The 576716-nt window shown below is 41.8% G+C and overlaps 15 protein-coding genes across 27 annotated transcripts; 8 read left to right on the forward strand and 7 right to left on the reverse strand.

The window, feature by feature from the left end:
- Window positions 1–2688: 2688 nt before the first annotated feature.
- Window positions 2689–129340, forward strand: ANO4 (anoctamin 4; the record flags this gene model as incomplete). The annotated part of the gene is made up of 26 exons (XM_082767328.1): window positions 2689–2758; window positions 18616–18726; window positions 26758–26894; window positions 32982–33140; window positions 60555–60655; window positions 63864–63908; window positions 68732–68863; window positions 79126–79232; window positions 81003–81058; window positions 81582–81703; window positions 86889–87023; window positions 87784–87880; window positions 88421–88481; window positions 94898–94980; window positions 101079–101219; window positions 103586–103750; window positions 107408–107444; window positions 109973–110084; window positions 110881–110938; window positions 113198–113295; window positions 116630–116772; window positions 117776–117928; window positions 119621–119768; window positions 123087–123206; window positions 125385–125490; window positions 128583–129340. The coding sequence occupies 26 exons, from the start codon at window positions 2689–2691 to the stop codon at window positions 128772–128774; spliced, it is 2889 nt and encodes a 962-aa protein (XP_082623454.1). The 3' UTR covers window positions 128775–129340.
- A 436-nt stretch (window positions 129341–129776) lies between these two features.
- On the reverse strand, window positions 129777–157678 carry SLC5A8 (solute carrier family 5 member 8). The gene is made up of 15 exons (XM_082772636.1): window positions 157278–157678; window positions 155165–155230; window positions 152217–152268; window positions 151122–151189; window positions 150129–150283; window positions 148989–149129; window positions 144844–144973; window positions 143762–143850; window positions 143018–143130; window positions 141644–141711; window positions 141268–141354; window positions 140286–140485; window positions 139341–139444; window positions 137401–137486; window positions 129777–136054 (listed from the first exon to the last, which is right to left on the reverse strand). The coding sequence occupies exons 1-15, from the start codon at window positions 157608–157610 to the stop codon at window positions 135923–135925; spliced, it is 1824 nt and encodes a 607-aa protein (XP_082628762.1). The 5' UTR covers window positions 157611–157678; the 3' UTR covers window positions 129777–135922.
- A 14030-nt stretch (window positions 157679–171708) lies between these two features.
- Window positions 171709–236826, forward strand: UTP20 (UTP20 small subunit processome component). The gene is made up of 62 exons (XM_082770164.1): window positions 171709–171798; window positions 172267–172347; window positions 173138–173204; window positions 173392–173524; window positions 173949–174137; window positions 175642–175723; window positions 176783–176920; window positions 177353–177508; window positions 179164–179310; window positions 179823–179957; window positions 181107–181184; window positions 181888–182066; window positions 183913–184068; window positions 184562–184650; window positions 189032–189137; window positions 190337–190487; window positions 190896–190958; window positions 191286–191444; window positions 192322–192398; window positions 193615–193694; window positions 194408–194651; window positions 195862–196062; window positions 197991–198081; window positions 200169–200254; window positions 200815–200940; window positions 201468–201634; window positions 202183–202391; window positions 205485–205628; window positions 206771–206850; window positions 207819–208045; window positions 210742–210886; window positions 211322–211409; window positions 212746–212889; window positions 213519–213569; window positions 213659–213811; window positions 214338–214493; window positions 214886–215026; window positions 215902–216039; window positions 216497–216636; window positions 217169–217248; window positions 218087–218391; window positions 218871–219010; window positions 219485–219641; window positions 220484–220582; window positions 221101–221268; window positions 221953–222119; window positions 223017–223158; window positions 223442–223558; window positions 224355–224525; window positions 225322–225450; window positions 225973–226083; window positions 226861–226940; window positions 227664–227733; window positions 228777–228959; window positions 229885–230016; window positions 231450–231582; window positions 232678–232877; window positions 233232–233303; window positions 233656–233928; window positions 234265–234391; window positions 235937–236082; window positions 236641–236826. The coding sequence occupies exons 1-62, from the start codon at window positions 171754–171756 to the stop codon at window positions 236794–236796; spliced, it is 8400 nt and encodes a 2799-aa protein (XP_082626290.1). The 5' UTR covers window positions 171709–171753; the 3' UTR covers window positions 236797–236826.
- A 182-nt stretch (window positions 236827–237008) lies between these two features.
- Window positions 237009–242717, reverse strand: ARL1 (ARF like GTPase 1). Its single transcript, XM_082770175.1, has 6 exons — window positions 242635–242717; window positions 241356–241493; window positions 239902–239983; window positions 239059–239170; window positions 238172–238350; window positions 237009–237818 (listed from the first exon to the last, which is right to left on the reverse strand). The coding sequence occupies exons 1-6, from the start codon at window positions 242636–242638 to the stop codon at window positions 237788–237790; spliced, it is 546 nt and encodes a 181-aa protein (XP_082626301.1). The 5' UTR covers window positions 242639–242717; the 3' UTR covers window positions 237009–237787.
- A 1413-nt stretch (window positions 242718–244130) lies between these two features.
- Window positions 244131–296963, reverse strand: NUP205 (nucleoporin 205). Its single transcript, XM_082763058.1, has 43 exons — window positions 296744–296963; window positions 292265–292407; window positions 291213–291384; window positions 290211–290355; window positions 289136–289295; window positions 287006–287234; window positions 286660–286824; window positions 285711–285886; window positions 282513–282629; window positions 281758–281895; window positions 280304–280454; window positions 279308–279513; window positions 277851–278033; window positions 276213–276263; window positions 275412–275621; window positions 274106–274205; window positions 272513–272650; window positions 272063–272252; window positions 270826–270946; window positions 270229–270310; window positions 269676–269840; window positions 267481–267605; window positions 266392–266506; window positions 265214–265363; window positions 264479–264553; window positions 263578–263735; window positions 262554–262634; window positions 261618–261809; window positions 259675–259945; window positions 259165–259263; window positions 256827–256975; window positions 255891–256082; window positions 255574–255695; window positions 253565–253703; window positions 253236–253362; window positions 252331–252407; window positions 250641–250769; window positions 249969–250095; window positions 249077–249243; window positions 248354–248477; window positions 247240–247368; window positions 246580–246653; window positions 244131–245169 (listed from the first exon to the last, which is right to left on the reverse strand). Exons 1-43 carry the CDS (start codon window positions 296769–296771, stop codon window positions 245017–245019), a joined length of 6045 nt encoding a protein of 2014 aa, XP_082619184.1. The 5' UTR covers window positions 296772–296963; the 3' UTR covers window positions 244131–245016.
- A 16566-nt stretch (window positions 296964–313529) lies between these two features.
- On the forward strand, window positions 313530–386817 carry CNOT4 (CCR4-NOT transcription complex subunit 4). Of its 9 annotated transcripts, none has more exons than XM_082751415.1 (13): window positions 313530–313666; window positions 345734–345977; window positions 353403–353600; window positions 356220–356306; window positions 356818–356919; window positions 358174–358299; window positions 361291–361424; window positions 364440–364595; window positions 367109–367166; window positions 367449–367698; window positions 369446–369943; window positions 384463–384675; window positions 385432–386817. In XM_082751415.1, the coding sequence occupies exons 2-13, from the start codon at window positions 345804–345806 to the stop codon at window positions 385731–385733; spliced, it is 2298 nt and encodes a 765-aa protein (XP_082607541.1). In that variant the 5' UTR covers window positions 313530–313666; window positions 345734–345803; the 3' UTR covers window positions 385734–386817. The 9 variants fall into 9 exon arrangements, with proteins under 9 accessions (XP_082607541.1, XP_082607542.1, XP_082607546.1 ...); XM_082751416.1 differs by having other exon boundaries at window positions 313539–313554; XM_082751420.1 differs by having other exon boundaries at window positions 313561–313893.
- Window positions 386818–407494: 20677 nt separating this feature from the next.
- LOC309891504 (solute carrier family 23 member 1-like) lies at window positions 407495–428131 on the forward strand. Its single transcript, XM_082784547.1, has 12 exons — window positions 407495–407695; window positions 411021–411167; window positions 412534–412691; window positions 415703–415862; window positions 417300–417481; window positions 419794–419914; window positions 420246–420402; window positions 420587–420840; window positions 423788–423952; window positions 424663–424771; window positions 425680–425775; window positions 426935–428131. The coding sequence occupies exons 1-12, from the start codon at window positions 407642–407644 to the stop codon at window positions 427201–427203; spliced, it is 1872 nt and encodes a 623-aa protein (XP_082640673.1). The 5' UTR covers window positions 407495–407641; the 3' UTR covers window positions 427204–428131.
- Window positions 428132–433218: 5087 nt separating this feature from the next.
- On the reverse strand, window positions 433219–446625 carry STRA8 (stimulated by retinoic acid 8; the record flags this gene model as incomplete). The annotated part of the gene is made up of 9 exons (XM_082752062.1): window positions 433219–433293; window positions 436677–436788; window positions 438554–438630; window positions 439952–440234; window positions 442916–443065; window positions 443463–443547; window positions 444535–444610; window positions 446211–446405; window positions 446485–446625. The coding sequence occupies 9 exons, from the start codon at window positions 446623–446625 to the stop codon at window positions 433219–433221; spliced, it is 1194 nt and encodes a 397-aa protein (XP_082608188.1).
- Window positions 446553–462633, forward strand: WDR91 (WD repeat domain 91). Its single transcript, XM_082751449.1, has 15 exons — window positions 446553–446746; window positions 447495–447674; window positions 449109–449315; window positions 449893–449976; window positions 452157–452281; window positions 452989–453166; window positions 453442–453600; window positions 455720–455919; window positions 456304–456454; window positions 457881–457975; window positions 458417–458585; window positions 459611–459719; window positions 460539–460651; window positions 461404–461601; window positions 462002–462633. The coding sequence occupies exons 1-15, from the start codon at window positions 446624–446626 to the stop codon at window positions 462164–462166; spliced, it is 2256 nt and encodes a 751-aa protein (XP_082607575.1). The 5' UTR covers window positions 446553–446623; the 3' UTR covers window positions 462167–462633.
- A 1815-nt stretch (window positions 462634–464448) lies between these two features.
- On the forward strand, window positions 464449–465679 carry CYREN (cell cycle regulator of NHEJ; the record flags this gene model as incomplete). Its single annotated transcript, XM_082757794.1, has 2 exons — window positions 464449–464658; window positions 464749–465679. The coding sequence occupies 2 exons, from the start codon at window positions 464449–464451 to the stop codon at window positions 464977–464979; spliced, it is 441 nt and encodes a 146-aa protein (XP_082613920.1). The 3' UTR covers window positions 464980–465679.
- Window positions 465680–466266: 587 nt separating this feature from the next.
- Window positions 466267–473054, reverse strand: TMEM140 (transmembrane protein 140). 5 transcript variants are annotated; one of them, XM_082775973.1, is made up of 4 exons: window positions 472929–473054; window positions 469248–469402; window positions 468583–468698; window positions 466267–467834 (listed from the first exon to the last, which is right to left on the reverse strand). In XM_082775973.1, the coding sequence occupies exon 4, from the start codon at window positions 467809–467811 to the stop codon at window positions 467236–467238; it is 576 nt and encodes a 191-aa protein (XP_082632099.1). In that variant the 5' UTR covers window positions 467812–467834; window positions 468583–468698; window positions 469248–469402; window positions 472929–473054; the 3' UTR covers window positions 466267–467235. The 5 variants fall into 5 exon arrangements, with proteins under 5 accessions (XP_082632099.1, XP_082632100.1, XP_082632101.1 ...); XM_082775974.1 differs by having other exon boundaries at window positions 466267–467837; XM_082775975.1 differs by having other exon boundaries at window positions 468579–468698.
- A 3164-nt stretch (window positions 473055–476218) lies between these two features.
- Window positions 476219–501893, reverse strand: AGBL3 (AGBL carboxypeptidase 3; the record flags this gene model as incomplete). Its single annotated transcript, XM_082752072.1, has 16 exons — window positions 476219–476877; window positions 477557–477765; window positions 479017–479065; window positions 483057–483114; window positions 484258–484326; window positions 487604–487670; window positions 488793–488869; window positions 489029–489123; window positions 489688–489814; window positions 490885–491047; window positions 492864–493643; window positions 494138–494276; window positions 496988–497095; window positions 499195–499377; window positions 500666–500726; window positions 501867–501893. The coding sequence occupies 16 exons, from the start codon at window positions 501891–501893 to the stop codon at window positions 476633–476635; spliced, it is 2457 nt and encodes an 818-aa protein (XP_082608198.1). The 3' UTR covers window positions 476219–476632.
- A 16692-nt stretch (window positions 501894–518585) lies between these two features.
- Window positions 518586–527628, reverse strand: PDE6H (phosphodiesterase 6H). Its single transcript, XM_082784529.1, has 4 exons — window positions 527609–527628; window positions 522738–522930; window positions 522409–522449; window positions 518586–521507 (listed from the first exon to the last, which is right to left on the reverse strand). The coding sequence occupies exons 2-4, from the start codon at window positions 522878–522880 to the stop codon at window positions 521431–521433; spliced, it is 261 nt and encodes an 86-aa protein (XP_082640655.1). The 5' UTR covers window positions 522881–522930; window positions 527609–527628; the 3' UTR covers window positions 518586–521430.
- Window positions 527629–539082: 11454 nt separating this feature from the next.
- ARHGDIB (Rho GDP dissociation inhibitor beta) lies at window positions 539083–547767 on the forward strand. Its single transcript, XM_082784676.1, has 6 exons — window positions 539083–539217; window positions 542713–542901; window positions 543481–543564; window positions 544432–544508; window positions 545972–546035; window positions 546948–547767. Exons 2-6 carry the CDS (start codon window positions 542724–542726, stop codon window positions 547145–547147), a joined length of 603 nt encoding a protein of 200 aa, XP_082640802.1. The 5' UTR covers window positions 539083–539217; window positions 542713–542723; the 3' UTR covers window positions 547148–547767.
- A 754-nt stretch (window positions 547768–548521) lies between these two features.
- ERP27 (endoplasmic reticulum protein 27) lies at window positions 548522–566225 on the forward strand. Its single transcript, XM_082761119.1, has 7 exons — window positions 548522–548652; window positions 548842–548942; window positions 551034–551171; window positions 554794–554907; window positions 557828–557953; window positions 564777–564974; window positions 565686–566225. The coding sequence occupies exons 1-7, from the start codon at window positions 548544–548546 to the stop codon at window positions 565728–565730; spliced, it is 831 nt and encodes a 276-aa protein (XP_082617245.1). The 5' UTR covers window positions 548522–548543; the 3' UTR covers window positions 565731–566225.
- Window positions 566226–576716: the final 10491 nt, after the last annotated feature.

The following is a 576716-nucleotide window of genomic DNA, read 5'->3' on the forward strand; positions in this document are numbered from 1 at the left end:
CTCCTAGTCAAGTGACTGCGGAGATAATGTAGAGATAATATCTGCAGTGGCAAATCAGGAGAGTGTGTTGAACTCCCAGATATACTGAATATATTGGTGACACATCTTTGGTGTAAACTGTGGTACTTCCTGAACCTTTTTACATTATAAATATGTCCAAGGAATACTCTGTAAAATTTCCTGTAATGTTGGCACATTCTTTCTCATATAGTTCAGTGTTATCACTTCATAGTGCCACTCGTAAGTGGGGAAAAAAAAAAAAAAAAAAAAAAAAAAAAAAGTTGCCTCTAATCAGAGTTAAACTGTAGATTGAACATCATTTTGGATGTGATCAATCTGCAGATTTTGCAGTCCTTAGGAAGAATGATCGGGTTGCAGTATCCTTTATTTGGTGGCTGCACAAATAGTTTAGTTAGCTGAATCACAGCTGCACAACTCTTTAGAGATGATTTTTTTTTTTTGGAATGCAAAGAAGCAATTTACTTGAACCTCAGAGAAATGTAGCAGTCAGATTACATTGGAACCAGTTCCTAAAACAGATACCTTGTTTCACAACCAAATTAAAATACAGCCTTAGTGAGGTCCAACCAGTATGGATGTGCCTGTGCCAAGTTCAAGCTTAGCATTGGTAGAGTATATATCTTGACTCCATTATACATGTAAACTTCAGAGAGGTGGTTGTTTAAAATGATGCAACGAACAGTTGTTGTACTAAAAGAAATACCTTTGTTATACCTTAAAGATCATTCCACAAGAATTTAAGCATCAGTGACTGTGTGAGAAGTAAAAAGCTCATTTTACAGGTGGGGTTTATCTTTACATTGGTTGAAGCCCATTATACCTAAACTCTATTCAAATGTGCTGTCCAGACATACTCAATTGTTCTGCTCATGTGGCTTATTATGCTGACTTTCACAAGATGAATCAACTGAATAAGGTGACTGGGATTTGCTGTCTGTGTTAACGAAGATATGATTTCAACAGTCCTTAGAAGCAGGCAGCAGTTACATTAGCAATGTTACTGGGAAGTATATAAGCAGTTGCTCATAGGAGCACTCTTCCATTTATGCTTCCTGCAGGAGATCAGCTCTGATGAAGTGCAGGCAAATCAAGCAGCAAGCATGCAGCTTCTGTTTTGAGTGCACAAAGCCATCTCAGAGGAGAGCAATTTCCACATCCTTTCCTTATGTGTGCAAACCCACTTTTTTCACCATCTGCCTACAGAAGAAGCAGCTCTCTTCCTCATACTAGTATGTTATGTATCAAAGTGTATTAAGATGTCAGAGTTTCAAAACCTCTTCTGTGGACTGGAGATTGGTGTCACATTGACTTTCAGTGGAACTAGAAGACTGGAGTTACCAAGGCATTCTTGGACATTGCAGTGGAGATTCCCCTTTCACAAACACATGCAGTTTAGTTGATGTCTGAGTGACCAGTTTTGCTATTCACAGTTCATGTGTTCACAGTATTTGGATTTCCAGTTCTTAGAGCCTGCTGTTTCCATCTGCTTCTCAGTTTACCCATTTATTTCTGCTTAGTGGTTTTCCCTTCCCTTCCCTCCCCTCCCCTCACAAAGAGTGGCAGCTGATGAAAGAAATAAGAATCACAATTAAATTAAAACAGTATTGTAGAATTATGTACCATTCAACTTTGTTAACTAAAAGAGTTTGTTTAAAGGTTTTCAGCAGAGGATGCTGAGGCTAATTCAAATTAAACTGGAGCAAATGCATTAATACGAACATAAGTCAGAAGCAGTACTTTCTGCTATAAAGTAACATTTATTTCTGAAAGTATACAACAGACAGAAAATTTCAACTTTGTTGTTGTCTGTGGAAAAGTAGAGTCTGTTTATCATCATAGACAAAAATTTCTATTTAAAAAATAGCTACATGACAAAGTTGAGAATGTTTGGTGTGAAAGCATTTCCAGTGTTGCGGGGAAAATTTTGTGACTGGTGAGAATGGAATAGTTTTTCAAGCTTAAGGTCATGTTTTTGTTGGTTGTAGCCTTGCTGTTTACCTAATATACTTTTTGCTGTTGTTAGAAACTAGTCACTACCTAAAGTGTAGCATCTTTTCCATATGATGGGATATTCTGGTACATGTGAATGCTCAGAAGAAAAGAACCCATTATTTCCACATTTTAGTCCATCAATCAGAAAACTGACATTTAAAAAAACTCTGTGGTAGTTACATCATTAATATTGTCCTGTGTGAGCTGTGTGGGTTTTTTGAAGGAATGGAAGATAATTCCTCCTTCAGGCAAGTAATGCAGTAAGCCATAACTTTGTATTAATTTAAATATCTATTAGTGTGTCTGGTTCTGATGTCCACAGCACAACAGCAGTAAAGACTTCCACATTTTTTCCTTTTCATAGAAAATTCATTTTTTTGTAGTTTTCTCCCCCCCCCCCCCCCCCCCTTTTTTTTTTTCCTCTTTCCTTCTTTAGGAAGGCATTTATAGCTCCATTTTTATCCAGAGCACTTCTTATATTTTAGTTATTCCATGCTGGTATCTTGTATCTAACAGTACTAATTCTTATTCCTGTCAGGTATAAGTTTATCTATTCATGGGGCTGAAGAGCGTGTGCAAATCTTTCAGAGGAGAACTGCAGCAAGCTACCCAGTGTTACAGCATCCGCCTGTGGTTGGGCAACCTTCACACCCACAAGTCAGAAGGTCAATAAAGATGGAAGCATCATCTGCTGGATCTAGTATTTCAGCAGTCACTGGTGGAAAAGCAAAACCCCATCAGCCAGGTAACGAATTTGGTCTGACATCTTTTTCAGTTCCATTTCTTGTGTGGTGTGCCATTGTGTTGTGAAGCTGGTACCAATAGCGTCAGATCATGCTTGCATGGAGATCAATTTATTGATCATCAGAGCTACAGATTGATGTTTTGTGTTTGTTTGGTATGTTTTAACAGTTGTAGACTTCAGTGGGAGTAACAAGAGTTGGGACAGCTGAAAGTGGGGAATAAAAATGTAAGTTTAGTCATTAAAAAAAAAAAAAGAAAGCCATAAAACAATCAGTAGCCGTGTTCAAAATGTTAATGCAGAAAGAACTCCTTTCAATACATTTAATTTGGATAAGCCCTGAGCTGATGTCAATGCTGTAAAGGCTACAGGCATCCCCATGGAACTCCATAATTGACACTAATGTTGGTTTTGAACTAAGGATGTGGCATGATGCAGAATGCAGATCAAAGTCTTGCTGCTAGGATGAAAACAAAAACTTTAGATCTGAAGGAGATTTTGCAACATATATTAAATAGTTAACAAAATGAAACTTTTTGAACAAAAGCCAGAATCTCCTGGGAACCATCAAATTCTAATTGACATCATGAATTCATTCCTCCTTATGTTAATTGCCAGAGCTATTTTAGAAGTATCTTTTCTTATAACAGCATTATAATAGCATTATAAACCACATTTGTACTGGCCATGTTCAGTTGTTTGTCAAAGTGAAAATTAAACTCCAACTTTCTTTCCTGAGTAGAGTGAATTAAGGCTGCCCATAAAGTCAGTTTTGTAGCTTTTATATTGAAGGGTTTCAACAGTCTCTCAGCTGCCCAGGAAAAGGAATGAGGCACCCTGTAACAGCTGCTATGGTGCCATGGGACAGAGTCCATTTGTGTGAAACAGAACGCTCTGTCTGCAAACCCTTCATGTGCTTCCATTACCTTGCAGATCTAGGAAATGCCTCAATTTTTGTACAAGTTGAAAATATTGAGTACTTATTGTGATTTGCTATGCAGGTCTATTGCCATGAGTTTCATACACCAATACTATTCAATCACCATAATCTTTGTCAATGTGTATTAATTAGAAATTTACAGTGACTTGTAACCATTTGCTTTGTTTATTTCTTCTGTTCACTTGTTTGTCCTTCTATTTTTTTCATCTTTGGTCTTTTTCCTTTGAAGTACAGAGACTACTACTACAAAAATACCAATTAAAAGAAACAGCACCACAGTTTGGGAAACAAGTATCATGAACATGCACAATAGGTAACACTAGCTATTCTGAGCTGCTCATTTTGAGCTGCTACTATGTGTTAATAGATATGGCCTATGTTTTAGTACTGAATAATGCACAAGCAATACGTCTGGCTTTTGACTGAGAAAAAAAGACACCTTTTTGGGTAAACCCCAGAGGTTTCCTAAAATGGAGCTCATTAGTGAGCATCATTTGGATGATGCTTCTCAGAGGATTTTAGCTTTCAGTACAGTCATATAAGATTAGCTTTGTCTGTCACATCTTCCTCTTTACATGGTAACAGCATCTATGACCTTCAGAGAGTTTATTCAGCAGCTTGGTTTAAGGAGGCATTTTCTATCATGAGTTTCACTGAAGTTAATAGAAGTTAATAGAACCATGAGCCTTAAAGGCTGCAGACTTTTATAAATAGGTTGCATGACAGGAGTATTGTTTTAAACAATTTACAGTGTCATTGTTTTATCTGAAAAGAAATAATGATTTTATCATTTGGATCTGTTTATTATTGTTATTATTATTATTATTATTATTATGTTCAAGAACGCTAATTTTTTTCTCTGTCTGGGGCGAATTACAATTGTTAGAGCTGTATTCTTTTTATATATTGGTAGAATCTGGGAAAGTAATAATAGTAATTATGCAACAATTGTAATAAGTGGAATTACTAAGAGAAAATTTTAATTTAATACTGAAATTATATGTTATTAATTCCTTCTCATCCACAAATTAACAGCTCTAACTTCATAAATAATTTTTCTTATGCACTAATTAGCCAATAACAGTAACTTATTAAAGGCTGTACATTAAAAAAAAAGTTCAGTATTTCAGAGTAAAAATGTTTTGACTATATGAATTACCCAGGTAAAAGATCTTGCTCTATCATTTTCTAAGCTATCTTCCTGCTGTTTCATGCAGTAGATTCCTGAGGTTTTTGTTCAGTCCAATTTTAAATATCTTATACAATTTGAGTTCTCCCTTACATTTGAGTGTTGTTATCACAATCAAGTAGATATTGCTGTTGAAACAGTATACATTATATTGTCTGAAATTTCCTTTGTCCAATTAGCAAATACTTTGAACACGAAGACAGTTTAGCATAATTGATAGTACAGAAAAGTATTCTGAGGATTTAAAATGCTATTTCTAATTCTTATCAACCAACGAAGTTAGAACCATGGAAAGAAAAGGTTCTTGATAAAGTGACAGAGAAATGAGTGAGTCTATTTTTTCCCTCTGACAGCACACTACTTCTGTTTTCCGCACTCTACTTTTTTTCCTTAGCCACTTCTTTTCAGAGTGACATTTTTTATTATTTATTGTGAATTCTTTCTGATTGGCAGCTGTTTCCTTTAACTGTGGTTCATTGCTAGCTACATTCTAAGGAGGAGGAACTAGAGATATTACTCAGCATTAGAGCATTCCTTTTCAGCTTGCTTCTCTGACAGTTTTATTTACTGCTGGTCAGGAACTTGAAGCTGATGACTTCTGCTGTTACTCTGGGTGTTGTAAAGTGATGAGAGTAGCTAATGAGAAGTAAATTGCCCATGATAACTCTTAAAAAAAATAAAAATAAATAAAGTAAAATAAAGTGAAATAAAGTAAAGTAAAATAAAATAAAATAATCTTGTGCAAACTTGCAGAGGTACTGACTGCTCAGCCACAAGTAGAACCCCAGCTTCTAAGCTCTGATATTAACCAAATCAGAAGGTATCACATAACTGAAACAAAATAGAGAGGGAAAGGGAGAAATAAGTGGAAGAAAGTTATTAACTTTGTTGTAAGCGAAGATTTCTGATACCTCTGCATATGCACCTGTCTGAGGAAAGTTCCTCTTGGAAAGGAGAAGACCAAAGACAAGGAAAACAACCAGGTGATAAATATAGCTAAAATGATTTCAGCATTGACATATTAAGGGCAAGCATGCATTCCTGCCAGAATCATGGAAGTACAATGTTTTAATTTTTGAGAAACCTCCAGTCGTTGTCTCCCAGTTATCTGAGCAGATACGGTGTATTGCAGCTAATGTGATACTGTATTCTGAAGTACAGGATTCAAAGCACCTGGCTGGTGTAAATTGTTAAAATTCTCCTGAAGAAGGTTTATTATCAATGTGTCTGTGTTGCACACAGGAGGCTTATTTTGAGAGCTACAGGAAACACTGTTTAGGTTGTCTGTAACAGCAGAAGGTCCAGGTACCAAATAATCCTGAAGGTTAAACTGTCTTCCTCCCCTATTCCCTCAATGAGGCAAATCTGTGAACAAAAAAATCCTCACTTGTGACTGCATTGCAGCTTTGTTATGGAGTAAGCAGGATTTCAGTTTTTGATTTTCTGCCTGTCATTTCCATTGATACTACTTATTTTATATAAGGGTGATGTTGCCTAGCTTTTTCCTCATGGTGATGAATTCATTTATTCTCAAACTCTGAAGAACTCATCAAACCTAGTTCCTCTTGCTGTTGTTAAGTTTGCTGGCTACCTTGCTCAATACTTCTAAGCTGTTGTGTAGTGAATTCTTCATTGTGTAGAACACTGGAAACTTCCTATGTCTTCTCTACTTGCAACACTTGTTAGCAGTTGTTGCCCACTTTTGCAATAAGAGATTTGAACGTCCTCCAGAAAGACTTTTCTCTCTTTAATTTTTGTGAAGGATAAAGGTCTCTCGGTAAGACAGAGCTTAAAAAACAAGCATCAAGAAAAAGTAACTTTGTAAAACTGAATAATACAATTTGTTATTGTGTTACTGAAATTATCTTTGAATTCCACTATATACATAAGCGCACATCTTACATATATGTCAGTTGTAAAAATTAGTTCTGCTGCCAATCTACACTTCCAACAGGAAGGATGGTCTTTGAAATTCTTTGTCTTCAGAATTTAGTAAATACGTAAAGAGTTCACCTCAGGAAATGCATAAAAATTTCCTAGAGGTTTCTGCTTTCAATAGTTAACTGTTCAAATAGATCTTCTTCAGTGTCAGAGAATGGTACGTTTGGGAATGGGGATTGCTTGCTACCTGAAATGACAGAAGCATATGTATGGTATATGAATAAGCTTTATGTTCAATGGCAAGGAAACATCTCCTGAAATGATTGGCTTCTGGCATTACAATGGAAGTTTAGTGCAGTCATTGGAATTCAGAGAGAATTCTTTTCATCAGCCTCTTGCCTTTTACCACAAATAGTACCTGATAGAGAGGCATATAAGGAATATATGTTGTCAGGCATGCTTTTCTTGATTTTGGGATCCTTTTGTTATTTTATTATTGCTTGTTGAACTGCATCATTTTTATTGATACACTTAGTTGTTGGTTGGGAAAGAGGAAGCAAGATCTAAAGGCATTGGCGAGCAGAACAACTGACTTTAGGAGGCAAGGAAAAATGCACAGTTCTTGAAGCTATGGCAATCAAAATTAAAGCAAAAGAGGAAACGTATGTTTAACAAGCTTAGTCACCACATAATGAACTTTGAATCATCAAGGAAGCTAGAACTGAACCCTATAAAACTGATAATTTATGGTACAAAAGATAACCTTTTCTCATCACAAAATGTGAACATGCTTGTCAGCATTCACATTTGGTGTAAATGTTCTTAGGAAGATCTCTGTTAGTTTGATGTGATTTCTTGCTTAAATCACATTCTCTGTTCTTTGCTGACTGGCAGGACGTATGTCATATACCACTCTCAGATAAAAATAATAAACTCCTGCAAATAATTCTGCCAGAAATCTCTGTCATGCAAGTACTTCTTGGCAGTAAATGCACACAGTGTATTGGGAATGGCTGATGTCAACTCACCTGAAAATTTGTCTTCACATTGACAATAGTGTTGTAATTCTGCTTGTCTAACACTCTCAGGGACACAGCCCTTTTCAATGTCTTCCATGGTGTGTATATAAAACTTCCTCTCATGTGGAATGAAGCATGTGAAAAGCAAGCAGATTTCAAAGTTTCACACTCCCTTCATTAAGCTTATTTGCACATTACAAGAAAAGATATGGTCACAGATAGACAGATGCTTCTGTGCAGAAGTATCTTGATTAATGTCAAATGAAACAGCCCTGGATATTTAACTTTTCTCTTTATCTACAGTCTGTGTTCCATACAATGGAAGTCCAATGCATCCAACTAAATTTCTCCCACATCTCTACCTCAAGTGTGAGCTGGAAATAACTCCCTGATGCACAAAGGGACACTTTCTCCTGACTGTTGGAGCTCTGGAGCCTCTGCAAAGCTGCTAACAGGGAGTTTGTTTCAATTACAAGGAGGACATTTTGTCCCTGGGCTGAATGACAGGTCGTCAGATGGTGATTATGCAGTACTTTGAATTTAAGGGTTGAACTAGCTAGTAGATGATGCACAGCATGAAATGTGAAATCTTTTGTCACTTTGCTTAGTCATTCAGCCTGGTTCATTCATCACTTTACTTTTCTCAGGGCAAAAGCCAGTTATTCGAAAATACCTGTGCCTAAACCAAACAATACAAACAAATAAACAAACAAAGCTAGAGAATAAACTGTATTTTTCATTGTCAACTCTCTTGTTTAATTTTAAAAGATTTGGTTTAGGTACAAATCGCACCCTTCTTTTTCAATTTGTGCTCCACCTGACACAAAAAATAATGATCCTGCTTGGGACCTGTGCATGCCCTCAATAAGGGCCTTCAAAAATAATAATTTTACCTGGTGGCTTTGAGGGTGTTCTACTTCTCTGGGGAAGTGTATGATTTTAAACTCACCTCTTTTCAAAGTCTTCTTTTTTTTTTTTTTTTTTCCCCTTCCTGCTTTGATCAGCATCCTGTTTGCTGTTGTAAAATGATCTTTCATTCACTCTTGCAATCAATTATGTATGCTTACTTTAAAATCAGTATGGCTCACCCTCAGATTTCAGCTCTCGTAGCTGTTGTTAGTTTACAACATGCAGTCAGCTCACAAAGGCTGCAAAATGCCAGGCTCTCTGGATTTTCTCGATCATTCCATCCTCAGATAGTTTCCTTGCAAAGGGAAACATATCTGAAATAGAAACCAGCAGCCAAATGTAGCTTTGCACCAAATTTGGAATATTGCTGATCCCAAGGCAAGGTCATAATGTCCTAAGACCAGTGTACCATAACTGTCTTAAAACAGTTAAGAATATTTTTGACCTCAGTAGATTTTTCTGAAGAAAAATGACAAAACAATAAATTAAAAAGAGAGAGAAAGGAAGGAAGGAAGAGAGAGAGAAAGAAAAAAAAAAAAAAAAAAAGAGAGAGAGAAAAAAGAGAGAGAAAGAAAGAGAGAAAGAAAGGAAGGAAGGAAGAAAGTGTGTTTCTGATAAATTAATGATCCATTTTATTAAAAGCAAATAGCTTATCATTCAAAGAGCAATCAGGGAGACTTTGAATAATCAGTTATTATGTTTCTGTAATGCTTGACTGAAAAAATATGGCTTTTTCTTAGACAGAGTCCTTACTTAAAGGGGACTAGGTACTATGTAACTTTCTATTTCTAATGTAAAATATGCTTCATATATTCTAAGGAAAGCTTAAGGGTGACTGTCAAAAGTGGAACTAATTAGGTTCTACTTTGACAGAGATGTTTTTGAGATCAGGAAATGGATTTGTCTGTGACATGACTGCACCATGTTACTAATTTCCACCAAAGGTTTCCTGCAGTCCAAAAGACAGAAAGACCTTCCAAGCCTGTGCTTCATTCTGAAATCTCAAAATGAATCCAAAACTTTATTTATAATTCAGGGGGGAAAAAAAGTGTGTAGGGTGGAGATGGTGGTGGGGACAGGGGCATGGGAACTTGTATAGACAATTAGATATGATATAAATACATCTATGTATCAGAACCCACCCAAAAATCCTACTAATGCATGGAGGTGGCAAGCCTAAAAGAATTGCATGAAACAAAACATCACTGCTTACAGCAGATACAAGGGTAGCAAAGGTGGCATCATTTTGATCTGTTCCTTATTCCAAGAAAGGAGCAAACTCCCTTTGAGTCATGCAGACTGCTACCCTTCCCTGTGCCACAAGTGGCTGGACATCTCAGGGAAGCAGATGTGTTCTTCCACATGCTGGATAACTCCATGGAGGCACAGTATTTACTAGTTACATACTTGGCGTATGCAGTTCTCTACTGTACCATGATTCAGAGGTCCATCAGAACATGAAAGACACACTTCTGAGGTTTTCATTATTGATAACATTCTGTAGTCTGCATGGTGCACTGTGTATGAACCTACAGACAACGGTTTAGGGTGCTTACAACACAAAAAGAGAGAGAGCACTATAGGGTTATTGCTTTATTTTGACCTTACTTTAGGAACATGAAGCACAGAAAAGGAATTTAACACCTGGATTATGGTATGAAGAAGTAACCTGAAACTTCAAGGAAACTGGAAGGTTTTTAAGGGCCATCAAAATTGCACAAAATTTAAAGGCCCTTTGTGCTGCCAGAATGCCTAAAAATGATCCTTGAGGTTCAGATGCTGTCTTGCTACTTGTGAAGGAGTTTCTGCTTAACACTAATTACTGAAAGTTCTCTCTTTTGGACAGGCATCCTGTGTCTGCAGCCCAAAGCTAGTCCATGTATTTTAAGGGTGTTGTATTTCTCTTTGGTTACTCTAGGTAATTTTAGGAGGTCACAGGGTTTTATAAGAAAGGCCAGCTGCACCAAGTTTAGGGGCAGGATCCCTGTTGCTTGTGAGATACTCTCAAAGCCATTGAGACATTGAGGGGCATTGGTAGCATTAATTATTATTGTCTAGATTAAACCTTCCACTCCAGAACTCTCTAAATCTCTGCAAGTTGTAAGAGACAGAGTGGGGATAGACTGCATGTGCTTACACTGTTCATATTCCCTTTGTTTAAGCATCTGCTGTCAGATGTAGGATCCTGCACTGGATACACCTCTATTCTTCTACACTCTATTTAGGATAACCATTTTCACATTCCTTTGCTACATTAATTCATCAGCAGTTTCAGGACAGCTGAAGTTCCCAAAATGGTTTAGCTGCTGGTGTTTTCTGAGGGAATGAATTGGCAGGATGTGTATCACTGCAAAGGTAGTGATAGGCTATGGTATAATGTGAGTCTGTATAAACAATTGTTACATAAAATATCCCTGGAAGACAAGTTGAGTATCTTATAAAAGCTATCTTGGTATTTCATGTTATAATGAAGTAAATCTTTGGCACTCTGAACTTATCTGTTAGGTCATGCCCCTTACCCCTGTGCAGCCAGCTTTTCTGTTTGTCTCACTGTAAACTGGTGGCTTCAAAACCAGGCAAACTTTGCAACGAACAGTTTATTCAGCAAATGTTTTCTCCCTCTCCCCTTCCTAGATTTCCTGCTAACAACTCCTGATATTGTCAGGAGAGGAAATTTTTCAAAATATGAGTTTGCACCGAGGGTTATCCACCCATTTTGTCAGTAGTTGTCTTTGGAAAAAGCCTAGGCAGCACGAGAGACACAAAAAGAAAGAGCATGCAGAATGCAGGACATCCCACTTCTCTGTGGTTAATTGGCTGAGAGGACTTCTCTGCTTCTGATGCCAGCCAGGGTTTAACAGAGAGCAGAATGGACACCATAAGTCTTAAAAATACCTTAGGCTGTGATAATTTAGTAGCATTAGGTGTTTCAAAATCCCCTCTCCACTACTGCTGCTTCTGTAAGATAAGGAAAGAGTTTGTGTCAACATAATTAAACATATGACATGCCTTACAGTGTATTGCAATGCAAAGGGAAACTGTTTTTAAGTAGCCTTTCAAAATTAATTCCAGTATAGTTATTATGATACCCTTGACATGACCATGCACAGAGACAGCCGTTGCGTCAGTTCTTTATACTAAATAAAATTATATTAGTTTTTTAATTCTTTTTTTTTTCTTTATATTTTTTTTTTCTAGCATTGTTTGGACTTTCCTGTGGAAAATGTAGTCCTATGTATTCATTCCAATCACTGTCAAAGCATTGCTAGAACTAACAAGGCATTTTTGTGCTTTTACACTCACCTTTTGATTCTCTCACGCTAATATATCTCGCACTAATATATAACACTATTTTTTCCATAATCAGTGAGAAAACCATTAAGAGAAATGTTATTTTCTGCATAGTGAAATATTCAATTAACTATGTTGAACACTGACAGATTATACTATTTTTTAAAATAATTGGTAAACCAATTAAGACTACCAGGAGTTATGGACATATGTAACAATCTACCAGGTCAGAGGCTTTTCAAAGGTCTGCAGATATTTCCACAGGGTACACAAATTTTTCTGTCTTGGAAACACATTGTGTATTAATGCAGTACAGATAGAGTGCTTTGACTTAAACTAGAAGTCTCTAAAGACCTCTCTTTCAACACGAATCATTACTTAGTATCAATAATTTTTCCAGATCTGTGCTTTGTAGACAGATAGGGGCAAATCCTGTGACCTATACTGGTAAAAATAAGTACCTCAAATTAGGGAAAACTGTAGACAGCATATGTACACAACAAAATTGGGTTTTAAGATACTCCTGATTTGTCACAACAGGTACGTCTGTGCTGGCACTGCCCTACCACACTGAAACCACTGCAGATGTGGCAGACAGATGGTTTTGCCTTGTTGTATCTTAAATAAAAAGATCTGTCAACAAGTTCTTAGAAACAGAGTTAAATGCATGCCTTTTTCTGTCCTTTCAACTGCAATCTTCAGAAGTAACCCAAGATTGGAAACAAGCATTAAAATGAAAGAAAAGGGAATCTACACCCTGTAGAAATCTGAAATTGTGTTGAAACTGCAAGATAGAGGAAGCTTAGTACTACTTGTAAGGATCGATGAAAGCTCCTAAGTAATGCTCTTGTTCCAGAAAAGAGAAATGTGCTGGACTGGTGGGTCAAAAAGCTGCAGGCTTTAACATTTCCAAACACACTTTTTTTAACCCCTCTGGTGGGAAAAATTAATAAATAAATAAAATAAAATCTGATGTAATTGAAACTTTTTGAGTTTCAGTAATTTAACCAACATGTACTTCATACTTTGAGGTTTGTTGTCCAGTATAACCCTGGGATGGATGCTGAGAAGACCCACTATGGTGTACATTTTACTTTATTTCTGTCACTGAAAACATGATGCCAGAATTGAGATGAGTAAAGCTATCGATTTCATACGTGCATGTAGCTCTAAGATGTTTACATAATATTTTTAACAATCTCCATTTCAAACTGCACTTTTGCTGCAGCTGATCTGCCTAACATTCAGAGCAAGAAGCCAGTAGAAAATGTACCTGCATGAGTGATCTTTCACCCCATATTGACTGGGGTTGCCTTCAGTGAAAAGGGCACCATGTGCAGTAGCTTTCATCCTCTTAGAAGTATGACAGATTCACAGAATAGCTGAGGTTGGAAGGGACCTCTGAAGATCATCCAGTCCAATCCCCCTGCCAAGCAGGTTCACCTCGAACACATAGCACGAGATCACATCCAGGTTGGTTTTGAATATCTCCAAAGAAGAAGAGTTCACAGCCTCTCTGGGCAACTTGTTCTAGTGCTCTGTCACCCTCAAAATAAGGAAGTTTTTTCTCATTTTCAGATGGAAACTCCTGTGTTTAAGTTTGTGCCCATTGCCTCTTGTCCTGTCTTCAGGCACCACTGAAAAAATTCTGGGTCCATTCTCTTGACACCTTCCCTTCAGATACTTATATACATTTATAAGATCTCCCCTCAGTCTTTTCCAGGGTAAACAGGCCCAGCTCTCTCAGCCTGTCCTCATACGACAGGTGCTCCTGTCCCCTCATCATCTTACTAGCCCATCACTGGACTCTCTCCAGGAGCTCCATGTGTCTCGTACTGGGGAGCCCAGAACTACACACAAAACCCCAGATGTGAGCTCACCAGGGCTGAGCAGAGTGGGAGGGAGGATCACCTCTCTCTACCTGCTGACAATGCTCTTCTTAATGCACTCCAGGAGACCATTGGCCTTCTTGGCCACAAGGGCACATTGATGGCTCATGGTTAACTTGCTGTCTAGCAGGACTCCAGGTCCTTCTCCATAGAGCTGCATTCCAGCACATCAACCCCAACCTGTAATGGGGCACGCGGTTATTCCTCCATAGGTGCAGGACCCTGCATTTGCCTCTGTTAAACTTCATGATGTTTCTGTCTGCCAAACTCTCCAGCCTGTCCAGGTCCCTCTGAATGGCAGCACTTCTGGCCTACCAGCCACTCCTCCCAGTTTCCTACCAGCAGATTTGCTGAGGGTGGACTTCGTTCCATCATCCAAGTCACTGATTAATAAGTAGATGGTTCTGTGACAGGAGCATATACCCACGTGGCATCCTAGCTATTTACCGCTTGTATTCCATTTCCAGGCTAATGTACAGTCATTGTGAAAGTACAAGTTTGCTGCCAAAATTATTTAAAAAAGAAATCATCTCACTGCATTGATAAAAGTCTCTGGCTAGCTGCCTCTTCAGAGAGATGTTTTGAAGCTATAAATTTTCCTCTGCAGAGACTTCTAGAGCTGTAGACAAAACATTTATTTGCACTTGCTGAGTTAATTGGAATCGAGGGAGGACAAAGAAGAAAGACTGTTCAGTAAGCAACTGAGTTAAATGTTTCTATTGTTACCAATGAGCAGAATCAAGTAGGAAAATTCTTCAAGAATAGAAAAATTCAAGTAGTAAAATTACTCAAAAAACCTGACTGCCTCTGCAAATTACAAAGATCAGCTCTGTTCTTGCACGTCCATTCAAAACTATTGAGTAAATATGAACACCTTACTGTGCCTTGAGAAACAGAAGCACTTGCCCCATCAACTTACATGTATTTGCATGATCTTTATTTTGGTGCCATATGCTGAAACTCTGCACATTTTCTGTGCATCCAAATGCTCATGCTCAGTTTCAGAAAACTGTGTGAAGTAACCAATCTGCAAACATGGTTTGCACATCACAGAAAATCACATGTAAAAATGTTCAGGCTTGGAAAATCTGGCTCCAAGTATTTAATGTTCAAGAAAATAGTCTTTTTGCTTTTCAAAGCTCCTGCTTGAAATGCTGTTTGTGGCAATTGAGTAGATACTAGATGATACGTGTAGCAAGACCCTCATCCAGCATGGTGCTGCATATGTTCTTAATTTTAGGTAGATACAGAAACTCTCTCACCTCAGTGGAAAACCTTGTTTAACATCAGCACCATATTGACTACCTTGCCATACTATTTGCTTATCTGATACAGTTAATTTTTATAAAATTCCACTTTAGAATGAGCCATCTCATCCAGCCTCAAAAAATTAAATGCCTTTTTAAAAATCTCATATGTTTTCCTATCTGAATTAGTAGAGACCCTTCAAACCAGTAACAGTATGCTACTTATTCACTACTTTAAAGAGTACATCAAAGTAAATTTAATAAGCTAATTATAAAATATGATCTCAAATGAATTAGTGTCTGAATAGGCTGAGAAAAATCTCAGACTGACCTTTTAATAAAATCACTTAAAGTTTGATAAATCTAATATTTACTTCATTTTTATTTGTGTTTGCTTATTTCTCATGTTTTCGTAGAGAGATCTTTCCCTCACGGCCTCTTGGGCAATATTTCTTATAGTTTAGTCAGTGGAACCTGTCACTGATAAAGTGTGAATCAGCAGCTGATAAAGCAAGAAGGATATGGTAAAGCCAGGCTAGTTATCCTTCAAAAGCAACAGCAGCACCAGGTACTATCCTGGTTCATTGTATTGGAGAACACTGTTAAGACAAAAGATGTTGGAGAGAACACTGTAGCCTGTCCAAACACCTGCTGGAGTAAAACCTCTGTCTACCCGTAAACCAGAAATGATTGAGTTGGCCAGTCCATGACTTAACACACAGGGGCTGTTTCTCTAAGAAAACAAACAATCAAAAAACAAAACAAAACAAAATAAGACAAAACAAAACAAAACAAAAAAAGTGTTCCCTCTGCAAAGTGGGTGTAGAGTAGAGGGAGAAGGGAAGAAACAAATGTGCCCTGATTTGACTGTGTTTATTGACACCATGAAGATTGTGGGAGAAGAGTGTTCCTGTAACCACTTATTTAGAGACTATGTTGCTGGCAGATGCATTTCTTTTTGTGTTGGAGGAGGCAAGTTTCTGATTAGCCATGTATTAAATCACAAAGGAGTGGTGGAAGGCTGTCTACAATTTTGAGTGAAAACAGACTGGCTGATATTATTGATCTGATACTTGCCCAGTGAATCTAGATATTAAGACTCTTGTATATCAGATATATATACAAGACTGTCATTCGTGTCTATACTGGTTTGATGGAAGCTCCCTTTACTACAAATGGGTCAAATACAGGAGAGATCTGTCTGTAGCAAAACTTGTATTGGCTTCATAGGTTGTGTTTGGCTGAACAACAGTCTGGTTTAGACTGGACATTTTCTGATGCCTTTCTAGACAGTATTTTTCATTAATTAAAAGTGGTTTTGAAATGGAATATATGAATTTTCCAACAGCTTATTTTTATTAATAGCTTGTGGTTTTCATCTGATGTCAGCACTTTGGGACCTCCATTGTTGGTTGGCTGTCATTTCCTCTCTCTCCCGCCAAATTAGTTCAGATCTGTTGGAGATGCTGCAGGGATCGTGCTACATTCGTCTGTTCTGGGGAGCAGTGATTTGAGTGTAACAGGAATGGAGGCTTTTGGGGAAGAGGAGGTATTTTATATACACCAGCATTGTCATTATTTTGCTCCAGCTCGGGTTCGAATGAAGACAGGCTGGTGGACTGAGGATTCAAACATTCACTTCTACACATTTTAAAATTATAGTTAAGTATTTAACAGGACAATGAATGACATCACTAACAAAGCTGCTTGACTGAATTGCTGTCCATTACTTAATTCTATCCTCTGCTTATATGTCTTTTCCAGCAGCTGCAGTATTTTTTCTTAGTCCCCAGAATTCTTCTCTGGGGCAGATTCTAGACTGCCACCTCTGAGGCCATCTGCAGATTTCCCAAGGCTGCTATTGTATGAATAATCAGCTGTCTCACTTAAGAAATTCTCTTTGTTCTACATCATTAAATGCTGACTCCTGCTGTTGCTATGACAGATCACTTTACAGGAATCTATAAGGAGAGCTGTGTCTCATATTAACAGTGAGTCTTTACCATGGAACAAAAGAATATGCTGGGGCAAGAATGAAAGAAAGTGCAATTTATAATATTTTAGCATTAGCAAATAATAATAATTAAAAAAAGAATAATAAAAATAATAATAATAAAAAAAAGACTGAAAATGCAATATAGTCATTTTGAGGTCCATATTTCCAGAAAGTCAATTAGGGTCTTTAAAACAGCATTGAGTAATTTGGTGCCAAGAAATATAATTCCTAACCCCCATCAAGGCATTGGTCACTTGGGGACCACCAACAGTAGGTCTCTGACCCTACTGTGGCTACAGTAGTTTGGGAGGGAAGTCAAAAGAACACTGGCTTGTTATAGACAAACTGCGTAAGAAAGGAAAATGCTTCCATCAAAAGCATGAGTGATAGCCTCTAGTGGAGGCACAATGATGGCCTAAACAACCTGACATTTTGTTCCTGTACCATGGCCTTTTTGTTTGGAAGTCCTTTCTCGGGTATCTCCCTGATCTCTGCAGCTCTCTGCTAAATCTTTGTACTAGTTACTCAAGACCATCAATTCTAACAGATGCCTTTGTGAAATGTCAAGTTTTGCTGTCAATCAAAAAACTGGCCATATGCCCAGGAGGTCTTTCTCTGTCTCTAGCTGCATCAGAGCACCCTGGTGCAAGGAGTTTAAGCCCATAAGCCCAGTATCTTTTCCTGTCTGCTATTGATATGCAGCTATTTTTATTTATTTATTTTTTTACATGGAAAGATGGAAAGAGTGTTTTTTGAAAACTTCCTAGTTTCTTTGTTCATGTTCAAAGAACCCTGAATCTTGAGAGAGGTGCAAATCTCATGCCTATTTACATGGGCAAATAGGCTTGAAGTTGTCACCCCCAGCCTATGTTTTTTATGTTCTGTTATGCTTTTAAGCCAACATCATGGCATATAAACTGACACCATTACATGTCACTGTGACCTTCTTCTGCAGGACTGCAGTACTGGAGTGCTTCCTAGACCATGGCACACTATCATGCCATGTGAGACCATATGGTGTCCTGTGGCTGAAACATGTTTTCCATGCTCTTTTTATCTTAATGGTTGCTTCCTGTCTTGAGATTTATTTTGTCTTTTTGTGTGTTAGTGTGTTTTTTATTTTACCACAGCTGTTCCTGTAGTGCCATGTCATTTGTAACAACACCTCTTGTCTGTTTTTGTATTTTGGAGTTCGTTTTCTGGATGGTATGGTGAGGAGATGCTCATGGTGTGGTGGCATATGTTCTTCTGTATGAGGAACACACCAGTGGTGACTCTGCATCATTGCTGATAGCAGGAAATATTGTCGTTTCATTCTATGTAGCTTTAAATCAGTCCTGGTTATATTGAAAGCTGCTTGAAGAAAAATTGTTTCTGCTATAGGAAAAAAAAAAAATAGGTAGCATTATCCAATGTGTGTGTTCCCTCACCTGAAAGCCCCTTGGCTGGATTTTCTACTGCACTGTCACAAACCCCATCAATCTCTTCAATTTCTTCAGAAGGAACAGAGGATTTGCAGGTTAACCAGTTGGAAACGCAAATATGGATAAAACCAGACGTACAGAAGACAGATGTGGACTTTTCAGAAATTCTTAATGCAATACAAGAAAGTAAGTTATCACTTGGATGTAAAATCAAGTATACAGTCAAAGAATCAATTGCAATGCAATAAAATTTTAACTGAAGGAACATACAAAGTAACAAACTGAATGATAAGTGAGTATGTGTAACTAAAACTAGTGAGAAATTTCAATAGGCAGTAAAGGACAGTAATAAGGACAGTAAAAAAAATCTTAATATCAGAGAAGTTATAGTAAGATTTGGATTATTATGTTGCTAAGGAATCCAGCAGTATATATTTCCTATGCAGAAGTAGTGAGATATATTGATTCATGTTACTTTAATCCATTCTTGAATGGCTGTGTGAATTAACATTGACATATATATGCTTCGGTCTGAGATCTAAGACTAGATTTGAAGTTTCATCTGTTACAGAGTATTGGGATATATTCACATTTTTGCATCTGGCAACTTTTGGGACCAAAAGTGATAAGCTCAACATGACAACCAAATGCCTGCATGTCTTAGACAGTGTGTGGAACTATCTCTTATCACATGTAGTATGATGTGGTCTGAGAAGTGATTAGTCCACCCTTCTCAAATTTAACTGCATAATACTCTCAAGACTTATGCTAGAAAAAAATACTAGTCTTATTAACAAAGTCTGAAGACAGCCCACCCAAAGACTGATGCAAAACTAGAATCTAAATGAATCTGGAATTTCAGTGAGAATTTTACATAATAGGTTGAAAAAACAAAATGCATGGCATAATGACATTGGTAGCTAGCTTCCTACTTTCCCTTTTTTCCAGTTTTATTTTAAATTGGGAGTTTTATGTAACAATTTTCTAAAGCAAGAAATAACAACTTACATTCTTGAATGCTGAAAGGCATATAAGAATGTTTAAAACCTTGTGCTCCTCTTGATTTTTATGAGAGTCAGTACCCATGTACTGCTAGAATCAAGGCATTTGGTGATGGTATTAGTTTGGGTATGGTAGGGAAACTCTCAGGTTAGTTAACAACACAGGTAATCATTTGAAAATGAATCACATGGTTATTGAAGTTGTATATTTAGGATGAACTCTGTTTTTTCTACCTTACAAGGCTTTTCCCATCTGGAAACATCAATATGAAATTTTGCTTTCTCCCTTCTTCTCCTCACCCCATTAATATGTCACAGCCCAAATACAGGCCTGGGGCAAGTTGTGGATGTGTACTGAAGAGGCTGAAAAGACGCTATAGTCTTTCAGAGACTGAATAGACAAGATAGATGAAAAAAGATAAGCAGATTCTGTTTGGGAAGAGACTACATCTGAATACAAGAAGCTATTATCTTCTCCATTTCAAGCATGTGGTGGAGTAGAATAAAAATGCATGATTTGATTAAAACAATTAGATGCCAAGATTAGATTTATTAACAATGCTTTTCAAAAACAGATTCTTATTTAAATTGCCAGATCTCATCTTCCCTTGGTGCTATGCCATACTTCAATAGCATACTCTCTCAATAGCATACTCATACATCCCTGTGCTGAATAACCTGAAATTTCTATTCAACAGGGAACAGATTTATTTAAAACCTCAAATGTTTAACTTCTAGAAAAAACTCCTAGTTCCTTTTAAAAGTATGCCATTTTTCTGTGGTTATAAAAAGGAGATTAATCTAACTCAATCTCAGGGGTTTGCAATGAAGATATAGACATCTGAATTCATTGCCTAAGATCCTTTTACATTCAATAGACAGTAAAAAAGGTGTCTATATCCAGCTTGTCTCATTTTAAAGTAGCTAATATAGATTACATGACCTGAAACTTGAAAGTGGCTATTTCTCTCTGTTGTCTGAAGATGGAATTTAAGGAGATAAGCTACTTTAAATCAGTCCCATAGCTTAAGCGCAAATTTCTTCACCATGGATATGTGTGTGCATGTAGGTGAAACCTACCTTATGTAAAGCAAATATTTGAAAGTGATTATTGGATATAAACTGAATAGAAATAGGATCTAAGTTGTTTTAGCAATTTGAATATAATTTCAAACCTAAATGGCATTAGACAAAGAGTCTTAATATTCTTAAAAAAAAAAAAAAAAAAAAAAAAAAAAAGAATTAACATTTTGATTTAAATATTATTTTAGAGTCATTTGAAAAGGATGAAACTTTTACAGGCTTGATACGGTGTTTTTCATTATCCATTTGCTGTTGGGAAGTTAACCTCTGTAACCTTCAGATACATTCTGTTGTGAAAAGATGAAAGCATCGCTATGGCTGTACAACCTGGTTTGCAATGGCTTGTTACATGTCGAAGGGAGTATCTTGTCACCTGCAGTCTGTTGTGAATAGCAAATAATTAGGATAAAACAGGCCTAAATATTCTTTCCAGAGTAGTTGCTCCAAATAGTCATTGTTACTTTTATTCCCAGTGGTTGTTAGTACTAAATGAAAATTTAAAAGGGCTAGTGATGCTTTTAAAGATCACATTTTTTTTCTTCCTAGCATGAGTTTTCTGAGCATTTCACTTTTCAGGATCTGTTTTCTGTAAATGTAGCCAGCTGGTATATCTTTCTGTTTGGTATACTGACAAGTGTGATCATTCAATAGCAGAGATTTTTTTATTATTATTTTTTTTTAATTACCTAAAACAGTTTGGTCAAAAGCTATTTTTTTAATTTCTATCCTGAATCTCTCTTGGACTGCAAATGAAGATAAAAATTTACCATCGTATTATTTACTTTTATGTTAATATAATATTATAAAAGAATTAATAGTTATTTCTACTGCTTCCAAGCTAAAGTTTACACTTGACTACCATAGTCCATGTTAAAGTCTTACACACATTTTTCCAAAGATTTCTGCTAAGTCTTTATAAGTTTCTTCTTGACCACAGTATACTCAGAAATTATCATCAGCCTATCAGAGTCTGGAAACCATAATCTGAAAATGGTTATGAACATGCACTGTAAAATACAGGATTGCACTGGGTGTAAAACTGCCAAACCAGGTGATGCATCTGGCCTTGCCTTGGCTGAGAAGGAGCCAAAGCCTGCTTGGGCAGGACTGTGGGGAGCTGGAGCCCAGCCCTGCTGTGGCCTCAGTGGTGCACAGGTTGACGGGCCCAGGGGTGACATGGGGTCCTGGACCTGGGGCAGGGTGGGGAGATTCCTGGGAGTCTGGCCAAGGACAGTCATGGCTAGGGGTGCCCTCAGCACCCTAACAGAAGCTGGCAAAGGCTTTCATGGCTGTTTTCTAGTTATTATCCTGAAAATATAGACTTCATAGAATCATGGAGTCATAGAATCAAAGAATCATAGGATGATTTGGTTTTGAAGGGAAAACCACTTTTCTTATGGAAAAGTGGTAAACGATTGTGTTAGTGAAAAGACAACTCTGATTTCAAAGCTCTTTTCAAGAATCCCCATAATTTGCTTCAATGTGTGAAACTTCTTTCCATTGCCATTGCAGTAACGTCAAAATTAAGAAATTTCTGGCTTTTAAGAGTATTTCTCAGCATCCAGTTTACACTGACTCCCACAGTGTTTAACAGAAAAAAAAAAATAATAATTTTGTTATGTCATTTTTCCTCTCCTAGTCTGGAAGTCAGAAATCAATGAATTTCCTGAGACAGGGTAATTTATCACTATGTAATAACTGAATTTAATACTTAACATGAGAAAAAGGTCTGGGCTGTGGTCACTCTAGGATGTCCACCTTGCAAAAACATTGGTGTCTTGTACCTGGAAGGCTTACTGAGTGAAGGAAAATGTTTGTATACAAAAAATCCATCATAATGAAGTAAAAACATAACATGTAGTACAACAAGATGCAGAAGGAGTCTTGTTTTTTCAAACTTTTCTGCTTCTCAAGTCTCTGAAAACCAGCTATTTTTTACTCCGGATTTTTATTAAGGAGTATTCTCCAGTACTAGTGGTTTTAAACTCAAAGATTTTCACCACCATCTACACATAGGAATGTCATCTACTTATAAATATTGCAAATATGAAGTTTTAAAGAAATTCATTCTTCAATGTTACTGATAGACCTAAAAGTCTCAAAGGACAGCTTCTGCAATGTTGATCTACAGCTTGAATTATCCAAAGTTAAAGTATACCCTGTGGTATGGTGTGACACTTGGTAACAGAAGAGATGTTAATTGACAGAAACATACTTCCATCTTGTCAAGTATTAGTCAGGTCCTATTTTTGAAAGAATGTTCTTATTTTTAGGCACCTTGGGTTTTGAGTGTCCATCTTCAGAAGGTAACAGTATTATCTTACCTTGCTTTTGAGCACTACCAAAAGCAGCCTCTTGGTCCAAAGAGGTTTTTAGAACCACAGAGATTTCACAAAGACTCTTTCTCATCATTTCCTAGGGTTCAGTTTTCACAATATGTGATTCTGCTACATTTGGTGTAAAAATATTTATATAAACTATTTTTTTTTAAACTCTTCAAGGATTCTGAATTATAAAGTCACTTTGTTTTGTTTTATTTTGTTTTGTTTTGTTTTTCACAAAATGAGAGGGAGAAATGAACCTACATAATGAAGCTAATCTTAAGCTATATGTGGGGTTCTTGATTTCTCCTGTAGTAATGTACACGCTGCTCTACATTGCTGTTAAATTTCACTGCCTGAAAAGACATGACTAGATACTAGCACTAGTCTGTCTCCCAAATGATAGGCCAAAAGCACATATATAATAAAATTATTATGTATCAGTCTGTTAAGATCATTTGGGGATATCTATGTATTTATATAGTGGTCTGAGGGGAACAGAAAAAGTGTAGCTGTGATTGTGACTTTAGCAGCAGTGTTAGACTGTTCATGTTCATTGTAGAGGAGTAGCTGAGAAAGGTACAGCCAGCAGAAGAGTTGGGGTGGAAGTACCATCACCATTATTAAAGTGAAGCAACTAGGATTTGCTTTTTTAATTATTTATTTGGTTTTGTGGAACAATATTTTATTAAACAATATATTTAACTGATGAGATTTGGGGTAGAAAGATGTTCTCAGCAAATGTTTCAGCCCCATGTTTAAGGTCCATGCCTGAAATACCGGGAGTTTATCTTGGAGAAGCATCAAGGGAAGTGCATTGTACAGATCTCCACATTCTCACCAGCAGCATAACTTTACCATGACTGGAAGATAGTCATAGACACATATAGAGCTGATAAGATAGTTCAGCACATCTCTTATCATAGAATCATAGAATCATTAAGGTTGGAAAAGATCTCCAAGATCATCTGGGCCAACCATCCCACTATCACTCTTCACTACTTATTCTGTTTACTGAAGCTACCAACCTGCATGCCAATTATCTGTATACTTTTGATACTAGCAGCTTTCTACTACAGGCAAGGCAGTCTGGATAGGTCCTGGTAGATAATTTCACTAGCCAGCTGAGATTCACTGCTTCCACAACTTCTACTCTCTGCTGATATGGGCTGGATTTTAAAATGACCTTGAAATAAGATTTTGTGTTCCTCACAAGACCTCATATTAATCCAGTAATTCTTTGCTTGAAACCCCCAAACATATTCACTCTCTTACACACCAGCTTGTGTATCTCAAACACCCACTTAAAAACATCTGTTTTGCAAGCCAAAGCATTACTGGCACTTCAGGAAGCAGCAATTTTAGTATCTCAAATGTCTCATCAGTTATACCAGGGCAGTCTTCACAGCAGGACGAGCAGATAGTTCAAATTCCCTTGAGGACAGCATACAGGCAAAACTTCTTTCATTTCTACATCTTTCATTGCCTGTGTCTGCAACAGATATAAGTCTCTCATAATCTTCAGAGTTTCACTGTTTCACTGCTTAATTATTTTTTGCATTCTTTTTCTCACAATTCTTTTCAGACTATGCTGAGGTGTTGATCACATACAGATTAATGTATCTCTTTTTTTTGGAGGCGCTCTTCTGGGTTTCAGTTCACTGAAGTTTCAAATTAATTCAAAATTTCTTCTATTCCAGTAGTTCTCTATGTTGAGCATTGAGATGAATTCTCCTCATATTAACATGTATGCAAAAGCTGGTCGTGATCTACATTCAGATTATTAGTTTACAGGGTGGAATGTTCAAATCCAAAACTGTTAAACTTGAGTAGTATGTTATCCTAAAAACGGATAACCTGGCACAGAATTTCTTATTGTTATGATGCCTAGATAGAAAAAAAAATGCTGTTATAAGTATTAAAAATTCTAACGTCCAAATTACACTGCTCAGGTTGGTTCATTAGCCTAGTATATAGGGTGGATTAATTTGGATATGAATTATAATTATGAATTAACTTTTCTGTTGCTGCTGAAAATATTAGTGGACTCACAAGCTAGTGTACGGCAATCTAAAATGAAAGGTATGTTCTTGACACTGTCTTCATTATGTGCATAAAAATGAAGAAGAGTTCTTGAATTTTTAAATAGGGTCTTCTTTTTTATCTACCAGACTCTAGATACTGTACAAGGCTCATGCAAAAAGGGATCAATGTTTGTGATTGACAGGAAAAGAATAATATATATAAATTGCAGCATATGTTCATATCCAGGACAAATATTATGAAGAAAACTTTCTCTGGCTTGTGATAGTGAAGAGCAGGATACCTGAAGACACTGTGGAGTCTGTAGCACTGGAGATTTTTTTAAAAAGATTTCTTAAAATAAGCTGTAACCCCATGAAGAAGGGAAGGGTGAAAAGGAGGTCACAAAGTGTTCATGATGTCTGGGTAACAGTTAATGGCCTTTAATTTCTGGCGGCTCTTCAGTCTCTCCATAGTGAAGGAATGGGAATTTACACCTGCAGCCAGTAGATAGAAATGGAGCTAAATTGCCATCAGCAATTAGGAGATTTTTGGCTGTTCCCTGTTAATATAAATTCATATCAACAGGAATTACAACTGCCTGTCACCTACTTAGGGGAGCTGCAGAAAAGCAAAAGGACCAGGAGGATATTGCACAACATAAAGAGTCCAAAAGTCAGTCAGGTTTGTAAAACAATGAGGAATAGTGGGCTAGAAAAATTTCTGCCAGGAATGATGATTATTTGATAATATCAAATTATCAAATTTCCCTTAGTTAGGGAAAGAGGCTCAGCAGCTGACCTTGCAGGTTCCCTCCAACTGTTATGACTATACTGTCATAATTCTGAGTTTTGCCTATGAATCATGAGGCTGGAGAGGTGAAGTCTGCACAGCTAAGGCTTGGTCCTCAGCAAAGACATCTTTCTTCTCCCCACATGCATCTTTTCACCATTCTTTCACCCCAGATCTGCAGCCTCCAGGGTGCAGCAGTGGGCCATTCTGGCTGCAGCCTGCCTGCCCCATGTATCCCATCTGATAGCTACTCAGTCTTTGAAGCCATGACACTTATGTGGAACTGCAGATGTGTACAGCCACTCTGCCCACAGCTTCACATCACCTCCTTACTCAGCAGAGCAGGGAATGTCACCCTAAAGCTAAATCTCCTCTGATCTTGAGTATAGTGTCAGCATCTAACACATTCCTAGCCTTCCTTTTTTTATTTTTTTTATTTTTTTCTGTTTGGTTTTAATTAAAATAGCTTCCTAGAGACTTAAGCTATTGTTTCATGCATATCTTAGGGTTGTGCAGTAGGTAGATCTGAATATGCTAGCATTACATGTACCAAAACATACCAAAATGTACAAAGGCAATCATCTGCTCAGGCTCATTTATTCAGCGTCTTTCAAATCGCAGTACTTATGTGAAGTCTTCTGCCGTGGATCTGCACAACTTCTAACTGGATACTTTTTGTAGTATGTTAAAAATACCTTCCTTATAGAAATAAATTTTTAGAGGCCATAATAATCCAGAAAGCAATCGTTTAGCTACTTATCCCAAGAGAGAAGCCAAGCAGATAGCTAATGTATGTTTTACTGTGACAGATGATTACTTATTTGACATCAGAGAGATACTATGGTATCCTATATCTTCATTAATGTGCATCAGGAGATTTTAAGCTTAACATAGTAGATACTTATAGCAGAACTAAAAAGTGGGATTGTTATGTTACACTCAGTGTCTTCATTTGGCTCAAATGTGATTTGAACATATGTTTTTATTTTTGTTTTTAGTAGCTAAGGATGTCAACATTTTTTTTGATGAGTTAGAAGGTGTGAACAGCCCTTCCAAAGATGATGATTCCCTGCTTCACCATGGTAACTTGACCAGTACTTCTGATGATGCCAGCAGGTTGGAAGTAGTGGGAGAGGTAAGAACATAGAAAATTATTAATATGATGGTCATTATAAAAAGGGAATAAATGTAGTTTCATTTAAAATCTCATTCTCTTCGAGACATCTTTTATATGACCTTTGCTATGGGGATTGTTTTTCCATTCAAAGATTATTATCTTCATTTATAATTTTAAGATTACAATCTTAATTTGAGACATCAAATATCTCAAACTCAGAATAGATTTTACTAACTTCATGCATACCCACTGAAAAGTCTATACAGGCCTTTGTTGTCTACTTGTTTTCTGAACCAGCCAAGTCTAATGTTTCACTGCTTCTGAAAATATTGGGAAAAAAATGCCTATATTAATCCCTTAGGGGAAAGGAAGAAAGAGAAATTGTCATAAATCTCTTGTGAGAGGTACTTGGTATCAAATACGTGACATATTCCCATCCAATAAAGAACAGAAGAAACTTGATGGTGCATAATGCTGATGCAGAGAACATACTGGGGAGGTATGTTCATTGCATAGTCCCTTTTAAATAAAGTCTTAATGGAGGCAAAACATTATAGGCTAAAATATGAAGAATTGGGCTGAAATTCTTTTTTGTGTCCTGCATACAGAAAGAACATGATACCCTTTAACTTTACTTTGACTGCCCTACAGCTCATAAATGCTAGGTCTGTCTCCTCAGGGAGTGAAGAGTCCAGGGACTCACCTCTGGCCCTGAGGCCTCCCTTCCCCTGCCTCAGGAGTGTGGCTGTATCTAGAGTACTTACTTGGAGTGGTCTGTTGTTACCTCCAAGCTGTGCCTGAGGATTTTTTGGCAGAGCACTGACTGGCGCAGACCAGAACTAGCAGGAAACATACTAACAATTAAGAAGCATGGATGACCATAAGATGTTGTTGTAGCCCCGGCCCTGCCCCTCTCTTGTTTACTGGTTTAGATAGGATTTAGAAGATATAATTACAGACAGTGTCTTTCTTAGGATCTAAAGTCTTTTGTGGTGCAAGCTATTTTGTAAAACACTGCTGAGGAGAGAGTCAGAGATTTTCCGTGTGCTAGAATTTCAGCATTCATAGAGCTGTGCTCCTGGAATGTTTAGACAGATAATTAAAGCAACTAAATTCAGGCCATCCAGAGATATGTTTGACCTTGCTCACAATTTCATCTTCCCCTTCTCTCACTGCTCTTCCACTGCTTCCCATGCAACTTGCAAAGGGCCCTCTCCACCTGCTTGCATTATAATAGGGTAACCTGACATAATATTCCTGTGTAGTGTTTTGTGATCATGTACCACATGGTGTCTAACTAAAGGACTGGGTAGAAGGCACGTGGTCTTTGCATGTTGAGGAGGAAAACTAAACAGAAGATGATCAAGAGGACAAACGATGACAGAGAGCAATATATGCTGCTGTTAATTTAGCAATGCTGCAAAACTGTTTTCAACTGTTTCATGAATCTTTGTTATTTTTTAAAGGGAAGGTGAAAATGTCTGAGGAATTTCCTAGTTGAACAGATTTATTTTTTTGTGTACCCATAACCATAGAAAAGACATAGAAAAGAGCAATGTAGGTAATGTATATGTATAAGAGAAAAATAAAGGTGGGGGGGGGAGAGAGAAAAAAAAATACCAGAAAATTTAGAATCTTAGTTGGAGCTAAGGGATGCTGTAGCCTATGAAAAACATTTCAATGTCCATGTAGGCCCCTGATTAACTGCAGAATGAAATGATACTGTTTAGCTGTTGCTGTTTCAATCCATTAAAATGAATTTATATTACAAAAACTTTGGAGAAAAAATATACGAAGGTTTCTTTTCAGTTTGTTTAGCTGACAAGATAAAATATTGTTTGCTTCCATTGTTAATGCTTGACCAGAAGATCCCATGAAAAGTTTATGGATGGAGCTTTATCAACAGTTCCTTCACAGATACAAAGCCAGATAAGGATTTGGCTTGCCCTTTGGCCAAAAATATGTCATTTCTTAGTTTTACATTTCATTTGGACACAGCTGAATTAAAAATTAGATGTTACTATGTTTGCATTGATCAAAAAAAAATTAGGTATTAGTTATACATTTTAAAATCTAAATCCTAGGACATATTGTCAAAATGCAGCAGAAAGAAGGTAAAAAGTAAAGGTAAAAATGGTTTAGGAGCTGTACTCCAGGTATGAATGAATTCAGCTTTTTGTTCTATGGAGTATTAAATTATCCTTCTGTATATAAGGAATGGAGAATAATGGAACTGGTATAAAATCTGTCTTCAAGTTAAATTAGTGTATATAGCCCATTCTTGAGATTTCAGCTAATTGAAGTAGTTTTGATATTTAAGCTGTAGAAGTCACCCCTACAGTCTTCACTTTAAACTCAAACTTCTGATGATATTTGGGTGTAGTGTTATTAACGTTGTGCAAAATAATGTTAGTTTTAACATTCTTTTTTATAAAATTGAAATTGCACTAGAGGATATGGCCAAAAAAATGCTATTCATATTGCAAATAAAAATTCTGATGTTCTTTATGGCACTTCTGATACCCAGCTTCAGCTCAGTTTTCTTGTTTATATTTTCCAGAATATTTGCCAACTATATCATTTTTCCATCAAATTCCTGTCTTCAGTGATCAGGATGGCTGTAGAAAAACTCTATTTAAACTTTCACAGAAAACTAGAAATCTGTTATTTTTTAACTTTTAACTTTTAGGCACTTGATTTTGCAGCCTAGATAATTTCATTATTTAAAAAGCTCTATGTAATTTAATATATTATGATGTCAAGAAGAATATACTGACCAGTGGAGATATATGAAAAAATACAGTTGCAGTAACCACAAATTATAATCTAAATGGGTAAAATGACATTACAAAAAAGAACACATGGGGAAAGTACACTTATATTTTGATTAGAACTGTACTGTAAAAACTGAGTAGTCCTGGCTTCTTCTGTTTCCACAAAAGTTACCACAAGTATTAACCACCTCTACCCACTGTGAAGTTGCATGCAGGGCACTGTAATTTCAAGTAGCCACAAACAACGGGAAAAGATGATCTCTTTAAAATTCAAGGATCTAATCTTAATTGAACACTCATATTGATAATAACTAAGTACCATAGTAACTAGCAATGAAGAAAAAATATAATCTGTCATTAAATTAGCAAACACCAGAGTCCATTCTGATTTATCTTTTAGAAGACCTACAGATAAAACTTTGAATTTCCTTATTTTCTTAACTGTACTTTTGTTTAAAAAGTTTCATTTAAAATCTCTATAGCTGTCAGGATTACAAATTTTCTGATTTGGGGTACTGAAATATTTGGAGTAAACCTTTAGTCTAAAGACTTACAAACATGTATGTGTGTATGAGTCATATGCCTATGAATATTAACAGCTGCCAGTTGAGGGTCTGAGGATATGAGAACTAGTGTGTTCCTTGAAAAAGAATTTCAAATCACACAACTTTGGATATGCGTACTGCAATCAGACCTACAAAGATAGACAGAAATACTAAACTTATTGCTAAAGTGAAGTCTTCCCTGTTCTGCCACTATCTTTTGGCATACTTCAGGTGAAGGAATGGAGATTTGACATACATAAAGTAAAAAAGTAGGACTACAGAAGCTGCAGTCAAACCCAGCTCTAAATTTTATTTATTTATTTTTTTAATCAGTGCAGGAAAAGTGAATTTTGAAGTCATTACAGAGGTAAAGAAGAAATGATATCTGGAAGGGGTGAATTCCAAGATGACAGAAAAGTCTCTGTCTAGAATAGTGGAAGCCAGGAATACTACGGACACTGCAAAAACCCTGCAACTGCTATTTCCTAATGCTGCAAAACCAGCTTAAGTGTCTCCATATTATATAAGATCTCTGCATCCTCAGAGTATTTATAAGTACAAGTTCAGTCTATAAATCCTCTTTACAGGCTAGAACAGCTATAAGAAGGCAGCAGCAAGGGTTTCTTCTCGGAGTCCATACCGGTCAAATAAGAGTCAAATCACTCTGGATTTGTCATACTATATTTTTAAAACAAAAAAGGACTTCCAAGTACACACAAGGGTGAGATGTACTCCACCTGATAATGGCCAATGAGTCTCATGAACTAAATTAGAATTTACCCAAAGTAAGCCCTCAAGCCTATATAGTGTGGGCAGCAGGCCCTCCACCCAGATTATTTTAATCTACTCTATGAGCCCATTCCTATGGCACTGCTTTACTTGATAAAATACATGTAGTGTCTGTGGGACTTACAGAACAGGAAGCATGGCTCAGCAGAAGGCTTAGAAATCAGAGCAGGACCACCAAGCTGCCCCCCAACTCTAAATCTGCCACACCCTTTTATTTAAATACCCTTTTGGGTTTTTCATGTCTCGTCAACATAGAGAGTGTTCCTGAGCTGTTTTCATATTTAATGCTCTGTGAAAAATACTTCTGATATCCTGATAATAACATTTGTCAGCATGATATGCAGTATAGATATAAATGGTTTGTTACTGTTATTTCCTTCAGGCTTAAATCTTTTTTCTTGCCTTCATTTTAAGCCCAGAGAACTGCTCCCACTATATCAAGTCTGTATTAAGCTGTGTCAGGAGTCAGGCACTGTAATAAAAGAATCTTAGAAAAATTTGCCTTTCTGTCTTCAGTAAACAGGGTATACCAAAGGGATGGGATATTTAGGATGCTTTCTTTTTCTTTTTTTTTTCTTTTTTTTTTTTTTTTTTAAGTAAATGCACACTGAGAATCAGGAAAGCAGTTTACACTGAATTCCTTGAATGGGAATATTCTTTTTTTTTTTTTTTTTTTTTTTTTTTTTTCCAGTAAGAACACTTGACCTATTATTATTATGGCAAATATGTTCGAGTTTTGTGATTTAAATCAGAAAGCAATTCTCCTAAGAGAAAGTATTTTGCAAATTTCCTACTTTTCCTACAAGTGAAAGGTGAAATATTATTTTTTTCAGAGATAAGATCCTGTATTTTTGGGCATGGCTTTTTATGGCAGGAATGATTTAGCAAATTGTAGGAAAAGAAAGAGGAATTAGCCTAATCCTCCCTTCAGCTTGGAGTTCAACTCATCTTAAGATCCCTGGAGTCCCTGCCCATTATCTTCCTCTGAGGGAGAGCTTGTTGTTTCTGTGTATATAAAGTGCCATGGATTCCATTCATTGTGTAAATTTCTTAAATGAAAAAGTCCAAATTCACAAACTGACACATAGTTTCAACTTGTTTGAAAGCAAAAGCTTAAACACTGGGCAAGATTTAGATTATGTGGAAGTAGTGTTAAATTGTGAGGAAATTCATGTTTGTATTCATGAAATTTCATTTCATGAATTTCTAAAAAAGACCAGCAGTTTGCCTCTCAGATCTCAGGAGAGGGACCCGCCTGACCTCTTCTTAACAGTGACATCATCTTGCTTCTTTCTCTCAGAGCAAACTTTTGAACAGACACATTCTTTGCTGGAAATAGCAAAAAATATATATTTATTTTATGTACTGCTAGACCAAACACTAGGAATTATTTTCAAATAAATTCAGTGGGTTTTCTCAGCTTTTTCATAAGCCAATAAAATTCTGTAGTTAGTTTGATAAAGTATGGTGAAGTAGGTACAAGACTTCCATCTCCTTTTCTGTGTCCTGTGAGGCAGGGGAACTACTGTTATCACAAAGCAACGAGTATCTCTGCACCAGGTTTTAGTGTTTATCAGCACAGTGAATGTTTGAGCCATTGTTTATTTTTCTCTTGCATATTCTACCATACTAAGTTCTTTCAAATTTAAATTTCAATTATGTTATTTTCTGCTTTGAAGAGAACTTCTCTGTCAGAAGTAATTCCTCATTTTCTGGAAGGTGACGGGAGGAAGGTTGACTTGCATTCTCTGTTCTTTCCTATCCCTATCTCAACAAATATCTACCTAAGAAGACCTCCTGGTTTTGAACTGGGGAAGTCTGTAGTCCTTTCAGACAACTTCAGACAACTGTATGTAAAACACCGAACGACTTTGAACAACTTGTTCTGATTCCTTATCTTTCCTTTAAAGTATTACTGAAAATTGTTGATGCAAATAGTGATACAGCAATTACCAAGGATAATTAACATTACTGAAATGTTTAACTTTCTCTTACAGGAAGTACCTGATAAAAACAAAGCCAATGGACTATATTTTAGAGATGGGAAATGTCGAATTGACTACATCCTGGTATATCGAAAATCCAATCCACAGACAGAAAAGAGGGAAGTATTTGAGAGAAATATCAGGGCAGAAGGACTTCAAATGGAAAAAGAGGTAAGAGAGTTTCCCTGGGGAAAAATAATAATAATAAATAAATCAACATTTAAAGCTGGGCGGTATATGGTTTGTATTTACTCTGAAACTCCTTTGTTCTGCTGGAGTAGTGGAAAAGTGCTTTTAAACATGCCTAAAAATAGACTAGTTATTGCCAGAGCAGCAGGAAAGCATAGCTTAAAGGAAAATCAGACACATGGACTGAAGGCCAAAACAGGCCATTACAGTCATCTTTTTCAACCTGATGCACAAGTAGGCCATAGAATTTCATCCACTGAGTTGTGCAGTAGAGAAAACAAGTGCTGGGTTGCATGGCCTAAATTCTATGGAGTACAATCTGCACTTCTTCACGTCATTTTCCTTTTAGCCATCTTCCTGCTCCACTCCTTGCTGAGGCTCTTGGTATTTTTTCCAAAGACCCCTGCATTCCTTTTCCTGTCAGCTTAGGCACAGGAACTTAGGTGGTATTTTTGTAGCTTGAAAACAGACTAAAATCTCTCCTACTTTCATAATCCTAAACATCAAAATAATTGAACAGTACATATGAATCTTTTATGTCAATGCTATTTCTAGCACAATGACCTAAAAAAGTGAATCTTTTCTGGACAGGAGTATAAAATGAATGTAATCTGTCTAAAAGGGTATTGACAAGATAGGTAGCAGGAACAGGGCTCAAAGAAACTTTTCTGCCTATGTTCTTTCTTAAACTTTCTTGTGTGTGTTTAAACAGGACCTAAGTCTCACTTTCATGTAGAATAGATATTCTGAATACTTAGCTTTACTAGTGCTTGACCAAGTGCTTACACTGATATTGATATGCATTGTTGTGCTGTCACTGATGCAAAAGGTACAGGAATTTTCAGGTTACAGGCTTTGGTCAACTATGTAAGTGCTGTACATTTTCTCCCCTTCTGTCACTGAATACTTGGTGTATGTATAGATATTCTGCCTGTGTGCTTGAAAGGCACACTCCTTCTCAGAACACTGGGGGAAGGAATGAAGGAAGGGAAGCTGTTTCTCTCCAATATAATGACAATGTTTCCTTTCTTCTTTTCCTTGCTTTTTTTTTTTTTTTTTTTGCTGTTTGTTTATTTGTTTGTTTTTTGGTTTTAATGAATGAACACAGTTACTGGTAGATATAACTGTATAAATACATGTCACTATTTACATCAGTTACCATACTTGAAATAACCCAGTTAGGCACAGGAACTTGAAATAACAGTTACTTGAAATAACCCGGAAGTTAGCATCCTTGATGCTGCAGTAGTTGCTAGATGCTTTAAATGGCAGCCATTATTCCCTTATTACTTTTGCTTCCTGTAAAGGTACCAAAGTCTGTAAGAGTTATATCCTAAGACCTAAGAACATGGGAGCATTTCTGTGGTTGTTCAGCTTCACATCTTAGAATTCTGCTCTACTTCCACCAGGAGAGACACTGAAAATGTCTGAAGTTTGGACAGAAAGTGAACATGGAATGAATTTTCCTAATTGATAAACAGTTTTGTCTGTCCAACAGTTTTGAATCACTCTTTTGTTACTTTGTGATTTTTGCAGATCTTGCCATTTACTACTGTGCTAAGCTCAGCAGTGAAAGTTATGAAATCATTTTATATTTTAAGTATTATGAAACTTATTGCAGCATTCTGTACAGAGAACTTTTTCAACTTAATGATTTAAGTGCTTACTATAGACTTTTCTTGTAGCTTTCAAGCCCATTTACTTGGAGTTTGCTGCCTAGGCTGCATGAATGTTCTGCCTATTTGATTATTCATTTCAGTTTCTATTATGCTACAGACATTCAGTTTTATTTCTTATTAAGCTCATTTGGCCTTGGTGTGACTTCTTGCCAACATCAGTAATTGTACATTTCCTAAATTCAGAATGATCAAAATGAGGCTGTGCTACATGACTCAAGCTAGGATACCGATCTTTTTAAATGTATGACTCTGACCTAAAATTAAAACTTAACATGTATATTTTATGACCATTTTAGTTTCCAAATTGAATTATAATCCTGAAAGAAATAAGTTCATTCATTGTACACTCTCTCTCCCTTTTTGTAGAGTAAAAATGGTGCTGAAGAACATTTAGATTTAAACTAAGTAGTGTGATTTGTTAATGCTTAGATTATTTCTCATGATTTCTACTTTTCTTTTTTGGTGAGACTACTGACATGAATTTCAGTTCTGGAATATTTTAACAACAGGTCTGTTTCCTAATTGTTGTTCATATGAAATATATTGCTTCCACTGGGAAAATTTTGTTTACAGATAAAATGAGAGAATTGTCTGTCTCTTTGTCCAGACAACTTATATGGAGGCAATAGATTGTAATTGCTGGACTGAAAGAAAGAAACTTTAACATTCCATGAATTTTGTGTGGTGCTGGGTTCATTCTCTTGGCTTCCGGCTGCCTATATATTGACATTCAAACACATTAGTCCTTTTATTTTTTTTATTTTTTATTTTTTAGTGAAATCAGTGTCAGGGAGGAAAACCTCTGGAAAACAGCTATTCACACAGCTGTTTTGTAACCACATTTCTCAGTAACACAGCTGTGACTCTCTGAGAAGCATAATACAGCAAAATACCTAGGAAATGTTGGGTGTAGGGAGTGAAATATTTACTGAACTGTATGAAATGAAAAAGTAAATCTGAAATGAATTCATGACTGTTGAGATAACTTGAGGAACAATAATAGGAACATGTAGCTAAAAAAGAACTGAACAGGTATATGTTTCTGACAGTAGAAAATGGTGATAACTTTTCAGAGTTATCACTAGAGAGCCCAATGAATTCACACTCAAATTTTTTGTCTGTACCACACCATTGTGCTATGCAAGTTCTTCCATTTTTTGTGCTCCGTATAACCAGTTGCAGTAAACAAGGGGATCTCAAAGCAAGGAATAGATCACTGAATTAGTGAAAGTATGGAAAATAGAGGTCTAAGAATGAATGCTAACGTAGTGGAACAGAGTAGATCTTTTTTGTGACCCTTCTCCTTGCTTTTCTGTGTATATTGAGTCAATTCATATAGGGTTTACTGTGTTGTCCCAGTCCAGCATGGATCACATCCAACACATGTGATGATGTATACAAAAGCTCTATGAACATTAATTGAAAATATAGGTCACTCCAGGAAGAGAGACTGTGTTTTCTTTTCAGTGAGATATAAAATTTATTATCTTTATTTGTCCTTTTTACATACAAGAGAGTATGATATCCTGGCTCTGGGATTCCTGACGACCTCACTGTTTTGATTTTTTAATACTCTTTGAAACAGGCTTGTGTATTGGGTAGAATGTAGAGAACAGTCTTCAAATGAAGCAAGTTTTTATCAGAGATTATAAGATTGCAAACAGGAATTGGTCCTTTTTGTAAATATTATGTAGGACGTGCCCACCAGAGTTAACTGGCAAATGGTTATCAGGAGACAAAGTATGAATGTCTACATTCTGAGGGTATGTTTCATATTCATCCAAGTCCAGGATTACCCTGAGACTACGATCAGCCTGTTGACTCTAAGAAAAAAAAAATACTTTTCTGTTTTATGTAAAAAGAAAATGCAGATTGTCTCTATCATTCAAAATACAGCATTCATCCCTCTGAGACAGTAAATCCCCAGAATTTTTCTGGAAAGCCCATCTTTGCAAGAGAAAATGAAGAGTCAGGATTACATTGGGCACATGGATTTTTCATAGGAATAAAGATTTCTAAATTCAACCTCTTGGTCCAAATCCAGTTTAGTTCCCCTATCCTAAATTATTACTGCGACTTCAACTAATATATTTTATTCCCTATCATAAATGGTGAAGTATAAGTAAGTTGTAAACAGTAAATATGCTGTGCTGGTGTGTATATATAGCTTTTAATAAGGTACTTTAAATCATACTACACTAATAGAGCATGCACAGAGTTAGCCAGCATGGAACAGTTAGCAGGCATTTCTTGTTCACCTGCAGTGTATTTACACTGGACTACAATGCAATTCAAATGCAGGAGAGATTTAAGGTACTGCAAAGAAATCTACGTAGGTTGAACAAAAACAAACTACCCTTGGATTTGTAATTCTTGAAAGAGAAAAACATTTTAGATTTAAATAATTACTGTATATAGAAAATGAATTGATCCTGGGTAGGATCTAGCCATGTAGCCCTAGGAATAGACTACTTTTCAGTTGAGCTTGGCATGATCTCTTTTATTTTATTTTGCTTCTGATGACTGCACTAAACTATACTTATATATATATATATATAGTATACTAATATAATAAATTAAACTATAGAGCAGTTGTAATGTACTAAATAAATTTTCCTTAAAAATAGTCTCAAATTTTTACTTTATAATTTGTAAGTTGATTTGATACAGACTTTATTTGAAAAGGCATTTGACACCCCAGTAGAAACTGATAGATAGAAATTTGGTAAAGGGAAACTATTCACTTAAGTAGTGAAAGTAGTATTCAGGCCCTGTATTTTATATATTTCATATATTTTGCATATTTATGCATACTAATATTTCAATATAAAACCAGTGAACTGCTTTAAAACAATAGCATTGCTTACCACCCTAAAAAGCAAGTCATTTCATGCTTATTTTATGTGGAATACGTTTCAGAAAGTAGTTTATGATATTTTACAGAAAGCACTCAATCCATTTGGGGTTCTACCTGTACATTGATTTTTGTGTCTCCCACATGAAAGATGTTACTTTAGTGTGCTGGTCCAGTTTTCAGGAACAATCCAAACAGTATGTATTTTGTGTTGCGTGCATTATAAAAATTTTAAACATTGCTACTATAAGTGTCAAGCTGTCACCAGGGCATCCCTAATTGCATTCACTCCATGCCTCAAGCAGGAGCTGACATTTCTGGGGCAACACCTGGCAGCAGATATACAGCTGGTGTATACAATGGGTGTTCTCTGAAGAAAAAGAATAAAAGAAAGGGGAAAAAAGCTCAATATATGCTTCACTTTTATTGTATGAACAAATATCTGCTATCAGGCATAAGCTGTACCTGAATGTTTGTTTTAAGATCTTTTCCAGTAGTTGATGAGTATAATTAGAGGATACTGCTATTTTATGACTTTTCAAGTTTGGAGACAGATGTAGATTACTTCGTGGTGAGGTAGTAGGAGTTCTATAAAGCAGTTTCTCTTAATGTGGCTGTAATTTTGCTCTAGTGGGGCAGGACTTTAGGGGCTAGAAACATGTATTCAGTAAGAGGCATATATTTAGAAGCAACCTGAAGACTGGTTTAAAATGATGAATGTTGTGAGAAATTACAGATGACAGAAAGAGCACACTATATAGTGTCTCTGTGACTCTTGGCTTGTCCCTGAGTGTAAAACCAAAATAGACTTATGACCATGTCAAAGTGAGGTAAAAGTTAGAAATAACAAGTATGAAAAAACCAAGAACTTCAAAGACTGAAACTTTAAATATAGTTATGCTCAGAAAGTGATGATGTGAATATGAGATGTTACAATCAAAAGCTGTTCCTCTTGAGCACAGTCAAATATTATCATCTTTCTTTCTGGCAGAAATGACATCTTCTACTTTTCTTGTTGTTGTTGGTACTGCAGAGCTAGAACAATTATGTCAGACTGATCCGCTTTTTTCTAGCTTGTGTGTCATCATTGCAATTGTTCATGAGAGTCCTGTTACATAAATGTTGCTGCTGATTGTGGTTCATGGGCAGAAAAGAATTAAGCTGACTCCCAGGCCCCAAGTGGCATTTTCAGAGCTGAGTGAGAAAAGGTGTTTATAAACTTAGATTATGTAATTTGTTTCTCTCCCTGAGAAGCAGTGAACAATAAAATATCAGTGCCTGCTGAGTGACTATAAGTTTCTTTTTCAGTTATGGGTTCAGTTTATTCATTTACTGAAGGACGATGTTTTGTACATAATTTATTGCTGCTATAGATGTTAATTTAATCAAAGCATACAGTTTATAACAGAGTGCTCAGCCTCTAGCCTAGTAACTATCTGCAGCTTGCCAGAATAGTTTATTTGATGGGCAGGAGCAGGGTGTAGGTCAGGTGAATCATTCTGCCAGGTAATCCTTTTTCCTAGCTGTTATTTTCCTTTGGTCTTCATATCTCTCCCCTGCCATGTTGAACTTACTCTGCACATACCAAAAAAAAAAAAAAAAACACTATCCACTAGAGGAAAGGGTGTCTAGGGAAAATTTCCACCATGGACGTTGTGTCTGCTGTTCTCTGAGCCTTTTTTTACAGAGAGGAAGATATCTGTGTGCATGCACAGTGTAATGTTTGTGCAGTATATACCCTGCCACTAGGAAGCACCAGGACAACTGTGTGGGTGATAATCACCCATAGTGCACAGCCATGGTAGGTCAGGCCACATGGAGGATGTTACTCATGGCTACCAGGATTCCTTTTAGGAAAAACTATATAGCTCTCCAGCCAGGAAAAAATAATAATAATAAAAATAATAAAAAAAGGGTTGCTGACCTAATGAGTCTCTTATTTCTGACACAGTTCATATCTTGCTTTTCTGTTCTATAATAATGTGTGACTTCTTTGCAATGGGGCAGATTGCTGGCAGTCACCTTATCATTTAAGTCAACAGCTCTGTAACTGTTTCTGTCAGCTGAGGGATCTTTTCATGTTAATGCACTTTAAATTACATGGTTTTGTATGTATTACAGTTTGTACGTTCTTTCTTTCCTTGCTGACTTAATTTTAAAAAATACTCAAGGATATTTTCAAAAAGAAATAAAATCAAGTTATTTCCCATTCTTTTTTCTTTTTAATAAGAATGGAGGACCCTCCTTCTTCTAATTACTCTCAGTGCATCCAGTTGTCCATAATTACCCATATACATCTTTGGGCACATAAACACATGTGCACTCACGTATAGGCGCATTGAAAACAAGAATAGCTAGTATCAATCTAAAGATAATGAAAAATACTATGTAGATGTTCCAGTCACTTGACATATGGGAGAGAATTTTGTTTTTGTGCTAGATCTACAATGAGTGTAACAGTAACCTGTGAGTAACAGTGACATGGATATCCTCCAGTATTAATAACTTGCATTCGGGCAACATTAGGATTTGTTGGTCTTTGGAGAAGATCAGGAGTAGTTCAATGTTAATCTACTACTGTAACTAATACCAAGCATTCAGTAGCTTTCATGCAGTCTAGTAAGTTATTTGTCTCTCACTTTCCTGATCCTGTTATTCCATATGCAAATAACTACAGCTAATGAACTTACAGTACAAATTACGCAGCCTGCAGGAGCTCAGTTTCACTAACAGCATAATATCCCATCATTAGCAGGTGCAGTTTGTTATTTAATGTTTAAGCACTGTGTCTGATTGCATCCACAAATCATGGATGGAGACATCACAATGACATAAACTATTCCTGCGAAAAGGGAACCAGGCTGAAACACAAGCCCATCACAAGCATTATGAGTAAAGTGCTTCCAGCTATTTAATTTAAACATAAGGCTGTTCATTTCATCCAAGTTCAGTCAGAACAAGTTATAAGCAGACTAGTCTCCCAAAGATTAATTGTGACTTAATTATCTAGTGCAAACAGCAAGTGGAGTCTCTTTTCAGCAGTATTATACAGAAAAAAAAAAAAAAAGAAAAAAAAAAAAAAGTGTAGGTATGAATAAACAGATGTCTTTTTCCAGAGAGTGCTCTGTACCAAAAAACATTATCACTGAACAGTAGAAGTGTTTCCAGCTACCTGGGCCTCTGAAGGAAACAATTTTAGCTTTTAGATACTATGTCCACTGAACAGCACAGTGACATTCTTGAATAGAAATTTAAGAAGTTTCATAGAAGTCTGGATGGAGAGAGTCTGAACTCAATTTTCAGTGAACGCTTTTTAAAAATAACCTTTTTGAATGATTGAGGGAGCCCTGAAATATGTATGTTTTGAGATGACAAACTCCTTAACAGGACTGTGTAAAGCTAGTAAACTAAGAAATTGGGTGTAACTGTTGCTGAAAATTTGTTTTGCATTTGAAAAAAAAAAAAGCTATAGCTTTTACATGAAGTAATATAGAGTAGTATATATAAGTATATAATATAAAATACATATTATATATATATAAATATAAAATATAAGTCATACGATATATTACTTATATTAGTTATATTAATATTATTACTTATATTAATATACATAATATAATATGTTATATATATGTTATATAAGTAATATAATATAAAATATTTTGCATGAGGTAATATAGAAAATATGTTGGTAACTGAAAAGGGATATAAAGGCCTTTGAGTAGGCTTTTTTGTCAAAGAGTTTCTTGTCATCAATCTTTAGAAATCAGGATGTCAAAAACTTTTTGAAGGACACCAGGCTAAAGGGAAAAAACAGACAGGAGATAGATTAAAAAACACAGTACATTTCATATGAAAAGTCCCCTGTATGTCAAAAGTCACCTTTCCCTTTACAATAATTACTCTTAAATGGCAATTATTTTTGAGATGTTATTTGCATGCCAGTGGCATCAGGACCAAGTTTAATCCATGAGGCTGCAGTCACTTAATGCACAGTGAGAGTTTTCATTGCCCAAAGGTGACATGACTGGCTTGCTGCAACTCTCCCTGATTTTGCTTAATAAGCAGAAATCTAGAGCTGTCTGTAGGGAACAGAAAGACAGAGTATATGGAAATGCCAGGAGTGTGTTTCAGGTTCTCATTTTGTGTTGCCGATTTTGGCATTGAGCTTGTTTTGAAAAGATGGCATTTTATTTACTGCATTATGTTTCTGAACAAATAGGGATGATTTCAAATATCTGTAGTACCCTCATGGTTAGGGATTATTTGGGTCTTCCGCTGCAGCACGAAGTGGTGTGGGGCTGCACCCCTTGCAGGCAGTCCCAGGAGGGCAGCATGATTCTGGAGAGGAAAATTCCCTTCCCCTTGGCACAGGGGCTCCAAGTCCTCTCATCAGCCAATTACATTCTTTGGTATGCCAGGTTAGCTCAGTCATGGAGTGAGTGGAGCACTGGTGCTGTGCGCCTTGGATTAACTGTATTTAAATTGCAGTAGCAGCCTCACAAGTAGAGCTAGTTAAATGACCTCAGTTCTCAGACTTTATTGAAAAAGATGTTTCAGTTTATGGCTCTCTGGACCCAAATTAAAACCAACATTATTCACTGTGTATATATGTATTTGTTTCTTGCCGTTTCAGACTGGTAATGAAATGAGATGTTGTAAATTCAGTTTAATAAAGCTGAGGAAATAACGTTTATGAGATAGCCCATTGACTGAAATCTCTGTTCCAATTAGTCATGTCCCTCTCTTTAAAGTCTTGTCTAATTTACAAAACTCTCTTCTGTGTACAGACAACTTTTGTATTTACACATGAAAGCTTTTGAAAGAATCTATGAAAGTTCCTTGTAGGTGGAACAATTTAGAAACCCATTTCTTTCCTCTTGAAGAGTTTCATGGTGCAGTACTTACTACTTTTCTTAGGTATAGTTTGTTGTTTCTGTTATGTCTCAAGTAGATATTTCCTTTTATAAGAAATAGGATTGATTCTCCTTTCTGAAGTCGCCATTGTCAAGCACTAATATAAGACCTTTGAGGTTACACAAAATGTTGTTACCTATGAGGTAACAACAATCTCTTTAATCTGTTTAAAATTCAAAACTATTAAAAAAGAATAATACCCCCATACTGAAAATGAATGAATACGGAAGAAAACAATAGAGACATGTAAATTTGGAACTATGACTCTATCTTGTAAAAAGAAAATATGACTACTATCATATTAGTATATAAATATTTATATGACTATATTAGTATATAGTCATATAAATATGACTACTATCATATAATATCATATAAGTACAATTACTATCTTATAATATGCAAAATTACCATTATTTTTAATGACTGCTAGATTTGGGAAAATTTTCTCTTTGTTTTCTGTGTGCTTTTTTTTTTTTTTTTTGGTAGTGGTGTGGGTGCTTTTGAGTTTTGTTTTGTTTTGTGTCCTTTTTTTTTTACCTTCTCTCAGGTTGAATCATAAATATCATATTTTGAAAAAATGCCATTATATGCTGGTTATAAGGGTTCAATAATCAAGGATTTTTACATACTTTTATACGTAAGAAGTAGAAGTATATAGTTTTCCTACATCTTTCTGTGTTTCTGAAGTGACATACCTATCATTGAATATAAACCTTTTCATGATGTAGAAAATGTAAGGGTTCGAATTTAGGTTTTAAAATTAAATTGGTTGGAAAATTATCTTCCATAATGAGCTGTTACAACCCATTCATCTGATTTTAGTGTATTCTTTTTACATTTTTAGTTTAATTGGCTTAGTTTCAGAAGGAAAAATGTTTTTTGAAAGCAGTATATCAGCAAGTTTATTTGCTTGACTGGTAGTAACTAGTAGTTCCTAAATTCTAACGAGTATATGTTGACTTTCATCTCTTTTCTTATTATTTGTGTGTGTGAGAGAGAGGAAGATTACATGAAGTCTTTTTAATCAGTCTAATACTACCTTTTTTATTCAGGCCATTCCCTTTAAAATATCAATTTAAATGAGACACTTAAGACATTCTTATGATTCCAATAATTGTTCACATCTGATTTTCTCAATTACCAAACATCAATAAAATACATTACTGTAATACTTTTTTTTATATATATATAAAATAGAAGCTGTCCACGTTTAGATGAAAGCTATGCAGGCATGTTTACATGCATCACTTTCTGATCTGTTGTAATGCAGGCATATGAAACTCTTTTGAAACAGACCTTAGTTTGATGGCCTTATCTACTTATCTACTATCCTTATTCTACTATTACAACTCTAGAGCTACTAGTAGTAGAGCTACTAATTAGTACAGCTACTAATAGGTCTACTATTCTACAGATTAGGCCTGTAAATTCCTTCACCATGTTATAAAGCAGTTAAGGACCCTGCACACTATTTTGACCAGGGAGTGAAAAGCAGAAGGAAGTTTTTTCTCCCTTTGTTGCAATCTTGTTTGTTGAAAAGAAATGTAAAAGAAATGTATAAAGTTTCCTTAGAGGTAGAATCACATGGAAGATGCTTTATTTGCTCATAATACTGAACACTTGTCAGCCATCTCTGAGGCAAAAAGTTCTCTCCCTAAAGGGTTTTCTTAGGATCATTTTCTTCACCAGCTCTGCTTCTTCACAACCGTGATTTTTTTCCTCCTCCCAGTGTATGCACATCTACCTCTTCTGACTAGGTAAGCAGTGAATTGTGTCTCTCAAGTTTGTTTGTATATCACAAAGCAGTCATGCCTAGTCCAGAGGACTGATTCTTTCCCTGCACTTTTATAGAATTATAGTATAACTGGTTTTGGAAAAGACTTCAGGAGGTGCGTAGTTCAACCTCCTGCTTATTTTTCTCTTTTCTTTTTTTTTTTTTTTTTCTCATTTATTTATATATATATCCATTCCATAGAGGATCTCAGATACTATTTACATATGTCTTAAGTGAAAGACAGCTATTGACCCAGTTTTAGTCTATGTTAGCCTAACTTCCAGAAATTCCCAGAACCATGCACTTTTTATATGTTCTTCATAGAATCATAGAATCATAGAATATCCTGAGTTGGAAGGGACCCTTAAGGATCATCAAGTCCAACTCTTGACACCGCACAGGTCTACCCAAAAGTTCAGACCATGTGCCTAAGTTCACAGTCCAATCTTTTCTTAAATACAGACAGGCTCGGTGCAGTGACCACTTCCCTGGGGAGCCTGTTCCAGTGTGCAACCACCCTCTCTGTGAAGAACCCCCTCCTGACGTCCAGCCTAAATTTCCCCTGCCTCAGCTTAACCCCGTTCCCGCGGGTCCTGTCACTGGTGTTAATGGAGAAAAGGTCTCCTGCCTCTTGACAACCCCTTGCAAGGAAGTTGTAGACTGTGATGAGGTCCCCCCTCAGCCTCCTCTTCTCCAGGCTGAACAGGCCCAGTGACCTCAGCCGTTCCTCGTACGTCTTCCCCTCAAGGCCTTTCACCATCTTCGTAGCCCTCCTCTGGACACTCTCCAACAGTTTCATGTCCTTTTTATACTGTGGTGCCCAGAACTGCACACAGTACTCGAGGTGAGGCCGTACCAGCGCAGAGTAGAGCGGGACAATCACCTCCCTTGACCTACTAGCGATGCCGTGCTTGATGCACCCCAGGATACGATTGGCCCTCCTGGCTGCCAGGGCACACTGCTGGCTCATATTCAACTTGCTGTCTATCACGACTCCCAGATCCCTCTCTTCTAGGCTGCTCTCCAGCGTCTCATCGCCCAGTCTGTACATGCAGCCAGGGTTTCCCCGTCCCAGGTGCAGGACCCGGCACTTGCTCTTATTGAACTTCATGCGGTTGGTGATCGCCCAGCTCTCCAACCTGCCCAGATCCCTCTGCAAGGCCTTTACACCCTCATTTGAGTCCACAACTCCTCCAAGTTTGGTGTCGTCAGCAAACTTGCTCAAAATACCCTCTATTCCTACATCCAGATCGTTTATAAAAATATTGAAAAGTACCGGCCCTAAAATGGAGCCTTGAGGGACCCCACTGGTGACCGCCCGCCAGCCTGACACAGCCCCATTTACCATAACCCTTTGGGCCCTGCCCGTTAGCCAATTGCTCACCCATCGTATGATGTTTTTATTTAGCTGTATGGTGGACATTTTGTCCAGTAGGATCCTATGGGAAACCGTGTCAAAAGCCTTGCTGAAGTCCAAAAAAAATCACATCATCTGGTTTCCCTTGGTCCACCATACGGGTGATCTTATCATAAAAGGAAATCAGGTTAGTTAGGCAGGACCTACCCTTCACAAACCCATGCTGGCTGGGACCAATGACTGCTTTGTCCCCCAGGTGCGCCTCAATAAGTCCGAGAACCAACTTCTCCATGATTTTACCAGGCACTGACGTGAGACTGACAGGCCTGTAATTGCTAGGGTCTTCTTTCTGACCCTTCTTGAAAATCGGCACAACATTTGCCAGCTTCCAGTCTACCGGGACCTCTCCAAATTCCCAGGATCGTTGAAAAATAATTGATAGAGGTTCCGCGATGACATCCGCCAGCTCTTTCAGCACCCGGGGATGAATCCCATCCGGACCCATGGACTTGTAGGGATCCAGGTGGAGTAGCAAATCCCGCACACGTTCAGGGTCAGTTGGGAGTTTGTCATCCCCACCATCCCGGTCCTCCAGCTCAGGGCACCCTGGGTCCCGAAGCCCATCATCGGCATTGAAGACAGAGGCAAAGAAGGCGTTAAGCGTCTCTGCTTTGCCTACGTCATCGTCTGTGAGGAGACCTTCCCTATCAAGGAGCGGCCCTATGTATTCTTTAGTTCTCCTTTTTCCATTTACATATCTAAAAAAACCCTTTTTATTTTCTCTCACAGACACAGCCAGCTTCAACTCTAGCTGTGCTTTGGCCACTCGAACTTTCTCCCTACAAACACGAACAGCATCCCTGTATTCTTTCCATGACGCCTGGCCCTCCTTCCAGTAGCGAAGTCTTCTCCACTTAGGAACTCGTCTTTCCATTCCTAAACTTCTGTGCCTATGTCCTTCACAAATTAATAATCAGATCTGTGACCACACTTTCTGGGTAATCTGGAGAAGCTCAAGCACTCTTACTGCCATAGAAGTTCTGGCTGGAAGTTTGTTGTTGTTGTTGTTGTTTGCCTGTATATGTAGCTCAATGCAGAACACAACCTGGCCCGTCATGTTCTTGATTTTGTACTATGAGTGCCACTGCTATTGGAAACTGGATTGCTGAGACAGCACTGGGATAAACAAATGTCCTGAAACAGCAATTGTCTGGATGGATGCTTGCACTCTACTCTATATAGAGTACCTAGGGTCAACAACCTTTTTGGTTTTTGATGGATTTTATTATTAGTTTATGGATTTTATTAGTTTCAGAAATTCATAGGAGAGTGAATTAGAGCCACCCATGAAGGTGGAGTTATAGGAACTAGCGTTATCTACACTACTGCAGAAGTTGGGGTGGATGATGAGGAAGGAAGGTAATGGGGGACCCAGTGAAAATAAGGTACAGAGACCCAAAAGAGGAAGAAAAAAAAATCTTCTTGACTGTGGCTGTTTGCAAAATAAATATCTGGCTGGGAAGTAACAGGTCCTTCTGGGCAGCAATTCATTTCAATCTAGGATGGAAGGCTAAAATAGAACAAGTGAATTGTACCCTGAAGGTGCCTGTTCCTCTCCAGTGCAGACTTCTAAACATAGTTCTCCTGAATCACACCTGTGATGTCTGCTCTTCAGGACTAAGCCTTTAGGCAACTTCTCAGGATTAGTGGATTTAGAGCCATGATAGAACCAGAGTTTTGATGCAAATATATCAGCTTGCCAGTGTCCAGCAGAGGAAACTGGGTCAGATATATGGCACACAACATAACTTTAAACTTCTAAAGATAAATGTTTCTGTTCTTCTTGTCCCCAGGTGATATCTAGAGCTTTACATGAGTAGATCTATGAACTGTAGGGTCACCACCACACTGGTAGAGTGCAAAACAAACAGCAAACAGAATTGTAAGACAACTTAACATTCAATTCTACATCCATCCCCCAAACCATGCTTCTACAGATTTTCCAATCTTTGACATCTCCTATTCTATGCTTTTTTGACTGTGAACTGATGAGTGCTGTCTATGTCAATTTACATTTAAATATTGGACATTTTTTTGTCTGTGTTGCAAGAGGAAACAGAATCCATGTGTGTTTCTAATGCATTACACCAGCCAAAAGGCACAAAGTAAAAATGATATGCGGAAGATGAACATATTGGAGTTTTGGAGTAGAGGGGGAGAAAGATGATGGTTATTAAGCATTAAGAAGCTAGTGTCAAGATATGGAGGTATATCTTCATTAAATCATGGCAGACAAGTAAAAAAGACATCTTCTCACTGTATAGCTCCCATATATATTAAAAAAAAAAAAAAAAAAAAAGAAAGAAAAAAAAGTATAAAATACATTTAGAAATATCGCACAAGCCCTTACCATCTAAAAATAAATCTTATATATATATGAAGTATGGCATAACTGAAGATAGTGAAGGAGAGAGGGAATGAAAGTCCATTTCCAAATCTACTGTTTACAAGATGGCCCTCAAAGCACTTACAGAGCATCTATTCAGGGTCTGCACATCACTACTGTGGGGAAGTGTCATTCCCATTTTCCCATTTCAGTGGTGAAGAAAAACTACACAGAGAAAACATCCACTTGCCCAAGAAATCACTAGCAAAACCAGAGATGAAACTTTCATAACCATAACACTGCACATTATTGGATATGTAATATCACAGCATTAAAACTCAGGAGTGATGCCCCAGACTGGGATGCATTCTTCTCCTGGACATGAGCTAAAGAAGTTGATGTTTCTTTACAGCAATACACTATAATGTGATGCAGGTAGGACAGCCCCACTGTAAAGACAAATGTGTTAGCAGTAAAGTCAGGGGGCAACCAATTTTAGCTAAGAAAAAAAAAGTAAAAACTTTTTTTAACAGTTTCAAAATTAGGTGTTTGATAGTTTGATGCCATGATAGTTGATTAGAAAGATTTAGCTTTGCAAAAAAGAAAATGGGGGGAAAAAAAGGACAACAGAATGTTTAAACGTGCTTATAAAATCCAGAAACACATGAAAACATGCTATTACATGTGTACTATGACTTTCGAAGTTAAATCAAATTGAAATTTTTCATGTGTTTAACTACACATTTTTACAAATTGTGTTCAGTTTGCTTCCTTTTCATGTAATTTGTTCAGTTCCATGTTGAAACAAAATGCAGTTCTCTTAAATGTCATCACAGCTGATCACTGAAATGTTCCCATAGGACTAACTATGTATACCTAGCAAAAGTCTTTATTTACTAATTTTATTAAGAATTTATTTATTGGATTAACTGTAAGGAAATTTTACATCAGATACTGTTTAATATAAAAGAAAACCAGACTTCCTACAGCCCTGACTAGAACCCTGATGCAGAAAAGAACTGACAGCAGCCTTTGTATTCAGGTTCACCTCACAGCCATTTTACTTACTCTGATTAGAGGAAGCACAATTAGATAAGTGGTCTGAGGTATGGTGCCAGACCGACAGTTTGGTACAGATCTCATCAGAGTATACATGGAAGTGAAGGAACTACTTGCACATTATTTCTCATCCCATGTTCAGAGATTGTCACATTCACATCCTAAAAATTTGCAAGGGAAACATGAATATGTTTCAGGTTTCCTTGAATACGTAGAATTCATATTTTCTAAAAAGTATATATGCACCTCTCTGAAGGGCTTGAAAAAACATTTTCACTAACTGTCCATAAAGCCCCAGAGCACTGTCAACAAGCTATTACCAATATCCAAAAGCACTGATTTGTTACATTATGTTACTCTCGCGTCCCCAGTCTTGTAAATTGAATTGTTCTCAGTGAAGTGTACGTCTTTAACAAAGGGAAGATATCTTTCTAATGCTTTTAACCTCTTAATTTTGATCTTGAAGCCTACAGAACTTGGAGATCTCAGAAATTCATTATGATTGTAAGAAAAATAATACTACATTCTACAGAAAGTACTGCAGACAAATAACATTCAAAATTTAGATATTAGAATGGTGAAAACAAAACAGTGTGGTGGATGGGTGACAGTTGTAATTTCTCCAGAGTCAGGAATTCTCTTTATTTCTGCTTTCCTTCCAGCACATATTATGTTAACAGCCACATGGGAGCATGATATAGGATTTTTTCCCCATTTCTAACACTCACAAGCACCATATGATCCTTCCAGCCCCACATCCCAACTCCTGGAAATCTGAGACTGGTATTAGATGGGACATGTGGACCCATTTCAGTTGCATCTGTTGCTTTTGGGAAGGTGCTATTCCTTGGTCTTTTCAGATTCATCTGAGGTTACAATAAATACATAATAATAATAATAATAATAATAATAATAATAATAATAATAATAATAATAATGTGCAAACACATTTTAGCAAAGGATTAGGTACTGGAACTTAAGCAGAGAATATGGCAAACAATACTTTTAGCTCATACTTAACACTTAAAGGTCTTCCTGCTTGAGCCATTGTCTCAGTCACACTGGAGGAACTAAGGAATTCTTTCTGTCCTGCTTCTCCCACTCTGGGTCTCCCAGCACTGGCTTGTCCTGTGGAGCGCTTTGAGTTTGCTTCTTAGCCCTGCCTTTTTTCCAAGGCTGAACCTGTCATCCTCTTTCAAACATTCCCACATTTCTTCTACATCCTGTTCCTGTTAGGAATGTCAGGGATTCATACCAAATATACCAGAGGTGTCTCAGTCTCCAGCACTGCTCTTTATTGTTCTGGCTCCATTTAGAAAATTCTTTGCTTCCCTTGCCAATGGAAACCCTACTTATTAACTCAGCCCTAACAACACTTCAAGGCTTCACAGCTTTTTTGGCACAGCTAAATCCAAGAGGTAGTTGTGTTGAGCATAGAACCTCCCCTTCAGATCTGTGCCTTTGAAAAGGAAATTTAACCACTGTTTGGTCTCTGAATTGCCTTTTTTTTTTTTTTTTTTTTTCCTAGTACTTGGTTCATGCTATGTTCATGTTTCCTAGTGTATTATTTCTTATGATGACATACTCTGTTTCATTGACCTTGTATTATCACATCTTCCAGGGCAGAATAAAGATAAACGATGCCAAATAAGAGAAGTTTGATTTTATAACATTTTAAAAACTACTTGATCCTCTAGCAAATTACAGTAGAGGAGACTGGAGGGCTCCCACAGCTCCAAGGGCAGGACAGCAACACACTGCCAAGAGTTTGTCTAACCTTTGCCTTAATGTCAGAAGCCTTCCCTTACAAATCACTCTAATGTTTCAGCAGTGTTCAGCCTGATTTTTTTTCTCTGTATCTGGCCTAAATCTTATTTGCTACAATTTAATCCTGTTATTTCTTGCCTCATTCAGAAGGTGGAGAGCAGTTCATTCCCTTCCTAGTCACAACTACTTGTTACATATTTTATAAATAAAAAATAATAATAATAATAATAATAATAAAAACATACTGTTATTTGCTTAGTATTTTCTTCTGTATTTTGGATCATCCCAGTTCTTTACCTTTTTTTCCTCTAAGTTTCCCAAAACTCATGGTCATTCTTATTGTCCTTCTCTGACTTTCCTTCTTTAATTGGTCCATATCTTGGTAGTTTGTGAAATCTTATATAAGTTCATTTAATACAATTTTCCTCCAGCTGAAAAAAAAAATAAATTACGCTCCGGAGGTTGTAACTATGTAATTAGAAGAGGTGTGATGATGTTGGAACTGCCTCCTTCGTACATCTGTTAGAGTTATGGTGCAGTCAGAGAGTGATCAGCAGGAGAAGTAACCTTCTGTGGTGGTGTGAGGGAACCTGGTGAGAGAAAAGTGACACACTGATGAGGAGGAGACAAGTAAGACAGAGAGATGGGGTTCTGCAAGAGGAAACAAATATATCAGTGGGAAACACTTGTCAGGTGTTGTGTGTGTGTAAGACAGGTGGGAGAGGAGCTGCTTTAAAATGTTACACTGCAGAACTCACTTTTGTTTGCTTTTATTATTATTATCATTATTATTATTATTATTATATTTTTCTTTGAAAAGCAATATGGCAAGTGTGGAGAGTAGGGCAAGGAGATTATTTTAGGAAATAAATTCATCAGTTTTATTACTGAGATGATAACAATTCAGTTGTACACCTTTCAGTAACTACTAGCAAGAACAGAGAAAAGTATGTGCCATTCAGTTTTAATACCATTTCTTTCTTAACAAATTTGCTAATATATTGTCACGTGTGAAAGATATCATGCCTGAGGGTATAGGTGTTTCTACAGCAGAAGTATAGTGTCTCTATAAAGTTTAATCAAAAATGGTTCAAAATACAACATTTCTACACTGCATTTCTTGGACATACTACAATTTCTGTATTTAAAATATGTGGAAGAACAGCCTGCAGTGTATTAACAATTATAATTCCTTAAGTGGTGATGTATTGAGAAAGTTTTCTGTAGTTTGGATTTCTTCCCATTGTCTACTGCTGTAGAAATAATGGAATTTCCCCCCATTTTTAAAATATATTTTCCAATATTCTTTAGGCCCAACTTTTGGTTTTAAACAAATCCCTTTCAACAAAATGATTGAATTATAAGCTACAGGGCCCTTGGTGTATGAGTCATATTGACTCTTTTCAGAGATCTAATCTAATGGAATTGTAATTTTCCAGTCAGGAAATCTTAGTTATAGAAGAAAAAGACTAATTATATTGCATTTACAAAGTGTATAGAAAGACTGGGATTATTAATTGAAATGGAATTTTATCTTAGTTTCCTTTTCAATTTGCATTTTTACACTTCCCCATACAAGAGAATAAAACAGATTGCTGTAAGTATACCAAATCTGTTGGTTTTAGAGGTATGATAGGTGGTATTTCAAATCTACACCAAAGTTCTACTCTGAATAAGAGTATCTAAATAGTATCTACAGAGATAAAAATAGTATCTACAAAAAAATAGTATCTACAGAGATAAAAAGCACTTTGATGTCTTCTGTTCCACCTTTGGACTGTGATTTCTCTGCTGCAGCCCTTAGTGACACAACCCCTCTATGTAAAGTGGGCAAAATAAAAGATTCTAGAAACCTTTACACAGTGTTAATTCTCTCAATAGATAACAAAGATCTCAATAGATAACAAAGATGTTTGCACTTTCCTATTCTGAACAGTATGCCTTTTGCTAGCTGAAGACTTCTTAAACAGAATGAATATTTCTTCATCTGTAGAAAAAGATGACACTGACTATTAAGCAAAGATATTTTTGTGGTGGTTTTGATGGAGCAAGAGAATTTGGAGGGGGGATTCTTTGCCAGTGTATGTATTACTTGAAGTCTTGGTTTCATTGTGATATAGAGATCTTAAATTTTAGCATTATTCAGCAAACAATTTTAGGGTTAGCTTCATCACATTGAAACATATGCAAGCAGATCAAAACTAACATTACCTCATTTGATGATGATGTTGGCCTTCAAGCAAATTAAAAAAAAAAAAAAAAAAAAAGATTTGTTTGTTTTCTACACCGCTTGCTATATCTTCATGTAAGAGCTCTGAACCAGGAGAGCAAATCATCCTTGTCCTCTATCCCATTTACCCAAACCATTAAAATACTGGGCTACATCTGGTGCTGCTTTGCTTTTCTGTGTCATATGGGAGGTGTTTTCATCAAGCGCCTTATGCCAATAGGCATATTATGAATGGCAATAATTGTTTAGAACTGGAGCTAGTGTTTAGGCATCTGCCTTGTCAGTAGCTTGTGCCATGAAGGGATATTTCCTTATTACAACAAATTAGAAAAGAGGAAATCCATAATTTGTCCTTATCATATATTTACCCTGTTTTATTTAAAGAACATCTAGCAAATGAAGGGATTTGTACAGAAATGCACAAAGGATCCAGTATTCTTCCTTCTATGTTTACAGATCCTATTACATATTTCAATTTCATCTTCTGTCTCCAATAAAGTTCTAATTATGCTATGTTTGCTTAAGAAAATTTTATGTTTCTTCTGTTTCCAGTGTATGTATTTTTAACATCAGATGATTTAATTATATATGGAAGTCAAACTACTATGAACCTAGATGAGCAGAGACAGATGAAAAATCATGTAGACTATCAATTATTAGGAACTTCCTCTCTGCACTAGACTCTAAAATTTCATTTTCATGATCAACATGAAACTGTGATGTGGTGAAGCCAGAACATTAGGATGGATTAGCCTTTAATTCTTGTTGTTTTATATATATATTTTATTTTTTATTTTATTTTATTTTTTTGTAGGAAGTCTTACACAGTCTGAGCATGGTTTAGGATTTGGAAAAAAAGTAAATCTACCTAAGTGCAGTAATCTGAATTGGAAGCTGAACAGCAGTAATCAAGCCTATTCTCACCATCGTATTTTGCTTTGGGAAGCACTTTCTTTTCATGTAGTAATGGTGTTGTATCTGGAGAGTCAGCTGTTCTACAATATGCTTTTGCAAGTTTCCAAAACAACTTCCCTTGCAGAATTGTTGTTTATACCCCGTCATTGTATCAGATAACTTGGGTACCTTTAGTAAGACTACAGAGTGCAGTTGCTCAGAAATTCACTATAGCTATCTTATTAAAGGATATACTATTTGTATAATGGCAGAGAGGAATGGGAAAGTGGCTTCCTCAGTGTCTGCCTTCAAATGAACCAGACAGAATAGTTTTGCAGCATTGAGTTAAACAATGAAAAATGACTTACCAAAGATGGCTCCTCAAACTCTTTCCAGTTCTAATAATACTAGCCGTAAGATAAAGCACAGAAAATTGGGATGTAGGTTGGGGGAACAAGCATCTGAGCTGCCCAAACTCTCAGAGTTTATGGGCAGCTATAACTGGTAATTATTCATGTTCTTCATGGGCATCATTCTCCTTCATTTAACTGGATCATTTGTTTTGTTTGGTGCTTTTCCTTTGCCTGGCGGAATGGGGACCTGTGTTACGTCTGAGAACATACTGTCAGAGTTGTCTTCTGAGACTTTCCCTTTCTTGCAGAACAGAGGCAGGCAGCAGTCTCAGAGCACGTTTGCTCTGCACAGCCAGGTGCATGCACTGACTCTGCTACTCCCTCGATGTGAGGAATATTATATCACATTGTGAGTGTGCAGCTGACCTGAGTAACCTGGGGCTACATTACGGCATATGGTCTGCACTAAAGCCTCTATCCTAACCGTGTAATCTGGACTAGGATCTTCTTCAGCTGTGGTCTTGCTAAATTCACTGGCATCTCTCTTGAGAAAGAATTTTGCATTACACTGGCAAATAGAAAGGTATACAGACTACAGTTGAGAACTACAGGGAAAGCATTGACATCAAAAAGACTTTGGTGTCCTGATCATAAGTAATTCTTATCTTCCTTGAATGTGTGAACTAAGAGAGCCTGAAAAGGAAGTTGAAAAAACAAAAGCCTTCATCTTGGTGGAGCATTAGCAGGTGCTCAGAACCTGTGCTGCTGCAAACACTTCTGCATTCTTGTGGAAGGCCAGTTATGGTCCTTACATCCAGAGTGGCTGTGATGCCCAGAGAGGTTGTGAGGTGTCCACCCATGGAGATATTCAACCACAGTTGTGGTTGTGGCTGTCCCTGCTTTGAGCAGGGTTTGGACTAGATGACCTCCAGAGGTCCCTTCCAACTTCATTTATTCTATGAGTATATGATAAGCATCTTGTTCAGTTCCTCTAGGTAATTTGTATGCAAAAGCTATAATAAGCCTGCCTGCACATTTTGTGTGTTTGAATGATTGTTAAGTTTGTGAAATTAACTGTTTTACAAAAAATAAATTTTTCTGTGTCAAAGCAATTCTTCTCCAACAAGCCTCTAAAAGCAAATATGAATATTTAATAGACAATTCATTAAATGTAAGCATTTTAAACTTCAAAAAATAATTAATGAGACATATATATATATTGTGAAAATATTGTGTGTTTTTTTTTTTTAATTATTTTACACTTGGGATAAATCACTGTGGAAGTGCCTGATAAAATGTAATTTAGTTGTACGATATATTTTTCATAGCCTGTGATGCTAAAAGTAGAACGTTGTACTTAAGGGACCTTTCTTGGCCCATAATACAATCAAAAGGTTTGATGATCTCAACTATCACTGTATAAAATATTAACATTTTAAATCTAAAATTGAAATGTGTAACTGATCTCTCATGTAAAGAGTCAATATGAAATAATGTGTACATAAGTAAAAATATGTTCTTCTACTCAGATGTTTCACCTATTTGAATTTTTAAACCTGCAAATAATTAATTTCACATGTTTGTACTATCTTCCAGTCCAGATGAATTAAAAGATGAATCCCATCAACTGTTTGTCAGATGAAATCCATGTGATTAGCTATTTTGTCACAGAAATCTTATGCACATATGTCAAACCTGTACTCAGTATTTACTAATGGGATTATCAAGAAATGTTTTATCATTGCCTCAAAGACAGTTCAACCTCTTCCATTAAGATGGTCATGCTGCAGGTATTTTTAATCCTTTCTCTAGGAAGTGGAGTCCAAGTCAGAATATTGTTTCCATGGTAGATTTACTACATCTATGTTACATTACTGGGACATTCATACTCTCCACTTTAAGTGAATGCAGATGACATTAGATAGGATTAAAGGCACCCTTTCTCACACTGTTTCTTAACTCTAAGCAATTTGTATCTCTTTATTGCAGACTCTAAGCTCATTGTTGCACAGTAAACTTGAGCAATGAGATAATATTTGCATTTTGCTTCTACTGAGGTAACCTACCCTGTTCTTTAAGTTCCCTCTCCACTCACACTTTTGTCCACATGAAAGGGCATTTGCAAACATTTCCCCTTGTTACTAACTCTGTTCTGTTCCAGCAGTGAGATTCTGTCAGCTGATGCCAGAAATTAATCACTGTAACAATGACACCTGCTCTGAGCTGAATTAGATGACACATTGCCTGAATGCTGGCAATAGCCAGTCACCTGCTTGCATTACTAACTCCAGTGAAGCTGAACTTCTGGAAGTATTTTGCTAAGTAAAGATGAAACTTTATCCTATCATCAAATTATCATATCAAAGTCATATTAAATTGTAATCACCTATCTCTGTCTCCTTATACCAAGTCATTCTGTATTTTATACATGTTCTTTCATGTAAAAAATAATTTATTAACAGCTTTCTATTAATTAGTTAGGCCTTCCTTCCCTCCCTCCCATATGGTTTCTCATAAGTCAAAAACCTCTTAAAACCTCGGTTTAAATGTGAGCGGTATATTCCACTTTTTCAACAAGCCTGTGCTGTGATTGTAAAGAGGTATTTGAAAGATATTGGCACTATTATTTACTACTTTCCTTAGATCCATGAACATAGAAGTTAATGCATTTGAATAAGTAATATTTTCCCTCAAACTGGACATATACTAAGAGTATATAAGTACTTACCTAGGGGTAATGTATGCACTTTTGAAAAGTATTGGCAGAACATCACCGCTGCTTGTCCAGTTCTATGGAATTACCTTTGTGAATTTACATTTACTTTGTTTTTGCAGAGGAAGAATGATTTAATCAGCTATATTTGGTAAGGTTTGTTTTTTTTTCCACCTGATTCACTTAACATGGCAAATCAGTCTGTGCCAATAACATAACAGTAATTTTCAAAAAGTGGGACTTATGGAAGTTACTATTTAGTACTCCGTACTGAGACATCATATGGAGCTTGATATAGAGGAGACTGTTATCAGGGGAAGGACACTGATTTTCTCTTATTTTCTGGATTTTTCTGCGTGTTGTTCCTAACAAGAATAAGCTGTTTGCCAGTAATTATGGCACTATTCCCATTCTGGCTTTTTAAGTTGCCTTGTTGGGTCTTCCTAATGTAGGTAAGGTTTAAGTCTGGTTGCTGGGTCTGTTACAAAATCTTTTTCTCTTCTTTTACTTTGATCAGGAAGACTAAAATGTGGGAGGAGTCCCAGTCCTGAGTTTTGTTTCCTTAAATTATGTTAAGGAAGACACATTAATGGTAAATCCTGGTTTGTTTTCCTTTCACATCTTTTCCCTGTTGATGTACATACATAACTTAGAGCATTGATATTTGCAGTTGTCTGCCTAATAGCCTCAAGGCAAATAAACAATTACGCTCACCCAAACATGAGTCCTACATGAGTCCAATTCCTACATGACTTGTTTTTGTCTTAAAAAGACTTGACAATATTATTGATAATGAACAAAAATGTCTTTGTTGTGGGAGGAGAGTGTTCAAGAGTATATTTGACAAAGGACACTAATCTCCAGCCTTGATCCTGAGAAAGAGCCTGCAAATACTGCAAAACGTGGGCTTTTCAAGAGATGTTCAATGTCAGCATAACTTTTCTTCCATTCAGACTAACAATGATAACTTCAGAAAGAACAGAGTCAGGTCAATAGTGAATATATATTTTTAAATCCTGGACCTAGAATGCTTGTGGGAGTACACGTGAGTTTGATAGCCAGAACTTAAATTAAAACAGCAGTTAACACCACTCTGTTTCTAGACATGAAAGCCTGTTTTCAGAAAAAGAAAAACCTGCCCTTTCTTTACAAATTTTCCTTGGCCTATCTGATGACTGTAACTCGCTAAAGAAGTTGTTTATACTTTTGGAGTTATGTAAATGGCCCCGACATTAGTCTCTTCCACTCCTTACATAGTCATACCAGAGAAATATGGTACTTACTTTTTGAGCACATCTGTGTTAGATTTGTTTTCTTTGGAAACACAGTATCTGTACAAACTTAGTGGTATAAGAGAAAGATAGTCTTGCTAGTTGGGCAAGTCTATTATACAGGGGCCTATGGCGCTACCTGTATTCTGGGATTAGCAGCAAAGATACAGTGCTAGAAGTGATTCGTCAGTGAAGCTGGAAAGGTTGGGAATTAAGGAATATCTCTGATACTGAAGTATGGGCTACTAAAACATCTACTTCTGATTATTCAATACTGATTTAGTATTTTCAGGAATTACATAATATGATTGTTTCAGATCAACAGAAAAAGGAAGTAGGTGAGCAGGAAGAAGGAGGGAAAAATTATAGCTTGTGAAAAATAGTAAATGGATGAAACTGAGGACTGAAACTCATTGTATATTAACTATCTGTAAGCCAGACTGTGGTGATTTTAATTTTATTGTACAAGACATTCTATCATGTTTAGTAGTGGACTTGTCTGTACTAGGTTAAAGGTTGGACCAGATCATCTTAGAGATCTTTTCCAACCTGAATGATTCTAAGATTCTATGTTTTGAGGATCAGGTTTCAATTAAACTAAATACACCTTGCTAGTGTGTTTAATAAGAATTTTTAAAATATATTCCTGTAAGAAATTGTTTTATTAAGAATGCCTTCTTTGCACTGAATATTCTGAACCTCATCTTTGAGAGTAGTTTGCTGTAAAATTTTAGAATGTAGTCTTGTTTTTGTGTTATCTACTTGTTAAAGTCTCGTAGGCAAATTAAAGATAATTTTCAAAATATAAAGAAAAACATCATTAAGAGTCTGATTTGGAATCCATAGAAGTCAATGGAAAGACTACAGCTGAATTCAACGTCTCTGATGCAACTCTCTTGAGGGCATTTTTTTGCTGTTCTATCATTTCATGTTGAAATATTTTGCAGGAAGTTACCAACAGAACAGTGAGATTATTTTTTTCTGAAGTTTTAAATATCAGAAATTCACTTGTTCTACCATGCACTACATCCATTTTTTTTCTTACATCTAAATAATAATTTGGCTACAAATATTTCTCTGTGTCCATTTTTGATGACTCAAAAAATTCTACTTGTTTAAAAAAATGTTTTCTCTTTAATGACTGTTTGGTTTTGTTTTGTTTTCCTGTTTCATTGTTGTCATTGGTTTGTTTTGTATTGGTCTGTTGTTTTTGTCTGTGCTAAGAAAAGTCATATATATGTATCTTAACTGCTAGCAATAATGTTCTGGCTACTCCAAGGATACAAACATACTACAACAATTCAAATGATTTCTACATTTATCAGAGTAGTGGAGGGAAGAATCAAGACATCAAGAATACAAATGTTAGCCTTCAACCCTTATAGTCACTGCAGCTTCCAAATAAGTGATACCAGATTTAAGTACAACATACCCACAGTATGTAGTAATAGCTAAGAATGAATGTGAGAAATATTGAATATACTACAATGTCTAAAAGACCAGGATATCATCCCTAAAGCCTAACTAATCTCTAAACTAACAAATTTCTTGCCTTGTTTCTCAGTCCTCACACTTTCCTTTTCTTAAAGCCTGTAGTCCTTCACCCATTTCCTGGGTATTCCTCAAATTTAGCCAGTGGTAGTTGTCCCTGTTAATGTGATACATTTAGCTGTTGCAGGCTGTATTAAGTGCAGATTTATGAGAATATAATTGATTTTCATTAGAATTTGAAAAATTTATCTTTCAGTATTAACATTTGACTGTCAGTGTTCTCAATAAATACAGCTTCAGCTGACCCTGCAGTAGCTTTCTTGAAAAGTACTATTAAAAAGTACTAGATACTCTGATGTGAATGTCCTGCATAAAAACCTCTATACACTACATATAACCCATAGGAAAGAAGACAGTAACAGTGAATGTGTGTACAGGCCAGAAGGGAGTCACAGGTAAAACCAGAAGAAAACAAGAAGAAAAATAAGATGGCAAAATCCCTATAGAGCTCCATGTGCTTGAGGAAGAATCAGGAAATGGGAGGGGTGACACAAAACAAGAATAAATACTGAACACCGCCCATGATTTCTTTATTTCTTACCTGAAAAAGTAAGCCGTGGTAGCTGTTTTCTTTTTCTTTTGCAGTCATCTCTAACAAACAGTGACATCATCTTTGTGAAGTTGCATGCCCCTTGGGAGGTCCTGGGCAAATACGCTGAACTAATGAATGTAAGAATGCCTTTCAGGTAGGTGTAGTTGTATTTTGTCTTCACGCTTTACTGTAAAGCTAAAGTAAAAATAACACCAAAACGCACATGGAAAGCTCATCTGTAAGATACCACACATCCTTTGAAAATATAAATGGAGCGCCATAGATACCATAGTCATTGATCTTTCTTGTTAATGCCTGCAATTTCAGTAGAGTATTGGTTTGAAATTAAGGTGAGCTGTAGCAGTGCAGCTGTTTTCATGGGGTATTCTATCCTTAGGCCCTTTAACCCCTTCACTGCTGGAGCCCCCTGCATACTTGTGCGCTGCTGTTTTTTAAATGGACATTTCATTGAAATCAATGGGAGGTCAAGAAGATCCAGGTACGTAAGGCAGCACAGAAAGTGCATGTCTGTTGGACGTATCTGGTATGTTCAGCACTGTAAATTTTCTGCTTGTATAGTGCATAGTTATGGAAATGCAAATTATAAATAAGTATCACGTCTAATATGAGAACAATTCAGACTATAAGTGCCTTTGCCTGTGGAGAAAATAAAGAAATTGTATAAAATGTCACTGACAACCAAATTAATTTCACATAATCCTTCAGATTATTTTTATAATATATTTAATATCATTTGCATGTTGAGTTATGAAATTTTCTCTGTAAAATATCTATTTTACTCTGCTGGTTACCAGAAAGTTTAAAATAGCATGAAGATTTCCACTTGAATTGACCAAAACCCCTGAACTGAGAGGTCTTGATTCTTCTTTCAATTAGAAGGGTTTATAGATTCATAACTCCATTGATTTTAATGGAATTACTCCTGAGCAAGAAAAGGATCAGATCCAGAATATACAACTAGTGAGTTTGTGTCCTTTGCAGGAATTTCTGTTCCTGTTTTCTTCTTACTTAAGGATGACAAATGCCTCTGGTATGAGACATGCTGTAGTATTACAGAACTTGCTAGGAAAAAATGGATAAGAATTAAGGACAAAAATGCAGGCTTATTTTCTATGTCTGTATGCTTAGTTTTATTTTGTTTTGATTTCATTTACACAGTAGATCTTCAGTTGTTCTTATCTGGGCTTCTAGTGCTAGAGAAAAGCATAAAAGCTATCACAGATCATTACAAAACATTCATATTCTTTTTTAGAAAAGCGTTCTAGCCACATAAAAGATGGACTGGGTCAAAAGTGTACCTCCTCTATATTCTCTGGCATTCCTTGAGATGAACCTGGCCCAGTAGAAGGATAAGGTCCCATGATTAAGTACACCAGGAACTCAGGTTTTAGTCACAGTGAGCAACTTATTCTTTCCTGATCTGAAGTCTCTGCTTTGAGATCTATTTCTTAGCAGATAGCAAATCAGGTGCCATACAGAAAGATGTGCTTCATGTCCGCAGGTTCATTCTTTTCTTATCCACAGTGTTGCTAAAAGGAAATTGTGGTGATTTTTTTTTTTTTTTTATGTCTGACAGGCAGGCTCTTAATTTTTATTTTAAGAGCAACAAAGTTGTTTACCATTTAAAAACAAGAATCAGCATTTTTCAAAATGTACACTATTCTAGACTGCCTGTTTCCAGACACCCTTATCTGACCCCTGTTTTAAGGGTTGCTGATTACTTACAGCTCCCAGTAAGTTTGGGTTGAAATTGTCCAAGGTCCACACATCACTTGCTGTTTCAAAGCAGAGGTCCCTAAGCAATGGATAACTCTGAATATTTGAAGGAAATCAAGAGGTGGATGTCATCGTCAGTAACACTTATCTTTGACTAATCTCTGCTCCTGTTGAGTACAGCAAGAGATACCGCACTAGCTTATGGAGGATTTGACCAAAGGATGCTGGCCAGCATGGATTTTTCTTCAAATTTTCACTTCATCAGCACAATATGGGCACTAGTAACAACAATAATGTCAAAATATAGTGTGTTAAATCTAAGTTCTGAAAATTAACATAGAAACTAACCACTTGTTTTTCTATAGTTGTGGGCTGCTGCAGGGAAAGTTTACATCCCAGCCAGACCCAGTACAATAGTTTATAGAGCATCAGGGTTGTCTTGTTCTAGAATGCCCTCAACCATTATTGCTTCCAAGGCACCAGCAGCATTACTACCCTGTAATATTCACAGATATTCAGAATGAAATTTGTGGTGTGGCCTTTCCTTTTCCAGAAATGATACAATTCAGTGTTACATGATGGCACCTCTCAGAATACACCACCTTGATTTAGCAGTAACCTCCAATGGTTTGAGGAAAGTCAGAGGAAGACACTGACATTCAGGCAGGCACACAAATCTTGCTGTAAGGAGTATCAGTCCCAAAGCCACACCTAAAGCCCTCAGATTTTCTTACCTCTCATCACGATGTGATCTCTGCTGAAGGTGATGGGTCAAATCCTGACAGCTGTGGTGCTCCTATAGTCACATAAGAAAAGAGCAAGAGTAACAACAGAGTGGGACAGGAGGTGGACAGCCCACTCTGGATCTACACAGAATGGTTTGGGGCCACTCCACCTGGGTGTTGTGAGCCCTACAGGGCCCATCAGAAAGCTGGCCAAGAGAGTGTGTTCAGCACGCATCTGCTTGTGCACCCTTGTCTGCTCACTGGATCCCCAAAGGCACTCCCACACAGCTTATTGCACTGACAACAAAAATCAACAATGCCTGTCTGAGGGGCAGAGGGGGTGGCTGTATCCTGGGGTGGATGCTGAGCACATACTCATTTGTTTGTGTAGCCTATATTCTGTTTCTGGGGATGATACTCCAGCAGCAAACACTGGTCCCGGTTGTCACTACGTGTATTATTGGCATATTGCAGCATCAGGCACTACTTCCCTGGCTTTTCTAAATAATTTCTCTTGCAAATCAAATGCAGTTTTTTTAATTCACTAGTGGATATGAGATGCATAGAGGATAATTTATCCATGCTAGTATTGGTCCTTTAAAATTCCTGCACCTGTTTATGGACGTCTTGGAAATAGATACATCCTTGGGTCCCCGTCTTTCACACATGACAAGTAGCAGAAAAAGAGAAGACAGCGTGAAAGCGATGATCTTCTTGCAATTCAAATGCCACCAGAGTCTGTGTGGCTTTCCTGTGACAGTTCTGTTAATCTCTCTTTTAGTCTCTTCCTCCACCTCTTACAGGCTTCTGTCTTCAATCTCCTTTCCTTCCTTGCTAGTTCATACTGTAACTGACGATGGGTTTTCTTCTCGACTGGCTTCATTTTTGCTGTTCTTCCAGGAGAAAAATCTATTACCTGCACCGCCGATACAAGTTCATGAATAGGTGAGTACAGTTCTTATGCTAGTTCAACTATGTTAATTTGAACCTGATAATTAATTGTTAAGGTCAAGTTGGAAGTAAAAGGTTATTAGCTGTATTTGTAGGAAGGTTGGAGGGAGTGATCACACAATAGAACATATGCAAAAACATCTATAGCAGTTGTGTTTTTAAGACATCTGCCATGTGAAATTCATTTTACCAGTGTTGCCCTTTTTAGGAACAAGGAAATGTTTTCCAGTTGATGGAGTCTTTTTTTTTTTTTTTTTTTTAAGGAAGAATAAGTGAGTTAGTGCAAACACTGTCTTTTCATGTAGCTCATTAGGGAGTTTCTTAGGGTTAAAATACCACAGGTACCGCTTTATTTTTTCATTTCTATACACCTTACCTACTTCTTACAGTGATGGCATTATTTATTTATTGCTTCCTCTGTGGGGATGCTTAGTACTTTGTTGGTAGATAGAAAGGCAATGAACCAAATTCATCTCTGGTGTGAGCTTAAGAGATGAGTACTTTTGAAGGATCTTTGAAGTTCTTTCACTCAATTATTAAATATCTTAAGGTTGGGTTTGATGTGTTTTGTGCCTGACTTTATGGAATAAAAAACTTCCAGTGCCACAGTTTGCATTTTCGATATCTCAGACAATTGAATGAAAATGTCTCAAAAAAGACTAAAATATGTATAAAAGCTCTGCAAAGACCAGCTCATACATTGGCATTTAATGCCACAGTGCTGTTGATGCAGTTTTCAAAAGGCTCTAATGTTTGATTTACTGTCTCACTCTTAAGTCAATGGAAAAACTCCCCTGAAGTTCTGAGAGGGAAGAGTTAGATTTGAAATATCTGCATATTGGAGTAAAACAGCTGTATTATTCTGCAGATAATGTCACTAAATGATCATCCATGGGAAGATAAATGATGTATTATCACTCTGCTGCATGAGTATAAGGGTCCCTTCCAACTCAGGATATTCTATAATTCTATGATTCTATATATTAAATCCCATCAAAATATGGTGGTGACTTGAGAATACCAGCACTGATCTCACATTATGGTATTTGCATTTTTACACTGGCAAACACCAAATGGGCTCTTCATGAGAGCTAAGAAACACACGCTGTTCTGAAGTTTGTCAGTGTTCCCCCAACTTGACACTCCCACTTTACAATGAGTACATAGCACCTGTTAGTTTCAGAGTTTGTCATGATTTTAGTTAAGACATGGTTGCTTTCACTACAGCAATAGACTAAAAGGAAGGAGCAGGTAAAGATTCTAACATTTATATGTACCGTATGAAATTTTGCCATACGTTCATTTCCTCTTGAGTCAACATATAATTTGAAGTTAGAAATAGTGTAATCTTTTTCTGTGGGTTTGTGGTTTTTCTTGCTCCTGAGTGATGACAACACTTGACTAAATTCAATTTTTATGTTCAGGTCTATGAATAGCTACTTGAGGCAGAAAATCTATAACTGAATAGTCCCAGTGGGAAAATAAGAAAACATATTCAGCTCTATTTTCATTTATGTAAAATTCAGATTTACAGCTTCAATAAAACTGTCTATTTCCTCTACCCTTAGTTCAATGAAGATTAGAAGCAAGTGAAGCTTTGATCCATTTTTTTGAGCTAAGCTAAAATTAAATTGACATTTAGTCAAAATTTATTTTAAAGAGGACTTTTGTTACAGGGCAAAGTCCAGAGCAGATCTCTTGCAACTTGTCAGTCACACTTGAATTTTCTTTCTGAAAAAAATCTAGTGATCCCTAAGTTTTAAATAACAAAACTCCTCTAATATAGTCTAGAGTAAAGGGTGGGTATCAGGTGCATACACAGTATCTAGAACTCTACCTGGGCTGTGGTTAAAAAATAAACTAAGACAATATCTAGCACTACGATATGCATAAAGCTTTTTCAGACTTGAGGCAAAAATAAAATCAATCTCAATTCAAATAAATTGTTTTTATTTTCCCAATTTCCTCTTTCTTTTGGATAAAAATAAAAAATAGAAATGAAAATAGAAAGAAAGAAAGAAAGAAAGAAAGAAAGAAAGAAAGAAAGAAAGAAAGAAAGAAAGAAAGAAAGAAAGAAAGAAAAATATTCTATCTCTACCATACTTTCTAGCAACTAAAGTGTTTCTCTGAAATTATTTAAGAAACTCTTTGTGTGATTTAAGTACAACACCTGTTTTTACAAAGAGGATACTGAGTATAGGCTAGGCCTGGAAAGCAGAGGCCAGGTCAGGACTGAAATGGAACAGACATGTCTTTGAGACAACCATGTGAATGAAGACAGTGCATTTTGGACATGTGAGACTAACAAATGTTTTAAAATGGAATTTAGGAAGGAAATGTTTCCACTCTCCTCATTCATTCTGGCTGCCTACCATGCCTCCTCACTCCATGCGCTATACTGCTCTTGTGTAGGTTGTTCTGCCTTTCAAACACCATCCCCCTATCCAGCTGAGTATATTAGCACCTGGTGCTGCTCCATAAGGGAAAGTGAGGCCTGGATTAGCCTTGAAGAAACAATTAAGCACAATACGTTTTTAAAACTGTGCCTCTATTCGTAAGAGAGAGGCTTGTGTAGAATACAAAGCCTGCACTGCTGGCTCATGGTACTGTTGAAGTGGCCTGGATGTATTTTAAGTTTGGTCATTTTTCTTTTCCTAGGGAAAAAAAATAATTATATGTGTGTGTGTGTGTGTATATATATATATATATATATATATATATATACACACACACATATATATATATACACACACACACACGTATATATATATGTATATATATTATAATGTATTTTTATATTTTTTTTTATTTTTTTTTTATTTTTTTATAATATATATATTTTATTTTTTTTTTCCAAGGGATGGTTTTGCTGTACTCTAGGATGCAAGCTTTGCAGAAAGGCCTTGCATCCTTTCCAGACCTAGTTGCCAGCAGGGAAGGAGTATGCTCTCTGAGCATGCCAAGCAATCTGAACCTTGCAAGTGGCAAACCAGTCAAATACAGGGTATGCTCAATGAGAAGCTGACATGAATAATGTAGTTTTCTCAAGTGGGGAAAGCACTCTGTGCGTGCCTGCATGCGCTGTGATAAACCTGCAGTATGCATATCTCAAATGTGCACATTGACTTGCAGGGTGAATGGGAAAGGATTGCAGATTGGCAAGGGTGTTAATAGCTTAGAGAATTCAAACAATTTTAGTCAACGAATAAGCATAGACTGGGATATTTAGAAATTCCTCTTCCCTTTTCCACACCCAGGGTCACTAAGCCTGCTGAACACAGTGTAACTCAGGGCTTGTAACCTTTACAGAGGAAGAACTGAAGGCCAAGAAAGAATGAATTCCCCAGGAGATAACTTACTTTTCCCTTGTCATTCCTATCAGTCTCTGCACAGATTGGCTCAAGGCTGACAGTCTTGAGAGGACTAGTGGAGACTTATAATAGGTCTGACCCTTTGCAGTGTTGGGTTCTGACAACGTCTCACCTGCACTCGGGCACAGATATTTGCAAACTACCTCCACCTGCACTCCGAACTGCTGGGCTGGTGTGAACAATGCCCAGTAAGAGTTTTTATTAAATTTTGTATAAGCCTTATGTCATGCTCACATACACATTGCCATTCTTCTGAACAGTCACAATGGTTAGTTGGAGTGCCTGCTCCCATGCTATTCACAGACAGAGAACACACAAATGGTACCAAAACAGGTAGAGCTCATGTGATTACAATTTTGAATGCCCATATTTAAAAATTAGCATTAGCTTTCCTATTGAAGATAACTTGAGCAGAGAAGGTTGAATATTTAAGGAAATATTATATGTATTTTAAATAGAACTATGTCCTAATTTCATGTCACTGTCCCACACACTCAATTATGTGTATATGAATTACCCTCCTTCAAAGTGACTGTGCAGGACTTAGAGCATTTGTTGGAGTCAAGGAAGAACGTGCATGTCCATAATTTGTTGTCTGATTTTTGGAGGCAGAGATCACTGGTTAGGAACTGAAGGTGTGAGGGAGGGTAGGTCTCATTTTGACAGACCCATCTCATTTTTGTTATGTTTTTTCATCATAATGTTTTAGTTTGGATGTGAATTTGTTTTAGATTTTCTTCTCCTGTCAGCTCTGATTCTTCCCTTTACAGTAATTTCAGTACACATCTTGGCGCGAGTGCCCTTGTGATTAAATCTACCCTTTCTCCAACTTATTCTTAGTTTGCTTTCACCTTCTAAACGTAAGGATCTGTTCAGCTGTCACCTATCTATACACTGAGTATTTTGTTTTTGTGGAGGCAGTAGTATTGCAAGACACAGTTAAACCAAATGAACAAAGTAGCCTATGTTGTATACCATCAGCTGCAAGGTAAGAATCTGTAGAGAGCAGTAAAAGCATGCGGTTTGCTGGGGTTTAGGTTCCAAAGATCTCTTTCACAATCTGGGTTTTTCTAAGGTTTATATGTCCAAAGTCTAATGTGTAGTTAAGCCTGAAATTTAAAGTAACCGAAAAGCTGAGAATAAAGGTTAGAGAGTAGCCAAGAGCTTAATGAGTATGGATTTTTAGGAGTGTGTTACATTGGCATTGCTTTTCTGTTGAGACAAAATAAGATGTTTCTCTACTAAAAGCTTGTTATTAATAATCAAGGTCAGCACGTATAATTCAGTCTTCCTCAAAAATGTCAGACGTTGCTTCTTTTGTAGTCGCAAATATTAAGTGGTCTAGTTTGCCAATAGATGTTCTTTGTAAGAGTTCTGCAATGCAATGAAAAAGCAAGATATATCTCATTCACTGTCTCAAATGGTCACACTTTTCATGTTCTGCAGGATCGAGAAACAAATAAGCAGGTTTCGAGGATGGTTACCTAGAAAGCCAATGAAACTGGATAAGGAGACACTGCCAGACCTGGAGGAGAATGACTGCTATACTGCACCATTCAGCCAACAAAGGATCCATCAGTGAGTACTTTATTATATCATAGCATCATAACTTAATTACAAGATTAATCTTTTTCCTTCTGGATTCACCTTGGAAAAAATCAATTTCTTAGTTCATGTCTTAAAGATTAATGTCTTCAGATTAGTTCTTTGTCACACAAAGGGAGAGAGTCTTGAGAGAGCATAAAGTCTGCCTACATTTCTAGTAATTAAAGGTCCAGCTTAAAGCTAAAAGAAATCAATGGAAAAGTTCCTTTTGATTCACTGGAATTTCAATTATATGCTTAAAGTAGTCAACTGGCTAATTCTCTCTTGGGACAGAACTACAGTTTTTCTTTGTGTGTTTAAGATGTGATTAAAACTTATTCAGCATTTCTGTCTTTTATATAATCAATATTAGTCCTTTTAACACTGATGGTCAAAATAAACTGATATTGCATTTAATTCCTAGTTGTGCCTGTAAAACAAACAGAACTCTAAAAAGAGGACTGTGTTGTTTTGTTTGAATTTCTCTGCCTTTTACGTCAACAGAAGCAATGCTTCTTGCATAATGCCAGTATTAAGGTCTATCAGTTGCCCTTGTCCAAGAATACCAATAGTATCAGTATTGCACCAATGTTACAAAAGAATTCATTTGACTAGTAGAAGCCTTTACTCTCTTGCAAAATGAAAAACAGAAAAGCTTAGCATTGTTTTTAGATACCATGTTGAATTTTTAAAGATGGCAAAATTTGGAGAAAGAGTGTGTCTTATGGTTAGTTACTGGGCCTGTGATATTGGGAACAATCACTGACTACCTCAAAACAAAATCACAAAGAATAGGCAGCAGTGACCAAGGTACTAACATAAAACTCATGTGAAGTGGAATGAGTCACAGGCAGCTCAAAGACTAAAAATATTAAATATGTGATTTTATTTAGGGAGAAGATAAGTATAGTTACTGCTCTTTGAATAAACATTTCATTAAAATGCCTCACTTTGAATGAACAGTTTTTCAGGGAGTGGATTTATTTACTGCAATAGGAGTGAATAAAATAGATGTCTTCTGCTGCAAGTAGTCTTTTCAAATACAGCAGAAAAACAAAAACAGGTGCAAATCGCCAGGGAAATTTCAGTAGAAGTGTGCTCTTAGCACCAGTCACCAGCCAGAGTTAAACATCTCCACTAAACATCTGTGCCCTGAATAGACATCGGATTCAGGCTAGAGAGTCTTCTGAGATTTAAGCAAAAAGATGTTTTGGTTATTTCACCCTGTAATAGGAAGAGTATGTGCAGACCAGTGGTAATTAAATATATATATGTATATATATATATATATATATATATACACACACACACACACACACACATATATGTCTGGACTTATGTTTTTATTAATATTAACTGTTAACTGTCCTTAAAATTATGGCATGAGACTTTGTCTGTGTGTGTGGCTGGAAGGAGAATTGGCATATATGAACCACAGTATTTTTTTATATTGTTCTGCCTTGCTTATGTTTAAATTAGTAAACTAGCAAGCTTTTTAGTAAATGCTGGTCATTAGCATTCCTGCTGTTGTTTGGCGCTTCTTTTATATCATTACAGACTTTAAAGCTCTACCCCACAGCAGGTCTGATATTTTCTGGTTTGCTTTCTGTTTAGTCTACCATTCCTGCTGTGTGGGGACTGATATAATGCTGGCTGAGCTGCCTTCCTGCCCTGCAAAGGTGCTGGCTCTGGCAGGTTTCTTGTACTCCCCTTATGCTTCAGTCTGTTGCCTGTATCTGTCTTATTATTCTTCACCAGAATTTTGAAATCTAATGACTTGTTCAATATTTGTCAAGTGAATTGCATGCAAGTTTTTAATTGTTCCAAGAATTTCAGGGGACGCTGGTAAACAGAGCATTTCAGGAACATCTTTATTATATACTTCTAATCTTTGCTGGTGGAGTGGGAGTATCAAATGTTTGGAAATGTAGAGATAAACTGATTTTAGAATTCTTTTTAGAATTATTGTATTAGTATCAGTTACCAGTCCAAAAGTGTATTATGTTGAGGTTCACTTTATATAAGTTGCTGCTTACTTTATGTAAATTTCTGTTTCTTCCAAGATATAGATAAACATCCTGTTGAAAAACCTGTATACAACCAGCCAGAACATCAAATATGGGGAAAGTATGAGTAGAAATTGTTGGTTTATGTATTAATGTTGATGTGTCTCTCAGCACATATTAAATGATGTAACAAATATTGTGACTGGCACCTTCATTTGTCTGGGTCAGTTGTGACAGATGGGGTTTGATCAGTAAGAAAATAATTTCTCTTTCATATCTACCCACTTCTATGTATTGTAACCTTCACAAAGACCGCACTGTTAATTGTCCCCTACTGAGAAGAGTAACAGAAACACTCCAAAGTTGATAAACGTTACGCCGCCATATTAAATTGAAGCTTCAGTTATCAGTTGTCACTGATGTCACATAAACATTCACTTGCTTTTTAATAACAAAACAAAACAAAAACCCTGCTGATTGAATTTAATGTGATGTTTTGAAATCCATCAGGTCTTTTATTTAAATTTATATCCCACGATACTCTTTTAGGTATGTAAAGATACATAGTTAATGAAATTCTTGAAATATGAAAACTGATATCTGCAATAAAGTTATGATAATTTAGCTTACAATTTGTTGATGATAGGAAAAGTCTATGTATTTTCATATTTTGTGTAGTTAAAGTTTTGCTGGACTGCTGTTACTATACCATATTGCCATTACAACTAAATTATCTCCTAGCATTGTAATGGGGCCTACATTATTGTCATGGGCAGAGACATGGAATTCACATTCTCTTCTGCAGGTACATTATCCTGTAGTCTAGAGTAACAGTGACAGTCTCTTCCTTACACTTGGGCTTTTAGATACAGCTCTGCTTCTGTTTCTATCACACACATGTCCCAAAACTGATTCACACAGAACATGCAGAGGACATTGTGGATCCCAATACCATACAGATGCTCAGCTGGCTGACCTCAGGTTTAAGACCTTTTAGCCAATGCAGAGCCATTCTCTGAGGTTCTTTAAGTCCTCAGAAAATGGAGAATAAATGCAAGTCTTGTGCATTGTGTTAAGGTTGTAGCTAAACAATGCCATTAGTGTCTGCTTTTCCTTTTTATCATGTCTTCCATACAGATTTTCAGTTCTAAGTTTATAGTTAAAAAGATGAAATTGTCTTGCAAATCTGGAATCCTAAGTGAAAAATATATTAAACCTTTCTTTAAGAAATATCTACAGGAGCTTAAAATATATGATCAGTCTTTTAATTACACTAAAGAGGATTTTGCTGGCTATTGTACAAGTATTTCTCGAGAGCAAGCTATGTTCTTTTGCCAGTTTAATATGTCTAGGAATTCTGTGTTATCATTAATCAATGTTTGTCCAAGACATTCTGAACTCTTAATAATCACATAGTAGATCATTCATAAATGCTACTGTCCTGGAAGTATGTCTGCATATCCTGAGTTTTCTGACAAGATGTCCATGTCCTCACCATAGGTTTGGCCACATACTTCTGCTGGAGGTTGCAGAGTTCTTCCTTCTAACCTTGTCTTATATGCTTTTAATTTTCTAAGGTATCATTCCTTAAATGTTCATGTGAGCTTGTTCATATTTGATGTTTGTCTTGAATTCCTAATTTATTCCTTTCTTCACAGTCTCAGATGTTTTTCATCTCAGCAAAAACAATAGAACATTTATCCTTTTTTTGATCTAGACACAGTTTTCATATCCAGGGCTCTGGTCTGATACAGATGATGCTTGAAACATGGTATGAGTACAGTCTTCATTTGTGATAGTCACTGTTAAAAGCATGGAATGACAAGTTTCCTCCAGGGAAGGAAAACAGTTAAAATAAAAATAAATAAAAATAAAAATAAATAAAAATAAATAAAAATAAAACAACAAGGCCTGATTTGGCCTTGTTTCAATAGGAATTAATACTTTTGAGGTACAGAAGTACAGTGAGCAACTTTAAAGGTCTAGCCTTGTACCTTCTTGAATATTTCATTCCCATCCAGATGGAAAAAGGCTAACTTGAAAAAAAAAAATTAGATGTGTTTTCAGAGACACAGCAAACCCTCTGCAATACCTCCTAAACAGGCAAAGAAAACTGCAAGAATCATATTTGTAAGATGTGCCTATAATTTTTGCAGTATGGGTTCAGATTTTCTTTTAAAGAGATTATTATTATACCCTATAGGGTATATCATAGAATTGTCAGTACAAGAGAAGAGCAAAATTTGTTGTATTTCCTAAGCAATAGGAAATCTTTTTTTTTTTTTTTTTTTTTTTTTTTTTTTGAGGAAAGAAGCTCTGTCTGGCTGAGGCAAGCATAATTGGAATACAAAATTATAATTTGCAAGATAGTCTTCTGAGCAGTATCTCTCTTCTGCAGCCACAGCTTGGGAAGGTGTTTTTTTTTATGCCAAACCATTTCTTCTGAAAATTATCAGCTACAAGAATGCACAGTTCACAATATCTAAAAAACTTTTTCCCTCAGACATTATGATAATTAGTTATTTTTCTACTATATCTTAAAAATCTTATATCTTTTACTACATAAAATAACTATTTTATGTAGTGAGCTGCTAGTCAGCTGGGAATAGTAACAGTGGTAATTATCTGCAATTTCTTTGATAGTTGTATACTAGCTAGGAAAATGCTTTTAATTGCTGCTTAGAGATTTCAGACTTTATCAGGAGCTATTTTCCTTTTTTTTTTTTTTCCTTCCAAAAGCAATAAACCCTCTGGTTAAATATTAATATAATATATGATTGAATAAGCCTCTTTAAATAAATATTTATTACTTCAAGGAAAATTAGATAAATACACAATTTGGAAACTGGGAAAGTACCTGTATTAATTAAATATCAATTAGAAGGTAAAATTAAAATATATACCAAAGATTAATGCAGTTATTCTCATTTGTACTAAATTCCCTTGTACATATTGTTCTGTATTTTTCTCAGATTTCCAAAATACCTGTCTATCAGGGTGGAGTTGCATTTTACCTTTTTTTCTGATGCTCAGATTGGCTCTGATAAAAGCTGTCCTCACCAAGATGACCTGTGACTGTGTCCCACCAAGCTGCTTCACACAGAGATCATGGATGGGTCAGGAAGGGACTGTATGGACACTTATGTGGTTTAAACCAGGATGGTCATTCTTGTGTTTGTATACATGTATATCTACAGTGCAATAACTGCACATTTGCAAATGGCTTCTTATAAACAGGGGGATCATATATCTGTAAGATTCATGCTCCTAAACAAATCTTTGCCTGACCAAACTTGTAAGCACCTTGCAATGGGTTTCTTCAATTCTCTTTGATTCTGAAAGTTTTAATTGCCTAGCAAACTGAATAAAATTCAGTTTAAATTTAAATAAATTTAAAAGTTATTTAATTTTTAAAATAAATTTTAAAATTATTTTTACTAAAAGATAAATAAATAAAGCTCATTATATCTCTCTTTAATATTCATGAGTGAACTAATTTAAATTAAGAAGTGATTTAGGGAGCAGGGTGATTTGGGAGAGGAAGGTGGAGATGAGGTTCAGCACCTACAAGGCTCTATTTTCCTTTAGCAGTTTCGAGGCTGTGATGTGGCAGATCTGAGACAGACAAAGCTACTAATACAGTCTTCATCCCAAAGGGAAAAGCAGTCCTGGTTTAGGCACAAGATGGGAAAAATCACTGATAACCACTAATAAATATTTTCTTTCAGATAAACAAAAAAGTCTCTCACAGTCTTGTAAGTCGTGCAAAATGATAGTAAACAGCACGTAATCATCATACACTCATTTTCAAACAAATAAACTACAGGGATGTGTGGTAATATTCTCACTGCAATACTGCAGCCTCATCTTGTTGCTAATGACTTTCTTTGTTGTCAAATGAGGTAATGATCTGTCATTGCCTCAGCCAAAAACAGCTAGCTAGCTCCAGTATTTTACTAGCAATGCAGAGAGGTGGGCATTTTCTTTTCTGTACAGAGGAATACACTTCTCATGTAGTGATTCCTCAGTTCAGACAGCATGTGTGCTTCTAGTGCGTACTGCTTCCAGCACCAGATTTGCTTAGATCATACATTTTAATATGGTGAGTGCCAGACTTTAAACTTTTCAGTGTCTGGGGATACCATGGAGCAAAGATACGCATTGGGTATGCACCCATGCTCAATTGTAGCTTACAGCAGAAAATAGCCTTTTCAAGCCTTTTGCTTCTCCAACATAAACTGAAGAGTAAGCACAGATTTTTCAAATTATTAGACACATATTCAAGACTTAATTTTACCCCCAATGGGTTTGTACAACCTGCAAAATGAACAAGGAGAATGTAAGAACAGGAATTCATTGGCAGTTTGTTGAATTCACATTCATTTGAGGGCCTTCTCTAGATGACGGTTGGCTTTGCTGTGCTTTATCCATGGAAAGACAGTTTGAAATCTCCAGTTCAGAGTCTAATTAAGCCACAAATATAATTTCAAAGCAATTAATCTTCAGTGACTTGTCATGTCACTTACAGTAGGAATTTAAGAGCAATATTTCCACAACATCTTTAAAAGGCACTTTAATTAAGGATCAAATCTGGAACCTTTACTGTCAGAAGTGCTCTCATTATCTTCATTGGGATTCTCCTTTTGAGTAAGGACAGTTCACACAAATATGGTTTACAGGACAAGGTTAACGGGTATAACTGTTGTGGAACAAATCACTGGTTTTATTATCTACCTATGCATTACCTTCACAGGGAATAAAAATATTGTTGTATTAATCCTTACTTATTTTTTTGTCCTACAGAAGAGGTGACAAAGTGACCAAAACCTTCATCTGAACTGTCTCCTAAATAATGCCTGAACCCTTACTGATCCTAAAAACAAGCTGCATTACTCATGAATATTCAAACCTTTGTGTGTATTGAAATTCTAACAAGGGCAGTGGAAATAGAGCAGCTGAGGAAACTGTTCCATCTGAAAGTAGCAAGGGTTAAAAAGTACTTTAGAAAGCCTCTATTTTGTGTAATTTGTAGCTCAGTAATGTCTGATGAATGTTTATCTACACCTAGTTTGGAAATATTTTCAGCTCTGACCCCTGTGCACTGAAATTTGAAGGGTGAGATTCTACATAGACTGAAAAAGGCTTTCTCCTCTGTATTTGGGTGCTGTAGACCTTGCAAGAGCCCTGATGACTATTCTATGAATATGGATTTATCACTCACATTCAGAAAGGAGACAACATGGAGCACAAAAACCTTGGAGGAAGGAAGGCCCAGAAAGTTCAGGAGAGAAGAGTGTTGATAGAAAAGGATAGATCCTGCACTGAAATGCATGATTCTCAGCTGACAAGGGAAACCCCTGTGATTTTGGAAAAAAATTTGAACCACCTCCAACACGGTCCTAGTATATGTCAACCTCTAACTGAGATGTTGCAACACATAGTTAAAACTACTCAAGATAGTTTCAGTCTTTCAGTGCCTCCCAGTCATATCTGCCTATTTTTATTCCCTGAACCAGAGCTCACTGCCCCCTTGGCTGTGCAGATACTGCCCTGTCTGGGGCTGTTCTATATATGATTATGCATAAATTATCAAAATGGCCAAATGACCAAAAAGAAAAAAAAAAAAAGAAAAAAGAAAAAGATTTTTCTATTAAAAAATAGGTAAGTATTTATTTTAACCTTTACCATTACAAGTGCAATTACTCCCCAAAACTTTGACATAGGAACAGTCCAAGACATCCAGAGGACTCATGTTTGACACCCCTCTCTCACCTGTGGTACAACTCTAGTATTTCCTCTGCACCCATGTCTCTGAGTAATGCTGGAAAACACTGAAGGACATATTCTTGGCCTACTCCAGCTGTAGTGACTTCTACCTCTCCTCTCCCCATCTTGTCGGTAGATGCAGTTTAGTGGCACAAGGGATGGGCAGGGCAGAACCTCTACGGCTGTCATATTCACATATGTTTTAGGACTGTTTCAGTTATTGCTGGAATTGGCAGTGTTTTTCATGGTAGTTATCATACTGAAGTGTTGACATCTGCTTCACAGACCCATCTGCTTGTTCCTTCATGTCCAAGTGAGATCAACAGCTACAACAATACGGTTGCTAAGTTTACAAATGAATGCAAATATCTAAAGTGCTCTTTGAAACAAATAGTTCATATTTCGTTTCAAGATTGAACAGTTTGATTTTAGCCTTTTTTTTTTCCTACTCACGAATCACAAAGATAGAAGCAGCTAAATGTGGAAAGGCTATTAACCTACTTGTCTAGAAAAGCAGTTGAAAGAATTACCTGTAGTTGCAGAATGTCATAGTCATTATAACAAATAGGTAAAATAACACTATATTGCAAGAAGAATAGATAAATATTAGGTTTCTTACCATTACTTGAGACAATGTTGCTAGTTTCCCAAATGAGGCTATTCCATTTGCAATTGAATCCTGCAAGAACAAGTAATTTTCATAACTAATGAAAATTACTGTGCTGTTTTGATTTCAAAAGTTATCTTTATAGACCTTTAACACTCGGTGCTACCTGGAAGGTGAGATCTTAGAGATTAGACAGACATTAGAAGAAAATGAATCCAAGTGGGAAAATTCAGAGCTATTCATTTCTGTTTCACCACAGTCTTTTAATTTGTTTCTGCTGCTATGATAACAGCCTAATACAGAGCTCCAGCTTGTAGTTTAGACTTTTTCCAATCTGATCTCATTTAATCCTTAAACACTCGGCATTCTATGATGGCAGTATTTCCTCTTTTTTGTCAGAATCCTTCTACTATCTCTTGTTTTACATATCGGTTGTTTTCAACTACATTTGGTAAAGGTGTAGTTGTCTCAAAGATAATCAGAATCTTATTTACTTTATGAGTATCAGCTGATAGAAATGAGAGAGTGGCCTATAATTTGTGCCTATGCAAAAAAAAAGGCAGCTGGTGCACACCAAGTGTACATGCTGTACATGCTCTGAAAAACAGGGTTTTCATTTGGGAAAATCACCTGAGGGGAAAACTGAGCAGTGAATCCCATGTTGTGCAGAAGAGAAAGTAACATAAATATATGCCAAGCTCCGTATTAAGATTTTCTGTTTTTATGTCACATCTGTTCAGCATACAGACTGGCCTCTGTATAACATCTCTATGATTTTGCAATTTTATTTATCACTTTATTCAATTCTCTAGAGTTCTTCACGAATACTGAGGAAGTAAACAACCTTACATCCTATCCAAAGTATTTTTAAGAATATGAACCTTTCCATTCAATCAGTTACTAAGGACTACATTTTCAAAAATATTTAATTTGTTTAAATATATGCAGAGGCCTAGTCCACCAGAAACTCCAACCACTTACATGCTTATTGAAGTATTTAAATTACTTTCACAGTGTATTCTGAAACCCCTAAATGACTCAAGCAAACATAAGAATTCTTTAGCAGTTTTTAGCTGACATGCTGAACCAATATTTCTAAACTAAAACACTTATATTGTTTACATTTTTCCAGTGACTATGGTGATAAAATATCTTGTTTTCTGCAAGTATGTATGTTGTAACTAATAAATCTATATAAAATATATTATAGCAGAAAATTAATAAGTATAATATATTTAGTGGCTATTTTTTTAAAACCCTAGACTCCTCACAATTCTGTCTAAACTATTGAAACTGCATTCATATGTAATGCCATGAATACCTTCTGAAAGCTAATTTTCTACTCTATTTTAGCTTTCAGCAATGAACATAGGAATATCTTATATTTTCAGTTTCTAACAGTATTTTGACTTTCATTGAGCATGGTTAACAGTCATTTTTTACCAAGTGGATGTTTCCATCCAACTTCTAGTGGTAAAGCAAAATAAAGAAGCCTGAAATAGAAATCAAATATGATTTCTACAGCTGTAGTTATAAATTTTTTTTTTGCAAATAAATTTGCTTTTGCATATTTTTGTGCAAGTATTTGGTAGTTTTCAGTGACTTATCTAAATGTGATGCTTATCATAGTGAATGCATAAATATCTTTGATCTTTCTCCAGACTCATTCATGTCATTCTTTGGTAGGGAATGAATGCTGTTACTGAGATCATCTCATCTGATGAATCATCTCACTTAATATGATGTCCTTTAATCTTTCTTGCACTTGCTCTCATACTGTAGCTTTTTAATGTGCTACAGAAATTAATGGAATTTAATATTTGCTTTAAACATGATACTATAATTCCTGAAATGGCCTTGTTTGTGTTTTTATATAGCTTCATCATACACAACAAAGACACTTTCTTCAATAATGCTACCAGAAGTAGAATTGTACACCATATCTTACAAAGAGTGAAATATGAAGAAGGGAAAAACAAAATTGGTAAGTGATTTTAATGTGGGTGCTAAATTCCATCAGAAAAATAGGAGGAGTCTGGTTGGGCTGATTACACTCTCTTACTTTCAATGGACTCAGTTTTGAACTATGCACATCTCATCCATCACTGTGGTAGGGACTTGTCCTAAGAAAATCATCATGCTTATGGAGAAAAGCATTTACTCCCTCATAAAAACGTATTTGGAAGGAAGGCAAGATTTATGCTGCTGTACATCCCTGGATATCTGTTCCTCCCTAAGGGAGATGTGAGGTCCTGTAACTCTGTAGCTGCCATAGGTCAAAGGGGAGTTCACTAAGACGTCTTCAGTGCTGTGCATAGCTCTTTCAAATAGTGGGTAGAGTGCGCCTTTGGAGTGGCACATATGTGAATCCACGAAAGCAGACAGTGACAGATGAGGGCTGGAGCACAAAAGAGTGGACCTTTTCTGTCTTGTGATACAGAGCATTTACTGCTCCTGTAGAGACTTGGTCATCACACACAGAGATGCAATCCCCATAAAAGTCTATAGCACATTTCATTTCCCTGCTGTTTAAACCCCATGCATCTTCAAGAAGTAAAGAATTATACCAGAATTTAACTTGTCTCTTCCCCAGATCCTGGAATGAGGGCAGTAATAGCTCTGAGTAATGACGGTGTGCAGAGAGGAGAAAAGAAAGGGGACAATTCATGCAGTGCATCCAGCCATTGCATGTAGCACATAGATCTGCAGTCCTTGCTCAAGATCCCAAGTTCCCTCACATATCTATTTATCTGTTCCCCACCATGAATAAAAAATTGCACATATCACTGGGCTGAGTAGAGCCCAGCTCAGCTGTACAGGTTTTGCTTTTCTGCCAACGATACTTCAGGAGAAAGTGTATTCTGCTAAGCAGATACTAATGCTATCACTGAAAGTGCTGTTTATGTTGAATTAATACTTATTGCTGTGATGTCACTGCTATCATTCTTCTGTGAATTAGGAATGGAATCATGATCCTTTTCCTTTATGTCAATGGGATTCAACTACCTTCAGGCTGTTAGTGCCACTATTTAGTTTTGCATTGCCATATAGTCTTTCAGTCCTATTTTGGTGACTTTCCAAATGAAAAGGGCCCACATCTCAGAATCATTCATTATTTCCATCCTAGTTCTCAATAAAGAGAGTCAAGACCTGACTGAGTGGGTTGTGTGATTACTTTTTCATGACATTTTGATTCAGGTTCAAATATATTTCCTGGTTTTCTGTTACTGTAGTCTGTCTTGTTCCTGTTCTGTCTGTTAGTCCAGCAGCTTTCATAAGACATAAATTGAACATATTTTACAACATTGTCATCAAATGACAATTAAAAGTTTCTGTTGTTTTACTGTCCTGGAGTTCAGAAATGTAAAGATCTTCCCTGAACTTTTCAGCTCCCAAGAAACACTGCCCTTCCACTGTATAGCTACCTTAAACCAAAATACATGGCATCAAACTTTAGTCTTGATGTGAGGTCCCTAATTTCACTGAAGTTACACTAAAAAATGGATTTGACAAATGAATCTTTAAACATCAGGCATAATAAATGATAGGTTGTGGTTAATATTTGAACAAATCTTTGCTTGTGTTATCTCTTAGTTCCTCAAAACCTATTAAAGATGATTTTTTTTACTTATATCTCTTACTGTCAATGGGCTTCAAACTTCACTTAGCAGTATATCATGAAAATGTACTTTGCTTTTTACTTAGCAATTTTACTGGTCTTATTGGTAAATAATTGGATACTTTTGGTTCTTAGGTCTGAATCGATTGCTCAGTAATGGCTCCTATGAAGCTGCATTTCCTCTTCATGAGGTATTTTTCTCTTTTTCTTTCTTTTTTTGAAGAGATGCTTCCCACAAAATTAATACTTAATTGTGTAAATATTCTCAATCTTACTAATATTATTATCTTTTACATCCTACAGCTTCCTCTGGCATTTACTAATCCTTTTTTTTTCTTGAAAAAAAAAATGCTTTTTTTTTAAAAAAGAGGAGTAAGAAAAGTTGTTCTGGATTTGGTTTGGAAAAAGTATTTGGATGTGATAAATCAGTATGTTGTCAAAAGGAAAAATATCATGTTGTAGTTTTCTCTTTGAAATTCTCCACTTTATACCCTTTGACCAGAACACCAGTTATCATAACACCAGTTTCTTAGGAAGAATAATCTCAAATCTCACTGTGGGCAGAGGAAATATTCCTTCTAATGTCATGTTTAGCTTTTGATGCACAAGTATGGAATTTGCATAAATCGTGCTATCCATACCACTAGTGAAAGAGATTTCTTAGGTATTCTTTGTTGTTGTTGTTGTTCATTAATATCCAGGTCTATATTTTAGGGAAGTTACAGAAGCAAGAATTCAATAAAAACCCATGGGGCAGAAAACCACAGACACCTGCTCTATGAGTGCTGGGCTTCCTGGGGAGTCTGGTATAAATACCAGCCACTGGATCTTGTGAGGTAAAACTTCTCTGCTTTTAATATGCTGAATTATAGGTCATGTGGGCATAGATTATCTTCTCACAAAACCATGCATGTTTGTTTTTAATTTCCACATATACAATAAGATATCAATGTCACAGTATAAACAACTTATCTTTACAATATTTTTAAATTATTTGTTCATGGTTGTCAAGTCTACTGTTCTCCATCAGCATTTCTTGTTTGTGAAAGTGCTGTTGAGCAACATCAGGGTTTTAGTTTAATTTGGTTTGTGAGTGTAGTCCATCAGATATCTGGAAGGTTTTCTAAGTATGAGAATAAACAAGGTTGGACACACAATTGTACTGGGTTTTGGTAGCAGCCTACTTAAGTAGTCCAAGTATGATGTTTAACATTTTGTAAGATCCTCCAGCTTTTCATCAGACAGTAACATGCAAAGATTTTTCCACAACTGTCTTACAAGAGAAAATAAGCAAAGTAGTAGACCCCTTATCTGCGGTCATGGGTGTCCTGTGGTGGTTCAGAGTAGGTGCCAATCCAAGGAGGAGAGGGGCAAGGAGAGCTGCAGGGCTCTGTCTGTTCACAGCAGCATGAGTCTCAGCAGCCATCAGGCTCAGCAGGATTCAAAGCTGCAGCCTCAAACCAGTCTTGCCGTTAGCTTCCTAGAGTGCGCTGTTGGCTGCTATGAATTCGCTGAAGGAGGAGTGATAGAAAAGAGGAGTAATCCCTTTTTTGTTTCTCTTCATGGATACTAGGTCCCTCACATTTCTCTAGCTCCTGCCACAGCTTCCCTATCTACTGCCTCAGGAACTCACATGTCTAGTGATATGGGGATTTTTACTTGAAGAGCTGACAACGCCAGCAAGACCTGTTGTTAATTTCACTTGGAATTATCTCAGTAAGCATAGGTTAATCAAAAGCTTTTTTTTAGTACCAGTTGTGCAGCAGAAGCAATTTTGTATGGTACTGTTTGTTGTTTTTTCTTTTTCCCCCAGAACAACAATGTTGGGTGTGCTTGAAGGGTGTAGTGTTGTCATCTGTACAAAAGGAGTGAATGGCTGTTAATTCCTCACAGACATCTGGCCAGAACTCACTGCTGCTAGCTGATATTCCCTTTTAATATATGTTTATAGAAAAGCTAAGGAGTAGGTTAGTTGTAGGTAACAAAACATAAAATCTCATTAATAGATATGATATTTCCACCTTAAAGTCAAGTTTCACTGTGGTAAGTGAAACTGTCCATACATACATCGATACTATTTTGTTTTCTTTATCTGTTAAAATGAAGGCTCACATCTCTGTTGTTGTTAATTTGATGCCTTCCAGATTTCATTTATTCTCATCAGCTGGCTGTTATTGGAGATACTAGTCACTAGAGATGAATGAGAAAAAGTCATTTAAGGGTAATTGCACGATTCTGCTTTCACTCCGCTTTGAAACACACAGCAATATGAAGGTGCAGACTCAGCACAATTGCAGAGGCACCATTATGAATCAGGATGTGGCAGTGTGATTTTAATTACACTTCTGTTGGAGCTTAGTATCCATAGTTACTTAACAAGAATAATTTAAGATCCTTAGAACTGATGGTAATTGGAAAAAGGCAGGACTTTTTATATTTATATGCTCAGGGATGACATACATCAATGAAAATAGTTGCAGTAATTCCTAAAGGAGTTGGATCATTTCCTTCACACTTCTTTGCATAACTGCTGTCCCTAGACTTTCCACAGATGATTCCTACTGCTGCTTGTATATGCCACTTACAGGACAAGAAAGGGTGGGAAAAAGCTATATTTATAAATTCATTATAAAGCTACCTAAATGAATCTGAAAGCAAAAATAATGCCTGAATGACATGCACTTAGTACATTAAATGAATTGATTGCAACCTAACTTCTTTTCAAACCCCCATCAAGCCTTCCTCCCCACCACATTGCTCTAGATATTACAGAGAGCATTATATATCCAAAACATGTTAGAAAACTCTAGTTCCTTTACAACTTGTTTCAGTGGTGTAAAAATTTCTGTATTAGATTTCATTCTGACCTGCAAAAAGATTAATGAAGATAGATATATTTTTAGCTTGAGACCAGACTTTTCTATATTTTAACTCCATGACTTTCTTCTAGGCATCTTGAAAGAAACAAACAAAAAAAAACTATATAATGAAGGTCAGTAAACATAGAAGAATCCAATACACATTTTGTGGGTTTGAAATCAGGTTTTGTAGTTTACTAAATTTCAAAAATGTACCTTAATGATAAATACTGAAATTGACATCTTGACCCAATCTGTGGCAGATCTTCCACTGGAATGGGGTAAAGAGAGAGACAATTTGATGCTAAGATAGGTTGTATTGGAGAGCTCATAAACATTGGCATAAAACCAAGAAACTGAGATTTCCTTTTTTTTTCTTTTTTTTTTCTGTTTTTTTTTCTTTTTTTTTTTCCTTTTTTTTCCTTTTTTTTCCTTTTTTTTTTTTTTTTAATTCTAATGATACAATATATATGAGCATAGTAGCAATGGGTTATTCTATTAGGTGCTTGGTCGTGATTTTATTTCTCTGCTTTTATGGTTTTATGTAGAGGAAAAATTCTGTGGGAGAACCATAAAAGATACACAACTTTTTTTTTTTCTATTATGATTAACAGCCTGAAAAATTAAATGCTAATGAGACAGCAAAATTAACAAACATGCAAATGTCATCAAGGCTGGAAAAATGCAAAGAGTCCTACAGTGAGCAGGGTGATAACAGGTGAAATTCAGGTATAAATAATGCACACAGGTACACCCTAAAAAAGAGAAGAAAAAAATCTCTGGAAGTCTTTATATACATTGCTGAGTTTTATGTAAAGTGCCACCATCCAGGTAAGAGAACTGCCACCACTTTGGAGAGATCTATGAAATTTATTTTCAGTATATACTTACCGAAAAAAAAAAAAAAAAGAAAAAAAAAAAAAGAAAAAAAAAAGACCTTGCTCACTATATATGGTACAAAATGAGTGGCAAAGGATTTTCTAAGCTACCTCCTCCTGAGGATATTAAGTGTCCAGCTGAACCCAATTATGGGTTGGAATACACATGGAACTGCTCTGAAAGTGGTACCTGGGAAGGTCTCCAAAGACCGTATTATTGTCATAGTTTGTTTCTACAGCATTTTACCTAGTAGGATCTAAGCAGAGAATTATAGAAAAAAAAAAAATGGTACCTACAGATTCAGAGGAAATGAAATACTACCTTGATCCTGATGTTGGTTATAGTAGCCTGTGGAATACCTGTTGTGAAGCAAAGGGTGATGGTGGAATATTGAAACTGTTCATAATTAAGCCAATAGGCACAAAAGTAAAAGTCTACATGCAGCACTTATTTTTAAAACCAGGTTCATAAGTGGCCTCAGAAGAAGGAAACATGCCTTTTCCTTTCATTGCAGATATTTGGGGCAACATTCATCCCTGAATGCAGGGAATGAAATAAAAAGATAAATCTTGATGAATGTTAGGTTTACTTTGAACGTGGTTCTGTCATGGAGAAAATAGGTCCATAAATATTAATCGGAAGAAAGCTTAAAATATGAGCTTTCTTTTTCAGTGGAGCAGACACAACTTTATATCCTGTGTGTCAGACAAAGAATTAGGCCAAAAAGTTCACTAACTCTCCTAAGTCAGGGCTCAAAAAGCAGTTTCCAGTTTGTCTTTTTACTACCAGACCTGCTGCCCTTGTCAGAACTGAGTATGTTATTGTTAGCTTTCCACCTCTTTAGCCCCAAAATTAGTTTCTCTGTTGAATGACAGAAATAAAATAAATAATTAAATAAATAAATAAATAAAAAAACACACAAAAAAAACATGACAATATTTGGCCTCTGATGCAATGTTGGTAAACTCAACTGATAATAAACAGTGTAGGTCAGTCTTCCTATCATCCAGCAAAGCGTGAGCTGGACTCTGACGGATATTTCTAATGCTGGAGAATCTTGACATTCATTTGAAAACTGATGATTTTGTCTATTCCAGACTAAGTGTTTCTTTCTCTTCCCCATTGCCTCCAGTCCCAAAGCACATTGTGGGGTTCTTCCTGACCTTGAAAGTTCTACGAAAAAAAAAATGTGTTCTGGTAGCATAAAGGAGCCAGTAATGCTAGCTCACTTCACTCTGTTTCCGGAGAGATCAGAAGTTTCATCATTAGTGTAAATGAGGGTTTTTATCAGCAGATGTTCTCCAATTCACTTGACATGCACTTTTAAGTTGTCCATGAAGTCTCTGAAGTGCAAGAATAACATTTTACCTATTTTACCTCATTCTTTAAAACTATTATTGCAAATAATCTCTTAAAATTTCCATTGTATCCATGCTCATTACATACTGATTTGTAAAGCATTCTAATCTGATCAGAAGCCTACTGTGCACATGATACCCAAACACAGGACAATGCATGCAGACTGCTCCTATGCTGCTAACTCCAGCAGGTTTTTTACATGCTGGATGTGTTCATTGATACATAGAGTGTGATTGTGTTTGGGAAGAGGAAAAATACCAATGAATATGTCACAAATAGGAAGTTCCTGATCACATTGCTGTTAGTTTTTAGACAATATGGCTAACAGGTTAGTATTGATTTGGACTATTTCCCTCAAATCAGTGTAAGATGAAACATAAAGATAATTTCTTTACATCACTTGCACTCTTCTCTCCACCTGTACTACAGTCATGAGATTAATTTTCCAGGAACTGAGATAAGAAAAGAAATAAACAAGTGAAAATAAACTTGATTGGAGAATAATCTCTGGTTAATTAATTTCTTAGAAATAATTTGGACTCAAGTCTTTTTTCTTCTGTAATACCAATTTCAATGTTGAAACTGATTTCAATGAAATTACTTGGGAAATAGAGTTACACAGCTCAAAAACAAATTCATCAGTTTCCCAGACATAAAGAACTATTTTTCTAATGTTCTCAGTGTTTTCTCTCCAATGTCTCTAGTAATTTCATCATGAACTGTGGTTAGTGAATATTTAAATTCATTTTAGAAATGGGCACATTCCTCAGTGTGGATAGAGAAGCCTAATTGCAGTCTTTTTCTGTAGGAAGGTCTGGGTCTGCTCATCACGTATAATAGACAAATTTGTTTTCTATTAACAAGAATGATTAAGCAGATTTATTCTAATTGACAGGTAATTTCTCTGTATTGTATTTTAAAACAGACGATACTTTGGTGAGAAAATTGGGCTGTACTTTGCCTGGTTAGGCTGGTACACGGGGATGCTCTTCCCAGCTGCCTTCATTGGATTGTTCGTGTTTTTGTATGGAGTCACCACTTTGAGCCACTGCCAAGTCAGGTAATGTGGGCAGAAATTACAGCTTTGGGATATTATGAATAATGTAAGAGCTCTTAGTATGAATTGTCAATTATTTAATTTTGAATTGTTGAATGAATACTCAGGAAAAGACTCTTTGGTACTCGTAAGATGCCCAGTTTTGAGCTTCCCTTGTTTTGTGTTCCTAAACTGGAATGGGAGGCAATGTTTCCAGCACATTTCCAGTTCTGGATGGTGTTGGCCTCTCAGCATAAAGTGGAAAAAGTAGAGCTTGGGCTCCTTCACTGCTGTCATAACAGACCAGGTGAAGAGTAGGGAATTTTCACTCTCTTCAAGGCCGTTTCCAAAGGTCCACCTCAGGGAGGCATTTTTCAGACAAAGAACCCCCTCAGTCTTCTGCTGAGTGCCCCACCTCTGTTTTATTGCCCACTTAAAACAATCCTTGAGAGAATCCTTGAGTCAAACTTACCTGTGCTCATTCTCACCCTTGTCCAGCTGAAGGTCACTTCTGACTTAATGAGAAGCTAGAAATGGTAAAGAGCTACTGTTGAGTTGGCCTTGAAGAACTGTTCCTTGCAGCTATGACTACAAATGCTAAAGTCTTGGACAGTGAACAAATCTTAATTACGCACATACAGTTTTGTGCATCTTGGCTTCAGTTACAGAAAGAACCAATATTGTTCAATAAGTAACTGACTTTTATTAGTGAAACCTATCAATGAAACCTATGACTGATTGTTGTGCATCAAACTATTAACTTTTATCTTCTTGATTTTTCCAGTAAAGAAGTCTGTCAAGCTACAGATATCATAATGTGTCCTATATGTGATAAATACTGTCCCTTCATGAGGTTGTCAGACAGCTGTGTTTATGCCAAGGTACATAAAATATTCAAGTAGAAATGTTTTCCTGGTAATAGAATTCCCTTCACCTTTTGCATTTGTCTTTAGTGAGCTTGGGTAGATAAAATCTTCAAAGGACAGATCAAATTCAGCCAATGTTAACATCCATTGTCTTTTACAAGGACTCAGTTTGGGCTGTAAAACACTTGAATGCAATTTGCACTTACAGATTCAGCAATCCCAGAGGTCACATCCTAGATGCATGTGCTACGGTGTCCTTGGCATCAACTTTTATCTTATGATCCATCCTTTGTAAGTGGCTCCATAAAATGAATGCTTTGGGTCTGAAATTATGCTCATGCTTACTGTTGGCAGGGGTGAGTTCCGGGCCAGGCTGGTGACTAGTCAATTGATATGGAGTTCATTGACAAGTGCATGTCATACATCAAGGGAAAGTTTTCAGTCCTCAGGATTGTCAGGCCAGCTGCACTCATGATTGTGCTAATTTTACTAGGGGAAAATAGAAAATAAAGCCATATTATCATAAATTGATCAGATTGTTAATATCCCCATCAGGTAACACACCTTTTTGACAATGGAGCTACTGTCTTTTTTGCTGTTTTCATGGCAGTGTGGGGTAAGTTTTTGTTTTAATATGAGTGACTGCAGAATGCTTTTCATAAACCTTGTGATGCAACATAGGTCTTTGTAATTTCCAGCACACGTTTTTAGACACTGAGGAAAAAAATATAGGCTTGCTTATTTTCTATTTTTGCACAAGGAATATGGAAATGATTGAAATCATTTTTTAATGTTTTAATCATTTTAATTTAAAAAAAAAAAAAAAGTATGCAACATACAGTGTCTGTGCAGGTAGAACAATATTGTGTGTTTTTGGGGCCTGCTAATACTTAGGGCTTCTCTTAGTTTAGGAAAGCCCAGTTTACTGTCTGCACTTAAATGTATTAATGTATTGTTTTATCTTCCCTGCAGAAAGGCAGTAAAGCTTAAACACGTTTGAGCTGGTTGTTATCAAAGCAAAAATCTGATGAAATAAATCGAAAATTAGTTGAATGATAAACTGATCCATAATTGGTCTAACTGTTGTGATGGAGGCGGAATTTTGCCAATAGGACAGTTCTGGTTTTGGCTCAACTATTTTGCCTACTGTAGCCTTGTAAGCAGAATTGAAGAGAAGAAACAGTAATTTCTGGCAACACATAAAGTCTTTCAAACATGCCCTGAGCATGCCAAGATGTTTTGCTGCTACTATACTGTCTTGAGAAAAGGTTAACATCTTTAGAAAATGGCTTAATGAGGTGCTCCAATGGCTTCCATCTCACAACTCCAGGTACTTGAGATATCCTGACCTTGTCATTGTTTTCCAGTTCTTATTCACATCTTAAACTGCTAGGGAAAGGTGTCAAATTAATTTTTATAATCTCCATTTTAATCTGTGAATCTCCTTACTGAACTGCAAGAGAGATCCAAAAGACAGTGCCAGAGCCAACAAGAGAAGATACATGTAAATTAGTTTAGTGGTCTCTCTTAGCTCCTTCCTCCAAAACTATGCTTTTGTGTAAGTCTACTAATTTAATTAAGTCATATTCTAATCAAGCCTATTCATGACATTTCATGTAATATTGATGCTATTAAAATATCACAAGTTATATTGAGGGAAAAACCCACAGAATGTACAGATTTTTTGTTTCTCCTTGGTATTTCCAGCTTTGTTTTAGAGCTCCACTAGAGCTCTAACATCACCAAAACATCACCAAAAATTTCTAAGTCAAGCCTTAAAGAAATTTTGAGGGGCATACCTAGCTTTTCCAACCTCTTTCTCTATATGCTCATGGAAGATGAGAGTTTCCAAGACAGGGACTTTCATCTCAGATAGGAAAATTGACAGGTTAGCAGAATACCACTGTTTCTAATTGTTGGTGTGTCTTTGGAGTGAAGATTTTTGCACCACTGTTTTTGTTCTTCCTTAGTAGTAACACTGCTTCCTGGAAACAACTGTGCACCTATGTCTTAGCAATGTTCATAAATAGGGAAAAAGCAGCTCTAGGGAAGGGAAGTCCCTTACTCAGGTAGCCATGCCTGCTGTCTCCCATGTCTTGGAGAAGGCTGGGCCAGCTGAGCATGCTTCGTTGAGCAGGCTTTCTCTCTCTCCTAGCTCTAGTTGATAGAAGCTGCACCCCACTTGGGTCAGCTTCTCCTTCTTCTCTCTTCTTAGGTATCACTGTCAGACTACAAGCCCCAGTGCCCTTGGGGGTTGTCTTCCCACCAGCCTGTCAGGTCTGGGGATTGCACTGCCCATCCATGCATCTCCAGCACCTAAACACACAGGGAAGAAAGTAAAAAATACAATAAAAGTTGTCCTATGTGTATTTTGGCTAATGGAGAAGAGACTATAGGACAGTGGCTAGGACAAGGACTTTCTCCCCCACTTTTGTTAGATTACACTGTGCTTGTGAGCTTACCACCCAGAGGGATGTAGAGGCAGCAACAGGAAGAAGGGTGTGAGTATAGGGTGATGGTCTGGGGAATGGTCCAATGCTATGGCTCCACCCAAAATCTAGTCCCTTGAGTAACACTCGGCTGAGACAACAGTGAGATTATGGAGATATTCTCAATACAGTTAGGGCTATATCTACATTAGAATAAGGAAAACAACACTCCTCAGTGATTTTATTGTCCTGTGTTTATGAGTTGGCTGACCTCCTGTCTTAAATAGATTCTCAATCTGCAGTAAGCCTACTGGCAGCTGCAGGTGTTACCATCATTTCAGTAAATCATAGGAGAAGACAAGAAGCAATGATAGCATTTTGATCATGGAAATAATTTTTCTGTCAGAGTGAAGCAACTGGCAAGCAGGTGACAAATTGGCTAAGAAAAGTTCAGCCTTCTAGATGATCCAGTTTGACAGAGAGTGACATACAAAATGATGATGGCAGTGCCACTGCCTTATTATCCAAAGAACCTTTTCTCACTGTCTTTAAATACATTGGTATTTCTCATTGGTACTTCTCATTGGTATCCCATCCTGAGGGAGAAGTCTCAGCCATTTGCATGGGGGTTTCAGAAACCAGGCATGGTTGGGCTTTCTTTGAAGAAAAAGTTGGTTTTCTTCCTTTTATTCTAAAGTCATCTTTAGTTGATGGACAAAGCAGGCTGCCTGCTTGCTTTATAAATAAAAATAAAATGCATTTCCAAATGATGAAACAACTGCTGTGGTTAGCCTAGGGAGAGAAATCACCATCACAAACATCACACCCCACAAGTGGGCTGCTTGAGTAGTGTAGGAGCAAAGAGCCTGGCTGTAGTACTCTGAAGCACAGGTACCCATCTTTTGTAATGTTTCTTTGTGAAGAAAGTCCCATCAAAGTAAGTCTTGAATTGCCAAGTGCACCAGGAAGTACTGGATGAGAAACACACTTTTCATCAAAAAAATATTTTGACCCACCACTTCACTTGTTGTATTTCTACCTCATTTAAGCAAAGTACCATATAAGAAGTGAAAGTAAATCATATAATAGGGAAAAAAATACACTTACTAAAGTATATACATAGGAAACAATAAGTCCCTATAATCACTAATACTCTTTTTCTTGGTGGACAGATTGCCATTGATGCTCAAAGTTTCACCTCAGAAACTACAGAATAATATTCCTTTTGAGAATCTATAGTCTTAATAATGTTTTCCAGATGCTCAAAGCTTTCAGAATGAGGGAAGCAATAGTAGGTTTTGTGTTTCTGTGCTACAGGGAACCACATACACTTTGCCCTTTATGTATGCCTTGAGATATGTCAAGCTTGACAAACCCATAGGTCCAGTTTCTAGGAAAGACTCATTCTCTATTTTTTCTATCCAAACTGGATTCATAGCAAAGACAGAGTATGAGAGAAACATGTTCATTCCAAGTACGTTGTCATTTAAAGTGTAGAAAGAAGTAATTCTTGAAAGAAAGAAAGAAAGAAAGAAAGAAAGAAAGAAAGAAAGAAAGAAAGAAAGAAAGAAAGAAAGAAAGAAAGAGGAAAAAAAAAAAAAAAAAAAAAAAAAAAGGTAAATCATTTGACTTCCACTATACTGTTGTAAAGCCAGACAAAAGTAGTTTTTGTTTTTCCAGTTGGAAGAAGCTTTTGCTTATCTAGTACTGGAAAAAAACAGTGCAAAGATGTCACTGTCTAGACATTGCCTGAAGCTCAACAGCAAAGTTCAGCTAGAAAGTCCAACTATTTATCATTTCTAATGCTTTGCTAGAGACACAGTGGACTGATGTTGGTTTATTCCTCTTCCTCTGCATATCTTTGGAGGACTATGGGATGCAAGAAAAGTCCTTTTTATAATCTCTTCTTGTCTATCTACAAGCTTGTTTCCTTTGATGAAGGAGATAACATTAGAACACTTGCTGAAAGGCAAATCGGGAGAGGAAAAAAGGCCTTACATGAAAAATTTAACACTTTTTTTCCAAGCAATAAGAAATGCCAACATAAAACATTTTTCTAAATATATCAGCTGGTCTAATAAAAGATACTACATTCCTAAAAACCCTGCCTCTAGCATAAAACATTCACATTGATGTGCTCTCTGAGGAGACAGAATTTAAGGAGGTCCTTTAGCAGTAGTATTGGCATGCTGAACATATTCTAAAGGTGAGAAGAGATATATTAAAAGGTGTTCTTAAATACAGTAGGGAAAGAATTTCTGAAAGAAAGTCAGGACTAAGCTATTTGCTGCAAAAGGCCATTTGCATTACTAGAGAAGATCATAACTTGGTTCAAAAGCATCAGAGGAGGTGATATTAAGAGAGATGTTTATTCGAGTGGATGCTGAAGTTTGAGTTGCAAGGCTGATCTCTAAAGACCAAAAATAATATACAAAAAAAAAAAAAAAAAAACTGATAACCTGGGAGTTAAGGCCAATGAGAAATTCAAAATTCCAAGCAGGATTTTTGGAGAATTATTAGCATCTGGTTTAAATATACCAGTTGGAAAATAGGAGGACAGTAAGTACAACTGTGTCATGTTACACTGTCAAAGTCAGAAAAGAATGCTGAACTGTGATAGAGGCTATTAGTGGTTACTTCAAAAGAAGCAGGGAAATTTCAAAATGCAATACTTTTGAGAAGACATCAGTAGTACAGTGAATCAATCAAAGATGATTATTTATAGCACATTTTATAATATCTAGCAAGGGAAAAGTGCATATGACCTGGATAGAGGGAAGTGTGGTACAGCAAAAGCAAGAACAGAGCTGTAGAGATCATCCTACTTTATACTTAATGATTGGAAAACAGCTTTCTATAGAAGCTTCAGGAGCTGCACATACTAACTCTGACAGGTGCTAAATATTCTAAATATAGTGTGAATAGAATCCTCACTACAGGTGAGTGAAAAACAAGAAAAAAAGTAAGTATAATTTGTCATAGATTTATCTGAGAGGTTCAGGCCTGTGTAGTCATACACCCACTTAAGTTCTGCTTCCAGATGCTTTTTGGTATGGAAGCAGAGTGGGGGTAGTCAATCAGATTTGTTTCTCCCAGAACTCCAAAAAGGGCAGGGCTACTTGCTTAGCCTGTATAAAATAAATCAGCATGAGCTGATAGGAGAGAAGAAGCTCCAGCAGAAGACAAGTCAAGGAATGAACCAATGTGGTGGTTCAGCAGCAGCAGCAGCACAGCCTCATTAGCACTTAGTAGTTTTGTTGATCCCAACCTGTTGATCCAACACTGCAATTATTGTAAAAATTCATAGCCATTATCTATGTCTATGATACAGACATCAGGAGATCAGGAGATTAAATGTCTCCCTTAATTATATTAAAGTAGCCGGTTACCTGCAGTAACAAGACTACAGCTTTCAGAATGAGGATGGCATGATATATGAAAATGTCTTCAAACCAAAAAACTACCTCCTTAAATGTGCTTTTTGATCTTACCTGATCTGCTTGCAGTGTTCATTTTCTAAGCATATCTTAGCTGCACTGACTGATACATTAAACTATAATAATTCTTCCTGGCTAAAAAATTCACCAAACTTATTTCAGTGCTTAGCATGTCATTATCAATATGCTGCAGTAAAGCAGATGGTCCATTAAGGAGACCCTTTTAGGATTGGATGTGGGACATATTGCCATGCTATCATGATGCTGTTACAGCAGATACTGTCCTAGTTCATGAAGAAAAAGGTTTATGTTCTTCATGGTTATCAGTCAGATGCTTTTCACTGAGCAGTAAATGCAAGAGCTAAACCTCACAGTGGGAGCTTATATATTCTTTTAACAAAATAAATTTTAAAAAGTCTAACCATAAATAGTCGTTCAGTATTAATCTCCAGAATATGAATGTATGATTGGATGACTGAAAGCTTCCGTGGTTGTTCTTTCCATTACAAAATGGAAGCAGTCATGTACAAGCATATTACAGCATCTTGAACTCTGTCATTAAATGCTATTCAGCACAGAATGTTTAATTGTCAGCTGTGTGACACACTACATATACACAATCATGTAGGGTAAAAGATATCATCTGGGTTAGCAAAGCGTAAGACAATATTCCATTTTCTTCAGTAGTAGTCAGCAGATTTGCACATTCACCTGAATAGGCTTCCCCTGGATTCCATTTCCTGTGTATTTTAAATCATCTTCAAAGAAGGAAAGTTACTTCTTAATCTACAGTAGCCTCTGTAAACATTTAGCTTCATCAGAAGTCTGCTGTGTTTAGTAATGATGACTCACAGGAACAATTTTATTTTTTTGAGAGTCTTCCCTTGGTTGGTTAGAAATTAAACATTTTCATTTAGCACTAAGTGAACTCTCTAAAGCCTCAATCATACTTGACACAAGCAGAGTAATCCTTAGAAAGCAATACATTTTGAAAGCAGTTTTGATCATCAGCCTGATTTCCTGTTTAAAAGAACCCTTTTATGCAAAGAGATGAAAATAATGCAACAGCTTCATTCATCAGTTCTGTGATAGTACTTAACATTTTCTAGTCTTAATGACAATTCTTTGTGGTTTTGTTTTTGTTTTTGTTTTTCTGTTTGCTTCAGCTACTGTTTTTCTGGAGTTTTGGAAAAGAAGGCGAGCAGTAATTGCTTATGACTGGGACTTGATAGACTGGGAAGAAGAAGAGGTTTGTATTTAAAAAATGTATTCTCTAATAATTAATACAAAAAAGATTTGGTTAAAAATATAAGAACATTTTTCTTTTGGATTTATTTTTAATTCATTCTTCAAAACTTCATAAACTAGAAAATAAGCATTTTTTTCCTTAGATGTTTCCTCCGGAATGTGAAGAAACTTTCCCCAGGGCAAACCAGCCTCTCTTTTACACCTCTGTAAATCCAAACTGATGGAGATAAACCAATTCAATGCACTTAATTCATTCCCTGTGGGCAGAAGAAATCCCTTTAAGTAGCAAACAGTGAAAAGCAGTCTTAACCATTTCCCATGGTGGTTACTAGAAAGGAACACCGTGCTCTTGGGACTGAGAACTGATGTCTGAGGGGAACTAGCAGGTTTTATTGTGCAGGAGAAAAGCAAGGTTCTGTGGGTGTGGCAGGAAAAGTGTTCCTTGAGTGGGATTTGGATGTACAGGTGTCCACTGTTTTCTTTCCTTACTCTGCGGAGACTGTACTGAAGTTCATGGAGGGACTGTAAGAGACTGCTGGACTGCTATGAATACAGTTGAACTTCTATATTGTTGCCTCCATGGAAAAAAAAAATATAAGTATATTTTTCACTAGTCTTGCCAGCAGAGAAACAGACTTCTGAGTTATGTGCTTTTTCTCTGTGAGGCAATGTAGTTCACTGAGGCCATGACATGGTAAAATTGCTCATTTGCTGGTAGGATGTTTTTTGTATTTGTGTGTTTTTGTTTTAATTTGGTTTGTCTGTTTGTTTTGTTGGTTTGTTTGTTTGTTTGTTCATTTGTTTTTTTGAAATGTTTAATGACTAAGAAAATAAGGCAAGAACCTGAAGTGAAATAACTTACACAACTAGATACTGGCTTCTTTATATCAACAAGACTATCAGTATTTGTGCACATATGCTGCCAAGTCTCAGCCACTTCAGGACTTTTCTGGTATATGTAGAGAACACTGATCTACCTCTCCTGAGATTAGCAGCCTGCTCTTGCCAATGCTGATGAGTAACAGAGAGAGGACACTGAGACAGTCCTGCCTGAGCTTCAGATATTGATCACCATTGAACTGCAGTGATCTTGTCCCTCTTGGCAAAAAGGCCACTGCTGCTGCTGGCAGGTAGAGCAGAATACAGATATATCAAACTTTAAGTCAGGACAGGATTACAGTTCAGTTTCCCACAAGGAGAAGAAACCTTTGGACTGAAAAAATACACCACCAAGTCATTTATTTTTTTCCCTGGGAAGACTGGTCTGGCAGGCAGACAGTCATGGAATGGGATGCTATATGTCTGCACCTTTTGCCATTTAAGATTCCTGGAATTGGGATTTATGCAGATTTATAAAGCCATCTATCCAAATTTTCCTTTTTTATAGCCAGTTTATTTACAAATACTGGATTCTCTAGTAAAGTTATCTTTAGGTGATGCCTTGCTTTTCCTTTTCTTTTTCATTTCTCCTTTTCTTTTTTCTTTTCTTTTTTTCTTTTTTTCTTTTTTTTTCATTTTTCTTTTTCCTTTTTTCTTTTTTTTTTTTCTTTTTTTTTTTTTTTCTTTCCTGTAATAATAGTACTAAGCAATATCTGTCTGCTGTGGTAAGGCTCGGAAGAGCCTTTTTCTTAGGAGTGAGCACCACAGGTCCAAGCCCATTCAGGACCAGTCCTTATTCTGTTTCCCTCTCCTCTTCGTGCACATGCCCACTGCTTTACTTGCAACCTTGCTGCTGCCACTGAAGGTTCTTGTCCTCTTGCAGAGGCTGGAGGAAAGTTTTCCTATGTAAGACTTGCTCTCTGATTTCTAAAAGCAGTAACATGTCTATGTCTTAGGGAAAAAAAAAAAAAAAAAGGCAGCCATCCCATCAGCTGGAATAACTGAAAAGACAGAAGGTAAGCAATAGAGTTTGATTTTTTCTCTTCTGGTCATAAAGACTGTCCAAGCTTCTTGTAGTTGAAACTATCCTCTTAGAAATGTGATGCATTTATTTTATGATGTTGGTCAAATAACATTATTTTTGATAAGACATGTTTGTGTCCCACTGACATATTATTTCAGTCTGGCCTGCAGAATAGCATATGCATATCTGTGATTTTCAGAGGACACCTGATCCCTCTGGATGGTCAGCTGGTCCTTTTTTCTCACACCAGGCTTTTACCAGTGAGGTCTGTCAACAAGGCCATAATCATGTATCTTGGGGCACTGTTGAGTGTACCTGCGCCACAGTTATTCACTGAGCCATTCTGGAGGGAGCTTTTTCGGTCTCTACAGCAGGAAGCAGAAGCCTTTCAGAAGCAGTGTGCCAGATGGTACTTTCTCTCCTGAGTTAGAGGTTAAACATGCCAATAAGAACTCAATTGGCTGCTTCTCGAAGATTTATGTGACCAAACATCAGAGCATCAGTATCCAGTTGTCATTTGAGACATCACCTCCTCCCTTCTGCTTTGTTCAACGTGCAGGGGGGTCCCAGAGGTGGGAGCTGCTTGCCTCCCAGAGGTGTCTTCTCTGGAGATACTATAGCTGCCAGTGCCAAACACTGCTGCACAACACAAAAAGGTTCCTGCTTTCAGGTCAGCTCTACTGATCACTGACTTATCTCCTAGAAGTATCAGATAATGCATTTTTCTTTTTCCACCGGGCTCTTTGCTGGACATTGACCCCAACACAGTCACAGATTTGGAGGCACGTGTCCCCAGGTGAAGAAGCGCTGAGTTTATTTCCCTTTTCTGTAGTTCAAAGTCCACCTTCACTTTGCAATTGCCTTCAGCTGCAAGCAGGATGACCTGAAAACCATGGCCTTCACAAAGGAGACTTAGTTCCATGGGTGGCTCTGCTGTCATTGTCCCAGTGATCAAGATTCAGACTTTGGTGGGGTTTTTTTGTTAATCCCCTTTCTACATCTGGGATAAACAGGACAATATATACTTGGAGTAGGAAAGATTGGATTTATACAAGAATTCACTTGTTGAAGAACTCAGAAACCTCCTGAAAAAAAAAGGATATATTGCAGAAAGAAATCTAGAGTAGCTCTTCTGCAGAAAGGTCTGGTCTAAGGCAATACACATTAGTCCATATTTGATATTCCAGAAACCAGAACGGTTTCTTCTGTGGAAAAAAAAAAAAAAAAAAAAAGAGTGAGAGAGAGAGAATTTGAATGATGCATGGTTGAGAAGAAGGGAAGAAGAACAGCCTGTTTTATTGATAAATGTCTGCAGATTGAAAAAGACGCATCATGTGGAGTTGATCATGATGTTGTATATGTCAGTGATATGTCAGTGAAACTTTGTCTCCATAAGATGAAATGTTACTCCTAAAAATGCTTCTTTCTAATAAAATCTCTGACAATTAGATTTCTTCTCTTCATTCCATTCAGTTAGCACTGGACAAACTGAGCCAACTTCTTTTATTAGCTATTTCACAGAAATCAATTAAACAGCCCTAATTACCATTCTAAGTCACAAGCTTCTATTAATGAAAATTGTTGTTTTTATTAACATTAGCTGCCATCTCTAGCTTTTGCTTCCTTCAATTTTCATTGTCAAATTGAAAAATGTTCTGCTACAATGGGAAATTTGCTAATTCCTAACAACAATAGACTGAAATAGAAAAAAAAATATCAAGCAATTAAGATGACAGGAAGGAGAATTCAAATTGTTCATGTACATGACCTTCTGAATGCCTGACCACTTTAGCTTTTCGCCAAAGGAGGGCATGCCACAGACCCTGGAGTGTCTGGGTCCCTCAGTATGGGGACATGGGCACAATGTATACTGCCTCCTTCAGCCCTGCATATCTGTATTTATTTTCCTTGTAAATGAGATGCAAGGTGGGAAACGTCGACAGTAACAGGGTCTTGCCTGGGGTGTGCAACAAGAAACCAACTGCACTGTGTTCCTGGACTCTGAGATATGGTTTCTGTCACTATTTGCAGTGCACTCTTCCTTTTCTTCAGTGTCATTTTGTATATTGTTAATGTGAGGCAGATATAGAACTGTCTGCTTCCTTCTCAAAGCTGTGCTCAACATTGCTGAGTGTCATTAAACAAGTATGAAGGTTCATGCCAGAGTTTCAGTTCTGTGTGGAGATTTATCTCTAAAAATAGCATTTGCATTTGCATTATCTGAATTGACTGGAGATTGTAGAAGATACCTAGATTTATGGACAGGTGTGTACAGTAAGAAAGCTTCCTTATAGCGCAGATCGTAAAATGTAATCAGGCCTTGGCTTAGAGAGGGCTGCAGAAAAGAAAGGCTTTCTTGCGTATTGCTCAGTGGGTCAGCTGGCAGAGCCCTTCCACAATCTGCAGAGCTCAATTCTCGAGTGCCCTGCTTCAATGCCATCACACTCTGTCCTTTTGGATGTCCCTGGGCACATGGTAATATTACTTGTATTGTTTCTCCTGCTAGATTCTCATCTTCTCAACAGCCTTCTGCCCTGATATGGCAGAAACAATGTGAGCAGGACAGAATAAGAGCAAGGTAGTACCCTGCCTCCACAGAAACATGCTTTGCCTTTGTGTATACCCCAAATAAGTGTTGCTCTGCCAAGGTTCAGATGCTTATTTCCTGTGTGCCATGTTGCATTCTCACTTTCTTTTTTTTTTTTTTTTTTACACGTGCAAAATTTTGTCTGTGTTTAATCATAGGGAAAAGATATATTAGCTTGTCTAGCTCAGCCACTAGCTAATGTAGTGCTAGTTCCCTCAAGCACATAGTTAGACAAACATTGCAGCCAAGCATGCATGACTCTCATCTTTATTTAAATAGCATGTTACCAGGTTGCTGTTTGAATTTGGAAATTAAGGGTATTGAGAAAGTGCCTTCAAAACTTCTGACTGAGATTGAGACTTTTTTTACTTTTCCCAGAGGAATTTTATTAAAAGGATGTAGGATTTTAGGATATCTTGTTTTTATTCATATTTTAAAGTCTTGCATGAGCAACTACCATTCGCTAGTTTCAATGTAGCTATATAAGGTCTGCTCATTTCTAAGCTTTTAGAATGATTAACCTATAGCCATAATCAATAACTTTCAGTCAGGAAAAGTTCAATTAAGAGCAGCTGAAGTGTTGGAAGTGAATGAAATCGGTGCGTTGGGCTCTTAACTGTTACAACAAAATGCACAGCAGAGACCTGGCAGAAAAACTGCAAAGGCAGTCGAGAGGTGCCTCTGTGCTTCCTCATAGCCAGCTGTACGATGAGCCAGTTCTCCAGCATGTACCAGAGCACTGTAACACTCGATTTAATGTGTATGGTCTGTCAGCAGCTGTCAGAGTCCATCCCAGCAGCCTGTTGCTTGCTCTCATCTCTGGCAGCATCCCTGATGTCAGGCTTGGGAGAGGTGGCCCAGGACAAGCCAGGACAGGCTGGTGGCGGTGAACCTGCTGGATGGCAAGGCAGGGGGGGAGCTGTACTGCAGCTGAAAACTATGCAGTGTCAGCTGAACCCTGTCTTCTAACATGGCTGTAAACAGATGTAACCAAGTCGCAGTCTAAAAAATCCCCAGGTTTCATTTTGGAAGAGAGTATTACAGCAAAGCAGGACTTAAAATTTCTGCTGCTGAAAGCTGCTCCTGCTATTGGTATTGTCCAAGCTAAAAAGGAATTTAACTATAACAGTTTTAGTTTTTTAATAAAACTAAAAAGTTATGCTGGATGGCATGGCCTCTCTAAATAATGAAAGTCTTCTGCTGCTGTTACCTAACTGCTGAGCAAACAGCAATTGGGTTTGGAAAATGAAGCAGCCTCCCGTCATCATTGTAAAGTTCCAGTATCAATAGGATAATGCTAGTCTGGAAAGCCCTGTGATAGCAATTTTGAAATGACATGGCTTGCAGTCATATAGTTTGAAAAGGTATTGTTTAGATAAGTAGTCAATCGGGGAGTTTACTAAATGATTCCAATATGGTTTTATGGATATAGTGATGCATTCGAGTCTTCATGACAGATAGCTGATTTCCCAGCTCAGCTTTTATAGTATCTGTGCCAGCTACTGAATTCCAAGGTATAATTCTCATTAACAGTGATCTGAAAAAATGATCTGAAGTCAGAATCTTTCCTAGCTGTACTGTACATGAACGTTGTCTGTCTGTTCTCTAGGAGGAAATACGCCCGCAGTTTGAAGCCAAGTACTCCAAGAAAGAGCGAATGAACCCCATATCCGGGAAGCCAGAGCCTTATCAAGCATTTGCAGATAAATGCAGCAGACTCATTGTTTCTGCATCTGGAATATTTTTTATGGTTTGAGAACTTTTATTTCTTTTCCTGTTTAAAATAATACAAAGTAACATTATCTCTGATGAGAGAGCATGGAGATACTGGATATGACTGAAAGAGCAATAAGCTCTTTCATGTCTACTGCTGACTGAAAATCTGTACAGAGCAAATATCCCAAGTTTCTGTTAAGTCCCACATTAGTTTACTCTTTGCTGAGTCTCACAGTTAGTTAAATCTTTCCTTCAAGGTCCAGATTCAGGAGTCCTGCTAGGGCTATATGCATAGGCAATGTGTAACTATACAAGTGCTGGAGTAGTGACATTATCAGATTTAGGAACCAACTTCAGCTGACTGAATTTCCTTACCCTCCCCATGTAGATAGTGCAGAGTGATGGAGAGGTGCCATGGGGGAGTCAGTTGTTCACTCTACAGAGAACTTAGCTTAGGTGCCTAAAGTGCTTAAAGATCTATTTTTTTCAGTGTACTGCAGAGGTAAGAAAAGAGGGCTTTTATTCCTAGTGCAATTGAAATAGAGATATTGAAGTTCCTTGTCTAAAATATGGCCTCTCTCCCCCTTCCAAACTACAAATCTGTATGCATCAGTGGAGTCTCAGTGAAGTCTCTCCTAACAGAGCAGCAAGCATTTCTGCTAAAATGCTCCCTATCCCCTAACTTTTCTGAATCTGTTATTCACGAGTATTCACATGACAGCAGTAGCAGTAGGATTATCTTGAAAACACAGTTGTCATCAACTTGGACATTTACTACTGCTTTTCCAGGTGTATTTCTGTATTTTGTATTTTTGTATATGTGTATATATATATATACTTTTTTCTTTTTTTGAAAAAAAAAAAAAAATGAAAATTTCGCCCTTTGAAAAGACATTCATTAATCTTCTTGGCTTAGTGGTAGATCTTACTCAAACTGCTAGAGAGAGTAGCCTTGTCCTGAATTTCATGCTCTACAAATTGTCTCCGTAATAGTCCTTGAAACAAGACAAGGATTGTTTTCACTGAAGATACTTTTTAATGTTGGCATAGCATGGGCTTCCAATTAGAAAAATAATGATATTTCCCCTTTTATGTAAAAAATATCCATTAAAAAGAATAGTTTTAAGCACAGGAGATGCGTTTACCAAAACTTCAAGTTAGAGCTTTTCTCAAAATCTCACAGCATTGACTCACAGTGCAGTTATAAATACAGCTTCAACTGGATCAGTGCTTCCATGTTACCAAAGGAAAGGGGTCCTTCTTCTTGGCTCTGTGCAGGGAATCCAGAAGCAATCCTCTAACTCGGTAACTCTGCAATGTTTCTATGTGCTGCCAGTGTGGTAGCAAATAATCTAATAAACTGCCCCTTCACATTCACACACACCTAACTTTTTTTGTTCTTCTGCACTGTGATTATGTCAAACAGTGTTGTCACTAATAACATATGAAAACAGCTTGATTAGCACTTAATATTTTCAAAATCATTGTTCCCATTCAATTACCTTAGATATGTGTTGGTTTTGACAGGTTTAAGTCATTTTTGCATAACTTCAGTATGCATCTAGCTTTTGGAAGTACTATCTGTCTTCTACTGAAGAAACTCTCCCTGTCTAATAAGATAGCTAACGGGTACTGTGTCAGCATTTGTATGAGATGCGTCACCCATACTAATTCCCAACTGTTTGTCCTTTAGGTGGTTTGCTAAACTGTGACATAAATTGGTCACGATGGAAAACAGTTGTCATTTAGTGCTCAACTGTTGCATATGGAACATCAAGTGATTTAACAGGCTGGCTCAGCTGCATGGCTCTCACATTATAAGTGTCACATTTGCTGAAAGACTCATCAGAGAAGAAATTACCAGGGCAATTGAATTTGTTACCTTCCCCAGGCAGAATCTTTCCAGAACTGCAACAAGAAACAGCTTGCAAGAGGAGCTTGCTAGGGTTGCTGCTGAGACAGTGCTTACAAATGGAGACATTTTTTCCTGCAAGTGTGAAGCACAAATTGCACCCCAGATACAGCATCATCACACTAGGACATTGGTTTGAGAATAGCCTTTGTACATTGTCAAACATACATGTAAGACAAATTCCCAGTTCCCAGAGCTGGCAATACTGTTTTCCACATGAATGCTGTGGAGCAGATACATTAGTCAAGAAAATGCTTAAAATGAAAAATTATTTTAATATGACTTTATAGGCATTTTGCATTATGGAAATAAAAAGGAATCCACAATAAGAGGAATATTCAAGTTGAAACTTTTCTCTAGAACCAAAGTTGATGTGTATTTCAAGCCTTTCTTTTCATTGGTATGGTTTTCAGTTTCAAAAAAAAAAAGTTTACACCTGTTCTATCTCTCTTTTTTTTGTTTTGTTTTGTTTTGTTTTCCTCCTTCAGATATGTGTGGTGATTGCTGCTGTTTTTGGCATTGTTATTTACCGTGTTGTGACTGTCAGCACTTTTGCTGCCTTTAAGTGGGCTTTAATCAGGAATAACTCTCAGGTTGCAACTACAGGGACTGCAGTGTGCATCAACTTTTGCATTATCATGCTACTGAATGTGGTGAGTAGAACTCATACATTCAAAGAGAGTCACCAGATTGGTAGATATCTCAGCCTGCAGAGTACTGAATACTTTCAAATCCTGACTTCAGCAGAAACGGAGGTTACATGATGCCTTGCTAAGCTGGACATGACAATTTTGTTCATGGACATGTCAACACTTATGTGAAGTACAATTCTGAAACCAATACATTAAGTAAAGCATATTTGATTGTTCTAAAAAAAAAAAAAAAATATTTTAAGAAGACATATCCATGCTTCTGTTTTATCCTTTGCCTCATTTTTTTTTTTTTCCTTTTTCATGTTTGCAGGTTTCAGCCTGTTTAATCAATATCCTTGTTTTTAATAAGTGTTTGGTTGTTCTTTTTTAAGTACGTTGACCAAGTGTAGCTCTTATTTGAACTAATTTATGTTATTTCAGCTTCAGTTTTCATGTTAGCACCAGTCAGGATGTGCATGTACAGAATGTACAGATACAATGCCCATATGCAGAAGGGGTGAAAGCTTCATGAGGCTTGAGCAGACATGACTTGTTCCATGAGCTGCTTATGGCCTTTTCAAGGTGACAGCAGCAGAGATGTGATCTAGGTGCATTTGGGGGGAAGGGGTTGCTCACTGGCTGAGGTTAGCCTACTGTGAACATGTGAAATGGTTTGGAACTGGGCTTGGGCATTTCCAGGTAGCAACAGTCCCAGTAATAGAATTTACCATAGACTAAATAGGGAAAAAGTTTCATCCTCCCATCAAGATGCAGATATTGCTGTGGTAGCAATGTGCCTTCTGTTAATTGATCTTGGCAAGAAATGTATGGCCTTTTACTCTCAGATAAGTGTGTTTTGTTAACTGTCATTATAAGACTGCATTTTAAGGGAGAGGAGGAATCAGCCTACAAATCATCCAGGTACTGGAGTATCTCTGCCCACTCAATGGCAAGAGTCTTCTATCAAAAGCATGTTAGGCTTTGCTTCAGAACATATGCTGACTTACCTGGGAAATTTATAGAGGAATTACAAGATGTTATTTCAGGCCTGCATGTTTACAAGGACTGGCTTGGAGATTATTTTCATATCTGTGCAATACTGAAGCATTTCCATCATCTAAAAAATAATTCAAACAGCCCATTTTTTATAGAGCAGTAGGTTCCAAGAAGCGTTGTGGCAGGGCTTCACTTCTCCCTTGTCATAGGCAAGACTGGATTGGCAATTAGAACAGTCTATCAAGAATTGTTGACTATGTTTCCCCTAGGGTGGGACAATAGGCTGAGAAAGGGCAGAAAGAAGAGGTGGAAGCTGTTAATTCTCTTTGAATTTGTACTGAGGGCTCTCTTCTTCTATGCTGTTTTTGATTTATTGTTTGTTATCTGCAGCTTTGGGGGATTTTCTTTAATCTACATAGAGCACACAATAAGCATAGAAGAAATAAAAAGAAAACTATATATATCTATGTCAGTACAGCATCTGTTTCCAAGTCCTCAATATAAGCCATTGTATATGCAGTGAAGCAGCAACAAAGCAATATTGCGCAAACAAAAATACTTGGTTCTCAAAGAGTTCTACAGCTTAGAGAAATTTTTAAAATATTGAGGGATGGCTTGAGGTTGCCTTTTGAGAAACTGTTTTATTTCCCAAAATATATCAAATTAATAGAGCACTGCAAAGATGGATTCCTTAAGCTTTGTGCACATTGCCATGCAATAGGCACCATATCCTTAGAACTGAATATCACTCATGGAAACAAAAGATCCCCAAAATATGAAACTGCATTAGCTGCATTAGTCAGAGGAGTTACAAACATTAAACCTCACTTCCTATGATGGATAAATGTAGTTTACTGAAGGACAGTAGTGCAGTTTCTTTTGAAAAAAAAAAAAATCTCTTTTTTCCCATCAGCAATCAGGTAGTTGAATTGTGTACAAACTGTGACTCAAGAAAAACAGAAGTAGAGAAAGCTAAGACAGTATAATAAAACCAGAATGGACCAAGACATATATAACAGTAGGGAATTCTCTACTAGGAAGCCTGGAAAACAGCTGGTGATTCTAATACAAGCTGACAACCTCTCTAATCATCAGGGGAAAGGTACAGAGCACAAGTAAGTTCTAGACTACATGCTCTGAGAGCTAGGTAAATACACTGATGCATCATCCATCATGACAGAATGATCTGACCTACAAGCGTAAGATCACCCAGACAGTCATGCTGCCTGACCTGGGAACAATCATTGGCTTTACTTAGGTTAATAAAAGCTCTTAATTCCAGTGACACTGTACATAGAAAATATGAACTACATAATCCTTGAGGAGATCCCTTCGGATGAGTAGTGATAAACTGCGGTAGCAGGTAATCTGGTCCAAATGCTGTTAAGAGAAGCTCTAGTGCAGTCTTACTGTTCCACGAGGAACAGCAACAACATACAGGTTTGATACCCACATCCACAGAGCGATGTACATTTATAAAATAGCCTACTCCCTGCTGGGTTCAAGATATAAACCATCCAGACATTTAGCACTTTTGCAGTTGCCCTTAGGAGATGCTTTTAAACCTAGAAGAAACCATCTTTTTCATTACTTGAATCAAAACGTTTTACACCAAAGACAGCAAAAATCTGTTCATAGCAAGAAGTGGTTGTTAACACAGATGAGATAATTCAGGATAACTTCAGACCTTAAGCAGTCAGTTTAATCTATAAATTGTACTTACTTCAATTTAAGTAACAATGGTTTATAGGAATAAGTGCAAATGAAAAGAAACATTGTTTATATGCAATTTAGAAATAATTAAGTACTTGAGCCTGAAATATGAGGAATTTTTTACCCCTGTATGCATCAGTGAGAATTAAGGACATTTAGCATTTTGTGGGAGCAGACCATAGCCTCATTTGAAGCAAATGGAAATGGTTGTATTAATTTACATTAATAATGATGGTGGTGGTGGTATGCTTTACAGGTTCAAAAGCTGTTTGCAAACAATAACGGTGGAAACACTCCAAGTTAGTTTTCATGAGTTTTATTAAGTTAGCAATTTCACAGAGAATTGGAGATCTTGGTACATGCTAATCTCAGCAAGTGCCATTTAGGATTTAGAACAGCGTCACTGACACAGGGTAAGATATGTGTCTGGAGGTAGGGATTATGAAAGGCTTTCTCTGAAGAACCTTGACTCCCCAGTGACTTCATTCCTTTCAGCACCAGAAAGAAAGAGAAAAAGAAAACAGAAGGAAAAAGAAAAAGGGGGGAAAAAAGACAGAAAAACAAAAAGGCACCAGAAAACTGCATCCCAGAGCACAGAGTGGTTTTCTTTGTGAGATAAATGCTCCATAAGTAACCAAAACAAAAATCCCAATCCACAATTCTGCTTTATGTTTTGGAAAAGTTGTCAAACCCTTTTTCACTGTGTACATAAAATAGGGACAGTGACAGCTTTTTTTCCACATTTATTGTAGATGAAAAGAGCTGTGTATAAGCTTTACAAATATTACTATTCTTTGATTGATTCTCTGATTATTGTATTATTAATATATAGTTTTATTATCATCATTGCCAGAGCATCACAGGGATCATTTGAATGTGAGATTTGACATGTAAAAACAATTACTTAGAAACAGTACTATAGTTTTTGAGTTGGCCATGTTCTAAGAGCCTGTTTCTTCTCTGTTACAGCTGTATGAAAAGGTAGCTCTTTTCCTGACAAATTTAGGTAAGTGGTGTTAAATACACAGTTGAATGATATTGTGCTGATTTTTTGTCCCTATATTGTGACAGCATTCAAACTGTCTGTATAGATATGAAAAGTCCTGATTAATTTGATATCTATAAGAATGAAAGTTTTTCTTAGGTTTAATAAAGAAGAGTATCAACTAAGCTATAGTACAATGGAATCAGCAGTACCAAGAAACCCTCCTGCAGTCCGTGGTTCCTGTTCCAACCCCTTACCTTGTAAAAAATTAAACAAATTGTTACCATGGGGGCAGAAGCATAAGTTTTCAGAGAGACTGAATGTTCAAACTCCCAACTTTTGCAGAAACCTGGAAACAAAAGAATCACTTTTGGAAGCCAGATTTGTAGCTTGAAACTGAAGTTCTTACTGACTCTCAAACATATCTGTGTAGGAGGGTCAGTATTTGGAAGGGAAAATAAGTAGGTGACTCATCAGCTTTGCCGACACCTGAACTCTAGTGGTACTCTAAGTAATTTTTCAGGTCAGCCTTAAAGGTGATCTTTATGCTAGGGTAAGGTTGACATATTTATTTGTTTTTACAGTCAGCTAGTACTAGAGTAGCAAATAACTCATCTATCCACAGCTCAGGCAGTCTCTGGAGATCTTGATCACACTGGAAGATTGCAGTGGTTGGTGGCAGTTGGCAAGGGCTCCTTGATGTCAAGAAGCCTGAAATGAGATGCTTGCTAAAGTCCTGCAAAATCAACCATATCATTGAATGTGTATGAGAATTTTTTTTAGGAGATTAGTTTGAGTTTGTGTTCAGTAATATGTTTTGGACCAGGACTACAGATTTCCACTGTGTTCAGTAATATATTTTGGACCAGGACTACAGATTTCCACCTCTGCTTAGAGGAACAGCTGATGCTAGCTATTGTCAGGGCTTTTTTACATCTAGAAAGTCCTAGGCAATGTGTTCAAAGTGTGTCTGTGTGAGGTAGCATTTTATACTGTTGTTTCTTAGATTAAGATTCCTCATTTTTATGTCTTATATTTAAAATATTATTGCCATTCTGCACCCATGGAAAAGACATCTACTAATTACAGCTAAGAAATACAACTTTTTCAAGTATGTTGTTTGTGTAGGCTATGCACTTTTTTCTCTTTGACATCCTGGGGACAGTAAGACATGGTCTAGAGACCTTGAAGTTTGCTTACTTTCTGCCAGGTTATCATCGAGGTAGGTCTGCTTCTTGTAGCCTCTGCAGATATAACTTGTGTTGAGGATTCAGTGGGTCAAGCTGTTCTGACCATGTTCAGCATTTATTGTACTATTTACTCTGGTGGCCTAAGTAGCTGATTTGATTTGAATGATCTTTATCAGTGTAATAAGCTCAGAGTGGATTTGGCAGCAAAGCTACATTCAGGATGTCCTTCTTCATATTTTACATGACCTTTTCGGAACTCACGTCTGTGTTACTCCAGAGTTTTGCCATTCTCTCTGATAGGAATATGAGCAAAGCTTCAGCTGCAGCAGCCCTGTAAAAGTCAAACTTATCCTTTCCACGGACTGGCATCAAAAATCCACAATGCTTCATTTCTTTCTGCTTAGCTGAATATATATGTAGTGGCATGCACAGACTTCGCTTTCTTGACAAGTTACTTCCAAATTACTAGAGTAGTTGTTAATTAATAGTCTATTTTACACTTTTGTTGAGTCATCTATTTGAAATTTCCTCATAGATAGTGTGGCTCCAATTAAAGAGAATCTAGTTTATCATTTTTGTGCTTGTACACCCTTTGAAGTACATACATGTATACAAGTACTACCAATATGATGCCCAGAACTGTCATAACTACCTCTACTTCTGTGATTACTCCTGTTCATAGCAATGTATTACTAACAGGCTCATGCCAACTGGAAAGCAGTTACAGGACATGATAGTGGTGTGTTGGTGTAGTAGTTGTTTTGTTAACTCCTGCTTTGATTACTCTGTAGATTAAGGGCGAAGCGAAGGCATACATCTTCCCCTTTCCCATTTGCCTTACCCATCTATTGCAAAGTATTTTTTCTCTGTCTTCTGTGAGGAGCTCCCTGGGACAAGGAAAGTGGCACTCTGCTGATACCTGTATAGAGTCCTTAGGTGCCAGCATGGTAGGCACATCCATGAAACAGAAACAGAAGGAAGATTTACTTCAGTTCAGCGTGACATTTCTAACCAAAAGGCACTTACACAGCTTACAGTGGCATGCTTTGCGTCCATGTCGTCATGGTAGACTGCAGAGCGGGAAATGAGAGAAAAACCTGAGTCTGTAAGAATATACATGTTATCTTGCAGTCTTCTGGGAATATACGTACCCAGATACCTAAACAGGTTTCTAAGTCTTTACAAGCTAGCTTGCTGTGTGCTTCTTTTGGATACAATTTCTACTGTCATCTTATATATAGAAATCAGCAGGCTAATTTACAAATACATTGCCAGCTCAGATAGGTGCCTGCAGCCTTTGCGCCAAGTGAAATTGTTAATCTGATTAAGCCTCTCAAACTCTGCTCTCTTTCTTCACAGAACAGCCTCGTACCGAATCTGAGTGGGAAAACAGCTTCACTCTGAAAATGTTTCTTTTTCAGTTTGTCAACCTGAACAGTTCTACCTTTTATATAGCATTCTTCCTTGGAAGGTAGGAATGATATCTTCAACCTTGTATTCACAAAATAAGTGGAGAGGAGAAATAAGATGGACAGTAATGAAAAAAATAGGACCATACTATCTCACATCTTAAAATGCAAATTTCTTACTAGCTCAGTGGGAAAATTGCAGTTTTATTTTCCTTTCAAAGGGCCAGAAATAGACAGGTAGTTTTCATTTCCTAATATCATATTGACGTAATGCTAACTCTTAGCAATTTCACAACTGGGAACTGATGCCACCCCCAATAATATGCATGCAGGCCACTTAGTTCTCTCTTCATGTGTGTAATTTGTATGGTAAGTAAATAATTCAACATCGTGTCTTTTTTTCTTTCTGAGTACTGAATATTTTGCTACTTTTATTATGAGATTTGAACAGTTAACAATGAATTAGGAGCCATCAGATTTTTTTTCCTAGGGAAAACTAACATTTATACTGATTTCATGGAAAGGCAGATAGCACATGCTGAATAAGAAAATGGACTGGCAGTTGAAAACCATTTTTTGACTGACATAAGCAGTTTTATTCAGATTTCCTCTCTGTTCTGCATATGCTGAACATGAAGCAGCACAATACTTGGTATTCACATAAAAATTGAAGTAAAAATATATTTAGCCATTTGTGTGAATTATTCTAGGAATCCCCAAATCGTATTTGCTGCACAACATCTTTTATAGTTAGTCATGCTAAGGTGACGTTAGATTAAAACAACAGTATGATCTTTCTTCTACTGCAGTGAGCAGACTGCTCATACAACATCATTGATGTATATTTGTGTGTTAAAGATTTACAGGACACCCTGGTGCCTACCTAAGGCTGATAAACCGGTGGAGACTGGAAGAGGTGGGTCCTTGCTAACTCCTGTGCTGCTGAAACAAGCTACACACTGATTTATTTGCTGCCCACGGATGCAGTAAATGCAAGCAAAGGCAGACACATAATTCTAAGTATTTTTGAGTGTGCTATTGGGTTTTGAGATGCTTTCTAACTCCACTCTGCTGACACTCTACCATCTGTTACAAAACCATCCGTATATTGATATATGCCCTTTCAATGCTAGCAGTTTCAGTCTGTGCATCACATTTGTATAGTTTAGCCTTTTCTTACATTTTTGTGTTGGAAGGATTTCATCCTTAAAATCAGATATGAATCTGACAACTTTTTGCTTCTGAAAAAATTTCTTCCTCTCAGCTTTTCTAGCCTTGCTGACCAGGGAGCTACATTAATAAAATGACAATTTAAAACACAGATACATAAAATGTACTTAAAGATTGACCAAAACACCTGAACAAACTTCCCAAAAGTTATTGACATAATGTTGGATGTCTACAAAGTCAGATGAAATTGGAGAGAAGTGAGGGATCACTTTTGCAAGTTAAGTACCAACCTCCCCTCCCCCTCCCCCCCCCCCCCCCCCCCCCATTTTTATTTATTTAATTTTTTTTAGCAAATACATTCAGAATTCAAAAACCAGTTATGGAAGGTGAACAGCAGCAGTTTCTGTATTGGTCCTGTAGCATTAGGTGCTGCTGTTTGTATAATCAAATCCCGTGGTTTCTTTGCTGCTTTGCAGATGAATAATGGAAACAACTTTGCAAATATATGACAAATGGCAAGTAGAAAATGCAGGTTTTTACACTGATGATATGAATTTACAAACACTTCCAGATCTCTAAATATTTTCATTTACAGAGGTCATCCAAGCATTAGCAAAGAATTAATAATTTGAAAAGGCTGTCCTAATTTTGAAGTAGTGAATTCTGTACATTCAAGGAAAAAGTAATAAATGGGCAGATAGACTGAACATCCCTCTGAAGTCTGAGGGAGACCAAGTTGACCTAACTGCTGCTGCTGCAAAAAGAACTTGATACAGCCTAGTCCAGCGTCCCTGGGTATATTCAGACCACAGTGTACATAGCACATTAGTGGTGTTATGGCTGTAACATCACTGCTACTTCATTAGTACTTCATCTACCTCTCTTAGGCTATATTTGCTTGTGTGATGATTCCTAAAAATAGAAGGATGATGATTTAATAATAATGCTAGTGAAGTTAATTAAAAAGTGTTTGTGCTACCCTGTTAATCTAAAAAGAAACTCAATGAGGTCAACAGAAACCTCAGCAGGGACCCTGATTATGAGGACTGTATAATGCAGTATGTATTAGAAATTCATATTACATTTTCTTATGAGTCATAACTAATTTCAGATTTTTTCTCCCAAAAAATAAAGAGAAATAGTTCCAGTCCTGTGACTGTAATCTGCTTCACTTGCCCGTAATACCCAGGATTTAACAATATATCTTGGACTCCACTGTTTGGATTTGCAAAGTCAATTATACAAAATGCTGTTTGAGGGGAAAAAGTTTTGGGCACTTTTCTGTTTCTTCTTTATGGCATTGCCTAAATTTTTACTAGCTGAACATCTCTCCTCAGACCAACACCATTTCTTCAAGGCCTGGACCTATGGCTAAAACAAGTAAGCACTCAGAAAGAGATGCTGAGAACTGCTATTTGACAGTTAGGGACTTTCAGTTCTTCAAGAAGATAATATTTTCAGGAATCCACTCAGTCGTATACATTATAAGTACTCAATAAACAGTATTAGGACTATCCTCTAGGCATAAACTCTTTGCATGTGCAGCCAGGAGGAGTCTTTTCTTCATTTTTTGACTCGAAGCATAATTAGACTCCCTAAAAGCTATTGTAATCCTTGGAGAAATTCGGTAGCCTTTACCTCTATCCTACCCTCAATTCCATAACATACTGTCCTGGTTTCAGCTAGGATAGAGTTATCAGAGTAGCTGGTATGGTGTTTAGCTGCTGGCCGGGTTAAACCACAACACATATTAGCAGTATTAGTGTGAAAACTGTACTTGTTTCAGCTGATTCTGTCCCCTGCAGAGAATTAGATGATAGGCTTACAGGGGTCATGGTATGATACAGTTTCATATGCTCCCATAAGTTTATATTATGAAAAATATTAAACAGAACAGCATTAAATTTCCTTTAAGTAAATTATTTAATATAAGTGTTTGCTCTTTAAGAAATGCTTAAAACTGAGCATTATTTCTACTTAACCTTTTGTTTCTTTTTTTCTGTAGTGCCACCCTAGTGGATGCCTTATTGATCTCTGTATGCAAATGGGTATTATAATGGTGCTAAAGCAGACATGGAATAATTTCATGGAACTGGGCTACCCGTAAGTAAACATGTCTATGCTTTTGTAGGTAACAGAAGGATACTAAGTTTATTTTTTTGTTTGTTTTGTTTTTGTTTTTTTTCTGTGACTGGTTACATAAAAACAAGGTACAGTAGCCATTATAATAGAACATTTCCTTTAAGATAGATAGCTCTTAAGCTAGATTTCCAGGCTTGTAGAGATAGTTGTTGTAGGTTTTGTATGTTGAATATGGTTTGAAAAAAAAAAAGGAAAGTGTAATATAGATATTTACAAATAAATAATATGTGAGAAGCACTTGATTCCATTAAATCATATTCCCTGTTTCAAAACTCCTTAAAAATAATTGTAGGACCACTGTATTCCTTGCACAGGCAATATTGTATGTATCATTTTTTATCTATACCAGGAAATTCTAAATTGGATTTCTCCTTGCTGGGTGATAAAAGATGCCTGAAAGGGCAGGTATGAGCTGGAAAAAATGCACTGCTGGCATATGCACTCTCAGAGATAGAAAAATGTACTGACTGGTATGTAGACAAATTCCCTGGTGATCTTCTGGGTATTGTGGAGCTGTGCCCTAGCTATGAAGGTTGACAGTTATTCATTTTCTATTGGTTCATTTCTTATTGATTAGTATTTAATAAGCATGATTAATAGAGACGGTTGATGCTAGAGACTGTGGCAGATCATCAAGTGAAATTAGCAAGTGTGAAAATATAAGAGAGTTGACATTGTCAGAAAGTTTGCCCTTGCAAAGTTCTGCAGTTCGGAGGGATTTGCTTCGCTGCAGGATCCACAGCAGAGCTAGTGCAGAGGTTGGTGCCTGAACTGCAGAATGTGTCGCAGCAGTGATTTCGGGCAGCCTCTGCGGTGATCACATCCAGCCGTAACGAGAATGGAGTAAATGATTTAAATGCACAGAGTAATGGGCAATCAAGGTACTCAACATTCACTATTCGTCTGCCTTCCCCAGTCAGTGCCGAGCGTGCTTCTAGCCAGGATTTTGCAGCTGTTAGGGCTGGAGGAATTAGCAGGGTGGGGAGGGGGGAACAGCAGCAACAACACTGATCCTTCTTTTTCCGCTCCCAGACTCTTATCAGTTTTCATTAGATCTTTCTGCTACCTACTAACAGGGATTTTGAAACCCAATAATAAGCATTGAAGAGAATTAAAGAAGGTGACAGAAGTAGATAAGAGGGGGTTGTTTAAGAACAAGTGCTTTAATAGGAATAAATTATTTTAAGTAAAGTCTGTCCCTTCATTTAGAGTCACAATACAAATGACACAGTCACAGAAATGTGAGAAGCTTAAACCTATTCTACTGGGAGATGTGTTTTCTCTCCAGCCCTTTCACACCACCTCTCTAGCCCTGATAGGCTGCAAGCAAGCACATTTACTCTTTGTATGAAAAAAAAACACTGTTATTTCTGCTAGGGGCATGATTGGAGCCAACACCACCACATGGATGGCCAGAGGATTTAGAGGCAACCCTCTAGTCTAGAATATCACTGCCCCTCCATGCATACACTGGCTATTGCCTGCCAAGTTCCAGGCAGTGCCAGCACTGTGCTACTCCAAAGCTGATAGCGGGAAGTGCTTCTCCATAAGATAGTCCTAGAAGAGAATCCACAGCAGCCTGTTTTGAAGAGTGCTATTTTGCGTCATTTCAGGGTGGCACTCCAGCCCTGGTGCTGATGTGTGCTCCCACAGGGAACATGGAGGCATGCAGCAGGAGTGTCCAGTGCTGTCCAGGGCTACAGGTGTTCTTTAGCAACAGGAACTCCAGTGTCTGCTGTCTCATCTCACACTAATATGAACGGCATTGGCATGTGTTTTGAAATTTCCACCCGAAATTTAAAAACTAGGTTTCAAAGATATTAAAGAGATGCCCCTAGGTTTGATGTGCAAGGGCCTTTATTGTTTCATAGTTCCATGTGTTCATACAAATGTTGGCATGTCAGTGTGGTGCTTCTGCTACATACAAACACCACCTCAAAACCTTCAAAAGCATTTGACATTTCTCTCCTGCACTATATCTACATTTGCAATAACTAGTAAACAAAGTAAAAATGATTGCTTCGTTTGAAGGTGGGAAATAGCAATCTCAAGTTGATATTATTCTTGGAAGAACACATATCAATATTAAAACCTTATTGCATTACATTGCTCATATTTTGCTCAAATATAAATCAGTAAACAGACATCTCTTCGAATTTTACTGTCAGTCTTCAATATTCATAATACTGGTTATGGGTTTCTGCTCGCACAAAGGAGGAAATAACTGGGATCCATCTCAGAATATAGGTCTCCCACCCACCTCATCCTTCACTTTGCCTTTTTTGCAGGAATTCAGTTTTCAGCCCTCTTACCTTCTCATAGTCAGCACAAGAGAGGCAAAGGCCCATAATCATCAGTCACAACCATCTTCCATTCACAGGAATGGCCTTTTTAGCCTATTTTCACATTGATGACTGGCTGAATTATTTGGGTGAGTCAGCACCTTCTAACTTGCTGAGATGAAGGGGCCCACTGCAATTTTGGAGAAAAGCTCTTGTGTTGTTTTGCTTTCTATGCTAATTTTAGCTCATGTCCTTTGTTGGCCCAGTAAGTGCAATTCCTTGACCTGGAGAGGCAAAGGTGTTTACTACAAATGTGGGCACTCATTTCTATTCTGTCTCAGTCTCTCCTGTGCCCCTACACTTGCATTTCTTCAGGAACAGCATGTTTTCTCTGAAGTCCAGTTCAGTCTTCCCCTTCTGTGAGATGGAGAGCTCTCTTAAGTCTGCTGTTAATCTCTTGGCCACCAAGTGTTGTCAGTAGTCCACACACTTCTTTCTGCCCCTTGTTTCTCTGAATGTTTGGCTGCAGACACTAATTACATTCAAGGTATCTCCTTCCCTTCCAGGATAGCTCAGGGACTGCCACCCCCACACAATGTAGAGCCATGCAGAGATGCCATCACACAGGAAGGGATCAAACATCATTAGCAGTCTGGTTACTGGTTTCTCATTTAGAGCTTAACTGTCTCCATACAACATTGCATCCTGCATTATAAACAGACCCTGAAATGATTTGCCATTTTGTATAGGCAAAAATAAGCTAAATAAGTAATAAAAAGATGTCAAAATCCCTTTTTCATTAGAAACCCACTCCCAACATCCCACCAGCCTTATCTGTTTTCATACCTATTACACTGTGTCTTCAGCCACATGCATTAGTAATGCTCTGTTTTCCTATGAATTTGAAAATTCATTTTGCAAGGTATGTTGTGCACACTCAGCCTCTTCCAGTTTATCAATGAACAGTCAATAACAGTCTTTACTTGTTTTCTTTAATTTATTTGAAAATGTAGGCTAATTCAAAACTGGTGGACCAGGAGAAAACTACGGCAAGAGTATGGCACACAGAGAAAAACAAGCTTCCCACAGTGGGAAAAGGACTACAACCTGCAGCCTATGAATGCTTACGGACTCTTTGATGAATACCTAGAAATGAGTATGACACTGACCTTAGCTCTCTCTTTCACTAGATTTTAATGGTATTGCTTTTTTTTCTTTTTTTTTTTTTTTTTTTTTTTTTGATGTGGGCTGGTGTACTTTTTAAACTATTGCTATATGGAGCCAAAGAGGCTGCAAAACAGTTCTTATTCTTACAAGTCAGGTAAGGGATGGGAGTGGGTTTCTAAGAGCCAAACCAAGTCAATGCAGCTAACCACACTGCTGCTGGTTTGCTAATCCCGCATTTATGACATGCTTCTGATTCTGGCTTTGTATGGGGAAGGTTGGTTTCTAAATAGCAGCCCATCTCTTCACCTGTATATGTTTCTGAAGGACTCTGCTGGGTTTTGCTTCCCTGCATTGGGCTTTTATTTTAAACTGAATGGAACAGACTTGGATGCTTATGTTTAAAATTCACTGTCATTTACTGCCTCACTTTTACAAATTAGCTTGCTGTCTAAAAGTATTGCTTTATCCAGAGGAAAGGGGAGAATAACTGCTGTAAACAATGTTAAAGAACAAAAAACTTCTGCCCCGTGTGACTGAACCATGTATATCATGAAAGTTTTTTTCTTTTCTCCGTCACACAATTCTTTTCAAATTAATGACAAATTTGGGAGTCTGAAGACCTGCCTCTGGAAACTTACATAAGGTTTCAAACTGCTGCCTACTTATAATGTAAACCCTAATCTTTGCAAGTATTTAGAGATCCTAGTTGGTGCTGGAGTACAAGTGTAAATTTCTAAAAGCATAGATTATCCACCTCCAAACTCTTCTCCAAATTACAAAATCTGGATGTTGAAGTCCATTCTGGTCACTGATGTGCATTTGTTTTAGTCATCCTTGCTCTGAGATTTGGCAAAGAAGTTCTGCACAGTTGTCACAAGGTTATTGTATAGTACAGCATAATAAGGAATGTTTGTCTGTGTGATACTTCAGTATCTGAGAACATAGAATTAGAGCTCAATAGTTATACTGTGACCTTTCCCTTTCTTTCCTAGTTCTTCAGTTTGGGTTCACAACCATTTTTGTGGCAGCTTTTCCACTGGCACCACTTCTGGCCTTACTTAACAATATTATTGAAATTCGGCTTGATGCATACAAATTTGTCACCCAGTGGAGAAGACCTTTAGCTTCAAGAGCCAAAGATATAGGTGAGTTCTTTGTTACATGTGTGTGCTATTTTTAGGGCAAAATACTGACCACTTCAAGTAAGAGCAGATTAAGGAATTTTCAGTCTTCTTCCACATTAACAATATACAATTTGACTGTCCTAAAAAGCAGGGAAAAAAAGAAAAAAGAAAAAAGAAAAAAGAAAAAAGAAAAAGAAAGAAAAACAAACAAACCAAAACAAAACAAAATTCTTGTAATGACTTTCTGGGTGACTTAACAGCCAAAATGCTTTAATGAAGTGATCAGTGTTCTCTGCAGGTTTCTTATTGTGGCAGACACACTATCTGAACACAGAACACAGAGCAGCAGAAGCATCAAAGTCAAGTTAAAGCAGCCTCCATTTGATAAGGTTACTGTGTGTTTTCTATTTACCTGGCCAAAAATGTCACCTGTGACTTAGTGGCTATGTTCACTAGGTCCACTGGCATGAGACAGGATGGGTCTAAATCACAAGAGACTACTTGTCCTCAGTGAGGAATGACTACACTGCTAAATACAGGGTTCACATAACTTTGAGGTCACTCATCTGTACACTGCTGCAAGGACTCTCTGGACACATATTGATTATAAATCTCCTCCATCCTTCCAGCGTGCAAAAGCAGAAGGACGCGATAAAGCAAACTTATTTGCCCAATGCTGAATTCCTGGTGTCTTTGGAGGGGTAAATAGGATACCTCACTGCCCAACTGCACTGCAAAAAAGAGCAGCCCTCCCAATGAAATAGCAGAATCCTAGGCTTTCTGCTCTCAGAGAGCTTTACCATCTGCCTCAAATCTATGTCTGAGAAAAGCCTCGTGGGTGAACATTGTCGCTCTGTGAGGTGTTCAGCCAGTACACAGCATACACAACAGACAATTTCTGAAAAGACAGTTATATAATTTAAATAATGAAAGCACAGAAAAATGGTTGTTGGGTTTTTGGTTTGGTTTGGTTTTTGCTTTTTTTTTTTTTTTTTTTTTTTTTCAGGCAGATTCAGGTGTTATTTCTCAAAATGTGTTGTATTTGGTCCCTATTCAGAAAAGTTTTTAGGGATAGCATGATGCCTCATTAAAATCAATGGGTACATCTAACTTGCCTTTGATTATTTCTCACTGATGGTCCTCATGATCAGAGTTGTGTCTGTACCACAAGATCTGTCAGGCAGTTAAAACTGAACATACCGGGGACCATGTGCCACAATATAGCATTAGCATGGTATGAATATTTTGATACAGAGAGATATGTACTGACCAGCCATACACAAGTTATATGCAAGGCCAGAAAGGCCTTGCATATAATAGATTACATATACTCACAGCAGGCACACTGTGGGAACATATGCCACTGCAGATCCTCCTCAAAGGCTGGATAGCCATCATCATAAGCAAGGAGGTTTACCATGTTTAAAACTGTCCACAGGGTTATGGGGTTTGCTGGAACCAAGATCTTCATGAGCATTGTTGCTGGCTTCATTGAGATAATTTGCAGGATAAACAAAATTCCTACCCAGTGGGAACATAAATCTTGTTCTCTGAGGTCCAGCTGAAAATAAAAGGAAAAAAAAAATTTTTAGTCAGTGACTCTGATAGAAACTACATAAGAAGGTTTTTGGACAGCTGCTTCAGAGCATGCAGTATTTGAAGTATTTTGGACCTTGTTTTTCCTGGAGCTAACATACCCTCCTTATTATACAGGAATCTGGTATGGAATTCTGGAAGGCATTGGAATTCTTTCTGTTATCACAAATGCATTCGTTATAGCTGTGACATCAGATTTCATCCCTCGACTTGTTTATGCTTACAAATACGGACCTTGTGCAGGCCAAGGAGAAGCTGGACAAAAGTAAGCTTTTCCCTAGGAAAAGAGTTGTGCATGAAAAATCTCTTACTTCTTGAACAGATGTGACAGTACCGTCTGTGTATGTACTGATTACACTAACCCATAAGTATTGTTTGTGCTTAGCTAGCAGATACTAGACATAGATATTGACACTTTGCATATTCATAGAGTGGCTTGCTGAGTGACAATAATCCATGACATTAATTCAAGGAAAGCATGGCAGAACTGTTGCAGAAATTTGGCATATCTAATAGTATGCTGCACAAGTTGCATTTCCTAGCTGGTATACATGGATAAAATCCTCTCTTCGTTCTGAAGCTGAGCAGATATTTATCAGTTATGGATTTGATTTAATCAGCATTTAAAACTTATTCATTAAGCTGTATTTCCTGTATTCAGTATGTGTTGTTCCAAAAAGTAGTGTCTAACAAGATGAAGCAGTTCCCAACTAATAAATCAAGATATACTTACAGAGCAAAGTAATTTGTCTTTCTTCTAAAACTAGAGTCCTTCGATTACATCTTTCAGGAGACATTTGTGAACTGAACCCCTGCTGCCTAAGTAAATTTTCATTCAGTGTTGGTAAACACTGAGATTACTTTAGAGTGCGCACACTGCCAGTAAGTATGAGTATAACTGCTACATTGCAACTTGTAGAACCCAGGCTGTTGAGCAGGGGGAAGGTCACTGAATCCAGCTGACCACAGATAGACACATTTTGTAAACAATCTGCTAGCAGCTGCATTAGTAAGAACCTGCTGTTCAAAGAAACCCAAGCTTAACACAAAAGCTTACATTCAGCCGTTGGACTTAAGGCAGATTGATTTTTCTACCTTGCTATGGAAAGTGGTTTCTTCTGTCGCTGCTTTTTTGCCATCTTTTGATTGTCAATACTGTTTAACTGTACTGGCAGAAGAAGAGCAGTTGGTGTTGCAGTTCTTGATTAGCAATGCTGCTAACTTGCTGTCCTGAAAGGGGTCTGGCATTTTAGTAGGTGCCTGGGGAAATGTTCCTTTTACTTTCATGAAGAGTTAAAGACCCTTTGCTGGTAAGGTGTTTGGTCCGGTGCCAGTTTTTGCTTTGCTTGTGCTGTGACGAAGATCCATAGGACACTGAGGCACTGTCATCAATTTTTCCTGCTACTGATTTTCTCAGAGCCAATGCGCAGGACAAAAACAATGCCTTTAGAAATCTGATTTATGTAAGGAATCAAATGACTCACCGGTTTTGAAACTTGTTCTGCATAGGGAAAGTAGCTTGGCTCACAGAGGAAGCTCTTAACTTTTTACAAAACTCTTGTATGGTGTTATCACACCTTTGCTGGTTTTCTGAGTAAATTTCTCAGTTGAAACCATCAGATATTAATCCTGTGGAAGAGCCAACTAACATAAAAATTATATATGTCATCATTCTGGATATTGGTATTCATAACACTGTTACAAAAGCAGGAAGCTGTTAAAAAATACACAGGAATATTGAATTTTCTCAAATTAAGGAGTCAAGACTAACCATGAGAGAGGTTCTCTTTTCTTTCCCAAGACATCTGTAGGTATTAGGTCCATGTAACACCCAGTGATACTAGAAAAATACTGAGATTAAATTAAGTTCCAAATCCAATCACAATGGAGATTTTGACTCAAAGCTAAATGGTACTTAAATATAATTTCTGAGAGGTTTTAAAATCCATTGGGAGGCGGGGGGGGTGGGGGGGGGAGAAGGAAGAAAAAAGAGTCAACTCTAACTGTACAGCAAATGATATGATGGAGAATTTCTTAAAGCTTTTTGGACCTTTGGCAAAACAACCAGAAATAATAACCCAAATTTAAGCTTTCTGGTTTGGTAGTGCTGAATTGTAATGATAACAGTATTAGACCAAGTCCACCATATCAAGCCAAAGTGGATTTTTAAACATCTGTGTAGATCACCCAAGGCTGTTGGATACCCACAATAGTTCTTAGCAGGACAAAATTGATTTTCAAATATACTTTAAAAGCAGATTTCACACCTCAGTTGCCTGACCTATCATTCCTCAGTTCAGATATGTGTCTAAATAACTGTAGATTTTTTCTAGAAGTCAAAGCAGTATTATAGCAGATCTGGTTCAATGGAGGTGTAAGAATCACTTTTTCTTGCTGTCTTAAATATCCCCATGGGTCAGAACTGCCTGGCAAAACTGTACCAACAGGGATACTTAGAAGCTATCCTTATGGTATCTAAATTTGTTCATCGATTTGAGAGAATTAACTATGTTTTGTGTGGTAATTATATTCACCTTTTGGGTTCTAATACAGTATTTAAAGACAGTATGCAGTACTGTTTCATGGATGGCTAAGATTGTACCTCTTGCGGTGTTGCAAAATAGGTTTTAAATATCTTTCTGATTAGCTCAGTGCAGCATATAAATTATGCAAATGAAGATAGGTTGATTTGATCCATCCTTCACCCAGGCTCAAAATCTGGCAACACTTTATAATTCTGTTGATGGTCTCTTAGTTTAGATTTGTAGATGATTTGGGTCAAGTATATCAAGAACAGTGGGACAGCACTAAAAATAGATGGCCACAGTGGTGATGTGGCTGCTTATTTCAGGTTTTGCTAGCTGCAGTCTTTTCTTCTCAGTTGGCCAGAGAATTTAGCACTTTCTCATCCCCACTGCTCTGCAGCATGCTGAGCGGTGTATGTAGACTTATATGTGCTTGAACAGTACAGAGTGAAAAGTACAGTGCACGTGCCATATCTCTCTTCATCCTTATTAATACTAAATTTGAGCCTTCTTGTGACTCCTACAACTCCAGGCAATGCACATTCTCCTACTCAGTGTTCTCCAAACTCTGCCTAACCCTCCCAATGCTCAGCCACCCTGGGATCTGTTAATAATGAGTTCCTCTGATTAACAAGACATTTTGTAAAAAAAAATTAAAATAAAAATAAAATCATATTTCCCTTAGCTTGTTTTAGGTGTATTGGTATTCCATTTAATTTAATGTCCCTTTGTGCTTGTACCAAGTGGGTGACAGTGGGAATATTCTAATTATCTTCTAGGTGCCATTCATTATTTTCTAAGCCTCCCTTCTTTTCAAAGGTAACCAGTCCCAGTCTTCACCATTATCTTTGCCAATAAAAATCTGTCATTGCTTCAGTTTTATTGTCCATCTGATCTAATTCAGAATTCTTTCATGCTGCCTCAGTACCCCTTTCAAATATTAATAAGCATCACAGTTAAACTGCGGATTTCATGAAACCCAGAGAATATCCTCCTAGGTGAAATAGTTAATGGAAAAACCTTGCTGTGTCTTGTCTAAAGGATTTTTTCCCCTCTAGGTGTATGGTTGGCTATGTTAATGCCAGTTTATCAGTATTTCTGGTGTCTGACTTTGAAAACCGCTCAGAACCTACATCAAATGGAAGTGAATTCTCTGGTTCACCATTAAAATACTGTAGGTAAGTATCTGATCAAAATACCTCTCTACATTAAGACATTTCAAAGGAGAAACATCATGGTACATTTTGGGTTGAAACTTATTTTCAAAACTTTAAAAAAAAAAAAAGGAAAGAAAAAACTGCTATTCAAAGATGCACTTGGCATACTTCTTGGTTGTTACCCACATTATTCCTTCCTTAGACGAAGAAGTTGAAAAGTGGATATCTGGGAGGTGTTCCTAATACAGGATTTGTATAATGTCATGGCTTGAATCAGATGCCACCGTCATGGAGAAATATGGTATCAAAAGGCCAATAATGGGTGACTGATTATATCAGATGAAGTTGTAATCAGATTTTATCATATCCTGTACAAGGAAGTCAACTAAAGATTGCATAGAAGTGACCACATTGAGTTATTTCGCAGTCTGGCATAAACAGAGTCTGTCCTAAGCTACCTTTATGAAACATCAAGTCTATCATTTCCTAACAGATGAATAGTTAATATGTTTGTCATTGCTTACAGGTGTAATTATTAGTAGTAATCATATGCTTCTGGTTTGAATCAGAATAAAATGAGCAGTTAATCATCTTTGTGTCTTCATCATTAGCCAGTAGATTGGGGAAATAGCAGTCTGAGACTGGCCTGTGATGAGAGACTTGCAACTGATTAATTTTAATGGTCCAGAGAATCAAAGTCTTAAATGGAGTCCCAGGCAAAAATAGCAAATGGCAGATACTGTTGCCATTTTTCTATGGCAATACTACTTTACCAGCAAGAGTCCTGGTAGCTGCAGGTACAAGTAGCCACAGTATTTTTCACTTTGAAAAAATAATATACACATTCATGAGTACCTCAAGAAAAAGATACTCTGTGATACAGCAAAAGTTAATGATATCCTGTGATATTGTGGCATTTTTATTAGTACTAATATGTAGAAGTGATGTAGCATAGTGAGTGCTGTGTGTGTATGTGACATTAATGGTTTCATTTAAATAACTGATACTTAAGACTCTGACAAAACTTATTTTTCAGGAAGATATTCCTAATGTTGAATCCATAGATAATATTTTCTGTGGAGCAGAGCTGCTTTCCGAATACTTCTTTCCACATAGTTTGCCATGACACCTTTTAATAACGTTTTTGGATTCTGATAATTTTTTTCTCCCTCTTTAATTTCTTTCTTCCCCAGCTTCAAGCATGAGGTTGCTGCCACTTAAAGCCAGTGGTAGAAAACCCATCAATAAATGCAAAAGTTGTCCCCTCAATATCCCATACATAAAATGCTATTAAAACTGTTGCCATAAATCTCTAGAAGATAAATCTGTTCTTGGTGGGACACTGAATTGTTACGTATATCTACCCTTGAAAGAAAGTGAACATCTTACTTTCTTTAGCTGCGTTTATCAGCTACTTAGCCCATCTGAATTCTGCCAAAGTATCAGTCATTTTAATTGCATTTTAAGCCAGGTATTGATAGTGAGGTAAGGAAATATGTCCTGCTGTAGTGTGGGCACTTTTCCAGGAAGGCAGTCTGTCTGAAAAAAAAAAAAAAAAAAAAAACAGTGGTCATATTCTGTTAACTCATCTAGAACCCCGGTGCCATGCTATTCTGGTTGTTTATAAAATGTTTCCCCATTTCATCCTGTGTAGTGTGTGCTTCCTAACATGGAGACACACTCTACTGACTTGGGACTTTTGTCCAGGGGCTTCTGTTTTCAGGATGCTTAGGATATTGTAAAACATCCTAACCTATGAAGTCAGAGTGCCATTTGCAGAAGGGAAGATCATCTCAGATTTAAGAACTTGCACTGGAGATAATACAATTCAATAGGGTTTTGTTCCTGACTTAGACATCAAGACAGAGTGTATTTCATTTAGTGTAGCACCCTCTGCAATCTAAGGTGAATCTTCAGGGAGAAATGTGCATTATCTGTAATAGAGATGAAATAACAATTTGTTTCTTTTGTTCATCTGTGTTTTCTTTAGTTTCTTAAAACTAACGTATATATAGGATTTGGGGAATTTTTTATAATGATTTTTCTGTCCCATGTAGGAAACAAATTAAGGAGAATACAATTTTTCTACTACTTTTAAATTGTTTCTGTAATAATATTTTGGAATTCTCATGTTGCTAATAGAAATATGTTGCAGCAGGGTAGGAGCTTACTAAATAAAATACTTTTCCTGTCTTTCAGGTACAGAGACTACCGAGACCCTCCTCACTCCCCAGTGCCCTATGGCTACACGTTGCAGTTCTGGCATGTCCTAGCAGCACGGTTGGCTTTCATTATTGTATTTGAGGTCAGTGACCATTCAGGTGACAAGTCTTTATAACAAAAACAACAAAATGGAACAAATTTCCATTTGAAGATTTTTCATTGAGCTGTTCCATGATGCCACCTCTTAAGCTTCTTGTGTTACTTTCTGCTATTTGCATTGTGCTTTATATTCTCTTATCTGTTTTCTGAACAGTCACAAGTATTTAGGTTTTAATAAACAGGGGAAAGCAACAATTTAAAAGCTATAACAGTGACGTGCAAAGGAGAAAGAAATGATGCTTTTAATTATTTTTTGAGTTTTGGCATTAGTACCCTAGTTAGGCTGTAAAGATGTATGTGGGCTAGTGAGTGAGTAAGTAGTATGGAGCATAATAAGAAAAGATAAAATTTGAACAAGTGAAAAATGAAGATAGTGTAAGTTACAGTATTTATTCATTTAGCTTTTTTCTCTATTTTAAATACCAGTCATTTCCACAGAATGATTAGCATCACAAAGCTGAAGATGATAAAAAAGATTAAATGCCTTTGCCAATGTTCATAATACTAGTACTTACTGCCACTATCTCAAAAGTATTTAAAATAAACCAGAGAAAACCCAGCTTCACATGGCTGGTAATCCCATCCTGATTTTGAAAAAGAGAGAGAGGAAGGTAGATAAATAAGCCATGATCATTTACAAAATAAGGTGCAACTCATAAGGCCTAAATTTCAGGTGCCTGAATATTTCATGTCAGAACCCAGGTGCTCAGCATTTTGAGTTTGAGTTTGAGATGCATTTTATACTGTGCAGAAGCCAAACAGGGAAAAATAAATAAATAAATAAATAAATAAATAAACTACTCCTCTACTCTTTACTCAATTCTCTTCTCTGAAATCATAGCAACAGGGCTTCCAACACAGATATGGAAGTTGTAATCACCATAAATTATTGGCATACTGTTCATGAATACATACTGCATTTCTGACTCACATTGCTGTGTAAATTAATTCAGCACCTCTTTTAGACAGAACATTTGAGCTTTTGAGTTAGAAGAGGTTTCGCCTTCACTTTTCTTCTAGATTATTTCTTGCCTTGGGTTGTCTTGGTAGCTCAGCAGAAGTCCAAGTGAATTCCCCTGACTCTAGTTTTCAGCCCTCCCCAAATAAAGGTGGAATACAGCATCACAGGCTGGCATCTCTCCTTGCCCCATGATGGGCTAACTAATTGGAGACCAGTCCTATGTAGATCAGCTTTTCTGTGAACTCTACCATGCTCAAGGAAACATTAGGGGTGGGGAAAGATTTCATAGAGGCCTGGTCGGCTTCATCTCTTTGTTTCCTGAGCTGTCCATACTGAGAGCGAGGGTACCTTTTCCCAAAAAAGACTTCAAGAATGGCCTTGGCAGGTCAGCCTAAGGAGTTTTAAAATTGAAGAGAGACTAGTTTTTTGACACTCATAGGCACCTGGTATACAGGTTGTTGGAGATCTTCAAAAGCCATTTGGACATGGTCCTGGCTCCATGGGCCTCCTCCAGGTGGCCCTGCCTGAGCAGGGGAGTTGGACAGGATGACCTCCAGAGACCCCTTCCAACCTGAACCATTCTGTGATGCTGTGTAAAGGCAGCGTGGAATAAGGACAAAGGTAACTGCAGCAAGACAAATCAGTCCTGCTGAAGTCTCGGTGCCCAGCTAAATGTGCAGCCTGTTGTGGAATAGCTTTTTGGATCTGCCCAATGCTTGCACAAGAGAACTGACTTTGTTTTGCTCCAGCCAAAGCCATAGACTGGCTCATGGCTGTCTCCCTCAGCAGAGACCACTCCATTTTTTGGCACTGCAAACCACTTCCTTAAATATCTCTTTGAAATCATAAAGGTAATTGCAGCAGAAACAATACCCGTCTTTCGCTATGGAAAACACTGATAGATGTATTGTGTTTGCCACAGCAGTTACAGTAGAAGATTGCACTAAGAGGTAAGAGATTCAAGACAGGTTGTTGTTGTTTTTTTCACAAATTAAGTAACTACTTCAGCTCAGACAACCATTTGACACTTTTGAGCAAGTGTATGTAATTATTTCTGGATATCTTGGCCTCCCTCAAAAACAAGAAGTACTTCCTATCACTGTAAGATGAATTATTTGTCCAGGCTAAACCGAGAGTTCAGTGAAAATGCTATGACTGAAGAAGCTTTTTCTTTTCTTTTCTTTTCTTTTCTTTTCTTTTCTTTTCTTTTCTTTTCTTTTCTTTTCTTTTCTTTTCTTTTCTTTTCTTTTCTTTTTTCTTTTTAGATTTGGAATACAAACAGCAATTAAGGTATTGAAGGTTTGAGTTTTTGTTTGTTTGTTTGTTTCTCATGAGGGAAGAATATATGGGAAAATATGTTACATTTTCTTTTCAGTGCCTTTCAAAGGAAGAGTTCTGGTTAGAGAAGAAGTACTTTTATTTCTCCAATCTGGAATGAGTGTTCTTGCTGAGACAGAGGATTTGGGTTTCTCAGCACCTCCTCTCAAGTGTGTAAATCTCCTAGCACCATCTTTGATCAATCAAAAGAGGACACCAGAGCTGTCCTCCCCTATCACACTCAAGCTTTGCTGTGGCATGCCTAAAACACAAGAACACAAGGGACAAAAGATCACCTTGTGTTTAATTGGGATATTGGGATGTTTAATAATTAGCAATATGCCTTTGGATTAAAGATACACAGTGTAAGAAAAAAAAAAAAAAATTTGTTTTGTATGGGTAACATTGCTTCCAGTACTGATGCAATGGTTTTCCAGCAACAGGAAAGTATTATATCATTTGATCTTCCTCCTCCTGCAGAGGAATCCGCTAATACCAGTCCCTGCCCAGACAACCTTACTGTTTGAACACAGAGGTCATCCAACAGTTTCGAGGCTTCATTTGGGCCGAGCTGCTCTTGACCTTTGCTGAGATCCATAGTTCATTGACTTTGGAGTTTTTGTGGGGGAAAATCTTCATGATTTGGTTTCTTCAGATTTAGTAATGCTTTAGTTCCAACACAGCATCTTTATGTGAATTGGAAGGAAAGGGTTTTCAGGAGGTATGGAAAGTACTTGTTTTCTTAAGATTTTCATTCTTCACTTTTTTTTTTCTTTTTTTTTTTTTTTTTTTCACAGCACCTTGTCTTTTGCATAAAGCACCTGATTTCCTACTTAATCCCAGATCTCCCAAAAGACCTGAGGGATCGGATGAGGAGAGAAAAATACCTGATTCAGGAAATGATGTACGAAGCAGAATTAGAACGTCTACAGAAGGAACGAAAGGAAAGAAAGAAGAATGGAAAATCTTATCACAATGAGTGGCCATGATGGGGTGAGGAAGAAACTGCTTAAAAGAAGATAGGAATTCTGTTTATTAAAAAAAATCCTGGTTTTCTGCAGTGAAAGAGGAATAGTCAATCACTGTTGTGTGCACTTATCACAAGTGTGCCCATGGTTAATATGGCGCATACTGTGATAAATCTTTTGAAATTAGGGGTCTTACAAGGCTTAGTCTTCTCCAGAGCTAACATTGCCATGAGCAGAGCAGACCAATGAGTAAGTCTCTGCACTCTTTCCAGGAAGCTCCCATGCATGACTTAAGTTCAGGGTCCTGAACTTTAAAGCAATTATATATCTTATAGTGCTTTACAGAACCTAGTGATCTCATGGCTCCTGCTCATGACTGAGCTGCTATTTCATAGCCAATGACTGCACATTAACAACACAACAGTACATGTCCACATGTGTGGCCAGCACCTGCAGCGTATGCATGGCAGTGATGCCCTCTCCCATGGTGGACTAAGCTGTGTTAGCTTGCATTTACCATCAGTTAAAGTCACATATGTGGACTGTTTCTATAACTTCAACAGTACCTAATTATTTTTAGGAGGATATGCTTGATCATGAGTCCAATCAGCTGGTCTAACAGTTCTGAAAAAATTTGTGTGCAGAAGTGCTGGCAGACAGCTATCCAAATGTGGCCAGAGGTGACTAACTGTAGTGTCACTTATTTGGAAGTATTATTGTGAAAGGTTGGTAACAAGTTTTAAATGTTTGAACTGTGCCTTTTCAGCTGCAGGACTGTCTGAAGGAAACAAATTGGGTTAGGACATCTTGCCCAAAATTGCCCACGTAGTCGATCACCAGACCACACCTAGGCCCCATCAGGAATTAGGGTGTACGATACAGATAACAGCAGCAGACAGTCTGTCTTAAAGAGCTAAGTGGGGGGGGGGGGGGAGAAAAAAAAAAAAAAAAAAGATGAACAAGGTCAGCAGAACAAGAGAACACAGTCATTCAACATCTCGGCTCTTGTAACTTTTTCTTTATTCCTCTTTGTTATCTAAGGAGGGGAGTAGTGGGAAACAACCAGACTGATAACACAAAATGGCTTGAAATCCTTCATGCAGAACAATTCTACACAGGCTGTAGAATTAGATTTGGCTGAAATGGGCCACTGTTTATATCCTTTTACAAATCATTTAGCATTAAGAAATTAAAGAATTTGCTGACCATTAGCCCAAAATAGGAGAGTTGTAAGTCTGAAGACTGCTGAAGTGTTGGATGGAGCAACATGAATCAAAAGGCTGAGTGTTGTGAAAGCCCTACCACCTCTTGTCTCAAAGTGATTCTTGCAGAATGTGCAGCGGCATACTCAGCCACAACATTTCTTCATGAAGAGGTTCAAAAGCCAAGACTGTAAGAAGACAGGTGGAAGTAGATGTACGTCTTGGTGATGATACAGCTAGATACAAAGTCCTGGAGCTGATCAATTCACTTTACCCTTTTCCAATGACTGGAGCTCCATCAGAAATATCAAGGAATATTGACCTTGTTAGTCTGAAGGTGTTTAAGAAGGAGGAAAAATCGGCAAATTGTTCCTACAAGTTCCTCTAGAAACCATTTGACAGAAGGGCTAAAATTTGCCCTTCTGGAGTGAGCACACAGTGGTCGGATGCCTCAGACTCCACAAGACATCAGGACCACTTGCACATATTGCCAAATTAGATCCATCAACTTCTTTCCACTGCAGGGTAGAACTGTGCTACTTCTATGGGAAAGAAAGTTTTAATAAAAGGTAATACGTCTTAGTGGAAGAAAATGTTTGCACCCTGATCTCTGTAGAGCCACTGCCTGCCTACCCTTTGCTTCCTTGCAATAAGGTACATCCTCCACTAGTGACTGTCATCCTACCTGAAGAGGATAAATGCCACAGCAGCTCCCATTATCAGGCACTCCTGGCCCAGGCTTGGTGTTCCCATGAGGCAGCGTAGTCACTGAAGGGGTTTCAGGATGAATCTGTTCTGTGTTGACTTGGTGCCAAAATGAATGAGGAAGACAACTAATGGTTATGGGGTGTATTTCTGCCTAACAAGCAAGTGAACTTGTTTGTTCATCTTTGCTTCAGCAGCTGTGGACACAGCCCATATGGGCAGTACAGAAATGGGGATATTCTGTCTCTGTAAATAGGGGGTGGAGGTTAGGCAATGGCATCCTTTGATACACACATGCCAGATGGGTTAGTATTTACCATCCACCACCTACGGGTGTCTATTGCACTTGCAATCTGGATGCTCTCAAGCAGGATCACCATGCAAAATCACATTCAGACCAAATTTGCTCGATCAATCGGATTAGATTGCATACCCTCTGTTTAATATCTAAATTAACAGATGACTAGCTTAGGAAATGTTTGTTAAGTAGTAAAATGAGTTGTGAGTCATGCATAAAATCAGTCTCACCCAAATGAGTGCAAAGCTTTGCCAACTCCTGCAGGAAGATAAAGCTTTGTCACTGGAGATCTCAGTAACTTCCCAGTAACTTCCCAGAACGAATTGAAATCTAGTAGAATATAAGTTGACTTCCATTCTGGAGGAATCACAGCAATATATTGTGTCAAAACAAATAAAGTGCATCAAAAATACAATACATACAAATTGCTTTTGGTAGAAGTTTTCAACATAGCTACATTGTGATGAATTTTCATGACACTACCTTGCTAGAGGTTGCATCCTGTTCTGTTCAAGCCGAGAATGTGAGTTGGCTGTTTACCAAGCTTGTGTTGAGCATGATGCTGAAAGGGGCTCTGACCTCCCTGGCAGTTCCTGAGTACATTTCTGTCACTTAATGTTGACCAGTCACCCCACTGATGTTTCAGTGCTTCAGAATAGATTTCCCTTTAGTCCTTCAAAGCTATGTAGCGGAACACTCAGGAAAGACAACCTCTTTCTATTTATTTCATTAGTTAGGAAAATATAATACAAGCAATAGGCTAATGATAATAAATGGAATTTTAAATGGTCTCTAGATAGCGAATTTATGTCATTCCCTTCTTTCTGATCTGATGACGGGTTTTGTTTAAACCTCCAGGTGACAGTCCTATATGTTGTTTACTTACTCAAGCTCCAAGAGAGCACTACCTTCAAAGGAATGAGAAAAAGTGCAACCTCAATGCATGCCACAGACATTTTCCATAGCAAGCAGGACAGCACACATCAAAGGATTTACTGTGAAATCATCCTACAATCAGCATAGATTGATCTCAATAGACCACTCTTGACAGCAAGCATGTACTTCATGAGCAGTTACACACCAGTTTTTAAAACCAAGGAAAAAACTGTATATTGGGACTGTTTTTCAGCCTGTTTGCTACGTTTTTTGCATTCTGTCCCATATTGGTTTTACAAATCTTAGAAGAAATGTAAATGAACAACCTGGATACTTTAACAAAAGAAAAAGCCTAAGTATAGAACATCATCTGTGTTCAAACCACCAAATATTACAATGGAATCCCTGTTTACAAATCAGTTCTTTCTTTATTTAAAGTCTTTCTGATGGAAGTTATGTTATTTACCATATATATATAATATATATATAAAGTATATAGAGAGATTGTTTATTTGTAAATAGAAAAAAATCCTACGAAGAAGAATGTCAAGTTTTCACACTTTAAAAAAAATCATCAACATAAAGCCATGTTTAATGCTTGTATAATGTGACGCAATAAACTTTAAAATAAATTACGCATATGAAATATTTGCTGTTTGGTGTTCATGATTTTTTTTCTGTTTCCCTTATTTGTTCAGAAAGCAAACAGACCAGTTGAGTAGAAGCAAAAGTAAATGCAAACCTAAAAGGGCCAGGATCCATCACTGCCTTCTCTGTGAATCCTTTGTGTATTTACATAGTCAATTATTGTTTCTGTTGTGTATTTAGTTCACTTTTTAATGTTCCCACTTGCTTTTTCTCTTGACCCTGACAGATGCTACATGTAATTTGGACAGTGTGGAGGGCTCCTACTCCCATGGAATTAATTGGCTTGGCCATCCTTCATTTCATTGTTGGTTGAGTTTTTAGCTGGGAGAGATGAAGGATCAAGGTGCAGGAGCATGATGGAGACATTGAGAATTGTCTTGCTGCTTTTACACAAGGCCCTGGCTCTGTGTCCAACTAGCTGAGGACAGTGTATAATCCCAGAGAAAATATTATTCAAAATTAACTGTTTTAATTAGTGATGCCAATTAAAGTAACAAGCATATAGAAAAAAAAAAGCAAAGCAGAAAGAGTCACTTCTTGGCTCTGCAGCAATCATGGGAGGTGAACTAACAAGAAAAGGGATAGTTACCAGGGTCACCTGCAATGTTTAAAAATGTTTGCCTCTTACAGCAAGGTATTTTCCCCAGTAAAAACTCATTTTGTAGACCCACAGATATCAACTAGCCCAAACTTTCACTTCATACCAAAATTAGAGTTAAATGAAGTGCTCAAAAAAAGTAACTTCAAGCAATGACTTATGTGTTTTCTCTGTTTTAATAAATTATGTGAATTCAAAGTACTGAGGAAAAACTCTGTGACACTACATTTTTTTCTTAAGTAGGATAATCAGCAAGATTAGTCTTCTCTCCATGAACAGAACAGGTAGAAGCCACAGGTCACGCAGGATAGTTTAAGGCAGTATTGACTACAGTGCAAACAGGGATCTCAGCACAGAGTGGTGCAACATAGGCCATACTGATGCTGTTCAATAAAACAGCAATCAGTCACCCTCCTGAGGAGCAGGTTCAGATGGGATTTCAGCATGTGGGTTGGGAGAGCTGTAACCATACCAGGTGGCACATAAACCAAGGGCTTGCAATAGGCTTCTCTTTTGTCCATGGCTTACTATGTGTCACTAAGCAGAGACACACAGAGGGACACCAGTCCTTTTCACCACATTTTGGTTCTCTGTAGCAGAGTGGAAATACCATTACTTACTCTTGAGCAGATCTGTGGGATGCAAATACCTGGTAACTACAAATTATTTTACTCCAAGGCTCAAAAACTATTTTGCAGCACAAAGTGCAGTATCAGTTTTTGTCATGAAGTCAAGGCACAAGGCTGCATGAGCTGCACTTAACCATTCGATGTTTGGAAAGCATAGGCAGCTCATTCACTCAGTGGGCTAGTTGTCTCAGGGAGACTAGGACAGTCCCAGAACAGAGGCCTCTGTCCTGAATCCCAGAAGACTTTATACAGCATGCTATTCATCATCTCAGAACAGATCTTAGATATGGGGACACAAGATGTAACACCAGGTATTTATCCTGCTTGCTGGGATTTATTCTGCTTGCCCTTCTGCACAGTGTTCTGACACTAACCTGGTCACAGCACTGCAGCAGAGGAATGAGAGACAAGGGGATGGCCCGAAATTCTTCATTGGATTGTGCAAGTGCATGTTTCAGGAGGCAGAGAGGAAGCCTGCCTTCATCACGTCATTTTGCACTGGGTTAGCTGACGGAGATGTGCTCCTAGTGGCAAGCCGTGCACGGTCTATCTGGTCTGTACTCCTCTAGGAGAGGTCTGCTCCCATTTTTAATTCCTAATGTTTTCTGATCTTGTCAGCTCATCTTACACAGGAGATCACCAAATGCCCACTGTCACTGGGGCACAGAATAGATTAAGAGCTAAAGGGCCCAAATTGGCATAGATAAACTAGCACTGAGTCAAACCCCAAATTATAGCAGCTCAGCACAGGGTACAACTGCAGCATAACTTCTAGAGAGTTTAAGACACACAGTCAGTGTTTGATTTAAATCTCAAGCATGACAGCTTTATAAGCTTCACAGCTTGGCTTTCCTGCAATGACTTTTATTACCGATTTGGTTTCATTGCTGTAGACAAGTTTTGAACACCTACATATACCCGTAGCAGAAAGTCTGCAGTGCAAAAACAACACAGTGGGTCAAATAGTCTGGTCCCTGTTGTACCAGAAAGCAGATAGGACAAGGAAGCTATGGTGGTTTTTACTCTTCCAAGCCAGAAGTACATGGTCAAGGAGGGATGTGCTGTTGAGCTCCTCTTGGCAGCCCCACCAGAGGATGAGCCATCCAGTACCCTGCAGCCACGGACAAGATTTTATCAAACTACAGCCTATGTAATCCCTTCCTTACCTGGGGACTGCACAGTGGACTCTGCTCACGATAAAACAACATACTCTGGCCTGATCTGTCCCAGTCTTGCAACTGAATCCCGTGAATGACAACAGGGACTGCACGAACACAAATGGCTATAGCAGGTTTCAGCTCACAGCCCCACACATAACGGCAGTGGCAACTGCAGGTGCAGCCTTCTCTCTTGCCCAGTACAGGAAAGAGGGCCATCTTCTTCCATTTACATCTTTGCTACAGTACACCCAGTCCAGTACAAGAGTGGTCTTTGGCCAGCAAGTGGTTCTGCTACATGGCACTGAATAAAAAGCCCAGATAGCTCACTTTATCATGAGGGCCAGCTCTGGAAGGGGAAGACAAGGCAGAAGAGTCAGTCAGGGAGTAAAGAGCAAGATATTAGTGATGCTTGCTTTCACCCATCTCCAAAGACACTCTTGTAGCTTCCAACAGTGAGTACACAGGAGTAGATGCAGGTAACCAAAGAATGAGTGGCTTAATGAAAGCAAATATATAGGACAAAACCAGCAAAATAAATATGCTGTCAGGATCAGTTCTGCAAAGCAACCAGATGGAGATAAGCACATCTCCTGTGCTACAAAAGAAGATCCACTGTTTCTTTCAATCTGATGCACCCTGCAATGATCCTACAGTACCCACCTCCTTGTACTTCCAATGACTTTAAAAAAAAAAAAAAAAGGAGAACTAGCATGTCTGATGGAACAGTGCTCTTCGCAAATAAAAAATTTACCCCAAGAGTGAATTGAAATTCAAAGCAGCTATTTTCCAGGAGGCTCAAGAATATCAGGTAAATATTTCACATTGAACCATCACCTTAAGCCCTGTCACCAAGATCCAGAGTGAGAGAGAGAGCAGCAGGAAAGACCTGATTCCTTTCTTGACTCACGTCAAGGTTGTGCAAGGGTAACAGTACCACGAAGCTCAGCAGACTCCTGCCTGTAACCCGGCAGGGCTGGTAACTGACCCAGCACAGGAACGTCAGCAGTGCTTCACGTCAACAAAACTGTCCTCGAGGGCTGACATGGCCCCATGTCATATGTGAAGGCCATTGACTTTGTTCTTATCGCTTGCTACATCCATTTCGATGTGGCTGAAAGCAGGGTTGTCAGTTCCTTCGGCTGCGTTAGTAGATGTTTTCCAGCTCAACACTACCACTTTCTCTGCCTAAAAAAGAAAAGACAAAAGCCATGCTGGGAAGTGGAAGAAATAGTTTTCCTCTCTTTGACCTGTAGGAAGCAGAGTCAGGCCCAATTTACAGAAGGCCTTGCAGGAAAATGCACGTCAGTTGCTGACAGAGCATAGTTATTCATTGCAGCAGCTGGTATTTTTCTAAGGGTATGGAAAATTTCTTATTGCATAAGATGCTAGTTGTGTAAAATGTTCTTGTCACATAAAATGTTCTTGTCCTGTAAAGCATCTAAAGCATTTTTGGGTGTGCAAAGTTTTAATTGCTGTTTTCAAGTCTGGTGTTCTGTCACCACCACGTCCCTGAGCTATTGGATCCCAACCCTTGGTCCTTGCCCTATCTTTGACATGAAAAGAAAATTAACATGCATCATTGCTTTGATGCTCGATCTTCACTAATCATAATGAGATGTTGAGCTCTCCATGTGCAGAAAGTTGCTTAGTTTTATTTTTCAGTTTATTCTCAGTAATTAACTTTCTGCGCTAGTGGTGATGCCAACCACTTGCTACCCAGGCAGACACTTGTTTCTGACTCCACACAGAAACTAGCTGTGAACATTAGCTTCCATATGTTTGGTGGTTTTTCTTCTTTTTTCAGAAGACATCAGAGTTTAGTCATTAGTTTGACTAAAATAGATGAGATCATACTAAAAGGTTTTATTTTCATGGGGAGAAACACTTTGCAAACTGGACCATCTTAAAAATATGACCATTAGCCATACTACAGTATTCAAAAAACACTGAGCAAATCCAAACTTGCATGTTCAGCATCCTGATAGCACTAACTGAAGGGTTATTTCTAGTTTATTTTAAAAACTGTATTATGTTAGCGTTTCTAAGGGATGTTATTCTGCTCTACCCAATTTCTCCCCTTTTCTTGTATCATAGGGAGGGAGGGAGGAAATAGATACACTGTCTATCTATAAATGCTTTTGCTCAAACAGTAGCTGATCTTGAAAAAAAAAAAAAAAAAAAAGAATTTAGAGAACAAGTTTACAAACAAAGGAAGCTTTGCTGAGTCCAACATGTGCCTTGGATCAGCTTCCAAAAGACTAGTGAGGGAGTATTTTGGCAGAAACCTGGAGAACAACTGTCCCTTTTATCTCAGCTGCTACTCTGTTGTTACTGAAGTCAAGCTGTGGCCAAACACAGATTCCCTGCCTGTTCTAGCTGCTTTTCTCTCACCTGCCTTGTGCTGTGCTCCTGCCTAAAAGCATCAGGTGCTATTCATCCTGGTGGGAAAAGATAAACCAAGGATTGCTTGCCTTTGTCCACAGGAGGAGAGATTACTTGAAATTAGAGGATGCATAAATAACTACACTTACTGTATCCGATTTAGACCGTGAGAAGTTGGAAAGGAAATCTTCTTTGGTCAGCAGGAATTTACGGTCTGTGTTCTGCTTCAGTCCTCCTAAAAAATAGGCAGATTTCAATCAGTCAATTTTACACATGTGAATGATGTGTCAGAGCCCAGCTATGGGCACCAAGCCAGATGAGCAGGACAGTCATGCAAAAAAAGCCATCAAGCAGTCACGGGCTGGATGTTACTTTCCTTAGGGATCATTTCTTTACAATGAAGTGTCCCCTGCATCTTTCAAAGTATGAAATGATCTTCAGGATCTACTTGAAATGCCTCAGCCCCTCTTCAGAGTTTTCTAGGTCCTCCCCAGGTTTCTGTATGCAAAAATATGTAAAATGCTGAGACAACCATCCAAGGAGGGTAGGGGATTAGTTGGATAGTTGGATGTTTGGGCACTTTTAGTGCAGGGAAGATGAACTGCTGTGTGAGTATGTGCGTGGGAAAGAGAGGAGAGGTAGGTACTGGGAATTATCTCTATCACCTGGGAATTAAATGGGATCTTGTTCCACAAAGACCAGGGCGACGTTGAGTTGGTTCTCTGGAGTTTCTATTTCTTGGGTTGAGGAATTCTCATCTGGATTTACTGAGTTACTCTGATTTTGCACTTTGTTTTATGGTCCAATGGAGAGGCTTTCAGTGGAGTGACTATGGGTGACCTGATCCCAAGCTACTAAGAAATGAAATTTGTCTACAAGCATCACTGCCAGAGCTCAACCTTGCCTTTGCAGAAAGAAGCATGTCAGTGAGGGACTAAGGACAGGACGGAGGGAAGAAGGGGAGCAAATCCTCCAGCAGCCTGTGAGGAAAAGAAAATGGCAGAAGAGTATCTTGTGTTTACTAGTTGTAAGGCACAAGGAATGTACTGGAAGCCAATCTGTCTGCTGAGTTTGGAGTTTTGTAGTCCTGAAGAAAAACAGAATTCATCTCTGAAGTAGTTATAGGTCAGGCTAGTAGGTCTGAATTCTAACAGCACCAAAGTCTGATGAGTGATGTAGCAGGAATCTGACCAGGAGTAGTGGGGACAGCTGTGAGAGCAGCTAATTTTGTGCTATTTCTGCCATGCACAATGCAGATGACAAGTGCAGTTTGCATCTCACTTAGCTGCAAGAGCAGAAAGGCCACAAGCTGGAACTGAAGTCCCTGGTCTCATTCGTTGCTTTTACCTCTTCACAAGTAGTACAGGACAACTGAGAAAGGAGTTAACATTGACATGCACACAGTCTGCAACTCTGCTACATGCATGGGAAATGTGGTGAAAAGCATGCACTGTACAGGTGCATGCTTGAGTGCTTTGAACTCACTTAAAGTAAAACTGTTTTTGTCTTCTAGAAGAAGCATGGGTATATCTCCTTGCTTTAAGTTGCTGCCATGTTCAGGGACTACCCTCCAACCTCAGACCCTGCTGGGATCTAACAGAACAGGAAAGACAGATAGAGTTTTTTGATCCTTGGGTTAAAAAACTGCTAAAACTTCTTTCTCCTCAGAAATTTAAAGTAATCTTTCCTGTGATTAGAGACCAAGCATAGGATTCAGAAGGCCTGAGAGGAGGAAATGTAAGTTAGGATGGGAGCCTTTATGCAACAGAACATGCAACAGCTGGAAGGGACCCACAAGGCTCAGCAATTCCAACTCCTGGCTTCACACAGGACTACCTAAAAATTAAACCATTTGTTTGAGTGTTGTCCAAATGCTTCTTGAACTCCAGCAGGCTCAGTGCTGTGACCACTTCCCCAGGTAACCTGTTGCAGTGCTCAGCCACCTTCTTGGTGAAGAACCTTTTCCTAATATCCAGCCTTTGCAGTACAGTCACCAGCACTGAGTGCGGAAATGGCAGTTCTCCATTTGGTCATCTTAGTTTGAAACAGGTCTAAGACTTATATTCAACCTCAGCAGCGGAACTAGTACCTGTTAGGAGGCTGATAATCATTCCCACAACTATCGTGATAAGTGTCCCAAGTGTGCTGAAGTAGAGATAGGACAAGGAATACCAGCGGTCTGCCAGGACAGGCCTGAAAAAGAGCAGGAAAAAAATTAACCTCTGCTTTCTTCTTCCAGGCAACCTGAAAATGTTGTCTGTTTCCAGACAGAGTATAATAAAGAGCTACTTTCTGAATGAAATGAGCTGGTACTCTTAGTACTGTACCTCCAAACAATAAAAAGTGCATTGAAAATCTGTTACAAAACTTGCAGAAGTGCTCTCACAGGGGAGGAGACTGGTCAATGCAGTAGGCAACATGGGACCGAGCAGGTAAAACAGGACAGTCTTGTCTCTGCTCAGAATCTAGTGCAGAGCTGAGCACTCCAGCTATCCAGACGAGGGGGTACCATCTTTAGAATGTGCTGTATTATTTAAAGAAAAAAATATGGTAGGACATCAGCCATGTGCTGCTCTAAACAGCCAGAAATAATAGGGCAATTCTCACACTTCATTTTACATCTTGTTTTGGTCACCTTGACGGTGTGCTCTGTTGCCTTCCTACAGCCACGAGTCATGCTGGAGGTCTTGTGTCAGAGGTAGTCTGTCAGACTGGATATTGGGCACCTGTGTGTGCACCAGGGTATCCATCGCTGATTATATGGTGCTCTGAAGTATAATGACTAAGAATCTCTAGAAGTATGTTTGTTTAGCTCCTGTTCCAGCTGTTCCCTGTATTATCATTTGTAATTTTTATGTTTAATTGTGAGTGCCCAAAGCAACATGCAGCAACTGCAGAGGGAAGAAAACCCCTTATATTTTTCCCATTATACCAATCATAGTCTCTCCTGAAGTAACCCAAATGCTAGGCAGATGTTTATGTTGTTTTACATCAAACACATGCTGCAGATATCGCAGATGAGGAACCTGTATACCTTTCGGGAGCTTGTGTGCTGAAAATTGTTGTTAATGGATTTGCTGTTGATGTAGTCAGATTGCTTGAAATGGATATATTACAGCCATCAGTTGAGAGGGGCAGTGGCAAAGTCCTCTCTGGGAGTGGAGGATAAATCTGAGAACCAATTCCAACCCAAAGTGAAACAACGAAGCCAGTGACAAGACCCACAAATGCACCCTGCAAAACAGAAAATGAAACTTGGACTTACAAGGAATGCAGAAGTATACATAAAACAACATCAACAACAAAAACAAGATAAGTAAGAAACACTTAAAATAATCTAAACTGAAAGCTACATATGAAAAATAAACAGTTGGGGAGAACTGGGAATTTACTTCATTTAACTTTTGAGGAGTACAATGTTTGCTTGTGGCTCCTGAACATATCACTTTTTATTTTGCCACTGTGAATTTATAATCAAGGGACAACTTTGGGTTGTTTGGTATGGGGAAAAAGCTGGTTTATTTGAGGCCCTCCTTAAATGACTACAAAAGCATTTTCCCTTTTTCCTCATGTGATTTGTTTTTGCAAGAGTCTCTTCTGGATGGGTTTGCTGGGTGACAGCTAGTGATTCTTTTTGCAGCATATACTTAAAATTCACAACTGTAAAAACGTAAAGGTTAGTGACTAGCAAATCTTACTAAATAACAATCCTCTCAGACTGACCCATGGACCATACTCCCAGAGTTGGTCAAATACATTTTTGATGGAGTAGCCATTTCCTCTGGAAATGCTGATATCATGATACTGAAGCACTCTAGCAGAGCAATCCAATTGAGCCTGTCATTTAAAGAGGTTCATCACTTCAAGGTGGAAAGTGAGAAAGGGTAAAGATCCACATGGAAATTATTAAAGACATATGTGCTGCCCAACACAAAATTATTGGGGGTGGAGGGGGGAGGACATAGCCAAAATTATCAATTAATTTTGGTCCAACAGGGTTTTAAATTTGTACTTACAATTCCATTTGCAAAGGAGCAGAGGATTCCCAAGGCAAAAAGTCCTAAAAGGGGGCCACCAACCATGCCAAAAATGCTGAGTGCTGCCTGTGGAAGGAAGAGAGTCTATTCAGTGCTGTGCAGGGAAAGTTAAAGCTTCCAACAGGTCAAGAAGGGAAGCTGGTAAGAAGGAAATTATGGGTTTTTAATTGTCCTTCTCAGCTGGCAGGACTTTGTATAGTGACATGGGTGCTCAGCGTGGAAAGCTTAGGCTGTTTGAGGCCACTAACAAAGAAAGAATGAAGGCTAATCTCATAATGGTATCCAGCAATTATTTCCTTACACAATTCATTCTGGATTATTCAACGCAGGCGTGAAAAAGCAGCCTGACACTCACCTGCAGCAAGGCTCCCATGAGAGATGCCAGCGCAGCCATAGCAATGCAGACTCCACCATAAAACAGGCCTGTGTGGGAAAGGCAGAATGATGTGCAGAATGATCTGACAAAATGCCCACAGATGGAGAAATGCTTCCTTCTAACCCAGCAGGGCCCTGACATCCCCAAAACAAACCTGCTAGCATCTTTTTTGTTTTGTTTTGTTTTTTCCTAAAAGAGCCCAAATGGCCAGTTTTCTGTTTGCATTAAAAGGAAATGATGCAAACGTGACAAAATCCTATTCCTGTATATTACTAAAGATTACTTAAGCACTTGATCCTAAATGGATTGATCCATATGGATTAGCCATCACGCCAATACCCCATGCATTGTTCACATTTCTCAGCTTATCTCCTGTGATGTGGTTCTTATTTTGAATGAATAAATTTGCTTTTCTTTTGAGCAAGAAAGTGCATGATGGCAGATTACCAGGAGCTGGCAGTGTGACAAAGAACATCCTGGGCTACCAGGACATAGCCCCTCTTGCCAGCACCCACAACACTGGCTCATTTGTTTCCTCCACCTCCACCCCTGTTGAGTTACACTGCAAAAGGGTGCAAGCAATAGGTTAATCCCACTGCTAATGTGATAGCTCAGGCAACTCACGACAATACTGGAGCAATAATGTTGGAGAAACTGCTCTTAGGTGAAAATATTTCATATTTGGCACCTGTCACCACTCTGCTGTGCTCTGTGGTAGGGGCTATGACACTGTGCTGGGACTGTGTTTTTTCACACCTATTACACATGCTGCCTTGGGCCACACCTGCAGCTGGTATCAGGCTGTACAACCAGCAGAGACAGCAAATGTACGTCAGAGATGTAAGCCATCTGCTCAGCCCAGTTTTGACCCTCTTCCCTAAGGAAGGTCATTAAACACAGGCACTTATCAGACTGCGGGTCTGAGGGTACATCAGGGAAGTTGTGAAGTTGTTCATTCTCTGGAGTGCTGTAGTTCACATATCGCTCTGTTCACAAGGTTTGTTACAAAACTGTTTCCTGTGCTTCTAGGTTTTAACAGATTAAAGAAAAATAGCACCTATTTTAATCCAAGACATTTGGTTCTGTACTATTGTAGATCAATATTGAATATATAGGCAGTCTGGCTTTACTGCTTAAACATCAAATGATGGATTTTTTCTTTTTTTCTTTAGAAATAGCTTGTTCCCCATTCTGCATAAAACTTGCACTGATGACCTCTGCTCCCCCAAGTAATGCAGCAATGTAGTCCTACTGGTCTGAATGCACTTGCTCTTGCCTTATGCTGCCGTAAGTGATATCTGAATCAAGCCCTCACTTTGCAAAGCAAAAGTGGAAAAGATTTTCCAGACATACTCATCCCCATGGAAATCCATGACAGCTTCTTTTCAGAGAGCGATCTGAAGTGCGGCCTAACAAGGTCTTCAACAGTCACAGCAGCCAGAGCATTGATGCTGGAGGACACTGTGCTATAGAACACAAGATTTATACATTTCTTTTTTATCTTAAATGCTGAAATCACAGATAACAGATGGATTACTAGGCTGAGAGAAACCGCTGCTGTCTAGAATGGTGTCAGAGAACAAATGCAACCACTGTATTGGTTGAAATGACTTATTGCTGCAGGTGATGCAGTTAATAGCTTACAAAAATCATTTAAAATAATTGCTCTTAGTGAAGACAAGGCAAATCTTAATGAAAAGATGGGGCTGGAGAAGTCAATGAAAATATCTGTTACATGTGGTATAATGCTATAAACATTACTGTAGCTATGTTGTACAATTACATGTTTATAATATTTAAGAATTCCTACAGCAGAGGGGCTTTAAAGCACGGAGTTACAGGGCTTGTTAGCTCTGTACATCACCTATGGTTAGCTATTTCTTCATGCTGTTAGTACGGAACTCCAAACAGCTTTGAGTCTTAGGACCTCAGAGCACTGCTATTGAACACTATGAATTTGTAAGATGCAACAACAAACAGCTCATAGTGCTTTTCTTAAAGAACAAGGAAATGAAATGCAGAAGTTTTAGGATAAATGCAACTTTAACATGAACAAAAGAAAAAGAAAAGAAAAAAAGTCATTAGAATCCAACTTACCTTAATGTCCCACTGTAGGCACTAGCTACAAAAAGCCCTGGCATTCCTGGAAAATCCTTGAAAATATCCAGCACTAGGTAAGGCATTAGCTGAAAAAAATCAGAGTGTAAGAATTATTACTATCTTGTTGTAATTTTTCTTTTTTTCCTGTATTATTTTTTTATAACCTTCTCACTGGCATTCTGCCTAGCTCTTCTAATTTTGAATGTCCCATTTTGCACTAGTTATTGGTTTTCTACAAAGAAAACGATTCTTAAAACATCCACTTGAGACACAGACAAGTCTGTTAAGACAACCTAGCAGAGGTGAGCATATCCAATGATGACGGTATAGGTAACTAGCACTGACCAGCAGGTAGTCTGGATTGTACTTCACTCTATCAGTAGATTATTGTATCTGCTGTTGACACCACAAAAATGTTTTCAGATTAAGTCCAATAACTTTAGGGTACCTTAGAACTATTTCCATATTGGAAGCTGTGTGCCATCTGTTGACCTTTGCAAGATCGGAATGTTGGAAAAAGATACATATTTTAAGATTTTTTGCCTGTGAACCATTTTTTTTTTTAACCAACAAGTCAGTCTTGTAGTATCTTACTTCTAGGTTCCACCAAAATAATTTGACTGAAAGGAGGCACCTAAGAGTCTTCAGGTATCCATCTTGGCCTTCCATACCTCATCTTACTCTATCCTTAAGTCCTGCCTCCAATACTCCGTTATCTCTGCTCCTTTCCTCGCCTTCCAGCTATTGTCCATGGGGATTTGTCCAGAGCCTGCAATTATCTGAGGCATAAACAAACAAAAAAAAAGATCTGCAGGTCTGTGATAGCCAAGGAGATGCTGGGACTGATGGGTCCTGAAGACAGGTCTGCTGCCTTCTCCAGGTATTCCCTCCCACCATGGTCTAAACTTAATCCCTGTGTTACAGACACACAATATAGACTTGGCATGTCTTCATTCCCATCCTCAAGCTCTTGGACCCACCAGAATGGCTACACATTCTCAGTGGCTGCTTCCTTATCACCCTTCCCAAGGGGAAGGATGCCTCTGCCCCTTGCTACCCACTGAGATATGGGGCTGTACCTGGTCGAGTGCCGACACCTGCTTTGCTGACCAGGGGTCGCATTCCTTGTAGATGGAGTACAGGGACAGTCCGCAGAGCGTTGCACAGACCAGGATTGCCCAGAGACCCACCAGGTTGATGTAGAGGGACCTGTGCCAACATGCATGGACACAACATGTTAGAGTTAGACATCCCCCCATGCTACAATTAAAAGACTGGACCACAAGTCCCCTCCAGAGCCAAGCAAGCAGGTGCCCATGCCTCATGTGGCTGCCCACCTGAACGGGAATCATGGCATGGCTCCATGTGACGCGATTTTGTTCTTGGTAGCAGTCTCAGCACCTGTCCTCTGACAAAGTCTACTCAAGGGATGATGGCAGTGATATCGCAATCCATATACTTCGTCATGTGTACAAGTTTTACTTTACAGGCAGCTGGCAAGAAAACACTTTCCCCCTCACCACGCCCCTTGGCAGAGACAAATCCCAGATAGATTTGCAAGGTGGGGTGCCCCAGATCAAAGTGTTGGGTACCTTTAATCAGCACCACCAATCGTTTGCCTCTGGAGCTGCACTACCACACTTACACAATGCTGGAATCATGCTCATAAAGCAACAAAGTCACCGTTTCCTCCCAGCAAAGCCTCCATGGAAGGCAGCAACAAGGCATGTGTTCCCTTGTCCTGGGACCTGCTTTGGAGCCACTTCCAGCTTCCACTTCCAGAGATCAAGAGGTCACCACTGACCCCAGAACTTCCCCATTACTAATTTACCCCCTTGGAACCTGACAGAGTCAAAGAATCCCATCCCCTCCCCATGTCCTTCTGGGAGCTACAGCTGACACAGAGACAGAGAAGAAATGTGTGGTTGTGAGCTTCTTTTGTCACACACAACAGGCAACCTCTATGGGTCATGAAAAACAGATCATTCCCCCAGCTGTTCCCCACCCCACAGCCCCCTCCATGAAGGTTTTTCCATTCTACCTATCTCCTGTTCTCAGATGCTTCTCAGCTCTTGTTGACTCCTGGTTCACAAAGCTCTTCAAGTTGTGGCTCACCTAATGTCGTCAGTTCAAGCAAACACACCCAGAGGGAGCCTGGCCTTGGAAAACAGCGTTCCTTTCCAGCAGTGGCCTCCTGGTTATCTGCGTATCATCCGCTGATAGAGATTGAACTGCCTGAAAGATCACATACACTAGACCTGTGCCAACTAAGACCTCTGCTGGGTGGATCCCTGGAGGACCTTTGGTATCTGTGCAAACATATCCATGCCTGCACTGCTGCAGTGGGCCTTTTAGTGCCTTCAGTTTCCAGGAAGGCAAGGAGCATCAGCCTTTGGACTGCTCCAGAGGATCATCAGGATGAATGAAGAAGTAAACATAACTTTATAGACCTTGTCAGGCATTGAAATACATATTTTTAGAAAGCAGTAGTATAGGTTAACTAGATGAGCCAGCAGTTTTATACCATTGAAAAATTATTGGCAAGCACAATGTAAACTCATAAAAAGACCTATGTAAATAAAGGCTGATTGGATAACACAGAAGGGAAAACTCTGCATTTATGCTTCATATTTGCAATTAGTGCTTATCGAAACACAGCACTAGCAGCACTTTAAATTTCTCTCTATGCTAAGTAGGTAAAAAGTAGTAGTAAAAAAGTAGTAAAAAGTAGTCCCCTTCTTATAGACACATATTGGCTGGATGTCTAACATCAATTTAGCTGAAGCTGTTCCTGCATTGGCATGGCATAATCTACCTTGACATAAGGCACTCAGAAGCTGATACAGATCAAAATTTAACCAATGAGTTAAATCAACGTAAAACTTTTAAATAAATGCAATAGCAGTGTTAGTCTAAAGCCTGTAGTAAAGGTTAGAAAGTCAAGAGAAACACACGAAAGCAAAAGAAATTCTCTCCATCCAGCAATTCCTGTTTTTAAATTGCATCAGTGTCTGACAGTGAAAAGAAAACTGCGTTTTTCATCTGATTTACACCTCTAGCTCCTGGTACACCCTATGACTAAGCACTGTAGTATAATTATTGTAGCAGGAGGGAGGTGTTCCCATTAATTCTGGATGAGTAACATGAGGTGGAGTTTGGGTGAAGAAGGCACTGTGACTGTGCAAGGCTTATTTTTGGTGGTTGGTTGTTTCAGTCTGTCTCTAAGATTTTAGCACTGCAACATGACAGCTGATGACCTTGAAAAGAAAGTAGAGGAAAATGTGCTGGTAGCCTATATTTTTCTGAAAGTGTACCTCTCCTGCTCTGAGTGCCTGATAATATTGCTCATATTTAAGCATTATTTGATTTGCCTAGTCACTGTTTGAGGATGACAGCATGTGTTCATACCTATTGGTTTGTTTCTTGAATGGGGCGAAATCTTTTCCCAAAGCCTGAGAAAATTCTTACTTTTGTGCCATCATTTAAGGCCTTCCTGCAGCCCACAAGTTGAGACCCATGAAAGAATTACTTCCTCAGATCTGATTCATTATTAAGTAAAGCCTTACAATAAATGCTATGGAGGTGCAAAGCCTTATTATTTTGACCCGATGACACTTGACACTTCTATGTACAGATTAAATGGCAACAAGAGGTGCAGGCCACCAATGTAACTTGCCAGTAGTGTTTAATTATGTTTGCAAATGAACTAGATAATCATCACAGAATGACAGCGTTTACAGCTGTAACAAACTGTAACCATTATACAAAAAGATTTCTCCATGCAAGAGAGGCACAAGAAAGATGCCATGGAGTTCAGCTGCCCACGCCAGCAGGAGATGACTCCAGCAATTAAGGCTGTGCCACCACTAATATGGTATGGGCTGTAGAGTCATAGCATCATAGAATCATTTAGGTTGGAAAAGACCTTCAGGATCATCAAGACCAAACAAATAAATGTGTACTTTTATTCGTAACTCTTGAATCCCATCTAAACCCTCCAGAACCAGACAGCCTCCAATCTTGGTCAAAGCCACTGCAACAGCCCAGAAAATCAGCCCAGAAACTGCCATGGTGCCACATTCCCCTTGGCCACGCTGCCTCTGGGACACCTTCACAAAGAGGGAAGGGAGGGTGCAAGACTGGACCATAGCCCAAAGTAGAGCAGGTGCTTGGGAAGGACAGTCTCACTGGCACACAGATTGGGCACAACGTATGCAGCTGTTCCCCTGTACACAGTCATGCCAGGGGCTGTGAAGAAGCCACATGGTGTGCTGGGAATGTGGCACTGTACACTGGAGATGTGGCTGACGATGAGCACCATAAATGTCTGCAGCACAAATGACAGGAAATAATTTCCGTTATTGCCGAAACCAAAAATATTTCAGTTCTAAATTTTACATGATTTTGTGGGCATTTTGCTGACTTTATGAAGTGAAAACCTTCATAAAACTCCTTCTCTACCACATATCACTGCATTACAGAATTTAGGGACTACAGTTACAATGTGTACTTATATATTTCTCCCATAAATATACTATATATACTTGGCAATAATTCTTACATCCAGAGTTGTGAACTACGGGAATGACACTGAAGATAAAGGTAAGATAACAGAGTTAGTAAATATATTCTGTTCTAGAATAAAGACTGATCAGAAATATATAAACTCGAAAACAGAACTCTCTGCCAGTGTCCATAATGAATTCCCATTGAAAAAGTCAAGACAATTGAGAAAACAAAATATATGATTCCCCAACAATTTTATCACTGAATAAAACATTCCTACATTTTCTCACATTTACACCCATTGGTATGGAAAAATCTTTTAGGTTTTACTGAGGTAAAATTTCCCCACACTGGTTATATTTAGTAGAGTAGCAATTCAAGATGCTGTCTTAATAAGGCTTCAGCACAAGTAAGTACTATATTATTTGGTCTTTAGGTTGCATATAAACTTAATGCAGCTATTTGTATGCATTAATAGTGGCACAGTGAAACAGTCTGGCAGAAAGCTGAACGTTAGAGTCATTTATATGTAATTCAAATATCCGCATTTATTGTGATGATTTGTCTTGTACCTGGTCCACAAAGCAGAAAGCAAAAGTTGTTACCTTTTACAAATAGGTTTTATAGAGGCAAAAAACACTATTTATAAAAAAGTTTCCCCTATAAAGAACAGTCATTGCTAAATTAAGACATTAAGAGTTACTGTAAACAGACTTACATTTTTGCGTGGAACCTGCTTTTGCATGCAATGTATCTCTGTACTTGGGACTGGTTGACACCATAAATGCCAGTCCATGTGAAGGTTCCACCTATGACAATTGTCCAGAAGGTATGCCTTTGCAAAGGATTAGGATTAAAGCTACAATGAGAGGGGAAAAAGAAAAAAAAAATAATGAAATGGAACTTGGGGAAAAAAAATGGTGGAAAACTCATTATCAGAAGACTTTAATGACTAGGAGAAAAGATTTCCTCTAATTCTAAAATAAACTCTCCTAATTTGGCCTGATTTTGAATATTCTGATATTCCACCTTTACATGAAATCACAGAGAGCAGATTTTAAACTCGGAGCTGAAATCCTGACCTAGTGAAACTCTGGTCTATCCAAAGGTGAATTTTAACTAATTTATTTGCCTATAAACTCTAGTTGTAAGTAGAGCAGTATGATTTCTGTGACTATTGTGATGAAATGAAGTTCCAGTAGAAAGTCTAATATGCCTGCTTATCTAGAAGGACATGAGTCTAACACCAATACAAAGGTGTGTTTGCATGCCCAGCCTTTGTAGACAGAGACTCTGTAAAAAATTTGCTGATTTAGCTCTAAGTGAAGAACAGATTTTAAATGGCATGAATATTTTTTAAATGACACTTTAATAGTGTTATTTAAACATTATAAAGTGCTTAGCTTGGTGAATAATGTAGTATTAATTCACCTATTACACGCTTTTATTCCTTTTCTTTTTCCATCTGTGAATTCTATGACTGGGGGAAGAAGCAATGCTGCATAACACTGCAGTTCAGCCAAAAAGGTTGAACAACCACTGTTTATGAGAAGAAAAAAATATCCTTAGATTAATTATTATTTACTGAAGAACCTGGTAAAGAATTTTTTTAGAAAGACCTGATGAATATCCCCATTCACATTTGGTGGAATCCAAAATGCGTCCTTAAGACACTTACTTGACAAAGTAAAAAGATTTTGCTCTTCACAGGATTTAGCATGGTGTTAGCCCTAAAATATCTCCATCAAACTACATAAGTTTGTTAAAAATTATGTAAAATTTGGGTCCCAACTCCCCTCCCCACATGGACTCTACTTGTCAGAATAAAAAGGCACAACATCTGCAAGTACAAACTCACTCCCAGAAGTTCAGTCGTCCTCCATGGTAGGAATCATTTACAATGTGTCCAATTCCTTCCTGAACTACCACTGCTCGTATAATCACAGATGAGAATCCAGCAACCATAATTCCAACCTGGAAAACGTCTGTCCACACCACTGCCTTCAGACCTCCCTGCATGAGGAACAGCACATATCAGATACAACGGGGCAGCCGTGGTCTTGCTTTACACCCACATGCAGCTAAGAGCAATGTTACTATACAGATTATGCATGACAGATTAATTCCGTTTTACCCCTGAACAGAGATAATTCTGTATTGGGATGTTCAGAAATTGCATCCTGCAATCTGTTCAAGACATGCTGGTCTTTCTGTGAGGTGCACTAAAAATTACAGTGGCCATACACATAGGTTAAGCCAGTATTTCCTTCATCATATCTCCTGATTCAGAAGTTTGCTTGTATCAAAAGATTAATGATCAGACTGTGCTCATCTTGCTCATATAGTAAGACTAACTACAGAAGGCACACCATTCACATGTATTAAAATATAAAAAAAAAAAAAATATGTCATGGAGGTTTCATTTACACATTTCTAGGCATTTGGTCAACTAGCAGTGATCTAAAGGCCAATCATTTCATAAGGCACTTATTATTTTCAGTGGTTCTTGTCCATAAAAGCCTGGACTATTATGGTTGCAGTGCTTGACAAATTCCGTATCTAAACTCTACAAGACTAGCAGAAAAGTCATAGGAGGATTTTTAGGAAGGAAATCTATCTTTTTGCTGTTATTTCAGCAACAACAGCATTTTGAATATATCAAAACAGAAAAGGTTTGAGTCACACTGTGGCTGCCTTTGCCTCCTGAGAAGTCACTGGGTGAAGTCTCTGTGGCTGCAGCTGTGCTGTGAAATGGGGCAACTCAGTTACTAGGTGACTTTTCAATAAATTCTACATTTGATGTGAATGGTGAGAGGAAAAGACATTTCCCTCAGCTGAAGAGCCAACATACCAATGTGCAGTAGAAAGTGCAGACCACACCAGTTGCCACCACAGCACCCCACAAGTCAAAGCCCGTGACTGAAAAAGAGTGAAAGAACATTAGTATGAGGGAGGCACTGGGGAGACAAAATACTTAAGGTCTATTTTTCACACCAATCTGGTTTCTGCAGACAAATCGAAATAAGTTAAATGCAAAAGTAGAAAGTAATAAAAAAAAAGCAATTAAAAGATTTGCGTGTCTGAACCAGGGGATTCCCGTCAGTGCCTGAGCTTGACACACTCACGTGCTGCCCAGCACGGCTCTGTGGGGCTCCCCAACAGACAGCCCCGGTTAACGGGAAACACGGCAGCAAAGCTCACGGAAAACATTGCTTCTAGCTAGGTCATAGTTTGTTATGGCCTGTAATTACAGGTCAAGTATCAGCATCAAGGACACAAAGCATGTGGGACTCGTACACCAGAGGAGACCAGTGCAGGCAGCGTTGTTTTTTTTCTTCCTTTTTGTTCAACAAACAAGCCAAAAACAAACAAACAAATAGACAAAAAAAAAAAAAAGAAAAAAAAAAAAGATTGTGATTTTCATTTTAGCCAAAACAATTAATTTTTCTATTTTCATTTTGTTATTGGCTTTTCTTGCCAAGTACACAAACTAATTGTGCCTAGTTAAAAGTTTCATTTGGCTCCCTGTGAAAGCTTTTCCCCCATTTAAAAATAAATGTAGCCCATCTTCAAAGCAATAAGTCATTCTGGAACAAAAAATGGCAATAATGCATCCTATCCTGTCCATTCCTTCAAAATATACTTAATTTTTCATGTTTTCTGAGTATAGCCATGACCTAATGACAGCATGAGAGAACTGGAGTAAGTGAGAGCAGATTTTTTTGTTGAGCCACTTCTGTAATTCTTTACAGCCAGGATTAGAGAGTAGGATTACAGCTGGGAGGCTTTCTATCAGTGTTCCCATCAGGATCAACAAATCCTGGAAGACTTCACAGCCAATCCTTCAGCTGTATCTTTTGGTGAGCATTACAAAAAGAAAAGCACGCCAGTGCTATGTGCAGAATAAAACTATAACTTAGAAAACAGTGTAGTACGGTCATCTTACCTTGATTTAGTGCTAACGCTGGAGCATAAATGACAATGCCAGTGTATAAAGTCTAGATGGGGAAAAAAAGATATAAAATGAAAAGAAGAATCGTAAATTCCTGGAAAAGGTGACAGGTTTCTGAGATGGTTTCTCTTCAAGCACTTATCCAGCCTATATTTCCTAAATTCTTAACTGTTGAGAAATAATTTAAACTGTTAGAAGATGTATGTCTGATACTAACCAGCACTGCAGTCTCACAACTTAGTCTGCTTAAAACAAGTACCACAATGACTCTTAAATACCCAATTCCCCTTCAGTTTTTCCTGGCTTTTATAATTAACTTGTTTTATTGCTTTAAAACTGCAGTCATATTGCAGAAACAAGAGCAAAAGGAAATTGGTTAGGTTTACACATGGTTTGCCAAGGAATCTATTACAATTTATTTTCTCAGTCTTGGGATCAATACGCCTCTCAGTATGCAACTGCAATGCACATGAATAAGAACAAGAAATACAGCATTAGTTAGGCATTATGGATAGCATTATAAGGTTTTACAGTCCTTGATGTAAGATGAAGCCATGCATGATCATCAGCTGATTTTCATCCAATACAGGAAGATACATACAAATCAAAGAGCTGCTCTATCCACTTTTAAGAGCTAAGCGGGATTCATACACTGGTATCCTCTATAATTTCTTCATGTTTATTTTTTAAGTGCCTTTTCACCATTGCCTCGAACTACCAGGACAAGCTCAGCAGTGGCATGGATCTGAGCAATACAGCTTGCAATGAGCAGATGACTTCTGTGAAGGTCAGCGGTCTTGATTCAAGGGATCTAAATTCAGGCTGAGCTGACTTGCATCAGCTTCTCATGATTGAACTCTTTTGATTCCCTGATTTATACCAGTGGGACCCGGGCATGGAAGTGCAGCAGAATCAGAAGTTATCCAGAATTCAGCAAGCTTTTGCCCTTCCTGCAAATATGGAGTCCAACCCAGCTAATCCAGCACAGGATAGCTAACGGGTGGACCACTTGCTGTGGCTTTTGGGCAGGAAAAATCCAGTCCCCGTGGCAGAGCTCTGCCACATGGCCAGCAGCTATGCTGAGGCGAGCCAAGAGGTACAGGGAGTGGTCATGCAGCTGTGGAAAGCAATGAGCATGGAGGGGCGGCTGCACCCAGCATTACCACATCACCCTGGCCCCATGCTGTGTGCCTGGTACAAGCACAGGCCAGAAAGGGTGGTGAGACTACCATGGAAGAAGAGATCAGCATCTGCCCCTGTTGAAAAGAGATCAACATCTGCTGATGGTGGGAAAACCAGGGAAAGAGCCCACAGCTGCCCATGTGTGTGTGCACGTGCTTGTTTCTCTCTATGCTCTGAGTCCTCTCCAGATTTACACGCTTAGCTTGCACACCCACAGAGCTCCCAGCCCTGACAAACCTCCCCTCAGGACCAGCTGCATCACTTCATAACCAACAAGTACTGACACTTGTCAAGTGTGTGACTTCTCTGTGTGACTTCTGCCCATGCAGTGACCATCAGCATGGGCTGCTGAATCCCACTCACTCAGAGTCACCACAAGAAAGGGGCTTTCCTGTATGAGACAAATGAGTGCCAGAAGCTTTGAACCATCAGAAATTAGCTTTTATGATGCAAATACAATCACATTTTTGTGTCATTTGAAGCAAGAAAGATAAAACAATCTTTCCATATCTTCAGTATTTTTTCAGGTTGTATTGCTATATATCCTTATTATTTTTCTTTTAAACACATGCCAATAGTCACAGAATGGTTTAAATTACACCATTAGGATCTTAGGGAGTTCCCTTTCCTCACTATTCTTTTAATGATTCAGGTTATTTAAATTGTTAGTGCTGGGCACAGAAAGACAGCTATAGATCATTAGTGAATTTCCTTGTATACATATTTAAGTTGTATAGAATTATTTTTCTGATCTTTACGTGATTACACTTGGTTTGTTCCAACTTACTCAACTGTGATGTCTTCATTTCTGCCCATGAAATACCACCATGATTCATGCATGCTACCACTCCACTTTTCCTATGAATTTGTGTATCCACAAAATCCAGCTAAGCAGCACTGTTTACATAAAAAATTAACATTTCAGTGATCACTATCTTAGTGGTACAACTGTGATTGCCCTAAAACTCTCATAGTGGGTCTTAAAAATACCAAAAAGGTCAACAAGCAGAAGTGTAACTTGAAAAGCCTTCTAATTCTATATTCATTCTTGCTTTGAATTCCACAAAAGATCCACTTCATAACTGTGAACAGAACATATTTTTCACGCTGGTGTTTCACAGCATCTGGCACATGCTCACTGTACGTCTGAAAGCTGTGGTCTCACACTGACTCACCGAACGGGCTGGATACAGCAAACCACACCAAGAAAAGTTGCAGGGACTGCTTTAGTTTGACATTCCCTAAGGCAGTGATTTGCAACTTTTGTTTGCAGACGCCCAGGTTTTTCCCAGCAGTGGTGCAAACCCTTGTACTGCTAGTGACAGGCTCCTGACAGCTTGTTTTCCTTGTCACCTGTCACAGACCCTTGGGAATTAGTCAGACTCCCAGAATCCACAAACCACAGGACAAAAACTGCCGCGGCAGGTAATAAGGACACATTTACATTTTGAACTTGTTGCTGAGGGCAGGCAAACAACTCCTTTACATGCTATTTCCCTGACATGAAGGGTCACTTGTCTCTTGGCATGGGCGCTGATGCCAAGTGACTGCTCCGGGTGCTCAGCAGTGCCTGGGGAGACCACTGGGGCAGGCAGCCCAGCATCCACTGCATACTTTGGAGCAGAGATTTCTTTGCCTTGCTCCCAGTCACCTGTGCACTGTGATGACCGCGTCAGCTGCTCAGAGAAACAGCCAGCTATGCTGAGCTGGACAGTCCTGGTGGCTACAAGGACCAGAGAACTGCTCTGAGGTTTACTTGCCGTTTGTATAATGAAGAGGACCGTTCCACAGAGCCGCAGGTATTTATTGAATCGAAGCTCTAAATACTGCAAAAGAAAAAACAAATGTTTATCAGAACTTGCCATTATTGGAAGGACTACAGTGAAGCACTGAGCAATACAGAAAGGGCATAGTGTTGTTTTGTTTTCATGAATGGACAAAACTTAGTATAATTGTGATGGATATCTCTTTCAACTTCATTTGATATTTCTTCAGACCTCACTGCTAGGTAACCACACGTGAGCAGGTGACATAGACATCTGCTAGTCAGTGACAGAGCCCCCCAAAAGGAAATTGGTGCTACACTGCCTCAGCGCACTCTGCAGGCAGGGAGCTGCGCGCTGGGACTTGGCAAAGACCAGCACCTGCTCTGCACTCTGCAACATTCATAACGACGTTCCAGCAAACAACAGAACCTGTTTGCATTGTGAAATCAGAGTGAAAAGAAAAACATTACGGTTATGCCTGAGCCTTAGTCAGTTTGGAAACTCCAGCATTACACATATCCATCTAGACTGCTGAGAGAGGGCAGAAGGTCTTCAGTGGCCAGCGGTTTCTTGCTCCACAGTAACCTCACCTTCTGCTGCCCAAGGCAGCTCACCATCTTCTACTAGTAAGTGGAAATTTAGCCTTTCTCAAAACAGGAACCCTCACTTTTTGTCCAGCCTGGGAGCACACAACATCTGAATGAGTTTGTCACACTGTAGGGCAGATTTCGTTCCACCCTCTGTCCTAACAACCCCCTAGGGCATGTGGTGGCACAAAAGGGATCTCCTTTACCTGCCAATCTGTTAATTTGACACAGAAAAAAACTGAAAAATCTAGAGAGCTCACTCATGTGGTGACCATTTAAATTGTGATCTGTAAACATGTTCATGCCAGGAAGCAATCCTGAACCCCCAGATGGACGTAAAAGGTTGTCTGATCTCTGAACTCTGTCTGCAGATAGAATGTGTATCTTTTATAGGTGTGTTACCCTGACTAAACCCTGAGATTATCAGTGAGTTTCTAGTCATAATTAACAGCCTTTAATGAGAAGGGACGTATTTTAAATATCACAAGTGACAAGTCCAAAGATTAGTAGTTTAAAATGCACTGGAAGCCACCAGTTATTTCTGTTGGTGAATTCTTATCGAAATCTACCAACAGAAATCTTGTTTTCAGCCTTCAGTGCTGCAACGCCCCTGCTCAGTGTAATAAAATACAAAAGACCAAAGTAGCTATCCAAGGACTTTCACCTGCACTGATGCTCCTTCCCTAACACCCTCTGTGAGAAAAGCGATTTGCCTCCAAATCTGCAGCTAGGAACCATCTTCCATGCAAGATCAAGAGGTTGCATGGACCTTCTGTGTCAGAAGAAAGCCCTGACCAGATGCTTCCTCGCCCAAAAAGAGTCAGACTCGACCTGTGATGTGTCTTACCACCCCAGATTTCTTTGCACTGCTAGCTGTAGCTAAAACTTACATTCAGGGTTGAAGACCAGTTCAGCCATAGTTTGGTGAAAGCAAAAAAAACTTTGCAGACAGAGCACTTGCTGATCTCACTGTTCAAGGAATGGAAATGACATCTACTGCTGCAGCAGGTGTCTCCCCAAAATCTCTAGGAACATCACAGACATATACTGTGCCAGAGGGGGACTTTTGTGGCTGCCCCTAAACTCAGAAGCCTACCTGGAGGGAGCATGAATTGAGAACTCTGGTTGCTATGTCAGATGCTCTTGATGTTGGATGCACTCTGTATGTTAGATGCTCTTGGTATATTAATTACACATCATTAACCACACATCACCACCCAAGCTGCACAAGGATTAAACCACCGCTAAACTGAGCACCTGGAGTGAGGAAACAGATCTGGCATGGTGCAAAGCTCCTGAGCTGCAGCAGCAGGGTGAGCATCTCCTCTCTGCAGAGGCCGTGTGGGCAGATCTGGGGACAGAGCGTGTTGCAGCCTGTCCTTGGGAGAGACACGGGATACAGGGCAGCACAGAGTGTGGGGAGTTGGGAAAGAGCGTGAGAGGAGACACAGAGAGAGCAGTCCTGAGAGGGCCCCCAGCTCCCTGAAGGCTGCAGAAAGGCTCCTGCTGCTCCACCTTACCTCGTAGGTGCTGGTAATGCCCAGCCTGTAGAAGACAGGCAGGAAGATCTCGGCACTGCACAGCACCACCAGCGCGTAGGTGATGGCGAAGATGCAGAAGATGGCCCCGTAGCGGTAGATCTCAGCGGGGGTGCCCAGCACCGTGACAGCCGACATGAAGCTGGCGGTGAGGGACAGCGCGACGGGGAGGGCACTCATGCTGCGGCCCCCCATGAGAAAGTCCTTGGAGGTCTTCTGCCCCCCTCCCGCAAACGCGTAGTAGATGCCGATGGCAGCCGACACCAGCAGCATGGCTGCGAAGACCACGTAGTCCCACACGCTGAAGCGCCCCATGCCACCTGCCCTAGCGCCCGACGGCCTGACACAGACCCACACGGGGCTTCTCCCCGGTGTTGTGTGTGTGTGTGCGTGCGGCGAGAGCCGGGGCCGTGCCGCCGGGACAGCCTTATAGGGCCCGGCGCCCGCTCCTCCCCGCGGCGGTGCGCGCCCCCGCCGAGCAGCAAGGGGCGGCGATCCCGGCGGCCGGGGCACGGCGCAGAGCTCCCGCCCGCCCGGCGGGGCCGTGAGACGGGGAGGCGCGCCCCCGCTGCCCTCCTTCCATCCTTCTTCCCTTCCTTTCCTTCCCTCCTTCCTTCCCTTCTTCCTTCCCCTTTTTCCTTCCCTCAGCCCCCGCAGCCCTCGGGTTTCTGAGGGAAGGCAGCTCGCCCCATGGGGTGGTGTCCCCTAGCTCTCTCCGTTAGGACACGCCACCATCACCCCACACGAAGATGGCGAGAATATGTTTTATTCCATGCATATTCTCTGGGTTGAGCAATCTGGAAGGTAAGCTGCTAACTGGGATCTGTCGACAGACCTGCCAAGGCTGTGTGGTAGGGAAGCCCTGCTACCGGCGTTCCGCTCGCGGAAGTGTTGCTCTCGCTCCTCAGTTAAACACAGGTTCAAGAGTCAAAGTGCGCAGGGATATCGCAGATGGGGCTCCCTTTATCTGATCCACAGGGTAATGCACCAAAACCATCTGGGGGTTTCAAGGCCAGGGATGTTGTGCGGTGGAGACGTGTGCCTGGCTCCGCGGCTAGCAGCACATCCAGGACTAAACCAGCTGACACTACATCTGGCCACCGTGCCGTGTGTCAGCAGCCCCTGATGGGGGATTGCAATGTAAAGATGCCAAAGGTGGCCAAGGTTGGCCTGGCAGCTGGGCAGCTGCACGCCTTGCAGCAGGGCTCGGCTGCTTTGCGCAGAGGCTTTCAGGCTTCCCCTGCGCCTTGGCAAAGTGCTCCGCTGGAGGTGATTTCCTGGCACGAGATGGCACCAAGTTGAGAATAAAAATCCCGGAGTTTCCTTTTATGGCTCTTTTCTGATCAGCCTTGCCCTGCTCTAATCTACAGCTGGGTTCGCTGGAAGTGGTCTTTGGTGCAAATTCTCTGGGTTCAGCACAGGACACGCCCTCCTGCCTGAATCTGACCAGTTTGGGACCATTTTTAGCAGGCTTCTTCCCTATGGCAGACAAATGATTGACCAGACACCTGACAGCCAGCCCAGCTCACGGAGCTCATTTATCTCCTTGGGAGTTCTGCATCTGGCAGGCCATTTGCAGGTATTTCTGAGTGCATGTTGGAAGCAGGGGGTGCAGGTGGAAGGCTGGGCTGGCAGGGCTGTTAGGCTGAGCTGTGCTGCTGTGAAATCGTGTGTGTGCTGACCTGGCCTCTAGACACCCATCTGGGAGTGGAAGTGTCCCCGAACATACAGAAGCCAGCCACTGTGGTGCAAGCAGCATGTCCTAATCTCACAGGAGCAGGTTAGGGCGTCTGTCTCTGGCCCAATTCCTCTGTAATTACTTATACAATGAGTAACAGCTTCCAGATGGCCTGCTGGGAGAGAACAAGAAAGAAACTTACTCTATACCCCTACCAATTAGGCTATTGAGCTATTGATTACCTTAGGTGGTTGCCGTAGTGAGGTGGTTGTCCTCATTTGCTGTTAGCTTTTGACCACAGGGAAAATGAGAAGCCTTGCCAGCAAAACCTCAGTGAAACCAGCACCTTCCCACACAGTGCAATGAACTGGTGTTGACCAGCATAAATATCCAGTTTCAAAAAACATGAGCCACATTCACATAGAAAGCACAGAAGCAGCCTTCCACCCAGATCCACATCTCGTACTGCTCAGAGCTTGGTGTTAGCTGCTTGCACTCTTTCAGGTGTTATGTTGCTCAAACCATTCAAACAATAACATGTATTTAAAGTATTAACTGCACGGGATTAATACAGTTTTGATTCTGCTTCTTTATCATTTTTGACATAATGTAAACACGGCAAGCAATAACATGTATTGGAAAACAAACTGTGTTTCTTAACTGAAACGCAAGCAGTACTATAAGGAAATACATCACACGCAGTGGTTTCAGGTGGCATCTTTGATTCTTTTATAGGAGCGTTATGCAAATTGTCTTTCGAATGTCATCATGAACGACACGGCAAGAGAGGCTGGATCCTCCCTTTGGGATGTTTCTGTCTCAGGAACCAGCAGCAAAGCTGTATGACGCCCATGTCCTAAGTCACAGCAAGTGGACCCAGAGAACAACGCTAAAAGTTTTTCGTCTGGATTTTTTCTCACACAAAATCAAATCAGTTCCATGGAACACAGTGGACTTGTGCTGTGTAGCAAAGAACAGCATGTATTTGCTTTTTCTCACCCTATAATAGATATTTAAATGTCTTCCAAACTCAGAGAGCATATTTCATTGTTTTCTTGTAATGCCTGGCTCCATCTCCATGGGCTCTTATGTGCCCCCTCATGTCACTGTGACTCCACTCTTGTGACAGCCACTGTCATCAGTGGAATTTTGTGTTTAATATTGGGAAGCATGAGATTCACATCCCTCTGGCATCTTCAATTTAAAAAACCTGTGAACAAACCCCAAACCCCCCTAATGGATCCAAGCAATTCCTTCCTTTGAGCTGGGAAGGCCTCATTTCCATCACTGGACGTGGCTGTGAGGAGTCACTTGAAGTGTCTGTGATGTTGTGAAGAACAGTCTCTCCCTACTGCTTCTCACATGGATAGGCATGGGTAGGAGATCAGTGGGATGGGTTTCCCTCTATAGACAAGAGACAAGAATATCAAGCCCTGCACTTGATATACTGCCCACCTGTCTGAACTGACTTGTGGAAATACACTGAGGGATTCTCCTGCTCATAGGCCCAGGCAAAAGCTACTGCAAGTGAGGTAGGAGAGCACTGGAGGCTTGCTGATGCTGCTCGGCGGTGCTGTGAGGCACTTTGCAATTTGCCCTGATAGCCTGGGAGCCCTTTGACTTCCCGTGGTTCCGTTCTCAAGTATGCAGTTTCAGGCTGTGTGGGGCTCAACTGCACCTACAGCAGCAGAGCTGAGTTAGCAGGTGATGTTCACACCAAGCAACAGTCCTGTTTAGTGCAAGGTCTGGGTTCAGAAGTCTGAGCTCTGTTCTCCTCTGCTTCTACAGAGATGTGTTTGGAAACCTTCCCAGAGAATGACTTGGTAAGATAAAAAATCATTTAAAAATGCAAGCTGCAAAAAAAAATTTGATAAGAAAAAAATGTTAAGTTTGGCCTTTTCTGGGAACAATGTGTTATGATTTATTACTTGGAAAAACTCTATTTTTGTTTGGATAAGTTGCTTAGGAAATGAAAGGCATGGAATCATGCCCTCTGTGTATACATACATGTATGTAAATGGAAGGTGCTTGCCCATTCTCCGGTAACCATTGAACACCATGACCAAATTTAACAGAGGGGTGGAGGCCTCAGAGCTAATAAGGTGCTACCACTTTTATCAAAGTAGATGTTCAGGAAAGAGACATCCTGTAAATGGACTTGTCAAAAGGAAGACTGCAGTGGGAACTGAGCTCCTGTTAGATAATAGTGAAACCATATGAGAGAAGGACCTTAAAAACACCCAGCTGCAGGCAAAGCTCCTCATCTTCTTAAGAATGTGCTCCAACCAACACTGAGAGCTGTGGGGATCCAGGTTCCATTTACTCCTCTGTTCATGGAGCTAACTGCTTAATTTCCCTTTGGACATCATTATTAGCAATAACATATCAAATTAGACAGTTTGATTTTTCTCCCAGTGCAATGCTTCTAGTCAAAATCTCTCTACCACTACCTGAAGGGCTCTCCAAACTACCTGAAAGAAGATAGCAACCAGAAGGGTGTTGGTCTCTTTTCTCAGGTGACAAGTGACAGAACACAAGGAAATGGTCTCAAGTTACACCCATGAATGTTTAGATTGGGATATGATGGGGAATTTCTTCCTGGAGAGGGTGGTCAAGCATTGGAACGTGCTGCCCAGGGGAGTGGTGGAGTCCCCATCCCTGGAGGTATTTAAGAGATGTGTGGACATGGCACTAAGGGGCATGGTGTAGTGATGGGACTTGGATGGGTAAATTGATGGCTGGACTTGAAGGTCTTTTCCAATCTCAGTGGTTCTATGATTTTATGAAAATCCACTTCTTACATTTTTGAAAGGTTCTTTTCCAGCAAATTTAATAAAATACACAGCATTCCTTTATCACCTTGAAAAACCTGTTGGGATTTTGGCGTCATGGAAGTTCATTGCTGATGGTAGTTTTATATATCTGAACACCAGTTAGTGTTTGGCTCCACTCTAATCTCTCCCGTTGCTGTGCTTGTCCATGCTGTTGCTTTGAATGGCTGAGCTCGGTACAGCTAGTTACCTAACTGCCACCATCATTGGCCTTGCTTCCCCTGATTTAATGTGACCCTTAGCAATTTTTTCCATGGTGTTATCAGTGGTGTTCTTAGCTGTCTAACTTTTTTTTTTTTTTTTTGGTCAGTTCTTCTGTTAATAGTGTTTGGACATTAAAGAATGACACTGAAAGTAAGTGGATTCAGAAGAGCAGTATTGTCATCCACATTCACTGTGAAACTTGGATGAATTCCTTAGGATCAGATATAGCCACGTGGCACCTCTATTTTGAGCACTGGGGTTTTCTTGTACAGAGATGTCCTGCAATTGTCACCTGCTTATTTCTAATCACTAGAGTACATTTCCAGAAATATTTTGGGAAACATACCCAGCTAGCAGGATTTCCAGTGCTAAAAGCATAGAATAGTATGTTTGAAAGTCCCTCTTATGCAGGCTGTGCACTGTGTGCAATAGCAAGAATGTGTTGCAATTTATGAGTGTCTTATGCCTCAAAACACCACCATAAACAAAATATTAAAAGTTAAATATTTCAAGAAGTATAGCTCCCTAATTCTATTTCTCTAGCATTTACAAACCTCTTTTCAGAGGCTAGGTTTGCAAAAGGAAGATAAACTTAAGACCCTGATTATTGTTACCCTGATTATTGTTACCCTGATACTTGATTCCTTGAAGTGGTTGTCCTCTCATGTTTAGCTTTAGGACACAGAATAGAGAGAAGAGACTTCCAGAGAAGGACAGCAACAGAGGCAGGGCATCCCTGCCCATGGCAGGCAGGTTGAAACCAGATGATCTTTAAGGTCCCTTCCAACCCAAGCCATTCTATGATTCCATTCTAAGAGTCAGAGAGTTGCATTAAAGTTACAGAAATAAATCAAGTTCCTATTGACATTTTGAACGAAACCTCCTTGGCAGTTTGTTTTCTATTTTGCATTCAACAGAAATGTGAACGCATGCAATTTGCAAGCAAAATGATTTAAACGTGAATGCTTAATGGTCCTGAGAAGAAACCTTTAGGTTGTGTAACCCCCTAATACCAACACACCTTTTAAAATCAATAGGCAGTGCCTCGGGATTGAAGGAAGTAGTTAAGCTACCCATGAATGCTGAGTATTTAAATCTGGCTGATTTGGAGCCTATAGTTTATTTGCTAGATAATTCTGTTCTTCAATTTAAAAGAACAAATTTCACAATTTATTTGTGGACTGTTCGTGCAGTGAGATGTGACATGCATAATTATTTGCTCGAGAGAATAATTGGTTTGAGAATAAAATTTTGGTACAGATGTCCCTTCTTTAACTGAAAAGGATAAATAAGTTACATGCTTGAACTTTATTCTCATGGCTTTGGGATCTTTTGTTTATCTAAGGTGTTCAATTTTGCATCAACAGAATTACAATTCAACTAGTTTGCTTACTCACAGTTAATGTATGAGAAAGGGCTGTCAAAAGTTCACCAGAATGATCAAGGAAAATTGATTTTTTTTTCTGAGTAGATCCTTTCTTTATTTCCTTGTTTTATTTCTGTTGTTTTCCCTTTTTCCACTACTTGCTATCCAAATGATCTCTGTTCACGTGTCCTAGCTGCTGTTATTTTGAGATGTGTTTGCTCTAGGTACACGGTGTAGGTACTGGAGTTATGCTGTTCAGCTCCCTATGTTTTCTCTCTAACCAGTGCAGAGAGACAGCCTCTTCAGAAAGAAACTGTGCTTGCTGCTTTGATATGTTCCCTGGAGGAATTTGTCTCTTCCTCTTATCTACAGAGGAAGCCTCTAAAAATGAGCCTCCTCACCTTGGCACTTAAGAATACTCTGAAAAATGTTCCCTGCCACTATCCCAGTGCCCTGAGTAGCTCTTCTTTTTGATTATTTGATGTATTCTTCCATTCATACTCAGGAGTGTCTTTCACCAGTTCTGGCACCTCCCTTGTTATCTACTTCCCATCCTTCTTCGTAATTCCTAGTGCTTAATCCTTGTGCTCCCTCATCCCTTTCATCCTTTCATCTCCTCTCTTTCTCTTAGCCCAAACATTTCTTCTGCCAGAATCCCTTCTTTTTGAACCTCAGTCGTAAGAGTCATTTCCCCCCAAACTGCTGTTTGCTATTCAGTTCATTCCTCCATTTTTCAAGTCTCTCTAAGAGCTGACTGCCTTTCCTCTCTCCAAACCCCTTTTTGATCCTTTCCAGTCCCTCTTGTACTCTGTTGAGGCTGCCCATGCAGGAGATCACAGACACATACACTGCTTGCAAATGTTTCAAGGCAGTTACACATATTTGCACCAGCTCTCTATGTTTATCTAATTTGCTTGTCAGACATCCTCAAAGATGTAATCATCACCAAATGCAGATCAGAGAGGAGGTTTTGCCTTGGGCCTAAGGGAAAACAGCTGTCTGCAGCTGCTGGCTTTGGTTTAATTCATTTCTTCTGTTTTCCTGCAGGACTCATTACACCTATTTCTGATAGTGTCTGGACATTTCAAATAGCAAATCCCTGTCATTTTGGAGAGCAGAGATACTGCCAGCATCCTTGGTCTCTCCCAGTATCCTGCTGGGCCACACCATAGTTTTTGTGCTCTCTTGGACCGCAGTCTTATGGCTGTTGTAGGATGCTGGTGAGTGTGGTGAGTGAGGTGTAGAAGGCAGAAAAAATGATTATTTTTACAGCCAAACTTTTTTTTTTTTAGGAAAATGAGTATTGTGGGCTAAGGCAAAGGGGAAAAACAGTAACTTTAACATGCATTTTATGAAGATGCAAGAAAAAATGGTGTAGATTCTATGCCACAAAACCCACATAGCTTCTGCACAAGCAGGTTAATACCCATTTTGTAAATGCCACATGATAGTGTTAGCAATTCACAAATCATCAATGTGATGATGCACAAGGAATCACAGAGATAGAAATGGCAGTTTAGGGGGAGCACTTTGGTCGCAGATGGGTTTAAGGGAATCTGTCTTTTCACTCAGCAGGTACTCCATATCTGTACAGTAGCATTAGCTGATCACCATTTGAAGAGAGCTTCTTTCATTTTGCTTCAGAATAGGCACTTGTGGAGCACCTGCAAACTGACCTATAAGTATTGATGCCATATAATATATGGCACACTGTAAATATTGATTGTCTTCCACCGGCTAGGAACAAGTGCATCTGCCAACACAGCAGATAGCCATAGCCAGAGAGATGCAGTGCACCCCTGTGTAAGCAAGCGGCTTACCATTTCAAGGAACAAGGACTTCATATGCCTCGGTGTCATCCTTTTCCTCACTTGGAAGGTGATGCCCACGACAGTTTTCTGTTTCTGAAATGCCAGTTTCCACATGGCATCTTCCACAGAGGGTTCTATCACTTTAGTGCATGTTACTTGTATCAGTTACTTTAATGGCTCCTATTTGATTCAGACCAGTATTAGAAGTAGTATTAGAAGAAGCAGTATTAGAAGAAGCAGCAACGTCCAAAAGGATATATAAGGTTACTGGAAAAGAGGGGACAGCCCTGTTTTTTTCCTTTTAGTTATCAATATGTCTGCAGTCAGAGCATTAATAAAGTTTTGCATTCCTTCCTCCTCCAGAGAGAATCATTTTCCAAGCAAAGCAGAGTTGTATCTCCTTGCAGGGTTTTTATCACAGATGGGGACTCATTGACTGGCAGAAACTTGGGGTGCTAAGAGTTAAGAGCACACACCTGAGAAGTCTCTGAAAATCCTACTGCATTACGACTAGGGATGTTGTCTGGAAGCACAATTGATTATGGTGACAAATCCTTCTTGAGATCATGTGGGATTTTGGAAAACAGGCCAAGAATCTAGCCATGTTTTTTTCTAACTTGTATAGTCCAATGCTGGAATTTTTTCATGAACATCTATGATTTAGCAGCCAGCACCAATGGCTGATGAAAATCTACTGACACACTGGAAGTGGCAAGAAGGGCTTTGTATCTTGATGTTGTATAAGTTCTTCCCCTTCTCCAAGCTACCCTCAAATATATCACCAAATAGTACACACCAAAATCACAATGTTTAACTGAGGTACTGTCTTCATTGGTACCTGAGAGCAAAATAAGAGCTGCATGAATATTAGGATAGCTCAAGCTGCAAACAAGAAAAAAAATAGCCAAAACCTCAAATCTAAGTACCTAAATTTTGGACCCATCTTGTATGAACCAGGTGTATGCAGAGACATGAAGAATAGCATCATTTGTTTTGTATGTTATCTTCTATTCAGTGGCAGGAACGTGCTGTTCCTTTCAGTAACAAAATGCTGAGCCTGGCCTTATTTACCCCTGAATGCTATGCACAGCTGACTTTGCAAGTTTGAAGGCAGAAACTATTTGAGAAAGGGTACTTGATCCCATCCTTCTATCAGTTCACGTTTTCCACTCAAGAACACTGGCTTCTCAACATCCTTGTGACATGAGTACTGTTTTCAGCAGGGAAACTGCTGTTCTGGATTATTGATTTATTATTTCTTCAGTGGCCTTTTACAGATAAAGGATCCAATAAAGACAGAGCAAAACAAGAGGACAAAAAAAGAGTAAGAAAATTGTATGTGAAAGGTGGCAGTTATGTTGAGGGAAGCATTCCCCTGTGTGTACCTAAAGAGATCTTTACCATTTTCCATCTTCCCTGGTTTGGAAGGTTGGACTCTGCCTTAAAACATAAGGTTGTGATCTTGCCCCACCCAGTTCCTCACCTTACGCTGTAGCTTCAAGCTACCAAACAATGAAGAGGGATTTGGCGTTTGGGGGAAGGAGAAATCTGGCAGCATAGTCAGATTAACTACTAAGCTTTATGCTTTGTTCCTAGACATGCCAGATATCCAGGTTTCAGGTCATTTGTCAGAAATCTGAGCTAGACTGTAATGAGATGTTTAGTACTCTCAGACAGCTAACAGACAGCCTGAAATCTAGACTGTCTCTGTCAGATCCAGATGCCCTTCATTCTAGTAGTGAGGGTGAAATGCAGGAGACAATTCACATCCTTTTTGTGAGAAAAGACTCCATCCTCCCTATTCATTTGCCTTTTTGTGTCCCTTGCTTTCTCTGTGGATCCTGTGCCTGTTGTCCCTGTAGCTGTTGCTGTTATCAAGGCTGAAGCCAGTTCTGATGATGCCATTGTGACTGAGCAGTAGGATGAAGAACAGCAGCACTGTAATCCCTTGTCTCAGGGCCATCTGTATAAATGTTGTCCATGCAGAAATCAGGCTCTTCTTCTTTCCAACACAAAGTACACTACACTTTCTTTCCCACCTCAAAAAAATAAATAATAATAATAAAACAAACCAAACTAAACTAAAATGAAATAAAAAAGTGTGACTTCCTACTGAACAGAAATGTTGGAATGGTACGGTTTGGCATGAAACAAAATTGAGCCAGGGACTGTATTAACAATTAATTGATCTGGATGATCCCTGTGCTCTGGCACTATTCAGTTTACTTCCAGAGATGGAGCTAGAGCAGCCCACCTGCTCCAGATCTGTAGCAGAAACCTGCTAGCAATAGAGGAGCCACTGTCCTAGATGCCTTGAAGGGCTCAGTCATGTTGTTGGTGCCCCCTTCCATGAAAGAAGGCTCTAAATTCAGGATATTTCAGGGATGAATGCCTCTCCCCCTACACAAATAGAAATCTGGGCTCCATAGTCCAGCTCCTAGTTCAAAACTCTCTCTGATCTGCAAGCCTAAATGTAGGTGACATTGTCCCCAGGACTCAGCCAGCATTGACCTGGAGTTGCACTATTTACAAAATCTTTGTGCTCCAGGCATATCAGAAAAAATGTGGCCAAACAGTTCCGCCAGTTTGCAGAACAGGATTCCAATATCTTGTCTGCTTTGTTTTTGAAAATGCAAGTGCTTTCAACCATATCCCACATAATCTTGTGGGGTTTTCTTCTGCAAGACAAGGCAAAATGCCAGCTAGAAGCTGAGAAGGAAACTGGCAAAGAAAAAAAATGTCCTTGCGTTTCAAAGGGCTCTTCATGCTTTCCAGACAAATTAAAAAATAAATAAATAAAAATCTGTTTGCAGTAGTTGTATAAGTATTCCAAAGACATCATGCACCTGTATAACTTGTAATAAGACCCATGCCAGCCTCCCCCCTCACTGAGGAGCTTGAAGAGAACCTGTGATGCAGTGGGATTCCAGCCGTGTGGCACACAAACTGTGTACCCCAAGTTGTTCTGTGGGGCGACTCGAAACAAAGAGAAGGACTTCTGGGATCACAAGCAACTCTTACCACTTCAACCTACTTAACCTACTCCAGTAACCTACTTAGTGTCTTAAATACTGATTGAAGAATCTACCACTGAGCATTCAAGCTTGGAAGTAGTTTGGCTCAATTCACAGTGTTTCTCTTAATCTATTTCAACTGAGGGGCATTCAGCAGGGTCAGTTGCAAATACACGCATATAATGAGGTCATCTACACTACACTTCTAAAGCACGATTTGTTTTATTCTAACCTGGATTATTTAAATACAAGAATGTGTCTAGATCTCCTCTGAATAAAAAGGGAGCCTGAAGAGACAGACAGGTGCATTGTAAATGTTGCAAACTGCAAGAGGAGTTCTGTGAGACCAGCCTGAGTTAAATACGGAGGTATTTTATCCAAATTACTATTATTAGTCTAAATTGACAGTGCTGATTTAAAAGAACAAACAAACAAAAAGACAACCTGGAAAGCATTACACTGACTCAAAGTAAGACATGTTTCCAGAGGACAAACATGCTTTTGGGTCTTCACAGTGGTTCTTGCTCTTGCTGAGTCAGGCAAATAAATTTTGGACAGCAGGACTAAAAAGCCCAGGAATGGAGAAGACAATAGGAATCTTAGACCGGCTCCAGAAGTGCTGATGTACTACTGTCAGGTTGTAGCCCACAGCAAGTGATTGAAGAAGTTAGATCTGCATAGGTGACTACTTTGATAGACACACACGTGCTGTTTTAGAAGTTTCCACTACGTGCCTCTGCAGGTATTACTACCAATAAACCATCACTCCAGAAGGCCATCTGCTTATAGTTAGCATGGCTTTCTGAAGGAGAGACTGTTTGACAGCTGGGCCTGCCATATAATCACAGGGTGTTGGAGCTGGGGCCTGCCCAAAGGTGGGAGAGTCATATCTCTTCCTGGAAATGTAAAGGATTAAGGCCTGAGGCACTGCAGTCAGAGGAGTTCTTGTAGGCAGGATGTTGTTAATTTAGATGTTGCTCATGCAGAAGCAGACAAGGGATCTTTTGTCACTGAACCCTTCCAGCTGAAGTTTCAGCACTACTGCTATCACCACAATGGTTTCGGTACCTGACCTACTCCCCGGAGGCTCACTCAGATATATCTCCAAGCACTGTATTCACAGTGCTGGCTGAAGTGCAGTCCATCAGTTCTTCAGGCAGCTCTCACACACATCAGTGGTTGCAGGGCTAGCCAGGCTCATTCTTCTGCAAAGCTGACAGCCTACAAACATAAAGTAGCATTTGTAATTTTTTAAAACATCACCTAACATCTTTTATTATTCATGTTGATGCCTCTTCTGCAACAGGCAAAGCACATCTGAGCTCTTCTCCTTGATGCTTTCCATGAATGGTAGAGCTGATTCTTACCCCTGGATGATTTTGGAGCACATGCATCCCAGGAATTTGCACAACTCTAAGATGCTGTTCATAACAGGAAAAAAAAAAAAAAAAAAGATCTTGTGGACTGTTTTCCGCAAGTTCACAATATGTATATTAGGAGCATATTAGGGGAATTTACTAACCATAGCCAGAGAGGTATTTGTACACTTAAACAGTGGCATATTGGTGACTAAGTTCTTCTGCGGATCTAGACCTGTCCACGTGCTCATAGGTGCATATTGCCATGGAGATATTTGGGATGAAGGCATTCAAGCTGAACTTTTCAAATTCCAGTGCCTAAATTACACATTCTCTTCTGACTTAATGCAAATGCCAGCAGTCTTTATTTATTTATTTTATTTATTTTTTATTATTATTCCCATAGAAGAGCAAGCTCCAAAACCTGTGGTTCTTTGGGAGCAGGTGTTGAAGTGAGCACACTCCCCTGCCTGTCCAGATGGCTATCGTGTTAACAGCTTATTGCCTGCCCCTGGGCAGCTTTTCTGGATACACCTGGCAGCACTTAACCTGTCAGGTGTGTTCAGAGCAGTGGGTCCCCACGTGCATTTCAGCCATGCTCAACTCCAGCCTGGTGGCTTGCAGAGTATCTGCCTGCCTGGTTGCTCAGGGTGGCCTCGAGCTGCCTCTAACAAGCAGGGCAGGCAGGCTAGGGAAAAGCAAACTGCCCAGCCCTGTCAGCTGCCTCACAAGATGACACACAGCTCCGGGCTGCTCATAATGCATCTGCCCAAACCAAAGCTTCAACCAACTTCCAGCTCACCTCTTATCTCCCTAGCCCACACCTTCTACCTCTGTAATTGCAACCACAGCCAGAAGCTCCCACAGGCCCTGGTACTTTTGTGAGCACAGCAGCATGCTGTCAGCATATCAGTCCATAGTTATTTGTGAGGCATTAGTTTGCACTTACTTTGCCTGGGATGTTTTGGTGGTTTTTTTTGTTTTGTTTTGTTTTTTTCTTTATCTTTTTTGAGCTCTGGATAAAAGTCTACTAGAAGCAGGGGGGCAACAACCAGGTGAGGCCCTGGTCAGGCCTCAGCTGGAGTACTGTGTCCAGTTCTGGGCTCCCCAGTACAAGAAAGACAGGGATCTCCTGGAAGGAGTCCAGTGGAGGGACACTAAGACAATACAGGGCCTGGAGCATCTCTTCTGTGAGGAAAGGCTGAGAGACCTGGGTCTGTTCAGCCTTGAGAAGACTGAGAGGGGATCTTATCAATGCTTATAAATACCTGAGGTGTGGGAGACAGAGGGATATGGCCAACCTCTTTTCAGTGGTTTGTGGGGACAGGACAAAGGGCAATTGCCACAAAATGGATCACAGGAAGTTCTGCACCAACATGCGAAAGAACTTCTTTCTAGTGAGGGTGACAGAGCACTGGACCAGGCTGCCCAGGGAGGTTGTGGACTCTCCTTCTCTGGTGATATTCAAGGCCGATCTGGACGCCTACCTGGGCAACATGCTCTAGAGAACCTGCTTTGGCAGGGGGGGTGGACCCAATGATCTCTTGAGGTCCCTTCCAACCCCTACAATTCTGTGATTTCATCCCCTGCCATCATTGCTTAGCTGGCAGTTGTGTCCATCTACCTAGAACCTCCTCCCTGCTTTCATAGAGTGGCTTGGATTAGAAGAGACCTTGAAGGTCATCTAACTCCAATCCCCCTAGGGACACTTTCCACTAGGTCAGGCTGCCCAAAGCCCCCTCCAGCCTGGCCTTGAACACCCCCAGGGATGGGGCATCCACAGCTTCTCTGGGCAGCCTGTGCCAGCTATGCAAGCCACCCTCACAGTGAAAAATTTCTTCCTAACATCTAATCTAATCTCCCTTTTAGTTTAGAACCACTCCCCCTTGCCCTATCGCTATCTGCCCGTGACAGTCTGTCGCTATTTCCCAAAAACGGAGGGGAGCTCGGGCCAGACTCCTCAGGGAGACGCAGATCGCGGCCAGCACAGCGAAGCCCCCTCCGCTCCGGGTCGGGCGGGACACGTCCAAACCCCGACCCGAGGCAGCCCCAACCCCTCCACCCGCCCCTTCCGCCGACGGGTCCTCTTTCTCCTCCTCCTTCTCCTCCTCCTCCTTCTCCTCCCTCTGCTCCCAGCAGCCCTGCCCGGCATGGCGGCGCCCAGCGAGTAGTGCCGCACGTGTGGCCGCCGCCACCATGCCGGGCAAGCCCTCGGCCCCCCAGTCGGGGAACACGCACCGGGTGAGCGCCCGCCTCGCCGGGTCGCTAGGGTTTGGTAACGGGGCGGCGGTGCCACCTACACGGGGCTGGGGGAGATACGGGGGCTGAATTTAGCCGTACCCACCGCTGGGCATCTGGGGGAAGGTGGCTTAATCTTCCTGCATCGCCTTCACCATGTTTTGGGGACACATGGTCCTAAGGGCTCCCTGCGCTGGGCCCTTTGGTGCACGGGCAGCAGCCGGCGGCTCAATGTGTTGTGGGGTGGGCTTTTAATTTTTCTCTTCAGTTACAAACGTCCTCTCCTTCATTGGTACCGTGAGCTCTTTTTTTTGCATTAAGATCGGAATTGAGTCGTTTACAGATTGATTAGTGCGATCTGATAGTCCACCTTCAGGAGCAGGTTCTTTGTCTGTAGTGTGCATGCTATTAAGAAGGGCTTCCTAAGTTTTGAGAACAGAGCAAAAACGCGTATGTCCTTTTGTTTTACAGTTTCTCACCTTTTCGGAACGCTTAAGTAATGTTAATATTGATATTATTCACCGGATTGACAGAACTGGAAGTTATGCTGAGGTGAGAAAAGCGACAGCGGTCGTTTTCTGCAAGAGGATCTCAGATCACAACACAAGTAGCCACACTCCCTGAAATATCCACTTAAAAACTTCTCTGGGAGGGGGGGGAATTACAAAGAAGCTCATGGAAGAGTTGCCTTTTCTGGAGTCTCATTTCCTGCTTTGTTCCTCGTTTCTTGAAATATTTCACAGTATTGGCATAGGGACTCTTTGACAGCATCACTCTGATCACTTCCATGTAGCTCGTGGGCCTCTGAGCATAGAAGACATGGCGCTGTCAGCAGTTCTAGGTCCAGTCCTGCAAAGACCTAAGGATGCTGAGCAGTTGCAATAGTCACAGCATGTGCATGTCTTTAAAGATCATCCGTGTGTCCTGTAGATCGTCACTGAATGAGGTCTTTAGCAGGTTATAGCCTCCTGGTCTGCTGGATTGTTTTTCTGAACTTCCCATTCGATAGCTGTGATGATGCCAAAAGAAATCCCACAGTGTTTGTGCTGTGTGCTTTGTGGTTCAGCATCTTAGATTATGAAGGCCAGTCAACAGAAGTCTAAAAAACAATTATGTAAATGAGGCCTATCACCAGAAAATATTTTCAAATGTTTTTTTGAACATAGAAACAGAAGTCTTATTTTCTGGCAAATTCCACAGCACCCTTTGAAATGAAGTCATCACAGTTTTTTAAGATATTTATAAAATGTTTGAAGCACTTGGTAGTTCTTTTCATTTAAACCTCTCATATTTACAGGCTGTTTTCACAGGAGCTGACAAACTGTTATTTTGTCTTTGACAGGAGGTTGAAACCTACTTTTTTGAAGGACTACAGAAATGGAGGGAACTGAACCTTACTCAGCATTTTGGTACCTAATTTTTATTTGTTGATATTTGCCCTAAACTGTAAAAACTTCTGCATCCAGAGCTCCCTGGGATATTTTCTATTCATTGAATTTTGTATTGGGCTCTGGAGAGCTATTAGTTTTTAGTTTCCTTTATGTTGACCAGGAACTGGACTAGAATTTTCATGGTTTCTTTTTTGTGTTTAAACAGTGCAGTTCTACAAAGAAGTGGCCAACAAATGCCAGTCCTTCAACCAGCTCGTCTATTACCAAAGTACTGTTGTGCAGAGCTTGAAGACACATTTGCAAGTCAAAGGCAGTCTTGCCTATCAACCCTTATTAGAGTAAGTATTTGTTGACAAAATGTAGTCAGAAATCTGAAGGTATTACAAGTAAGTAATTCCAGTTCTGTTGTGAGTATTATTTTTCTTTATTGTACGTGAGGAAAGAAGTATAGCAATGAGATGCCCAAAATGGGATTAGGTAATTGGCATTTATCTATTAGAGATTCACGGTCCTGAGTCTTTAGAAAAAAATGCTTTGGTTGACATTGATCATCTGTATCTTGTTTAATGTTACCTACTCGAAGTATTTTGAATTTTCAAACTTATCTAATAGGTAGCTGTGAATGACGATACTTAAGTAAAAGTGAGAAGCAAGAGTGATGCCGTCTTTTCAAAGAGATTGTGCTAGATTGCAAGCAATGCTTGTCTAGGTTCTTACTGGCTTATTTTAAAATAAACTAACACTGTATTGTCTGAAACACAGTCTAGTGGTGCAGCTGGCTCGAGATCTCCAGGCTGATTTCTATCCACACTTCAATGACTTCTTCCTGGCTATCACCAATCTACTGGATACACAGGACACAGAGTTGCTGGAATGGGCTTTTACCTCTCTTTCCTATCTCTACAAATACTTGTGGAGATTGATGGTGAAGGACATAAGTAACATATACAGGTAAAGGCTGTGTTTAAAGTCTGCCTTGATCAGCAGTTATTAAATGCTATAGGAATGCCAGTTCCAGATGAATATCTGGCTTAATGCTTCAGTATATAGTTGTTAGCATGCTTTCTCTGCTTTCTGAAACAGACTGTGAGCTGTGTTATCATACGCAGCTCCTTTGAGATCCCCCTGTCTTGCACGTGCACTGCATTGGAGGAGGGATACAGGTTGGTCTGCAGTTTTGAGTGTTTGGCCCTCTTTTCTCCTGGTGTGGTGGATGCAAGTGGTGATAGGAGAGAAAGCAGGTATCTCAGCTGGGTAGACAAAACTCAGAAAGACAATGACAGTTTAAACAAGTCTAAATTCTGCACAGGTCTCTTGGGTGCCTGTCAAGTAACTCAGTCATATTTGTATCATTTCTGTCTTTTCCAATTGCAGACTCCTAGAGTTAATGACATTAAATGGACTCCTTTGAGTCTTTAATTGCTGCTGTTGCAGCATTTTGCCCTTTATGTGCTTAACTTCTTCCTGTCTGTTTAGTGAAAAAGCAGACAAGCAGTGCACAGTTTTGTATGCAGTGAAATTCCTTGCCATAGGATGCTGCGCACGTAGAAGGTTGGCATAAGCTCACAGGGAAACTGACCAAGTTTGAGGGAATTTCCAAATGCATAGGAACCACTTCTGGCTTGAGAAGTCCTTGAGCTGCAGGTGGCTAAAAGCTGGTTTTGTATGTGCTTGCCCTGTTTTTAAACTTTTCCCAGGCACCTGCTTCTGGCTGCTGCTAGATACTGAATACAGACCTGTGGTCTGGCCCACTATGATTGCTTGTTCAATGTTATGCTACTCTGGTAGCATTTTTTTATTTTATTTTATTTTTGTCATAGTCAGTGGGTCCATGTTGCTTCTTACTAGAAGCCTTCCGTCTTTCAATTCAGAGCAGATGGAGCAAAAGATGGGTTACAGATTTCTTCCCCAACCCACAAAAGTTGTCAGGCATATTGCAAAAACATCTGTTTGGCTGTGAATCTGAGGCATCACTCTCTGCACTTAACATGTGCTGAGCCACCTGTAACCATTACTGATATTTACCAGAGAACTGCAAATACTTGTCACCCCTCTAAATTGTATCTTTGGAAAATTTACATGCACAAGAGAGCTTGTTGGCTCAGCTGAAGTAGAAATCTGGTATATCAAATCAACTTTGTTTTTACTTAGTGTTGCTGAATGTATCTGTTGAAAATCTTGATGCTGCAATTGGATCTGTGTGGATCCAGAGCTGTTTGAGGTATTTAGTCTGCAGCTTAAGCTTGGTGTTATCATTTGATCTTTGCAAGACTGTTCTTTACACTTGGAGGGTGGGAAGGAATGGAATTGAGGAAGGTATTTACCCTCTCTAGGAGGACAGATTCTTGGTGTTTGTAAGACATGACAATGTAAGCTGCAAACATAATTTTTTAAAACAATTGATGGTAAGTCTTGCGTTCCCTTTAAGATAGTTTATTGTTGTGTGTCTTTGTAGCCTGTACAGCACCCTGCTGGCTCACCACAAGCTTCACATCAGAAACTTTGCTGCTGAAAGTTTTGTCTTTCTAATGAGAAAGGTAAGTGAGGTGTTTGTACCTTGACTCTTTCTCCATTCTGTGGTGGCTTGTGGCTTCAATATGTAATAAGTTCTCTGTAAAGGAGAGCTTACAGGGCCTGAATTGGCATTCTGCACATCTTGAGTTGTGATTTTCAGTGAACGTTTTGCTGAGTATGTCATGTAATTCGTATCAGCAATGGCAAATAGAGGCCTTAGCATTCTGTGTTTTAAAAATAGTTAAACCAAATGGGTCATCTTGCAAAAGGGAGGCTTTGGTTTGTAAATACATATTTTCTCACTGGCTTTTTCAATAATGCTTTAAAGCCTTTGTAGAAAAAGTTATTGTGACAACCTTTTTGCACTCCTGAAAATCAGATTATTTAATGTTCACAGGCAGATCAGTTAAAGCCAAACAGTAGCTTTTCATGGAGTAAGGAAAGACAGCAGTTGTTTTTTTGTTTGTTTGTTTGTTTGTTTGTTTTTTTCATTCAAAAAACACAAAAACCAGAATTCCTGAGAATGATTAGCAAATTTGTGTATCCTTGTTACTGGCCTGAGTTGAGAGACCTTAATAAAGCACATTTGTTTAGTTGTTTTCCAAAGTTGCTGAACTTTGAGTGAAGTCCTCAGGCACAGAGGGTTTCAGAATCTGAGGTCAGAAATATTTGCAGTATTCCCAGGTGTTGTTATAGTTTTGGATGACTGCATTCTGCTTTCAGCTGATACATGTCTCTTTCCATGCCAGAGTGGTGACCTTTGTGTTTCAGTTGGGACCAATTTAGTGGTGCATTTATGCACATGCTTAACTCTAAAATCGTAAGAGTAATCAAAAGGCCGTATTTCATCTGCAATAGGCCTTAGTAGGCCCATGTTCATTTAGGCAAGAGGACTTGTAACTACTGAATAGGTGACTTTTTCTTAGAGTTTCCTTGGTGGTCGCAGAAATAGTGAGTTTGAACTGATGTGGAAAGGCACAGGACTAGAAGAATAATGTGGTGCTGTAGAGCCATTTAATTGCATCTTTTCACCTGGTAACTCTGAATAGAAGATGACTTTTTTTTATCCTTGTGTTTTGTAGGTTTCTGATAAAAATGCTCTCTTCAATTTGATGTTCCGTGACCTGGAGGAGCACCCTAAGAAGGTGGAAGGTGTAGGACAACTACTTTTTGAGATGTGCAAGGGTGTTCGAAACATGTTCCACTCTTGTGCAGAGACGGTAAAGACAAGAAAAAAAGATAGCTGGTGTAGATGTTGCTGTAATAGAGCGCTTTGTGAAACCATTGAGTGTTGCCTTGTTCACCTCAGTAGATCCCTAGTGATGAACATACTGTTCGTTATTTAACAGGATCTGAAAGCTGCTGTCTAAAAATCTTTCCTGAGATGGGAAGGTTGGTTTTTTTGTCATTTCTATATGATATTTCTGTATATTAAAATGGTACTGCTTGATAATGCTATACATGTTTTATACCCTCCAGATGAATCTAAAAACAGTTCAGATATTAAGTGATAGCCTATTTTTTTCCACTAATCATTCTAGAGAGAATTGAGATCACTAAAATATTTTAATAGTATCTTGCTCTAACAAACTTCAGAATTGCTGGATTTATTTTCTGAGTATAAGGGTATGATATGCTCTTTTCTTGTACAGGCTGTGAAGTTAATTCTGGTAAAGCTGGGGCCAGTTACTGAAAAGGAGATTGAACTACCATGGATAACTGTTGGAGAAGCCTTTGAGCAGATGATCAGATCAGCTGCAGTGCATATCCATAAGGAGCATTTTGATATTGTTTTCAAGTGTCTGGAGGTACACTGATTTACATTTTTTTTTTTTTTCTTCTGTTCACAAGAGGCTGAAAAAAAGCTGTGCACACTTACCAAGAAAACTATTTTTGTCCTATTAGACCAGAACTGGGTTTTACATCCTTTGGAAACATTAACTACAGTGTCATGTGTATGGAAAAAAATCCCACTCTTCTTTTGCAAGTTCAGAGTGAACCAGGTGGCTGTGCTGCCCTGTGATTAGTAAGGGAGCCTTGGGGCTCAGTCGCATGTCTGGGCAAGGAGGGTTTGTAGGGTCTGCCTTTGCAGAGACAGGTATTGCAGGCCCCTTGCTGGGGTTAAAGCTTTTCTTATACTACTAAACTAAATCTACTAGTGCTTCCAAACTCACTTTGCGATGGTGAAGGGGAAGCCTTTTGCTGCAGCTCTCTTTACATCAAAGACTTGGGCTGAAATTGGAGAGCCACATTTAAGCCTCAGAGACAAGTGTTGCAAATCCCAAGCTGTTTTCAGTCCGGATGTTCCCATGTTGCCTCTTCATGGTTACACCCAGAGGTCTGAGGGAGTAGAGCTGTGTGCCATGGGCTGTGCTCTGCTGAGTCAGAGTGATGTTGAACAATGAGCAAGGGCTTAGCATGGGGTTTTTACTTACCTGATAGCCGTTTAGACGTTTTCTTCCTAAGGAGTGGGATTTGCTAAGAGATGTTAAAACTTCTTGCAGTTGACAACATATTCTGTGAGTTTTGCTTCTCAGAAGGGTGAAATGGAAGATTGGAAGAAATGGTAGTCAGGCAAACCTAGTTGAAGGCAGTCCTTCCAGTTTCGGTACACAGTCCAGTTTGTGTGGTACTGGGAACTCTCTACTTGTGACTGTCCACAGTTACCTTGAAAATCCCATCCTGTTCCTCCTACCTCACACAGTATGATAGTAGTTGCTGTCTGACTGTTTATTAGACACAGAACTGTTTGTCGCTGGATGTTTTTTAATCCTGGAATCTGTCACCTGCAGTTGTGATGAAATCTTAGGGGCTGATGACATACTTCTCTTTCTATTTAAAAAGGCTTGTTGTTTGTTTGTTTGTTTGTTTGTTTGTTTTTTACCTTGGGAGCTAGTTAGTTGTGCTCAGTATCATCCTCAGAGGAAAATGATGCCAATATCTATGATAGGTCTCTAAACTGGGTTCAGTTTATAGGACCAAGGATAGGATTTTGCGTTTTCTTGACAGAAAGAGACATGGATGAGAGTGATCCAGGGCAGCTCCATTATCTACATAATGTAGATGATATGAGTAGCCGCTCAGAATCCATGTTAGCATAAGGATGCTGAAGTATAAAAGCACTTAAATTTTGGTGATCTCCAGTGGAAGCTGGTGCTTTCATACCATCATGGGTTTGGAGAAGAGTCCTCTTTCTCTTCCATGTTTGGTTTGTAGTTTTTTCACCTTATCTTGGCAGGTATTTATGTTTCTGTCCAAGGAATCCAGGATGCTTGTTTTTACAAAATGGGAATCCCATGGTATTTCTGGAAGGTTTAGTTTGTTGAACATGAGTGAGGGAGTCAGCAGTAATTTGTTGGTCTGATGAAATGGTGATACTTTAGAATGGCTTTCAAATAGCAGTAAGTGAAACAGGGTCTGATCATTTATCTGAATCATTTTGTTTTCCTTTTTTTTTAAACAGGAGTCACTCTTAGACTTGCAGAGCAAAATAACTAAGGCCAACTGCAGTATGGTTTCAGAGCAGATGGAAAGGATTCTGCAAGCATATCTGATCCTATTGAAACATGCAAATGGATCCAAAGTCTCACTGCCTGAAAAGGTCTGTCAGGTAGGTCAAACCATCACTTTGTATGGCTTGCCGAAGAAGTATCAGTTAAACCTGGAAGAGGTATGGTCAGCTGCAGCATCCTGAAATGTTCCTGCTGCATTAATAGTTTTACGATTTGAGTCAAGTGAACAGAGAGATTTACTGGGAGTATTGCTACCTCTCCAGTCCCATGGAAGTTTTCCACTATCGTGTAATGCTGGTGTAGTCCTTTAAATAAGCAAGGGGAAAAGAAAGATGATGAGGTGAGCATAGAGGCTGTGCTGTGCCGTAATCTCTGCTACTGTGGGGGAAAGCAAGACCTGCATCTATGGTGGTGAAGTTCCACCAGATTCACCCTGTGGGTTCAAATACAGATTTAATGCCTTCAAATTTTGATAGAACAAGTAGGGTTCATTTCTGTGGGCTGAAGCTTAGAACACCGTGTCCTCCTCTTTCAGAGACCACGTAGGTCATTCAGACCAGACAATCACCATGTCTTAATGCATGAATGTCAGTTCTCTTTTTTGTTTCAGGTTTTAATAAAACTGTTACAAACATCCGATCTCTTGCCATCTTGCTGTAAGACCCTGCTGAATGCAATTTCTGCGTTACTACTGGCTGAAAATGTTTTCTTGCCTGATTCTTTGACCAAGGAAGCTATTGAGAAGGTAACAAAGACTTCTTACAGTAGAAATTCCAGAGTCCAAATTCCCTACAGCAGCATGATTTCAGGACATTCCACTTCTGGGCAACAGACTGTAAGGTTCCCTTTAGGTTTTTTGCACTGATAAGAGGGAAGTTGTAAAATGCCTAAAATAATGCCTGCTGTGGTCTTGGGACTCCTTGAGAGTCTTGCACAGTCTGTCAGTGTGCTATAATGCTTCTACTATGGCAGACATATTTGCAATGAAAAACAGGCCCTGCTTTGAACACCTACAGAATCTGTGGAGAAAGGAGGGAGAACAGAGAGGAGAGCATGTTCTCACCTAGATTTTGAAGCCAGTCAGTGAGTTGGATTTGGTTGAACATTGAAGTACATTTCCCACTAAGCTGCTGAACACTTAGGATTTGCAATGGGAAAATAAGGCTGTTAACAATTCTTTAAAAACGTTTCACGTGGACTTCAGTGTTGGCTTGTGCTGAAGTAAGATTGGTTCTGCCTGTGGCATGAGTCCAGTTTTGCTCAGATGTGATCCTTCAAACGTTTGACTGTACTTGTGTGGGCTTCTGTTAAGCTGGAGGAGGCTTAAAGCTGTCCTTATAACCTGAAGGGTCTGGGAAAGGAGTTCTGGGTGCATATTTCCATGTTGCACACCTCAGCCTTGAGAGGCACCAACTCCACGTGCAGTCAGGAACTGTTCCAGTATTGGTTCTTTCAGAACAATGTAGATTGGCTCCCCCACTGAGGTGCAGCTAGGTATGGTTGTGTGTACCTCAGGTGTGGTCCTGCGTGCTGGGAGGTATACAGGAAGAATGCAGAGACCAAAGATCTTCTGGGCCTAAGCTTCTTTCTAGCAATGCATGTGTGCTGCAGTACTACACCTTTAGTTTACATTTTCCACATCACTTTAAAGAGATACCTAAGCTATCTCTGCATGGAGCTAGTTTGTATCCCACAGGGGTTGTTGAAAGGGCTGTGCTGTTTCTGTACCTGAGATGTGACTGGAAACTGTCTGTGAACAGAGAGGCGGGGTGTCTGAGAGTTACTGCATGGTTGATTGATAAACCAGAAAATATGTCCCATGGATAATGGAGACTTAAGTATAAAATGTCTCTTGTAAATATGTTCCTGTCAACCTGCGATTTGCATCTTGCAGGTATTCAGAAGTGAATTTGAGTGGCGCTTCCTTTTGGACTTCTCTGAAACGATGTTTACAATGAAGCAATTTGAGAGGGTAGGTGGAAGCTCTTCTGCGTTTTGTTTATTTTTATTGCCAAAGGGAGTGTGAGGTGTCATTGTGTAAGGACACCTGAGCAGGAAAGTCCTTCAACAATTGGGAAATCTATAGTATATTTATTTGCCTTGTATGCTGAATCATTTCAATGTATGGACATGATGTTTATTTAAACTTTTGGCATGATCTTGAAGGAATAAAAGAGGTTGACTGTGTCATAGTGTTAGAACTTGGTAACGATGCTTAGGGTTGGAGAGACTGTTAGTTCACAGAGAGAAGTTTGTCCGCTGAAAAGTAAAGGTGTGGGATTGTTATGGATATGGTGAAGAGAAAGAGTATTGGAGAAGGTAAGTGGAAATGAAGAGTAAGGGATGTCTGATATCATCAGTTCCAGGCTTGGTCTCTGAGAGGAATGAAACAAATTAAAAGGAGCGGGATGGGAAAGCAAACTCGGGGATCTGGAAAGTCCTGATAAGACTGGATTTTGGGCAGACTGAATTTTTCTATCAAATCACTGTCCTGGCTGGGGTGACAAGGTATCTCTGTGTTGGTGACTTGGGGCATCAGAACAGATGAGACATCTGATGTGTTGGTAGTTCATTTGTGTGTATTTGGCTTCCTCTGTAGCTGGTGTCATGTGTTTCTTGTGGTTTTGATGACAAAGACTTACTAAACCTTGATTTATTTTTTTTTTCCCCTTTAGCATTTTCTTCCATGCTTTCTGAAGTACATTGAGCATTGCTTCTCTGGTACAGATGCCCTTGTAAAGGATGAGGCAATGGCAATTTTGGCTAAACTCATTCTGGTGAAAGCAGAGCCTCCTACCATTGGTTCAATGGCATTTGAAAAGTATCCTCTCGTTTTCACTGAATCATCAGTCAGGTAAGACTTCTCAAGTTTAGCAAACACTAGATGTGGCTGCATGGCTGTAGGCCTGCAAAGTGATACAGTAGGATCCCATTTTTCTTTCTGAGATGATTTGAGAAGAGGTACTGTTCTGGAAAGGTTATCGCTTTTATTTAATAAACAAAACAATGAAACAAACAAAAAGCTAGTGAGTGATGCAGTAGATGTGATTTGGATTTGTTACACCAAAATGCATGCTACATTTTGGGTAGTTAAACTTTATTGTGAACTCTGCAGTTCAGATCCTCATCAAGAGTAACCTCCTGTCTGTGCCTCATCTTTCTTCCATGTATGCATACGTCTTGTCTGGAGCTTGCTGGGAAGCAGTACTTTAGAGTACAGCTGGGTACCACAGGTTACCCGGTACTAATTACCACAAGTAATTAATTATTGCAACACAGCATTGTGCTGGCATAGCTTGACTGCTTCTGGTTGCAAAGCTAGGTTGGTTGCAGCGAAGTGTTTGCTTTCCCTCTGAAACCTCTTTAGAAAGATTTGAGTGACCATGGTCAAGCACAGAATGACAGTTGCAAATCTACTGATAATGAGTGTTCCAATCACTCTAGATCAAAACTTTGCCTGCAGAGAGTGGTGACCAGTACTGTCTTTTATGTAAGATTTTGTATTCCTTAAAAGCAGCCCATTCTGTGGGTTTCTTTCCATTTCAACTTAACAGAGTGGAAGTGTCAAGGTTCAAGGTTGTAAGTCAAAAAAAAAAAACAACCACAATTCAATTTGCTTTTATTTTCTTGTTGTATTTGTTGATTTATTTATTTATTTTCAGTTATCTGGAATATATAGCTGAGACGATATTTCTCCTGCAATGTCAGTGATAGAATTTAGGGCTGGGAGACATCTGAAGAGTTGCATGCCCCAGATGGAATTAGAAAATCCTGAACCAGTACAGAAAGATGTTTGACTAAATTGTTCTTGAACGCTCCCATCCCATAGATTCCCAAGCTGTCCCTGCAGACCATTTCACTGCTTAGCTGTATTTACAATCAGACAGGTTTTCTACTGTCTGAACTAAATAAATTTCCTTTGCAGCTGATTAAATCCATTGCTGCTTATCTTATCCGTAGGGAACACAGAACAGATTATTTCTTCCTTTTTACATACAGTTTTTACAAATAACAGACTATCAAAAACATTGAAAGTACTCAGTTCATCCTAATTACTTGATGATTCTCTCATAAATGCTGTTCCTTAAACCTCTACTCATTCTTGATGGTATCTTTCTGTTACCTTCTTTCTTGAAGGGTGGAGCTCATGGAGCTTCTCAGCTGTGGTCTTGCACGTGCTGGGTGTAATAGAAAGATTGCTGCCCATGGGGTGTGAGGTACTGCTGTTGATATGTTCCAGTATGAGGTTAATCCTTTCTGCCTGAAGATAGGACTTTGGATTTGGGCTCAGCCTATGATAAGACACTAGACTGTTACCTAACAGGTTATTTTGTGTCATCCATTAGTCTTTGCTAGTATTTAGGTTGTTAATAAACTGTAATCATGCTGACAATCACAGAGACAAATCTCAGGTGCTTCTCATGTTCTTAGTTGTGAGGGTGTCCAGCTGAGAATTAGTCTTTCCTTCTAGAAATACTATTTGTACTTTAAGACCCAACATTTATTACAGGCCATGTTTTGTGCTCTATATGTGTAGATGATATTTTGTGCTGTGGAAGACATTTAAAAAAAAAAATGCGTTGGGTTGTCCTAGTCTTTTCTGTTAGAAGTAACCAACACAATTTAGATATCACACGAGGAAAAGGAAAGATTTCTAATGTGCAGTTGTGGGTTACTAAAAAGTTTGGTTTTATTTTTAGCTCTAATACAAGACAACAAACAAGCAAAAGACAAGGAGGAAAAGCAAAAGTACCAGTGCTGGATCATGTACTGTCTTTAATCCAGTTACCAGAAAATGAAGACATCACTGACCTTTCACAGCCCTGGGTTGCCTTGGTTATACTGCCACATATTAGGTAAGGGATATCCTAAGGTACTACTTCCATGTGGTCCTGTAGTACTGTCTAGTTCACCATCTGTTAGAAATCAATTTAGTAAGGGAAGCACAAGAATTACTAACCCCAGTTTGGGGAAACTGGGGTAAAAAGGTGGAGAATATTTGTGTGGAAATACTGGTTCAGTAGTGAAGTCAGGAATAGAATGTCAGTTTCTTGATTACGTGCTCCTTAAATTTTGTATGCTGGCATTTAGAGATGTTCCTGATACATTTTGGTTTCTGTATTTTAAGCACAATTTCTAGACAGTGGTGTTTTCAATAATTACTGTGTTCTTGTATAGGAGAAGGAGTTGGACTTGGGAATTGGAAACAGAAAAAATGTTTGCTACTGATTTCAAACTTGGGATGAGCTCTCTGTCATTTAACATGAGATAATGTGAAAGGAGGTCTTCATGTGTGTCTAGGTGCAAGTGTAACACAGAGACTAAAGGTTTCCCATTTATTTTGAACAGACCAATGGACAAAGAAATCATCCTGCCCTCTGTGACAAGCTTTATAGGTTGTCTGTTTGCAGCTATTGAAAAAGGAACCCTCTGCAAAGGTCAGTTACTGCTATTTCCTGTTCATTTGCTTTCTGTTGAAACATAAAAAAAAAATTAAGTAGTTTTGCTGGTGACACAGAGTATGAAAGTGAATAGCAATAGCATTGTATACAAATGTTCTGAGCAGTTCAGTAAAAGTTGAAAAGCAAAATGCTCTCTAGGAAACAATTCTGCCGTTGTTGGTGGTCATAATGGGGTGGCAGATGTTCCACAAAGTCACGGGCAGGCTGTCCAAATCAAGGCTTGACCAAGAAAATTAGGAAATAAAAGAAAAAAGTGAGATAAAAAAGAATGGAAATCCTGCCAAATAAGATTCAGACTGAAGCAGTCAAGTGAAGGGAAGAGACTGTTGACTCAAAAGTGCCAACGAGACTACTCAAGACCTATAGTGCAAAGTTCGGGATGTTACCATCTCTGCCCTAAATGACAGCACTGGTGATAAAATGATGTAACTTCTTCAGGTGTGAGTGGTCACCGTGACCCCACTGTTTGTCTTCTGTCTCTGGCCAGAAACATTTATTTTTTTTTTAGCTTAGCTCACATATTATAGGGCAGTTGATAGTCATAGAGATTTCAAGTATTTGGCTTTGTGACAAAGTATGAACACGTGCTGGAATGCCACAGGTTTAGTGTTCTTTGTTACTTGGGTTGAAAGGGCTTGTCTAGAGCCTGGCCTTCCTCCTCTGTAATCTCTTCAATAACACTCCTAGCTGTATCCACTAATTAGTTCTGTTGCTTTTTCCTCTCCAGTGTTTGTCAAGCATGGTCATTTTTGATTTAACTGCCATTTCCTCCTTTGCTCCTAAAGAAAATAAAACAAATGTAATGTCAGTCCTACACTCCTGTCTCCTGTTGCTCCATACTACACTTCCTTGCTTGATTTTCCTCACCCTTCTCCCAAACTAGTGTTTCTGGACAATTATTCATCTTTTGCATTCTCTTCAGCTCCATGATCTCTACAATTCCTTTACCTTCTAGTAGGACTCCAGTATCCTCTCATTGCATGTACAAGGCACACCCCAGCCTGTGCTCCCTGTTTCATCTTCCTGGTCTCTCAAGCCTGAGGCAAAGTGTAAGTCCCAGAGCTGGATGGCTTTCTGCAGTTGCTTGGGAGTGTAGGGAAGCACTTGGAAGTGCAGGTTAGGGAACTGGGACAGAGCAATAGCAATTCCCCCGGGAACTATTTAGTTTTAACTGCCTGTATAGAAGTTATCCTATTGATCGTATAAGTGCCTCCACTGTGAGGTGAGAGCTGCTATCTTTGTTCAGCACAGGTTTACTACTACCAAATGCAATGCAGATTACAGTTTGAGAACCTCTGCCCTTATTCTATGGGGGCAGAAAGCTTCATCCTGCGGAAAAACTTGAGGGTTCTGGTGTTCAAAAGGCTCAACATGAGCCAGCAGCCCACGCTTATAACACAGAAGGCCAACTGCATCCTGGGCTACATCCAAAAAGATGTGACCAGGACTTCAAGTCCTTCTAAAGAAAACAACAAACTCCCAGTTTTAGTTCACTACACTGTATCAACCCACAGACTACACGGTCAAACATAATTTAAAAGCCCTGGCTAAAATAAGAACCTTTCTTACACAGCTGCATGGCTCATCTCTTAAGTATTATAAACATCAGTTGGGATGCTGTATATGGTTTGTAAAGAAATTATATGTCCCCGAACATAAACTCCCTCTGTGGATTTTACGAGAAGGGACAGCTACTGTTATATTGCTCTCCCACTCCTTCTGTTAACAAGCAAGAACAAAAGAAGGTGACCACTAAGTTTATGATATGTGGCCTTGTAAATGACAATAAAACTGTTTTTGATGAATCTATCTGTTTCCTTCAAGACTAAGATGTTTATAACAACTTTCACAGTTTAAAAATACTTTGCACGCTGTCTTTATCTCGGGCACATCTTCTCTAGCTACTTGGACATAACATCTTGAACCTATTTGCCTTCCCTCCTGCACCTAACCTTCTCAGATACCACAACTTTTGTTTGGTAACTTGAGCTGTGCATAAGAGCACGGGAAGGATGTGGACCTGTTAGAGCAAGTCTGGAGGAGGGCCATAAAGATGATCAGAGGGCTGAAGCACCTCTCCTGTGAAGAAAGGCTGAGAGAGCTGGGGATGTTCAGCCTGGAGAAGAGAAAGCTCCAGGGAGACCTCATTGTGGCCTTTCAATACTTAAAAGGGGCTTATATAAAAAGGATGGAAAAGGACTCTTTACTGGGGTAGATGATGATAGGACAAGGGAGAATGGTCTTAAACTAGAAGAGGATAGATTTAGACTAGACATTAGGAGGAAGTTCTTCACTGTGAGGGTGGTGAGAAACTGGAACAGGTTGCCTAGAGAAGCTGTGGACGCCTCATCCCTGGAGGGTGTTCAAGGCTGGGTTGGATGGGGTCATGGCCAACCTGATCTAGTGGGTGGCATCCCCCTGCCCATGGCAGAGAGCTTGGAGTTGGATGATCTTTAAGGTCCCTTCAGACCCAAACCATTCTGTGATCCTGCTACTACTTGCAGTTTCTCCTCTCTAAGGAACTGAGGCTAATAGTGAGCAGGGTTCTGCAAATACTTGAAGAATTAAGCACCCTGGAGAAGATTTTTCAAAGTAATAAGCAGGAAATGAATGCTTACTTCCCTTTCTTTTTCATGGCAGCTGTCAGCAAGTAAGAAAGTTGCATCTTTTAAGATATCCCCTCAGTTTGCCTGGCTCAGGAGCAATATTTCTTCTGCTAGGGAAGAGACAAAGGAGAGAGTAATTATCTTTTATAAAAACCCACTTATCAGCTTAAGAATGGCAGGGAAAGGAACAGCCCTTCCCCTTTCTTGCCTGGAAGGGCTTTGGCTGACCTGTGCTGCTTGGGAGGCCTCCATCCCCAAAGGAAACTGGAGGTTTAGGAAGGGGATGCTATCTCTAACGATACTCTACAAACCCACCTTCCATTCACTAACAGGAATTCAGCCTTTGAGTGTATGGGACAGCTTTGAAGATCTCATACAGCACATTGTCAAAGTTTAAAAGTGCCTGAATGATACCATCAATATGTATTTTTTCTTCTGAGTGTTTCATTCATGTTATTTTGGGTAGCTTTTCTTCATTTCTTCATGCTGTTAGGGTGGCTTCACACTGGCGGCTAGCTACGCTCCATCACACTGCTTTCTTACTCCTCCTCCTCAAAAGAACAGGGGAGAAAATGTGATGAAAAAAGGCTTAAGGGTTGAGATGAGGACAGGGAGGTCCCTCACCCATTAATGTCGTGAGCAAAATAGATGTAGTCTGGGGAAATTAGTCTGTTAGCAATAGGCAATAAATTACATTAGAGCAGCGAGAGCTGAAAGTAAACTAGAAATGCTTTCCCCTGCTCCCATCCACCATATTCTACCTCTTTCTTCCTGAGCAGTGCAGGGAAACACGGAATGGGGGCTGGGGTCAGTCCCTAACGCTTCGTCTCTGCTGCTCCTTCGCAGTCACTCTCTGCCCCTGCTCCACATGGCACCGCGTGCCTTACCACGGGTGGCATCTCCCCTCAGGCCCCTGCTCCTGCGTGGGCTCCTCTCCACGAGCTGCAGCTCCGGCCCGGGGCCTGCTCCTGCGGGGGCTCTCCATGGGCCGCAGCCTCCTCCAGGCCACATCCACCTGCTCCCCCGGGGGCTCCTCCACCCATGGGGGGGCTGCAGCGTGGAGATCTGCTCCATGTGGGACCCATGGGCTGCAGGGGGACAGCCTGCTCCACCAGGGGCCTCTCCACAGGCCGCAGGGAAACTGCTGCTGCCTGCCTGGAGCACCTGCTGCACTGACCCTGGGGGTTGCAGGGCTGGTTCTCTCTCGCATTTTCTCATTCTTTTCAGCTGCTGGTGCGTGTGTTTTTCCCTTTCTTAAGTCTGCTCTCCCAGAGGCCCAACCAGCATTGTGTCCCTTTTGGAGCCAACTGGAGCTGGCTTTTATCTGACAAGGTGCAGCTTCTGGGCTCTGCTCACAGAGGCCACTCCTGCAGTCCCACGGCTACCAAAACTTTGCCACATAAGCCCAGTACAGCCATTTGTAGCATAAAGCTGTCTGAGACTCCTACAATAGTACTTAGCTCCAGACCTCTGCTTCCTGTGTATGTGGGTCTGATGGAGGCAGATGCAAGCTGGGAGATGCTTATAGCTTTCAATGCTGGCTTGCTGGAGTACACGTTTACTTTGATAGCCAGAGAAGTATTTCCTTTATGGGTTATGGTAACGGTTAGAAAATATACATACCAGTTCTGAGATCCACATGTTACTCATTTCTGTGACTCTAGCCATTTCAAGATGGTCAAGCACCATGCAAACACAAGTCAGTGAAACCTGGGTAAATATACAGGTTGTTCTTGTTCTCTTTGCTCCAGGAAGCCTGTTTGTGGCCTGCCAAGCTGTAAGTACTCTTCTCAGTTTGGCAGAGTCTTCTGAAATACTCCATTTGTTACCTGTGGAGCGTGTCAAGAACTTGGTGACGTAAGTAAACTAACTCTGCCTGTTATGTGGTCCTCAGTGATTTTCCTTAGTATGGCAAAGAGCTGACTTGCCCTTTACGTAGTGGCACGTTAAATGTCTTCTTGTTGATCGCATGTTCTCCTGTACCAACATTTGCCTTAGGTATTGTGGTTACGTATGGTAGCAACATTGTAGCCATTGTTTGTTTAGAAAACCAAAGAAATAGTATGCCAGTTCAGTGGCATTTTCTCCGCAAACCAAAGCTTTCTTAGCCAGCTGAAGAGCAGTGTGCCAAATATGTTGCTTTCTAGGTAAGCACAAATATTTAGAGCACTACATTTGTGTTTTACACTACACTGCAAATGTAGAGCACTACATTTAGTAACTGTGTGTGACATTATAATAATAAAAGGGAGAGTAACAGTGCAATCTGAGTTGTGTCAAAAGGCTGGGATTTGACAGTCTGTTGGCAGTGTTGGGATTCCCTTGTGTCCTTACATATTTATGTGTGTGCTTGCTCTGCAATTGGATTAGATTTTGTATGCTCAGTTCTATTTATTACAACTCCTTTCTGCTTAAAATTAGCACATGTTAACTGAGTGGCTGGAGGGACCAAGAGAGATTGTTGATCTTTCTCCAGCAAATGCTGTTGAACTTGTCATCTTCCATCACTATTGTGATGGAGCAGCTCCAAGTCTTTGGTAGCTTGAGCTTCAAAACATCCTGTTCAGTTAGGAAAACATGGTGCCCATGTCTGAGGTGTGATAGAGATAAGGCAGCTTGCCCAGATCAAGCAGGATGTCTTGGCAGGGAGCTTCAGTCTAGTGCTTTTCTGCCAGCTTTGGGCTGGGGGTGGGAATCCCACTTGGAGTGAGAGTTGTTGGGTAGCAGAAGATCTCCCTGTGGGGAGGCAAGATTCCTGCTAATGGTAGAATTGGTGTCCCACCTAAACCTGAATTATTTTTCCGTTGAAGTTGATTACTAAGTGGTCACCTTGGCAGCAGCAGCTGCACGTGCAGACCTATGCAGATCTGTTTTCAGTGGCTGTCTGTGTGTGTGTCCAACTGGTTAGCCCCAGCTTGATAGGCCCGGTGGTGCCAGTAGAGTATGAAGTTGTGGATTTTTCCCATAATACTGTTACTGTCACTACTGCCTTGTTTTCAAATGACTGTATTGTTGCAATACCCTCTGTATGCTAATAAAACACTCTTTTGGTTAAGTGCTTTTCCATCAGACCCCTCTGCGTTGCTGTTGGCTGATCTGTATTACACAAGACTGGCATTGTGTGGTTGCCAGGAGCCCCTTTCCCAAGGGAACCTAATGGAGTTGTTTGAGAAGTTGCAGCCTAATATCTCCACTGGTATTTCTAAGGTAATTTGTTTTGAGCACGTGCAAGATGATTTGGATTTTAGAATTTACTTTGAGTAGACTGAGCCTGAAAGAAGAAACGTGAGACTGTAAAGCAATTACTTCTGTAGCATCTGTTTAGGGCTGTGTCCATTTCCAAGAGGCTGCCGTGGGGCATGAGTTTACAGAGGTTAACTTTTAGCCCAGGGACACTTACCTCTTCCCTAGAAGTGACTTGGAGCAAGAGCCTAATGTATTCATTCTGAATTTCCTGCTAGACTAGAGGAGCTCATCTGTTTCTCAACCCTTGGAGGAACCTAGTGAAATCAGCCTCCTGTGCAAGACATTAACCTCTCTGTAGTTGTGTATGTGTCTGCATATGTAACCTGCATTCTCCTACATGTTTCTGACGTATGTTCCCACTTTTTACAGGTCCGACTATTGACTGTCCGAATTCTAAACCATTTTGAGAATCCACCTTCTACAGTGATTGAGGTAGGGCTGAAACTTCTCACTTAACATTTCAAATCAGTCTGGTTTTGATGACTGTGAACTGGTTCCTGCTTTGCAGAAACAAAGCATTTTTCTACCAAAGGCTGTCCTCTGATTTTGTGCTTTCATGTTCCAGTGTTATGTGTTTTTTTACCCACTGCTCCCTAATGTTTTCACATATGCGAGTTCTGATACCTAAGTGGTGGTGGTAAGCAGAGCAAGCCCCTTGACTTTGTTCTCTGGTTAAAAAAGGCTCAGACTGTAGTTTGTTGAAATAGCTTTCAATGAGAAAGGATACTCTAACAAAATGTTTGTAACTTATTTGTTCAGAGTGATGGCACAGGAGAGCTCCAGTCAGTATTTGCCATATTGCTCCAAGCAGAGCTCGTGCCAGCAACAGTGAATGATTACAGAGAGAAACTTCTTCATTTGAGGAAACTAAGATATGATATAGTGCAGTCTACAATACCAAGTGGACCTTTGCAGGAGGTGAGTCCTTGTCAACAGGAAGCTGTCACATTCCCATATTCCAAGAGATTGTTCTTATTCCATCATTTCGATTGTAGAGTTTTTCATAAGAGTTCATCTCCCGTTACCCGTGGAACTAATGTGTTTGCTTCAATATTTAGTAAAACAATGGTGGTATCTAGATAAATGTCCCACAGCCAGTTTAATCAGTTTTTGATATCATGCAAAGAAGGCAAGTGATTCCAGGGAGAAGTGAATTGTGAGCAAATCTAAAATTCTGACTTTGCCATTCCCTCAACATGGTTCAACATTGGTACATTGGAGAGCTTAGCTTCTGGATCTTTCTAGAGGAAGAAAATCTTGTCTAACTGGGTCTGTTGCATCTCCTCTATGGCTGAGCTGATACTCAATGGGGATGTCATTTGCTAGATGCTGGAAGGGTCACAGTTCTACTGCCTAGATGTTCATGGATTTGGTGGGAAGTTTTGATTATTTTTTTTTTAATTTATTATTTTTATGTCTGTTACAGTACCTTTTTCTTTTTTTTTTTTTACCTTGACTTGTAAGCTCTTGTGAGGAAGGGTTGTAGGTCAGTTCAACTGTACCTCAGATTGCTGTGCAGAACTGGTTTTTGCACATTCATGCTATGTAGATACAGGGGACAGATCTCAATGCAGCATAGAGTTAACGGAGTCTACAAATTTCCTTATGAAACGGTGAGACAAAAAATGATGGTGTGTGTGACTTCGCTTCATTATGGGTAGTACTTCTGAGAATTTCTCTGATCAAAGTTTCCTCTGAGAAGAAAGGTTAGAGGTGGTTGGTTGGTCTTTAACTGTTGTTTTTAACATCTCAACTTTTTAACATCTCAACAAGGTGGTTTCGTATGCCATTCTAGGTGCCTCTTCGGTATTTACTGGGAATGCTTTATATTAACTTCAGCCCTCTCTGGGATCCTGTAATTGAACTCATAACGTGAGTATGTGCAGTTGGGTATTGCAATCTGTGGCTGTCTCACAGAATGATTCCTTCCATTGAAGGCTGAGGTGAGGCCTCATGGCGGCCTGCAGCTCCCTCACGAGGGGAGCGGAGGGGCAGGTGCTGAGTTCTGCTCTCTGGGGACAGTGACAGGACCCGAGGGAACGGCATGGAGCTGGGACAGGGGAGGGTCAGGCTGGGGGTTAGGGAAAGGTTCTGCACCCAGAGGGTACTCAGGCACTGGGACAGGCTCCCCAGGGAAAAGGCCAAGGCACCAAACCTGACAGAGTTCTTTCAGACAACACTCTAAGACATACTGTTTGATTTTTGGGTGGTCCTATGTGTAGCCAGGAGGTGGGCTCAGTGATCCTTGTGGGTCCTTTCCAACTCAGGATATTCTTTGATGATTTGTGAAGAAAAGCTGAGGTAAAAATGTCTGATTTGGAGAGATCTATGCTTGAGAGTCTTTGTCTGAAATCTTTCCAAATGGATTTTCTCTCTCAAATGAATTACAGCCCACAAAGACTTTTAGGTTTTAACTTAATTTCTGATTTATCTCACTATTAAAGGGAACTTGCAACAAATATAGTTAAACAGAATTGGAATTTGAGTCCAAGGTAGCAGTATTTGATTAGTGTTTCACAAATGCTCAAGTGCATTTCAGTTTCCCCATCTCTGACTTCTCTGTCCTTACTGAAAAACCTCTAAACCTTAATAACATTGAGTAGGGAAGACTTACCGTGGTGACAACTGAGCTGAATACTGAAGTCAGCGTCTCTGCTTTTAGCATGACTTTATCTCCTTGTGTTTTTTTTCTTTGGTGTATGATTAGAAAGGATGGGATTTTCACCATCAAACTATTGAATTAATAAGAATAAATAAATAAATTGGCTCTTCAAAAGATATGTCCATGCTAATTCTTCCTTTGGTTTTATATGATATTACGGTACAGAAGTCAGTGGAAAGCTCAAGAACAGTTTTACTCAACTTGAGTTCGTTTGAAGTTATGGGATACAACCAGATTATTTTAATAACAATTGACATTTGGGATCTATGAATGAAGGCAAGGAAGTGCTACAGCTGTATCCTGTGTCCTGTCTTTGGACACCCACAATAAAGCAGTAATCAAAGCCTCTGATTTTATTAGTTATTAACTTCCCTTGACATATGGCTTTTTTTTTTCTTTTAATTTAATGCTCTTATATTTTGTTAGTTCTCATGCGAAGGAAATGGAGAATAAACAGTTCTGGAAGGTCTTTTATGAACATTTGGAGAGGGCTGCTGTCTATGCTGGTAAGTCATAGCTCCTGCATGGTGTTTTGACAGTAACCAAGCTAATTGTGAATGACACGTGATTATGTTTTTTTATGTGCCCCAAATTTATGTGTGATGGAAGAATTCCGAACTAGAGCTGTTGAACTGCCAGTGTCATGTCCAGGACAGGAATGGAGAGGCTTGAGAGAGAACTGTGTCTCCTTTTGTCCTAAACACCAAGAAGCAGACAGAAATGGCCCCTGCATTACAGGACGGAGTTGCAGGTTGTGGAAAGCCATGCATCAGCATCACATCTACTTATGGCTGGCTTTTCCCAGACTAACAAGGAACAATAAAGAAATCTTTATAATAAGAAAGACCATTGTTCTGCTCCGTAGATTCAGTAGAATTCCTGCAAACGCTGTGTTTTTCTTGGGTGTATTCTGTTTACATTTGAGATTTATCCATGAGCATATGGAATCTGTGTCGCAATCTCACAACAGAGATGTGAGTATGTGGCCATTTGTTGACTCCTCTGTTATTCAAGAGAACTGAGCTCAATTAAGTCTGTAAGACATCCTAGATTACTTTCTGAAAAATACGGGTCTTTCAGGTCAGCGTTAAATACAGTTGTCTGAACAGGTACTTGCCGTCAGGAGTACTACTTTCATGATGGGGAGCTGATCTCTTGCTACTTACTGACAGTTATGAAGTAGCCTAAAGATACTTACTTCCTATCATCGGTTCTATAGAAATGGAGCTGCAAAATGAACTAGATGAACAGGAGGAAAGCATTACTGAAACGGAAAGCGAGAAGATGCCAGAAGGAGGGGTGGGCACTGTTTTTCTGGAGCAGCTGAGGACTAGAACAGACTGCAGTGAGCGGTTGGACCACACAAACTTCCGTTTTCTACTGTGGAAAGCACTGGACAAGTTTCCAGACAGGGTGGAGCCTCGGTCAAGGGAGCTCTCCCCGCTTCTGTTGAGATTCATTAGGTAAGTTAGTTTTATTTTTAATTTGAGAGGACAGATTGCTTTCAATTGTTTCTGGTGTTGTTGAGCTTAGTCAATGGCTAGCTCTTCACAGACTTAATTTCTTAAATACGTAACTAATATGCTGTCTGTTTCCCACTACGATAACTTTTTAATTGAAATATGAATTCTGTTAGAGATGTCCCAAGAGAGGCAGGCTGAAATTAAACTGGCAGCATGTTTCTGCTGCACAGTCTCTCGTTTATCACCTTGCCAGTGTCACAGCCTCAGCACTGCATTAGGGGGGTGGTTTCAGTGGAAGTAAAGTTTCTGTTTTCTAAAATGAAAACACATTTTAATTTGGAATCACAAATAAGGGTAGGGAAAATACCATGTTTGTTAGGGAGTGATCCAGTTCCTCCTGGAAACAGTAAAGATTGTTTAAACAAGTTAACAATGTATTTATTTCTTTGTGCTTTCTACAGAGTTGATATTTTTGTAGTTGATACATTTCTACATTGTTGATCTACATCAAGTTGATGCATTGATACATGTAGTTGATACATTTCTACATACAATGATGATTTTCTCTAGTTCTATGGATTTTCCTATGTAATAGCTGAAGGCTGTCCAGTTGCATTGTGAGCTCTATATTGCCTGTCAGAGCAGTTACTCTGCCAAATAGTTGATTCTGAGTTGTTCAATTTCCTGCCCCTGGAGGGAAAGCAGAGGTGTGCTTGCATGCAAGCACATATCAGATAGTATGATGCATGTGGGGTGATCTCATGGCCAAGAAGGGTTTCTGACAGTCCTTTCCTGTAATTAAAAAAAAAAGAAAATTGCCCAACTTCCTGGAAAAAATGAACTGCACTATGGTAGGGCATGCACCCTCTGCCCTCCACAATGTCTCTTTACAGATCTCTCATAATTCAAAAAATAATTCTCAAAAAAAAATTGCTACTTTTTTTCCCTTTCTACCAGGTAACTCCAGTCTCCTTTAGGGTATATGGTTACAGCCTTACATCTCTGCAATTTATAGGCAAAGTAGCTTGTACTTAATAAAATGCACTCCTTTGTGAATTTTTAGCCATATAGTGTCCCAAGACACAGCACCGTCGTTAATAATGAGAATATGAGAACACTAGATCATTCAGTTTCTGAAACCCTTAAACATGTTTTTTAAATCCTTCCCTTCCCTTTTTTTTTTTTTTTTTTTTTTTTTTTTTAAACACAGAAATGAGTACTATCCAGCAGATTCATTAGTGGCTCCAACTCAGGATCTTAGAAAGAAAACCAGTGGTACAGTAGCAGCCAAAGAGTTATCTAATGAAGAAGTAAACGATGTTACTATGGAGGAAGAGGAGGAAGAAAAGGAAGAAGGAGAACCAGTTACTGTAGGGCTTCCAAAAAAGAAAACAAGAAGAGCTGCTGCTAAGTAAGTATTTTTAGCTATCCGTTGCTAGTGCTTTTGTGGAAAGGCAGACTGAGTTTCTCCTGTAAAGATAAAAGCTATGTTTACATATATATTCCTTTTTCTTCCTTCACTTGTATTTTGTATTTTTTTACAGTGGGTTTTAAGCATTTTAGAGTAACAAACTCTGCTTGCACAGTACCAGACATCCAAAGGCCTGGCCTAGGATTTATCGTTTTATCATTACCTGCCATCTGACAATCTTGGCTTGTGTTACTTAAGTAAAACTTATGTTGTATTCTGAAGACATTTTGAAGTACCTGCACTATCCTTGCTTCTCTGTATCTGTTGGTCTTTTAAACCATGTGCATTGTCAAACGTTCAAAAATCAGTTAGGTAGTTTGCAACTGGGATTCTGCCATTACCTACCAGTTAAAAATTTTGATCCTGGTCATCATCTTGTGGACACAGATTTATGTGCCTTGATACTTTTATTTGTTGATGTTTTAAACTGAAGCTACGTGGCATTATAATATTACTGTTTTACAGTACTGAACACACAGAATTTGGGTCTGTACAAATTCTCCATGATTTCTTTAATGAGAGCCTCTTTGCCCTGATGACCTCTGCTAAATGTCATTACAATTACTTAACACAACTTTGTGTTTTGCCTTTATTTTAATTTTTTTAATTTTTAATTTTTTTTTTATTTTTTTTTTTTGCAAAAAAATGAAATGGTGCTTGAAATGACAGATAACTGAAATGTCATCTTACATTTTGGGACTATCATGAGTATTTGAGATATAACCTGTATTGTCATTTAATCCCAGGCTTCTTATAGGTGTTTCTTTTTGTTCTTAGATTCTGCTTTTTATCTGTAAAATGAGCAGCAATTAAAATACAGTGACGGTCCAAGTTTTTTTTTTTAAACTTCCATCTCAGAATGTCCATGTGCTTAAGTAGAAACATTAGTTCCTGGTAGCAGTAACAAACCCGTAAAAGGAGACTGGAGACTTGTTAATGAGTCAACTGGAGACTTGTTAATGAGTTCTGGAGTGACCTCTCTTCATCCTGGCCGTGAGCAGTTTGTGCTGCTCGCTCTGTGCTGCAGGAGGAGAACTCTAGTGGGGGCTGTGCCCCGGGACCCTTGCTGAGGGTGGTTTGCTGGAGCCCACCAGGTCTAGCTGAGGCAGCAGGAGGACCCACGCCTGCCCCATGCTTGGTGTGGGGCTGCCGGCAGGTGTCGTTCTCGCCCTTTGGCTCAACCCAGACATGGACCAGCTGAATTGCTGGAGAGTTGAGCGTAAGCCACCATGGGCAGCTGCTGAATGAGGACCACCTCTGCCAGCCCCACCGTGCACGTGGTAGATGAGATCTTCTGCCTTCCTTATCCTGGTCACCTCTCTTCCCTACTGCAAAGTGGAAATGGGGCAGATTTGGGGTGATACGGCCTCCTTTTGGAACTGACTCCCAACTGTGCCTGCAGCCTGGAGCCCAGGCACCGTCTGTGCTTAAACGCAGCCCTTTGCATTGGTAGGAGAAGGATGGGCAGCAGCTAAGGAAAAGTAAATAAAGAGGTAAATTCAACTGTTTGGTGTTCCAGGCTGAGCTGGGAGGAAGAAGAAATCCACATCCTCACTGTTTGTATTCCCTTTTCACCAAAGACTGAGCCCAGCTGGTGTTATTGAGGAAATGGCCTTCTCTGTACAGTGAAGTGACACCTGGGAGAAACAGCTTAGGGGAGATAACAGGATCAAGCCTGCTGTGGCTCTGAAATGGAGACCTGTAGACTTGGGATCCTGTTGTTTTTTTCCTTTTTTAATAATTTTATTAAATGTTTCCCATATGTTTGTGATAATGTGGGATTGTTTCTTTTAGACATTAGTCTAAAAATAATTTATTTTAGGCATTAAAAATAATATAAATAATAATATAATTGTTTTGTTTTACAGGCAACTAATAGCTCACTTACAAGTTTTCTCCAAATTCTCGAATCCTCGTGCATTGTATCTGGAGCCGAAGTTAAATGCATTATATACCCAGGTGATGCTATTTTCTGGCATTTAGAATTACTGTTAATAAATTCACCCTTTCTTGTCTGCAGTGCCTGTGACTGCAGAAGTGTATCATTTTCTGAAGCCATGGCTGGTAGCTGGAAAAGAAGCTGTGCTTGAGAGGGCTTCCTAGCAGTCTTTAGTTGAAGCAAGCCCCCTTAGGTATGTCAAGCAGGCTGTTGCTGGCTTAGTTTGCCAGGACTGGCTCACTGGCTCACGTGAACAGATCTGGCAACAGGAAAGATAGCAGGCTTTGGCAGTGTGGAGTAGTGGCTGTAAGGAGAGTCTATTCCACTTGCACAGCATCATCTGGAAGAGGAATTTGGACCCAAAGCCTGATGAAGCGCCAAAGAGATTTGTTCTTCACATACAGTGTTGTATGTGTAGAGAGCATGGCCAGTGTGAACAGTGGATCATTTTGCATCAGCTGTTCTTCCAAAATTGTTACAGTCCTACAGCTTTCAGCATTCCCCATTGTTACCTGAGATGCAAAATGTGGAAAATTCAGGATCCTCATCCTGTCTGGCAGTTGGAGAAGGGAAGTGCAGCCATGGCTGTCATTATGGAAAAACGTACTTCTCCAGAAAGGGAAAGGAAATACAAATCTCTCTTGAGTGTCTCTCTTTATTTTGTTTGTTTAGTTTTAGTGGGTGATGTTGCAAGTCCTTAGCCTGGCATAGGCGTGTGCACTGGCTGTGCGCAGTGTATTTACTCACTATCAGTATCAACAAAATTGAAACTAAAGATAAACAGATATTAAGTGAATAAGAAGCAAACAAGGATTAAAGAGCAGAGGAGCAGAGCCTAGATAATGTCTGTCTCTTCTAACTTTGAATAAGGAAAGCAGGAAAACAAATCTAAGAAAGGGGATGGGGAAAAAACAGTCTATAAAAAATAACATTAAAAAATAATGATTTTTTTCTTGAAAAATGTTCTGTTTGATAAGATTCCCTTTTGAAAGATTTCTCTGAAGAAATTGTCAAAAAATATGGTTCTTAAGAGCATTTCTAAGTCTTAGATCCTTAAAGAGTGCGTTTTATTAATTTTATTGTATTTTGTTGGTTCTGGATTTGTTCAGGTGATTGGGGTTTGCTCTGGCTGTTCCCTGTTTGTTTTCTCTGAGGTTATGGTTAGTGGGCTGTAGAACTGTGTTAAGTAGTATGAACTTGCTAGTTCTCTGGATTTCATCAGGTGCTTGGTGTGGAAGTTGGAAGGCCCATTAGCTCCTAAACCTGAGAATCCCTGGTGACCATCTACTTCATTTCAGTCAAGCTCAAAGTTTTGTGTAGGAACAGTTGGTCCACGTGTTTGCTTGCCTGTAGACTTAGGAAAACACTGAGCAGATGTGTACAGGTCAAAGCAGCATGTGAAAAACAGCCCGATATTAAATAAATAAAAGAGAGATTAGTTAATCACTTACTGTTTTTCAGTTCTGTGACAGCATATTTATTATCACTGGCGTGTCCATCTGGCTTAGGGACGTCATGGCAAAGTGGCCTTTGATGATTCTAGCCTGTGCTGTTTGGTAGGAGACTGAAGTGCTGATAAGGGTGCAGCATGGGGAAGTGACCTGTATTTCTTAGTGCCTAGGCTATGAGGATTCGTCTTGTAGAGGGTGAATCTCAGTGAGACTTTGCATATCAGGTCCAGTGAGTGTTTTATGTTTGTCAGAGGAAAGAAAGGCAGGTGTCTTGGGGTGGTTTGAGTAGCCAGCTTTTTTATTGTCTTAGCAGATGTACAGCTGAGGTTGAAAACTGAAGCTGGTGGTGGTCCAAAAGATGATTATGGAAAAAAAAGAAAAAAAAAAATTATAACTATCCTCCTGAAGGGGGGCAGGGGGGGAAAGGGTAGTGCAGGGGAAAGTATATATGAACTACCAGCAGCTATGTCTGCTTCTTATGAGTGACAGTTACGTATTCGCATTGTGGCTTTATAATCACAACACACATTCTGTTTCCATTTTGGTAAGGTAGCCCAAAACCTGCTTGAGCTTGGAAGCTTTGTGTATTTTCACTATTTTTGTTAAGCACTTGTCTTCTACGTAGAGCCTCATTTTGTTTCTTCTGTCAACTGCAGTTACTGTGCCATCAAGACCAGAACGTGCAAAGAATAGCTCTGGACTGTATCATGACATACAAGCATCCTCATCTACTGCCATACAGGTAAAAGCCTTGATATTAATTTAGTACCAGTGAATGAGCTTGCTGTCAAAGCAAAAGTTTACTTGGAATCAGCTGCCTCAGAGAGAGAGACAGCCTTGACTGTGTGAAGAAACAGGTATAAATTGTAATTTTAACTAGCTATGTATTTCCTACCTAAAACAGGAAAAATGGCCAAGATGTGGGTTAGTGTCCCTGTTGTTGGTTTTTTTTTTTAGTGGAAAAGGGCAACACTTTCATTCTGTCACCTAATAGTTTGTTGCATCATTTTCAAAGAGGTCTTTTGTCATGGTGATTTACAACCACCCAGTGAAAATAGCAGCATAAAACTGTTGTTCGTATATCTCTTCAGAATGTGTCCAGGAGGTACTTGCCTAGATAATTAGCTTAAACTTGCTGACTTTTAAGTATTTTTTGACAAAAGGGTGGGAACATGGTACTTTAATAATTTATCTACAGCATAGATAGGAAAGTTGGTAGATAGTTGTGTGTGTGTGTGTGTGTGTGTGTGTGTCTATTTTGACAGCCCCCACCTGCCCACAAACAATATTTATTACTCCCAGGGAGAACTTGGAAAGACTACTGGATGACAAGAGCTTTAAAGAAGAAATAGTCCATTTCAGTATTTCTGAGGAGAACGCAGTAGTAAAAATGGAGCATCGACCATATCTCATCCCTGTTCTTATGAGGTTTGTTGTGAAGTTCTGGGATAAAGGTTTCATATCAAAGTACTGTAAGCAGAGATGTCATGCCGCTGCTTCTCATTTTAAACAGTTGAGATAAACCTAAGGTTAATGGTATAGTTTGACTTCTTAGTTTGTGTTGGTTGTATGGCTTTATTTTCTTTAAAAACAGCATTTTGGTAAATACTGTTTCTTCTAAGGCTTAGAGAGAACTGTGAGACATTTCAATTCACTGAATATTATCATTTATTCTTACTAAGATAGAGTAATGCAGATTGTGCAGATTCCTTCTTCAGCAGTAGCTGTCCACAACCTAGCAAAGCTTCTATAGGTGAAGCAGAAGCTGGTCTTTCACTGTGATGTTTCTGAGCACTGTATAATAATTCAGAGGAGATTTGGGAGGAGGAATTTCTGCTTGTTTTGTTCATGATAGTCAAAGTTTTTAAACCAAATAAAGTTTCTCCTGCAGAGTAAGAGGCTAGGAAACAGAGAGCTTGCTGAAAGCTAATACAACCTCTTTTTGTCTCTTGAAGAATTCTCTATGGCAGGATGAGAAACAAAACGGGCAGCAAAACGCAGGGCAAGTCTTCAGCAGGCACTCGCATGTCAATTGTTCTGCGATTTCTTGCTGGCTCCCTGCCAGAAGAGATACGGATGTTCTTGGATCTGCTCTTCGAAGCTGTGAAGCAATTCAGTAATGGTAGGTACAGGCAGGAGATTGTGAGCATATAGTACATTCTGACCTACAGGAGGATAAATACACTTAGTACTGTTACATGCTTCAGTTTGTCTCAAATGGTTTCATTGGAAGGATGAAAGTAAACTTTTGATAAGGACAGGGATTTCCCTGAGGTTTTACTTGTGAAGCACAGTTGCTATCTTTTACAGATCTCAGCTCAGAAAAACTGACTTGCCACAGCTGTGCACGTAAGCTGTAGCAGGCCAGGAATGAGCAATTACTGGTATTGTAGGCTAGCTCCTGGCTGTTTGGCAGCCTCCGTGCTGTCCTTCTCATGTAACGTGCTGCTGAGCACTAGACTGCAGTGATGTGATGGCAGTAAACAGAGGTTATAAAGTGCTCTGATACTGAGGCAGTGAGAGATGGATGGATATCTGGAGCTGTCTTTATTTAAATAGCTGAATCTGAGGAACTGTAATTTAGGGCCAGGTGACACCATTTTTTATTGTAAATTATTTTCAGTCTCTTTATGGTGCTTCTCTAAGTTGCTGTCCCTTTTTGTATCACAGGGCCTTGCCAGACTGCAGTGCTTCAAAGCATGTCAGAGCTGGATTTAGCTAAAGTCCTGCCTCTTGGACGTCAGCATAGCCTCTTCAATGGTCTCGAAGTTGTATTGAAAAACATGGGACATCTGATCAGTCAGTACCTACCTGAAATTCTACAGATCATGTTGTGCATGACAGCAGTGATATCCTGCATCCTCCAGCAAAGAGAGAAGGTATGGTATACAGTATATGCATGCATATGTATATGCATTCAAACATGTAAATGAAATTCCTTTCCCTTAGCCCGCAGTTGCACACATACCTTTATCGATTCAGAAAGTTCAACACTTGTATGCAGTGAAGCTTATCAGTTAGATGTCAGTCAAAATAGAGGCCAGTGATATTTGTCTGAAAGTGATAGAGGGCTCAGACAGTGCAGGCAGAGTTAACATCTTTAAGAACACGCTTTGGGGAGTGTGTTTTTGTTTGAGTTAGTGAAGAGATTTGGAGGTTGCTACCTGTGGAAGGAAGGATGGTTATGAGGAAAAGGTAAATGATTTGTTGTAAGGACACAAGAGAATCTTAAGGCCAAAGGTTGAAATGGCCTTAAAGATGTAGTTTCTTGGCTGCAAGGATAGACCATTGGAGCAGGGAGAGGAGAGATTTCAAGTTTCTTGCCTGGGGATTTTAGAGTAAAACTTGTAAAGTCAAGTTGCTTTGTTGTGTTGCCAGATCCCAGGAGAGCTCAGCATTGTGGATGATCACAGTGATTATCCACAGAGAATGTCTTCTATCATGGGGCGCAGGGAGAACGTGGCTGCCAGCCATGCTTTCAGCACAATGGAAGCACATCCAGCTCTGCATCAGGAGCAGTCATGCCAATCCACTGTCACAGTTTGGGTCTCAGCCAGGTACCTGCAGGGCTCTGGGAATGTTTCTTCCCTTGGTGTGCAGTGGCTGTGCGTGCAGTAAGAATCAAGTGAGGAAACTATTCTGTTAAAGATTGGCTGCAACTAAAGAAGAGACGTGTTGTTTCATTGCTGCCCTGTGCCCAGGAGAGCAGCACACAGACCGCTGAGCTCATTCCCACACCAGCAAGACCTTAACTGTGTTAGGAGGATACAGAGGCTTTGAGTTGCCTGCTAGCTCTTAAAACACTGTACAGCATCTTGTGGAGGCCATGCTATTGTAGGGGACTCTGTTGCCAGTTGTTTGGAAGCTACAACATTGAGCCAGGCTTTTATGCCTTTCTAAAACTCGTGTCTTTGCCAGGCTTCAATGCAAATAGGACAAGGAATGCTCAGGTCTGGTCCTGCACAGAGCCTGATCATATAGTAGGTGAGAAACAAGCAAACTGCACAGTCATCATCATCACTGCAGTGTTGAAAGGAATTATGAGAGGATAGACTGAACAAGGGATATTAGGTAATGAATGTTTTGTCACCATGCACCTGTGTTCTTGCCAGGACCTGTCTGTGAGCATCCAAGGTTAGAGCTTGTCTCATAAACAATCCAGCAAACAAAGCAAGCTCTTGCAGTCAGGTAGCATCCAAGGTCCCATAGCTGCCTGCAAGTTGCACGAAACCTTAAATGGTCTTCAGTGTGAAGGGAATGGTAATTCTGTAGGACTGCAGCATGCCACTTAAGCAACGGATTGCATGTGCCTACATGTTTTAAAATGGGAAAAGAATTTTAAGAACTGCTTCATTCATTGCTGGGATACACACAGTTTGGCTGGGTTACTACAGTAAACCTGTCACCATTTTGTAACTTGAGCTGTGACAGTTTATCATTTGCCTGAACTTAATTTAGCACTTCATTAGTCCATAAGATGTTAAAAGCTCAAGGAAAAGTGTAAGAAATCTGTTTGTCTTGGCTAATGATTAGATGACATTCTTGGGGTTTGAGAGTAATTTATTGCAGGCTGATAATGCCTGGAGAGTTAAACACCTACTTGGACAGTTTTAAGCGAAGTTATTCATTTCACATTTCCTACCTGTGTTCAGTAATGAGTTTCTTTGTCCTCTCAAAGTCTTCGTCTCAGAGGACTGCTCTTCTGGCAGTTGAACTGTGGGAGACTCCAAATTGCTTTGCTTGGTCACCATTAGCAATAGCAGCCTGGTTTGTGCTTCCTGCGTAGAAGTAGGTGCAGGTTCCTGCACCTGTGTCTGTAGGTGTTTGGCCCTTCAGAGCAGCTCATTGGCTGTTTGGAAGCTGTTTCCACGCCATTACATTACTATACTTCAGCACAGCATGGGAGGTCCCAGGCAAGAGCATCTTTGGTTCCTTATGCACCATCTCCTCTTTGTTTTTTCATGTGTGATTTTGGGTGCAGAGGTGGTGTAGCAGTGTATTGCATGGTAGAAGGTGGTGTCTTCAGAAACCCATATTCACATCAAATACAAAAATCCTGATGTCTTCCAGTGAGGCTTTGACACCAGAGCTGCTTTGCAAAATAAGAGGGATGTTTGTTAATTATGTGTGGTGGATACATAATGGAGACCCTGAAGATCTCATGACGTAGCTCCAGTCTCAGACAGTGGCTTTTATTTGCTCTGAAATGGGTCTGTTGTTTCTGAGACAGGAGTCTTGAGTTGTCTCGTGTTCATGCTGTAAGCTGCATTGCACAGCATGGAAGTAATTTAGGTCACTCAAGTCATAGTAGACTCTCCTCCCCAAGGAGAAGAGAACGCAGCAGTGCATGAATAACTTCATAATTAGCTATATGGCTGATTTCCTAATTTAAACATTTTCCCCAAGGAAGTGTAGGAATGTGGGTGCTACATGGAACATGAAGCATCCTCCTGTAACCAAATGCTGTAGTCTGTCCTGCTCTGTTGGAGTGTTTCATATTCTTACCTTCTCTCTTCCTCTTCCTTCTCTCTGTCTGTTGAGTTCTTTTCTTCCTAGTAGATCTCAGTGTGAGAAGTACAACTTCTCTTTTGAGAGCTGATTTAGGTCCTTAACTGTGCAAGTGGAATTACTTAAATGTCAGGGCTGGAAATGCAGCTGGTTTATATCTTTCTGAAGTGTGTCCAAAAATGTGCAGATGTTAATTCAAAGTAATCAACGTGGATTTTTGTTAGCTGAAGGAGTTCTCTGTAACTGACTCATTGCAGGAGCAAGCGCTTTTTAGAGCAATACATGTCACCTGTGAGTGCACAAGTGTACTGTTACTGTGCAAAAATTACAGGAGAAACCAGAAGAATATTTTGATTGTTCAAATAAAGGTTATATCTGTGGCCAATGAATTGCTGTATCTAATTTCAGAGCAAGTGGTTAGTGGTTGTTCTGCAAAGGTCTTACTGTTCCGTTTGTTTTCACAGGTCCAACCTCGGTTGATTAATCCTCTGAAGAATTTGAGACGTCTTGGACTCAAGCTTGTGGTTGATTTTTTTTCTGATTATGAGACCTACAGCTTTAGTGTGGAGGAGATTGATGCAGTTTTCCATGCAGTGGTATGGCCTCAGGTAACGTGTTTCTTCTTCTTCCAATCCATTGTATGTAACCTGTACCATTCAGAGAACTCCAGCTCTCATTTGCTGGTATTCTGATGTGTGTGTGGAAAGCCAGCTTTGTGGCTCACGTCTGATTAGTCTTGGAATAGTAAAGTCAGGCTAAAGTACAAATAAATTCATCTGGATAAAATGGATGGATCTGTTCTTTAACCAAAGAAGCAAACTTCTTCCCTGGATGCTTCACAGAAGCAAAATAGTACTTCTAGGTCACTGCTAGGTACACTTTGCTGCTTTTCTATCTGAAAGTTATTTCAGATAACATGAAATACCTACAGTCTACCTACATGAAAGTAGGTAGCCTTTGCTGCTGCTGGAAAGGAAAGACCACAGCATGGTCCGTCAGTGGGTTGTGCATTCTGCCTGCATGCCAGGAGTCCCATACGAGCACAGTGACAGAGCACAGGACTGTGGCCTTCACCAGAGAAATTCAGATCACGTCTTGGTTGGGACAATGCACTATTGGGAGAGGGAGAAATAATGGACTGTATTGGTAATGAAATTGTGCTGGTCGTGTCAGGCAGTGCATATAGCTCTGTGTTCACTGCGCAGAGCAACAGGGGCTTGTATGCTCCTGGTTTGTTCTTGGAGTCCTTTATTACTGTCTACTATCCCAGTGTAACAAGGCCAGGGTGCCACACAGGTGATTTACTTCTGTCCCAGGGCAGTACAATCATGTGTTTCAGGTTTTGAGTCAGCAAAGCACTTAAAGAATTAAGGGAGCATTGTGTTTGGAAGTGCTGAGTAAATCTGAACAGGAGGTAGAATTGTTGTTAAATAGTTAGAATTCCTGTGTTCATGATAGATGTCAAAAAGACAGCACTGCTTCTGGAGTTTGGACTGCAGAATGATCCAGAAGCTCCCTCTAGAGGGAATTTCTGCCAGTGAACTCCATGAAGATTTGATTTTGGCAGAAGAATCGTCTGATTTGTGTGCTTTAAGGCTGTAGAACTGATGTGTACAGAAACTCGTGGAAAGGATGAGTTTTAAGCCAGCCATGCTGGAAACTGGAGTTTGCTGCTGTTCATACCACAGGATTTGCTGCAGAGGCTTTACCAACTTGTGTTGCATTTGTGTCTGATTTTTCTCTCTTCTAGGTTTGCAGGTTGGCTTCAGAGAGTCAGTATTCTCCAACTTTTCTGCTCAAACTCATTCACACCTGGAGTAAGAATCCCAGGTAAGTGTTCTCCTCACAAAGAAGCATGAGCACTTTCTTGAGTATACAAAATTATTGTAAAAAAAAAACAAACAGAAAACAAACAAACACCACTCTTAACTAGTTATGAATAACTGTGATGTGTTTTGACACATCTTTTCCCACTGAGCTGCTACTCTTTAGATAGCAGTCCAGGTGCAGTTGTGAAACTTTGCAATTTATTCCAATTACACTATTTTTAGTGGGCTGCTTTTCTTATATATGAACAACCAGACAGATTTGTAGTCTAAAATCAGCTCAGAGATCAGGAAGAGGTGACTTAGAATATGTCTGTGTCTTGACCAATGACTTTTACGTCTTGGGAGGAGGGGTGTGTGTGGGGAGAGGAAGGAGCAGTTTTGCAAGATAATTTCATTTGTGGTTTTTGATTCCCTATTTCTTTCTGTTTTGTGAAAGAATGTGGGCAAGTTCAGCACAGAATCTGTGGTAGATTCTGCGACTGAAAATTTTAAGAGAGTTTTTTTTGAAGCAGACACTGCGAGAAATTCCATCTCTGCTGTCTTGAGTGATTTTTACATTTTCCACTGATTTCCTGCTTTTCCTTTTCTGAAATATCCAGCATCTGTTCTAAGACCTGTGATTTGTAATGATGAAGAACTTGAACGCAAACTTGCATTAAAAAAATAAAAATGTATTGGATTATTGGGATAGGAGCAGACTCTAACAGGAGACTTGAACAAACATCTCTGGAGAAAGAAATAAGTTTAGTTGATGCTATCTTGAAGCACAAAAAGAGACTTGATGACCTCAAGCTGCATTCTTTCTATTCTTCATGACGCTGTGTTTCTGTGATGTTTATGGTTTTTCCCTGTTTGAAGTAAAAGACAGTCATTATCTGTTTTATATGACTTTGACTCTTTGTACAAAATCATTGTAACACTTGATACTTTAATTTTCAGCAAAACTTTTTTTTATAACCTTTCTCTCAGATATTTCCCATTGCTGGCCAAGCAGCATCCAGATCGTCCAGAGTGTGACATACTGTCAAATGTGTTTGCTGTGCTGTCAGCCAAGAATTTGTCTGAGGCAACATCCAATCTTGTGATGGACATAGCTGATAGCCTTCTCAACAGCCCCAATTTTGAACCCACGGAGCAGGTTTCCAGTTTAAATGTGACTGACTGTGTTGTCACGGACACTGGAGAAGTGATGGAAGGTACGCACGTATGAGAGTTGTAAGAGGCTTGTTGGATGCTTTGGAAGGAGGTGTTAGATCATGATGAGGTTGTCTTTGCCCTGAGCGAGAATACGGGGAAGGAGACCATGGAAAAATCACTGTACCAGTTTCTCTTGACATGCTCAAGAAGTGTGAAGTTCTGCTTGTCTGATGACAGGTGAGATTCACATTTCAGCATCAGGGTCCAGAGCATGGAGAAAACTGCATCCATAAGGAGTCCAGCCATTTTAGGAGGCAGTTAGTGTTTTTGAGGAACCTCCTTGGTACTTTTTGATGAGCCTGCACCTTCTAGTGCTGTAACTGAAATCTGTGAGGAGAGCTTTTATTTTCTACGTGTCCTTTCTCTGGTCCTAGCTCAGACACATTAGACTTGTTCTCAGCAGGTATCAGTGCATGTTCCCAGCAGCCCTGGACATTCATAATTCCCACCAATTTTTCTTCCACTGATGAAACGTCCTTTTTTATATTTCCTCAGTTGTTTGTGTAGGGCTGAATATACTTTATGTTGCACAGAGCTTGCTTTGCTGCTTGCAGCTCAGAGGTGTGAGAAAAATCTCAAATAATTTTTTTCACACAGGATCTTCCGTGAAGCTATTTTATTTGCGATTGCAATGGTGGGTGTCCTGTCAATCAGGAGTGCATTTTAGTAAACAAATCATAACCTTTTATTCCCTATTACCTGACGCGTGATCACCTCCCCTGTTTCCTCATTGGCTGAGTGCTATAGGTTCACAAGCTACTCAACGCTCCTCTATACCATATATGTACAATTTTTCTTTTTTTTTCAACCCTTTAATTTCTCCTTTCTTATGTTTTGAGAACTTGTGATCTTTGTTTTAGTGGTCTCACACTGCTCATCCTGTTTTTCTCAAGCTTCTACCTTATTTTGGAACAGTGAGGCCTTCTACTGTCTACTTACCTACTTAGCATTTCTCCTTATTATGACTACACAACTACCTTGGAATACAGAAAACTAGTTTTCTACTGCAAAAACACAACTTTGTTTCTCACAATTCCCCCCTCTCCTTTTTTTTACTCCTATTGTTTTTGCACCTCTTCACATACCGCACTCTTGAGTTTTTCCAACATTAAGGTGCAATATTCTTTGGGTGTCACAGGAGATGACAGATACACAATGCCATTATTATTACAATACTAACAAATTGTTGTTTGAGCTATTCAAGTAACTATTCAAGTAACCACAAAATGAGTTTCTCCCAAATTTTTGTAAGTCCTCAGGAAGTGTCATCTTGAGTTACTCCGTGTAGGATCTTGTGTTTTTTTTTTTTTCTCCCAAATACTTTTGAAATCAGTCAAATTCATCCCATTTGATCTACATATATACAGCAACTAGTATTAATTACAGTGCACACTCCTCCTTATAAGGTTATTAATACTATTTGATTCTAGAGTACTATTTTTGCAAACTTATCAAACTTATTATCTAGTTCTTCAATGTATTTACAATAGCTTTTTCTAATTCACTTACCCCAAACCAAGGTAAAAACTACCTTGCAAAACTGTGAAATGCTAGAGGACTTTCCTAAAGGATTATCCGGAGTCATTATCATATTTTCATTATCAAATCGTTTCCCAAGAAGTTAGCCCATCTAGGAACAGCCTAGGAAGGTCGGCACCCCACAGCAGAGCAGGGGGGAGAGTGACCGTGAAGGAGCAGTGGAAATGAAGCTCCACAGACTGACTGCAGTCCCTGTCTCCCCTCCTGGAGCAGCTGCCGCTGCCTCTGGTGCAATATTAGGGTTATATGGAGCATAATTTGATTCCTCCTCTGAAAACGGAACCTTATTGTTTACATACAAATTTCAAGCCTGAATTTCCATCAAACCCCTATTTCGACCAAAATACTGAAGTTCCTTCTATTATATTTTTAGGCCAGACAATTACACAATATTTAACCATTTTTTTAATTTATCTTTTTAAATATTTTTCCCTAGTTTTTGGGTTGTTTTTCCAAATCCTTACCATTCTCTCCAAGGGGCTATCTTTAGGCACAATCCCGGCGTCTCCAACCCCACCCTGCTGACTCTTGGAGCCCTTAATCCCCAGCTCTTCCTGACATGCTGCTGTGGACTTCACCACCCACAGGGTACCACACACCTTCACCTAGGACTAGGACAGAGGTGGGGTGTACTGCTGAGCACCTTATTTCACTGTGCTCAGGGTACTGTACACCTAAGGGCCCAAACCCCTGAGGCTCTCTTTCACTCCTCCCCTCTCTCTTTCGCTTCATCCCTCTCCAGCCAAGGGGACTTTGTTTGTCCCGTCGCAGGACCACCGAGCCTCGCGGATCAGGACTTCGCATTCGCTCCGCACTAAAAGTGCATCTCATTCACACTCACACTCGTTCACAGCAGAGTCTCCCCAAACCCAACCCAAGGCAAGATATGTTAAAGTTTCCCTTACCTCGGTCCGTGCACAGCTTCCCGGTCCAGGTTATCAGCAGTAATCCCAGTGGCTGTTCCCGATCCAGGCTGGACTATATGTGGGCTGTGTCTGTGTATGTTTGTGCTGGTCTCCCTTCTCCCCAGAGCTTCACAGAGCCTGTCTTTAAATTAACAGTCTCGGTCCTTTTGCCAGCTGTACCGAGACAACCCACCACCCCCGACTTTGTTTCTCACAGAGGTGAGCACTGCTAACTGTTGTACCCTTTACAGAGACCCTTACCCTAGGTTGCCGTTTGGTTCTGCCTCATGTTCCTGCCATACTTCAGTACTTCAGCAAAATGATGTTAAATGTGGAGAAAGTGAAAAAGAAGAAGTACAGAGCTCAAGTCAGCAAAGAGCTGAATATACTTTCCAAGTAAGTGATTTTTTAGAGCTCAAAACACTTGAGGAGGGAAGAAGAAAGAGGTTTTTTATAGTAGGCTGCAAATTAGAAACATTGTCTGAAACTTCAGGTTTACAGCATAAATACCTGCATCTGTCATTGACCTTGAAAGCTGCTGATGACTGAGTGGAACAGTTTTTAGAAATTGATTCTAGCTGTTCCTGTTGCTGGTACTCAAAACCAGTACCTCTTGATATAAGAAAAGGTACTTGGTATAGGAAAAGGTAAAGAGACTGCAGTCTGAATACTAGGGCTGATATCATGAGTTTTGTAGAGAAGACTATTAGCCTGGATGCAGATGGATGGGCTGACAAAACCCCATGATACACAACAATAGTGCTGACTGAGTTTTTTGTACTGGTGACTGGACCAACAGAAAACAGTAAATTACATTGTCTTATCATGCAGGATCAGCAAATTTATACAAGAAAAGAGTCAGAATTCAGTGCTTGTGAGCCTCCTCCTCCCTTTCCTTCACCAGAGTAACATGGAACAAGTAAGTATAAATGACTACCCCCCTCTCAACACTGAAAATGCATTTTTACTTTACTAAAGTAGATTTGTTTAAGGTGTGGTTAAGGCTTATTGGTTACATGCTATTTCTCATGATTAGCCTGAAATCAAGTCTTCATGTGTTTGTAGTCCACTCAGCACCCTGTCATCATGCATTGAAGTGTTTAGGTCACTGGATGCTTGGCAGGAATGCCTATGCCCAGGCTGATCATTGCCCCTTTTTATGGGGAAGGTTTGTAGAAGTGTTTATACAGTGCTTACTTCCCTTGCTGCTGTAGTCAATTCACCTAATTCCTTGCAGCTTTTGAAATAATTGCTCTCTTTAACTTGTACTTCATGCACCCCAAATTCTAAGGCATAGCATCTGGACAGAATATGAGTGTGTATGTATGTAGTGCGTGCTGTGTAATGGGCAGTGCTTCATTAGTCTGTTGCAGGATAAAAGGCAAACATTGTACAGCACTATTAATCTGTTGCCATATCTCCTCTTTCCATTCCAATCTCCTTTGACTGTTAAGGATCCCACCTATGAGTACAGAGGTGTATCTCAAAACTGAAACTTCTATAAAATCCTAAATTCTTCAGGCATGCAGAGCTCTTCATGGTTTAAACCTTTGCAAACTGTTAATTAAGTCAAGCACTGAGGATAGTGGTAGACTTAGTAGCCTGGGGTCATGTTTTCCTCTCTGCCAAACCCTGTTTTCAAACATATAGTCCCATCTAATAGGAATGAATGTATTCATTTTTTCAGCCTCATTGCCTGGATCCTTGGATCAAGGTTTAGGTCTTGTTTTTCATTAAATGATAGTGCAGATACTCAATGAGAGGTTTTTGGGTTGTGGAAAGGGCTCCTAGGCAGTAGTTTCTGCTTTGCAGGTGGTCATTTAGTTGTTCACAGATTTTTTTTTAAATTTGTGAATCATTAGGAAACTATATATAATTACTATTCAGGGAGATCATACAATTAAATGTTACTGTTAATGTTCATTTCACAGATTAAAGAAAGACTGCTTTTTAAAGCTGTTATTTTTTCTGATCTTTGAGTCATCTGAGAAAAGACAAAAAAGAATTTTTAATTGCAATAGCACTCCTCTCTAACTGTGCTTGTGTCTAATTGAAAGGTTGTAAGTGCTTCTAAGATGTGATGATTGCATTGTATATGTCCTCCTAATTTTTTGCTCTCATTCAGTATCTGTGATCCGAGTAAAATACAGCAAAGAGGTTAAGTTCACCCTCTGTCATGAAATACTTCCCAAGGAAATATCCCAAATAATCTCATGAGGTTTTGGTAGTTATTGACAAATCTCTGTCTCTTTCAGGATGCAGAGATTGACATTCTGGAAACAGTGCAGAACTTGCTGAGACATTGCTCAAACCCTGCAAGCTTTCTCAAACCTCTGGCAAAGCTTTTTTCTGTCATCCAGAACAAACTGTCTCGACAGAAGTTGTGCTTGGTATTTCAGGTATTGCATTTTTATGTGTCTTTCTGTGTATTTTTTCCTTGTTTTAACAGAGCAAGAACAAAAAAAAAAAAGTACCAGGATTTATCCTTATTGTACATGAGCTTAAAAACCTTTTCAGTCTCTATCATCTGTTAAGTGGAAGTGAACTAACAGAATTGCATATGGTACACACTAACAAACTGTGAGAACACTTGTAAAACGTTTGGCTTGTAGCCGTGTTGGTGTGAGCATTTCCAGGGTTCTGTTGTATAAGAGAAGCCAAATAAAGCACACTGGCTTTCAGCAGCCTGAAGCTGATTTTAAGTCATATTCTTCTCTCAAAGATTTTTAGCAGTCAGGCTGTTTTATACTTCTTTGAAGAGACTTATATAACTTTTTTTTTTTTCAGTAGGAAAATCCAGCAAACCCTCAATGTAGATATTAAAAAACTTAGGAAACTAAGACACACATATTTCCTACTTACAGAATAATGACAGTGATGGCAAAATGGCTCTTATTAAGCTTGTAACAGGACTGATATTGTCACTTTAACTACTTGAGATTAAAAAAAAAAAAAAGTAAAGTCTCAAGTCCTCCAAATTTCTAAAAACTATAACAGTTAAACTGTTTTCTTTTATGCCCATTTTTAGACTTTATCTGATTTGGACAGTGAATTGAAATACATTACTGATGTTGTTAAGGTACGTTCTGTTTTTTTGCTCACTTTTTTCCTCAACATTGTGTTGTAACGTTTCTAGCCTTTTTCATGAATGACTTATTTCTCTCTCAGCTGAATGCCTTTGATCAACGGCATCTTGATGGTATCAACTTTGATGTACGTCTGTCAGCATTCCAGTCAATCACAGCCCACATCAAAGAAATGCAAGCAGTGGATATCAACTTCCTGATCCCCGTTATGCACAACTGCTTCTATACTATCCAGGTTGGCTAAATGTGCTTTGTGCATCCTGTTTCCATACTGAACCTAACTTCCAAATTCACTCCATCGATTGTTTATATGACACTGCAAAACATTCAGAGAGCACGTGTCTTCTCACAAACACCTGTTTTTAAGTTTCTTCCACTCGCCTTTTCCTCTATTTGTCCCGAACTGCAAATACACTGCAGCAAGAAGGTTAAACCAAGTGCAGTGCACCTGTCTATCAACAGGTGGCCTGGAATTGTCTGATCAATTTGTGCTATACAAAAGGCGTACATGTATTACAGTCTTGACAAGCTGTTTTTCTTTTTATTGCCATGTGTTCTGGTTGTGTGGGCTTGCTGATGAGTCTAAAAGGATTTTTTCTGTTTGGAAAAGTGGACTTTAGTTTGGAAGTAGAACTTCTGCGAGAAGGTTTTTGGGTTGATAGAATTGTTGGATCACTACAGGCTTTGGTACAGTTCAGTCTTTAGAGGAGAAAAAGGTGTCATACCCAGACTCATGCTGTACTATTTCTTTATCTATTCAGCTAGGGGATATGGCTCTTAGTGACAACGCAAGCCTTTGCTTGACCAGTTTTATCCACCGCCTGGCAGAAATCGACCATACGGAAGATGACTACAAAGAGCTAATCCAGCACACTCTCCTGGAGTCTGTGAGAAGGGGGCTGAAGAGTAAGACTGAGGTAAGGCACTGTTATCTGATAACATCTCCAGCTGTCTTTAGGACACCAGGGCACATGAGACTTTTTATAGATGAGTCTTCATCCTAGCAACAGACAGAAAGAAATACAGGTGCCCACTGTAATGAAAATTACCCTTCATTTGAAATCTTACAAAAATCTTACAGAACTCCGTTGTATGTTTCTTTGCTGCTGTTTAGCTTTTCTCAGATGTAGCTCATTCTTTGGAGGGGAGATCTAATTTATGTGCAGTCCAAAATACAGTTGTGTTTGCTGATACCAAAGAATAGAACCTGTTGGCCCGAAACACTTCGTAAGTGACAGCATAGCTGATCTGAGGAGTGTGTAGCTGCCTTTCCAAGGAGTGCTGAACCTTCACTGCTTGCTCTTTGCAGAACATCCAGCAGGACTATACATCATTGCTTTCCTGCCTCATTCAAACATTCCCATCAAATCCTGAATTCCGGGACTTGGTCCAGCTAACCAATCGCCATGATCCTGACATGGACTTCTTTGAGAATATGAAACATATGCAGGTAAAAGGCAACACAAATTCCCTAATGCCTCCCTCTCCCTACCAAAGTAAATGCATTTTACTGTGGAGTAATCACCTATGCTGTGTCTTTAAAGAATTGAACCCATACCATTAGATGTCATTAAAAAATAAAAAGAGATGTGGTCATTGAAGTCACATTGATTGTGAATCAAAGTCACAATTCCTTAGTATTTCTATCTATAAATACCTTGGTGACATAATTTAGCTGCACTGTTTTGTACGTCTTTCTACTTTAGCTTTAAAAAGTGCTTTTAAGTGCTTGTTTGTCTCCTTGAGTAGACATCTCCACCTTACAACCTGTGTGTGATCCAGCACACAGACAGCAGTAGTGTTCTGAGAATCCTGAAGATGACATTACAGGGAGCAGAGTGTTTTCTGTGTTGTTTTCTGTGTTGTTATTTTTTTATTCCCAGGCCTTTGAAATATAAATGCTGCACAAAGCTTGGGTACCTGTTTTTTCTTGTTGTAAAATGAAAATACAGCATTTCTTCTGCTTCCAGAAATGCAATCAGAGCATTTGGTGCATTTGCAGTTATACGTTGAATCTAAATTCTCTTCTTGTAACTTATCAGGCCTTCTCATTTTGTATCAGTTGCCTCTCTTGTCTGATACCTGAAAATATGACATTCTTATGCCTGTGAATTCACAGTGAAATATCTCACTGAGTTGGAATATTTATTGAAGCAAAAAGCTAGTGAAGACCCAGACGTAAATGTAAAGGCCATGTCCTCTTCTTGGAAATGACCGTACTGTGTTTGTCATTACTTCAAATTGAGCCACCTTCATGTATGGGCTTTCTTGTGCTAGCTGTGACTCAAGGGCAACCTCATTCACTGTCTTTGGTGTTTGGCTCAGATCCACAGGAGGGCACGAGCTCTGAGGAAACTGGCTAAACAGCTGACTGAAAAAAAACTTGTGCTGTCTTCCAAATCCCTGCAGAACTACATCATGCCTTACGCTACTACTGCTGTTTTTAGTGAAAAAATGCTTAAGGTAGGCTTTTAAATTTAATGTAATATTTTCACTTTTCTTGTAGTGTACTGTTAGTGGGTTGGAGTTCTGTGTGAGTGTGTGTGTTTTGTGTGTGTGTTTGACTTGGGGTTGTATTCATTTGCATTTTTGTTATCTGTTTATTTTTTTCTCCTCTGTCTCCAAACTGCTCTCATCATGTTCAATTGTTCAAGTAGTCACTATTTAACAGCAGAATATGTGTGGTAGGGAGCATAGGCTGTACACCCAGTAACTGAGGCAGTAATAAATACCTGGAAATCTGCTTTGTGAGCTGTGATTATTTTTTTTATTTTTTTTTAATCTGGGAAGTGACCTAAAAGAGCTGAGTACCTACCATCCCCACTAGACAGTTACTTTTTCTGGCTCTTGTTGCTTTGAGTAGAGTATACTTCAGAATGCATGAATGCTAACAGCAACTGTATTTCTGCTTTTTGGGCAGCATGAAAATATGGTAACAGCCTCTGTTGAAGTTGTTGGAGCTGTCTGCCAACATCTGTCATGGTCAGCATATTTGTACCACTTAAAGCATTTCATCCATGTCCTGCAAACGAGGCAGATCGATCCAAAGCTGGGAGTCAGGTGGGTACTGTGAACTGGTACTGAATGCTGCTATAGGTTCCTCCAAAAGCTAAACCAAAATTCAGTGTCTTAAGGAACATCACATGAATTTTAACCTCTTCACAGGCATGAGAGAGTGCCCACCTTGGGGTGGGCTTATTTAAATGAAAGTGGACACGGCTTTGCAATTCAGTGTGACTGAGCTGTGAAGGATTAACAGGTTGTTGCTTTCTCTCTCATGCTGTTTCACTGTGTGCCTGTAAGCATTAGCAATTTCTGCTCCTGCTTGGTTGTACCGGCTCTTGGGTACTTCCATTGCTCCAGTACCACTGTCTGTGAGGTTTCACAGTGAGCTAGGCCACAGAATGCATCTAGCTGAAAAGCAACCAGTTTCTCTTTCCTAATTAGTTATTTCAAGATAAACCTCTTCAAGCCTTACTGTCACTGAGTCTGAGATTTTTTTAAATGCATTTTTAAGATCTTCTGTTCTGTAATTCTATGCAGCCTTTCCTTGTGTGGAGAGCTAATCTCTCTTTGTATGTTTCTTCTGCAGCTTGTTAGAGACAGTGCTGGAAGCCTTTCACTTTGACCATGAAACGCTTGAAAAACAGCTTGTGACCATTGAGAACCAAGGTGAGCTTTCTGCTGCTGGTTATAGAGACACTCCCTTTAATTGCTTGAAGTGCAGCTAATTGACATTTTTTTACTTTTGAGGTCAGCTACTCCCAGCTTTTTTAAATGTGCATGTTGGAAAGCTAGTTTTAACTTCACTTCTCAGGAGCAATGCAGACTGACCTCCTACGTGCTGACACAGTGAGGAGAGGTGAGGGGAATTACCTCCTCATTACCTTTCTATCCCAGATCTCCGTAAGCCAAACCAGCCCAGCGTGGGTTTGTGCTAATCTAGGAGGTTCTCCACAGTCCGCACATACCCAAATGGTTGCTGCAACATTTTTGTCCTTGCTCTTGGCCACTCTATTTATTATCTGCAGCTTGAGCAACATGCTTTATGGCCTTGCTTTCCCTGTGGTTTCATGGGAAGAAATTACATCTTTGACTTGTCCACCATGGTGGTTATCTACTCTGTGGCCTGTGGGGTATTCTGAGCAAGAAGGAGGACATTGCACAGCTGTGCTTGTCAGAACCTCTTGCCTTGTGAAATGACCAAAGGTAAGGGGATGACACTTCCCTAAGGTTCAAGGGCATTGACCTTTGTTAAACTGTTACTGGAGTTCAACCAAAGAACAGCCTACTCTTTGCTTTAAGCCTAGCCCTGAGGGGTGATTATCAGAAACCAGCATGCCACAGTTTCTCTACCCAGTAAAACAACTCAGTGTTTACTGATTGTTTGCTGTTACTGATGGTAGATAGGAGCTCTGTTCAGGTCAAAGCCATCACAGGAGTCTGTTTTGAGGGCTTGACTTTTGTGGCCTCCTGTATTTACCTGTGATTTTTGACAATTACTTGACAGAAGCTGCTGACATGGATATTGAGCCAGTGGTGGAGGGTGAAGAAGCCATGGAGCTGGAACAGAGCGAAGGGGAAGAGGAAGGGGTTGAGGAAAATAAAGGGGAGAATATCCCTGAGCAGCCCACAGAACCTGCGCTGGTCCAGCCTGAACAGGCAGCTGAGACAGCTGAAGACACTGAACAAGTGGCCAAACCTGTTCCTTTCTTACCCCGAAATAAAGAAGAGCTGGAGTGTTTGATCAAACATATTCAAGATACAGTTGTAGTCAACATCTTGCCTAAATTGCACAGGTTAATTGTTGCAAAGGTAAGGAGCTGGCATTGGAAAGGCAGTTTGCAGGCCTGAGCTGCTACTGTGAGGGTTGAAGTGATACTGGAAAGAGCCCTGGTAAAATGCAACATATTTAAAAAAAAAAAAAAAAATGACACAACTGGAGAGAGGCTGCCTGAAAAAATGAAAGAGGCTTCATCCCATTTGGCATGTCATCAAGATTGCTGACCAACCCTCTGGTCAGTGTGGGTGCGAAACAGCTCGTTTAGTGCAGCCTCTTGAACAGTTCTTGTCTACTTGCTAGCACCCAACTTAGCTTCTGTATTGAACATGCAGGGATTCATCTTGCCTGTCCTTTAGCTGTCTGTTTTTTTCATGTAGTTAGCAGTGGACAGCACATTACCATATCAGCCTCTTCGCAGGATTTGCTGAGAAAAAGCAGGATTTGTTTAAAAGTCTGTTTGTTACACTTTTTTATATTACAAGTGTATTATCTCTTGTTCTGTCTTAAAAAGGTTAAAAGAGATGAGGAACACAAGCTTGTGAAATCCAGCGTTGTGAATGACGATGAGGTAGTTCGTGTTCCTTTAGCTTTTGCAATGGTCAGGGTGATGCAGTGTCTTCCCCAAGAAGTGATGGAAGCCAACCTGCCAAGGTAGGTTCCAGAAGATCTCCTTGAATACCGTTCAATTTGCTGGGATTGAATGCAGGCACCTTTCTTAAGCTGTGGTTATGCACGTGGCTAAATCCAGGAGGGGCCTTCTGACAGGTGTTAAATACTTTTTTTTGGAAGCACGTTTTCCTAGTTGCATTCCCCTTTGCATTTGACTGCTGTAAAGCTAAGTTTGAAAGGGTGTTGGTAAATCCTTAAATGAGCGCAGAGCTATGAAGCAGAGTGCGGAGGTAGGGGTAGCAGAGCTGGAGAGAGAGTCGTGTACAGAAGGAAAAGACAGTCTCTAAAATCTCTTAAATCTCTTGAAGGACAATGGGTATGTGACTACAAAGCCTGTGGGGTTGGCTTTAAGCATGTCTGTGCTTGTAAAAACATCCCTGAAAGTAGACTCCTTGGCTAGCAATGTAATTAGTTCTGTGTTTGAGAGTGAACTAAACTGCCTGTCTGTGTTTCCAGCATCCTGCTGAAGGTCTGCTCGTTTCTGAGGAACAGATTTCAGGAGATCCGGGATGTTGCCCGCAACACCCTCACTAAAATCATGGAAGTATTAGGAGTGCAGTACCTTATGTACATTTTAAAAGAGATGCAGTCTACTCTTGTCCATGGGTACCAGGTAATGCTGAAATTCTTCGTTGCTCTTTGTAGGTTTGTTGATTTTGTTGTTGTTGTTGTTGTTGTTGTTTGTTTTTTCATGTGTTACAAGGAGAAACCAAAGGGAAATTGTTACTGAAATTGTTTTGCACTGGGGGAATAGCTTGGTATTATACTACTAAATACTACTCCTAGTGCCTGCATCAGTCCTTGTTATTCCAAGTATGCAAACATATGTTAACTGAGGGTCTGTACCCAAAGAACTGTTAGTCTATGCAGAGAAGAAAAGAGGATCTCCATTTCCCAAGAGTTGAGATATCGAGGTAAAGAATGAATTTTTTGTTCCAATAAAATTATTGGGAATGTTTTCATTTGGGCCAAGCAGAGTTTGAGGTGAGTTGCCACAGGGACTATACAGACAGTATGCAGTGATGCTAATTGAAGTCTTGCTTCCTACATCCAGAGCCAAGGCCCTAACTATTAATTCACTTTTCTTCTTTCCATGGTGGTTTGTGTAAGAATAATTTCTGACATGAATTACCACAGTGGAATAGTGGGAGCTTCTAGCTACGGTAACACTGAAAGCACTGATTATCACAGCCTAAAAATGGCAGTAAGAGCACTGGAGAAAGAGGAGATTCCTGCCCTCTGCCAGTGTGTGGAGAAACGGGGGTCCTTTTCCTGCAGCATACATGAGGATTCCTATCCTCCAAGTATTTTTTCTTATAGCAAGAGTTCATTTGTAGTGTGAGTTGCAATGCCTTTGCTGTGGGAGTCTGCCTATCCAGTAAGAATATAAGAAGAATATAAGTCAAGAATTCCATGCAGGATATTGGAAACATGATCTGTTCTCTTTATCTCTAGCTCCATGTGCTGACTTTCACTGTGAACCTGTTACTGAAGGGCCTTACTCCAAAGCTGAGTGCTGGCGATTTGGATCCCTGCTTAGATATCCTGATTGAGGTAAAAGCTATTCAAGATTGAAGGAAACATCATTGTAAAATGCATGGGGGAGAAGGAGGCGGGAAAAGGTTGTGTGTAGATTGCCTCACAGTTGGTGGCAAACAGGGCTGATTGTGCTTGTACTGCAGAATTGGGAGGTTGGTTCAAGATCAGGATACTCAACTGTGTTTCCCTGTGGTCTAAATGGCTGAGCAATAGTAAACAGATACCTAGGCAATGCAGTCCATGGAGCTCAGCCGGCCACCCAGAAAGGGGTTTATTTGCATGTCTTGGTCTGACTGGAATCCCACTTCTTGTATCGCAGTGCCACAGAGGGGAGTGAAAACAGTTTCCCCATCTGGTGTGCTCAGCCTGGTGCCTCTTGTATTGACAGAGGAAAGGTGGGCATGATTCATGGGCAACCCAGAGAACTGGGCTTTCTAAAGCTGGAGAAAAATAGTGTGGTTCTGGTGTTACTGGGAAAATCTGGCTCTGCTTTTCTGCTCGTCTCATTGATTTCTCTTGGCTGCTTTCCAAAGATTTTCAACCAGGAACTGTTTGGGGATGTAGCTGAAGAGAAGGAAGTGAAGGGAATTGTGTCCAAGGTCATGGAAGCACGCAAGAATAAGAGCTACGATTCCTATGAAATTCTTGGAAAGTACATAGGAAAGGGCCAGGTGACAAAATTAATTCTGCCACTGAAAGAGGTAAGAAAAGGCAGCCAGAGTCTTGCTTTACTTTGAGTACTCGGTTCTATATGGTCTAGAAGAAACTCTAGAGCTTCCAGGTGTCTACTGTGACATTACCTACATAATCCCACAATGGCTCCCCATTTTCTTTGTGGAAGGTAGTATGCACCCAGCTCATAAAACGGAACTTTGTTATTGATGGCCAGGGCATCAAATGGTGTTTTGGGAAGCTTCCCCCACTAGATGGCAAACATCCCACTGCATGTGCTCCGTATGCTCTCCTTCTGCCAACTCTGGTTAATGCTGTTTACTCTGAAGTTTCAAAGACTTGCAATGATACTCTGTGACTGGATCCCTTGCACATGAAGGAAATGTCACCAAAATATATTAAGAGTCTGTTTGAGTAGAGTAATTGCCTTTACAGAGATGCAATTTTTTGAGTGGGGTGCAAACCCGTGCAGAAATGGAGCCCTGTTTGGTCACAAGCTCTGGTGTGTCTTGGGGGTGACAGGTGAACTGTCTGGAGTCTAAGAAGTGGTTGGATAAAAAAAAGGAGGGATGCTGGAGCAGAGCTGAGGCAATAGGAGAGCTTGGGACTTTAGGCAGCAGGTGATAGAGGAGTTGCTCTGGCTTTTCCTATGATTTCTGAATACACATGGCAGACCACTGCCCCTCGTGACTCTCATGTTGCTGCCTTTGTAGGTTCTGGAGAGCACCACAAAGCTGAAGATAGTCCGGAAGGTGCATGAGACGCTGCGTCACATCATGGCAGGGCTGATCTTCAACTCGGACATGAATGCAGAATATCTCCTCCTCCTCAGCCACGGTCTCATCAGTGAAAATTTGCCTCTACTAACTGAAAAGGCAAAGTAAGTTCCAGTTTACCCAGCTGGTCTGTTAATGGCTTGGAGGTTTGGTTGCAGAAATGACAGCTCTCAAAGCCAACAAATCAAATGTGTGAGGGTTTCCTTCTTTTCATGTGCCCTTTGTTTTTGATGTAAGCTAATTATTTGGGCAGCCAGAGCACAAGGAGAGAGCTTAGAAATGGAAGTTATCACTTCCTGAACTAATGGAAGTCTGTTCTTGCAAGTGCTCATGGTCTTGAGTAAGGCTCTGTTACCATCTGGTAACAGGATGTAAATGTTTGTATGTAGGTACAGGTGATGGTGTCAGGACGAAGCTACAAACTAGCATATAAAAGGTGATTGAGGCCTTGGACATTTTCATGGTGTCAGGAGCAAGAGAAACTGTGGCCTGTCACTATCACTTCAGGCAGTAGAAACGTCAGATTTCCTCTCCATTTGGTGGTGTCACTGCTCAAAACAGGTTTGGGCATCTTGCCTTTCCCCTGTGTTATGTGGGCTGGCTTGCAGTAGGATCTGACAGTTGTTTGCAGACTTCCTGTAGCAGTTTTTAAAAGCTATCAGAAAATTCAGTAAATCATTGGTAAATCATGCGGTGAACATATGTGTTTGAAGGAACTACCAAGGTTCTGTCTTGTTGGCTGAGCAGAACGAAGTGGAGAAGTTACACAAATCAAGGTGCATCTGTTAGCTTTGTAATAGTGACGTTGCTCTCAAGTCTTAGTGTCTTGTTTGTTATGTTGCTCTCAAATTCAGTTCAGTTCACTGTGTTCACAGATCTGCTTTTACTTGCTCTGTGGGTAGCAGCTGAGCACAGTCCAGCTCTTTCTGCTCCCAACAGCAAGCTTGCTGTGGAGAGGGTTGAAAACTGAATTTTCACCTTTGCTGTACACTGTTTTTCAGAACAAAAGTTGCCCCTCCTCCAGATCCTCGACTGCAGCCAGAAAGCTGCCTGCTGCTCCCTCCCATTCCTACAAGAGGAGGGCAGAAAGCACCCATCAGCAGAAGGACAAACATGCTTATCTTGGTTGATTCAGGACTTAGGGTAAGGATTTCCTCAAATACAAAAAGAAAGCTCTGAGATTCAAATTTTTGTTAAGAGTATCCAAAAGAAGGTATACGTTGCATAAAAACACAGCCACTTGTCTTGATTTTGTTTTCCATATGGTAACTCTAGTGATGCCTCTTGGAGAATTAAAAAAAGTGCTTAGCCTGTTGCAGATATTTTAATGGGATGTGGCCTAAATTCTACTATAACCCAAAACGATGTGGGACTTTACTTATTTGAGTCACTGTCTGAGATAAATGTCCTGTGTTTTCCGTGCCAGCTGCTACACATGAGCATGAAGAGTTCCAAAATAAATTCTTCTGACGAGCATGTTTTGGAAATGTTAGACCCCTTTGTTCAGCTGCTCATAAACTGCCTGCAATCCATGGATGTCAAGGTACAGTTCTGGATGGAGTCTGTCTCTTCTGCTAACAAGGGTCCTGCCCCCAAGTGTCATGTTGCTGTTGATCTACAAGAGCAGAGAAAGGCATCCCATTTTTGAACCTAATTTCACAGGTGTACAGCTAAACAAGTTGAGGATGATATCCCAAGGGAGAGGAGGGATTGTTACTGATGGAGGACTGAATGCTCTGCCCCTAGTGCTGCTAGTTGAAGTGTGGATGAGTTCTCCTGGAGCATGTTCATATAAGTACTTTGCAGACCATCTGTGAGGAGCTTCATGAGGTCCTATGGCTGCACAGAACAGTATCGTCACAGCTGTGGTTTCCTTTGGTCCAGCTCTTAAAATCTTTATTCCCAACACCACAGATAACCTCCTAGGGTTTGAGTAAGCATAGGAGGGAAAAATATTAAAGCCCATGTTTCCTGGGAATGGAAGTCATGCATCAGACACCATGAGATACCTGGAGCAGGGCTTTCAGGTGACCTGGGATTTTGCCAGAGTAACTCCTGTGCCTTGAAGGTACCTCTGCTTCAGAAGAGTTCCTGCCGTCTGGTGTGAATCAGCACGGTGTTAATGCCTTTACCTAGTAAAATCAGGTAGGGAATTAGGGAGTGGCAGATAGCATTCTTAGAACTAAAAAACCCTTTGTTTTGCATACAAAAGTTTTGAAAGAATAGCTAATTCCCTTTTACCACAGTTGCAGATAGTTTGGCAACATTAGTAAGCAGAGAGAGAAGTGTTCTTTCAGTGCCATTGTACCCATGTACTGACCTTTGACTCTTTCTTACAGGTGATAACTGGTGCTCTGCAGTCCTTAGTATGGATTTTAAAGTTCCCTTTGCCTTCTGTCAATACAAATCTGGAATCACTAATCAAGCAGCTTTTCCTCTTGCTGAAAGAATTTGCCAAGACAGGAGTAGCCAAAGGCCAAAATTTCCACCTGGTTGTGAACTGTTTCAAAGTAAGTCAGAGCTGGGTCTGCTCACTTCTACTTTAGGATTAACTTTGTAGAATGAGACTTTTTCCACTGCAGATCCTTCCTGCAACTGGTCCTGGAGAGTTTGTCTGGAGACTCCAAGGCAGTGTGGAAAATGTTTTCTTGCTCTGATTCTTTCCTAAGTCCGGAGTTATAGAAAGTTACCCCTTTGGAGCTGTGCTCCAATGCACAACTTGGAGCTCACAGTATTTTATAGAAACATATTTGCCTCCTTTATTCCCTGTAAGAGTGTCATGTTACCACCCTGTCTTCTGAGAGGCATCAGTTTTGTGCCTGAGTAGTTTGCTTTTAACATGATTCATTGGACTGAACCCTCATACCTGAAGTGAGAAAAGGGAAGAGAGCAATTAATAGTAGTGATAACTACTGTTACCGAGTGCACAGTCTTCCTTGAGATGTCTTCTAAATGCATTTCTGAATTTATTACAGCTTCATGATCATAGAGGAAACTGAGTAATTCAAGCTGAGTCCTAGTGCCAAAATGATTTTTTCTCTTCCTGTCTGCGTTCCTGTGACATGGCTCATGTCTGTGAGCCTCCCCACTCATTTCAAGGACTGAATATGTGTATTTCCTTGTATTCAGTTTTTGTCTCAAAATTGCCAGCTGAAATCAAAATGATGAGAACAGTGTTAGCTGCATGTTTCAGAGCACCAGTTTGTCCTTTCAAACCCAAGTCTTATAAATAGAGTCAGGTTTTGAGGTGGGCGTATGTTTTATGGCACTGTGTGTGTATTGACAACATGCAATTTGATTTTGCAGTCTGTAACAATACTCGTGAAGAATGCAAAGAGCCATATAACAAGCAAACAGCTCCAGGTGTTGCTTGGCTTTGCTGAAGAGGACATCTATGATTCATCACGCCAAGCTACGGCTTTTGGCCTTCTCAAGGTATTTCTGTGGAACACGTGTATGGGTTTTGTGAGCCACTGGAATGGTAGAGATTTTAGCTTTTGGTGGAAGTTTGTAAGATCTTGTTAGGAACAGGCCACAGAATGCCATTAAAGTTCTCTGTTATAGAAAAAGAAGAAAAAAAAAATCTTTCCTGTTTGAGTTGTAGTCACTGTTTAAAGTTGTTTGGGAGGCTTTTTTTATATACGTGGTGTGTATGAGGATGCATTTGGGTGGCAGAATGTTTTTGCTAAAGAATCCATGTCCATAACCATTAGACCAGATACTCTGTGTCCTCCAAAAGAAGCAGATATGGATTTGCAAGCCACCTTTTTTACCTTCTGTGTGTGTGTGTGTTTATTTTTTTTATTTTTTTAAAAAGTCCTTCTGGCTACGTTTGAAGATGTACACCAGTCAGTGTTAACGTACCACCTGATACCAGTGTCGTGCCAGGTTATAATGCTGTATGTCATGCCGTGCAAACAAAATTACGTGAATCCAACTGTGCTGTCACATTTTCAGGCTATTTTATACAGGAAGCTGATTGTCCCTGAAATTGATGATGTGATGCAGAAGGTTGCCCAGCTGGCCATCACGGGCCAGAGTGAGCCGGTGCGAGTCCAGTGCAGGCAGGTGGGTAGAAAGAGAAGTCTCTCTTGTTACTTTACTTACAGCTGGCCTAACAGGCCAGAGGGTTTAATGTGGCTGTTGCAGCTCTCACATAGATGTGCTTTAGCTCGACTGAATCCCCAACCCTGTTTCTTCATCTTCCTAATCCTTGTCCCCTTGTTATCTGGCTGGTTTTACTGCTTGTGACTGATCCGTAGCAGAACTGCACACTGCTTGCCTGTGGTAAAACTGCTTGTCATGGGCATACCTTCAGAGAGCTGCTCAACAGCAGTGACACAGTTCCTCCTTGGAAGGCTTTTAGGCCCATGTAACTAAGAATCTTGCCCTTTTCTGTATCCTAGCAGAAGAAAGTTTGCTGCAAACCACAGTTCCTTCCCACTACTTCTTCCCTCTTTCTAAGCTGAGAGCAACCAAAAGTTGGAATTGGTTGCTTCATTTCAAGCATTAAAAAGTAGGAGCTGTGCATAGCCAAGTAGAGCTTTTCCGTAGTTATTAGATGGATTTTGAAGGATGCTGAATTTCTATTAGCAGATGCCTTGACAAGTCATGGTAATACTCTAAAGACTGATCTAGCAGTTGTGAAATGCCTGTAGATCTTATTCCAGGATTGGAGCTTGAGAGCAGCTGATCCCTTGTGGAATAAGAACTGGCACGTGCAGAAGGAAGAGTTTATTCTCATAAATGTACTGCTCCACAACTGGATTTTCCTTGTAACTTTCTTACATGCTTTTCCAAGTGTTTCTTGGTAACCCCTTTCTGTTGTTTTGTTTTGTTTTCAAGATTTACTTGAAATATGTTCTGGACTACCCCCTTGGTGACAAGCTGAAACCCAATTTGGATTTCATGCTTGCACAGCTGGAGTAAGTTTATATTCCCTGCATCTCTTTCTCTCAGTACAGAACCTTGTTGCTTTATATATGACTTCAGTAGCCTTCGTGTGTACTGCTCATGAGGAGGAGTGGGTGTGGATGGAGTGTTGATTTTCCTACCTATAAAACACTTCCCCTTTTTCAGAGGTGGATGTTTGAGAAATAAAGCAATTATCTCTTCCCTGTTTCACAGCTGGTTTTGTTGCTGTTTATCTATGTAAGCAAAGGTGCTGTTGTTTGCTTAGTGTTTAACCAGCTTGTGAACCAGGTGAACTAGAAAATCCAGAAAGAGTAAGGGAAAATGCATTTATCTGACTACTGTCCCTTTGCAATGGTCTCAACTGCAGTTGCAGGCGCAGTTGAGGCCTGCTGCACCAATTCAGCTGGAGCCATGTGCCTGAAACCTCCTTCCAAGCACAACCCCTCCTTTGCTCAAGGTGACAGTAGTTTCCTGGGCCCCCTAGCACCATAGCACAGGGCTGTTGTGTTGACCCAGGTTGGCTGGACCCCTGCTTGCCCTCCTTGTGCCCAGTCTCTGGTAGATGGAGCTGAGTAGCCTTAGGTTGTTTCTCTTCTCCTCAGTATCAGACCAGGTTAAGGAGCTGTTGTAAAAAGATCCCTGCCAGCATGTGTCACTAGCATCGGCCATTCTTGTAAATTGTTAGCAAATTTACAGTGTTAACCCAACCCTAATTGTTAACCATTTCCTCACAGTTATGAGTATGAAACTGGAAGGGAGTCTGCACTGGAGATGATCGCGTACCTCTTTGACATGTTCCCACAGGTAACAACCACCTCTTGGTACCAAGCATCAAGCACTTGATTCTTTTCAGCTGTTTGCAGTAACAGCATTTTCAGAGCAGTTTATTTTGGGAGCTCTTAGTAGTTCATATTATCTTTTATCATGAGCAGGACGTTCACTTATCTCCAAAAAAACTGGCTTTGCTCCAGAAGAGAAATGACATGCTGGAAAGTCTGCAGTACTTCTGTATCTAATGTGCTCAGTCTGCAAGTAAAATAAAGCTCTGTCAGCAAGAGCTTGGATAAACTTAATGGTGATTTACACCAGGAAAAAACACATCCAGTTAAGGAAATGGGGTATGAATAGAAAGTGAAGTCTAGAGCTTTCTTACCATGATCTTTTCTTTTAACATTTATTAGGGATATTGTTGAATGAACTGGTCTGTGATGTACAATATCAGTTTCATTGGCCTGAGTGGAGAGGGAGGAACTCTCAGTAGGGTAGATCAAAGTGAAAGCTTAAAGAATAGCTGTGCATCTATGCAGGATAACATACACAAAATGCTAAGCTGCCTTGATGCTTTGCAGCTGGAGTTTGAGCGTACAGGAGACTGAGAGAAGTGCAATCAAGCAACAAAATCAGAGGAAGGAAGAGAAATTCTGCACAGTAAGCTGTGCCTCTCCACCCCCGATTAGATTTAGTATCTTGTTCCAAGCAACACTATAGGGTAGCAAAGCACTGCTGTCTCTGCAAGGGAAGGGCCTTTGGGCCTGATTGCTGCAGTGCTTAGAAATTTATGCCTGTTTCAATGTGTTAGTTGTGAAAAGGCCCCTTAATATTTGACACTCAGGTTGCATCCCAGGGACACGTTAGCAAGTTGGCATCAGAGGAAGGTTGGGGCTGCTGTGCACTCCCTGCGTGCTCCACCAGCTGGACCATCCTCTCCTTTCCGTTCATCTGCCTTAACGTGGACTCTACTTGGGGCTGGAACTGGTCCTATATAATGTGCAATACCTCTCTTTACCCCTTTAAGTGCCAGAAGCTCCCTGGGGATGTACAGCTGGCTAACGGTTGTTTCTTTCTAGGACCTCCTCCACAAATACTGCGGGCTGTTTTTTCTCTCCCTCTGCATGACAATGATAAACGATGACTCGTCCAAATGCAAAAAGATGGCAGCTCTGACGTGTAAATCTCTGCTCACTAAGATAAACAACGATAAACAAGATCTGATGTTTTCGCTGGTCACAGAGTGGTTTCACAGCAAGAAGGTATTCTTTGGAATGACTGGGTCTAGAAAACTCTATTTGGGGACTGAGGGAGATTAAGGCAAGTAGGATTGCTAATGCCGGGTGTGGTGGATTGGTGGGTTCAGTCATGTCCAATTTAAGAGTTTTAGGAAAGGAGCATGGGCAAGAGTCATCTTGGAATAAATTTTTTTTAAAGCTGTGCTTAACATCATACTTCTTGCTAGCAAGAAGAGAGGGAGAAATAAGGATTTGTATAGCTACAGAAATGTAGGGAACAGCCACTGCTGTAGGTCAGCCTACAGAGCTCACAGCTGCATTGCGCTGCATTCCAACAGCCCCGCTTGGGACAGGTATTTCAGCAGCTGTAGCCTTTGCTCAGGGTAAAGGTTGGAGCAAATTCCTTAAAGCTCTTCTCATCCCAGTAACTAACTGTTCATGCTTTCTTAGCCCAGATTTGCTTCATTCTGTTCCCAGCAGCTGGACAGTGGCAAACATAGCCTTACAGACCTCCAATTTTGATCTGGGTGCCTGTGGCTGCTCAGTTATTCTTAAACAGGACTCAGGTGCTGCCTCTCTGCACTAGTGGAGCAAATGTTCTTTAATATTTCATCCTTTTCATCACTGTTTTGTTCAGTTCTTGTTCTTGTCTGTGAGCTGCCCATTGCATTGTGAAGAACCAGCAAATGCAAAGTATCCCCCAGAGCTCTGCAGCTGGGAACTGGGCTAGAAGCAGCCTTTTGGCATTTCGTTTTAGGGTGCTTTTCCAGGGACAGCGTGTCCTGCCAGGTGCTTGTGTCCTTAGCTGGCAGCATCGCCTTTTTCTATAGTACTCTGAAAATGAGCTTCTCTTCAGATGCTGTTGCAACAAGCAAAAATAGGAGCTGTTACCAGCTCACGGGAGCTGCAAGATTTGATTACCAAGAGGTGTGATTCTTTCTATTGGCAGAGCTTGCACAGGAGGTTGGCTGCCCAGGCATGTGGCTTGTTTGTGGAAGTGGAGGGAGTCATGTTTGAACGCCGCCTTGAAGCTGTCCTCACCTTGATTGAAAAAGAAATCAACCCAGTTCAATTTGAAGATGTAAGTCATTTTACCACGTGTGAGGATTGGGGAAGGAAAACGGAAGGAGGGAAGAAGTGTAGGAGAGATTTAACCATTGAACCTACTGTTTGGGACCGAGGAAGGGTACAAAGCACACACATTTGTCCTGAAGGGCATGTCACTGACCTAAAACCATATTTTGTCTGTAAGCCCAAATTTCATGTCGTGTGTCACAGCACAAGTTGCAAAGGAACTTTGCAAAGCCACCTGGGCTGAGCCTGCAGCCATGCTGCGTAACCTGCAGGCATACTTCTTGCTCCAGCCTCTATCAAGGCTTCCACCTCTGTGGGTGGAAGGGGTTGTTGAGACAACCCTTGAGTCAAAGGCTTTTGTTTTTTTAACCTGTTTGAGTTGGTGGGCTGACAGCATGTAGCCGTGTGTATGTCCAGGTAGCTTTCTCTGCTTGTGCGATCTTCACTGCAGTGGCAGGAGAGAAGGGACTTCTGGTTTTTGTTTCAAATGAAGTTAAAAACCATCATCAGAAAGAATGGCAGGATGCATACGTAGCACTGAGATGGGTTCTAATCTAGGTAGTTATAAAAGAGCCATGCTGACATCTGGTTAACCGGGAAACACGTCTCATAGGTGCAGAGTAAACACGGAAGGTCAGAAATGCATCACTTGTGACTGACTGCTTTGTTGAGCGTTATCTACACTTTAACTTCCAAAGGAATTCCCTTCCTGTTCTCCAGACCGTGGCTTTGTTTTACTGAATGTCTTTATGTGCACATGATTAACCCAGAACAAGGCTGCCTCAGATTGGCATGGCATGCGATAATCCCAGAGTCACTGCGCCTGGGGAGCTGCCATGTATGTAGCTGATGTGCCTGGGCACCACGCTGAACAAGAGAGGAGCCTGGGGGTGTGCAAATTGGCAGGAGATGTGAATATCAGCAGTGATGAGAAATCCTCTGTAATCACCCCCTGTGCTGCGACATGTGGGTAACGCGCTGGCGAGTTGCATCAAGCCAGCCGGTGACTGCGAGTGTGGTCAGAACCTGGAGGGAACAGAGTAAAAGAGCGTTGTCCTAGCAGTGTGGGGCCTCCCGGCTGGTGGAGGCAAATCTCAGCTCAGCTCGGCTCTAGGAATGAGAATCAAACATGTGCAAATACATCTGTAGGCATAACTGATACATGTCGTGTGCTTAATTCCCTGCGTTTGGAAAGCCAAGGGTTTTTTCAGTGATACTTGTGTAAAACAGAGAAGAATGTCTGTAATCATCTCCTGCAGAGGTTCAGTCTCCAGAGGAAATATTTTAAGGGAGCTGCTTCCCTTCAGTTTGTTACAACAACTGGATACCAGTCAGTCCTCTGTTTCTTTGCAGAGTTGATCTGAAATTTATCTAGTAGAGTAAATAAGCACCGTCTTCCAGTCCTTGTAAGCATATTTCTGGTCTTGCTGATTTTATTAGATAACTGAAGAGGAGGAGGAGAAGGCTGCAGATAGGCTGCTTTTCAGCTTCCTTGTGCTGGTAACAAAGTTAATCTCAGAGTGCAACTTGATTCAGTTAACCAAGCATGGAGATCTTATCAGCAGTATCTGGGGTAAGTATCAAGAACTAATATGGCTGGGTTACAGGGAAGATTGCTGGTGTGCTGTGCATTTCTTTACAGCCCAGTATAAGCAACTGAACTGCCACACACAGTTTGCATGCTGCAAAATGCTAATACATGGCAGCTACTGGACAGAGAAAGAGCAGATTTTAACAGAAAGGGTTATATAGTTGATGGAAACAATATGCCCTTTTGTCTCAGTTGCTGGGAAGTATTCCCTATTATCCCAAGAGCACATACGTGCAAAGTATTGCATTTTTGACCATAATTACAGCCTCTTAGATGAAAACTTTCAGTTCTTCTGGGAAGAGATTTCCTTGATGAGATCATACACACCAGCCAGCAAGCAATGACGTGGTAATGGCACTGCAAATACTGTGTGCCTGCCAGGATGTTAAGGCCTGGAGGTCAGTGATTCACCAAGCTTCCATATGAGTGAGATTTTACAATGTCAGGCTGGCTTATTGTCATTTTGTTGTCTAGTTTTCAATTGCTGATATCAGAAGGAGTGTTTCTGGCTGGCTTATGTCTTCAGAGAGTTCAGCCTGCCAGGTGCCTTTACTGAGATACGAGGTAACCCTTGTAAATCCCGGGTTGCTTACTGAGGTGCAGCTTGCACAAAGGCGAGACAAGAGGGCAGCTCCGTTCTCCTCTCTGAAACATCAGCAGCCTCCGTCCAGGGGTTAGATCTGACCATCTGGAGCAGGGCCAGCCCACCCGAGTCACACAGGAGGAAGTCCCCGGATATCAAAGGCAGATGAGCTGTGACGCTGAGCCCCGTGAGGGGACTGTAGCTGCCGCAGAAACATGACTGGTCAGCCAGGAGAGGAGCAAGTGTCTTTGTGCCATGCCCACCTGTCCTGCACAGTTGTCATCACTGCCAGCAATGGCCCCATCTTTAGTGATGTGGAAGTGCTGTGGTAATGTTCCCAAGAACAATTTGATTATGTTCTGAGCAGATGACGTGGTTTATTTCCTTCACCATTTCATTGTAGCATGTGCTGTGGTAGCTCTTGGAGGGATGTGGTTCTTTTTCTGCTCCCGCTGGACCAGCTCCTGTGCTGAAAGAGGTTTCCTTTCCCCTAGGCCATGTCCAGTCTCACCTGTGGCATCCTCACAGCTGGGTCTGGCTGACAGCTACTCAGATCTTTGGCTTGTTGTTTGCATCTCACAAGCCAGAAGATCTTGTCAACAAGTGGAAGGAAAGGCAGGCAGTCAAGAAGAAAAAGCCGTCAACAGAGGTGTCCATGTCCACACTCTTCTTGACTGCTGAACTGGACAGCAAGGTAATGATGTCTGCAGTGCTCCTCCCCCTGTGCCTGCACCCGCTCCCTGGCTGGGGCATAAAAATAGGTTTGGTAGATTGGCACGTTCAGTTCTCTCAGTTGCTTCTGCCTGCTGCCTAATCGTAATCACTTAAAGCATTTGAGTAGGTGGCTGCTGCTGGGAGGGGGCTTCCCTGGGTCCTGTTCTCAGCAGCATGGCAGTTCCCTTCTGTATTGCAAGACGCAGGCAGAACTTGCGCTGAGCCAACTGACTGGCCTCCTGGTGACCACCTTTGGTGACTGCAAAATGCTGCTTGGGCTTCCTGCCGCTGGCTCTGTCACAGAACGATTCCCTCCCCCTTTTTGTCTCCCCAGATGAAGGAACTCATGTTTGCGTTCTGCCATCAGCTGCACTCTCAGTTCTTGGACCAGTCTCTGGGGGAGCAGGTAAGATCAGGAGCCTGTCTGGGGCTCCAGGAGGTGTTGACCTCCTACCCAGGGCAGCAGTGCTGCTCTCTGGAAACAGCTCAGGGCGAATACCCAGTGCCTGGCTGCTGTGCTGAAGGTGTCTGAGCAGCTGAGGTGAGGGACTTAGACTCAGAGAGGCCCAGAAAAGTCCCCCTGGTGGTGTCGGTCTGCTGGAGGGGCTGAGGGGTGGCAGAGTCAGACGCGGGAGGCACCCCGCAGTGCAGGACTGGGGTCCCTGCTGTCCAGCCCTAACCTTGGCTCTTTCATGCTGTGCTCACCGCTGGTGCTGTAGGAACCTACAGTGACTGACTGCTCTGTTTCCGTGCTCCAGGTTGTAAAGAATTTGCTGTTTGTCGCCAAAGTTATTTACTTGCTTGCACCTCCCTCAGAGGAAGGAGAAGAAGCTGCAGGAGAATTTGGATGTGAAGTGGAGGAGCAGGAGCCCTCTGAAGATGAGGGAGAGCAAGACATTTCTGCTCAAGGAGAGGGAGAAGAAGAGGACACAGAAGAGAAAGGCCAGCCAGCCACACTGATGTGGCTAATGAAGAAGCTCTCTCTCATGGCAAAACGAGAAGCAGCGTATTTCCCTAAAGTCCCTCTAAAGGTAAGAACAGGGTCAGACCAGCTGCTTTTGATGGGGAAAGCACCTGCACAGCAGTGTTGCTCTGGCTTGTTCCTTCCAGGGGACAAGATGCAGAGGGCATTGGGAGATGGTGTTGGTGCGAGGATTGTGAGGTTCTGGTGGAGAAATGACTGTTTCTCAGGGAAGGCTTGTGCCAGTCTGCTTCTCAATTGCGATGCCTCCAGCCCTCTTGTGGAGTGGTGAAATGTGGGAAAGCCAAGGGCACCAAGCTGCAGGGGGCAGAGTGCTGCCTCTAGCAGTTCAATGAGGCAGTTTCCTTCTTACCTGCCTTACGCTGTCCCATGCGCTTACTTTCAGAGGAGCTGCATCTTTAAGTTCCTGGGAGCAATCTCAGTGGATCTGGGAAAAGAGAGAATCCAGCCATACCTTCCAACAATCCTCACCCCACTGTACAGGGAGCTGAACAGCACCTATGCAGAGCAAGGTAAGCGCTATCCCTCACAAAGGGTAGCAGAGGGGAAGGTGTTAGATCTGTGCCTCAGCATGAACAGCCCATCATGCTTTTCCTCTGTTGAGGCACAGATGCCAAAAACAGTGCACTTCACCTACTCACAGTTTAACCAAAATACCAGGAAAGGACAAGAATGTATGGACAGCTGGAACAAAAATGTAAATGTTGACAAAGACTGGAATTAAGTTAGGCAGGCTCCTGCATGCAAGTGGGCAATGCTTGAGCATGTGACCTAGTGGAAAAAGTACAGTGGTAAAGGGTGGACTCGTGGTGGCAAGGCTGACTCCTTGCTGAGGAGGGGGATGAAGTGCAGGCCTTAGGGAAGCCTGAACAAGGCTGTTGCCAAGTGTTGTTCTTCTGAATTGGCACATTAAGGTCTGCTGTGAGGATTAGGGGCTCAAAGATCTATGGCTAAAAGTGTTTGTTCTAATGCAAAAGTGTGGGGATTTCTTATGGCCATGTGTTACTGTAGAGCAAGGGGCTGTACAACTTGGAATTGCTAGTTTGGTGGTAGTCCTTGTTTTCCCCGGAAACAGAGCGTCCTGAAAATGAACCTGTGTGTGTCACGTGTTTGCAGTGACTGAAAGAGAACAAATTTTGAGGCTAGGGGAGGAGAGGCATCCGGTACAGGAATGCTGCACGCTGTGTGTGCAGGCAGGTGTGCACCTACTGAACCTGTGCCTTCCTCCCAAACGAGTCCAGGTCACTCTGCCCCAGTAGATACTGCCTGAACAGAAACACTTCTTTTCTCCCTGGAGATCCATGGTTGTTTAAAAATCTTAAGAAAGCCTGAGTGTACGTACTGCGGAATATGACAGCAAGGATTGCAGAAAGACCTCAGCACTTAATGAGGTCAACTGAGCAGTGAATTAGCAGCAGATACACACTATGTGACCCATATGAAGTGATGCCTGGTTGGAGGTCAAACCAACTTCCCATCTAACTCAGTGGACTCTTGTCTTAAGAGCAAGCAAGCCTGGCAGGTTGTTCATGGAAGTGTTCTAAGTGAAGCAAATCCAATGACAGAATAAGAACAGACAACAAAACAAAAACAGTTACACAAGCCATACATTTAGAGTAATATATGCCTTGAAAAATATGTTGTGTGGCACTGAGTCCTTACATCTGAGGACAAAAAGGAACTGGAAAAAAATCAGATGAGGGCAGTAATAGTGCTAGGTAAGGAACAACTTTGCTAAGTTAGTAAGACACTTGGAAAAGGTAAGGTGTAAATTGACAGTGTTACAAATGGATAAACTTTTTGCTATGTCAGCACAGGAATTGGGGGCTTTCAGTATTGCTTTTGGTTTACCTGCATGAAGCACAATTTGTCATCCTCTGGGAAAGCTGGTGAAGAACCAGCACATTTCACAACCATCTTTGCTCTGATGTCTGCAGTAATACTGGGCAAGATTAATCAGTACAAACATTTTTAGTAAAATGGGTAATTCCTTATTGGGTTGTTGACTTTTGCTCCATATGCTGAAAAGACTAAGCAAATTTACTTTGTTTTGTTAGATCCAACACTGAAGAACCTTTCCCAAGAAATTATAGAACTGCTCAAGAAATTAGTTGGCCTGGAGGCTTTTTCACTTGCCTTTTCTTCAGTGCAGAAGCAGGCCAATCAGAAAAGAGCTATGAGGAAAAAGCAAAGGGCCTTGCAGGTAAGTGTATTCTGCTTTCTTTCCTGGGAAAAGGAATAGATTCTCTGAAGGCTTGAGATATGGCCAGGAATGTGAGTGTGAAAAATCATGTCATCCTGCATTGGGATAGTTTCATTTCAGAATATTAATGAGAAGCTATTGATAGGGTGGTTGGGCTCTGGAACAGGCTCCCTGGGGAAGTGGTCACGGCCCTGAGCCTGCTGGAGTTCAAGTATTTGGACAGTGCTCACATGGTCTGATTTTGGGGTGGTCCTGTGTGGAGCCAGGAGTTGAACCTGATGATTCTTGTGGGTCCTTTCCAACTCAGGATATTCTATGATGCTATTTAAGATCAAACTTCTGGGCAGGTTTTGACTGCCACCAAGGCCGTGCTTTTCAGGTTACCTGGAGAGCAGTGGTAAACCTGGCCAGAGCAGCCAGGATACCCTCGGTTTTGAGAAGCCTTAGAAAATGGGTGCATTGTCTGTCAGTCACCAATTTCTTGGGAAGTGCTGGATGTTAACAGGACCAGTTAGCTGCAAACACAACTAAGCAAACGCATGTATTGTTTTTCATTAGACCGTAGCAAACCCTGACATTGCTGCAAGGAGGAAGTTGAAGAGACACAAGACCAAAGCAGAAACCAGGAAGAGAAAAATAGAGTTCCTGCGCCGTGGCTACAAAGCCAAGAGACCTCGAAGCCATGCACTGAAAGACTTAGCAATAGTGGAATGAAAAGGCTTTTCCTTTCTGGAGGATTAATTTGTAAAAACTAATTTCAAACGAGAGAACTTAATTATTGTGGAAAAAAAAAGTATTTACATATTTTAATTGTATTTATTTGTATTTTTCATGTCCTCTTTTTCATCTAGGATCTTAAAACAAAGCCTTTCAGTTTTTTCCAAACCTGTATATTTACTAGAGCATGTACAGTTGAATGGACAACCACCGTGATTTTTTATATTAAATTTTACTTCATTTTTAAAAGATGGGCTATTACGACTGCATTCATGGCCATGAACATCCTGCCTTCTGGAGAAAACAGTCTGCCTCTTGCCCTTGATTTATATTCCACTTTCTGCAGCTACAAGTAAGCTGTCATTGCGAGCTAAGCAGAGAATATAGAAATAACAGCTGTGAAAGGTGGAAGTTAAATTCATGTTACTGCCCTGGCACATAGGGGCTGGTGGCAGTTACTGAAGAAAGTGAAACTAAGCCACATTAACAAGGAGAAGCATGGTATTAGCTCAGTTGCTGTACTTTATTTTAACAGCATATCCGCACTGAGGGAGCCTGAAGCATAACACCATCAGCTTAAGGAAACCTTGAAGGCTCAGCCATGTGACTGGTTTAACTGGCAGTAGCTGGACAAGCACCACGCCTTCAAGTACAGCTGACCATTGCAGATTTTATTAGTGTTTTAATTACACCAATCTAGTAACCGCTCTAACTTAAAACCACCCCGGGGGGGGAGGGGAGTTGCCAGCCAGTAAAACTTTCATACAAATTATTAAGCACATCTTTAAACACAAAGAAAGAAAGGAAATATCATAATGTACACAGCCAGTCACTCGGTTCAGTTTTGCAAGTAAAGAGAGGCATCCACATTACAGGAGTCAAACTCAAACCTGTCCTATTTACAAGTATTCGTAGGCTGAAAATACTTGACTGCAGCAGGAGGAATGTTGGATGTAGCTGAAACGTCGTTGCAATGGTCAGCTTTGTATTACTGCCTACTCTTCAAGGCCTCCACCAACCTAGGAAAAAGAGTAGGTCAGTTTACTAAAAAATCATTTGAAATATGTCAAAACATCTTTAGGAGTCAGCTACTCTTTCTTCTAATGTGGGCTCTGGTTTTATTTTGTTAGGAATATGGCCTGGAGCGACGTGGCCCTAGCTAGACTGCACAGGCAAGTCCTGAGATGCCTGCCCCTCACTTAAATCACAATCTTGCTCATCTGTTTGCTCTCATTAGGTGCCAAAGAAGTGCTGCAAACCTGTAATTCATATTACAAAGCTTTTATGTCAGACAGACTTTCCACAGCTCCAGCTTTCAAAAAATAAAAAGATAATTTACTAATGAAGCTAGCATAATTAGACTTTTACTCACCATTCCATTGCTTCATCAAGCCCAGTACCCTTAGTTGCAGAGGTTTTGAAGATCTGCCATTTTCGATCCTTCAAAGCTGGCAAACCAAGGGCGTTTGCCATTTCTGTGGGAGTCATCGCTTGTTCCATGTCCTGCTTATTTGCAAACACCACCAAAATGGCTTTCTTCAACTCTTCTTCCTAAGAAATGGGAATCATGCAAGTTGTTGAAGGGATTTTTACTAAATCCATTCAGTAAAAAACATGTAGAAAAAAAAATAGGATTTTGTCAGTTTGCTGGTTTTTGTGCTTTAGGAATTCTTCAGCAACATTTAGAAATTCTTCAGCAATTAGAATTTAGAAATTCTTCAGCAACAGAATGACAGTTTGAATTCCATTTGCTCCCAGCATAGCATCACATGGGAGCAATTTCAAAACAGGCAAGTTTACAGAATACTGTTACATTATGAGATGAGAGGTAAATTTAACAACGTATATACATTAAAAAGCTTGCAGCAATTTTGAAAAAAAGTTTTGCTTAACATGTCTTCTTTTTACTCTTATTACCCTGTTCTAAACCTGCCCTTCATATTCAATACCTAGTAAGATATTAATTACTCGTATTCCTTCAGGGCCTGACTTTTGCCACCACCGAAGCAGTGAGCAGCTGTTCTTGAGGATGGGAAAGTTTTCATGTGACCAAAAGCTAAATATAATTTACTGTCCAAACAATTACTGCACAAAGCTATAAAATACCTGCAGCACATTTAGTTCTTTTCAGTCAGAAGGGTTGCGTGGGCCTTTTTTGAGAGCTGATATTTCACAGCTTGATTCACTGAATCAAATTTCACGTTAGCACCAACAAATATTTGGACTTTCCTGAAATGACCGTCATGCTTGTTTTCTTACCTCTAACATAGCAACAAGCTCTGATTTTGAAGTGCCAATTCTGTCTCGATCGCAGCTGTCCACTACATAAATGACTGCATCTGTATTTGAATAGTAACACCGCCAGTATGGCCTGCAGAAGAAAAATCCCATTCATAAAATGTACAGTTTTAGCAGTGTTTTGTAGCCAGATAATGAAAACCTGCCCAGAAGAAGTAAAAACTGCCACTGGGGTAAAAGGCACTAGGAAGCAAATACAGGGCTACAAAAAAAAAAAAAAAAAAAAAAAAAAAAAAAAGCTGAAATACAGGGAAGAGATTTATTTGGAAAAAAAACACATGGGACATCAAATTCATAACTGAAGGACAGGGCAGCAAATGAAGTTTGTAAACATAAGGTTTTAGCAAACAGTTATCTCTATAGCAGTTTGTGTAGAAGCAACTGTGTGATGTTGCCTGCCACAGATAATCATTATGGTCACCAAGGAAGGGTAAGCTTAAGGATAAACTTAATTTTTTTAAACAACTAATTCATACATGCAAGTAATTAACAAGAACCACAACAAAACATCTTTTTCAGAATTATTTTACTGGAGCTGAAAAAGGCTTTTTAACACCCATGTCCCATTTTTTTCAGAACACTGCCTAATTACACACTGAACAAATAAACTAGGTTTTCAAAGCAAAACTGTATGCCAGTGAAAACATTCACTTGTTTTTCTTCCAATCTGTAGTTCAAAACAGAGGTTGTAGAAACTGAATTCTGTCAGATGAAAGCGTTCTGACAATGAGCTGTTTTTAAGCTTAAAAGAACTAATTTTCAGAAGTGCAAACTAAGATAGGAAGATAATAAAATATTTATTACCTTATGCTTGTCTGTCCTCCCAAGTCCCAGACTTGAAATTTCAGATTCTTGTATGTCACCGTTTCAACATTGAAGCCAATTGCTGAAAGAAAGTTAGACAATTTCACAGTTGGTGATTCTTTTTTTCCCTGAGCTACATTTACAGAACTTAGTTCAAAATTTTCATGCCTGAAAACCCTCATTAGCTACATAATGAAGTTCCTCCAAGAAGTACTTATGGCTCAAAATACTGCCGCATTCTTTGAACAATAAAACCAGACTATAAATATATCCTAGGTATCTGCAACAAATGCTAAGGTTGTTACAAATGAACAAAAATGTGCCTGAAAGCACCAAAAGAAACAGCGGGCAGTTAAAGGGATGGCCTGTTTAGATAACAAAGTACCCAACTGACAGCAATAAAGCACTAAGGAATGCGTCCTTTGTGTCAACACCAGATCTGTGGTGTTGACATAAGACCACAGCAGAGACTACTTCTCAGCAGAAAACTTGACATTGCTATCTGGAAGATGGCAGTAAAGTTATAGCACATACATATGTCATTCCTTGTCCTGTCAGCACAGAGAAACACAGAACAGGGAAACAAATGACAGACATGGACTGCCTACAATTTATGGAGGCTGAAATAAGCAAAACTACACAGCAAAAAGCACAGTAAACTGCTGGCTTCTAAATGGTTTAAAAAAAAAAAAAAAACACTGACCAAAGTCAGTTTATCACAGTCATTCAGGAGGAATCTAAGAGATGTGAAAGAGATTCAATAGCCAGTATCTCTGTCCTCCATGTTACACTGAGTGATCCTAACCAGAAAACTTGAGCGCACACAGTAGTGTTTGCTACATGTGGGTATGACTGCAGGAATGCTAAGGCAATTAATAAAATCAGTTGCACTTCTTTTTAAAAAAGCATCTCTTTCCATGAGATCTCATACTGAGTTGTTACACTTTCTTCACAAAGTAAAAACGCACCTGCGTTTCTTTTCTGTGTTAAATAGAAGAGTTTATATAACAAGCTTAAGAACCTTGTCAAAAATAGGAAATCAAACAGGTATACACTCAAAATTTTACGCAGGATGCCATCAGTGAATGAGAAAAATAACAAACTCTAGAATTTGCGTTAGAGCTGTTTGGAGACAGGAGATTTCAATAGTCAATAGTTACTATTTAGTGAACATTTCTCTATCAAGAAAAGCCTGCCAAAATCATGGTAACAATTTTGAAGTCAAATACATTTTGCATTCAGCAGGGTAGCATAAAATATTATTTTTCCCACACCGTAAAAATGCACACCATAATAATGTTACGCGAGAAAGTTCTCAAATACAACAGTGCTGGCTCCAACTCCTTCAAGTCTCTTTGTATCTGAAGTATGCACGTGGTGACTTCAGCTGGCAAAGCTCACGTGTTGGAGCTACCAGCAAACGAGATATTTTTACTAGAGGATTGATCACTTACTCGGAATGGTGGTAACAACTTCTCCAACTTGTAACCTGTAGAGAATGGTTGTTTTTCCTGCTCCGTCCAGCCCCAAGATGAGAATCCTCATCTCTCGAGTTCCAAACAAGCTGGAAAAGATAGTGGAGAAAAAGCCCCCTACAAAAAAAAAAAATCAGAACAGAAAGCCATTTCAATGTCAGCTGGCGATATGGAGACTGACCTGATTTCTGACTGAACAGCAATGTGTTTCCTTTCTTCAGTGAAAAAAGACAAGCTCAGGTTGCCACTTGGACACCTGTGGGCTGAACTATCTCCTTCTTTCCTGGCCTTGTGCCACTACGTTGTTGTAGATCTACCCAGCAAAATCAAGTTGCATCGAGCTTCCTCATTGTGGTTAGGAGTTTTTTCCTTTTCTCCCGCTTGCCAAAATCTGAGCCAACTACTTCTTTATTTGTACTGGCATCTGTCTTTTCACTGTAAGAGACTATACAGGGCCACTCCGAAGCCTGAAATAAATTTTCCTGATGTTTACAATCTCCCAGAGGCCCATCTACTCATTCTTTCTTAAAATGAACTGCAAATCAGCAGGTACACGTTAAATCACAGCCCACTGTGAACAATTAAGTTGTTAAGCACATTAATGCTGCAGAGAGGTCTAGGAGCTTGCTTAAAATCGTTTTTATTTTTATTTTTTTCAAACGTGGCTTGTCCCAGCACCTCACTTCCTCTTTAAATGCTGCACCTGCGGCCAGACTGGTATCTGACTTACGCTTATTAGATGTATATGGATAAAAACAACACTAATGGTCTAAGCCAGTAACAAGGAAGGTTTCTGTCGATGATTTTATATCGACAGAAGTTTAATAATTTTGTGCATCCACCTAAGCGCTGTAAAAGATGATGAAACACCAAACCAGCTAGGCTCATACTGGATAACGGAGAGGAGAGAAGGGAGAGATTTGCAGGCAAAACCTTATCCAAAACCTATTTGTGATAAAGAAAACGCTTCCCCGTGCTTGCCTCTCGAGGCGGAGGCTCACTCCGGGAGGGCTTTAACCCCCCGGGCGGCTCGGGCCAGGCCTGCGAGAGGCGAACGGCCCCTGAGGGGCCCCTGAGGGGCCGGCACCGGCACCGCGGGCTCCGGGCCTCGGGGCCCTGCCGGGGCCGCTCCGCCTCACGCCGCTCAGCCCCGTCCCCCCCCCTCACCCGCGGCGCTGCCCCCAGGAGCCGCCACCCGCACGGCTCCGAGCCCCGGGGCCCCGCCGGCCCCCCCCCAGCCCCCCCCGGCCCCACTAACCCATGTTGAGCCCCCGCCGGGTCCCGTCCCGCGGCCGCCGCCCCCAGGCTCCACGTCGGCCGCCGCCGAGAGTAAAGGAGGCGCCCTCCCCGCAGATTCGGCACGGCGACGGAGGCCGCCCGCGGAGGGGAAGGGGAAGGCCGAGCGCTGGGTGAGCTCCTCGTCCTCCCCGCGAAGGGAGGAAAAAATAAAAATAAATAATAAAAATAAATGAAAATAATTAAAATTAAAATGCGGGCCGGCGCAGTGTCGTGACGAATCTGCGGATGAGGAAGCCGGGCGGGCGCTGAGGGGAGGTGGCGCAGCCCGGCCCGGCCTCCCGCGCCCGCCCACTCACTCTGGTTAAAAAAAAATAAATAAAAAATAAATCCCCCACGTTACCGGCAACCAGTGCTTCGCCATTGCTGAGGGGCTTCAGAACTAGCCCCCTGCACCAGGCTCTGCGGGAGCCGCAGGGATGCTTAGGGAGAGGGGCGGCTCTGGGGCACCGTGCCCAGGAAGCAGCAAAACGCCCGTTTCTATCAATAAAGCGCCCATTTCTGCCCGTAACCCGCCCATTTCTGCCAACAAAGCGCCTATATCTGCCCAAATGCATCCATTTCTGCCCATAAAGCTCCCCTTTCTGCCCCAAAAGCATCCATTTCTGCAGAGCCGCCCTGCAGCTTTCAGTGGCGCAGAAGAGGGGCAAACCAGCACTGCCGGCTCCCTTCTGTGCAAAGGTTTCTGGCTTAAACAATAGGGTGCTGCACGAATAAGATTGCTATGCTATGTGTATCAGGGCTGATGACTGCATCAGCAAGAGCTGATGTGGCCAAATAAGCAGTCAAAGCACCCTCAGGTTTGCTTTTCCCAAGAGCAGAGTGACTAACTGGACTGACAGTGGAAGGGCAGAAACCAGCACAGCTTAGTGTGTTAAAAGCGTTACCCATCACAAAATGCAGTGTTCCAGTACTCTGCGAGGTGTTCCAGCACTGCCCTTCCTGTTGGTGCAGCTGGGCTGTTGAAACATCTGGAACACGCAGAGGTCCACGTGCTCAGGAATGATTTGCAAGAAGTAAATACTGACATCTGTCCAGGCAGAAATCCCACACAAGTATCAGTCAGTTATCAGAACGGCATTTACTGAAATCTAGTAAATTCCTGAGCCAGGAGAATTCCAAAATTATGTCCTTGTACGCAGATGCTAATTAAATACATTGCTTCCTGGCTTTCGCTAAGATGGTAGGGAAAAAAAAAAAAAAGAAGAAAGAAAAAGAAAAAGAAAAAAACCTGTTGCCAATCAACAGAAAAAAATGCAACTGTGTAAACCATTAATAACTAGCTATTCCTAAAGAACAGCAAATAACCATCATATGATAGCAGGGCTGTAATTACCCCTGCTTAAACGATGGCATAATTCATCTGCACAAATTAATTCTGTGAAGTACAACATCCTTAAGAATGTGAAATGCTACATAATGGAAACTCAGGAGAGACAATTTACAAGGCACAAATGGAGAAAGGGGCTGTAACATCAGACAGCGCAATAAGAGAAATCCAACAGATCTCACATCAGAAATCAGAGGTTGAATTACTCTTTTTTTTACATAAGAAACAATGATAGAAAAACCTCCTAGGAGAATAATCGATAACTACAGAACCAATCTACTACTCAAGCATGTTGGCTCCCTCCTCATGCCTTGTATTCTGTCTTTATACTCCTGTTTCAGCAGAAACAGCACAGAAGTCTTTAGTCCTGGAAGCCATAAAGAACAAAATGTCCATAAAGAACAAAATGTAAGGCAGTCGCCTTCCATATCTTTCCCTGTGTTTTTGTTTGTTTGTTTTTTACTTTTACCTCATATCTGGAATTGTCTAAAGAGAGGAAGCTTGTACTCATGTTAGCTTAAAAAAAGCAGGGCAATGGGGAGCAGAAACAAGCAGTTTACTGTGCAAAAATGATCACCTTTCTTAGAGAATCCATACCAAAGGGTGTGATCACAAAGTCTGCAAGTACTGACACTTGAAATCTCTCTTTCATTAAGTGTGTGTGAAGCAAGAACAGCATAAACATAGATCTTTTCATTTTCTCTAGCAGCATCCTCAAGTGTAGTATCATCACAACTGCAGAACAACTTCTTTTTGTTTCCTTTATGTCCTCCATTTGAAATCTTTCTTTGCTTGAATTTTTACATTAATCATAACTCACTTAAAAACAATTCTTTATTTTTCTGTTCAAGTTGGGAGCAGTAGGAAAGAATGCACAAAACTTATTCAAAGGGGTAATAAAAAAAGGTAACCTTTTTGACATTATTTAGAAAATGTATGATCTATAAAATATGATGATCCAGAAGGCCTGCCCAAGTGCACTGCTTCAAGGCTCAAACATCCTGTATCAGTCTTTTAAGTCCTTGATATCCTTAGGAGTCCACGGATGCGTCTAACAAGAGCTTGAATAAAGGTGTAGCGTGACCGAACCTTAGAATACAACCCCTCGATGTCCAGAAGCTTCTTCTGCAGAGATTCACCAAAGCTGTTTGTGGCTTCTATCTGAAGCTGAGAAACAGAGATTTGTTGCAGTAAACAATACAAAGTCTTCTCTAAAACATCCACATATCCATCCACTGTCAACCCTTTTACAACGCTTTATTCTCTAAAACTCTTTCAAAAGTATAGTTTTCTTTCAACTACCCTAATAAATACTACTTGTATTCTTCCTTATGTTCATCTCTCTAAATTATACAATGGATAGCCTTTCTATGGAGATTTCTGGGTGACTCAAAGCATTTACGGATTATCCACATATTATTACCCTACAACCTCTCAAAGTGTTTTAGGAATTAAACAGTCTTACATAATTCAGGTTCTTCAGTTATACAACTTCTTCCAACTGCAATTTTCCCAGGCTTTTGAGGACTGTTTAATAGAGTCCATTTGCATAGATAACACTTTTTCATCAGCACGTATGTAAACAATATGAAAACTGAAAAAATTTATTAAATTCTAAATATTTTAGCAAGATGTTATTGTATATTTCACTTTTGAACAAATGAAATAAAGACAGATGACTCATCACAAAAATATATAAAGCTGTTCTTATAATTCCAGATCTTACAAAGGTACTTGAGATTGTGAAGCACTCTGAGCATAGCTTTTTTGTGCACAAACACCAGGAGAAATGTCAATCAGATTTATTAATAAAAATGAACTTTTTTTTCCTGCCACTTATGCATCCAGTTAACACAAACTATTAAATTGCTGTGTAAGTAGAAATCACTTCTGTGTTACCATTCATATTTTATAGTCTGCTCAGCTTCTGTTACCCTTTTCACTCTCATTTCTCTATTGCCTAGCTGGTGTCAAGCTGTTGCTCCCAACAGTTATAGATTCACAGAACATTGGGAATCCTACCCTCATGTTGCAAATCTTTCAAGGGTACCTGATGTTTTCAGTGAGCTATTATTAAAAAATACATACCATTTGACTGGTTTACAAAAGGAAAAGAATGATTAATTTTCTTCCTAATAGCCTATATTGCTCATTTTTAATTTAATTTTGTATATTAAGACTTGAAAATGTGTGTTCAGCAATGCAGCTGCTACCTGCTTCATAATACTTTCTCAATTTTTTTGCAACACTTCATTAATTTTAAATTATTTACTGCTGGTGCTACTGTAGTGGGTTTACGTGGCAAGATTTTGGTAGCCGGGGGCTGCAGGGGTAGCCTCTGTGAGAAGAATCCAGAAGCTGCCCCATGTTAGGTAAGGGCCAGTTCCAGCTGGGTCCAGAAGGACCCACCACTGGCCAGAGAGCCAAGCCAGTAAGTGACATTTCTGCCTCTATGAGAGCAGATTTAAGAAAGGGAAAAACCCCTGCAGCACAACAGTCTACAGTCAGACTGTTCTCAATAGCTGTATGGCAATCACTCGCACCCTGTACTTCTCGGCAGACTCTCTCACATCTCACCTGATCTATATCATGCTGACTCACTCGATTCAGGCCGCTGCTGAAATCCAAGTTGGGATCTGAACCAAAGGAATCTAGTGATAGAAAACAAGAAGTTAAAATTATGTTGGCCACTCAACAACATATTTTTTCCACATCATTGTAAAATTATTTTAAAATGCAATAGTCAAAATTGGCCACCAAACTTGTATATTAGAAATTATAGTATTTTTTGGACTTACTGTATTTTTTTCTAAATCATTGAACAGTCATTAATAATTTTGAGCACACATGGCACTTCGCAAAAAGCTCCTCCCCAGATCACTTCTCTTTCTGACTTAGTTCCATTCCCTCTTTTTTTTTTTTTAATACCAAAATTCAACACACTTACTTTTTTCTGGTGAATAAATAGTGCCTATGTTCCTAAAAGTATTTCCAAAAACACCAGTCTTAATTTTAATTTTTTATCTCATCTTAGATTATATTACAATATTTCCATATGCATTGTTTTGGACCACAATCTGATTGTATTATCTGAAATTTACTTTTCACTTGGAGATATGCGTAATAGACAAAACGCATAAGCCTGTGACTCAGCAATACTTGTATTGTCAATTCTCCAGAGGAAAAAGAAACGTTAGTCCAAAACCAAACAAAATCTCAACATTTCAGAAATTTTACCTTGCAGTCTTCCTCTCTTAAATGATGTCCTGGAAGACAGCAGTGGGTCTTGGGAGTCAGTGGGTATGCAATTCAGTAGATAGTGTTCCAGGTGACGCCAAAGAATGAAGAGACAGGTTTCTATAATATCTGTAGACACACATCTAAGTGAAGGAGTTTAAATGCATTGTCTTTAGATTGTACATTCACTATGTAAGTGTATTTACACAATCACTTTGAATCAGTTGAAGATGTTTTATCCCAACCATCTGTAACTTCCTCCAACAGCAGGTTCAAATCCCACTACTGTGGCCTGGTAATGGATCACATGCTCTCTCCTTACCTGCTTCTGTGCAGTACTGGCTAGGTTAGTGACTGGTTAGGTTGGTGACTGCTATGCTCAACCTGGAGAGGCTTTAAACCAGCACTCTGCACCAGAGCAGACTTTGAGCGCTCATGTGATTTGTAATGGTAGTTCAGTTGCAGAAATAGCAAATTTAGAGCTGAGGTTGTAAAGCTGGAGGTGGCAGTAATATCTTAAGCTACAACAGGTGCTTCTGCAAAAGCACACCTTTCCTAAGCTAGGTTTCAGAGGAAAATTCCAATCCTCTGCAGACAATTATTTTATGTGTGACTAGTTATTTCCATAGAATTGCTGGCGTTTATGAGAAAAGGCTTATGCACAGCTCACTATAATGTTGGGAACTCCATTTGCTCAGAAACACATCTCAATTATTTTTCAGAGTACTTCTGCCACTGCACCTGTACATATGTGTACATATTTAGTGGGTCTGGATACTAAATTTAAGAGCTGGGCTGTAAGAATATTAGCAATACAATATTGTGATAATTTTTAAGAGCTGTGCTTTATCATAACATTGAAGAACATCCTAGCAGGGTCTCCATGATGGGAATTAACCTCATTTTCCAGCCAGAGTACTAATTTAAAAATACTTACAGCCTGACAGTAGCAGAACAATACACTCTTACTATTTTAAGTTTCAGAATTTCAAATTTCCCTTTTGCTTAATAATGGGTTCAAAGTGGTCAAAACTCTCAGTAAAAAAAACCTGTTCCTATTTCTCCGCATTTCTGGAGCAGCACCTTGAGGGTCATTTCAGTTTTAAAAGGATACAAGAACAGAGAGAAAGTAGTTTGGCTCGGTTGTTTATTAGCTTCACTAGGCGTCGCCTTGCCAAAACATATTTTTGGGCAGTGGAGATTTTGTCAACCCCAGCTGGCATAACTGACTGACACAGCTGTAACAAGAAGAGGAAAAACAAGATAACATGGCAGAGCAAAACAATGAAAGAAATAAGCAAATAAAATTATTTATCAAATGTCAGCTATTTCTTCAGAACTGTGGTCTCTATTTTTAACTTGCATAGCCTTGGTTACCAAAAAAATGAATAAACTGAACGTATCCCCAAGCAACTTTTGTATCATGACAAATGATCATTTGGGTTATCAGTCAGTTTATTAGTTCACTGTGAGATTGTGATAAAGTCCCCCTTCTCTCTGTAACCCAGTCATCTCAGCAAGAATTGATGCAAAAGTTAGAGCTACTCAACACTACACAACTTACGCCTATTTGTTCAAGAAGGATACATGATGAGCACTCCCAAAGGTTTAGCAATGTTCTTCTGATATAATGAAAAGACATGCACTACTTTTACAAAGCTAAGCCCAATATTTTCCCCCAAATTTCATGCTGCCCATCCTATGGACCCTCCTATCAACAGTAGGAAAGATCATGCAAGAGAACTGGAACTATTTACTTGTCTAAGAAGCTTCTGAGTCCCTGAGCTATATCTCAGTTATGAGCAAAACCAGACTACAGAGTCAGCAGAACTGTTACCTCTTTTATTTCATCTGGTGGGAGTTGCTCCACGTTTTGCAGTTTGTTAACACTCTGACGATGACTATCGTAGTAACTGAAGAAATCATTAGTGCTCTGTTTCAGCAGATAGACGATAATGCCCAAACCAGGCAAGCGCCAGTATGGAACCACTGGAGCTTGTGTATCTAGAAAAATATGACCAAGTTACAAAAAGTCAAATTAAATGAAAAAAAAATCAAGAAATCAATAAGGTATCTTATCTGTCAATAAAGTAGTGAAAGACATGAAAAACATGCACTGGCAAGTTTACGTTTTATTTCTGTGCCAGAATTTACATAGGCAAAAAGTTCTGTCTGCAATACTGCAAGATAGTCAGTATAGTAAGTACCAAGTGTAACACATGAAATTTTAACTAGATCAGAAGACGTAATTTTTTTTAACCACTCAACTACATAGTAGCACACCACAACCTGTTGCCACATGACATAATGAAGAGCTCCACTCAGCATCAAAACGCATCTTACATGTCATCAATAACATCCTAGTTCCACCTAACTTAATCTAGCAGAGATGCTGAAAAAAAAAAAAAATCCTTACCTTCCCATCTAGTACTATTTATTTACATACATGTTATTTTACTGATATATGTGTTTCCAAGGCTGCAATAGCAATCGGTTAGTTTTCTGTAATCGGCCTTTTCTGGTCACTTTTGTTTTAACTTGTGTTAGCTCCCTTATTTGGCTCAGTGCAAGGCCATACACGCATTTATTCCAGCATAAGAAAATGAGCAGCTACTGTGTTGGCATAAAGAGACTTAAAGTGTAAGATAAACTACAGCATCTGGAAGCTGATTTCATGCTAGCCCAGATATTGCTATTCAATCTCAAAAAATAGTGAGCCAAAATCTCACCTTGACGAGGCCCATCTCGGTTGGTTGTCTCTGACAGGCTAGGGGTAAACAGACAAACAGTGTGCTGAAAACTGGGGGCACTTTGCAACATAAGTGACTCACAGTACTCCATCACGTTTGCACAAATCTGAAAAAAAAAAAAAAAAGAAAAATACAACATGCAAGTTACTAAATGGATAAATGTCAATAAACAACATTTTGCTTTCTCTTTATTCACTTGAACTTGACGATTCTTTTTTCTGATCAGTTACAGCCTCACTTCTATTTCAAGCCCAGGATTTGCAACCTGACGTCTTTCCCAAACCTACTAGTTGCAATTTCTGGTCATTTTTAACTCTTCTTGTGCATTTTCCATTTAGTGTTCTCCATTACTTTATTGCCCTCTGTATCCAGCCCTTATTTTGAAAATTACAGATCAATTTTTAAAGTTTTGAATTTGACATACTTTGTATCTAAAACAATGACGGTTGTTAATGCAAATTTAAATAACCAAACTTCCAATGTTTATTCTGAATAGAAACAAAACATGGGATCCTATACCAAACTAAAAGCAGTGTAGAACATTACCACTAGTCAAAATCATGTGAAAGTACCTCAACTAAAAAAATCTGTACAACAGGTGAAATTTCACAGTTTGAGGCTGAAGGCTCTCACAGCTTCTTGTGTTCTCACCTGCTGCATGGCCAACTCAATTTCATCCCTCTTGTTCACTCTGTCTCCTCCTGAGTTATCATCTTGCAGTTTAAACTGACGCAGTTTGTCTGAACCACCAAACCGACTTAGAAGTCCTAGGCACTGGCGCTGCCATGAAAAAAAGCTTTTTTTAATTAGAACCTTAGCGAAGGAAGTGCATGGTCCTTGACACTTTTAAGAGCTGAAGAATGATACATATCCCTTAACATACAACAAAAAGACAGTAGTTCATATAAAAATTTTAGAACTTTAAAAACTACATTTATATCTTTAAAAACACAATGCTTTAATTCACCTTTACTTAATTTAAAAGTTAACAGCACCCTAAAACAGTTCCTCAAGAAATGAATTTGATTTAGAAGTTCACAATGACGTCTTACATCTTTTTGGACTGTTATATTGAATAGTATCAATGGCAGTTTAGGTTTACCTATACCCATTTAAAACACCTTCATCTATAAACCAAACCAAAATCTGAAGATAATGAGTTGCATAGAAGTAGAGGGCAGAAAAACAATTGAATAGGTTCGTAGAATGGAGCAACAATCTATAAATCTCCTTTTAGTTTACATATGGCTGTTAAAAATCATCAAAGTGCCTCAGTCTAGAAGTCAGTTTTATTTGGAATGCTAAAGAAGATACCGAAGATTAAAGATTTATTGGTAATTACTTTTAGAAAAAAAAAAAAAGTAAAATACTTGAATTCTTTAATTACTTGATGAAAATAACATGACATACCAAAGACAAAAGTTACAGCAACAGATGACTGGATTTGTACGGTTTTGCTTGGAACAGCTCAGTTTTCAAATTAACTAATTAAAACTCCTTACAACAAGAAACCTTTTTACTGTTTCCCATGGGAATTTCTTGCTGACATAACACAGCAGAAAAACAACTACCCCAGCATTTCAGTAATCACTTACAGCTTGCTACTTTGCTTTAAGCTGGTCGATCTAGTAGTTACTATCACAGTGCCCAGAGAACACATCCTTCTCCGGGCAACCAGAAATATCTGATAGGACAGCTCTGTCTACAGACAGTTTTCAAATAAACTTTACAAACACCCTTGCTGACATGCTGACATAGCAAAGTTTCAAAATCACTGCTGAACGATAAGCTGTAAAAAGATTTCCAGTTAGAGCTTTTCAATAGGACTCACTCTATCCTGGTTTTATTTCTGGTTTCGAAGTCAGGGTTATTCTTAAAAGGGAAGCAAAGAAATAAAATATTAGCATGTTAGATGCTATTAACATCTAACTAGTTCGATGCTCAACACTGTTGAACTGGAGCCATGCTTGTAGCAAAAGTTGTAACAATATTCTGCATTACTTTTACATACTATGGTGTTGAGTTCAAATAGCTCTTCTCCATATAGGGTGAATCCTAAATCAGGGAGGAAAACAAAATCTCTGACCTAACTCTTATGTTGCCAAATGCTGTCTTTTCTACTTGTTTCAAAACAACAACAAACACAGAACAAAATAAAATGACAGAAAAACAACTACAAAACTAACCACAAAACTAATAATAAAAAGCACTGCACATTTTTCTTAATGCTGGAAAACATCCATTTCATAACTTCTATTAGTCAGAGCACAAAACCAGGAAACAATTCTAATCTACATTCACAATTCCAAAAGGACAAGTGTTAAGCGGGTAACTTTATTACCTGAAATCGACCTATATGTCCTTGTAGCTCCATCTGTGTCCCTTCATTAATATCAACATCCAGCTCATTTAGAACTCCTGATAAAAGATACAGCCATTAAATTAACTGTTTTGTTTGTTGTTGTTTTTTTTTTTTTTTAAATTGTTTGCAGTGTATACATTTAAATGTATGCAGTGTATACATTTAAATATAAACATTGGTCATAAAAAAATCAGCAAAACAACTTAAAATTTGTTCTTTCTTTGAGGAAAATATTCAGATATGAATGCAGCTAGTATGCATACTATGTAGCTTACTGTTCTACTAACTAATTAAAAAAAGATGAGGGGGGAGGCTAGCATGAAACTTGCAGCTGTTATGCCAAGCACAGTATACTGTAAGAAAATGAACATTTGGCTTCAACCTACAACTGCACTCCACCCTACTGTAATCAGACATTCCTCCTTAATGTCCTCCACAGTGCTTTTTCTTGGAAGTTTTCTTTTTAAAATAAATACAAATGTAGAAAATAATATCAAATGTATGGGTACACAAAAGTTTTCTGTCTTCATTTTCTCAGTTGTAGAATTTTCCGAATGAAAGTTCTTTTTGAGGATACCACATGCACTTTGAACACTTCTATTTGCAATTGGTCCCATAGACAAAAAGTACTTACTGCCAGTTAGCATAATGAAAAGAAAATGAGAAGTCAAATGCACATTAACATGGGCACTGTATCCACTGCAAATCCACCATACTTACTTCAAGAACAATAATTTAACATTTCCCTATTTTTTCAAGAGCTGAACATCTCCAGAGAATTCTGTGTTGTACGTATTCCCTGATATGTCTTGTTATTACTTCATAGAAAACAAAATGAGATTCATGCAGATGTAGGTAACAGACTTCAAATCCACAGTTCCTACCAGGCAAAGCTGCCTTGCTGATTATTCCCGTCAGGAAGGCCAGCTCCTGGAGAGATCCAACACTAACATCTTGACACCTCAGGATTGCCTGGATAGTATCTGAATGGGCAATGAGAAACTGCAAAACCTGTACCACAAGAAGAAAAAAGAAGTATGATTGTCTCAAAATTTAGCGTCAGGCAATGAGGAAGCAATGCTTTTACTCTTGTAAGAATTTCAGAGTGACTTCCCACACCAGTGAAAATGTTGTTTTAGAAAAGCTTACTTCCAAAGCAAGACAACATATAATTTGATTGAATAAGCAGTAACTAGCATCTTTTGGAACTTACCTGTCCTGCTGCTTGTAGGTGTTGTGCCATGCTGGAGGTGAGGATCACTTGACACAGCTGAAGGGCTGGGAGAAGAATCTGGCGATAACGTTCCACTGGAGCAGGAATGAAGAGTGGGGGATCTCTCATTCCATACATTCTTAAGAGATTTAGTGGGGGGAAAAAAATAAAGAAAAAAAGATAAACAGAAGAAAGGCCCACTAGTGAAGCAGAGCCTTGACTTAAAACTACCCTCAAGAATTAGCAAGCATTCATATTTCAATAATACCCCTGTAGTTGAACTGAGTTTATATTGGAAAATCAACATATTTATGACACACAGCTACTGACACTTCCTGACAGAGTCCCTCCCCTGCTTTCCTGTAGGCCCCCTTTAGATACTGGAAGGCTGCTTTGAAAGTCTCCCCAGAGCCTACTCTTCTGCAGGCTTATCCCAGGTCCTTCTCCTCAAGGCTGCTCTCAATCCATTCTCCGCCCAGCCTGTACTTGTGCTTGGGATTGCCCCAACCCAGGTGGAGGAACTTGCACTTGGCCTTGTTCAACTTCATGGGCCCACCTCTGAAGCCTACCCAGGTCCCTCAGGATGGCATCCCTTCCCTCCAGTGTGTCAACTGCACCACACAGCTTGGTGTCATTGGCAAACTTGCTTACTTGTCTAAGTCTTACTTGTTTCCAAAGTGTTTGAACCCACACTGTATGACTAAGAACTTTAATTAAAAAGCAAAGACTGAGGTTTGAAATCAACCACGGTGACTTCCCCTAAATATGTGTTTTTTTTCTCTGATATCTCTCAGTCATCTCGCAATAACCAACAATATAGCAACACACCAAGAAACTGGCCAAGCAATAAATAACTGTAATGTTTTTTTAAACATATGAAATTACATTTACTCTACTGCTAGGGCACCTCAGGGGAGGACGAACTTTGTACCTTTTGTTCACTAATTACAAATACCCCAAAAGAGGTATAGCAGGCTGTTTTTCACACATTACAATCTAAATTAATAAAAAAATATATATATATATTAACAACACATCACAGAATCACAGAATTTTCTAGGTTGGAAGAGACCTCAAGGTCATCGAGTCCAACCTCCAACCTAACGCTAACAGCCCTCCACTAAACCATATCCCTAAGCTCTACATCTAAGCGTCTTTTGAAGACTTCCAGGGAAGGTGACTCCACCACTTCCCTGGGCAGCCTGTTCCAATGCCTCACAACCCTTTCAGTGAAGAAGTTCTTCCTAACATCTAACCTAAAACTCCCCTGGCTCAACTTAAGCCCATTCCCCCTCGTCCTGTCACCAGGCACGTGGGAGAACAGACCAACCCCCACCTCGCTACAGCCTCCCTTGAGGTACCTATAAAGAGCGATAAGGTCACCCCTGAGCCTCCTCTTCTCCAGGCTGAACAAGCCCAGCTCCCTCAGCCGCTCCTCGTAGGACTTGTTCTCCAGGCCCCTCACCAGCTTTGTCGCCCTTCTCTGCACCCGCTCAAGCACCTCGATGTCCTTCTTGTAGCGAGGGGCCCAAAACTGAACACAGTACTCGAGGTGCGGCCTCACCAGAGCTGAGTACAGGGGGACGATCACCTCCCTAGCCCTGCTGGTCACGCTGTTCCTGATACAAGCCAGGATGCCGTTGGCCTTCTTGGCCACCTGAGCACACTGCTGGCTCATATTCAGCCGACTATCCACCATCACTCCCAGGTCCTTCTCTGCCTGGCAGCTTTCCAACCATTCCTCTCCCAGCCTGTAGCTCTGCTTGGGGTTAAATGGATGATTCTTATATAAAGAATCAAACAAATAGGACTTTACATAGTATAAGCAACTGGACACCCAGTTATTTGAAATTTTCCTTTCAATACAAGAGGTTTAAAGTTTTAAACTAAACACACAAGAAAAATACACCCCCAAATATTTGCTCTCTAGACTTATAGCTATAAAAAGATGTCACGTTCTCCTAGGACTGTATTACAGTTTCGAAATCAGCCAGGGAACCAACGCTTACCCTTGATGGTCTGTTTCAGGTCGCATGTCATATATTTGACACTGTGCCAGCCTCACAATCACACCAGACCTCAACAGTTCTAAAGCCCCTTGCTGACTTTTAGCTACCCTGGTGAGGAATGCCTAGAGAACAAAGGAAATACGTAAGTACTTACAACTGGAAATGAACAATGAGACTTATCAAAATTACGTCTCTATTGTAGCACCATTTCAAATACTGTTATTTTAGTACAGTAACTCTGAGTATGATCAATGTAAAGTATAGACAAGCAACTTTTATTTAAAAACAACACAAAATTGTTCCATAAGTGCTCTTACCATTTTGGACTCATATGTGTACAGCGCTTTAAGTAGAGGGGGCTGAGGTGTGAGTAAGCTCTGAAGAGCCGCATCATCGTCTGCTAGGCTATCCACAAGCACCTTCAGGTAGCCACTATTGGAGAGATACAATAGCCACTGCTGCTGCTTGTCTACTGAAACAATACGATCAAGCAAAGCCAATGCCAACATCTAGGACGGAAAGAGAAAAAAAACAAACAGAATTGAACCAAGGAGAAAAAACAAACCCAAATTAAATCTATGAGATTTCTAACAAATACCAAAAAATATTAAATGCTAGGGAGTTGCTTCTAACAGCTTCTTAAAAGCAGAGTGCATTTCTGCACTACAAGCATAACCCCTTATGTGGAAAATACTCTAAGATTTCTTGACATTTAAGTATAGAACAAGTGAATTGCCTTTCCTCTATTACTTATCCTTTAACAAAATATTACAGATGCTGTTTGCTAACTATGCCACAATATTTTTAATGAAGTATTGCTACCAGCAGAATTACTAAGTAAAACTATTTTGCATTTTGACTAGATTCCTGACAGAAAATATTTATTTCTCAATATTTCTTTTTCAAGTTACTAAATTTTTCCAAAGTGAGAAAATAAACCAGTAAGTACATGATTTAAAGATAACAGATAATATTCACAGCAGATCATGCCTATAATCTTTTGCAGCAGTGCTTGCTACCTTTTTTGTTAAACAGAGGGACATAAACCTGTTTGAGAAAATAAGTAATATGCATGTATGTACCTACTTTTAGCAACTTGAATAATCAGAGGTAGGACAGAAATGTGAAAGAGAGTCAGTATCTACAAAGAATGTTTTTTAGTTCTATCTCATGAAATTTTCCTTCTCTGCACAGTAGTAAAATGTTCTTTAAAGCAAACAAAACAGTGATTGCAGAGGAATAGATTTATTTACCCGGCCTATCTCATGACCATCACAAGCATCGCGACAGACCACTTCCATGAGAGCTGCCCCATAACTCTCAATGATTGCCATGTTTTCTCGTTGCAGTTTACTAAACACATCTTCAGGAGCTGTCAGACGTTCCCACATTGTTTTTTTAGCTGTAAAAAACAAGTATAACAGAAAAAGGAAAAATGGAAAGATGGGCACCTTAGCATTTGCTTAGCTATAGTACAGCTGAGGCTATATCCTTCACGGCATTCTCTATCTTGCAACAGAAATACCATAAACAAGGGACACAGGTGTTTCATTGAAGTGCAGAAGTTTTCCTACAAATCCATTTTTTTCTAAATATCACACAAACGCCAGACAGAACTGAAAAACATTTGTGCCTGAATACTTATGCCACACTTGTAAATAACCTGCCTAAAACTATTCCAAGATTCAATACACGTAACCTGGAACATCTACGAAGCCTAAGAACTTTCACTGGGACCAAAACACTTGGTTTGAAGGGAAGTAAATAATAAGTTAAGTAGAAAAGTCCTGATTTCAAAGTCAGCAATAAAATACTGAAAGGTCATAACAATTCCATAGTTCTTATCACTACCATATCTTAAAAAGCTGACCAAGTAATAAGCAGTAGGAGTCTTCATGCATAGTTACTAAACCCAAGTTTGTTGTTCCATCCTCATCCAAGCTCTAAGATGAAACAACGAGTATAAATGTTGGTAAGTCAAGTATTCAAGCCATTAACAAATCCAGCTGGCTTGAAAAACACATTTGTTTTTTTATTGACTCTTTTTGGTTTTGTTTTATGGTTTTGTTTGTTTTCCCCTGAGGTCTTTAACTAAACAAGCAGAAAGAATATCAAATAATCTTTGGGGTTCTGCGTTGGTGAGCACCAAGTCCAGTAACGCTTCTCCTTTGGTTGGTTTGTCTAGTACCTGGATGAGGAAGTGGTCCTCAATGGTCTCCAGGAGTCTCCTGGATTACATACTTCCTGCCACGTGGCTTTCCCAGCAAACAGCCAGGTGGTTGAAATCCCCCAGGAGGATGAGAGCCTGTGAGCATGATGGTTCCTGTAGTTGGAGCAAGAAGGCCTCACCAACAGGCTCCTCTTGATCAGGGGGTCTGTAGTAGACCCCAACCACAAGATGTCCGTTGTTTATCTGGTCCTTAATTTTTACCCACAGGCTCTCAACCTCCTCTTTGCTGTTTCTTAGAGGGAATTCTTCACTATCTATCCAGTTCTTAACATAGAGGGCAACACCCCCACCCTTCTTTCCCTTCCTGTCTCTCCTGTAAAGCCTATAGCCCTCTATGCCAATGTTCCAGCTGTGTGACTCATCCCACCACGTTTCCGTGATAGCAATTAGGTCATAGTTTTCTAATTGCACTGTGGCTTCCAACTCCTCCTGCTTGTTTCCCATACTACATGCATTAGTACACAAGCTCCCTGAAAAGGGAGCTGAAATGCTTATTTCTCATGCTGCGTGTTTATGTATAGGAACACATCAGATGTCTTTCATTCAATTCAGCCCCTCATGGGGCAGACTGAAGGATCTCACCCGCATGCAGTTCCTCTTTCCCTCTTCAAATCTAGTTCAAAGCCCTATCCAATCAGCCCTGCTAACTTCAGGGCAAAAGTCCTTTTGCCCCTCAAAGAAAGGTGTTCCCCACCAGGAGTCAGTAGACCGAGTGTCATGTAGACCTTCCCATGATCAAGAAACCTGAAACTGTGTCAATGGCACCAGCCTCAGAGTCACATATTGATCTACTGGGTCTGCCCATTCCTTTCAATGTTGATCCCCGCTACTGGAAGAATGGAGGAAAACACTACCTGTGCACCTGATCCTTCAACTAATTGCCCTAAAACCCTAAAATCCCTTCTGATTGCTCTTTGCCACCTCTTCGCTGCCAACTTAAAAAAACGATAAAGAGTAATAATCAGAGGGACGTACCAGGTGAGTGACTCTCCAAGCAACATCTCTTACCCGTGCCCCACGGAGATAGCAGACTTCCCTTTGCCAGGTCTGGATGACAAATTGGGCCCTTTGTTCCCTTCGGAAGGGAGTCCCCTATTACTATAACCCTTCTTTTTTTTCTTGGTGGGGGTTGTTGTGATGCGGGGCATAGGTTGACTTGCCCTGCGCAACTCCCTCAATGCAGATGGAATTTTATCCACATCGTCATTTGCTTGTCCATCAAGCTCCAGAGCTTTGGAGTAAGATGGTTTATATCTACATAACCTATCTACTTCCAGGAGACAATTCAACATGCATGAACTATAATTTAGGGTTTAGTAACAATTTTTTCTGCTCTTTCCCAAAGTACAATTGGACCATACCAGCCTCTAAAGTGTCTGGTTCATCTGGTCTCTGGGCAATCTGTAAATAATAAAGCAGCGATCCGTAAAGATGTGTCCTCACTCTCTGGAAGCCACCACCTGTTCACAAGAAGTAGTCATAATTAGAACCAAACAGATATAAATTCCATAACACTATCTTCCACTGACAATTAATTTACTTTTCTGTGGCAGTGCTGGCAGAAATAAAACAGAGTTCTACTGTTTGTATAAAAAAGTATTTATGAGTATATTCAGCAAGTTTATGCTGCTACAAACACTTGAATATGAATTTCCCTTTAAAGTTATTTACACGTCTTTCTTCTGTTTGTTCAGAATTCAAAAAAAAATGCTTTTTTTTTTTCTTGCTAGTAGCCTCACTTATAAGGTATCTACAGTAATCATGGAAGATCTACCTAATTGACTGTAATAAAAAAAACTTGAGCATTTCAGTCCTTCTTTGTACTCCTCGTGGTTAGAATTCCCATGAACGTAGGGCAAAGGATAACAAACCTGTTTTCAAAATGAAATCCAGCAGCTTTTTTAAGATGATGTGGAGGGAGGAGTCACCAATGGAAGCAAAACCTATGGATATGCTCTCAGAGCCTGGTGATGAGGCAAAAGAACAATCCAGCATCAAGACATATTGGGACTGTCCCGTCACTGGGACTGAAAGTGGCTGTTTCTGCTCTGTTTTCACAGACTGGCTCAGGTGGGCTGTCAGAGTGAACACAGCCCCTGCCACCACTGGCATCAGCTCCTGAGCCGCATCCTCATCCAGGATCTTAAAAGAGAAGAAAAAAAAAAAAAAAGACAGAAACAAACAAAAGAAGAAAACCAAGAAGTAGGTAAGTGTGATTTCTTGAGCTATTAAAGCAATTAATTTAGTCTCTCGCAGCTATTTCATTTATGTATTCAAAAGGAATTCATTAATAGAACACTATTTAAAACAAATCAAAATCAGTAGTGTCAGGTGAAACACATCCAGAAAAAAATATGTTGAGCATGTTTTAATCGAGCAGACCATTAGCTTTCTGGTTTTTATTTCCACAAATTACAGGCAAGATGATAGTTAAATCTGGATAAGAAACAGGAAGGAATGTGCTGTTGTTTGAGTTGGTTTATTAGTAAAATATTTAAACTTAAATTAGGGAAAGAACAACTGCTTTTTCAAGAAATTCGCCATTTAAAGAAAACTATTTCTGTTAAAAATATGAAGATATAATCTATTAAACTGAAAAGAATGAGCATCGAAGAAGCATTTAAGACAACATGGAGAAAAAATAATAGGAATTTAGCATCAGCCACTTTAGTTCTCTTCATCATTTGAAAGATAAACCTGGTATCTTTATCACTGACATTCAAGCAGCTTTCCTTTTAAGCAATGCAGTTGTTCAATACAGTAGATCAATTGTTTTCAAAGAAAAGTAAAGATTAATGTTTTCTTAAATTAACAAAATTCTCCATTACAGTATTACGGGAAATTACAGTCTGAAATTTGTGCTTTGTAAAGATTTTAGGAATTGATGAAATTATTTTGCCCAGTAAAGGCCTCCCTTTATTCCCATGTTTTAAATTTGTTCATATAAAAAACAAGACCCACATTCTACTAAAAATATATTTTCCTGAAAGAGTTACCTAAAAACTAATGAAAACAAAAACAAACCCTAAAAGGTTACTTTTTTTTTCAAAAAAAAAAAAAAAGATGACATTTTCATTAATATACATTCCTCAAAACATAGCTTGCCTATCAAAACTAAAAATGGTATGCCTCTCACAATAAAACAATAACAAGAAATTATTCCCCAGCTGACTTAAACAATAGGAGGATTTTTCATTAAATTTTCTTTGAGAATGGCTGAGTCAGTCATAACTCTCCAGTCCGTCTCAAAAATTATTACTCTATTTCTGCAATAAAAGATCAGACTTTAAATATTTTAAAAGCAAAGGGTCACATTCCCAGAAGCCCTTCCAATTCTAAAATTTTTACTTTTTCTACTCTGATGTTTCATTCAACTTTCTTTAATTTTTCAAAAGAAGCTGTGTTAGGATTTAAAGAGTGTCATCCATTTGCAATAAATTAGCAAATGCAGTACTGTCTGCTTTCATCACTTCAGTGACTTCTTTTATGTTACTCATCAAATGGGCTGTTACCTTTTCACCCACCCTTTCCAGACCATCATCATACCAGATTACACTAAAATGTCTTCAAAATTCATCAATAAATGGCTTGCAGATCACAGTAGCTATGCAAAAATATATAGAGTATCTCCTCTGCCCAATGGCACATTCAAACTTCAGCATAGTAGCAATCAAAAAGCTGAAAGTAATACTAAAGGCAGACAATTTTTTCTTGATTATGGTCAAAAATGCTACTTGAAGAGTAGTTTCTCTTTCATATAAAAAGACATAGCAACAATGCTCAAAGAAAGGGTTGGCTTCCAGTAGAGCATTACCTTGTCATGCACATCCTGTAACAGATCACGGATAATCAGTTGTCTGTCTTCAGCCTGTATAAGATCCTGGGGGCAGGCAGTGAGTATAATTTCCACCAGCTGTCTCCATGACTCTAAAGCATGCCTCTTAGCATGGAGGCACTGTAGCAACTTATTCCGCTCCACTACATACTGCAGGATAGTGTTGATCTCCTGAACACCCATGAAAAAGGAATTGAGTTATAATACTCTAAAAGAGATTAATGACAATAACAGATTTCAACATTACAAGTTTTAATCTATTAGTAATAGCCTTTGGAAGAAAAAAATAGGTAGGTCTTCTGATTATCAGAAACAAGCTGCCATTAATCATTTTAACAAGATATGCCAATCCAATTCTGAGCTGCTTTTCACAAGGGCTTTTCACCATGAATGTCTCAAGTGTATAGTAAAACAAATAAATAAATATATATATATATATATATATATATATATATATATATATATATACACTTTAAAAATCAAAGCAGACAACTGTGAAAAAACTGTTTGTGTATTTTCTTATTTTTAGTGTGAGTCACCTCTCCATCTTTTGATTTTCAAACCCACTTAGCCAATTTCAAATAAAACTAAAAGATGGTAAGAATCTCAAAAAATAATTAAGCATTAAGCTCCTCCGTGTTCACAGAAACTACAGCTGTATAGAAGAAAGAACAAATGAATTGTCGTCCCCTACAAGAGACAGGCAAGATGAACTTGGCTGCTATTGTATGTAGAACAGTATGTTAAGCAGTTTCTCTTATCAAATGATAATGTCTTGTTGGTTTTTTTTTCCCTAAAGAAATTACTAACTCAAATTTCAGGACTCAAATCTGCAAGTTTTCATGGTAAAGCTTACTGCTTGATGGTTTATGAAATCCACCAAGAACAACAGTAATTTATTTTTTCTATACTTACTTCCATAAGTAAAGGTCTCTGACCGATTGCTGCCATTCCTTGAAGGGCATTGACTTCTGCAACCAGAACTCTGTGTAGATGCTGAAATTGAAAAGGAATTAAAAAAAAAAAAAAAACTTTAATCAGGAGAAAGACATATTTGTCTTCTAAAAGGAGGTAGCTACATAGCAACAGATGCAACTAAAATACTAACAAGATTCAAGTTTCATTTATTTTCTCAATTTCTTCCATATTTCATTCTTTAACTGCTTTTGGGAGCTGTCCAACCTCTTCTTGCTTACTGCTCTTCCTGTTTTTTGCACTCCTTCATTTCCTTCTGTTCCAAAGTTATGTTCTTTCATCAGTTCTTCTAACACATCACCACTCTCCCTTCTCTTCAACCTCCACTATAGTCTTCTTGTACAGGATTAAGGGTTTGTCTCCTCTCAAGACTAAAACATATTTTGTAATACAGAATAGCTGGTTCCTAATATGGGGTAGCTGTTTTCCTATCACCAGCAAGATTGCTTTGCCATTCTTATCCACTCCTGCTTTGTCCACTGTCTTTCGGACCACAAATTTTTCAGGTTTATTAAATACTTGTCAATTACTTATCATAATATGATGCTATGTTAACTGAAGCCTTTAAGAACTACTGCAGTACACAACTATACTATGTACATAATTGTGCACACATATGCAGAACTACACAGTTGTGGGTTGCAGAACAATGAAATAAGGTAGAAGTCATTTTCTGCAATATTATTTGGGTGTTCTGAGATATGAAAAACATTAAAACAGAAAATATTTCCTCAAAGTGTCTTAAACCAACATATCTGTCAGGTGCAAATGTGAAATCAGTGTGTGCAATACAGAAGAAAAAATAACCCACAGTTTGTATAAATTATGAACATCTGAAACAGGTATATTCTTTATGTGAAAAGAAGTTTCAAAGTCTTATTAATACACTAATTGATTTTAAAAACTAAATGATTATCAAGATATAAATGGCACACATAATTTGAGATCATGATCTACTGCACACCTTGACATTGCAGACCACTTGCCCACGTGCATTCTTGTGTTCACAATTAGCAATGACTTGCTCAATCTGAGTGCGGTCAAAAAAATCCAGTTGCAAAGGCTCTGGAATGTCCTGGCTGAAGTCAATTGAATCCAGAATACTTAAGATCTTCCTGCGTACTGGAAGAGTAAATCAATTCAGATTGTAGTCCAAAATATAACAGGGAGATAAAAAAGAAGAAAAAAGATTAAGAACAAGATTGCAAATAGGAGCCTATGAAAAGCTTACCTTTGAAAATTCAAATCATAATGTGTGAAGTTTCAAAAGGGAACACTAAATCTTCAAAAAACGCAAATGATCTCTAGAAGGCACTTAAAAACATTTTCTAGAGCCTTAAATTCTTAACTCTGTTGCTTTCTATTATTCTCTTTTTATGTATACATTTAATCCAACTCAGTACTACAAGATTCTAAATTTTGTCTCTTAAAAAACAGGCTGGTTTTCAAGGAGAACCATGCAGTCTTTCGCTGAAACTTTAATACGTAGTAAGAAATCTAAGGTCAATTGCTTGGTATTTATATTCTTTGCCACAAATAAACAAAGACATTCAGTTTAAGCAACAGTCTCACTGTTCTTCCTGTTCCCAGGAAATTTACACACTACCACCTCCCATTTCACCCTTCCACAGATACTTAAATACAGAATACTCTACCTTCCTTTTGAGTCCAGTATTTTCCACTCTCCAACCAACTATGTCAAGGTTCTGAAATTCATTTTGTCCACACTAAATAAAATTATTTCATGTATTGCTGCTGTTTTGAAAACCTATTATTTCATTTTTCAGTGTCCCTTCTAGAAGCAGCCCCCAAATTCAGGAACAGAAGATTTTTACAGAGAAATAATCAATGCCCAGAGAGTTTACCTTTAGAGGCAGTATCAAAGTGGAGAAATCCACTGACAGACCGACTTTCATCTTCTATCCCGCCTTCACCATCACCTGAAGCATAAATAACCAAAAGAAATAATAAATAAATACCACCTACTTTATCAATACTGACATACACATGTTCATCTGTGTTGCCCTAAAACGTGTGGAGACCTGTGGCATGCAGATATGTTCTCATGCGTTGCCTGAATACACATGTGGAAGCATTCGGTGTGCACACATCTATTAACATGTGTTCAACTATATTCCCTGAGAATGTGTGGAAGCCTTTAGCATGTACATGTGTGTTCTCACATGTTGCCCAAAAATACATGTGGAGGCTATTGGTGGGCACATGTGTGTTCGTTTGTATTTACATGTATAGCTTGAAATTGTGTGGGTACATTGACAAGCACAAACGTGTTCACACGTCTTCCAATGTGTCATCCAAAACCATGTTTGAACAACACTGACAAGCACATGTGTGTTCACATGTGTGCACCAAAACACTTGTGTACACTTAAGCGCGGGCATGGTCACACGTATTCAAGCATCTGCCCAACATGCTTGTTCACACATGGTGAGTCCTGCGGCTTATACAAGTGCCTGGAGGCATTTGGTGTCCACATGTGTGGCTTCTACACTTGTCTAGAGGCATCTGGAATACACACGCATTTTGAGAGGGCACAGACACATGTCATGCCATGTGTCATCACAGCAAGTTCTTCTTACCCAAGTAGGGTTTCACAGGCATGTCATCCAGCAGCAGATGCAGCAGTCTCTGCGTATGGGAGCGCTGGCGGTTCAGCGATGTCACTCGCATTTCTATCGCTGCGGTTTTCATCAACCAGGACATTTGGTTCAGCGTTGAAATCTCATGCTCTGCGTGGAGATAAGAAAATTCTTATAAAACTGAACATAAATAATACTACTTACTCCAAGGAAAGCATTTCTACATTTATAAAAGCTTCTAGAACCTATCATTACTTATGAATTGTTCACCATTTGTTCACAAAAAGACTAAGGGATCTAACAAATGCCATTCAATGCACGTGAATGTTTTGAAAGACTCGTACACAGGCATGGATTTAAGAATATGTACATACAAAAAAATCTGGATGTAACTTGTACTCAAAATCATTGTGGAGAACCTATGAGCAAGTAAGATCTATTATCATTTCAGTGAAAATAATCAGACATTTACCCCTTCTGAGCTATCACTTTGCTTTTAAGGTGTTAAGGCTTGAACCTGAGTCTTCAAGGATCTTCGTATTCTATATGAATCTCATTTCCATTCTTAAGTTAACGTAAGGGATCATCTAAAATACTTCCTCCATTCTGGATACGTGCATTTGAAGGTTAAGACTACTGTCATTGAACAAAGTACTGGTGGTCTAGCATCTGACAAACCCAGTATGTACACTTATGCAGTTTTAAGACACCTGCCTTTGAAATGCCGGTCTTAAACATTAAAACAAATCCATTCACTTCATAACTAACATCAGCACCAAATAAAATCTCCAGATCCTTATTTCAAGGAAGAGAAGATAGAAGTGGCTATAACCACCAGCCTTCTACTCCCTCCTGTTCCACATAGCATCTTTTCCAAAATACGCCTTTTTTGCTGTAGCAAAATCTAACAAAACTACAACAATAATTAAAAGATAGATAAGGATTTGCTTCTGGAGACTGGATATGCTCAAAAACTAACAAGCTCTTTTACAAGAGTTCTGCAAAACAATATGAACTACCTAAGCAGGCAGAGTTCAATAATATCAGAACTAAAAGATTAGCAAAGAGGCAACAATTAATTCAATCTAATCGTGCTATGTATCTATATTTCCTCTGGTACTGCTAAAGACACAAAGGAGGCATTGAATTTTTTGTCCTTAGCTAAGGACGCAAGTTACCTCTGGTAGAAAATGGCAAATACTGCAGCTGAGTGAATAAGAAATCCTGACTAGTCCTGAGGTATCTCATAGTTGGGCCCGAGGTGTCAGCACATGCGCACAACTGATAGATCACCTGAAAATCAAAAACAGTAGATACTCATATGGAGTTTATTTCACAAGAAACAAACAAAACAAAACCACCAAAGCAAAAACACCAAAGCAAAAGAAGCATAACTCTGTTTTAATGCTCAAACAGTATTATTACCTGTATTTTCAGTAAGTTTTCCAGCAGCCTGCTCCAAAGCACAACATATTGTATATAACATATATCAAATTACAATTTGAAGGACTATCGGCATGCAGGCATCTACAGCAACTACCCACCCACAACACGACTCTATAACCCTTTAAGTTTGTTCACTTTACTTAAAAGAAAAGCATCTTTCTTTTTACTCTGCAGGTTCACCAAGACAGGAAACATCATCTTCATCTTTTTCCTCTTCTACAGTATGGCCTCTTCCACTTTTAATTGCTTATATTTAAAATACTTTGTAGATGTCACAGATTACCCACACAACAAAGGTGTGTGATTTAAGGCCAAACAACAACTAACTTTGCACACATGTCAAATCCAGCCATCTTCCCTGCCTGCTCCCTCTCACTATATTTTATACACACACATCACTGCTGCAGAATAAAGAAGATTATTTTATTTATTTGCGATTATCTGCCATATTACGTCAGCAAAATGCAGTTCCAGATATTCAAAAAAAGAACAACAGCAACAGCAAAAACTTGTCACATGGCCATAAGACACTCAAAGGCTTGCCAAAACTATTTAGATCGCTAGCTTTACAAATACAACCCAATTCCAAGCTCTGTAACGAGTGTAGACTTTTTGGTTTCGGTGTTGTTAGAAGATAATACATTTTTACATAGGAAAAGGTAGATCAGAAGAAGTTCAATATATAAAAAAAATCTGACAGATCTTTCTTAAACCAAAAAATATTTTCAATATCATCACCATCTGTGTTCATCAACCATGAAGGAGCCAATTTTATTTAAAGTTCACTCTTGATATATGCCAACAGAAAATAGGTTGCATACCTGGTAACAGAGTTCTGCAAGATGAGGAGATTCCTGAACTGCTGTAGGCCCATTCCTTGTTTCAGTACCCTTCTCCAGTATGTTCAAAATAGCATGAAGGCAAGTCCGTGGACAACCCAAAACACCTTCAAAATACAGAAGTAATTTCTTACGTACTTGCCTCCATAATAAATGCAGATTAGAACACAGAATCACAGAAATTAAATGCTTCAGATACCTTATACCGCACCATACTGCTCCACAGAGCAGCAGTGAAAACATCCAGAAAAGATTTTTCTCAATTAAAATGAAAGGGAGGAACTGCTTTAGCAAAAATCAAATTAAAACATCTGTAGGCACTCTGCAGAAAGAAGACAAATTATGCAACCAAAGCTTCCTTAAGAATTTTCTCTTCAGTTCTATATGAAGAGATCCAGTTGGCATTTTAATATTCTGCATCAACCAAATGAAAATTTGGATTCTCAGTCCTACACTTTAATTGAATACTCATTTGCCAATTTCAAATGTGAGTTTTAAATCTCTGTATTTAGTCACAAAATGACCACAATTGTTCAATAACTCTCCTAGAGGCACCTAACACTGCAACCAAGAGGAAAAGGAAAAAAGACTTTAAGACTGAAGCAAAAATTCTGTCACTTTGCATCCATCCTTTATCCAATTATTACTTTAATCCACCAAGCAAGATGCCCTTAAGCAGTGAATGCATCAACAACCACCATTCTTACAGGGGAAATAATTGTCTCTGTTTGGACCCACATCATTTATGCTTTAGTAGGAAATTATTATTCCTAGGCATATAGCTTACGGTCATTCTTTCTTCACATTATTAATGGGATAATTCAAAGCAGCCTGCAAGGATCTCTCACAGCCTGGAGACAAAGACAGTCTCCTATTACTGATCTGACTTATGATACCCTCTAAAATTGTATGCTTGCAGATCAATTATCCATATTCTTTAGGTATAGAATTTCAAAATGTGCAAAACATGGTCTGCCATAGTAAGTTACTTTCCAGATAAAAAAGAGGCTGGTGTCTTTCTGTGCCTTTCTGAGACATAAAATAACTCAGACTTTTTTTTTCCAAATGAAATTCAGGTCCTACCTACCCTTCATTTAGAACTAGAAACAACCATAAACAACCAAAATCTGCTGGGAGCAAAGCATCTGACCCAAAGATCGTAAGAAATAGGCTTCTATAAATAGCTAAAAAATTAAATCTGTTGATCCCAATGTGTTCATATGAAACATTCCTTAAAATACCGGAGAAAGAATCCTGTACTTCAGATCTGAAGGGACTCCAAGAAATCTCTACTACAACCTACTGCTCAAAGTAGACTCAGCTATGACAGCAGACAGGATAAAGCTCATAGCTTTATACAGCTGGATCTCAACAAACCTCCAAGCATGAAGACTGTATGTCCTCTCCAGCCAACCCATTCCCCTGCTTCACCTTCCTCACTCTGCAGAAGTTTCTTCCATATTTGCTCAGAGCCTCTTTTCAGTTTATGCCCAAACCTTTGGGTTCCCCCAAACCTTCTCTTTTCCGTGCTGAAGAAGTCCCATTCTCTCAACCTCTCCTCATAAGCTGACTGCTCCAGCCCCAACCATCTCTTCTGAACTTGCTCAAGTTCAAGACAGACTAACTCACTATCTTTGACAATTCTAGAAGTATCTGAAATGCCACATATGCATATATATGTATACATATATCTTCTGTTAGGTTTTCTTCTACACTGTTAAACAGCCAGACTGTTTTCCTACTTGATAATCAATCTTAAATGGGAGTTTGAGGAGGGGCAGAAGAGCACTCAAGTTGTATAACTTGTTCAAAGTCTTGTCACACATAGGGACTTCCTGGATCACCAAATCAATTTTTTTGTATTGCTGACAACCGCAATGCATGTGAACAGTAAATAAATTTATACTTCTCTTCAAAATTATCATTTTCTCCCAGAACTCTAATTTCAAGTCCATTCCAAAATCCAACTTAGACAAAGGATCAAATTCTAAAGCAGTTTAAAATACTGCACCTGGGTTCATCTTATCTCTGAATACAGATTTTAAGGATTAGAACAAGGCCTGTTTTCTTCTTCTTAACATTCAGAGGAATTGGGTCTCCCCGTGCATTTTCTGATAGATATTCTCAGTGTTGGTGGTACAAGAACTGAATGCAAGATCAACTTTTCGTCTTCATACCTGGGTCTTGCAGATTTGTGGTGCTGACAGGTTTCTTGAGCTCATATCCCAAGAGATACAGCGCAAGGCTGGGAGGACTACATTCAAGAGAGGTGATAAGGAGATTCAGAATATGGATCCTTGTCTCATGATGGATGCGTGCCCGCTGCTTTTCAGGCTCCAGCTCTTGATTAAAAAAGATTAGGTGAACAATGAAGTAAAGCAATTGGTTTAAATGAATAATCTTCAGATCCTTCAGATTAAATGCAATAAATGCAAACCATCAGTTTATATTAGCATAGAGGAATACAAGACCGAAGTGTCAAATTACTGCTCTGAATAACACATCCAGAGCAATTTAAATGCTCCTCTTTTGAAAACACTCCATTTATAGCTGTCTCATCATACTGTGGATGTATCTTAACAAGACATCAATGCTTTTCCTTTTGTTAAGGGTGTGCCTCTACAGAACACAACACAGAAAAGGTTTTTTTTGACTTAAAAGCCTCTTCTTTCATTAATTTTATTCTATGCAAAAGATAAGTGCAAGTCATATAAGAAATCTTTTACATACCCTCATCTGGATTAATTAATTCTTCTGCATCTTCATTGTCCAAACATTCCACAAACCCAGCCATCAGCTTCTGGCTAATACTCTGTATTCAGCAACGGAAGGATGAAAATGAAGGGGATTTTAACAGTATTAAAAACAATACCTTTCAAAATTCCTTCCATATAGGTTGACACAAGGTCTAGACAAAAATTAACCTAGTAACCTAGTCACTAAGCATGGAGAGTATATGCTAAGCATAGGTTAGCAGAGAGCCACTGAATAGAAAAGAAAAAAAAAAAAGAAATCTACTGTTGTGTTACATATGCTAAATTATCCTCAGAGGCTGAACACTATGAAGTCAAGAAAAAGTCTCAGTATCTCAAAGAAGTATCTCTTTTCTCTTCTTCCAAAGCATTCATGGTTTTGCTTTTCATCAATTAATGAAGTAGCCACTTTTCACAATGCCACAGTAAAAAACTTTTTGGGGATAGGTAGAGATAAGATAAAATATTGCTTTAATGTACTTGATCTAGAAACATAGCTTTTAAAGTAACATTACAGAGCATCAGTATTTCTCCAACACTTTGTCTTTCCAAATTCAAATAAAATGGCACTTACCTGATCATGTGTGAAATCACCAACTAGCTTTATCTGGATGTTGGAATTGTAAGAAATACAGCACAAAATCTTGGCACTTTCAAAAGCCAGTTCAGGATTGCTGTTTCCATGATAAAGATACCTTTAAAAATACAAGATTATTGTAATGAAATTTTTGAGGACTGTAACATTCCAACATGGTAATGCATAGATGAAGGAGTACTAAAACAACTGCAAAACAAACTATGTAAGAAATCATTAAAACTACAACAAAATTTTACTCCACATGAAGCAGTTCACATTCTTCCATCAGAAGTATAGGCTAACAGGCAGTCTTAATAATCAGCCTCAGAATTTTCAGCATTCTTTTTATACAAAATATACCTCAAGCAATGCAAGACAGAATTAAAAAAAAAAAAAATCACAGATCACACAGAAGCAAGTATCATCAAGAACCAAAAGTATCTAAAATTACTACATACACCCAAAATAGGCAAGATTCAAAAAAAAAATAATTAATTTAAAGTATCTTAAAAGGCACGTGGCTTTTTTTTTTAACTATTAACTATAGTTATGTAAAAAAAGTAATATAGCAAATGAAAGAAAAAATATATACAGAGATCTTGATTTCTCAGAATCTCACTGAATAAAAAAGCAGTGTTGTTTTGTCTGTAAAGTCATTATAAAATAAAACTGTAAATCAGTAAAAATCAGTGTTACAGATTGCTAGTTTGATACTTTTAATATAGAAACTAATAGATAATACTGTAAGACGTTTAAATGGACAACAGCAGCCAAAAGAAGTTTCTGATTGTCTCCTACTCTAAGCAAAACATTCAAACTGTGACAAACTGAAAATTATACCCCAGGAAATCATTGCACATAAGGCAAATTGTAAGAAAAAAAAATATTTTATATATATATATATATATATATATATATATATATATATATATATATATATAAAATTTATATTTTATATTATATATTTTATATATATAATATATGTTAATTATATATATTATATTATATGTAATATATATTATATATATTATATTATATATTATATATTATATTATATTATATTATATTATATTATATTATATTATATTATATTATATTATATTTATATTTTTATATTATATATAACGCAGATTCCAAATCTTGAGAAGCACTGCTGGCTGTTAAAATCAAAGGACCAGGATCCAACCACTTCTGTGCCTCCAAAAGTCCTCCCTTCTCAGTATTTTGTACATACCTTGCAATATTCACCACATGATCTGCCTTTTTAGTGCGAGGATTGATTCCTTGAAGCAGCTGCTCCAGCGGTGTGACAATAAGGGAAAGATGGCTCTCCCGCAACAGATCCATAAAAAGATTCTCCTTCTGCAGGGTCAAGTTTAGAAGTGCAAGGCAATATTGTACTGCTTTCTCTAAATGCTTCTTCCCTGTGCAGTACACAAACAATAAAGAACCATAAGGAAAAGAAAGGATCAATTAAAATAGGCCATGTTCATAAACCTCGTTCACCGTGTCTTATACCAAGAAAGAATTTGTCAGTTATTTACTGCTAGGAAAATTACCCACAAAACACAATTTATATATGCCAGAAAAACAAAATCAAGTTGAAGATATGTGAAACGTCAGCTTTAAATCCCACTTTGTATGCTTTTTAACTTCACCTGAAAAATAAATTCGAGGCACATACCAGGAAATGGAGCATAAGTATCAAGCTGCTTAACTCCTTCTTCCAGCAAACTAAGGGCCAGTTCCAGCATTGGGGACTCATTCAATAGATGATACATCAAGTTGAACCCAGGTGGTTTATATGCTATTATTTCTTCTCCTAAAAACAAACAAACAAACAAAAATTATCAAATAGAAAAGACTTAGCTAGCCTGAGTTGGAAAACAGCAGTCCCTGTTGCTATAAGCAACATCTAAATTGACAAAACATACTGCATAGAAAGTCTTCACAGTTTTTGTTCACGCATAAGCTATCTAGGTAGCTTAGAAAGTTTGCAGAGAGCAGTAACGGTAGTTACCATTACTTTTCAGAATCTACTCGCACAGTTTCAACTTTAAATCATTAGAGTCTCCCTAGGTTTATCTGGCCTTGAATTCAAATCAACGATAGGACTCTAAACCACATTGGAGCTATACTAAATGGTTTCGTGTGACTGAAAAATAACTGAAAAAAGTTTACATTCCTCAAAACCGACACGAGGGAGAAAAGCATTTCCAGAAACCAAAGCTGAAACACTGATGCTCACAGTACACAAATACTTGCATGTCTGCTACAACAACACATGCCAAAATGAAACTACTAGCCTGGAACACAAAGACCCTCAATAAAACAAAAGAAAAGCAAAACTCAAGACTAATGTTTCTGTTTTATCTAGTCTCCTAGTAAATTGGGGGGGGGGAGCAAGAGAGCAGTCAGAATCATTTCTTAATAGGCAAGTGAGAATGAAGGTGCAGATTCTTTTGACATCAAAGACAGCTCAAACAAACCCTTTCCCTCTCTCCTTTTTCCATTATTTTGTGTTTGTGCTTCCCCTTAACATGTCAATAGACATGCCATTTCACTGTAGACACAGCGAATCAGTTCAAGAAACAGATCTAGTCAGAAAAATTGTTTTTAATCCATTTGTCCAATATATCACATAACCCACAAATAACCACATGAGCTGAAGCATTAGCTGAGGATGGGAATGAGCTAACAGAGATTGTTCAAGACAATTCAATGCTAAAAACTGTTTGTTAAAGGACAGGACACAGAAACCTCTCCAGTGAGCTTGCCAAAATCTGTGAGTGTCTTAAAGTTGCTGCTCACTTCTGAAGTGATTCTGACAGCTCTCTACTGCTACAGGAAATCATGAAGCACCAGGCTGGCATTCAATGTTAAGAAACTTTGTATCAAAAACAATCTGCAGCCCAAACACAGTTCACATAAGCCTTATAATAAGGCAATAGCCATTTACTGTGGTCTTATTAATTCTGGACAACCATTCAAGCGTCATATACTGTTTTTAACCAAATCAGCAATTCAAGAGAAACACAAATTCTCCTAGTAGAGCGTGAGAAGCTGGAAACTGCTGATAGCAAACTCTACTGAATTGACAGCATAGCTCCTCATAGTACGTGAACATTTTTTGATTGTCTTCCTATCTCATTGCTCTGACCTAGCTTTTTGCCTGCTTACTTGTCATATTAAACAGGATCACAAGACAGAGGCAAGAGATCAAAGTAAGTTCCAGCTCTGTTTGTCAGAATGAATGTCAGTGAATGAACAAGTTAACCTTGTAACTCCACATATTGGTCCACGAAGTCTTCGAGCTGAGGTTCGTAGTCTCGCAGCAATTTGTAAAACACTTCCAGAACAACCTCAGCTACTTCCCACTGTGATAATCACAAAATGAAGAAAAATCACATATGGAATATGACTGATACTGCAGCAACAAGACAAGGATGACAAAGAATGCAAAAGTCACTGCAATGAAATACTGCTCAGATGTATGGCATGACTGTCTAAAGTACTGTCCCACAACACTTTTTAATCTATCACAACAAATAATTTGAATTGCCAAGCTTCCTTTTCAAATTAAAATGGAACACTAAAACAGATTTGTCTATTTTGTCTATTTTGGAGCTAGACAACAGCCACTGTTCTCTCCTCATCTCTATCCCGCCAGTCATCCCATCACAGAAGGCTATCAGATTGGTTAAGCATGACTTCCCCTTGGTGAATCCATGCTGACTACTCCTGATCACCTTCTTATCCTCCACATGCTTAGAGATGACATCCAGGATGAGCTGCTCCATCACCTTTCCAATGACGGAGGTGAGGCTAGCTGGCCTGGAGTTTCCTGGGTCCTCCCATCTTGCCCTTTCTGAAGGCTGGAGTGACACTGGCTTTCTTCCAGTCCTCTGGCACCTCCCCTGTTCTCCACAACCTTTCAAAGATGATGGAGAGTGGCTTAGCATTAACATCAGCCAGCTCCCTCAGCACTCATGGGTGTATCCCATCCAGAACCACGGATTTCTGGGGATCGAGTTTGCCTAATTCATCTCTATCTATATCTACGTATAAAAACGCTACCTTTATGAGCAGCCTGCTCTTTTAGGTAGCTGAAGGTCTGTCCCTAGCAATAGACTACTCACAGTACCAGGTTCAGTATAACTCTTATCCCTTCCCTTCTTGGCTTTTTCAGAAACAATCACTGTCAGAAACATTTAGCTTTATCATAAGGCAGTGACTTTCTGTTTCTTCTTTTTCTACATCTTTTAACATTTTTGCAGTAGAGTTGCAGAATCCTGTATTTATAAATCTGTATTTGCTATCATATAAACTCTTATTTTTCTTAGTTACTTTATACAGGCTCCTTAGAAGTAGTCCATAGATCCTGTTGACACGTTAGTTGAAAAATTACCTGTTTACAGAATCAAAGCACTCTGCGAGGACCCAGGTTATCTCTCCTGCATCAAACTTGTATATGCTACAGCTTTCCAAACAGACCTAAGCTGCATCAGTGATCTCAAATTATTTTAACCAGTGCATACAAAAAAAATAAAATAAAAAAAAAAAGATTTTCAAGAAATTATTACTTTTTCAGCAGCTCTCCTGTAAGCTCTGGTGCGGAATCGGAGAAACACAGAGTCCCTGAGGAACTGGAGATAGGGATCAAAGCCTGGTGGGCGGAGACCTGCTCCCAAGTTAGAGGGGAACGAACTCTCCACTAGCGTGCTGATGAGTCGACAGAAGGCACGGGTTAAAGGATATTCCTCACATCGGGACTCAATCTCGTTCAGCTCAACCTTCCCGAGAGGACAGCAAACACAGGAAGATTAAAAACAGATTTTGAGTGAGAAAGAAACACGTGAGAACAAATAAGATAAGGGCATCATCTATGAAGTACTTTACAGTGTACTGATTTTGCTATGCTTTTGTCCACTGTATATCACAAGCAAAGCAAAAGCAGTGAAGCAACATTACTCTCAGTTCAGTTCAGCAACATACTCTTCATTCATTTCTGAGTTAATAGGAGATATGCCTCAGCATTGAACTGTACGCTGCTTATATTTACCATTTTTATTAAAATGGAAATGACCTGCACTAAGATGTAATAAAAGTAACTCCAACTTAGGCAAATAGGAAAATCTGGGGATGAAGCGTTCATAAGGAACTTGAGGCACTGCTCTGCTACTAGCACTATGCTGCACTAGATTCATAAATGAATAACATTTTCCAGAAATTACAAAGAAGCCTGAGAGTAAATTGGGAAGCTGTGAAAGCACCTATTCACAGGGTTTCCCGTGCATACAGTAGCAGATGCAGCCTCTCCAAGTTTTCCCTGTACTCATTTGTAGAAGATGAGGAAGGCTACCTAGGGACAGAGAAACCCTTACCTCAATACCAATTGCTTGTCTCTGGCCTGGACTTCTCACAGTTTGTAGTATCTTCAAAACATAAAGAGAAAAGAAAACATACAAACAATATGTTTCACATAATCAAAGTGCATCTCTATCACTTCTATCAGGACTAAAAGGCACTCATCACTCTGCAGCTGTAAGTAGCAGTATTGTATATCCTCTTAAAAGCCAAAAAGCTAAGCTTTGTCTGTCTGAAAGGCTGGATTACATACTGTACACTTGAATGCTTCTAGCTTTACACCCTCAAAGATCTGCACCATGCTTATGGTTAAAACAAAGAACAAAAGTCCTTTCACATTTAAATTTTTCTTCATCTTTTGGTCAGGGAAAAGACATTTGTTATCTCTTACAGCAGTACATTTTAGGGAATATCAACAGTTAGGAAGCAAAGGTAAGCATTGAAAATACTACTACTATGATAAGATGTCATTCTTGCTTGTGTCTTTTTATTAGCGATCAATACTAAGCCAGTAGTTGCAGCTCAAAAGCCTCATGTTATTCCAAACAAACCAGAAATGAGTCTGAACCATAATACAAACTATAAAACAATCCCGCTCCCTTACAATTTTTGAGTTAACCATGCTGAGAGCATTTTTGATATCAGTCTTCTTCAGAATTCATATTTATTTTTTTTCTCTGAAATCAAGAGAAAAGAGAAAAAATAATTTTCTAAAAGCTGGGCTTTTAATACCCACCTGACGTTTGCCATCTAGCTGTGAAAGTTGGCAAACATATGCTGTTACAGAATCACAGAATGGCTGAGGTTGGAAGGGACTAAACTCTGCACCACTGAGCACAACCCTCTGAGCTCTGCCATCCAGCCAATTACCAATCCACCTCACTGTCCACTCACCCCTAGGCCGCACTTCCTGAGCTTGTCTATGAGGATGTTATGGGAGACAGTGTCAAAAGCCTTGCTGAAGTTAAGGTAGACCACATCCACTGCTCTCGCCTCATCTACCCAGCCAGTCATCCCACCACAGAAGGCTATCAGACTGGTTAAGCACGACTTCCCCTTGGTGAATCCATGTTGACTATTCCTGATCACCTTCTTACACTCCTTGGAGATAACCTCCAGGATGAGCTGCTCCATCACCTTTCCAGGGATGGGGGTAAGGCTGACTGGCCTGTAGTTGCCTGAGTCCTCCTTCTGTAATTGCTAATAACAATTAACTTTTCCTCTGAAAATTACATGCCTTCAAGTGGAGCTTTTTATACAATTCTTTCCTTTCATGAGCACCACTAATAGTGGGAGAATATTGCACACAAAAAAACATAACAGAAAAATACATAACCTGCAGAACATTTATTACTGATGACAAACATGGAGGGGAGAAAAAAAAAAACATATGGAACATACAGGACGGTCTGTTAAAAAAGATGTTTACATAAAAATAAGCACAGCCAATGAGATCTGCAGCACAAAACCATGCTGTCATTTTCAAAATTGCTTCAAAATAATACCTAAGTGAAAAAAAAATTATATTCAACAATGGAAACACAAGAATTTAGTAGAAAGTGCAATACAATTGCTACAAATGCAGCTTTCAAATACACCAACAATTTCATCAGATTGGGTTGCTATAGTTATAAGTACCGAAAATACAAAAATACCTGGGTGTATTCCAGGGATTGCCAGAGTGAAGCAGCTATTTCAGGAGATTTTCCAAATGCAGTCAGGGTTTCTAATAGCTCCGCTTTCAAAATAGGAGGAATGCTGCACTGCAGAAGTCCCAGAATGACCACCACTGGTGTCCACTGAGGGTGCTCACAAAGAGCCAAGCGAGCATTCTCACTCTGCAGAGTTTAGCGTAAAACAAAATTGCACGTTAATATTTTGAAGTTTATTCATGTACTGTAAGGCCTAACTCAGAGTTCAGTATCAGCAATGAGAATTCTGCTTTGTACAAGTACATAAAACATCAGAAGAATGGCAGACTTTACCAATGCAAACAATTTTCATTCAACAAAAAGCCCAATTTAATGATTTTCTAGTACTAAAACTTTACCTAAAATTTTACTGAAGTTGTCCCTATCCACAAAGAAAAGTTATGTGCATAATAGATGTTGCTTAGGATAGCCGATTTTTAGACTCTCATTTGAGACTCTCAGATGAGCCACTGGATAGGGACAGGCTTCTAGTCTCATCAAATGATAATTCCCTGCATCCTTAGATGTTTACTTCTTCACAGGTTATGGTCTGATGATGCTAGGAAATATGAATTTACGAGTTCCTTCTTCCCCACTCATCCAATGCTGACAGGACAGCTTACATAGGTTACTGAACTAATCTGGCCTTCCAGAGGAACACCTCACCACCAACCACACCCCCAAAAAAAAAGATGATTTTTAAAAAGCCCAGTTAGTTTCACTGATCTGCCTTGTGTTTGTGTCAGTAAAAACATCTTGCAAAAACATCTTGCTAAATCACAGAACTTTTATGTTAGTATTCTTCAAACCTCTACCCTGCAGACTCTGCTGGGTACTAAGGAGTCGAGTTCCACACTGTTCAGCTATCCAGATAATTGACAATGTAAAATCTGTATTGCAGTTTGTCTCTTAAAATTCCTCTTCCAGCCAATTCATGGTACATTTTGCATTAACAGTTTAGGGACATTTTAAATCTAACTCTGGAGGCACGTTTCACAGCTGGTCAGTTTCCTTGCCAAGTTTCTACTCTTCCCCTTGAAAGTCTTCTATTACCTCTGTTTATTTTAAAACTCAAAATTACATGCAAAGAACTTTCCTGCTCTCTAGGCATTTCTTCTGAATAGATCTCACTTCTGAAAGACATAGTTGTGACAGCAAAGCATCAGGAAGGCTAGAAAATCAGTAACATTGACAACACAGGAAAAGGTGCCACCTCTTCCCATTTCACTCTGGCTGCATGTTTGGTCCTAACAGTTTTTTCTGATGCTTCCCATACTTTTGAAGTTCATTAATCAAACAAAAACAACTGCTAGTTAGATTTGCCCTAACCATCTTTCTGGTGAAAAGAACTTCACAGACGAATGATGATCTGCAAGAAAAAAGAAAACGTATTCAAGCAAAACAAACAAAACCTTACTTACCCAATTTACTATAACTGTGGTCAGCTGTAAAAAGGCAATTAATCCATCTTGTTCTTTCTGTGTGATTCCTCGAAGAGGCAGGTGACGATACTGGACACTGTCTGCACTTGGCAGGTCTTTCCTTAAGTGTTCATGATAAAGCATCAAAGAGTGGAAGAAATGTTCCCAGGAGACAGGACTGCCACCTGTTCCTTGGATGTTTTCCGCTAGAAAAATGACAAAAAGGTCACAAGATTTTGTTTTTACTCTTTCACAGGGCGACCAGGAAGGTAGTTAAATTTAAAAGGAAATCTTTCTTATCTAGAGCAAACAATGTATTAAATTCAAAGAAAAGCTCATGTTGCTGAAATTAGTGGTTCTGTTGCTTTGCTGGGGGAGTTGTTTGTTAATAGAGACATGAAGATACTAAGATGAAAAGTCAGTAGAAACAAGTATTCTATGAATCACAATGTTTGTAGCACTACTTCAAAGTGGTTTTTTTTTCCACTTTGATCAATGCAAAATTAATGCAAAACATAGGACTGACCAACAATCCTTTCTGGGTTCTGTTAGGATTTATTATACATGTAGGATTTCTCAAAATGCTCCTGGAAAAACACAAAACCAACCAACCAAACAAAAAAGCACCAGCTCAGGAAAGACACCTATATTTAAAAATACTTAGAACTTGACTTGAAAATATTAACAATTTTATATTTTACATTGAGCTATACTGATATTCTACATCTCATGTGTTAAGACATGCTGCCTTAAAACCCCACTATTTGCTTACACGAATTATTTGCTAAGGTTCTCAAGAAGTTTTATTACCCTAATCAGTCTTTTTCTTTTTTTTTTTTCCAGATTACATTCCAACTGAAGCCTTCCAATTTCATCTTTGAAATGACCAAGTCACAGTTCAGTTCACATGATTTACTTTTTTATTTATTTATTTTTAACTTCTTTACATTAGCAGGAAAAAGAGAGGAGAAAGAGCTGAAGCATCACTTTTCTTACCATGACTACTGCCATTGACTTTTAGCAAACTAAAGCAGTAATGAGCACACTGAGGCCCACTAGCCAGTCCCCGCAGCATTTTCAAGTATGGGATGTAAATTGTGGAGGGAAGTAGATCTCCCATTTGCCTAACAAACTTCGACAAGACAACCTAGAACAAATAAAGATCAGTGTTTAAAAAAAAATGAGTGTTTTCTTAAAACAGTAGACAGCCAAAGTCAGAAAACAGATTCTAATGTAATCATGGTGGGGGTTAGCAGAAGGCAAGGAATGACAACTCCCCCAAAAATTCTTTTGTTTACTGGCCTAGTCAGTTTCACAGAATCACAGAATGGTTGAGGTTGGAAGGGACTTCTGAAGATCATCCAGTCCAACTCCCCTGCCAAGCAGGGTCACCTCGAGCACATTGCACAGGATCACATCCAGGGAGGCTTTGAATATCTCCAAAGAAGGAGACTCCACTGCCTCTCTGAGCAACATGTTCCAGTGCTCTGTCACCCTCACTGTAAAGAAGTTCTTCCTCATATTCAGATGGAAAGGGAAATTTTCCCTGAAGGTGAAAATTACATGTCAAAGAGGAAACAAAATCATTCATACTAATGCAAATATAATACACTAAATCTCCCATTTTGTATTTCTAGCCCTCAAATTTACTTCAGCTCACAAATGCTGCACAACGATATTATTAGCACACTTCACAGTGCAATCACTGTAAGTGTTACTGGGCATGAACTCACTATGCACGTCACATCACTGAATAGTAATTCACATGCACTGTGGCTCTTCCCAGGACCATATCGCAGTGTCTGCAGAGTGCACCAGGACCAGACTTAGTTGCCTGTTTTCCAGGTGGGTCTTGGGATGCATGCAATATCCTAGGCACTGCAGAGTCATTCATGAAGCACTGAAGGTTGATAGTATCGCAGCTATCCAATATTCTCATGATTTTTTTACCCCTAGATACTATCAACTACATTTATTGTTGTTTTTTTGTTGTTGTTGTTGATTTTTTTTAATAGTTAAGAAATTTTGCTTCTCAGTTAAGGCAAAAGAGATCATCAGACAGAAAACACAAGAGCAGTGTTAGCAGAATATCCTGAGCAACTGGGACAAAATTGGCCTAAACAGAATTTTTAAAGAGGTTAGACAGACTCTCTCTCACTAAATTTCTTGACAACTTTGAATGACCGGTAGCAGCTCAGTTTAGAGCAGGCAACAATAACCATGTGATGCAGAGCAGGACACATGCAGATAAGTCATGGATAAAAGAAAATAATGTCTGCTTTGAGGCTAGCTGTAATAAGGATACCAAACATTTGGGTTTTTTAACCCTTACTATTGTAGAAATTGCTATTGCTTCAAACTGCACCTTTGATTAATTTCAAGTTACTAGTAATTACTCAAGAAAATCACTTTTTTCACTTAAAGATGTAAAACTGGTAAATGCAGATAACCTGGCGCTGAGGAGGTCTCTGATGAGCTACTCCGAGGTAGGACCCCATGACGGTAGATGTCTGCAAAGGCTCTGATGGACACCAGTATTCAAGGGCAAGTTCCAGATTAAAAGGGTCTTTCCTGTACAGTTCAGCAATCTATCAGACAAAAGAGGATGACCAAAAAAATTACCAACTATGGAAAGATGAGAATATTATTTCAACCAGAAGCACTTCTTCTAGATAAGCTAAACATGTCTGAGACACAAAGCATACCACACCTGATCCGCTATTCCTTAGAACTCTCTGAAAAATGACACCTGCTAAATAGCAACAGCAGAACAAATGACAACCAGATAAATTCAAAATCTTAATTGAACAGGTAAGAATTTTAAGAATAAAGGCTATTTCTAAGTTACATTAAAATAACACAGTTTAAGAAAACAGATATGTTAAGATAATCTTACTACAATTTACATTTTAGATATTTATAATTTTTTAAAATAACTTTGGCTCAAGAATCCTTCCACCAGAAGAAACAATGCAGTATTTACTCACTAAACATTTATGAATTGACACTTTATTAACATCAGAAGCCAGGGCAGTTTTCTGGAAAACTTATAGCAAGTGTCTGTCAATATTTGGTTAAGAAAAAATTCCTTTTATCCAAAAAGTACAAGATCCAGCATTTTATCATTCAGATACAGATTTTCTAATGAAGATTGAAAGTCACAATCACTTTTTGGCATAGTAATTTAGGAGAAAATAGGGCTTACTAAAAGCATTAAATGCTCCAGATCTCTCCGAAGGGAAATAGGTGGATCATTACCCATCTGAATACTCATATGAATCATGCGAGCATCTTCATCAGCACGGTTTCTCAGCTGTTTCACCTACACAATACATGAATTGGAGAAAAACACTGATCTATATTTAGGTAAGAATGAGCAGGGCAACAGAAATAACTGAATTACCTGAACAGTTTATTAAAAAGTAAGAAAGGAAGTGAACTTGCACATACATGACAAGAATATTTAACAATTTTATTTATTTATTGTAAACAGAGCCTACATTCAAAGACATATTCGATCACTTCCTTACTGCCAAGGCCTCAGTTCATACCAAAAGCCCCAAACTTAGCCTATGGGGGTTTTCCCAACTGACTTCACCAGATCCTCTGGTTTGGCCACAGAACGTGGATCCTTTTCCTCTTTTTACTTTGAAAGTTATATAGACTTAGTTAGTTAGACTTCAAACAAAGTTAGATTATGATTAAAAAAGAGTGAAGAGGAATGAAAAACAGCATGAAATAATGTTTTTTGTATAGAGACCTATGCATTCCACTTGTCTTAGCTATTTAAGGCTACTTCTAATTACAGTTACTTCATCTTCTGAAAAGTTTTGTATTCATGTAATTACTTTGGACCCAGGAAAATTGTCTGTTACAGCCAATAGCATCACCACATGTCAACAAATACAGTAGTAAAAAAGAGAAAAGGAAAGGGAAGAAAAACTGCAGCAGTGGAAAAGTCCTTTAGTCAGTATCTCAGAATTCTTTGTGTCAAAAAAGACCAGTTACTAAACAAAATCCCAGCTGATTTAATTTTAACATCAAAACGCCTTTCACAAAGCACCCCACAAGACGCTTAAAGAAAGCAAACAGCCAGGGGATGAAAAGTTCAGTTTTGTTACATATTAAACAGACACTGAGAAACAAGAAACAGAAATAAGCAACCAATTCAACACAACAAAAACTAAAACATAGTGGTGCCCAACAGATACTAGTTCATGGTTCTATAATATATCTTGAATTGCAAAATTGAATGAGCTACAAAAGAACTGACTCATCTCAAAAACTTAGCTAGAACTAGAGATAACTGCAGAAAGGGTCAGGGCAAAGTATCTAAATTAGTATACTAACAAAATTAATACAGGGATAAAACAAAGTGTTGATAAGTGAAATAGTGCATTATCTAAACTACTAAAGCTAATTATTGAGTCCCAAATGTAATGCTCTCAACCAAAAGATTTAACCAAATCATTACTGGCAAGCAGAAAATACACAAAACCTATACAGAAGAGTTAAATAAAATGTTGGCCTCTTATAATCTTCATCTAGTTTAATTTAAATCTACATATACCTAAAAATAAAAAGAATCCTGTAAGGCAGACCCTTCTATTTACCTAAAATTTAAGATTCAGTAGAAATAACTCCGCACATAAGCAGTAACAAACAGCAGTAACAAACTGCAGGTGGACAAAAAAATCTCTTCTAGAGCCACATCCCAATTGTCTAACAAGTCTTTCCTCTAAAAGAACTAGTACTGGCCTCTGTCAAGCAGGAATGGTCAATGTCACGAGTCAATAGTCAGATTTTTGCTCATAAACTGTATTACAAAATCCTATTTCTAATGAAGAATCTCTTCATATTTAGGCATTAGGTATAACTAACTGCAGACCTAAACCAAAGCCAAAAACTGAAATGGTAGAGAAATACTTTGCCGAGGCCTCCAATTCCACAATACAATGAAGGAGAGAGATTGGAACAAAACCAACAGACAGCCTTGGGATTTTCACACAGTTCTGTGGGATACAGGAGACGGGGTCAGATGTGCTTTTAAATCTAGGACTGACCTCAGCCTGGGTCAGTCTCCAACTCTTCCACCTTGATTCAGAAAACATACCTACATCTCTTCCATAAAAGTTGGTATCAATACAGGGACATACTTCATCTTTGGTAAAGCAACAGCATCTTCAGAACTACCTCATAAAAAAGTTTCCAGTTCCAAATGTGTTAGAACTTGACTGTTCAAAGAACTTTCAAAAACTGTATCTCACATATTCCTCAAATTCAAAATGCTCCTAAGGGCTACTATGTCTGTATTACAGAAAACACCACTGCAGGCTGCAGGCACCACTGCAGGCTGCAGGTAGCCTTCAAACAGAGTCCAAGACTTGCTACAGCGCATTACGTTTTGTATGCAGGCAACTGCTGCAGTAGAAGCATACTGCTTGAAGTTATCAACACGAATGCATTTGAAATGACATTATACTTGCTCCATGGGTATTCCGTTTGTGAAACAGATGGCTTCAGAAAGCAACATGGAATCCCAACAGATTATAAATAAATTAGGATTAAACCTAAAAGCTGTCTACACACTTTCATACGCACCCTCAAATATTCCTAAGGCTCAAGTGTTTTCCTGCCAATATTGTTCTCATTCTGACAGTTGACAATGAACAAAATTTCTTTTTGTATCTTCCTTTTTGCTCATTCTTTGAAAGAAGTAATTATTTGCAACTCCAACTACAGCTCAACACAATGCAGGTCACAAAAGAAAGCCTCCATCAATTACATAAAAGCATTTTCATATAATTTTAATTTTCCATGCCTAGATACAAGGTCTTGCACAAACAAAATTGTAGGAATTGCTTCAAACTTTTCCTTAAAATCCTTTTGCAGCACTTCAGTTGTTCCAGTGAAATCAGCACGTCATTTTACTAACAAATGGTAGTAGTAAAGAAAAAGTAGAATAACTCCCCTTAAACATGCAAAAGCTCATTAGTAAAAGAATTAAATAAAAAAAATAAAGGCAAAAACTATCACTTCTTTTAGGTTATACAACTGTCAATATCAAAAGAGAAGGGGAAAAAAAGACAAAAACCACAGACATCGCTATCAAGCCCAGAATTCATTTAAATTCTAAGCATTTAAAACAAAACAAAACCACTGCAAACACAAAAGCTCGCTTTGCAATCTCACCACACTGAAGTAGAATTTGATTTTCAAAACACTTCATTGCAGAAAACAAACGCCAAATGCTATGGGTTCCACAAAGTCAACTTTCAGGCTTTCTAAAGTGCAGCACCTCGAGCTCAGGTTGATATTTGAACCTCAATGCTACCTGTCCTAGAAATAGAAGATGACGTGCCCATGTTTCTCAAAAACTATGCTATTCACAGAAACAACTTACTTTCATTGGCATGAGTGCAAGGAAGTCTGTGACAAGGTTGTGAATTTTGCGAATGTAAAATTCCTCCTGGTAGAAATTTTCAGATCCCACAACAGATTCAGTCAGGAACAGAAAGACATTATCAGCAACCGCTAGCTCTGCCATTGCTTCATCTGCTTCAGTGAATTCTGCAAGAGCTGGACAACAAACAAAACAAAACAAAAATCACAAACGGGAGAAAAATAAATTACAACTATCTGTTAACAAACTATACATATTTTAGAATACCTGTCTGGCAAGCAAATCAACGTGCTTCTAGACACTAAGTTTGTTCCACTGAACAGGAAAACTCTAGATTGAAAAATGCAAGTTAATGTAGGGTGACAGTCTCAACTTTCATCTGTAATGTAAGTTAAAGTACATAATCCATTTACCTGATCAATCTAAGGCTGTGAACTAAGAAGCACAAGCCAACCTTAATTAAACATTAGTTATGATGTTCACATTTTCTTTATTCTGTAGTCATGCCTCAGTTCTGACCTAGACATGAGCCTGGAAAGCTAGTGAAGTACAGGAAAAAAAACATCTGTCCTCTTAAGATACTGAGTTTTAATATTTGCAGAAGCAAGAAGTCATAAACATGAATCTATTCTGCATTGAAGTGTTCAGGTGATATTAAAGCTGCTAAGATGCAATTTTTCACATTTTTCCATTCATTACAATCCCTTTCACTTCAATGAGACACTACGCAGTATTAATGGCTAATGATTAATTATTTCTAAATCTGTGTACCTACCACAGCAACGCAATTCTCAACAACCAAACTCATGTACTGAGAAAGCTTTGAAGGAGGAGCATCAACAGTAGCTTTATCCTGAAGGTAAGTACTAATACCTGAAGAAGGTAACAGCACTTTGACTTGCACCACTCGCAAGCTGTGAATCCTGAAGCACACCAAGTAGTAATTTACCTGTCACATCAGATAACTGGGATATTCCTCGTAAAGCCAGTGACCAGGCTAATCGAACAGTTGCTTGCAAGCCTGGTAGTTTCCAAGGCTGAGATTCCTGAAGACGAGTGTGTATTGTTGCTATGTACTGTCTTTCTGCTAGCAGAGGCAGCCGGTGCATCAGATCTTAAAGAAAAACAAAAAAGATCTTAAAGAAAAACAAAACCACTAATGCAACACCAACACACAGTGAATGTGAAAACAAACAGGCAGAATCCTACCAATTTGTTACCAATGACAAAATTGCTTAAATAACAATTTAACCACACGCACAACATAACCCCCGTGGGAAACCTGTCAGCATTACCTTCACGATCCTCTGTGCCTTGTTCTAGAAAACTGACATCAAAGCAGTAGAGGAGCGCCATGAGCAGAGACAAGTTCACACCGTCCAATGAGCCATCTGCTTCTACTGTTACTTTCTCCAAGTAACTTATGAGGATTAGAGTGTCATCCTTACTCAGCGGTGACTGGCAGGTCCAGACAAAGAGACTTTCAGCCAAGGACTGTCGGCACTCTTTGATGAGGTCAGAAACCTTTTCAAAAGAAACAGTGTATAGAGCTGTACTTGCAGCGCATCGATCTGCCTTTCTCAGTCCATCATTATGACTAGAGTAAGTTAAAAATTACTTTAAAAACAGGAGCTGGAGAAAATGCTAATTTCTTTAAGTGCAACGCAAAAAAAAGATATATAAAAATCTTATGAGCCTTCAGATTCCCTGGCATTTCACATGAGGCGTGACTAGATAGCTTCGAGAATGACAAGATGCAAACCAGCACCTCTGTCAAGGTCAGAAGACGTGAATCTACACAGAATTTTTATAGCTGTAAACACAATATGTACACAAAGGTCACGTTTCATATCTCTAATATATAACTACGCTGGCAGTTACATCCAGTTAAGGTCTTAAGATTTCTTCCTTCCTTTCTCCAAAAGAGATGTCCTCAAATGACTATACACATACCTAAATTTTAAAGAAATTGAGTAATAGGAAAGACATTTAAAATTAAAACTTTCCATCAAACAAAATACTTAAGGTAAATTTGAATATACACATAAATGAAATCTAACATGCCCTAATACATATGGGACAAATATCATGTCCAACAGGAAAGCTATGAAGCATTTTCATACTAAAAATATGGTTTTATTCTTTGGCAAAATATGTTACGCTAAAATTAAGTACGTTGGCTCTCCAAAACGATCAGTTTGTCTTTTTTTCTAACAGTGACACCAAAAATCACCTGTTTTTAAGCAAGGACAAACATTTACTTCATTTGTTAAATTCATTCCTCTCCCCCAAGCTGAGTTTCAAGTACTTAACTGCTCTAAGTCTCCTGAAAACAGCAGAAATTCAAAACAAAAATAAAACAAGCAAACAAAAATCTCCTTAAAATAAAAAGCCCCCACAAAAACCCTTTCATAATGGTATTTTATTAGCTAGGTTATTGGTTTCTAATAACATTCTTGATCTATACCCATTAGACCCGGTAAAATAAAAAATAAGGCATTCTATCTCCATTAAAATCATGGGCATAGTGGTACAATGAGAAACTCTTCAACACTAAACACAGCTAGAAATCTCTGCACAGGCTCCAGAAAAATAACAATTCTAATGAATACAAAGGGGAATATAGTAGTCCATCTAAAAGCAATGAAGCAAACCTTCAATACAAAGCATTACTTGAACTTGAAGGCAAATTAGAAGGGTATGTTTTGCATAGTTTCTAGATGAAATAGCAAAAATGCAAAACTGGTTATCTGGCAAAAAAAAAAATTGATTATAACATAGAATACCCACATAGATCCCACACTGGAAAGAACAGAAGTTAAAATGATAATGTTTAAAATCTCCCTATTACAAATACAGTGTGCAGTTAGACTCAGTCCCAATTAATTTCAAGGAGTACAAAAATGAAAACTCATTTTTAAGCAAATCTGACTGTTCACTATTAGAGATGCTTCTGGTCATGTTAACACAAATAGGTTATTAAAAAATGCATTATTTGCCTGCCTAGACCCACTTTCATTCTGTTTTAATCCTTTGTGAATTTTAGTTCTCTATTTTTATTCCAATGGTGGTGGTAATGGTAATGCTGAAAGCAGATAATTTAAAACATTTTCTTTAGAATTAAACTGCAAAAACGTTTACTTCTTCACAGTCCTTAATTGCATTTCTTCACTAAAGATAATGTATGCCCTAATATCAGAGAGCAACAAAGAAACAGAAATGCAGGTAGTAATCTGGATTGAACAGTGGTATATTGTAAACCATAGTGTAGTTACCATCACGTAAGCCAGTAACAGCTTCCAAAGGTAAAGAGAATCCAGATGGGGGGGAGTGATCAGTCCATATCTCTTTGTGATCAAATGTACTTTAACCTGTGCCAGTAATTTGGAAGAATCACATCTAGTCACATCTAGTCCCCTCTTTACCTCTTTGCGATGTTTCTCACTGCCCAATCCTCGCTCTCTCTGGAGTTTATCGAATTCATTGTTCAAATCAATTTGAGACACAAGTGTGAGGATCTTCTGAGTCAAACCGTGTTCCATTAGGTCATCTGTAAAGCGTGTTGTCATGGCCATTAGCTCTTGACTGTAATGGAGAGAATATAAATTTAACAATTAATCATGTTATTCCCAGCGATGGAGGAAGTCTAAAAGAATCATTCCCATCAAATTTATTTGCTAGCCAACATAAAACGTACAACTACATCAAACACACAAAGCAACTAAATGTGTATCAGTAATTAATAAGCAGTGATCTCTCAAAATGCTCTGCTGAACAGATACGAAGTCTCGAGGTAACCATAGCTTCAAGAACATGGAATATGAGAAGAGTACAGCATGAACGAGCCAGGTAAGATTACTATCAAGAGCCAAAAGTACTATACATAAGACGTGCAGATTTCACAGGCTCACAGCCTTTCTCACTAGTAAATGCAATTGTCCAGTTACTGAAACAGTGGAACTAGTTCTAAAGCAATCACTTTATTTTTTAAACAGAATTTGTATCTACACTGTAACACATCTTTGAATCTTTCTCTAGTTAAGCAGTCACCATGCATTGGAACTAAACAGTGTGTTCAGTTTTTTCTTTTTAGTCAAAAAAAAAGAACATTATGCTTGCCAGTAGAGAGTGTGTCCATTTTAGGTAAAGGCAGGAGCACAATCCTCTGTTTTGCAGGATGTGGGCAGTCAGAACACAGCACACACAGAAACTCAACTCTTTCCAATACTGAATCGGCATCACTAGTTAGAGAAACCCTGACTGGGTGGGTGTCTGAGGCAAAGCGCTGCCAAAAGCACAAGCAGCATGGGAGAACTGAAAATATCTGTATTTATGACCCATTAAACATACTTGTAAGACAAAAAATACTATGTTTAAACATGGAAGTGACAGCATCAGGTCATGAAAAAACAGATTTGCTAATATTTGCTTTCCCTCAACAGTCCTAAAAGCATTAAAAGCAAAGAGCAAGTTAATCTAACAGCTAATCCTAATACAGACCTGAGCTCCAACGTCCACGTCTTGCCTTGGCGTGACTGGATGAGGGCTCGTAGTGAATTGGCAATGCATCTTTTTCCATCCCAGTACAAGAGAACAGCCACAAGACCTCTTGTAAGGCCAGGAAAATGAGGTTGCTGGTGTTCTCCTGTTGAATGAAAATGTACAGAATATTCACAGCAATTTGAGCATGCATACTTCGATGAAAAGTTTATATTTTTGATACTATTAAAATTCAGTCAACTACTAAAAATTCCACACATTTACAAGTAGAGGTGCAAGTCCGTATGTATCCTAGTCCAAATTGTAGTTGCAACTGATATCTACCTGTCTTAATAATCAGTTCAAGCTGATTATCAGAATAATATATATTTTCTTCATCCAAATTTAAATTTTCTGTCTGAATTTACATCAAAAACACAAGTTTGAAATAGAAATTGAGGCTGGCTTCCTGATGCCTTTTGAAAGGTGACATGCTAGCAAGCTAGCTCTTTAAGGAATTTGAAAAAAGTTAATGATGAACAATAACTAATAACAATAACTACGAGACTACAGTTTAATAACATTGAAATCAATTTTCTATGTGCAAAAGCAGGTCTCTTCCCAGAAAACTTCTTTTACTAATAATTTTTTAGATTATGATCCAAATACAGCTACGTAACAACGTATAACTAATACATAATTTGCAGAACCAATGCCTATTCCTAAACTATTTGAATTATTTTTAAACTATTTTGAAATTAAGTAATAGAGAAATAAATCATTTAAAAAAAAATCAAATTATTCCCACTTTTGCAAAAGCTGCATAACATACAAACATTACAGTCCAGAACACTGTCTTTATACTAAGTGACAGCACCAGATTTCTTTTTAAGAACATTCTCGATGTTAGGTAACTCAGGCCTTGACTCAATCAGGCATTCACGTTAAGCGTACACTTAACACAAACAGTAAGGCCCTATTTAAGTTCTATTTCTCCAGCTCTTAAATATTTTCCCTTCTCACCAGCTAGAAGGAGCTCCACAGCTGCCAACTCTCCAATATCAAAGAGGTCACTGAGGATAAAGGCTTCTCTGATGAGTTGTTCTGGCAAAAGCCTGGTTCCCTGCTGACCCTGGATAGCAACCCCTTCCGTACTTGCTTTCTGAATTTTCTCATGCTGCTGAACATTCTTTGGCTGGAAGAGAAACAAGCAACGGAAGTTATTCAAAATGGCAACAAGAAATACTGAATAAAGCTTTACACGTTAATCCTTCCTCAAAAATACAGTTCTGAGGGGTTACATTGTTGTCAAAAAAACAAAGGCAGCATTTTTTAACACAGAGATAGTAAAGGCATCCTAAAAATGCTTAGTGTTTGCACAGTAATAGCCTTGTTGTGGTAATATACCAAAAATAATATGATACAACCAGTGCTGACATTTAGTTTCCTGCGAATAATGGTAAAATACATAGGCAAAGCTCTATACCCAACTTATTTTCTGACCTATCAGTCTTACAAAGCCATATGCTATTTCAAAAGTAACAACAGAAGACATTTTATAATTGTTACCTTGTGACCCATCAGCCAAGAACCAGTGAGTTTTTCCAAATCTCACATTCCTAACAATTCACAGTCTATATTTTGTAAGTTTATGTTTACTGATTCTGTGCGTTCATTTATCTAACTAGCTGAAGCATGAGCATGGACCAAAGCCAGAAGAAGTTGTTTTGTGCTTCCTTTTAGACATGTAAGAGGAGCACAGAAAAAACAATGCTTAACTCAGGGATTGTCAAATACTTTTACTATTTCCTTCAAAACAGCATTCAAATAATCAGAGGGAAAAAAAAACACGTTATAGATACAATTATCCTCTATAAGACACAGAGCAGTATCTATTTTTCAAGCAACTTCCATTCTTACAACAGAAGATTGTTTTAACACACTTGCATTAGGTAGTGTAAAAATGTAGAATGAAAAGAATAGTCAAGGCCTAAAGAGTTTGCACTCCGACAACACAAAACAGATTAAATCATCAATTTTCAAACTCATTTTGCAACAGAGCATTAGTCCAGTACCGGATTTCTGAAGAGAGAAATGAAGTCAGATTTGTGTTTCTTTAAAACCTGGTCGAGGCGATGAATAGCTTCAGGTTGCCTTTTCCAAATGGCATTCATTACAGTTTGCCATATGTCCTTATATGGACCCCACAAGCTGGCAGCTGAAAGATTAAAAAAAAAAAAAAAAAAAAAAGCGCATTTGAAATGGAAGAAAGAAAAAAAACTTCATACAGTATTTTCTATAAAAAGACTTTTTTTTAATTTAGTGTTTATCCCAGCTTTGCAGTCTAGATTGTTATGCACATCAAGCAAAGTGCATTTTCCTTTTTGTAAGTTACCACCACCAACAAGAATTGCCTGATATAAAACCTAATTGCATTTAGGGAGTTTGAGAAACAGAAAAGATGATGCAAACAGGTAACTTCAGGGGCTGAAATTCATCTTATGGTCTTGTGTCCTTCTATACCTAAGAAATTCCATCCACTTCAATAAGGTCAAAGAATCACCAAGAACTGGACAGAACTTGAACCTGAATGCAACTCGGCAAGGCGGGCTTCCTGCTTTCCATTTTTGACAGAAAGACCAAAACTAAGAAATACCTAATATGAGGGACTGCAAATGAACAACAGACCTAACAGAATGTGAAACATCACTGCACCACACTGTGTAGAATAAAATATGGATTAGGAACCAAAATCATAAATGTAAAGGCAATTCTACGTAAGTAACAAAAATCGTAAGCCCAACATAGGCATTTTCCCATTTGTTCATCCTGCTCATTCTAATTAAAATACAGAAATACAAGTGCTTTGGATTCATAAGACACTTGTTGCTAACACTCTTCGGAAGAGCTTCATTAAGACATGAATTCGCTTTACTAGAAATAGACCAGCACGAACACTTACCTCAGTACACTGAAAAGAGACAAAATTAGTGCTGGAAGCTAGCAAGCACTAATTTAAGTCAGTTCTTTGTAATTAAGCTGAGTCCAACCACTCTCTAGAATCTCTCCTCCTCAACACTGAAAGAAAGTTTCCTCTGCGTACTCCAAAGTCAGTACTACAGCTAAACGATCTCCTCCTCACTAGAAGCAGCATCATTCACAACTCGAAGTCTGTAGCATGAAGACTGCACTACAAGTTTCCTCATTTATATCACTTCTCACAAAAATAGCTTGCCGAAGTAGTCTTCAGAATTCCGGCAGCAAAACTGCCTAAACCAAGAACCTTACAGACAGAAATTATTCCTACCGCTTGGCATTAACGGCCCATTAAAAAAAAAAAAAAAAAAAAACACTCGAGATTTATAAGGCTCACATTAACAAGAAGTGCCAAAACGTTTCCCTTGTTACGTGTCATCTGTGTTCCTGAAAGTTGCAGATTCTACACACTGCAAGTCATTGCTAAATGTGCCAAATTTGTTACCAACTGTGTTCAGTTTACCTGCTAGCTGCCACGTCAACCGCTGCCTGATTACAGTTTCATCTGTTTCAGAGCATTTCCTAGCAGTGGGTTTTGTATGCTGTGTCCTGAAGGTTAGCCCACATGCAAAAATACCAGCATTTCACCTAACGCTGGCTTGACTTTTATTTTTTTTCCCTTGGTGATGTGCAAGGTAACACTATGAACGAAAATCAAGTACAGGAGCAATGTTTTACCTTCATGTAGCTTGTCCTGCCCCGTTCTAACCCTCGAGGTAACCCCAAGGGGCATCAAAGCAAAATATATCCATCCACACATCAGCCCGACAAGGCTGTTCACATTAAGACACCACACCAAGCGGTGTGCTCTGAAGTGAAGATGAAGTGAAGATGCCCCTCTTTGCCATACAGTGAAGACAGCCCCTCAAAGGCAAAGCAACGCAGAACGCAGCACGGATGCCCATAGCGCTGAGGTAGCACAAGTCACACAAAAGCGTAGCATATGAGCAACCCAAGCACAGGAATGAGAGCAAGTCTCAAGTGAGACCACTCGTTTCAGTCAGTTTTACCCTTATGTGAGCCGTCTTGGAATCAAAACCAAACTAAACACAATCATGTCAGTTTTATTCTGTTGCAGAGGAAGAAATCATGTAAAGCAATGAAATAAACCCTCCCACCCCAAACTCTGCACTCACAAAAGCTCCCATCCCACATACTGTTGCTTCCTGTGCAGTTAGCAGTGCCAGTAGAGCTGTGTTATCAGACAGCTTCCAAAAAGGACAAATCCTCCACCCTTTTCAAACATCAGAGTGTTTTAAGCTTATGACTTTACCCCTGCCCAGACAAACTCATTCAAGATGGCTACTACTGGGCAAATAATTACACACTGCAGATTCTAGCTGTTTCTCCCATGTGTCTTCACCAAGTTCAGAGAACTACTTCTATTCTAAATAGCCTTTTCCAGCCTTCACTCTTATGAAGTTGCAGAGTCCAATAAGCAGCAACAGCAATCCAATGCCTGCCAAAAGCTGCTCAACTCTTTCCCTTACCCAGTTGTTTGCTCTTGTCCCTACAGTATAATTGCTTTGCACCAGCCCAAACACATGTGCTGTCAAGCACTAAAACAAATGAAGGATCCAGCCTAGCTGAAAACTAAGCTGAGTTCATTTTCAGCAGGATCACATCTATAACGCAATTTGCTCTGTGACACCACAAACAACTATACTAGCAGCAAGACAGACTATTGCAGAGAAGGAATAAGTATCCAAGATGGAAAAACAGCTGGACTGTTTTGCTGCTGCTAGCAACCATGCTAACCTTACGTTGTTTCCATTCTTAGTTTTAGGACTGAGCATCCTACCAGGGAAAGCAAGGAAGGACGGGCTAGGTTGCTTCTGTTGACAACAGCAGTTTACGATTATGCCTGAACATTTTGCCAAGCTAGAGACTTAATCATGCTATATCCATCCCCACAATAAAAATAATAAAAAAATAAATAAAATCTAGGATAAAATCCATGTTCTATCCACATCCATTTTAATTTCTATCTCATCTTTCATGTACAAGGTTCCCCTTCTTGACCTATTGTAATTATAAGGCTATAGAATTTTTTGGAATTTACTGTACATATTACATGGCAAGAAGATCTAGTCCCACTTGAATGGCTCCAATTTTCACTTTAACAAAGCCACTTCTCAGATTCTGTGAATCACAGAAATAATCACCCTTCTTCATCTTCCAATGAAGGTCTCTGCTTTTGTATTTTTTTTTCTTTTTCCTTTTTTTTTTTTTTTTTGGGGGGGGGGGGGGCTTTATTTAGATCAAATCATTTAGGGATTCACTTAGATCAAAACACCTTCTCAGTAGGTTTACTCCTTCCTTGACACATGATTTGAGCTTTTGAAATCCGATGGCTTTATTAACTATGCCACTATGTCAGACTCCGCCTTTTGGCCATGCCCACATTCCAGTCACAACTGCTTTTCACGGGGTCTTGTTCTCCCGCTATTAACCTGAGGGAAATTCAGTGCTAGCAAATGCAAAATCCTGCACCACAGACAGAAAAACTCCATGCAACAGGACAAGCTGGGGACCAAGTGGCCAGAAAACAGCTGTACAGAAAGCACCAGAGTGTCCTGGCAGATAAGAAGCTGAACGCTAAGCTGAGCAGCATGCCCTTGCTAAAATCGTGGTCCCTGCACATTGAGCTGTGCGAACAGCACTGCAGCCAGCAGCTGTAGGGCAGTGATTTGTCAGTGTCAGGCATCCCTGAAAGCGCATCGCTCCCTTGAGCGCTGGGCTCCTCTGAGCAAGACAGATGCTGGAATAGGGGGGTAGAGAACATGATGAATCAGGACAGGGGCACTAAAAATAACTGAAGTTGCCAGATTTTAAGAAGTGAGCGACTAAAGAGGAACTGGAGGTTTGCTGTCTTCGACTACTTAGTGGCACTGTATGCAGAAAATGGAGACAGAGATATCCCACGGGACGGTAAGCAGCAACTAACACAAGTTGCAATGCAGAAACTCTCCATCAGGGAAATAAAAACAAAAAGCTACCCTGAGGATCGTCAAACATTTGAACCGAGGCCCAGAGGAGCCTCTGCAGGCGTCTCCATCCTCACAAATATTCCAGCAACTTCGGGTAACGCCCTGAGCTGGGTCTGCTACAAGGAGGTGCGTGCATTGCTTAGGTTTCGGGCGGTTTTTTTGTTTGGTTGGCTGGTTGGTTTTGGGTGGTGGTGTTTGCGTTTTGTTTTATTTGAGGGGTGTTCCCGTGCAGTTACACCAGGTAAGCGCTGCCTCAGCGGCCCGCACCCGCTCCGTGTGCCTGCCGCCCCCAACCCGCCGCCCCCCTCCCCGCGGGACGAGCTCCCTCCGCGCTCCCAGCCGCAATCCTTCCTCCTTTCGCTTTGCGTTTCGCTGCGGACGGGCTCAAACCGTGCGACCCCGGGGCTATCTCCCACCGCCGAGCCCCTAGAGCCGCCCGCAGAGCCCCCCCGGGCCGTGCAGCCCGCCCGGCGCCCGCCTCCCCTCAGCGCTGCCCGCCCGGGCCGCGCCCGCCGCGGCTCCGCTTACCCGAATTTACCGCCAGCGGCGCCGCCATCTTAGCGAGAGGGAGGGGCAGCGGCGCCGCCGCCTGCAGAAGGCCCCGCAGCGCCGCGGGCTGCCCGCCGCCGCGCCTCCACAGCACGGCTCCGTGCCCCCCGGCTCGGTACCCGGCCCGGCCCGCTCGGGGCGAGACCCGCAGCCGCTCCCCTGCCCCGCTGCGGTGCCGCCCGGCGAGGCGGGGAGGGGACGAGCGGCAGCTCGCGGGCCGGAGCGCGGGCGGGCTGCGGGGCCTGAGCCGCGGCCTGACGGGAGCTGTAGGCGCGGATGGGGAGCGTCGGGGGAGCGGGCGGCCGGGACGGGGCGGCACCGGGCTCCTGCCGGCACCACATAACTTAAATAAACGGCGCTTTTACTTCGCTCACACACGTGCACAGCCCTTCTTGTCGTGTTACGGGCGATCCTTCAGCCCTGCTTCGTAAGCCACGCTCAGTAAATAAATAAAACTACCTGAAGTTAGGTGTAAATTTATTGGAGTGTTTTATTTTCTCTCTCAAAAAAAAAGTGACTTGCGACAGATCGTTATTTAAAATACATGTAATTAAAACAATCATATCCACTTAAAAACAGTAAACAAAGCTTTTTTGATCAATTTTGTGAGCGTGGAGCTTTTTAAAGGGATATGTTTCTTGGTCTTCAACTGTAAACTAATGTTTACAATCTGTAAGGAGGGAAGAAACAGCCCTGATAGAGGTTACTGTGAAGAAAGCTGCCTTTTAAATGCAAAATGCAAGAGGAAAAAGTACCAGGAACGAAGAAAAGAAAGGGAAAGGGTCATCTGTATACGTGTCTGGAGCTAAAGAATACGTATCAGTACCTTAGAAGTGTCCCGTATCTGAAGTCAGTGTACTACCCTCTGTCCCCGTGGTAATGGTCTCATACAGGAATTCCCTACTGTCTTACCTTTAAGGTAAAAGATCCCTCCAGAGATATGTATTCAATAGTCTCTCCTCTTGAGCTTTATTAAAACAATATTTCACCTGTTCTGAAACAGTGTCCAGCAAAGTAGGCCCATGGGAAACTAACAGAATAAATACCTTTTTTCTCTAGTTTTTCAATATAGTTGGATGGCAGAGGGGGCAATAGAGAGAGAGCAGCGGTCCTGGGGTGAGAGTGAGTTGGCAAGATAGCTATGGGAAAAAGACACCCAAACTGGAGAAGGTTTCTGGAGAAAGAAAATAAATTTTAAAAGGGGCTGGGGGAGTGTCCCACCCAGAACAGCTTCTTACAGAGTTCAAAGGATTAATCTGTTCCCCTTAACTTATCCTAATTTGTTCATTTAGTCAGAGGGCTTATATTTCTTTGAGATATACCTTTTTGTGGTCTTAGCCATGAGCTTGAACAGATCTATCTATAATAAAAATAAAATGATTGATAATGAATTACTTAGTTCGTTGTGGGAAGAAAACACTGTCAGATAAGAGGCAAAAGCAGAAAATAAGCAAAGGTGTTCCACAAGCAGAACTAATACAGCCTAGGCACAGCATCTCCTACCTTCTCCTGCACACCTGTGGCTGCAAAGCCACATCTCTGCTCCTACACTGCCCACATACCACCCAAAGACCTATGATTGATGGGTTAAGAGAGGGAATAAAGCAGGTGGGAATTGTGATATGTTCAGAGACACCTGTGCTGATCAGCTGGCCACAGCAAACTTCAAGGACAGCTTGAGGTTTTACTTCAGTCTTTACAACCACAGGGGTTTGTCCTCATTTTGATTTTTCTTTTCATTTTCCCTGACTTTCACAAAACTTCTGAGGACATAAACTTTTGAGTCCTTTTACCCCTTGATCATATTAGGCTGGACTTGGCTCAGGAATTGCAACAGGTTCAAAAGCTACTCAAAATATTTGGCAGGCAGAGTGTGATTTCCTAAGCCTCATTTCCTTAAGAAACAAGGCCAAAGAAGAAAAAAAAAAAAAAGATAAATAAACGAATCAAATTTTTAAAAAAGCCTTTCCCAGACATTAAGAGCTGTCATATTGCTTTTGGCATTCAGATGCAGCCAGATTGCACACATTTTTATTTTTTTTTATCTCAGAGGAAAAAAATCCTGTCTAACCACTGCAGATTGAAGATGTTAAATTTCCAGATAATTCTTTTGAGTCCTTTGCCAATGGGCCACCAGTCACATAGCAATGTGAAGAAAAAAACTCCATGAAAAGAGCAGATGGTATGGGGTAGGTCATTGAGCAGTTGAACTTTGGAAGAAAAATACCATGCTTAGCTTCAGCTGTGTAGCATTTATTTTACTCTTTCTCTGTTAGCAATGTGATTTTTTTTTAATGCAAAATAATTGTGACAGTAGAACTCCTAGTATGGATGAAGGAAGAGTTGTAGCTAGATACACCATACCATACATTCTAAACGTATTTATGTCAGCATAGCTGCATTCATCTGTGCTTTGATGAGTAGGCAAGTCCATGGCTAGTAATTCTTTGCTTATTCTTGCTTTATTGGCTGTCCTTTAATCGAGGATCTTACTGTTTACCCAGGATTGCTGGCTGGTTTGTTAAGCTATTTTTGCCAAGTCACTATAGGAAAAGAATACCTCATTCCTCTTCCTAACAATAGCTCTTAGGAAGTTCTCCTCCAAGACAGCTGGGTTCAGTGAGGGACGCAAGCTTCTTTCATCCTTAATTAGAGGATGGAAATCTGGGAAGTATCAAAGGTAGGCTGGCACTGAATGCCTGAGATGGATATTAATTCCTCTGGATTCCAGGGAAAGGAGGTCCCCAGATTGCCTGCGGGATAGTGAATTCTGCTTATGCCACGTGAGAGCTCGTATAAAGCATGCTATTTTTTGTAGGTAGCAATAACTGCTAGTAAGAACTAAAATTAGCTGCACCATGGATGCCTGGTCTTTGGCTGGAAATTCTAGATGCTTTGTGCTGTAATACAGAGGTAGTATTATTATTTTTAATAATAATATTAAATCTAGTCATTGCTTTTCATAGTCAAATCACATACCAGGATACAAAGATAACAATAATGATAATACAATTTATTTAGTTTGCATTTTATTATGATTAGGAAGAACAATTGCTAGTAATAAAAGTTTTTTCTAATGCCCAGGAGGCCATCCATAATCTCATACCTTTAATCTTGAGTGCAATCATGGGGATCACAACCTGGGTGATTAACTGAAATGAAAATCCGAAGTATTTTCTGCCTGGTAGCTGAAGAAGATGCCCTGTAGACGTACATCTACATAAATATAGATGAGCATTTACATTTTGAAAGATTTTTTTTTTTACCCAGAAAGTTGGAAGTATTTCTGGCTACTGACTAGACCATAAAACTTACTTCCTTGAGCTCTTATTTTGACTGACACCAACACTGTGCATCTCAGCTTACTCATCTGTAAAAATGGGTGTAACATTTCACAGTAGCCTGGAATGCTGATCAACTGGATCTTTAGCCTGGCCCTATCTGAACACAAAAAAGAATGTGGTTTTGGGTTCCGTTAAGTTGGCGGAGTAAAATCCCTGAATTGTCTTACCATGCAGGCTAATTTTCCAGAAAACTTCTTAGCACTCTAATCCTGTCTTTGTTGTGAAAAGGTGTGTTTTATACATCAAGATTATCAACCCAGCCTCAAATCTTAGAAGAAAAATGTAAGGCCTTTCCCTGCAGTTATTCTCAAAAAAATAACTTTGTAATTTCTCTGTCTTTCATCCTAGATATTTCTACTGTCACCATGGTTTCTAAGCTCATCAGAGAAACTGTGTGAGGTTGTTGCTAGCTTGGAGAAGTGGTTTATCTAGTCCAAGGCAACAAAAAGCTAAATGTTGGCAAAGTTGTACCAATACCTTCCTCAGGATATGGGAATGGAGGGAAGGGAGCTGAAAAATGATCAATGTTGTCCTCCCTATGTTAGGACAACTATTGACAATCAACATCAAGTCACAAATGAACGCCTTGATAAGAGGAATCAGTCGTTTCCCTGCTTGACAACTGGGTGTTTGTGATCCCTGTCTGAGCTTCAGAGGTAAATTGAAAATACCATTCTTGGCTGTGTGATGTCTCTTGAACTATTTTGGCAACTTTTTTGCTAATTCCTGCTTTGGGGCCCTGAGCACTCTGTCTTTTTATTCGTTGTTCTCTCTCCCAGAATTAAAATAGCTTTCATCTTCCTTTTTGTAATAATTTCTTCATCTAGCATCTAAAGGGAATGCAGCAGTTATTAATGGAGGATATAATCTGATTGTTTTAATGGTGTAACTGCTAGTAATCGACAACAAAAGGTGAGGAAACATACAACAGGGAAAATGACAGAAAAGCAAAGTACAAGCCAAATGGAGATATTTGATGTAGTCCATAGACAAGTTGGCACATCAACTGCCTCATTGATATTCATTCTGTTCAGGGATTTCCGTATCAGATTTACAGATGGTTGATGTTTTTGCTAGTTGCCAGTCCCACAGTTTCAGACTTTGCTCTGAAATTCACAGTGAGCTCTTTCCAAAGCATCTTGTATATACCTTGTAGGCTGAATTGTACGCTTAACTTTTGGATTCTCATCAGAGAATGGCTGTGCTGGATTAGGTGTAAAGCCACAGAAGTGTAATGAGGTCACTTTGGCAACACTGAAGGTGTGTAAGGTTGCACAAAAATGCCTGTGCTAAGAATGTAAAGCACAGAGGTTCTTTAAGTAGTGGTGATACAGGAGATGGGAGAGAAAGCATCCTGACAGTCATAACCTGAGCCAAATTAGAAAAATCGGGACTTTATACTTATAAACTGAATGAATTTGATGGGAACCAACATGACTTGGGAAAAATGGCATCTGGCAATGCCTTCTTTACTGCAACATAAATTTGCTTCACAAATTATACTGCCACTCTGTTAATCATTTTCCCATTGTCGTCCACTTTGGCATTCTCTGAGTACAAGCGGATAAGTTTCTCCACACTGAAGATGTGTGCACAATCTGTCTTGCACAGTTCTGACAGTCAGTTACTGAAGTACTTTCCCTGTCTTGATGCTCTGAGATAGCCTATTTGAAAGAGAAACCTGCATGAATAGGTAGCGTAAGAAAGGATTTGCTTTCTGCTCCAGTCCACTTTTGTTTTGTTGAAATTTTCTAAGGATTGTGAAGTATTATCCTCAGCAGCAAGAATCTGCAGGACATGGACAGAGCAAATCCAACTTCTGAAAGGGGCAACTGTATTAATTGTCTCTGGTGCCAAATTATTTCACAAGAAGGCACAAATCTCTTAAGGTCTCCTCCTGCTTTATTTGGTTATGACTGTGCTGCAGAAGGATAATGAGAAGCAATAGGAGCCATTCACATTTAATAGAGCAATTGTTGAGACCACATGTTCAATAACTCCTACCAAGGTGACACCTTAGATGTTGAAGCACTGAACTGTATTACGTGCTTGAGTGATCAAGGCTGGCGATTATGGCTATGCTCATTCGGTTGCTTGAGTGTTTAATGGTAGAATAGTGGAAAACCTTTATCTTATCTGCAGGTTTCCAAGCTGCATGGCACATACCACTGTCATACCTTCCTTCTAGATGGCATCAGATAGCCAAAATGAATTTCCCTAATCATTCAAGAACATTCCTATTTAAGTCAGACAAAGCTAATCCTCTGTCTTTGAAATGTAGTGCTGAAAAACACCCGGTCAGCTAATATGAACTCTCAAACAAAATGAGACCTAACCAATGGAAAAGATAAATTTCTCAGAGTTAATCGTGTGTGTCTGCAGGTGTCCAACATACTGGAATGGTAATCTGTTAGGTCTTTCTGCAAGTCAAAACTACTACTATTGTAAATTAACTTTTGTGGAATTATTATGGATAATGAAGCATACTTTGAAGAATAGTTCACTCCAAAGTTAATAACCTAGTGAAAGCTGCATACAAGAAACGCTGATTTCAGGAACAGAAATTCAGAGGTCAAGAACTTGCAGGGGGAAAAAAAAAAAAGTGACCCACATTCATCATTATGGTTGGTATCTGCATCAAGGGTCATACCAGTTCTCAGACAGCAGTAATTATGGTTATGATCTCAAGATAGCTTTACATCTTGTGCTATCTCTTTACAAATGGCAATCAATATTTGCTTGGAAATAATACTCAGAATGTGTCACTTGGCTGCCTTCCTAGGCATCTTTCTATTAACTAAATTATTTTTTTTGTATAATGCATAATACTTTCACTCCTATTTAATTTACAGTCTGTCTGAGGAGACAAGAAGTTGCGGTGAAGTCCAGCCCAGGAGGTACTGGCTCGTTGTAAGACACCAAGGAGAAGGTTTGCTTGTAGGAGTATTTGGAATACAACTACACAAGAACACTAAGCTATGAGAAATGCCCTATAAATGAGGTGGCCTTATTTTTAATGAAGATTTGATTGTACATTTTGGGTGACTTAGTTTGACATTGTTTTTATCCTGGCAGATGGTAAATGTGTTTCAAAGTGATTTTCCAGAACTTCTGAGAAATCTGAGTGTCAATTTTGCGGTCAAGCCAGCATTATAAGAAGGCTTAATGCCTCCCTTTCACTGGAGCAGTTCAGATCATTTTTCAGGTTGTGAGAGGCTTGCTACGTCCCCCCTTCCTCAGCTTAACACATCTCCCCTACCTCCCATAAAGGTTGGAGGTGACTTTGGCATTGTACGCTCTCAAGCTTTTTGTTAGTGCCACTTCATTTTGCAAGGTATAAATGAACTTTCACTGGATATGGAACTGGGGCCTGCCAGAGGGTCTTAGGGATAATTCCACCATTCAGATGAGTAATCTCATCTTTCAATCATCATCATTTTTCAAGATCAATCAATCTGATCTTTACCACCAGGTAAAGCGTCTTTCTCCTGTGGTCTGTTTCAGTCTTCAAGTCTCTTGGAAAAAAGCATCAGCCTCAACAAAAAGAACTGAGAGAAGCACAGTCTGGAGTTCTCTACTGCCTTAGAGCTCAAGTAATGTAAGACTCAAATACCAATTTTCTTTCTGCCTAAATCATGAAGAAATGTAACCTAAGTTTCTGCTACTTTGGAGAGTTCTTGAAAGCCTGATCCATGTGTGAAAGAGGACACCACTTCCACCAGGTCTGTGAACTTGATCAGCTATAACCTTTTCTTCCTTATGGGTGTTTTCAAACCAAGCCAATCTATATAGCAAGGTTACCTTTTTTTTTTTTTTTTTCCCTTTTTCTCCCTGTTCTCAGCAAGAACAAAAATGTGTTTTTATTTGTATTGATCAGAACCACTCTTTTAATACTTTCTGGTTTGTTTGTCTACTCAGATAATTCCATGAGTCATATAGCCCCAGTGCTCTCAATAGACAGATTGATCTCACCTAATAATTACCTGTCTTGTCTCTCCATTCATTGCCCCATAAAAAAGGATCCAACAACACTGTGCAAACACAGACTTGGAGAGAATTAGAGGATAGTATTAATTGTTGATATTCAGAATTAAGAGGGAGTAAGGAGGCAGTTAGGGGGTTCTGCCACTACACACAGCTAGTGTCACCCAGTGCGACATATATCATGGCATGATGCCCGCATCCTTCCCAACCAAATCATGGCTGGAGTCAGCTGTGACAGATGAAGACAGTCCTCAGCAGGAGGACTGCCTGCCAGAGCCAGTCAGCATGAGGACTGCAGTGGTAGGACAGCAGGAATCACCTTTCGGGTGACCTTCTGTCACATGTGGTGACATGAACAAAAACCCAAGCCTAGCACGCAGTGGGCACACCTTACAGGTAATTGTGCTGTCAGTCTACTCTTCTGTATTCACAAGCCTTCTGCAGACTGAGCTGCCATGGCTCACATTTAGAGCTTTTATTTAAAACAACTGCTTGGATTTCACATGTGTGGAAGCTTCAAAGAGGGTTTAAAGCAACCAGCCTTTTGAACTTGTGTGTGTTGAATTTCTTGGAGACTTCTCTCGTGAACTGGTTGCTTCATGACATTGAGAGCTACTGAACTGTAAAGGCCTATAAAAGAGACAGACAAGTAATGAAAACCTAAGGTGGCTGTGTTTATCCTCTTAATTCCTCAGTTATCTGAGATGAAAGGTACCAATTAAAGGTGGATGCTGTGTCATAGCTAGGTTTTCTTAAGGAATCACACTACTCAGAGTATTAGCCAAGCACCTTCTACAGTTTGGATCATTCAGTCACATCTACAATTAGAAAGCAGCGCCCAATAAAATTCAATTAGGCCATCATATTTGCTTTTGTACTGGAGTACAATAGAACCATTGTTATTCTTTCAGCAGTCTTACTTTAGATTTTGAGTCCTGCATTCTGTGTCTGCTCTTTGACTTCTCCTGATAATAATTGTACCTCAATAAACAGATACTGTACCTGTTTAACTATTTTTAAATAAAATCCAAATTGGCATTTTTGCCTACTAGATCGAGACAAACTTGGATAAGAAGCTTGGATGTTAACTAGATCCTGAAGATGAAACGATAACACCCTCATCTTTAAAATCTCAGCTCAGACTACTCACTGTTTGCCTGTCCTGAGGTGAGACGATATGACTTCATTCTGGTGAGAAGAGGTCTGGGAGATCTCCCTCTGATTTCTGTGCCTTTGAAGTTGGACAGAAATGAGTCAAGGTATACACTGCTCAGAAGAATGAGGAAAGGTATATATTATGCAGCAGGAAGAAAGTCCAGTGTCTAGATTCCTATCTGCAAAGAGGATTGAAGAAGAAGGCAACCAGCAGCTCGCTTCCCTCATGCCCCTAATTTTGGCAAAGTCTCCTCACCAAAGTGGGAAGTAGCAGGCTGCCTACCTGATCTTGATGCTTTTACTCCACTGCTTCTGTGCAGGAGAGTGAAGAAAGTGACTGCCTGCAGACCAGCTGAATGAAAGGGTTGCCTCTGAAGGGCGACAAGGCTGCCCACGTGCAGCTAGCCTTTGGCAGAGCCTCCTGTTACGCAGCACCCTGTGCATCTTGCTCTGCAGTGAATTCCCTGCTTTCTTCTCTCAGCAGCCTTCTTGTTACCTACAGTTCTGATTAGTCATAGCTTCACCCTGAAGTCTTTTTATAATTCATTCCAACATAATACGCCTAGGAGATTAAACATGGCAGAGTCTCGATGCGTTTGGTAGAATCTGGTGGGTGCCCACATCCTTCTTGTATCGTCATCCTGTACCAATGTTTTCCACAGTGTGGGCCTCAGACTTGGTGTGGAAATCCTGTGTGGGAAACTTGTAGAATGAAACAATCTTTCATGGAATGATGAGTTGTCATTGTTCTTTACAGAAATTGCAAATGTTCACCTGTTTTGGAAATCAGGCTACTTTTCTGGGATCCTGCACATCCTATAAGCATCTGAAAAATTTGAAAGTTGTGGCATTTAGATGTTATATTCTTTTACTGCCAAGTTAGGAGAGAGAGCTTTAGAAATAGACTAGAGCAAAGAACTCAGCATATCCTTCCTTCTCCACATGTCAATCCAACAACTGTGCAGTACCTTCTAAGGCCCAGCCTGCAGTGAGTTTTTATAAAACAAACACCACCTCAGGTAAGAGTGACACAATACATAAGCAGTGGAAGTGCTGATGGCACATCTGTGCAGAAGCTTTCCATGCAATGCTTTGGTTTCCCAGAAATGATACAAGGAGAGTAAGGAGAAGAAAAGAAAATCTTAAGTAAAAATCAGCACATGATTTGCATGGTTTAGCAAAACGTGGCTCCTGTCACAGGCTGGCTGACTGCAGCTTAAAATAACTTATTTAAGAATCAGAGGCAATTTGTCATTCCTTTAAAAAAAACAACCGCTAGATTATTAGGAATAAAACAAACTGGGTCTAGCCAGGGCTTCAATTCCACCTCTGACCTGTTAAGAGGAGATTTTACTATTCACGCGGTAATGTGACAATTATTTAAATGTTGCAGGAGAAAATACAGTAAACTTTGGCAATTCATAGGAAAGATGCAAACCTATATATTAAAGTAGATAAATACCTGCCATCCTTCTGGTGTCTCCATTAAGCTGAACAGTATGGTCAGGATACCAGCTTGGTGTCTGTCCCCCCGGCAATGATCCCTGCCTTCGGTGTCCCTCAGTCTGGCCCTGTAATGCCATGGGAGGGAAGATGCTGGAGGGAAGAAGGAGCAGAAGGGGAAAGAGCAGAGCAGCACCAGGCACACAGCACAGCCTTCGCTCTGTCAGCATGTCAAGAACAGGCCATTAAGAAGAGGAAATGTCCTCTATCAGAACATAAAGGCCCAATTTCTCTGTACAACAAGCACATCCATGTCATACGGAGTCTCAGATGCAGCTCTGCCTATATGCAAGACTGATCTTATTATTCTGGGATCTCTCATTCGTCATCATTACAGTCGGGTTCCTGCAGCTTCTTAAGGAACATACTCATATTTCTGATTAACAAATGCTTCACCTTTCTGATTTAATCTATTATTTTGGCTATCTAGCCTATCTAATCTCAGGCTTGTCTCTCTATCAGCATTATTTATACAGCACAGAATTAGCTGCAGTGGCTCACATTCCTCTGGCAAAAGGAAGTAGATCTGCCTGGAAAACTGCAAGGTTGCAGCTGGAGCTTGGCTGGTGCAATATATTTACAAGCATCAAAGTTCACCTCTGCCCCTTAGTGCAACGTCACACTTTCTTGACCGGTGAGCTCCAGCCACGCCTGGCCTGTGCAGAACGTGAACTCTCACACCACTAAAGCCTGTAGACATTCTTTTCATTAACATTTTCTGTTTGTACAGTGCCCATGGAATCAATACACAGTATAAAGTATTGCATTTTCCCAAGTCATGCACTTTTCATTTGGTCTCAGCAAATCCCATATGGCTGAGGCATTTTTATAAGAATGCAAGCAATTCGGAGCTCTGTGGAAAATGCTGAGTGCTGCTGGATGCAGGCAGAGGGCAGAAGAGGAAAAATGCATTCCTTTGAACGCACTAATATAGAAGGCAATTAAGGAATACAACAATAATGAGCAATAATTTTCTCTCGTAATATATGTTGCGCTTTAAAGAGCAGGTGAGGACTCACTGAAAACAATAACAAGTAACATAATGAAGTCCTGTCTACACAAGGATGTTACTTCAGATGTTTTCGATGAGCTGTCTCGAGTGCATTCACAGAGATTGTTTTAAAGTGACTGGGCTTTCATTTTGCATGAATGAACCCCAGGCTCACCAGCTATAAGCTGTGTCGAGCTCACAGGAGGATTCTGTCCACTCTCGCAATGATTTTCCCTCATTGCATAACGTGATGTGGTTTATTTGCTGTCTGGCCCCTGAGTGCCCTCTTCTGTTCCAAGATCATCTGGATTACATCTAGATGAATGCTGGTGGCTTCCTTTGCAGTTCCAGTCCCGCCAGCCAAATTCACACGCTCCCTAGAGCAGCACCTCTTTTCTTCCCCTGATACTGTCTCATGGGTTGCGTGCAGCACACCCAGACCTGCCTTTATGGCGGTGCCTCAAATACTAGGATTTGCCAAACTGAATGCAAGAGAGAGGCAATCCTGAGAGGTGGAGCACTGCCACCATAAAGCAAACACTGGCTGCAAGAGCACAAGGGGTGTGAGCAGGACCTCCAGGACTTTTCATTCTAAATCCCCAGAACTGGGTGAGTTGGAAAAGATTTATATGTGTGAGATTGCCACTGAACCCCGGTATTGTAATGTACTCGTGTGATTTACAACAGCTGTCAAATGATGTCACTTCATACAGGGAGTTGTAGAGCTAGTATTTGTTTCAAACCACTACACTGAAACGCGAAGACTGAGGTTACAAAAATGCCTTTTGGAATCCAGAGACGGTCAGTTTTCAAGTGCTGCTGAGGGAAATACTGCTGTCACATCCTGTATTCGAGTGGAGCGTTGCATCTTCAAACCAGGTAATATCTTCATGCCATCACTGGCAGTGAAAGTGAGCTGTGTGAACCACGAGCCTCTCTCCACCAGTTTGGCACAGTCTTCCCCAGTGTGGTCGTTGTGGCCTTCCACAAAGGAGAATCCAATCTACATCCCCACCTCACGCTGCTTGGCTGCGCTTCTGGCCTCGCTGCTGCTCTTCCTGCTGCTCAAACAACACGGCGGCCCAGCATGAGTTAAAGGGAAGGCAGATTGCAGGGCAGACATATTTATTGCAACAGTGGATGCAGAAAAGGAAAAAGCAATAGCAGATTTAATTTGGCTCATACGTTGCTCAGCACACTGAGCTCCTAGCTCCTTTCACGTTTTATGAGACGAATTACCAAAATTAAACATTTCAAAATGCTGAGATTATGAGACACTTATAATCAAATCTTGAGCAATATCAAATCCTTGGATTCAGGCCAGTCACTCTAAAGTCTGTTCTCTTTTAGCGCACACGATGCTGACCTGTACGTGCTATCAGAGATCTTAAGGCAAAGACTGCATCCCATTTTACTATGCACAGAGCAAAGTGATGCAACCATCTTGCTCATCTGTATGGCGTCTCTCATTTGCTTCTGCAGTTGAGTATTTTTCAGCACTCTTCTATGCAATGCTGCGTACTCCTCTGATTTATCCATCGCCTTTTACAGTAAGACTTTTTCCTCATCTCTTGGAAATGCACTTCAAGGTAAAATCCCTACCAAGGTGCACAAAGTCTGTAAACTTAAATCCTGTTCCTCTTCACCTCTCACAAGTTCAGGATCTTCCCTTCTTCCTGTTCCAGAACCAGTACAGGCTTTCTATAGAATAGAGTAAAGTGAGAGGCATCTTTCTTTGTTACATGCAACCAGGTTTCCTGGGAACATCCATTTCCTAGGGAAGCCTGGACTGAAAAAACATATGGGAATGACATACTGAAATAGAGAAGAAAAAATGAGAAGGAAAGAAAAAATGAGAAGGAAAAGGAAAAGAAGAAAAGGAGGAAAAAAGAGGAAAACAAAAAGGAAAAAGAAAAAAAAAAAGAGGAGAAAAAGAAGAGAAAGAGAAAAAGAAAGAAAAAGAAAGAGAAACAAAAGGAGAAACCTATTATCATGGGCACTGTGTTCAGTGTTCATGACAAATATTTGCAATTTGTCTCTGGCAACCAAGGCACCATAATGATGAGGAACATGAGCCTTGCAAGCTGCTCAATGCATGAAAAATGTTTCAAAAGAGAAAAGGGGAATAGGAAAGAGAAGTCCATGGATCCTGTGAATGGATTTTAGTGCAGAAGCCAGAAGGCACAAGACGAGCTGGAAGGATGCTGGTGGCAACTTGTGTTAGCTTGCATGCAAATATCTAGCTTCAGAAGAGTTTGGGACAGGGAAAATGACACACAGGCAAATTTGCTGGAAATTGTGCAGAAGGAAGCAGACCTCTGAAGAATATTAGGATGTTATATGCATACTAGTACCTCAAGTGCACCTGGAGGTTAACAAGAGTAGTGGTGACTCGCTGTAGGTCCCCATGGATTTCTGTGCCCTTTCCAGAAAGCAGGAGTGATTTCTGCTTTCATTTGCAAAGGTAGGGGCAGTTAGCACTTAAGGTGTGTTGTGCCAGAGTTAAGCTGAGTAAGTAAAGATTACCATGAAAAAATTGGCAGAGGCATCCCAAACTTCTCATTTTTCCCTAATAACACTGATTCTTAACAAAAGCAGTAACAAAGATACATTTCTTTCATATCTTTGGCTACAACACATTCATTTTTCACCAATATATTCTCTCATTTAAAAAAGAGCAGGACAAAATCCCTCACTCTGCTTCCCTGAGCAGCTTGGACACCTCCTGCTTCTCTCATAGATTTTGAGCAAGACATGGTGAGCATCTGTCACTTGCAGCAAATATTGATCAGAGTGTTTGTAAGGCTCCTCCACCTGCCCTTCAATTTTCCAACAAAGCCCTTCGTTATTATTCTGCTGTTACTCAGAAGAGTCATATAGTTCCTTTATCCAGCACATTTGCCCAGTAAAAGGTGTCATTAGCCAGAGGAACAGAAAGATGTCTGGGTCTCCCAGACTGACAAAAGGAATGGCAACATCATTAACATCCATGGCAGTCCAGGGAGCAATTCTTACTGTTGGTGCAGTAAATAAGGCTGAATCTCTAAAAATCCTGTCATCAGCTATTGTATATCATTCTGCACTAATACTTGTGAACTTTCCGTAATCAATGAGGCTCTGCAGAAGCTTGGAAAAACATCTTTTTTTTTTTTTTTTTTTCTGTGGATGAAACCTGACTGTCAGTATGAAACAGGCGCACATGTCCAACTGCTGCTTCCAGCACAACTCAGGAGCATCAACTTTCCAAATCTTGAAGGATTTTCTCAATATTAGCACATTGAAACATGTATGCTGTCTGTATTTCCAGCACACACTGACAGACCAGGGTCAATCCAGCTAGCCGGTGGCTGACTGGGTGGCTGGCCAGCCCCGGGGCAATGATGTTGCACATCTCCACACCCAGAAGTGCTGCCCTGTTGGGTTTTTCTTGCCAGCTATTTATCTGGCAGTCTGTGCAGATGCTTTGCAAACTTTACCATCTTGAAGTGCTCGAGTTAAGTACTCCTCATCCAAGCCAGGGGAAGTGGAGGGCAAGCCAAAAATGTAAATCCTATGGACACACATTTGTACTCTAGCTGGTATGCACTGGTTATTTCCAAGAGAACATACTCTGAAAAGTTTTCCTTGTAGATACAGAAACAGTTTCTTAGAAACAATCCTTCTCAGTTATCAGACCCATTCAAAACAAATGAAAAATAAACCTTTCCAAAGGTGATTGAGGTGTCAAAATGTGGCCATGTAAGTAAGAATAACCTATTGAAATAACTACAGTTACTTAAAAGCAAGAAAATAATTAATTGAAGGACATCTTAAATCTAACAATGGCCACCTTAAATCTAGCAATGGCCACATGATGGCCTAGTGAATTACTCTTACAGCAGATGTGTGCTGAAATTTGTGTTCATGTGGGGCTCAGTAAAGGAGTTAGGAACAGCTTCCTAGCAAGGGGAAGACTCCTCAGCAGTGGATTAGAAAAAAAACACCGAATCCACTTAATATTAACAGCCTTAACTCTGATCCATGAATTGCAGCTCTTAGATATATTAGTTTCATTTTTCTTTTAGAGTCAAAGTACTTACCTTCATTCAACAGGAAGCATCGCCAGGTGTGTCACCAACTACATTCCTTATGTAAGTTACTTACATAATAGGTACTTTTGGAGCCTAATCATTTATATAGAGCTTGATATGAAAATGTGCAAAACACACATTTTTTGAGAAAGTCTATTATTTTTATATATATTCATTGGAACTTGATTATTATGTAGCTATATCTATGATGTATATGTTACAGTTGAAGATGCAAACACAGAATTTCTCATATATACAGCTCTTTCAATTTCATCGTATGCTTTGTTTCCAAAAGAGCATTGCATTTGTGTTACACATGTCAGGACTGCCAATGAAAACTATTTATTTTTATGCAGGCTTGGAGCTTGCCTATAGCTAGAAGTGGTAAAGTTAATTCATTGAGCTTGATGTTTCGGATATACTTATATCGATATAAAACTTTATATGCAGGAGGTAATGTTGGCTTGTTTTGGGCAGGAGAATAAGCCAAGATGACATGAGGCACTGTGTTGCTAGCAGAACAGGCATGTGGTGAGAGGTTGTATGAGTACGTAACGCTTTAAGATATAAATGTAAAGATGAAAAACATCACATTACTACATTAATCAGTTGTACTGATCAGTTCAGAGCACGTTCTGCGACGACCACTGCAATGACCACCTCTCACCTAGCGACTGCTGAAGTAAAAGCCTGGGGTGGGTACTGCCGTGGCAGAGGTCCCAATAGGTCGTGTGTGGGAGATAAGTGGTGGCTGAACAGCCAGAGTGAAGCTGCATGAGCTGGGCAGGAGCTGCCACCAGAGAGGCAATAGAACGGCTCTTGGCTGGTAGCTGAGGTGCTGAGGGTCCTTCACGCGCTATGGGGGCTGCAGGCACAAGGAGGGGGATTTGCGGGGGGATTTGAGGTGTGACGGGCCCGCGGCCTGGGGGCTTTGGTGCCCTCGGTGAAAAGAAGAGGCAGCAGCAACGCGGCTCTGCCGGAGTTTCTGTCAATACGGAGACCAACGAGGCGAGTCTCCGGCGGGGCAGGGATCCTTTCCTGCGGGCTTTGCAGGAAGGAAGACGCCCCTGTCAAAGTCACTTGACAGGATTTGCCTGAATTTTGAAACTGCAGAGGGGGAACCCAGCAGACGGCTGCTGCCGCGCCTCTGCCCGCTGCCCGGGACGAACCCCGGGCCCGGGCGGGTTGGGGCCGGGGGGGGCTGAAGCCGAGGGGGGGCCGGGGCCGAGGGGGGGTCCCGGTTTCTGCGGCTCCGCGTCCTGAGCCGGGGCAGGAGGCGGCGGGACGGCTCCCCCCCCCCCCCCCCAAAGGGCGGAGAACGGAGCCGGGAGAAAATAGTAATAATAAAAATAATAATAATAAAAAAAATAACAAAACGAAGCGACGGCTATGGCTGGGGAAAGGAGAAAAAAAATAATAAAATGAAATAAAATAAAAAAAAAGAGCCGGTTCGCCGGACCTGTCCGGGTTCAACGGCCGGCAACAGGTGGCCGGGACCGCAGCGGGCGGCGGCCGGGACCCCCGGCGCGGGGCGGCTCAGCCCGGAGGGGGCAGCGGGCGGGCACCGGGCGGCGGCACCGGGGCCCCGGCTCGGCCCGGCCGCCTACAAGTCCCGAGCGGCCCCGCGCCGTCGCGGTGTTGCCGTCGCGCCCCGTCCCCGCGGCCGCCCCCCGCCGCCGCTCCCCGCCCACTGTCGGCGGCGCAAGCGCAGGGGAGGCGGCGTCCAGGGCAAGTCTCCCTAATGTAAGATGGTGGCCGGGCTGGCAGCGCAGCGCCCCGAGCTCGGAGCTTCCCCGTCCCTCGCCTGAAGGCCGTCGGAGCAGCCGCCGAAGCGCCCGGCCGGCCGCCGCCACAGGTCCCGCCCCGGGAGCGCCGCCGCGCTCGCCCCCCGCTCTGCGCTCGGCTCCCGTCGCCTGCCCTCCCCACCCTTCTCCTCCTCCTCCTCCTCCTCCTTCTCCCCTCTCCTCCTTCCCCACACGCTCGCCCGCCCGCCCCCGCCGGCCCGGCAGGGAGAGGGAGCCGCGCACACGCACCGCGGGCTGGGCAGGGCCGAGCCGGGCCGAGCCGAGCCGAGGAAGGCGGGTGAGTGCGAGCCGCAGGCCGGGCCGGGGGAGGAAGGAGGGAGGAGGAGGAGGAGGAGGAGGAGGAGGAGGAGGAGGAGGAGGGGTGGGAGCCGGGCCGCCCTGCCTGCGAGAGCGCCCAGGCTTCGCCGGGACGGCGCAGGCCTCAGCCCACCCCCCCGGGCCGGCCCCGGCGGCGGGGGGGACGCGGGGCGAGGCGGCGGCCGCCGCCGGGAAGGGAGCGCCGGGCAGCGGGGGGCGGCCGCAGGGGGACCCCGCGGCGGGGGCCGGGCCCCGGAGCCTCCCCGGGCACGGGCGGCCGCCGAGGGGGGAGCCCCGGCTTGGCGTGGAAATTTCCTCTCGTCCCCTCCTGCCTCCTCCCCGCGGCCGGGCTCCATTTGTTCTTGCGATAGGCACTTTTTATTTTAATACTGGGGGTGGGGGGGGGGAGAGGGGAGCAGATGGTAAATGGCAGCGTCTTGTGCTTTTTTTTTTTTTTTTCGTGTTATTTTGTGCCGTCCGTGTAACCTCCTGAGATCTGGCCGTCTGCGAAAGGATCGGCACGTAACTTTCCGTCTCTCCCCCTCGCAAAGCACCAGGAGCCCTTTCCATTTTGTGCGTGAGCAGGAGCAAATGACAGGGCTGCGTGCGGACTCGCGTCTGGCTTCCAGTGGCTGTCACACTGCTCTACCTGCCCGTCTGGGAGCGAGCGGCCGCTGTCCCTGTGTGCACGGGAAGACGGGAGGGAAAGCACACGAGATCGCTTCCTTAAAACGCTTCCTCACCGTCCCAGGAAGGATTTAGTAGTCCATAGCTTAGATGTCTGGGTCAGTGTAGTGACACCAAATGCGTAGTTCGCAGGAGAAACAATTCTTTGGACCGTATCTTAATGTAAGCAAAAGCCATCAGCTGGTTAAAGCTGTGGAAACTCTGGGCCTGCAGATGTTCGCCTGTTCCTGCCCAAGTTTTAGAAGTTAATGTTGGCTGAGAGCGTGTTTACTGAGCCTGTACAGATTTGTAACACACTGAGCTTTAACTGTCTGTATTTCATTTTAGTTTTAAAGTGTTTCGACTTGGGCATCCCAGTACTTTGACTTCGTGTTCATGTAAACATGATGACTGGCATTAACAGAAGACACTCCTACAGATAGATGAATATGTGGAGGAATGAGATTCCCGCTGTCCTCCCCGTGTTCCTGTTTTGTTCCTTTCACAGGGAAAGCGTAACAAAATGCAGCCTTAAGAAGAGCAGAGAATAAGATAGCTGTGAGGTTTGAGGGGATGGATTGGTTTCAGCTGGCCTCCAAATACTCAAATATGCATCTAGTTTCTTCCTGTTTCTCTAATAATGCAGCGAACTAGCGCGTGGTCTAGGATTCGGATGCGTTGCACCTTAAGCTTTTGGGATTCTGTGGTAGAGTTTCTAATTCATAAACAAGATGAACACATGTAAGTGTTTAGAAATGCTTGGCAGTTGAACTTGGCTGAATTGCAAGCGAAGTTCATCCTAGGGGAAGGGATTGTTTTGGAAAGGGGGGAATACAATGATAAAATGATCTCTGCTTTTAACTTACTGTTTCTTCAGGTGCCGCCTCTGATTAGTTTTTTAAATGATGACTCTTGGACGATCCTAACAACTTCTTTCTTTCTAGAGGAAGGGTGGTGAGTGCCTTTCAGGAATAGTGCTCTCAAAATTTGTTGGTGCTTTCTCTTCAGCAAGTTTAAGAACTGCTATGCGCTGCCCTCTAAATGGAATGCTGGGGTTAAAGAACTTGGTGAGAGAATCTGCACAAGTATGTGGCTTTCCTTTTTTTATTAAAAATAGCAATTACAAACAGATAGATGTCCTTCACAGCTGTAGTTCAGGAAAGTTAGGATATTCTATATATAAGTGAAGTGTTTTGAAATTACTCTGAACAAGAATTTGATCTCTGATCAAGCAAGGGCCCTGAAGGCCTAACCTTGACAGCTGTTTCTTAAAACTTTACCTACATCTTTGAAATAACTACCATCTGAAATAAACTCATTGACCTGCGTGTACAAAACATCTTCTGAATGACTGATCGTAGATCAGCCAAGGCATCTTAGGCCATGAATCCCTTTATCAGAGCTAAGAAGTTAGTTGTCCAAGGCCTTACCACGTGTTGGAAGGAAATTTAATTGCTCAGGAAAACCACTAACATCAAGAGCTCTTGAATGTTCATGTAGGGAATGGTGTCTTAGCTTCTACAAACCACCTTTTGCCCCACTTGCATTTGTGTAGTATTGCAATGATAATTTAATGCATCTGTGAAAGATGGCAAAGTTTACCTTGCTTTAATGTCCTCAGTGCTTCTGTTCTTTAAGATAGTTTTGGTGCTTTCTTTGATTTCTAGTGTGTAAATTCTGTCTACTTTGTCCTATTTTTATCAGATGGAAACAGCGTGAAGAGTCAGGATTCGGTGAATAAGTAGGCATCTCTTCGGGCCCCTTCTTGTTCTTGGAGAACAGACCAGTTCCTTTCAAGAGACTCGGTTAAAATTTACTAGCATTTTAACAACTATAAATGCTTACCAGTCTTCAAAACTGAAGTATACAGCAGATGGTTTGGCATGGATTAGGATGGTGCTCAGATCTTCTGCTTCTACCTGTAAGCGAACTGGGAGGAAGATACAAGTATTTAGCAGGCAGTGTGTGTAAGCTCTAAGTAAAAGCATGTATACATACGTTCTTGTGCTAAACCCTTTGGATATGTTAGGTGTATGTTTTCATCAAACTGGGTTTTTTACGTTGTACCAGAAACTTTCATCGTACCTTTGGTTGTGTCAGATGATGTCTTTCTTGTGTGAGCTTAAAAGGGAGATCCTCATCCTCTTCTTACTTCAAAATTATATTAACCAGTCTACTAAATTAGTGAATGTTCAGAAGTCATGTTTTTGACTAGCTCTGGCTAGCTGTTATTAGACTGGTTACTCCAGCCTAAAGAAAAGAATCAGTGTTTAAAATAGTGTTTTCCATGTAGCACTTAAGTAATAAGATCTGGTGTTTTTTGTGGGGGTGGGGTAGTGTGTTTTTTGCTTATTTCCCCCTGGCTGTTCTAGGATCACGGCAAATCTAAGGTATTTCTTGTAGGGGCATTTCATTTCAGGGGGCCTTAACAGTGTTTTCTTAAATACATGTACAGAGTAGTTCATGTACATGCTACCTTATGCACATGCTGTAACAGCATGAGGAAGCAAGAGGATGACATCTTATCAGTCCTTTTCTGTGTATCTTAAAACCCATCTATGTACTATATTCTGGAGCAGGACATGTTAGAGTTGATTTCAAAATAATCGTCCATTTTGGTATTTTTATTAGTTACTTCATCTCTTGCTGGTTTTCAAACTGGGGAGAGGTGGGTTGGGGTCTGTAGAAAGGGCTTTGTGCATACTGTAGTCAGTGATTTTAAAGACGGTTGTAGAGTTGAAGCAAACGTGCTGCTGAACTTGGTGGGCATGGAGCTTGGCTCTTGGCCGGGGCTTGCTCCCAGAGCGGTGCTGCCTGCTTTTGACCAGGATTTGTTTTCTTGTAAAGGACGATGGCAAAACTTTGTCTGTGAGTGACTTTGTTCTGCGGTCCCAGCATCGGTTTCTTCCTTGCTGTGCTCTCAAGAATTAGATGCCTAATATGAAGTAGACTTAAATTGCCTGCAGTATCTGATGTTAAATAACTGCGCTGTTCCAGGCTTGGGTGGTGAGATGGAGGGCTCCCTGTTGGAGCGCAGATCATTGGACTGTGTCCTTCTGGGGTTTGGTTTTCTTAGTCATCACAGCTTAGCAGTCCTTGATTTCTGAAATGCAAAATTGCAGCATCTTGTGTTTGATTGTAAATACTAGTTAGCAGCACTAGGATTTCCCCTTCTTTCTGTTTCAAAAGAGATGAAATGGATGGAGAAAGAACGTGTAACGATGGTATCTTCCCTTTCTTGACTTTGAATTTCTGCTAACGAATTTGGAACAGAATCACAGGAACTTTGTATGATTGACAGGAGTAAGTACTGTGGTTTTTAAGTAGTGCTTCATCCCTGCTACTACTTCAGCACATTTTTTAGGCCTCCTTCATGGCGGACTGCAACCTAATCTTCTGTTTTGGGCTACTGAGCTCTAATCTCTTCCTTGCTGAGCAGAACAGGCATTTACTTTCCCAGTGTGGATATTCTTAAACAGTTTCTGCTGTGTAAAATTTGATACAGAAAAATAGTATGTAAAAGGGTGGCAATCTCACTAATCGTAGGGCAAATAGTACGCTGTATAGGAAGACCTGCTGCCAGCTTCCCAGCTTAATGCAACGGACAAGTGAGAAGCTGGGCAACTTGTTTTAGGAACAGTGTGTTCAACAGATCACTTACGAACACGTAGCCTACTTTCTAGTATTTTAGTTTAAATCTACAGTTATGACAGAAACCTTAATACAAAACCTGTTTGAACAGTGTATATTAATTTTAAATTACAAGATGCCTGGGCTAAGACTCATAGAAGTGTGAAATACTGTATTTGCAACTGAGGTAATGTTATTACTTCAAACCTATCTCTTATTACATGTTAACAATAATTTACCAGTTAAAAAAAAATACACACTTAACAACTTGAATGCAGGAATTGAAGGAAATAATTCAGTGATATAAATATATACTTTGCAATTGCTGACCTGAGGGAGTTCAAAGTGATAAAAGTTTTGATGAAGGTGATGTGCCACAGAGATAAGTATGTGATAACTGTCATTTGGAGTTTCTGGTGTGCAGTACAACTCAGAAATTAAACAAAAAGAGGGGTGGGGGGGAGTGGAGAAGTGCATAGTGGTAGTCATGAGATGTATGGAGAAAGTGTTCAACTGCTTTTTTTTCTTTTCCTACCTTCTCTCCAAACATAATGAGTGAAGATTGGTATATATGTAGCTGTGGCTGTACCTGTCAGTTCAAGGCCTAAAGCTTCACTGTGATCTGCAGAAGTTACCTTGAGCTGCTGGATGATTCAGAAATAGAAACTATACCCTCTCTCTTTGAATAGCTACTGCTTCGTTACATGTGACTTTTCCTTTAATGAAATCTAGAATTCATCTTCAGTGTCTCATTCATAAAAAAGTGTCCTCTGAGAGCTCCTAAAGTAGCATGAAAAGAAAGGCCAAAACTTGTTAGGTCAAAATCTGTGTTTATAGGTCAGCTTGCCTGATAGATAATCTGAGTGCATCTCCCCCTATCAGTGTGAAAGGTAGGGGCCCTGAACTGCTGGAATTAGCTGAAAGCACTAGCCCAAATGAGAGAGGGGCCCAGTAACACTAATCCAATTTGTCCAGTGATTTTAATCTTGCTGCCATTTATCATAGAACTGCTGCTCCTCTAAAGCACACCTGCAGGTGCTTCTGTTGCTTGTTAGCAAGTCCAATCCCTCATCCTACAACGATGAGTTTTCCTTTTACAAACTTCATCTTGCGCGAAGGGTCAAGGAAGTTGTGACTGAAGGAACCAAGTTTGAGAAATTGCAGTTTCTTCTTGTCTTTGAAAGCTTCTTCTTGCCAATACTTTCATTTAGTGAAGTGTGCATTTAACATATTAATGTTGTGGTTTCACGGTTACTGGCAAACTGGTTCTGGAATATCAGGTGGTAAGTCTGAAGGCAGAGGATGATTGCTGGTGGCTTTCTTCACCATAACTGTTAGCGTGCAATAAAAATATGAAAGAATAGCTGGGAAATGTAAGGAAATATCAGCTTTCTAATCATCAAGCTGTCCTTGCACACAGGCAGGCATCTTCTGGCTGGTTTATAGTTTTGTTTGTCTTTAGTAGTGGTAACTGTAAGGAATGCTTCACTGTAGGTCCATCCTCTTGTTCACAGCAGTGTAGTGGCTTCCTGCTCTAATTGAGCTCTCTTAAAGCCATTAATTTCTTAATCATTTTGCTCATGGTCTCATTTTGATCTAACCTTGCAGGCTCGTGATTCCCTGGGGGTGGGGCAGCGGCATACCTTGTAGGAGAAGGATTGCTCTGGTTACTACTACGTAAATACATAGTGCAGTGAAACTCGGTAAGAACCAGCTGTGTTGTGTGACTGTATGACTCTTTGACAGTGCTGAGAAAACACCTTGCCTCAGTTGGAAACTGCTCGCAATTGGTTCTGTGAAGAGTAGCATCTTTTGCTAGGCTGCTGTCGAACTGCTTTCAAAGAAAAAAGGGAGCCCTTACAGCCATCTTCATGAGGAGGCCCGCTGTGGCATTGCTGTTACTCTTTTGGATTAGTTATGTAGAGTGTAATCTAAGTGAAGAACCAGAAGATAGGCATTGGGAATTAAAATCCTTACTTTATCTCTACTGATAATTAATACCAGTTACTGTTTGTTGTATTTTTAGTTTGTGCGCCTGTGCACACACTCACATACTTTTTTTTTCTATTTTCTAACAAATTTCACTTGGGAGGAAGAGGTGAGAGGCAGGTTCCTTCTGGCATCTGCAGTACTGTAGTCAGCCGTGCTGAGCAGCTGAGCCACGCATTGGATGAGGGGAGCAACCAGCTGCTGCTCGTGCTGCATGCACAATGTACTTCTGAAAGCTTGGCGGCAACTTCCAGAGAAGTGCAGGGCAGCCCCTTCCGATAGCACACCACTTTTTTCCTGGGACTTAGGATGGACTCGGGAAAGACACTAGTATATGAGAAGAACTCACCATCACAGTTTTGTTTTAGTAAATATAAAGCCAGATACTGAAGAGAGCATCCCCCTCAACCAGAGCCGCCATCAATATAGAAGTTGGTGAGGCTGCCTTAATACTGTATTTCTCTTTAATTTTTCATTTTCTTTTTAAAAAATAAAATTTTAATAACCAGTTCTTCTTTCTCTTAAGGCAGTTACTTGAATCTCATCTGGATTCTTGTTAGTTTACATCTCACATGGGCTTAGGCTTCTCTGAAGGCACTGTGCTCAGCTGCTCTTGATCAGTAAGAATTCAGAGCTGTTTATTAGTTTGGAGGGGTGGGAACAAACACAACCTGTGAAGTAAAGCCACAGCATCTAAAGAATATGCTGGGCAAGTGCATTTGCAGTGTATTTGAACTTCTGTGCTTTTTATAGCGTCTTGCAGTCTGGCAGATTACTTTTTGGGGGATTTAATTCAGGATTTTGTACATAGCTAGTGACTCCTTAAATTCACCTGCCTGAATTAATGTGCTTCCATGTAGCTGAGGCAGTAGTAGAAGGAATATATCTAAAACCAGTGCTTCACACCCTACTGAAGCTTGTGGAAACTGATACTCTGCTTTTGAGTGTTTTACTGGATCGTTTCTTTTTAGAATATTAATTTTTTTCCTTTTCTGCGCGGCCTTTTTAGAAAATGACCTAGAAAACTATGTCCCCAGGATACTTCTTAATGCTCTCCCTTTCCTTTTTTTAAAGTCAATTGTTTTTGTCTGTGACTGTCTCTAGCATTTGTTTACTACAGCTATAGGTTATCTTCAAGCCATCATATGCTCTATTCCCCATTGAGATAAAGGTACTTCCCTGAATGGAGGTGCTGATCTTTCCCAACCTCATTGTTTACTAACAAATACATATTTCCCTGAGCAGTAGCAGCAGAGGATTGTAACTCATGAACCAGACATGTGGGAGGTAGGATTTATGATTGGAGTGAATACTGCTCAAACTTGACACCTCTGTGGATTTATAGCACTTGTATGGAGTAAGTGATAGGAAGATTCTTTCATCCTCTGAAGTTTAACCCGTACATACATAGTTATATGTATGAAGTTTGGTTTGCTTTCTGAAATGTAACTTATTTTTTGGAAATGCAAAGCAAATATATATGGTAAAGATGTAGTTTACTTTGATTAGTTTTAAACGTGAGTACATGCTAGTGGTTATGCCTTGTCATTGTTAGCTTGTGAGTTCTTCAAACTTTCCAGCACTTACCCCATTGGAGATGGAACCTTCACTTGAAGGCATTGATGCACGATTCTTATCTGGAGTCTTTAAACTCTTGTGTTTAGTTATTAAAAACAAAACCCAAACACATGGGTAAATCAAGGTCATCCTGAATTTCTGCCCGAGAGGAATTTAACTTAGCTCCTTGCAATGTAACATTTACCCTTGGGACGGTCTTTTGATTGTAGTTTCAGCCCATATTTTCATCTGTATGTCTTTATTTCTTGTCCTTAATTGAGTCTGCTAAAAGTGAATGGTAGTTTGAGAGATAATTGGTAACTTCTGAGTGGTGTTGTCTCAAATGCTTAGGCTTGTGGATCTGAGCTCTGGACTGATGTTTTTTGTACAGTGGTGTCTTGTTGGGTAAAGAAATAATGAATTAAGTGTTATCTTCCACTTTCTGAAAGGTAAACTTTATAGAAAACTGCAATGTCTGCTGAGTGAGTAGGAGGGCTGGGAATGTAGTGGCTACTTCTGAAGTGGATTTTATTCTGGAATGGCTAGGGCTTCTTCTTCCTGCCCAGTGATATCTTCAGAAGATGTAAGGTTCTGAACTGCAACCCAGTCAAAAGTGAGTGGGGGGAGGAAATTGAGTTTTTTTTGTTTTTTTTTTTCTTATTCCATTTAAGTTCTTGCTATGTTTCCAGTTCTATGTTTGTGTGGTGTCTTGTGCTGTTTTTTTCCCCACAAGGTAAAACTTTAAATATTCTCTTGACAAAAAAAAAAAAAAACAATCCTAAAGTGTGTTTGAATGTAACTATGACATGGTAGACATCTGTGCTGTTCACTGTTGCCTAAGATGTGTCAGTGAATCTTTTAAACCAGCATCCTACTTGTGTCTGTCCCAAGCACGGTATTTTTATTCTCTTAAGTTAACTGAGCTGAGTCAATGTCTGCCTTCAGCCAACAGAACCAATCGGTTACTGGATGCTGCATTTTAGTTAGATGCACCTGTGTTCTGCCCAATTCATTTCTTTAAATTGTGAACAGATACTGCAGTATGTCGAACTCTGCTGCAGAGTTGTAGATTCTGGAGAAGACTCAGCTTTTGATGCTTTCAGCATAAAACAAGAAATAAACCCAAGGCCTAGCTTCCATTCACTTCAACAGTGCCATAAACTTGGATGCAGGATGCATGCTATATTTGCAATCAACTTTACCTTCCAGATGTACTTAATTCAGCTTTCTTGATGTATAACTTGTGCTTTTTTTCTCTCTATTGGACTTGGCAGTTGTTAGGGCTAGTGCTTTAACCACTGGTTTCCTCCTGCAAATATCTACGTGTAAGTATAGGTACCTAAGTGTAGATGTTGTATCCATTTGAAGTAAAAATGGCCTTTTGTACTTTAAACTTGTACTGTAACTTAACAGTTCCATTGTAACACGTGGATTTACACCTTGAGACAGTTACAGTGTGCCACAGCAGTCTTTATGCTAGGGAATTCCTCTGATAAAACACAACTTTTCCACTTGATGCTGCAAGTTTTGGCCTTGTTCTGTGTCACTTTGTAATTTCATTATAGTCAATAGATATACTCCATTGGGTAAAGTTAGGTGCAACTTAAATGTTTGTAGGATCAAGGCATTAATTTTTAGCATTTTGTTTTCTGCCTTGAGCTCTGTATAAATTGAAGTTCTGATGTGTGGCTGTGTTGCCTGAGGTTTACAGTGGAAGTGCAGGCGGGTTATTCATCTAATATTACTGTATCTCCAAACTGTTAGGTGTTCCTTTGCCCGTGGTTAACAACTGACTTGGCTATGCCTCTGTGGTGAGAGGTAAGCATTGTCAATATGGCCAAAGTCAGGTTTGTTTCCTTATGCTCTCATGTGGCTGTGAAGATACCAAGAGCGTAAATGGCTGAGCTAAAACCTGGAGGCAATGACTGTGCTGTTTCCCAAGTTTCTGAATGAGATTGAAGAGACTGACCAACTGTTCCTGCTGCTGTGTGATTGTGGGTAGCTTCTCAAGGATCCTGACCAAGTTTTCAGGAGGTGCAGGGACTTAATTTATTTGTGGGAATTAAAAACAAAAACAAACTAGATGAGTACAGACCCTATTCTGAAATATTTATTCCCCTTTTTCTGGGAATCAAGGAGGGGGGCTTTTCTGAGACGTGTGGAGGCCTGTAGAGAAGATTTGTTCTTCTGTTAATGAAGCTTTGCTGTTTGTTCCAGTACCTGTAATTTCCCAATCATACCCTTGAGAAAAAGGGAAATATTTTCCTCCCCCAGGAGGTCTAAAGAAAATCTTTGGATACGACCCTTCTCCATGCCTTCTTCTCCTGTCTCTGGTATTCACTGACTTACTGGTCAAGACATGGATTTCCCAGTAGGTAACAATTCCTTACGTTACTTATTTCACCCAAGAGTACTGGTGTCTGAATAGCTAGTACTGTCCTGAAATACATTGCCATTAGCCTGATGAGTAAGTTTGGAGTACAGAAAGGATGGTTTAGAAAATGGATACTAGAAATTTTGCTTGTGGTTATCACTAGGACAAAGCCCTTCCCAGAACACAAGCGTGCTTGTGGCTCTTCTGTTAATTTATTTCACCTTGACTATCAGCTTATGGTTTAGATAGCAGCCCATATAACATACTCTTGTTCTCCTTCATGTTATATCTCAAAGTGCGTACAACAGAGGCTTTTCTGATCTTATTTACTTGTCCCTGTGTATCCAAGTATATATTTAATCCTGTAAAACTTTTCTGCTCAGCAGAACTGTCATTCAGTTGGGTAGCTTTTTTTGGAAGGCCTTCCGTAACTAATTCTAGTTTAGAAACAGCTACAGGCTGAACATGAGATGTCCCTTCTTTCTTCCTCTCTAGAGTTGGGATGTCCTAGGAGGGAGATTACAGTGAGAGAGGCAGCGTACAATTTATGTGTACTGGAAAAGGTTTTAATGTGGAATCATAAAGGTTGAAAAAGATCTCTAAGTTTATCTGGTCCAGCTGTCCCCCATCCACCAAGATTACATGCTAAACCATGTCCCTAAGTACCGCATCCTGGGGGTGTTTAAGGAAGGGTGGGACAGTGACTCTACCACCTCCTTGGACAACCCATTCGTTGAAATCTTACATTTCAATGTCATGGGTGCATACGAGTCGTATGAGTTCGCTGATGTTCTGTGAGTTTGTGAAGTACCAGTAACAGCTGTTGCTGTTCCGTTAATACCGGCATTAGGCTACCGAGCACCAGAAGGTGACAGAGCGGAGTTCAGTGGAAGGCCATCAAAATGTTTGGGACAGTTTGATGCTCTATGAGACCAAGTGAGAAGAAATGAAGGGAAGTTGAGTCTTCATCCTGGAGAAGAGAAGGCCTCGGGAAGGTGGGAGCTAATAGTAGCCACTGGTACTTGTGGGCAGGGTACTGAGAGTACTGAGCTGGGCTCTTCACAGCAGCGTGCAGAGGGCATGCAAGAGGCAGCAGGCTTGAGTTAAAATAACTGGCCTTAAAAAAAAAAAAAAAGTTTCGCCATGGAGATGTCAACTGTTAGAACAGGTTTCTGAAGGAGGTGTCCATCCTTGGCTGCTTTGAGGACCCAGCTAGATAAAGCCCTGAGTAATTGGGCTGGTCTTTGTGACCTTGCTTTGAGCAGGAGGTTGATTAGAAAACTGTTGAGGTCCTTTGCAACATCAGTGAATCTATGATGCTGTAATGAAAATGCAAAAATCCTCTGCTTCATCAACAGAAAGCTGTCTATGCTTGAGTTTCAAACCAAGTTGTGGGCCTTAATGTTGATAGTGTGGGTTCAGTGGAAGTGCAAAAAGGTTTTTAAACTTGAAAGGAACTCCTTGAAGTAAGCAGTGAAACCTGTGGGTAAAATACAAAGAACTGCTGAATCTTTCACTGAAAAAGGGTGTTACCTGGAAAAAAAGCTTGAGCTGGTTGCTTAAATTCAGTGATTAAATGCTCAGAAGTGAATGAACTTCTGCATACCCTGTCCATGGTACTGCAGGTGCAGCCTGAGCCCTTCAACAGCTGCAGTAAGCCTGGGAGTGCGCTGGAATAACAGTGGTGTAGTGGTGAAGATGGGGTTGGCTGTGTGTGTGGTTGTTTCCTCTTGTTTGTTTTTTCTCTGTAGGGTTTTCTTTTCTTTTATCCTTTAAGCTTATAGTTCTCTTCGAAGCCTTGGGAACAGTAACAGCACTGTTTGTGTCTAAAAGCTAGTTAATGTAGTTGTCTCACCATGTAAAGCATGAGAAACTGAGTAGGCTTCACTTCTGCTGGTTAAAAAGCACAATTTTATTGCAGGTAATACAGAGTAACTTTTGCAACTTGTAACTGCAAGTACTCTATAATTTGTCATGGACCAGACTTTAAGTCTCAATTTTCTGCTTAAGCTAAGACCTTTAGGCAGGTTGCTAGTGATTTGCAGGGTTATGAATCAAGTCACGAATAAAAGATTAAAATTAGCTGTTGAACATCATCGTGGTGGTTCATAGCTTCTGCAGTGTCTCCTGGGAGCACGCAGGCAAGGAAGGAAATGTGGCACCCCAAACTTAATTTTCTTCTTTGTGCAGTACTTATGGATAGTATCCTTCATTAATAGTTATCTTAGACCTTACAGGTATTCTTTTTCATGCTTGGGATTTTTTGGAGATAATGAGAAGTTTTTAAACTAACCCTTTGTTATGTTGAAGTTGCTGTTAGATAAAAGCTCAAGGATGCATAATTTTTTCAGTACCTTAGTACTTGTATTTGCTGTAAAAGCAAAAAAAAAAAAAAAAAAAAACAAAAAACAACAACAAAAAAAAAACTTGGAAAACAATTCTGGCTTTTTTGACTTATATGTACTAGGACTTGCGATCGTTTAGTGGCACTTGCAAGATAAAAATTCTGGACTAGTGAGCTCATACAGGTATTGGTAAAATACCTGATACCTCTAGGGAACGCTGTAAAAGAGAGTTTAGGAGAACGTTGTGTGTCCAGTAATATTCTTCAAGTCTCTGTCCATCAAACAAGTTTAGCAGGAATAATATAAATATTCATACAAGTGTATTTCATTCTGACGTGGAGGAATGAGGAGGTAATTTGTTCTTCAGGTTGACCTTGGTTTTTGGCTTCCCCACACAGCTGGTAACTTAGTGTGATAAGGACAAAGTTGGTTACTGTGGGTGCTGGAGATCTGGACTGCAGCTAGCAGATATAAGTAGTTTACATATCGTGGTCACCGCTAACTCTGAACTAGACCTGGCCGCCAGCTAAAAGGTCAGCTTTTAAATATTTTTAAATATTAAGTGACTGCTGGAGAAGTAGAGTTCTGCAATCCGCAATCTTGACTTTCTGCTGTAAGAAGAGCAGAGAAAATGATGGACAGGATCTTCATCTAAATGTATGAATTTTTTTGAAAACATTCAACATCACAGTACGTCTTCCGTTGTTGGAGGTTGTCCTTTGCCTCCTATATAACTTGTGGATTATGTTTTGTACTTTGACTATTATTAGGGACATTGAAAATGAACTTCAAATAATTTTGTCTTCATCTAAAAATGAAGATGTGATGTTTGTTTAAAGTAAGGTTTTTTGATGTGTATGCGGGGGAAGCTAGTTAAGCCATATAAACAGTTCCACATCGTAGTCCTTTTGTAGATAAGTAGCATGAGAGAACCATTCTGAAACACAAAGTGACCTATAAAAGTTGAAGAAAGTTAAGAAGCAGACCCTAAATTAGCATTGAACTCTGGGGAAAGACTAAATGCAAGGTTTATAAATGTGGCTAAAAGGGAAGCAAATGCAGCTGGGATGTTCAGCAGCCATAGTGCTGCCTGCCGTGGCCACCATGTGATGGCTCCATAATAGGTATATCAAAGACTTTTCATCCCATTTTAAACTGACAAAAGATGCTTGATTTACTACACAGGTATAGTACATGGAAGGCTCAATTTTCTTGCTTCACCCTTGTCAAAAAGACTTAGATATAAAGGTAACTCGTGATGTGTATCCTGTTGCAGAGTATCAAAGATCTTCTCTTGCCCCCCTCCTTTGTCAAAGTAGCTGGTGGCTTGCTCTGCTATGCCATGGTTGATCTTGAAGTATAGCTATTTTGAAAGTTCATCTTCTTGTGCCTTTCACTGAGAACGATGTAAATGACAGCTGATTCTAATTCTTACAAACAACCTAAAAACAATTTTTAAATTTAACAAATTCTTTAATTTTGGTGAGAATTTGGGACATCTGAATTCAGGATCAAGTGCTGAATATATTAAGGAGCATGCTTGTAATTTGCATCCGTCAGTAATTACTGAATTTTGAGGTGCTATATTCTGCCGTCCTGCCCCACTCTGCAGAAATATGCTTCAGTATGAGCTGGCTGGTAGTGACACCAAGGATTACTGTGTCTGCAAGGCCGAGTACAGCGGTAGCGTCTTGTTAGACCAGTATACCTGTTTATTATATACACTGGTCTAATAAAAGATACCATCTCAGCCTACAAACCTTGCTGATATCCTGAAACCATTGGGGTTGCTTTGGAGTAGTGCAACTGCAGGAGTCTGCTCAGAGGCACAAGAACGTGGCTTCTCTGTCTCTGGCAGCCTCGGGACTCTGCAGCAGAGCACAGAGCTAGGAGAAAGACAATTTTCTTTCCCTCCATGCTCATTTTCTTCCTTTCTTGTGGCTGTCCTTGATCCGTGCCATGCTGTTCAAGAATGGCTTCTGTTGCTTTGTTTTTGGTATTTAGGCACTTGCGTTCAGCTGCAACAAAATGACTTGTGATTTCAAGTGGAGAAACGTAATTCTGGATGGTGTTATCTTTTGTTATCTTACACACTGATCTTAAACTAGAGAGAATGTTCTGTGCGATAGCATTCTTGGTCTTATGTCCAAGGCTACACATCTCAAGGAATTTAACAAAAAAAAAAAAAAGCCTGTAAATGTCACTTTAATATTGTCTGGAACATTTTTCAGGCCTTCATTGAAACTATTTTTTGTATTAAAATCAAAAAGCTAAGCTGTAGCTTGAAATACAGCTTTTGGGAAGTAGTGCTTTATCTTGGGACCTGTTGCAGGGCAGAGGGAAATAGAAGTGAATCCTGACTGTGGTCAGTTCAAGGCTCTTGCCTTGTGGAGAAGGAAGAGAGCCTGGCAGCTGCTCTAGTCCATAATCCTAAGGAATGGAGGCGCTGGGAAGAGTGTCTCTGCTGGTGTCATCAGGCTTCATTCCTCCTGGGAGAGGACGTTACTCTTCTGCTACTCTTAACTCAGACTTCTTTTCTGTACTACCTACTCCACCCAATGAGCATTTCCTTCCAGAGTTTGGGAATTGAGTTGCTGGTGTTGCAGTGGCAGCAGGAACACTTAATCCATTTCCAAAGGGCTGCTGTTTGTGTGAGAGCTGGGAATTTGTTTGACTGGTGGTGTAGTCTAAATCTGGGAATGATGGTAGACTTGAAACATGCATACATCACTAAAGTTTAACAAACAGGATGGAGAAAAGCATTAAACACCCCCTGCTCCCCCCCCCCCCCCAAAAAAAAAAAAAAAAGAGCTTCCCTTTATTCACCCCAAGTTTTCCTTGTTTTATCTAGTTAAAGCATTAACATGGCTATAAAGGCATTATGCATTATGTGCATTTCGTCAACCAAAACCCCTTGATAACATCTGATTTACTTATCTGCATGGACAACACTGATTACAAACCTTTTCTGCTAAGTACCTGAGGAAAAAAAAACTAACCTGCTTTTCATAGCCAAATATTCCTGCTTAAAAAAGAGCAGATAAACTTTTCCTTCTCTTATGTGGTGTTGTCCTCTGTTACTTTACACCTTTGTTACCATACGGATCTGGCTCTTATGCAGGTGAGGATTAAAAACTTGAATTAATGTAGACTGGTCCAGTGAGGTGGCACTTTCCACTAAGTGGATAGCCTGGATGCTGTGTCTCTGAATATTTCTCCTCCCCCTTGCAAACCTCTAGGAAAGATGCTCTATAGCTACGTTGTTGACTGGATAAATGGTTTTGAGAAATACCTTTATAAACCTTTATAAACCCAAGGGGGTGAGTCAGTGGTGTGGTGACTTGGCATTATTTTGAAAGTGGACGTTTCTGTTGGAGACAGCAAAACCTCTCCATCTCCCTCGCTCTGCTGTTGGCACACTAATGAGGGTTTTCAGGTTGCTCTTTAAAACACTTAATTGCTGTTCAACACCTTGCAGATGAAGACTAAACCACACTGTAAAGTCACTATTATAGGTTTGTAATCACACGCTAGCCCACACAGAAGTGGCAAGGCACGATGACCCATTGTTATATTTTGTAACTTCTGTGTGCGTGTTTCAAATGGAGTATCTGTCTTTCTTAAGACTAATTTTGGAAGGTTTTTGTCATCAAATTAAGCTCTGTGCTTAACTGCTCTCCTAAAGCAAATAATACCTGGTATCTGATCTGTTGTGTTGTGTGTCCTGTAGTTAACACGCATGGTAAGCGTGAAGGTAAAAAGCACCCATTTGTAACTTGTTATGGCTCATCATCACTGAGCCTCCTGGTGCCAAGACCCTGGAAATTTGGAATGCTAAAACAGTAGATTAACTAGATTATTTTTTCTTGTCGAATGTAGCTGTGAGCTTATTTAGGTTTGTTTGCATATTAATATTTCAAATACCTTGATAAGTGGGGATATGTGGCTGTTTATAAGAGGGGAAAATGGCTAGTGTACATGATTAAAATTAAACTTCTGAATGGTCTTCCCCTAAACTTGTAGTGGCAGTTGGTTTTGAGATCACTTTTAGAATACATGTAAGTAATGTCATAGTTATATCCAAAATACAAACAGCAAGAAGCACACTAAGCTGGAAAAGTAGGCATAGCTCTGAAATCTGAAGGGTAAGAATCAACAACCCCAAATCTAAAATACAGAGTTACAACAAGAGAAAAGGATGCTGCTTCAGTGCTCCCTGAATTCTGTCTTCTGTGGTTTTGTGTGTGGAGCTGGCTGAAGTGAATAGCTCTGTCCAAAGCAGCTGCTGTACTTGGCCTGTGCAGCTAAACGAAGAAAAAATCTGGTTGCAGCCACTTCTCCTGTGGCTCCTGAATTTGGGAATTACTTGCTGTGTGTGATAGATTATTATGGCTTTTTCCAGTGTAAGGCTTGTTTGGGATATATTGCCCATTCAAATGCAGTTCAGTGGCAATAACTTTCAGAATAAAGCACCTGAACTTTATTTCTTGATGACCTGCTCTGTAGAAAACTAGTAGAAGAGATGAACCATCTAGCTTATTCTTACATGAGCTCAGCTTCTCTAGAAAAGGTCTGATCTGGTAACTCTGCTCCCTTCACGACCAGCATCTTGCAAGATAGTGTTTTACTGCGAGGCTCCTGTTGGTTGCCATACTGACCAAGAAACTAAGATGTTCTTTCTGCATTTTTATCTTCCAGGATTTGCTAGCTTGAGATGACTTCCTTTGAATCTCTGGTTCTGACTTTCCTTTAGCCTAGGCAGAACCGTGATGCTTCTGGCACTGGTTTGCACCGAGGTTTTTTGGTGATTATCACTGTGCTGGCCGTGCAGCCTGGCACCGGGACAGATCACAATAAACAAACTCTAGTTGTCTTGGAGTGGAGAAACTTGGAGCCAATGTAAGGATACAGGCCAAAAAAATCCTTTCCTAGTCTGAGACATTATCATCTCTGGCCCCCAACACAAAAATCTGTTACTCATGGCAGACAGCTATGTTTCTTCCTATGCTTCTTCCCGTGGGGGGGTGAATAAGGGCAGCGATAATTGAGTCAAGGTTTTCAAAAGGAGCTCTAGCCTTTCAGAGGGGCTATGGCGATATACTAGGGCTTGTTCTGGGTGGGTTTTCTTAGGTTGGTTTGGTGTGTTTTGCTTTTGAGGGGATTTCTTCGGTTTTCCCCCCTCATAATCCCTGGTCCCAGAATCTTTAATCATATCAGTTTGTATGATGGTAAATTGTAATCCAGTAAACTACCTTTTTTAAAGGCAAGAATCTTCTAGGGGAGACTTCAAGGCAAACTCATTCAGCTTAATTTGTAGAAAGATAAGAAATATTTCACAGGTACACCCAGACTAATCAGCTCTGTTTAGCTTTTGCAGAATGCTCGAGGGTGATCTTTCTCCACCTAGTGGGAGGTTTGATGTGGTGTTTGCTGCCAGGTGAGAAACTGGGACTCTTCTGTAGGCTTTTCAAACTGGACTTACGAAGCCTCTCTAGTCTGGGAGATGTTAGGGGGAGAAAAGAGCAGCACGTGTAATTCCTGACAGCCCGGAGTTCTGTGCACTGGCTGCTGTTCTTTGGTTCCAGCACTGACTTCAGTCACTCTGCAGATGCAACTGTACTCTCTGCTGTTGAGAGCCCTTCCCCACCTGCCTGAAAAATATCAGAAGTCCTTCTTACCTGGCCATATGATGCAATGGGATCTACAGATGAGCTGCTTCTACTTTTTCTTTAAATAGTTAAGATTTCAGTTGTGGTTGTCACTGCGGGTTATGAGTTATAGTAGATGAGGAGGTCTGAGGTGCCTGGCTGTGGTTATCGGAGAGATTGCTCTGTCAAGAAACAAAGCTTTGCTTATAAATCTCACTGCTGTGTTGGTTGAGTTGTAGTCATTGTACAAGTGAGCTTATAAAAATGCCAGTCAGCTCTGGAGATAGGAAGTGAAATTAAAAAGACATGGAAGGATTCTGGTCTCCAAACCAGTTCAAACTTCGTGGTGTGTGTTACAGGCTCTTTTTCTTTTGTGCTTCCAAAAGTGTGGAACTTGGTAGTGAATTAGACCAGCCCTGTGTGTGTACTGCTGTACTGGAGCAGCATGCAGTTGTCCAGTCTGGTGTCGTGGTGTGGTCAGCAACTGGTAGCAGCTGCTGTGTGGAGGAATATAAGGCTGGCACAAATGTAGTGATGCCTTCTGGTAGCAGCCCCTAAGTCTGTGCTTCTCCAGCTCAGGAAGTGTTTGGATCAGCAGCCTCCTTGGCAGTGTATTTTGTGCTTCACAGTATGAGAGAGATTCCTTTAATGCTGCTGCTTACACCCATGTCAGCTTGTCTGATTGCTTTTAAACCTAAATGCCATCATCTGCAACCTTCAATGGCATGAGTTTTCACAGTTTAGCCAAGCACTGTGTGGAATATTACCTTTGTTTGACCGTTTTGTGTTTTGACTTCTGTTTAAAGCATTTCTCTATTGCTTCATAATGTATGCACACTGTCTCCTCTATCCCACCTATTGCAGTGCCTCACAGTCTCAGAACCCGGTTTTCCTGTGGGTCAGTCTCATTCTCTGATTTTTTCCTAATCCCTTGTATTTAGTGTGGCTTCTGACTGTGGCTGATTAGTGAGCTGATGTTACAGGACATAGTTATTATGACAGCTCAGAAATCTTCTACCTTAAAATTAATTGGATTGACACATCGTTGTACTTATGTAGAAGCAGCTTTTCCTAGCTTGTGCTGCTTGGCGTTTAGCAACAATGTGTCTTGTGCTACTTTATCAGTCCTCAGTTTCATGAGATTCTTCAGCTTTCTGCCCTCATCTTTTTCATCTTTAGAGATAAATCCTTTTGCATAGAGAACAAAGAAGTAGACACAAATTACTATCTGAAATCGCTACTGTATGTAATGTTTGGTGTCTGTGATGAGAGTCATGTGGAACTGCCATTGACTTCCCTTTTTGTACTTGGCTTCCAACTTTTTAAAGTCAAATCTTCTTCTATGAGAGGGAAGATGCTTTTCTGAAAGCAGCCTAATTTCTTCAGAGAGCTCGGTGGAACCCCATTGAAAGCCTTTTTGAAATGTAAGAAGGAAACTAAACTGTCCCTGTCCACACGATCTGTGACTTTCCTCAGACTTATTTATGGGCAGTGACTTGTCTCCCCATGAACAGCTGGGTATTTTTCTCTTGTTTAGCCTGCTGACTGTCTAGCTCTAACTAGTGTGGCCATTGGACTTGATTACAGACTAAACCTTGAAAGCTTCAAGCTTCGCATCACTTGCTCACACCTGGAGAATCTGACCTGTTAGTGTTTATTGACAGATGCTTTGGGTGCTTAATATCTGGTTGGCAGCTGAAGTACAAGCACAGCTCCGATTCTGTAAACCCAGGGAGAGGAGACGCAAAAACATTAAAAACACTTATTTCCTTTGAAATATCTTAGCACTTTTCTAACCAAAACTATGTACTTGTCCTTTAATGAAAGAAAACGGTATCCCTTCTGAAAAGTTCCTACTGTCAATTACTGTTTTTAAAAGTCTGCTTGTGCAGCTGCCTGTTAAAGAGGATCTGTATAAACTTATGGGCAAAAATTTAAGTATAGGCTCATGAAGTAACAGCTGTGATCCTCTGTCACATGAGCAATGTGTCCTTCTGATCATACTCTGACTTACTGTGAAGGTAAACCTGCAAGTAGCTTCTCAGCTAAACTAAAAGCCCTGGAAAATTCTTAGGCAAAACAGTGTTAAAGGTAGACCAGAGCTTGTTCTTCTGCTTGAAGCATTTGTTGAAGGATTTCTTTCACTGAAGTGTGATTCAGAATAATCTGATAAAAGTATTAATTGTCTTTATAAGTTTGACCTCCTCGTTTGTCCTTAGTAAAGCTTGCATTTAGAAAAATTGTCAGATAAAGAATCTGCAGTTACTGAGAGGAAAACATTTTTGCCATTTTTTCAGTCTGTATATTAACACATCATGATTATATTCTAACAAATAGAGGCAAGGAGTCCTGATTCTAGACCACTGCTTAAGATTTTCAAGATGTTTGCAATGCATAGTGACTGGGAATTGCAATTCACACATCAACAGTCTGTTACAGGTTTCTGGATGTCACTATCTTCCCAAAACTCAGGGTTTTCTTTGAAAAATAAAAACTCGGTTAACTTCAGCTCAATGCTTCTAAGGAGAAAAATAACAGAGCTTTGTTTTTCCTGTGGCAGGAACACTTTGAACCGTGGGGTCCTTTTGATTCTCTTAATCCTACCACCCCAGTCATATAACAGTAGCTAGGCAAGGCGTAACGGCTCGTTTCAGTCAGACCTGTGTTGGGAAGTTCAAGTTGTCTTATTGTAGCTGGTTGCACTGTAGGCCTGCTCTGTACAAGTAGGCTGTAGGCCTCAGCATAATCAAAAAATGTGACGTTCATGAAGAGAAATTACAGTTGTTACCTGAACTTCCTTTTTTTAAAGGAGAGAGGGGAAGCCATTTATCTCGGTTTGGCCGTATGTAAACAGTCTCATTAAAAAGCAGAATAGCCAATTCAGGCATAGAAATGTTTGGTATGGCATAGTACAAAAAAGCAGTTTTCAACTATGTTGTTTTACTCTGAGCAATAATCGTTTTTATAAGAATTGCGTTCTTATAAAAAGGAACGGCAGTAGTTACACAACTGCTTCTACACAGTGTCTTCAGGTCCAGAAACAAGTGGTTTAGTAGGTGCAAAATTCAACTTCTAATGTCTGTTCCTCTTCTGACCCTTTCAAGAATCTGTTTAAGGTGATCAGCAGTCACTTCTGGATCATATTATCACTTTTGTTCTTTTGCTGTCTTCAGTTACAGCCAAATGCTCTGGTAGCAGCGATCTGCTACTGTGAGGTCCCTTTTCAAGGCCCAGTTGAAATATGGAAAGCATCTTGAAGGGGTGGTGGGAAACAGGGCTCCTGCTGGCTTTTGGGGGGAGCAGCAGTCTCAGCTCTGAAGGAGAGGTCTCTCTGCAGTTCTGTCTGCTGTTTTCCTGGAGACACTTTTTAAAAAATATAGTTTAAACAATATATCTTATATGATGTTGGAATGCTTTTCCTTTTTTTGAGGTTTATAGAAACTTTTAGGAGCGAGACACGTTTGCTGATACCAAACCTGTACCATTCATTCTGTACTGCTTATCACGGTTCTCAATGTCCTGCACAGGCTTCATTGCTTCATGGTATCCAAAACAATGCTTGTCTGGAATAAAGTTGCATCCTGGAGATTCAGAAGATGAGTGACTTTTTTTGTAATGTGTCCACATAATTGCAGGATGAAATGAAGAATAAGAATTTCTCTTAAAGATTTATTGTTATGCCCAAGGGAAGGCATTGGTGTAGGTGCTTCACAGTTTCTGAACGGAAAATAACAAGATAAAGTTTTGATTTACTTGGATAAAACTAAGCAGGCATGTTCGATCTGGTGCTGTGTGTGGCTGTTGCTTTTCTAGTCATGCAGAATGCTGCACACCAGCCCTCTGTTCTCTGGCATCAGCCGACAGGGAGTTTCAAGATGGAGCTGTGGGCACTGAGGACTGCATGGACTTCGACAAAGAGTTCTTATTCTTCTGAGCTCAATGCTTTGCATTATTACTTGCGATTAGCAGAAGCACTCAAGCTGGAATCAGTGCTCATCCAGAACCTATAGATGAGCTGCATAAGGCTTCCTCTGTGCAGACTTCTCCATCTAAGCCTTGTTTTCATCCTTCTCTTCCCTCTGATCCAGCCTGAAGTATTTGTGCTTATTTGTTTAGGGGTTATGAAAAAACATGGAAGACCTATCACTGTTGCTAAGAAAACAATTAGGCCAATATTATGATCATGTTTGCTGTTTAAACTGACTCAAAACCAGCATAATAGGTCTGTTGCTTTGTAATAACTAAAGGTCAAGTTATCCTTTTGTTCTATCTTGAAAGTGTTGAGCAACTCCAGGAGCTGGAGCCTAGAATAAATAATACCTTAATTGGGAAGTTGGGGAGAAAGTGAATCAACTCTAGCGTATCATCCATTTTCACAAAGGTTGTTAATAACAAGTTTTAAACACCTACAGAACTTTGATCAGAATTATATAAAATGTGTTGCCCCTTTTCAGATTCTCGTGGTGTTTAGATTCTTATGCTTTCCTGACTTCAAGGTTGCTGCTGAATGGAGCTGTGGGGCTGTCACTAACGTTGGTTGCATTTTCCATACCCTGTTTTTGAAGCGTGTTAAACTCTGCTTCAAAGTGAATAATTCTTTGCTTTATTCATATCTTGGTAACACTGAAAAGGAGCTACCCATTCACTTATACACTGTTCAAGGAAAGCATCTGAAGCAGTTGGGAATTAAGAATAATGTTCAAGGGGGCTCTCAACTGCAGGCAAGGCTGGTGGAGAACTGGAGCCCATCTCCCACCCTACTTAGGGATGAACAGGAAGTTTACTTCTGGCCACGTGGTTTGTTGTGAGAGGACTGTTTCTTTAATAGTACTAATATATGACTGATAAACCTTCTCTTTTGTTATCACTTAATGCTGATGTGACAACTCTGCAATGCAGGTGGAAGAGTTAAGTTTAGAAGGCTCCTGAGATAGCTGGGAGAGACAAGAAGCCATGACCTGGTATCATCCAGTCTTTTATCTTACACCCAGTTTTCTGCAAGTCGTTCGGGGAATTCTGATGAGCAAAAAGAACCTGTCTATAGTCAATAATGCTACAGATAAGCGTGCGCCTATTTGCTGTGATCAGCTTTTATGCCTCTCTTCTGTGCCCCTGCCCCCTACTCTTGGAATTTACTGTTAAAATTAAGTACTACTTCCAAGATAACTTCAGAAGTCTGTGCTGAATACTAGATACTGTTCCCTGAAGAGCAAAAGTACCAGGTTCTTAACAATTAGAGGTCCTTGAATACTTTAACTTTTGTAAAAAAAAAAAAATCTGGAGAGAGAATGTCATGCATAGTGTGCCTTAGCTCAAAGTGCACTTTCCTTAGCGAAGGTTTCTGTAACTGCTGTTTCAAGGGACAAATAACAGATAATAGTTATGCTATTGAAGGAGGTATTTATCTAGTAGATAATGGTCTCTGGAGATGTGTTTGCAGGAGGTTTAGCTGCATTTTTTCCTTCATTTGGATAACTTAAATATCCAGGAATTAATATGAAAAGGCTAAAAGGTTTTTATGTAATACAGCTGTATTAATTACTGAGTATGGTTGGACAGGCAGGCTGTGACTTCTAAAGATGCTGCAGTGATCTTGTTCCCGCTGCAACATGAAAATGCAAACTACTCTTTTTAATGTAAAAGCTGAGCTGTCCTTCAATGCATTTTTTTTTTTTTTGTTAAAGTGCACATGCTTGTTTTGGAGCATACTGCACTGATGGTGCTCTGTGCTAGAGTGTACTTCAGTGAGGATGCAACTCTTGCTCTTCAGGCATCCTTTCAGATCAGCCCATTGTAATATTGAGCATATGTGAACAAATGCAGCTGGAGCAACAGGTCAAAAATAAATCCTTCTAGTATGTTATCCAGCTGATAGCTGCTGGCAGAATGTTGCAAACTGTTGTCTGCAATAGTCTTGCAACTTCGAGAATACTCCTGGATCATCACTTTAAAGGCTGTCAAGTTCTTCAGAATTGAGCTTTTTTATAATTGGATACAGGAATAGTGGCTATTATTATTAAGTATGCAATCTAATACAAGCTAGCACAAGATGTTTTCATTACAGAATGGCATGTTCTTACTGCTTCTTCAGTGGAGAAGGAAACAAACTGATAAAAAGAGTCCAACAGCCAGAAGCCTGGAGCAAACTGTGTTTCTCCTCTAGTGGATGAAGATATCCTATGAAAATATGAACGGGCTGAATGGCATCATGGAGACCTACAAAAAGTGGGAGACAAGGAGAGGGCTGCCTGGGAGATGAGCAAAGAGTTGAGCTGCTCCTGGGGAGAGGGAGGTGGATGGGCTGAAGTGCTGGGCAAAAGGGGAAGGGTAGAACTAATGTGGTAGCCTGACCCCTTCAGTGTGTTTTAGCTTCAGGGGTAAAAGCATTGGGGAAAAATGGATGTTGAAAACCTCTGTTAAGCACATGAGGTCCAGTTCAATGAAATACAGCTGCCATCACTAAGACTCTGTGCCTTGCTGCAGGGAACTTGAGTAGATGCACAGCATTAGCCAGCTACAATAACATTAGGCAGTTGGTCTGCCACGGTGCTTTGCACTGGTGTTGAATTCTCTTTATTATGTTAGTGACTACCTTTACAATTAAATGCTGTCATATCACAAATTACTATATATATATATATGCATTAACAAAGCTTTTAATCTCTAAACCATCTGTCTTCTACAAAGTGCTTTATTTTGCCAAAGTACTGTTCAGATTGTCTGATAATGTTTCTGTACTAGAATGTGGATCTTCTACAATGAAATCAATATGCTAGACCTCATACACAGAGAAAACTGGTATATTAGGACTTGGAAAGAATATTTCACTGTCCAATGCTAGTGTTCCTTCAGAGTTACAGGGAGAACAGAAGTAACTGTGCCCATCCATAATGAGATTTAGGGAATTCAGGATGGATTAGAACTTGCTTCTTGTTTAATGGTAGCTGATAGATCTATTTTCTTTTTTTCTTGCGTGATGTTTTTGGTGTGTGCAATGCTTCATGATAATTTGTGATATATAACTTGCTGTATGCACATCTATATAAATATGGCTTTTGTTTCTGCTGTTGCTTAAGCACTTCCTGCTTATGATCTGGGGAATGGGAATTAATCATGCTGGGATATATATTCCCATATTGGGTGGTCACTGTCTGTGACACAAGCTTTTAAGGTGTCTGACTAATTAATTTCATAGCCTGCTTCTAATTCATTATCTAAGTGCTCTTGGCATGTTGTATTTACATGTAGTGGAGGTATAGGTACAAAAAGATCAAATGGGGACATGCAGAAATAGAACTTGAACATTACTGTTCTTTATTTTAACATGAATTAGAAATTGATGGGAAATTTATACAGTTACAGGTCAATCTTGTGCTTTTAATTTTGATGAATGAATCTACCTAGGTGGTAGAATAATGTTTGCTTGTTGCATCCAAAGTTTTATTGTGGGTGAATTTGAATCTTATTTGGCCTATTTTCTTTCTGAATAAAACTTAACACCTTGATTCCGTTCATGCTTTTTAAGGAAGTTACTTATTTGAGTAAATAATCTCTTAACGGGTATTCATGCGTCGTTGGTAGTATGTAGCCCTTTATGCTGAAAAGCTCCAAGTCCTATAACAATAAGCCTACAGTGAACAATTCTTGGCTCAGTTTACATCAGGGCAAATCACTTTTTATGGTACAAAACTTTTTTTTGCCCCCAAAAGTGTCTTAATCCAGTGTGAACAGCAAGTATTTTTATAGAAAAAGATTAGTACCCCTTTCATTTAGCAGCTGCCACCTGACTTCTTTTTTTTTTTTATTAGGTTGCCTTGAGGGCATTGTGTTGAAAGCTGTGAGTTGAGTTCTTTGGCTGATTTTTGCGCTGTTGCTGAATGTGTTGCTTGAGCAGTCGCTATCCCCAGTTGCACATTTCTACATCTTTGCTGTGCTGATGTAAGCTTTTGCATGGCTGTGTGACGAACTGGACAGGGAATTGATTTAGGTGAAATATGAGCCAGCAAAAATAGACTCTTTCTTGGTCTCGCTGGTTCAAGAGACAGTACAAGTGCTTAGGCTGGCAGAATTTGAAGAGATGGGCAAAGAGAAGGGATGACCAGTCTGAAAACACACGGCGGGGGGTGGAGGCTCCTCAGGCAGCTGTGGGGTGGCCTAGAGCACAGGAATCTCCAGAGCTTTCAGTTATGGCCTCCTTTGTGAACCTTCTCTGCCTCAAGTGAGAGTTAACTTGGATGAACTGGAGCTTCCTTGCTTGCCACAGAAGTGTCATAGCTCTGAGTCAGTAACAGTGTCAAAAACCTCACAGGAAAACCCAGCTTTCAGCACTCTTGCCCAGTCTCCTGAAGTAGCGTTACTAACCAGGGAACTGAAGTAATCACCATGTGTTGCTATGAATTAGGAGGTTGGGGGAGAAAGGGATCTCTCTCCTTCTCTAGACATCCTGGAAATTACAGATGAGTGTGTCAGAGGGATGGCCTGGTCCCCAGATTTCTGAATTGTGTGTGTGGCCAGGAGGTTTAGTGACTAGGCTAGTGGTTCATGATTTGGGACGTGCATACCTGATCTTCCTCTGCCACAGGTTTTCTGTGGGGCCTTGAGTGACTTGCTGGATCTCCCTCAGTTCTGTGTGCTTAGAAGTAAAAACGTACGCTTCTGTGCAGCCTGCCTGTGAAAGGCTTTGATGTAAACCTTGCAGTGGTCACCATGACAGCCTTTCCTACGTTCGGAGACAAAAGGAAATCAGGCTGCTTTGCTGTCAGCAAAAGTACCATGGAAGGACCTGGTCCAGCCGAGGGCTTCTGAAACAAAGGCCGGCGTTGCCTTGCCCTGCCTGGAGGAGAGTGCTGTGCTGAGGGAGCTGCTGCTCTGCTAGGTCAAGGGAGCGGGGTAATCCATTCTAATTTATGTTCTACCTTTCTACCTCCAGCTTTTAAATGGGATCACAGTAGAGATTAGGCTTGAAAAGGGAATTGATCCTTCAACACAATGAGGATGGGAGTTTCCAGCGGGCTGCCTTTTGTGTGAGGTTCCGCAGGCAGAATCCCCAGTTCATTTCTGAGACTTCTCAGGGCCTGACAAGTTTCAAAAGATACAAGGCTGTGAAAAAAATGTGTGAGTTTGTTTGCGCAAGTTTAACCAACCTTTACTAAAGGTTCAATGCATAGACTCCGACCTGTTTCCCTTCAAGTGTCGGGTGTGTTTGAACTTTACGTGAAACATTAGCTAACACATGCCTGGATTTTTGTCCTTCAAGAGGCCTCTAAATATTTTTTAGAATGTGGGTCTTTTATTCAAGCTTATCTTGACTTGATTTTTGACAACTTCTGACTGTGATATTAGTGTCTTAAAGCAAGTAGCAAAGCTTGATTCAGTCCGTTGTCTGAAGGGGAAGAAGGCATCTGTATCCCGTGGAGCTAGCCGCCCTTCTGAAAGAGGAATTAAACACTTTTTTTTTTTTTCCTAAAATGAACTGCTAGCAAGTAGAAATGTTCTACTATTTATCATAAGAAGATAGGTTCTGTTTCTGTCAAGTCTTGAATAGGTGTCCTTGACGTAAAAAGAATGGCTAAGAAGCAAGTGCTTTCTGCCTGCTCCCCTTTAAGACCTTCTTTTAAAATTCAGTAAAGAAGGTGAAGATAACCTGTAGGAAGATAAATTTGCTCACCTCAAGTGAAAAAGAAAATGGCAGTGTCTGCATGCTAAATGGATTGAAATAACTGCTAGTGTTAAAGTTTAAAAAAAAAAATCTTTCAATTTGCATACTGGTTTGGAAAAGAAAGGAACTTCATAGTAGTATGCCTTATCCCTTCTACAGTACCAACTACTTGTTTCTCTATTCTGGTTATTACCTATTACAAAATCACCAGCTCTAAGATGCTGCTGGACATTGTCCACCTTTGCTCCGTCCTTGTGTGTGTGAATGTTTTGGCACAGTCTTCTATAAACAGGATGTGGAGCTGCCGGAGTGCTGTGGAAAGAGCATGGACAAATCCTAGCTGCTTGCAGTGTGTGTGTGTATGCATATGTGTGCTGCCTTCTTCCCCTTTTCCTCAGATGCTATTAAATTGATCTTTGGGAACTTGATCCCAAAGACCAAATACTGTAAATTAAATACAGCAGGTAGCTCTGTCTTTTGTGTTATGTTGTCACTGCATTACTTTTACTATGATGTTAATCTTTAAGGCTCTTCCAAAAACTTCGTTCTTAGCTGACCAGTTAAACTGGTAGCTTGGTAGCTTTGTATGAACAATGCATTTAATGCTGCCTCACTCTGCACGTTACACTTCTGGGCTTGAAAAACTGAGCACTGCTCTGATGCAGAATTGGTGCGCAGTCCCTGGTATATAAAGCCTCCTGAAATGGAGATGCTTTGGAGAGAATCTCCTAAATAGGATGCTTGAACGGTCTTTTCCCAGGTAAATAAATACCCCTTTTCACGTAATTTCAAGAAACATGGCATACAGCTGCTCTTTACTCCTAGTTGTAAAATAACAAGCCATTTACTGACTGAAGCAAGCTATTGGCATTATTGCTAGCAGATGCTGAACTCTTAGTGTTAACTTAAACAGCTCATAAATGTTAATCACGTTGCAATTTTCTTAGAGCTTGTCTGCATATCCCAGAGGCACTAGATAATGTCACAGTCTTTTCACATGAACCGATAACATTTCCTAGCAGAGATTCCACACAAACTTCATAATTCACTAGCTTTATTGTGATGACTGAAGTTCTTCAAAGCTGCACTTCTAACTACAACTGTACTAGTATGGATTTATTTAGATATGTTTCAGTAGACTCAAAGTAGCCGGACGTGCAGTGAAATGAGTACAGGCTTGGTCAGACTGTGCTTTTTGCTTTCTGACCCGTTGTTGGAAGTTGTATGACAAAGTCAAATCCTACTCAAAACTTTTTGAGCAAAATCTGTGCGGTTTATTGCATGCTTTGGTTTTAATGTCACTTCTGTGTTGTAATGGTTTTGCTGCTATGCAGATGTGAGAAGTTTGTTATAATAAATGTAACTTGCATACAGGCAATGCAAAAGGTATAAAGGTTGCTGTAGAAATGTGTGTTAAGTTATATGCATAACAAGCAATTAAACAGTGTGCTGTGGCCTTTTAACAATCCCTCTGACCCTTCAACCGATGCAAATGGGTTTTATAAACAGGACAGCTCCTGGGCAAACTAATCCTTTCCTCCTTTCAGGCTGGATTCTGTTCTGTCTAAACACTGGTAAGGCCCCATAATGTGCTTTTGAGGTGGTCAGAGTGATTGTTATATACCACCAAAGAAATCATGGATAATTAAATAAAACCTGCTATGTTATTGTAGGAGTCTAACATTTTGATTTCAATCACTGTGAAGGTCAGAAAGAGGACAGTGTTGTTGCTAGTGCATGCCACGTGAGGAAAATAATGCTTACTGCATCTAAAATCTGTTCCTCCATCCTTACTTTGTGAGCATTTAATGGGACTTAAAGCTGTTTTTCTTAGGATAGTGCTATGTGTTCACCAGAATTGTATGTTGTACCTCGAGGCAGCATGTGCTATGAGAACAGTGTAAAGTGCAGTTATCTAGGCTGCGGGTATCAGCTGGTGAACACACCTGGTTGCAATACAACTGTTCTGTGTGAGGCTATATGCTCTTTCTGCCCTGCTGTGTGTTTGGTGCTCTGGTTGTGCGGGTGTATACTGCTTCTCCTTGGGGCTCTCTCCTGGCCACCTGCAGAAGAATTTTTGTGGGGAACAGGGACAAGCTTTGCACGCTAATGCTGAACTGATCCTGTCCTGTAAAGTGAGAGGTCCCAACTTTAACTGGAACTTCATGGGCTTTACAAGATAGACTTTATGCAAGGAAGTGTGGTTTAGAGTCAGAAGATCATAAACAGAAGTGTTTTTTTGTGGTTGTGAGTACTGAACCAAAGATACGTAAGGCTAGGACTCCAGTGTACGGAAATCTGTGAGCCAAGGGATTGGTCTCAAAACACACATTCCCAAGGATAGGAGTAAATGTCACTCTCCGAGTAGGTGGATGTGAGAATTTCTCTGGACTTGCTCCTAAAAGACTGGAGAGAAATTGGATAGTGCATGATCTAATATTTTTGGAAAGTAATGAAATGGAAAACTTGCTGGGAAAGTAGAGGAGACTTCAAATTGTGTGTGGTTAAATCCTAAATACGTCTGCATAATAGCATGCAAGAAGGGGGAGCTAGAGAGTAGTGCTTGACTTTCAGAAACTTCCTACTTGGTCTGCTCAGCATGACACTTGGTGGTAACTTCTTGGTAAAATTGTGACTGAGCGAAGCATTAGTGCAGGAAGCTCAGGAATACGCAGAGGAAACGTCTGTTTGGGGAAAGGTGTAACTGAAAAACACTTGGATTTTTAAAGTGTATTTTTGAGCTTTCCTATTTGTAAAAAGTTGGTGTATGTTGAAGATCATGACCAGAATCAGTAGCTGGATGGTCATACTTATTTCTCAATGCTTGGGGTAAGGAGGGCTGTATCTGTAGGTGTAACTGGCATATCAGTCACGCTTTTCGGGGGGGTCTAGTTGTGTGGTTTTATCTCCAAAAGAAGTACAGAACTAAAGTGAAGTAATAAAATTAGGTGCCTTATACACGTGTGTTTCCTGCAGCAGGTAAAGATGACTTGCTGAGACTAGGTACCACTTAAAAAATCCACACTTTTAGTTCATGAAAGAGGGGGAAAAACACAGAACTGATTGAATATCTCAGGGAGGACTATGTCCATTTTGAGTGTGACAACAACTTGTTTGTTCTTCATTCTTAAACTAACAGAATGGAAGCATACTCAAATGATTGAGCTTAAGAAATGAGTTAAAGTAGTGACTTTTGAAGAAAAACATGCATTTTGGTTCTTTTTCAAAATACTGATCCAGAAATATTGTACTGTCTGCTTCCCTGGTTAAAACTAGGGTGGTATTTTTGAGCATGTGTATATATTTGGACTTCAGTGTGAATGAGGTGCTGATGAAAAGCATAAATGAATTTACAGAAGTTGTTTGTGTGCAGAAAGTTGTATACCTTATAAACCTTGGCAAACACTATTTAAAAATTAAGGTTTGGTCTCTGTACCAAAGAAATGGGATGAACAATGAAATGAACCACTCTGTGTAAGAAGCTTTCATTGTTTCTGTTCGATAATTCTGTAACCCCACTGAAAAGTCTGAATGGATGACCTAAATGTTGTTCCAAATCCCTGAGTGGAGGAATAAATTGGTCTTGAACGTGAAGTCCTGAGTTGAATTTGTAGAAGACTTGAAGCAAGCAGTCACTAAAAGGAACTGGCAGAACTTAAGCATACATCATACAATCTAAGTATTTCCTTGTGACCATACAGCTTGAAATACAGGCTAGTAAGTTGTCAAAGAAGTGCTCCCAGGTAGGGAGGCACGTCACCAATAGCATCTTTCGTGTTACTTGTGTGGCTCGTGAGTGGGCAGACAGACTCAAGTTATTAGCAGGTAGTTTTTGTTTTTGTAGATAACTTGTGTGGGGAGGAGGCAAATGGTGGAGAATAGAAATATTAAGAGGTGCAAAATGAAGGTTGTCAAAAATACTAATTGCTTCTTGTGTTTTTTTTTTCTTGCAGATTTTCAAGTGCTGACCTTCTTTATCTATTAAGTTATTATAAACTTTTGCTGCTCTGCGAACATATAAAGATGTCTCGCAGCCCTGATGCTAAGGAAGACCCTGTGGAATGCCCCCTTTGCATGGAGCCTCTGGAGATTGATGACATCAACTTCTTCCCTTGCACCTGTGGCTACCAAATCTGCCGTTTCTGTTGGCATCGTATCCGCACTGATGAGAATGGACTTTGTCCTGCTTGCAGAAAGGTAAATATCCTGGAACAGCGGCTTGCCTTGCACATGTCACAAGGCTCTTGCGTTGTGTTGGTACCAAAGACATCCTTCGGGGAAACATTCCTCTAGTAATGGCATAGCTCAAGGGTGAGGTGTTGGATCTTTCAGATTGTCTGCATACGTATCGAAGCCATTATGCAACTGCTAGTCTTGGTTTATTAAATTCAGAACTGGATTAATAGGGGAAGCTGTGGATCAGAACCAAGGCATGCTGATGCTGGGAGAACTGCCAAAAGTAAAAAGTCCAGTGATTTGGGGTGCTCATGCATTGCCAGAGTCTTTTCAGGAAGGACAGTGAGGGTTTGCTGAGGGCCCAAGGTTCAGCTAAAGTAGCCGAGCTGTCTGAGGCAAGCTTATAAATCACCTGCTTGTTTTGTGGCACTGGAGCTCTTAATCCATTTTTCTGGACGCTAAACGTGTAAAAGTTTTTGGAAAATATATCTAATGGTGTTAAATTTTAAAGTTTTTCAAAATCTAGGCTAAGTCTACTTGTCTAGTATTCTGGTCTTGTTGCCAAATGCTTAAAGGTAGTATGTTGAGAGTCACACTTAATTTCTCCCTATCTTTTGATACCTGGCTGGTACTGTGGTTGACCACAAATACAAACTTCAACTTCACTAAGTTGCCCACTTTTCCGTCGAATTATTTTCCTTCTCCTTAGTGTTTTACTTAACCTTATTACTTCCTTATCATCGATGTTTAATATAAAATTCTTTCTTGATATCTTCTCTTTAATTCTAACAATATTCCTTGATTGTAACTTTCTTGCCTGGCCTTCCTCTTTGTCTAATCGCAGCTACTTATGTCAGCTCTTTCTCCTGTTACTTAATTGTGATCGTATCCTCAGTTTATGCCTTTGGCTTCCTGTCTCATGTTACAGCTCCCTTCTCAGACCCTGAGTAATCTTACTTGAGTTCACTATCTTCATTCACTGCCACAGCTTTCTATAAGCACTTCCAGTCATTTTCTTGTTGTTCTTTTGGGCTTTGGCTACACTAGAGCTCTCTCTACTAACCTGTGTCTGGATGCCACTGCAAGCTTGAAGGCTATCCCACAGCAACATACATTTGTTAACAAATAGCACAAATTTGCTGCAGTATTTGAGCTGTATAATCTACAAGGAAGATCTACCTGTCATCGGCCAAATTGGTCTCCACAAACGATACCTGCTGTAGATGACACATGCTGTTATAGTAGTTCTCATAGTACAAGCAAATTTCTACTCTGCTGGTACAAACATGAGATTTCTGGAATTTCCTTGTTTGTGTAAGTTCCTTCGTGTACCTGGATTTATTATGCTGCTCTTTGCCAACAACTGTTTCAGTCATCTCTGATCATTTATTATTGGAAGTTGGTGGAATATATTGGAAAAATCACAGAATCAGCATGGTATTCACTTCCTCTGGGTATCTGTGGATTCTCTGACATACGGATACAGCCACAGCTGAACTACGATGTGGAATAATTTGGCACGTGTTTGGATATGCAAATATTTTGCGGAGTTGGATACAATTTGCTCAGAAAAACTGTTCTGGGAGAAAAGCTGGAATGAGCACTACCTTCAGAAGGAAGCACACCACCAACTATTCCAGGAGAGCAAGGATTCTTCTTTCACAGTCGATGAGGATTATATTCTTGATACTTTCATTTGTGGATTGCAAGATGTTCTTAAGTAGAGCTGCTGCTATTTCACTGGATTGTAGAAGGTCTACGTAGAGGAGGCTGAGGAGTACACTCCTTGTGGCACAAAGATATTGTGGTACCAAGACCCCACTGAGATCCTGGGAATAAACCATTTTGAGCTACCCCATTGATGGCAGCATCAAAGAAGTCTGAAGAAACCACCTTTTGAAGTGTGGAGTGTCTTCTGAACCAGGTATGTGACTTTGAGTGCAGTATGTTAAAATATTTCCTGTCTGTGTGTAGTAAGGTTTCTGGGGAAAAGATCTAAGTAGTATTCTAATTCATGTCAACTATGGTGTGCATCAGCTGTGATCACTTAATATGCTGAGGTGCAGAAAATAGCAAAGCAGTAAAATTCTGGCAAATACGTTTATTGTAGGAAAGTTTATAGTAGGTACTATGCTCTCAACAGGCACATCTTGTTTATAATGCATATGCTAATGCAGGATTCCTACTGCAAAATGGAATGTGAATATATGTATATGAAAGCAAGGACTCATATTAAAGCATATGAGTATGTCATGCACAATTACTTAATAGAAAACTGCTCTTGGTGCCAAGGGTGGTAAGTGCAATTAAGGTTCTCCGATGGTTTGCTCCTGTATGAAGAAGAGCAGTGAAGTTTCTTATCTGGGGATTTTGGCTGAAAGATTTGGGGAAGACTTTTGAAACGAGTCCATCATAAAATAATAGCTATTCTCTTGAGTGCTGTCTGCTGTACATTTGATAGACCTTGATTGTGCCTTGTATATGTACTGTTATTTTCCTAAGCATCTCTAACTTGCTTCTAACTGAAAAGATGTTACCTTGCATTATTCTCTACCAAGGAGAAACTATTTCTATGTACTTGAACTGATACATAGCTTAACATATGCATGTGCAGACTATGCTCATGTGGCAGCAGTCACTTGGGTTAGCATGCCTGAAATTTTCTCCTGTTAGTAATGGTAGTAGCCACACATTTGCTTCGCATTGTGAGAGTGAAGGAGTAGAGCGACGCAAACTTGAATGTTGGATGGAAACTGGTATTTGTTAGTCTAAACATATTAAAGGCATTGTAAGCTTTATGTGGCTTTTGAAATGCTTACATATTGGTTTTGCTTATTTCATTAATGACAAAAAGTGGTTCCTTAAACAGAGCTGACCTGTTCAAGTTACCGATTCCATTCAGAATTGTAGGTCTAGTCAATTGTAAGATGCTAAGCAAGCGTTCCTATTCTTTCCAGTCAATTGGTTTCTTAACTGTGAGTGAAATAGTCACTAACTAGTCAAATTAAAATGAAAATATGCTGTTCTCAAAAGAGATTTCTGCAGCCAAAAGCAGGTTTACAGGTCAGCAGACTCACTGGTTTCACTTGTAAAGCCAGGGATTTTTTTGTGGTGATTTTTTCTTTAATATATTCAGTGGCATAGGTACTATTTTTGTATGAATAATGTCTATTATTTTAGTCATAGTGCTTTAATAGAGCATAGCACTCAGACCTTAATGTCAGTTGTTAACATTTTTAAATCTCCCAAATGGGATGGCTTCAAAAAAAACCCAAACACTAACAACAAAAAAATAATGCTTAATTCCTTCACTTCAATCTCAAATGCTCTGCCCTTCACCAAATAGTATAGTTTGATATTCTGCTGTTCTTGTAGCATGGCTTTGTATTTTCTCCATTTCCTTGACTTAGTAAGCCTTTTTCCTACTACATTGTATTGAAGATAAAATAGTGAACTTATGACCGAAAAACTAAAATGTTTTAAGCATGTTCATGTTTTTCTCCTACTCCTGTCTGTAGGAGCAGTCTTCAGATGTCGGTTGTTTCCTTCTGTGCTTTTAATCCCATAACTAAATAGTTTAGTGCAACAATTTGTTTTTAGAAACTGCTAATTCTTATTGTAATAAGTATAATGTATATTATGCATAAACCTTATTGACTTTCTCTGTATTTCTCATTTCAGAGCCTATTTGGTAGCAAGGAAACAACTGGGAAATGTTTGTACATCCATTGTGTGGAAGGAATGTGACCCCATCTGGGAATGACAAAAGCAAAGTGCTTGATTAAATCCCAGCTCAGCTCTCAACAATTGGGAAAATGTGGGGAAAAAGTCTGAAAGAAAACAAAAGTTAAATTACAAGACAAGCTTAGTCAGGAAGACTAAGAATTCATCAAGGGCCATCTCTGATAAAAGGCATGAGACTACAGAAGAGACATTTGAACTTTTTCTTGTAGGACTACCAGCAACTCACAGTTAGTGTAAACAAAGTCTGGTCACTTTCCATGTTGGCAGATCGTGTTCAGGTGGCTTCCATGGGTTTTGCTGAAGAGGATTTGTATAACTGAAGTGGAGAGTATCAGCTAAGTTTAGACAGCAGATCTGTGATGTCAACATCTCTTAATGTCTTGTATCTGAAGATACATAAACACTGATAACATTTGATGTAGCTACTTTGCTTGGATCTCAAATCCTCTGCTAGCTAAGGAGATGGTCACAGTAAGCAACTACCATCTTTGCCTCTTGGCCACTGGGAACAGCTAGCCCCCTGTTTTCCACCATACAAAACAGAATTAGATACGTGCTTGGCCAAGGTGTCTTTTTTTTTTTTTTAAAAAGAAAAGTCACGGCTAATAGCATGTCCACTTCTGCGGCTGCAAGACCGGTGGTCTTCTCTTTGTTTTCTAGGGTTGGACGGAGTAAACAGCAAGTGAAATGATACTTCGAGATGCATTGATAGCCAATCCACCTTGCTTGGTTTTCACAGTCATTTTCCGCTATCCTTTGATACTTATATTCTGTCCATAGTTGAACTGTCACCTGAGTACATGAACTTGTGGGAAGCAGTCACTCTGAGGATGAAGTCATTTATTGACCTATTCTATTTGTAAAATGGCTTTGTCCTTATTTGACACAGGATTTTTCCTGTCCTTATTTTGAATGAGAGTTTTAAGACTCAAATTTTCTTAGCACTGACAGCATTTGAGAAGATCATTCTATGCATATTTGCTTCCCTCCTTAAATGTACAGTATCCCTTAATCTCTCATCATGCTACACATTAAGTATAGATAGGAGTATCTTCTATCACATCTTAACTGGGTTTCTGATTCAGTTTTGGGACTCAGAGGTGCATAGATTCATTTACAAGTCGTGAAAGTCATGATGCCCAACTATCCATATTCCATAGAACCATTAAATATGGCATAGGAGCGATAAGCATACATATGTAACATTTTGTGTATAATACAGCACTACAGTACCTAGTGAGAACTTCTGATTGTGTTGCTCAAGCGATTAGTGTTATCCATGGTAGCAAAGAAATGATGAAAATCCTCAATCAGGTGGTCTTGTACTACCTGCTGAGAAGACATCTTTGTTCCCTGATTCTTGAAGTTACTGCTGTTTAGTGCCTCCTGGTAGTTCTCCTGCTCTTCTGTACAAATAGGGAGCAGTGTTTTTTACTGTGGACAAGTAAATATTCTGCTCAGGTTTATGCTTGAGCTATCCAGTATGATTGCAGACTTGTGTTCAGGACTTCTCTGTACAGCAGTTTGCTAGTGGAAGGAACATGTTTCTCATTTGATAATACACTTTTAATGTAGCTATTCTTGGCAAGAAAGAAGCTGATCAACTTTGGCACTGCTTGTTGTAGTTTTCTCGGGTCTTTAGGGGCCTCACTGAACCTCCTGAAGACCATGAATTTTTCATTTCTTTCATAGTACCAGAGAGCAACACACTTGAATGCCTTGCCTTGCATAGGATGAAATCTGGAGAAGAAGTTCAGTCAGTGAAAGGCTGGTTTGTGGGGATCATACCACATTGCTTGGTGTAGGGCATGCTATTTTAGTTTTGGAGCCAAATCTACCCTGTACTAGTGCATTTATTTTCTTCCCATTTTTACCTGAGCTCAGCTTGACCATCATAACTGAATTAGCTCTCTTTGTCAAGCAATGTGGAATTAATTATGTGTCTCTGAAGACCTTCTTGTATACATGTGTTGAAGCTCAAGATAATCATCAGCTATAGCTCATCTCAAATGACCTTACTAACGTGGATCCTTGTTCTTCAAATTATTGTTAAATGTTCATTAAGTGAAATCTGTATGAAGTATTGAGTGTTACTTGTGCATGACAGCTTTCTGAGGAACAGTATAGTCCTAACTTGTTCTGAAAGGGCAACGTGAGTCCTTAGTGTGTTTTCATGCCAAGGTCTTAAGTGTGTACCTTTGGCTAACACTAGGTATCTTACAAGTTTAAATTGCTTTGTGATACTAAAAGCAGGTTCCAAGGAACTTAGTGCATAACCTTGATACAGTCTGATGAAGTTGACCACTATTTTCAGAAGATGTCGCAAGTATAGCGTAATGATGCTGGGCTGAACTTAAACTGTAAAATGTTTTGTTTTGTTTGGAGATACACTCAGACCATCGGGTCTTAGAACTAGTCAGTGGCTCATTCAGTAGCATCACACAAGTATGGGGAATACATGCTTTTAAACTAACCCTTATTTTCATCTGCTGTAGGCTTTCTCGGGTTGTTTAGTATGACGTTTTGTTATTCTCCTGTTAACAGAGACAGAGGACAGTCAGGGAAAATTTAAGTACGTTTTTGTTGAACATTGCCTGTACTACCATAACAAAAAGGTTTCAATGAACTTGGTGTAACATATTGGTGAGCTTAAGTTCATTACCTCAAGTCTTTACCTTAGCGCATATATCCTGTATTCTTGTTTTTAATTCATCTTCAATGCTTAGGAAAAATTCTTGTTTTTTATATACCTTCTTCTGTGCTTAGCATTGCTGTGTACATGAAATATGAAATTTAACTTTTCAGTCTAAAAAACATGAGATGGGTAAGGAATATGGAAGTACTTTGAGAAGCAATGTGGGACAGAAAACATTTCACTGTTGTCTGCAAGATGGGGCTAAAATAGTGCCTTTATACCACTAGGCACATAACCTGCACAAATAAAGCAGTGTTCCTGTGCCACAGACATTTTTCTTCCTGTTAGTTACTTTTGAGATCAAAATCTATAGTAGTCTGTTTCAGGAGTTATCTGTAGATGTATCTTTAGAGTTATCTATAGATAATTTAGAGGTTAAAATGTACCTTTGTGCAGGGAAGACAACCTCAAGTTTCAAACTGACACACAAGCGTGGCAAGAACACTATTAAATCAGTATGCAGTTAGCTGTGCTGAAACCTGTCTCATTGCTAGGAGAAGTTAACTGTGTAAAGACTGAGGCATGTAATGGTGTTACTGTAAATCTCAGTCACTGAAGTTACAATTTTGTTTAGATTTCTTATCTCCTAGTCTTCATGTTTGTTAATACATTTAAATATTCAAATCAGTATCAGACAAATATAATGCAAATATACAGGGCACTCTATGTCACCCTACTTACTATGCCATGTTAGTGAAATCTTAACAGGATGTTTTGGCTGTCATGTTGCAGCTGCTTCTAGTGTTACTAGACTGAATAGGCAGCTCAGTTAGAATGCAGTTCTTGCTTACGTCAGTATTATACCCATAAATTGGAGTATTCTATGGAAATTTGCAAGATGTTCCCTATTCTCTAAAGGTCTCAGTGTGCTACTTTTACGATATGGCTGGCCATAACAATTAGAACGGTATAACAGGAGAGAGATATTCATGTGTTAAAATGTCTGGATTAATGATTTTCAAATGTTTGTTATATGTATTGTTCTTAATTATATTTGTTATATCTAGCCATACCCAGAAGATCCAGCAGTGTACAAACCACTCTCCCAGGAAGAGCTGCAAAGGATAAAAAACGAAAAGAAACAGAAACAAAATGAGAGGAAACAGAAGATATCAGAGAATCGCAAACATTTGGCCAGTGTACGGGTTGTACAGAAGAACCTTGTCTTCGTGGTAGGGTTATCTCAGCGCCTAGCAGATCCAGAGGTGAGCACTTGACACTTGCAGATCTTGCTCTTAACTTACTGTCAGGAAACCACTGGAACATCCTTGTGCCTACCCTTGTCTGTCTGTAGTGGGTACTAAATGAAGCAGCTTTCAAAAGGTTCTGTGATACTGATGCTTTTCTTAAGAAAACTACTGAGCTTCCTACTCCAAAATAGTTGTTTTTGAGAGTATGGATGCTTTATTTTTAAGGAAATTGTTCTATGTATTCATTAAAGAGCTTGATGTTGAGCTTAAAAGGAGTTTAACACTTCTAGTTACTCGCTTTCCTATGCTAGATCTGCTGGCACAACACAGCTGTGTCAGCGCAGCACTGCCTATTCTAAAATGGGAGCCAATTCAGACCATAAAGAACAAATATTTGTAGCACAAATCTGTAAGGACAGAAGAAAAAAGTCAACAGCTGAAGTATACCTAGGAAGGAGCACAAGAGTAATGTCACTTGAAGAAAAAATTAGTAACAGAAGGACCCAGGAAAGAGTTGGCTTACTACTCTATCATTACAAAGAAGCTTTTCATTTGGGGAAACTGTTTTAAACTGGCTTAAAAACCAGCATTTTTAATAATGCTTTATTCACTTCCATCATCCATCAGCTGCAGATGGCTAATGGAATTAGTGCTAATGAGTAAGAGTACCTTGAATTAGAATGTGGAAGGAATGTACCACAAGATAAATAGATGTCTTCAAAAGTACTGTGCCAAGTTAAATTCACCTGATTGGACTAAACTGTCTGGAGAAACCTCAGATATAAGTGACTGTTTCTGAGGATTTGCTGAGACTGGGCCACATTCTGGTAGGCTGGAAAAGAACAAATGTAAAACACTGTTTTTAGTGGAGGGAAGTAGGATAGGAAGCAAAGAGAAAATCAGTTAAACGGATACATTCTTGTCAAAATTGTAGTGTTTTAGGTTATAGCAGCAAGTTAACTGCAATAACACAAAGCCAGGCCAGCACTGACAGTTGCTTGCAATTTGTTACTAAAAATGTATTAAGTTGATTTGACCAGAGAGTGGCTTTATAAAAGGAAATAATATACACAACTATTTTTTTAACCTCAAATCGTTTCACACTGGCTTTTTCACTTAATAAGTGGGAGGGTTGTATTAGGTTTTGTGGTGGTCAGTATTTTCACAGATATACCAAAGAATAATGGGTGTTTACTGAACACTGCATATAATACCCAGATACCTTGATTTCACAGAAACCTAGCCTGAAAGAGAGAGATGAGAGAAATTTAAAAAAAAAAAAAAAAAAAAAAAAAAGGCTTCAATATATTCAACCTTAGTTGAATATAACAGGCAAAAAACTTGTGTACAAATAAAGATTTGGAAGGGGAGACTGGCGGCTATTTAATGTTTCTGAAAATAGATCTGTGGATCGTAATGGAGTGTACAGGTGGATCCACTTCTGTTGACATGCTCTTGTGAAAATGTGACAGCCATGCTGCCATACATTATCAGGTGTGCCATCTGTAAAACACTTGAAGAAATCCTTCCCCTTAGGACTACCAGTCTCCTCTGGAATGGTGCCCAAAGGTGGCCTTTCAGGAGCAATGTAAATCAGCTGAAGAACAGTCAGAAGAGACCAGTGAGAGTTTCTAGTTGAATGTACGATGTGCTCTGTACTACTTCAGGGCTTCAGTGTGATTAATACTGCTTGATCTTGAAGATGTTGATGCTTCCTGAAGAAGGGAGACAAGGTGGTTAGGTGAAGTTCTTGGATCAGTATAGTTTAACTGTATTATAAGATAAATCTGAAGATGTAGTTGGGGAAACAAATGGTCCTTTCTTCCTCTCAGCTTATGTAGGCTCAGTCTGAGTAGTCACTTCTTCCCATCACAGGGAAAGAAAAAAAAAGGCTTTTGGTAGCAGTCTCTCAGATATTGCCAATTCCATTGGCACACAGGTAACCATTATTCAACAAAGTTACTTAGTATGCTAAAGATGTTTCTGCTTTGCATAGAATCCCCAAATAGTTATTACTTAACTGATGCAGCAAAAGGCAGGGCAGGATTTTTTCCTTCTGGTGTGTAATATTCAGTCATGTTTCAGTGCAATGTTGTTTCTGCAACATCTTTTCTTGCCCCATGTGAAGTGTCATAGTGTTTTCCTATACATAGCCTTAAGTTTTTTTTGAAAGATGTAGACTCTCTCAAGTTAGTTAATTTTACTCTGCTTCTCTTGGTGTGGAACAAGTGAGTCAGAATTCATCTTTTTTTCTTTTTCTGGCAATTAATACATCTGAATGCAAGTTTTAAGGTGGCTATTTTAAAATCGCAATTCATGTGGTTCTGAATTTTTCCTATTTCATGATGAATGGGATATATATTGCCAGAGCTGGGTTTGGGTAATTTGGATACCAAAAATAAAAATAAAACACCAGGTTGAATATCCTTCATTTAAATTCTTGAGTGCAGTGGCAAAGCACTTTGTCTTGCAAGTAACTGCATTTCTCACTGGAAAAGAAATCTATATCTGTTTGTCTTATTTGTAGGAAAGATGTGGGTTTTATTAATTACAGACACAAATAAGTACAATCCCATACAAATTGCAGTTAACTTTCCAATATACCTCTCTAACTTTCTTTTTTTCTTTTTGTAGGTTTTGAAACGACCAGAATATTTTGGGAAGTTTGGTAAAATACATAAAGTTGTCATTAATAACAGCACATCATATGCAGGCTCACAGGTAAGGCTGTAGAAGCTCTTGTGACTTCGATTCCTACAGAGAAAATACATGTTTGTCCTGTGAATCCACGGAACTATTCTTGTTTAAGCAGTAGGTTAAAGTACTACAAAGAAAATATATAATATTGCAAAACCAAAATTATTGTACTAGCTGAGGCATTGTCCAAACAGTTTCAAAGTTCACTTGGAAGATGCAGAGCAAGTAGAAAGATGAAAAATCGGTAGACAGGATGAGAATCTTCAAAGCAGCAGAAACATGGCATTTTTTCACTATTCTGCATTTCATGGACAAAACACCAGTAATTATTTTCAGAACCTTAAGCAGTATTTTGATGCATTTGTTCTTTTCCTTATTCTTCATGCATCAAATCTAAATTCTCATGAGTTGTTTTTGTCTACTTTCAAAAACATCTGGCCTTGAATATACCAATTTCTGAAGTGAGCTACTATAAAAGCAACTTTAATGCTCAGGTCTGTCTGGAAAAAAAAAAAATGGCATGTTTTCTTTCTAGGGTCCAAGTGCCAGTGCATATGTAACCTACATCCGGTCAGAAGATGCTCTCAGAGCCATACAGTGCGTCAATAATGTGGTGGTAGACGGCAGAACACTCAAGGTGGTAATGCTTTTACATTTTTATATATGTGCTAGGATACTGATATCAGTGCATACTGTAAAATTTTATTTGTATAGATGAGCTTATGTTCCTGAATAAAAATAGCCAGTTTAGTGGGCTACTGATTCTTGTATCTATTTTCTTACCATTAATCACAGCATGGAAGTTTAGTGAGCTTCCAACATGTGATGCTTGAGGGTTGGCAGGTAGATTCAGAGCAGAAGTTTGAGACAGATGTACCACTTCTCCTTTGTCACTGTGGCTTTTTTTGGTAAAACTTAAAAAGATTGTCTGAAAACCTGTTTATTTTCTTCTACAGAGCATTTCTGTAGTCCAAATACATGAAGTAATATTAGAGAGGAGCGTACCTCTGCAGTAGTCTTTGTGATAGTGTTTGAGCTTTTCCTTTCTCATCCTCAAAATTTCTATCAAGTTAATGTCCTTTTTCCAAAATGTTCTTGTAGTAGTAAACCTGCCTTTATCTCAAGCATTCTGTTTCCATTCAAAAGGGGGTGGGGTGTCTTGGGAGGAAAGAATATCCCAAAAGTCAAGCCTAGGTTTACTATATAAGCCTAAAGCTTACTGTGTCATGAAATCTACACTTGTCTGACTTCACTCGCTTTTTAGTTTTTTGTTTTGTTTTTAAATATGCTTCACTTCATTGATTAGACTTGTTTGTTTTTCTCCTAACAGACTTGTACTTCATTTGCTCTATAATGCATGTAAAATCAATGGGATGTGATGGTCTGTGCTCAGCCATCTTAAAATTCGTGCTGTGATGTCATACGATTTTAAGTATTTTTTTTTAAAAGCCTCTCAAAAGCTCTGTAAGAAATATTTCTTTTTTTTCTTGGTGTCTATATAAACATAGGGGCAACAGAAAATTGGTTAATATTCATTTCCTGACCCTGTTACAGAATATTAACCAGTTGAATGTAATACAGACTTATAACTACTTTATTCGTTATTTGCATTCATAATCATAAGGAGCCAAATATTTACTGAGGCTCTTATTTTGGTGTTTGTTTAGATTAGGTGAAAATAGAAGTACGTTCTAATTATCTAATGCTTAAGCATATGGATTTCTTACAGATAAACTTTAGTCCATCTTTATCAAAAATGCATTATGATAGAACTCCAAATCTTGATGGAATATTTTTTTGTAAATATAACAGTTTTTTCTCCTTCTATTGTAAATGACAGCCTTACCATCTGGTACTTAATTTAGCTAACGAATCTTTTCTTTTTCTTCAGGCATCATTAGGTACAACAAAATACTGCAGTTATTTTCTAAAAAATATGCAGTGTCCAAAACCAGACTGTATGTATCTACATGAGCTGGGAGATGAAGCAGCCAGTTTCACAAAAGAAGAAATGCAGGTAAATAATGATTGTGAAACACATGAAATAAGGCATATATGTATTTTCTTGTGTATAATTTAGTCCTTTATTTATATAATGCAGTCTTTTGCAGAATGTTATTGCACAATTGATTTTTGAGTTAGAAAAGGTGCTTAGGTACTTCACTAGTTAGAACTTCACCAGTTAGGTATTGAAAGCGAGCAGTTAGCTAAATTTTTAGTCCTGCATTGCCTTGAAACGGTCTAAATGTTGCTAAGACAAAAACACAAACTCTTAATCAAGAATTCATGTAAGCTTGAGTTAACTACTTGCCTTTTCTTCATACCAGTATGAGGTAATGTTATTTTAGATCTCTGTAAAAGAGGTCAAGGCTTTCTGGTAGGTTTTGTGTATGTGGTCAGTTATCATGGCTTAAGTATCGTATTGTGACTCAACCGTGCTATCTGAATTCTGATACATCTTTTAGCTTGTGAAGGGTATAGAAAACATTTGAAAATATAATATTGAAGGTAACTATAATAGCCCATAAATAATGATGAAGTTTTTGTATGGCAGTTTTAACAGCAAAATAATTATCTGGAGTAGGGAAGCAAGTAAATGCCTTAATTCCTCTATAGTGGTGCATTATGAAGTCTTTAGAATTTGTCCCTCTACACAAGGTATGATAAGGCTTTTAAACTCAACCTTAAGGATGTAACACGGATGCAAGGCAGGCAGTTTTTGCGTGTGGTCTCACCATGGAGGGAGGTGGTCCACACCATCAGTGCTAGCACGAATGTTGTACGAGCAGATTTTATTTCATGTGCTGGTCTGATTTGAGGCAGGGAAAGAAGAATGTCTGTCTAAGCATTTTTTTCACAAAGTAGAAGTTACTTGTGAGAATTTCCGTTATTTTTCTGAAATTAAAGAAAATACCGTGCTGGTTTAGATGAGTAGTCCCTGTAGTTTATATATTGTTTCTGATGATGAGTTTAAGTTAAATAAATAAAATAAATCAAGGAGACCCTGCAAACCAGGCTACTTCTGTATTCTACCCTACTACTACTTCCTACTACTTCCCTGTATATCTGCCACCACTTACATGTCAATAGACAGGAGCATACCCTCAGAAATGTATAGGCTTTCTAGTTTCTTAGGGTTGTCAGTCATTAATTTAGTTAAACGATTTTGAACCTACTGGATCTCTACTTGATGTAGACATCAAGTCTACAGCCTTTTGTGGCAGCAAGTCCCAGAATTTCACCATTGTCTAAAGCACTTCCTTTTGCTTGTGTTAAACTGATTACTATTTAGTTTTGTCAAGTGTCCCCTAGCTGTAGCATTGCAGTTCTTGCTAAAAGCATAACCGTTATGTTAGTTATTGCTTTTATGGTGTTGTAGAACTTGATTTTTACCTTTCTCAGCCTTCTACCCAAATTGCAGATTTTCTGGTGGTTTAAACTTCTGTAAATCAGTTTCTCCCTTTCTGTGATAACTTCTGTTGTCCTTCTCTGTACCTCTGTGCCCTTCTTAGGACGCAGAGACCAGACACATCATATTCATGATGCAGGGGCAGCAAAGCTTAATATAGTAGTCATCAATGATAATCCCTTTAAGTGCCCTCCCTAATAATGCTCAGCACATTTTAGGGTTTGGTTGTCAGTGCGTAACAAGCTAGTGGTTTCAGAGATATGTTGGCAATGACTTGAGTATCTCTTTCCTCAGTTCTAACAGCCAGTTCAGAGGTCAATAGGGTGTCAGTATAGGTTAACTTTATATAGTACAGATGTTAAAAGGTTAACTTTCCCTAGGTGTGTTACCTGACCTGTTTCTGTGGTGAAGCTTCTTTGCTAGCTTTTTGCATGTTTGCTGGGGGCTGTGGGTTTCCTTTGGAGTTCGTTATCAGCATGGTAGTTTACCGCCCAAAAGAGATTGGTATCATCAGCAAAGAATTTGCTGTTCACTCCTTTGTCATCCTGACTGATGACATTACATAAAACTGATGCCAGTCATCAGTTCTCATTGCTTGCTTCTGCATCCAGTTATCAGTCTTACCTTTCGTCTTTCTTTCTTTGAACTGTGTAAGAACTGTTTCTTTATCCCAGGGCAAATTTGTAAATAACCTTTTGGAGTGAAATCTTAAAGGATTATTTGAAAATCTCATGGTTTCTCTGTATTGGTGCTTATTGACACCATCATGAAACTCCGTATCAGTGAAGTAGGATTACCCTTTATAGATGACTAATCTATAGTCATGTTGACTCATTGTCAACAGACTGGTCATCCATGTACTTGTATCTTTCTTCATTACTTTTTTTTAAGGTGGAATTTGTCATCTGACGAGGGATGGAGGTTGAACTCAGCAGCCTGTTCACAGGATCTCCTGTACACCCCTTTTTGTAGAAGTCAGTTATATTGACAGTCTGTCAGTCCTCTGGTGCAGCTGCCAGTTAAAGGTGATAGGCTTACATACCTTGGTCAGCAATTTGTTTTTGCACGTGATCTTTGCTACTTAGGTGAATGTTCCTTTCTTGTTCCTTGTTAGACTACTTAATTTTTATTTCATTTCATATTGCTTTCTTGGCAATCATTGAAAAGTGCGTCGCATTTTTAGTGCATGATCCAGCTGAGCTTGAAGTAATGAAAAGCCAAGGAAGCTGGAGATTCAGTGAATTTACATGTACATTCCTTCTCATTAAATGGATATTGTCTGTCCGGTGTCATGGATATTTTGATTCTCTATTAAAAAATGTCAATGGATAAACTTCTAGGTTCCACAGTTGTTAACAGAGTTCAGTGTTGTGACAAACTGAAAAGAACTGGTACAACTCCAGGAAGTCTCTAAAGGTGAAGTTGGGAATTTAGATGAGACAGGTTGGAGATTCTGGTCTTTGCTTCTGCATTAATGTGTTAGGAGTTTGTCAGGAGTTGACCTCTTAAGCTGGTACAGATCAATTACTAAAATTCGGGATTATTTACAAACGTATTAAAACTAGTGTCCACTTATTGTGAGTCTCTCTTTCCTTGTAGGCGGGTAAGCACCAAGAATATGAACAGAAACTACTGCAAGAATTATACAAATTAAACCCCAACTTTCTTCAGTTATCTACGGGTACAGTTGACAAGAACAAGAACAAAGTGACAGCACTGCAGAGGTACGATGCGTAAGTACTGATGCTGGACTACCTGGCAATGCTTTCTTTCCAATTATTCCACAGAAAACATGCTTGTTCCTATTACTTCTGTTAAGTTGCCCACTCTTTTTGGTGTGTGTTATGGGAAAAACTCGAATATTGTTTATTCCTGTGAAGTTAGAGGTATTCACACTGCTTTGCTCTAATACTGAGTCTTACTTGGTTTAAAAAAATATCTGCTATGTGAATTTTGGATCACTTGTGTTCTTAAAGAAGAACTTTGATTTAATATTTGCACAAGTACATATGGTAATGATTCTTAAAGAACAGACACTAACTTTTTGGGATGGAGATGAATGAAGTCTACTCACAACTGAGTATAAGACACCTTATTGCCTTGATGCATGTTTCTTATTGTGCCTTCATATCATGACTTGGAGTGCAGTTCTTGTATTTGGTGTAAAGACCTTGGAAACTGAGATGGAAATGATCGCTTTCTTTGACTAAGAATTCACAAGATGTGAATAAAAGACTCCTTGCCTTCACCTAGTAAACTTCAATAATTTATTTTCACTGTTTTAATTGTGGATAGCACTATTGTTTGTTATAATAATATTCTGTTGAAGTAGTTTCTTTTCAGTAAGTTATGAAAAGATTTCTGCCCATATGAGTACAATCATACAAACATGAATGAAAGCCTAAGGTTATCAGTCCTCATGTAAGTTACCTACTCGGATCTTGTATTTAAGATACATAAAAACTGTTAGTAAATTCCTTCATTTTTTCTATAGTAGTCTCATTATTAATTATGAATTGGAGCTTGGCCAGTCTGTGGTTTAGCACTAAGGCCAGTCTAATGTTTTAGCACTTGTGGAAAAAATGGCATGTTCCTCTAAAGGCAAGAAGTAGTCAGTCTGGAGCTGATTTCTCTTATCACCTCAGCACCATCATTACAATGCAATCTGTTCTTTGCTGACGGCTGGGCACCATCTTGTGGGTTGTAGCGTGCATTTCTTCTTACCACTAGGATTTTTGAAATGTTTCTATGAGTCCTGTCTCATCAGTACAAAATGTAGCTTGTGAGCTGGTGAATGTTTCATTCTCCTTCACAACTTCCTACCCAGTTAGGTTCTTGTTTTTCCTGATTCGTTGATGTGATATTAGGTCTGGCAGTTTGTCAGAGGCTCTGACAACTCTGTGGTCATTCTATCGTTTGTGGTGCAAGATTTGTTTCACTTTAGAACAGAGCAGTAGCTGGGTTCTAAATAGTAAACGTTTAATTACAAATACCCAGTAGTAAGGAAGTTTCTTCAGTGCTGCATAACTGATTTTTCACAACTGTGATCTAACTTGAAAGGTCCTACTGGCAGAACTTTTTTCTTGCTGCAGAAGGCAAATGTTAAAATTCTCCAGTGCAACTTTGTGTACATGGGTGTTCATCTTTTGCTGTGTCACCTAACAGTAACAACAACTGCGTTTTACTGGAGTCCACATTCAAAACCTCTTTTTTCTACTGTCTCTTTCCTGAAGAACCAAAATGAAGGCTTTGCTATGCTGGAAGTAGAAACACTTGTTAGGCACCTGCTGGTCTGCTTGAGGGACAGGACTTTAGGTGCATACGGCTTTGAACTTCTAAGTAAAAAATAAATAAAGCAACTGTACAGGTTTTCTTTACCTTTCATTTTGGGTATAAAACTCATTTTAACTGACATTTCAAAATTAATTTTAGTATAGAAGTGACTTTATGTTGCAGTGGACGTAAGTGTATTTTAAATCTGTTAATGGATTAAAAGTCTTGTTACTTGGCTCCCTCTTGCAAGGGGGAGAATCACAGTTGATAACAGGATATGTCTTCATTGCTCACTATCTGATCGACTCATCTCTAGTTCAAATGTGTACAAAGCGAGGATGAGATCTGTAAATCAGTCAGGGTTTTCATCTCTCTGCCTGTAGTGTAGTATGTGAGAATAACAAATCTTACGATACTAACTGATATTTGAGGGTAGCTAGTAATATCATTTTTTTCTGGAGTATAAAACAGCTATGGGAGCTTCCACATTTTGACTTAATATGTAGAGAACATGTTGGATCATGTAGTAATAATGAAAGGGGCAGCAAGAGTAACATGTATTTAAAAAAAAAAAACAAAAAACAACTCTTGAAAGCTTAGTCCTTAAGAATACAGTGCTTGGACAATAGCACCCAAACACTAAAAGTAGCATCCTAACTGAAGCAAATGAAAGGCTGAATGCAATAGAAAGAGCTAGAGAAATTGAAGACACATCTTTTGTATCAAGTTTTGAGCTTATAGTGTTATTGGATGGTAATGTTATTTGAATGCATTTGGTTGCAGATATTTCAGCTCACTTCAGTTTGTATAAAACATAACTATTTTCAGTGATAACTTTGGCTTCAAGTCTTCTTTTGAACTTTTTTCCAGATGGAATGTTGTCTCTGAAATGAAATAAAATCTTTTAAAAGGGATGTAATTACGGCTTAAAACTGGAAATGAAATGAGCAGTAACTTGAATGAACAATGCATTCATCTGACTGGTCTCATGGTCTGCTAATAACACCATGGACTCTTATGCAGAAATAAAACAGCCTCATCAGGGCCAGGCTTGTTAGGTCCTGGAATATAGACATTTTTTTTTAAGTGTAAATCATTAGCTAAACCACCTTTAAAAATACCTAGGGGATAAAGCCAGTAATTCTAAATGAGGTGCGTGTAGGCCTAGATACTTGAAGCTGTCAGTGGATTTTTTTTTTCCCCCCGAGCGGACATGTTTGGACTTCAGCATTGGCATTGCAGCTCAATCTATTCAGTGAAGAAAATGGAGAGCTCTGCCCAGTTTTTCTCCTCTCCCTACCTCCCAATTCTTTTTTTGAAATCATCGCCACTTAAAATCTGAGAAACACTATCCAGATAAATCTATTCTTTTGGATTGTCTGGCACAAGGATTCATTTTCTCAGTGCTTACAATTTTTAAAACACTTTCTTCATAACTTGAACTCTTCTTTTTTTTTACTCTTGCCTTTTTCCAGACCGAACAGTAATAACAAAGATGCCTGGCCATCATTACAGAGTTCAAGTAAATCAGCCAACGGCTTAACAATGGAACACAGGAAAACGCCTCCTATATTAGAAAATGGCACAGACCCAGAACACATGACTCCAGATGGTGCAGACTCAGATTTCGGGTAATTGTGCTGCCTTTTATACTTCAGATAGCGTACTTTCTCTCTCACTGACTGGTGTGGAGGGAATGATTGTCCAGTCTCTCTGGTTGGAGAGCTGGATTGAAATCCTGATCAGGTCACAGAAAGCCAAGCTTAGCCCAGCCCATGTCAAAATGACTGGTTGACAGGCTGCAGGAGAACCCTAACTTTAAAGCAGTGATGGTACAGGTAGGGGCCAAGGGGAACTGCATAATCAGGCATCAGCAGGTTGTATTAGCTGCCTGCAAAGGGCCATGGTCCCAGCCAATGCCAAGCCATTTGTTTCTGTAAAAAAGCTTCCACGCAAGTAACGTGCCAGTGGCTATATATCAGGAGACATCACTTGGAAGAGCTTCAAGAGAAGGAACCTGAGTGTTAGGGCTGAGTATCTGTCATCTCTTCACTGTGGTGTGTTCCAAAAACACAACTGCAGAGGTAAGGGTTCCCTGATTATTGCTCAGCAATAGGAATTGAACACAGCAGATTCAATTCCTCTTCTTTGTGCAGAGGATGTAATTCATCTACTTGCAATAACTTCTTTATTGTTAGCCAATCTTATTTTCTTCTTTTGGTAACTCCCTTGAATAGAACTGCTGTTTTCTGCACGAGCGTTACCTGCATTTACTTACAGCAGTCTGCAGTCACGCTGTTACTGTTTTTGTTGGACCACCTTGCATCATACTGGTTTGGGCCCATTCAGAGGTCAGATGAGAAAATAAGGTGAACATTAATATTTCAAGAGGTGGTGTTGCTGATTAGAGAGCTAATGCATTAACACTGAGTGCTGCTGAAAATGGTACCTTATTTTAGTAGCAGTTTGTCTGAGGTATGGACAGAGATCCAACAGTTGCATCTCAGTAGTGACATGCAGCTTCCTCCTCATCTTTTTTGAAAAGAATGTGCTATATATAGGTAAATGTTGTGACTAATGGATAATGAATCTTACTCTTGAGGACTGAAAGCATGTCTTAGAATTACAGGCTGCTTAAGCAGGTTCAAGTATAATACACATTATCCTTCAGTGTTTAGGCCATCATTAGAAGTTGTTGTTGCATAGGTTTAGGCTGCAGTGTTGTGACTTTCTGTCAAAGGCTTTGAGAGAGAACGAACTTGGAACATCAGCTCTACAATCAGGATGATTTAATGAAGCGTATACAGCAAATTCTTATGCTGTTGATATTCAGAAATTACTGACATAAGGAAGTTTCTTCCAAGTGGAAGAACTTTCTTCGTGCTGTTCAACCACTTATAAATAAATCTTCACTGGACTAATACTTGTTTGCAAAACTAATCTTCTGATTTTTCTTCTGTAGTCATAAATACTTGACCTTCAGTTAGCTTTATGAATTACCAATGTGGCATTCTTTTGCCCCAAAATTGTTTTTGTTAATGGGTAACACTTAAACACTTTCTTCACAATGAAGAAGGATGTATTTTGCTGGGTTTAGATAGTCATCCTGAGAACAAATACTGGAGGAATTGAATTTTGGACCTTGCTACATGGCTCTATGCAATATCGCACTTTGTTTTCAAACAGCCCTTGCTACTGCAACTTGTATCTACAATCTGAAGTCTTTGACTAGTTAAAATATGTTATTTTGCACTAACAGATTGGGCCTGTAATTTGAATTGTATCACGTTCATGTTCTTCAGGTCCTTGTCTGTAGGACCAGTGTTCTAGGCTGTTTAGTTGGATGCTTGTGCATCTCTTCTTATGGTAGATAAAATGAAAATATCTTTAAGTTGCAAAGCCATTAGCTTGGTATTTAGTGTAACTAAAGCTGCTCACAAGTGCCTGTCAAATCTTCAATCCCAAGGTATGCCATTTTTAGCTGAGTCATGTTAATTCCCAGTGAATAGCTTTCTTAGGTGGTTTTCTGCTGTACCTTATCTTCAGTTCTCTTTATTGGCAGTTCTTTGTATTGTCTCTTCCTTCATTTTTTTCCCTTCTATCATCGCAAAGCTGTTTTCTCATTTTCTCACCTTGGATCTAATTTCTGCTAGTTAAAGCTTTGAGGCTGATGGAAAGCTTGACTTGCCACCAGGATTAAGTATTTAATTTATTTTCCTATCTCTCCCTAAACTTATCGAGGACTCACGTGGGAACTGACACCATAGGTGTTTAGAAAACCCAACTTTCTCTCCAGTAATAAAATAGATGGAACTGACAACAAATGTATACTGCTATACTAAGAGTCCTGGTTTTTGATTGGCTAAGAGTTATTCTGAAGATACTTAAAATTTTCCTTTTGTTCCACAACAGGGGAATCAACAAGCAGAGTGGAAAGTGGTGGGAAGAAAAATTGTGGCAAATATTTAATCACAAATATTCCAATAAAGTCTAATAAATACTGGACTTTTTTCCTTATCTCTCCCAATTTAATTTTGGTTTGTGTTTCTTTCAAGGTTTTTCTATCTCTACAAAATCAAATGTTGAAGTTCACGTTAAATACTTCAATGACTTACTGACTTTTTTCCCCCTCCCACTTTTGCAGCCCTATCGACAAACCTTCAGATTCCCTCAGTATAGGAAATGGTGACAGCTCCCAGCAGGTAAGACAAAGATAAATGCTGTGAATGTAAGAATTGAGTTTGTTTGGGTTGGTACAACTTGTAGTTTCAGAAGGAAATACTTTCTGAAGTATTGTATGACTTCAGTTGAAACAAAAACATGCTACTGCTGAATTGCTTTAGCGTTAAACCTTGTACTGAGCTATATATTAACTAAAGGTAATGTTGCCAATAACTTTGAAGATTTTTTTCAACTGTTAGTGAAGAATATTTTATATATAAATGCTCATGACCTAATTGTCTCTCTTCCTTCCTTGCCTGTAGATAACAAACAGTGACACACCTTCACCACCACCTGGTTTAACAAAACCCAATCCAGTCATACCCATCAGTTCATCTAATCACAGTGCACGGTCCCCTTTTGAAGGGGCTGTAACAGAATCACAGTCGCTCTTCTCTGACAACTTTCGGCACCCGAACCCCATCCCTAGTGGGCTTCCTCCATTCCCCAGCTCTCCACAGACTTCAAATGACTGGCCTACAGCACCAGAACCACAGAGCCTCTTCACATCAGGTACACACACCTCTGTACCCAGCTTCCACTGTTCTATATTGGTTCCTTTTTGCAGCCGATGCACTGTAGAACCAAAAAGTCTAGGATATGCTTTATATAACTTTCCACCACTTCCCAAATATTTGAAATGTTTTTCTACAGTACAAGTGAATTGCACTGACATAATAATTTCTTCTAAAAGAAGCTTTACAGAACTTTCAAACTGCATGGCTAAATTTTCAAAGTGCTTTAGTTTTTCTTAGCCACGTGTCTTTTTAAGTAATAGGATGAGTGACATGTATTGTACGCTACAGGTTTGTTATTAAAATTAATCTGTTTATAATCTGCAATTCCAATATCAGAAGCTGTGCAGTAGAATTCCACATGTTCTTTAGTATCCTGCATAGTTATCTGAAGCTGCCTAATCTTTCTGAAGTGAGGTTGCATACATTCAGAAAAGGTAAAAGTACTGTTAATTGCAGCAATTGAAAGATACAAAATACCACTTTACGTGAATGAAACATCATTTTAGGAGTATTGATATAGTCTTGGGAGTGGTTATCATTTATAGGGTTTCCAAATTAGAAACCTAAGGGATGTGTTTGAAAATTAAACAAAACAAGATCAGTAATAAATAGAATGTAATGATGCTTTGGGATAGAATAGCATTTTACTTACCAGCTAATCTTCTAATGCTCATCTCCTTCTCGAGGTCATAATCCTGTTTGTAAATAATATTACCAAGAAAATTACCTGCTGTTAAAGCACTATATGTACCAGTTTTGTGAGGATTAAGTAGCAGTGGGAGACAATTTCCAGGTGTTTTCTTTCATAATTGATACAAAATATATGGCTGCTATTAAAGTGAAAGTATGATGGACAGGGGTTTTTGTCTGTCTACCAACACTTTTAATCTGAAAATGAAATTGTAGGTTTGTTTTCTGAGAGGATGCTAGACTTGATTTTAATGGTACCTAAGGCAGCAGTCCAGGTTCCCTGCCAGCAGAGGGAGTTGTTGTAAGTGATAGTACCTTGTACTCATCAGCTTTCTTCACTACAATTTTTAAGGAAAAATATGGTGAAAATAGGATCAGCGTTCTCTGAACCTGAGCTAATAAACTTAACCAGTATAATACAATGAAGTGCTAACTGCAAGTGCAGGGAAGACCAACTCTTCTGCCATGCTGCTTAAGAATATTTGCCAATATCTTGTAATGCAGTTCATTATTTCCTTTGTTTAATCAAAGCACATACATCAGAATTTGGCTTTTTGTCATAATAGCAGATGCTGTGTTTTAACCACTGCTCAAATGTATCTGAGAGGGAATACCCCCACCCCCAGTTCTTTGCACAGCACAGTTGAAGCACAGCGTTAATGTTTAAAGAGAAATACTGAACTGAATAACAACTTTAAACTCTGGCCACACTTCTCTCCAGTAATTTGGGTGGAAAGAAAGTCCTAATGCTTGGTTTCTTTCTACTCTTCTTTTACTGAAAAATGCTTATTTCACAAAAGCTTTTGTGCAGTCGGAGCAGTTCTGTAATAAAACTACTACTTGCTAGTTCTACCACTTCAGCTTAAGTAGAAATCTATTACAGTCTGGTCTGAAAATGGATTTCCAAGCTGATAAAATGGAGTGTGTCTTTGAGGAATTTACAAAGAAATATTACATGAAAGATAAAACTGGCAACATAAATTATACTGAGGCTGAGATTTTTGTATGGGCAAATACTAATTCTTGTTCTAAATCTTATTCCTCTCCAACAGAAACTATACCAGTATCTTCCTCCACAGACTGGCAAGCGGCTTTTGGGTTTGGTTCCTCCAAACAGCAAGAGGACGACTTAGGGTTTGACCCCTTTGACATCACCCGCAAAGCCTTAGCAGACCTGATTGAGAAGGAACTGTCAGTCCAAGACCAACCTTCCCTCTCGCCCACATCTCTTCAGAACCCTACCCCACACACTACAACTGCCAAAGGGCCAGGCTCTGGATTTCTGCATCCTGCTGCACCCGCAAATGCCAACTCTCTCAGTAGCACCTTTCCACTCATGCCACAGAGGTTCCCACAGTTTCAACAGCATCGAGCAGTTTACAACTCCTTCAGTTTTCCAGGCCAAGCAGCTCGCTATCCTTGGATGACCTTCCCACGCAATAGCATCATGCACTTGAACCACACAGCAAATCCCACCTCAAATAGTAATTTCTTGGACTTGAATCTCCCACCACAACACAGCACAGGTCTGGGAGGGATCCCTATATCAGGTAGGTGAATCAGGACAGCCGTGAATATGACTTAATGCGTACTTTCAGTTTCTGAGTCAGGACAGGGAAAGGTAATAGCCAGTTACAAGTGGTAGAACTGTCTCTTAACTGTCATACTAGGCTTATGAAGAGAGGGAGGAACATCATTTTCAATAGACCCTCTCCATTAAAAAAAAAAAAAAGTATATGGATGTTTAGCCTTGTAATATTGAGCTTTATAAGGAAGGTGGAGTATTCTGTGCCCGCTTAATTTTGTGCCAAAATAGACTGGTATTTTGGTTCTTCAGTCTTGCCAAACTGGCTTTCCTTAAGGGTAGGCCATGAAAGTAAATCGTGACTTCTGTGTTGGTGTGAGGTGCTGACCAAAATTACTGAAACTGCAAAAATGTAATGATTTGTGCCACATGTCTTGGCTGGGGTTGTTCCCTCTTGTGCATAACCAAATGGATGCATAGTAAAATGTTCAGTGCTGTTCATTTCTGTACTTCAGATGGCCTTAGTAGTATCACATATCACTCTTTCACTGAATGGATGCTTGTAATGTTTGTAAGAGGCTTCATCCTGATTGTAAGGCTTGTGATGTTGGAGGAAAATAAATGTGTAATCAGGTCGTTTGCTGCCCTGAATTAGCTGAGAGGCTCCTGCAGCAAGCTTTACAACTAAGGAGCTAACTTTGACAATAATTGTTCTGATTAAAACTTCATTTCTAGAATTTCTAAATCCTTCTGCAGCTCCTATATGGCTTGGCCCACCCAAAAATTATTTTTCTATTGTATTAGGTTTATAAGGAAGTGCAGAAACTCTAAGTTCTTTGTAGCCTTGACATGAAGAAAATGGTCTTGAGATGTTGCCAATGGTAGTTTCTTTGGGTGGGGTTTGAAGTACTAGGTATACTGTAAGGAGGTGACCTAGAACAAGTCACTTTGGTTTTGATGCTCTAGTGCAAGAGATAATTCTGGCTGTTCCCTTGTTCTTTGTCCTCTTTGGAGGCTTATTGAAGCTGTGGTACTGCCCTAGAGTTGTCTGTTTCATAGTATAACTATTTTGTCCAGATGACAAATGCAAGTAGTTCAAAGTCTTTATGCTAGCAGTGACAAAGATTTAAAACAAAAATGGGGGGGGGAAGAGTTGATGTTGAGTCAAAAATGCAGCACCTATAGCACTGCAGACTGTTGCTCTCTCTCCCCTAAACTGCAGAGAACTTACAGGAAATTTTCTTGTCTTTACTGCTGAATTGTAAAACCCTCCTCGTCAAGAGCCTGGTAACAGTGCTTAATCTTGTGGATTAAGAGCACAGGAAGATCCTTCAGTGTTGAAAACTGATCTGTTTGCAATGTAGGTTATTCTCAAGTTTGTCAAAGTATTTTTTTTTTTTTATTTTTTTTTAAAGGCATTATTTTAATTGCCTTTGACAGTTTGAAAGTAGAAGGCTTGGTACTCCTGAAGAACCAGTTGTGTGCTCTGGTTGATGCACGCAGCCCATGTCACGTGCTTTTCCCATATGTTTTAAGGCAACAGAGATGGTACTTGAATGTATCCTTTTTTGTATACAACTGCTAGAACCAATTAATCTCAAAATACTTTTGGCAGATACAGTGCTGAGAACAGAAAGCAAACATCTGCTGTAGTCTCTATGGAAAGTTCCTTTGAGTTGGTTTTAAACTTGTTATAGAAAAAACACTGTTGCCTGGTTCACAATTAGATAGCATTAGCAGTTGCTATGCAAATGCTTCTCAGCTGATCTGCATGTCAGTTCACTCTTTTCAAGGTACATCGGATCTGTGTGAACACAGATTACTGCTTTTTCCTTGTCCTGTTGTCAAAAATCAGCTGAAGTGTCAAGTAGGTCTGGTATTGCTTATGCTAGTTCACAGAGTTTGTACTACTTGTATAGTGTTTAGTGTCTTGGGTTTCCTGCAGTGATTCTAACTGCTTCAGAAATACAGTTTGGAAATCAGGAGGTGCCCTCATGCCTCTTTTGATATATTGACTTGCTAGTTTCCAATTCATTGAATTCATTTTCAAAACTGTATCTAGTGCACAAGCTTTACAACAAAGTGTTTTGTGAAAGGGTAATGCCTGTTCTTTACGCTTGTTTTTAATCTCCCAGTAGCAGGTATGTAATTGTAGGACTTCCCTAGTTTCCATATTTGATTTATGGATTCAGGGAGGCAAGTGGCATACGAGTAAAGAAACCATGTAGGCATGACTTGTTAGTGGTTTATAACAGACTAGCTGGTGTAGAAAGGCCTTCTGTATCACTAGAGCCATTTAGCAGTATGGAGGAATTAGCTGCAGTATATCTGAAGCTCCTGTTAGCTTTGTTCTTAGTCTGTATTAAGGTATTTTAGAAAATGTCATCAGCTTGGCTGTTTCAGATATAACAGCAAAAGAAACGGAGTGTAAACCAAACCTTCATGTTGTTTTCTAGCAGAGACTCTAGTGCTGTCAAAGTTGCATGTTTGCTGAGAGATCTCATCAATATTTTTTTTACAAACCATAAAAGACCATAAATTCCTAAAGCAGATAATACGGGACAAGCCATTTAAAAAAAAAAAAAAAAAAAAAAAAAACAAACACATTTCTTCTGTGCATCATTCTGCCTGCTGTGTTTAACCAACCCTTTTCAACTTTTCCACTCAGTTTATGTGAAAACAAGCAGCCCTTAAACTCTTCAAAATAAATTGTTTTTCAAAGTTAGTAAGCTACTTCCTAGGCTTTCTAAATCCCAACTTTAGCTGGTTTCACTTAAGTGTATTTGTGTTTTTGAAGCTTGTATGAAAAAAGAAATGTCTCCTGAACTCCTGCTGCTTCTGCTTTATGTACACATTGGTATTCCCATGAATGTGAAGTACTTGTGTTTGACATGTTAAATGTAATATTTTAAAGGTGCCTTTTTGTCTAGTTTCAAATCAGATCTGTGCTGTATTTCTAATTCCATAGCTCCAAGTTGAGCTATTTGGCAATGCACGCTAGATTTAAATGGAAGGGCACAGGTGCTACCTAAATGAGAGCTTAAAACATTTAAAAAATACTTTATATGTGGAGCATGGTAGCCTGTTTCTCAGTGGTAGTACTTACTAAACTTACTCTGCTGCTACCAGTGAAGTATAGACACAATAGATTTCATAGTAAAATTATGCATATACTTGAAATCTGCCATATCCATCAGACATGATGTTGTCCCCAATCTATTTCAATGAACTTTTTAGGGCCAGTTTAGGCTTTAGTGGAATGGGTTAGATGGCTTACTGTGTAAATATGCCTCAGGATAAAAGTTCAGTGCCTTCTTTCTGGACAGCATGGTTGTTGCTAAAAGCAATCTTACCTTGGATGGTGTGGGGAGGGGCTCTCCTTTATGCTGCGGATAATGACTAAGGAAAGATGCACCAGCAGCACCATGAGTAGATGTGTGCCTTTTTTAATATTACCGCAGGCTATCAGAAAGCTTTGATAGTTGATACACTGTCATCTTTGCTGCCTTACCTGGTTTGATGGTCTAAAACAATATAGTATTGGGTCACAGAATAGAGTAGGGCTCTGTTTTGAGACAGATGATACAATGAGATGCATGGCTATAAATAATGGGAAAACAAAAAATAGTTTAGTGGGTGTTTGGTAGGCATGGATTTTATTACATAGAAAAAATACAGGAACAAATTTACCCAGCTAAAAGTAGGAAAAAAAATGTAAATTGGCTAACCTCTCCTGACAATTTTATGCAATACGTGAGTAAAATTTTTGAAACATTGGCTGTTGTTTCATGTATTAATTGCATAATTATTATGAATTCAATTCCAAATTAGGAGAAAATGTAATTGTAAAAACTTCTCAATTCAGTTACAATGAGATGGCTTAATTCTAACTTTTCCAGGACTAAAGGTACATAACATTGTGTGTATTATCTGTTCCACAGATACTAAAAATCTATGATACTTGAAATAGTCAAGTGGATATAGAGACAGTTAGGAAGCATAAAGACTTAAACCCTGTCTCTAGCAGTATCAGTACAACTTAAACAGTGCTGTCTCATGTCCCTTTATTTTGTTGCAGTGCTTGAGAGAGCATTTTGTCACGCTTTTCCTCTTGGTCTGACAATGTGAAAGGTTTAATGCCAGTTTTAAGTTAAGTATAGGTGCTCATACACTTAAGAGTAAGATGCATTAGGCCATTAATTTTCTGTTCTAAGCCTTTAAAGAAGACTGCTTGCTCCCTTGATGGTCTTCGGTGACATTTGGCTTTCTGTCAAGCCAAAGCACTGCAGCTTCATGTTGTCTTTTCTGTGCTCCTGATAAGATCTATGGCTGCCTGTAGCTGAAGCCTTTATCTGATTAGGTGTAAATATTGAAAACAGTGAATCTGTTGAAAATCTGAACTGAAGCAACTAATTGCTTAAGTGCTGGGTTTGGCACCTCCGAAGGCCTGCATCCTTCCAGAGCACAGAGCAGCTGCTTTCTGAAATCGATGTTATGCCAATGTCGAGATTGCTGCTCTCTTGAAAGTAGAGGACTGAACACTGCTTTTAAATTGTTGTATAAATAGGGTGGTTTAGAAATGACCCTCGTCTATTTCCAACATTGTTTTTACTGATCATTGCAGAGATCCCGTGTGCTGTTTTCATCAGCAAATATGATGCCATTCTTGGTCTAATCTCTGCCATTGGATATTCTGCTCCTCTCATCACTTCTTATGCCCAAGGTATCCAGTATCTTGTCATGGGGGTTCTTGGGCCTTTTCCCTTTCTCCCAGCTTATTTTGGAAATCCTTTATTCCTGCTTGCATTCCCCACCCCTGAAAGTCAGAGCTTACTTATAAGCTCTGACTCTTCCTCCCTTTATTTCCAGTCCTGATTAATTTTGTATTTCACTAGTGAAGAGGTGAAATGCTCAGCACCATATGTAACAAATTCAATTGGAAACAAATTTTTGGCTTGCTTGCTTCCCTTACTCCAGAGGTGCAAGGAGGTATTTTTAATGCTGCTAGGTTTAAAATACAGTGTATGGAAGTGAGATTTCTGATTTATTTTTAAAATATTAAATCTGTAGCCAATTTTAAATCACATGGTTTAAAGCCTGCTGTGAATATTCATTATCATACCTCTGTTACCTTGTTCATCAATTCCCATATACTTTGCATTCACTAGTAAGTCCTGTCTTCCGTAGCAACATAATCTTGTCATTCTTTTTGAAAACTTCATCCCCAGCACCTATCCTTCAAGTCTTGCTATTTCTCCATCTGTCTTAGTCTCATTTGACCTCCCCCTGCCTCGGTGCCTTTTTGGTGTTGATACAGCAACTGTTTTAAAATCCTATGGAATTTTTCTTAAGATTGTACAGGAGATAATGTTCCAAATAAAGCTTACTGTATAAATACCTATTCCTTCATCTCTGTGAGCTTGGTTCAAGCTCTTACTAAATTTTTGAAAATGTTTAATCCTAAGATTATTAGGGATGGCAGTTAAGGACAGGCATTCTGCTTTTCTTTTTGCCTGTTTTTTAAATGTCTAATTTTCCTTTGAAAGAAAAATGTGACAATGTAAATATAAAAATAAAAACCCTCCAACTTTTCTTGGCTGCAGCACATCAGAGGAATGACTAATCATGTTAACATAGCTAGACTCCAAGCAAATGCTATGTTGGCTGAAATTGGCCCGTGTGGCTCACCTAATTTGCACCCTGGCCCATCAGTCCTGACAGCTTTCAGGTAACTCCCCAACAAGAAGCAGGGGAAGCAGACACGGGGAGGGAGTTTCAAGTCAGCCCTTCCTGACTGTTCTGTGTCGCCAGTAGTCTCACAAAGAAGCTTTAGCTGCTTGAGCACTGTGGCCTTTGCCTGTATTTTAGGGATGGTAGACTGAATTTATTGCATGAAAGCAAGAACTTTTCACTATTAAACTATTTAAGAGCAGTTCACCAAATGTTATAAAAGCTGTATCAAACCAATAGTGGTGTCAAATGAGACCACATCTTGGGAATGGACTTGAAACTTCAAATCTTTCTGGGTCAAGTTGATTTTACAAATTCTAATTATGGCTGAGTTTTAACAAAAAGCACACGGTTCATAAGCTTTCTACATAAATGTATTTCTAAGTAAATCAACTTGAATAGCCACTGAGAAAAGTTGAGCATAATTAAAAAAAAAAATTGTAATAGTTCAGGAATGTAAGTGAAATACCCTAAAGAAACAACAGCAATTAAAAGAACAGTGTTATGAAAAGTGTTTTTTCCTTCAGAATGACACCAAATCTCTCTTTTCTCTGCTTTGTCATCTCTTTGTTCCTTCCCCGTCACAGCCTCGGTTGAATTTTAGCTTGTCCCCAAAGATACCAATTTAAAAACTATACCTGTATATGTGTATATTTGTATTTAAAGTGGGTCATCTCTGTTGGAGGATACTATTTAGTAATCAGAATTACTGTCATGATGGGGGGTTTGTTTTTCTTTAGGTTTCTTGAACCTTCTCACAGAATGAAATATATATACACCTCAGCTGTAATGGTTGCATACATGGAGAAATTAAAAATGTGCCTGTAACTTCTTAATGTATGCATGTACTGTACGAATGCTGTTCTCGCAGCCTTCATCAGTGGATTGGTTAGGAATTCCTGGAATCCTGAATTCGTAACTGTATAGGCTCTTGCTAATTATTGATCATGACACTGAAGATCAGTTTTCTTTACCAGTTCTAGTTACTGTATTGACCATGGGGAATATCCCGTGCTTTGTTTTATACTCACATATGCATGTACCACAAGTACATGTAAAGGATTTTCATTTGAGGTCAAAGCCTTTTTTTTTTTTTTTTTTTTTTTATTAACAGTTAGGATAACCTAGTAAGATTGAAATCTGATGCAGAAACTAAGGGTAAGCAGCAGGTATACTTAAGTGAAAATTGTTTTTTTCCCTCAGGTAAATGGAAATTGTATATCTTTCAGATTTCTAAGTCCAGTTTTCCATGTGTAGGATTCTTCATTGCAGTGCCTTTAACAGTCTTGATGAGCTCAGTTTAGGTTTACATTAAGATTTGGTATTATCAGTGATGAGAACTGCATTTAGTCTTATGAGATCTATTCTTGGATGAGGAATTGGCTCACACGAAAAGGGTATTTACTGACTAAAGTGGAAGTACTACAGAATGTCATTATTGCAGGTAGGACAGTGGACCCCAACTTGATTGAGGTCCTACACTGGAATCCTATATACTTTCAGCAATAAATAATTAAAAAGTAATAAAAATGCTGGAATAGTCCAGGATACTCTGAAAACATCTGATTCGAAGTCAGCATGTTTTTCAAAGTGAGCGAGAATCTTGATTTGAAATTTTCTTAGGGCTTAGAATTAGGTGGCTGGCTGCTATAATTATATATTAGATTTGGTCTCTTGAACTGTGGTAAGTACAAGTCAGTCACAAGGGCAGAATACTAATACAAAATTGCTTTTTCTCAAACCTGATTTAAGTTCTGACACTGCACATACAAGTAAATATGAATCTTCCTATTGAATATCTGTCTTAATAGTTACTTAGTCAAAGAAAGCTTAAAGGTTATACTGTCAGACCTTCAGCAGAAAGGAAAATTATTTAGAAAAGTTTTTTCTCCTTCAAAATGTATAGTTTAGAAATCAATATATTCCTCTTGTACTTGATAGTTTGCTTTACTGGCATCTTTTTTTTTTTTTAAAAAAAAAGTGCAGTTTAAGTGAAAAAGAGTGCCTTTCTGATTTACATGACATCTATTAAATTGGGTAGATTTGGGATTAATATAACCATAGAAATCAATGTGGTATTGAGATAAAAGCTGCCTTATTTGCATTACTTCAAAGTTCAGAGTAGAGTAGTGCTCTTTATTACCAAATCCAATTTTGTGTCTGTGTACATGTATTGCTGTTTTCCCTTGCTCTGTGAGTTCGTGACCGTAAGACTTTCCTGTGAAACCTGCTCTGGGGAATGATATTTAGAAAGCTGTTTTCCTCGATCACCAACTTGCTTCTGGTGCTTAGAGAATGTCTGTGAGGCTTTTACATGTTTTCCTTAGCAGCTTTATCTTCCAGTACTCCTGTCACTTCGTATCTCCCTTGCATGAAGTGGCTACTTGTATTCCTGATGAGCAGTGCTGCTGTTCAAATGTGGACAGATTCAATCTTAATCTGACAGTGATGTTTTCAGGCTATCGTGAATCTGTGTGCCGCTTTGGCATTTAGTTTAAGCATTGTACGTTTCATTGATTCTGTGTTTGGGATTTCTAGGAAGTCTGAGAGTGAAATCCTTAGGCCACAGCAGTATGAGCAGAATTTTACTCACTCAATTTCATGAGCAAACAAGCTCACTTGTATTAAAGTGACACAGGTATGGTTTTATCATCACTGTTCTGATGATGATAGAGACTTTGAATGAAAGGTTTTTGAATTTCTCTCATGTGATGGGAATCACTTCATTTTAGGATGGAGAAAAATGTCCTCTCCTCTCTCCCCCTACAGAGTGAAATATTGGACATATTTTTGCAAAAGAGAAATGCCAATAGTAGAGGGGAGTCTTGAGCTGAAAATGAAGAAGCCCCTATCACTTCAGAACAGGTTAAGGAGCTGTTTCATGGAAGTTTCATGGAAAGCACAGGCTACCTGTGGTATCTGTTAAAATAGTAGCACAGAGTGCAGGCTGGGACTAATAGGGATGTCATACCAAGGGTATGCTTTGGTGGTGGCCATGCTTAGCTCTGATCAAGTAGGGAAAAACTCCTGGTGAACTCCTTCAGGTCCTTTCTTGTTCCTTTTTTTTTTTTTTTTTTTTCTGTCCTGGGCCCAGCTTTGTAAATCTGGTTGTTTTGCCAAGGCTTCAAAACTGTTACTGTACAGTGTCCTTGAAGCTTTCATAAGGGCCTCCTAACAGGTCATTGCAGTGGGCGTTCTGGTCCTGAGCACACCTTGGTGTTCTGTGTGCTTCTGTTCCTAACTTGTGCAGTTACACAACGCTGCTAAGAGGTTTATTTTTCTCTCATACAGTGGTTTCCCTCTGAAATTCTTCTGCTTATTTGAGGCTCTTCTGTAGCACTGTTGTATGCCTCAGTCACACACGTGGCATACTGATGGGTTCTTCAAAAATAAACAAACAGTTGCAACCCAGATTTGCAGGACTGTTTGCTCTCCAGGAGGACCAGAACAGTTAGGACTCCTGGCATAAAGATATTTAAGTTTTATGCAATTAGTACAATCAAGCTCTTATATTAGCTTGGAATATAATTTTGGCAAAGAACTGCACTTGCTTTACATTCACGTAATGTGATGGTCTTGTGATCTTTGTTATTTAAGAATGTGCTGATTGAGCCTTGATACAGATTTGATCATAGTCTCGTATTGGAATTAGGACAAAGATTTGAAAGGGTCCAGTCTTTGTAGGACGTTGATCTCAGTGGGTTTGCCTCCCACCAAATAAACTGGGAGACGTGCTATCCCATTGCCCTTGATATTAAAAAAGATCAAGTGGGGTAGCCAAATTTGAAATACCTGTGTGTTTTAAATGGTCTGCATTGTAGTGTTGTCTGTCAGAACTCATGAAGTTGTGAAACTGACAGTTATGCAAGCTTCCTCCCAAGTACTGATTATATATGATGAACCAATGCTTTTTTTGCTTGCCTATCATCCCCTTTACCATCTCTTCCCCAAATACATGTCCTTCTACCTGATATGAAGGAACAAAGTCAAAACATGTCAGATAAAAAAGGCAGTGCAGTAAGACTAGCAGACTGGCTGCTAGGATGTCATGATGGGGCAGTGACTTCATTAACAAATCATGAAATCACCAGCTTTATACAGATCAGACTTCCCAGTCGTACGCTGTTTTAAAATAAGTATTTTTGCTTTATGGTGGATGGATAAACAGGTTATGTCTGTGGTGAAGCATTTCTCTTCCCCTTGTTGGCTCAGTTTAAGACAATTGTTAACTGTTAAAATTTAGGTACAAGCGCTTCCATTCATGGTGACATACTACATCGGAAACATGGAGAAGTTCAGTGCCAGAACTGTGGGGTCTGTTTACCTCTGAAAACGCAGGTTTCCATTAGAGCAGATGGGATTATGGAATGCACATTAAGAGAAAGTTAAGTTTAATATAGTCTGTGATCTGTATGTGAGCCCTTCTTTGTGTAAATAGTGGCGCTTTCAGGGGAGCTTCACTAGGTAATTCTCTTGTCTGGGGGACAAGGCTGCGGGGTGGGAAGGGAGGAGGCTCTAAAATGCTTCCAGTTTATCTTGGTGTATAAAACCTTTTCATTTTTGTGAACTGTATTTGGATTCTGTTTTCCCACTGTCCCTTGACATCCTGCTTTAAATTGGGGTGAGGCTGTTGAAGGAGACGTTTCCACTCTTTGAGAGAGGGAAGGAATAGTGTGTTGGTTCTCATGTTCATAGGTTATGGTGTCCAACCAAGAAGGCTGCTAGCCAGTTAAAAATTAAACCTATTTGGTAGCAGGGTGTAAAGTTGGGAAAGATGACTTAAAAATGTCTTTTAGTAGATCTGTAGTAGTGGGAAGCTACCCATTTGTTTACAAACACGGTACTAGCTTTATGGTCAAGCATGAACTTTGTTAACAAAAAGAATGAACTTGCTGAGAGTCTTATTTACTTTCTGCAGGTGGTGGAAGTACTTTGCGTTTTCACTTAGACTCATGTTTAAAACTTGTCAGACTCCAGCACAGGCGTGCTGATCTAACTGTGTGGTTTGAGTCTTGCTGGGTGGTGCCCTGAGATTGCTCAGGCGCTGATTTGCATCAGGGTGCTATGTAACTGGCTGTCCTAGCTGGTTGCGGCCAGTAACTGCACAGTCAGAGTAGTACAGGAGGCGTTGTAGGGCTTTGCAATCTCTGCCGATCCCATCTACCCATAACCGTCAATGCTTGTAACCCCTTCCCAAATGCCATATTGCAAGAGTAATTGCTGCATCTCTCCTTGGAAGCAGTGAGTCTGAGGAAGCTGAGCAACTTTGCTCATATCTGTTTGTTGGCTGGTTTGTTTTTTATAGTGCTATTAGGCAAGCCAGAAGACTGTTACAGGCACCTGAGTGATGTGGTGCTTGCTTTTTCTTTATCAGAGAGCAGTATTCTTTTTTTTCTCTTTCATAGCTTGCTTTTTAGTCACATAAAACACAGCTGTCTGGGAAAGTAGCATCTCTTGGAATTTTCTCATTTGCTTGTACCTAGGAGCATGAGATTTCAATAAATTAAAAATATATAAATGTTGAATCCTTTTAGGACTTCGATCTCTTGCATTCTGTGATTGTAAGTGGATTTTGTACTGACAGCTGAGATAAAGGACATTTCTCCTGTGTCTGTCTTGTCTTCTGTTACAGTAAATACTAATGGTACACTGTGCCTGCCTTGCAGCCCGTCACTTCAACAAAAAGTGCCAGCCTCTTCTGTTCTTTGAAAAGGTTCCATGGAAAAATCTTGTATTTCAAATGCTTGTTATCCTTCTGGACTCTTATGTACCCAGTACTCTGTCGTTTTGTATATGGCAATAACATGACAACAGTCAATATTTTTTTCTTAGCCCAAGGTAGCCTAATACCATACCATATTTATTTCCCTATCCCATTTCTTACAAGTTGTTTCTTTGTGGTGGCTATGACTTCATTAGACTTTCTTGGTGACATTATTTATCAGTGTGTGTATGCGTACAGGCATGTTGCAGGTGTGTAGCTTATTTGCTGTCTCATGGGCTTTGAGGGCGTATTGGGGTTAGTAACACCAGTGATTATCGTCATCACAAGCTTGCAGATCCCCAACTCACAGGTGTTACAAGTATGTTTGCTTACATGTGGTCTTAGTAAGCATCTTGTACATGCTTTTTGCCTCCGCAGTAGAAGTAATTAAAGTGAGCTGTATTTCCTTGCACAAGCCTTTGGAAGCAGTGGTAAGAAAACAGTGGAAACTGATACTGTGCCCTGGGGAGTCTGTCACAGTTCTTTCTGTGGCGGTGAGTCGGCTATTTTTGTTCGGAGAGCTGAATTTTGGAACTTATCTCATAGGCTTATGGATGTTGAGAGGATTGTGGGCAAAAATCTATCAAGGATATTTCTGGCTAGCACTTCTTTTTTTTAACTTCCAAATTTTTCAACCTCAGGATCAAGCAAATATACAGGTCTAAATGAAAAAGTAATTAACACCAAATTATTTTAAATATTTTGTGAGCATTGATATTGCCAGGAAATGAGTTCTGGAGAGCGCAGGAACTAGGTTTGATTTACAGTAAAAGAAATGAAAGTACAGATGAAAGCCAGCTGCATGCACTATGGCTCCATGCTAAATGAGCTTAGAGCCAGTCACTGATAAGCCCGCTCTTTTCTTCCAATGTGACTTACAGAGCAGCCCCATCGAACACACTTGTTGCTTCACATGGTTGTGTGCACACGGTCATGCTGAAGTTGGGATGCCGGGCTGCTTTTCTCACATCTGTGTTCTAAGGTTACTAAAAGCTGCTCTGAGTTACTTGCTGGAGGCACAGCTGCAGCTCTGTTACTGCTTGGGCTTTTTTTCTCCTGAAGCACATAAAATTTGAATCTGTAGATGGAACATGCCCATTTAGTAATGGGCAAGCTTTAGGGTTTACTACTACCACATGATTTCTTGACTCATTATTTCTTTGCTTACTGTAGTGCTCAAGTTCTCTTTCATTTTAGTTGAGATACTTCATGTGCTAACCTCTGAAGAGGGGTTGCTGCACCTTAGCCAGCGAGTGGGGATAACATCAGTCAGCAGTCAAATTGCACTCCACAGACTTGTCCACGCAAATAGGACGGTTTCTGTAGTGCACTCCGCATTTCTGCGTTGTCCCTCTCCAGGCTCCGTGTGCAGAAGCAGTCTGGCCACAGATGTCCTAGATTTCAGCTGCTGTCCTGCTGCCTGTGGGCACTGGATCACACAGATGCTTGTGCTGGAACAAACTGTGTTAAGCATGCCGAGGGTTAAAAATGAATGCATTGACCCAATAGTCGTCATAGGTAAAATGGGTATAGCAGGTCAGCATAGTAAGTAATTTTGAAGCTCAGTTTTGGCATGGGCTGAAATACAACTTACTGTTGGTGTTTAAGTTGCTATAATTCTGTACAGAAAGAACATCTTAAGTTTTGTCTTCATATATGTAAATACATGTATGTATATAAATTCGGTCTTGGGACAGAGAGTTCACTGTGAAAGCACAGGATTTCAAGAATGTGTTACAAAAAGGGGATTGCTGGAGATATCAGCTCTTTCTGAGCATTGCCCTTTACAAAAATTGCCAAGGAAATTTTTGATAGCAAGTGAATTTACTTTCTTCAGTCTCCAAAGTTGCAAGTTAGTGATATCCTCTAATTTTCTGTGAAGACTTCAATCTCCTCAGTTGTTGATGGAGTAGCAGTGTTCTGTATGTATTCCATAGTAATGCTGCTAGATGACATCAAGGTCTTTTCTTCAATTAGGACAGGTGGAGAAGGCTTAAAAAAGTCTGTATTCTAATTTTTTGTCACGGTGTAGTGCCAGCATGCTACCCACCGCTCTCCTTTCAAATATGTTTGACAGAAAGCTGTATTTAATATTACTTTGCAGTATTTGCAGATAAAATACTAGGATGCTCTTGTCTTGTTTTGCGTTGGGATTCCTAAAGCAGGAGATGGATCCTACAACCCGATAGTCTGTTCTAGATAGCATGGTTTGCCACTTGTGTATGGGGATCACTTGCGGTAGTGCTAATAGCCAAGTCGTGCTGTTGTCCGTTTTCAATACGTGCCTTGAAACTTTGCCAAATAGTTCAGATTTGAGTGTTGCAGTATCCAGCTGGTTTGCTTCTAACGAAAGTTTGAGGATGTTGCTGTGCCAGAAATGACTCTGACGGGTCTCTAAAGAATTTTTGCTACTGTTCTTCAACTGCAAGAGGAAATCACGTTCCTTCCAGCTTCATGAGAACCTAGTTACTGTTTTCTTCGGAAGAACATCTGTAGGGCTGTGAATGAGCAAGCTCTAACAAAACAAACTTTTGTGATATATCCCTGCCTCCTGGTTCCTCAGGAAATTTAATCATGTTCGGTTTCTATAGCAAAGCCCTACCTAGCCTTTCTTCATTTTAATATACTTCAAAGAAAACAACCCTTTCGAACCTGCTGACCATTAATAAAGCAGATGAATTGGGTTATCTAGCTTACACTAGAGGTCCTTTCATAAAGGATCTGGTAGGTTTTCTCTAATCAATAATGGAGCCATTGTGCCCTTCGTTATTTGAGCCTCTGAACTGAAAAAACAAATGGGGAAATATGCATTGGGGGAGGAGTTAAATCTTCCTCCCACCCACTTACACTCGGTTTAAAACCTGCCAGTCCCTCTGGATAATTCATCAACCATATAAACATTTACCCTAATTTTTGGACAGGGAAAATATTAAATGCTTAGCTTAACAAGTAAAAACAAAATCCCATACCCCACCAAAGAAGGACATCTGTTTCTAACTTCAGCTTTTTATTTTTTTATCTTTCATTTTTTTTGTTGGTAAATCTCCCAGACAACAGCAGTTCTGTAGAGAGTTTAAATATGAAGGAATGGCAGGACGGGCTAAGGGCACTTCTACCGAACATTAACATCAACTTTGGTGGACTGCCCAATGCTTCTTCCCCCTCCAACGCCAACCACAGTGTACCAACGTCCAACACTGCCACCACCGACAGCCTGAATTGGGACAGCCCTGGCAGCTGGATGGACCCCGCAATCATCACAGGTAATCGTTTCTCACTCCTTCAGCTCCGCTGGCAAACCATCAAATGGGTATTTGGCACAAACTGATTTACATCTTGGAAAAAAAAAAAAAGTATGCGGTGGTCTCTTCCAGCTTCCATCCACAAAACCTCAAGGGTCCAGGAATTTTTGTGGAACCACTAGGTGAAAAGTGTCACGTAACCCTTTGCAGTGCATGTCCAGGACCTCTGCAGGCAGTCAGGGTGATCAGTGCTTATCTGTAGGGTCAACTTAGGTGTCCCTTCTGCAGGATGGCATGTCCGGTTTGTGCGCCGCTGGTCCTGAGGCACTGGAATCAGTAACTGGACTATGTTATTTAAAAAGGGACGTACTCCACTTGTTTATAAAGCTCTATTTTATAAGGCTGTCTGGTTGTGTTTTCCCTGTTAGAGAGGCTGAAGCATGATTCAGGTAGGCAGAGCAGGAAGAGAAGCATGCAGGGCGCAGGTAGGGTTTGGTGTGGTAAGCTCACGGAAACAGGGTCGCAGTCCTCGTGCAGAACGCTCGATAGAAAAATGTGTATCTTACAAAGGAGTGCTCTGAGGGGGAACTTTCTCCTGTCTGGATTTAAATATTAAATGTTTTGTGGGCAGGATAGCATATATAATGTAAAACGTGTTCTCTGTACAAACTAATCATGTTTTCTCACTGTTGTGTTAGGTTAAATTGACCTCCTTCATGCTCAGCTTATTGCTTCTGTTCTGACTTGCTTGTATCCTGTTTTTTCTTCTCTTTGTAGGTATCCCAGCATCCACAGGAAACAGTTTAGACACCCTTCAAGACGACAATCCTCCACATTGGCTAAAATCTCTTCAGGCCCTCACAGAGGTGGACGGCCCCAGTGCAGCGCCGTCACAGACACACCACAGTAACCCCTTCGGCACACAGATCCCTCTGCACAGAGCCAGTTGGAATCCCTACTCTCCTCCTTCAAACCCCACCAGTTTCCATTCCCCACCCCCAGGCTTTCAGACAGCCTTCAGACCCCCCAGTAAAACGCCCACAGATCTACTACAGAGCTCAGCGCTGGATCGTCATTAGGAAAGGTGGAAAAAAACAAAACGTTAGAAATGCAGGAAGTGTCCCACCCTGACTCCTCCCTATGCCCACCTACTGTTCCCTGTCATATCTTTCTTTCTGAAGAATCCAGTTCCTGATCAAACCTCCCCCCCAAATGCAATGCCATCGCAGGGTCATGACCAGATCTTTTTGTTAAGTTTCTGCTGAAGCCAGTGTTGGAAATACGCTGTTTGAAATAATTCCTAAATATCCTAAGGAGAAAAAAAAAAAAGAGAGAGAGAAATCAAAATGCAGCCTCAATGCTTAAGGAGAATATTACTGTCTTATGTCTTTTTGCACATGAGTATTCCTGCCTAGTGGAAAAGTGCCGGTCTACAATAGGAGAAAAATGCAATGCAGAATCCAGTGCAGAAATATGGAAAAGGTATTTAATTTAAATGAAGTTACTGAACATGTGGGGCAAGCAGTGGCCTAATATTTGTTTTTGCATTCAGTGTGGCACTACACAGGAAAAATGCCATGTCTTTTTTTTTCTTTTCAAAAAAGGCGACTTTATCGTGTCACTCAGTAAGAGGTTTGACATGAAGTGTGTTGAAAGACAAAACACTTAGAGCTATGAGTAACTGGCATGTTGCTGAAGAGTGGTTTAAAGAGGGGAGAATAAGATTTTTTTTAATTTTGGCTTTAGGTTTAAAGTAAACTTTAATGTTTTAAAAGTATTCACAGATTTAATACCTAGTGTATACATAATATAATTATAAGCAGCTGAAACACGAGTGATATTTACTTCAGTCTTTGTCTCCTCTGTCAGTCTCTCTTTCTTTTTTTTTTTTTATAAAAAAAAAAAAACACAAAGATTCACCTGATTAGGGCACTCTGGGATAGCACTGCATTGGGGCCACATGATCACCATCAGGAGCAACCTCTGACCTCCTCTGCCTGCAGCTTTTACTTAACCCTGTAGTTTCTGGACGTTTGTGCAGTATTGAAAAGACAGGAAAGAAACAGATAAACATGGTTATAACCCAACGCTAAAACTAAAACCAAGGAAATGTACCTCTTTCTTCAGAATTAAAACTAAAATCTTAAATAAAACAAAACTTGATGATGACTTTGTGTTTGCCTTTCTTTTTAAAAACAAAACAAAAAACTTGGATTTTGAAGTATTGCCATATGTAAAGCCATATGTCATTGCAAGATTTCTTCCTCCTGTTTGTCCGAATTGGAGCAATTTTTTCATGAAATGCTGCATTGCATGGTGACTTCTGTATTGAAGGGTGGAAAAAGCATAGGAATGTTAATCTTTTTAAAGGAAGTCTGTTGTCTTTACTCAGCTAATAGTTGGAGGATGAGTGTTTTTAGCCTTTATTGTCATCCTTTTAAATCTGAAGCATGAAAAGTTTGGTTTTGGTTTCTCAATTCACTACCACGTCACTTGGGACAGATAGCATATAATAATGTTAGAATATGTGGCAAGAGAATTCTAGTTACAACTTGTTTCCTTCAGCATCTTTTCTTTTTTTTTTTAAAAAAAAAAAAAAAAAAAAAGGTGTAAAATATTTTCACTGTGCAGCAAGGGATGAAGAGCTCTCAGCATACAGAAAGCCTCCAACAAGTTCTTATGCATCCAGCCAGAGATCAGTTTTGGTATTTAAAACCAGCAACCTTATGCCTGAGTGCTGGATTGAAGTCTTTGCTGCATAGCTCATGAGAGATGGCTGGGAGCCTGAGCTACTACAAGTGCCTGTGCAAAGGATTTCTCACATGATGCCAGCTGTACAGTCTGGCTGCCCTCCTAAAATGTTCCCTGTGGACAGGGGTGAGAAGGGGAATTCACAGCTCTGAACTGCACTGGCATGGAGAACAGTCCTGAGCTGCTGGGCTGGGGAAGCCAGCCTCCTGCTGCCAGCTCTTGGACCTGCACGAAGTTACTCTAAACATCCTGCTTTACAAAACCGCTTGGTGCTTCTGCTCTTACCTGTGTTACTCTCGGTGCTGTATTTGCTGTCTGAGGGCTGAACTGAATGCAGTCTTTCTGGGCAGGCATCGTTGCTGCAGCTTAGCCCTGTGCCCTGGTTACTTGGAAGAGGGCTTACACCCTGTTCATGCCAACACTCCCCAAAACAAGGACAGTTCTTGGGACACAGTCAGCCCAATCCCCCCTGTAACTGCTTTCAGCAGAAGCCCACTGCTCTGGCAGCGGCTGTGGGCTGGGAGCGTCCTCTGCTGTGGTGGGGCCTGGGCGGCAGGGAAGCAGCGGGGGAAGCCAACCTCTGGTGCTGGAGGTGCTGGGGGCTTCTCTCCCCAACTTGTTACAGATACTTCTCTTCAGACAAGTTCTCTTCCTTACCCTGAAAACAAGCAAAGCTTGCAACTCTTAAAGTAGCTGCAATTGCTTCCTATTTCACACAGCAATTTCATGAAACTTGGTACCTTCATCATTTCCTGATTTGTCTCCTTGGCAGTTCAGGATGGACTGAAGGAAAACTGTGCCTGTGGTCTATTACCTCTAAAGAGAGGCTTCAGCTGTTCAGGAGAGAGCTTGTTCCCTGCTGCTGTATGATAGCTTGTGGTTGGCCTGCTGACAAACCTAGTACAACAAATTTTGTAACCAGAATGGCTCTTCTGTCTGGTACTGCCCCTTCTGCCCCACTGCCCATAAAGAAAGACATTTGCTGGGTAACACCGGTGTTGTAACCCTAAACTATATCAGTGCTTAGGTGGACAGTGGGGTGGCTTGTGCTTCTATTACCCTATTTTTAATCTACTCTCTCGTGCTAATTCCTGTGCCCTTGCTCAGGAAACTACCTAGCATTTCACTCTGCTCAGCTGTGAGGGGCTCTGCTAATTTCTCTCAAAAGATTTTGGTGGACTGTTCTTACTGCAAGTAATTCTGTACAGGGAGCATTACTAAAAGGAGGAAGTTCATGCATCTGTTTTGTCCTTGTGATTATCTCGGTGCGTGGCCTGTTGTTACACATATTATGAACGTGTGCAGGTCTTGCTTTAGGCCCAGGAAGTTGCGTGACTGAAAGCGTGGTGACCCTGGTCTAGCAACGCATTTGAAAGATGTCTGGTAGAGATAAGTTGGAGAAAGAGGATGGATCTGACTCCGCCAAAACAAGTATGAATGTGTGCTGAGGGGAGGAAGGGAGTTATTATCAGTGAATGTGTTGGTATCGGTTCTGCTGCGTTTTCAAGGAATTCTGTTCTGGTGTAGTAATTCTGGGGTCAACAGTACTGGGACGATACCACGGGTTTATAGCTCCCTTTACTTGTAAAAAGGAAACTGCAAATCTCTGGAGTTACAGCAAGGAGTATGTCGCCTCCTAAGTAAGGTGAAGAGCCCTTGACTGAACTTCCTTTCCATCCATAACATCCGTTTCCTACTCCCCCATCAGGTGTGAGCAGCTGTCCCCCTGTCAATGCGGCGTCCCAACAGGGCTGCTCTAACCATACTTAAAGCACCTTTGCCAACTTCTGTGATAGTTTTAAATCATGAAGTTGAGTGGTTTGTACTCAAGTTCTTTAACCCATAATTTTAGTTTTCTCTTCCCCAATCATAGACTCTGTTCTGAAAAAGCTTTTATCTGAAATGCTTGTGTAATCGTAGTCATTCAGGATACAGGATTGATTTTAGGCCCAATGCAGTGATCTACAGTTCTGTAAAGCTGATCATGCTGCTGTGGACACTTCTTTGGCTTCAGCACATTATTCCCTGGAGTAATAGGGGGAAGGTATGCACCAATTTCCTCCCTCACCCTTGCAAGAGAGCTTAGAAAAATACCCTTAAAAAGATCACAGACCAGTTACCTGGTGATTCTCGTCTGTCACTACTCAGAATGCATGGTGTAAGTTGTAAAGGGGCTTGGGTTTGCTGTTGGTCTCTAGCATATGTAAATCCATTGAGTGGTGGGTACTGTACTGCTTGGGACTAATCCCTTTGGGGAAAGCTGTAGTGCTGGAATAAAAACTCTCACTACTCAGAATTGAGGCCTCTCGAGCACTGAGAGGTGGCACAATGCTTCAGGGGTTGCACTGGAGCTGTCACGAGCCCTGCCTGAAGGGGTCATAGGCTCTGCTAACTTCCTAAGGAGAATGAGCTCTAGCAGGCGTGAATTTTCAGTGCTCACAATGCAGAGATGGTGTGCAGTGCTGTTTGCCATGAATGCGTGTCTGTTAACAACAGCTGCTGCTTTACATCTTCTAGCACCGTGTGAATATGTGTCTAGCTACAGAAATGCTTTCCACTTCACTGATACATTATCAGGTTTTCATGTTGAATGTGCCTGTAGTAACTGTAAGGACTGGTGTTCCTTCCTCTCCTCCCAAATCCCAACACCTCTTTTTCCCTTGGAACATTCCACTGATGGGAAACAGCTCTCAGGTCCTCTTCTATTTAAGGCTTTTGCTGTAAACCAAGCTCCTAAGAGGGAAAAGTTGATGTGTTGTCATAGCTTTGGGATACAGTGTCAGAAATGGTGTAACCTCAGTACATTTCGATCTACATGTGAGAGCACTGTATATGAGTAAGATCTTCATCTTCCCTTCTTTCTGGGGTTTGCCTTTGCCCTAGGCCTACTGCTGTTAGGTTTATGTGGTAAAGTGAGGGCTCTTGAGATGGAAATGTCCAAACGAAGCTCCTGCCCTACAAGTACAGGGACCCAGAGCCACATGTGGGGATACGGAAGTCCATACTTATGTACAGTGGAGGTTTAAGGTCAGCTTGGTGATCCTGACAGCAACAGATTTGTCACTGGCTTTGCTGATGAAAATGCACTGGTTCAGGGTGGGGCTGATGCAGTAATGCTAGGTGTGGTAAAATCGTCTGAACAAAGGTGTCGTCACTGGAGGAAAGCAATATAGAAAACTTGTTAATCTAAGCCACCCGTGGGAGGTGATGTGCCTGACCTCTGGTGCTCCACGAGTCCATCTCCTGGAACACAAATGAGATGCGGTCTTTCAAGTGGGGTACGGTCATTGCATGCACTCTCTCCTGGGAAATCTTGCCTGATTACTATTTCTTCCCTCTAGTCCTCAAACTTTTAAATTTTACGAATCTCTTGCCCTCTCAGCAATGTCTGGCAGAGGTTTGCTATTCTTTTCAGGACCGCAATGAATGCTTCTTGGGATTTCATAGCTTTAACATTTCATTGTTACAGGTCCCAGCATTAACCTTGCCCAGATCTTCAGAGGGGGTCCGAAACGTCTTCTGTCAATGCTGACAGTCCACAGAAGGCTGATGCAGTGAGCTTATCTGAGGAATTTAAAGCTGTGACCCAAACTTGTTAGCTATTTCTAAATAAGCATGCAGGCTGAGGTTTCACGGTGTGGGATCTCAAGCTTAATATCCTGTTTAAAAAAGAAATGAGGATGCGTTCTCTGTTTGGGCACTAAGCCGGGAGTGACTGATTGCCTTGTCTGCTTGGGACAGAAACTGGCAATGAGACAACCTTGCAGCCATCTCCATCCTTCCTCAGTTGGTTTCCTCCACCTGTGTATTGGACACTGCATAAATATAATTAAAATGATTGGGTATTGCTTTGGATACTGCAGAAAATATTACAGCTAAACCTCTTGGGGCTACAGCTTCCCTGTAGGTAGGCCTACAGGGATCTGAGCTGGAAATCCTGTGCCCTAGTGTGGAGAATGCCAGAGTTTGTCTTGTGCATGGCAGGGGAAAGTGGTGGGAAGGGCAGGCCTGCATGTGCTGCCCCGGTGAGGAAGGGTTAGGTAGATGGTGGCTCCGAGGAGAACCGCCAAACTGTGGTGAGAATGTGTGTGACTACAGGCCTGGGAGGGATTTTTCCTTTCAGTTCACAAATTACTTGAAGCTTCTATATAGCTACCTTCCTCCTCCTTCCTCTGGGCAAATAAAAGTAAGTGGTGATTCCTGTTGCCTTCCTGGGGTGAAGCCAAGCACGGCTCTTCACTACGTGAGCTCAGCTCTTTGCTGTGCTGGTGTGGTGCAAGGTGAGAAGGAACCGAGGCACAGATGAAGGGATTGATAGGGGAACTTGTGGTAAAGTTGGGCTTCCTGCCCTCAACCCAGCTTTCTTCCATTGGTTTTGGTTCCTTGCCAGTCTGAGACGAATTTCAAGGAAGGCCTCTCTGTTCCTCCCACTAGAGGATCTGCTGGTGGAGCCAAGTCTCAGGATCAACTTTTTTTTGTGGTAAAAATCTTAACTTTCAAAAAAAAAAAAAGTCAGGTGAATGTTACCCCTAAAGAAACTTTTCAATTTTGTCAGGTAAATAATTTTTTTAAAATATCAGTCATATCAAATGCTTGTTTCAAGTTGACATTTTTCTCGGTATGAAAAACTACCGTGTCAGTTTATTGAAAATGTTAACTTTTTGTTGTGACACTTCAGAATCGGCATCTTTCTGGACATGTTTGGCAAAAGATTTTATATCTGAGATGTGCGTCACTGCAGTTTGCAGTGAAAGCAGGTGTCAATCTCTATGTAGCAAAGAAAAATTAAAAAAAAACTTTTTTTTTTTTTTTAAAGCCTTGCTTGGATCCAAGGAAAAGTGAACTCTGAATGTGCCCCAACTGTATTTTTTTTTTTTTCACAAAGATCTTGGATAGAAGAGAAACTGTAATGAATTTAAATTTTTTCCTTAAACCATGATAGGGGAGAGGAAAAGAAGAGAAAGATTATATATATATATATATATTCATATATATATATTCATATATATATATATATATAAAAACTCATTACCTTCTTCTGTTTCTTTTTTTTTTCTTTTCTGGTTTCACCTACCTTCATACAAGAGCAAGAAACTGGGAAACACTGTTCCCAGAGCAGATCCTGTGCTGAATCTGTCCAAAGTCGCTGCTGTTTCCTGACAAGCAAGTGTGTTTTCTGCAAGAGCTCTGTGCAGAAATTCCTCCGTTGGGGAGCACTTTGGGACCATGCTGGGAGCGCTGCACAGGCCTCATGCTTATTGGGGACTGCCTCAGGGTGTCTCTGCAGTCTGCTTGTGTTAGACTTGTGCCATGTGTTAGGCTTAGTTGGAAAGAGGGCGAGGAGAAAAGGGTAAGGTTAGGACAGGAGACAAAGGGAAACACAGGGCAAGTCTCGTTTTTCCTGTCCTTTCTGCAGCTTCAGTTTTATGGGAGTGAAAAGATTTTCTTCCTTGCAGTGTGGTTACCAGTAAGCGGCCACTTCAGGTGTCATCCTCTTCTGAAAGGGACTGTACAAGCTTTAGCACCTGCTGCCTCCCCCCATTGACAGCCAGCCCCCAGACCAGTCTTTCTGCTGCGTGGTGGTGTGAAAAGAAGACATAAAAAGTAGAATTGGGAGATATTCCTTTATTATTACTACAAATAGAAAAAGTGCCCCTAGCCCTCTTTCCAGGGAGAAGCAGCAGTCTTTCCAGGGGGGTCTACCAAGTAGGTCTTGCATTTATCACAAAAACGCGCTACCTTGCATCTTTTCAAGGAAAGAAGCCTTAATTAAATGTAAAACAAAAGTTGATGGAAACTGAGTTGGCAGCCTAAAACTCCCAGCCTTTGTAGCAGGACATTTTGAGTTTGTATCTTTGAGTGCTAGATGGTAGTGATGCTCGTGGTTCATGTTCTGGGTGCTTGTTCTTATTCCCTGCCCTGTGCATCTGGCAGCTCTGGGGCTGCCAGCACCTCTCTAATTCAGTAGTCACTCCCGAGATACGAAGAGCATCCCTGCGTACTTGTGAGGCCGTGTTCCTCAAGCCCGATGCGCCCAGCATGTGTCAGGCACGTTATCTATGCCAGGTCTGCTGGCCAGGCTCTGTGGGTGGTTGCCTGGGATGTGCCCCCTAGGTTTTCATGCAGGAAATCCTGGACAGAATTATGGGTGTTGTTGCCTTCTGAATGCAAACTACAGTACTTATGCTAGCTCTTCAGGCACTGCTGTTGGTCCTGATACATGTGATGTGAATTTCTAATGCAGGAGAAAAGCGATGAAAAATCCCAGGTTGTTTTAAATGTGCTAGGTCTTTTGTACTAAGGACAAATTCATGTTTTCCTCTTGACTGGTTATCTTTACCCACTTGTCATTGCATCTTGCAAGTCCAAGATTGACTACAGCGATGGGAGGATGTTGCGAGTTCTGAACAACAGGAAAAACTTTAAATCTCAGCCTCCATTCAAGTGCAATGAATTGCAAATGCTTCCACTTATCTAGTGACATAGATTCCTTGTTCTGGTAACTGGCACTTGCTGTTCACTTTCAGCCTTTAAAGGAGCCCCAAACAGCAAATCAGGCTCTTGTGTTTAAAATCTGGAACTCTGCACGTGCTCAGCCTCTGACTTAAACTGGGGCTGTTCTAACTCGGCTTCATGCATCTCACCCAAATGATCAATTAAGAAGCCGGTAACCCAGGCATTTCTTTGAAATGTGCACTTCAGGACACAGGGGAAACAATAAAAGGATTGTATCAAAAAAGCCTTTCAACATGGAGTGTCCAATTTTCTCCATTTGGAAACCCAGGTGCAGTAATTGGCTCTTGTCAATTTCTTTCCTGAGCTCTGTGGAGCTTCAAGGAATTGATCTTTTAAGTTAAAAAAAAAAAAAAAAGGGGGGGGGGGGGGGACAGGGGGCATTTGACTGACAGTTTAAATTTTCAAACGGGCCTCCCAAACTTGTGCAAGAGCTGGTGGTCTTCGTAGCTTCTGTAGCAGGCGGGGGGCAGGCCCCGGGTGAGGTCGATGCAGTCAGGTCCCACGGGCAGCAGCAGGCGGTGGGGTGCTGCGGGGGGCTGTGCTGCCCAGGGGGGCAGGAGGTGCGCTGCGGGGTGTGCGCTCTGCAGGGGCAGCTTTGGCAGGTTTTCTGAGCTCCTGGCAAAGGCAAGAGGGAGAGAGGGCTGTGAGTGGGGTCGCAGCACCCAAGGGAGCCTGCAGCCCACCAAGGCTGCACCGCCTTGGGTTAGCTGAGACGGACTTAGGGAAGGAGGGCATTTCAGGATGCTAAGGGGTCCAGGCCAGGGGTAAGAGTGTCGGAGGGGTAGGGGAGTGAATGCCCAGGCGCTGCAGGCTTTCACCTCCGCCTGCTCCTGCCCCCAGCCCCTCCGGCACGGTGCGGGGGGCTGCGGGCAGTGCCCGTGGGGCTGCTCCCTACCTTTGGCAGGCCAGGTTACTGCAGCCCGCGTGTGCCCCCGGGCGCAGGGCGCTGCAGAGGGCTGGCAGGCGGTAGTGGCGGCGGTGCTGCTGCTGCCTCAGCCTCCCCAGGGCTCTCCTCCCGCTCTCCGCCGCCGAGGGGCCGCGCTCCCATCGTCCGCCCTTCCTGCGGGGCTGCTGCCTGCAGGGGGACAGCCGCAGCACAGCCGCCTTCCCGCACCCCGGTCCCCCATCCCGCAAGCCCGCCTTGCCCCCTGCTGTCCTCCGCCCCCTCCACCGAGGCTGTGTCAGCCCGGCCGCACCGTGCGGCTCCGTCCCTCCCTCCCGGCTCGGCCCCGCACTCACCCCGGGCCGCGGCTCCTCCGCGCCCGCTCCCGCCAGCAGCAGACGGCGAAGGCGGCGGCCAGCGCCGCGATGACGGCTCCGCTCACCAGCGAGGCGGCGACGGCCAGGCGGGAGCCCGCCTGCGGGACGGCTGCGGGCAGGCAGAGCGGGACGGGTTGACCAGGCGGCCGGGGGCGTGCGGCCCCCGGGGGGGTTCTCCCCGTGCGGCGCCCCGGCCGTCGAGCCGCGGCCGCCTTGCCCCAAAGGGTGAGGGAACCGCCGAGAACCCCCCCCCTTCCCCGGTCAATTAATTGCTGTATAGGGGTTGTGGGAGCGTCACAAAATGGCGCCGGTCAATAAACAAAAGGTTTATGCAAAAAATAAAGGCTTCTAAACTAGTATTTTCTGGTTCGAATTAAATAAAGTAATCGTCTGTGACAGCAAACAGCACTTCTGGTATGTCCTGCATAAAGCACGAAGGTAGCATGAACTAAACTCCAATTAAACATATGGTAACTGTCGGTTTTTACCTCGAACGCGTATTTTGCTTAGCCATTCTTTTGGGGAAAAAAAAAAATGAAAAAAAGGTTAAGGAAACACAGCTATCTGAAAGGAAAATGGGCTCTTGAGGTGGCTTTTCTATAAAGAATCCCTTGGCAACTCCAGTGGGTGCAGTGCGCTGACTGCCGAGTTCCCTGGGACAGGTGGACACGGTGGGATCGCTGCCCGCACTGAGGCGGATGGCTGGAAGGATCGGGTGAATTGCATTGTGATCAAACCCTAATGGGAAGCTAAATGACGTCTGCGTTGTAAACATCTGAAGTTAGGGATGTGGCTCCCTCCCCAAGGTCAAAATAATAGGAAAGCATTTGCTTGCATCAGCAAAAATAGTACGTTTTCAAAGTAATAAAATACACAGATTCAAAAAAGCCTTCAACCTTACCACACTTACGAAACAACCAAACTATGGCTTCAGAAAGCACAGAGATTTGTTTTTTGTTTCAAAGAGAAATGCGGCGTGTATGACTTTTTTTTTTTTTTCCTTGAAACTGTTTTAAAACCTCTTTATTTGTGTTAACCTGAAATGTGATTTAAAACTGCGGGTTGGCTTTTTTTTGGCTCACTGGAGATGTTTCTGCATGAGGCAGTGTACAAGCTGCAACGCCTATTTAGAGCTGGGAAGATAAGGTTTGATAATGAGTGTTTTACTGCAGGACTGCGTGTAAACTATGGCAACAAAGTTCATTACTTTTATTTTGCTATGATTGCCTTTATGAACAGAAGACACTCACTGGCTATCAACAAATTTTACAGCTCTGAATTGATGGGGAATTGCTTTATTTGTGTTTGTGTTTAAAGCACAAGCTACTTGTGTTGTTTTCGGGGCTGAGCTGAAGCCTCTTCCAGTGCAGGACCTGCTGAGATGTTTTGCGGTTGAAGCACATTTCTAATTTGACTTTTATGAGATGTCACTTTTTCAAAATGGATTTGCTTGTCTTGAGCAAGTGAAGGAGAAGCAGCAACAGCTCTTAGACCTTTTCCATTTAAAACTTTTTTAGCCAGCTGTTGCACCACAGGTTTGCTTGTAGATGGTTTTTGAAAGGGCCCCTAAGGTCTTTAATTCTCGTTGGCCAGCATGAGCAATATAGTTTATGCATAGCTATATAGTATTTACAACTTCTGTGTTTTTGCTTGTTGCTGCAAAAATAAATAACTTTCTTGAGGACAATTTTCCTGAAATCATTTTATGTAGGCACACGATTCCCAGTGCATGAGGGAGAGCTTTTAAAGCAATATAGACTTTGTTCTTTCAGCATTAAGCCATTAGTTCTTGATGAGCTCATAACAGAAAAAAATATAGGGCCATTTGCTTTGCATGTACTTTTATAAAGATCATGTGTTGGGTTATTACAAAGTTCAGCTTTCTTCCTGCTGAAATGTTTTGGCTGTGAATTGGAAACCCTGTGCCTGGCCGAATGGAAGCCGGTACCAGGTTTTGACCAGCCTTGGTGACTTCTGTAGCAGTTAGTGTGAGCAAGATAACGCCTGGTTAATGGTCTGGACACAGGAGTTGAACGCGCACTAAGTAAGTTTTTGGATGACATTAACTTAGTAGGATCTGTTGACCGAGGGGAGGCTTCATGGCAGCCTGCAGCTCCCTCATGAGGGGAGTGGAGGGGCAGGCGCTGGGGGCTTGGGGACAGCTAGGTCACAGCATTGCACCAGCTTACACAGCTCATTAAATGCTCCTGCAAGCACCCCACTGAAAGCATTGTGTTTCACTGGTGCTGATGGCCACCAGCTGGGTGGACCTGGACCTCTGCTGTCCCCTCTCAGGGTGACTGGAGCCCAGTTTTATGGGGCCCACTGGCTGAGATTGGAGAGGACCACTGGTTAGCAAAAGGATGGAGGTCTCATGCACCTAGCTGAAACCCTACAGGAGAGCAGAAGGGCTGGCACTGCTGGGGCTGGGTTTGCCGGCGGGCTCCTTACCCTCACAGCGGGGCTCAGGGTGGCTCCAGGATGGGGCACTCTCCAGGTGGAGGCAGGACAGCCTCTCGCTGCCCACCAGCTGATAGCCCTCCTCGCACCAGTACACGACGACTGAGCCCAAGGAGACGCCCGAGCCTCTGTCCACGTAGTAGTGTCCGTGGCGTGGCGTGGGCAGAGCTGTGCACTGCGCTGGGGGAGAAGGGTGGAAATTAAAGGCGGGTGGTGGCAAAGCCCCTTGCTGCGTGATGCCTTTGAAATGGCTGCCCATCCCCTGTGTCACTCCTGGAGGTCCCCCAAGGCTCTAGGATTTTTTTGCATAACCCTAAAGCAGGGAAATAGAAGTCTAATGGCTATTTGGGAAGTAAGTCTCCCAGTTGCAAACTCTGTACTGTGAGGTGTTCCTGACCAGCAGAATTGGGACCAGAAGGTTACAGCATGCGGGCAGGGTGCAAAGAGTGACCCTTCAAAGAGTCATCCTTAAGGGACCCTTAAAAGGGTCACCCTTCCTTAAAAGGAAGGGAATTGGCTTTTTTAATACCCCAAACAGCCAAGGAAGTTAGACTCTGGGAGAATACTATTGGGTCGAACTCAAAGCAGTAAAAAATACTAGTTTATGCTGTGGAAGGATACCTTTTCCATTCCAGCTTTTAATTTTTATTTTATTTATTTATTTATTTATACCCACAACTGTTCAAAACTACCCAGTTATTCTGTTTAGGTCATGCTTTTTGCAGTGCACCCCTTGTGTCTGACTGCACCCCTTTGGACTGACTCCCAGAAGCATGCCAGTCTGGATGTATGCTTGCAAAAAACACAGATATCCCAACACAAGGCAAAGGAAATGTAGATGGGTAGATTCTTGTGTAACAGATATTATCAGCATCAACATCCTCGATTAAAGGAAGACATTGGTCAGAAAGCTTAGCCAAGCTTAAAGCATACAGGTAAAAACTTGCTATGTTTAGTTTTTGAGGTAAATTCAAAGTGCAGCAGTAAAGTTAATGCAAGAGAGCCTTGTTTTGCCTCTGGTTTTGCTGAGATGATGTCTGAGGGGCTGACAAGAAAGCATCAAGTTGAGTAAGATCAGACTTTCTCTAGGTCCATCAATGTTATTAAGAGGTAATAGAAGCCTCTATATGCATAAATTTAGCAGTGGTAGGGACATTGCCAGGATGCCTGGACTGGACCTGTTCTATGGTTAAATTGTCTGTCACTGGCTAGGACCTTTCCCAACAATCCCTAGTGACAGTGTGAGGATGAGGTGGTTTGGGTACTGTTCCTAACATGCACTTTGGAAACAACATGTAGTGGACAGAGGTTTGGGAAGGTGAACAATACAGCACCAGGCAGGTGCGTGCCCTGTGGCAGCCCTAATGCCATGCACCCCTCACTGAGGAGCTGCACCTGCTCTGCTCTAGGAAGCTGATTAAAAACCATAATGACCTGCAGCATTTGGAGATTACATGTATTTGTTGCTTTTAACAAATCTCCATCCTCATTTTTTCCTGAGGGCCACAGCTCAGTCCATAGGGACAGGGATGTGTTTAGTGAGCTTGTCCCCTGGCCAGAGAGCTGGCCTGTTGTGATATGTGTAGAGATTAACATGGAAGACAGCTTTTCTCTGTCAGGAAGGCAGTTAAGCGTTGTTTCCTTCCTGTGCCTGCAACCCTGCCTCTGACGTGACATATCCCTTCCAGAGCCCACAACTGCTGTGGCCCCTAGGACCATATGAAACCCTGCAGCCCCTACACGTGCCCTATCTGCCCTCTGCAGAAGCACCCATGTGCCATTGTAGAGGTGTCCCGGTGCCTCTCGCGCTGTACCGTGCGGAACCCAGCAGCCCGAGAGGAAGGCAAACGCTTGCTCGAGTACCTGAGATGTTGCTGTGCACGTAGGTCCCGTTGTCAGAGTCTCTGGGCAGCCCCTTCCTGACGGGTCCTGCACTGGGCAAAGTGGTCCTGGGCCCAGCAGCACTGCTCCGGGCAACACTCAGGCAGCTCCAAGGCAATAGGCAAAAAGCGATGCATTTTCCAAACCTTTGTCCTGTCATGGTTTGGGGAAACACAGCATACTTGAGCAGCCCGCTGTCCTGCACGCCTATGTTTTCCCTTTGCTTCTGAGCAGGAATCAGCTGGGCTCTTAAGGCGTTAAGCCCTGAGCAGCAAAGCTAGCAGACATTCTCCTCCCTGCAGGCACAAACCCCCCATCCCTGCTCCTAGAACTGCCATCCAAACTCCAGCTGCACGCTGCTTCTCTCTGTCCCCCTCCCACCCAGGCTGGGCACCTGAAGCCTCCCTGCACCCCATGACCCACTCCCCCAGCCCCACGTTGTGGGCTGGGCAGAGCTGCTCTGAGCTCTGCCCAAAAACAGACAGCTGGAAGGGAGCAAGAGACAGCAAGTGCCTGGGGTCCATCTTTTATTGCTCCCTCCTGCAGGGACTTGCTGTCATCATCTCCCCAACCATCTTGGCTTCCCCAGGTGCTGGAGCAATGCGTAGGGAGCCCTCCTCCTCCTCCTCCTCTTCATCTGCCCACTGACAGCAGCCAGTGCTGGGTATCAAACTGCCCTGCTGTTTTTTTGCAAAGAGCTGCTGAGACCCCTGGGCAGCAGCCCCTCCCGTGCACATTTTTTCCCTCCCACCACAGCCCAGGGTTGATTTTCTGTAAACACCAGTGGAGCTGGATGTGTGCTGCTACAGTCAAAGTAGTTTTGTAGCAGCAATTCTTCCCGCTGCTGTGGGAACCACAGAGAAATCTGTTTTCCCTTTTCCTTGGGCTTTCCCCTGCACAGCATCTCTCTTGGCCTACTTTGTGATGTTTTATAACTGGAGAGGCTGCAGTAGTGACCAGCTCCTGCCTTCTGGTTTGCAAGTCACCATTGCCTGCCTCCACCTGCCTGACCCCCTGCACAGGGCTGAGGTGCCCCACACTGCCCCAGCACTCCAGTCCATGAGGTTTAGGAGCAGGCAATGCCTCCATGCCCAGGCCTTGCCCAGCGGCCACAATACCAGGTGTGTAACCAGCAGGACTTCGTGCTGGTTGCTGGCACATCCCCTGCTGTGGCTGCCTTATCTCCTTCCTGCAGCTCTTCCCTGCCCTGTGGGTCTCTGTGCCCCTGTCCTGCATCCCTGCCTCTTCTGGAGCAATCTGGGACTTACCAAAGCTACAAGGGTTAAAGCCTAGCCAATTAGTCATTAGCAGCTCCTGTTTGTAAAACCTTACAGTCTTTGTGTGAACTGGGTGATTTACTGCAATGTATGAAGGGAAAGAAGTCTGTCAGATGGAATCAAACACCCATCCCATCCCAGGGGTGCAGCAAAGAGGGGATCAGCGTTTCTGGGCACTGGCAGGGACCCCAGCCAGCAGTGAGCTGCAGCTGCTCCATCTCTCACTTCCCCCATTTGTCGTGTCCCCTTTTTCTGCTTTCCCCCTGCCCACACCACTGGGGCACCCTTGGGGGTGCCCCTCTCAGCCTGGCTGGCTGCCCAGTGCACCTTGCTGGATGTGCCCTCCCTGCTGCCATGGGGGTACCCTGCAGAGTGAGGCCTCCCTCCCCACCCCATGAAATGCCCTGGGCCCCGCTCACACCCTGTGCTGTGGCCCCCTCATGCTGACACCAGGCAGTGCAGTCATGCTCCAGCCCTCCTTGCATTGCCTGGGGATTTCTTGTCACTGCCTTGGGTCTTTTTACCAGTGAACACCCTAATCCCACTCTGTCTGCCTGTCAGAAACCTCTTTACATCTTTGCCTCTGCTGGCACCTCACTGGCTTCTTTCCAGGGGATTTATTTGCTGTCTCAGGAAAACTTCTTTCAGCCTCCCATGACTCATAATGATCTTGCTTGAAAACAACGGTATTTTCTTCTCTTTCTTGGCTAATCCATCTAAACTGTGAGCTTTCTTGGCTCCCTTAGGAGAGCGGGACCGGGAGGACTATCACCCCCCGCTAGCAGAGACCCTGCCTGGCTGGGTGAATATCGCTGCTCGCTTGCTTTTTGTCTGCCCGGACCTTCTCTGGCCACACCAGTGGGGCTCAAGGGGCAGCCCCACCACTGCCGGCATGGGGATGGGTCCAGGGCAGGGTCCTCTGTCCCTCTCCCTGCCGCTGGAGGTGTCCCTGCACTAAATAGCTGGGGACCCAGCTTGTGCCACAAGCATGGCCCCTGTCACAGCGCCAGTGTCCCCGTGTCACATGCGCTGAGGAACGAATGGGCTCAGTGTGGCCCTGGGGACACAATAACCACGCTTGAGCTTGTGCTCAAATTGCTGCATAGATGACAGGGATTATTCCTTTGCTAATGCTCTAAAGAGCTACTCCAGAGCCCGAAGGAGATGAAGGGGCTTATTATTGTGGAATTAATAGCCTGCCAGGGAGGGATTTCAGCGCTGTTCCCCGCACCCAGCTTTTGGGTGCCAGCAGCCTGTGCTGAACCAGGAGCTGGGCACCAGGCCGTGGAGGCCTCAGAGCCTGGCTGGGGCTCGGGCATGGAGGAGCACATCCATGCCCTGGCTTGGAGAGCCCTTTCCTGGTGGGAAGAAAGGACGGTGGAGCTGCAGCCCTGGGGACTTGGCCAAGGCTCCCACCTTCCCTGTGGAGCAGAGCAGGGCTGGGCAGGTGATCTCCTTCAGGGCTGCTCCACCACAGCAGCCTGTGAGGCAAAACGCAGCTGCCAAAGCTGGCTCAAAGGACCCCGCACCTGCACTCAAGTTCTCTGCTGGTCTGTGGGGATTCCCACTTAGGGATAAAGCTTTGCTTAGCCAAGGCGGTGTTTTCCCCTACTTTCTCCTGTGCCCCTTTGAACCTTTCAAATCCCTGCTCTGTAAAAATGCCCCTCGCATCCTCCCACCCGCATGGCTGTCCTGGAAGATTTTCCCCTCCAGTTATTGCTCTACAGCTTCAAACCCAGCACCCATCAGCTGCAGGGGTTCTCCCATCTCCCATCCCACATCCTCACCAGGCCAGGCTGCTGCCAGCCCAAGGGGGTGGCAGACCTTGTCCCATCCACATGCCCTGCGTCCCCTCACTCCGGTGCTCCTGGCCAGAGAAAGCAATTCCTCCCTTCCCCTGGCACAGGCAGCCAAGCAGAGGTGTGCTGCCGTCAGCACAGCACTGTGAAACTGAGGAGGTGTCTCCTTTAATCTCCTGTCAGTGTCTTGGCCCACACCCTCATACCAATCTCCTGATTTTGGAAGAGCCTCCATCAGCTCTGCGGTTTGTTGTTGTGCTGCTTTGACACCAAAGACCACCAACCTAGAGAAGGGCAAACACTTTTCTTCTGCCTTGAGAGACAAGGATGTCTGGAGGGGGGTCATGGAGGAGTACAGGTAGATGAACTCTGAGGATAACCAGAAAAGATTATGTGGATTTGGTCACAGCGTGCCCCAGGGTATGGCTAGGCATGGAGTGCAGGTGGGGCAGGGGAGGTGAGCAGGAGCCCCCTTTGCCATGGGGAAACACTCATCCTCTGTGACTGACACAGTGCCCTGGCAGCAATGGGGTCCAAGACCCACTCCGAGAGTAGGGCTACAGGTCCAGCTGGAATAACAGCAGCAGGAGGAAAGAGGAAGAGAGGGGTCAAGGCAGACGTGCTGTGGGAGCTGGGTGACTGTAGGGCTCTTGCTAGAAAAGAGCTGAGTGAGCTTAGGCATTGCACAAAGCGCAGGCAGTGTTGCTGCTTGACTAAAGCCTGTGCAATTTCACCGTGACGCTTGCTTTTGCTTGCACAGGAAAGTGGTGACAGGAATGTAGATGTGTGCCTCAGTGCCCCACTTGTCTTCTTGTCCTTTGGACAAGGAAAGGCAACCAAGAGAAATGGGAGGGGAAAGGTGAGCACAAAGGTAATCCTCTGGCTGGGACTCTGCATGTGGTTCCTTGCAGTGCCATACAAATCCAGTTTCAAAAGTAGAATGAAATGATCCCCGACTCTTTAAGGGGATTTACTTTGGTCATGGTTATCCCCCTGTTGTGTTTTAACGTAACATCCTTGCAGGTAAACTTTGTTGTATAACCCAGGTACACTGCAGTGTGTTGCATTGGTTGCAATTAAGTGATAAGATCCTATTTCTCATAGGAAATACTGTCTGCAGTCCAAGACTAAAGCACTGTGTTCATCCTGTCCCATTAGTGAGCAGTGCAGAATTTTACCCCAGAAGCTGAACTTCCACAGCCAAACACAAAAGTAGTAATTTCAAGTCAATGAACACGAGTGAGCCTATTTTCTTGCAGAAGGTTTCACGGACAGAAGGACATAGAGGTACTTTGTGACTGAATTATTCACTGTAATTCATTTGCATAGCTCTCTTGCTGGTTCCTCCTTTGTGCAAACCAACCAGGGCTTCTTTGTGGAAGAATGAACCATTCTCCAGGGAGATGTTTCCAAAATTTCCTCTTCTATACCATATTGCTTTTATTTCATAGCTCCAAGTTCCCTCTAAACCCACAATTTCCCAGCTGGGACAATGTGAGAAGTTTGTGGCAACACTGTGGATGAACCTGCCCTCCAGGCAAGGGGCTTGATGTGAATCACCAAATCTGTGCTTCCCCACAGGGAGGGACTCATCTCACTGAGCTTCAGACACCTTCATCTGTGCTAGTCTCTCTTGGTTGTTGCATAGTTCGGGAAAGAAATGGCACTTTCTTTACCTAGCCTATTTGGGACTCCTATTTTAAGATCCAGTGGAAGTTTTAGAAGGGCCTATTGAATTCAGAGGAAGCTCATGTATAAATGTCTGCATTGCAGATGGGTAAAGTTGGTAGCAGGTCCCTTAGCCATCACAGCAGTCTGTACCCTCTGGCAGCAGAGGGAGCTGCCAGCACGTTCAGATTTGTCACTCCACAGATTTTGGGGACAATCACACATGGCAGGCACTTGCCACATCTGTATCAACCTGTATGGCTTGGAAGGAACCATGCTGGTGCCACTCTATCTGCAATTTGATGGAGACACCTGTCTCTTAAAGAGTGCAGGGAGCTCCTCAGATGGCTTGTCTCAGGATGGCTTTATAAGTTGATCCCTTACAAAATGCTTCCTGGAAAAGATTTGGAGTGTCAGGGAGAAATGTAGCACAAGAGAGAAAATGACCCTGTCAGAAGAGTCTGGACACAGGTGGTCCAGGCTCTCATTGTGGGTACAAAGACTTAGGGTCAAGACTGAAGGTCTCAGCTGGGTCTCCCACGTCCCCAGGCTTTTCATTGATTAGCAGCTTTTAACGGTTGATTAGCTTCTCCTGTCCCCAGGGGCATAAGCCCAGACAGCCTTCACTGTTGTGAGCAGCTGGCCAGGTAGCTTGATGGATAACACGATACGCCAGACAGAGAAGCCTGAAGGGAATCCATACCAGTTTTTGGTTTCTTTTTATCACGCATCCTAAGTAAGCTGAACAGGTGGATGCCTGCCCATCTATTCCTAATAACAACCCCCACAATTGATTAGGCTCTATGAATTTATGCTGTTATTAGGTCAGCATGCCTCTTTGCTAACTGAATAATTCCTTGTTCCAGAAAACGCACAATTTATTTAATTTATTACTACTCGTGTTGTATATATACAAATCTATACGAGTACATCTACAGATGATCTACACAGGCATTTGCATGCTCGCAGAGACTTCCTACACCCATTGTTTATTTCCAGGACATTCTGGGCTGAGGCTTTTCACGTGGTCTCCGTACATTTCTACTTCAGTGTGTACATTGTCCTATTTCATAACCTTCTTCTAGATTACTGATGACAGCATTAACCCTTCTTTGGCCAGAGGCCGATACGGCTAAACTGTTCAATCCTACTCTGATGTCCAGGCTTTCGGCTACTTAGGATTTATTTCCTCCATTTTTTCATGGAAACCTGCACTCTCTTGGTGTTCTTAAAGTGCATTTTTGACACTGCAGAGTTTACCAGAATAGCAAAATTATTATTATTTTTTTTAATTTTAGAATAGGAATTGTTGTTACTGATGCTTTTTTAATTATTATTTTCCCCCTAACATGCTAGTCTAGATGACACAAGCAGCTAGCCCAGATGACAAGCATTGTAATGCACCTTCCACTTTGGGTTGTTATGTGGGTTTGCATGCCAAAGAGATGAAGAAACCCTGATTACTGAATGCCATTTTAAAAGAAGGACTGGGGAGTCACTGAACAGGTGTTGGACTGAAATTACGAGATGGGAGATTTTTTTTGATGCAAGGTCTTTTAAAAGTTTACTGGGAAGACAGGGTAGCCCCAGAGGAATATTGTGCCATGGCTTGACAAAAAAAAAAAAAAAAAAAAAAAGCAAACAAACAAAAAAAAAAACACAAAGAGAGAGATTATGAGGCACAAAGACTGGCTGATTCAGGAGAAGGGTGAGTGGAGGATATCAGAACACACGGATTTAGATGGCTGCTCCAACAACTGCACTGCATCCATCCATCAAGAAACGCAAGCAGGAATGTACTTTTAAAAAACGAATGAAAAAACAAAATCTAATGCTCCTTTTCTTAGAGCTCTGCAACAGTGCGTTCTCACTGGTACTGTGTAATGGACACTATCAGTATATATAGTGCCATGTGAAACTGCAGATATGCAATGAGCTGCAATCATGCAGTGCGCTGGATAACAAGAGATGAGCAAGTCTGTAAAACAGTGGCTTTGTGCTGCTCCCTCTGATGGGAATCGATAGAGTTGAGGGCAAAAGTGTCTAGGCTAGTTTCACCAGGGAGAGTTCTCATTTGCAGCTTGCAGAAAAAATGTGGTCTCGTGCCAAGATCAGTGGGGCTGAAAATGCCTCCCCCTCTCCTTCCCCCCCCCCCGTGGTAAAATTTTGTGGAGATCCCTATATATCAGGGGTTCAGAGAGGAGATCTGGCAAAGCCATGAATGTCTGATGATTTTGATGCCTTAAGTTTTAGCTGTCCAGCAGCTCATAGCTTCAATGATGATGTTTAGGGCAAGGCTGTCTTCCTCTATAATGCAGTCCTGGTCTGAGGAGAAGGCCTGAGAATATCAGTGCTCTACATAAGAAACAGAGAACAGAGCTTATTTCTGCCTGGAAACCTGGAGATGTTTCCAATGGGTGATCACTGTGTGCATGCAATAGCAAGCTCCTCTTCACAGGAGCTCTCTGTAGTTGGGCTGGGAAGTTCACTGCCTTGGGGAGCCATTAAATTAAATAGGTACTTCATCTGAGGAGGGCTGGGGAGGGGTAGCTAGGATAGCTTGATAAGAGCATTAACACTGTTTGCTGCTTATTAAAATAAGGGCAACTGTGCTTCAAGTCATCTGATTATCGCCATTCAGCCAGGATCCTTAGTTGAATGGAGATAATCAGACGACCTGAAGTAGTCCTTTTCAAATCTTATTTTTTTTTTAACCTTTCTGGTGTTGTCTTCTGATGACTTTCTTGTTGGTTTCTGTCTTAAATAATTTCCCCGTAAAAGCCTAATTCTTTTCACACTGTAATAGGATTATCATACAAGATGACTACATTTGTGCCTTAGCCAAAATACACAGCGATTTACATGCAGAATAAGTGAAACCATCTAGAAATTGAATTTTCTAAAGACCAGCATAAAGCTCTTCAAACAGACCCAACCCACCTGCGAAACGCAAGTTGCTGTTGAATCAGTAATGAAGCAACAAGTTTCAAGGCTGTGCCAGGGAAGGAGGGAAATGTCTCACCTCTCTGATACCCCCTTGCATCTTTACCTGGAGAGGAAGTTTTTCTGTCATCAGTTACTGATTCACTCAGCCCAGGGAAGGGCTGCTTTCCAGTTTGGTTTGAATGCCGGTCCCCTAATCAGCTGGAGAAAAGGAGTCACTTATATAAGCCCAGGGAAAGAAAACACCTCTGCGATACTGCTCACATGAAGACCTAGGGCTGAGCACTGGTTTACTCCTGACGTCCAGCTTCTGCATCTGCTCACCCAGTTTCTTTAGGGCTGTATTGACCGGGACGAGTGGCAATTTGGGAGGTTTCCTTCTTTTTACTCCTCTTTCTTTTTCAAGGCAGTCGGTGAAGAAAAGTGGAAGGCATGACCCCCTCCTCAGACAGAGAGCTCAACGGGCTAGATAACCCCAGCTTTGTGGTGAGTCTGCTCTTCTCTGACGGGTAATTCTTGCATAAATTGGTGTGCTCCCTGCAAATGGAGGAGAAAGGGAAAGTCAGGGGGGTTGGACTGGATGCTGGCATGCTTGTGTGTGGTGAAGGTCTGTCTCAGCTCTTTTATCGGCAGGAATTTGCGGAATGATAGCCTAACTAAAGCCTGCTGCTGCTGCAGACTCAGTGCAGTTTCTGCTCTCTGGTGCCCTTCTCACTTCTTTTCTCTCCATTATTTCTAAAAGGATGGAGTAGGTGAATGGCAGTGCAAGTATATCTATAATGAAAAGGAAGAGAGCTGGTGGTTCCTGGTGCCGGTGTCCCCGGGTAGAGGCATTTATATATTAACTAGTAGAATTACAAAACAAATTTAGCCTGCTGAAGAATGTGTTTCTTTGTCTTCTGGATCTATTTCTAGTGAGGTAAACTGTTGTAGACGTGGGTGAAAAAGGGTTTGGGGAGTCAGCAAGGGAAAACACCCTGTAGATTTATAGTGGGATAGTATAAGCTGTAAATGATGTGTGAATTCAGAGGTATGCAGTGCACAGGAAATACTGGGGGGCTATAACAGAACCACAGGGCAAGGACTTGGGGCACAGCAGCCCCATTCCTATCTCATGGCAGAGGTTGCCTCCATTAGAAACAAGGAAAGCTGCTTATATCCTGACAGCAAGGGTCTAAGAGTGGGGTCCTGCAACTGTCCCACACCTTGGTACAGACCACCCAGCTGGGGTACTTTGGAGGAGTCATTTAATCTCCTGGTGTCCGAGTCTCCCATTTCTCAAATAACTTTTGGAGAGCTTGCTGTGAGCAGTGGAGGTGGAGTGCTGTGTGTGTAGCTGCAGGCAGAGCCTCAGGGCAATGCAGAGGCTTGCTTTCACTATCGTTAATGATCTCCATTTCTACCTATTCTGCCATAAAGCAGATCAGGCTGTGACTGCCTGAAGTTTGAACTACCACTGTCTTCTGCCTGTGGTTCTAGCAGTTTGGTTTCTGACCACCTTCCTGATGCAGCACGCAAAGGGCATCTTCAGCCCCTGGCCCCAGGGGAGCAGCCAGGCTGAGAACCGCCAGGAGCAGCTACAGCAGCTCCTGCAAGGGCCTGTCCCTGCCCCAGACTGCTCCTGCCTCTTCCTCCTCCCAGTGCCTCAGCATCACGGGATGGCTGAGGCTGGCAGGGCCCTCTGCAGACCACCTGCTCCAACCCCTGCTCAAGCAGGGTGACCCAGAGCAGGCTGTCCAGGACCATGTCCAGGTGGTTTTTGAAGATCTCCACAGAGGGAAAGAATAAAAACTTTCTGGGCAGCCTGTGCCAGCGCTCCATCACCCACACAGTGAAGAAGTGCTTCCTGATGTTCAGGTGGAACCTTCTGTGCTCCAGTTTGTGCCCATCACCTTTTGTTTACTCAGACATTGTCTCCTGTCCTGCCTTGTCCTGTTATCTCTGCTTCATCTGTCTCCCGTTGAGCCCTGCTTGCTCCCCTCCAGCTCCCAGGGAAGGCCAGGCACTCGTGATGATCATGCGAGGCTGTTACTGGCACAGGCTCTGCCCGGCTGCCCTGTGCCTCCTGGCTAACATGGGAAAAGTTGCAGTGAAAGGAAAGGAGCTTACTGCTGTCCGCCTAGCTTAGGATTCGTCTACCCGTGGTGTTATTCGGGAGTAGCTGTCCCCAAATAACTCCCTGCATGAGCAGTCTTAAATACCTTGCTGTACTTTGTGTTAAACCACAGCTCAGAACAGGCCCTCCTGTTCTGAAATGAAAATGCCTCCATAGGGAGTTATTGAGGAACGCCTTTTGCTCTTGAAGTTCATGCCTGAGCTCAGTTTGAATTAACCCTGCCCTCACCTATCTGTTTTGAAGGATGTGTGATGACCCCAGCCTGCCTTGGCTGGATAAATACACCGTGTTTTAGAACGTATCAGATAGCACATTTCTAACAGCATGATCTTAAATGGGGCAGCCACAGGTCTTGCAAACTTGGAGATTTCAAATGATTGATGCTGTCCTGCAGGGTTAATTGGCCACATCTGCTAATGTACAACTGAATGTAAGATTAATTTTAAGTTCCCGTTCCCTGACCATAGCGTTAGCTCCAGCAGTAGGTAAGCCACGAGCATACACCCTGCTTTGCTGGGCCTTTCAGAGTCCTTATATTCTGGCAGGACTTGAAGGACAAAAGAAAAGAAGAGGAAGAAGAAGTTCGGTGCTAACAGAGTGGTTGAGTTTCTCCTGACAGCAGGTTTGTTTGCCTTGTGAGTGTGTGCACATGGCTTTGTGTGCATGCACAGGTGGGATGTGTGTGTAGTTGTGCATGGGGTGTCTGTGTGTGTGCACGTGTATGCACAGAGGTGAGGGTGAGGTGGAAGGAGAAGCAGAAAATTGGGGGCATTTACTCAGCTTAAAAACCGAGGCAACTGAAGCAAAGCAATATTTTGCTTTCCTTGGCAAAGCACATCTCTGCACAAACAAACCCTGTGAGGCGTACAGCTCCCTGGGGAGCCCTGGGGCTTCTGGCTGCCTGCGGGGGGATCCAAGCCTTCCTGGGGAGCTGTTCTAGACCCATCACCTCCCCGAGGCCCCGTGTCCCCAGGTCATTTCCCCATCCCCGGTGCTGCCCCTTACTCAGCAGCACAGGGTGCCATCCCCGTGGCAGACAGCCAAGCTGGGTAGCACCTGGTAGCCCCTGCTGGGGATGAGGTCTCCACCCAGCTTCTGCCAGCTGGCTCCTTTGAAACAGACACTGGGACACCATGGTCTTCGGTTTCGCCTGGTTCCTCCGTTTTAGAGAGGTGTCCTGGGTTATATCCAGCACAGGTGTGCTTATGGAGGCAGAACACTTGTAAGGGCATGTGTGAGATCAGGAAAATAAGATTTAAGAGAAGGAAATGAATACAAAAAAGGCTTCCACTCTGTAATGGGTCAAATTGCTTCAAGGTATTTTATCAAAAGAGATGTTTGAGTGGGCCGGAGAAAATGGGACAGTGCAAGATTCATGTGTTAATCCACTGCACACTCCTTCTTGCTTCTGGTCACAGTTTCTCCATTCTTAGCAAGGCATTAATGATACTAACATGCTTTGTCCCAATGTCTTTTTGAGGCTGACATGCCCCCAGATGTTTCTCCTGGACTAGACGTGTATATAAGCATATAAACAACTTCCCTATGTGTTTTTACCTCTGTTTTAATTTCCCCTCAGTTGCTCTTCTTTCTTCTAGCCTTGTTGAAAGCTACATACATGGGTTTGCCACACGACATGGAGCGTGGCTGCAGGAGAGGCAGCTGTGGCTAACGAAGGGTCTCTCTGTTTACCAGGGCGAAGATGGGAGCCACCACTGCTCCTTGCCGGATCCTGCTGCCTGTGGCCCAGGGGAAATCGAAGTCAAGGGCCGTGACGAGAAGCTAGCCTACACCATCACAGATGTGCCCCCCTGGTACCTGTGCATCCTGTTGGGCATTCAGGTGTGACAGGGATGCAGGCAGAAGGTGGGGGGATGGAAGGTTAACAGTTGTTCAGACGGTTTATGGGGGCAAAACCCAAATTTGGGAGTGCTTTACGTTCTCCAGGTGTGACTGGAGCTGTTCTGGGCTGGATCTTGGTGGACTTCTGGTCCTTCCCAAGGCTGCCTGAGCACTGATTGCTATCCTTTTGCCGGCAGCTGCACCCTGCCCCGTGAAGTGCAGATGGAAGGCAGAGTGACAGGACCAGAGCCAAATAGCTAATAAGAACAGGTCAGATACCTCTGCTGAAGCCGGTCTAAAGAAATGGCTAAAGATGTGTGAGCTTCTGCCTTACCACTGCAGTAAAAGCTAACCAGAGGAAGCAGGAGAAGGGTCTACACTGCTTTGGCCACTCCATGCCCAGGTGTGTTAAATGCCTCAGTGCCACACAAAGCCACCGGGTGCGGAGCCTCAGAAAAAAGAGATCTCAGAGTGATTAAGGAAATGACAGACTGTGCTTGGAGCTTGGAGGACATCTTGTACTTTGTTTCCTTCAAAGGTCATCTCAGAGTTAGAATGTATAAAAACAAGATTTTATGAACACACCTGAGTCATAATTTTAATAAAGCATGCCTCTAATGAGCACGGTGAGTTTCTGAGTGCCACCAATTCTACCACTGTCATCCTGTACTATGAGTAAGAACTAGGAATTGCTACTAGCTGAAGTAACCTGACCTTGTCCATTGTTCACCACAAATAAGGTTAATATTTAAAGTGAAAATAAATCTGAACAATTATTTGTACATTTAGTTATTAAGCAAAGGTCATCATTGAAAATATCTCTTTGACTCTTCTGAAAAACAGTGCCTGATTTTTCTATTCTTTGGTGTCCATTTTTTAAGACTATTTGTAATTGCACTGTGTGAGAAAAGCAGTTGATAGCAAAGAATGGACAACTCTGATTTGCTAACTTTTTATGTTATCAGTTGTGGTGCAAATGAAATGAATAGAGACATTTGCACTCACCTCACCGGATCCCTTCCTTGGGAAGTCCTCTACTTCCTGGAACAGCATCCCCAGCAGCTTTGTTTGCAGGGCTGGGGATAAACTGTTTGCATCTGGCAGCAATCTGGGGGATTCAGAGGACTACAAAATGTCCTTGGGCATGGAAAGTGGGAGAAGTCTGTGGGAGTGGATTGCGGTTCTTGTAGGTACTTTGGAACCGCCCTTAACAGAACATTAAAGTTGTCAAAAAAGAGAATGGGTGGTGCTAGTGTCACCCAAACACAAAAGTGCTAGGTACTTTCAGACTTCCCTCAGCAACACAGTAATTATATATTGCCAGTTCTGTGTCCTTCTTCACCCAGTCTTTCTCTGTGGCTCCTAGCATTTCCTGACAGCCATGGGAGGTCTCGTAGCCATCCCGCTGATCCTCTCCAGAGAGCTTTGCCTCCAGCATGACCTGCTCACCCAGAGCCACCTGATCAGCACCATCTTCTTTGTCTCAGGCATTTGCACCCTGCTGCAAGTCCTCTTTGGAGTCAGGTAGGCCAAAGGCAAGAAATAGGATATGCAAGAAAATTTATAGATGCGATTACTACGTGCTCAGCAACCAGCTTGCTGTAGAGTTTATCTATTAACAAGGGTCATTTGCTACCCTTGGGCAGTCAGGACACATGCCAAAGTGTACTGCAATTGCTGTACCTGACAGTTTTGTGTGGCTACCTCACTGTTTGACATCTGCATCTCCTGGAAATTGATGCACCTCTCATTGGGCTCATAAGGTATTGGCCATGATAAATAATAAAATATTAAAAGATTCAGTAAGCTGTATCTGCCTCTTCCTTATCAGGGATCCTCCAGCTGCAGCAGGTCCCTTTTGATCTCATTCTGGGACACAGAGTCCTTGAGGAACTCTAGGGCAGGGGATGATTGGGAGAAATGGGAGCCCATCTGCCACCTTTAGGGACACAGAGAGGAGCAAAAGCCACACATTCTTTGGCTTTCAAATCTGAATGACCTGGTTAAAAGTCTTCTACCAGCAAATCACAAAATGTTTTTTTACACTTCCTGTATCTTTCCCCAGGGCAACTTTTCCATCTCTGTCTGTCATAAGAAATGGCTGTAGATGACACCATCCCCAGAAGTGGCCCCACCAAAAAGAGTCTATCTGGTTCTTCTGAGTTTGATTAAATTCAGGTTAGGGTACGTGGTCAAAGTGGGAGCCATTCTGGTGATTCAGACCGGAGTCCTCCCAGGCCATCCCCAAGATGACCATTGCCAGCCCCGATTGTAAGGCATGAGCACATTCCCTGTCAGAAGGGTGGACTCAGCTGGAGGAGGGATGGTAATCAAACCAAGCCTGGGGAAAGACTTGGAAGCACTTTTTTTTCCCCCCTCCTTTTACTGCTTTCTCAAAGCCTTTAGTAGCTGATAACCACGAGTCACCAACAGGACAGGAAAAACAGTAAATACAAGGTTAAGGGGATGCTTCTTCCTGGAAAACATCAGTGTTACTGTCCGAGGCCCTGGGGAACCCTCAGCTAAGTGCTCTGCATAGCTCATGGTGACCATATTTAAGAAAGACTGATTTAGAGAAGAAGTGAGAAGAGGTACAGAGACGACCCATTAACATGTTATGGGGAAGGGAGACAGCTCATCTCGTAAAGGCAACATGAGTGAGATTGGTTGGTTTAGCTTTGCCAAATGGTGGCTCAGAGGGTCTGGCTGCAGCCTACAACTAGTCTGGGAGGGAAGAGGGGGCATCAGGCAAGAAGAAACAATTACAGCTAAAAGCTACTGCTGGCACATGAATAAAGAGATAGGAACTGGCCATGGAAAAGGGGACATTCCTTCCAAGAGTGAGTGCAATTTGGCAGCAGCCCTGCTGAAGCAATAGCCAGGGGAAAACCCCAACCCACTGTAACCTGCAGCTGTGTGAAAAAACATGAAAAAGCAGTGATGGGTCACTAGAGAAACTACCCTAGCAGCTCCTGAGGAGACACAGGTCACTTGTCGTTATGGTGAGCCCCCTTAGTAGATGCTTGGGCATCCTACAGTGATGATCAGAGCATAACGTCTTCACTAAAGCTGCAGCTTTCCATCTTGTAAACCCTGCTGCAAAAAACTCCATCTGCCCCATATGCATCACCTCAGTACCCCATCTTGCCTTTAGTCATAGGATCATAGAATCACAGAATGGTTTGGGTTGGAAGGGACCTTAAAGCCCATCTAGTTCCAAATCCCTGCCATGGGCAGGGGTGCCGCCCACTAGATCAGGTTGACCAGAGCCTCGTCTAGCCTGACCTCGAACACCTGCAGGGATGAGGCATCCACAGCTTCTCTGGGCAGCCTGTGCCACAGTTCCAATTAGCCCACCCACACCAGCACCAGCTGTGTAACAGCTTCAGGGGCAATGCACCAGGAACTCAGGAGCTAAAGGGCTATTGTTAATTCAACAGTGGTGGTGCTGGGCCTTCCGTGACTTTTGCTTATTTGTTTGTTTTTGCCTTGCCCAGCAAAATTCTTTGAAGGCTACAACATATTTGGATGGATGCCATAAATAAGTAATCCATGGATGACTGATGTGCAAATATAACTTACTGGTTAAGTTCTACCAGTGCTCCGGTTATACATGGCATGACTATTTGCAGTGGTATAAACATCTGTTTTAGGTGACAGAGGAGTTATGCTCTTACAGCTTTGCCACCTTTCATTTTCCTGTGCTTTCTGGTGAATGGTGGAAATGCTTCTGGTCCAGGGAAATTTGTGCCCTGCAAAAGCATTCATGTGGATTGCTGCCCTGCTGCTTTTCTGAGCAGGTGCCACAAGAGTTTCTGGGGCAAGGAGAGGTTGCTCTGGGAGCTGCTCCTAGGGATGCTTCCTGAGCAAATGAAGCCAAAGTGCCTTGGGGGTTCCTCTTGGCTTGTTCCAAGCTCACTGCCATGTCCATTCTGTTCTAGTGTCAGTGGAAATGGGGCAGATGGGTTAGCTTTAAAAACAGTCTAGTAAAAGCTAAGTCACAATTTCCAGTGACCCCAGCCTGAGGATGGTTATGGAGTGGCAGCAGCCAGCGTATATTTGTGGTTGTGGTTTTAAGCTAGTTGTGAAGAAAAATGAGGCATCTTAAGTGAACAGAGAAAACAACTGGATATTGGTGGGATTTGGGCCTAGGTCAATGCCAAACTTTTCTTCAGAGTCTCACCATCTTTCTTCCTTGTTCTTCTCTCCTCCTCCAACTTGTTCTTTTGGCTGTTGTTTTAGCACATGCACGTAGTCACACCTTAGGAGGACAATTTTTCCGTAAAGAAGAGTTTGACTCCAGAGCCAATGTGCCTTTCCATCGTGGCTGTTGCTCTTAAGTACAATGGACAGCAATTCCCAAGCATTGTCAGTGATAGAGACTTGCCAGAACAATTCAAAAGACATGGCCAGTGGCCATGAGCAGACTGATTTTCTTTTTTTTTCAAATTATTTTGCTTTTCTGTCTCTCACCCTTATGGAACTGAGATTCCAGCATTCTCACTTGTCAACTTTTCCCTCTGTTCTCCTTCCAGGTTGCCTATTATTCAAGGAGGGACTTTTGCATTCCTGACCCCCACCCTGGCCATGCTGTCTCTCCCCAAATGGAAGTGCCCTGCTTGGACGCAGAACGCCACGCTGGTGAATGCCTCTTCACCAGAGTTCATTGAAGTCTGGCAGACACGGATGCGAGAGGTATATTGCATTTTCAGTGGCACCTCTTCTTTATTAAGGCTGTTTGCTTTCAGAAAAGCACCTCAGCATGGTAGGGACATCAGTGCTGGGAATGCTCCATCAACAGTGGACCTCACTCTGTTACAGCTTTCCTGGTGTTTTCATAAAATGGAATCACAGAATGATTTGGGTTGGAAATAACCTTAAGGATCACCTGATTCCAACCCCCTGCCATGGGCAGGGACACCTCCCACCAGACCAGGCTGCCCAAAGCCCCCTCCAGCCTGGCCTTGAGCACCTCCAGGGATGGGGCATCCACAGCTTCTCTGGGCAGTCTGTGCCAGGGCCTCACCACCCTCTGAGTGAAGAATTTCTTCCTAATATCTACTTTAAATCTTCGTGAGGAAGATGTTTCTAATGAAGGGACCTTGTCTGTTCACATGAAACCTAGTAAAAGAGATGGAAGGGCAGAACTTACTGTAAATATTACAGTAAAATGTGTTCTTGGGTAGTCAAAAGAGAGGAGGAAGGGTCAGAGATCTCATTGTCTTATCTTATATCTATTGCCATTTCAGGGTAAGTGACTAAATTTGCCTCTGTCAATCTACACCAGGGTGCTTTGCAAAGTATTTGGGAATTGTAAGCTCACAAAGTATTTGCTGTGCAGAGCAGCATACCATCCCTACTGATATGTATAAAACCTGTTCTGTCATAAGGACGCTGCTATCTTTCCTTTCAGGCTGGGTGCTTCATCCCCAGCCCTCTGTGTTTCTTTTCCCTTTGGAGTTGGGATGAAAGAAGGTGCTCAGCACAGCAGGGGATTCAGCCTGGGTTTATCATCAAATCTGCAAAGGCAGAGAGCAGCCTCACCCTAGAGTCCCCTAGCTGGAGGCTAGGGAACAGCAAATGGCTTTTCAGGACAGATCACTGGCTACTTAAACAGTGATTGTCAAACACAGAAAAGTTCAAGGTGATAATTGTGTCCCTGGAGGGAAACTGATAGAAAAAAGAGAGGCTGTCATGACCCTCCTGTCCTACAAGAGTGCTGAAACTTCCCAAGCCCTTCCCAGCTGGGAGGTGAGAGGAGGCTGTGTCTCTACTCCCACTTTCAGAGCAAGAGCTTTTTTCCTGCATTTTGGGGGAGCAGAAAGAGGGTGCAGGGAAGCTGCTGCATGCTTGGATGGTGCAAAGGACAGGCAGGAGGAGTCTCTGGAATAAATTAGCTCTGGTGAGGACTAAATCCCTCAGCCAAGGTGGGAATTGATGTACTGGTACTTTGGTGGTCCTTCACCGCATGTCCTACTCAGCTGAGCCATGCTGTAACCAGCAGGATGGCCTCTGAACTGGTCCATCTGTGGAGTCCGAGCCTGGCTCTCACACTGGTTTGGCACTGACCTAAAAAAAGGCTTAACAGCTGGAGCTCCATTCACCCTCTGCTCTCTTTCTTCATTTTTCCAGGTACAAGGAGCTATCATGGTAGCTTCCTGCTTTCAAATCTTAGTTGGATTTTCTGGCCTGATTGGATTTTTGATCAGATTCATCGGGCCCCTGACAATTGCCCCCACCATCTCCTTGGTTGCACTACCTCTCTTTGACTCAGCTGGAGAGGATGCTGGGCAGCACTGGGGCATAGCCTTCATGTAAGTCTCACTTCCCCTTGTGAAAACTGGGTGTACACAAACCACCTACCTCAAATTTTAAACCAGGGGTTACAGCTGGTAGTAGGTTTCTCCTGAGTTCAAGGTTTATTTGTTGAGCATTAACATCCAGCAGGCTTGTGCAAGACACCAGCATGGTGTAGTTACCTCCCAAAGAACTTAGAGACCTCAGCAACACCAGCAACAAAGCAAAACCAAAAATTGATTTAAAAGCATCTGATATAATGAAAACCCGAAGTTCATAGGTCAATAGAGAAACAAGTCTTTCCTGTGAGTCATTGCTGAGGGCCTCTCTGTTGTATTTGTCTATCTATGCACACTATCTTACACACCCATTACTTAAATTAAAAAGATATTTCTAAAACAACAAAGTTGAGCACCCAGGGTTAGGTATTCCTCGAGTTAGAATAGCTGCTGCTTCTTGGCTTGTTTTCACAAGAGGAAGAATTGTTTTCTCCACAGAGGGCCTTTGGGAAATGTCCGCGTTGTGTGTATGTGGCTTTGCACCGTTAAGAGCTTTCTTTCAAGGCTATCTGTGTGTGTGCCTTTGTGCATGAGTGTACAAGTATGCTTGGTGGCAGAAGTTTGTTGGTACTTCAGAAACAATTTCAAAAAAAAGGTCCACTGCACGGTTCGCCTGCAGGTTTAGCACTTTCAGATCTATAATACAGAGTTAAGCTCAGGCTAACATATAGCAGCAGCAGATTCTTACCCACTGTAAGGACTCCCAATGGTTTGCTAGTGCCTTCAGAGCTGCCTTTGGTGACTCAGGGGTCAGGTCTGAATGCAGCCCTGGGAAGGCAACGTATTGTTGTAGGGTCATGATCCAGCCCCAGACTGGGCTTCTGCTCCCAGCTCCACTTCTGGCACTACTGGTTCTGTTCTGCCTGCCCACACCTACACTCTCAGGCCCCAAATGCTACCTCTCTTCTCCACCTCCAGTTCCTCACCTCACTGATCTCTTCCACCAGCACACCATAAGACCCCAAACCCTTCCTGTCTCCCTGCTCTCCAGCTTCCTCTTCAGCATTGTTCTGTTCCCTGATCCCAGTCCTTTCATGACTCAGACTCCTTTGCCCCAACCCGATCATTGTGCTCTGAGCCATGTGGGTTGTGTCCTCTTTTGCTGCCTCCTCCATTCTCCATTGGTGCTGTTAGGGAAAGGGAGAAGGAGATGGTGGAGATGGCAGAAGACATGAGCCCTGTGCTCTCAGCCCTGCTGTCCAGCCCCCACCACATCCCGGAGCCCCCATAATGGGCAGTGCCCATTGTTGCCTTGAGAAACTGGGTTAGCGTGTGCTCACTTGCTCACATGGTGATGGTACATACACAGTTCATCACTTGGCAAGGCCCAGACATATTCCTGAAAAAAAGCTCCCAATCTTTACAGCCTGCAAATGCTAAAGTCACAGATGTTTATGCCGAGTACCTGGGACGAATGATCGTTGTTAAAGACTGATCATACTTGAGCAGAGTTTTGTGAGAAAGAGCAATATGTATCTCCCCAGAGGACAAATCTTACTAAACGTCAAATCTCTGCTGTGGGTCACAGGCAGACCTTACCACTGCTCAAGGCAAAATGACCTTCTCAACACAGGCTATACTATGCCTATTTCCTGATCATCACTCTTCTAAATAGGTTTAGGATATATTTCTTCAGAAATATTTGGCCTGAGGCAGATGTTTTCCATGGAAATTTTCATCCCGAATGGGTAAAGTTAGGCAGAATTATAAGCAGCTGAAAATAGCATCCGTTAATGGAATGTGTCAGGCAACCTGAATAATAAGCAGTGACACCTACCAAAGATAGACGAGTGCTCTGCAGTGATTCATCAGGGTGCTGAGCCCCTTTGTGCAAATGCACAAAACATGCACTGATGCAGCCGGTCTGGGCTCTGCAGCTTTAGAAACCAGGAAAGGGAAACTGGTTCCCCCTCCGACGTTCTGTGTCCAGTCACTCAGTGAGTGCTTTGAATTATGACTGGTAACCTTTGGCTGTATGCTGTGGTGCATCTTTGTGCAGCTCTGCACTGCTGCTGCCAAGAGGTTCAGTCCCACATGAGGGATGGGAGAGAGGCTGCACCTCGTGGCCACCAGAACAAGCCCTTGGTAGAGTATGTCCAAAAGCTCATTCTGCCCCAACCTTGCTGGAGCCACCCTCCGGTGCTGAGAGCCTGTTTATGAGGTCCTCTGGAGTCCTGGGTCTTTGGGTAGCCAGTCCTTCAGTTAATGCGGGGACAGGTGGGCAGCTGGGCACCCATTTTGTCTCATGGTCTGGTTTTCCCTCCTCCCAGGACTATATTTTTCATAGTTCTGTTCTCTCAGTACCTGAAGGACATCCCTGTACCACTGCCGTCGTACCAGAGAGGCAAGAAGTGCCACTTCTCCCCCGTCTACCTCTTCCAGATCTTCCCGGTATGTTCGGGTTCCTGGTCACCAGTCTGGCGTGGCGGAGGGACCAGCCTCACCCAGCCCAGACTGCTGGGGCTGTTCCCACTCGCTTCAAGGGGACTGAACACTTCCTGCCACAGGCTATGCTGCGAGGGGGCAGCGGGGAGAAGGTTCCCACCTCCCTGCTCATGGGGTGGAAGGGAGGGCTGGGACCCTTGCTGTGCTGTCCCTCTCCCTCCATCCCACGTGCACGCACACACATGCATGGGGAAGGGGTTGGACTCATCCCAGACCCTGCCCGACCTCACCAGCGATGCAGGTGTGCCCTAACCAGCCTGCTGACTGTGACGGGCAGGTGCTGTTGGGGCTGTCCCTGAGCTGGCTGCTCTGCTACGTGCTGACGGTGACCGACGTCCTCCCCGGGGACCCCACCGCCTACGGCTACCTGGCACGGACAGACACACGTGGGGACGTTTTGTCTCGGGCTCCCTGGTTCCGGATCCCTTACCCAGGTACCACAGCGTGACCCCGCACCCCTCTCCCCTATCTCTCGCTGCTGCTCCCTGCCTGGTTCATGGCCACGACGGGGAGATGAAGTGCCAAAAATGAGGCAAATACCCACAAATGCCCTTATCATTTTTACCCCTCAGTAGGTTTCAGAGCAAACTGAGCCTGAACCAAGCTCTGTATTTGCAGGCCAGTGGGGAGTGCCAACCGTCAGCTTGGCTGGGATATTCGGCATCCTCGCGGGGGTGATCTCCTCCATGCTGGAGTCCATGGGGGATTACTACGCCTGCGCCCGCCTGTCTGGCGCCCCGCCACCGCCGAAGCACGCCATCAACCGCGGGATCGGGGTGGAGGGCATCGGCTGCCTCCTGGCCGGGGCCTGGGGAACGGGGAACGGCACCACGTCCTACAGTGAGAACGTGGGGGCCCTGGGCATCACCAAGGTGAGCCTTGTACGGTGCGGTGACTGTGGTGCTCTCGGCCTCCTGCAGCTCCTCCCCGGTGTGTTTATGGGTGTGTTGTGTGTAGGGGGATAGACTGGAGCTGGGAAGCGACCTTAGCCCATCTCTGCAGGGACTGCCTCCCGAAAATGTGCCTGCTGCCTACCTCAGGGTGCTGCCAATCACATAGCACAGGTTGTCGTTCCCTCTTTCATTGCTCATAGTCTGTGTGGGAGAAGTACAAGCTGCCATTACTTGTGGCTCCTGGCTTAGGCTCCTGTAAGACTAAAGGGCAGTATGTTACTGACCTACTCTGAAATGTCCTAAGGTCTGGATTTATCAAAGACTATCTGTCTACCTACCTACCTGTCTGTCTGTCTGTCTATCCATCTTCCTTTAGATATCTTTAAAGAGGAAAGGATAAAATGTGGTGCCAACTACTTTATGTTTTTACTTCCACATAAAGTTTTGTGAATTCCTTGAGTATCTCTTATAAGAGATACTTATATCCTTATATTGCTCTTATAAGGAAAACAAATTTCCAGAGATAGATAAGCTTTAACAATCAGATCATAGATTTTCACTAAGATTTACAGCTAGAGGATGGGTACATCCAGCAACCACTTGAAAACATTTTAAAATAATTGTCAAACAAGCTATGTCATGTCAGCAGAGCCGTGAGTCTGTAAATGAATGCAGAAGTTGACTTATGGCTCCCACTCTATGTTATTAGTTATTTCACTGGATTTTATAAACTTCAGTCACAATAACCATTTTTACAGTGTTTGACCTTGTCACCATGGGGTTGGTGCATACTGACCATACACCTGAGCCTGGTCTTTCATGACATGTGGTTTGCTGATGTGATCATAATACAGAAGTGATCAAACCCATAATTATTGGATTATAGGACAAGCCTTCTCCCTGTGTACCCCAAGCCCTTCAGACAGACATGCCATCCATGCTGATTCAGCAGAGAGAGTTCCCTTAGATCCCACCTCTGCTCACCTTGTGACTTAAGAAACCATCTCAGTCTTAAATCCGACTCTGACTGGGATAGGTGGTGATGCTGAGAGCACAAGGCAGATTCCATTTCATTTGGTTTTTACATGGGAAATATATTTTTCCATCACAAAAAGAAACACAAGGGACTCGTTTCCTTTGCTTAAAAACAGGTGTCCAGCACCACCTGAAATGTGTTTGGATATTTCAGATATACACAGGGGCTGTCAGGTAAGGCAAAGGAGAAGCTGCCAAAAACTGCCAAGATCCAACAACTTAAATGGCACCAGACACCTGTGTTTAAGCTACTGGATCAAGCCCAACATGCCAGTACTGAGCTCTCACACCCAGAAAATAAGAGGACAATTTTAAGGAGGGGTAAAGATCTCAGAATCACCATATATGTAGCAGAGAACTGCAGTTTCTTCAATCTTAAGAAGGAGAACCAATTTTCTTGTTTTCCTGACATAATTGAAACAAACTCGAATCTAGAGGCATTAGAAGCAGATGCTCCCAGTTGTGGTATCAGTGGATTAGTTAATTTGCCTTTAAGGCCAACTCCATATATTGGGTAATTTGACATTTCACAATTTTGGCAATTTAAGAATCTGAAGCTTTATTCTAATCCTGGAACAAATAGCTCTTCTGGCTTTTATTAAATTACTGTTTTGATGGTAATGGTGTCCCAAGGTTTTAAGCCAAGGAATATAAAAAGTGTACCTGAAGGCAATGCATGATTTTATTTTGAAACTCCCCACCAAATCTCATTCGTTTATCTTTCACAATTAAGTAACACTTAGTATTTCGTAAATATGTGCCTTTAAAGTATTTTTAAAGATATTTAAAAAGAGACACTACTAGTTACTGGGAATGTTTCTGTTGAAAGCATTTGTAAAATGCCCTTGAAAGAAAAGTGACATTCTTCAGATATTTCAATGGAAGGATTAAAATAATTAATTGAATTATAAATTGTTTGCAGAGGATTACAGAATTTCTCAGCCTAAGACTTGAAAACTGTAAATCTTAACGTGATTCTTTAAGCTGTCCAAGTTTTCGTGTGGCTAGGCCTATCTTGAATTGAAAGTCTAATAAATATTGCTGCTTTTCTGTTTAATTTCTGCAATCTGTAAATGTCTCTTTCATCCCTTTGTTTGGCAGATGCTCTCTTTCTTCCCTATTCACATACTCTAACAGCTCTGAATGAAAGGCATGGCTCTGTGCTTCATCCTCTCTTAGCTGTAGTGCCAGACTAAGAATTGACCCCCTGGCTCTTCCCAGGGAAAAAATGAGAGCGAGCTGCTTTTATTGAAGCTAGATGGGTAGGGGGCAGACCAAGAGACTTCCCCACTTCTGTAGATGACCATGGAAAGGATCTATTAGATCCAAGAGCTCAGGATGGAAGCAACCAGCGTGGCCAGCTCTTCTCTCCCACATTTTGTCCCCTGGGAATGGTGCAGGACATCTAGTTGAAAGCCATTTTTGGATAGAAATCTAACCCCTGGTGGAAGCGTTGTCCAGTGAATTAATTGGGTGATTGCAGCGCCAGCCTGGGGGTATGCCAGGACATTTCTGGGCCGAAGCGAGAGCAAAGCGGTGTGAGGGAATTACTGTGCTCTGAAATTATTAATAAGCTTTTTGTTTCACAGCAAAATGTTTAAGTCCTGGCAGCAATAAGGAAGATAACATAAAGTACACAGGTGGGGATCCCTGATTGTTCTCGGAGTGCCCATTATGATAAACATTTCCTAGTCTGCAGCTACAGGGACTTTCCACACGGTGAGAACTTCCCAGCTCACCGGTGGCTGTGTCCAAACCTTGGCACTGAAGGCAACACCAAGTACTTCGGTCAGAGGCGCAAGCCCTGCCTGGCATCTCTGCACTGACTGGTGCTGCCACTCTCTGCCTTGCTGTGCCAGCCCACGACTGCCTCCTCTTCCTCTTGCCCCAGGTTGGGAGCCGCATGGTGATCGTTGCCGGCGCCTGCACCATGCTCCTCAGCGGCGTCTTCGGGAAAGTCGGGGCGATGTTTGCCAGCATACCCACCCCTGTCATCGGAGGCATGTTCCTCGTGATGTTTGGCATTATCACGGCAGTGGGGATTTCCAATCTGCAGGTATCAGCTGTGTGCATGCTGTTTCATCCCTAGGGTAGATGACTTTGGCTCCAGGCCAGATTCTTACCAGCCTAAGTCAGACGTAGCTGTGCTGCGGCAAATGCAAACATTTGTACTGGCAGTTCCTCGGGTGAACATGAGGGCACACGCACACAGAGGCTAAATCACAGACAGGTTCCTGGTTGGGAAAGGGCTTGCCATCAACTGGGGCAGCAGGATGACTAATGCCCCAGTAGTGCCAGGGCTGCTCGTTCCAGTAACATGGTTTATCTCAAGGCAGCTCTTACCAGCAAGGGAGGCATTTCTGCCACTGCTCCTATAGATGATTTTTCTCCATGTCCTATAGTAATGTGTATTTAGGGGACAGCCCTTCGACTAGGGGGCACAAGCCGGGCAGAAGGCTTCAGTAGAAGGGTTCAATTTCCAACTCTTCCAGCAGTTTGCTCAGTGCTGATGGCTGAATCACAGCTTTTCCCAGCATCTCAGCTGGAGATCATGGAGTGCTTTGCCATCTGACTGCATCTGCCCTATAAAAATGCTAGTGTATGCCATACACAGTTTTGAAAGCGTTTTGAAGCAGAGCTTCCTGTTCTAACACCTGTCATTGGGTTTGTGTGTACATCTGAGCATGGCTCACTAACACAACAGCAATCCCCGGGTTTTGGTAATTCCAAATGGCAAATAGTAATGTATACAATTTCTCTGTGCAGTACACGGATATGAACTCCTCCAGAAACATCTTTATATTTGGATTCTCTGTATTTGCTGGCCTCACAGTTCCCAACTGGGCAAACAAAAATAGCGCACGGCTAGAAACAGGTAAGAAGTGATAGTACATTGTTATTTTAGAAACATTTTCTGTAGCACAGAACTGAAGCAAAGACTGATCCAGAGAATTTTTTTAAATGCATTTTTTTTCCATACAAATCTCTGAAAGCTGTGCTTTGACTGTTGACTGTTGCTTTCTGGGAGTGCTGTTCTTGTCCTCTGGTCTGAAACACAGCTCTGCTGTGGAAATACCAGTGACTGCACCTTGACAGATTCTTGTTGGGCTAAGCACTGCTGATCCAAGTTCACTGTGCTGAGATTTCTGGTCCTCCAACAGTTGCTCCTTCCCTGTGTCTCATGTGATTCATATCTTTGTCACAAAGGCTATAGTGTCATCTCTTAAGAGCCCACCCATCCTAGATGGGCTGTTGAAAAGGCTGGGACCACAGATCTCATGCTCTCTGGACTGTAAGATACTCCATATCACTGGGCTGTTTTTCTTGTGTGCATTAGCCCTCACAGAGAGACATCACACCTAATTAATTGTGGTGAAATCCCATGCTAATTTTCCCAATATTTCTTTGGGAACTGCAGCTCATATTTTTGTAGGGAACTGCTTGGCATTATGTCATGGAGATTCAGAACCTTTTTGGAGTAGAAGAAGGATTTTGGGGGGTTAGTGCTGTGATCTGCACTGTAAATAAGCTCTTAACTTATTTCTGAGTCATCTGCTGCTCACTTGCAGCTGGGTCAGTGAATAATTATGCAGAATAAAATGATAGGTTTGAAACTGGCAGTGAGGTCTACTTCCCTCCCAATGCCAAATCTCAGGCTCTCCTTTGGGATTTGCAAGTCTTGCCTAAACAACCATGCAGCTTGCAGCCTCTTGGCACCAGCTGTGTTGCTGGTTGAATATGTATCTCTTTGCACCACTATCCAGAGCTTTGTTTTTCTGCTAGGTATCATCCAGCTGGACCAGGTGATCCAGGTGCTGCTTACCACTGGCATGTTTGTGGGTGGACTGCTGGGGTTTATCCTGGATAACACCATTCCAGGTAGGATTTGCTGAAATGAGCTACGCTGCTTGTTCAAGCCTGCCCTAGCATTCGTTTCCTAGCATTTTTTGTCTTCATTACCACTGCTCTATGAGTAAGAGTTGTGATAGCAACCATGAAACACCACGTCACTGAACTCCTCCTGGAGACGGGTGAGGAACAGGAGAGACAGGGAGCCCATCAATGCAATGGTCTCTGGTTGCAAAAAGGCAGCCTATAAGAAAATGACTTGTTTTTCAAGATTGACACAGTTTAAGGAAACGTTTATTTAGGAAAATGTCTTTTATGGAAAATGCTAGCCTACAGTCATGTTGAAAGGAGAGAGAAAGGCAACCGTGGGGAAACTGGAATAAATATTTCTTCCCTAGTTCTAGGCAATGTGCTAAAGTGTGCCTGCTTATGAGAGCTGCTGAAATTGAGGCTGAATTTCTATCACAGCAAGGGAAAGCAGCAGGAAAGGCTGATGACCAAAGTTAGGATACAGGACCTGCAGTTGGCCCTCACAGTCAGCAAAGACCCTATGATTTTCATCAAGCTCAGGGGGGAATAGTGTAAGAATTAGAGAGGAAAATATCAGTTCTGATGCAAAAACAGAATAGGAAGGGCACTCTGTTAACCAGGCTCTTTTACTGACTCGAATTACTGAAAAGCCAATATCCTTTTGGCTCATTAATTTTATTGTACCCTTGATCTTCAGCTCCTCCGGGCACAATTTACAGAATTTACAGGTGTGTTCACTCCCTTTCCCAAGAGGGACTCAGCTGCTGCAACAATTACAGGCAGTTAGTAATTGCTAGCTAAACCTTATTCCCTCACCCCACAGTATCTGAGCAGTTAACACCCCACCTTGTTTTTCTAGCACTTTTTGATGCCCCTTGAACAGTTCTTGCATCCCCCATGGTCTGTGAAAACCTAAAAAAGCAGTGGAGAAGACTGCTTACCTGGAAGCCATTGCAGGAAGATGGGTATTGTCTAGCAGCTCATTAGCTGATTTTTGTGAAGACCTTTGGAGCGAGAAAGGTTTAAGTGCGAGGGATTTGTATGTTCTAGTGGGTCTGCTGGGATTTGAGAGCTGGGTGTGGAGTGCACAAGGTAGTTGCTTGTCCAGAACACCCATTTCAGTGGTAAAAACACAAGCATCTTACTTTTGCTTTCACAGGAACACTGGAGGAGCGGGGACTCCTGGCATGGAAGCATAGCCACAAGGGAGAGGCGGGCAACTCTGAGCTCATTTCCAAGGTCTATGATCTTCCATTTGGCATAGGCACCAAATACTGTGCTGTCTCTTGGTTTCGGTATCTCCCAGCTTGTCCCAAAAGACTACCTGGCAGCAAGAAAATGGATGAACTGAAGGCTGCTGGACAAGAAAGCAGTGATAAAGCAAGCTCAGAAAGAGACTCGGAGATAGGTGCTGATACGAGGATATAAGCACCAGGCCTGAAGGTGAACTTGTCTCTCAAGCAGAGGTCTGAAAAGTGTGTCTGCTGCTCCCATCATCTGAACATCAACTGGCATCTCTTAGTGGCTGAAGCAAGAGAATGACAATGTCTTTCTCTTCCTAGCTCTGCCCCCAATGCCACTGGTGACCTCAAGGGAATCATTTTTCTCTACCCTACTCCTGCCTGCCCACCTCTAGGAAGAACATAACTCTGCTTTGGGAAAGCCCAAAAAATGCCTGGAAAGGCTGCTCACTTTCCTTCCCTGCACTGATCCTCGGGACTCTGAGGAACAGCTGTTAAGCTGGAGCAAAGCTCTTCCTTTCCCCGGCCTGGCTGCTCACTGGAACACAGGAGAAGACATCCCTGATGTGGGCCCTCTGCCACTCTCAGGCATCCTTTGGGCTGAGGCTTATCACCTTCACCTTAAAAATCTTTAATGGCAATGCTCACCTCTCAGACTTAAACCTCGTTCTGGCCAAAGGGGAGAAGTAGGCACCTCTAGGTGATTCACCTCATTCCTGTGATACTTTAAATTCAGTCAAATGAACGCTGCTAGAAGAGAGGCATCTAAGTTTAATGGGATGAATTGTCTTTTGACAGTGCCTCTCCATCCCTAGCCAGCAGAGGGAATCTGCAGACCTTACTTAGGTTGTTGATCTGTTGGCAATAACCAGTGTCACTGAAAGGAATCCCACCTGGGTGCTGGGAGCAAGCTCAGGGGACCAGCTTCCTTGGAGCACCAAAGAGATGAAGGAATCTCCACCACAGATGAAGGAGAAAACTCTTCTGCTTGTAATCTGAGGTACTTCTGCTACTGCTATGGTCCACGTGTCCCCACCATACCTGTTTGGTTTGGAGATTGTGTGGTGACAACCATGTCTCTGGAAAAGTCTGCAGATTCTTGCTGCTTCCCACTGTCAGCAGAAACAGCCTTAACCTGTTGATATGTGACTGCACATGCACGTAATATCATTGCTGTAACAAGCTTGTGTTTCCTGCATTGGGATTTATACTTAGATATTTTTGGGGAAAATAAATAAAATATAGAACACACAATTGTATTTCCCAGGGTGATTGCCATAGCAAGTGGCAGGCAGTATACAAAGAACCACAGGGTGACTTGGGTTGGAAGGGGCCTCTAGAGGACATCTGGCCCAACCCTTCCTCTTTGCCCAGGTGGCAGAAGGCTGTGTCCAGTCAGGCTATGGATGGATGAAGAGCCACAGCCTCGCTGGGCAGCTTCTTCCAGTGCTTGACCACCCTCATAGTGAAAAATATTTTCCCTCATGTCTAACTGGAATTTCCATTGCCTCAACTTGTGTCTGCTGCCTCTTGGCACAGATCCCCTCTCAGAAAAGTCTGACCCCATCTTCTCTGTACCCTCCACTGTGATATGATATCCCCTTTAGTGATATGTTCTTTTACTGGTAAGGGGCAATGCTTTGCTCAGGGATGTGGTGGAGTCACCATCCCTGGGGGTATTTAAGAGCTGTGTGGATGTGGTGCCTGGGGACATGTTTTAGAGGTGGACTTGGTAGTGCTAGGTGATGGCTGGACTTTATGATCTTAAGGGTCTTTTCCAACCTAAATGATTCTATCATTCTATATCGGTATCTTCACTTTGGGAGTGAAGGAAGTCTGAGTAGACCAATCTATTGCGTACGTTGGGGTCTGAAAGGTGGAAACAATATGGTACAGACAGGTTGATGTTACTGGCAGGTTAGAGTGCCTCCATTCAGGATTGTGGTTGTATGTCTTTGAGAGGAAAAATGATTAGCACATTTAGATACATCAGATCCAGATTTTACAGAGGTGATTAGTCCTACACATCTCAGCTCTGGTATCATCTTCATCCTCCGCAATTCTGCCCACTCCTCTAAACTGGCAGCCTATACTTCCAGGGGACCTAGCACATAAACCCACAGTCTTACACATCATAACTCTTCAACTTGTGCTGGAGCACACGTGTGGAAGTGAGCTGTTAGGCTTTTGGCTTCTCCTTGTAAGGTATGTTAGAATCTTGCCAAATGCCAGAGGTTTGTATTTGCTTTATACTTACTCGAGACATTTATTTATTTATGTAAGATAGGTTTCCTATAAAAATGACTCAGAATCACAGAATGATTTGTATGGGAGGGACCTTAAAGCCCATCCAGTTCCAACCCCCTGCCATGGGCAGGGACACCTACCGCCAGACCAGGTTGCCCAAAGCCCCATCCAGCCTGGCCTTGAGCACCTCCAGGGATGGGGCATCCACAGCTTCTCTGGGCAGCCTGTGCCAGGGCCTCACCACCCTCTGAGTGCAGAATTTCTTCCTAACATCTAATCTAAATTTGCCCACTTTTACTGGCTTTTACCCCCTTTTAATGGCTTTAAATAAGCCATTACCCTTTGTCCCATCACTGCACTCCCTGACAGTCCCTCCCCAGCTTTCCTGTAAGCCCCTTTAGGCCCTGCCAGGCCGCTGTCAGGTCTCTCCGGGGCCTTCTCTTCTCCAGGCTGAACAACCCCAACTCCCTCAGCCTGTCTTTGTAGGAGAGGTGCTCCAGCCCTCTGATCATCTTTGTGGCCCTCCTCTGGACTTTTTCTAACACTTCTGTGTCCTTGTGCTTGCCCCAGCACTGAACACAGGGCTCCGGGGGGGTCTCACAAGAGTGGATTGGAGGGGGAGAACCACCTCCCTCAGTGCCCTGTCCCTGCTGCTTTTGATGCAGCCCAGGATGCAGCCGGCTTTCTGGGCACAGTGCTGGCTCATGTTGAGCTTCTCATCAACCAACACCCTCGAGTCCTCTCCTCAGGGCTGCTCTCAATCCATTCTCTACCCATCCTATATTTGCGCTTGGGATTGCCCCAGCCCAGGTGCAGGACCTTGCACTTTGCCTTGTTGAAACTCACAAGGCTCGCACAGAACCACCTCTCAAGCCTGTCCGGGTACCTCAGGATGGCCTCCCTTCCCCAGAGTCTTCAATTGGCATTTTTTTTTTTTTTTTTGTAAGGCTCCTTCATTACAGCGCACCCCAAAGCCCAGGAGGTGCAGAGCATTGCAGGGGGAGCGCACTGGTCCAGAGCAACTGTGTCTAGAGCTGCTGAGGCTTGAGGCAGTTTTCAGAAGCTGGTTATGTCCCTATTTCAAGCTCAGGCTAATAATTGCCCTTTAAAATCCCCCACTGGTGTGTTTGTTGTATGTTTTGGTTTTGTTTTTGCCTCAGGGAGACATTTCTAAATTACAAAATGAAGCAGACAGAGGTTAGGCTGCAGGGCCACCACTCCTCCCCAGCTGCATGTGGCCACTTGAGGTTTGGCAGCAGCTTTGGCTCTGCAGTGCAGTGACACAGCTTCTGTTTATTTGCTCCTTAATGAAAATAAATGGAGATCAGAGGATCCTCAAATGTAGAGCTGAACACCTGAAGGCTGTTCTGGATTGTCTGGGGAACAGCGAGCTACCTGCCACTTCTATTACCCTTTGCACCTGATGAGTCCCAAGTGCGGCACGACGAGCTTGGTTCAGGCAGGTGTGGGGTCACCCAGCTTGTCACCCTGCCTGCAGCTTCGCAGAGGTGTGCACAGCTAATTGCCAAGCCCAGGCAGACGCTCCTGCTGTTCTGGCTGAAGAGCTGGTGATGAGCACTGGCTTGTACCTAATTGCACTGGCTCTAGAACAGCTAATTAGAGGCTCATTTCCACACCTAACAACTTAGCCAGGCAGTAGGTCTGCTCTATGTTATAGCCACTGTGTTGTAATGTGTAGGAGCTGCCATGCTACAGCAGAGCTGTACAGAACCTCTGCAGTGGCCTCACTCCCATGGCTGCTTTTATGTCTGCCACTCCTGTGTTCCAGCTGCCCTCCTGCCTCAAACTTCTCCCCTCCTTCCCCAGTAGCCTGCTAGCTTTTTCCAGATTTTTCGTAAAAAGTTTCCTCAAGACCAACCAGTGAGCAGTGAAGGAAGTGGTGCTAGCACACAGGTAGCAATAACATGCTAACATGGTCATGTCACAGGATGTACTGCAGTAAGGTGCTCATCATACTCTCCTTCACATCATAAACACCTCCCACACAGCTTGCTACCATTTGGAATAGTTATTTCCTAGTTTCACACTACCCCAACACACCTGTTGTTTCACATTCATGTTCAGCCCATCTTAACCTAAAATCCTCCAGGTAAAGCACCAGCAGCTCTCCCTTGTGATGATCAAGGGAATGCATCTGCATAGTATATGGTGACTACTTCAAATTGTCTCCCCTGTTACGAAGCAGGCTGAAAGTCAAATGAAAATGAAATATTTCAGCTGTTTAACTACCGTCCTGGACTGGCCTTCAAAAGGGTGGGGATTGAGGGCTAATAAAGGCTGTTAATCCTTTAACATTAGCTACTCACATGGCTCTCCATGTACAAGCCAGTTTTGCCAAGTCTGACCTCAAGTGATGCAGTAGTTAAGGTGGACATAGTAAAAGGCTCATTCCTGTAACAAAACCGACCAAATGTCATATGGCAAATGGATCTGGAGATGACAGGAGTCTTTAAAATCTGAAAGAGATGCTTTAAGCTGTAAAAACAGTAGATTCAACCCTGAGAAAAACTAACCTATTTTCCCCCCAATCTAAATAATAAGAAAGCACATGTAGAACATTTAATGTAAACCCTTGTGCATCTGCGTCTTGTCCTCTTTCCTTTAGGAAAGAATGATTTGACCTCAGATTAACCAGCATGCGTCCCAAAACTCAGACTGCACAGGGCAATATATGCTTGATATTTAGGAATGAGAAGGAGAGGAGGAGGATGGAGAGTCAGCACTGCCTAAGGCACCAAGGCAGTGACAACCTGTACACATGAAGCACGCCAGACAGGTGATGGAAAGGTGAGGTCATGCTCTGCAGAATTCAGAGCTTTTAAACCCAAGCAGGATCTGCGAGGTAGGGCCCCCCCTCACAGAATAGCCCAGCAAACGTCCACCTGGGAGTGCTACCACAGCCTCAGCCAGACTGACGGGACGTGCTCCAGAGGAGTTATCACCCCTTGCACTTTGGCACCGATCTTCACATGACTGCGTGAACACAGCTGTGTGCATCCCAGCATACGCAGGAGGCAGTGCTGGGACACAGCCCAGCCCTCTTGGATTCAGCCCCAAATCCTGGCTGCTGCAGACTGATGAATACCTCAGCATACCAGCTTTATCCTGAATTTTAAAACCAACTTTTAGCCTTTCTGTTTGTAATGACTGTTAGCATGTCCTCAGCATAACCACTACACTTTGAGCCTGCAGAGAGCTGCTACTGACAGCTCAGAGACGTGACTGATCTTATTTATTTTCACAGCATTTTTAATTCCAAGGCACCACGCGAGCAGCACTACTCATCAAGAACTGAGATGTGTCAGGGGGCTTTACTCTCTCTGCGTTTTAAACACTTCACAGAAAAAAATAAGCCAAAGTTTACTGCTGTGCCTGCATCTCTCTGGGCAATTTGGGAGTGTGTGGCCACTGCTGTTGTCCTCATAAAGAGATGGAAGAGCCCCATTTCACTCTCTGCAAAGAAATTCCTCTTTCATTGCCAGCCCAAGATGAAAAATAGTAGAGGAAAGTAATCATTGCCAGGATGCTGGGAGGCACTTCGTGAGTTTTGCAGGTCACACCCCGAGATACATAGGTTGCCAGTGATGTGTCCTCTCTGCATCTCTTCCACAGCCTATGCTAGGCAAGGTCACTGAACATTACACGCCTGAAGTGTAGTTGTGAGGTGAGGTTAACCATTAAAAAGCCACAGACAAAAATATTCCTTAAGATTTTATAAATGTTTAAAACCTGGAACTTTTAAAAGTATAAATTGCTCAACCGGTATGTCAAGAAGCACTGCTGAGGGAAGGGGAAGTTAACAACAACAAACCACTTCAACATGGTGTCTCTCCATTCTGCTTGGAAAGGCGCTCCACTGAAAGAGGTGCAGCCTCTTCGCATGACTGGTGTATCCAGCAATGCTTGATAAAACTTTAGCAAACAGAGATACTATTTACAAATCTTCATCATCGAAGGTCTCAGTGCACCTCAGCATCACAGTCTCATAATCAAACTGAAGATCTTCTTCCTGAAATGCCCCCCCCAAAGCCAGGTAAGGTTAAAAAACAGAGGAGCTGATTGTGTTTCCAAGTGATTGGTTGGTCAAGCTGGCAGGTGTCAGCTAATGTGCCTCTCTGAATCAGCAGCTTGTCACTCAAGTGCCTGAGGTGCCTGACAAAGAATGTCTCAGATTCCCAACCAACTTCACTCTAAAAACGACAGGGCTTCACCCTGCCTCTACTTACATCATTTGGACTCGTGTTATTGACTGTGGTAGCAAGCATGTCACATAACACGCTCTGAAGATACGAGAGCTTCCTCGAGCCCTCAACTTTTACTGACTTCAGGCTTTGCTGCTTTTAGCAATCGAAGGAAATAGTCTTCTTGACCAGCTCAGAGAGCATAAGTGGCTCTTGAGAAATCGAAGCCTATGAGATGAAAGCATTTGTGTCTGCAATCAATCCAGTCCACCTTCTGCATTGATGCAAGACTTGTCAGGGAAAGACTGCTTTTAAAAATAGGTGATATTTATAAAACGTATAGCTTAAGGAGCACTAAATCGCTCTTGCTTGCAAAATGACTCATCTAAAATCTGTAATTTTAAAAGAAAGCGTGCATCTGAAGTTACAAAGGTACTCAATACAATTTAGAAAAAAAGCAGACTTTCACTTAGATACTTTAAAAACTTTGAACCTCAATCCAAATAAACTTTTAGCACCTGTACTGCTTAGCATCTCTTATTATGTTGTCTCATGACAACAGCTCTGGACAGCTGACAAGAGTGTTTAACTATTCTCACGCTCAGAAATATTTCTGTACCATGTAGCTTCCACGCTCCTGTTGTCATTTTGGGGCCAAAGTCCTTTTAAGAGCACTCCCTTTCTTTGTCCATTGGTTTCCTCCCTCCTCCTGTGTGATTCTTTCTCAAGCATTTTACATCACTGGGGTGCGTGACCTTGGCAGCCCTGAGCACCAGGGCAGCAGCTCAAGAGGAGCTGCACTCAGTGGAGCTGCGACTACAAAACAGCAGGCACACACAACCCAACACTTTGTACCTGGATAGTTAACTGCAAATGGCGTAACGCAGAACTGGTACATACTGACCAGCAATAAAATGTGTCACCTCACCAGCTCTGCAGGAAACCACAGGCTGCCTTTCACATCCAGTCAAGTACACATTGGTTACCTTGCCTTAGTACTTACCTGCTGCCCACCTCTGTATCACCTACCATGTGTGTGCACAGTGCACCAGGACTCCACTTACCTTGGGATAACCTATGCCACCGGCACTGCCCAAACTCCTGGGCTGGTGTACCGACATGGGCACTGCGGTCTGCAGGGACTCAGTCACACCCACAAGGTAAGCAAATGACTTGTCTCGTAACCCAGACAAGTCCAGGAGTTTCCAGAGCCCTGTGTAAACCGATTTCTGGGCTAAGCTGTGTAGCCTACACTGAGCACTCTGCTGCTGCCAGTCAGTGTTTCAAGCTAGCTGAAATGCTTCCTCGGCCCACTCAGCAGTCACTTCCCTAACTGCCTCCAACTATTTGCTCAGAGACAGAGCTGAATTTCTGCTCACAAAACAAACAAAAAAAAAACTCTTGTCAGTTGTATTTTTTTTCCCCCTTCTTGGCAGGATTCTCTAGATGTGCTGTACTGCAGTTATCTAAACCAAAACAGATCGCAACCTTCATATTATCAGTACTCTCTAGCCTGGGTGATTTCTGCTCAAACTCCCTTTTTATTGTGTCATCACAAACAACCAAAAGGTCCTGGGAAAAAAAAAAAAAAAAAAAAGTGCACACAGTCTTTTACTTCCTTTTGGATGTGCAGTTCTCAGTCAACTGCCAATCTGCTGTATTTCACTACCACTCATGCCACAGTCTGGGAGCTGTGAGATGGGCTTGGGCTCACATTTAACAGTACAGCACCAAGCAGGAGGACAAAATCAGCACTAAGGCATGACAGTCGTAACTCAAAAATACTGTATCTTGCCTACAGTTGATCTTTCTTTTCTAAGCATCTTCAGTTCATGGTCATTTACATAAACACAGGAAGAGCCTTGTGTTTATGCAGAACACAGTAATTCACAGACCAAAGGGCTGTGTAGATCAGCACCTTGTCTCTGACAATGGCCAGGAGTGGATGTTTAGACAAGAAATGCAAGAATATAGCACACAATATGCTCTGTTCCACAATACATGCTGCTGCATTCTGGCACACTGCTGTGAGGAGGTTCTGAACTGGGAATTGCATCTAGACTTTCAGGTATACTGCCAATAGACTGATTGGACTATGTTGTTATCATTTCAGTGGGTTCTTTCTAGTTTTGGTCTTAGAGCAATAAACAATCATTCTGTGTACCAAATCCATTTAGGATCAAAATTCTCTCATGCTACCCATCAAGTCTTTTTTTTTGCTGAAGAATCCTACTCTGGTAGCTCCTGTTTAATAGCTTTTGCTGCGTCTGCTGCCATGCTCTGTACCCCCTCTAATGCTAATATCTCCATGAGATAGTGGGAACCAAATGGCACACAGAAATCATTATGTGAGAATTTTAGGAAGTGGTGCAATACTAGTTTCTGTTTTGTGGTTTCTTTTTTGGGGGGGGTCTCAATTACCCTTCATCACAAACATTCTGTTTTCTTTAAAGGAACATCTGCTCATGTAACAAAGAGCAGGTGGAAGCTAGATGATAGCAAAAAATAAAATAAGATAGAACAGTGGCCATTGAACAGAGGCACAACTGACTCTGAGCCCAAACAAGCATGTTCCTGCTGAGGGATCTCTCCCTTTTGGTCCTCTACCCACGCGCGAGATCTCAGATACCTCCTTGGCAAGAGGACAAGAACAGGAGGAAGAACAGTGCAAACACAAAGACTTCTGGCTCAGTGAACCTGCAACAGCAGGCTGAGGGTAAGGCACAGCACAGCAGCTGCTCTCTTTTAAGAGCTGTTCTCTTTTAAGAGCATAATTACCCTGCTCTTAAGGCCTGCCAGATAGGGGCTGAGGGTAGGGAACCTGGCACCAAGACAAAGCACAAGGCAGTCCCTATTGAGCTCAGAATCAAGAGGCTTTGAGTTATGGAGAGAGCAGGCACTGCTTTACCTGCTTACATGAGATCACTCCAGCTTTTCAACCTGCAACTTCAATTAATAAAACAGTAATAATAAAAAATCCTCACATCATTTGGATTTTTAGTAAGATTCTGAGCATGACACCTCAAACCTTGTGTCTTACAGAGGCAACCCTAGTGACCTTTGGACTGACACATCTGAAGTGATAAACTCCAACCTCTTGTTTTAAAAGGAGCTGAACGATATGATCTGAAGCATGGAAAACACAAATCCCTGTCCGACGGTGACATAAATACACTGCTCCTTCTCTAAGGAACCCTTTGGCAAAGCTTACCTGGCAAAACTGTGCATTAGCAAAGAAAAGGCTTTTTAGGAACTCAGTGATCTGCAGATAGAGTCTGTGGTCATCCTCTGGATTTTCAGAAGTGCAGCTTGCAAATGCTGAACTAGAAATGGAACCCAAAGTTATGTTTAAGGTCTCATTCCCTCTTTTCTCCTCCTACTTACTTTCCCTCCTCCGTATTTTACTTATAAATTAAAGATGACTTAAATTGTTTTCAAGACAAACCTGATAATAAAGACAATGGATATAAAAGATAGGGAGGAGTGGAGGTGTTAGACAATACCTTCTCGCTACATACAAATGAGAGGAAGAACAGAGAACTGCAGTACAAGAAGCCACTGTCACAACAAAGAGATCCACTGATACATTACAGCTGCGGTAACTGTTTTAGGGAAAAGTATACAGCCGTCGTAACAGAGAGCAACAATGGCTTTTGGTAGTCTATTTTGTAGGCTTGTTCAGATGAACAACACTGACTTCTTTTGTAAAGTCAGAGAGAGAACATAATAAAAACGTGGTCATGAAATGACACGTTAGCTGTCACTGGCAAGTTTGGTAATGGGCAGCTTTGGTAACAAGCTCAGATCATCACTCTGCACCTCACCTCCATATTCCCCCTGGGATCTTACAAAGTTCTGCTACCACACCTCTGTCCGGAATTAAAAGGCATAGGGTGATAGGAAAAAGAAGCGAACAGGATAAATGTTGTCTACTGAAATACTAATCTAGTTTGGGGCTAAAACAAGACTGCAAAGATGATGGTAATACACTGCAGTATTAATGAATGCTTTTCTTGTTTCAAAAGCAAACAGCAATTGTGACCTAATCAACACTATTTAGTGGATGCATGTTTTGTTAAAGCTGTATGATGTATTCAAGAGTATTCTGATCAACAGTCTGAACAAAGTTATTTCCATTCATGCTGTCCTGAAAGTGCAAAGAGGAACTGGGGAGAAATAGTGAAGATGCATGCTAAAGATGCGTGCATTTTTAAGTATGGAAAAATAAGTAAAAACTGGGTCAAAAAGGGGATTAAAACACTACTTAGAAAGAGAAAAAAAAAACTGAGACTAAGCAGCAAGAATACATAAGAGAGGAGTCATAATGTGATTTTCCTCTTGAGGAAAGAAACCCTTTTCTTTCTTTGGTCTAATGGGAAAATCAAAGGCAGTTTTGTATCTGACATGTTCTTTCCTAGGTAACTGTGATCTGACCTGCAGAGGAAAGACCTATTATTATTTAATAGGTCTTGTGTTTCTTTGATGTTACTGCTCAGGTCAACCGCACTTTAGCTTGATCATCTCCTTCTGATGAAATTAGAGTACTTGAAAAAGGTTAAGGGAGACATTATTAAAAAAATATATTATTTTTGTCTCATTAAGTGAGAGTGCAGTTCATGATTAGCTGACTTATCCAGCGAATGTCTTATGGTCCTCATAGACCTGGTAAGTGAGAGAGAAAAGGAAAACATTACAAATCTTGTAATTTGAAAGATGTAAAGCTATGCAGAGTGGAGGGAAAAAAAAAAAAAAAAAGGTTTATCCATTTATCCAGAAGGAGGACTCCTGGATTTACCAGGAAGAGTTGCTAAGAGTGCTCTGGTTATCCCAAAGTGACCAGGCAGCCTCAGTAAGCAAAGCTTCCTGGTTTTGCTGTAATGCCTATTAATCATTCGACTCGTACACCTTAATAGACAGCACTATTGTGAGCACAATTGCTGTATGCTACTATTTCAACCATCTACTAAAAGTTAGACATAAAAAAGAGAGTTAGGCTTGTTGACTTATTCCATGAAAACTTGCTGTGGAGTATTGACTGTCAGCTATTAAGTCATTCTGTTTCATAAAAGGGGTGGGTTTGTAATTTACCTCTGGCTAGACATTCCCCGAGTCTCATTTGTGTTGAGGAAACCGGCAGCAACATCAAACGCATCTTCAAACATTACCTGTCAGGGAAAACACTTTGAATGTCAATATATCCAGCCACTAAACAGCTTTACCTAGGGCATAATTTTTAATAATTAAGTCTTTAAAAGCATGATATTCCTTCCTTCCATTTAACAGGTATGTTTACTGCTACAGTAAACCTACAGGGTTTTGCGGAGACAGGAATAAGGAGGAGTAACCATATTTCATGACTAGGAACACAAGGTTAGTCCGTTCCCTTAGGCCTGTGCTTCAACTTCCAAGCATTAGACCTGCATTACATCTCCCAAAACATCAGTAAAAACATGAATTTTAACAGTGCTTTTCAGACTTGACTGTGGGCTGTGGCATTGTTTATGGCTGGGGATCTCAGCTGCATCAGCCATTCTCCACAAATCCAATTCCAGTATACTGTCTGGCTTACAAAGGAGTTTGGATTCTCCATGTGACAGACCAATAAGCTCATTAGTTCACACTGCCATAACGTAGATCACACACTTTCTGTGCCAGAAAGTACTGCACATGCAACATCCCCATGACATTTGTTAAGTAGGTAAGCAATATGAATTGCCTAAGTGTCCTGTGACTCAAAAAGAGCTCGTCAATGCAATGTACTTATCTGCCAAAGGTGAACCTCTGTCCTTCCCTTGCAACTAATAAAATTACACACATCTTTGAGCAGCTAGTTGCTTAAGTAATCAGAGCTCCAGATCGGTTTAGGAAGAGTTGGCTGCTATTTGATCTCTCTATTTTTTTTTTTTCTTAAACACATGCCCTGGCCTACACAGTCGCTGAATTCTTGGCTCTGCAGAAATGCATGGAATGGGCAGTCACTAGTCCTGTATCATTGAAACTGGTCTACAAATACCTTCTCAGGGCTACCAAGTGCTTTGATTACCAGGAGGAAAAAAAAAAAAAAAAAAAAAAAAGCAGGCAAGAACAGTGCAAGTCTTGGGAAACCAGGCATTTCTTCTGCATTTAACTCATGTCCTCCTTGGAGGACTTGCAGAAGACAGCAACTGTATAATCCTCCTTCCTGCTCCTGACTCTTGGGCAAGTTAGAGCAAATTTTAAACTGTTACCTAGCACAGAAACTCCACAGGTATGTGAAGACCAGTAGGATTACTGCCACAGCACTCCTACAGCTTGCTTTTTATCTTACTAAGAGAGAATTCAATGCAGACATTTACTCAGACTGTTTATTGTCTCCACATATGCATTCAAGTGGTCTTGGGAAAGCTTAATTACAACTACTGTATGGCTCCAATTAAAAGCTGCAGTGCCAATTAGCAACTTGGCTTGGGTTTCAGAAGCAGAGGATGTGTGTTACTGAGCACTTACTTCCTCTGGTGTGGAGACTGAGGAACCACTGGCTTCCTCACTGTTACCTTGACTGTCCCTCATGTCACCATCACTGCATGCAGGTTCTTGGCAAGCAGCCTTCGGATCCAGGAGGAAATCTCTCTGGCTACAGTACTGCAAGACGCTGTCTCTCCTTTCTTCAGAAAGTTCTTGCCAGAGGTGTGAAATAGCCATGGAGATCACAGGCAGAGGTGCCTCCTTAGTGCAAACAACTCCATGCTCTATCAGCAGGTCTACTGTGTGCTTATAAACATACAGGTACCTGTAAGAAAAGGAAAAGGAGCATCTCAACACCAAGCTATCAGGCAGCCATCTGCTGTAAATCAGTGTGGAGGGACAAGACATCCAGTGCCAGCAGAACACCAAAGGCTTGACTCAGTTGCAATCTCGGCTATAGTCAATGCTGAGCTGTTACAATATATGTGGTGGAAATGACTTTCGCCCTTGCACAAGATGCAGTTCCTCGTGTCAAGTTTTAGAAAATCTAAAAGTGAAACAAACCGTTGTGAAACAGCGGACCACAGACGATAACAGAAACCATGCTGACAAACTGAGCCCTTCTGAGCACTCCTGCCTGAGCCAGCTGGTCTCAGAGCAGACGTGGTGATCCCCCTTTAGCTCAGGATGCCAGCTAAGGAATCTTCCCTGGGATTGAGTCACTGCTTTCTACTTGGGAGGTAAGCCAAGGATATAATTAATTACTAATCTGAGGTAATGTTAAACTTTGACTTTGCAGATCAGTAACTACTGTGCAAGGTCTGTTGTTAAACAGTTGAATTGACACCTTAATGGACTTGTCTAATAAAGTTGCCGTGCTGAACCGACCTGACTGTTGTAGCTGTTACCCAGAAAGATCCTGTCATGCCATCACAACCATCAGGAGAGCAGGGAGTAGCTGTGATCTGAAACTACTTCACTGACTTCTCCCTCTGAGACTTCATACAATTATTGAACGTTGCCCAACACTGCCAGAAGATTTTAGCAACTCCGTTCTGCCAAGATTTCATCTGCAAAAAGCAGGCTCCAGCCAGAGCCTCAGCAGGATTGCCTCAGAACAGAAGCTCCAGACTGCTACGGGCTGTACTTGTTGCATAGGCAAACCTCATTCTGGCATTTCATAAATTTTGCATACTTGCCTTTGTATCCTGAGGCTCTCGCACTGCAAGTCACTTTTTATACTTTTACTGGCATTGCAGTACTCTTAACTCTTGGCTGAGGTCATACCCTGATGCATTAGGTACGACACATGCAGACAGAAAGAGATTAACTTGGCCTGGAAGGTCTGACTTGAGAGGGCATGGGCTCTCAGTTTCCTCCACCTTACATCTGAGGAATTGCATTCCTGAGACTGACTTCTGTGATGTCTATCACAAAATTGCCAATTGAACATTAATGTTGTAATTTCAATCTGGTGACCAAAACACAGGAAGAGCCTGCTTCTTGTTAGCACCATGTGGCACACTGAACCAGGGGTAATGACACCTACTTTAGAAAGCAGCACTAAAGGGTATTTTATGTTTATTAGATGATTAGAGCTTCTCGGATGAAACTAACAAGTTCAAAGGAGCAAAAAGCAAGAGCTCTATAAACAGCAGTCACTGTTACTAAGTTTTACTGGGCTCAGGATGATTCCCTGGAAGTTGTCCCAGTCAGGCACATTTCCTGACTAACTCAACTACTGCACAAGAAATTAACTCCAAAGAGCTGTCTCTTGGTTGTTGTAAATACTTGTTTTAGTAAACCGATATTGAAAATATAAAGCAATCCCCCACACAAACATGTTTAACCTCCAATTTCCACGCTGTGAAGTCTTTTCCAACATTTTTATGGCAAATACCGTAGGGGGAATAAGCAGTCTCATGTCAGCTGCTGCCCTCACCAAGAATTCTGTGCAGTTTCTCAAACAGCTCCAAACAAAGGCTCTGGAGTTTCTCAAACAAAGCATGAATCACCATCAGACTGCTTGCTAAAGAAATTAACCTTGGACAAACCATGACTCAACAACTTCCTTCCCAGCTGGAAGGACACAACCACACTCTGCACAGGACGGAGCAGTGCCTAGTCCTACTGCTTGCAGCTGCAGGACGTGGCTAGAAGGAAACGCTCTGTAGAAGCTCAATGCCTTTCAGGTGCTGCCCAAATAACTGGACCAGACTATCACCAAGAAGCTGTTTTGTTTGCTGAAGACTCCCTACTATTTTATGCACGTTGTCATTGATCATTTTGTGAGAAGAATTAGCTGTGAACCAAGTGCAGCCTGCAATAAAACTGCAAGGTAAGTGCCAGGAGCCCACAGAGCCCTATAAAGGCTCTGTCTATACTGTCAGTGAAGAAGGGGAAAGACAAGTGTTTATGGCTCCGTTGCGCAGCCTTTGATGAAGTAGGGCTTCCTTCCCCAGAAAAACTTGATTCAGCACATTTCAAGGTCTTGTAAATGATACCTCACTACAGCCACCTCCGGCTCTCGCAGGAGCAAAAGAGGGCACAGTAGCGGTAGGCTGGTGCCATCTGCTGGCAGAGCTGCAGCCTCATTTTGATGAATAATCCAAGACAAATTTATAAAAAAAACCCAGTTCAAAGAAATTAAAAAAAAAAAAAAAAAAAAGAAACCACGTAAATCTATAGTGGTGAAGCTCTAGAAGAGCACTGACACACTTTAACATTTTTTTCCACTCTTTCTTGAGAATGGGCGAAAAAAACCTGCTTGGATTTTCCAAGGCTGGGAGAGCAGGGGGCTGACAGGATGCCCGGAGTCCATTCACATGGCAGCCATGGGCAAGGGAACTGGGAGGTGCTCAAGCTTCACTGCCAACAGGGCCAAAATTGCTGGCACAAGGCTTCTGCAAGGCAGATGCAGGCTCCAGCAGGGTTTCACGTACAGCAGTGACTGGATGCAGCGTGTATGCAAATGGAAAAACTGAAGGCAAGTTGGGGTGCACCTACCGTTCAAATTCCACCAGATCTGGGGATGAAGCGCCTGGGTACTGGCTGAATACTGGCTTCCCATCCTCTTCCATTGTTTGTTTTTCACATTCTTGTAACAGATACCAGATGGAGTCACTCTCACTCACAGCTCCTGAGGGTGATGCAGTGCTGAAAAGAACACACAGGGAAAAAAAGCCACAAACAACTTCTTAACTGGATTAATAATAGCCTTGCCATGGTCACTCCAGAGTCCAGGGCCATTCTTCCTAAGCAGGTTTTCCCTCCTCCTTTTGCTTTGCAAGCAAATGAGGTCTGTGGTGGAGACAAGCTGTGCAGGAGGGGAAGGAAATACAAGCACTGATTGGAAATGAGACCAACAAGATGCACAGAGTGCTCATGCACCACATGGGACTACAGGGGTCCATGTGAAATCTCTTCATCTTTTCCTCATGATGAAAGGCCTCTGCTTAGAAATTCAGTAACAATGACAGAAAGGCTCAGAGATGCTGGAATGGAAGCAAATGCAAAGTATTATCCTGTTTCCTTGATTGGTATAAGCCCTTACCTGTGATTGTTGAAGTACCCCTTGACATATTCCTCCTTGACTTCACCCAGGCTGGACGGGTTCCCCTCCTCCAGACTGAAGGACTCTGTTGTCAGCAGAAAAGAAACTGTCATATCAGTGGAGCGTTCGGCTTCCCTCTCATCCTCAATCCCAATCAAGCAGAGTAATTCTGACAACTGGTCCTTCATGAGCCAGAGATCTTCATTAGGCAAAAGTGCTGTGAAATGAGACCCCCCTGCCTCTCCTACAATGTGACTGGCATTACTGGGAGCTTCTGAGCATTGAGGAACTCAGAATCTCATGCTGTCTTCATGACATTGACATGACAGAACTGATGGTGAAAGCAATTAGCAAATCAAACAGCCAGGCAAGTACCAGTCAATTCAGTTACATGATTGCCATGTAATGAGCAAACTGCACACAAAAACTCCTGACAACCAACTCTGTGATTCAGCAACAGTATGAATTGTACATATATGCGAGTAAATCAAAGGGGAAGTTTAGCCCAGAACCCTCCTCAACCAGCCCCACTGCTTGTGATGCCTTCAAATCTGCTCTGGCAAACTACTCCTCCTGCCTGTGACTTTTACAGGTTACCTGAGGATGCGGGTTCAGAGTTTGCTCTGTGACTTGTAATTGATGCAAACAACTGGAGGTGCAAGTTGCATGAATAGCAACGTGCTTTTTCTATCCGACCGTATTTGGAAGACTCCCGCTGTGCTGTGGCTGGGAGCACACATGCTCCTGCAGCCCCTGCAGCCCATGCACACAGCCTGGGGACCCACACCGGCCCCAGGCTGGCCGGGCAGGAGGTGATGGGGTGATCGGACAGCCCCTGCCCCGAGTGCCTGCTGCTGTGGGACAGCAGGCATCACTTGTTGCCTTCCTCCGCCTGGCCCCGGAATGACTGGGGACCTCTGAGGTGCAGCGCTCAGTAGGTTGGTAGACACTGTGCTGCCCCTCACTTACTGCTACAGTCACATTGAAGTTCAATCCTCAGTGGGAGCAGCCACGCACCCGTCTCTGTTTAACAAAGAAATAAAAGCCACATCCAGGCAAAAGCTTGCAGTACCTTTCATCTTCAGCAAAGAACCCAAGGTTTGCTCCAGCTCCTGGATATATTTCTTAGACGTACACAAAACCTGATACTAAACAAAACAAAAATCAAACAAACAAACAAAAAAAGAAATCAGAACTGACTGCTCTCTGCTCTGACTAAATTCATGTTTTAACATGCCTTGGTGTTTTTTTTTTCCCCACTTTTTCTTCATTATCTCAACGTCTCTGAGGAAACAACTGTGTTGTTTCATGAGCTTCCTATACCCTAATTTGAAGGGGAAAGAACCACCAACAACGCAAAATTAAATACAGAATATAGATATTCTATATGATAAATACGTTATGTAATACATTAACATAATACTGAGTCATGTAGACATTTGCTACTTCAGTCTGATCTCTCACCAGCAAATGTTCTTGTTTGGACCATTCCCTCCTTGAAGCATGTCCAGAACTCCCATGCCTGCAGCATGGCTTGTTGGATGTCTGCTGACTTAAGGCATGAGACTTTACCATTCACTTCTGATGAGGGTTTCAATAGGAGCCCTTGCCACGTTCTACTCTCAGCTACGCTGCTGTGAACTGGAGTAACTTCAATGCTTCAAATCATTCATTCAGCATTTACAGCAGGCACAGTGAAGAACATACGGCCGATGCCTTTAAACATACCTACTCATCTCAAAAATATTTCAAGATTTACATGCTCAGTGAGACCATCCAGTCACCTTAGACAGAAGGTCTACCTTGCAGAGCTTTCACACCAGTTATTTCAGCCAGGCATTAAGCACTAGACTTAGGAGTAAGCTTCTGTATTTAAGCCCTTGAAGATACTGATCTTCCTTGGATCCCAAAAGTCATGCGATGGGCACGATACTATGAAACAGCAGTTCCAAGAACTGGTATGTGCAAATAGCATGGTCAGATCAGACAAAACAAGTACCCGTTTAGTCTTGGTTTCGGGTGTTATGGTGACTTCAACTTAACTTGCATCTCCTTCAGAACACGGCAAACCAAACCCTTATCTCAGACATCACAAAACGTAAGGGGCCCTGTCTGCACAAGCCCCACAGCGCAGCATTTAGTATGTTGAGAATCACAAGGCACTTTACAAGGATGATTCTCATCTTAAACCAGCATTTTACAAACCAGAAAACTGGAAGTAACCCGTCTAATGGCTTGGTGGCAGAGCTGAGAAGAGGAATCCTCGTAGTTCTTCCTCTGCTTTGGGTACACTACTATCCACCTTTTCAGTAGCACTTTTGCTTAATCTCTTCTTTATAAACTTTTTTTTTTTTTTGATTAAGTAGTTTCTTAGTTTATTTTTTTCTTAGTTTTATTTTTTTTTTCCTGCCTTAACTTTCTCAGTCCCTTAAGGACAAAACGCACTTCAAAGGATGAATGAATTCTCTCCTCCCTGTAACAACTTCCGTCCCTGAACCCGCTACCTCCCGTTCCATACCGAAACGCTGTGAAATCAAGACAGTTTAATCATGGGACCCCCTGATTTGTCTCCGGAACACGGCCACGAGGAAGCTGCAAAAAGAACACAGCGTAAGAAGCGTGCAGACGAGCCGCATGACAAGCCCGTGACCCGGACCACAGAGCCAACAGCTCGCTCGGGATGAGCTGGCAGCTGCAAAGAAGAAAAAGGCTCCGGGAGAGCTGCCTGGAGGGGAACGAAGCGTTTACCGGCATCCCTACGGGCACCGCCGCCACCCCCATCGGCGGCCGCAGGGCCCCGCGCTGCCCTCCTCGCCCCATCCCGCGCTGCCCGGCCGCCCCCAGCAACACGTGGCGCACGTGGCGGGCGGCCAATGGGAGCGCGGCCGCGGCCCCGCGGCGGCCAATGGGAGCGAGGGGAAAAACGCGGGCTGCGGCCGCCGGCTGGGGAAGGGAGGGAGAGCACGGGCGGGTTTGCGCGCACGGCCGCGCGGGGAGGACTACAAGTCCCGGCGTGCCTTGCGCCGGGCGGCGGCGGCGGGGCGCGCCGGGAGTTGTAGTCCTGCGCGGCGCAGGGCTGGGCCGGGCCGGGCCGGGCCGCGTCGCTCGGGGCCGGGCGGCCGCTCGCCGCCGCTGAGGCGGGCGGAGCCGGCGGCGCCCCCATGGCGGCGGCGGCGGAGCGGACGGACGAGCTGGTGCGGGAGTATCTGCTCTTCCGCGGCTTCACCGCCGCCCTCAAGCAGCTGGACGCCGAGATCAAGGCGGACCGCGAGAAGGGCTTCCGGGTGAGGCAGGGCCGGGGCCGCGGGGCGCCGGGGGGGGGCCTAAAATAGGGCCCGGGGGGAAGGGGGTGGAAAAGGGCGAGCTGCTGGGGTGGCGTCCCGAGGGGCTGGGGGGCCCCAGAGGGGCAGGCGGGGTCCCGAGAGGGGCAGCCCAGCCTCGCACGGATCCGCCTCAGCAGCCGCCCTCAGCCTGGGCTCCAGGGTCCTGTGTTTTGGGGGCAGGTTTTGGCCCCCAGGGCTCCCCCAGCCGCACGGGGCGCCCCCATCGCCGCCGGGCCTCGCCCGCACCGCAGAAGGGCCAGCGGGGAGCCGTGTCCCGCTAATAGCTGGCACTCGCAGTGCTTCAGAGCTGCCCGTGCAGCGGGGCTTTCTTCCTCTTTCTGGGCTCCCTCTCGGCTGGCTCGGTACCGTTTTTCCCTTTAGCCTATAAATAACGCGCTTTTCCGAGCACCGCGCTCGAGTTTTCAACACGTAGCGATGTTATTCCTGGTGCCTCGCTACCCGTCAGCTTTTAGAAGAAGTGGAAACGCTTTGCTTGCTTGCTTTAAAAAAAAGCAGCCACAAACACCCGTGTTTAACAGAATGTAATCTTGTCAAAAACTGCCCGTGGTCTCTCAGCCGATGCATACGGCCTGGCTTGGCGCGTTACTTGTGGCATTCCTCCTGGAGTTAAAGCTCCTCAGCGTCAGGAAGTCTCGCGTGCCAGACAGCCCACACATGACTGCGGTCTCCCCCGTTTTGCCCCCTCCAGGTGGACAAGATAGTGGACCAGCTGCAGCAGTTTGTTCAGAGCTACGACCTGGCGGCCCTGCGGGATTACTGGAGCTACCTGGACCGGCGCCTTTTCAGCCGTTTGGAAGACGTGTACCGGCCCACGGTGAACAAGCTGAAAACCAGCTTATTCCGATACTACCTCGTCCATACTGTTCAGGTGGTGGTGGTTCAATCTTTTTAGGCTTCTGATTTTAAGGAAAAAAAATATCCTGGTGTCTGAAACCAGAGCAAGGAAATACCCTGAGAGCCTCTGACCCGCCTGGTGGGTCAGGGACAAGCAATTCATGAGAATTCATCAGAGTGTGGTGAAGAGTTTGACGCAGACTCACATGATGGGCTTGCAGGCAGGAGGACAGGGAAGCTGAGATGGGAGGGGAATATGGTTAGCTGGGAGCAAGGTATTTGCTCAGCCACAAAGGCAGGCTCAGGCCCTGGCAGATGGGATGGCTGAACTGGCAGCTCAGTCCTGCTCAGGCTCTGTTAATGACATGGATACCAGCAGAGACCATAAGGCTCTTAAATGTCTCCTCGTGGGGCATTCACTGAGAACACGGGAGGGCAAGGTCAGTGCTTGAAGTAGTCCTCTAAAGTTGAGGAAACAGTCAAAAAAACAAAATCTCTACGTAGGCAAGTGTAATCAGCTGCACCGTTGTAGAATAAGGAGTGCCTGAGCAGGCAGCAGTAGGGTAGAGAAGGGCCTTCTGCAGCGTTAGGGATCAACAGATGGGCTTGTTGGTATTCCTTCCGCTGTAACCTGCTGGCAGGGCTCAGCCAGTCTTTACAGGGACCGGGGTTCCTAAAGAATCAACAAAGCTGGAAGGTCTAGAAGAAGAAAAAGGGACATTTGGAGTTGGAGTTCTCTTTTAGTTTATAAAGGAGGAGAGAGGGGAGATGTGAGCTTCAAATCTGGACAAGTAATGTGGGAGAGAAAGTGAAAGTGTTTTTGTCTGCTCTGAATAGAACAGAAAATAATGATACCTTAGGAAAGTGAAAGAAAGATAGTACACAGCATTGGCAAGCAGGGTACACAAACACCTGTCAACAATTCATGTTTAATTTCTTACAATTTACGAGCAGTACTTCCACCTCGATTCCGTTCCTGGACTGAAAATCTGAAATGATGGATGTTGGTGGAGGAGTCAAAATGTAACGCATGTTTCTGGAAGCATGGTTTCTCGTGTTTTGTTGTCTTGCCCTGTGCTTACCTTGGAGTGTGATCGTCATGTCTGGATAACGAATCAGATCAATTTTTTTTCAGGCTACATCCGTGGTAGAATTGAGTAATTTGAAGCATATTTTGGGCTTGTATGTCACCACTTGTGTCTTATGTGGGTGGACAAACTGCACTGGGTTAGCTGGAAATTGCCAAGGAGCTAGCTTGATTTTCCACGGCCTTTAAACAAGACTGTGGTGACTGGAAGGGATGTTGGATGAAGCGCCTTTGGGAGCTTCTGGCATTTGGGCAATTCTTTTGTTCTCACACGAGCCTTAATTCTGAGCGGTAGCTCTTAGGGTGTCCATCAGGCACTGCTGCTTAGGACCCGTGCAGAGCTGTGAGTGGAGGTGTGAGCGCTGTTCTCCTGTGTTTCAGAGCGGCCGCAATGACAAGGCGCAGGAGTTCTTCCTCAAGCAGGCCTCCGAGCTCCAGAACCAGGCGGAGTGGAAGGATTGGTTTGTCCTGCCCTTCCTCCCTGCCCCAGACTCCAACCCCACCTTTGCCACGTATTTCTCACGCCAGTGGGCAGATACATTCATCGTGTCCCTGCACAACTTCCTGAGCGTCTTATTTCAGTGCATGCATATCCTTTTCTGCAGCTAAGAGTTAAATCTCCCTGGCCCTGGTGTTATGCTGACTCTCAGCAGCGGTGCCAAGAATACAGGATTGCAGAACCTTCTGCTTCCAGGTGATTGCTTAGAGCCAAGCCTTAATAGGAAGCTGGTGTTTACCAGAGGATGTCGGAATAGTTGTTATTCAATTTCAATAGTTATTATTCAATTACCTGATGATACGTTATATTCCCTGGGCACAAACAATTGTGGTTGCTGCTGATGCTGAGCTCATCCCTATGCCAGTGACGAGGAGAGCAGTCAGAAATCTTATATGAAACGCTTTTCCTGGTTACTTGGCGTACAAAACAGGCATGCAACCTTGGGTCCTCGCCCATAACTAAACCAGCCTCTCCTGTTAGACCCTCCTGGGGGCATCCATTCACAAAGCTGTGCAGTGACAGCCCAATATAGTAGGGAAGCTCAGCATTAGCAGTAAGTCTTTTGTCCCACACTGCAGAGGCCTGTGTTGCCTGGTAGTGCTGGTTTTTAGAATTAAGCCAGCTGTGCACAAGCTGTTGCCTTGAGTTTTTCTTTAACATTTCTCACCAGTGCCAGTCATTTTGAACTTTGAAGCTGAATGTCACAGGAGCAGTCTCATACAAGAAGAAAATGAATCCTTGCGGCATAAGGTGAGAACCGAAGTCACTCCATACTTGCTGACTATAAGGCTGTGAGTTTTGTGAAGCTGGTTCTGTCTGTCCAAGCAAATTGTATCTCCTCAATTTAGTGCAGTTATTCCAAGGGACGTTCTTGCAGAAATCCTTTGTTATTTTGGTTTGTCTTTGAACTGTCTCCAGCAAACCGAGGGCTGTGATCATATGATGATTAGTACAACGTCTGTAGGACATTCCTGGGCCTCTGCTGGAGGCATCTGTCCCTCTCCCTGTGCCGTCTGATGGGTGCAGATCCTGTGCAATGCCTTTTCTGCTATGCTGCAAATTCTGCCAGGCTGAAACTAATGGCAGGTTAAGTGCACGTATGACTGACTTCGCAGTGAAACTCACAGAGTGCTCACAGTCACCTCCAGAACTGAGCTGACAGCGCAATAGAAAGTGGCAATAACTTAGGGTGAAGAGGCAGAAACCAGTACATCTGACGTGGCCACTTTACCGCAGCTGAAGTGCACTTAAAGTAATTTAAATCAACTAATGCAACTATTGTTGTGAATATCTGTTTCCCAGTTCTAGACCCTGCTGGAAGAAAGGCTGAACTGCTTTAACAAAGTGTCACCCAGTTCAGTGTCTTGTTTTTGACAGTAACATCCACAGATGTTTAGAGAAAAGGTGTAAGAAAATACGATGTGTCAGTCCTTTCCAAGTACAATCTCCCATTAGAGAAACTTGGGAGATGTACAATTTAAGAACCTTCTAAACTACAGATCACATCTGGCTGATCTTGTACAAGTGGGAAACCTTATTCATGTAAGCAGGACTTTAGTTTCACTTGAAACAGACCATGAAACATTTCTCCCTAAATGAATGCTTCAGTAATTTAAGTTTTGTGCTTTACCCTCCTGTGTTACAAAACATTGTCCTGTGTTGTGCTACAGCTGTTCAGGTAACTGAGCAACTCTGTGTTCATCTGTCCTAAAATGTTGAAATAAAATAGAAAAACTTACCTCAAAACGGAGGTTTTATGGCTCAAGAAAAGCAAGGTTTGGCACTCTGCGCTGTGTGGGGTCAGTAGAGCAGGAAAACTACCAGGGCAGATCTGCAAAGATGGTCAGTGAATAAGGAGGGGAGGACAGGGTGTGTTTTGAACTAGAACTCTTATTTCTTCCAATTTCGTATTCTGCACTTCTGGTCAGATTGAAGCCGGGTTGAAGGGTGGGTTTTTGTTTTGTCTTGCTTTTGATTTGTGTCACAAACTGGACAAGTATTCTCTGTCAGAGATAAAGCTAGACTTTTTTTTTTTTTTTTTTTTTTTTTTTAAAGAATTGCTCAAGCTAGAAAGGGAAACAGCTACCTATAGAATACAAGCTTAAATGAAAATGGTGTGAATAAATACTGAATTCAGTGGTGGCTGGGATTATGTAGTGATCTCAATTTCACTGTTGAAACTGAATGCAAATACATGAATTGCATCCTGGGTTTCTAAAGCTCCTTATTTTTGTTATTGCTTTTCTGAAGTACTGTGATAAAAGGACAAATGAGAGTTGTGTCTGAAAAACAAATATACGGAAAGGCCTGAGGAACTCATCACACAGCCAAGAGTCACAGGCATCAACCACATCTGTCACAGAAAGAGGCTTCCTGAGGTTCCTGTCTGCGCAGGGGAAAGAGAAAAATGTTTCCTTCTCCGTAATGTGGAGATAAATCTCTCTGTCATGCTCGGGAGGGAGCTGAGCAGGATGTGGAGCTGGATTTTCAGGACGGCCTGATGGTGTTGGCCTCAGCACGCCCTGCCAGCTTGCCAAACCCTTGGCTGTGGGAGGAAGGCGACTTCCCAGGCTTGCTGCCTGCACGTCACCACCACCAGGCACGTGCACTGCCCTGGCCTTGAACCGCCTGCATGGAGCAGCAGGCTGAGCAGTTGTGCCCTGGCCAATGCTGCTTTCCCGGCCCCATTAATGCTGCTGCAGCAACAGCCCAAGAGGACTGAAGGGTTTTAAGCTGGCTCCAATTTCATACATGTGAAGTGCTGGTTGTTCCCACTGCTTGGACTGATGTGCTTAGCCGGTCAGGGCAACTTTCTGCCTTCCCCACCCTCGTAGGGCTGGTGAAATAAAAGGAACAAACAACTTCAGCAAGTGGGAAGGAGGTGAATCTTGGTGAAACTTCTGCTGACTTGGCTCTCCCTTCTCTTGCAGCTTTTTGCTTTGCAGGCTGAATCCTCCCGCATGAAGAAAGAGGAACTGGAAGTGGAAGAAGCAGTTGTGCATCACAAGCTGCCTGCATATGTGGCCAACATGGATCGACTGGGGGACTCTGAGCTGTGAGTGCCTGCAGGGGAGGAGCTGGGACAGACGCTGCTGCTTTTATTGGGTCACTTCCTCGTTTTGTGCCCTGGGAATCATTGCAGAAACACATCCTGGCAGAAATCATCTCCCACCTTTAGAGAGAGATTCTCACTGAGCAGGGAGGGCCCAAGCACATGCAGAAGTTGTTCTGCTTTGGTCTCACCATTATACCAGGGTATTTTGGGCAGGCAGAACGCTGCTAACAGTGTAATACCCCGCAGTGTTGCTCAGATGAAGCGGATTGTCACTTTAATTCCTATTTTCTGTAGTGGCTGTGGTGCAGAGTGTGTGCACTGTATTGATTGTAGATGTTGCTCCTTTGTCACCTAAAGGGGTCGTCGTTATGCAGAGATGGGCTTTCTTTTGCAAAGGCAAGAGGAGAAAGGGAGTTGCTATTCCATGAAGCTCAGTTACGTATGGAACTCCCAATAAATCTACAGTTAGTGTGTTTTGTGGCTACATCTGTTGTATTCCTCTCTGCAGAGAAGAGGCAACATACCCAGTGATACAGGTTGATTGTTTAAACCCTGTCTTCCCTTAGTATGCAGTTATGTGAAGCAAGTCTGCACATCTCAGTCCTCCAGAAGCATCAGTCCCCCAGAGGTTCAAACAGTTTTTTGCTGGGTCATCTTTGATCAGGCTGTCTGGCTGCACTTTCATGTTCTGTTTGTTTATTTTTCAGTGATATGACCTGCAGCCAGAGGAGCACTGCACATTCTCTTCAGTCCCGTGGAGGCTTTCTCTCCTCTTTCCTCTCCCAGAGCAAAAAGGGCCCTTCCAGACCAGCTCAGCCGAGTGGGGCTTCTCCAACACAGCAGCATGCTGCCAGTCTTGGGAAGAAAGAACCAGCAAATCACCAGGTGATGCTCAACTGAATTCACTGAAAGGTGCTCAGTAGCCAAGGAGTTAGCTTGCAGCACAGCCCTGCTCCAAGCTTTTGCTTTCACCTGGAAGAAAAAAAGTCATTTTCTACCTTGAACGTGTACACTGGGTGTGAGTGCACTGCAAGAACAGCTGATGATGTCTGCTGGCTTGTAGAGCCCTTGTGGATGCCTGGTTTCTTTGCCTCGTCTTTTGCTCTTTCTTCCACAGCCTGATGCAAACATAACTTTGCCAAATCATTCCTGCCTTACAGAGTGCCAAAGGAAAAGAAGGAGCAGTGACCTGTAAGGATGGGAAGAGCCACTTCAGCGGGTTAGCAGCGGGTGAGTCGAGCTCCCTGCAGCAGCGGCAGAAGCGCTTGCAAGAGCACGGGAAGGAAAGGAGAGAGCTGCTGTCAAAAGGGACCTTTCAGGTACTGGGCAACACTGCGAAGCTGGGAAGTGGAGGGCTGCCATTTTCTGTTATTTTTTTTATGTTGGGCAGTAAAACAAATGCAAGTATTCCCACTAAGCTTCTGGAATGCTGCTCCAATCAGCTGTGTCAAAGGTTAATCTCTGTAGTTAATCAGCTCCTTCCACTCTCAGATTATTTCTGTGTTCCTGGAAGGGACTCAGTGCTGACATTTCAAAGGGAAGACGAATTGTTGCTTCTCATGGTCTTGTTAACCGCCTTGTCCTGGAGAGGGCATGTTTCATCCACCTTAGTGGCTGTTATGTCCAAGTACCTTGTTATAATCCATCTGCCTCAGTAACAGTGGGCTCAGCTCACCCATACTACAGAAGTGAGCAATTGTAAGACAGACGTAAAAGATCAAGAATTCACATACATAAATAATGCTGTTCCAAAGAGTCCTGCAGCATGGATTGCAGAATCTGTTTTCTCTCCTCCCTGTCAGCTGTGTTCTCAGGCTGGTTTGTGCAGGCTCTGTGTTACAGCGAAAAATTGCAAGCTTTCCTGGATAGGAGTAGAAATATCCTTCATAGCAATGTTTTGGAGTCTTCTGCACCACGTGTTGCGGTTTTGTGTGGGGCTGTGCCCTGCTTTCTGTGTAATAAAATAATAAAACTATGTCCTGGGTTTTAACTGCTGAAGGTCAGTGGAGTGCTGCTGTTCACCCCCATGTTGTCTGGCTTTTAGCAGCCACGTGTGTTTTGGAATGGAGCTTAGGAGGAATGGGTGGTAACATCTCAGCCATGTTTATTTTGGCTATATGAGACTCTCCGCTGGGGGAGAGGTGGTGCTGAGGGACTGTTGCTTATCAGCTGATGGGCATGGCTGTTCTGCGTGGGGTGTGCTGCTTTGGAGTGATGTTATTACACCAATGAGTGCTCCGGGCTATGAGAGAACTTTGTTCTTCGTGGCTCATCTAAAAGACTAATTAAGCACTGGTCAGGGTGTTGCAAACCCTGGCTGCCTAGCAAGTATCCTTTGACTTTCCTTGTGCTATGATGTTCCAGGTTAAGGTGGTGTCTTTCTGCCTTTGTGAAAGTTGTCTGGTCGTCTTGGGGAAGCTGATACTGTTTAGCTTTCTGTTGTTCTCAAAGCATGAGTCAAAAAGGAAGCTGGAAGGCTGCACTGTTTCTCTGATATGAGTGTCATTCATCGGTTATCTCCCCACGTTAACACAGAGCAAGGCGTTCTTGGATTTCTTTCCCAGCCTTTTCCGGCTTTGTGAATTGTGATGATTTGCTTATGTAGTGTTTAACTTACTGCTCAAGATACAGCACTACTATAAATAAGGCAAGGATGTGTTAGGGAACATTACCATGCAGACTTCTCAAGTGTTTCATCTTCAGAGGATGGTGTAGCTAAGGGTTGCTTGCAAACATTTTGCTGACTCGTGCACTGTATCTGCTCCTAGTGGCAAGGGAGGATTAAGGTGCTTTCAGAGACTTCTGTGTGCTGCAGTGGATATCTTGTTTCACTCAGATGCTTTTACCTCCTAAAAATCCATTCGTTCCAACTCGCGTCTGTCCTGTCAAATTGGGTTTTAAACTTCTGGACTCATGTTGACTGTAGTTGGCATCATCTGACTGCAGTGATCACCACGTTGTGCACAGACCAGATCCCTGCTGACATGCATAATCTATCCACCGTGGCTCACCGTCCTCTGAGAACTCTTGTGCAGACTGACCACAGACTTTACATTGCTGTATACAAGAATTCTTTGAAATCTGATGATTTGGTTGTTAGTCTGTACTTGACCAGCATCAAAATGGGTCTCTGATATCGGCTGAGGTCTGCTGAACAGAGACGCTGCAATTCCTTGAATTCCTGTTTGAAGTTGTATGGCTGGCCTTGCAGGGGGCGTATAAGGGACTCTACGACTAATGGGGCCACATCAAATGGCACAGCTGTGCAGTGCCCCATCACTGTGCTCAGGAGGAAGGTCCCTGACAGAAGGGGAGTTGAGCTGACAGTGCTTCTGTTTCAGTACAGCTGTTGTTCTTTCTCTTAACAGGAGGGGTGGCTGAAAAGCTTGGCCTGGAGATACTGCTTCCGTATATTTCACACAGGATTTCTTCCTGCAGGGCCAAAGTGCTGAGAAGAAAACGGATATTAGCACACCCGAGACAGAGCCGTGCTCAGAGCTGCAAGCTGACCAAGCAGAGACTTCAGCCAAAATGCCCACCAGTGGTACAGAGGCTGTGGGGGTCCGACAGGAGCAGCCTTTCATCGTCCTGAGCCAGGAGGAGTACGGGGAGCACCATTCGTCCATCATGTACTGCAGGTAACAGGCTGGCAGAGGAAGGCTTTCTCCTAGAAGCTTCTCCAGAGGATCAGCTCTGTCTGGCTTGTTTCTCCCAGCCTCTGTTCTGCCCAGCACATTGTGCGTGTACTCTTGGTTGTAGGGCAGCTGAGTTGCTGTGACTGACAATAGGTTGTAGCTTGTGCATTGAGAATTGGCAAAGATTTTTGTGATAGGGAAATGCCAGCCAGGAGTAAACTGCCTGGGAAAGCCTGTTGGTATTGCTGAAGGCTCTATGCTGTGCGTGTGGAGCTCTAGTGCTTCATTGCACTGGTTGTTGTAGGAGAGGAAGGATTACTGGGCTATCTGCCTGCATCTAAGAACTTCAGGGAGAAAAATACCCAGTCATTTTCTTTCTGCACACAGGGTTGATTGTTCTGGACGGAGGGTGGCCAGCTTGGATGTGGATGGAGTCATCAAAGTGTGGACTTTTAACCCAATAATGCAAACTAAAGCTTCATCTATTTCCAAGTCTCCGCTGCTGTCTCTGGAATGGGCAACCAAGCGTGATCGGCTGGTGAGTAGCCTGTGCGTGCTGAGACTCAGGAGTCCCAGCAGATGATTTGGAGCTCAGTTGTTGTGTGCTGCACATTAACTTCTAGGTGGCTGCACTGCAGATAAAATCAGGACAACAGTTAGTTTCTGCTTTAGGGAGAACTGAAGCCTGTAGGGTCTTATAAAAGCCAGGGAGTGAGGAGCGTGCTCTGTATTTTGCAAGAAACTCAGTACTGCTTGCCCTGAGGCAGAAGTTCTCAAGCTGCAGCACGTGGGCAGCTGCAGGACAGAAGCAGCTCCTTTAAGAGAAGTGCCTTTCTGCAGGCAGTCACTTGTAAGGGCAGGCAGAGGCACAGCAGCCTGTGGGAAGGCAGCAGCAGGGAGCTGTAGAGCTTCACTCTCAGCCTGAGCCAGTAAACAGAGAGAGCAAGGTTGTGCTGTTAGCATCCTGGCTTGTGCAGGTGTCAGAAGGGCTCCGAGTCCAGTTTTACTCTGGTGCCTCACACAGCTAGGGGTTGGTGCTTGCATAAGGACTTGGAAGCTTGTTTAGATGCCAAGACAGTTTAAATGTTTGCCATAGCACCTGTCCTTTAATCCTGTTCCTAGAGAGGAGCCTTAAATTGCCTGCGTTCTGCTGAGTCCTAGAACTGTTGCTGGTGTTCGCTGCCTTCCCTTGGCTGTGTGACACAGCGGGCCTGCAACTGAGGGCATATCATTCACGTTCTGGCACTGACGGCGTGCTGCTGCTAATCCTAAATGCCAGTGGTGAAGAGTTGGTGCTGCAGCTCATCTCTTTCGTTTCTTTTACTCTTAGAAAGGAGATGTCCATACAGTTAATGATTTCTTCTGCTTTGTGGGGTTTATTTCCTTCTCCTGTGGAGAGATTCTTCTTTCTGAAATGCATGGGGATTCAGCAGCAATTCAGGCTGTGAAGTGAGAAGGATCCTGCTTGCTTATTTTTCTTGGATAATGCATCCCTCCATGGTTTTTCTTTTGATTTAAATTGTAACACCACTGAGAAAGCATGTGTGAGCCTTTCTGAGTAATTTCATTCTCCCCTGGATGAAAGGAGGTGGCTTCTACTTAGCTGTTTCCTGAACTTATATTGATCCTGTGTTACTCTTTCCTTGCTCCTCTAGATACTGAGACTCCACGTGCATTTTGCATATGTTGAGCCATACTCCAGAAAGTGGCTTGTTCTCTACCTTGGTGCTTACCAGATCTTTTTCTTAAAATTTCTGGAGAGCAGTGCTTTAATCCTGATTCCTGTGACTTTAGAGTAGTCCTACTCAGCATGATGTCCACAGAAAGACAGGATGTGCCTAGTGGAATTACATATAACTGCAATGTATGAATGTGGAAAAAAATGTGTGGTGTTGGTAGTTGCTGGACAGCATCGCTGTGCTCCTCACTCACATTCCTTCCATCTCCTCCTTGCTGGTTTCAAGCTGCTGCTTGGCAGTGGAGTCGGGACGGTTCGTCTTTATGACACAGAAGCGAAGAAGAATCTCTGTGAAATCAGCATTGATGAAGACATGCCCAGGTAAGCCTGGAATATTGGTTGTATGTGTGGACATCTGTATGTACACGTATGTACACGTATACATACGGGTGTACATGCACATGTATATGTTTGTGTGTATGTATTTATGTGCATATGTCTTGACTGTGAAGTTTTAGGTTTTTTGAAGTTTCATCTGCTGTTTTTGGCAGATGAAGTCTTGATGTCCATACTGCTTCCCTGCAACTGCAATGTTACGTAGCCTTTGTGTAGATGGCAATCCTTGTCTGAGCAGCATAAAACTGCTCCATTACAGTGGAGAGACTCAAAATCCACCTAAGCACATGTATCATGCTCTCCTTTATGGTGTGCCTGAGATGGAGGTCCTGTCTTGCAGCATCTTTCTGGCAGAACTAGGAGCTGATTGTTGCTCTTGAGGTGGCTGCTGGAGAGAGGCATTTCACGCTCTCTGCTGTGTTTCAGAATCCTGTCGCTTGCCTGCAGCCCAAGCGGTGCCTCCTTTGTCTGTTCTGCAGCAGCCCAGAGCCCCATCTCGCACGTGGACTTCTCAGCAGTCAGCTCTGGGGGCAAAAGCATGAACCAAGTTCCTGGGAAGCTGTTGCTGTGGGACACTAAAACGATGAAACAGCAGGTATTTGCTGAGTTTGTTTCCTTTCTTAGTCTGCTTGCCAAGAATGTCTTCTGTTTTGATGTGGAGGAGCCTTCTTCCTAAATTGTGCTGACTTTCTTTTCAATGTCTTCCCCCCAAACCTCCTTCCTCTTTTACCATCTGTCACATGTGGGATAAAACAAATTGGTTTGAGCTGTTCTTTGTACCTGCTGGGTTTGGCTGTGTTTTTATGTGTGTGTTTCAGTTTTTATTGATGAATTCTTCAAAATACTCCATGGTCTTGCTTCTTCCCTGCCTGCAGAATTTGTGACTGGCAACCTCTCAAGCGGTTTGAGATGATGCTTTGCTCAGGCTTTTTCATTAAGCTACATTGAAGGGTTTTCTTTACTGCTATTCTCCCTTGCCCTTTCCTCCTCTGCCCCCATGGGTATTGGGGCCCATTTGCATCTCCCTAGGGGAGCACTGCGGGGTGAGCATGGTGAATTCATCCCAGCCTGGTGTGCTCCAGCTGCAAGGACTGGAGATAGCAGTAACCACACAATGTGAACTTGTCTGTCTTCAGAACTCTTCTAGCCGTGTATCAAAATGCATTTTAAATCTATTTTTAGGCAAAATGCTTCTCGAGAGAATTAGTCTTAAATCATCTTCTCTGTTGTTTCAGTTTAGATGGGTTTTATTCTGGCAGTGCATCCCGGTCTTATCCCTCGCCTTTGCCCTTAAATGCTTTCCCTGATGCATAAGAGAAAGCAGCAAACTCGAGCTCATGTCTGCCAGAAGCTGTTTGTGCAGCTTTGAGGACATTGCTATGAAAGCTGTGTGTTGGCTGAGGTGAAGTGTTGGTTTAGTGTCACAGTAAAATGCAGCTGCCAACCTTGAAGTCAGTGGTCGAGGTGGAGGAACTGGAGTTCAGGAAGGAGGAACTGCAGAACAAGCACTGCAGTTCTGGTTACGAGAAACCATCTTCCTTCCCTGCACTGGGGTACAGCTCTTCAGCACCCCAGCTCCATTTGAGGTTTCTGGACACTAACACAGACTTTCCCTTCCAGCTGCAGTTCTCCCTGGAGCCCGAGCCCATCGCTATTAACTGCACAGCCTTCAACCACAACGGCAACCTGCTGGTCACAGGGGCTGCAGATGGGATCGTTCGTCTCTTTGGTATGTTGGAACTGAGCGGTGAGGTGGCCCCTGGTGTCCTCGGCTGGCTGCTCCCCGTGCCCAGCACCCTTCCCCTGCCAGCAGGGAGGCAGCTGCGTGACATGACCAAATGCCAAGCTGGAAGGTGTTCCCTCTCCTTCATGATTGCTCTCAGGAGTGAATTGAGATAAACTTTCCCTGGGGGATATTGCCTGGAGGCCCTGGTGGTGCTGCTGGATTTGTTTCCCTCCCGCTTAGGAGCAGAGTTCACTTCCCCTTGAGCCACGTCATCTTGGCTGTGCCATTAATAGCAGTACCACTGCCAGAAGCTGCCTTAAATGAAGGGATTTAGCGTGTGACCTTCTAGTTTGAAGGCAAGGACTTCGCATCAGTCCTTCTTCACTGAGCAGCTTCTGTTTCTCAGGTTCTGTCCTCTTTAGCCTGTCCTCATGGTAAAGGCAGCTTGGGCCTTCCTTCTTCATGAAAAAAGGATCTGCTTTTGCCTCAGCTGCTGAGCTGTGAGGCTACAGTCCCAGGTGGGTGTGAGGACAGAGACAGCAGCAGCTGTAGGAGTGGACAAGACAGCAAGGAGAGGAGGAAAATAAAGGTGCTGGTGTGGATTGGGCACCAAACAACTGCAGTTGATGCTGAGGATGTGAACAGCCCTGTAAAGCTGGAGGGAGAGGTGTTGGAGAATAAGGACAAGGTGCTGAGATTAGATAGGGCTCCCAGAGGCTGATGTAGATGGCTGAGTCAGAGTCTGTATCAACATAAAGAGCCTCTCCTCACCCCAGCTCTGTGTGAGCACTGGGAGTGTCTCAGTACTGGTTCTCCCCACAGACATGCAGCAGCACGAGTGCGCCATGAGCTGGAAGGCACACGAGGGGGAAGTCTACTCCGTGGAGTTCAGCTACGATGAGAACACGGTCTACAGCATAGGCGAGGATGGCAAGGTAGGCTGTGTGTGACCTTCCACTGGTCAGCTGCTGGTGAAATCCCTTCTGGAGTCTTCTCCATGTGGTGGGGATAACAGTAAAAACACCCGAAGGCTCTGGAGAATTCACAGGCTGCTAACTGTGGGCTTAGATACACAGCACCACTCTGCTGCATGCAGTCTCTGAGGAGAGGGTGGCCAGAAAGGGCAGTAGCAGCTGGAGCTGACTCAGACCTTGCCTGCAAATCCTGCTGATGGTGACACATCTCCTTCCTAGGGTATCCATGAGAAGATGACCTTCCTGTGCCCCTGAAATCACCATATTTGAGGTCTGAGGTTCCCTGGGGAGCAGATACTTGATCACTTTGCATGAAATTCCTTGCCAGTAGCTCCCTATTGCTTAACAATAAAGGTGTCAATTTCTTGAGTTCCACAGACCTCAGCAGAAGAGCTTTGGCTTGGGGGCAGGCTGCCTGAAGGCACGGGTCCTTGGCTGTTGAAAGTTAAGTGAAATCCCAACAGGGTCCTGCACATAGTGTGGCAGTACTGGTAGGCAGCAGTGCACATGAAGTGCAGGATGTGTTTGCCTGACGAGTAGGCACTCTTAAAGCCCTTGCAGCCTGCGTTTTGTAACTACAGCTACTTAGAGATGTGGAAGTGCCATCTTCTGTCTGTGTGAAATAGCCCCTTCTCTTAAAAACTGTGCGTGGCTCTTCTTTTATCCCAGTTAATTAAACTATGGGCTTTTATAATCTGTTTTTGTTATTCTAGTTCATTCAGTGGAATATTCACAAGAGTGGCTTGAAGGTGTCGGAGTATGATCTTCCCAGCGAAGCTACGGGTCCCTTTGTGCTGTCTGGATACAGTGGATACAAGCAAGTCCAGTTCCCACGAGGAAGACTTTTTGCCTTTGACTCTGAGGGGAACTACATGCTGACATGTTCCGCAACTGGGGGAGTCATTTTTAAGGTAAGTCGGCAAAGTGATGGGAAAGTTGAGTCAATGTGTATCAGCACAGGCCACTGCAAGGCAGTTTAGGTGGAATTGTTACTTTGCAGCTGAGGCATTCAGAGCACCCGTGCTAACGTGACCTATGGCTTAAACTTACACAACTGGGCTCTTAGCCTGCCTTGTTCAATTACTGCAGCTTAGCTGATGTCAGAAGCTGAGCTGCTTGAGATCATGTGCTTCTGTCCTGAGACTGAAAATTTGCTTCCTCGTGTGCTACATAAATGTTAACATGCCTCTTTTTTTTCTGCTTAATTATGTGCCCTGATAGGGATAAGGATTATGTAGTAGGCTTTGATTCTGCTCTGGGTACTGCTGCAGCAACTTGCCTCCTTAAATTCTTTTGCTTTTCTTATTGCAGTTGAATGGTGAGGAAAAGGTCCTGGAGAGTTGCCTTTCCCTGGGAGGACACCGAGCTCCTGTTGTCACCGTGGACTGGAGCACAGCCATGGACTGTGGGACCTGCCTCACTGCCTCCATGGACGGGAAGATTAAGTTAACAACCTTACTGGCTCAAAAGTCTTAACCAGAACAGTGCTGAAGGAAAAGAGCAGCAGACTTGAAAAAAAAAACAGTGTTAACTCCACAGGAACAAATTGCATGGGAGAGAAGGCAAACCACAATCACTCTTCTCATTTTAGCTTTTGCCTCTTGACAGATGTTAGATACATATGCCAAACCACTGTGCAATAGAGTACCGATCTGGGACCAGATCAGTGGCAGCAGTGAAAAATACAACTCCACCGACCCATTGTGGCAGCTGGGCTCCCTCTGTTAGGGAGTCTTGAAGTAGCACATGGCTAGAAGGCTGCTGGGATCACGTCGGGGGTTGTGCAGAAGGTGAAGCTGGAGGAGGCATACATGAGGCAGCACAATGTGTGGTGACACAGGTGGCTCAAACTGGAAAGGCCAGTGCAAAACCAGAGTATTCTTTGGGTATAATGTGTTTTTTTTTTCATTTGTTTGTTTTCATAAAAAGAAATTATTCCCTTGCACTTGATTCCTGTGCTCTGTTCAGCTGTTGCTGGAAAGCATGGAGGTTATTCTGGGCAGTGATGTGCCAAGAACAGGCTTCTGCATGAAGAAAAGACCTTTTTGTTTTCCCCAGGTGCTTCCTGACAACCTCTCAGTGGGAGCTACCAGTGCAAGTCATCCATGAATGAAAATAGCTGCATTGGTTGGGTGTATTGTGTTCCCTTGCAGTGTCTGCCAGGAATTAGAGGAGGGATCCTAAGTCAGACTTCTTGAAATGCTTACATTAGAGATCAGAAACTACATAATGCCTGATGTACTTGATGGTAGAGAGTACCAAAGGGGAAGGTAGGATCAGTCTGGCCCTTTCTAGTGCTCTGTCCCTAGACCTGTCTCCCGAAACACTAAATATCAGCTGAGTCAGGGAAGAACAATTGTGTGAGTGGGACAGGCTGAGCAGCTTCTGGGTCCTTGTGGTTTGACACAGCAGGTGCTTCTGGGGGGCTCACAGATACCTGGTCTAGCAGCCCAAAGCTGGACTTAAAATGTGGGATGTGCTGATTTGTGCAAATGATCCAAGTACACAGGTTCTGCTGGAAGGGTGGCAGGGCATGGATTCATGGGTAAATGAGAAGTTGCCAGTGTAATTTAAGGAAAAGAATGCACTTCTGCTTTCTGCATCTCAAGTCAGAGTGTCTTTGTGCAGTGGAACAGACAAGATCCTCTTTGAGTGATGTTCTATCGGATGTGAATGGAAATAAAATCCCCTTGCTTAGTACCCTCTGAGCCCTGACAGGATTCAGCCCGAGTCTGGGCTCCTCTGGCAGCTTGTGGACCAACCAGCCACTAGGTGTCATTAGGTATGAAAGATCAGCCCCAATCCAGGCTGGAGCAAAAGGCCTACACATTTCTACACAACTTTAATGTAGGAACAATCTAGGATTTGTTTTATAAATAGTAAGGTTAGATTGTGTGATTTTAACAGCACTTCATCAGCATTTGGTCATCAATTTAAGACAATTTAACAATGATTTCGACAGAATTTGCTACAGTAGAAACAGTGCAATGTTAAAAAGTTGGGGATGGCAAGGTTTACCCAAAACTTACTGCAGGGTCCTGGTAGGTGTCTAAATCCAGTCACGCATTTCCAAATTACCCCCTAGAGTGGATTACTCACCCTACTCTGTTGTTGGTGTTTGCCTGCAGCTGAGCTTGTTCCTCGAAGCAGTACCCTGAGAGGTGTCTGAGCAGAGGGGGAGACTGAGGGTGCTGCATGCTGCTGTCCCTGAAGAGCCCACAGGGCTCTCTTCATGAGGCTACTATTTATAAGACCACAAGACGACTGCCTCTTAGCATTTCCATCCTGGCTAGGGTTTGGAGAAGGCAATTTTGGTATTTTTCCCCAACCCTGCCATTCTGGTGCCTTCCACAACGTATGGGGCTACTCTCCAGGCTCTTCTCTGCCCTTTTTCTTCCTCCCCTGCCTGTACCCCCTTCCCAAGGGGGCCTTATGGTTGTGCTGGGAGCAGCCATGGGAACCTTAACAGCCTGTCCAAGCAGGAGCCCATGTCCCTCAGTTGGAAAAGGAAGGCATTAGAGCTTCTCTTTCAGTTACAGGCATTCCCCTACTAGAAATTTGCGTTGTTCACCTCATAGTTTTTTCAGTCCAACTCCCGCTAAGCTGTTTTGGTGAACTTTCCCTAAAAAAAAAACACCTTGCTCCCCCTTTGTGCCGTGAGGGCGTCTCGCCCACGCCGGCTGCCGCCGCTTGAGGGAGTGCTGACGAGCCCCAAGCAGGAGGCAGCGGGCGAACGGGGCCGGGCAGCGCCTCACAAAATGGCGGCGGGCGCGGGGCGGCGGCGGCTGCTGCCCGCCTGGATGGGGGCGGCGGGGGGCGAGGAGCGGGGGGCGGCCGCGGGGGCTCCCCCCAGGGCCGGGCGGCGGCGGGGGAGGCGGCAGCGAGCGGCGGCGGAGCCCGGGGCGGCCGCGGTGTTCTGCATGAACGAGGCCGAGCTGGTGGACGTGGCCCTGGGCGTGCTGGCCGAGGTGAGCCCGCGGGCGGCCCCTCGTGGGGAGGCGGCGCGGCCCCGGGCGGGGCTGGGCACGGCCCGGGCTGGCTGCGTTTCCTTCGGGCAGGGTCTGGAGAGGGAGCGAGCGGAGGAGGAGGCCGGCAGCGGGAGCGACGAGGAGCGGGAGCCGCAGCCAACGCCCAGCAGCAGCCCGGGGAGCGCAGCCGGCGTGGGGACGGGCGGGGACCGCAGCCCCGTTCCCCCGTCCCCCGGCGGTGGCGGTGGCGGCGCGGAGGGGACGCGGCGGGAGGAGCCGGAGGATGCGCTGAGATACGTGCGGGAGATCTTCTTCACCTGAGCGCGCTGCTGCTCCGCCACGGGGCGCACGGGGGCTGTAATGGGGGTGGTGTCTGACGGGATGCACGGGCAGGGCGCAACCTTGACGCAGCTGCCTGTGGGGGCCCCAAAAGTTGTAGGATTCCTGGGTGGTCATGGCCTGAGTTACTGCGTGGGTTGAGCAAAGCCCCACCGTGACGAGTTGTGGGCTGGTGGTCCCAGCCTCCCCTCCCCAAATTCGTGTCACTGAGCTAGCAGTGACACTGCAGACCCCCAAAAGCAGAGATGAAGGGAGTGAGAAGTGCGATAATTGTGCAAACCCAAGGATGGTGATGTAGCTGGAGCATGAGCTCATTGTGGCATCCAGCTTTATATTTAATTGGTTTGAAAGGACTGGGCGCAGGTTGTAAGAAAAGGCATAAGGAGACGGACTCAGCGTGGATTTGGACTCACCACAAGCTGGGCTGTGGTCTGACAGCTCACCCAGCAGCAGGGACACCGTGATGCTCACTGCCAGGGCGGACGAGGCTCACCTGGCACGACTTGAGCATTGTGGAGACACTACAGAGAAAACCAGCCCCGTGGGGTGGCACATGGGATGTGGGGGGGAGCAATAACTCATGCACTCGTGTTATTTGGAGTGAAGCCTTGAGGAATCGATTGTAAATACTTATCTAGCTTTGATAGAGAAGAACTAAATAAATTGTTCTATTTTTCTTACCTGTTTTTACTTGATTTACATTTCCTGTGAGTGATTGGTCAGTCCTGGAATCCAAAAGAAACCCTGGAAGCCCCTCTACTGGTGCATCACACCCTGCCTGCAGTACTGAGGATGGCAGGAGGAGAGCCTGAGGCTGGGCCAAGCTGCCTTACTGGTGGCCTCTCACTGTGGAGCTGGTAGGAAGCCCATGAAGACCACGGGGAGGGAAGGGGACACATTTCTCCCAGTGTATGCTGGGTTCTGTGGGATTTGGCTCCAGGTGAGGGTATGTTTGTTTCTGTTTGGCATCTCAGAGCATGGCCACATTAAAGGAGACACTTGGGTTTCTGCAAGGGAGTGTGGTTCCTTGATGGCTGCAGTGAGTCCTGGCAAGCTGTCCCTGTCGATCCTGGCACTGACTTGGCCTCAGGCCTTGGGCAGGCTTCCGTCAGCTGGGGAACATGGGTGGGGGCAGGTTATCAGGGGCAGGGAGAATCCTGAGTGGGCTGACCCTGCGGTAGTGTGCATGGGGGCCTGGGAAGGGATGGGGATGGCTTGGTGTCCTCTTCCTGTTCTGAAGGCAGGGAAACAGACCACATGAGGACCAGGCAGGTGTTAGAGCTTTTTTATTGAAGATCACTCAAACCAGCATCTCCAGCTACACTCCCCCCAGACCCTCCAGCAGAAGAGGCATCCCCTCGTGTCCCTACAGGGGTCAATGGGAAGCAGGTGCTTCCTTGGGGAGGTTACAGACACAGCACAGAGCCAGCGCTGGCTGTGGTGGCTCTGCTGGGGCACTGCACCCTGGCTGGGGGTTGCCTTGGTCCTGCTCCTTGCCACTTGTGTGGGGCATGTGTTGGACCAAGAGCTGAGCTGGCTCTGCTAACAGCTTCCCTCACACAGCACTAGCCTCTCCTGGAGTCTGTCAATGGTTGATGGACTGATGGATGCAGCCCTGTAATATCAATGGGTACAAACCTGGGGTTCTGCACCTGAAAGAGTCTTCAGGAAGCCCTCCTCATTAGGGCTGTGTTCAGCACTCAACAAGTGGTTAGTCTGCTCCTCCAGGTGCTCTGCTACTGCTGGGGTTGGATGTGGGACACTTCACCCTAGCGAGCTACGGCAGCATCACCCCAGACATTGTTCCAGCAGATGAAATGCAGGCGCTCCTGCTGAACAAAGTATTTCCAGTGCACTCCTGGGGAGGCTGCTGCTGTGACAGCAGTGTGAAGCCACAGCTCCTTAGTCATGATTGCCTCAAAGACATGCTCAGTTCCACCAGGAGGTGGAGAAGGGAATCTCTTCAGGCAGCTCCAATAAAATAAGCCTGTTTGATTCTCTGGCTGCCTGTACTCAGAAGGATGTACTTAGATATGTCCAGAAGGATGTGTGCTCCATCTGCAGGTTCCAGTCTGTCCCTTTCACTGTCCTCCAGGTCAGGTTGGACTAGAGCACTTGGACTAAGGATTAGTTTTTCTGCCAGTGATTAAAGCTGTAGTATGTTTACTGTTTTAATCAGGTTATCAAGAGCTTTTGCATCTTCTTTGCTTTCAAATCTTAATGGGCAATAAAAAGGCTTCAACATGGATGCGTGTTCTTGACCCAGCTGAGGTACATAGTGACAGTGAAAATCTGGAGCAGTAGCAGAGCCTGAGTCGCAACCAGTGCCAGAAAGCCCCCGGTGAAATCAGAGGGTTGAATCCACTGTGAGGTTTGGACGAGAAACATACCCAGGCCTCCAGACAGGATTATCATCTTGATGATGAGCATGATGAGGATCGCTTTCCAGCCCTTTGCCTCCTCTGTGCACTTCACATTTGCAACAAAAATGGGGTAGAAGATGCAGAAGACCAGGCAGGTGTAGACACAAACCCTGGCAAGTACTATTCCCAGCATGCTGATGCCCATCACCTGCAGATCATTGTGCTCCAGGCACTGCAGCTCCCCAGCTGTCTCGTTCCACAGGCAGAAGTTGTAAAAGCCAATGCGTTTGTAAGGGAGGTCGACTAGGTTCCCAGCTTCCCACAGCAGTGCGTAGAGCATCAAGGCCAAGGCCCCGGCAGCCTCGAGGAGGATCAGTGCACAGAGCAGGTGCCCTGTGCACCTCAGCTGCAGCAGGCCCATCACAGTGCCCACACGCTCTCTTGATACCATGGTGGGGGCTGCCGTGAGGATTCCTGCTGCAAAACATGAGGGGGGACCTCTTGGTTAGTGCATGTTGTGGTACCCTTCCAAGGTGTACTCTGAGCCCTTGCACAGAGAGCAGAAGCATCTTAGTCCTGCTTCCCCTGTGTGGGCTGAGAGGGCTCATTTGTGGTCACGGCAAAAGTGGCTTAATCACACTCTGCACATGGGCCAGCACTGAGAGGACAGGGGACGAAGACTGCTGTGGTTCCCTAAGCCCTACATGCAACCTGTGTACCATGACCTCACATTGTTCAAGATAAGAATCTGTCAGGGAACTGCAGTGATGGCAGGGGAGTGAAACACTGCTGTCTGGTAAGGAGGGGGTTAAGGGCTACTCTGGAAAAATGCTTTGTGTTCAGTTCTGGTCAGGCAAGGACATCCATCGATCTTTGGACGTCTGAGCAAAACACAGGCATGAAAGGGTCTGAAGTGCAGCTCTACCCGCTCCCCCCTCCGCCTCTCAGGGCCCCGGGACACCTGGTGCCATCGGTGCCCCATGTTCCCACATACCCCTGAGGACCCTGCATCCCCTTACAGTTCTGGGCATCACAGGGCTGGTCGCCCCCACCCCGCTCCCTGCTGAGGCTGGCAGACATGGTGTTCCTCTGCCCTGGTTGCCTGAGGACCTACGCCCCGCATGGGCGGGCAGTTATGACACTACCAAGGGGCACCCTGGGCCTGCCCGCATCTGCTTGCCCTCCAATGGGGCCCCGGGAGATGGGTGCCATACAGACAGACCTGCAGTCGCTGTCCTCCCCGCTCCTCTTGCTGGTAGTTTGGTAAATCTGCCGACCTGCTCCGCTCTCCGAATCGTGGGCTGTCCCCAGAGCCCTCCTGCGAGCTTCTGCTTCACACTGAAAAACAGAGGAGTGTCATCAGCAAGGAGCATCGCTGGCACCACAGCCCTGGGCATCTGGAACTGCACAGGAGCACAAACATGGGGCAAGGAGCGCAGAGACCTTGGCTTCATGCTGTGTCTGACTCAAGGCTCTGCAAGTCACCCCTTTCTTGTTTTTGCCAAGCATTATCTCCTATGAATCATTTACTAACTTCTCTCAAGAAGTTCACAATGTTGGTCCTGCTATCCCCTCTCCGCTATCCATTACCCAACAGCGTGTCATCCCGGTGTCCCGAGCCAACCTTCATGCACTATGCTGCCTGTGTTCCCACCCCACAGCCACTTGTGGGTTTGGTACAGCCTCCACGAGTTTTCAGAGCACCTTGGAAAAACCTCACCCAATCAATGTCTGGCTACGCTGCTGGTGACCAGAGACCCTTCAGCACTCCCCTCCTACCCCCCTGCCTACACACTTGGGAGCAGGGCACCCATATTTAATGTGCACAGGGATAAAGCTTCTCTGTCCCAGACTTCTCCCCCAGTCATAGCCAAGAGGAACACATACACAATGAGCAGTGTGCCACAGGATCCAGACACAGATCTGTCCCCTTCCTTGGGTCAACACCTCACTTCTTCTTGTGGTCTCCCTTGGAGCTCTTCACAACAGGCTTCTGGAGAGGCTGGAAGGCCACGTGGAGGATGCCCATTGCTCTGAACCTACTATGAAGACACAATCAATCAGGAAAACATCATCGCTCAGGCCTAGACCTTGCTGCAGAACAAGACCTTTTGATTTCAGCAGGCTGGGGGTGGGCAAGAGGTTGGGAGGGGACATCACCAGGGCTGCTGACCTAAACCGACCAAAGGGATATTCCATGCCTTGCGATGTCACACTCAGCAACAAAAGCGGTGAAAAGGGAAGGGGAGGGAGGTCTTATTATGAAATTGTCTGTTCACCCAAACAACTGCTGTGTGTAGTGAGGCCCTGCTTCCTGGGATGTGGCTGAACATCGCTCATTGATGGGAAACAGAGAGTCATTTCTTTTCTCTTTCTCTGTGCTTCCATGCAGCCTTTACTTGTGTTTTTTTGTTTTTTTTTTTTTTTTTTTTTCCTCTTCCATTTCCCTTTAATTAAACTATCCTTATCTCAACCTATGTGTTGTTTTTTTTCTTTCCCCCTCTTCCTCTAAGAATGGGTAGTAAGAGAGCGGTTGTGGTGGAGTTCAGCTGCCCAGCAAGGCAAAACCACCCCAGTCTTTTTTGGTGCCCAATTTGAGGCTCAAGGAATTTGGGATAAAGATGATAACTGAGAGAAGTAATGGGCAAAACATGGACAGGGTGTTGTTTATGAATATAACAGTTGTGAAGGGTTTAAGAAAGTAATAATTGTGAGGAATATGTTTCATAGTAATGTGGTAAAAGGATGAGGGGTGGAGTGTATGTAAATTGTCCACTTTCTCAGTGTTGTGATGGTGTAATGTTTATTTTGGTGTGGTGAATTCTTTTTCTTTCTGATGTAAGTGAAATTTGTGAAGACCGTGTTGAATTGTGAAGTAAGAGTATGCTGTGATTATGCTTAAACATGCTTTCACAAAGGTGGAATGAAGTGGGTGTACATGGCAAGGTTTTGGTAGCAGGGGGCTGCAGGGGTGGCCTCTGTGAGAAGAATCCAACAGCTGCCCCATGCTGCCAGCTCCAGCCTGCTCCACATGGACCTGCTGCTGGCCAGAACTAAGCCAAAAAGTGATGTTGGTTGTGCCTCTGTGAGAGCAGATTTAAAAAACAGGAAGAAAAGCAAAAAAAAAACAACCAACCAACCAACAACAACAAAACACCACAACCTGCTGTGCAACTGCAGCTGGGAGAGAGGAGTGAGAAGCAGCCCTGCAGACACCAGGTTTGTTCAGGAGGGCAGGAGGTGCTCCAGGCAGGCAGCAGCAGTTCCCCTGCAGCCTGTGGAGAGGCCCCTGGTGGAGCAGGCTGTCCCCCTGCAGCCCATGGGTCCCATATGGAGCAGATCTCCACACTGCAGCCCCCGCATGGGTGGAGGAGCCCCCGGTGGAGCAGGTGGATGTGGCCTGGAGGACGCTGTGGCCCATGGAGAGCCCCTGCAGGAGCAGTCCCCGGGCTGGAGCTGCAGCCCGTGGAGAGGAGCCCACGCAGGAGCAGGGGGCCTGGGGGGAGCTGCCACCCGTGGAGGACCCGTGCTGGAGCAGTTTGCCCCTCTCAATTGGGGAAGGACGGCATCCCGTGGGAGGGACCCCATGGGGAGCAGGGGCAGAGAGGGACTGCGAGGGAGTGGTGGGGACAAAATGTCAGGGACTGACTGCAGCCCCCATTCCCTGTTTCCCTGCGCTGCTCAGGGGGAGAAGGCAGAATATGGTGGATGGATGGAAGGTGTTTTTAGTTTTTCTTTGTCTCTCACTTCTCTGGCTTGTTAGTAATAGGTAAAAAATTTCTCTAATCTCCCTACGCTGCGTCTGTTTTGCCTGTGATGAGAACTGTTGAGTGATCTCCCTGTCCTTATCTCAACCCTTGAGCCCTTTTCACCTATTTTCTCCCCCCTCCCCTTGAGGAGGGGGAGTGAGAGAGTAGTTGTGGTGGAGCTCAGAGTAAAACCACCTGAGTAAAACCACCACAGTCTTGCTCCCAGCAACTCCTCCTCTTTGCCCGTCTTTACAGCGCTGTCCTGCAGCCAGGCATTGCTGCTCTTCCTCCCCTGTCCCCGTGAGGGCTCACACCCCACACCATGCTCCCTGTCACCCTGCCTCATGGCCTTCAGAGGGAGTCCAAGCTGTGCTGCGTGGGTGCTCTGCATTAGCTGCCAGCTCCCCACGACATCTGGCACAGCTCGGAGCTGGGGGCTCTAAAGGGCTCCTGGCGCCTGCTGGCCCTCTGCCCCTTGCTGTCCTGTTTCCCTAGGTGGGTTTCCTAAGGCAGACACGCTTACAGAAACAGTCTTTCTGTTTAACCACCTCACATTGCCTTCTATTTGCCACTACCCCCCCCAAAGAAAAACATATCAGGAATTAAAAGTTGTCCTACTTGCACATGTTTACCAGAGAGGGAAGCAGAATTGAATGCCTGACAGGACCATGGAAATGCATTACAGAGGTGGAGGAGAGACACCTCAGGTGCCCATGGTGCTATGTGATCCCCGCAGGTATGAGGCCCCAGGGAACCCCAACCAAACAGGCACCTGCCCTCTCCTTGGATACTCACGTCCATTAGGACCTCATCTTTCCCCAGCAACACACCCCCTTTCACTCTTTGTGTTGGCAGAATTGTAGGCAGATTTTCCATCTGGCCTCTTGCTGCCCTGCTCTGCCCAGCCCATAAATCTGCTTGTCCTGGTGTGACCGTGACGGTGTCAGAAAACCTCCCGGTGCCAGTGCCTGATGCCAGCTGGGGCAGAGGGCACATGGCTGGCCTGGAGGGGACGTGTGGCCTGGCTGTGAAAGCCATGACCTGGTACCCCACCACCAGCACAGCCGCAGCCACGGCATTTGTGAGCCCTGCCTCTTGGCCCCAGTCGGCTTGGAGGCAGCCCAGCTGAGCAGCAGGGATAAACAGGAAAGAGCTGTCACTCGCGTCCAGCTGGGGCCTATCCCAGCCATCTGCAGCCCCTCTGCCTCTAAGGAGACTCCCGTGCCTTTTGGACAAGAGAGCTTGCAGTTCTAACACAAAGGTGCAAGAGAAAGCAACCCAAGCGTGTTGTAGCCGGCCCCAGCCTGGCCTCGTTGCCCTTGCTCCTGGGTGGGCGTTGCTGGGAGTACTGGGCTTTACCAGGACGAGCTCTGTGCCTCAGCCTCTGGGCAGAGAGGGGCTCCGTGTGTATGGCTCAGGAGCTCCTGGGGGTGTCTGTGTACAACACGGGGCTCATGGGGACCCTTCTGTGCTATCAGGATGGCACACAAGTTCCCTCTCCCAAATCACAGGCAGGTAAGCACCTTCCACCCAGAAAGCTGCTGGCTGAATGCCCAGGCAAAGGTAGCAGGGCAGAGAGGGCAAGGCATGTAGCTCTGGCCAGGATCTGGCTTCAGGGCTGGGGACAAGCTCTGATCATCCCTGCGCAGAGATAAACAGCTCTGTGGAGCCCTAACGAGAGACCAGCAGTGCCCCCAAGCTGGGGAAGGACCTTCTCCCTCCTAGACGTTTGCACCCGGGGGCAACCCTTCTACCCCTGGCAGCTCCCCCCATTGCCAGTGGCATTAAAGAGGTGGGGGCACAGCTGGAGGATACTTACAGGCTACCCATCGGGGTGCGGAGCTGAAACAAGCTGGAGAGCAGATCCCCTCTGCAGCTGCTGCCAGGTCCTGTGCTGGCTGGGCTCTGACACTGTCAGCACAAAGCGAGCGCAGCACTTGTTATCATCCTGGGCTGCTGCTCTGCTTTCTGTTTCGCTTTTGAGGGCCATGGGATCCTGGTGCTGTGCTCCTCCCTGATATTGCGTAATCTAAATTTAAGCAGAAAACAATCTGAGCTCAGCTGGGTGCAGAGCTGCACTTTCTTTTTCTGACCCTGCCAACTGCTGTGAATAACTGGCGGGGCTAAGCTTGCCCAGGGAAGCTGTGCTGTTAGAGAGCCTTGGGCAACCGTGGGGGCTGAGAGGAGTTTATTGTGTTGTGGCATGTCTGTAGAGGTGACCATCCTGGTGCTGTTGTCAATCCCGCAGCACTGGCAGAGTTCAGTGACCATTTTGCCCTTCCTGCTCTTTAAGCGCTCTTCCCTTCCTGCAGCTTCCCAGATCCAGCTCCCCCTTGCCTGCAGACGTGCCTGTGTGGGCACACTGCAGGAGAAGTGGCAAGCTGCGTGCTGCCAAGGGAAACCGATGAACCCTGTGCCCACCACGTCCTGCCTGCAGAGGACAAGCAGCCCTGGTTGTCAAGTACCAGCACAGACAAGCAAGAGTGAGTGCAAGGGCATGTGTGCATGTGTGTGCTACCAGCTCATAGTCCATTAAGCCCTAGGGACCCCTTCTTTCCTGGCAAGTGCCAACAAAGCAGCCTTGCTTAAGCAGCTGCAGTAAAAGCGAGTTTTCAGGCATGAGTTCAGCCCCAGCCACCCCCCTCTTCTCAGCCTGGAAAACATACAACAGGACTGGAGTGTGCCCATGTCTGACCCGTGGGCTCTGAACACTGCTGCTAGCTCTTTGGCAAGAGTATGTCCCTTCCCAGGAATGGGACAAAAAGGGAGTTGACAAATCCCCCCTTGTGTGATGGAAGCAGCAAAACTCTCTTTCCTTTATTCCTCCTGGCCAGACCCAGAACCATTTGTCCTGATGTACAGTCAGTCTTAGAGGTGGGTCTGTTAGGAGAGATGTGTAGGAGATGATATATGTGGGAAACCTGGCCACGAAGCTGTTCACAGAATCCTTCCTAGCAATTTTACTTTTAGGTGAGGTCTGGAAACCTCCTGATACTATACGTGCTGTGAGCCTATAATATTACATATACAGCTCTGCCTACATGCAGTGCTATGGCACTTGCATCCTAGAGGACAATGTAAGTGAAAGGAAATAAGGGAAGAAACCCTATAAGAAGCTCAGTGGATAGAGCCACTAGGCAGATGGCACTGGGGAGATGTATCTGTATCTGGCCTCTGTGTGTGGAGTAATTTTAGTAATTGAGATTACTAAATTTAGTATTGAGAAGGAGATCTGGATTGGAGTGGTTCGGATGGCTTGGGGAAGGGGTTATGGCGAGCGAAATGTAGCAAATAAACTCCAGCAGGCCACTGCTGCTGAGCTGACTGTGGTCAATGGCCCAGACACAAAAGGAAGCCTTGGGTCTGAACGTGGCCATTATCTAACATTTTGTTTGCTAGCTGGGGAATTGAGGAATGGGCAGAGACCACTGAAGCGAGACCTCTGCTCCAGTGAGGACACATGCACTGCCGGAGGTACGCTCGTGCTCTCAAGCAGGGCGGTCACACCACTTGGCCTCCTGCCACTTTTCAGCCATTCAGGAAGGAAAAGGGCGAATGGTTTGGGTCCGGAGGCCAGACAGCTCTTTTGCTGACCTCAGCACCCGCAGGGAGGTTGCTGTTTTGCTGCCATGGGCAGAAGGCCCAAGCAGCTCCTTCACAAACACCCTTGCTTTGTGTTGGGCTCCCGTTTGCTGGGGCCATCGGGATGACTGCCAGAGTGGGCCTGCTCCCTCAGCTAGCCAGGCCATGCCCGTCATGCTGAAGCACTTCCCCTGGAGCCACTGTCCTCCTCAGGGGGTGGCAGATCCCCTTCCCATCTCTGTCACGGAGAGAGAGGAGGGCTTCTACTTCTACGTGACTGGGGGTGGGAGAGGTCAGACGGTGTGCTGGGGCCTGGTGCCTCTGGCTGGGAAAGGAGAGCACTTCCCAGGAGCAGACTTCAACCAAATTTCCCGTGCAACTGTTTCTCCCTGGAACTGTATCCTGAAATAGAAATGTCTGCGTGTGTGCATTAAGTAGAGGCTCACGTGGCTTTACAGCGGAATGAACTGCGCTGCAGCTCTCGGTTTCTCATGGTGGAGTTAAAGCACAGGCAGCAACACAGTCAGCAGTTACAGTAGCATTAGCAATCACAAGTAAAGCATGCCTGAGCTGGACTTTCAAATGTGTTTTGCTCATTTTAGCTTGTTACTTTAAAAGTAAGCTACTAGACTAGCTTCCCAGAAGCTGGTCATGACCTTGGTCCTTGTTCCTGAGGAAATCTCCACAGAACAACTGTGTTCCCTCTAGTATTCCAAAAAACCTCTCAGCTGTAGATGCCTATATATATCTATACCACCCCATTGTGATGGACCTGGAAGATTCCCGTGGGACTTCTTAGGCTGGTGAGAAGAAAGGTTGGAGTGCACTTGCATCCTGTGTATACTTCACACCCTACATTTCCACCTGCATTAGAACCACCACAGCATCACAGCTCAATGGCTACAGTGTAAGGTTCTTCTACCCATCTAAGGCACCTGGCATTTTAAGTATTTGGCCAATTCTTTCTCTTTGCAGAGAAAAAAATAATTTTATTTATTTATTTATTTACTTTATTACTGGCAATTTTAGCCTGTCTCCTCTCAAATGCTAAACATCTGATGACCCTGATTTTGCAGCAATAGGTTACAATTTTTGTAATAAAATGGAGTATGCTGTAGGGATAGAGACAAGGCAGAGTGAGAGAGCCTAATGAATCACTCAATGGACAATCCTGAGTGCTACAGAACTTAAAGATGACAAAATCCAGTACCTGTTTAAAGAACCATATTTTTAATCTTATTTCATTTTCTCAGGTGTCCATACAGTACTATGCCACCCCCAGATGACACAAACTATGCAGGCGTATGGCTGTAACAAATAGTCATACTGGTTTAGACCAAGGGGCCACCTAACACAGCACTCTGTCTCCAAGATGACTCTGTTTGGATGCCCAGGGGAGAGTAGGAATGGAACAAATATATACTTTTTCCAAGTACTCTCCTAGGTTCTTACTCTTGTCAGCTGAGGACATTTCCCAAGCCATATGTGGCTTGTCTATTTAAAAACTCTCAGTGGTCTATCTTTAAGGCACATGTCCAACTGAATCCATTTTTGCATCCACATCCTTTAGCAAGGAGTTCCATGATTTGTGTACTGATTTTATGTCAAATGTTTCTGTGTGTAAAATTTATTTGGTTTGCTGGTGAAAGGGGAAATGATTTTCATGGCTTATGGCTCCACTTTCTCCACTATGATCAGGGGATGGTGACTTCTGCTGCTTGTTGCTTGGTGAATAATCACTCTCCTGGTGAATATTAGGAAAACTTCCAAATAGAGTTAAAGTTAAAAAAAAAAGAAGGTGGAGGGTCATTAGCTATTTATACAGTTCCTTCTGGAAGTGGAGTCTGCCATACAGAAACAGTATGCATTGTTTAAGATAAATGTTACTTTGTTTTAGGAATTGTTTAAGCACACCAGATGGATGACACTCTTTCATGGGCCTTAATTGGCTGAAGAACTGGGACTCCAATGCACATGATATTTTGCAGCAGGTTGTCTGTTCTTGGCTTGAGGCAGTAAGGGCAGAGAGAACTGCAATGTGTTTTGCGCCTGGCAGGATTTACTCTTCCTACAATTTACATCTTGGCTTGCTGTCCAGTTTTTCCTGAGTCTTTCAGGCTTTAAAGGGAGACTCTCCATTTTCCTTTCTTCTTTTTTGGAATTGCTCTTTGCAATACGATCATGACCTGAGCCAAAGAGGAGGAAAAAACAAACCCATATCAACTGCTAGTGAGTTACTAAGTGAAAAAAAAAAGGACATGACTTTGGTTTCCTTCACATGAAGCTGCTGTACTGTGGCACAAACATTTCCTTTACTAAAGGACAGCCATGGCATAATTCAAAAACTAGTATTAAAATATGGAAATTTCAGCCATAGGCACAAGACCTGTGTCTATTGCTCCAGCATTATGATATTCTATTGACTTATATGTACATGAAATGGTTATTTCCAACATTTCACATAATCAGATCATACATCCCTTCATGGCATGCTGATACATAAGACCAGCTGTGAACTGATGGCTAGAGCCTCTCCCACCAGTCACTGCAGGAGGACAGAAGTGCAGGGTCAAAGGCATTATACTTCATTATTAGGCTGAGATTTTTCAAGTGCTTTTCCATGAGGTGTTCACAAAGAGGCTAAAGAGCTTCTGGACCTTTAGTGTCTCAGCTAGGAAGCTCCATAAAACCTATTCTGATGTCCTCTGTAGTGTCAGCTGCATGTAGTTTTCCAGCACTATTGCTGCTTACTAGCACCTGTCTTACAGCTTTCAGTATCTTGAGATAGCCAGACTAAGAAACCCACCTAACAGAAGTAAATCCTAATTGTTTGGTATTTTTAGAATACAACAATAACTGAGAAACCTTTTAAATATTGAAATGTCTTCTCTGAAGAGCTGGAGACACTTTTGCCATCGTGCTTCTTTGTCTTCTGGGAAATCAGATTAAAGCTGGATGAATGGAAACTTTCTCTTGTGGATAGGTTTATATCAGGGCACACACTTTTTCTTGACTTCTGTGGCACAGATGTATTTCTACCATTGGCTTCAGCATCATGGGTGAGTCTCTCTGGGCTAAAACACACAGAGGTCAGGACAGAAAATATTTTATCTACATACAAATTCATGACAAGATATACATAAAGATGGCTGCCTAGAAGGGAAAATCATTACAGTCAAAATGGTCTGAAGCATTTGCTAAGAATCATATGGGAGAAAAAAAACACCTTACTGTATTTCAAACTCCACAGAACCACAATTCCATCACAGTGCCTTAAGGAGACTAGTGTCAGCATCATGTAGCTACCATACCATTACCACCTCTGAGCCAGACAGAAGTACCCATTGTAGAAGCAGCAGAGGGTTACTTTACCATTGTAGAAGTAAAGAAAGACACTGAAGACATTTCTTTTCTCTCTTACTAGGAGAAAGCCTATTATTTTCAAGTTTGTGTTAAAAAGTCTGAGCTGTAAGGTGCAAAGCAGATGTGTGAATTATTTAGTGTGAACAAATGAATGTATCTTCTTCCACATGGTGTTTGTGGCAGGATCTGCTGCCATCTAACTAGCTAGTTAATTTCACTTTTTTCTGTTGCCCAACAACAGCTAAGTGTACACTAAGCAAGACACAGAACATTTTATCCTATCAGTAGGTGGGTATTTATGAAAGTAGTCAACACTGCCAGTCTTACTGCCACAGGGTCTTACATGTCCCTATGAGAGTATTGCCTTTATGGTTCATTGCCAAATCACCAGAACCTCTAAGTGAAGGGAGTGCACTAGTAATGACCTAAGCACCAGCACCACAACAATATTGTGGTTTTAAGTGCATCAGATAGCAAACCATAATAAAACCAGTACATGTCCCTTTAGACTATCTGTGTCACCTAGCCATGCTAGGCCTTTGTTTTCTCACTGCTTCTTACTAACAGAATGGCTCTATGCTCTCCCTTCCTCCCAGGGGAGCAGCAATCATCCCTTCCTCAAGCAAAGCACCAGATCAGTGCCTGTGCCCCTGTGAGTCCAACAAAGCTGGGGAAGGGGGATCATGTACCGAAGGAGGGAGTCTGGTGCTCTAGATGGGCTAGAGGATGAAGGATTCTCTGAATGTTTAACATCGCCATTCACTGCAGTCTCCACCATGGGATGAAGTGGCCAAGGACCCCGTCTTAATTTGTGAGTGAAAAAAAAAAAAAAAAGATGCACAATGTCAGAGGAATATGAAAAAGGAAGAGACTGGAGTCTGACAGAAAACAGGCTGGGAACATTCTCTCACTCTTGCTTTGTGAAAAATGCTACAAGTTCGTAAAATATAGTACTCTCCTACCTGAAATCCTTTCCTACTTGTTTGGCAGAGGCTGTAATTGGCAATTTTACTGTAAAAAAGAAGAAAAAAAAATATCGAAACTGCATGTCATATCTCTGAGAAAAATAACAACACAATGAAACATCCAAATTTTGTCACAGCCAGTTCAGACTCAATGACTGGCTGAGGCTAGTAAGACTTGAATTAAGCAGAACTATAGTAAGCAGACATCTCTGGATATCAAGCCAGATGACTAAAATACAGACTGAGGATAGCCAGTTGGGGAGATTAGGACTTCCTTTGTATCGAGCCGATTCCAACTCAGATCCCCACATCCAATTCTTTGTTGACAAACAAAGGCTATTTTGAGATAGAAACACTCCATACAACTCCCAGTGAAACTCTTCTACTATCCTTTAAACCATAAGTCAGGAAGTGAAGGTGCCAAAGGCAACAAGATCGTCTTGTTTTGGTAAGCATGCAGCTCTGCTCAAGAGCACGTCCTCAGTCCTTGTCTCTGCTCCAAGGAAGTGGGGCATTCAAATTCTGGGTCAATCTCAATAAGCATAGATGCTCTATTGGACCAGGAGAGAATAAAGGAAATCCACACCTGGAAAGAGTGGGGCTTAGAGAGTACCACAGGGAAGTGGCAGATGCATGTTTGAATCCATTGAACTGAAGAAAAAAATAACAGCTGTCCTTCTTACTGGTAAACACCCTAATTTCTAGGCTACTGGAGGGGCTGACAGCTACCCATCCACTTCTGAAAGTGATGCACATGGTAGCACTGTGTGTGGGGTTCACTCTGGCAGAATCATAACAGACATCTCCAGTGCATGAGTACTATGTTGAACCACACTGGTCAAGCAGCACGGGTGGGAATGGGACAGAAGAGGTGGTGCTATCCAGTTGAATTTCACAGGTGATATATGTTCATGAGCAGCTTATCTGCTGGTGTTCACTGCAGGATAGCTGGCTGTGTAAGAACAAGGTGCTCTGGGGCATGAGAAGGGCCAGAGTCCCAGCACCCTGGGAAGCTGAAAGCAGTGTTGCAGCCTCCAGCGTGGTGATGCCACTGTGTTTAGGCAGCAGCTGAACAGGGGTCCAGAGCAGGTGGAGTGAAAGTACCTGAGTCACAGTGACCTTTAGGCTAGAAATTGTTTCCTCTCAGGTACACGTAGAGCATCTGTCTTCACTATGCACCCTGCCAGTATTAACATTTCTTGAAGAACAGGGGGAGGGAGAAAAAGATTCTGAGATGTAAAGCGTTTTACAGGCTGTGAGACAGTACTTCAGTTCAGATCTAAAAACACAATAACAAAGTAAAAAGAGCCAAGATTTTTTTTTTCTTGTTTTCTAAGTAAGGCCAGTTCCAGGAAAACCTAGAAGCATGTGATATGTTTTATTTTTACCCTTGGGCATGCTACACAACAGCTAGGAACACAGCTGCAGCTGGGGAAGAAAGTCTCCCAAGACTGCAAAAACATTAGTCAGTACACAAGTTCTTTATCAGTTTCCTCTTTGCAGGCAAGCCCTAATAGCTATAATATTTAAATGTACTTAACAGAATGGGCGCTGCCTATTCCAGAAATCAATATTAATGCAATTATTTGTGCTCAAACTTAGAGGCTCAGAGAGGGAGTCACTTTTTACTTCCTCTCTCCCTCCATACCACAGGTGGCTCACGTGTCGCCTTCCTAGAAACCCTTTCACTAACCAAGTATTTATTGGTTAGTTTTCTAGCTACCACGGACTTTGTTTTTTCCTGGTTAAGTTCTCTAAGACAAAAACAAAGTAGTCATAAAGTAGAATAGTTCTGGCTGTATGTGTGAAAAAACACGAGACAGCAATTTAGAAATAAGCACAAAGCTATTGCCAAAACATACTGCTACAGTATGACATTATTAGATTTTCAGCTTCCAAAGTGTGATAATTATCATAGAATCACAGAATCATTAAGGTTGGAAAAGGCCTCCAAGATCATCTGATCCAACCGTCCCTCTACCACCAATGTCACCCACTAAACCACGTCCCTAAGCACCACGTCCAACCTTTTCTTGAACACCCCCAGGAACGGTGACTCCACCACTTCCCTGGGCAACCTGTTCCAATGCCTAACTACTATTTCTGAGAAGAAATTTCTTCTAATTTCCAACCTAAACCTCCCCTGGCACAACTTGAGGCCATTCCCTCTAGTCTTATTGCTACTTACCTGCGAGAAGAGGCTGACCCCTAGCTGGACCTTCATACATTATATGTATGAAGACTGTTTTGAGAATAAATTCCAGTATCCTTCATGTAGCCAGAGAATAAGTAATATGTATTCACATTCCCATGTTCAACTGATGTGTAATAGCTTCGTATGAATCTATAAAACTCACAGCTTTATTTATTTTTTTTTTGGTGTATGTGTGTGTCTTAATATAAATGCATATAATATCTATGGCTACATCTCATCCAATCCTGGTCAAGGAATTCTAGAATTCTGCTCTTGAAAATAATGGCTGAGGTACTGTTCTTTGTAATTTGCTGACATGACACCTAGAAATTATTTTAAAGCTCTTATTTCAATGAAAAGATTCCTCTTTCTTTTTGTAATCCTCAGAGTACTTGTTTAACTGTAGGAGAGGTCAGAACTGGAGAGAAATGTATTATCTGCCAATAACATGAGCTGTAAGAATTAGGAAAAAAAAAGTGACTTGATGCTGTAATTAATACTGCTCAGAGATGTTTGCTGGAGTAAATTAAAAAAGACTAAAACAAATAAACGCTGACATGGCAATGTGGAGTGAGGACAGGCAGCCTCCTGTCCTGTTCAGGGCATTTCTACTTTGCTACTTTCTTCACAGATTAACTTGTTTTGTATATCTCTGAGTACTTGATGGTGGGTTGTTTCATGGCTCTTTAGGTAACTGAATCCCTTAAGTGTGACATTAAGCATAACAAATTTCATTGTTTTCCAATACTCTGTCCACAGCAACATTTCAATTAAAACCCCAACAAAAACTCTACTGAACCCTACCCTTAAATTATTGGATCTAATAAAAGCTACATAAAAAGCTTTTAGGATATTCCAAGAAAGTTTGTTCGATGTGTTCCTTTGTAACAGACTGACAGGAAGGTACCTCACCCATCTCATGTGTATCAGCTTTCCTGTTTTCACATACTACATGTGGAATTTATTAAACATGACTCTCTTCTCAGCATCTTTAACAGCTTTATCATTTGTTCTGAGCAATATCTCTAGCAATGCAGTCCTACTGTTGTTAAAATGATCTTTTTTCCTTGATCTTTAAGAAAATTTTCACATTAAACTCAGATTTACCTGCTATATTTTTCTCATGTTTTTAATAACTTTCATTAATTTTACACTTCTAAAATTTATACTGGGTCATTCTGGGCTTCCATTTGTAATTTGTTAATATATTTATTTTTTTGCATGCTAAGGCATATTTACTGAACAAAAAAGGTGTATTTACTTAAGAATATATTTTTTTATCGTACTGACATTTCAGAACAGTTTTGTTTATGACAAAAGACAAGCAAAACCAAAATCAAAATGTTATATTTCAATGATTGGATGTACTGTTGAGTATATGAAGTATCTTATACTGTTCTTGGGAATGAAGATTTTTTTTTTAAATTTTGATTTAGTCTGGAGCATTGCTGCAACAAATGTTTTCTCTTCTAGTTTCTCTGTTCCAAATGAGCACATTATTACAAACGTGTGTCTCCTATTGCCAATAGTAGTATATATTTATTTGTTCAGTTCTCTGGAATTTGCCTCAAGTTCAGTTTTTCTCCAGTGAGCCTGTTCCCAAACAGTAAAGCCAAATCTAATTATGTGAAGACTGTTCAAAGGAAAGAAAAATTGGCTCTTCCAACTGCAGGGACTGAGTGAAATTGCAGCCAATGAACTCTGTAATTATCTTTCTTGGAACGCTCATTTTTCTGGAGTTTAGGATTATAGAAAGAAAAAAAAAAAGAAAGACTAATTAAGATTTTAAGATTTAAAAAAAAAAACAACAAACACAAAACCCACAAAAACAGATGATGTTTACCTTTTTCTACTGGGTCAGGTTCCTGAAATATCTTATGTTGAGTTTCAGTGCCTGGCATCTGTGAGACACAACAGAAACATGAGCAAATTAGTAACAAGCAACAAAAGAATTAATGAGAAAAATGTATTATTAATAAGTCAACCTCTTTATGGCTTTTTTTCAGGGAGTATTCAACTAAGTTAGGACAGGAAAAGTTTGGTAAGGGTTCAATAATTAGTGGGAAAAGAGTTAATATGCAATAGGCTTTTTCTAGTAATTCAATATTTAGCCTGATTTTCAAAAGCTTGAAAACTCTGCAACTTGTGTTCACATTTCAAGTTTTTGGATGCTCAGCATTTAAAAAAAAAAAAAAAAAAAGTTAAATTCCTTTTAATGAAAGTAGGAACAAAACATTTGACTCCATTGTTTCCACCTAGAATTCTTAGGTGTTTGTCAACTATAACAAGGCCCACATTTTCTAAATAGTTACATACAATGCTGAACAAAAATAATGGAGAAGTGATATGTTTAAAAAAGATTAGATCTTATAACAATTATCCTGGTATTGACACTTTAATAAAATTAATCCCATGGGGTAGTAGCTAGACCAGCTAATACATGCCGAGTACCACATCTGAACGGTATGAAGGGACATGACACAGTTTATGAATAATGCAAACACAAGTATTTCAGACCTGGGTCTTGGTAATAATCCCAAAGTTAATTAGGAAATTTATTGCCTGTTTTCCTAGAATTACCTTTCCCTTTCTTTTCTCTTTACAGCACTTTGTTAGATAGACAGGAAACCACAATAGAAAATGTTTTAATGGACTTGGCAAAAATTGTGTTTAACAAGATTAGGAGTGATAGTGGTCCAGCCAAGGGAGTGATATACTAGCAGTTTTGGAGATGGAAGGGGAGCTGGTATAGTCTCCATCTCCAAGGCATATTTCTTGAGAGAGAGATCTAAATGTATCAAATAATACATTCATGAGAGAATTTTACAATTTTTCCTGCCTCAGACTTGTTGATGCTAATACTTTCACATCTGCGGCATAAACTAGATACAATTGTCAAGAAAGAGAGATGGCTGTTCTGTATCAGTGACTTCTGGTGACAAAATTGTTATTCCAGAGTTACAGTGGTTGAAGTGTCAGATATCATTGGTCTCTGTTAAAAAAAACAAACAAAACAAGTTTCCACTGGGATGAAAAATACTCACGTATTTGCTTTCATGATTTCTGTCCTTAGCAATACCGTTAAAATGATCTCCTGATGTTTTGTTGTCTTTCTGCACATAAAATAGTATGCAACCATTTTGATTAATTGGGGCATATTATAGTTACAAAAAAAAAAAGAAGTTGTAAATAAACATGATAATCACAATGCCAGAATGAACATATGTAAGCAAGCTTCTCAAGACTGAATTCCTTATGCTGTTCTGCTCAGCAAATATTTACGAACCTGGACACAAACATGTCACGCTGACAAGGGACCTCACTTCCTCCTCAATTTGGGAGGTTTATTTTTAGTCTGGGAACCTGGAAAGGCAGGGTTTCTCAGTAGTATTAATTGCCACTGCTCTGCTTCTCCAGTGTTGGGCCTTCTGAAAAGAAAGACTGGCACAAAATACAAAAAGCTTGGGAAGCACTGGTCTATCATTGAACCAATGAAAACATTCATAAAGCAGCCAGCATTACAGTGTATATGTACATAAAAAGAGTATTACCCATCAAAATATTAATGCGACTTCTTTCCAAATGACAGTTTGCTTTCTCTAGGACACAGTAACAGTGTTCCTATTTTACATCTGAAGGCCACCAAGTTTTCTAGGCTGAACATTAACAGAGTGCAATTGAGGGCTATGTACAGCTCCAGCATGGATTTTTGTCAAATTTCTACTGTATCTGTGATATTCCATTATTCACCTTTCTCAAATGCCTTTAAGTACTTCTACAGGAAATCTATCAAGAACAGCAATGGAAATTTCTGTAAGTCTTTTGATCTAATAACCTTAAATTAGTCACTGAATAAGATCCATAAGGCAAAACATGCATAATCAAGGGAAGGACAAAAGTAAGAAATTTCTTGCAGGAATTGTGATGTACTATTCATTCAAACTCATTTGATAAAATGTTACTTTCTGACAGCATCTTGCTGTTGTTACAGTGTTAGTTGGATGTGTTTTTCTCCTATTATACATACAACAAAAGTGCTTCAATTTATCATGTGAAACATTAGTCTTTGCCTGTTTCAGTACAGAAATCACAGATGTGGACCTAGTGAAGGTCCACTTAGCCAACAGTTTTGCAATATGTACAGAACTGTTGTTCATAGGTATTGGCAGGCAAACCAATGGCAGCTGAATGACATTGTTTAGACTGAGTACAGACCCAGAAGCAATTAAGCTTTACTAAATGTTCTTGTGAAGCAACATTTACTAAATGTTCTTCTTGTTCTTGTTCTGTGTTTCTAGGAACGCACCTGTCTTTCTTTGTTCTTGGATGTTTCTTTTATGTATATTACAAAGCAAGTCTACCAGGTTTAAAGACTAAGCTAAATGATGAGAAGCAATATCCTAACTTTTTGCAGTGGTCTTCTCTGTGCTTGTCTGGGCTTCAGTTACCTAAAGTTGTGTTACACCCCTCCACTTCTTCTGAATTTGAAAGTCCCTGAAATCACAGTTATCCAGTAGGGTTCCACATCTCTCATGTCACTGAGATAAATTTCATCATAGAGCTTTTAATTGCAATCCCTGAGATGCATACCATGCACAGGTGTTTTACAATAAGCAGTGATGAACTATGTGAGATTTATGCAGCAGCCAGCTCAACCTACAGCTTAGTGACAAACATCAGGCAAACTCGCATGCCTTGCCTAGTACGTGCCATGTATAGACCACAGGGAAACAGCACTCAAGGACATCAGAAAAAAAATGGAATCAAACCCACTCATTGGCATGGTGAGTCTTTTGACACATACAAGGCTATTTTTAGCCAATGTCATGGAAAGGCTCATAGTTTTAGGTACACTTTTCACACAGATCCGAGGTTGTCATACCCTACAAGCATAGGCATGCTGCCAGCCTGATGAGAGGAGGTAGGGCAAGAAATTATGAAGACCTGAGAAGTATCAGAAGGCCCAGGATACTTAGCACTAATCAGAAAATGCTGCTAACTTCAGAGCCCATTTAACATTTTCTTTCTAGAGTTTTCATGATTTTTTTTTTTTAATCCAGTGCTGGGAAATGCACCAATTTATCATTCACATATGAATAAACTGAATCCTAAAGGTAGCATTATAAGAACAAACAAGATAGAAGGTACACTAAGGAAAAAAATGATCTCAGTACTTCCCCCTCCTCTCTGTACTTTCACTAACCCTCTGCTATCAGTTACTGTGCTGTGAAGGAGATTTTTCACCCAACTCACTATGCGTTAGATGTCCTGTGACTAAAACACTCTTGGGAATAACATTAGTACTGGAAACTCTTGCTTGGTTCTTTTGCATAGAACGGAACAGAGGCAGAAATTTCAAGCTGTGAGTAAACACTAGAAGTCAAAGCACTTTCACAACTGCTACATCTGACCGCATTTTTTTTCGATCTGTCGTTAACGAAAACTAGACTTAAAACTCCAAATCATGCAACTTGTCCACGAGCCCAGTCATCTGAAATGCTTATCAGCATGTTTTGAAAAGTGCTACAGGGTGTCACTTCAGTTTTATACATACTTAAGTACTCAGTCTTGGTATTACGGTTTCCCCTTTTACTGTTGTTTATGGTATTTATGACATAAACAGGAAGTACCAATTTACAGGAACTATTATTGTTGGATAAGAAAATAACATACTCACAAAAGTTTGTTTTGCTTATCTGCAGCAAACATTTTGATTATTATACCAATCACAGTCACCAAAGAAATAAACATAAAGTAAACAAGAATGAAGTAAAATTCAAGTAAAGTATATTTTATTTTTCCTGAAACAAGTAAATACATGTTTCAGGAAAATGTCTCATTGTCTTCCAGTGAAAACACTGTAAAATCTGGGGCTAGATTTACCTGCAAATTAGAAATAGGCAATGGGGCAGTCTTTTGCTGATAGCACTTAGCAGCAGAATGATAACGTGCCTGTATGCATGCGAGGAGAACTACTGAACACTGCACTGAGTGCCTGCAAAGTATAGCTGACATCAGCGTACAAATGTATACTTTTTGTACTAAAAGCTGATGTCCTCCTCACCCTGATCTTACGTCTGCGTACTCCTCTGCATGGCAGAACCTGGCAGGTAGATATCTGCCTTTCTTTGAAACTAAAACACCACCTTTTTTACGATTTGGGTTAAGCTATTAAATAATAGTATTGCTCTGCACTGTTCATTTGGACCTTATATCTATAGATTACACAAGTGCTTTATAATTATCAGCTACCTGATTAATTTGTTAATTATTATTCTCACCAACTGAATACCAAGCTTCTTCAAAATAGATCCTATTACACGCTAGTTATTCTTTCCTAGTGGCATTCAGGTCCGAGATGTAAACAGCTAAGAAAAATTCATAGCATACCTTAGTGCCTAGTTTTTGCCTGTGTGCAGGAAGATCACAGGAGTCTGAGCTGTCAGAAGTTTGACTGCTGTGAAAGACGAGCATTGTTGTGTTTAATTTCTGAGTTTGGTAATTGCAAACTGTATTTTGCAGCAGGAATTTCAACCGTTACCGGGTGTTTTCTGTAGTATCTCTAGTTGTAGCGATATGTTTTCTACATGCCTGTCTTCCTGATCCACATTTTAATTTTACAGTTAACCTACAGCTAGCTAACCTGCAAAAAGTGGTTGTCATCTTAGAGAAAGCTTGATTATTGGAAGAGATCTGATTTGTCGAGGTGGCATCTCCTTCTTCTACCCAGCTTTCTTTTAGTTCTACTTCACATACCTTATCCCTCTCCTCCTAAATCCTTCCACAGAACATCATTCTCTTTGTTCACACAGAGCCTTCTCTTAGTTGTCTGAGAATGCATTAGGATCTTGTGTCTTTCTTTATTTAGCACTTCTAGTACTAGTTGTGAAGCTCAGCTCTTAATTTTTATACCCTGTGCACCTAAAGTTAGATGAGATAGATCCAACCCATCAGTGTTTCCCCAGAAAAGAAATTTATTAAAGTTTTATTCCCAAAGAAATGTCCATAGGGCTACAGGTATAGCACATATATGCCCAGCTCACACAAATCACCTGCACAACTGATCATACTGTCACTCACAGTCAGTATTGGCACAGGAGGAGCTGATCATATTTAAGAACTGTATCGTTTGGTTGTTGTACCTGAAATTACCCTGAAATTATAACCTTTGGCTAAATGGAATCACACTAGCATCTTCCACGGTAAGTGAAATTACATATACAAAAAACTACAACAATAGACTTTGTATCATGGCTAGATTGCTCTGCAAAATCTAAGGTGGAAAAAAATAATGATTCAAGTGATGCAAGAGATCAAGCTCTGCACCAATGCAGTTTATTTTCTCCTCAGGAGGGGCACCTTGGGCGGATACAGAGCTCTATTTCCAATCATTAAGGTTTGCATATGGGGTTTGTGTGTATATATATATATATATATATATAACAAAGGACTGTTAAATTAAGAAACGTGAATATTAAAAATCTAATGTTAATAACACTTCTAACATTTACTTAGCACTCTTTACACAGTGTGGAGAACACACAATAAATTGTGGTATATCTTTATAGTTCTAAGTTACCTGGAATCCCAGTATATATCAGAATTGAGGACTTCAGATTTCACCTTAGTTTGCTGTCTCACTACTTTCTCTTGTTCCTTCAGGCACAGATAATAAGACACACCACATATTTAGTTGACTGCTTTAATAAAAGGCATTATCAAATTTACTATTACTGTAACCCTGTTAAGTATTATGTTTTGCCACAGTAGGATAAACAGAGGCAGGAGAAAAGGCCTAGGAGGGACTTTCCTTACCTCATTATGAACAGAGTAGTTCAAGAGAGCATCACAGAAATGCTGTCCTATTGACTCTAAGTCTTTCATATCAAAATGGGTGCTTTGTCTCCAGCCTGCAACATCAATAGGAGCAAGTCAGAAATAGAAATGTCAGTAATCCTGCTGACTGTGAGCTGTGGTATTTCAGGATGGTGGCTGACTGCAAACTCTTCACTGACAAATGCCAGAAAGGTCTATGACTGCCAGAGTTTATAGAGATAGCATTACAGATCACTGTTCTGCCCATACGGACAAATCTATCCACTCAGAGTGGATTAACTATGCATTATATTACTTTCAGCACCAACAGTATTTCTTTTTATTGAGGATTTTCTTCCCGATAACTGATTCCCATACAACTATTTTAGTTACTACTTTGAATTTGCCATTCATTAATATTGTTGCTTCATGGTAGATATGTAATAATGCTGGTGGTGGCCTGAAAGGTCACCAGGTGCATGCTGTAGGTTTTTTTTTTTTTTTTTTTCAAATCTTATCTTCAATCATCATTCATTTCTAACCAATAAGACAGAACACCAGCAAGAGTTGGTACCTTAAGCTACCACTTTCCCTGAAAAAGCAAAAGTAAAGGTCTTGTATGATGATTCCTACTGAATAGCTACAGGGAATTGTCTCACCCAACTTAGAGCCACAAATAGAGGCTTCCAAAGTGTAGCTGTTGTTGATGCCCATCTTCCACATTACAACTCGACCTGTACCTTCTTTGCTCTTTCGTACTCTGAAACGGCAGTCTGGGAATGAGAACTCAAAAGACAGGTACACTATTAGCCTTTGACGTAAATAGGAGGATGCAAGAATTTCATTTTAACCCTGCAAATATTTTTATATCCTATCTACCAGGAAAATAATTGTGAGTTTTCACTCTACCTTATTTGAATATTGCACAATATAGTTCAGGACAATCACTGTTATTACTGGAATAATGGAGATATAGGTGAAACAACAGAATAGTCCTTCAACCAGAAGTTTAATTTACTTTAGGGATTTCTGGGACTTCTGCACTTATTTTTTTACATGGCTATACTTACCCTTTCTAAATCTTATAAGACTGCTAAATAGGTGATATATACCAATGTGCATATTTACTAAAAAATCAGAACAGTTTTCTTGTGAGTTAACAGATCAACAGTTTAATGTTGAGATCAGATCTGGAGCTCACAACCACCTTACTATCACTGATATCTGAGGAAAACAGCATTAGCTGCAAGTATGCAGTGAAATCTAGTAGGTTACCTTGTGTGTTGTTTTATTATTGAACGTTTACCACCTTTCTGGTTCAAAAGAAGCTTACTTCAGTTAGATTTTGCTGGAAAATTACACATTTTAATACTAATCATTTCCTCTTTTTTTTTCAAATTGAAATATCTTACATAAACACAGTGATTTTAACACAATTTTCAACAGAAAACAATTCAAAAAGATTCAGCCTAGAGATTTTTTTCCTCTTTAGCTTCCTATTTACTTGGTTGTTTTTAGTTCTACTATATATTACAAAGCTGGACTTTATGTATAAGTAATATTTAATGTTAGTTTTTCAAATTGTTAGAATAACGTTACTTTGATATTCCGTTTTTAATTCTGTTAAAAATGTTAACTTTGTGACCCAATTCAGCACAACACATTTTGGGGTACTGGAACTTCAAAGGAGTTAAAATTTCATTTTTCTAACATTTCCAGTTTTAGCCAATTGAAGATTATTTTACTAGGTGAAGTGCAGTCTCTAAGACGATATGATACCCTTAGAAAAAACTTAGGGATCACAGTTGTTGTTTGAAATTTCAAGTGAATAATTTTCTGGTCTGGCATTTGCTTACCTTATCTGGGCAATTCTTGCTCAGCAAGAGAGGAAAGGCACGTGGCTGCAAGTACGGTGGTTTTGGTTGCTGCTCTCTCTCACAACCATACATGAAGACATTTTGTTTTCTGTTGTGACCATGGATGTCACAATACAGAAAAATGTCACGTTTCTCCATCACTCTGTAATATGGACAACACAGAATACTTTGCTAACAAGCGTGATTTTTTTTTCCACCTCAGAAGTACTAGTTTGAGCTAACATGATACAGTGAAGCTCATGTTTAATCTAAAGTGCAAGAAATTAATAGGAGTTTTTTATTCTGAGTGCTAAGTTTAACATTTAGAATGCTAGATTAGAGGCAGACTGCTCAGCTCCTCCAGGATCAAACACTTGTCACTGCACAGAAATACAGACATGACTACGCATCAGCAATCTTTGTCCATCTGTTCATAAGCTTTCACAGCTTAGCCATCTTCATGAATTCCAGAGCTAGGCACCATCTTTTAAAATCGTGTGTTCACAGATTTATTTATTTATTTATTTGCATATAATTTCTTCAATCTCCTACTGTGCAGTGGCTGCATGGTGTTTATGGTATTTATTTTTCCACCGTCTTTTCTCTTCTTCTCTCTTTCCCCTTTTTTTAACCTCTAACTCCCAGGTTCAGTTATACGCATCCACCTCTGTAGATGTGCAGCATGTTGTACAGCTGAAACCCCCTGTTCTTATCTGCTGTTCTTTTGCTGTGGTACATATGATGAATAACACATGTTGTACAATTACAAGACTGAAGCATAAGTGGCTCAGAATGATGTAGTGAATACTCTTTCCCTTATTCAAGCTGCAGTCACAATTTTTATGATGTGCCAAGACTCTGTAGTGTGTTATCACTAAACTAGCTTTTTAAAATAAAATCTGTAGGTGGATATATTGGGGTTTAGCAACCCCCAATCCTGATACTCAATTCCTGTTGAAGCAGAGTCCTACACAGAAGATGTCATGGCACTACAGTGTGTCAGCTGGGGCTCTGCTCTGGACAGGAGTTGGAAATCCATGCAAGAGCTAAGAAGGAAGCAATAATAAATTTATCTGTCTGACTCAGCTGACTCTGAATCTGAAGGCCAGAAGCACTTCAGCACACCTAATTTATTTAATTACAGGGCACTGTAATTAAATGTGCAGGCTGTTTTAATACAGTAAGACAGAGAAATTCTCATGGAATAGAACAAGAGGGACAGGCTCATCTCCTTTAAGTGAGGGATATACATGCTGAAATATATACTTGAAAGAACACTGATCTTATTTAAAACAGTCTGTTTTAAATGGTGCTGGATGGAAAGCATTAAATATACTAATTCTGACTTTTTTTTTTTTTTTTTTTTTTTCTTTTTTTCCACAAGGGTCTATTTGTGTCAGTTTGTTACAGAAGTTAAAAAAAAATACTAGCTAAGTTTTCTCGCTGAAGATTTACTTTAATATCTGAAGATTTAATTTTATATCCAGAGTATTTATGTCTATGTGACTTTGGTCTGCCTAAGAAATCAAACATATTTATAGTAAAACATACAGCAAACTTGACAGTCTTTTCTGTCAAATAGACAGCTGGGATCTATTCTTAACCTAAATTCATTCAGAGACATGGTTTCATGCCAGAAAAGAAAATGAGTGAAACATTAGGACTTTGATAAGAAGATCTTGGCAGAGGATAATGGGGAGAAATGTGGTGAAAAAGCTTTGATGAGAACTCTAACTTTGGAGATACAGGTTGTAACCAGGAAGGGGGAAACATGTTACAGGAAAGCCTACAGAACACCAAAGAAAAAAATAGCCCTCTATGAAATACAACTGAAGGGAAACTAAATAGTCAGAAAGGCTTGGGTACACACCAAAGATATAAATAATACCAGAACAATAAGTGACAGAGAGAAGTCATGCTAAGCGAGAGACACTGGAAAGAAAAATCATCTATTTTAGAGGGAAAGAAAATGAGGTTACCTTCTGATCATGTTTCGGGTATACCAGATGGAAGGATAACATTTCTTCACTTTGCATTTGTATTTGCGGTTCAAGTCCTGTCCTGTTAAAGAGCAGCGATGATTTCCCACAATCACACCATCTGGATTTAACATTGGCACCACTTTGAAGACAAAAGTGTCCCGGAGCCGTTGAGCTTTGTGTGAATTGCCAAGAATGTAATCCAGAAATCCCTTCATTATCCAGGAACTGTTGGTTTCTCCTGGATGCACTCTTGCAGTTAGTATCACAGCCTTCCTCTTTGTGTCGTTGCCACTTTCAGGCGGGTTGGTGATAGTTAGGACATACACTATGTTTCCTGCCAGGGAACGGCACAAGATGCGAATCTTGCAGAACTTGGACTTCACTGGATCTTTAGAGATGTCCACCAGGTACTCCTGCAGGTTGGAGTAGGTGTAAGGATAGCAGTGGGCAAAATAGCAGGTGTCTCTGTCATGAGGAAACTGGAACGTCCAAGTGAGTGAGAAATACCGACATCCACCTTTGCCCACATCGTTTTTATAATACTTGATTTCATTTCCTGTCCTTCGCCAGCCAACATTGTGCTTCTTAGCATCAGCTTCTGAGTACAACAGTGGCCGCAAACCATGTTTATACAGGCTGTTACGCTTGGTAAAGTTGACAATAGTGAAGCGATACGGCATCCCTGCCTGAGTATTGCTGACTTGGAAGTAGTACCACTGCGTGTGTCTGCTCGTGTAGAGGTCGGTGCGCAGGGTCAGCTGGTACTCAAAGTCATTACTGGTAGGCAAAAGAAGGCAAACAGTTGTGATATTGGTAGGCTGCCATGAAGAAGTACCCTGCGGTGAACCAGGTGCAAATCTTGCAGATTTATGCCGTCATAAATTAAAGCCTACAAAGCTGCCAGGAAAAGATGCCTAACTGCTCTGAGTGTGTCAATAATGCAACTGCTGTCTTCCTCAGGACTTCTAATAATGACTAGGACTTCTAAAAAAGTTCTCTATGCGATGTTTGAAAAGGAGGTGCTGAAGAAAAGCTGTGTGAATTTCGGTGAGTGATTATTACCTACAGAAATCATTCAGTGCTATAAAATGGCTATCAGATCATTTCATGTGAAGGTTAGCTGGAACAACTTTTGAAGCTTATTCAGTTAGTGTAAAACAAATGACAAACCCAGAGAAACATAACCTGCTCAGAAACCAGTAGCACGCTGCAGGCAATAACAACTCAGATAATAACTGTTGTAATAAAAGAAGGAAAGACTATAAACTTACACTTTAACCACCTTCTGCAAATTCCCACTCTCGAACCGTGCTTCAAAGATGAGTGTGTTGTCCAGTTTCTGATGGAGGACCTGCTTCATGGGGCACAGACCTCTCACTTGGGAATACATGAAGCAGGATGCTGTGTTAGCTAGTGGAAAGAGTGGAACAAATGTCTTCAGTTTCTGTCTGAGCCATTTTAGGGAATACGTACAACCTTACAAAAAATTCTTCTAGAAACAGACAACTGCATGTAGCTGAGCTTCAACACATACTTTAAGTAAGCATAAAAGAAATGACTTGGAAGATTTTGCTGCCTATTCCCAGCATTTTGGCCAGCCTAAAATCTGACTGTCTTGGAGGTGCGTGTGTGTCTCTGTGTGAGCTTAGGGCAATTCATATTCTGCACTTAGGCAAAGCAACTGAATTAGGTGGAAGGACTCAAAAGACTCAGCTACTCCAGGTCTTTTCACCAGTCACGCAGAGAAGTTCTCTCCTCAGAAACTATATGTAGCTGACAACTGTTGCCATCAGTTTATTTTTAAATCTCTGTATTGAAATCTTCTAGTGTAGAAGCAAAAAGATGACCCAGACCTAGCAGCAGTTATTTTCATATTGTAAGTGATGTTTTCACATCACATTTAGCATACAATTTGAGCCCAGATCTCCTTTTTCTCTGTTCTGCTACCTTTTCCACTGTTCTTCTGATGAGAGGCTCACCGAGGTATAACTCAACGTTTTACTACAACCTTCATTACTGTTGTTCATTAAAAACCAGAACTGCTAGATCAGCAAATTTTCTGGCTGGGAAGTTATTTAGGTTCCAGAATACTCTTTGCATAATTTTATTGGTAAAGGATCTTCTCTTTACAGAACTAAAGCAAGAATTACTTCTCATGCTTTTTTTTTTTTTTTTTGTCTTTTCTTTCGCTGCATTGATGCTCTACGTAGTGGCAAAGCTTTTGCCCCCAAGTTGTAGAAAAATTAGGTAATTAAAGCTTCTTGCTACCTGTGGGTACCTCCAAGCTGTACCCACAAAATAAGAGAAAGAAGACACATCTCCTCTGCTGAAAGCCAGGAGCCCAGAGATCTGAGAGGTCTGAGTTCTGGCTGCAGAACTCAGCATCATGGTGCTGGTCATTTTATCCTGACTCACAGAGCATGAGCTGTACTCTCCTGTAGTTTTAGAAAAGCTCTGACAATGACTCAGAGAAGTTATTCAAAACTGAGATTGCTATAGGACATTTTTCCATTCACTCATTTGCTGTTGCCATACACAAAGGATGTAATCAGTGTCTTGCTCTTGGTGATCTAAATTACTACAGATCCATAGGGCTTTTCATTAGAAGAATCTTGAGTTGTCTGTCATGGTATTTTGATTTTTTATTTTTTTCACGAGGGTCACCACTGGATTGTATTTTTCTGTCCTAAATTAGATTTTAGGAGGGCCTGCAGGAACTCAGAAGCAGGTAGTTCCTTGCATTGCAGCTCCCGTTGAAGTCAAATTCAGTGGGAATCAGGAGAGTGAAGCTGCTGCCTCCCTCAGGATACGATGGCTCATGACATGCCAGTCAAAGTAGCACTCACATTGTAAATCTGTGTAAGGTGTCTCTGCCCTACCCTACAGATGTCCTCTGTACAGAGGATGTTAGGGTTTTAAAAATTATGTTTACTGCTATATAGCTTAGATAGCAAAGCTACCAACCTGGGGGTTTCTGTCCCAGAAAGTGGGAAGTTACATTTTTAAAGACTGACAATGAATTGTAACAGAAATCACTGTCCTTGTTTTCAAAAGGGCGGGATACAGGGATTCAGAGTGTTCCTCTACACCTTATACCTTACAGCAGGTTAGCAGGTCTGGTTGCAGAGGACAGAAGTTTTTTCCCTGACACACAACAGTTACCAGTTTTCCTGGTCAGCAGTATGACTTAATTCAGGTGGAGGATTACCACATGGAGCAACCTACTAGTGATGGGTAATATTCCCATTCTGCAGAGACAGCAAATTTCCAGATAAGCATTGTTTCAAAATACTGGTACTTTTTAGCATATTGCAAGCCTTTACCAGGCATGTTGACTTCAAAAATGATGTCAGCATCCTTTCAGTTTTGCACATCTGAAAATGTTGTGGCCACAGCTAGTTATCCTAGAATTGCAAAACTATTATTATCCCTTCTTATCTATGCACAAGTGGCCCAGGGCCAAAATCAACAACCACCAGAAGCTCCAAGTTCACTCAAGGCAATTGTATCAACTTAGTAAACATAGGGAAAAAAAAATAAACCTCTGTTAATCAACAGGTGATGGTGGAGTAGGGCAACCAACCCCCTTCATTTCTGTCCAGTTAATCCTTGCCAGACTGTGGTGCCTGTAATTAAGCACTGATCCAGTCTGGTCAGGTTTTGTTTATAAGTCTTGGCTAAACATTTATTGCAGACAGGGTAATAAAATTTCTCCCAGCGCAGACTTTAGTGGTGATCCTGTAGTTGTAGAGCTCTCGTCTTTTTTACTTTCTCTTTTGGTTGGATGTTAAGTAATCTTTCTCCACTCATATTTTATAAGCAACACATTTCAGCTGCTTCATGCTGTCATTCACTGGGAACAATGACTTGAACTGAGCTGGTCTTCTGAGTTTATTAGCAGCATGAGCAGAACATATGGCTGATAAGACTGCTGTGTAACTAATTTTATTCCTTTTCTATAGGAAAAGGATTTATTGCCAACTGCTTAAAAATAACAACATAAAACCATACTGATTTCATTAGGCTTTGAATTAGGTTCATTAAGAAGCTAAAACATTGGCATCAAAGAAGGTGCTTCATCTACCTACAGCTGACAGCAACATTTCTCAAGGTATTCTCACCTTCTTCTCCAAGATAAACCACAGTGCCCTTGTCAGGAGGTTGGTATGGCGGCATCATCTCCAAACCTGTTGGAGTGTACATTGGCTCAGGGGTAGTGGGTATCCAATCTGAAAAAGTGATACACAGATTAACTATGAGCAGGAAGATTGTATTAGAGTCTACACAGTGTGAAGAACACAATGAAAAGCAGTTCACTCTGTTTACTCTGGTTATACATAAGGGAATAGGGAGTCCCCATTATGAACGTCATTTTTTTGATCTGTGAACAAATCTCCACTATAACTCTAAATAAAAAGATGTATTTAGGCTGGACGTCAGGAGGGGGTTCTTCACAGAGAGGGTGGTTGCACACTGGAACAGGCTCCCCAGGGAAGTGGTCACTGCACCGAGCCTGTCTGAATTTAAGAAGAGATTGGACTGTGAACTTAGGCACATGGTCTGAACTTTTGGGTAGACCTGTGCGGTGTCAAGAGTTGGACTTGATGATCCTTAAGGGTCCCTTCCAACTCAGGATATTCTATGATTCTATGATCAGTCTGTGCACGGGCTAACTTTTGCTGTGCAAACCTACTTCCATTCTTTGTACAGCTTGTTTGCCCAGCAGTTACTCAGAATTCCTGTACTGCTCCCTCTAAGCACATGGTACCATCAAGAAAACAGAGTGAAGTCACTGATTGCTGGCCACAGAGACACTGCATGGCTACAACAAAGTGCCTCCCTGCAAATCGCAGGACATTTACCTGGCATGTCAAAAAACTGTTTGTTGAACCCTGACTGATGGTACATTGTGACAGTTGGCGTTTCCTTCCTGCAATACTCACAGTGGTCTTGTCTCATTCAATTGAAGATATTCTATTTTCATAGACAACAGAATAAAGTCATAGATGTCTCAGTCTCACCTCTGTGCATTTCTGATTTCTACTAATTACTTCCAAATCACAATTGTTTGTATTTATAAAGCACAGGAACTGGTCAAGCCTTCATCGTCTCCTAATAGGTTCGCAGTATGATTTCTGTACAGACTGCATAAAAGCAGTTATTAGTGGCATTCAGATGTTTACAGTTATATAACCATATATGGTTATAACCATGGTTATAACATATGGTTATATGACCATATATGGTTATATGGTTATGGTCATGGTCATGGTTATGGTTATATAACTCTGAAAACATTGATGTTGCTAGTAACAGGCCATACAATTTGTATTGAGTTTGCAAGACCTCTGGACTGAAGATAGTCAGGCTTAATCTGTCTGAACTTTTCTTACCTGTTTGCAGCTTTGTTTCACTTAGTTTAGCTGTGACAGTAATCTAACGGACCAGGTACATGGCTAATGTGCTTTACCATTGTTTATTTTTGTGTAGTATTTTGTGGGCTTATACAGACAACACAAACAAGCAGTTACTCTGTGCGTATCGAGATATTTGCAACTCCAACAGAATTATGTAGCATGCGAAGTACAGGTCTGGTCCAGTAGCAGACAGAGGCTTTGGGAAATAAAAGCCTGGTCCAATAACAGGCTTCGAGAAGTGGAGATGCAGGATGTGGTACAGGAGTACTGTCACGGGATGGTAATGGACAGGGCACAAGTTTGGCACTGGAGACCCTATGGCTATAAACAACTCTCCTATTGTCACCTGAAGAAATGCAGACCTGGAGCTCGACAAAACTCATTTTAGGGACAACAAAGAGAACAATGAAATAATATCTAACAAATGTAAAGGATACCATATAAACTAAATTCAGATATAACATGGAGCTGCAGACCAACACAAAAGAGAAAATGTAAGAGCAAGCAATCAAACATATAAAAATGACTCCCCAAAGTCATTTGGTTCCCAGAGTAAGGAAGAAGATATCATCAATATGAACATCATATTTCTCCCAGCAAAGGACTCCAGGGGGTGACAGTTCACAACAAGCAACCCCTCCCCTCCACCAGAATGTAACCTCTGGAATGAAACCACTGACATGAGGACCTAGAGGAGCAGTGGGAAGGGGAGCTGGAAAAGGATGTGAGTTAAGCATATGTACGAAAATTTTAACTGCACTACTATTCTTTCTTCTTCTGTAGCAATTAGATCTGAACTAATAGTGATTTCTCTCTTAAGATCTCAGTCATACTAACAAGAAATTCTTGGCTGTAAGGTGTGCTTCCCCTTTGCCCACAAGCAAGATTTTAAGCATACCGCAGCAACTTACCAATGTGCTCAATTCTGTCCCTGATGACTTCACATTGGTTTGGCCAGTACACCTGGGAAAACTGACCTACAGGTGGTAAGTCACATGGCTTTGACAGCTCCTGAAGGTGTGGAACCTCTGCCTCTGAATCAGATGGTAACAGAATCTGTTTTGCCCTTGGAAAAAGATCAGCACAAACAGAATCTGTAAGAAAGCAAAAGAACCCTCACATCAGTCTCTGTTGTTCTTTCAAGTGGAAACAGGCTGCACAAATTATCTACATGAAATTAACATAACTAAGCATGGCACAATAAAATTACATCCCAGTGAAACGTAAATGCAATGTTCTAGCCTATAAATCACACTGAACTTAAAAGCAGCATTGAATGAACAGTTAATTCATTAAACCACAGAGCACTATAGCAAGAAATAGCTTATGTGGGTTCCTGTAGAAAATGATGACACCTGTTATTATTACAGCTTTTATTACTAGCATATTACGGTAAGGCCTACAGTCTCAATGCCTAAGCCCAAATCTGTACAGTACAATATTACACAAATACAGAACAAAGCTTATTCCTATAAAACACAGTGTATTCGATAACGAGATAGTACTGGCTAGCATGACAGGAGAGATAACAATCTGATGGTATCGAAAATTTTGTACATCTCCAGAGACATTTGGAAGAGGTCGGGGGAGCTGGGAGCTTTTACTTGTCCACAAGGAACCCTGCCAAGTCATGAGAAGCCACATGAATGAAAACATGACAGGCAGAGAAAGGGTTTTGATAAAAAACTAGTAATTTGAAGATTGGGACTGGTACTGTGCACTGACCACTACATTGGCCAAAGTCAATTACTTGTCTTTGCCATTGGTAGGAAAAGATCCTCCTTCAAAGCTTTCCCTCTGTCCTTACTACTACCCACTTTGAACAGTCCAAAAGACAGGAGTTTGGTTTCATGGAAATTTTATTCTTTTAAATTTGTTTTGGGTCTGAATCAGATACCAGCATCCACAGCACTTATTTTACCAGAAAACAAAACAAAACAAAACAAAACAAAACAAACAAAAAACCTAATCAGCTTAGATCTGGTTTCTAGAACTACTTCTCCTCACAACAAACAAGAACACCGTAATAAACAACAGCTCTTCACTGCAAGGATCCAAGTGTAGATGATACTATATGTGAAATGCACATGAACTGAAAACAAAACTTCTGAACCGATCTTTAAACTCTAGTTAGTACTTAACTTTAATGGATAACTGGCTACTAAAATACCAAATCAGTACTTGGTGATCAAGAGCATACTGCAGGATGGGACCGAGATAATCACTCACCTAGGTCAAGAGCCATAAAGTGTGACTAGACCTAGCTCCAATTTAATTTACAGCTTGACAGTTATATGCTTACTGATACCTGTTCCGTTCCCCTTTCTTACCCACAGTGGTCTTACAGTGAAAATGTAGGGAAATAACAAAAAAGGTCCTAACCTGTATGAACTGCACACTGCTGACTATCTTCTGCCACAAAGGAGTTAGGGGAGTCCTCATCCTAAAAAATAAAATAAAATAAAATAAAAAAATCAACCTAACTTAAAATCAAAAGTCTATAGCAGGACAGCTTGCTTCTTCTTATTTTCAGAGAGAAGAGCTACTTCTGCTTCGGTTTACTTTATTTATGGCTTGAAAAATAATTAGGCCAAGTCTGTATAGTTCTTTACAGTACCATTATTCTTGGCTGCCTCTCACAGGAGACATGCTTTGACTTAGCCTGTTTCCCCAGTGCCTCTCTTGTGCAGTACTGGTATTCATACTGTTGGGTGAAAAGGTAGAAGAGAAAACTAATATTAGACAAAAATGTCTGGTTTTCAGCTACATTAGCTAGCCCTCTGATCCAGCTCATCATACAAGTCCACTAACATAAGAGCAGGAGAGGCAATGGAAACCAACAGCAGCAGTCCTTTTGGTGGCAACGCAGGTACATGCCACAATAATCCCAAAGTAATAATGACCAGGACAGGGAAATGAGGAACTTGATAATCAGTAAATAGAGGTTTAACACTTGGCAAAAATTAAACAGAAACCACTCTGCATCCAGGTTGCTCACGGACCATGAGAAGCAATCAGCAATCCTGGGTTAAATTTGAAACATATTGGCAAGGCAACCCAGGGACAACAGTGTTTGTCCTCTTTTCTGTGCTTAACATAGCATTTATTTCATGTTCTTTCAATCTAGCCCCCTTTCGTTCACACCATATTCAATTAAAAAACGAATTTCCTTCCTGTAATATGAGTGTCGTTAACATCCAATCCATTTCACAGCTGGTAAAAACACCCAGCTTTATTTTTTGCTCCCATTCACACTTCCTGCAGCTGCAAATACAGGATGTGATTTCTAAAGCTTTGCTAGCCCCATCGCTGATCGAGGGCTTGATTTTCACAGGTGAAGAGCTGCCAACAGTTCACAAGCCAAGGCAGAGAGATAACTGTGACGCTGAGGGGGTCTCGCTTTGCTGACTTTGCCAGCACTGTACAGAGCTCCCGGGGAGCTGAGGGCACTTTATTTTAACTGTCGTCGCTGTCACGGCAGCGCAGCAGTCGCGACACAGCAGAGCTCGGAGCGGCGGCGCCCGCCACCTCTGGAGCAGCCGCAGGACCCTGCGTGCCCGTCCTCCACGCGGGGTGCCCTTGCCTGCTGCTGCTCCGGGCCTCCCGACATGCTCGCGGGGCGCGGCCGCCGCCTCCCACCCCCTGTCGCCCCTCACGCCCCGCTGCCCGCTCCCCGCAGGGCCGCGGCCGGGGCCCGGCCCGGGGGCGGCGCTTCCCCGGCGGCCTGGGCGAGCGAGGCCGCGCCGGGCCCGGGCGTCCCGCCCCGCTGCCATGGCAACCGCGCCGCCTCTCGCGAGAGTTCGGCGCCGAGCGGGGCTGCCCCAAGATGGCGGCGCCGAGTCGCCGCCTGGCGGTGGCTGGGTGGCGGTGCTGAGGAGCCCGTTCCGGCACCTCGCGGGGCTGTGCCGTGGAAAAGGGCGGTTTTTGGGTCGTTACCCTCTGCCCTGCACGTCAGGGGGCATAATCAGCATGAAATACTGCAATAAAGTAAATTCAGTGTTTGCACATCTCGCACATGCGTGTCAAGTCAACAGCTTATGTCTCAGTCTCGTGCTAACTGCAGTGCCTATAAAAGTCTCCAAGAAAGGAGATTTGAGCCATCATGTCTTCCTGCTTATAACGAGTGAAAACTGTTTAACATATGATAAGCACATCTAGCGTGCTACTGTGGGCACCTAGAAAACCACTGCAGCTTGGGCAAGTAGTGGGAAAACTCCTGAAAGAGGCTTGAAAAATGATTCTCTTTTGTAGGCTGAAAAGTAATACTGTCCGATCGCTATCCTGATACTTTCAGAACTCTTTTTTTTGCTGCCCTAAATTGCCAGATGAATGATTAGATTTACTTCCCTTGTACCAGCACCAGTCTCTGTAACCTAACCACAACACAAATCAAATAAAATCAACCATGTGCTCTTACTTCAGTTACTGACTTTTATTTCTGTCATCACCCCGGTCAGAACCATGTTATGTCTTGTGATGTGTTTCAGTGAGCATCCCCCAGATAGGCAAGGAGGCAGGACAGGTCAGAGGGCAGAACCAAGAATGGAAACTGTACCATAAATCTAATCTATCCTGCCCACTGGGCAGCATCCTACCTCACAATGAAATGAAATATTCCCTCAGCAAAAGCAAGGTGCTGAGCTGACAGTGCACAGCCTAAACCTTAGTTTGGGGTTTCCAGAAACTTTTGGGTACCTCCGGTGAGAAGTTACACACTATTACATTATTTTGCGGGAAAAAGGTGTTGGCAGCAGCTTGATTTAAAATGTCTTTAAGCTTTGTTTTACAAATGATTTCTCCATCTCAGTGTTAATTTGTTCCTGAATGAATCAAGAATTCTAGGATTTCAGGATGGGTGCATTAAATCTTTGTTTGATTCTGGAGAAACCATTCTTCACAGTTAGTTAATTTGGTTTTAAAATGTCTGTGCTGTCCTTCCTTAACAGAGCTTTATTTGCATTTGCAAAATGGAGTGATAGGTGCTATTTTGAGATCCTTGTGTTCGCTTTATGACAAAGGTTTTTGTCGTGTATTCCTTTATGTTACTTCCAGTGACACAATTGCCCCACAGTGCGCTGTGTTTGCAACTTCTTTCCCTAAAAATCATTTGTCTCTGGAGGAACGGGGGAAAATGGGTCTGACTTCTAAATGTTTCTTTCGTCTGCTTTTATGAACATGGAAAACAGCATGACCACAAGGTGGTAGCAGTCTGTAAGGAAGGGCGAGAAGATGCCGCTGAGGTTTGCTGATGCAAACCTCATGGTTCGCATCCATGGGGCCAGATGCAGGCTGTGCGCTGTGCCATGGGGTGGAGCATTTATAGGGTTCAAGCAGAGTTATTTTACATCCAGTTTCTGTTATCTTTAGTCATTTCACTTTGACCACTTTGAGCAATGGGCCATAACGCCTAAGGTGTTGCATCTATGCCAGTTTGTTGGTCACCTGGGTAATAGCATCTTTCTCGTTAGCTGTACAGCCCCATGGGCTGGTGGCATGGGGCTTGGGCAAGGATGCCAATTGCAAATTGGTTTCAAAATTGCCAGGTTAAGATAGCATCTTGGCTTGTGTGCTGCCATGCCTGAGGCCCTGGCTGGCCAGTGCAGTCGATCTACTTTCTGTCTCCCCTAACGGTATCCAGAATGGCATAGCCCCACGTTGCACATTGCCTCCTGTGTATTCCTTCTGCCAGCTCAGATCAGTTCAGAGTAATGTAACGGGTTAACTTCATACTGCTTGTCTTTGTAACAGATCAGCCATCATTCAGCCTCCGAGGCTGACATAAAGTTCGCGTTGATAGAAGGTGACAGTAAAAACCCCATCACGTGCTCTGTCTGTTTTAAAAGAAATGCAGTCATATGCCCACACGTGATCAAGATTAAATATGTGCTGCTGAGTGATCTGGCAGTGTGCAGAACCATATTAATGTGCATGAAACCACAGTTTCAGGAAAAAAAAATATTCTATTGCTCCTGTTAGAAAATAAGAGAAAGAGTAGCCTCTGGCAGATTATTGGGGTAGACAACTACAGGGATCATTTTGGCATGGGTTACAAACATCAGAAGAAATATATGAGGTTGTTCTGTAAATTATTTCACTGTGGATTCTGTGAGAGTTTAACCTTTCTTGATGCATGGGAATTAGGGGAAGGTGTGTGAGGTCTGGCAGCACCAACTATTTCCATCCCGTGTCTGCTCTACATCATACTTGAGTGAAGTTTTTGGATGTGAATAGTACTTAAAATAAAGGCATCATTCAAAGTACAACTTTATAATGTTAATTTAGCTTTGCAGTGAAGATAAGCCCCTGGGTGCCAAAATCTTGCTGCATTCCTATGTACAAATGCTAGTTGTGCTGTGAATAGCAACAGTTTCATTTAGACATGTCATGCTCAGACTGAATGCCTAGACACTGCAGCATGCAGTTTAAATCTTGTAAAGGGAAAAAAAAAAAAAAAAAAAAAAAAAGAAGTGTCAGTACTAGTAGGGACTTGCATTCATTGTCATTTGCTTAGTGAGAGCCATAACCCGTAGCCTAAGCTGTTATTTCCTCCATGGAGCCCAGCTTTACTCTTGTGCAAGTCTTTCCCTTCAGTGCTAATGATTTAATCACCCATTCATTGCTCAGTAAGACCCTGTCCCTGGAGGCAAAGAAGTGAAAAAATGTCAGTTCGTGTTGCACAAGATGAAATCATGATTTGTATTAGGTCTGTTTCACCCGGTGCTGCAAACCTGTACACATGCTTTAAATTTCTCTTGTTTTAAGTGGCGCTATCCTTTGTGGTACAGTGCAATGTGCTTATATTAAACATGGTGCAGAGGAGTTTCAAAATAACTCATGTCCTGAATTGACCCAATTCCCTTCATACTTGTTTTTCCTTGGCCATATTATGGTTTACAAAGTGATAAAATGCTGAACTGAAGATAGCTGCCCAATTTGTTTTTCTCATACAATTGTTGATATGCTTTTCTGGTTCTGCATGTTGAAACAACCTGACATCACCTGAAAAGAAACCTGAAATGTCATGGTACAAACTTGGCCTCGGAAAGTCAGAAAGTTTGTGAACAACAATATACGCTCATTTTTAATACAAGTTCTTGCCCAAATCGTGTCACCGTGTTCTGGTACAACCAATGGGTGATTGGTGAGAACCCTGTGAAGATGATAGGGAAGAAAAATAAAGAAAGAAAATGGGCAAAGACCATGGCCTGATCTTACTGCTCTTGCACACATTCTCCATGGACAGGGAGTGTCTTATCACATGGTTGTACAGTGCTTAGCACAGCATGGCTTTGAACCCTGCTAAGGGTATTTGGATGTTTTTGAATGCCAGTCAAAATTGTGATGTTTTTAAATGATGGTTATTGTAGTCCTTTGAGAATTTGGCTTGTTCCCGCAGGTTTTATTTTTGTCTGCATTCCCCAGCTACGTATTGGTGTGACTGTCGCTGTCACTATTGTATCAGCATGGATCCGCGCTGAATTCAGGACTACTTTATTTTTGGATTCGGAGTGTGATGCTCACCTCCCATCACGTGTAAGTGCCTGTGTCTGAGCGAGGCACCATAGCTTTCCTCCCCAGTCCACAGAGTCTGGTCAATATGGCCGAGCCCTCTCATGCTGAAGCAAATGCCTGCATTTGGTTACACAGGTATTTCCTAAACTCAGGTGGCTTTATTAGCCAGATCCCCCTTGGCAGCTGTGCTACAGATACTTGAAGTTCAGTGAGGTAAATCCCATCCTAACCTCTACCATGCTGCTGCTGTCACTTGGTGCAGAAAGCCGGTGTGTAGATGCTGCCTAACCCGGCCCCACGCAGAGCACTGGGGGCTGCGAGCCCAGCCCTACAAAGGGGCTCCTGACAGGTTCTCCCTGATCTGTGAGTCCGTAACCAGGCCCACAGACTTGGCCACATCTGGGGCAGAGCATGAACTCCAGAGTGTACAATAATTCCTTTTCTGCTTGGTCACTCCTTCCCTCCCACCCTGTCCCGCCCTTCTCCTTTGCTCATATCTGCTGCAGTTCCCAGCGTTGTGCCCATGCCTGCACTGGCTTCTACCCACTCTGCCAGTTCATTTGCTGGTTTCACTGCCATTTTTTTTTTCCTGGATGTTTCTAGTTTCTTTTTAACTACTGGGGTTAAAGAAGTATGAGAAATTCCTTCCTCAGCTTTTGAATTAGCTTAAGGCATAAGATGAGTGGCATTGGGTCAGCCCAAAGGTTTGCAGTTTCTGATGGCTGCCAACAGTCAATGCCAGGGAAAAATGCAGAGTAAGCGATGGTGGTGCTTCCAGCCTGCAGAGGTCTGGCTCAAGGGCTTTTTAAGTCAGAGAAATTGTCTTTGAACCAAAATAAATGAACTTTGACAAACAAGACAGCGGCACGGCAGTGGGGCTGAGGTTGGCATGTCTAATCCTTCTTCTCCCTCCCTTGCTCTTGACTGAGCACTGCTGGATCTCTCAGGCTTCTGTGGCTATTTTACTTGGGGGTTACTTACAGGAAATGACTCCATTACTTCTGATTAATATATATATATATATATATATATATATTTTTTTTTTTTTTCCAGAGCTATAACTTCATAGGAATTGGCTGTAGTCATAGAGTAAAGAAGCAGTTAATGAAAGTGCTGCAGTCTGGGGTGATAAGGCCCCTGTGGCATGCCAGCAGTCACAGGGCTGATGCATCTCTGTTGTGGTACAGGGACAGTGAGCTTGAGACTTGCACTAAAGATTGCTTCCAATTTGATACTCATTCATCCAGGGCAGGGACTCACTGGGATAACCAGGCTCTGAAAAGCTTTGTGACTTAGGAAGCCCTCTGAAAAGTGCAGTCCAGCCAGAATTCAGCTCAGAGGGTACATCCCCAAGTTGTAAAATACAAACTGATCAGAAGAAACAATGCAACACTAGAAACAGCAACCAACTTTATAAACTGGCACAGAAATAGGGGAGGTGGTGGGGAAGGCTGGTGGGGAAAGATGTTTTGAGGTGGGAAAAGTTTAGACACCCACTTTATGAAAGGACAGGTACACAGACAGTATATGCTTACTGATGGCAAGCTCTGATCCTGCAGCACTGCATCAAGAAACCACAGCATTTAGAGAACAGCTGTCCTAAATGAGTACCATGTTAAGGAACATGAGCCTGAATTTCTTTCCACAGTATGCAGTGACAGCCTAAAACCAAACTCTTCTGAAGTGATCCCATTGGTTTGCAGTCTTCTTTCCTATCTGACTCAATCTGGGAATGTCACCAAGTGGTCCCCTGGTGGAATGGCAAAAACATTATTTTGCTATGAATTCTTGTACCTGCTGTATTTCTAATGTACTGTCCTTAACATGGGCTGTCATATGCTGCTGCTCAAGAGCATGGGAAATCTTCTGTTACACTGTTTTATTTCTTTATGCAAGCATTGTCTAGAATGTATGAAATACTCTGCATCCCTCAGGTGATCTCTGTGATAGCACATAGGTAGCATATCTGTACTTTGTAGCATCCATGTCCTGGAGCTAGCTCCAGGCAAAGCTGGAACAGCAGTGTGGTGCTGTGCAGAGACAGCAGTTCAGACCTAGAGAACAGCAGTTTCGCTAGTAACTCCATCCCTCCTCAAGGAAAATTAGCTGTCCATGCTGCTTTGCTGAGATATTTAACTGTTTCCCAGTCCAGAGCTATTTTTGGTGGGCATTAACTCTATGATCTTTACACCAAGTTTTGTTGTACAATGCAGATATTCTCTGTTGCCTGTTTCTGCACTAAATGGTTCCGTGGTATAACAGACAACATGACAAATGTTAAGCCAGCAGAGGTTATTTTGGTCTGTCTGTTGTGAAATAGTTGTACCCAGATTAGGACAATGTGGAGTAGATCTGGTGACACTTAATAAGTCAAGAACATCCAGAGCTGGTGGGGTAAATCAGCACATCAGATTTATAATGTGGAAAGAAATATTTCAATAATGTTCCTACTTCTAAGATGAAAGCAAAGCTCCTTGACTCAGAGAAACGACAACAGCTCAGATAAAGTAGGACTAGAAAAGTGATGAAACCACTGCACCAGCTTTAAACTAACTGGCATGGATGCTGGGGAAGTAAGGACTGCAAAATGCTGCTGAGAAGCTATATAAATTCACCATAGTTTCATGCTTCAGGCAGCTGAAACACTTATAATCCAGAAAGCGGTATGTATGAAGGAAGTTCCTGCTCTTCAGGTGGGCTCGTGGACTTTCCTAGACCACCTCCAGTCTTGGATGATGTCTTTTATCTTTTTCCAGTAAGCTTCCAATGGAGCTATTTTTCTAATGAAGAGTGAGTTCCTGCCCATCAGATTAAAGCACAGTGACAAACATCGTTTGCCTTGGTTGTTTTTCATGGTTCAGAACTATTTAGAAATAGTTCATGAAGTCCCTGGGGCATACAGACCACAGGCTGAAAATCACTTAATCGTTCTCTTTTTCCTGGTGCCTTGCAGATTCCTAGGACACAGCATCTCTTTCAGCAGAAAGACCAGAGTGATAGATACATCTACAAATGCAGTTGTAGCTCATCGGAGGTAGAAGGCATCCTTTTTAGGCCGGATCATTAGGGAGTGTGTGGCAAAAGGAACCTGGTAGAGAACAAAAGGGCTAAGTGATACTTAGTGTATGATACTGAATTATTTTTTGTTCATTTATTTTTACATTTGAAGCTTTTCTTTGGGCGGCTGGGTGAGATGAGGTAAGGTGAGGTGAGGTGAGGTAATTGAGTTTATAGGGTAGAAAATACTAGTTAGATTTACTCCCCTGTGGCTGGTTTTATTTTGACTTGTCATTAGGAACAGTCTGTGGCTGCTTCTTTCTTCTTCAATTGTATTTTTAACTTCTGGCAAAGTCATGCAGTCTTGCAGATGCTTATATTTATAGATGTCAGAAAACAAAATAAATAAAAATAAGCTATTTGTATCTCTGTGCTTCTGTCATTCAAAGTCATGCCTATGACTTCCACTGACCTAAACAGGACAAAACAGCTGTTTTTTTATAGCTACGGAGAGCTCTGACAATACTTGATAATGCTAAAGATACGAAAGATATGATGTATTTCCCCCAAAGACCCCTGCCTTTGCTTCCAGTAAGAGTAAGTTCTTATTTATAGGACAGCTGTGATGAGTTTAGATGTTGAACTTAGTGATATGGTTTAGTGGAGGACTTGTTAGTGTTAGGTCAGAGGTTGAACTTGATGATCTTGAGGTCTCTTCCAACCTAGACAATTCTGTGATTCTGTGAGATGAAACCCGTGCCATAAGACTGGTCTTCTTCAGCTTAGTTTGTACCAGCAGCTGGCCTTTAGTAGGAGTCACTGCTTCTGTTTAGTGGTAATTTATTCTGTGATATGCCCACATCACTGTGGATGAGTGTCCCAGATGCTCTGTCCTTCTCCTGGCACTACGGTGTTGGTCCCCTTGCACGCAGTGGGGTGGGCCGTGGGAGGTAGCGGGGCTGCCTGTACTCCACATCCAGAGGTCAGATGTCACTAAACCCACAGTTCCTCTTCCATCAGCTTTTGAAAACTGTCTGAATGTCTGTGGAAGAGGAACTTCCTCGTGTTTCAGTGCTAGTAACAGGAGGCTCTGTCTGAGGATGCAGCACACCATCACCTGCCGGCTAAGGCTTTGCAAGTCGAACATTGTGCTGTGGGGCAGTTCTGGCTGCTCTCCTTTCCCCACTGCCAGCTGCACTTGTGGGATAACAGACAAACAGCTGAAGGCTGGAAGATGGGAAAGGGCAGTGGGATGGGTTAGTGATGCTCTCATCACTGGGGTCTTCTTCTTTGGCATAGCCTCACTCGGAATGATGTCGCACTGAGGCCTGAGAAACAAGCGTGGCCTGGTGAGGCTCTGTCAGAGTTTGTAGCTTTTAACAGCCTCTTAAAGAATGCCATTGTCATAAAAGAAGTTTTCTGGCATTTGTGGATTTAAAAAGTCCAATAAAATTTGAGTGGGAAAACATACTGAAGTCACCCTTATTTTCTGTATTTATAGCTCCAGTTGTCACAATACGCCACAGATATTGCAGTCTAACCATACAAGGCTGTGTCCTCAGTAAGAACATCTCTGTGTTAAGGAAATTCCTCTTGAATTTGGCATGGCCAGGACTTGAGTGCTCAGCATAGTATATGTGTGTGTGAACAATGCACAGTGACCCTTGAAAGAACAGCAGACAGAACTAGTACAAGCACATGGGGAGCCCCAGGAGAGCAGGACATGTTTGCCAGCCACTGTCATCATCCTCCAAAAGGAGCTTAAAGGAGACAGTTATGTACAGTGGATGGGGAACAAGGGCTGAAGAAGGTGTCCACTCACATCATTGCAGCCTTGTAGTCTCCAGCACTGGAACAAAAGCCATGTCAGGTCAGTCCCAGGCTTTGCTTACAGATATTAACAGCAAATTCAAGAGGTGTCCTTGCTTCTGCAGCTGGACTTTGCTCTGGAGGAATAAGGGTGTTCTTCACCTTCTTGTTATCTAAGCTGTATTTGCTATAAATAAATTATTAGTGCCTTTCTGATTTGATCTTCACAGAAATCTGCATTTCTCCCTCTGATTCTGCTATCTTAGATGTGGACCCTGCCTTGGACACCCTTACCCCATCTTAAGCACCCACGGTTTGCCCTATATATGTCTTACCACCCTTTCTGAGGCAGTAAATCCCTACCACAGCCTTGCTTTAGGTAATGTAATGTGTTACATGAAATGGTCTTCTGGTTTGCCATAGCTGACTGGAAGGTTAAAACAACAAACTACTTTGTCCTCCCTAAATTGTTCCTTCTTGCTGGTTACCGCATGGGGGCTAGGACCGTTGCATCTCTTTTCATACTAAGGATCTGAACTCCATTGTTTCAATGAGTTTAGCTGGATTTTACTGCTGCGATCAGCTGCTGGGTGTTGGGAGAGCCCAAGGTTGATACTGTGAGTGGTGGTGCCTCGAACAGCAAATGTGGAAAAAAGACTGCTTGCTGGAAGAAAACAGAGTTCCTTGAAGCAGGGCACACAATGACACCTGAACTTCTAAGGCCCCAGAAAATGGCCTTGCTATGGGTTAAATAAGTGTCTGGGAACTCAAGAGTCAAGGTCAGTTTTCAGCAGCAGAGGTTCTGACCCTGTGTGCAGGGGAAAGTCATGAAGCATTTATCTTTTATCTTGATACTACTGGGAGGATGCAGTAATTATTTTATCTGCCCACAGGAACTTTACTAACCCAGCTTCCAGTAACATACTGATTACCACCATGTCCAATCTGAATACTTGGAACAAAGGTTTTAAGCAACACAGACATAAAAACAAACAAACAACAACAACAATAAAAACAAACAAAATAACAACAACAACAAAAACTTCTGCCTACCACTTATTGCAGTGAAATATAACTATATTTAAAGGCAGAACATTTCCTGACCTCTCTAGGTGAGGAAGGATTTAAAGCTTTTAATATTCTTTAAGCAACAGTGTTGTAACATGGAACCCATCATTTGCTGTTGAGTGTAACGAGCCAAACAATGAATGACCACAATATCCTCTGCTTTGGGGCACCAAGAATATGGGAAGCAGGAAAACTTTTCTTTTGCCAGCATAGTACTACTGTCTCTTCCAAGGCAAGTATCAACGAAACTTCAGTTGACAAGTGACAGCAAGCAAAATTAGTTTTTTTTTTTTTTTTTTTTTTTTTTTTTTTTTGGTATTCTGAGAAACATGAAAGGAGTCACTTCTACACTTCTATTTATTTCTTTATTAGATTTGAACAGACTTATTGTGTGAACTCCTTGCCTAAGGGTTCTGTGCATTGTAAAGGTTTCTGTAGGTTCAGAAAGTGTCTGCACTGAGTTGTGAAGGAAAAATATGCTAAGTGCTATGGAACACAAGGACATCAATTCTGGCTCAGGATGTGCTGGAGTGCAAATCACTGGAAGCTCCATGATTATGTTAGTGGAATACAGCTACACATTGCCACCTTCTTGTATCTTCTCCTTTGCATCCATCACTGGCCACAGCTGGGGACAGTGTTGGGCTGGAGGGATCTTCTGTCTGATTTGGTAGAGACATGTCTGTTTTCTTATGCTTTTCTAATGTTTCTGATAGAAGATGGACATACAGAAGACAGCAATGAGGTCTGTTCCATAGCAACAAGCTAGAAATCTTTCAGGGTCTATGTCAGAGTGATATTGTTATAATGTACATGCTAATCTCCATTTTCCTGAAGACTTTCGGTGTGTATCTGTAGAAGCATAAAAGCCATCATATCTAAGCACAGCTCTTGCTCATGGACTCCCACCAGTGCACCAATGAAGGAGGATGGGTGACAGACTGTCAGAGCCGCCTGGGATCATCATGTATATCTCTGGCTTGAAAACTTCCATAGTGGTCCTACACAAGAGCACGGAACTGCCTGAGCCACGGGTGTAAGCCAGAATGTATATATCTTCATCCCCTATTATGCACCCTTGATTTGATGACCTACAAGGCACAGATCACATGGAAAATTGTTTCTGAGGTTCTTTATTTCCTCTGTCAGAAATGAGCAATGTGATTCTTATCTGTATTTCTCAAACAACAGCTTCCAGCCACTGGATCTGATTTTATTTTTACTGCTTGGAAGGAAACCTCCTTTTTTATCCGAAACTTGTTACCATGAAGACATAGCCATGTCTGACCAAATGGCCTTTTAACTATCTCTTTAGTAAACCAAACAAGGGTTATGGATCCGTGATAGGAAGTAATGAAGCCATTTCAGGTTACTAAATACTACTCAGCAGCTGAACTGCAGTGATGGGTTGTGTGTGTGCTCTGAGCTTACTGCAAGAAGAAAAGATAAATGCAAGCATAAACCACCATGAACTGTTTTTTATTAGGCAATTGGAGGAGCCAAAGAGGTTACCTTCTGTAACTCAGTTGATGAACAGTAACTTTGGGAGCTACTGCAACCCCCTTGCTTTGAACATGTAGTTGAGCGCTGAGCTAGTTTACCCTCTGTGTGTGCGTATTCTGTATCTCATCACAAATCTCAAGGGACTAAAGTGGCCCTGGAGACAGATTTATCTTCTCCTTTTTAAGCAGTGTCAAATAAAGATGCATAAATGGCACTGAATGTTTTTTGTACAGTAGTGTAGCTCCCAGCCACCATCTCAGTTTTGCAGCAAACCAGGAGATTTGCACTATTGGGACCACTCAGGACCTTTATTTGTTGCTCAGAGAAAATTTCCAGGCAGTTCCCACAGTTTGACTTTTCTCAGTCCTTCAAAAAAAAGTGATTTAAAATTTGCTCTGTAATTAAATTATTATAACTAGCAGCAATTTCCTCCTGCTTGCAATTTAGTTCATATTAAATTTGTCTCCATCATTTTTGTCTGTATAAACTTGGGAATCTTGTTTTTAATTGACTAATTTAGATAAATCAAGAGATAGGGTTCTTCTGGGAGTAGGCACCTGAAGGCTCCAAACTTCTCATCTTGAATCACCATATCAGCCCAAGCCAGTGTAGTGAGAATAAGGAAATCATTCCTTCTCTAGGGTTTATCAAGAACATCTTGGCATCAGCATAGCTCTATATTCGGGCTAAACACTGCTTGAAATTCTTGTGAATGCAGATTTTATATAGAGAGATATGGAGAAGCTACATGTGCGAAGAATATAAATCCATAGCACTTTTTTAGTGAGGTAATTCAGTGATTTGCAGTGGGTTGATTTTTATTTTTGGAGCCTGACCTGAACCAAAGCCTGTGGAAGTCAGTGGAAAAGCTCCCAAGAGACCTCTGGCTTTAAGTCAAGGAATTAACTTGTATGTCTTAGTGCCGTAGGATATTATTGAACTAAAGAGCTTATTAAGATTAAAAATGGGATTAGGCATTAACATGAAAGCATGCAAAGAGGTTACACGATTGGGATAAAGCTGCAAGGCTTTATTCTGCCTTTCAGGGAAATTGTCCCAGAATGTAACCAAGGAAAAATAATTGCACATCATAGTATTATGCACAATGAGCTGTATCTTATATCTTCCAAAATGGAGAAATCTGGCACTAAAGGTAAGATGTGGAAGCAAAATCCCACAGGTTTATTCCAAGTAACAGTTATTGCTGATCAGTGCAATGAAAATGTCTCATGCAACTTGGTGCTGCTTCTTTTGAGCCTTGCATTTTTTATTTTTATTTTTTTTCTGAATGAGCTTTTCTCCCTTAGCCCCTAGAAAATCAGCAGAGGACTCCCAGTACTGTGGGGAAGAACCCTGCAGGACAGGCAGACACTGGAGGAAAGAGGGGCAGAGAGGGAGATGGAGAGGGGGAGCAGTGAGCATAGTGCTGGCGGCTGATGTGTGGGGATAAGACACCACATCTCAGCTTGACGGAGGCTTGCTGTGGGCTGCTGCTTACTGCAGGCATGGCTGCAGCATGCTTCCTTCGCTCATGGGGAGGCCATGGGTACTCAGGTGGCTTTCCTTCTCATGCAGTGGTGCCTGGGCAGCAGGCGGTGGCAGCAGCCATTTGGTACCTGCAGAAGGTGATGGACAGGCACAGCTGCCTCTCCCCAAGGGCTTGCTTGTGTGCATCTGAGACAACAGCTCCTATTTTTCTTTCTTCCTTTCCTTTTTTTTTTTTTTTTTTTTGCTTATTTTATTTTTATTTTTTGTTTCCATAGAAATAATGAATCCTGTCAGGTAACAGGGAGCGGTGGTGAAAGCTCATCTCAAACATTTTTCTTACATCATATGAATGTCTTTCATTTCTCTACTGGTCTATTTATGTCTTGTTATCAGAAGCTTACAGATGGCTGCTGAACAGAGCTACCTGTGTATTTAGCTTTGCTATCGTAATGACAACATAGATTTGGCTGAAGAGTGTGGCTGGAAGAGCGGCTGAAGAGTGGCTGGAAAGTTGTCTGCCAGGAAAGGACCTGGTGTGCTACACATGAGCCAGCAGTGTGCCCAGGTGGCCAAGACAGCCAATGGCATCCTGGCTTGCATCAGAAATAGTGTGGCCAGCAGGACTAGGGAAGTGGTTGTCTCCTTGTACATGTATATGGCACCGGTGAGACTGCACCTCAAATATTGTGCTCAGTTTTTGGGCCCCTCACTACAAGGAGGATATTGAGCAGCTCAAACCTGTGCAGAGAACAGCCATGAAGCCGGTGAAGGGACTAGAAAACAAGAGTTGTGAGGAGAGACTGAGGGAAGTGGTGGTGTTTATTCTGGAGAAAGGAGGCTGATGCAACCAAACCTCATCCCTGTCTACAACTACCTGAAAGGACAGTGAGGAGGGTGTTGGTCTCTTTTCTCAGGTGGCAAATGATAGGATGCAAGGAAATAGTCTCCAGTTGTGCCATGAGAGGTTTAGATTGGATATTAGGAATAATTTCTTTACAGAGAGGGTGGTCAGCCACTGGAATGGGCTGCCCAGGGAAGTCCCCATCCTTGGAGGTTTTACAAGATATGTGGACATGGCACTAAGAGGCATGGTGTAGTGATAGGAGTCAGTAGGTCAGGCTTGTGGTTGGACTTGATCTTGAAAGTCTTTTCCAACCGAGGTGATTATGTGATTCTATTTCATCTGAAAAACAAACTTATACTCTCCATATGTAACTATCATATAGCTTGCAAGAAAGCCATAATGGTGATGGCCAGAGAGATTGCCCTGCCTCCTGCTGGAGTTACAGCTGATCCATAGCAGATGTTCTCTTTAGGGGATTCTTGGATGATTTTTACAGTCCCATTGCAAATGTCCTGAGTAACAGAGCCCTCCCACTTCCCATGGGACAAGAGACCAGCTTTCCCAAGGAGGGTATTTTTTAAGACTTCCTGATAACATCTACTTAAAATTTTGCTTATTATGTTCAAATAGGTTTTCCCTTGAGCCATCCTAGGTAACATCAGTTCTCCTTCATTATCTACCTACAGAGGGGAATCACAACTCCACTTGGCTTTTTTATAGGGGGCTGTGCATGCCGGAGCAAATTCCCTGCTGCCTATAGAGTCCTTACAACTACATTCCCTCATCTTTCTATCTGTATGTTTCTTTACTCTCCCTCCCCCTTTCACATTAGCTTGAAATGCTTAACAGTTTATCAGCCTCTCTCCTCAAAATGCCTGGGCCTGAATGCAGCTTTCTGCACGAGGATGCAACAGTGTTAAGCTCCTCTCAGGCTTTTCATAACATAGCTCCTTGTGGTGCTATTTCTGTATAGACACTCTTAGCCCAGAATTGCTTTGTTTGCTTACTATATTTGATTCCAATTGCTGACTAGTTTTTCCCTCGCTCTTGTTTGGGCCTGGTGCTTACCAGAACTTCTGATCTGTGTTTGTAAGGTCTGTTGCCTGTTGCCTGTGTGTTCCCCATCCTGACTGTTTGTGTGACCTAGCCATATTACTGGCATTTTCAAGACCCTTATCCTGCATCTCCACATCCCCCCCTTACTACTGAAGTTTGGTATCCAGGGGCTGAAATACCACACTGGCTTGGAGATCAGGCTTCATACTAACTCCTTAGTTCCCAGTGATGCATTTACAAATTGCCTAGCATGAAAAAACCTTGATCCCAGTGTGGGTTTCTTGTAAAACATCAACTGTTAAAACCAGATTTAACACACCTTGTTGTTTCACCTGTTGTTGGCCTGAGGCTGTTTTTCTTCCTTTATTCTCAGACCTGCAGCCAGCTCCGCTGGTGCAGACAGATGCAAGCTTGCTCTGCCGTGTGCCAGCAGCTGCCTGGATGGTCAGGTGTACAGGATGTCTGCTGACAGGTTCAAGCTGGCTGGTGACAGCTACCTTGTGAGATGAGCAGAAAGTGCCTGCTTTCTCTTTGTGCCTAGAGAAACCAGTATGGGGTTTTGTGGAAGCAACGTGTGTTTGTGCCTGAGGTCGCTTGGGAACCCCTGTGTGACTGAGGAGCTGGCCCTGTCTCCTATCTGCCTATAACCTGCTGTCTCCCTCTTCACCCCCTGGAAGCCTGCATAGGTTACACTTCCAAGAGATATTTGCTAACTGCTTACGTTGGAAAGGGTGTTAACAGTCCAGGGATCTCCATCCTTTGCTCCTTCTAATGTTTCAGTCCTCACCAGAGGTACAAGGAAATAAAACACAGGCTATTGAGATCTTCTTATGTGTCTTCTGCAAGAAATACAAGGCACCCGGCTGTGGTGGGCTGCTGTTGGAGATGGTTTGGACTGTCCCCACCTGGGGAACATCTGCTCATATTCTTGAAGAAATCCTTCTTTTCTGTGCACATTTCTTGTGCTCACTGCTGTCTGAACCAAGCTGTCAGGGTACCAGAAGCCCTTTCTGCTGCCAGTGCACCTCTGGCTAAAGTCACACTCTTAACAGGATAATGAATTTGATCTTTGATTTGATCATTGCCTGAAGGCAATAAGCCTTCATAACAGGAGTATCGGTTTCACCCACCTTGCTGGCAAGGGCCAAAAAATACCCAGCACACGGATTTTTGTGCTAGACTCCAGGAAAGGGAACTACATAAAAAATAGGAGTGCTTTTTAAAGATACGCTAAACCTTGCCACTGATTCATTAAAATCCTATGTGCTCCCCGCAAAGTGGCTTTAGCTCTGCCTATTCCACTGCAGGTGGTTGGCAGATGGTATGGAGAAGCCTGGGAGCTCTAAGTGCTCCCTGTCTTGGGCAGGCAGCAGGCAGGACAACCTCTGGAGATGCCCAGCATCAGTGCACTAAGTTTTAACAGCTTTAACAGCTTTTTTTTTTTTTTTTTTTTTTTTTTTTTTTTTTTTTTAAAGCCTAGCTTTAACATCCCTTGTTGTTCCTCAGACTCTGGATTAGACACGCAGCAGTGAGGTGCAAGAAAGCACCTCCAAAGACGGTACAAAAGAAAACACCGAGACCTAGCAACACTTTACCAGCAGGCAACTGACCCTGTCTTGAAACTTCTATGAAGGTTTAGAAAGTTCATCATCGACAAGAAGCAAAGGGAGATGAATGTTTGCAGCTCACAGCAAAGAGAGGGAACTGAGTAGCATTCATGACTCTAAGTCCTTTATTGCTATGGGGTAGAAGCATGCTGACACTCAGCTGCACTGAGTCCCAAAAGACAAAACTGGCTAAAAGATTTAAGCCCTGAGGAAATTGTGTGCACCACGCCTGGGAGAATACACCAATCATCACCCAGAGAAGAATTGCTTCTCAGATGATATCATGGTTAAGACCTTATTGCCTATTGTTTGGAGATAAATAGCTACTTTTCTCTCATGAGGAGTGGTGACTGGCACTCAGAGCTTTCCTAAGGCAAGGATTATAGAATGAAAAGCTGAATCATCTGTCTTTCTCTGGATATGTTTTGTAAGTAAATTAGACTACGTTTGTAGGATTTTTAAAACATTTTTGTTTATTTTTTTTTATTGCTTTTGACTTGTTTTTATAGTAAAAGAACAAAGAATAACATATTACAATGTATATAGACTGCAGTCCTTCAACAAGCTATTTAAATATATTTGCTTTTTGTACCACAGCCATCTCTCACTGCTTGAGAAATTAAAGCTTCAGAGGTTTTATCTCTTTAGAAAAAAACTTGGACCCTCAGACAAAACAACTGTGAGGATGTTTAAAGACTTTTCTTCTAAGTCTTGGAACTCCTTACAAGTACAGGAACAAATGTAATCCCTATTACTGCATAGAAATGATTTTTTTTAAGTTAACTAACACACTGTGGTGACTCAGAACATCTTCTGGCAAAGCTCTTCAGCCAAGCATGAGACTGGGGTATGTGTGCATTCCTGCTGGAGGCGTGGTTCTCTAGTGGGAGCAGGGATTATGGCAGTCTGATGTAGAACTACATCAGGACCTTCCCATTTGCTGAAATTCTTGTTTCTGGACTAGGGAGAACTTTGTTTTTACACCAGTATTTTGTGACTGAGAATCTCACTATTTTTGTACCGCTTTCCCAAGGTCTGGGATGATAACGGAGCAAAAGGACTAATTTAAATGTTCTCCTGTTGGTGTATTCCTGCTTAAAATAAGGAGAAACTCTGTGAAAATAGAGGCAGCCAGCTTGCAGGATCCCAAACTGTATCCATTGCGTCTTTTCCCATATAGAAGAGGACAGACTGAGAAAGTAAAATAAGGATCACATGCTACAAGATGGCGTAACATGAGGGAAATTGCAGGAGCATTGACATAGGAACATTCACATTTAACCACAAAAGGAGAGGGCTAGCACAAGCTTGAAGAAAAATGGAATCAGTCTCCCGCAGTAAAAGCTAAATAAAATGTCATTTACATTCAGAACACTCAGGGAAGGAAGAACAACCTTAAAAGGTTAGAAAGATGTAAGAAATGAGGAGTGAGCGGAAAGGACAGACCGCCTCTGCCCAGGGAAATATTGTGTACAGCAATTAGTGAAATGGTACATGACTCCAGTGCTGTGATTGTGCTGCTGGTCTGAACCCACGCTGGTTTACTGCTGTTGCTAATGACAGGAGTGCTGAATAATAAAGCTCTACTCTGGACTGCCAGCAAGAATTTCCTTTAGCTTTTAGTGCTGAAGCTATATTTTAAATGAAAACTGCTAGCTTTTATTTCTGGCACGACATTAGCTGATAACTATAGCACAGCCATGGATTTATAGCAATGCTTTATGCGTGGAGATCGATCTTACAGGCAGGACTTGCTGTCCTCTCCACAGCCATTCCTTGTTCCTGTGAACATGCTCAGCATAGGAAAGATAAACCAGGGGGAGGTAGTTCGTATGCAAGGAGGCTTGTGAAACTGAAGGCAATGATTCAAAATGCCATCTCCCCTTCTGAATATCACATAGCTACAGCAACGCTTACTCCTTGCCTCTGACCAAAATGAACCCCCTTCCCTAATGCCAGGGTAGCAGGGAGTCTCGGTGCCTTCCCTGAGCACTTAAGTGGTTACAAGTGCCTCCCTGCTTGCCAGTGCTCAGGCTGCCAGAGACCAGGAGACAAAAATCGATGAGGTTAAGTGGATTTGCTCCGTGCTTGCCTGCAAATCCTAGTCTCCCCCTGCCTCCCCACCTGCTCTGCTCTTATCTCTCCTGGGGGAACAACCATTTGCCTGCTTGTCCAGACAGGCTTTGGAGCTTGAAGCTGCCAGAGGGTGAGGGGAAAAGCCTTCCTGCCGATGGGTGGGATGAAGAGAGACTTGTCCATGCTAAATACAGGGAAGAGAGAGCAAGTAATTCAATACCATCTTCTGCTAGATGAGACGGGACTACTGGCACTGTTTGGTGGCAAACTGTTATGTCTTCTGAACCAGCAACATGTCCTGGGGAGCAAACACCTCAAGTAAATATGTATGGCTTTAGGGACAGAATAAATGTCACATAGGAGCCTGCCATCGAAGGAGAGGACACCAAATGCCATTTGGAGGCTTGTTTCTTTGGAATCCCAACCACTCAGTCACAAAGGAATGAGAAGGATTAATTAATTCATTTAGTTTTTGATCTCAGACACATGTGTTTTCATTCAGCATTACTAGAACAGCCAGAATTCTCTGGCTCATAAGCTGGTGGGTAGTACAGCAGAGAGAACATTTCTGAGCCCTTTCCCCCTTTCTTGATGAGGTGAACCTCAGCAGCAGATTCCTTACGGTGAACCCCTGGGGAAGGCTCTCCTGCTGCTTAAAAACGCCCTAATGGCTCAACTACTTACTCTGATTCTCTTCTCTACAGATACAGTCTCAGCATCTAATTGGTGGTCCAGAAAACCTGGGAATATACCAGTGGAAATACTACATAGAAAGCTGTCAGGAATGAGGGAATTAAAAAGAATGGGCTTGATACAATGAGGTCTGGACATACATGCACACCCATGCATACACTATCTCAGCTAACCAGGGAAAAGGTTCAAATAAACCCTCCAATTTTCTGCATACATATGAAGATCTACAACAGTGGGAGAAGAGAGGGTATGGTGCAGGGAGACATTAAGACATTTTCAGTAGTTCCATCACATGGAGCATGCAGTCTGTTCAGGGTCCTGAACAGCTTCTTTGACAAATTAATTTGCAAAGGATTTTCGCATAACTAGCTCTTACAAAATCACCCTGTCCATGAACAGGTGGATGTAAGGGCCAAAAATCAGTGTCAAAGGTGATGAAGACCATGGTGGGTTCTGTGGAGACACCAGGTGACACCAGTAGAGATGCTGGGGCTTTAGATGATCCCAAACTGGGCCAGCTCGTGCAGTTCCAGATGGCTGAAAGCTTCCCATGGGCAAATCACTGTGATATCTGCAAAACAGACAGAATCAGAAATGGGTTCTGGTCGTGGCACTTCCTGGATGTCTTTTGTATGAATAGAAAGGCTGCTTTAGTGAGGAAACATTCAAATGTGGGAAGAACAAGAAAAATGAGAACCCACTTGAAGATTAAATGAGCTGATGAGCTCTTTACATCTGGCGCTACCTACCAGACTGAACCAGGTCACTGTATTTGCTCCTGTGCCACCTTTCTCTGTGAACAAGACTATGGTCTCTTCAGTATCTAGACTAGTGTGAAAATTCATCCTGGTTGTGGGGTTTCTCCTGTTCTTATAAACTGCCTGTAACCAACCTGTGATATCCTGGAAAACGTGCAATCTTAAATCAGATGCTGAATAATTTCGTCTACAATATTCAGGATCTGTAACTCATTGATAGGGGCAGCTGTTATTGCCATCTAAGTTTTAACTGGCTACAGGTCATCCAGTGCGTGTTTCTCAGTCCCAGATGGGTGCCTAAAATTCTTAAAATTAGGATTTTGATGATAACATAAACAGCCAACCATCTGAGATGTAGTTCCTGTGATTTTTGCTATTAATAGCTTAGCATTTGGCATTTCTTTGAGAACCTCATGCTGCTGAAATTCTTAGCCAGAGTATTAGCAGAAAACAAAGACAAACAAGCATATTTGCAGCCAAGTGAAAGTATTCAAAAATGGAAGCATGTCTAAACACACTTTCTACCTTGTGGTGTATGTAAGTATAAACATGACCATGGCAGCTTGTGGAGGGAGTACTAGCCCTCTCCAGTGACCCTGTGATCTACGGAGAAGCCAAGCAGACAGAGGCCACCCCAGACAGTACTCTCCTGTGCTGAAGCATGGTTACACTTGTGTTAAAGAGGGCATGACAATAACATCCCACAGCGCTTACCTGTGCCCAGCCCCTCCATGCCTGGGATGTCATCTCCAAACCTAGGGGAGAGAAGAGCAGGTGAGGGGTGAGTTTGGGCCAGCAACACCCAGGAAAGGGGAGATGCCCTGCAACCCCCACCAGGGAGGGAGGAGTGTGGGCAGCAGATGATGAGGAACAGCTCAGGGCTGGGGTGGGCCAGCACCATGACAGGAGAGCTGATGGCACCATGGGGCAGGGGGAAACCTCCTGGATCCTTGTGTGGGGGAAGATGGTACCCCAGGAGCCCAGCTTAGCAGTGGGGAGCAACCCAACTCAAATTGTTTCTGTTCTTTCCAAAATGCCCTTACCCTTTTACTCCTTTTTTAGGAGGCTTGCTCTTGAACTGCCTTGTCTGTCTCTGCTTGAACTTGGGAGGCCCCTTGCGTGGTGTGGTGGGACCAGTCGGAGCATCTCCAGTGTTGAGGTTGGTGGTGGGAGGATTCTCACTCATTGCTGGGCTGTTTTGTGCAACAGGAGTATGCCTTGCTCAGATCCCTCTGTCTGCAAGATAACAGCAAGGGCTGACGCAACACTCTGCTTATCATTTCTAGGTATCAATAGTCTTGTGACAGAATAACTATGGGAAGTATGATTTTGACAGAATTAAACATAAAGACATTAAACAAAAAGAAAGACCATAATGTACACAAAGTAAGCAGAATGGCACTGATTTTCATCATTGCATGCTAGAATTAAGACACCAAACTATGAACACTCCTGCTAGGGACAAAAAATAAAAAACACACTTAATCCCACAGTCCAATGACGTGCAGAGTTATGGAAGGTTACATCTTCTCTTGTCTTAGACATGGCTGCTGCAGCAGCTTGCCCCAGAACCTACAGAACCATACAGGTCATGCCAGTGTTGTTTGTATTCCAGTTTGCTTTGCAGTGCTGGTGCTTCTACTTACCAGTTGTGGATATGACTACTAGGAGCCACAAAGACACACGTATGGATTTATGGCTTAGAGAAGTGTCCTGTCCTTGGGAAACAGAATATATTTCATCTGTTCTTGTACTTGTGCCTAAGTGTTGCCTCTTGCACACGGAGGAAGATGGGGTGCTGACCTAGGTGAGCCCTTAGGTGCAGCTGCAATTAGAGCCTCAAGTTTGTCAGTACCAACCTTATGGGAAATAGTACAGGATCTCCGAAAGATTGTAAAGAAGGCTAGGGCAAAGCATTGGAGACTAGTTTAGATGGAATTTAGTTTCTTAGGATGTAGGAGATCAAAGCCTCTAACTTTCCCCAGGAAGTGTCCATTTTGATGGTTTTAAGCACTATGTTACGTAGATAGACCCCCTCTGTACCACACGGTACATGAACCAAGCTCCACATCACAGGGGCTACCTAAGTGTCAGGTAGCAGTTCTCTTGGGGGGGACACCTCTCCTGCCTGAAGGCAGAGCTGCTGCACTAAGGACCCTTTGGTTCCCCCCAGAGAGGCCAGCAATAACTTCCACCAGTGCCCAAGGGGGAGGTCCCAGCCCTTGATCAAGTTTGATCAAGTTTTGTGCTAATTAGTATGCTAGAGTGGTCTGACCAGATCCATTTAGGGACAAAAATAATTGCCAATTTGTTCTCCCCTCCCTGAAGTCACATCCTTCCCCATGGCCATTACATAATTGCTCTCCCCAGGTTTTTGTCCCTGTGCAGCCAGGCTGATGGAATAGCCTATGGAATTACCTTCGGGATTTTAGTACTGAAGGCTAATCCCATTATGTCACCATAGTGCTCCAGCCTGATCCCCAGTATCACCTGCAGTGACACTCCAGACTTTTAATCTCAGAACTATGAATACCATCAAAGATGTTTTTTTTTTCTTCTCAATTTGAAGACAGCCCATGTCTTTGACAGTGCCTGAAATAGCCGGAGTGCTGGAAAGCAAGGCCTGAAAACAAGGCAAAAGAGAATCCAGGCAATCCTCCCGTGTCACTGCCAGATCAGTGCAAGGCAAAGAGATGTGTTTCTGTATCCGTGGTGGTCTGGGAATACTTCACCCCTGACATCTTTCCATCTGTGACGGCAGTAGGATGGATCCTAATGATAGCACCTAGAGGCATGCTAGTTCTCTTGTCACTTGTGGTTGGGCTCCTGTCTCAGCTGTAATATCCTTTGCAGGAGGCTGGACCCGTTCCAGCAGCCCCAAATGGAGCAGCAGATGGTTGTGTCTGCAGCTGAAATATGCACAGATGCTATACACAACGCTTCCCCAGCACACAGTGTGCCCACAAACACAGGGATCAGCTCAAATCAGCAAAATTACTGATTTGGCTGTCATCTCTGCAGAACCTGAGCAATTGCCCAGTATTTATGACTTTATCCCCATGGCACGGTGGCTGCACAGGCAAGCACTGTCACAAGCACATCTTTTACAGAATGGGATTGGAGGTGCTGTAATCAGTATGACTTGGACTGTGCAGCTGGGGGGTGTGCCAAAATGTTCTAACTCCCAGTTTTTAAGGCCAAACTGAGAGGTGAAGGCAGTTTGGGCTCAAGCCAAAGCAATGCGAGGTCCCACAGCTGTGTGAATCTGCACCAAGGGAGAATCCAGTCCCTCAGTGATGCTCAGGACCAGCAAGGGATTTAAACAGTACTGCCCTACAAGAAAATTCTTTGCATAGGAAAATTGTACCCCATGGCAGGTCTGCTAACACCCCCACGTAAAATACTATGCCTCCACCTCAGGAGAAATTCTCATCAGTGGGGCACTTGTCTCAGTGCCAGATGCCTCTCCTGGTCTGCGAGACACAGATCCACTTCTAGGCACCTTCAGTGCATCTGGCATGCAGAGATTTTTGGCACCTCTATCAAGGGCTGCTCCCAAAACTACAACAGAAGAAACAAAATGGCTAACAGGTTTCCAGCCCTTTGTCTGACACACAAGACTTGTAAGAGGCAGATGAGCCCCTGCTCAGTTCCCTCCCCACTTCACCAGCCCCTGCCATCTGCCAGCATGGTACCTTAATCACAAGCATGTCATTGAGGGCCAGCTCCTCTTAGTTCTTTGAGTTCCTGCCTTGCCCCAGCCTTCGATCCATTAAGAAATAGCTAATGCGAAGACTCAACCCTTGGAGTTTACTCAGTCCTTATCTGAAGCAGTTGTATCCACATATCAGCTACTCTACACATGGGATTTGGAAGCAAAAAGGATCTGCCCAAATCACACCCCATCAAATCTCTTACGTACATGAATTCAAGCAATGGCATTCAATGCAACTAAAAGAGACCATTATGTCATATTCCTTACCAACCTCCCTTCACCTGTACTCCCCACACATCACCAAAAGAAAGGGCAGGGGGTGGGAAGCAACCTTAATGCCGCAGAACAGCCTCCATCTTGCAGCAGGGATCAAGCTGCCCTCCCACTGCTGAGTTCTTGGGATTTGCTTGTCATCACCTGCAGGAAAAGATGCCTCAATTGATGTCAAAGAGGACAACAGCACGAGGGCTGCCCCAGCTTGGGAGCCAGCTGCCCCAGCTCACAGCCAGAAGAAACAGAGGAAACACCACGACATCTTCCTAGGGGAATTTCCCAGCTTTTCACCTCCCCATACCTGGGTGCTTTGGCAATCCTTGGTACCACACCAAGCGGATGGCGTGACAAATGCTTGACACGGTTGGGTCTCCTCTAGCTGCTTTGGCCTTGGGGATGTCCTGGGATGTCAGAGCTCTTCTGCTGCCGCCAGCACTGGGATGCAGCTCCTGGGCGAGAGCCGATGGCTGTGGATGCACAGGCTGCTGGGGAGCAAGATGTTTTTCCCTGCACTTCCTCTGCCCCCTCCTCTGACAAGGCATTACCTAATTGCCCCTGACAGCATTTCTGTTTAGTCCAGGGCTTAATCCTCTGGGTAAGAGCCTTGCTTGCGTCCGAATGCTAATTATACCTAATGCACAGTAATGTGCTTATCTCCGTTGCGTCAGATATCCCACCTCTGGGTTGCTGGCCAGGTTAATCATCCTTCTTTTAGTTTTCTTTGAACTTAAAGAGGCTTGAGCACTACTGACAAGTGATGACTTTTTAATCTGCCCCCTCCTCTCCTTTAATCTCTGATTTGCTATGGAAAATTTCCCTGACAGATAACACAGATGCCTCACATGACTTTCTTCAGACAGTTCCAGTGTAGGATCTCTTCCTGCTGTCTGGTAACTTCAGGTACAGGCTTCTTCATGCATCCTGTTATCTTCTTGGTGTCACCCAAGGGTGTCAGGAACTGAACCTCCATGAGCTGTGTCCCTCCACACAGTGATGCAGTGGAAATAGACAGTTTCCAGGAAGAAATACTCTCTTTTTTGGTAATAATTCTGATGGTAATTTCTTGACCTCGAGAGCCACTGGCATCTTTCTTGCAGCCAGGCTTTCATCAGGAAATATTGTATCCAGTGTGAGATGCCTGCGAGGAGTGAGGAGTCTCAGCTCCAGTCTCAGCTGCTTGAGCTGGCTAATCATAGGGGTGGAAGGAGTTCATGCAGTTTCAGCTCTTTCTGATCCCATTTCACATAGGATGTCAGCCCCTCTGTTCTAGCAGCGGTTGTAAGACCACAACCAAATGAAAGAGGATGTACTCCAAAAGACAGAAACTCACTTCAAGTTGAACTGTATTGCCATAACAGCCTCCCAGATGGAGAGCATTGGAAAGACAACCTCAGTTAGGTGCTGACACCAAGGAAGGCATTCAGTAATGCAGGAGATGCAGCACCACTCGCAAAAACTCCCCACAGAGGAGCCTGGTGTGCACCGCTGGGCACCTGGGCAGCAGGCACCAGCCGCCTGCCGCCACCACCCCTGGGGCCCCCTGGTGCTGCAGATGTGCAGGCTGAGCCAGCCGAGCTCACAAGCCAAGGGGCTGCCAGCAAGCCCTTACCAAGGGCTGCCGGGGTCAGAAACTGAGTGGCCCCGTGGATGGCAGAGCCTGCTGCCTGCTGAGACAAACCACGGCTGCTGCACGAACCTTTTTGCCCAGCACTGAGCCCTAATTAAGAAGAAACAGGCATGACTGCACAGAAGCACAACTTTCTCTCATAGCTACTGGGTGCATTCACACTTTCCAAGCATGAAAATCAAAACCTTTTTCCCCCATGGGGAGAAGGACTTATCTCTCCACCAGGTTTTGCAGCCAGCTTCGCTTGCACCCCCCCCCCCACTTCCCTCATTTGCTTTGAGCTCCCAGCAAATACTTACAGTCCCAAGGGCTCCTCTTGCAAATCATTCAACTCCTGTCCTGCAGTCTGGGTAGAAAAAGTCTCGAGGTGTCCTTCCTCCTCCAGATATACCCTGCCAGCAGGTGACATCAGGACACAGGGCGCCAATCATGGCCAGAGCCCCCACGGGGGGGGCGGGGGGGGGGGGGGGGGTGCATGGCCCTGGTGCTCTGCAGGCACAGCTCCAGCGAGGCCTGGGGGAATAGTGGATGTGCTTCTTTCTGCAGCATCACCCTAGAAGAGGTTGTGGTTTCTCCGGAGCTCCGGTCGAGAAATTGCTAGAGATGCAAGGAAATCATCAGCCCTCTGTGCTGTGCCACTGCTTGTGAGCACACACACACACACACATGTGCAGAGAAGGGAAGGGAAGGACTGGTCATAACCACCCCACATCCCTGCCCTGGGCTGCCGAAGGGATGGAGACGCTTCCAGCAGACTGCTCGGTTGTGCCGCAGGGGCTGGGACCCACCTGATTGGGGGTAGCAGCTAGGTCATGTGTGGGTACTGTGGATGCTATCTGAGAGAGGGAAGAGCTGGTGCCTCAGTCCAAATTCCAGCCCAATGAAACCACACTTAATTTTATCATGTGCTTCATTTCTCTGGTGCATTTTAATAGCCCATTGTGACTGCCTGGGAGACTGGTGTCAGAGATTTGGACAAAGTGCATGGAGTCCATAGACAAAAAGACAAGGACAAGGGTCCTGCTAGAAGATGCTAGATAATCTTCATCTTCAGCTGCAGCAGCACAGCACATCAGTCATGGGCTTGAGCCTAACCACAGGGTGAAAAAACTGTCCTCTGGATCTGCTGGCTCTGGTGAAGTTCTGCTCAATTACCTTCACTGAGCAACCAGCCCATGATGTGGGATCGAGGACAAAATATTCCTGGAGGAAGTAGGTGCACAAGGAGCATCAGAGTAGTGCAGGGGCAGAAGGAGCTGAGGAAAGGTCAGGGAGAGGCTGCTTGTGAAGTGATGGGTGGGTTTTGCCTCAGGTTAGGCTAGAGGAAGGATCTGGAGCATCCATGCTAGCCAGGGGTGACCGCATGTGTCTGAGAAAGGACAGTATCTGTCTGACGCAACAGACCGTGGAGGAGGGGACCCATGGAGCAATGCTCTGCTGCTGAGCCAAAGCCTGCAGCCAAGGCCTCTGGCCTTTCAGATGGCTGAATCCCTCAGTGAGACTCTCAGGTTACATTTAAAACAATCGATCAGGTCCTACCCTTTGAGTAGGCACAGAGAAGCTGGGAAGTAAATCCTGAATGCAGCTGAGGGGCTGCCAACTGAGCAGAGAAGCAGAGGCAGCAGAGAAGCAGTGTTCCCACGTGTTTGAGGATGATCACACAGCTTTCAGAGGCTTGTGTGATAATTTCTGGGCATGGGAAGAGGACGGGGGCAGCATCGTGTTGGCATCATCTCTACTTGCAGTGACTTGAGCTTGCACACAAATGCACCGAGATGGATTGCGCTCAGCAGCTCCTGACAGCAGAAGTGATTTCTGTGGGCAGGAACCTGTTTGTGTGGATATAAACAGGTGCAGCCTGCTGGCAGCAGGCTCTGTCCCATCCCTGCTGCTCATTCCCATGCCTCCATCTGCTTCAGGCAGGTTTCCGGGGGCTCCCCCTCCCTTTCTGCCTGTGTGGGTAGAGTTGATGGGAAAATCGTCTTTACAGCCCCCCAGACCTCAGGGGAAGTGTGCTTGCTTTCTTCTTGTCCCCCCTCCCTGCTCTTTTGAAACCTTACAGGCTTCCTTTTTCTTAATCTTAAAAATTTACGTTTTCAGGCCGTTTGTTTTTGAAACATCCCCTTTGTTTTCCTTTGTTTTTTCTTTTTTTTTTTTCTTTCTTTTTTTTTTTTTTTTTTTTTTCCCCAGTGAAAGCAGGCTCATTTCTCTATATAAAAGTGGACACATGGGAAAAAAATTCCAGTGTGTCACACAAAGCTATTTTTTGCTCACTGAGAAAGCGTGGCAGGAACTCCCGGAGCAGCCCCACTCATTGCGTTTTTTCTTATCCCCCACTATGACCAGGACATTTCCCCTCTCCTCTCCTTCTCTCCCTCCTTCAATCTCCTTTCTCTGCTTTGTTGGGACCCCATCCAGCCATGTTGCCCCATCCAGCTGTGTTGCGCCAGCTCTGTGCCACATGGCTGGATGGGGAGTTTTGTCCCGGAATGGGGTGCTTGATGATCCCTTCCTAGCCTGCAGCCCCTGTCTCCCTGCCCAGGCTTGGTCTCATCTGGCCCCAGAGAAGCCAGTGCTGGCCTCTCAGGCCACTGCATCCAGACCCAGCTGCTTTAGGAGCTGCAGGGGCCGTGTGGTGGCAGGGGTGTTGTCCCAAAGGAAAAACCGAGACCTTCATTACCTCTGGCCAGATAAGTCCCTATTCCAAGGAACTGCTTAAAGATATCTCCGAGGTTTCTGACCCTATTTGTGAGCTGGTGTTGCCATGGCAACAGTAGTTATACCAAAAATAGCAGCTCGCTTGAATGACAAAGACAACACTGGTTTACAAGATAGTGACTTTTCCAGGGCTGGCTGAGCTCATGAGACTGTGGGAGGAAATCCAAAGGCAGGGCTCAGGCTGGGGATGCAGTGGATGAGGGCGGTGTCTGGCATGGGCTACAACAACCCTTTTGAAAGAAACCTCTACCAGCTTATGCCAGGTGCTTGTGAGACTTTGCTCTGTGTTGATAGAGTTTTATGGCTTGTCAGACAGACATAGGTACCTGGGAATGAACAGGGAATCTCCGAGGCATCTGCAGGTAAACATAGGTTTCCCACATAAAGATAGGCAGCCTAGCAAATGCTTTTGCACTCCTGGCAGGAGGAAGAGAGTGGTAGGACCTTGATTTGGAAAGAAATCATCTGTTTGTTTTGTAGGTCAGTGAAGTTGTCATGCCAACAGTATCTTGGTGAGAAGCCTGGTGTACTAAGGTGTCTGCAGAAGAAGACTCACTTGCTGTAACTCTCCTTCCGCAACGCTCGCCATGTTGCTGAACGGTCTGTCAGCTGTGCTAGCGAAAAAAGGGAACCAGCTACAGAGAGCTGAGACAGTATTTAGCTGCTCGAGTACGTGCAAACCAGTCTGTCAGAACTGCAGAGAAGAAGGCATCCTCATGGAGAGTCCTCCTGTCCTTCCTCCAGGAAATCAGGGGCCACTGTTCTGGTTTCGGGATGAAGCACCTGTAACGGCCTGCAATAAACACGGGGCTTTGCTGACTTCGGGGGTCTGTGCCTGCTGTTATGCTGGGTGCCTCTGTGCTCAGCTTGCAGAAGAGCCTGGTTTCCTGAGTTTCATTTCCAGTCATGCCCTGGAGACTGCCCTGGCAATGAGGTGGAGGTGAAAGAGGCTAAGGCCTGCTTTTCCACTGCCAGGGCTCCAGAGAGAGATTTCCAGGGTCAGTCTGGAGAAAAAGGCCTTTTGAGGAAAAATAAATCAAACCCTAAGGCTTAGTTAAACTCCCAGAAATGTCCCTGCCTGTGTTAAAAAGTAGGTGACACCAGGGACTTCACACCGGTGGCTAAGTCCCTGATGTTTCCTACCGGGGGGGCTTGGTGGCACCAAGCTGCTCATGCAGCCCCATGTTACACATCCGAGCAGTCCGCTTGTGCTGCTGTCCCCAGGCTTCCTCGGGGAAGGCGAGGATCCTGCTTTTCCCCTTCAGTCAAGGTGCTTAACGTGCATGCCAGCACATCGTTGCAGGCCCCAGGCTCTCAGGCACCAACACTTTAGGACGTGCCAGGGCTTTTTATAGCAGACAATATAAAACCCGTGTAGCCTGTCATACACTTCATTAGCTACCAGAGAGTTACATTTTCTTGCTCTGAGCAGTGAGCCTGGCCTTTCTTCAAACAGATAACAAAGTCTTGCCACCTAATGCTCTCAAGAAGTACACTGTTAGGATTTTAATAATTTACACAAACATTTTCCTGATTGGTATTAACAAAAAGAAAAGCAGAATGATTCTTCTCATTTTTAGATAGTACTTTTCACCCCCAGATCTCAAAGTACAGGGCAAATTTTCATCACCCCTATTTGTAAATATGGAAACTGATGTACAGAAATCTCAGAGACCTGCAGAGACCCATCCACCTAGACATCTACTGTGGGGAGCAATGAGCTCGGCCATGTAGCACAAAGAGCTCAGTAGTTTGTAACTGCTTTGTGATTCATCATTTAGGAGCATCCCCCTGCTCAGAGCTGAGTTGTCCCAGGAGAAAGCAGTAATGTGAGTAAGCGTCCTTTCTGTGCTTAATATCTGTAATACTTTGCTTAATATCTGCAATACTTTGCTTAATGTCTGCAGGCAGGCCGTTGGTAGTGCTGCAGTGGGACTGAGCTTGTTAGATCATTTTAAAAAACTTCCTTTTTTTCCTGTTGTTGCTCTGCCAACAATTAAAATATCTGTTTTTCTTTTATAAAATTATTTTCCTCCTGAATGCCATTTACCAAACAAGCTTAACATTAAAGTCCTGAACTAGGACATTTTTTCACTTTTTTGATCAAACACAAGAAGTTAATCTTGTTGTCTGTCTGGCTGCCAGAAACCAGAGCATGTTATTGCTATTAAAAATGTACCTGAATAGCACATTTTTTACAGTATTGTCTCAAGAATCTTCCTTAGATTTTTTTTTTTTTTTTTTTTTTTTTTTTTAAGTTTCATTATTGATTCCTTCTGTATGAATTACATGCCATGTACCTGCAAGCGGTGATTTAATGACCCACTAGCACTGACTAAAAGTGATCACACATTGAACCAAGCATGGAAGTAATATTGTCTTGTTTAGCTTCATTGCTAAGAAGAAGAAGAAAAAGAAGAGGCTACTTTTTTTTTTTTTTTTTAATTTAAATGGAAATCAGATATTTTCAGAAGTTTATTCTGTTTAAAACAGTGAAGCAAATGATTCAGTGTCACTGGGCTAAGAAGACAAAACCATGCACTAGTCAGCTCCAGATGTCTTCTTTCCTGACAGCTCCTCTTCTCATCTTGCTCTGAATGATCAATTCTTTCTCCTTGGCAACCAGCAGCCCAATCAAGAGAGGCTCTTCTAACACATTTTGGTAAAATGTTTCTTCTTCTTAAGGAGACACATCCACTCCTATGGTTTTCACACCATGCTACAGACTCTTTCCTCCTGATACTAGATAAAAGCGCTGCTGTGCAATCCCATTCAGTTCAACTCTGCCACCACCACCATTATTAGAATTTTTTTTTTTTTTTTGAAGTAACAGATGAGGCTTTCAAATAGAAATTATTGCTTTTGGGGAGCATCTTGCATTCTCCTTGGGAACATTCAGCTAATGGGCAGAGGAGGCTGCTCTTCCTGCTCCATTATCTTGTCTCTTGGGTGGCTGCTCATCTCCCAGACACATGGATGCTAAATGCTCTAGATGCCATGCTACAGCAGATCCCTGATGAAAATAACCACAGAAGGGGGAAAAAACAGGGGATGGAAATGTAAATCATATTTTTTAAAAAAATAAAAACCTTCTTTTATTGATCAGGTGTATTACCATGGACTAAGCCTTATGTTCTTCCCTCAGGGTTTCACAAATCCTTAGGTTTTAATGTTTCTTTGTTTGTTTCTTTTGTTTGATGTTATGTTTTTTCACTGGCAGATTTCAACCCTTCCTTTAATTTAGACCCAGTACATGCTTGCTTTCAAGTGGAGGTACACCCCTCACAAAGTGAGTTAGATCCTCTTACTGGGAGGCCCCTGAGGCCATTTCTGTGCCAAGAACCTGAAGCTGCAGCCCACTTCTGGGGTCCAGTCAAGTACAATAAGCACATAATGGATGAAGTGAGCTGGTTAGGAGCTATCACTACACACTGGGCATACCCGTGTTGCACAACTCACATGTTCACATACACAAAGATCAATTTGCAGGGTACATAGTTGAAGGCATACAGTAACCATAAAGGTTAAAGGTAGCTGTACAGCAAAATGCATATAAATGAAGGGGGAGAGGGGGAAAGGGGAAGACTTTCCCCGGTGACCAGCTCGGAATGGCAACAATGGGGTTCCATAAGAGCATCCTCCCTTGAGGGTCTCACCAGTGCAGCAGGTGATGATGACAAAGGTGATGAGGATGACAATTGCTTGCCATGCTTTCCCTTGGCATTATATAATTTTCATCAGGACCCACTTATTGATTATTTCTGGTTATAACTCTATTAGCTCTGGGAGGATAACGCTAATTACATGCAAATGTTGCACACTCATTGGTTGTTAAGCTTCTGTGTGTATATATTATTGGATGATAGCTACTGAGAATTTAAATAGCTTACCACATTTAGTTTTCTATTTTATATACTGAAGTCTACAAAACAAGAGGTGAAGAAATAGAGGGAGGAGGGCCAGTTCTCACACCAATGCTTTCAGTAAGAACCTGCCACAAAGGCACTGTGGGGGTTGGCAGGGGCAGGGCCATGGGAGCCTTAATACAGGAACAGCACAAGTGCAATAAAGGAAGAATGTTGGCACAGAGAGGCAGATAACCACCGCCTCCCCAGCTCCAGGGGAGGCTGCACAGCTGCAAGCAGCGTGCCCTGAGCACTGCTGTGGCTGAGGCACTGAGGCACATGGAGAGCCAGCAGGGTCCTGGGCACAGGCTCACACCAAGCCGTGAATTCCAGCACGAAGTTGAGCTCTCTGTTGAAGTGAGCATTTAGCATGGGCAAGGCAGGGTGCAGCTGGCAAGGAGATTTTCTAAGGCCAGCAGAGAAAAGAGGATGCCACGGCTCTCCTGATTTAGTCCCAGCTTCAGCTCTGGCTGCGTCGGAGGGAAGGAAGCTGCGGAGCATGTGGGAGAGCTTGGATAAATACCTCCCTAACACCCTGCCTGACGATCAGCTTAGGGCTGAGATTTGATTACACTTGTTGAGATCTGACCTTACATAACCACCCATTTTCTGAGAGGCCCTGAAATAATCCAGCCCCCTTTCAAATCCCACGCTGGAGGGTGACTCCTCCAGGATGGCAGTCCCATGAGAGGCAGGCTCCTGCCCAGCAGCCACTGAGAGGACAGGGGGGCAGAAGCTGCTTTCCTCCACACTTAGCCCTGGAGTGCAGGGCATGCAGAGGAGAGACACCTGTTCCCTGGAGGCAGGGACCTTCTTCCCTACACCCAGCCCTGTCCTTCCTCTCTCCCTGTTCGCTTCCACTTTTGCTCTCTCCTTAACTGGGCTGCTGTGTCCATCCTCAGCATTTCTCAAGATGGCCTCTGGAGGAAACAGGCTCTGTCTGCCTGCACCCTGTCACCCCCAGCCTCTTTCCCTCTCCCTGCCTTGCCATTCTCTTCGCTCCCCCAGGGGAGGCAAGGCATGTAGGAGAGACATGTGAAGTCTTTGCACACCTTGAGGCTGGAGACAAGGGTTATGGGATTAGCACGTTAACTGGCCTGAAAGAAGCTTAGACAAGCATTAAATCTCCAATCTTCTCTCCATCTTTCTAGGAAATCTCTTCTGGAGGAGCTGGAGAGATGGAGCACCCAGTCACGCATTCTGGGTTCAGCTCCCTGCCTGGCTGAGCGCCCACGAGCCTTGCAGCCAGGTGGTTTGAGGGGATTGCTGGGGCTCCGGGGGTGGGAAGCTCAGCTGAACCCTTCCCAGGGGCTCTGTGCCTAGCCCCATCCCCTCTTCCCTGCCCACCCCAGCAGCTGCACACACTCTCGCAGTGCTTTAGGAGGGGCAGATGGCACTGAGAAGGGAGAAGACAGGCACCACGTGTGCTGGGCACAGCAGGATCAACCTCAGGATGCCACCTTTTAAAGCAAATCCTGGGTTGCCTTGAGCCTGTGTTTTCTTCACACAGAACGAATCCATGTTTCACCAGCTGCGTTCCCCGAATTATCCTGCTTAACCAGAGTTAAAGAAGGCAGTGCTGGGTTTACCATGAAGCTGGGTGGCACCTCCTGATGCAGTGAATACTGTCTCATACGGCAGGGAAAGGCCCCGTGTCTAAATGTCCTGACCTGCTGCCTTCCTGTGCTCATCCTGTGACTCCCTCAGGCCTGGATCACCCTGTGATCTCTGTAGGAGACCTCCAAATGCAGCGAGGGACACTACCCTGCCTGGGGACGCCTGTGGCCAAAAGAGATGCTACCCCTACAGCAGTTGGTGACATCAGTTTGCTGCACCATGAGGTTGTCTTCCCAGTGTAGTGGCTGTAGTCTTCCTGGAAACCATGAAAAGCTTGAGGGGGAGGCAAGGCTAATGACAGTGACAGGACTCGGCAGTGTTATTCATTAGCGAGCAGTGTGAGCCAGCAACACCCTGTGCTGAGTTCAGTGCAAGTGCAAATGAGTAGCTCCAGACCAAGCTACTTTACAAGAGCAGTGGGAAAAATATTACATTATCGAGCCTCTTAAAACTACAAAAAAGGATTCCCCACCCAGACTGAAATCTACCTTTAGTCCTCATGCTGGTGCTTTCCAGCCTGGGAAATTTCAGCACCCACTTTGAACGTTTTACAGTTAAATAGTAGATCAAAGTACAGGATTATAAGAGGTGATGTTTTCCTGAGTTAGTCACTTCTAAAGGCTATAAAATAGTTCCCTTTCCTCAAATGCAGCCATCTCTTCTGGAGATAACATTTAGCAGCACACCACAGCAATGTAGTACCAGGCAAAAAAATTCCAACATGGAAATGGTGGACAGCTTGCGGAAACAATCCAAACACAAATAAAAAAAAAAAATACCATGCCTTTTTTTTTTAATCTTAAAATTGTTAAGAAAGTTCAGGATCTGTTGGTCCAATAAGGTGCTACAGAAGGCATTAGACAGCTGGGAGTAAAGGTTGTAGTTGAAGGATATGCATTTAAAAATTTGAATAAGGTTTTGAATATTGACTTGTAATAGATGCTATTGGTTGGTTACATGTATTAATGTGGTCAACTAATTGTACTACTGACTGTGGTCAGTGTAAAGAAAGAAAATAGGACTGAATGATATTTAATACTTATTTTATTTAATATTTGATTAAATATTTTAAATATTATTTTCCAACTAAACCTACATTTGAAACATGGCAATTTCTTTTGCAACGAAGCGGGTACAGTCTAGCTGTTGTCCTTGCCTCCTTCTGTCATAGAAGTAAGAATTGGCTGGGGTTGGACAAAATCTGCCAAGAGATGATCTTTGTTGCATGGCATCAGTTTGTCAGAGATGAAATACTTGGTGGTAGGGATTTGCTTTCAGTGATGTTCTGCTGCAACACAGTTCAAAACCTGCCTTTCTTCCAGCAGATCAGTGACGTGGTTCCCCAGCGGGATGCTGGATGTGCCAACCTGAAGGATGACGCCTGGTTTCTAAGCTCCCATCTGCTCTCCATGGTACATATCCAATGTCTGTGGTTTCTTCTCACCCCTCTTACCAACAAGAAGTTGAAGCACAGAGCAATGACATGATTTGTCCATAATTACTTACTGGCTCATTTCTAATCTAGTAGTAAAACCCATCTTGCCTGTGTGCTAGGCATTCATGCCAGTATAGGCTAAGCATACATACCTGTGGTGGCACACAGATGTACATACCTACACCTCTATGCTCATGTTTGGGGATATACTGGTCTTGACGTATGCTCACGTACATTTAGAAATAGTGTGTATATACCTACACAAAGACACAGGCAGTCTAGTATTTATCTCAATAAATAAATACATAAAATAATAAAGCCATTCAATCCAACCATTCCACAGCAAAAACGATGACAATAACTCTAGAGTTCCAATTGCACTGGTTTCTCTGTACACAGCCTCTAAACCCAAGGACCCAAGGAAACCTCAGGCCAAGCCGTGGGCGAACAGTAACCTCAACCCACACACTTTTCTGGCCAGGGCGTTCTGGTCCCCAGTGCAAACTGGAAATTCTGCTGAAATTGGAGATAGTCAGGACACTTCTAGAACCAATCCAAAAAGTTGGATTTATAAGACATGGAGGCAACAAAATAAGACCATCTTCTCAAAGCTCCCCATAGTTAACACACCCAGCTCTTCACAGCTTGCCCAGGCCTGTTCACACAGTCCAAGCCACCAGAATTTGGTATGGCCACTGCAAGAACTTGCTCTGTCCTTTCCCCATCCCCATGCCCACACAGCCCCTTCCCTTGTGCCAGCACAAGTGAACAAAGATGGAAGACTCTCCTTTATATACTTTCACTTTTGTATTTGTATGTATAAACTCACTGGTATATACTTACATATTTGCTTACCTATTTTTGGCAGGTATGTTTAAAACAGCTCAGTGCTGTGTTCAGCTCTCTTGTGCTGGCCCACAAGAAGGGTGAATGTAGGAGTGAGAAAGAGCAGCAGAGCATAAAATAATTTCTCTTGGTCTTGGAGCTAATTCATGGAGGCTAAAAGTGTTTCTAAGGCTACAGCTCTGGCTAAATGGAAATCTATTGCGAGCCAGAGATATGCTCTGTTTGTCCCTTGAAATGCATGAGGGTAGAATTCCAAGTGCCATCCATAGCTTGAATCAAAACCATGTAGGCTGAGAAAATCATCTCCCCCTTCTGAGATCAGTCTCAGATCTGACAGAGATTCCTCTTACTTAGTTGTCTGCAGCCTTTCAAAATCTGTGTATGATAAATATTTTCTAATAGACTCGTGGATCCTGGGCAGTGAATTGAATCCCCTTGACAATAGATTTGTTTTGCTTGGTTTGCTTCTGCAAATGCATTAAAAGGAGTCCATCAGTCATTTCAGATCCAGGTTTGTTGGTTGCAGACCAATGATCCAATTTGTTCTTCAATTCTGCGCTGAGGATTATGTGTGTGCAGGAGCTGTGTGACTGAAGAACTAAGTGGGCAATTTGTGAGTGGAAGAGGAAGATTAAAATCTGCTGATATTTCAGAGAGGAAGTGTTGTAAAATCTTTGTGATCATTTAAGCATTCCTAGGAAATGTGAGCTTATTCCTGAGGTAGCTGATCTTTGAAATTGCTTGTCTGAAAATGGCTGAGAGTTGGGAACATGCGGCTGGATGGGAACAATTTGCTGATTAAATGCAGCAGGTAGCATGTGCTAACCGGGAAAAAATGAGGTTCGTGTGTAACGACCCCCATTTACAAGCTTCCCACGTATGCACGGATGTACACGACCTGATTCTCCACTTACCATCAGTATAAATCGGTGTAACAGCAGTATAACAGCAGTATAACAGCGGTATAAATGGGGGTCAGCTTTTCAAATCCACCTTAATTACAGCATCCCGAGCAAGGAGGAAAATCAGTGCAACTAAAACCGGGGCTGAAAAACAAAGGGCCACCCCCAGGTGCAGCAGCGGGCACAAAGAGCCCGGGGCCGCTCAGGGGACAAAGCGGCGCAGGAGGCGCGCAGCGCAGACAAAGCGGGGCAGGGCGCTGCGCCCCCGTGCGCGGAGCTCCGCGGCATGCGGAGCCTGGCCGCGTCTCGGGGCTTCCTCTTCGAGTGGGTTGGTGGTGGCTTTTTTTTTTTTTTTTTTTTTTTTTTGAGCGTGTGAGTGTTATTTTTTTTTTTTTCCACCAACTTCCTTCCTGCTCCAACTGCCAAAGCTGAACGCGGAGCGCTGCGAGCAGAGGAGGACCCCGGAGGCAGGCGCCGCGCAGGCAGTGAGTGCGGACCCGGGCGGGGGGGGACCGACCGCGGGTTGGGGGGGCCGGGGAGGGGGCGAGATGCTGCGCCCCGCAACTTTGCGCCTTTGTTCTGGCTTGCGGCTCCACCGCCCAGGGAGACGGGCAGGGAGGTCAGGGCCCTGCCCGCATCCTCGGGGGAAGTTGGGCTGGGAGGGATGGAGATGGGCGGAGGGGCAGAGGAAGGGGGGGCGGCCCCTGTGCCCCCCAGGGTGGCGGGAGGGCACTGGCACAGGCAAGGGGATGGCGGCGGAGGGGGAACCCCTGCCTGGCACCCGAGGGTGCCGGGGCTGGCAGGCGCTGGGCTCCCCCTCTGCCCTCGCACCCCTGGGGGTGGGATGGGGGGTGCTGGGCGGGCAGGCGCGGAGCTCCCCCGTGGTGGAAAATTGCTGCCCCCCTGCCAAAGCCGCTAACCGGAGATAAGTTCTGGGTCGGGGGGAGGTTTGGGGGGTGAATTTGATGCGCAGAGGGAGCGTGGATAATATGTTGCCCCTGTGATACCCCTCCTCGTGCCCTGTGACAGCGGGGCGGGGGGGCTGAGGAGGTGCCCACCACCCACCCTGTCTGCAGCCCCCCGTCCCCAAATGCTGCAGGAGAGAGGGCAGCCCCCACCCCGGCACAGGCAGTGCCAGCTGTGAGAGCACAATCCCTCCGTGTCCTCCTGCAGCCATCTCTGGGGGGTCCTTAACACAGTCCTCCTGCTGCCTGGGAGCTCCTGGGCCTCAGAAGCACAGGCAATGCACAGCTGCGGGTTGGGGCTGTGGGGAAGCAAGAAAAATAGGGCAGAGCGGGGCACAAATCAGCCAGATCTCTCCTTGCGTAAAGCATTTATGGAGTTAATGCTTTTTGCTTTTAATATGTCTCATGGCCTGAGGCACAGGGGGTCTCTGTGCCAGGAGAGCCCATGGTCTGGTTAGTGGTACAGGAGCCCGGCACGCTGACAGGTGGGCGCTGACACACTTACCCACGGAGACTCAGTGTGCCTGAGTCCTGTAGCATCTCCCTGCTTGCAGAGTCCCCAGAGCTGGGGAGAGCAGCTTCAGTGCACAGGGCTGTGCCCAGCTCCAGCTCTCCCCACTACCTGCAGCTCTTCCCAGCCTCAGGGAGCTGTTGCCTGCAAGACAAGGGCAGGGGCAGTGGGAATGTGAGCTTTCCTCACAATCATCTCCCTGCCTGGGAGCATTGTAGGAAGGCAGGGTCAGGCCCACAGCTTGGGGAGAAGCACCCGAGTGGGGTCTGATCGGTGCCATCTTGCAAAGGCGCTCTTGAGCTGGGGGTTGTTCCTGCCAGGCAGCATGGCTGGTGCCGTTCTGCATGGCTCTTGCCACTGGCACAGCAGGCTGCCTCTGGACCCCTCTGGGCGGTTTTCAGAGCCTAAAAGCATCCCCGCTTCAAGTGAGCTGCCCCCTGGGCTGGGAGGGAAAGTCTGCGGCATGTGAGATGTAAAGGGAAGGTCTGAGGGATGGGCAGCAGTCAGCTGGTCCGGCCCTGACTCTGCCCCCTCTGTGCATGTGGCTGGTGGGATCTGTCTCTCCTTCTGGGTCTCTCCCCCTCCTGTGATTAAACCACAGCCTTGATATGTGGAGGACAGGGGCAGGCAGACAGCTCTGTTCTGTGGTTCTGGCGGGGAGCTGCTGGTTTCCTTCCTCATTAGGACAAACTCAGGTGCCTTTCCCATGGTATGCAGGTCCTCTGCACTCCTGGAGCCAGGAATGGGCATGAACTCAGCCCAGGGCATTTGGCTGCTGGGACACGCTTCTCTTCCTGTCCAGTTGAGCTGGGATTTCCTTTTATTTCCCAGCTGCCCCCCTGCACTAGTTCCTGACTCACAGCAATGCACTGTTGCAAAGCAGTCTTGCATCAGAACCGTTATCCATTAGCATGCCTGGCTGAGTACGCTCCTTCTTGTGCTGCTCGGTCCTTCTCTGTCCCTCTGTGTATGTATGTATATCCCCCTTGCCGATATATGCCTCCTTGAATGTTTTTCTCTGGTCTCACCTGTGCTGGGATTACACTGGGAGGTCTGCATATTACTCATTGCTGCCTGGTTCCACTTGCTGATTCACTGTGAACTGTTGCATATTTATTTATTTATTTCCGTTCTGTTTCAATGAATGAGAAAACTATACTGGTAGCTCCCTTCTGGGAAATTCTGGGAACATTATGGCCACAGCTGTACAGAGGTATAAAGGGCTTGATGGGGGAATTGCAAGGAACGGGGCAAAAAGTGAATAGCAGAGATATAAGTGAATAAAAAGTGAAAAGAGATAAAAAGTGAATGGCAGAGATAGCCTCAGAGAAGGAGTTAATGTAAGGATAAGCTGAAGTGAACTGAATGGTCTGTGTAGCTCAACCAAATCACCTCGCTGTCAAACAGCAAGGAACGGCTTGTCCCTTTTATACAACACCCACTGGCGCCGGAGGGCATGGCTTTGTCTTTTTGCCTTTCTCTGGAGGACGGGAAGGAGGTTAGGACCATGCGGTTGGCTCTGCCAGGCAGGCAGCTGACAGAGAGGACCTGGCGCAGTGCTGCTCACCTCTCCCTTCTTTTTGCTTGCCTTTGTCTTCTCTTTCCCCATCTTGTGCCCTCTGCCAGGCTGCCCATCACCCTTTCCCTACTCCAGCTCCTGTTTGGGATGCTACCCAAGCTGTTTCACTGCCAGCACTCAGCATCACACAACCTGGCTGTGCTGAGTGCGTGGCTGCGAGCCCCAGCCTTCCTGCCTCTCTTTTCCGAGAAGTCCTGCGGATGAAACGCAGGTATGTGGGGCAGCTCTGCAGCTGGGCTCGATGCAGTCACCCTCGTGCTTCCTTCCTTAGCAGGAAGGAGACCTGAGGGGTGTGAGGTGAGCTGTTCCCAGGAGCAAACAACAGGGATGCCAGCAGATAGCCCGAAGTGTGTGTGTTTCTTTGAGGGCTTTAGCGAACTTGCTAGTGGAAGGGAGCAGATGTCGGGTACTTGATCTTTTCATGAAACGCTGCCTCACTGCTGGCTTAGAACAAGAGGGCGAATGAAACACACATCCTTGGTTACATTCATGTCTCTGTGCCCTGCTGTGTGGCTGTAGCTCTTTGTGTGAGATCTCTGGCAGGCGCTGAAGCCTCGTGCGGTGGCTTGTAATTGCAGGCTTGCCGGCCAGAGATCATGCTGCAGAGCAGCTGTAAATCATGCCGGTTTCAGCCTCCGCTCCCGTGCCTCCTCCCCGCGAGGGAAGGCTGGTGTAGGTCTGCGTGTGCGCGGTGCCTGCAGGGAGAGGAGTGGGGGCAGGAGGGGGTTGTGTTCGAGCCTCGATATCAGCACAGCAGTGTCGGGATTGCAGCCGATCGCTGTCGCCATTTGCCTTTGACGATCCCGCTGAGTTCAGCGCCAGGCAGGTGCCTGCCTGACTGCCTGGGGACTGACCCACAACGTGCTCCCAGGGACGCTGTTCCCCTGCAGAGCAATCCCATTGACTGCTCCTCTCTGCTACCCAGACCAAGTGATCATGACTGAGAAGACCCAAGAGCCTCATGTGGAGGACGATGACGATGAGCTGGATGGGAAACTGAACTACAAACCTCCTCCCCAGAAAACACTGCAGGAGCTGCAAGAGTTGGACAAAGATGATGAGAGCCTTGCTAAATACAAGAAGTCCCTGCTGGGAGATGGACCTGTGGTGGCAGGTAGGCTGAGCATCCTGTAGGAATGGGAGATGTAGGGAGATGCACAGCAACAGTGTGCCTAGGGGATGGGGCAAGGTGGCCTCAGAGAAGAGGGAGCTTGTCTGACCAGACACTGCTTCTGATGGAGGACTGGCTATGGGAAGGTGGGGAGATGCATAAAGAGGAGGCAGAGAAAATGCTCTGATCATTACCTGCAAGGTAGCAATGAGTGCTAGCATCAGGAAGGGGCTTGTGGTGAGGGTGTGTGGGCCTTGGAGGACTCCTGATGGGTTTGAAATGTGAGGGGACCAGCCTGTGCTAAAACAGGACCTTGCTACTCAAAGTGATTTTAAGAGGGGAGTCACCTGTAGGGAAAAGACCTCCTGTGTATTGGGATGGTGGCTGGAGGGATCTGTGTTGAGCATCTGGGGTAGATGCATGGTCCTGTTGTGCTAAGAGAAGTCTGGTGTTGCTGGTACTGGGTGCTGGGTGCTTTGTGTAGTCTCTGAGTGGGAAGTCAGTGGCATTTCTTCTTCACTTTTCCCCCCAAACACTTAATTTCGCAACCTGAGAGCCTCCCCCTGCCTTTCCTCCCTGCAGATCCAACAGCTCCCAATGTGGTGGTCACCCGGCTCACCCTGGTGTGTGACTCTGCCCCAGGACCGATCACCATGGACCTTACAGGTAGGCATGGGCTCTCACTGGGCACACAGGGGAGCAAGCAAAGGCCCCAGCATGCTTCAAATTGAAAGGGAATTTATCCTTGGAATACTACAGTGGGTTTTAGAGGAATCCTGAGGGTATTGTAGCCTCGCTTTTTATTTTAAGGTGCATTTGTATGAAAAAGGAGATGCAACAGGAAAGTGTTGAGGGTCTTTCTCTTCGTTTGGATTGCCCTAGTAGCTCCTGGGGTTCTGCTGCCTCCTCTTGCTTCCTATCAGCTAAGCTCGTGAGCACCAGGGACACGCATGCATTTGGGCAGCGGGCTGTTGTGAAACTTCAGAACCAAGAAATGCTGCAGTTCCGGCCCCGGGGCACGCGGGGAGAGGACCAGGCTTCACCTTATATGGGCTTTTCTGCGCAAGGGGAAGCTGGGCCCGCAGCAGCCGAGAGGCTTCCTGCTCAGCTGAAACCGCGCAGCGCCCGCCTGGCCTCGCGGGCCGGGCAGAGGCTGTGAAACACGCTCAGCTCACCCAAAACTGGGGCTGGGCATGGCTGGAGCACGATACCCTCTTGCAGGTAGCTCACAACAGGCCTGCATGTAAATACATTTGCGTGTGTGTGCCCAGACCCGTGTCTCCAAGGGTTGTTAGGGCATTTTCAGTGCAGAAGTGGACACCGACACATATATGTACACGTGCTCAGGTGCAGGCAGTTTTGCATGTGTGTGCTCACTGTGCAGTTCCTTATACCCACTGCGCACTCGTTTTGCAGGTGTGCAGTCTTTTGGAGTGATCCTCACCTCCGACACCAGTCCCAGCCCCATCCCCCTGTGGGTGGTCTCTTCTCCTTGTGACACCTCTAGCTAATGGCTTGATCCTCTCCTTGCAGGTGACCTTGAAGCGCTCAAGAAAGAGACCTTTGTATTAAAGGAAGGAGTTGAATACAGAGTTAAGATCCACTTCAAAGTGAGTTTTTTTCCTTCTGGTTGCTTCTCCTCAGTTGCTGAAGCCAGTCACCTGCAGTCTATCAGATATCTAGAACTGGACAAGCTGGGCCTTGGTAAAGGTCCCCTAGTTTTAGGTGTCGTGCTGCCCAATGAGGAACTGGGTCTTTCCAGAGCATTATGTCTGCTTGCCCACCCCTTGGAAGAAGTTGCCTTCTGTCCACCCATTATGGTGAACAACAGGTTGCTTGGAAGTGAAAAAGGTAGTTTTTGGCTGAGTTTGGCTTGAGTTTTAGTCTTTAAGTCACAGAGAGTGGGAATGGAAAGGGAGAAGAAGACATAGTGGCCTTCCATAAGGTACTGGTTCGGGGTTCAGTCAGTATTGCTGAACTTGAATGCATAGAAAAGATTTAGCATTTGGCTGAAGATATCTGAATTTTTCTGTGTCACAATATGCCCAAGTAGGCTAATTTCTCCCCTCCTCCCATTAACCACTGTGTCAGCCATTTCTTCTGTTCCCAGCTGAAAATGAAACTTGATCACTTTGCAGTGTGGCATCTGTCACTGAAGTGATCACCTCCACAGATGTTCGCTGCAGGCAAAGCTGGGTTTGGCAGAGAGTACAAAAGGAAGGAGAATAGCTCTCCTGAACCAGATCAGGGAAACGGTTAATGTATGGGTTCTGCAGGAAAGATTTCCCTCCCTCTCTGAGGCTCACTTGCTGTCTCAGAGATGGCTTTGTCCCCGGAGACAACTTCATTTCTCTTTTGTGCTGTGAAATATTTCTGTCTGTATCTGAGCCCTGTTGATAGGAGATGCTTGGAGACAGATGAGCTACTCTAACCCTCTCCCTCAGTCCCAATGCTTGTAAGAACTGGCACCATGTGGATTCTCCCCAGGATGTAAAAGGATCTGCCCATCTTGTTACCAGATTGAACAGTGCTGCAGGAAGGCGGTGATGGTGGATGAGGACAGCAAAGGGATACATACAAGCTGTCCCTGGGAGATTTGAAGAAAGATTATTAACAAAATGGTGCTCTCCATCTCTTGAGGAGCCAGCTCCCCATTGAGTTTAGAGGGCATCTGGGAGAGCTCAGTGAATCTTGCCCACCTGTTTGTGCTGAAGGGATGACTCCAGTCACCCATCCCTGGTTTTCCATATGGAAGCTATTAACTGGGACCTCCCTGCTTCACTTTGCTTTGTCCTCATCAGCCTATTCTGAGAACCTGACTTACATACTCCAGTCAGCTTCAAAGTCAGGGGAAGGATGGGGAAAGGCAAGAGATGCCCTCAAACACACCGAGGATTTGTAGGTCTCTGGGTGCATGTGGAGAAGTGATGTTAGGGCTTCCCACAATGTGTCCTGTGCTGAGCCCTTGAGAGCAGTGGTGTAGAGATCCAAGATGGACATCTAAGGAGCAAATAACAGCAGACAGAGGACGAAAACCCTCCTGGTGACTCTTAATTCTGGTCACTTTTTTCAGGTAAACAGGGACATTGTGTCGGGACTGAAATATGTGCAGCATACCTACCGGACAGGAGTGAAAGGTGAGTAAGAGACCATCATGCCCTGTACACCCATGCTCCTACTCTTGCTCAAAGAAGTGTCCCTGCAGATTTGGGCCAGGACAGAGCCTCTCTTGCCACGCAGGAGATGAGACTTCTTGGCAGAGTGCATTACCCTGCACTTTGTGTCACCCAGGCCAACTGTTTCCTGTGCCTGTGTGAACTTGTTGCAAGCCAGCTCTGGTGTCTGTTTGCTGCACCACCATCTGCAGCAGAAACGTCCCCAGAGACACTGCTTAGACGGTGTTTGCCACAGATTTCCTCTGTATAGTGCTTTTCACCTCCCCCATCAGCATTTGAAGAGTGGCTCAGCCCTTGTGGAGTTTGTCAGCCATGAAAGTCCTTCCAGATGTACTTGGTAAAATTTAGAGCTGCTCTGAAACCCTTCCCAATGTCCATGCAGAACTGTGCTTGCCCATGACCTCTTGTGATTTTACAGTGGTGCCACATCTGGGCTTTGCAGAGGAAAGCCACATTTTGCGCACACATCCCACATTTGCATTTTCTGCAAGCAACCACCACTAAGGCTGAAGTCCATTAAGCACACAAGTAGCATCTTCTCACCAGAAAAGAGAAGTAGCAGGGGATCAAGAAAGACCTCTAGCCATGTGTTCTGGTGGTCACTCCCCTCCTGCAGCATGCACGTTTGTGAGGGTGCAGACTGAAGTGCCTGTCTATCTGCCCATCCATCCATTTATCCTTCCAGCAGTCCTGGTGTTTCACTTGCCTGCTTTCTCGCTGCCTCCACTGAGTGTTCCCCTTGTTGACTACCATCCCTTTCTCTCCATCTGCTTCCTTTCTGTCTTATGCTCTTGGCTTATGCTCTTGCCTTCTTGTCTGCATTATCATTTCCCCACCTGAGGAGCTCATTCCTTGTGGATTGTTTTCTCCTAGTGGACAAAGCCACGTTCATGGTTGGCAGCTATGGGCCACGGCCAGAGGAATATGAGTTCTTGACGCCTATTGAAGAGGCTCCTAAGGGAATGCTGGCTCGAGGTACCTATCACAACAAGTCCTTCTTCACGGATGATGACAAGCATGACCATCTCACCTGGGAGTGGAACCTGTCCATCAAGAAGGAATGGACAGAATGAGTTCACCCAGTTTGCCTTCCCCCTTCCCGTCCCCTTGCCTCCTGCACCAGTCTCCAGGTGGGCCATGCCCACCACGCTGCTCCCTCCTGCCACTGTGGCTGGTCACAGCCCTTGCAGCCCTTCCTGAGGGTGCCAGGGCTCTGTGCCAGCCTTGGTCAATGCACAGGCATGGCAGGTGGCCTTGGCTGCTTCTTCTGATACACTGAAAATAACCCACCCGTTCTCACCACTGCCCCATCACGACACATAATGGTTTAAATTGGGAAGCATCTCCCTCCCTTTCTCCCAGTACTTCCTCCTGCCGCCTCCTTTTCTCCTTCTATACCAACTCCGGTCCCGGAAAGTGCCTTTTCTAGGAAGCAAGATCACCTCGCCAGCTCCTTGAGTCTCCTGGCAGGGCGGACTGGTCCCTGGAAAATCCCTCTCTGAGTTACACTTGCCATGTGCTCTGACTCATTGTAAATGGCTACTTACCTCCCGTGGTGGTCTCCTGGTTTGTATCTGGTGCCCTACCTTGTTGAAATTCATACTCGTGCAGACAAAATCAGTCAGGGGGATGCAGCTAGATGCTGTAACAAGACTTCAGTGTCTCAAGAATAAAAATGGTTTCTTTCTTCTTCTCTGCATGAGTGTTTCATTCTTTTCTAGAGTGTGGGTACTGTTGCATCAGAGTTTTGCAGTGAGGTATGTGTGGGGACTGTGTTATAGGAAGGCTTAAGAGTGTGTTTCATAAGGGAAAAAGCCCTTCTGCTTCAGAACGTCGACAAAACTCTAATGAATAGGAAGCCAAGAGATATTTTTCCCCTTAAAGGCTAATTATTTCAGAGTGGCTTCCTTCAGGGTGTTCATGAACCCTGTTTTGAAGCCCAAACTTGCCCACAATCAGGGTGGGCTTCAGGGCTAAAAAAGCCTCCACCTGCCATCCAGAGTGGCAGCTGAATGAGCCCAGGAAGGTAGCCCATGGCTTTCTCATGTTTAACATTTACCTGGCAGCTGTAGCTTCCACCAGCCAGAGGAAGTGCAGGAGCTGTGTCCCACTGGCTGGCCAAGCACGAAGGGGCATCAGCCTCTGTGAGACCCAGCACCTGGGGAGGTGCAGTGGCTCCCTCTATGCGGAGGGGTGTTCTCACAGCCTAGGGTGCCTGGTTGTGTGGGTGCAGGAGCTGAGATGTCCACCGCTGTGGGTAAGGGCACACTGGTGGCAGCATTGGTGAGCTTCTCCAGGGCTGATGCCCATGCAGCTGGGAGGCCCGGGGCTCTCTCCCAGCCAACACGTTATCTCAGGAGCTGAAGGCTTTGCCCCTGGCCAGCTGCTCCTTTCCCACCTCCCTGGGAGTGACTATTAGCCCCAGAAGCAGCTGACGTGTCGCTTGCCAAGGAGAGGAGTGGAAGTGGCATGGTGAGGAGAGGGCGAGCTGGCACCATGGGCACCTCCGTCTTCCCATGTCTCTTCGTCATCCTCCTTGCCGGGGGCTGTGCTGCAGACAGCGGCTCTGCATCCCACAGTAAGTCCGCTCTCCTGGGCCTGGTGTGGGGAACCCACCTCACCGAGGGTGTGCTGTGCAAGCTTCGTATCCTGTATTCTGGTGGGAGAGGTGTGGGAGCAGCATGAGGGGTGGGATGTCTGCGTGTGCGTGTGGCCTCTGAGCTGCTCTTCATGCACCCTCTGCCCAACCTTGACCTGTCCTCTCCAGGCACAGAGGAAGATGCAGAGAAACTCGTCCCCTTGAATGACATCGCAGACGTGGAGGCCTTCATCAGTGGGGTGGAGGTGGCAGTCGTTGGGTTCTTCCAGGTGTGTTGGCAGCGGGTCCCCTGTGCCAGGTGGGAGCTGGATCCTGCCTTGGTGGGAGAGCGGGGCTGGATGTGGTGTAAACACCTTCAGACAGCAGCTCCTTCCACAGAAAGGTGCTGGGGCTGTGACAGAAGTGTGGGGAGATTATGGGAGGGGTGTGTGGAAAGGGAGATGGAGCAAGGGGGGAATGTGAAGATGTTGGTGGGAGCCCTGGAATGGGAGAAAGGGAAATGCTGCAGGGGAAGGAAGAGGGTGACGTGGGTGGGAAAGAAAGCGAGTGCACTGGCACGGGGTGAGTGGGAACATCAGCTGTTTGCTCTAGTCACCGAGGGCAGAGCAAGGCACTGCCTTTGTGGTGGGGCTGAGGAAGCTGCGTCTCAGGGAGCAGTGCTGATATGGGTCTTCTGATTTCTAAGAGGGTTTGGGCCCTGATTCTGTGGCTGGAGGGCTGCCCAGGGAGGTGGTCGTGAGACAGATGTATGGCAACAGCATCTTGCGGCACACTGCAGAGCAAGGACCGATGCTTCTGCTGCAACAAGTGTGTGAGTGCTGGAGGCTTATACCCCGGGGCCTTGCTAAACACTGATCACAGAGCACCACCTGCCTCGGGTTGGGTGCCTGCAGGCATTCAGAGCTCCTCAGAGCTCCTGCAAGCCAGTGAGGCAATCTGCACAGGTAGAAGGAAAGTTGCTCAGATGTCTCCTTGCCCCTGGGTAGCTGGCTGGGGTTGTAGCAGGGCTCTGCACTTGGATCTCCTGCAGGCAAAGCCTCATGCCACTAGTGTCCCACGCCACCACATCCCTCCCGCTGCATGATTTCATTCACTGATGTTAACAAGATGCTGGTCCCAGGCAGCACAGGGGGTGCCAGGGCAGGGAGGGACAACTGTGCTGTCCTGCAGCGTGGGGACAGCACCGGCTGCCAGCAGCCAGCAGCTTGGCGTGCGCTCAATGTGTGGAGCACAACAGGGCTGCCTTTAAACAGCAGATAAGGATGTATGAGTGCCATGAGGGCTTGTCTTGGCCCTCTGCCCAAGAGTATATTCATCCAAATAATGCCCATGTTCTCTCTTCACCATAAATCACTTCCCTGCTGCAGCCTTTCATTTCACTGCAGCACGCAGCTCAGTGAGCTCCGCATATAATGAGTGTGGTTCTCCCTGACTGGGAGCTGCACGCCATGATAGAAAAACAGCATGCTGCTCCAGCAACCCCGTGTGCCTGTGTGAGAAAGTGGCCTGCTTGGCTGGGTTAAACCCCATTTTTCACAGGAATGATTGAAAACAAAGTGAGGTTATTCCCACACCATGCTTTAGTGTTCTCACCGCAGCCATGTCAATGAGCTCGCATTTCCAAAACAGGTCACAAGAGCTGTTTTTCTTCGAACGAAGAAAGAATTTTGTTTTCCATTCTCTCTGGGCTCGCAAACAGCTGAGCTGATGGTTCAAATCGAAAAGAAAAACAACAATTTCCAAGCACAGGCTGTGTCTTGAGGATTTAAATCCAGTAAGTAGGAGTATCAAAAATGCATCCCTCACAAGAAAAGCCAGGAATGGAAGTAGTAACGGATGCTTTAATACAGTCTAAGGCTGCAGTGAATGCTCTCAGTTGAAGGGAGCAGACCCCGGCTTTCTGAGGAATTGCACAGCTCTATGCTTTGACGCAGCTGTATTTGCTACATTTAAAGGGCAGATTTAAGACAGGAACTAGGATACCATTTTAAAAGGAACTACGATACCGTTAACCAGGGGTGTTTAAACAGCGTAACCCCACTGAGTCCAGAATCAAGAGGTTATCTTAAAAATGATGCATTTTTACCACTTGTATAGCACACATACGCGCACAAGTGCGCTGCCTCTGGGCTCTACGAGCACACCACCCCACATCACCCCTCCAAGAGCCCCCGGGCTCCCCAGCACCGCAGCAGGGCGGGGCGGGAGGAGGGCACGGGCCGGGCCGCGAAATGGCGGAGCGGGGGCCCCGCGGGCGGCCGGTAGGTGTCGGCCTTGCGCCGGCTGCGGCGGGGCCGGGTCGGGCCGGGCTGCTCCGCTCTGCTCTGCGCTCACCGCCCTCCTCTCTCTGTGCCCCGCAGGAGCCGCAGGGGGCCGCGGCGGCCCAGTTGCGCCTGGTGGCCGGCCGGATCCCCGAGGTGCCCTTCGGCATCAGCAGCAGCCCCGCCGTCCTGGAGCACTTCGGCGTCTCGGCGAGCACCGTCACGCTGTTCCGCAGGGTGCCGCAGCACATCTCCTCCACACTACTTTTGTTTTGCTTTATTTTATTTTATTTTATTTTATTTTATTTTATTTTATTTTATTTTATTTTATTTTATTTTATTTTATTTTATTTTATTTTATTTTATTTTATTTTATTTTATTTATTTTTCTATTCTATTCTATTCTATTCTATTCTATTCTATTCTATTCTATTCTATTCTATTTTACCTTATTCTATTTTATTTTATTTTATTCTATTTTACCTTACTCCATTTTATTTGATTTTACCTTTTTCTATTATTATTTACATTTTTTTTATTTTGTTAAATTACCCTGCTGACTAATTTTAGTGAGCGAGGTTTTACAGCAAGCGCTTAAAAACTGCCCCCAACCATGTTACAGAGGAAATGTAATCGCTGGTCGGTAGTGATAACGAAAGGGCTTAAAGCTGCTCAGCTCTGCCTAGAGCTGGGAAGCCAAAGAGGGCTTAGCATTGAGTCAGCCTGCCCAAGCACGTAAAAGCTTGTAGAGCTTGCTGCTCTGAAGAGGTCTTTTACTTTTTGCATCCCTGACACGAGCAGTGTTTTTACACCTGATCAGATGCTCCATTTTAACCTTGTGCTCAGTGCTTTGCAAAGAATGATGGCTCTGTTTCTGAGCAGCTAGTCTGGAGCATGGTGTTACTTGGATGGGGTTTCTGTGGTTTTGGAAAGCCTCCTGAGACACATGAAAAGCACCTAGGGCCGTGTTACAGTGGATCAACACAGCAGTCTTGAAAACAAATCTTGCCAAGTGTTGCTTCAGGAAGGCAGAGCTGTCTGTCTCCCTGGGTGCACCACTTTGCCATCATGACTGAAAACAGATCCAGGCTGGGGATCTGCAGCTATAGATGCTCTGCCACCAAAAGAAGTTCCTAACACCCTGATCTGTCTTGGGTCTTACATTAAGTTTAGAAGATTTAATTGCCTAAATATGTTTTGGCCATGGACCCATTAATACTGTTACTTTGCAGTTTCTGAGGGATGGGTGTAGTGCAAATTCAATCTATCTATCTATTTATTTATTTATTTATTTATTTATTTATTTATTTATTTATTGACTCCAGCTATAGCTGCTGGTGCTTCACTTTGAATTTGAAGATATTCTTGCTGAAATGTAAGGAGACAATGTTTGGAAGGGCCATGTCCTTACTTAAACAATCCAAACAAAAGCTAAAAGCAGGCATATCAGCTACCTCCTGTTGCCCCATGTGGCACTTGAAAACTGGGTAGAGAGGTACGTCAGAGGGGGAGAGGGACACTAGGTGGTACAAGATGTCCTAAAAGGCTGTGAAGAGCTGTGTCACAAGAGCTCTAAGCTCACTGAGTAGCTCAGTGTAATAGAGGAGCTGGATGTGGTAGCTTGGCCAAATTCTAGATGCAGGTCATACAACATTACAAAAGCCAGTTTGTTCCCCTTTCTCATCTTTTCCTGCCCCGTGTTTACCACTGATATTATCCAAACAGTGCAAGGAGAATGATCTAAGAGTGACCAACAGGAAAGCAGGTCCTTTTGTTTAACTTTTTACTTTCCATGTGCAGATGTTGCAATTTGAAGTGACACCCATCTCAATGTTGGTTCTTAGGCATGCTGATTTTCTTCCAAAAACATTGAAAAGGTCCTTTGTTTTTGCACTGTGGCAGATAGTAGGATGACTGCATTGGGAGGGTATTTGATGCTTGAAGTGTATTTGAAGTGTTTGGATTGTGGGAATTTGTATTGTATTGAAACTTTATTGTTCACAGTCCAGTTTTTGCAGCTGAACTCTTGTTTAATAAGAAAAAAAAAAAGCAAGAAACAAACACACTAGTTAGATTCAAATGGGGTTGACAATTCTCTTACCTAATTTTCATTTTTCCTTAAATTTAAGTTATTCAGATGTTATTTTTCCTTTTATTCTGTGCTGGAGACTGTGTAGGAGTAAGGGGTTAGAGCTAAAAAGGAAAAGAAAAGAGAACTGAGACAGGAACTTGGAATGAAATACTCATTTGAAAAATATAAAGATGGGTGACCGGGATAGCAGTGAATCAGAGGCATAAACTCATTCTTTCCTTTTGCATAGTATGAAGCACATATAAGGCTGAGAAGTTTATAATTACAGTAGCAGGAAGGGCTGCTGAGACTTCTTAGCATATAGTGGAGCAAAACTGATTTATTCTGTTGAAGGATCTGGCCTGACAGACCTAAGAAGGACCTAATTAACAGATGCTAATAAGCTAATTATATAGAGTGATAAAGACATTTTGGCCAGAGTGTCAACTATTAGATGCAGGATAATTTTCACTTTTTTTTTTTTTTTTTTTTTTCTTCTTGGAATCCTAAATGTTGAGAGCAGATGAAGGATATTATTATCCCAACATGAAAACCAGGAGTTTACAGAAGCCCACAAAAGTCAAGATAAAGTTTTCCGTGGAGCCTAGGGTGCTTTTGGTTGGTTCCCAAGGCTTCTCTGATCTCGCCTGCTCAGGTGTTGCACTGGCTTGATCCCATTTACTCAGTACAGCTGTCCTTTCATTTTATTCTGGAGCACATCTGTGAGAGGAATCAGGCAGCACAGTCTGAAAAGCACCAGCTCGGTTTTCCAGACAAGGCACAGTGGTCCCCTACTAGATCAAAGATCTTGCCAGTGACCACGGAACAGCAAAAAGGGCTTCAGATGTCTGCACACCACTGGAAAAACTAACATGAGTGCTTTCAGAGGTTGTACACATGCAGAGAATAAAATACAGGGCGTGCATGTGGACATTTTCTCAGTGCCGAGAACCTCATTCAACACGTGTGTGAAAAATCTTCAAATCTCAGACTTTGATCCTATTGCTTGTCACAGCCCACCACCCCCATGGCCCAACTCAATCACCTCCAGCAGTGGTCCTGTACAGCAACTGTGCCTCATTTGGTGGTTTAACCATTATTTGATGTTTGCCTGCTTTTTTTCTGTTTACTAAGTAAAGCAAACCTCATCTTGGGGGTTGGAGGCTGTGAGTGTGGGGAGATGTGTGGCAGGATGGATAGTCCTTTAAAGCTAAAACGTGCTGTGTTTGATTTTATTTTATTTTATTTTTTCTGCTGTACTGGAAAAAAATCCTCTTTTTATTGGAGAGATTTCCTGCTTGCACAATGTTTCCAGGAAATCCATATAGTCCCGTGCCAATGTTTATTACTTGTAGAAGAAATAGAATAAGCAGATGAAGATTTTAAAGAGGGATTTAAAGCCAAAATCTACGTAAGGAGTTAGGCTATATTAATGATGTCTCCCCACAACTCTTGGAAGGGTTTATCAGCTAATCCTCCCTGTCTCCAGTGCAGTAGGAGCAGATAATGCTAGGGATGTCTGGTGCCCAGGGATTTCTGTTATGCCATGAGTTTGCCTTGTCCTTGGGAGACTGAGGGAGGGTAGAAGATCCTTAGCTCAAAGTGGTGGCAGACCTCTGTAGGTCTAATAGTTCTGGACCTCAAGAAATGGGGATTATATCCTGGAAAGGAGAGGAGGGTGGTGTCCAAAGGGTGGGTGTCTTTGTGGGTGAGAGCCATCAGCAGCTCTGGAGGAAGTTCTGAGAGGAAAGGACAGCTGTGACTGGAGGTGTCTTTGCATATCTTCAGGCAGACAATGACCGGAAAGATTTGGATGTGGACAGTGAGGACATCAATGCTGAGAAGATGAGTCGTTTCATTCGGATGAACGAGCTCCGCCTGGTGACGGAGTACAACCCTGTGGTAATTACCAGCTCCTCACAGCCTTCACCCCAGCACTCAGTCTCCTCCTCATGGGCCTCCTCTGGCCCAAGTGTTTATGCACATGGATGTATGCAAGGGTTGCACAGTGGTGTAGATGGGGATGGGGAAGACACACAACTCTTTGCTGCTACTGCATAGAGTGAGCGGAAGCAGGTGTAGCACCGGGGCATTCAGGTGGGGTGGGAAGGGGAAAGGAGGCAGTTCCTCTGGCCTTCCAGTAAATCTGGGGCATTGGTGGACAAAGAGCTGCATTTCTTACTGCTCCTGCTGCTTCCTCCCTTGGGCATTTGCTATGTCGTACTGTGCCTGCAGACCCTGCCCATCTCTGTGGCTGGGAAGCCTCAAGAAACATGGGAACCCAAATGACCTGCTTCTAGGAGGCAGGCTTTCCTTTGTCACCCAACAACCAGGGCCCAACATACACCTGGCTATTTGAAAGCATATTCAAAAGCTGGTTGGAAACTTCCCAAGCAAAATTTTTTCCCATCCCCAGCATCCCTCACCCCATAATTTGTCAGTTCAACAAAGCAAAATTGGACATAGGATGCTTCCTTGCTGGCCATCTTCATTAACTCACCCACCTGACAGACAATCAAAAGCTCCTGGTGCTCCTTTCCTGTAGAGAGGGTGGCTAAGGATTTAGGCTCCCCTGAAGTGCTAGCAATTCACTGGGCTGGTTGCTGTGAAGCCCAGCTGGCTGCAAGGCTGAAACTGTCATTGCTGATGGGGTCTTTTGCAGACTTCTGAATAGCTACAGCAATGCTGACCATGCTCAGTTTAATCAAAGGAGAATGGCCTTACCTGTTTCAAAGCTGTACCTTTTCAAATGGATGCCAAACATCAGCCTAGAGGGCTGGCACATATCCCAGTTCAGGTTCAGCCTGCCAGGAGAGAGAGCATTTTGTTTTGGAAATACAACATTTTCTTTCCAGAGAAAACTTACTGCAGAAGTTCTGTTCTACTTTCTTTGAAAGAAAAAGAAAGAAAGAAAGAAAAAAAAAAAAAGCAGATTTGTTTTTTGTTTACTTCATCTACCTAAGGGATATGAAAAGCATTTCAAAATGATGGAACATTTCCTAGGACAAAAAAGCTGTACTCTGCCCCACTGTCCTTACAGGTCTTTGAGATCACCCAAGTAACGACAGTGGGGATGTTCTTGTTATCCTCATAAACGGCCAGGCTTGTAGCCTCCACTGTGGTCTTTTTGCAATTCATCCGATCTTGTGTCTTTCTTCATATGTTTCTGATGATACTTGGGGTTCTTGCTCCTTGGTGTCCCATTTAGCACCCAGACTGTTTCTCTGCCCCAGAACCCCCAGGCTGTTCAGCCGTTCCCTCCAGCCTGGCTTGCAACACACATCCTGTTTCATTTTTTCCCCTGACACTGGATCCCTAGCAAGGTGCTGCAATTAACAGTGCCTCCTGCCGTCCAAGGCTTGAAGCCCTTCCAGGTCTGCTAGCATAGCTTTTTTTTTTTTTTTTCCCCATAAATATTTATTCCCAGTGCATATGCTGTTTACATCCAAGTATGCTGCAGGTCAGCAAGGGGTTGGATCACAGGGATCAAATTGAGTACTGCCAAGAGTTTCATTCCCTGTCCTGGGGCCCTCACTGTTTCACCCACGTACTTCAGTCATTTTTAGGCAGTGCTTACCATGTGTACTTCCCAGGAGAGTGCAATGTGATCCATTCATGATGATGAGCTATGCAAATCTCTTGCAAAAGGTTTTGTGGACAGACACACCTCTGTGAGGAGTTGCCAGAGGAGCTGCTGCTCGAGCTGTGCCCCTGTTGTCCTTGTGGCTCTTGGTGCTGCATGGCTTCACCCTCACTTTCAGCCCTGTCCTCTTCCATGAGGTCTTCTCTTTAACCCCGGTTTGCTTCCCCTCTACTCTCCCCTGACCCAAATGAAGTGATACAAAACACCACATCAGCATCAGGCTAAGGGAAAATCCTGGTCACGAGAAACTGGATGCCTTGTGGTGCACAGCCCTTGCAGACATGCACTCCCTGACCCCATCCTTGTTACTCCTGGAGCATGTGGAAACTTTCTCCTCCTCTGGGGAAGTGCTGGCGGGGATCTCTACTGCCTGCACCAGTGTGGTTTTGGTGGCATGGGTGAGGCAGCAGGTCAGCAGCAGCCTGGCCCCATTCTGTTTGGTTTGAGGGAGAGGCTGCAGGGAAAGGGGGATGAAGAGCGACTGAGTGCCTGGAGATGGTGCAAAGGTTTCCTGGGCAGTGCCAGCCTTGCCTGCTCACAGAGGGCCATTGTGCGCTGTGCCTGCCCAGGGCACCGCCAGATGCAGGTCCTTCCCCCTGCAGGGCTGCAGAGCCAATTCTAACCCAGAGCACTGCAGGCTGCCCAGCCTCTGGGGTTGCTGAAAAGAGGCTTTGGACTCATCCTTGTTTGATGCACAGCACAACGTGTTGCACAAAGGGAGCAAGGGGACACACCAACCCTAGCATCCCAAATTATTCCAGCCTGTTCGTTCCCATTTCAGTCAGGTGCTGCGCCCCAGAAATTCAGGGCACCACATTTGGTGGCCTTACCTTTCCAATTCCTTTTTGTCCCTCTAGATGACAGCTTGCTGCATCCAGGCAGTCCCCCTGCCTAGTCACTGACGGGCCTGAGGCCAGTGAGGAACACTTGTGGTCTTCAAACTCTTGGCTTTGGAATAAGCAAAACCAAGAGGTTAAGTGTTTCCACAAAAACCCAGATTGGATCCATCCTGCTGTAAAGGAGGTTGTCCTGCTTGTTGGGCTGATTTACAAAGAAGCCTCAGCTGAGGCATGAGGATTGATGTCCCTTTGGCAGTGCATCCAATGTGCATTAAATGCACTCAATCTCCTTGTCTGTGTGTTTTTCTCTCTCTGTCTGTGGTGGCCATGCTTTTGGCAGACAGCTGTAGGTGTGATGCACAGTTCTCTCGAGATTCACCTCCTCCTGATCACAGATAAGAAGTCCCCAGAGCACCCTGAGCGAATGCACAGATATCGTGCGGCAGCAGAGCTCTTTGAGAAGAAGGTAAGTCCAAACAGAGAGGAAGAGGAGCCATGAGAGAAAAAAATAGGAGGACAGTGGTTTCATCCATGGATGGGGTGGGCATCGTCTGCTGTTCTGTGCATTAGAGGAGCAATGGCCAAGTGAGATGAAAAGACAATTAGCTGGATCATTAAGTGGGGAAGTTGGATCTGTTCATCTTTTGTCAGTTTTGCCTCCGTGTGGGAAAAATATCCTTTGTATTCTGCTCCCCCACTCTCACGGTGGGACAGTGTGTACTTACTTGCTTCTGGTCCAGTGTTGTTCCCTTGCCCTGGGAGATGATGAACAGCTGCTGCACTTCAGCCCGGCAGTGGTCACATTCCACTGGTGTGAGAGGTGATCTTGTATATACAGCCTGAGAGATGCCAAAGAGCATTATATAAGTGACCAGACAGCAATTAATGTCGCAGAACTTCTTAACCCTTAGCCCTCTGGTTGGTTCCTGGGGAAAGAGCTATTTTAAAGGAATCATGGATGGGTATTGTCGGATTTACCACAGCAAGGTGGTGGGATAGATGGGGTATTTCAGAGAAATTTCCCCTGGTTCCCACCCCTGTGTGGGCAGAACTCCCCAGGCAATTTAGCTTTCCATGGATGATTTCTTGCCAGCAGCTGGATTACAGGGGAATTTGGGTCCAGGGGACAGAGAAAGGAGGATTGGGAACAGCAAGCAGACATTTAACGTGGGGAAGAATAGCAAATGGGAAGGGGTAGAGGATCACAGCAGTGGAGAAGGCTGAACTGAGTGGCAGTGAAAGTGACCATCCTGGGAGAAATGTGGAGCTGAAAAGAGTTGAGGTTTGAGAACAAGAATATCTGCATGCATCTGTTTGCAGTACTGAAGGAGCAGATTAAAAATCAAGTATATCTTTATCTCCAAGTGGGGGGGCCACCTCAGAACCATGCACACTCAGGAGACTTGGCATTTTTTTTTTATGGCAAGACTTCTTTTGACCTTGCCATCTCTACCACCCATTGTCAAGAGAGCAGGCAGAAACCATGCATGAAAGTCAAAAGGTCTTTTGAAAAGTGTTTTGCTTTAACAAATACATGCTGATAAAAGAAGACTCATTTATCTGAAAAATTCCAGCTGTCACATGTGAGATAAGTGTTACAATGACACCATTATCCTTGCCCATAAGCAGCACAGCCAGATCCAGGTCTCTCGCAAGCAGCTAACTTTTCTAAGACAATACTCTTGAGCACCACAGTCCCTTGCTGATGCAGCTGCAGCCAGTTTTCCCCTAATATGATGCCTAGATCTGAGTGAGTGGGAATAATTTTCCTAGAAATTTCTCATGAAGAATTGGATGAAAAGTTGTACTGAAGTACAAATAATTTAAGAATTACCAACAACCCAAATCTGAACTTTATCTATTTATTTTTTTTTTTTTACATTTGTGCAGGGAAGTTTCCCACTGAATCAGTCCAGAGGAAGTTTTCCATAATAAAATGTAGGCATTTGAATAATTATCTGAATATTACTGCAGGGGTACTGCAAGATACCTAGATGAAGGGACTGGGAACCTAGTATATTCTTTTTTTCCAAAGAAGGGTCATTCTGCAAAATAATTTGTGATTTGGACTGCCTTCTTACAAAGCAGGAAGAAAGAGTAAGGATACCTTTGTTCAGGTCACCTGGGTCTTAGATCTGGATCCTAAGGAGTAAGCAGAGCAATATGCCCACTTAGGGTTGTCTCGACTTGCTTTTTGTGGCTTGCAAATTGTCCTGTTAATAAATGTAAGATTCTTGAATTTAAGTTTATTCAGAATTACAAGTGAAAAATTCACAGCCTGTAGGCTGGTGCTGAAAGGCTTGTTTGTGCTGCAAAGTTAGCTCTGTCAGTGGTTTGAGCAAGCATTGCTGTGCAGTGGAGAAGCGTTCAGACCCACTCTATGGGTGTACCACTGCATCCAGCAGTCTTTCACAGTGCTTGCAGAGTCCCAGAAGAGCAAGGGGAGACTGGATTTGTGTTACACTTTCTCCTCAGTGACAGTGTAGAACACTGATGCAGGCTTCAGAGGGTTCTCAGGCAGGATCGGGGGTACCCATCCTTTCACACATCTCTGCTGGGGTCTGAGGGAAGAATAGTCTTTGTTGTTGTCATCACCAGATGTAGGAAGAGGAGAACCTGTTGCTTGAACTCACAGGGAGATGAAGAGAAAGTGCTGGTAAGTGGTTGACCCCAGAGAGTGAAAAAAAAAAAAGATCATAAGGAAGGGATTTCCCTACCAGTTCCTGGGCTATGGTCCCTTCATCTTTGGTTTATGTTCTTTCCATTTTTGCCTGTGAAAAATCTCAAGTTTTCATCTGGAGGACTCTTCTAGATTTGATAGTGGAGCCTGAGGGTTGTAAAATGCTGGAGTGGAAAATGCAAACGTTAGATGATGCTAAGTTACCAAGAGCTGACAAGAATCACAAGAAACATGGTGCTACTCTAGCAGATCTTGAGAAACAATTGTGGGTGGGTAACAGTGAACAGAGAACTCAGCACTGCAGCTGCAAGAGTGAACCCACCAGTGTCCTTGGAAGGACCAAATATGTGCTCATTTGGAAAAATACTGCCAAGAATCCAAGCTTTCTATTAGAAAGGAAATGTCAGGGTTAGTGCTAGTGAGCCAGACTAGCATGAGCATCTTCACTCTTCTTTCCACAGTATTAGAGTATAACATAATTACAAATGGTGTACCTCACAGGTGTTTGCAGAAGTTTTTCAGTAAGATGATGCTAGGAATAACAAAAGCAGCTTCTGCTGCAACTGATATAACATGGCTTATAATGTCAAAAAGATGTGGGTAGTCATGTTCTTGAAGTCCCTTTTAACTTATATGTAGACCCATTTAGAAATGAGTTCTGAGAAACTGCTGAGAATCCTTCAGGAGGTCTTCTATGAGAAGGAAAGGATAGTGTCCTTTCTCTTGGACAGTCATTCACACACTTCTTATTTTTCTTGCCAGACTTTGATTGCTCCAGAAATGAGACAGATTATCTTTGGAGATTCCTCTTTTTAGTCATAAACAGGAAAACTCATAAATATGGAATGTCGATGTCACTTGACAGATATTTGAAGTAAAGCTGTTTTAATAGCTTTTTTGTTTGTTTTAATTTACAACTGATGTTTTCTTTTTATTTTGATGTACTATGTAAACTACTCAATAAATTACTCAAGTTTCAGATTTTTTTTTTTTTTTTTTGGCTTATACAGTCTCCTAAAAGTGAAGTTCACAGCTCCATACAGCTCAATATCAAACACTGTATATGAAGCTTGACCATCCTTCCTGTTGGCCTTCTGTAGAGAGAAAACTAAGAAACATGAAATTGGTTTCTACCATTGCAGTATTATTTTCAATTACATTGAGTTCCTTGGAGAATAACATCATTCCATATCTTAGTATTTACCAGGAACTTCATGTTCTAAAAGCACTGGGCTAGGAAGCAAGTTGTCAAGACACCAAGACAGCACCAGTGTAAAAAAAAAAATCTTTGAAAGAGTGTACTGCAGATGACAGTGCACAGCTAATACTTCATTGTGTTCTGTGTTCTTGGAATATCAAGTCTGGAGGGAAGAATTTGTTTTGAGAGTTCCTCATACATACACTAGAACCTTCACTGTCTCTATTAGCAGGTCTCTGAACACAGACAAGAAAAAACAATTTCATAGAAAATTGCTTCAGGAGTAAAAAAAATAGCTATTATAGAGGATAGTTTGAAATAGAAAACAAGTTTTCTATTTTGGATGAAACTACCTAATTTCTAGCAGTGATATGAGAGTTGGCATCATAAGGGGAATTTGTTTTGGTGAGCTATAGTTTTGGTAAGGAGTTTGAGCAAAGGCTTTAGACTGTATTCAGCACTGGTGAAGGAGGACAAGCATCCTTTCTTCCCTTCTAAAATATGTGAAATAAATTGCCTGTCACCATTTATTGTAGGCGTTGCCCTAGATTACTGCCTGAGACCAGACCAAGATTTGGCTATCAGGACTTAGACAAAGTGAATCTTGTCTGAGGGTCAATATCATTTTCAATGGTTACTGCATTTATTGTTTATGATTAGAGTTAGTTGGGAATCATATAACAAAATAAATTCTGTATGAGAAAATGCCAGTTCCACCAGATAGAATCTGTTGTGGACATGTCCCCGTTCAGAAATCTGCTTGGTTTCTTGCTGCTGAGGAGACCAGGCATTCAGTGCCTGTGGCCTAAGTACAAGGGCACCATACAGGCTGCCTCACAGTTGTGACTTCGAGTCAGCACCAGCCTTGGCAGAAACCCTGGAGTGCATCCAGTGCAGGATGCACAGATTTGTGAATTCTGAAGGAGGGTTCATGCCATGTCATTGCATTACAGGAATATATCATTCTTAAACACGTGTGATTGGCATAAGGTGTCTTATTTCGATTGACAGTGGGCAGATAAAACTGTTGTCTTTCCCTTATTTCTGGAATATCATTCACAGAAGGGGAAGGAACTTTTGCTGTACGTTGGCATCCTACAAATGTGTGAGCCAAATATGAGTCATTAGAGGGATCCAAATCAAGAACTGTGAATGATGTTATCTCATCTGTCCTAGCTGAGGAGCCTACTGTTCATGTGTTTTAATTGTTTTCTTCTGCAAGGAAGAAAAAAAAAATGTTTGGGGTTCTAATGCTCAAACTTTTTATCCTTTTATTCTTACTCTGCTCTTTGTGTTCATAGACAGGTTCTTAGTTTGGGTATTTTTAACAAAGGCTGGAAACTTGATAAAGGGAAGAAGGTTTACTAACATTTATATTACCATTTTAAAATGCCACTTATCTCTTTTAAAGCTGGAGGAACTTTTGCATAGAAGTTAGCATTTAACAAACTAGGTATTCTAAAGGCTTTTTTGATTAAATTCGTGTTTAACATTTGATTAACAAAATGTTATTGTCTAGTGATTTTTTCATAGAGAAAAACAAAAGTTGGTGATTGAAATGATGAAAAATATAATACCATCCCCTGTACCATTCCTCTGAAAGCACTTTCCTCCAACAGTAACTTCTGTTTCCATTTTGCATGTTGGAAAGAGAGCCCTACAGCAGAAGGCATGTTCAAATTCTTTCTGCTCCAGCTGAAAGCTTGGAGTTCAACTCTTAGATCAAACATTTAGATCTGTGACCCTTGAATTTGTGATGCTTCTCTAGCTTGGTGTTTTATCCTACAAAAGGATGAATTTAGCACTCTGGGAGAAGTTCCCCACAACCTGTCTGCTCATTAGCTTGTTGCCCTTGGTGCACAGTTGACTTTTGGCAGAGAAATTGCTAGTGGTAGGTGACTGTCATATCCAGTGAAGCCATTGCTCTCATTTCTTTATCACACTGATTAACTGCAGTTAAACCTTATACCAGCCTAAATATCCCCTCTTCCCCTTTTCCTAGGCTGTTGCCTAGGAAAGTTTCCAGATATATCTGGTTGTTTTCTTTGCTGTTTTACTTTTGTTTTTGCAGAACACATTTAATAAAGGATTGTAGATTTACCGAATTTATTTTTAGAGAAGAAAAAGTTTTGAACTAATTTGAGTGTTTTTGATTGAAAAGAAAGGAAAACATGAGTCACAGCCTGGGAACTGGGCACATCATATTAACATTGCATTAATGTTCTTTCTTAAACTCCTCTTTTTTCTTGTATAAATTAGTCATACTCATGTCCATAGTTATGTTGTATATGCTAGGTCCAGTAGACTGCAAGGTTTAAAGGGAAGATCAAGTGATGCATGATAGATGGATGTTTGTTGTTTGTTTCTTTGGTTTGGATGTCACCTGCTGAAGGATTCTGTTTAATCAGATCATTGATGATCATTGATTAAATTATTTGCTTTTTTTTTTTTTTTTTTTCCAAAATTTATACATAATGTTTGTATTTAGTATTAAGAGACAATTTAACAAACATTTTTGAGGTAGCTGAACATTTTACAGAAAATCCTTAAGATTCCAAAATTTTTTAAGACTTCAAGTTGAAATCCTTTAAGACTTCAGTTTAAATTTACTCCTAAATAAATCATGGGGTAGGTCACCAATTGTGATAAATCAGTACTATTGAATTGGCCTGGCAGTATCCTAATCCTTGACTCGGTCTTGCTCTCCAAGACTTTTTGGGAGCCCAGAAAAATATAGGCTCTTCTCACCCTGGCTTACTCATTGAGGGGCTTCTCTCCCCAGGTCTGAGAAGTCTCCACTGAGACTGGCTCTATGTACAGTGGTGTTGTGCCAACAATTCCTGTTTCCCAAATGATTGCACCTTCATTTCTAGTCACTGCAGCTGACATAAATACACCCTTTGTGTTTGGTATTCTTATCCTTGCCAGCTTATGCTGCCCTGTACTTCACTCCCACATTCCTGCAATTGAGTTTGATTTTCCACTTACCAAAATACCTTTTAACCATGCCACACTGAGTCTTGCATGGATGTGAGCATATTATCCTGAAAACATGCAAAAAGAGGCATCAGCTTTTTCTACGTGTGCCTTTGAGATGAAAGACATCTTTTTTCTTCATCTATTAAGAGAACAGGAGACTGCCTTCCTGCCATACTATGAATATATTTTTAAAGAAGAGAAAACAAGACATTTTGTTTGATAGTGTACATATGGACTAGATAAAATATGGAAAAATTCACCGCAAGGAGCACTTAGTGGCAGAGGAAAGTGTTATTCCAACAGAGTATGGTAGGTTTTCACTAACTCGTTTTAGAAATATCACTATTAATCTTTGTATGATTGTTGTTTGGTGATCTCTTTTCTCTCTCAGTCTCTGTTTTGCTCACATTTTATCTCTTATTTACATCACAGATTCTCTTTATCCTGGTAGACATTAATCTGAAAAGCAATGAACAAGTGATGGCATACTTCAAACTGAAGAAGTCCCAGCTGCCAGCTCTGGCTATATTCTACACACCAGATGAGGAGCATGATGTGTTGCCTCTGGATGAATTCTCTGTTGAGCGTGTGCAGGACTTCTGTAATACTTTCTTACAAAGAATACAAAAGGTAAGGGATCACTCCTGTACAGTCTACAGGAAGCTGGGATCTTGTATAAAGATGGTATTGCTCGCAAGGCTCTTCAGGAGATGACTTCAGTTTCTTGACTTTGTCACCAGCCCTGCCACCTCTATTTCATTTTCACTTGCATTAGATCTAGAGCAGAGCAGATATGGGTGTGTTTGCAGAGCCTCTTTATTCATTGAGATCTGCCTTCTTAGTCTACAGCAAAAAGACTTGTCTGACCTCTGCAACTGTATGAGGAACTTCAACTCAGTGGAAGCATCTGTTTTCTGGGAGCAGCAGCTAGGGCAGTAGGGTGAAGGGTGCATTAGGACAATTAGAATGGTCATGGTGGCTGCCAGCAGTTAGGAGGGGATCAGGGAGACAGTGGCAGGGATAGGAAGTAAATTTATCAAGAAGGCCACAGAGCAGAGTATATAGATATGCTCAGAACTCTACTGGAGGTCAGGGCTGGGAGAGGAACAATTAAATCTCTGTGAACATTCAGTGTTAGTGTTCCCTCTTTGTCAAATGTCACCTTCTTATAACACATAGGCTTTGTGCATCAGAACCCTCTGTTATGCAACTGAAATGGGATAGGCAGGGTAAAGGCATGGAGAACAGAGGGAAGCACTTACACTGGATTGTTTCCTTTTATCACTATACTGAGAAACTGAACCATGTCAAAACTGATTTCATGCCTTTGATATATTTTAGAAAGAAGAGGAACAAGAGAAGAAGGCCCTCAATGAGGAACTCTGATTCTTTCTAAGCCAACAGGATGACTGTGCCTAGAGCCATCTGTTCTTGGTGTATGAAGAGTTCACTGAGCCTCACAGATCAGGAATTCCTGGGATAATAGGATTAAGGGGCCAAGTCAGTCATGGATTCCAATCTCCATGCCATGTACATATATGCTGTCTGTCCTCTCTACACATCTCTCTTCCCTTCTGGTTTGCTCTTTTCTCATTTCTCAGATTTGCTCTGCTATTGCAATACCCGGTGTCCTTCCATACTGCCTTTGATGGAGCACAGGGCAATATAGCAAAATGGCAATATCACAGATATAGCTTGTTGTTCCCAGAGAGACTGACAGATCTGTTTCTCTCATGGTGCCTGACTTGTTCTCTTTGTGTTTGGTGCTATGCTGGGATCCACTGTCAGCCTGTCCTGACACTAGAAACAGATTGGTTCCTTGATGTCACATGAACTTTTCCATTTATTTTTCTAAATAAAGCAGAAAGTCAGTAGCCTAATTTGTATGCAAATATGTGATTTCCCACTGCCCATTTCTGCCTCTTAAGAACAAAGCCTATGTATTTTTGAATGAGTAAGCTCAAAAATCTTTCTCTGAATATAGCCAGGTTTGCACTGTCTGAGCAGATGGATTAGTTGCTAAGAGTCTTTCCCAGTGGAATTAGACCTCTGATCAACACATCCATGAGGATGAGAGATTTCTGTGAGGTTCTGAGATAAGAAGAGCACTGTATACAGCAGATCTGAGCTGGTGCAGGAAAAAATAGTGAGATGCAGACTGAGTAATGGAAGCTGTTGTAGAATGGCAGTAGAAAGTTGCATTGCAAGATGGGAACTACCTCTGCACTGCATTAGAGGGAAAGGCTGTTGTCTGTAGTGATCTCAGGTGTCTGGGGTCTCAGTTCTGGTACAGAGGGAGTGAGGTGTACAAGCTATCTCTCTTCTGCTGTACAAAATGCATGCAATAGCCTTGCCTCATACTTGGCCCAGCATCCTTTGGCGTAGAGCATGAGTGCTGCTGTCAAACAGTGACTGCATTGTGTCTCAGGGCTTGAGAGACTTGGCTTGGGACAGGGAGTCTAAGAGGCGTAGAGCTGAGAAACCTCAGTCCTTTCTCAGCCATCAGGCACAGAACTGGGAATAGAAAAGAGTTGCAGATGAGGCAAACACAGCTCCCCACCACAGAGGGAGAGGTCAGGAGCTGGAGGGGATGCAAAGTAACTCACAGCCACCACAGTGAAGGCCACAGCTGGATGTAACTGCTTTAGTACTCTACCCTTCCTTCTCCACTTACCTAAAGCAGGCCCAATGCTCTAACAGTCATTTGGGGAATCAGCATTTCTGCCCATTTCCAAGGGAGAGTAGATGACCAAAGCAATATTCAAGGTTGTTCCTTGTGTAGGCATTTGTACCCCCCTAAGGGGTAGGGAGGTGGGCAACATGGGATCTCAGAAGCTCTGTGGTAAACACAATAGCCATGAACTGTTTCCTAAATGAGGCAGGTTAGACGAGAGCGGGGAAAGAGGGAGGGAAGGAGAGGAGAGATTGGCAAACCACCTCTGTTTAGTTTTTCCCTTGTCACAATTGAGTGCTCCCTAACCTCTGGTTTGCATGTGGCATGGGAGAACCTTTGGTATCACTTTTGGACACATCTAGATAATAAAACTGAGGCTGTCATGGGAGAAGTGAGATTGGGGCATGATGTGGTGCATATTTATTTCTTTAGCCTGGTGAAAGTAGAAGTGTCTGCCTTCAGCCCTTAAACTGTTTTAAACCTCTGAGGTTCATTGGAGTTTCCTGCACTATGTATGAGGCTTGCCAGGCCCATGCATGGCCTGTGTGGTGCCAGGCAGGAGGAGCTGGGTGCAGTTGTCTTTGATTAAAGGGCTGAGTGAGGATGTTACTGCAGGGCCTGGCCCCTCCAAAGTGCTGAGGAGATGCAGGGTCTCATCCCAGGCCCCATTTTACAGGTTTGGGGATCAGAGATAGGTCACCTCACAGTGGCCCAGAGTCCAGGCAGCGCAAACTCCTGCCTGCCTTCCTACGTCCCTGTGCCAGTGGTGTGAGACATGTATGAGCTCCTGCTTTTGAACATGCAGGTCTGTGTCTTCTAGCAAGGGCTCTGCTTTCTTTCTCCCAATGAGAAAGTTTCTCCTTTTTTTATGGCTATAGTTTGTTCCTCCCTAGGAATTGTTTTTACTGCTTTCTCTGCCGCAAGGTACAGTGAGAAGGTCTTCTGCAGAGACATCTGTGAGGAGCCTTGGCGTTGTAGATGTTTCTAGTGTCACGCACCCCTGTGGTCCAAACCAAACAGTGTGTGGGTACTGGCCTGCTGCATGGGTGTCTGAGGTTCCTCTCTTGGCCCTGTAGAGACACAACGACTGCAGGACTTGGGCACAGCAATGTGACTCTTCCTCACTGTAAGAGGGAAACAAAACAGGATGTGAAAGAAGCCCTGGTTCTGCAAACAAACCTGGGAGCAAAAGCCATGTCCCCGGTGATTCTGTTCACTGTGTACACAGATAAATATAGGGACAGCTTTTTGGGATCTTCATTGAGCGGTGGTGTAGGGGGGTGTTAATTCCCTCAGCAACATAACCAACAACCTTGGGAGCCACAAGGCAACCACAGGAAAAGCCACCTCCTCCGCCAGCTGCCCCAGGACTTTCACAGTGGTGCCAATGGATCCAAGGGGCCTGCTTTAATCCCTGTGCTCTAAGGCTTCTGCAATGCAGCCTTAGCACTGGGTTTAATCACTGTGACGATACATCCAAGGCAGAAAACAGAGACAGAATCTTGTGGAGGGACAATCTGTTGTTTGATTTTGGGTTTTGTCACCATCTGCGTTATCTCTGACCCACGTTTGTGGCTTGGACCAGATGTTTTGAGCTGGCTGAGGAGCCTGGGCTGGTTTTCAAGGAGAGGAAGGGCTTAATGCAAACTGACAGCAGGACACTGTGGTGTGAGAGCCCCTGCTCTGCAGCAGCATCTGAACCTGAAGGACTTGTAAAATAGTTAAGCTGGCAGCTGAGCCTGCCTAACAGCAAAGCTAGGCTGTGGCAGCATGTGAGAGCTGCTGTCTTTACAGCAGGGAATTGGGTTGCACTGTGGAAGATGGAATTCACGTTCATCGTTGGTGAGAAAGGATTTGAACACCTCCAGAAGCAGAATATTACAAAGGCCTGGAGGTTCAGCAAGGGGACTAACATTTTTGTTGTTGTTGATTATCATTATTTTTTCCACCTAAACAATTTTGTGTGACATAAAAAAAATAAATGCTCCTTAGAAATGAGGCCAGGGTCCCATGAGTGCTCCCCACATCCCCTCCCCTGGAGAAGTAAGCTTCCAGATCCTTGTAGCACACTGTTCAGCTGTCTCGGGCACTTCTCTTTGGTGCTTGCAAGTGCCTTGAGGATACAGATGTTTGTGTTAGAGTCCTCTGTAGTGTCCCCTGTCTGCTACAGGGTGAACCTAGAATTTCAGTCCAAACACCTCTGCACCTAAACTGTGGAAGCTGGACCAGTAAAGCCAGGCAGCGATATTAGAAGCAAACCCTGTCTTCCAGGTGGACAAACCGCAGGGCTTAGTCACTCCGCACCTCTGCACAAGACGGCTTCCCCTCAGCACCACTAACTGCAGCCCATGGGCTGGCAAAGAGGTGAGGGCAGTTGACACAGGAGAGAAAAATGTCATCTGAAGGATGCAGCTGAGGAAGTGGTTTGCAGAAGCATGAAAGAGCAGGGCAGAGAAGAGCCAGAGACTGGTTTTGGAGGAGGAGAGAACTTGTCCAGGGGGTGATGCCATCGGGGGCAGGCAAGGGTCAGTGAGAGAAGGTGCTGGGTGGGTACCTCAGGGAGCTGATAATGATGGGGAGGAGAATATAGCAGTGTTTTTTTTCTGGGACTGTGAATCAAGTTTCTCTTTGACCCACTTTGGCTTAGTCACTAAGAAAACTTCAGAGGAATATTCTCAGTGGAAAAACCTGCAAAGCCTCAGATGCATGTTGAAGAAGAAAGTACTTGTTCACCCCTTTGAATTTTTCCCTTCACTGTTAATGTACCTAAAAATCCAGGCAGGTAGGTTATTCACCTGAGCTGGAAAGCAGCACATTTCTCCAGGTAAGAGGAAAATAACTGCCTCACTTTTACACCAAGCCTCTGAGTATGGCAGCTGTGCACTTGCCTTTTCTATCATGGCTGTAACCAGTGCTGTGTCCTGCTCCCCCCATGCTCACCCAGGTTTCTCCCTGTCCCTCTGTTACAAGTACTGTGTGCCTTCACTTCTCCCACCTCCCACTCCTCCCAGCCTGGAGTCCAGATTTCATCATCTTGTCAGGGGCTTTGTGCAATTCAGTGCCCTCCAGGTCATGTGGTTTGTATAATGTCTGCACCACCAGCATTAATTCTTGCCCTTTATCTAGCAGCTGAGTCATTGGTTGTATAGCTCTTTGTACATTCTTGAGGTACAGGGTTGAGACAGCATGTCATTACTTCCACAGGTAACAGAAGACATAGTCATCATTGGTACAGTTCACTTCTGGTTCCTTGGTCTGTGGGGAGAAATATGCCCTTTTGTTTGCTTATAAGAATTTAGTGGAGAAGTCTTGCAATTTTCCTTTTATATATCTATTTATTTATGTATTTATATTAATGACTGGAATCAACAGAATAATCACCCCCAGAAATACTCTTCATCCATTTTCTCATCCACGAGTAATACAGAACTGTATGCCCAAAAGATTATTTCTTAAAATAATAGACACAATATTCTCAGTATCTTAAAACACTATTGTGCTTTAAGGACTCATTGGCATTTCGGAATTCAGTGTGGGTGTTGATCCTAGGCTATTTCATGACTTGCCATTGTAATCAAGATTTTATTTTCCTTGGCCAATTATTTTTGTTATTTGGCTAAGAAACGGACAGTAATTTACCCCAGATTGTAGAGGAAGCTTGTGGGCAGGGCTGGAAAGAGAACCCAGATCTCATGGATCCAGAATACTCTTTTATTGAGAATATTTTATTAAAGATATTAACATATGTCTTCTTTTATTAAGACATCCTAATATCAATATTTTCAGATATTTCTAAAAATATCTTCACATATTAAGAAGATTAAAAAAGATCTATGGCAGGTCAGAGGAACATGTGAATGAGGCACCACTGCTTCGTATATTTTAGTTTTGGCAAGACCTTCAACAAGACAGTAACAGTGCAGAAATGAAGGGACGAAGGGACTGTTGCAGTGAAAGGTAAATAGATTCAGGGTATTTCTGATGCTGTACCTGAGACAGTGATGCTTGTATCAGAGAATCAGTCATCTTTAGTTGCCTTACCATTATTGCTTGATCCTGGGACCAGTATTTCAGTGGTCCCTCTTGGCAGAACTGGTTCTAGGACAAAAACACCTTTCTTATTTTAATAGTAAAGACAACAGTACTCAGGGTGTTTGTAAGTTGAAAAGCTCCTTTACCAGCATTTAACATGATAGGGAGGGATTATTTCTGTGGATGTTTGTATGGAAATGAGGTGTTTTGTGTGTCTACTTGTCCTGTCCCCCCTTACAAATGACAAGCTGCCCCTGACAGCGTGACAAGGGTCTCTAAGATACTATCGGTGCTACTGTTTTTGTGGCACTAAGTGTTAAGCAGAAAAGGAAAGTCCAAAAAGTTGTATCATTAGCCTTGTTATTCTGGTGGTGTGGTGGTTCTGACCCACTACATGCCTTCACATCCTTGCTGGGGCACTCAAGACAGCCCCTGCCTGAGACAAACTGCTCTGGAGCTGCTTCTAGCTTCTTGCCCAGTGCCTTGCGAGGTGCTGAAGTTCTCCAACTCACCTCTGTACCCCATTCTTGAAAATCCAGGCAGGAATGTTTACTTTCATTTGGGCTAGGGCTAGCCTGAATGTCTGTCCTTGTGCTGGGAACCCATCACGCACGCAAACCCAAAGCCCCTGAAGTGGCTAGCTTCTATTTCTAGCTGTGATGATCTGCCAAAGGCTTGGCGCTGGTTTGTTTATGTTTAATGTATTAAATCTGTCTCTGTGAATTTCTCTCTGACAGGCAGGCATGCCATGTTTGGGTGGTGTGTGTTTGAGCGGGCTCTGTTTCCAGACAAGCATTCCCCTCCTCCAGTATCCCCCCCAGTCCCACCACCCACTTAGCACATTTCCTTGTGGTTGGGAAAAGCAGCAAACTTCCACCGACAGCAAAGAGGACGGGGCTGGGAGGAATGGCAACGTCATCTGCCCCAAATGCTTGTAAGGGCAGAGAGGAGATGACAGAGTCCTGAGACAGGCCCCAGGGAACCCGGACTTCAGTCTGCTGCCTCGTTCCTTATTTATGCAGCTGCTCTTGGCCTGGGGCTGGGGCTGGGGCTGCTGCCTTGGTGTGTCCCACCTCTAGGTGGTGTGCAACCTCTAGGACTGATACATGCTACAAGTCGTGTGTGTGGTTCTATATGATTTTTGTGCCTGTATCAAATCTTACAATGCAATCCTTTATCAGGTATGGTGAGAAAAATGGGTGAGTAGTGTCCTGCACTCCAAGATACAGCCCTGTCTCCTTCCCCAGGCTGTCTGTCCCCTCCACAATAGATATGGCACCGCCAGCTCCCACCTGCTCCAGGCCCTCTTTGGCCTCAGGGTAAAGCCTTGTTGGCCTTTCCCAACAAAATCAAAGCCTGCTTATACCTAATGGAATTCAGACTCGTACAGGTAAGCTGTCTTGGTCTGGTCATCCCAACCTGGTGGCCTCTCCCAAGCCATTTCTCTCCTCTGTGACTGCTGGGCACTTGATCTGGTGGGAGGAGGGGGGGGGAGGGGACAGGGTTCACATTGCTGCAGGAGCAGCTGGAGGGCAGCGCTGCAGAAAAAATCCTGCCTGGGGCCTGGAGGCCTTTCAGGGAGCTCACGACTCCGCATACTCCAAGAAGAAAGAACAGCAGCCACCAAGAATGGCAGGATGGGCACAAAAGGTTCAGCAGCAAGCCAGCAGGAGCCTTTTTCTCAGGAGCAGCTTAAAGTCAGTGTTGTGTCTCAGTGCTGAATGTTGCACAGAGGACACAGGAACATGACCAAAGCAATCCTGGGAGCTTGTTTTCAGGTAGGAAAGAAGGAGCTAAAGACAGGCTCTCAGCTCTTACTCCAGCCTTGCAGGTCTCATTGTTCGTTGGCTCCTTGTAACACTCCCGTTGACATTCTGTGCTTCCTTTCTGGAAGCACAAACCCACTGTGGTTTATTTTCTTATGGTCTTACTATCTGATAATCTCCCCAGCTAGGAACAGGCCTGAGGTATAACAGCAGGCTTTTGTGTAGCAGCCCAGTGTCTGCAATAGTTGCTGGATGACAGCAACAGATTGTCATTGATAGTGCAGAACGGGGCAGAGAGATCAGATAAGAGAGAGAGCTTCAAGGGCCGAAGAAGATGGTGAACTTGATATCTGAGCCTTTGGATGCCTGCGTATCATCTGTTATCACCAAGCCCGAGGCTTGGGGAGGCCAGGCAATGATAAGGGGTTCCTCAGCTGAGAAAGGTGCTTTTGACAGACAGGCATCTTCTCCTGTGGAGGGGCAAGGACAGGCATGTAACCACATGTCTCTCCCTTCTGGGGCTCGTACAGGACCTGGCACAAACAGGACCATAGTGCTAGTAAGGTATTTCGGGGATATTTTGGAAGAGACTGTTCTGACTGCAGTCCTTACTGGAGTTAGCTGTTCATCTCAGATGAATGCTCAGGTCTAGAAACAGACAAGGGTATTTCTAAGAGCTAGTGAGTATTTTCTATTTATTAGATGATCCAGCAGGTTTACTAGTGAACTGACCATCGAGCAAGACATGTGCCTACCTCAAAGAGCTGAAGTGACAGACAAACATTTAGCCAAGTAATATGGAAGAAACTTCATTCTACAAATGTGTACAAATGTTTGGTAAATAACATATGCAGAGCAAAGACTCTCAGGCAATGTCTGCTTTAGGAAAATGTATGGTATTAGATAATGTCCTCAGTAATCTTAGTCTTAGTCAGCCAGCAGAGTTGTCAATTCTTATGTACTGAAGAGGTTACTCATGCAGTGTATCTTGCTGATGAACATGCAGTACCATTTTCCAGTACAGGTGTGGCTGTATGTAGAAGACCGTATAAATAGAAATCCCAATTAATACAACTCTTTGGGAGCCAGGAAGTATTGCCTATAGATCCCACTAGTAGAACAAAGGGTGAATAAAATCTTAGTTACAAGACCAGGAAGGACAGAAGTGTTTTTGCTGGTAGAAGTCTTTATTGAAAAGTCCTGCTATGGAAAAACTTCTATGCAACCTCTGGGACTGATACATGATAGAAGTCATTTGTGGGATTTTATGTAATTTTGGAGCATGTACTGAGTCTTAAAAGGCCATCCTTTATCATGTACAGAGAGAAAAATGGGTGAACAGTGTCAGCACATCAGACCCCAGCCAACATTGACCAAGCCAGACAAGGAAGGAGAGTGAACCCAAGAATGTCACCCCAAGCCTCATGCCTGCAATACTGGTGCTCTTCTTGTGTATCTGACCCGAGTTTTCTCTTGGTATCTGGCTAAGAGGACCACAAGCCAAAGTGGTAAGAGCTCTGAGGGAAGTTTCTTACGACACAGAGCACTGCCAAAGCTGCAGATTGATGTGAGATGGTTTTGGATTAAGACTTTTATATACTGAAGATATCATTAAAAAGTCAGCATGGTACCTTTTAATACCTCATTTTGTATTAAATAAAGTTGCAGTAGTGGAGCAGCAGAAATCAATGTGAGACACTAAGGAAAGGAAAGGTTGTTTTATTTTAAGCCACACTGGTTTCACTTATCCAGACTAGAACTCTCATAACTACATATTCAGAAACACCAAGATGCATTTATTCATACAATTTGGTTTATTTTAAATGACACAGAAGATGCAGGACAAGGGCTTTGGAGTCTTCATTTATGTCTCCCACATTTGTCTTAGTTTGGCCACCATATGTTCATTTTAGATGCATCTCCTGCATCCTTGAAGGGTTGGTAGTAGTTGTCGTCTTTCATCTCTTTATCTTTCCCCACCTCTGAGTACCATAAGGTCTCACTGTTTTTTGCCTCCTTATCTAGGTATCTCATGGCTCTGTCATGTCCTTTTTCTTAACACCATCATCTCTGATGGTTTGATTTTCCATCATCTCTGATGGTTTGATTTTGGCCCTTTTTAAGTCTTAAGTATGCTTTCTCCCTTGTTTTAGTACATGTCATGTTTTAGACCTTTTTTTTTTTTTTTTTTTTTTTTTTTTCCAATCTTGGTATCTAGAGGTTCTGTATGTCAAATGCTGGGAAATTCATGATCTGATATTCTAGGTGCCATCAATATGTCCTGTTCTTGTAGACCTTCTGTCTTTCTTCCTAGCACTTCCACACCCAGAGCTCTCCTTCCATTTATGCCAATCTTATTGTTTTTATTACAATTTAAAGGAAATTATGATCACCAGTGATAAAGACGTTATCCCTGGTAAAGTAGTGAATTCTGGATCCAGTGCCATTGGAGGAAAAAGAAAAAAATAATTGAAAACTGATAAAAATTGATCTGTCATTCCTTCCCCTTTTAAAATTATTTCCTGCTTTATGAGAAGATGTTTCTTGATAAAAATAAATAGTTGTCAAATTTCATACAAATCATAAACATGTCTCCAAAACAGTACGTTAAATTCATTACTATGGAAGATCATCAAGTCAAATGACTTGGCTAATGTGTGATGTTAGGAACATTAATATAATTTGTAGTTATGCACTGGAAGATAAGAATAACTGGATTTAGTGCTTCAAGGAATAAGGAAGCCTTTCTTCTCACCACAAACAGTATTTCACAATTAGCTGGGTATCATGGATTTCCCCCCATTCCTTTCATCTTCCTTTGAAGCCTATCAGACATTGACAACAAACAGAGGTGAAGATCAGGTCTTGGTGTGCCACAGAAAACGTTATTTGCTTACTAAAGACAAAATCTATACTATAGATACTGAACCTGAGACAGAACAAAGAGACATATATAGCATGACAATTGTGCTTGTAAATATTTTAGTGGCTTCCTGCGTTCAAGAGAGCACAGAAATGTTTAAGTCTAATCTTGGTCTCACAAGGACATGCAGATTTTGGATCTAAGATGATGTCTAAGATCATTGATTAAAAAAGAGACAATCTTGTTCTTTATTATTTACCAGATGGATGAGCAGAGTGAAACCACAGCTACTTTCTTACAACACTGTACGTCTGGACAGGAAATAAGGCGGGTAAATCTCCTGTGATCCCCAGGAATGAATCATGTCAGGGCATTTATGTGCTCATGTGGTGAAGCAAAAGGGTTGCAGGTGGAAAAGGAGAAGAGATTGCTGCAAACCAGAAGCACGCTCTGTTTTTACAGTCAGAGTTCAAACTTTTTGTTTGCTCAGTTTTTTACAGGATACTGGAAGTACAAGCAATTTTAGTTACTTGTATGGATTATTTAATCCCTGCACAGGAGCCTCTGCCAAATTTCTCAACATCCAAATAATATTAACAATATCCTTCTTTCCCAGACAGCAAAAGAAATAGGCTGATTAGTGCATATGGACATGTGTGGGTGGGTAGGTGGGTGGGGGTAGTGTGGGGTGAAGCCAAAGGAAGCAACAGAATTATATCTTAGTCCTGAATGTTTTATATGTTTTGCTTGCTTTATCCAGTGAATTAAATAACCTTGGTTTGGCTTCTGTGAAATTCTGGTCTTCTCTGCTCATGAACTTCCTGTTACCAGAAATCTTTTCTCATTGTTTCAGAACACAGCTGTTCTGGGAAGCCCTGGCCAAACACAGCGAGTCAGTCTTAGAGGTAACTAAATGAAATCCCATGGAGAGTGCTGAGTATTGGAGTCAAAGGCTTGAGCCAGGCTAATTTTTTTGCAGCAAGCAGAAATGGAGAGTAATGACTTCCCATTGAGCTGTACTGCTGACCCCAAATGCT

The sequence above is a fragment of the Aythya marila genome (assembly GCF_965140915.1).
Source record: "Aythya marila genome assembly, chromosome: 1".
Classification (NCBI taxonomy): Eukaryota; Metazoa; Chordata; class Aves; order Anseriformes; family Anatidae; genus Aythya; species Aythya marila.

Coding starts and splice junctions, on each gene's coding strand:
- SLC5A8 (XM_082772636.1), bottom strand. CDS start 157,610: ATGGGGCGCTTCAGCGTGTGGGACTACGTGGTCTTCGCAGCCATGCTG. Junction 143,131..143,761: donor GCCTACAGTGGGACATTAAG/GTAAGTTGGATT, acceptor TGTGTTCTATAG/CACAGTGTCCTCCAGCATCA. Junction 139,445..140,285: donor AGCACACAAGCTCCCGAAAG/GTATACAGGTTC, acceptor GCTCTTTTTCAG/GCCTGTCCTGGCAGACCGCT.
- UTP20 (XM_082770164.1), top strand. CDS start 171,754: ATGCCGGGCAAGCCCTCGGCCCCCCAGTCGGGGAACACGCACCGG. Junction 211,410..212,745: donor ACCAGAGTAACATGGAACAA/GTAAGTATAAAT, acceptor TGTCTCTTTCAG/GATGCAGAGATTGACATTCT. Junction 233,929..234,264: donor TCCCTAAAGTCCCTCTAAAG/GTAAGAACAGGG, acceptor GCTTACTTTCAG/AGGAGCTGCATCTTTAAGTT.
- ARL1 (XM_082770175.1), bottom strand. Junction 238,351..239,058: donor AGCTTGTTGCTATGTTAGAG/GTAAGAAAACAA, acceptor CCCATTTCTTAG/GAAGAAGAGTTGAAGAAAGC. Junction 237,819..238,171: donor CTTGATGAAGCAATGGAATG/GTGAGTAAAAGT, acceptor TCTTTTTCCTAG/GTTGGTGGAGGCCTTGAAGA.
- NUP205 (XM_082763058.1), bottom strand. CDS start 296,771: ATGGCGGCGCCGCTGGCGGTAAATTCGG. Junction 272,253..272,512: donor TACTTATGCTCCATTTCCTG/GTATGTGCCTCG, acceptor TGTACTGCACAG/GGAAGAAGCATTTAGAGAAA. Junction 270,311..270,825: donor GTGATTTCACACATGATCAG/GTAAGTGCCATT, acceptor TGCTGAATACAG/AGTATTAGCCAGAAGCTGAT.
- CNOT4 (XM_082751415.1), top strand. CDS start 345,804: ATGTCTCGCAGCCCTGATGCTAAGGAAGACCCTGTGGAATGCCCCCTT. Junction 353,601..356,219: donor AGCGCCTAGCAGATCCAGAG/GTGAGCACTTGA, acceptor TTCTTTTTGTAG/GTTTTGAAACGACCAGAATA. Junction 369,944..384,462: donor GGGAGGGATCCCTATATCAG/GTAGGTGAATCA, acceptor TAAATCTCCCAG/ACAACAGCAGTTCTGTAGAG.
- LOC309891504 (XM_082784547.1), top strand. CDS start 407,642: ATGACCCCCTCCTCAGACAGAGAGCTCAACGGGCTAGATAACCCCAGC. Junction 415,863..417,299: donor GGCAGACACGGATGCGAGAG/GTATATTGCATT, acceptor TCATTTTTCCAG/GTACAAGGAGCTATCATGGT. Junction 424,772..425,679: donor TAGCGCACGGCTAGAAACAG/GTAAGAAGTGAT, acceptor TTTTTCTGCTAG/GTATCATCCAGCTGGACCAG.
- WDR91 (XM_082751449.1), top strand. CDS start 446,624: ATGGCGGCGGCGGCGGAGCGGACGGACGAGCTGGTGCGGGAGTATCTG. Junction 449,977..452,156: donor ATGAATCCTTGCGGCATAAG/GTGAGAACCGAA, acceptor CTTCTCTTGCAG/CTTTTTGCTTTGCAGGCTGA. Junction 453,601..455,719: donor TGTCAAAAGGGACCTTTCAG/GTACTGGGCAAC, acceptor TTCTTCCTGCAG/GGCCAAAGTGCTGAGAAGAA.
- TMEM140 (XM_082775973.1), bottom strand. CDS start 467,811: ATGGTATCAAGAGAGCGTGTGGGCACTGTGATGGGCCTGCTGCAGCTG.
- PDE6H (XM_082784529.1), bottom strand. CDS start 522,880: ATGAGTGAGAATCCTCCCACCACCAACCTCAACACTGGAGATGCTCCG. Junction 522,450..522,737: donor CCTAAAAAAGGAGTAAAAGG/GTAAGGGCATTT, acceptor TCTCTCCCCTAG/GTTTGGAGATGACATCCCAG. Junction 521,508..522,408: donor CATGGAGGGGCTGGGCACAG/GTAAGCGCTGTG, acceptor TCTGTTTTGCAG/ATATCACAGTGATTTGCCCA.
- ARHGDIB (XM_082784676.1), top strand. CDS start 542,724: ATGACTGAGAAGACCCAAGAGCCTCATGTGGAGGACGATGACGATGAG. Junction 544,509..545,971: donor GAGTTAAGATCCACTTCAAA/GTGAGTTTTTTT, acceptor CACTTTTTTCAG/GTAAACAGGGACATTGTGTC. Junction 546,036..546,947: donor CTACCGGACAGGAGTGAAAG/GTGAGTAAGAGA, acceptor GTTTTCTCCTAG/TGGACAAAGCCACGTTCATG.
- ERP27 (XM_082761119.1), top strand. CDS start 548,544: ATGGTGAGGAGAGGGCGAGCTGGCACCATGGGCACCTCCGTCTTCCCA. Junction 548,653..548,841: donor CAGCGGCTCTGCATCCCACA/GTAAGTCCGCTC, acceptor TGTCCTCTCCAG/GCACAGAGGAAGATGCAGAG. Junction 564,975..565,685: donor TCTTACAAAGAATACAAAAG/GTAAGGGATCAC, acceptor GATATATTTTAG/AAAGAAGAGGAACAAGAGAA.